The sequence below is a fragment of the Homo sapiens genome, chromosome 1 (genome assembly GCF_000001405.40).
Source record: "Homo sapiens chromosome 1, GRCh38.p14 Primary Assembly".
NCBI lineage: Eukaryota > Metazoa > Chordata > Mammalia > Primates > Hominidae > Homo > Homo sapiens.
The window spans coordinates 91,603,075-92,021,723 of record NC_000001.11 but is presented as its reverse complement, the minus strand read 5'-3'; the positions used below and the strand labels follow the sequence as shown (position 1 = coordinate 92,021,723).

The window sequence follows — 418,649 nt, the reverse complement described above, 5'->3', positions numbered from 1 at the left end:
ATATGTTAGGTCTTTCCATTCTATCCTGTAGATCAGGGGTTGGCAAACTTATTTTTTCAATAAGAGGTCAGATACTAAATATTTTGCCTTTGAGGGTTTTTTTTTTATTTTGCTTCTCCTTGTCTCTCTGTGATGTATCCTGGTATCTTTATTTGGATATAGCTTCTAACCCATTAATTTTCTCTTCCCCTATGTCTAATTGTTTTAACCTATCCATTGAGATTTTTAAAAACTGAGTCTATGTCAACATTTTCTTACCTAGAAGTTTCATTTTTTTTAACCTGCCTATTCTCCTCCTCCCAAAAGTCTTTTTTTTTTTTTTTTTAATGGAGTCTTGCTCTGTCACCCAGGCTGCAGTGCAGTGGTGCGATCTTGGCTCACCATAACCTCCATCTCCTGGGTTCAAGTGATTCTCCTGCCTCAGCCTCCTGAGTAGCTGGGATTACAGGCGGGTGCCACCACGTCCGGCTAATTTTTGTATTTTTAGTAGAGAAGAGGTTTCACCCTGCTGGCCAGGCTGGTCTCAAACTCCTGATCTCAAGTGATCTGCCTGCCTTGGCCTCCCAAAGTGCTGGGGTTACAGGAGTGAGACAACATACCCGGCCAAAAGTCTTAAAGATTTTACAAACAGCTGTTCTACTGAAGTCCTAGGGAGAATGGGTTGCAAGCTAGCGGGTCTATATTTATTGTTCATTATTTCTGCTTCTACTTATTGTAGCTTGCTTTTTAATGTAATTCACCTTTGATCATGAGCTAATTTCTTCATCTTGATCCTGCTTCTGCCAATAGCCAGTTGGGGACCTTTAGCTTCCTGAAGACCTTCATTCAACTTTCCCACCTCACCATTAGCCCATGGCACAATTAGCATGTTAATGTGGCTCCAAGCATCTAACCTAAAGCAAATCCCACCATCCCAGCTGCTGACTGCTCTGCTCCCAGCTAATTTGAGGGTGAAAAACCTGGGAACCCCCTCACCTCTTCTGAGACGGGTTGTGCCTCAGAAAAATATATCCATGCAGGATATATTTGTAAAACTGGAAATAAAGTTGATAGGTTTCTAAGTTTAATTCTAACTAATCTCAATCAAAATTCTAATTTTAGTTCACTCAATTTTTGCAACTTAGAGTAATTATAAATTTCTCATAGAGTGACAGTGAAGCAATTCAGAGGCTCAGTAGTAAACGGCCATAGTTAAGCAATTCAGAGGTAGCATAACTGACAATTCATTTGGGGAAAAAAGAAAGCTGGTTCTCTACCTCATACCATACGTAAAAATATCTTCAATACATCTGGACTTTTAGTGTAAAAATTAATTATACCTGGATTTTAAGTGCAAAAGATATAAGAATATTTTATTTAGCATCTTGATGTGAGAATACATTCCTAAGCAAGGCATAATATATCAGACACAATAGAGGAAAAGTTTGACTATACAAAATTTAAAATTTTAATGAAAAAAAAAAAAAGACAAGTTCTGAGGGACAAACAACAGATTAAAAACCAGAGTACAAATTGATAAGAAAAAGATATCCCAAAAGGATGAGCAGGCAAGTCACATGGCAAACAAACATAAGACAATCAACTCCACCTGTAGTCTGGGAAATGCAAATTAAAGAAACCCCTGTTCATTCAGATTAACAAAAAAATACAGGCATAATGGCTCACACCTGTAATCCCAACACTCTGGGAGGCCAAGGCAGGGGGATCACTTGAGGCCAGGAGTTTGAGACCAGCCTGGCCAACATAGTGAGACTCCATCTCTACAAAAAACAAACAAACAAACAATTAGCTGGGTGCAGTGGCACATACCTGTAGTCCCAGCTTCTCAGGAGCCTAAGGCAGGAGGATCACTTGACCCCAGGAGTTTGAGGTGGTAGTGAGCTATGATCGTGTGACTGCACTGAAGCCTGAGCAACAGAGCAAGACACTGTCTCAAAAAAGACAAAAACATAAAAACAAACCAAAAAAAGACAATAATATCCAATGCTGGTGAAGATAATGGGAAAGTGGTATTTTCAAACTTATAAGGGTGTGAATTGCTCTAACACTTACTGGATTCAAAATCTATTAATATTAAAACTACTCCCTTTGACTATACCTTCTGACCCAGTGATCCCATTTTAGGAGCTCCACCCTTTGGAAATAGAAGTATAATTATATACATTATTTTGATTGCTCATGGTGGGAAAAGGCTGTAATCAACTGAATGAACAGGGACTTATTTAAATTATAATACAGCTATACTAATGAATGCTGTACAGCCTTTAAAAATGAATTAGTGTATATCCTTGTGATGACTTAATGCTCAAGATGCATTAAATCAGTTGCCAAGTAACATATATAGATGATCATAATTTTGTAAAAACAAGTCCCTCAAACCTTCTATATGTTCATATTTGAATGGGCATAAATAAGACAGAATAATATATAAGATTTCACTTCTCCTTTGGGAGACTGAGGCGGGTAGATCATGAGGTCAAGAGATCGAAACCATCCTGGCCAACATGGTGAAACCCTGTCTCTACTAAAAATACAAAAATTAGCTGGGCGTAGTGGCATGCGCCTGTAATCCCAGCTACTTGGGAGGCTGAGGCAGGAGAATCACTTGAACCTGGGAGGTGGAAGTTGCAGTGAGCCGAGATTACACCAGTGTACTCCAGCCTGGCGACAGAGCAAGACTCTGTCTCAAAAAAAAGAAAAAAGATTTCACCTCTCAGTATCTGAAGTGGACAGAAACTTTAATACCTCTAAATTTTATCTTTAAATCATATCCAAAAGCTTTATAATTTAAAAATTATAAAATTCATAATTGGATATCGTATTCATGTATAAATGACTTATAACAATTTTTGGACTGGCAAACTGGTTTTGACTGTTGGCTTCTACTTAATTGTGTACAAATTAATAAATTAATGAATGATATATAGAGATAGTATTTCTACATAAAGTATTAATATCCAGGATATACAAAGAATTATAAAGAAACAAGAATTCCCATATAGAGTAACTATACTAAAAACCACTGAATTTCACACTTTAAAGGGTTTTATTTTAGTAATTTTTTAAAAATTACTATAAAGAGGTCGGTCGTGGTGGCTCACACCTGTAATCCCAGCACTTTGGGAGGCCGAGGCGGGTGGATCACGATGTCAGGAGATTGAGATGATCCTGGCTAACATGGTGAAACCCCGTCTCTACTAAAAACACAAAAAGAAATTAGCCAGGCGTTGTGGCTGGCGCCTGTAGTCCCAGCTACTCGGGAGGCTGAGGCAGGAGAATGGTGTGAACCCAGGAGGCGGAGCTTGCAGTGAGCCGAGATCATGCCACTGCACTCCAGCCTGGGTGACAGAGTGAGACTCCACCTCAAAAAAAAAAAAAAAAAAATTAAATTACTATAAAGAAAAAAAGAATGGGCCAAGGATGTGAGGAGCCAACTTAGAGAAGAAAACCCAGGTTTTCTTCTAATTGAATTGTACTTACAGAAAAACCAGTGTATAAGCTAATAATTATTTATAGGAGGAAACACTGATGGTAGAAACCAAAATTGGTAGAATGCCCTTAGGAAGGTAAAAAATAAGAGATTCCCCTTAAATGAGAGCACAGACAATTCATCTTTTGTAACAGGAGATAGCAGAGCATCTGAATAGTGATGCTTGTAGATGTGGTTTTGGAAGTCTGTGGAAGGTCTCCTCAGATTGCTTCTGTTCTCAGTCCAAGAGAAGCAAGAAATAGGTAGCATAGACTGATGGTGGGGTAGTGTTGATTAGTGGTCTGAGTAGAATGGAGATATAAAATAGTTGACTCCCTAGGGAGAGTAAATGAACCATGGAAACAGTAAGACTTCTGGGCAGCATTAAAGTTAATTTGAATTTATGCTCACAAATTTAAAGTGAGACTGGTTATCATGGTCACATATCTTTCTCTAACCACACTCAGCTTCCTGAGTGCAAAGTAGGCGTTCATATTTAATAAGGATTTGAGCTTTGCCAAGCGAATACAACAAAGAAAGGAGCAATGGAGTTGACAGGGCATGCAAAGGAGTGATTATTAATAACATACTACAGGCTAGGTGCAGTGGCTCACGCCTGTAATCCCAGCACTTTGGGAGGCTAAGGAGGGCAAATCACTTGAGGTCAGAAGTTCGAGACAAACCTGGCCAACATGGTGAAACCCCGTTTCTACTAAAAACACAAAAAAATTAGCTGGGCGTGGTGGCATGTGCCTGTAATCCCAGCTACTACTCAGGAGGCTGAGGCAAGAGGATTGCTTGAGCCCAGGAGGCGGAGGTTGCAGTGAGCCAAGATCGTGCCATTGCACTCCAGCCTGTGCAAGTGTGAGATGCTGTCTCAAATAAATAAATAAAAAGATAAATAATGTACTAAAAACTTAGGATAAGCACAGAAGTGAGGGCATGAAAGGAGAGGAGCTGCGAAAACACTAGGATTAATGGATTGTAGGTCTTCATGAGGTCTAAGGATTGTTGGCATCAAGGACCTATAAGGAGTATGCTAGAAAAAAGATAGGAGAAAGTAGTGAGAGAATAGGATGCTTGAAACTGAGATTAAGGGTTTTTGTTATCAGTAATGACAAAGGAGTGAGTGGCTGAGGCTGATCTTGCTACTCCAGATCATTAGCAGAGAGGTCAAAGGACTGAGAAGTATCATTTGGAGAGTGACGGTGAGGTAGAGACTAAAATCTCTGAGAACAAGAGTGAACCAGGAATGGTAAATGACAATGGGTGGTATAGTCTGATGATCACGAAAAATTTTAAGACGGAAGTTTTTAGGGAGGAGGGAGGTGAGAAAGAGAATGGTCTACAAGCAGCACTACAAAGATAAGAAAAACCACAAGAGCAAGCACCAAATGAGAGGCTGCAGGAGACAGCCAGAGTTCTGTGAGAGCAGGGGAATCTCAAACTTCAGTGTGTACAAGAATGACCTAGATGGTTAGTTCAACTATAGATTGCTGGACCCCACACCCAGAGTTTCCGATTTAGTAAGACTTAAGTCTGAGAATCTGCATTTCTAAAAAGTTCCCAAGCATTGCTGTGTGGTCCAGGGACTACACATTCAGAACAACTCAGAACAAAAGAAAGAAAAAAGCAAAAGGATTCACTATGTAGAGAACATCATTGATGACTTATCACGGATTCTAGAAAACACAATAAAAAAAGGTTCTAGGAGTTGGAGCAGGTGTGAGATGGGGCCAGAAACGGAGTCTTCACAAAATCAGGCTTTTGTTGAAGACAGTTATATGCATGATGTTAAGAGAAGCCAATCTTTTACTAAAAATAATGTATAACATAGGAAGCATTGGTTATAAACTAATGGTATTGACTTTTATTTGCTAAACTGACTTTAACCCACTAAAAGTTTGTTGATTATCTGCAATGTGCCAGGCCCCTTATAGCCTAAGAAGAGGTTAAGTGCCAAGTCAGTTAAACAGAATAACCAAACATAGCTCTCTATAATCTTTTATATTATGTAAATAAAATTTTATATATATATATAATCATAGGACAATCTGTACTGTTTAGCACAAACTGATTTCTTAATTAAAAGAGGTATAGTTGGATAAGAATACACTATCACTTTATTTATTTATGTATTTATTTAGACAGGGTCTCACTCTCATTGCCCAGGCTGGAGTGCAGTGGCATGATCTTGGCTCACTGCAGTCTTGACCTCCCAGGCTCAAGAGACCCACCCCCCCCGCCCACCAACTGCCAGTAGCTGAGACTACAGGTGCGTGCCACCATGCCCCACTAATTTTTGTATTATTTTTGTAGAGACAGAGTCTCAACATGTTACCCAGGCTGGTCTTGAATTCCTGAGCTCAAGCAATCTGCCTGTCTCAGCCTCCCAAAGTGCTGGGGTTACAGGCGTGAGCCACCCTGTCACTTTAATTCTGGCTGTGTCATGAAGGTCACATCACCATTTAGTTACTACTTAATCATGTTTTTCACATGCCTGATAATTTAAAGATATGTCAAAAATTTATCATATTAATTATAAAAATAAGTGAAGTCAAGATAACTTTTTCTCTTTCTCTATAATAAACATACACTTTGAATTTTTACTTTAGATGGTATCAGAACACTGCCTGAATCATGTTACACTTCCAGAGTTCAAAATTTTAAAATACATTAAGCTGATACACATGATTTACACATAATTGCAACTTGAAAATAACAAAAGAGAAATATTTTACAGAATATTTAAATAAGTCTTATTGTTGTTTAAATATTTTAAACATTCATTACTATCACATATGCATATTAAGAAATCTCATAAGTTTATATAGAAACTTACATACATAATATTCACTATTAAATATTACAAATAAATATTTTAGTTATTTTGACTCAAATTCAACATCTTTCAAACCATCGGCAATATTTCTTGTTTTTTTTTTTTCTTTTTTTGAGACAGGGTCTCATTCTGTTGCTTAGGCTGGAGTGAAGTGGCACAAACACAGCTCACTGCAGCCTTGACCTCGTGGGCTCAAATGAGCCTCCTGCTTCAGCCCTCTATGTAGCTGGGACTACATGGAGTGCGCCACCATGCCTCATTTGTTTTTTTGTTTTTTTTTTTTTGTAGAGGCAGGGGTCTCACTCTATCACCCAGGCTGAAGTGCAGTGGTGTGATTTCAGCTCACTGCAACCTCTGCCTCCTGGGCTCAAGTGATCTTCCCACCTCAGCTTCCCAAGTAGCTGGGACCACGGGTGCGCACCACCACACCCAGCTGATTTTTTGTATTTTTTGTAGAGACAAGGTTTCACCCTGTTTCCCAGGCCCAAATTCCTGAGCTCAAGAAATCTGCCCACCTTGGTCTCCCAAAGTGCTGGGATTATAGTTATGAGCCACCACAACTGGCAGTTCCAGCCAATATTTCTTTAAAACTACATTTCAATATAAATTTTTAATATAGAACCAGCTGAGAATCTTATGAAATCTGACATTCAGTGAAACCAAGTATTATTTGTTAGAATCTAAATATTTTTGAAGGCAGACGAATATTTGTTTTAAAAGTTAAAAACTCAACAGGAACTATGTTTTTTATACACTTTCATATATTCTTCATTATTTTTCACTTATTGAATTAGAAAACATACTCTTCATTTTTAAACAAGCAGGAGCTATCTTTTGGATTTTCATTGCTTAGTACAGGGCCTATAATATATAGACAATTATTTATAGAATGAACGAATATCTGGGAATTTGTCCAATTTTTAGGGATCCAAAATTATTAAATTTCCTTTGAATTATGTCGTTTAAAAAATAAGCATATAGCTATTAAAAATGTAAGTGAAAACTGTTTAATCATTTTAGAGCAGTCAAAATACAATATAAGATTGGTATCTTGTTATCTGAAAGCAATCATTTTACCATATGCATTTTGATCTTTTACCATTCATTTTAAGTTGATGGTTAATTTAAAAACTGAGTTTTAATCAAAGTTGTTTTCAAACATTGTCATAATGTCACTTTGAAGGGTCATATCAATGGTACCCACCATCTGTAGAAAAAGCAGAAAATTTTAATATTACTTTAAAAATGTATGTCTTTACTACAACTATACAATAATGATTATGCAACATTTAGGAACAAATCATACAAAAGAAAACTATTCAATAATTTTTTAATTTTTATTTTCTCAGGTTGAACAATAAATTTGTACATAATTATTTCTGTTCAAATATTACCTGATTTGTTAATATATTGTTCATGTAATAAATAAAAAACAAAACCTACAAGAACACTAAGAATAAGTTTGACCCCTCCCTACAAGTAAAAGAGAAAGTTCAATGTTGACAGAGTGGGTATGAATAAGAACATGAACGCTGAGAGCACACTGTCTTACTTCTAAACCCAGCATAATGCCAGACACACAAAATTACTTTCTGAATGAACCAATATCTTTGTTATGTGAGATAACTATAATATGTAATGCTAAAACTATGGGCTTTCCTTGATTCTGCCACTTACTAACTGTGTAACCTAGTCTATTCTATGTATAGGCATTTATGAAGAATCAGATTACATGTAACATTCAGCAAAATGCCATATTAATCACGAAAAAGCTGTTTAAAAAATAAGCCAAAGTAGAGAAAAAGCTAATTAAGACAAAGGAAACAAATGTCAACTATATTCTGAAGCCTTTTCTAACTGCCCTTATAGATATTCTTTAGCATCTGAGATGACACCAAATATTAAAGTTCACAAAATTATTTTTAAAAAATAAATCAATAAACAGCAACAGACCAGAGTGGTAGGTAAAAGCACCAATTTGCAATCAGTTGGTTGGCTTCTTGAATGGGAATTAGCATTCTCATTAGCTATGTGGGAAAATATTTGGAATTGTGATTTACCTACTGAAAGTATTTGAAAGGTATGTCTGACTCTTACAAACCATATAAATTTCTTTAAATCTGCCTTAGAGACAAAAAAATACTTCTTAAATCTTAATCTAGACTACATTTTTTTTAATCTTTTTTTTTTTTTTTGAAACATTGTGTCGTTTTGTCACCCAGGCTGGAGTGCAGTGGCGTGATCTCAGCTCACTGCAACCTCCGCCTCCTGGGTTCAAGTGATTCTCTTTCCTCAGCCTCCCAAGGAGCTGGGATTACAGATGTGCACCGCCATGCCCAGGTAATTTTTGCATTTTTAGTAGAGACAATTTTGCCACATTGGCCAGGCTGGCGTCGAACTCCTGACCTCAAGTGATCCACCTGCCTCAGCCTCCCAAAGTGCTGGGATTACAAGGCGCAAGCTGCTGCAACTGGCATGAACTACATTCTTTTTTTTTTTTCTTGTGACAGAGTCTCAATCTGTCGCCCAGGCTGGAGTGCAGTGGCATGACCTCAGCTCACTGCAACCTCTGCCTCGCAGGCTCAGGTGATTCTCATATCTTAGCCTCCCAAGTAGCTGGGGCTACAGGTGCGTACCACCAAGCCCAACTAATCTTGTAGTTTTAGTAGAGATGGGGTTTCACTATGTTGGCCAGGCTGGTCTCGAACTCCTGACCTCAAGTGATCCACCTGCCTTGGCCTCCCAAAGTGTTGGGATTACAGGCATGAGCCATTGCACCCGGCCCCAGACTACATTCTTAACACCCAGTTTCTAGGATGCCAAATGTCTAGCACAGATTTTTCCTTTAAGTTCTATTCTAAGCCTCCAATATAGGCATTGGATACGTTGTCCTAGTTTAAATATCATGTGATACTGCTATAAGTATCCAGACATACTGCAAAATTTGTAGAATATGTAATGAAACCTGTTTTTATTTAAAGGTTGTGTGTATTGGCTTATTTTAGATTCTCTTACATCTTGACTAAAATCTGTGCATGTGGAACAATTATCGATAGAGAACTGGTATTCTCTGTACCAATTAACCTTAGATACCATGATTTTTTTTTTTTTTTTCTAGATGGAGTTTTGCTCTTGTTGCCCAGGCTGGAGTGCAGTGGCGTGATCTCGGCTCACTGTAACCTCTGCCTCCCGATTCAAATGATTCTTCTGCCTCAGCCTCCTAAGTAGCTGGGATTACAGGTGCGCCACCATGGCTGGCTAATTTTTGTATTTTTAGTAGAGATGGGGTTTCACCATGTTGGTCTCGAACTCCTAACTTCCAGTTATCTGCCTGCCTCGGCCTCTCAAAGTGTTAAGATTATAGGCGTGAGCCACTGTACCCAGCCAATACCATGATTTTTAATACTAATGCTCCCCATAGCTGACACCATAAGCTGGCTATTCCTTACTGTGTGGTCCTAAATACACTCTTCAACTGTTCAAATTTAAGATCAAAAGTTTGGTCAAGGTAACTGGCATGAGGTAAACGTTTGGGAACTCTGCTAAGTGTCAAGTTATTATTGCTTTATAGAGTATGGCTCTTTCGACTGGCAGCAAGAGGCTGGGCTGTCAAAAATGATAGCAAATAGATCCAAGGTCGGGTTGTTAGTTATCAAGCTGCTAGATGTAACATCATTAGTCAGCTTTCAGTGGGTTCCTAGTCTAGTCATGTTCCAGAAAAGTGCTTAGGATATTGGGAAATTTATCAGGTTACCTAGTTGTGTTGTTGGGCCGCAACTAGGGTGCAGTGAAATCACTTGGGGGTGACTTAAGTCAGGCCCGTGTGAGTGCCAACAGGAAACATTTTACATCACTACAGAAAGACTTTAGGTCGGCTGGGCGTGGTAGCTCACGCCTGTAATCCCACAGACTACATCTCAGGAAAAAAAAAAGAAAGACTTTAGGTCAACTACTAACGAAATTTAACAATGAGTTCCTAAAAACCTCCAAAAAGACAATACCAAAAAGTTTCTATTTAAAATTGAGTTCATTAAAATTAAAGTTTAAAATTCAGTTCCTTAGTTGCATTAGCTACATTTCCCGTGCTCAACAGCCCTATGTGGCTATTTGCTAGTATGTTTGAATGGATAAAGCATATTTCTATCATTGTAGAAAGTTCCACTAAGATCACACTGCTCTAAAGTAAACTTCACCATATGTTAAATGTACAGCACTATTAAATGCAATTTGTTTCTACCTTAGTATTATAAAATACGTGGCTGACAGAACTTTTGTTATTCCCTAGAAAATTAATTTGTACTTTAACCAATACTATAGCTAAAGCCAATGGCTGTTCTCTTCTCAAACTAATGTTCTTATATGTCCTATGAATTTACACGTTTTTCCTAGGATTACAAAAATATCCAGTTCTATGTGACTGAGATTGCTGGGAAAAAAAAAAAAAATCTAGCACCCAACAAGGTAACATTCACGACACCTGGTATTTATGATTATTAGTTATGCAAAGAAGCAGAAAAACACTATTCACAAAGAAGAGACTAACCAATCAATTGAAACTGACCCAGAACTGACATACATATTGGAATTAGCAGAGAAGCACATTAAAACAGTTATTTTAACTGTATTCCATTTTTTCAGCAGTTTAATAGAGATAAAAAAAACCACACACATTTTTAATAAACCCAAATCTCACATCTACAATGTCTGGGATGAAAATTAATACACTGGGGGTTAACAGAAGATCAGACACTGAAGAAAAGACTGGTGAATTTATCCAAAATGAAATTCAAAGGGAAAAAATAATTTTAAAAAAATTAAAAGAACAGCCCAGGTGCAGGTGGCTCATGCCTGTAATCCTAACACTTTGGGAGGCAGAGGCAGGCAGATCCCTTAAGGACAGGAGTTTGAGACTAGCCCTGGCCAACATGGGGAAACCCTGTCTCTACTAAAAAAATAAAAACAAAAACAAAATTAGCTGGGCATGGTGGCACGTGCCTGCAGTCCTAGCTACTCAAGAGGCTGCACCATGAGAATCACTTGAACCTGGGAGGAGGCAGAGGTTGCAGTGAGCCGAGATCACGCCACTGCACTGCAGCCTGAGCAACAGAGTGAGATTCAGTCTCAAAAAAAAAAAAAAAAAAAAAATTAAAAGAGCATTAGTGAGCTATGAGGCAACTTTAAATGGTCTAATACATAAATAATTGGAGTCCTCACAAGGGAGTGAGGTGGGATATTATTTGAATAAATAATGGCCAAAATTTTTCCAAGCTTGATGAAAACACACAACTTGAATAAGCTCAACAAATCACAAGAAACATGAAGAAAACAATTGCTGAAACCCAGTGATCAATACAAATGTTAAAGGCAAGTAGAGGAAAAACATACTATATACAGAAGACCAAAGATAATAGTACTGGATTTCTCAGTGGAAACAATGGAATCAATGAGACAGTGAACAAGTACCTTTAAAGTGCTAAAAGAAAAAACATTAAAGCTCTAGAGTTCTAAATTCAGCAAAAGTGTCTTTCAAAATTGAAGGCAGGGCCAGGCACAGTGGCTCACACCTGTAATTCTAGCACTCTGGGAGGCAGAGGCAGGCAGACTGCTTGAGCTCAGGAGTTCGAGACTACCCTGGGCCACACAGTGAGACTTTGTCTCTACAAAAAAAATAAATAAATAAAATAAAAAATAAAAAAATTAGCTGGGTGTGGTGGTGCATGCCTGTGGTCCCAGCTACTGGGGGGTTGGGGTAGGAGGATCGCTTGAGCCTGGGAGGTCAAGCCTGCAGTGAGCCATGATCATGGCGCTGCACTCCAGCCTGGGCAACAGAGTGAGACTGTGTCAAGAGAAAAAAAAAAAAAAAAAAAGTGGCAAGTTGAAAAACCTGCAAACAAATGTTTATGGCAGCTTTATTCTTAATTGCCATACGTTGGAGGCAACCAAGATGTCCTTCAATAGGTAAGTAATAACTAAACTGTGGTATATTCATATAATGTGCTAAAAAGAAATGACCTATTGTGATAGCCAAGACATGAAATCAACCTAAATGTCCATCAATGGCTGAATAGAAGAAATGTTATATATATATAATGGAACACTATTCAATCTTTAAAAAGAAAACCCCATCATTTTCAACAACATAGGTGAATCCAGAGGACATTATATTAAGTGAAATAAGCCAGGCACAGAAAGACAAATACTGCATGATCTCACTTATCTGTGGGGTCTTAAAAAGTTGAACCCATAGAAGCAGAGAATGAAATGGTAGTTTATTAGGATATGGGGAGAGGTTGGGGGTAGAGATAGGAAATATTATTCAAGGAATACAAACTTTCAGTTAGACAGTAGGAATTCCAAGAGATTTAATATACAACATGGAGACTATAGTTAAAAACAATGTATTATATACTAAAAAATTACTAAAGAATAGATTTCAAGTGTTCTCACCACAAAAGGTGAGGTGATACATGTTAGTTTGATGTAGCCATTCCACAATGTACACATATTTCAAAACATAATTGTATACCATAAATATATATAATTGTCAATTAAGATAATTAATTTTTTAAAATTCAGCTATCAAGCCATAGAAAGATAGAGAGGAACCTTAAACGCACATTGCTAAGTGAAAGACAACAATCTGAAAAGGCTGCATAGGGCATGATCCCAACTATATGACATTCTGGACAAGATAAACCTGTGGAGACAGTAAAAAGATCAGTGGTTGCCAGGGTTGTGAGGAGGGATGAATAGGTGGGCCACAGGAGACTTTCAGGGCAGGAAAACTATTCCGTAAGGAACTATAATGGCTGATGTATATCATTACACATTTGTCAAAATCCATAAAAAGTACAACACGAAGAATGAATCCTAATGTAAACTATAGACTTTACTTGATTATACTAAGGCTGACAATGATGTATTGACATTGATGGTGGGGGAGGGCATATATATAGAGGGGTATGGCACGTAGGAACTCTGTATTTTCAGCTTGGTTTTGCTACAAATGTAAGACTGCTCTAAAAAATAAAAGTCTATGAATGGAAAAAAAAGGCCAAATAAAGGCATTTTCAGATGCACAAAAGTGGAAAGAACTATTGCCAGCGGACCCAGACTATAAGAAATGTTCAAAGGAAGTCCTTTATGCAAAAGGAAAATTACACTATTTGGATATCTGGATCTAAACAAAGAAATGGGCCAGGCACGGTGGCTCATGCCTATAATCCCAGCACTTTGGGAGGCCGAGGTGGGTGGATCACCTGAGGTTAGGAGTTCGAGACTAGCCTGGCCAACATGGCGAAACCTTGGCTCTACTAAAAATACAAAAATTTACCAGGCGTGGTGGTGGGTGCCTGGAATCCCAGCTACTTGGGAGGCTGAGGCAGGAGAATCACTTGAACCAGGGAGGTGGAGGTTGCAGTGAGCTGAGATTGCACCATTGCATTCCAGGCTGGGCGACAAGAGCGAAACTCCACCTCAAAAATAAACGAATGAATGAATGAATGAATGAATGAATAAATAAATAAATAAATAAAGGAATGAAAAGCACAGGAAATGGTAACTGCATATGTAAATATAAGATTCTTTATTTAAAACAATTTAAGAGATATTATCAGTATTTAAGCAATAGCATAAGGCTGACGGGGAGGAATGGAAGTAACTGTTGTAAAGCTCTTACACTAAACATGAGGTGGTATAACGTAAATTGAAAGCAGACTGCGATTAAGTTAAAGCTGTATATTGTAAACCGTAAGCAACCACTAAAATAGGAAAACAAAGAGTTACTGACTATGTCAATGAAGGAGATGAAGTGGACTAAAAAAATGCTCTGTAGACATAAAGAAGGAGATCATGTCTTGCAGGAACATGGATGGAACTGGAGGCTATTATCCTCAGCAAACAAATGCAGGAACAGAAAATCAAATACTGCATGTTCTCACCTATAAGTGGGAGCTGAATGATATGAACTTAGGAACACAAAGAAGGAAACAGCAGACACTGGGGTCTACTTGAGGGTGGAGGTTGGGAGGACGGAGAGGAGCAGAAAAGGTAACTATTGGATACTGGGCTTAATACCTGGGTGAAGAAATAATCTGTACAACGAACCCCCGTTACACCAGTTTACCTATGTAACAAACCTTCACATGTACCCCAGAACCTAAAACAAAAGTTAACAACAAAAAAGCTTAATACAAAAACGGGCAGAAAAAAAAAGAGAGAGAGAAGAAAGACAGGAACAGAAAACAATTATCAAGATGATGAACTCAAACTTAACAATGTCAATGATTATACTGAATGTAACTAGTCTAAACATGTGATTAAAAGGCAGAGATCTTTGGCTAATGCCTGTCATCCTAACACTTTGGGAGGCCAAGGTGGGTGGATTGCCTGAGCTCAGGAGTCCGAGACCAGCCTTGGCAACATGGTGAAACCCTGTCTCTACTAAAAATACAAAAAATTAGCTGGGTGTGGTGGCACGGGCCTGTAATCCCAGCTACTCGGGAGGCTGAGGCATGAGAATCGCTTGAACCCAGGAGGCAGAGGTCGCAGTGAGCCAAGATTGCACTACTGCACTCCAGCCTGGGCGACAAGAGCAAAATTCTGTCTCAAAAAAATAAAATAAAATAAAAATAAAAATAAAAAACAGGCTGGGCATGGTGGCTCACATCTGTAATCCCAGCACTTTGGGAGGCCGAGGCAGGCGATTGCCTAAGGTCAGGAGTTTGAGACCAGCCTGCCTAACATGGTGAAACCCCATTTCTATTAAAAATACAAAACATTAGCCAGGCATGGTGGCGTGCGCCTGTAATCCCAGCTACTGGGGACGCTGAGGCAGAAGAATCGCTTGAACCCAGGAGGTGGAGGTTGCAGTGAGCCGAGATCACACCACTGCACTCCAGCTTGGGCAACAAAAGCGAAACTTCATCTCGATAAAAACAAACAAACAAACAAACAAACAAACAAAAGCAAGCTCCCATTACATGTTGCCTACAAGAAACTCACTTTAAATAATTAAAAAAAAAACACAAGATAGGTTAAAAGTAAAACGATGGAAAGAATTTTACTGTGCCAACGCTAGTCATAAAAAGGTGAAGTGCCTATTTTAAATTTCAGTGTAATTTTCAGAGTAATTCTTACCAGAAGTAAAGATCATTTCATAATGAACAAGAAGATAAACCAACTTGGCCTGATTAACACCCTATCCAACAGCAATAAAATACACATTCTTCATGTGCACACAGAATATTTACCAAAGTAGACCATAAGCCAGGCCATAAAATAAGTCTCAATAAATTTCAAACAATTCAGTCAGATATGTGTACGACCACAATGGAATTAAATTAGAAATCACTAACAGAAATCACTAGAATCAGAAAATTCCCAAATATCTGGAAACTAAACACTTCTGAAATAATCCATGAATAAAAGAAGGAATCAACTGTAGCTTTTAAAATATTATTTTCTGCATATTAGGACTCCTAAGTGAAAGTCAGCTTCTTAATCTAGCAGTCAACCGAAGAAATGCTGACCAGGAACAGATGGCACATCTTCTGGCCACAATTCATAGGTGGTTTACAGATTTTTAAACAGTAACAATAGTAAGTGATAAATCACTTCACCTAGTGCTAGGCATTTTCCTATGTGCTTAATACATGCTCATTCATTTCACCTTCACAATAGGTATTATTATTCCCACTTTAGGGAGTTAGATAATTGCCGAGGTCTAAGAGTCTAGTAAATAGGCAGACCATCTTTTTTTGTTTGTTTGAGAGCACCATGTTGCTCTGTCACCCACACTGGAGTGTAGTGGTGTGATCATAGCTCCCTGCAGCCTCTAACTCCTGGCCTCAAAAGATCCTCCCGCCTCCAAAATCATCATTTTAACTCAGGTAGTCTAGTACTTCCAGGATCAATACTCTATTATTGCATTGCCTCCTTTGGCTATGAATTTTTTTATTTTAAGCTTTAATTTTAGAACCTGATCCTCACTAAAGAGGTAAGTCCACTGTCACTGAAAAATTACCCCAAATGCATCCTTGAACATACAAAAGACAGTGCTCTGTTAAATCTTTCCCTTGTTAAATTAGATTTAGTAAACTAAAATTCACTTACTGCTTCTCTCCTCCTCCTCTCTTGTTCTTTCTGCCTTGCTAAATCACGGTCTTTGAGAAGCCAGAGTTTGGATTTATCTTGAGCTTCTGATGACTGCTGATGTTCTTTCTGCTCTTCTCCAGAGCACTTGTTTTGTATTTTATTTGAAAAAGATTCTACAGTCAATCCATTCCCAAGATCCCTTAAAGAAAAAAAGTATAGCTCAAAGTAGGTTTCAAGTTCCTTAAAAGTATTACAAAAATGTTATTAAATGACAAATATAAAGCCATATATTAAGACAACCATGTTCATGTTATAACATTATTTTAAGCTTTATTTTTGATGCATCAAATTACACATAGGCTAATCCATATTAACAAATAAATGGTTTTGGAAAACTGTGGCCAAGATGAACCACTATCTTCTAACACATAGACCAGAAAAACTTTAAGACATTTCTGTAAAATAATGACTATATAATTTAGTAATTAGTATCTTTAGTAGCTTAATCCCTTGATTATTTGTCTTCAAAAGAGATATCATCACTTAGAAAAAGTATCAAATGTACTTTTTGCAATTACAATTTGCTCTGTGTTCTACTAAACAGTTGAATCATAGTCACTTAACAAATAAGAAATTTAATGTATTTAAAATACATTCTATATCTCCCAAACCCTCCTTTAATCCAGTAAATTACAGACCTCTGATTTTCTTGAGATGCTTTTAGTTCCTTTGTATTTTGTTCCAAATGCTTCCGTATGAGTTCCTGTGTCCGAGCTTTTACTTCCTTTTCTATGGCTGCTTTTCTAAATTGGTTGAAGAGCTCATCTGAGGATTTCATTACACCTGATGGTTTCACTGGTTTGCCTAAACTTTTCCATGAATCTGCATTCTTAATCTTTATATCCTAAAACAAATATTTGGTTCAGTCTATGTCTACAGATGTTAACCAAATTTTGGAAGGAAGAAAACATTTTTTGATGATACAGCAATAGATCTAATTAAGATTCTAAAGGGCTTCATGTACTTTTACTAAAGTAAAAGGTTACTAAAGTCAAAGGTTACTAAAGTTAGAAAAAAAATACAAAAACATAATAGATCATCTAAACTCAATTATTAATCTGAGACCACATTAAAGTAGCACACTTGCCAATTATTTTAAGACATATATATTAACTGCATAATTTGCAGAAAGCATAAAAATAAATAAATCCCTCAGTGTAATCAAGATACTTATTATCCTATAGGGAAAATAAAGAAAATGCTCAAAGGATTAATAAGAGGCAAAGTAAGATTGTACCCTAAAAATGCCATGGAGTTTGTTGAGAGTCCTCTGACATGGATATATTTTTCCTTTTGGTGGTTAAGAAGAAAAAACTTAAGTGATGTGACTGCTCTTCTTAAACAAGATACACCATGGTTGAGGTTAGTGCTGCCCACCAGAAATATATGTAATTTAATGTTTTCTAATAGCCACGTTTTAAAAATTTAAGTAAATTTAATATATTTATTTAACCAAATATACCCAAAGCATTATTTCAACAGGTAATCAATATAAAAGACATAAAGTATTTTTTCATACTAAGTCATCCCAATTTACATTTGTAGGACATTTCAACTTCAAATGCTAAATTCCTACTAGAAACAATTGATCTATAATTAGATTTCATAAAATTCACAGTTGAAAAACTAGTTATGTATAGTCAAACTGTTCCAAACACATCTAAGTCTTCCGAAACTGAATTGTGTCCATTTTAAATTTTAATTAAAAGACAAATTTTAAAACTTAGCTCCTTTAGCTACATGTCAAGGGCTCAATTAGCCACATGTGACCAGAGGCTACCATATTAGATAAGCACAAGTCTAGATGGCCCTTTCTACAGTTAAACCTGTCCATCTATAATACGGAAAGAGGGCTGTGCAATACTAAAACATCTTCTGCTGAATTTCTAAAAATAATTATCTCCTTAATAATTATGCTTGATTGCACTTTTGATGTATTTCCATGAAATATGAGGAGAAAACTTGTCTAGGGCCCCATATAAGGCAAAAGAAAATGTATGACTAGATATATTTATAGGCCTTTTATTTCTATCCTGAAGTAATAAAAGGAGTCAAAACATCCCTCCCTGTCCCCAACACAATGACCTTTACCAATCACCAATGATTAGCCAGTTGTGCTTTCCTGTAAGTTGTCAATAAAACCTGTTTTTGTCTCTACCTATGGAATGGGCTAATTACTAGTTCTATGACTCACTCAACTAAAGCATCTCACCTTCCACCTTCTCACCTTTAGATTTGTCCTCTAAAGTACTTGCAAGGAAAAGGTAAGAAGTAGAGGGTAATGGAACAGAGGGATGGAGGGGGATAGAGAAAAAATATATAAAAATATTCCTTTCATAGTTTCTGAAAACACCTTGAACAGTACCTTATGTATCTTAATGTATCCCAATCATCTAGAATATTTGTTGAAAGAATGATATCAGTATATAATTTGAAGATTAAGTAGACATTAAGACTCCATTAGGAAATCCCTTGGATTTCTTAGATATCCCTAGAATAGATTCTAAAAGATGGTTTTATGACATGCTTTAAAATTGAGATCACTGGCAAATATCAACATTATAGAACTTTCAATTAAACACAAACAAAAGGGCCAAGCATGGTGGCTCATGCCTGTAATCCCAACACTTTGAGAGGCCAGGTGGGTGGATCACCTAAGATCAGGAGTTTGAGACCAACCTGGCCAACGTGGCAAAACACTGTCTCCTCCAATAAAAATACAAAAAATTAGCTGGGCATGGTGGTACACACCTGTAATCCCAGCTACTTGGGAGGCTGAGGCATGAGAATCGCTTGAATCTGGGAGGCAGAGGTTGCAGTGAGCCGAGATCGTGCCACGGCACTCCAGCCTAGGCGACAGAGTGAGACTCCATCTCAAAAAAAAACAACAACAAAAAAACACAAACAAGAGGACCAATGATAGGTAGGTATGTGGGTAGGGGAAGGATGTTGCTCAGAAGTACTTTTTCAAAAAATTACGTAGGCAAAAATTAGGCTTAGAGATCCAACATTTCATTTAAGTCAGGGCTTTTAAATACCTCTTGTACCACTTCCAAACCCAATTTCAAATCCCTTCAAGATTTGTTAGAAAAAAAAAATTACTTTTACCTTCTGTACAGGAGCTTGACATTCAGATTCTAACATCGTTGTGTCACTATCACCAGATGGATGCATCACAGTTATGCCATTTGAGAGCTGTTCAGAATCACCTGGATGCACACATTTTTAGAATAGTATAATTAAAATATTTCATCCTACTTACCCAGAATTTGATTTTATTTTTCCTTCCAGGTCAGACACTATGAAAACAAAGAGACTAATTTTTTGATGCATCATTTAACTTTGGAATATTCTTAGTTAGGGACTTGTTATACTATAAAATATTTCTCATTTGAAAGTTACCACTTTGCTCTTTTTTTGTTATTTTTGCTTGTTCTGGTCAGCATGAAATATAGCTGACATCATACTCACCCACCAAAACCTTTTTATCTGACCCCATGCTATAGCAGCTCTCCAGTTTAGACTGACCTCAGCTCCAGAGGTGTGTTTTTTTTTTTTGCGGGGAGAGGGTCTTGCTTTGATGCTCTAGGCTGAAGTACAGTGGTGCAATCTTGGCTCACTGCAACCTCCACCTCCAAGGTTCAAGCAATTCCCCTGCTTTAGCCCCCTGAGTAGCTGGGATTACAGGCACCCACCACCATGCCTGGTTAATTTTTGTATTTTTAGTAGAGATGGGGTTTTACCATGTTGGCCAGGCTGGACTTGAACTCCTGACCTTCAGTGATCTGCCCGCCTCAGCCTCCCAAAGTGCTGGGATTACAGGCATGAGCCATTGTGGCTGGCCAGGCCTGTAAATTTCAACATGAGTTTTGGAGAGGACAAACATTCAAAACCATAGCATAACTTATCTAAAGCAATTTAGACTGCTGATAAAACCCAGTTATCACTAAACATTTACTGAGCACATACTATGTACTAAGCACTGGGAACGTAAGGATGACTAAAATGTAATAACTATCCTCAGGTATTACGCGCCCAGCCTAGAGGTGGGTTTTAATAAGGCCAAGCCAATCCTGGTAATTCTATCTCACCATCAGTAACTCATTTAGGAAGAGCAGACCTAAGCCAGTGCAGGGCTTCCAAGGGAAAGATGCTGCCTGGGTGGCCAATTGGAGACAAAAAAACACAGAGAGGGAAACTAAGATACCAGACACTCAAAATAGCTACCAAGGGAACAGGGATGTGAAACGCAGTAAGTCTGACTCTGAGGTGAGGAGAACAAACTATGCAATTTCATTAATTCTTAAGTTTTCATGCAAATATTTCATTTATTATTATTGTGAAGATTAACTACAGAGTGTGAGCCCTTATCAAGCCATGACTAAAAGATTGACCTATCTTTGGACTATTGCTTATGTATGCCAACAAAATTCCTTTATTAAATCAGTTTGGGCTGAGTTTTCTGTCATCTGCAACATGGAACATCCTGATGCGTGAAACTTAATTGATCACTTGATTCAATTCTCTCTAGTCATAGTCTACAGGTTCTAATTCGTGGCTGAAGAACAAGAGGGACAAATCAAAACTGAGCTGCTGTCTTTGTTAACTAACCCAAACTAACAAAATCCTGGCCACTTACATATTATAGGGACTTACATTTAAGCTTCTACCATCCATCAATCCCTTGACTGATTCTCTGGCTAAATCATACTGAGGTTGAGGTTAGAAGAAGAGAGCAAGGAACATCAAGGAATAGCAGTGAGCATAGGAGGGCAAGACAAAACACTGTCAAAGAATGCAGAACAAAAGCTCACATTTTTAATTTGTACGTCTGTACACAGCCTCAATGTAGCCATGTTTCCTCACTTCAACAAGGAAAGGGAAAAAATAGTGAGAAAAGCTGTAAGTATAGGACTGCCTTCCCTTCTCTGCTTCCTGTCAGTGATTATTTAGGAAGGAGAAAAAGTATGTATGGTAAGTGAAATTCTAAAGTGACCCTTAATTTGCTGACTCTAAGTTGGTAAGTGGTGATAGTGCCATTATTGACAATTAAAGAGGAAGGATTAAAATCTGGGGACCAGACTGGGTGCACTGGCTCAGGCCTGCAATCCCAGCACTTTGGGAGGCCAAGGCGGGAGGATTCCTTAAGCCCAGAAGTTTGAGACCAGCCATGGTGAGATCCCATCTCTACCAAACAAAACAAACAAATAACAACTTAGCTGGGCATGGTGGCACACATTTGTGGTCCCAGCTACTTGAGAGGCTGAGGTAGGAGGATGACTTGAGCCCAGGCGGTTGAGGCTGCAGTGAGCCATATTTGCGCCACTGTACTCCAGCCTGAGCAACACAGGCAGACTGTCTCAAAAAAATAAATACAATCTGAGGACTAAAAGGGGGAATTCAGTTTTTACATGGCTGTGTTTGGAATGCCTATGTGATGTTTAAGTAAAGACATTTAGTAGAGTTGTATAAACATGCCTGGGGCCTGGATACATTTGAATTGTAAAAATGAGACTAGAAGTCATGGATGCCAAAGATCACCCAAGTATAGAGCACTGCTTCCAACCTTTTCCATGTCATGATATATAGAAAATGATCAATGTATGGCCACCTGCATAAATGGAAAGGCTGCTCCCAGCTCATTGCTATAAGAGCTGAGGGGACATTCATTCAGTAAGACTGTGCTTTGAAACATGGTTGGGAAATTCTGGGGTAGATGAAAAAAACAGAGAGGCTTAAGGATGCAATTCAGAGAATTATCAACATCTAAAGGGAGGCAAATAAAGAGATATCTGTAAGGAACAGACAGATGGGATTGTTAAGAGAGGTGTCATAAAAGCCTAGGAAGTATGTCAAGGGTCCAACTCTCTGAAAAATATTTTTACATGAATGACCCTGTGATACCTCAAAAGACTACAAAACTCATCTTTCCTCAGAAGCCTATTCTTCATCTTGTGTCCCGGGTCTGTCAACCTGGACAGTATCCAGCCAGTATCCTGTGAGCCACCGAAGCTTATATCCCTGGGTTATTAACCCAGCATGTTTTCATATTTTGCAGACCTGCCCATTCTACTCTTGCAATTTCTTTTAACTTTCCCCTTCTCTTTCCTTCTATCACTTTATGTCATTTTTTCCCTACTACTGCAACAGCCCAGCTGGTCTCCTTCCCTTCTCTGGTCTCTATATTCTCCTTTCCTTCAACTCACCTAAATAATATTGGCAAATTAATCACTCAGAGGCACACCTTCACTCAAAAAAACCTTCATTGCCTCCCCACTGACTATGCTATTATAATTAAGTCCAAAGTATCTAAAGGGTTAAATGATCTAAACCTGGTCTACCTTTGTAATTTTCCACATTCCTGTTTAATCCAACCAAATCTTTAATCACATGGAATTATGAGTTGCCTAAATACCTTCACATTCATGTTGCTTCCTCCATCCAAATGCCTTTCCATACTAAATAAACATAGGTAAGCCTTATTTTTTTTCTGCACTATCCAGCTCAAATGATACTCATTCTGTAAAATATGTATCTGCCAAACACATCAGGTGATTCTGCCTTCTTCACCTCCTTAAACTTCACTTTAGGTTCTTTCAGGGCACATTATTTTTACTTTATATACCAGTTGTTTATTTCTCCTATGAGATAGCAAACTCCTGGATTTACTTTTTCATTTGCAATTATGAATTCATGTTTATATAACAGCCTAAATATTTTAAAAACTCAATATAATTTGGTGAAGTTTAAAAAAATTTTTTTATTATACTTTAAGTTCTGGGATACATGCGCAGAATGTGCAGGTTTGTTACACGTGCCATAGTGGTTTGCTGTACCCATCAACCTGTCATCTACATTAGGTATTTTTCCTAATGCTACCCCTCTGCTAGCCCCCCATCCCCCAACAGGCCCCAGTGTGTGATGTTCCCCTCCCTGTGTCCATGTGCTCTCAGTGTTCAACTCCCACTTATGAGTGAGAACATGCAGTGTTTGGTTTTCTGTTCTTGTATTAGTTTGCTGAGGATGATGGTTTCCAGCTTCATCCATGTCCCTGCAAAGGACATGAACTCATCCCTTTTCATGGCGGCAATTTAGTGAAGTTTTTATGAGAAGGGGAAAGGGTAAACTATAAGGATAAGGGTATGGCTAAAAGCTTCAACTTATAAGGAAAAAAAATTCAACATTGTCCATTTCATGTGGAGATCATATGTGGGCAGGTGTGATGAAAACCAGTAACACTTAAAAATTCATTTTTTAATCTTTTATGTACTCTAACATTTTGTCAAACTATTTTTCCAATAAGAAAACTTCAACATATTGCTTTTATCATTTAATTGTAAGGTTTAACAAAAAATTTATTTCTATTGAGATTTAACTCCAGAAAAAGAAAATGTCTCTATAAATTTTATGGCTCACATACATTTGCAATTTCCCTTGGGCATAGTGCCACCTACAGTTGGCAAATGTAAACCATGTTGTTTCTGAGAATCTTGCTAACTGCAAAAGAACAGCTACTCTGGCATCATCCAAACTTTCCTTTATATATTAGCTTACTAATAGGCATCATATAAACAGAATTTCAAGTAATATAATAAACTGATCCTTACTGAAGGTGTAGGTATTAAAAGCCTGACTTTTCATAGATAGGGTGTTTTCTTAAATTAGGAATAAGAGAACACCTTGACTACATTCTCACCTTTGTTTTTCATAATCTATTCCTTTTCAAGGGCAAGGCTACCCTAGCATTCTTATAAAACATACTCTAGTTAAAAGAGTAACTTTTTCCTACTTTAGCTCTTTATAATGAGCCTTCAAATGTTCAAATCCCTCCAATTAAAAAACTCAAAATAATCTTGCCCACTCCTCCAAAAAATCTATTTTCCTGTTAAAGCCACAAATATCTTTCCATCCTCTTTACCAACAAAGTTCTTCAAAGAATGCTTTACATTCACTACACTCAAATTCCATTACTTCTCAATTTACAACAATCTGGTTTCTGCCCCATCACAACAGGTACTAAAAAAGCTTCCGCAAAAGTAAAAATTCTCACATTCCCAATGTAATGCTCTCTCTCCATTCCTCATCCTACTTAAATGCTCTGCAGTATGTGATACTTTTGATTTCCTTCTAAAAAAAAAATCTATCTTCCTGGGCTTTTATTACACTATTTTTTCTTTTTCTCTACCATTGATTACCTCTTCTTTTAACTATTTTTTTCTACTTTTACTGAGGAGGTTTTGTTTCTTAGAATTTTGTCTTTAAGCTTTTCTCTTCCTGCTCTGCAGATTTTCCTGGGTGTTTTCATTTATTCTTATGGCTTCAAGTAGCTTCTACATACTGTTAATTCCTAATTTCTAATTCCTGTTACACCCTGTTAGTTCTAGAAACCTATTTCTAGCTTTATATTTCCACTTAGATATTCTGTAACATCTCAAACATGTGCCAAATGAGTTCTGTCCCCTGTTTTCAATCCAACTATTAGATAATCTCCCAGTAGCTCATTCATCCTAACGAAGTATATCAATTCTGCCACAAAAATACCTTATATATCCACATGCTTTCTACAGTTGCTGTGTTAGTTTTGGTCCTAATAATTTATTTCCTAGACTACAGCATTCAGTGTCCTTACTTAATCCTAACTACATCAGAGCATCATCTTAATCCATCCTCTACATGGTAAGCAGCAATTTTTTCCCTATTATAAAACCTGGGGCTGGGTGTGGTGGCTCACGCCTGTAATCCCAGAACTTTGGGAGGCCAAGGTGGGTGGATCACTTGAGTCCAGGAGTTCAAGACCAGCCTGGCCAACATGGTGAAATCGTCTCTACAAAAAGTACAAAAATTAGCCGCATATGGTGGTGCATGCCTGTAATCCCAACTACTTGGGTGGCTGAGGCATGAGAATTGCTTGAACCCGGGAGGCAGAGGTTGCGGTGAGCAGAGGTTGTGCTACTACACTCCAGCCTGGGCAACAGGGCGAGACTCTGTGTCAAAAAAATAAATAAATAAAATAAAATTGAATAAAATCTGATTATGCTTCCTATACAAAGCTCCTTGTTGTACACAAAGTATACAAATTTGTATATAATTTGTTGTATACAAATTAATGGCACTGGTATTCTAGGTAACTCATGACCTATAGCTATCATATCTTCTGTTATCCTCCAAGTATCTTGAAAATGTATTTCAAAAAAAGAGTAGACATAAATATTTCATACTTTGGATATTTGTTTATTCTTCTTCCTGGAATGCCCTCCAGTGTGGCCTTAGATATTTTCTCCATTGATCTCCATTCCCTTCCCCACAATGAAGAGATATAACTTTAATTAAAGACAAAATGGAATATTCAAACACAGAATAGGGAGGCTGAGGCAAGCGGATCATCTGAGGTCAAGAGTTCGAGACCAGCCTGACCAACATGGTGAAACCCTGTCTCTACTAAAAAGACAAAAAATTAGCTGGGCGTGGTGGTACATGCCTGTAATCACAGCTACTCAGGAGGCTGAGACAGGAGAATCACTTGAACCTGGGAGACGGAGGTTGCAGTGAGCCAAGATTGCACCACTGCACCCACCCTGGGCAACAAGAATGAAACTCTGTCTCAAAAAAAAAAAAAACTACAAAAAAATTAGCTGGGCATGGTGGCACATGCCTGTAATCCCAGCTACTCAGGAGGCTGAGGCAGGAGAATCGCTTAAACCCGGGAATCATTGCGGAGGTTGCAATGAGCCAAGATTGTGCCACTGCACTCCCACCTGCAAGACAGAGCGAGACTCCATCTCAAAAAAAAATTTAAACAACACACACACACACACACACACACACACACACACACACACACACACACACACACAGAATAGTAGGGAGATTTTAAACTGAAAGCTGTGAAGAAGGATCAAAACATCTCCCTCTTCCTCCTAATCTGTGTTGCAGCAAAACAGCTTGGAAATTTATTCTGCTAGGGAGATACCTCTGCCCTTGGGTGGCCAAGTGGAAACCAGGGAACATTCTAGAGGGAAGAAGAATAGACAAGGAATATTCATATCTGCCCTTAACCTAGGCCTAAATACATTAGTGTCTCAAGGTTTAGTCATGCTCTAGGCTAAACTCGTATCAGAAGTACCCTTCGTGCCACACATCCCCTTCAACCCACCAGAACCAAGTTGAGACAGGCAAAACTTTCCCTTCTGATAAGATATTAAGTCAAATGAATCTAAAAATATAAAAATTTAACCAGTTTTAGACAAATAGGAACTACCCTTAGGCAAGTATTTCTAGCCCAAGTTTCCTTAACTGTAAACTATTTTATATATCTGTAACTTCTTTTCTTTACTTATAGAATCTCTAAGTATCTTTCCCTTATTCTTTTTTTTTTTTTTTTTTTTTTTTTGAGACGGAGTCTTGCTCTGTCGCCCAGGCTGGAGTGCAGTGGCGGGATCTCGGCTCACTGCAAGCTCCGCCTCCTGGGTTCACGCCATTCTCCTGCCTCAGCCTCCCAAGTAGCTGGGACTACAGGCGCCCGCCACTGCGCCCGGCTAATTTTTTGTATTTTTAGTAGAGACGGGGTTTCACCGTTTTTTAGCCGGGATGGTCTCAATCTCCTGACCTCGTGATCCGCCCGCCTCGGCCTCCCAAAGTGCTGGGATTACAGGCGTGAGCCACCGCGCCCGGCCCTCCCTTATTCTTTCCTACTTTTCTAACCCAGATAGGTGTCATGGAAGTTAAAACAGTATTTCCCAGATCTGCTCAGATCTGGGAAAGTAAATTGGGTGTGAACTATATACATAATTTTCTTTCTTTTAAATATAATGAATGCCTACAGGTATAAAGCAGATAATTTCTAATGATGTGCTTCAGTGATTATTTGTAACCTGGAATTTACTAGTTATGATTGTTGGTATTTCCCAGATATTTAACATTTAAGATGACCATAACATTTTCATATATGTATAGGTTTAGAAGTCAATTTCTCAATAACAGTTGTTTACTTGTTAATTTCTTACCTGAGGGAGGCAGAATTTGTAAAGGTGAAATGTTTTTCACAGTCTGTAAATGTTCTAATTCTTGATAATTAAATGCTAATTGGTGGTGATTTGGTGGCATTACATGTGAAGGTGTGGTCTGATGAACAAGGGTAGTATTGGCAGAGGTTGTGTCTTGCACACAATATCCTATCTGTTAAAACAAAATCAAAGTTATCACTTAGTTTTAACCATACAAGAAGTATACCAAAGAGAACAGAAACACAAGAGTCAAGAATATAATTTAATGCTACCTTTTTAAAATACCTTATTATTTAAGTCACACAAATCTATAATGTATAGTTATCCCTATCTTGCAAATGAGCAAACTGGGGTTTAAAAGCATTAAATAACTTGGCCATTATATGGCTTACAAGAGGTAGAGTAAGTCAAAGCCTATGATCTTAGTTATGAGTATGCATGTATATTTTACATGAGTATACATGTATATTATTAAACAATGCTATTCATTTAAAGCTTTCCTGTAATTACTAAAAAACAAAACAAAACAAACCCCTGAGCTTTTATAGCAAATCTAGAGACCAATTCACTTACTTTAGCCATTTTTCCTTACTGTATTACAGACATAAGGGGATAAATTTAAAATTACATTATGGTCAACCCACAAGACTATCAATAAATTCTAATTCAATATTCAGGTAACTATTAAATAAAAGCTGTAGTGTAATAATAGCTAACATTTATTTAATGTTTACTATGTGTGAGGTACCAGGGTAAGTCCTTTATATGGTTTTTCTTTAATTCTCACAATAATGCTGAGTTAGGTATAATTTTTATCTCTACTTACATTTTCTAGAAATAATAGAAGCAGCTTACCTGAAATCTCACACCTATTCTGTGGCAAGCGAAGTTACAGTAGCAAAGCCCAGTAGCCTTATCTAACTAAGCTCTGAGTTGTAGATGGTACAGAGATAAATAAGACAGTCTTTCTCCTTTGTCTAACAAGGCATTGGGGTGAGTGAGTAGGTAGGCAAGTGTACAAGTAACACCTATGCAAATATGAATAAAACAAATGCTATAGGAATGTTTATTACAACAATATAGACCCAGGCCAAAGCTCAAAGCCTAATGCTCAGGTTTAAATCAGCCAAAGAAAAAAATCACTTTCTGAACTACACAAATATATACATTCATACATGAACCTATGGATTAATATATACTACCTTTTACCATAAATAGGCATTTTTTTCCTCAGTGAGTGAAAGTGAAAAAATTTTGACCAAAAATAGACCATTAAAAAGGTGGCATTCTACATGCTACGTATTGAGATAAAAATGCTTCCAAAGTTCCTTCATAACTTGACATAATTTTTTATTCCACTAATACACCTTTGGCAAGACAGACCATCTATAACTTCTTCCTATTCAAAAGGAATGGGAAGGCCAGGCATGGTGGCTCACGCCTGTAATCCCAGCACTTTGGGAGGCTGAGGTGAGTGGGTCACCTAAAGTCTGGAGTTCGAGACCAGCTTGGCCAACATGGTGAAACCCCGTTTCTACTAAAAATATAAAAATTAGCTGGGCATGGTGGTGTGTGCCTGTGGTCTCAGCTACTCCGGAGACTGAGGCATGAGAATCGCTTGAACCCGAAAGGCAGAGGTTGAAGTGAGGGAAGATCATGCCACTGCACTCCAGCCTGGGTGATAGAGCGAGACTCTGTCTCAACAACAACAACAAAATATATATATGTATAATTTCACTTACGTGTCCAAAGCCCTGTTATATACTCCAAGCCATCTAATAAATACCCTCAGCTTCCATATTTCTCTGAATATACTTGCTGTGGTTTTTTTTTTTTTTTTTTGCCTCTCTTCATGCTATTACTTATTTTAAAAAGTAAGCCCCTAATCTATATGTAAACCATTTCTTCCCCTGTTCTTTAAAACACATTTTAAGCATTACCTGTGTGACGCCTGTTCTTCCTTCAGGCGGTATGCATTCATTCTTCATTTTCTAAAAATAATTATATAGATTATAGCATTAATCATATTATCTCTTAACCATGTGATTATATTTCTTTTTCACAAATTAGAGCTCTTTTAAGACAGTATTATTTATTATTGTGTTTCCCTAACCTAGTTAGATGTTGTTACATAAATAATTGTATGTTTGGAAGGGGTACAAAGGGAAAAAAATGTATATGAGGATGACAACTTGAGCTAGTAAAAAATCACTTCTGTTCTTTTCTTTTTCTTTTCTTTTTTTTTTTTTTTTTTTTTTTTTTTGAGACAGAGTCTTGCTCTGTCGCCCAGGCTGGAGTGCAGTGGCACAATCTCGGCTCACTGGAAGCTCTGCCTCCCGGGTTCACGCCATCCTCCTGCCTCAGCCTCCCAAGTAGCTGGGATTACAGGCGCATGGCGCCATGCCCGGCTAATTTTTTGTATTTTTAGTAGAGACGGGGTTTCACCGTATTAGCCAGGATGGTCTCGATCTCCTGACTTCATGATCTGCCCGCCTCGGCCTCCCAAAGTGCTGGGATTACAGGCGTGAGCCACCTCGCCTGGCCACTTCTGTTCTTTTCAAAGCACATCAACTACTAGTCAAACATAGATGTGCCAAAATGGATAGCTGGCAATTATAAGCTTTATCTGTAGAAACCTTAACTACCATTCTCCTACCATCTTTTGAGAAATTTCACTTCACTGTACGCATAGTTTTGTACACTCATTCAGGATACCAAGGCCATCCCTCTGTATTCAGACTCTCAGGGATAAGCTGAAGCTTCTAGAATTTGTTCTACTTATCCATTTGGCTTACATAAATGTTATGTCTTATTGAAAAATGAAGCCAAATAGCTTCCCTATTCGGTTTTCTTCAGGAAGAAATCATTGAACATTTAGTTGATAAGCTAAAAACAGTGACAACTTTCTTCGTGTAAATAAAATTGAAAACAATTTTAAAGAAAGCTACTACTATACCCATGAGTTATACATACTTTTAAAATTCAGATACAAATAAAGAATTCACTTACCTTTACATTCTCTTTAGAAGGAGAATCATTTGGTTTTACTTCTGTAAACTTAGGGAACATTTCTGCAAATGTATACACATAAATATTTTAATATTTATTAGCTTAAAAAATACCAAGTTATAATTTTTCCATATTAGAAACACAGTGGGGGCTGGGCACAGTGGCTCATGCCTGTAATCCCAGCACTTTGGGAGGCCGAGGCAGGTGGATCACGAGGTCAGGAGATGGAGACCATCCTGGCTAACACGGTGAAACCCCATCTCTACTAAAAATACAAAAAATTAGCACGGTGTGGTGGCACACGCCTGTAGTCCCAGCTACTCAGGAGGCTGAGGCAGGAGAATTGCTTAAACCTGGGAAGCGGAGGTTGCAGTGAGCCAAGATCACGCCACTGCACTCCAGGCTGGGCAAGAGAGTGAGACTCTGTCTCAAAAAAAGAAAGAAATACAGGGGTGATTTCAAGAAAATCCCTTTATTACAAACATATCAAGAAATCCTTAGAGTCACAGGTTTTCACCCTCCTTGAATCAGCTAAAATTTCTAAAGGGATACCTGCTTTCAAGATTATTTTATTTTCCTATAGTAGAGTAAATGTCCACTCACAAATTTCAATTTACATTATGTTTAGGCCAAAAAGCGCAGTATGTTACATAACAGTAACAAGCTTGAATAATTGACAGTTTAAAAAGGAATATGTTGCAACAGAGATAAGGTTTCAAACAAGCAGCATCCATTATGCTAAAATCACCTTTTACCAAGTAGCCATAAATATAGCCCTAAGAGGCTTAATTTAAAAAATAAAGAATTTACTATAAGAGAAGGGGATGTCATTTATCTGAGAGGATACAGTCTTTTATTAAAAGTAAAGCTATTTTAGTTCTGTGGAAAAGTCTGCTGTGCTTGCTAAACTCTATAATAAAGATTCTATCTGATTAAATACTTCTAAGCTATTTGGCAGCCTCAGCTATACAGCAAGAAATGAGTTTTATAGTATCTCCTCTGCCTTTAGAAATACTGTACAGCTGACACTGGCAGTAGAAGCAGACATAAAAAGAGATCTCTCCAACACGGTTCTAGTGGGTTTCTCTTTCTTTATCCTACAATTGTTTCTGATGCTATCCTCCCCAGTCATAATCCTGGGTCAGTAAGGTAAAGCACCAAACTGGTAGTAACTGCCCTGATCAGTCTCTCCAAGCCAGCTTTCATGACCACCTGAGTGTTATTTGTTTCATGCTCCAGGACACCACGGATGGTCAACACCAAACATTATTCAAACTTAAAACATTCTAATTTTAATAATTACCTTCTGCCTTCTGAAAAGCCATCAGTTTCCACTGGATGTGTTACTGTTCTTTCCTCTCCTAAAATGTTTGATGCTGGACATTGTTAAAATTGCTAAATGCCACTCAATGACATCCTTTAATTTAAATAATTCAAGTATTTAAAATGACATGAACCTTCTTAATGTCACTCAGCTAAGTATTATTTAAGTGTTGTGGGCTAGGCATAGGAGGAAGAGAAGGAGACAGACTGAGAAGATTGAGAATATACATCCAGGTAGCTTTCGCATTTAAAGGACATATTAGGCAGGGCATGGTGGCTCATGCCTGTAATCCCAGCACTTTGGGAGGCCAAGGTGGTTAGATCACTTGAGGTCAGGAGTTCAAGACCAGCCTGGCCAACAAGTTGAAACCCCATCTCTAGTAAAAATACAAAAATTAGCCAGGTGTGGTGGTGTGCACTTGTAGTCCCAGCTATTTGGGAGGCTGAGGCGGGAGAATAGCTTGAACCCAAAAGGCAGAGGTTGCAGTGAGCCGAGATTGCACCACTGCACTCCAGTCTGGGTGACAGAGCCAGAAGCTGTCTAAAAATAATCATAATCATAAAGGAGAAATTATGGTTTCAGCTTTGAACAAAAAAACAACAAAAACCAAAAAGACTTCATTAATATGATCATATATGTATATCTATACATCTAAATTATTCAAATATGCACCTAAAACTACATTATCCTACAATATAAACTCTTTAGTACAAATATGACATACCAGATTGGTGTTCTACTAAAAAAAAAAAATTCAAGGGCATCACCTTAGTTTTCTAATACATAAAACTAGGCTCAAAATTATTATAAAACTTAGCACCTCAAGGCTGGCACAGTGGCTTACGCCTGTAATCCCAGCACTTTGGGAGGCCGAGGCAGGTGGATCACTTGAGGTCAGGAGTTTGAAGTCCCAAAACCTTAGCACCTCAAAATCTAAAGATATTAGCAAAAGGCATCAAGGAATTTTAATTAAAAAAATAAAAACACCTACTATATATGTCTCATAAAAGTCTCAGCATTTTGCTTCTCATTCTAATCTTACATAATTGACTTTTTAAGAGCATAATAAACTAAAACTACATATATATGCTTATTCATGAGTTCCTGGCCTTTGAAATTAAAAGACAAATGTACATATTTTCACTACCAAACTACAGCCATATTTCAATTAGTGAAGAAGCTCTATCAGTGCTAGCAAACATCAATTAAAATCGATAACAAGGCCGGGCGTGGTAGCTCACACCTGTAATCCCAGCACTTTGGGAAGCCAAGGCAGGCTGATCACCTGAGGTCAGGAGTTTGAGACCAGCCTGGCCAACCTGGTGAAACCCCCCGCCTACCAAAAATACAAAAATTAGCTGGGCGTGGTGGTGCAAACCTGTAATCCCAGCTACTCGGGAGGCTGAGGCACAAGAATCACTTGAACCTGGGAGGCAGAGGTTTCAGTGAACCAAGATGGTGCCACTGCACTCCAGCCTGGATGACAGAGCAAGATGCCGTCTCAAAAAAATAAATAAATAAATAAATAAAAATAAAATCGATAACAATAATGACAACTTACACATTGCCAACTAATTTCTCTAGGGAAGTATGACAGCATGTATACACCTACCTTAAGAGGATCAAAGTGGATAATATATGCACTATTAAACAAATGCATACTGTGGCATATATTCTAATTATAAATGTTCTAATTTCATATCTCCCCCAAAAACTCAATATAAAACTTTGTTAGCAAAGTTTTCATTTTAAACTGACAAAAAAAGTTAACCATAGGCCGGGCACGGTGGCTCACACCTGTGATTCCAGCACTTTGGGAGGCCAAGGTGGGTGGATCACCAGGTCAGGAGTTCCAGACCAGCCTGTCAACATTGTGAAACTTTATCTCTACTAAAAATACAAAAATTAGCCGGGCGTGGTGGCAGGTGCCCGTAATCCCAGCTACTTAGGAGGCTGAGGCAGAAGAATTGCTTGAAGCCGGGAGGCAGAGGTTGCAGTGAGTGGAGAGTGTGCCATTGCACTCCAGCCTGGGTGAAACTGCGAGACTCTGTCTCAACAAAACAAAACAAAAAAAACCCATAGAACTAAAAAAAGATCTGCAATCATAGAGATTTGATTAAAGAGTTTACTTAATACCTATCATCAATCAAAGCACTGAGATAGATGTTCCAGAGATACTAAATATTATCAGCAAGCCAATTTGAACTAAAAAACTTGAAAAGTTGAATAGGAACATAATATGATTTAAAAAAACAAAAAACAAAAAACAAAAACAAGGCCGGGCGCAGTGGCTCACGCCTGTAATCCCAGCACTTTGAGAGGCTGAGGCAGGCTGAGGTGGGCAGACCATGAGGTCAGGTGTTCGAGACCAGCCTGGCCAATATGGCGAAACCCCGTCTCTACTAAAAAATATCAAAAAAATTAGCCGGGGATGGTGGTGTGCACCTGTAGCTCCAGCTACACAGGAGGCTGAGGCAGGAGAATTGCTTGAACCCAGGAAGCGTAGGTTGCAGTGAGCCGAGATCGCACCACTGCACTCCAGCCTGGGCAACAGAGTGAGATTCCATCTCAAAAAAACAAAACAAAACAAAAAAACAGAATATGATGCCATATATAGCAGAAATAATTACCAAAGACTTTTAAATTAGAAAAAGAAACCACACTTTCATTACAGAGGACAGATTATAGAAAAGTGATTGATAGGCCAGGCGTGGTGCCTCATGCCTGTAATCCCAGCACTTTGGGAGGCCGAGGCAGGCAGATCGCTTGAAGCCAGGAGTTCAAGACCAGCCTGGCCAACATGGGGAAACCCACTCTCTACTAAAAATACAAAAATTAGCCAGGCTTGGTGGTGCATGTCTGTTGCCCAGCTAATTGGAAGGCCTGAACCTAGGAGGCAGAGTTTGCAGTTAGCTGAGATCGAGCCACTGCCCTCCAGCCTTGGCAACAGTGAGACTCTGTCTCCAAAAAAAAAAAAAAGAATTTATAAAAGTCTAAAATAATTTAATAAACTCTAGTCATGTACCTTTAGCTTTCTAGTTTGAATGGCAAAGATTATTTAGAGGCTTTCCTTGTATACTTCCTGCACTTACTAAATCATCCTCCTCTAAAAAGTTAAAATCTAGGCTTGAACAAAGTTTGTTGGTTTCCAAACCTTGCATGAAAAAAATCATATCCTTGTCATGTCTATAGAAGACCTAGGTGGTAGTACTAAAATTACAAATTTATTTATTCCTGTTTGATGTCACCCATAACTAAGAAAGTTTTTTAAAAAAAGAAACAAATGTTATTTAAAGAACTTATAAATTTCATTCTCTGAACATTACACTAAATCCAATAAAATGCAAAAAGTCCAAAGGATGAAGTGACAAATTCACTTTAAGTCTTAAACAACTAAAGAAAAACAGTGAACTGATGTCATGACCATTTAGTTTCTTTGTGTTTAACTCTGTAAAAATTGAAATTAAGTACACTGAAAAAATTCTATTTCACACTAATCAAGTATCTGAGCTTATATTTAGACAGTTCCTGGAGTTATTTCCTATAAGGTTTTAATTAAAAGTACTCCTATTGATAAGCTGTTCCTTTTGATTTTTTTTTCTCAGTATCATTAGTCACAGGATTAAAGCTATTAGTTATATTGCTCCCTATAAATCACTCAAGGTAACCCCAAGATTGTTGAGCATTAGAAAACTCTCAATAGCTTATGTGTGCATACTAGCACAGCCTAGTCAACATAAGATACATGCATTAGAATTGATTTCATTTTCAAGGCTTGGCTACATCTTTGATCTGACATTTATTGATTTTAGTTATGAAAAATCATTTTAAAAGATTTTATATTTATACCGAAGTTTAATAAATGTTCTTGACTTATCTGCATATGCTGACACCAGTCAAAAAGATAAATAAAACCAAATCACATTAAAATTTGCAATGACATGCTGATTCCAGTCCATAGAGCTCTCATTTTTCAAGGATTTGGGCCGGGCGCGGTGGCTCACGCCTGTAATCCCAGCACTTTGGGAGGCCGAGGCGGGCGGATCACGAGGTCAGGAGATCGAGACCATCCTGGCTAACACGGTGAAACCCCGTCTCTACTAAAAATAGAAAAAATTAGCCGGGCGTGGTGGCGGGCGCCTGTAGTCCCAGCTGCTCGGCAGGCTGAGGCAGGAGAATAACGTGAACCCGGGAGGCGGAGCTTGCAGTAAGCCCAGACGGCGCCACTGCACTCCAGCCTGGGCAAAAGAGCAGACTCCGTCTCAAAAAAAAAAAAAAAAAAAGCAAAACTAATTAAAGCTCTGTCTCTGACACAAACATTATAAAAGACTGACTTGCTTTGAAAAATTGCATATAGCCAAATTGCTATAAGAAAATCCAGGAAGACAGATACTAAATGAAAATTACATTAAGAAAAAATTACTAAAGACCAGGCATGATGGCTCACTCCTGTAATCCCAGCACTTTGGGAGGCCGAGGTGTGCAGATCACCTGAGATCAGGAGTTTGAGACCAGCCTAGCCATCATGATGAAACCCCATTTCTACTAAAAATACAAAAAATTGCCAGGCGCGGTGGCTCATGCCTGTAATCCCAGCTCTTTGGGAGGCCGAGGAGGGCGGATCACCAGGTCAGGAGATCGAGACCATCCTGGCTAACACGGTGAAACCCCGTCTCTACTAAAAATAAAAAATTAGCCGGTGTGGTGGCATGCTCCTGTAGTCCCAGCTACTCGATCGCTTGAACCCGGGAGTCGGAGGTTGCAGTGGGCCAAGATTGTGCCACTGCACCCCAGCCTGGGCGACAGAGTGAGACTCCGTCTCAAAACACAATAAATAAAATAATAATAATAATCAAAGCCTATTATCTTCAATAAATAATCAAAAGCCTATTAATCAGAATTCTGGAATCATGATATCCAACTGCAAGTTTCAGTTCTGGCCAAATCATAATTATTTTTAAAGCAATAAAAATCATATTTATGGGCCAAGCATGGTGGCTCAGACCTGTAATCCCAGCACTTTGGGAGGCCGAGCTGGGCGGATCACTTGAGCTCAGGAGTTCAAGGCCAACCTTGGAAACATGTTGAAACCCTATACATTTTTGTCAAAAAAAGTACAAAAATTAGCCCAGCGTGGTGGCACACACCTGTAGGCCCAGCTACTTGGCAGGCTGAGGCAGGAGGATGGCTTGAGCCCAGGAGGCAGAGGAGTGAGCCGTGATAGTGCCACTGCACTGTAGCCTGGGCGACAGAGCCAGACCCTGTCTCAAAAAAAATTTTTTTTAATTATTTTTTCATATTTATATTTTATTTTTCATATTCATATTTTCAGTCAATTTTTACTGATGTAGCAGATAAAGCTTTTGCTGATGTGCCTAATTTTCATAAATTAAATTTTCTTAGTAAATAGCCTCATTCTGCCCATGCTTGAAACTTTGACATAGAATTTGCCATCTGTTCCTTGAGAATGTTACTAGTATAATTAAGAATAGTAGGTGCTTTATTTTTATAGTAGATATTGCTAATGATATGATTTGACTTGCTTATTTTTCACAATTTTCAGGGCTTTTTTTTGTGTGTGTTGTTGTTCCCAGGGAAGTAAAAAATGTTCTTAGTTTACATGCTAGAAATTAAGAGCCTTTAAAATAACAGCTGCAACTGAAATTGATATTTAGAACATTAGAATATGTGGAGAAAGGCAAAAAAAAATTAGGACAAAAGGTCCAATTACTTCATTTAGTATTAAGCAAAGATATAATTTTTTCCCATTTGTCTTTGCATTTGCAATTTATAACATATATAAAGTGTTTTTCCAGTAAAGCACAGTTTGTTCATAAAACAATTAAAATTTCAAAAATAAACAACTAACATTATCAGAAGACAAATTGACCTTGTGTCACAAATTGTACACTATTTATAATGTAGGTTCAAATATAAAAACTTGCCACTTCAGGCTGGGCACAGTGGCTCACGCCACTTTGGGAGGCCAAGGAGGGAGAATTACTTGAGGTCAGGAGTTCAAGACCAGCCTGGACAACATGGTGAAACCCCATCTCTACTAAAAATACAAAAATGAGCTGGGTGTGGTGGCATCCACTTGTAATCCCAGCTACTTGGGAGACTGCGGTAGGAGGATCACTTGAACCCAGGAGGCGGAGGAGGCCACAATCACATCACTGCACTCCAGCCTGGGCGACAGAGTGAGAATCCGTCTCAAAAAAAAAAAACCAAAAAAACAAAAACTTGCTACTTTGATTTCAACATTATATATTTTAAAACTCCTTTTAATTGAAAAAGATGACATTAAACAAAAATGTCAGCCATAAAATAAAAATTCAACACAGCAATGTTTTAAGATTTGAATTCTAGGCCAGGCGTGGTGGCTAATGCCTGGCATCCCAGCACTTTGGGAGGCCGAGGTGGGTGGATCACAAGGTCAGGAGATCGAGACCATCCTGGCTAACACGGTGAAACCCCGTCTCTACTAAAAATACAAAAAATTAGCTGGGCGTGCCTGTAGTCCCAGCTACTTGGGAGGCTGAGGCAGGAGAACGGCGTGAACCCAGGAGGTGGAGCTTGCAGTGAGCTAAGATAGCGCCACTGCACTCCAGCCTGGGCAACAGAGGGAGACTCCGTCTCAAAAAAAAAAAAAAAAAAAGATTTGAATTCTGAGACTGAGTTATTCTGATAGAATGTTAGAAAAACAGAGAGTATATATTGCACTATTTTAAGAACACAAGTTAGTGATAAATATTCTTTCCTCCAAGCAATATATAATAATATTGTATCAGAAACTGATAATTCATATTAAAATTAAGGTACTTTATTGAAAACTCTGTATTATATTGTACTTTTCCTCTAACACTTGAAGCATTTATTATAATTAGATAATTCAAACTAACAGGAACAGTAAGACTTTTATCCTACAAATAAAAGACAAAGTGCTCTAACTTATTAGACCACAAATGCTTTATTAGATGAAGTTACAAATGCTAATTACAATTGAAAATACTAAATGCAACTTAAGTTATTCCAGTATTGTTCTATGCTTAGAAGTCAAATAAGGAAATACTATATAATCAGAGCCCTACATTTTTAAATTTTCTAGTATGACAAATCCCAAAGTAAAAATTCTGTTTATTCTCCAAAAATGTTTATCACTACATACTTTAGAAATGTAAAAACAAAATACAGCAATCAGCACCATATAAATGCAAACTAAACAGAACTAAGAGTTAAATAGAATGTATTGCAAGTCAGCAGACCATACTACCACACTGAAAAAAAGAGGGATGCTTTTAATAATGCTAAGAATTCCTGATGTCACAATATTCTGTGTGAGATGTTTCTTTAAAAAGAGAATTGAATTTCACAAGAAACACCTCATTTAAAATAAAGCAAAATTTAGGGACAACAGTGTCCAAATTCTGAATTTGCCTTTTGGTCAATAAAGATGGAACACCACTGCCAAGTCAGTATTCTTGGGGTAGTGATTACTTATCAACTGTGTAATCATTAATAGAAAAGCACAAAGAAAACATAAATGACCTAAGCTTGATACAACTGCTAAACTATACAAGATAATATGGCACTTGAGCATAGCTGAGAATCTGAATTTAAAGTACATTTTTCTATAGATGGAAGAAAATACTCTACAGTGAAGAAACCAAAGAAGTAGAAAAAAAAATCTGATTCACAGCTTCTGGGATGACTGGTTTAACTCAAAAGGATTATTCAATTCAGAACATAGTATCACAACATGGCAACCTTGCAACATTAGAGTGATCTGATAGATCATGGAGAGTAAAGCGAAAGGTGCTCTCAAATAATCTTTTATTTTATAAAACAAGTAAAGGTCATTATTTTATTATCTGATATATTTTGATATTAAGATTTGAAATTATTTATTGAGACTATCCCTCCTTGAGTAAACTTTTTTTCAGCATTACACACCTACACGTCATATACATATAATACGAAGTTTCATCTTACACAGTATCTCTTTTAGGGAAAATACTAAGATTGTCAACATGCAATTAAATAATTAGCATGATATACAAACCATGGATTCTGGGTAAGTAACAAATATTTCTTCAAAATATAAATCAATATTACAGGAAAAAAAGTGCTCCCATCAACAGAGGTACATTTAAGGGGACAGCTAACCTGATTCAGAATCACTGCTGTCTGAAGAGCTTAAGTCACTGCTGCTACTTTCAGACTCTGATGAGCTGCTGCTGCTGCTGCTGCTCTCACTCAGTCGGGAAACATTTTCAACAGCTTTGGATGGTTGCGTTTTATCAGCTACAAAACAGAGAAACATATTAAAATGCCAGAAGAATTAAATAGTTGCAGGAACATTTAAAAACTGCCACCTAGGCTGGGCATGGTCGCGCATGCCTGTAATCTCAGCACTTTGAGAGGCCAAGGTGGAGGATCACATGAGGCCAGGAGTTCAAGACCAGCCTGGGCAATATCACAAGACCCTGTCTCTACATACATACATACATACATACAAACAAACAAAAACTGCCACCTACATTTTGTTTGACGTTTTCTAGAATTTAACTGATTATTAACATCCAGTAACCGCTTTTCCAATTCCTGTTTTTTCTGTGAGTGAAGTTCTTCTTTGGACATCATTATTTTCTTAGCTGTGTGATTTAGGAGGGAAGAAAGTGAGTATAACCAAAAACCAACATAAATACCAAACCGATTTCTATTAATATGCAGAAATACATACCAGGAGGTTTTAATGGTCTCTTTCTTAGACATGCCGAAACATATTTTTCTAATTCTCTTAGTGTTGATGCTTTCAGTGTTTCAAAGTCTATCTCTATCTCATCAGGATTGGAATTGCTCAGAGAAGGCTCTCTTGATTGTATTATGTGAACTACTCGCCCAAGTTTATCTCCAGGGAGTTTGTTTATATTCAGACTTAACTGCCTTTTCTCATCATAGTTCATAGGTTTAGCATTATCTTCATCTTCAGATTTTAGACCAATGAACTGTTGTTTCCTTTTCTTTGGCTGACTGTAACAAAAACTAAATTTAGTCCAACTTATCGTTATTGTCTTAATAAGCTATCATAATAAAAGATACTTACTTTCTCTTGGACTTTTCCTTTAGCCTCATTTGCTCACACATTTTTCTTGGATTTTCATTGCTGTTATTAACCTTTTCTTTTTTCTTTTCCTTTTTAGACTTCTCTTTCTTTTTATTTAGCTTACGGAAAGGTACTTGGGACAAAACCTGGAGCTGTTGATGTACAGCTTTAAGCTGATAAAAGAAAAAAAATCTGTAAACATTCATGTCTCTAAATAATTAAAGAAACTAGAAAAAAATCAAGCCACTCCAAAGTCAAGAATGTCTTTTGTGAAATTCATTTCTTATTACATTTCCTTCAAGTTTTTATTTAATTTCACAAATGCATTGAATTTTTAAAAGGCATATATTAAATTACAAAAACTATCATGTGCTGAACCCATAAACTTAAATATTCAACTACCAACAGATCAAGAATAAATAACATTTCCAGGTGGTCTTAAGTTTTTTGTTTTTTGAGCCAGGGTCTTGCTCTGTCACCCAGGTGGGAGTGCGGTGGTGTGATCCTGGCTCACTGCAGCCTCAACCTCCTAAGCTCAAGTGATCCTCCTGCCTCGTTTTTTTGATTTTTTTGTAGAGACATGGTCTCACTATGTTGCCCAAGCTGGTCTCAAACTCCTGAGCTCAAGCAATCCTCCCACCTTGGACTCCCAAAGTGTTGGGGTTACAGGCGTGAGCCACGGTGCCTGGTTGGTCTTAAGTTTTTAATCATTGATTTTTCAGACTTGAGCTCCAGAACAGTTTAACATTTTATCATAAAAAGCAGTTAATGTTGAATAAGACCTCATCCATAAAATATCTCTATTTCATAAATCATTTCAATGAGAATCAACCACTCATGATTAGGAATAGATAACATAATTTTTTAAAATAACAGATTTTTATGATAATAAATATTTGATTAGGAAAAACTATTAAACATTACAAATTTGCCAATAAGTAAATAAAGCCACAGTTATGAAGCGATTTAACTATAACAGCTTTAAATCTGCAGAAAAAATTTCCTGATAGATTAGCAGCTCATAGATTATCAAAATTTGTATCAATACAATCAACTACCTGCTCCTGAAGCTTTGCAAGACGCTTAACTCGCTCATCTTCAGAATCATCAGAAGAGTTCCCTTCAGAGGAGGCTTCATTAGTGTTCTCTCTACCAGTGGTTTCTGTGATATCTGTTTTGATGTAACATAAAGGCATACTCTCAACAGGTTCAATCGGGATCTTTGAAAAATGCGTTTCGAAAACATCCTGTAATGAAAAATTAGTTTGTTATGGTTTTCTGTATTTTTTATTTAATCCAGCAATCACAGCTTTTAACAAAAAGTACATTTCAGTGTCATATTTTGACCAGAATTCTTTTTTCCTTTAAGATATATCAGAAGAAACGTATTAAGACTCATGCTGGCCAGGCGCCATGGATCATGCCTGTAATCTTAGCACTTAGGGAGGCCGAGGCGGGTGGATCACCGGAGATGGGGGAGATCAAGACCAGCCTGACCAACATGGAGAAACCCCGTCTCTGCTAAAAATACAAAATTAGTCCCGTGTGGTGGCGCATGCCTGTAATCCCAGCTACTTCGGTGGCTGAGGCAGGAGAATCGCTTGAACCCGGGAGGCGGAGGTTGCAGTGAGCCAAGATTGCGCCACTACACTCCAGCCTGGGCAACAAGAACGAAACTCCATCTCAAAAAAAAAAAAAAGACTCATGCTTCTCTGCCTGCCAAACTTACCAACTTTTCTCCATTTTTTTCAGGCAAGATAGACCTCTCAAGTAATATAGGGTTTTTTTTGTTGTTGTTGTTGTTTTTTTTTTTTTTTTGAGACGTAGTCTCGCTCTGTCGCCCAGGCTGGAGTGCAGTGGCGCAATTTCGGCTCACTGCAAGCTCTGCCTCCCGGGTTCACGCCATTCTCCTGTCTCAGCGCCCCCAGCAGCTGGGACTACAGGCGCCACCATGCCTGGCTAATTTTTTTGTATTTTTTAGTAGAGACGGGGTTTCATCATGTTAGCCAGGATGGTCTCCATCTCCTAACCTAGTGATCCACCCGCCTCGGCCTCCCAAAGTGCTGGGATTACAGGCGTGAGCCACCGCGCCGGGCCAGCACAGGGGATCTTCTTTCAAGGGCCCTGTAGTTGGTAGATCATTCTATTACCTGCAGCCATTTAGACTGTCCCCTCAGTGGGACATGGGCTCTAGTCAACCCTATATATCATCTATCTACATCCCCTCTTCACTAATATTTCCCCAGTTTCCTTTGTATGCAGGGCAGCTTCATAAAAAGATTCGCTACTAAAGGATGCAAGAACTCAAAAAAACAAAACGAAACAAAACACACAACCCTCTCAGTTTTAAAAGTATAATTCATAAACTGTTTTGTTGGTGCAAAAGTAATTGTGGTTTTTGCCATTTAATACTTAGAGGTGTAGGAGTTATTATTCTTTATCTCTTACATTATGGTTCTAAAAAACGTTTCAACTATGTTCAGAGGAAAAACACCTTCAGAGCACAAGTAACAGCTCACCTGAAGCATTCTTGCCATTGTCACAACTTCGTGATCTGGAGGATTGTACTTGTAGCAATTCATGAACATTAATCTAACATCTGCCGCAAATTTGTATGCATCCTTATATTCTTGGTTATCCATTTTCTCCTAAATTAAAGAAAAACTACAGGATTCACAAATAGTTCAATTCAATAATTATTTGACCACGTACATTAAATGTTCATATTACAAAATAATTCAAATATACAGAAAACAGTTGTCCACCATCCAGATTTGACAAATGTTAAAATTTTGCTACATTTGTTTCATATTTTTTAGACTTTGAAAAAAAATCCAGTGAATTTTGACAAGTAGAGATGAGGAAGGAGGACATTCCATGTAAAGAGAACTGGAACAAAATCACAAAAGCAGAGAAGCAGAGTGTTTTCATATAATCTTTTTTTTTGAGACAGAGTTTCCCTCTGTCACCCAGCCTGGAGTGCAGTGGATGATCTCCGCTCACTGCAACCTCTCCTCCTCCCAGGTTCAAGTGATTCTCGTGACTCAGCCTCTGGAGTAGCTGGAACGATAGGCATGCACCACCATTCCCAGCTTTTTTTTTTTTTTTTTAGTAGAGACGAAGTTTCGCCATGGCCAGGCTGGTCTCAAACTCCTGGCCTCAAGTGATCCGCCCGCCTTGGCCTCCCAAAGTGCTAAGATTACAGGCATGAGCCACTGTGCCCGGCCTAGAACCATGGACATGTTCAAGTGGAAGAAAACAAAAAGATATATTTTAAAATTTTCCAGAGACTCACTCCAGATAGTGTGACTTGGATGATCTTAATTTCCTTCATCTTTTTCTAGATTTTAAGATTTCTTTGCAATGATGAATTACTTTTATAATCAAGAAAAAGAAGTTCTTCCTTTTAAGGCAACATTTACCTTAATAGTTCCAAGATCCATCGGATTTTTGACAACGTCATAGTAGTTATGGAGTCCCAAAGCATTAACGTCAACAGGATTATAAAAGGGCCATGCATATGAAAAATGTTTCTTTGCAAGCATTTCTTTAAGAATCTCACTACAGTGCCTTAATTGTTCAGTTACTTTAACAGTCTTCACAACATTATATTGTTGCTGAGAATCTGGCAAAACATTCTTTGGCATATTTTCTTTTATAGGTGGCAGTGCCACTGATTTTTCTGTGAATGTTGGAGAAAATTCACTACTTGCTTTAACTGCTGAAGTTGCAGGAGTTGTTGTATCTGCTTTCCTCTTCACACCTTTTGTAACCTACAACAGAACAATTCAACAACAAAAATATATTTGAGATGATATTCAGAGCATAGTTCCTTATCAGTTAAAAGAAAAAAAGGGAAAGATTATTGGCACCAAGTCTTCATATAGATAATTTACACATATTGTTGTCAATCCATGTATTAAATATTGCTAAAGGTTAATTTCCTTTTGTAGGCAAACTAAATAGTTCGAATATTATCTTCCCACATACCAAAGAATGTCTTGTGCAAACCTTAAGATGAATGAAAAGTAAAAAATCAAAGTCATATACCAAAAAAAGTTTCTGAACACCTGAAAATCAGCAAGAATATATGATTTTTAAAAGAAAACTATATAGGTGAACAACTTCTGATATTAATACTATCAAGATACCCAAACAGTACAAATTCTACCTAAGAAATATCTAAAATTTGGCTAGCCTCTTAGGTGTCTATTCATAAAATGCATAGAGAGGCGGAAACAGTATTATTTCAGATTGCTAGATGCTAAATGAATTAAAAAAGAAAAATTGCTAGACGCTGAAGACTAATTTTCCTATAAATGGAAAAAAAAAATCCAGTGTTAAAAAGCAATGATTTAAAAACTACAACAAACTTACTTGGGCCGCAGTTTGTGAACTGGAGTTGACTGAAGCTCCCTGTACCACGTTCAAGGGAGAAATAGATGTCTTAGGAAATACAGAAGGAATTTCTTGCTGCTTAAATACTTTTTCTGTTGCGCTGGGTGATGATTTTTCTTTAGCAGAAGAAACAGCTATATTCTGTTGAGTGCCTGGAAAAGTATGAGCCAGAATCAAATATATGAATGAATAAAGTACAAAATACCACTTTCTGTCTTATTTTCTATTTCATTTAGTTCAGCTTTTTAGCAATATAAGCATAGGATACTTATTTCATTTTGAAATCTACACACACAGGATTAGACAGGTTAGACCAATTTAGATATAATAATGGAGACTTCAACATTTGTTATTAATGGTAGGTTTATCAGTTTTATTCAAAAAGGTGCCTGGCTTAAACCAAGACTAATAATCGAGCTGTGTGGTTAGCTTCAGGTAGCTATGAACATGAGCAAAAATTTCAGATACTCTGGAGACCAACCATACAATACTATGTGAGGTCTTCAGAATGCTCTGCATAAATATCCAAGGACTTCATAATTGTTAACATAGTCCATCACAGAACAAAAGATGTGAATAGGATTCTCTTATCAATACCTTCTTCAGAAAATTCTGCCAAAGGAACAATTGTCACGTTCTTCTGCCCTGTTCTCACAGAATGTTATGATGTAAGACATTTGGATCATATCACTCTGAAATCTGTTATTTCAAAAGTTCAACCTTCCATCAAGGCAACTCTATTCTTCTAATTGTTCACAACAAAAACCTTGAAGTCATCTTTGACTCCACTGTCTCTCAAACTCCATATCCAACCCGCCAGCAAACCCTGTTAGCATTATCTTCCTATCTAGACTTCAAACACTTCTCACAAGTGGCATTCACTCTGGCCCAAGGCATCATCAGTGCACAACTCAATTATTGCAATAACATCCAGGCAGGTCTTTCTTCTGCTTCGGTCCTCTATAGTCTATCCTCAAAACAGCAACCAAAGTGATCTTTTAAAACTCAAATCAGTGATGGCTTGTAATCTCGCTAAGTAAAAACCAAAGTGCTCATAGCATGTGTACGATCTGCTTGTCCTCTTCTCCACACTTCTTCCCTCCTTCCAACCTCACTTTTTTTTTAAAATTTTTTTTATTATACTTTTAAGTTCTAGGGTACATGTGCACAAAGTGCAGGTTTGTTACATATGTATACATGTGCCATGTTGGTGTGCTACACCCATTAACTCATCATTTACATTAGGCATATCTCCTAATGCTATCCCTCCCCACTCCCCCTACCCCACGACAGGCCCCGGTGTGTGATGTTCCCCTTCCTGTGTCCAAGTGCTCTCATTGTTCAATTCCCACCTATGAGTGAGAACATACGGTGTTTGGATTTCTGTCTTGCGATAGTTTGCTAAGAATGATGGTTTCCAGCTTCATCCATGTCCCTACAAAGGACATGAACTCATCCTTTTTTATGGCTTCATAGTATTCCATGGTATATATGTGCCACATTTTCTTAATCCAGTCTATCATTGTTGGACATTTGGGTTGGTTCCAAGTCTTTGCTATTGTGAATAGTGCCACAATAAACATATGTGTGCATGTGTCTTTATAGCAGCATGATTTATATTTCCTTGGGTATATACCCAGTAATGGGATGGCTGGGTCAAATGGTATTTCTAGTTCTAGATCCCTGAGGAATCACCACACTGACTTCCACAATGGTTGAACTAGTTTACAGTCCCACCAACAGTGTAAAAGTGTTCCTATTTCTCCACATCCTCTCCAGCACCTGTTGTTTCCTGACTTTTTAATGATCGCCATTCTAACTGGTGTGAGATGATATCTCATTGTGGTTTTGATTTGGATTTCTCTGATGGCCAGTGATGATGAGCATTTTTTCATGTGTCTGCTGGCTGCATAAATGTCTTCTTTTGAGAAGTGTCTCTTCATATCCTTCACCCACTTTTTGATGGGGTTGTTTTTTTCTTGTAAATCAGTTTGAGTTCTTTGTAGATTCTGGATATTAGCCCTTTGTCAGATGAGTAGATTGCAAAAATTTTCTCCCATTTTGTAGGTTGCCTGTTCACTCTGATGGTAGTTTCTATTGCTGTGCAGAAGCTCTTTAGTTTAATTAGATTCCATTTGTCTATTTCGGCTTTTGTTGCCATTGCTTTTGGTGTTTTAGACATGAAGTCCTTGCCTATGCCTATGTTCTGAATGGTATTGCCTAGGTTTTCTTCTAGGGTTTTTATGGTTTTAGGTCTAACGTTTAAGTCTTTAATCCATCTTGAATTAATTTTTGTATAAGGTGTAAGGAAGGGATCCATTTCAGCTTTCTACATATGGCTAGCCAGTTTTCCCAGCACCATTTATTAAATAGGGAATCCTTTCCCCATTTCTTGTTTTTGTCAGGTTTGTCAAAGATCAGATAGTTGTAGATGTGTGGTATTATTTCTGAGGGCTCTGTTCTGTTCCATTGGTCTGTATCTCTGTTTTGGTACCAGTACCATGCTGTTTTGGTTACTGCAGCCTTGTAGTATAGTTTGAAAACTTTTCCCTTCGAAAACTTGCACAAGACAGGGATGCCCTCTCTCACCACTCCTATTCAACATAGTGTTGGAAGTTCTGGCCCAGGCAATCAGGCAGGAGAAAGAAATAAAGGGTATTCAATTAGGAAAAGAGGAAGTCAAATTGTCCCTGTTTGCAGAAGACATGATTATATATCTAGAAAACCCCATCATCTCAGCCCAAAATCTCCTTAGGCTGATTAGCAACTTCAGCAAAGTCTCAGGATACAAAATCAATGTGTGAAAATCACAAGCATTCTTACACACCAATAACAGACAAACAGCCAAATCATGAGTGAACTCCCATTCACAATTGTTTCAAAGAGAATAAAATACCTAGGAATCCAACTTACAAGGGATGTGAAGGACCTCTTCAAGGAGAACTACAAACCACTGCTCAACGAAATAAAAGAGGACACAAACAAATGGAAGAACATTCCATGCTCATGGATAGGAAGAATCAATATCGTGAAAATGGCCATACTGCCCAAGGTAATTTATAGATTCAATGCCATCCCCATCAAGCTACCAATGACTTTCTTCACAGAATTGGAAAAAACTACTTTAAAGTTCATATGGAACTAAAAAAGAGCCCGCATTGCCAAGTCAATCCTAAGCCAAAAGAACAAAGCTGGAGGCATCACACTACCTCACTTCAAACTTCACTTCTTATTACTTCCCTCTGCCCTTACCTCACTCTAGCCTATTGGCCTTGCTCAAATTTGGTAAGCAGAAGCAGACTATTTGTTTTGCCTAAAAGAAGATATCCTTATGCCTCATTCCAACATTTCCTTCAGGCATTTACTCATATGTCACCTTCTCAACCACCCCATATAAAATAACATTTTCGCTCTACCTATCCCCACTCACCAACTGTCTAGCTCTTATTCTGCTTTATTTTTTCCATGCCATTGTCACATTTGATATACAACATATAGCTATTTCCGGCTCTTCAATTCTTGCAAAACAAACTCAGGAACTAAGTAAATTTGAATGTATTTTAAGATAGGGCTGATATTCCTCAATGTCTGAGTTGTCACTACTCTCTAAAACTTAGGAATCAAATACATTCAGATAATCTCACACCCTTTGATATTCCAACTGTTGCTCTTTGAACTCAGGAGCTAATTAGATATGCATAGTGAGGAATAGTTAGAATTATTTAATTTTGTCTCTATCCCTCACAAGAATAAAAAGCTCTGTGAGGGTAAGGGGACTTTGTTTTGGTCACCCCTAAGTCCCTTGTGCCTAATGCAGTACTTGTTACATGAGAGAAACACAGTAAATATTTACTGCATGCCTATTGCGTGTTGGACACCATTTTAGGTGCTAGGGCACAAAAATGAACAAGACAGACATAGTATCTGCTCTTGTAGCTTACTGTCTAGTGTAAGAAACAGACAAAAAATAAGTAATCAAACTGAGTACAAGTGATGCTAAGTGTTAGGAAGGAAATATACAGGTTACTGACTAAATTAAGGCAGAGAACTATTATGGAGAGGGTAGCCAAGGAAGGCCTCCCTCTCTAAAGCTGACAACTAAGATGTCACTATAAAGGTAAGAAGTAGCCAGCCAGGTCAAGAGAACTATAGAATGGGAAGTAAGTCCACATGATTATTGTGTGCATGAAGAAATAAAAGCATTTTAAGAAAGACACAGTAGTTTCCTAAGGCAAATACTGACAGAAGTCAAATAAAATGAGAATAGAAAAACACTACTTAAATTTTGCAGCATGAAGACTACAAGTGACCCTGACTGACAAAAGGTTTTTGGTGGTGAATCAAAGCTAGAATTTGTGCTAAGGAGACTACATGAGTATACAGGAAGAAAGAAAGAAAGAAAAAAAAAAAAGGAACAATAGCTGGAAGGATATGGATAAAGGAGTATTTTAAAGATGAGATACTAGAGCAAGTTTATAGGGTAATGAGACTAACCCCATAGAGGAGGAGAGATTAATGATCCAAGAAAAAAGGGAGATAACAAAAAGGAATAAAATGGTTGAGATGGCAAGATCCGTTCACAAATGAAGGCATTGGCTCAAAGTGATGGAGGAGGAAAGGATCTGTTATAGGCCTTTGCTCTAGCTGATTCCTCTAGCTGGAATGTTCTTTCAAATCTTCACTTCTCAATGAGGCCTCCACTGAATCTGTCATGTTTGTCTCTCACTTACTACTAGAATATTAATTCCAAGATGGCAAAGTTTTTGTTTTATTCACTGATAATATCTCAAGAGCACAGAACAGTGTTGTGGTACATAATCAGCACTCAAGTATTTGCTCAATCAACATTATCAGTTTAATACCAAGTTTTCTTTGCCATAAATTATCAACATGTACGTAACCACATTATTTTAAACTAGCTACCATCATATGACAATTTTCCTACCACTGTGACTAACAAAGACATGACTCTGGTAGTGGAATGCTTCTGTCAGAAGTCTTTTAAACTTAGACATTCCCTCTGAAGCCAAATCCTACCTATTCTTTGAGGTCAAACATAACTTGTATCACCTCTAAAGCCTCTCCCAACTTTTCCAGCGTGATATGGTTTGGATGTTTTGTCCTCTTCAAATCTTATGTTGAAATGTGACCTCCAATGTTGGTGGTGGGGCCTGGTGTGGGAGGTGTTTGGGTCATGAGGGGTGGATCCCTCATGAATCTCTTGGTGCCGTCCTTGACGTAATGAAGGAGTGCTCACTCTATGAGTTCACAGAAGAGCTGGTTGCTTAAAAGAGCACCTCTCCCCTACCCCCACCTCACCATGTGATACAACAGCTCCCTCTTTGCCTTTGACCATGATTGAAAGCTTCCTGAGGCCCAGAAGCTAAGCAGATGCTGGTGCCATAATTATACAGCCTGCAAAACCATGAGCCAAATAAACCTCTTTTCTTTGTAAATTACCCAGCCTCACATATTTCTTTCCTTTTCTTTTTTTTTTTTTTTTTTTTGAGAAAGGGTCTTGCTCTGTCGCTCTGTTGCTCTGTTGCAGTGGTGTGATCATGGCTCACTGCACCTTCAACCCACTGGGTTCAAGCAATCCTCCCACCTCAGGCTCTTGAGGAGCTGGAACTACAAGTGCATGCCACTATACCTGGCAAAGTTTCAAATTTTTCTATAAAGGGTCCTCCTATCCTGCTCAGGCTGGTCTTGAATTCCTGGGCTCATGTAATCCTCCCATCTTGGCTTCCCAATGTGCTGGCATTACAGCCATGAGCCACAATGCCCAGCCAGGTATTTCTTTATAGCAATGCAAAATGTACTAGCACACATCACGTATCAATTTCTCACTCTTGGCCATGCATGGTGGCTCACGCCTGTAATCCTAGCACTTTGGGAGGCCAAGGCATGAGGATCGTTTGAAGCCAGGAGTTCAAGATGAGCCTGGGCAACAAAATGAGACCCCACCTCTGTAAGAAACAAAAAAATTAGCTGGGTGTGGTGGTACATGTCCTTAATATTGGCTACTTGGGAGGCTAAAGTGGGAGGACCGTTTAAGCCCAGGAGCTTGAGGCTGCAGTGAACTGATTGTGGAGTGCCACTGCACTCCAGCCAGGGTGACAGAATGAGACCCTGTCTCGAAATAAAACAAAATTTCTCATTCTTTTCAAACACAGCATATGTTACATGTAATTTCATCTGACACGTGTCATAATGCATTGTCTTTTTTTCCATAATGCACTGTCTTGTAATTTTTTTCAAGTTTTATTTCTAACAAAAAACTTAAATGTAGGCCAGGTGCAGCAGCTCATGCCTGTAATCACAGCACTTTGGGAGGCCAAGGCAGGTGGATCACCTAAGGTCAGGAGTTTGAGACCAGCCTGGCCAACATGGTGAAACCCCATCTCTACTAAAAAATACAAAAATTAGCTGGGCATGGTGGCATGCGCCTGTAATCCCAGCTACTCAGGAGGCTGAGGCAGGAGAATCACTTGAACCTGGAAGGCAGAGGTTGCAGTGAGCAGAGATCATGCCATTGCACTCCAGCCTGGGCAACGAGAGTGAAACTCTGTCTCAAAAAAAAAAAAAAAAAAAAAACACACACACACACAAAAACAAAAAAACTTAAACACTTGAAAGTTAAGTTGCAGCTACTTGTTTCAGATGCTCAGGTAACTGTTAACAGTATGTTTCCCTCAGATAAAAGATCAATAAAAAGATCAATAATTTTTACCTTCTAGCAACATTAAATGGAAAAAATAATAATTTTTATCTTGCTAAGGGTAATAAATTAAGTCAGCAACAATTAGCACGCTGGTTTTACAATTTAAATACCATACTAATCTATGTATTATCTACCTCACAAGGGCTTATTTAAATCTTCTTGTAGAAGCCTAGGTCTCACATTGTCAGACATTAGATCAACCTTTTCTAAAATAAGAATAAGGACTTAAATATAATCAGTGAATATGTGAATATCTCATAGATTTGGTTAAAGCACTATAAGTTATGACCCACCTTAAGGATCTATTAGCAATAAAAAAGTATATATTAGTACCAATAAAAACCTCAAAAAAAAAAAATCAACCTCTGCCATGAACCTATTACAAGCCTCCTATATCTCAGGCACTTAACTATATACTTTATAAACATTTACAATCACGAAAGATAAATATTTTTAGGGCCAGGCGCGGTGGCTCACGCCTGTAATCCCAGCACTTTGGGAGGCCGAGGCAGGCAGATCACGACGTCAGGAGATCGAGACCATCCTGGCTAACATGGTGAAACCCCGACTCTACTAAAAAAAAATACAAAAAATTAGCAGGGCGTGGTGGTGGGCGCCTGTAGTCCCAGCTACTCTGGAGGCTGAGGCAGGAGAATGGCTTGAATCTGGGAGGCAGAGCTTGCAGTGAGCCGAGATCGCACTACTGCACTCCAGCCTGGGCGACAGAGTGAAGACTCCGTCTCAAATAAATAAATAAATAAATAAATAAATAAATAAATAAATAATTTTCCTGATATTGTAAATGAGGAAACTAACATGGAATGACTAAGAACTTAAAGATTACACTGCTTAAGTGATCCAAAGATAAACCAACATTTACTACACTCTTGATTAACCTCTATAATACATCTATTTGAATACTTCAGATTTAAGATTTTTGAAACACCATATTTAAATGATATGATTATTAGTTGTAAAGATGATTTCCTCTAAAGATTTTTGTGAGTGAAGAAAAAGTTAGGAAAAAAAGACAATCTTCCAACGCAATACTAACATTTCATTCTCAGCTATGGAAATTTTTTTTTAATACAGAGAGCACTAGCAATTTGGGCATTCTTATCAGTACAGCACAGATGCAAGATCCACTGAAAACAGCAGTAACAGCTATGATTTTCTGAATCCCTACTATGTGAACGGCATTATGCTACAAGAAAGCTGGCTCTGAGGCCATAATCAATGCAGTCCTCACTATTCTTGAATGATACCCATCCTTGTGATCAAGGTTTGGCAGATTGTTTCAAATGGACATTTTTTATTAATAGAATAGGATGTAGGACTTCTGGATGTCTGTCTCCTTTGAGGGATTTACACACACACATGAGATAGATAGGGGAAAAAAAGAGAGAGAACCATAAAGTGTTTACCTCCTGCCTTACCTTTCTTGATTCTTTCCTTAACACCCACAACTTGCTCTTCTTGTGGCATCTGAGATAATTTCTGCATAAACAGCTTCTCTAGAGCTTGTGCCATAAGAACAATGTCATCTCCAGGCTACAAAATATATTAAATATACCATAAGGATATACAGTATGGTCACTGTACCAAATGTTTTAAATTCAGCCCACTTTATGGAAGGCAGTAACATAGTACTCCTAGACGGTATTCATCTCTTATAAATTTAGAAAATAGTGAAGCTGCTCACATTTTATTTTCTTATTCTCTATGGTTGAAAGCAGCTCACATTTAAAATTCTAGCATCCTACTCCTTCAGCTTCTAAAAAGGACCCAAATGGCTTTCTGAACACTAAAGAATTACAATCCAAGCAATCCTACTAAATCAAACAGGTATTAAAACTGAGAATTTCGCCAGGCATGGTGGCTCACGCCTGTAATCCCAGCACTTTTGGAGGCTGGCGGGGGTAGATCATCTGAGGTCGGGAGTTCGAGACCAGCCTGACCAACATGGAGAAACCCTGTCTCTACTAAAAATACAAAATTAGGCTGGGCGCGGTGGCTCACGCCTACAATCCCAGAACTTTGGGAGGCCGAAGCGGGCGGATCACCTGAGGTCGGGAGTTTGAGACCAGCCTGACAAACGTGGAGAAACCCCATCTCTACTAAAAATACAAAATTAGCCAGGCGTGGTGGTGCGTGCCTGTAATCCTAGCTACTCAGGAGGCTGAGGCAGGAGAATTGCTTGAACCCGGGAGGCAGAGGTTGAGGTGAGCTGAGATAGTGCCATCGCACTCCAGCCTGGGCAACAAGAGCAAAACTACGTTTAAAAAAAAAAAAAATTAGCCAGGTGCGGTTGCGCATGCCTGTAATCCCAGCTACTCAGGAGGCTGAGGCAGGAGAATTGCTTGAACCGGGAGGTGGAGGTTGTGGTGAGCTGAGATTGCACCATTGCACTCCAGCCTGGGCAACAAGAGCGAAAACTCCGTCTTAAAAAAAAAAAAGAGAATTTCTACTCACAAATAGGTTAAAACAAAACTTACTCATGGCAATACAAAGTGTCTCATGGTTTGACTGGAAGTAATTCTGTTTAATTAACTAATTAATAAAATAACACTGTAGCACTGACTCAATTTTTTAATATTTTTTTCTAAGCCAACTCTACCAACATATTCAACGACGAAGTCTCACTCTGTCTCCCAGGCTGGAGTACAGTGGCGCAATCTCGGCTCACTGCAACCTCTGTCACCTGGGTTCAAGCGATTCTCCTGCCTCAGCCTCCTGAGTACCTGGGATTACAGGTGCCTGCCACCGCGTCTGGCTACTTTCTGTAGTTTTAGTAGAGACAGGGTTTCACCATCTTGGCCAGGCTAATCTCGAACTCCTGACCTTGTGATCCACCCGCCTTGGCCTCCCAAAGTGCTGGGATTACAGGCATGAGCCACCGCACCCAGGCAACATATTCAATTTTTCAATCTTAACTATTCGCTTACAAGTCTTCCTCTTGCTTCAATTTATGACTGAGAAAAAAAGTAAGTAATTTACAAAGCAACAGTTCTCTTAAATAAAGAGAACATTTATTTCTAAGTTAGGTAGCTCAGGAAAATTACCAAACTTCATTTTAAAATATTACATCTGAAAGGACCCTTTGGAATTGTAGTTAAATTAAAATGAAGTTGCCAATGGTACTGATTTTTTAAAAATTCACATTGGAGCTGGATGCAGTGGTGTGTGCCTATAATCCCAGCTACTTAGGAGGGTGAGGTGGGAGTATCACTTGAGCCCAGGAGATCAAGTCCAGCCTAGGCAACACAGTGAGTCCGTCTCAGACAAAAAAATCATTCGCATTGGCTAATAGTTTTAAATCTTTTATACATATAAGCTGGCACTGGTGAGTTTTCTTGGGAGCCAAATCAAACTTTCTATTACAATTCAGTGTACTCACCAGTGATTTTGAATAAACGAAATCACAAATACTTAGAATTCTCATATTTAAATGAGATATAAGCTTTAAAATATTTAGATGCCCTAGAACAGCTAGAACAGGATACAGTACTGTAGGAAATGGGAATACTATATGGAAGAAAACCAAATACACAAATCCAATTTTATGGATGAGAGCCAATATGAAGATTAAGTTTAAAATCTCCACATACACTGCACTCCAGCCTGGGCAACAGAGCGAGACTCCATCTCAAAAAATAAAAATAAAAAAATAAAATAAAATTTCTACATATATCATATGGGCAAATTCATTAACACAAATCCAAGTACTACTACTGGGATAGAACAAAGAGCATATCTGATCTCTTTTTTAGACAGAGAAACAAGAGACAGGGAAAGGCAAAAGGGAGAATCAAAGGACTCATCCCAGGAAGGTGGATTTTTTTTTTTTTTTTGAGAAGGTGTCTTGCTCTGTCACCAGGCTGGAGTGCAATGGTGGCATCTAGGCTCACTGCAACCTCCACCTCCTGGGCTGAAGCGATTCTCCTGCCTCAGCCTCCCGAGTAGCTGGGACTACAGGCACATGCCACCATGCCCAGCTAATTTTTGTATTTCTAGTGAGGCGGGGTTTCACCATGTTGGTCAGGATGGTCTTGATCTCTCAACCTCATGATCCTCCCGCCTCAGCCTCCCAAAGTGCTGGGATTACAGGTGTGAGCCACCGTGCCCGGCCAGAACATATCTGATCTTTAAATCAACTTGTGAAGTTTAGAAGTAGGCAATTGGTTTGGCTTTTTAGGTTATGGCCAGGGGTCCATACTGTGAAAATTTAATGAAGATTAGTATATACTAAGGCTTTTCCTTTATCTCATAACTAAAATGACAGGAATGCAATAGAAAACATTCTGAAATACCTTATTCACAGAAACCAGCTCTCATTGGTATTTTGGTTTTTAAAAACATAACAAGCCACTACAGCTATTCAGGCACAAAAATATTATAGCAAATAGACTGAACAAGTATTGGTATGTGAAAATTATGAAATTCAGTGAAAAAGTATTGTCCTTAAAAATATGTAAAAGATCTTGGCCGGGCACAGTGGCTCACACCTATAATCCCAGAACTTTGGGAGGCTGAGGTGGGTGGAACACCTGAGGTCAGGAGTTCAAGACCAGCCAGGCCAACATGGTAAAACCCCATCTCTACTAAAAAAAGATACAAAAAATTAGCCAGGCAGGTTGGTGGGTGCCTGTATTCCCAGCTACTCGGGAGGCTGAGGCAGGAGAATCACTTGAACCTGGGGGCAGAGGTTGCAGTGAGCTGAGATCACACCACTGCACTCCAGCCTGGGTGACAGAGCCAGACTCCATCTCAAAAAAAAAAAAAAAAATTATATACACACACACACACACACACACACACGTCAAGTATCTCAAACGAAGAGAATTGAAATCTGAAATGATCACATGATTTTATACATTTCTCTCCTATATGTAATGGCAAAGAATTAGCAAGTATAACATAAGGCTTACATACCTTGTTATATAAATAACAATTTGAGAACATTGTATTGAAGTCTTCTATACATTCTGAAGCCTTCGCATAATATTTATTCTCCAAGCGCTTCTTAATTGTATTTAAATCCATTGGGTTTTTTATAATGGTATAATAATCCTATGGTTTTGAACAAATTCTAAATGTTAGTAAGAATGAATACACTACAACTATTGATACACAAAGAAATTTAATGCACTATACACCTGCAACTAGAGAGAGCAACTGATTATCTTTAAAAAGCCATATTCTGGCTGGGCACAGTGGCTCACGCCTGTAGTCCCGCACTTCGGGAGGCCAAGGCAGGAGGATCACTTGAGGCCAGGAGTTCAAGATCAGCCTGGCCAACATGGCAAAACCCATCTCTAATAAAAATACAGAAAATTGGCCGGGCATGGTGGCTCACGCCTGTAATCCCAGCACTTTGGGAGGCCAAGGTGGGTGGATCACCTGAGGTCACGAGTTCGAGACCAGCCTGACCAACACGGGGAAGCCCCATCTCCACTAAAAATACAAAAATAAGCCTGGTGTGATGATGCGTGCCTGTAATCCCAGCTACTCAGGAGTTTGAGGCAGGAGAATCACTCAAACCTGGGAGGCAGAGGTTGCAGTGAGCCAAGATTGTGCCACTGCACTCCAGCCTGGGGGACAGAGCGAGACTCTGTCTCAAAAAACACAACAACAACAACAAAAAAAAACAACAGAAAATTAGCCAGGTGTGCTGGCACATGCCTGTCTTCCCAGCTACTTGGGAGGGTGAGGCCCAAGAATCACTTGAGCCCAGGAGGCAGAGGTTGCAGCGGTCAGAGATCATGCCACTCCACTGTAGTCTGGGTGACAGAGTGAGACTGTCTCAAAAAAAAAAAGGCCATATTCTAGAAACTAGAACCTTTAGTAATGAGAAACAAAGCTGACTGCTGTGGCATTATTTTTAGATGCTAAAAAAAAAAAAAAAAAAGCCAATAAAGATGAACAAAGGTAAGAATTTCAGAATAAAATTATCCTTGAAAATAAAAAGGGCATGAGGAAAAAGAACCTTGTTTTTATGGAGTCTGACTCCATAGAATAAAATTCCAGCTTCGAGTTGACTAGCTATATTGTAAACTACTCAACCATTGCATTAATGAATGGCTAAAAATTCCTAACGTAAGACCTAAAGTCAAATTCTGTATGTGATGCAACTAAGCCTGCCAGGAAGTGTCAAGAGAAACTTCATAGAAAAGGTAAAATTCAGGATAACTCTGCATCCAAAAGGTGAAGTGACATATACTATAATAAGAAAACATGTATTACAATTTATCACAAATTATTAAAATAAGAATGCGAATGCTCAGAAAAATAAGCTTTTTTCTTGGAAAAAAATACTCATTGGGATAGACTTTAATGATGCTAAATAAATCAGTTGTTAAATTTTTTTTATTTTTTATTTTTGGAGATGGAGTTTTACTCTTGTTGCCCAGGCAATGGCACAATCTCGGCTTACCACAACCTCCGCCTCCCAGGTTCAAGAGATTCTCCTGCTCAGCCTCCTGGGTAGCTGGAAGTACAGGCATGTGCCACCACGCCCGGCTAATTTTGTATTTTTAGTAGAGACGGGGTCTCTCCATGTTGGTCAGGCTGGTCTCGAACTCCCGACCTCAGGTGATCTCCCCACCTCGGCCTCCCAAAGTGCTGGGATTATAGGCGGGAGCCAACGCGCCTGGCCAAATATGTTTTATAATATTAAAGACTAGTTATGTCTTACAGAAATTTACAGGAGTTTTCTTTTTTTGAAACTAACATAGTTGAAGACATACATACAGGCAACTGTAGTTTCACAGCATCCACAGGACGTTGAAAGGGCCATGAAAAACTATGCTTCCATAAATCCTTTAGGACAACTTTTTGTAGATACTGAAGTTGATTTGTCAATCGCCCATTTTTCTTAGTATTTATATATTCTGGTGGAGGAGGGTTAACAATAATAGCTGTTTGTCGACTTGGCAGAGACATTCTTAACTGCTTTGAATCCTGTCTACAAGTACATGTCCTGAAAAACAAAAACTGAGTACTTCAGAAGCACTTTAGGAATGGTTTCCACAGGAGCTGAAAAGTGTTATTCAAGAGTAACAGAAGCCGGGCACAGTGGCTCAGGCCTGTAATCTCAACACTTTGGGAGGCCAAGGCGGGTGGATCACTTGAGGTCAGGAGTTCGAGACCAGCCTGACCAATGTAGTGAAACCCTGTCTCTACTAAAAATACAAAAATTAGCCAGAGGTGGTAGTGCATGCCTGTAATCTAAGCTACTTAGGAGGGTGAGGAGGGAGAATCCCTTAAATCCGGGAGGCAGAGGTTACAGTGAGCCAAGATCGTGCCATTGCACTACAGCCTGGGCAACAAGAATGAAACTCCATCTCAAAAAAGAGTTAACACATACTGTGTTTTAAAGCACATCATGATTAAGACAGGATGAAAAAAAAAAAAAGCCAAATGGCAAAGGAATCAATTTTTAAACAAATACAAATTTTTTATATACAAATAGTAAAAGTTTCACTATATATGCCTTAGCCTTGGATTTTTTTTTTTTTTTTTTTTTTTTTTTTTTTTTTTTTTTTTTTTTTTTGAGACGGAGTCTTGCTCTGTCACCCAGGCTGGAGTGCAGTGGCTCCATCTCGGCTCACTGCAAGCTCCGCCTCCCGGGTTCACGCCATTCTCCTGCCTCCGCCTCCCGAGTAGCTGGGACTACAGGCGCCCTCCACTACGCCCGGCTAACTTTTTGTATTTTTAGTAGAGATGGGGTTTCACCGTGGTCTAGATCTCCTGACCTCGTGATCCGCCCGCCTCGGCCTCCCAAAGTGCTGGGATTACAAGCGTGAGCCACCGCGCCCGGCCAACCTTGGCTGTTTTAAATTATTTCAACATCTCAGTCTTCCTGTCTTTCACAAAAACACAAATTGAGGTCTTAGCAGGAAAAGTCTATAAATTCCTAGTCGGAAGAAATAACAGAGAATGTTAAAGATATGATCAGTGTGTAAGTATTCTACAATTGTTAATTCAATGAAGAGAGAAAAGCAAAGTAAAAAAATGTTCTGGCTAATTTGAAAAAAGTGATTAATTTATGGTGTCTCTCTCTCTCTCTGAGATGGAGTCTCATTCTGTTGCCCAGGCTGGAGTGCAATGGCGCGATCTCGGCCCACTGTAATGTTTGCCTCCCAGGTTCAAGCGATTCTCTAGCCTCAGCCTCCCAAGTAGCTGCGACTACAGATGCATGACACCATGCAGCTAATTTTTGTATTTTTTTGTAGAGACAGGGTTTCAACATGTTGGCCCGGCTGGTCTCAAAAACCTGACCTCAGGTGATCCACACACCTCAGCCTCCCAAGGTGCTGAGATTACAGCCTTGAGCCACTATGCCCAGCCAAAGTGATTTTATTTTATTTTTCTGTTTTTATTTTTTGAGATGGAGTCTCACTCTACCGCCCAGACTGGAGTGCAGTGGCACAATTTCCACTCACTGCAACTTCCGCCTGCTGGCTTCAAGTGATTCTCCTGCCTCAGCTTCCTGAGTAGCTGGGATTACAGGCACCTGCCACCACGCCCAGCTAATTTTTGTATTTTTAGTACAGGCAGGGTTTCACTACATTGGCCAAGCTGGTCTGGAACTCCTGACCTCAGGTGATCCACCCTCCTCGACCTCCCAAAGTGCTGGGATTACAGGCGTGAGCCACTGCACCCGACCCAAAGTGATTTATTTTAAAACCGAATTTATTAGATTAAAATGTTACTCTGTGGCACATATTGCTACATCTAGAATAAAATATTTTAAATTTCATAGGTGTTTCAGAAAGACGGTATTTAATATTCCTAGACAGCATCATTACTTTAAGGATAATAAAGGTACTACCAACGTGCACATAATACCTCAAGTACATAAGCAAAATGAAAATGAAATAAGTTGCCCATTTTTAGAGACCAGTGTTAACACTTAGCCAATATTATCTTTGTCTGCATTAAAGTAGTATTAGTTCTCACCTCCTGTTGCATATTAATCACTTATATTTTTGAACTGTGGCGTAAAACATACCAAAATTTACCATACTCTTTTTAAGTGTACAGTTCAGCAGTGTTAAGTATATTCATGTTTTTTGTGAAACCAATCTCTAGAACTTTTCCATCTTGCAAAACAGAAACTCTATGTGCATTAACCAACAAATCCTCATTCTTCTGTCCCTGCTGTACCTGGCAACCACCATTCTGCTTTCTGTTGCCATGAATTTGACTACCCTAAATGCTTCATTAAAGTGACAAATCATATTTATCTTTTTTGTGATTGGTTTATTTTTCCTAATACAAAGCCCTCAAGATTCATCCATGTTGTAGCGTGTGTTAGAATTTCCCTTCCTTTTAAGGCTAAATAATATTCCATCGTATGTCTATCATTTTCTTTATCCATTCATTCATTGATGCCACTTGGGTTGCTTCCACTTCTTGACTATATTGTGAATACTGCTGCTATGAACATGGGTTTACAAGTGTCTCAGGACCCTGCTTTCAATTCTTTTGGATATATATACACAAGTGGAATTGCTAGATCATATGGCAATTATATTTCTAATTTTTTGAGGAAGCCCATCCCATTTTCCATGGTCAATACATGATTTCACATTCCCACTAACAACGTACAAGAGTTCAATTTCTCCACACCCTTGCCAATAGTAATTTTTTGTTTTGTTTTAATACTAGCCATCCTAATAGGTATGAGGAGCTGTGGGTCTTTAAAAATACCAATGCTCAGGTCCCAATCTCTGGAGAGAGCGCCTGGGAATCAGTTTTGTTGGTTTTTTAAAAGTTCCCTGTTACTTCTGATGTGCGGCCAAGATTGAGTACTACTACATTAAAATGAATTGAAGGTGGTTATCAATCTTCTACTTTCACGATTTTCATGTTACACATATATGGAAATATAGCACTTAATAAAAGTCATAGGCTGGGTGCTGTGGCTCATGCCTGTAATCCCAGAACTTTGGTAGGCTGAGGAGGGCAGATGGCTTGAGGGCAGGAGTTCAATACCAGACTGGACAACAAGATGAAACCCCCCATCTCTGCAAAAAATACAAAAATCAGTCAGGCGTGGTGGTGCACATCTGTAGTCCCAGCTACTCGGGAGGCTGAAGTGGAAGGACCACTTGAACCCGGGAGGTAGAGGCTGCAATGAGCTCAGATTGTGCCACTGCACTCCAGCCTGGGTGACACAGCAAGACCCTGTCTCAAAAAAGAGCTCAGGAGTTCAAGACCAGCCTGGGCAACACAGTGAGACCTCACCTGTAAAATAAAAAAAAAAAAAAAAAGAAAGAAAAAGAGAAAAATCGTAAGAACAAAGATGGAGCTATTCTAGGATGTCACAACTAAACTGGCTCTTATCCTGGCTTTGTAATTATTTAAAGCTAACCTACTTTTTAGGTGCCCCTGTCACTGTAACCTCCCTCATCCACAAAGGTTAACCACTCCAATCACTACAGACCAAGCTGTGACCATTTTTGAACTTTACATATAGTATTATTTACTATGTATTACGTTTTTGTTTGTTTTTTGAGATGGCATCTCACTCCATCGCCCAGGCTGGAATGCAGTGGCGCGATCTTGGCTCAAAAATATATATATGTGTATTTATTACACAATATACTTTCTGCAGTCTCATGGTTTCATTTTCTACTTTTTTTTGAGTCAGGGTCTTACTGTCTCCCAGGCTGGAGTGCAACAGTATGATCTTGGCTCACTGCAGCCTCAAACTCCTGGGCTCAAACGACTCTCCCACCTCAGCCTCCTGATTATCTGGGACTATAGGTACATACCACAATATCCAGCTCATTTTTTTTGTATAGATGGGGTTTTGCCATGTCACCCAGGCTGGTCTCGAACTACTGAGCTCAAGCAATCTGCCCTCCTTGGCCTCCCAAAGTGCTGGAATTACAGGTAAGCCCACGGTTCCCCGCCTCATTTTCTACATTTAATTTTTTATCTAGAATTACTTTCCACTGGTATCTTTGGCTACAGACATTCCCCCAGCCTTGATTTTTTAAAAAAAATACCTTGCCACACAAAAAACTTACACAGGATGTTTATAGCAGCTTTATTCATAATTGCCAAAACTTGAAAATAACTAAGATGTCCTTAAGTAGGTGAAAGGGTAAATACACTCTACTACATTCATGCAATGAAATATTATTCAGCACTAAAAAGAAATGAGCTATCGGCTGGGCGTGGTGGCTCACACCTGTAATCCCAACACTTTGGGAGGTGAAGGTGGGTAGACCACCCAAGATCAGGAGTTCAAGACCAGCCTGGGCAATATGGTGAAAACCCATCTCTACTAAAAACACGAAAACTAGCCGGGCATGGCAGTGAACGCTTGTAATCCCAGCTACTCAGGAGGCCGAGGCATGAGAATCGCTTGAACCCTGGAGACAAAGGTTGCAGTGAACTGAGATCCCACCACTGGACTCCAGCCTAGGTGACAGAGTGAGACTCCTTTTAAAAAAAAAAAAAAAAAAAAGGGCATGAGTTATCAAGTCATGAAAAGACATCGTGAAAGCCTGAATGTCGTTCTCAAAAAAAGGCAAAACTTGGCCAGGCATGGCGGCTCGCGCCTGTAATCCCAGCGCTTTGGAAGGCCGAGGCAGGTGGATCATTTGAGGTCGGGAGCTCGAGACCAGCCTGGCCAACATGGTGAGACTTCCCTGTCTCTGATAAAAATACAAAAGTTAGCCAGGCAATGTGGCACATTGCCAGTAATCCCAGCTGCTTGGAGGCTGAGGCACAAGAATTGCTTTAATCTGGGAGGTGAAGGTTGTGAGCCAAGATGGCCCTACTAAACTCCAGCCTGGGTGACACAGCAAGACTCTCTCAAAAACAAAAACAAAAACAAAAAACAACAAAAAAACACAAAACTATAGAGATAGTAAAAAGATCAGCAGTTGCTAGGGGTTTGGGGAGGAGGGAATAGGCAGAGCACAGAGGATATTCAGGGAAGTGAGACTACCTTGTATGATAGTATAACGGTAGATCCATTTGTCAAAACTCATGGAATGTACACCAAAACAGAAACTATGGAAACTATTAATGTTGGGTGATGTGTCAATGTAGGTTCATTGATTGTAACAAACGTACCACTCTGGTGCTGTACTAGTGTTGAAACGGGGTAGATGGGAACACTATTTACTGCTCAGTTTTGCTGTGAACCTAAACTCCTCAAAAACATAAAATTTTTTTTTTTTTGAGATGGAGTCTCGCTCTGTCGCCCAGGCTGGAGTGCAGTGGTGCAATCTCGGCTCAGTCCAAGCTCCGCCTCCCAGATTCAAGCCATTCTCCTGCCTCAGCCTCCAGAGTAGCTGGGACTACAGGCGCCCGCCACCACACCCAGCTAGTTTTTTGTATTTTTAGTAGAGACAGGGTTTCACCGTGTTAGCCAGGATGGTCTCCATCTCCTGACCTCGTGATCCGCCTGCCTCGGCCTCCCAAAGTACTGGGATTACAGGCATGAGCCACTGCCCCCGGCCAAAAATAAAATCTATTAAAACACACATACAAATCCTCTCCATGTTCAGCGCTAACACAAAAGTTTTTGCTGTCCCACAAATCATAAATACTGTAAAACATTCCATAATTCCATATCCCTCACTGGCCTTCCTCAGTTACCTTCCTAGACTTCTCTGTAGTATTTAACATGGCTAAGTACATAGTACCTATAAATTACCTATAAAGCCTTTTTGCCAAAAATGTGAACAATTGAATGTAATCAAGATTTTATTTCTATTTTTAAAAATTTTTTGGAGACAGGGTCTTGCTCTGTCACCCAAGCAGGGGTGCAGTGGCTCAATCATGGCTCACTGCAATCTTGAACTCCTGGGCGCAAGCAATCCTCCTCCCTCAGTTTCCTGAGTAGGACTACAGGTACATATCACCATGCCTGGTTAATTATTTTTTCAGGAAAGGGGGGGAGCCAGAGTCTCACTATGTTTCCCAGACTGGTCTCAAATTCCTGGCTTCAAGTCATCCTCTCACCTCAGCCTCCCAAAAGCGCTGGGGATTACAGATGTGAGACACCATGCCAGCCTAATCAAGCTTTTAGATATAACTTTTGTTTTACAGAAAATTCAGGGACTTAGAGCTGTGCTGTATGATGGCCCCTAGTTAACCATAACAATTTAAATTACCCAAAACTTAATAGAATTAAAAACTTAGCCACATTTCAAGTGCTTAATAGCCACATGTGGCTAGGAGCTACTGTATGAGACAATGCAGATATAGAACACTGCCATCATGGCAGAAAAGTTCTAAGGGACAGTGCTAAAATGGCCTATTTTACAAAAGTCAAGGTCATTACAGAAAATAAGAAAAATGACTCTACATTAAGATCCATGACATACAACTCAGGAAAAGCAGGCAGGGGGTGGGGGGGGGCAGGAAGAACCATGATAACCAAACTCAATTGGTTATTCTATACCAAATCTTGGTTTTAAAACATCAGCCATATTTCCAGCCAGAAAGGTGGCAAAAGAAAAAAAGAAAAAGATCGGTCATAACATTTTGAGACAACTAGGGAAATCTAGGGGATTGTTCATCTTGATAGATGTAATAGCAAGGTATACAGGAAGAAATGTTAAGTGTTGCTCAAAAAAACTTGTGAAGTCATATCTGTAATATATCTTTAAAAGGCCTGTGGGAAGGCTATATAGAAAAGCAAATATGGCAAAATGTTGACAATTGCTGATATAGTTTTTTTGTACTATTTTACCTTTCTGTACACTTGAAAATTTTAATAACAGCCTTAAATACACTGTAATTGAGGGCCACAGATGGCCTGAACATGAATGCACCAAACATTAACAAATAATTCTGATATCATTGTCACTGGGCAAAACAATAGCTAATATTTGATAATCTGATTATCTTCTCAGTGGTGAACTCTCTGCATTTCTTGGCTGGAGGCCCTGGTTTCTAATGTGAAGTGAAGCTCACTGTCCAGCAATATATGACTAAAAATTTTCCCTTTTATAATGTATCCACTGTCATTACCCATCTTACTGTTTCAATTACTTTAATCTTCTGTTTCTTTTAAACGTTTAAAAATGGGCTTATGTGGCTTTTTATGATACTTTGCAAATTTCTATGCTAGACAGCTGTCAATTTTACTATTTCACTTTCCCTAAAGCCTTTAATTTTAGCTCTTAATTTTTAATAATAAACAGAAGCCACCACAAGAGTCCTACAAAAGAACCCAAAAGAGGTTTTTGTTGTTGTTTTGTTTTGTTTTTAAGATGGAGTCTCACTCTGTCTCCCAGGCTGGAGTGCCATGGAGCAATCTCAGCTCACTGCAACCTCTGCCTCCCGGGTTCAAGCGATTCTTCTGCCTCAGCCTCCCTAGTAGCTGGGATTACAGGGAGGCATTACACTACACCCAGCTAATTTTTGTATTTTTAGTAGAGATGGGATTTCATGTTGGCCAGGCTGTCTTGAACTTCTGACCTCAAGTGATCCACCTGCCTCAGCCTCCCAAAGCGCTGGGATTACAGGATTGAGCCACCGCACCCAGACAATTTTCATGTTAATGGTGGGTCCTAACCACTTGTCTAGTGTCAGAAGTAAACATGCTGGTTAATTTAAGGTTCTCTCTAAAAAGCACTTACACTCACATTCCAATATGCCACCTTAAGGAGGGGAAAAAAGTACAGAGTTACCATTATACTGGCAACTATAATCTGCAGTCTAACCCATCTAAGTGAAAGTCCACTGTTTTTTTGTTTTGTTCAGACAGGGTCTTGCTTTGTCACCCAGGCTGGAGTGCAGTGGCATGATCACTGCTCACTGAAGCCTCGATCTCGGGCTCAAGCCATCCTCCCACATCAGCCTCCCAAGTAGCTGGGACTACAGCTGCATGCCACCACACCTGGCTAATTTTTTTAATTTTTTTAGTAGAGATGAGGGTTCACCATGCTGCTCAAGCTGGTCTTATTAAACTCTTGGTTCTCAAGTGATCCTCCCACCTCAGCCTCCCAAAGTGCTGGGATTACAGGCGTGAGCCATCACACCCAGCCTCCACTATTGCTTCTAATGTTTATAGTGAGTTGTCATTTTGTTATTTCCGCTTTCAAAACATTTTTTACCTGTGGATATATCTCTAGAAAGATGGGTCATACACGGTGGCTCATGTCTGTAAACCCAACACTTTGAGAGGCCAAGGTGGGAAGAACACTTGAGCCCAGGAGTTTGAGACCATCTTGGGCAACAGAGTGAGATCTTGTGTCTACACAAAATACAAAAAATAACTGGGCATCATGGAGCACACCTGTAGTCCCAGCTACTCTGGAGGCAGAGGTGGGGGGATCACTTGAGCTCATGAAGTCGAGGCTGCAGTGAGCCATGATTGCACCAATGCACTCCAGCCTAGGTGACAGAGTGAGAACTTGCCTCAAAAAAAAAAAAAAAAAAAAAAAAAATGCCGAGCACCGTGGCTCGCACCTAAAATCTCAGCACTTTGGGAGGCCAAGGCAAATGGATTACCTGAAGTCAGGAGTTTAAGACCAGCCTGAGCAACATGGTGAAACCCTGTCTCTACTAAAAATACAAAAATTTGCCAGGTGTGGTGTCACATGCCTGTAGTCCCAGCTACTTGGGAGGCTGAGGCAGGAGAATTGCTTGAATCCCGGAGGGGGAGGTTGCAGTGAGCTGAGATCATGCCACTGTACTCTAGCCTGGGCAACAGAGGGAGACTCTGTCTCAAAAAACAAAACAAAACAAACAAAAAAAACAGGTAGGAGAAGAAAATGCTAAGTAAAAAAAAAAATGTATCATGAGCAGATGAAATCTAATGTCAAGAATTCAATGTTACATAGTAACCACTCATTACAACTGTTCAAAAACAATGTATCATAAATGATAATGAAAAGTTCAGTTCACTTTGTTGAAGACAATCACACAATAGTGTAGCATCCCCTTGTTACATCAGTCTATGGTTGAATGAATAAATTGCCTGAAAACCACGTCTCTTGCCCACTCAATAACTCTCAAAATAACCTTGGGAACTCTGAAAAGAATCTTTTTCTTGCTGTCACCCAGGCTGGAATGCAGTGGCATGAACTTGGCTCACTGGAACCTCTGCCTCCCAGGTTCAAGCGATTCTCCTGCCTCAGCCTCCCAAGAAGCTGGGATTACAGGCACCCGCCATCATACCTGGCTAATTTTTGTATTTTTAGTAGAGACGGGGTTTCACCATATTGGCCGGGCTGGTCTTGAACTCCTGGGCTCAAGCAATCCTCCTGCCTCAGCCTCCCAAAGAGCTGGGATTACAGGCGTGAGCCACAACACCCAGCTGACAAATTTTTGAATTCCCTCAGTGATTACTAACTGTAATCAGTTATTAAATTGTGTTGCCCTAAGTGCATACTTCAATCTCAGGAAACAGCACAGCATAGAACTAAAGAGCTTGGATTCTGGAGGTCAAAAGTAACCTGGCCCTTGATGAGCTTATACACTAATTCCAAATCCTACACCATCAAATGAGCAGTCTCCAGTCCAAGGGAGAAAATAGTTTCTGCAAACTTAGATCAGGCTTCAATTTGGGCCAGAGGTAATTCATAGAAATGATTTACAATGTTGGGGTGGAGGGAGGGGGGAGGGATAGCATTAGGAGAAATATCTAATGTAAATGATGAGTTAATGGGTGCAGCACACCAACACGGCACATGTATACATATGTAACAAACCTGCACGTTGTGCACATGTACCCTAGAACTTAAAGTATAATAATAAAGAAAAAAAGAAATGAATTACAATATTCCTTACAATGACTCAATCTTCTCATTTGCTTCTCCCTTCAGTCTAAGGATGAGGCACTTTTTCTATCTAGAACTCTTTTCCCAGGGACTCTAGATAACACTCCCCCATCACCCCTGGAAGGCCCTTGGTCCCTCTTTTTTTTTTTTTTTTTTTTTGGAGATGGGTCTCACTACGTTACCCAGGCTGGTCTTGAACTCCTGGGCTCAAGCACTCCTCCGCCTGCCTCAAGCTCCCCAAGTGCTACGATCACAGGCATGAACCGTTGTGCTGGTTTATCTTTTCTGTATCTTCAACAGATGGCCTGGTCCATCTTTTCTGTATCTTCGACATTTATCTACTAGCTTCCCTCCATATAAACTTTGTCAGTCTCCTTTAAAATTCTTCCCTTAATCCTATCATTTTCTTATGGCCTCAATCTTTTCTTCCATACCTCATCCCAGAGCATTTTCCACCTTTCTTCTCTTACTGAAGCGGACTCATAGCATTCAGCCGAAGAGCCCCTTTCTGGCCAGTGCACCTGCCAGACTGCAGAGGAAGCCAGAGAGCTTCAATTAAGCCCTTCAGCATGATCCTGTGGCCTCTCTCTCCACCCACTGTCTTTACAGCCTACATCACACTTGGCTTTTCCCCCAACATTCCTCTAAAACTCCCCTTACACTAAGATTAACACTTACCATGCTAAATTGTTAAATCTAATGAATTATTTTTGACTCTTAACTTGACCTCCCAGGAACATCTGCACTGAACTATTATGATTCTTAAAATGCTCTTCTGGTTTCCAGGATACCATTTTCCAAATTCTATTTGTTCATTTATTGAATATGTACTAACATAAAGCACCTACAAATGGTGCCAAAGCATTGAGTTAGAATTTGGGGATACAGTCTCTTTGCAGAGTTTTTTGTATTTTTTATAGAGATAGGGTCTCACTATATTGCCCAGGCTGGTCTCAAACTCCTGAACTCAGGCGATCCTCTGACCTTGGCCTCCCAAAGTGCTGAGATTACAGGCATGAGCCACTGCGCCTGGCTAATTTTTTTTGTATTTTTAGTAGAGATGGGGTTTCGCCATGTTGGCCAGGCTTGTCTTGAACTCCTGGCTGCCCAACTCAACTTGCCAAAGTGCTGGGATTACAGGCCTGAGCCACCTCACCTTCCCCACTTTGGAGTCTCACTCTGTCGCCCAGGCTGGAGTGCAGTGGTGTGATCTCAGCTCACTGCAACCTCCGCCCCTCCAGGTTTAAGCAATTCTCTGCTTCACCCTCTGGAGTAGCTGGGATTACAGGCGCGTGCCACCACGCCCGGCTAATTTTTTTGTATTTTTAGTAGAGACGGGGTTTCACCATGTTGGCCAGGCTGGTCTTCAACTCCTGACTCCCAAAGTGCTGGGATTACAGGCGTGAGCCACCGCGCCCAGCCTTTTTTTTCTTTTTTTTTAATTCCATCTATACACGCCCCCCCGCCACCCTGCCGCCCCGCCTTATGCCAATCTCAGCCACTTCAAAGTATCAAATACATGGGCACAAATGACTGCTGAATATAATTTAAATATTCGAGATACTTACTGTTTTCCTATTCTCCATCCAATAAACCACTGCTTTTATTCAATCACTAGTCACCACATAAATTATGCAATGGTGTTGCTTAAGATCATACAGTTCAACTCACTGTCCTTCATGCTATACAAACCCCTTTATAATCTGCCCCCTTACTAGACTCATCTCTTGCTACTTCACCAATTCCCAACACGGTCAGCGACAGTGAGGCAGGGTATCTGTAGTACTAGCTAGCCAGTAGGCTTAGGCAGAAGAATCGCTTGAGGTCAGTTCAGGCTGTAGTTGGCCATGACAGTGCCTGTCAATACTCCAACCTGGGCAACACAGCAGGACCATCTCTTTTTTTTTTTTTGAGACGGAGTCTCACTGTCATCCAGGCTAGAGTGCAGTGGCCCGATCTCAGCTCACTGCCACATCCACTTCCTCCTGGGTTCAAGCCATTCTCCTGCCTCAGCCTCCCAACTAGCTAGGACTACAGGCACCCACCACCATGCCCGGCTAATTTTTCTATTTTTAGTAGAGATGGGGTTTCGCCATGTCGGCCAGGCTGGTCTCAAACTCCTGACCTCAGGTGATCCACCCGCCTCGGCCTCCTAAGTGCTGGGATTACAGGCGTGAGCGACTCAGGCGATCCTCTGAGATCGCCCAGCCATAGCAGCTATCTGTATTAAAAAAAAAAAAAAAAAAAAAAAAGCAATTATCCACTGTCACATCCTACTCGGTGTACATACATCCATGCCTTTGAGAAACTTCTCTTTACCTGAACTTCCCTCCTCACTTTTTAGTCTAACTTCTATTTGTCCCTCAAGATCAAGACGAGTTATCACTTCTGCCCAAGAGCCTCTCTCATTCCCTCCCATCCACCCAGGCCTTTCCCTTGAGTCCCAAAGTCCCTGTACATACCTCTTTCTTTTTTGGGGGGAGCGGGGAGACGGAGTCTCACTCTGTCGCCCAGGCTGGAGTGCACTGGCGTGATCTCGGCGCACTGCAACTTCCGCCTCCTGGGTTCAAGCGATTCTCCTGCCTCAGCCTCCCGAGTAGCTGGGACTACAGGCGCCTGCCATCACACCCAGCTAATTTTTGTATTTTTGGTAGAGATGGGCATTTCATTATGTTGGCCAGGCTGGTCTTGAACTCCTGACCTCAGGTGATCCACTTGCCTCGGCCTCCGAAAGTGCTGAGATTACAGGGGCGAGCCACTGCACCCGGCCTCCTCTATCTTAATTCTTAATACAGGCCAGCGCGCCTTGAAGTAAAGCCCACCACAATCCTGCAGTACCCAAAAGAGGGTTCAGACGTTCCAGGGGCTTAATAAAGTTAATTGAATAAATAAATGAAGCAAGAACCCGAACTTCCCCGTCCCAAATGACCACTTGCAGAATAAACACAAAATGCCAGCTAAAGCTAAACGCTCCGTACTTTCTCCTGCATTTCCAAAATTACAGTACAGGCAGCAGCGATCCACACCAGTCCAAGACCTAAGAGGAACTACAAAGACCATGAGTATTTTTCAAAATGGGAGGAGGCAGTTGGACAACTGGACCTCCCACTCCCTCGCCCCAACCTCCTCCTTCCCAGCCCTCCCTTGAAGAAAAACCAGACATTTAGGGGAAAAGAGGGAGAGAGAGAAAAAGATCCCTTGGGGGCAACGAGCCTGAAGTTGGTAAGGCCAAAGGGAAGCGACTGGCAACTCACCTGGGCTGCAGGCACGAAGCGGGGTGGCCTTCTCAACTGCCCGGACTGTCGCACGATGTTGATGGGGTCGGGGAGGGGAGAGGGGGGAAAAAACGGTTGTTCCCACCCAAGGCCGCACCTCGGGGCCGGCCTAAGGCAGCACCCCCTGTGGAGGGTACATTACCTGTATGTTACCTGTATATTACAAAACCGACCTTATGTGATTGCCCCTTTCAGGCTGCACAAAATGAAGCGGTGCAGGGCAACAGTTCTCCGCAGTTCCTCGCCGCCAGTTTTTGTTGTAATGGCGGTCGCGCGACAGGCGCTTTTATAGAAGACCCCCCGCGGGCGGCCTGCCCATTGGTCTGAACCTGTCACGTGACCACACCCAGCCCCGGGCGGTGCAAAAAAGGTGTAGGAGTCTGAGCCGGGCAGCTCAGGCCTGTTAGGGCAGGCAGAGTGGGTTCGGGTGATTGCCGTGTAGAGAGCCGGGGGTTAGGAGTAGGAGCGCTACACTCAAGGCGTTTGCTGTTAACACGACGTTTTCACTAATCAGTTAGCCTAGTAGAGGTTCTTGAGTTTTGGCTTCTGATGTTTTCGTGGTTTTCACGCTTTTTTCCCCAGCCTTCTCCACAGTTCCTGTCTCTTGCACGTAGTGAGTGCTTGATCAATATTAGGTAGCAGCTGAGGCTAGAGACATACTCTCTTTGGGTTTAAAGTGGCAATTTAAGAGCTGTTTCGCAACAGCTGCGTACTGATGAGTGCGTGATTTAGGATTTTGAGTCTTCGCAACTACCTCTTGATGGTTTGCAGATACTTTAGAGGTGCTAACATGTATCAGAAGAATATATTTAGTACAGTAGTTTCCCTTAGGATCAAATAGCAAACAACGCTTCTGAATTCCTAATACTCATTCGCAGTGGATGGATGGGAAGGGGAGGGCAAAAACAGCTGACAAGCTGCTCGCAAATCCGGCCAAAAAACCATCGATCTCCAGTTTCCTGAAGCGGAAGTCTGGGGGCCATTAACAGCTTGACACGTCTTAATTCAATCACTTTGATGTGGCAGGAAAGAACCAAGTGTTCACAAGAAAGCAACGCACTTGATCTACTTACTAGACGTCACATAAATACCTGGATTGGCAAGCACTTTTTGTTTAGATTTAATTTTCGTGTTCTTGTTTTTGCTGTTTAAAGTAGTATTAATGGTGTGGCTGCAGGCGCCTGCAATGCCCGTTACTGGGGAGGTTAAAGCGGAAGGCTCACTTAATCCCAAGGTTTCAAGGCCAGCCAGAGCAACAACGTGAAACTCTAATAGATTAGAGATTAGATATAGAGATTATCTTATTGTTCAGGAAAAGAGTAGATGGGTACAGACTTAGGGTGTGACTCTCACATCATGAAAAATCTGAAAGAAGTCAAGGGAAATGAAAGAGAGGAATGACTCAGTACAAATTTTGCCCCAACTATCAACTTTTTGACCTTCCTCTTGAGAATTAGTGGCAGGGAGACATGTACACTCTAGGTAAAGAAGATTGAGTGATTTTTTTGAGATTGAGTCTTGCTCTGTGGCCCAGGCTGGAATGAAGCAATGCAATCATAACTCAAGGTAGTCTCGAACTCCTGAGCTCAAGCATCCTCCTACCTCAGCCTCTCCAGGTACTGTAGGTGCAGACCACCACATTGCCTTCTGAACCATCTTTTAAAAAGCTTAATCTCAGGCTGGGCTCGGTGGTTCATGCCTGTAATCCCAGCACTTTGGGAGGCTGGGGGTGGGGGTGGGAAGGGGTGGATCACTAGGTCAGGAGTTCGAGACCAGCCTGACCAACATGGTGAAACCCTGTCTCTACTAAAAATACAAAAATTAGCTGGGCGTGGTGGCACGGGTCTGTAATCCCAGCTACTCAGGAGTCTGAGGCAGGAGCATCGCTTGAACCTGGGAGGTGGAGGTTGCAGTGAGCCGAGATCGTGCCACTGCACTCCAGCCTGGGCAACAGGGCGAGACTGCATCTCAAACAAACAAACAAAAAGCTAAATCTCATCATGTTACCACCCTTAAAACCTTTCAATTACTTTCCATTATTTTTAGGATAAAAAGCAAACCCCTTAAGATGAGCTAAAAAGTCCTACATGCCTTCAGCTCCAACTACACCTTCAGTAGTGCCCCCATCTTCAGCCAGTGACCTTTCAGCTCTTTCCAGGACCCTATCCTTTGTCTCTGGGCTTCTACAATTGGCTCTTTCATCCTTCCTCCGATCCCACACTGATTCCTCAACTCTCAGGCTGAAGTCATTTCCTCAAGGGGGCCTCCACTGGATTAGGTCTTCCTGTTAAACACTCTTATTACAACCTAATTAAATAGCACTAATTACAACTGTATAGCCAGTGGTATATTTAATGTCTATTTCCTGCACTAGACAGTATGTACCATAAGTGCAAAGTATCAAAAACTTTTAAAGTATATTATCATTGAGTAAATTACCCTTCGATCCTGCCTTTTGTTTTTTTTTTTTTTTTGAGACAGGGTCTTGCTCTGTCACCCAGGCTGGAGGGCAATGACATGATCATGGCTCACTGCAAACTCCACCTCCTGGGTTCAAGCTATTCTCCTGCCTCAGCCTCCCAAGTAGCTGGGACCACAGGCATGTGCAACCACGCCCAGCTAATTTTTTTTGTATTTTTAGTAGAGATGGGGTTTTATCATGTTGGTTAGGCTGGTCTTGAACTCCTGACCTCAAATGATTCGCCTGCTTTGGCCTCCCAAAATGCTGGGATTACAGACGTGAGCCACTGCACCAGGCCCTGCCTGGGTTTTAATGACTCTGGCAAATTAGATTTGAATTAAGGGGGTGGGGAAAGTAAAAAGACCAGATTTGAAGTTTCTTTTGTTTTCTGTTATTTTTGTTTTCTTTTTTTTTTAACTTGAAATGGCTGCAAAAATGGAGAATATGGAGAATGGGTTTATTTGGGAGGTAGACCTCCCCACTAGGATTTGGTATTAGATTAGATGTAAAGATGGTCTGGGTTGCATTGAGCATTTGGAGAATGGCACCATTTACTGAAAGGGAATCAGTCTTAGAAGGTTGAAGATCATTATTTCAGTTTTGAATATTCTGTAAGATATCTAGGTGGAGATTTTGAATAAGAAGTTGATTAACCAGTTCAAAATACAGTCTAGGCTAAAGATGGGAAAGAAGGACAGGAAGGAGGTTAGGAGAGAGTGGAAATTTTTCTAAATAATTATTACAGAGAACAGAACAAGCTGATTGGAAATGTGCATTTAGTAAGACATACTTGAGACAGTGAAGACACAGAAATTGGTGACTGTTTGTGGAGAAATGAGGTAGTAGCATTGAGATTTGCCAGGGGTGTATGACAGAAAAATGGTAGGGGAAAGTAGCTTCAAAAATATGGAAAAGAAAGTGGGCTGGGCGCAGTGGCTCACGCCTGTAATCCCAGTATTTTGGGAGGCCGGGGTGGGCGGATCGCCTGAGATCAGGAGTTTGAGACCAGCCTGGCCAACATGGTGAACCCCGTCTCTACTAAAAATACAAAAATGAGCCAGGTGTGGTGGTGGGTGCCTGTAATCACAGCTACTCGGGAGGCTGAGGCAGGAGAATTGCTTGAATCTGGGAGGCGGAGGTTGCAGTGAGCCAGGATTACACCACTGCATTCCAGCCTGGGCGACAGACTGAGACTCCATCTCAAAAAAAAAAAAAAAGAAAGTGGCTGAAGACTAGGATATTATGAGGCTATTCTATGACATATGGAAATACTCGTAATTATGATTTTTTAAAAAATCATCAAAGAGTTTCAGGTAGCATGCATTTTTCATTTAAATCAGGCTATCACAAGAACATACTTTGGAGACATTTTAACATTTCCATCCTTCACAGTGATTGGGGGATCACCGGGTTGCCTAAGGAGGGAGGAACCAACCCAGGTCAGAAACGGATCAGGTTGGCCGGGCACCGTAGCTCATGTCTGTAATCCCAGCATTTTGGGAGGCAAGGAGGGGTGATCACTTGACATCAGGAGTTCAAGACCAGCAGAGCCAACATGGTGAAGCCCCGTCTCTACTAAAAATAAAAAAATTAGCTGGATGTGATGGTGCCCGCCTATAATCCCAGCTACTTGGGAGGCTGAGGCACGAGAATTGCTTGAATCCGGGAGGTGGAGTTTGCAGTGAGCCAAGAATGAGCCACTGCACTCCAGCTTGGGCGACAGAGTGAGACTCCATCACAAAACAAAACAAAACAACAACAAAAAGAAATGTAGCAGGTCAAAACTCCTGTGCTGATCAGTAATGGGATCTCAGCTGTGAATAGCCTGTGCACTCTAGCTGGGCAATATAGCAGGACCTTGTCATTAATATATATATATATATATATATATATATATATATATATATATATATATATATATTTTGTTGTTGTTGTTGTTTAAGTTTCCATCCTTCATCTAACATTAGATTCAACAAAAGGAAACCCATCTTCTGGTCTCCATAGCAACTATAGATTCACAAATGTCCTCAAAACTAAGAGTTAAAGAATTTAAATTTACAACTGGTTTATCACTAAAAATGAAAAAATATCACTCTTGCCTCAGAAGGAGGAAATTTTTTAAAAAGTAAAAATAGGCCGGGTGCAGTGATTCATGCCTGTAATCCCAGCACTTTGGGAGACCGAGGCGGGCAGATCATTTGAGTCCAGGAGTTCAAGACCAGTCTGACCAACATGGCGAAACCCCATCTCTACTAAAAATACAAAAATTAGCCGGGCGTGGTGGTGGGTGCCTGTAATCCCAGCTACTCAGGAGGCTGAGACAGGAGAATCGCTTGAACCCAGGAGGCAGAGGTTTTAGTGAGTCAAGATCATGCCACTGCACTCCAGCCTAGGTGACAGAGTGAGACTCCGTCTCAGAAAAAAAAAAAAAAAAAGGTGTAGAGACAGGGTCTCACCGTGTTGCCCAGACTGGTCTCTGGTCTCGAATTTCTGGCCTCAAGGAATCCTTCCACCTCAATCTGTTGAGTTTTTTTTTGAGACAGGGTCTCACTCTGTTACCCAGGCTGGAGTGCAGTGGTGCAATCAGGCTCACTGTAGCCTCAACCTCTTGGCCTCAAGCCATCAGATCCTCCCACTTCAGCCTCCTGAGTAGCTGGGACTACAAGTGCACACCACCACCCCTGGCTAATTTTTTTTATTTTTTTTGTAGAGATAAGGTCCTGTCATGTTACCCAGGCTGGTCTCAAACTACTGGCCTCAAGAGATCCTCCCACTGAGGCCTCTCAAAGTGGTGGGATTACAAGCCTGAGTCACCATGGCTCATGGCCCGGTCTCCTCCCTGGAGGTCCAAGGTTGGGGAGGATGGGGACTGAAAGTTCCAACCCTCTAATCAAGTATTTGGTTTTTCCAAAGACCAGCTCTTATCCTGAAGCTATCGAGAGGCCCCACCCTGAGTCACCTTGTTAGCATATACTGAGGTGTGATTGAAGGCGCTTGTAATGAATAACAAAAGCTACTATCACTCAGGAAATTCCAATGGTTTTAGATGATTTGGGCTAGGAACTGGGGACAAAGACTAAACATATATTTCATTATACCACATAATGCAGTGATCTTTCCTTACCTGCAGGGAATATGTCCCAAGAACCCCGGTGGATGCCTGAAACTGAGGATAGTACCAAACTATATATACATACATTCCCATGATAAAGTTTAATTTATAAACTAGGCATAGTAATAGAGTAACAATACATAATAATAAAATAGAACAATTATAACAATATACTGTAATACAACTTATGTGAATGGTTTCTCTCTCAAAATATCTTATTGTACTGTACCCACACTTCTTGTGATGATGTGAAATAACAAAATACCTACACAATGAGAAGAATTGACAGAGCTGTATGGTGCAAGATTTCATCCTGCTATGCAGAGTGGCAGGCAATTTAAAACTTACAAAAATTTTTTTCTGGAAATTCCCATTTAATATTTTCAGACTGCAGTTGGCCATGGGTAACTGAAACCTCAGTAAATGAAACCAAGGACATGGGGGCACTGCTGTACTCTATATGTACCTATTAACCATATATAATTGTATATGTTCATTTATTAACAATGATCTCAGTTTTTGCTTTATTTATTTATTTATTTATTTATTTATTTATTTTTGACACGCAGTCTTGCTCTGTCGCCTAGGCTGGAGTGCAGTGGTGCGATCTTGGCTCACTGCAACCGCTGCCTCACCGGTTCAAGCAATTCTCCTGCCTCAGCCTCCGGAGTAGCTAGGATTACAGGCTCCTGCCACCACACCCAGCTAATTTTTGTATTTTTAGTAGAGACAGGGTTTCACCATGTTGGCCAGGCTGGTCTCCTACTCCTGACCTCATGATCCACCCGCCTTACCTCCCAAAGTGTTGGGATTACAGGTGTGAGCCACTGGGCCTGGACTTTATTTTTATTTTTAAACTTCATTGACGATCTCTTAATCTTTAAACAGAAGCTTTGGGATTATACTTCATTTATTTATTTAGAACAATTCTCCAATAGTAAACAGTGGAGGTAGAACAAAATGCATAGGCTTTTTTTTTTTCAGACAGGGTCTTGCTCTGTCACCCAGCCTGGAGTGCAGTGGTGCAATCACAACTCACTACAGCCTCAACCTCCTGGGCTCAAGCGATCCTCCCAGGCGTGCACCACCACACCTGGCTAATTTTTTTTTTTTTTTTTTTGTAAAGATGGGATTTCACCATGTTGTCCAGGCTAGTCTCGAACTCCTGAGCTCAAGAGCTTCACCCGCCTTGACCTCCCGAAGTGCTGGGATTACAGAGGTGCCCGGCCATATTTTTATTGAAACATAATTAGGAGGCTGGGTGCAGTGGCTCACGCCCATAATCCTAACACTCTGGGGGGCCGAGGCAGCAGGAGTGCTTTTGAGATCAGGAGTTCAAGACCAGCCTGGGCAACATAGGGAGAGCTCATCTCTGTTTATTTAAAAAGAAGAAAGGAAAGTAAGAAACTTAAGCCATTGGTAATAAGTGAGCATATAAGAAGTTCTCGGCCGGGTGCAGCGGCTCACTCCTGTAATCCCAGCATTTTGGGAGGCCAAGGCGGGTGGATCACCTGGTTGCGAGTTCAAGACCAGCTTGGCCAACATGGCGAAACCCTGTCTCTACTAAAAATACAAAAATTAGTTGAGCGGGTGGTGGATGCCTGGAATCCCAGCTACTCTGAAGGCCGAGGCAGGAGAATCGCTTGAACCTGGGAGGCGGAGGTTGCAGTGAGCTGACATCATGCCACTGCACTCCAGCCTGGGCGACAGAGTGAGATTCCATTAAAAAAAAAAAAAAAAAGGCCGGGCGCAGTGGCTCACGCCTGTAATCCCAGCACTTTGGGAGGCCGAAACGGGCGGATCACAAGGTCAGGAGATCGAGACCATCCTGCCTAACACGGTGAAACCCCGTCTCTACTAAAAACACAAAAAATTAGCCGGGCGTGTTGGCAGGCACCTGTAGTCCCAGCTACTTGGGAGGCTGAGGCAGGAGAATGGCGTGAACCTGAGAGGCGGAGCTTGCAGTGAGCCGAGATGACGCCACTGCACTCCCGCCAGGGCGACAGTGCGAGACTCCGTCTCAAAAAAGAAAAAAAAAGTTCTCACAATGACTGTTGGATATGCCAAGAATTTTCAATCTGCTATGTGATTTTTTTTTTTTATTTTTTGAAACAGGGTCTCGCTTTGTCACCCAGGCTGGAGTGCAGTGGCGTGATCTGGGCACACTGCAACCACCCACTCACAAGTTCAGGCAATTCTGCCTCTGCCTCCCGAGTAGCTGGGACTACAGGCACGTGTAACCACGCACAGCAAGTTTTTGTATTTTTAGTAGAGACGCGGTTTCACCATGTTGGCCAGGCTGGTCTGAAACTCCCGACCTCAAGTGATTCATCCTCCTCCGCCTCCGCCTCCGCCTCCGCCTCCGCCTCCACCTCCGACTCCGACTCCCAAAGTGCTGGGATTACAGGCGTGAGCCACCGCCTCTTGGCTTGCTGTTTGCTTTTTGAGTGACACTTGGGTAAATTTAAATACTCCCATAGTATTTATAATGTTGTCGTTTCTGACATCATTATTAGCACCAAATGTGTGGGGATTTTCTACACCAAATTTTCCAATTCTCCCCAACTTGGTGTCCAACAATGCAATTCTAAGACTATTGGGAGTTAGCACAGACTCCACAGGTTAAGAGATTAGTCCCGGGTTGGGCGTGGTGGCTCACGGCTGTAATCCCAGCACTTCCGGAGGCCGAGGCAGGTGGATCAAGAGGTCAGGAGTTCAAGACCTGCCTGGCCAACATGGTGAAACCCCGTCTCTACTAAAAATACAAAAATTAGCTGGGCGTGGTGGTGGGCGCCTGTAATCGCAGCTACTCGGGAGGCTGAGGCAGGAGAATCGCTTGAACCCGGGCGGCAGAGGTTGCAGTGAGCCGAGATTGCGCCACTGCACTCCAGCCTGGGCGACAGAATGAGACTCTGTCTCAAAAAAAAAAAAAAAAAAAAAAAAAGAGAGAGATTAGTTCCACAAGACCCGCCCCTTCGGACACCAGCTGCAAATAGAGTGCTCAAGCTACCTACACTTCTGCCACGGAGACTACAAATTCAGGGGTTCCCATGAGCTCAGAAAAACGCTTTACTTACGTTTATGGGTTGATTACAGAGGATACAATTCAGGAGGAGCCAAATTGAAGACAGGTATATTAAGTTATGAGGGGTAGGGGGTGACTCAGAGCTCCTTGCCTTCTTCGATGTTTCACCCTCTCAGCATCTCTACCTGTGCACCAACCCGGAAGCTCCCCAAACCCCATGGTTTAGGGGTTCTTTTAAATCAAGGTTTCATTACATAGTAACGGTGATTAAGTCTTTGGTCACTGGTGATTGAGCCTAATCTCTCAGCCCTTCTCCCTTCCTGGGAGGTGAGGTGGGAGGGGACTGAAAGTTCTAACTCCAATCACCTGGTGGGTTTTTCTGGCCAACCAGCCGGTATCCTAGAGCTGGCTATCTAGGAACCCCTACCTTGAGTCACTCATTGGCATACAAAAGACATTCTTATCACTCAGAAGATTCCAAGGGTTTTAGGAGCCAGTATTAAGAACCTAGATCAAAAACCATTTGTTTTTTATTATACCATAATCTTACTTAGAAAATACAAACTGCTATGGTTTTGTGAATAAAAGATTCTCAGTCTAAATTTTTTCCTTCCTGTTAGGTATGAAAGTTAATGAATAGCTTATGTAACAAAAAAAACTTTAGAGATGTAACTGGCTATCTTCCCATTGATTCAGAAATTTGTTTTGAATACAAAATGAGTGTTTTATATGTACCATGATCAAAATAAGTGCTTTAATTTTTTTTTTTTTTGAGATGGAGTCTCACTCTGTAGCCCAGGCTGGAGTGCAGTGACATGATCTCGGCCCACTGCAACCTCCACCTCCAAAGGCAATTCTCCCGTCTCAGCCTCCAGAGTAGTAGCGATTACAGGCGCATGCCACCATGCCCAGCTAATTTTTGTAGTTTTAGTACAGACAGGGTTTTACCATATTGGTCAGGCTTGTCTCAAACCCCTGACCTCAGATGATCCACCCGCCTTGGCCTCCAAAGTGTTGGGATTACAGGAGTGAGCCACCGAGCCTAGCCAAAAGAAGTGATTAATTTTAACTGATCAGTCACCATAACTGATGCTTGATTAACAACTGTCCATAACTTGCTTAAAATGGAAAAATATATAAAACACCATTTCAGGAATGAAAGACAAGGCAAAACTATTTTCTAAGAAGGTAGACCTTAGAAAGGACATCATCAGTAGGTTAAACTACGCCTCAAAAAGAGTAAGCTTAGGTTTTGAATGTATTATAAACATACTGGGCTGGGCATAGTGGCTTACACCTGTAATCCCAGCACTTTAGGAGGCCGAGGTGGGCAGATTATCTGAGGTCAAAAGTTCAAGCAAGACCAGCCTGGCCAAAATGGTCAAACTCTGTCTCTACTAAAAATACAAAAATTAGCCAAGCATGGTGGTGTGTGCCTACAGTCCCAGCTACTCGGGAGGTGAGGCAGGAGAACTGCTTAAGCCCGGGAGGCGGAGGTTGCAGTGAGCCGAGATTCGCACCATATCACTCCAGCCTGGGTGACAGAGGGAGACTCTGTCTCAAAAAAAAAAAAAAAAAGATAAAGATAATGTTTTCCTCTTCTCTGGCTGATCTGTAAAGATATCTGACAAAGTTGATTTTTTTTTCTTTTGAAAAAGTCTCACTCTGTCACCCAGGCTGGAGTGCAATGGCACAATCTCAGATCACTGCAACCTCCACCAACTGCGTTCAAACGATTCTTGTGCCTCAGCCTCCCCAATAGCTGGGATTACAGGGTTGCGCCACCACACCCGGCTAATTTTTGCATTTTTAGTAGAGATGGAGTTTTACCATGTTGGCCAGGCTGGTCCTGAACTCCCAACCTCAGGTGATCCGCCCAGCTCGGCCTCCCAAAGTGCTGGGATTACAAGCGGCCACAAGTTGAAAATTTGTAATTAACAAGCTGGAAATGGTAATTTCAAAGGAAACTGGGAATTCTTCTGGCTTGTGGAGACATTCACTGTTTTTAAGATAGCTATTCTTCTTATTATTATTTTTAGAGATGGAGTCTCATTAAGTTGCCCAGGCTATCCTCAAACTCCTGGACTCAAAAGACCCTCCAACCTCAGCCTTCCAAGTAGCTGGTATTTTATTTTATTTTATTTTATTTTATTTTATTTTATTTTATTTTAGATGGAGTTTCGCTCCTATTGCCTAGGCTGGGGTGCAATGGCGACATCTTGGCTCACTGCAACCTCCGCCTCCCAGGTTCAAGCGATTCTCCTGCCTCAGCCTCCCGAGTAGCTGGGATTACAGGCATGTGCCACCACACCTGGCTAATTTTGTATTTGTAGTAGAGATGGGATTTCTCCACGTTGGTCAGGCTGGTCTCGAACTCTCGACCTCAGGTGATCCACCCACCTCGGCCTCCCGAAGTGTTGGGATTACAGGCGTGAGCCACTGTGCCCGGCCTGGTCTTTTAAACATAGTTATTCTTAAGAGATTCTGTATGAGTTTGCTAAACCTGTCGTAAGAAAGTACCACAAGCTGGATAGCTGAAAACCACGGGAATATATTCTCTCATAGTTCTGAAGGCTTGTACAACAGTTGCCTCTTATCCTCATAGGATATGTTCCAAGACCCCCAGAAACCACGGATAGTACTGAACCCCATATATATATATATATGGGGTTCAGTACTCCATATATATATACTAGGCCTGAGTTTCTTTTTCCTTCTTCACAGTTTCATGGATAGATTTGTTCCTACTGTATACCTTAACAGCTTTAACATACAATTTTTTTTCTTTTTTTATTAAGTCAAAATTTTTACCCTTTCGCTTAAAGGAAGCACTTTATGGCTTCTCTTTGGCATATCTGAATTGCCAGCATCACTACTCTTGCACTTTGGGGTCTTTATAAGGTAAAATAAGGATGGCTTTAACACAAGCACTGCCAAACCAAAACAGTTGATCTGATAACCAAGACCACTACTCAGTGACTAGAGGGCAGGGATGTCAAGGCATGGATACTCTGGATAAAGTAAGGCATGGATACCCTGGATAAAGGGATGATCCGCATCCGGAGTGGGACAGCACCAGATCTCCTCACATTACTCCGAATAGCATGCAATGTAGAACTTATGAATTGTTTACTTCTGAAACTTTCCATATAATATTTTTGGAACATGGTTGACTGAAACTGCAAAAAGTGAAACCGAAGATAAGGGGTGACTACAATAGACTGAAATCGGAGCGCCAGCAGGGACACGCGCTAAGGGAGATTCGCCTACATGCTTTTCTCTTAGCATCTGGTGTTGCCAGCTATCTTTGGCGTGTAGATCCATCACTCTAATCTCTGCCTTCATTGTCACAAGATGTTCTTCCTGTGTCTGTCTCTCTCTTTTTTTTTTTTTGGCAGGGTCTTGCTCTGTTGCCCAGGCTGGAATGCAGCAGTGTAGTTTCAGCTCACTGCAGCCTCAACGGGCTCAAGCTCTTCTCCCACCTCAGCCTCCTGGGTAGCTAGGACTACAGGCATGCACCAACATGCCTGACTAATTTTGTATTTTTAGTAGAGACAGGGTCTCACCATGTTGCTCAGGCTGGTCATGAACTCCTAGGCTCGAGCAATCTGCCCCCCTCAGCCTTACAAAGTACCGGGATTACAGCCACCTCAACTGGCCTCTGCCTCTTCTCAGAAGGACACAGTCATACTAGTTCAAGTGCCCCCCATTCTGGTACAAGCCCATTTTAATTGTATCTGCAGAGACTCTGTTTCTTTCTTTCTTTCTTTTTGAGACAGAGTCCTCCTCTGTCTCCCAGGCTGGAATGCAGTGGCGTGATCTTGGCTCACTGCAACCTCTGCCTCCTGGGTTCAACAATTCTCCTGCCTCAGCCTCTCGAGTAGCTGGGATTATAGGCATATGCCACCACTCTGGCTCATTTTTTGTATTTTTAATAGAGATGGGGTTTCACCAGGTTGGCCAGGCTGTTCTCAAACTCCTTACCTCAAGCAATCAGCCCACTTTGGCCTCCCAAAGTGCTGGGATTACAGGCATGAGCCACCGCGCCCAGCCTGAGACCCTATTTACAAGTAAGGTCTCATTCACAGATATAAGAGTTAAGACATGAACATACCTTTTTGGAGAATACAATTCATCCCATAACAGATGACAATAGTAGATTATAATTATATTTTTTTCATGGATCAACTCTTGGGCCTCCGTTACTCCTTGTGCATTTTTTTTTTTTTTTTGAGACAGGGTCTCAGTCTGTCACCCAGGCTGGAGTGCAACAGCATGATCATAGCTCACTGTAGCCTCGACCTCCTGGGCTTAAGAGATCCTCCCACCTCAGCCTCCCAGTGTGCTGGGATTACAGGCATCAGCCACCATGCCTGGCCTTAATTTTTTTTTTTTTTTTTTTTTTTTTTGAGATGGAGTTTCGCTCTTTCACCCAGGCTGGAGTGCAATGGCTCGATCTCAGCTCACTGCAACCTCTGCCTTCCAGTTTTCAAGAGATTGTCCTGCCTCAGCCTCCTGAGTAGCTGGGACTACAGGCGCCTGCCACCACGCCTGGCTAATTTTTGTATTTTTAGTAGAGACGGGATTTCACCATGTTGACCAGGCTGGTCTTGAACTCCTGACCTCGTGATCCGCCCGCCTCAGCCTCCAAAGTGCTGGGATTATAGTTGTGAGCCACCGCGCCCTGCCGCCTGTCCTTATTTTTTTAACCTCTCAGTAGAAAGAGAAGAAAAAACCAACAAATTCTAAAGTTTTTGCTTTTATTATCATTTTTTACAAAATAACAAATTTGTACTATGTAAAAAAATTTAAAAGACCACCAAATTCAAGAGGGGGCTTTTATTTAACACAAATTAAGGCCTATATTTTTATTGTTTTTGTGCTGATTATAGGCTAAAAGAATAAACTGGAAGTAAGATGATTAAATAAGTTTAAACATAGTATAATCACCTATACTAAATATATATACATTAAAATTAGCACAAATAGAAAACAATAAATATAATTAGATTGACATATTAAAGGATAAAAACCACATGGTCATGTCAATAGGTTAAAAACAGCATTTGATAAAATTTAACATCTGTTCACGATAACAACTCTTAGTAAATATAAGGAATATTTATAGACTGAATTGTGTTATAGACTGAATTATGTCCTTCTTCCCTGTCCCCAATTCATATACTGAACCCCTAGTCCCCAGTACTGCAGAATGTAGCTGTACAGTCCTCTCTCAGTATCCATGGGAGATTGGTTCCAGGACACAGTGGATATAAAAATCTACAGAAGCTCAAGTCCCTGATATAAAATGGCATAATGTTTGCATATAACCTATGCACATCCCCCTATATAGTTTAATCATCACTAGATTATTTATAATACCTAATACAATAAAAAGGCTACATAAATAGTTGTTATACTGTATTGTTTAGGAAATAATGACGAGGAAAAAATGTCTGTACATAATCAGTACAGATGCATTTTTTTTTCCCTAAATATTTTCCATCTGAGGTTGATTGAATCCATGGATTCAGAATCCACAAATATAGAGGGCCAACTGTATTCGGAGACACGGCCTTAAAAGAGGTGATTAAGTTAAAATGAGGCTATTAGAGTTTTGACTGTTTATTTTTGTTTTTTGTTTTTGAGAAAGAGTCTTTCTCTGTTGCCCAAGTTGGAGTGCAGAGACACCGTCTTGGCTCACTGCAGCTTTGACATCCTGGACTCCTGCAATCCTCCCTCCTCAGCCTCCCGAGTAGCTAAGACTACAGGCGTGTACCACCAGACCTGGCTAATTTTTGTTTATTTTTTACAGAAACAAGGTCTCACTATGTTGCCCAGGCTGATCTTGAACCCCTGGGGTCAAGCAATCCTCCCACCTCAGCCTCCCAAAGTGCTGGGATTACAGGCATGAGCCACTGTACCCATCCTCACTGGTGTTTTTATAAGAAGAGGAAATTTGGATACACAGTGACATCAGCAGTGCCAGTGCATAGAAAAAAATCATGTAAGAACCCACCAAGAAGGCAGCCATCTGCAAGACATGGAGAGAGGCCTCAGAAGAAACCAAACTTGCCAACACCTTAATCTTGGACTTCTTCACTCCAGAACTGTAACAAAATACATTTCTGTTACTTACAATAACTAGTCTGTGGTATTTTGTTATGATAGCCCTAGCAGACTTGTACAGAAGAGTACCTGTAAAAAGTCTATCCACTAAAGAAATCTAGAGACATCATGATGGCAGATGGGCAAACATTAGAAGCATTCTCCTTAAAACTGGGAATGAAGGTTGCACAACATAGTGAAACCCCATCTCTGAACAAAAAAAAAAATTAGCCAGGTGTGGTGGCACGCATCTGTAGTCCTAGCTCCTAAGGAGGCTAAGGTGGGAGGACTGATTCAGCTCAGGAGTTGAGGCTGCAGTGAGCTGTGATCATGCCACTACACTCCACCTTGGGTGACAGAGTTGAGACCCTGTTTCAAAAAAAAAAACAATTAAATTAAAAAAAAAAAGAAGCCTTGGCTGGGCACAGTGGCTCACGCCTGTAATCTCAGCACTTTGGAAGGCCAAGGTGGGCAGATCGCGAGGTTAAGAGATCAAGACCATTCTGGCCAACCAACATGGTGAAACCCCATCTCTACTAAAAATACAAAAATTAGCTGGGTGTGGTGGCGCATACCTGTAGTCCCAGCTACTTGGGGGGCTGAGGCAGGAGAATCGCTTGAACCCAGGAGGTGGAGGTTGCAGTGAGCCGAGATCACGCCACTGCACTCTAGCCCAGGTGACAGAACGAGACGCCATCTCAGAAAAAAAAAAAAAAAAAGAAGCCACCTTCTTTTTGAAATGTTGAAGGTTAGTAGTAGGCACTGTACTATAGACAACTATTGTCCAAGACAACTTTTTGCAAGGACAGACATGTTCTATATCTGCACTGTTCAGTATGGTAGACATTAGCCACGTGTAGCTAGCTGTTGAGCACTTGAAGATGGCTAGTGCTATCAGAAACTGAATTCTAAATTTTATTTAATCCCAACGAATTAAAATTTAAATAGCCACATGTGGCTACCATATTGGACAATACAGTTTTAAATTAAGGAGATAAAAAAAAGGAGATAGATGTCTTGAAAGTCTTTTCAAAGAGAAGCTTAAAACCTATATACAATACTTCCTTTACAAAATTTATTATAGATAAGAACTCTCAAAGCTAGTTCTCTGCAACTCCTACTCATTAACACTTTAAGCATTTGAACTTTATAGATAACACTCAGAGACAAAAAATAAATGTAACTTTATTCAGAGAGACCTCTTCTGTTCACTTTGGGAGTATTATAAGTAGATAAATGTACTTCACTAACAATAATCCCTTCAGTTTATCTACACACCATTAAGAGACCGAATATGTAAGGTACAGCATGGAAGAAGCTATTTGTAACACACATAATAACAAAGGTTTTGTTTTCAGAATATGTGGAGAACTACTGTAATCAATAAGATAATGGCAGACAGCCCAGTAGAAAAATGGGGTGCTTGACAAAGATGTCCATGTGGCCAATAAACATACAAAAAGGTACTCCATATCATGAATCATCAGAGAAATGCAAATTAAAGTTACAGCACGAGCCTGACATGGTGGCTCACACCTGTAGTTCCAGCACTTTGGGGTGCCGAGGTGGGAGGATCGCTTGAGGCCAGGAGTTCAAGACTAGCCTGGCCTAACAAAGTGCGACCCCCCATCTCTATTATTTAGAAAGAAAAAAAAATTTTTTAAAGGAAAAAAAATCATAGTGAGATTGCATTACACACCTACCAGAATGGCCGAAATGTAAGACGCTGATATCAAATATTTGTTTTTGTTTTTGAGACATGGTCTTCCTCTGTTGCCCAGGCTGGAGTGCAGTGATGCAATCACGGCTCGCTGCAGCCCCAACCTCTCCGGCCTGAGCGATCCTCCCACCTCAGCCTCCTGAGTAGCTGGACTACAGGTACATGCCACCATGCCTGGCTTCACTGTTTTAAATAGTATCAGAGAATGTTAAGTGCTTAGGAAAGACACATAAAATATGTCAAGGGAAAACTATAAAATGTTAAGAGACATTAAAGAATACCCAAATGGCCAGGCGCGGTGACTCACGCCTGTAATCCCAGCCCTTTGGGAGGCCAAGGCGGGCAGATCACGAGGTCAGGAGACCGAGACCATCCTGGCTAACACCGTGAAACCCCGTCTCTACTAAAAATACAAAAAAAAAAAAATTAGCCGGGAGTGGTGGCGGGCGCCTGTAGTCCCAGCTACTCGGGAGGCTGAGGCAGGAGAATGGCGTGAAACCGTGAGGCGGAGCTTGCAGTGAGCCGAGATTGCGCCGCTGCACTCCAGCCTGGGGGACAGAGCGAGACTCCATTTCAAAAAAAAAAAAAAAAAAAAAAAAGACCCAAATGTAGAGACACCATGTGGCCATGTGAAGGAAAATTCTGTATCTTAATGATGTAAGTTCCTTCCATACTGGTCTGTAGATTCAATGCAATTCAGACAACACTCAACAAGGTTTTTATAGAACTTGACAAGATTATTAAAAAATGGATAAGGAAGAGTAAAGGTCTAAGAATAGCCAAGAATCTTCTGAAAAAGAAAAGCAAGAAGGGAAATTGTCTTCTCTTATATTAGGATTCATTATGAAGCTATTTTATTATAGATAGGAACTCTTAAAGCTAGTTCTCTACAACTCCTACTCACTAACACTTTAAGCATTTTTATTTTGTAGATAACATTCAAAAACAAAAAAAAAATTAAGTTTATTTAGAGAGACCTCTTCTGTTCACTTGGGAGTGAATTTAGCTACTGTGATACAAATTAACCAACATAATAGAGAAACCCATTTATGTTTGGACTTTGGTATATATTGGAATGCCATGTCAGGTAAGTGGAAAAAGGGGAGATTGGTCATTTAATACAGCTGAGAAAAATGGTTATCCATTTGGAAAAAAGATAAATTGAATTTCTACTCACACCATAAAATTAAAAAAAAAATCAACTCCAGATGGATTAAAAACTTAAATGTCAAAAACAATAATTTAAGAAAACTTTTAATAGAAAACATAGGTGACTTGGTTGGGAAAAAGTGTCTTAAGACAGTAAAAATGTTATGTATAAAAAGAAGATGTAGATAAATTTGACTGCTAAAATCAAGGCCGGGCATGTTGGCTCCCACCTGTAATCCTAGTAGTTTGGGAGGCTGAGGTGGGAGGATTGCTTGAGGCCAAGAATTCAAGGCTAGCCTGGGCAACATAGTGAGAACCCCCATCTCTCCAAAAAAAATTTTTTTTTTGAGATGGAGTTTTGCTCTCATTGCCCAGGCTGGAGTACAATGGCAAAATCTTGGCTCACTGTAACCTCCACCTCCTGGGTTCAAGTGATTCTCCTGCCTCAGCCTCCTGAGTAGCTGAAATTACAGCCACCCACCACCACACCCAGCTAATTTTTTTTGTATTTTTAGTACTTTTTTTTGTATTTTTGTATTTTTGTATTTTTAGTATTTTTAGTAAAGATGGTGTTTCACCATGTTGGCTAGGCTGGTCTTGAGCTCCTGACCTCAGATGATCCCACCCACCTCGGCCTCCCAAAGTGCTGGGATTACAGACATGAGTGCCCAGCTAAAACATTTTTTTTTTAAAACCTGGATGTAGTGGCACACGCCTGTAGTCCCAGCTACTTGGGAGGCTGAGGCATGAGGACTGCTTGAACCCTGGAGTTCAAGGTTGTAGTGAGCTGTTACTGAGCCAGCCTGGGTGACAGACAGAATGAGAATCTGTTTCAAAAAACAAAACAAGGCCTGGCACCGTGGCTCACACCTATAGGCTGAGGCAGGTGGATCACCTGAGGTCAGGAGTTCGAGACTGGCCTGGCCAACATGGTGAAACCCCTGTCTCTACTAATAATACAAAAAAATTAGCTGGGCGTGGTGGCGCATGCCTGTAATCTCAGCTACTTGGGAGGCTGAGGCAGGAGAATCGCTTGAACCTGGGAGGCGGAGGTTGCAGTGAGCTAAGATTGTGCCACTGCACTCCAGCCTGGGCAACAAGAGTGAAACTCCGTCTCAAAAAACAAACAAACAAATAAAACAAAACAAAATAACAAAACAAAATTAAGAATTTCTGTTTGTCAATAGACATCTTTCTAAATGCAATGTATTATCATCCTGTGTTGGATCCTGGAACAGAAAAAAGACCATGTTTTCCCCCTGCCTCAGTGATAATAACAGGGTAGGCCAACTTCTCTCTTGGTCCATAGGAAAAGGGGGTATTCCTTTCTCTGTCTGTTCTCTGTAGTAATCTTTTTTTTTCCATAAAATCTTTCAGAAAAGATCTAGTAATTTTAGTAATACTTGAAGATTGACGGGAAACATACATTAACAATTTCTTTGTAGAACAAAAGTGATAGAAAACCTCAATTATCTGACATAAAAAAGGTGACACATCTTCATATCCCCAAATAGTTGCATCTTTTATTAGCCAGTACTATCCATGTAGGAGTCATATCTGACAAAAAAGTATAACTTTTAAAGACTAAAAACCAAGTCCAAAGCATATCAGTTTACACGCTCCTCCCCCACCACCACCAAATAAAAGACAAATGATTGTACCATCATTATTAGGAAAGATGGAATGATACCTTTCCATCACCCCACTCCCCTGTGCATGATTTCTCACTGGATGACTCTTCCTGTGCCCCTCCCCATCTCAGAATAGTCTGAATTCTGTCTGCTCTCTACGTGCCTCTTGCTCAGGTTTACAGGGTCAGGATTTCTTACCCTTGCCAAGCATTGGGCCCACTTAATTTGTCCTCAAGATACTGGTCAGTTACTCTCCTGTGGCCTAGCTACTTCTTTCCATCTTGCTGACCACCTAATTCCTAGATCTGCATCCTGCTTCTAGCCCATCATGATGATCTGTGTTCTCTTCATGGTCCCATGAGGCTCACTTCCAACCCTGCTTTGCAATTTTGAGAATTCCATAGGTCCACTGTCATTTTCCTGGTGGTGATGTGCAAAAGCAATGGACTAAAAACCCAAGGATCAGCCAGGTGCAGTGGCTCACGCCTGCAATCCCAACACTTTGGGAGGCTGAGGTGGGTGGATCACCTGAGGTCAGGAGTTGGAGACCAGCCTGGCCAACATGGTGAAACCCAGTCTCTACTAAAAATACAAAAAAGTATCTGGGCGTGGTGGCAGGCACCTGTAATTCCAGCTACTCGGGAGGCTGAGACCAGAGAATTGCTTGAACTGGGAGACAGAGGTTGCAGTGAGCCGAGACCACGCCGTTGCACTCCAGCCTGGGAAACAAGAGGGAAACTCCATCTCAGAAAACACAAAACAAAACAAAACAAAACAAAAACTCAGCGGTCTTTGTTCTAGGACCAGCTCTGTCACTAACCAGTGAAATCTTGATTGATCTGATTTTCCTCTTTTGTGAAACAGGAAACCTGGATTCAATCATCTCCAATTTTTCTTCCCCTTTAAAATTCTCTGAGTCTCTAATCCCAAGTATGGCCTCTTGACTCCTGGTCTTTCTTGGCTTTTGGCCCAGACCAAGATCACTGTTCCTGGACCCCAGCCCTGCCCTGTTTTCCCTGCCTCCATTCCTGCCTGACCCTGCATTCTTCTGCAGCCCGGCATTAGCATAGCTCCTCCTGCCAAATGCCACTGCCTTGTCTCCAGCTCTCCTTCAGAATTTGTACGTTTCCTTATGATATTATTTTATATGCATATGTTTTATCTCCTCAGTTGAATTATAGGTGACTTTAAAGCAGGAGCCCTGTCTTGTAACCTGCCTTTTCAGGTTACCTGCATATAGTGGACATTCAGGAAGTATTTATTTCTTCATTGAAGAGTGTCTTGAGAATTTATGTACTATTGTGAAAGCTTTCTTTTTTTCAGAGACAATCCTAAGTAAAAATAGCTTTGGTTTGCCTGATATAACTTGTTTCTCTCTCTCTCTCTCTCTCTTTTTTTTTTCATTTCTTTTCTTGGTTGTTTGTTTTGTTTTTGAGACAGTGTTGCCCAAGCTGGAGTGCAGTGGCGTGATCACAGCTCACTGCTGCCTCCATCTCCTGGGCTCAAGCGATCCTTCTGCCTCAGCCTCTCGAGTAGCTGGGACTACAGGTGTGTACCACCACACTCGGCTAATTTTTTTTATTTTTAATAGAGATGAGTCCTTACTATGTTGCACAGGCTGGTCTCATACTCCTGGGCTTAAGCAAACCTCCCGCCGTGGCCTCCCAAAGTGTTGGGATTATAGGCGTGAGCCACCATGTCCAGCCTGATGTAACTTGTTTCAGTGTAAAGATGCCATGCATTCTTTCTCTATAACCCTGAGTTCTCTTAAAAGAGCTGTTTTTATAAATATTTTGAACAATTTTATATTCTTATGGTAACCATTTCTCACCAGGCATTCTATTAAACTTGTCTCTCAGGTTATTTGGTATTATCTTTTGTTTGTGAGAGAGTTACCCAGGATTATAGGTCACTCCACTACTTAAAATCACACTGTGACTCCCATCTCACCTAGAAATCCCAATGCCAAGTCTGAAGTCCTAACCATGGCTACACCAAGCTGGCATCCCCACCACCTCTCTGACCTCGTCCCCTAAAACCCGCCTACTCACTCTGCTCCACTGGCTTCCTTGCTGCTTCCTTGCTGTTTTTCAATCACATCAAATATTTCCCAGCATCAGGAATTTGCCCCTTCTGTTTCCCCAGCCTGAAATACTCTCCCTGCACCCAGGCCTTCCCTGACAGCCCTGTCTGAAGTGGAGCACACATGGCCTTGCCAGTCACACTCGATTCCCCCTGCTCAACTCCATTTCTCTTCATTAAATTCATCATCAACTAACATATTTTGTATTTATCTGTTTATTGTTTATCTTCCCCACTATAATGTAAGCTCCATTGAAAGCAGGAACTTGTGCTGGCTTCTCTGCTGTATCCCCAGCAGAGTAGCTCCCAATAACTACTCTCATGTGCAATGAATATATGCTTGAAAAAAACCAGACCTGACTTGAAAAAATGTGGTGTTAGGCAGGTCATAAATTTTAGTTCAAGTAAATTTAAATTATCTAATTATGTTTCCGGTGCTGTGTTTTCCTACTGCATTAAAGATATAAAGTTAATAGATTCAGTAAATATTGAAATTAATTGGATAAATTGGGTGCCAGATGTGGTGGCTCATGCCTGTAATCTCAGCATTTTGAGAGGCCGTGGCGGGAGGATTGCTTGAGGCCAGGAACTTGAGACCAGCCTGACTAACATAGCAAGACCCTGTCTCTACAAAAAAAATTTTTTAATTAGCCAAGCGTGGTGGCATGGCACCTGTGGTCCCAGTTACCTGGGAGGCTGAGGTGGGAGGACCGCTTGAGCCCAGGAGATTGAGGCTTCAATAAGCTATGATCATACCACTGCACTCCAACCTGGGCAACAGAATGAGATTCTGCCTTGGTTCGACGTTTCCAAAAATATGAACAAGGTTCCTTTCACTTATTTTACCTTAATACCAGAAGCATAAATATTAAAAATGATTTCTTCTTTTAGCCACGAGGTGGCAGAATATGCACACATACTTTGTCAATGGCAGCGTTATTCTGTATCACCTTTTGGAAGCAGTAATACTACTGCTTTATATTTGAAGAGTACATTATAGCAGACAAAATACTTTCACAAACTGTGTATATATACACACATACGTATGTGTGTATACACACACACACATATGTGTGTGTGTGTGTGTGTGTGTGTGTGTGTGTGTGTGACGGAGTCTCGCTCTGTCGCCCAGGCTGGAGTGCAGTGGTGCAATCTTGGCTCACTGCAAGCTCTGCCTCCCGGGTTCATGCCGTTCTCCTGCCTCAGCCTCCCGAGTAGCTGGGACTATAGGCGCCCGCCACCACACCCGGCTAATTTTTTGTGTTTTTAGTAGAGACGGGGTTTCACCATGTTAGCCAAGATGGTCTCGATCTCCTGACCTCGTGATCCACCTGCCTCGGCCTCCCAAAGTGCTGGGGTTACAGGCGTGAGCCACCGTGCCTGGCCCACAAACAATATTTTATGATGCCCCTGTGAAGTAGGGAAGACAGTCAGGGCTCCTGATCATGTGACAGCATGTACCTGGAAGTTTCTGCCTCTTAAATGATGAGTGCTTTTGAGTGTATTTTCTGTGGAGAGCTGGTGTATGCAATTCACATGAGCATTAATGAGAATTGTGCGTGCACTGAGCCCTGGATGGATCTGGAATACTGAAGTGAAATAGCAGAAAAATTACCTACATGTAAAAACTAGCACTTAAATTCATTAAATATTGCTGTTAAGTTTTCTTTTTCTTTCTTTTGTTGAGACAGGGTCTGGCTCTGTCGCCCAGGCTGGAGTGCTGTGGTGCAATCACACTCACTGTAGCCTTGACCTCCTGGGCTCCAGCAATCCTCCTATCTTAGCCTCCCCAGTAGCTGGGGTCACAGGTGTGCGCCACCACACCCGGCTAATTTTTATAATTTTTGTAGAGGTAGTGTTTTGCCATGTTGCCTAGGCTGGTCTTGAACTCCTGATCTCAAGCAATCTACCCTCCTCAGCCTCCAAAAGTGCTAGGATTACAGGCATAAGCCACCATGCCCAACCGCTGGTTAGGTTTTCCAAGTTTACCGTAAGCAACTGATTGGTGTCCTTTTAGCACAGACTTCTATTGGCAGAAAAATGATTTAACAAAGTTCACTTGATTCATTGTACTTTGCTATAGTGCCATGTGGCATATAAGAAAGAATTTAGGCTTCAGAAGCTGGATTCTTGGGTGTGGTCCTAGTTTAGCTGCTTACGGGTTATGTGACCTTCAGCAAGTGATGCTGAATTTTTGTATTTTTAGTAGAGACGGTGTTTCACCATGTTGGCCAGGCTGGCCTCAAATTCCTGGCCTCTGAGCCTCACTTTCCTCCTGTGTAAATGAGTATAACACCTGCTTCATGGAGTTGGTATGAAGATGAAATGAGATAATGATTATGATAGTGGTTTAGAAAGTAAAATCCATACATGCAGGGTGATTGTTATGATCACTAAAGGCAGGGGAAAGGCATGAGTTTTTTTTAAGATGGAGGGCCTGGGCTTTGTCATTGCTAGCTGTTGACCTTGGGTTACTTTATTCATATTGTTGGACCTCAGTTTTCTTACTGGAAAAAAAAATTGAAGGAATCAGCAAATTTTTATTATTCTCCTTCCTTCCTTTTTTCTATTTCTCTCTTTCTCTTTTTCTCTCTCTTCCTCCCCCTCCCTCTCCTTCTCCCCTCCCTCTCCTTCTCCCCTCCCTCTCCTTCTCCCCTCCCTCTCCTTCTCCCCTCCCCTCCCCTCCCCTCCAAGGTCTTACCCTATCACCAGGCTATAGTGCATAGCTGCATATATATAGCTGCATATATATAGTGCATAGCTGCACATTCTATAGTGCATAGGATCAGCTCCTGGGCTCAGGTGATCTTCCTGCCTCAGCTTCCTGAGTAGCTAGGACTATAGGTATGCACCACCACACCTGGCCTAATTTTTAAAATTTTTTTGTTTTTGGTAGAGATGGAGCCTCTCTATGTTGCCCAGGCTGGTCTCAAACTCCTGGGCTCAAGTGATCCTCCTACCTTGGCCTCCCAAAGTGTTGGGATTACAGGCATGAACCACCTCACCCAGCCTAAGTGGTGGCTCATGCCTGTAATCCCAGCACTTTGGGAGGCTGAGGCAGGTGGATCATGAGGTCAGGAGTTCGAGACATGCCTGGGCAATATAGTGAAACCCTAGTTTCTACAAAAAATACAAGAATTAGCTGGGCATGGTGGTGTGTGCTTGTAGTCTTGGCCACTCAGGAGCCTGAGGTAGGAGGATGGCTTAAGCCCAGGAGGCAGAGGTTGCAGTGTGCCAAGGTCACGCCACTGCACTCTAGTCTGGGTAATAGAGGGAGGCTCTGTCTCAATGATAATAATAAATTTAAAAAAAATCTTCAAATTAGCTCATTCTGGGTTATCCAAGTGGGTCCTAAATCCAATGACAAGTGTCCTTATAAGAGACACTCAGAGGACAAACACAGACAAAAGTGGAGAAGACCATGTGAAAATGGAGGCAGAAATTGATGATACAGAGATTCCAGACAGCTGAACACACAGAGGTTCCTGGAGGGTGGCGCACCCAGGGAGGGCATGGAAACTCCACACCCTTCACCCATACTTTGCCCTACGTGTTTCTTCATCTGTATCCTTTGCAATATGCTTTATAATAAACCGGTAAACACAAGTAAGTGTTTCCCTGAGTTCTGTGAGCCACTCCAGCGAATTAATCAAACTCAAAGAGGGGGACATAGGAACCCCAACTTGAAGCCAGTTGGTTAGAAGTTCTGGAGGCCTGGACGTGAGACTGGTGTGTGTGGGTGGGTGGGGGGCCAGTCTTGGTCTCAACCTGTGGGATCTGACACTATTCCGGTAGACAGTGTTGGAACTGAATTAGAAGACACCCAGATGGTGTCCACTGCTTGGTGTCCAGGGGAAAATAAACCCATACATATGGTCACAGAAGTCTCCTTTTGTGTTGATGATTGTTGTGGTGTGAGAGTAGAGGAAAAACACAGTTAGAGTTTTCCCTACACAACTGATGTCAGTGAAGCAGGATTTGCTGGAATGGCTCTGACTCATGGAAACATGTGGTTTGGGAAGAGAAACAATAAAAGGGTGGGGATGAGAAATCTTTGATTTCTGGGTGGCCACGTGGTCACCCACGGTATGAAGCCACAGCTGTGTTGAGATCAGTTACTAAAGGTAAAAGTTACAAGTGGAGTTAAGATATTTAATTCATTGGTTATTGTTATCTGCAATGGCTAAAATGAAAGTAAAAGATGGTGCTGGGTCAGGACTTGAGGCTGACCAACCTCAGATGTGGGTCTGTCTGAGCTCAGGCCACTAGCCTCAAAGTCACCCACAAAGGAGAAAATTATACAGGGACAACAGAATGTGCCTCTGAGATCTGTGGTTACCAAGAAGGTAGTCAATGTGAAGGAAGGGCAAAACCAAGTAACTATTGAAACCAGAAGGAGAGTGTGAAGGAATCGTTCCATTTTGTAGACTGGTGTCATTGGCTTCCTGAGGATGCTTTACTAAAATGGATTATGAGAGTGACTAATTCAGGGGAAGAATGCAGAGTGGAAGGACATGTTTGGGGTGATGCAGGACCCACAGACACATAGGAAGTTATTCCTGGCCGGGCGCGGTGGCTCACGCCTGTAATCCCAGCACTTTGGGAGGCCGAGACGGGCGGATCACGAGGTCAGGAGATCGAGACCATCCTGGCTAACACGGTGAAACCCCGTCTCTACTAAAAATACAAAAATTAGCCGGGCATGGTGGCGCGCGCCTGTAGTCCCAGCTACACGGGAGGCTGAGGCAGGAGAATGGCGTGAACCCGGGAGGCGGAGCTTGCAGTGAGTCGAGATCGCGCCACTGCACTCCAGCCTGGGCGACAGAGCGAAACTCCGTCTCAAAAAAAAAAAAAAAAAAAAAAAAAAAAAGGAAGTTATTCCTGAGGCAACAGCCAGCCTGGTGGAGTGGATATAAGCCTCTGTAAGGTCTGTTTATCCTGAGAAGAAGGTCTGCCCGAATTCACCTATAAATGTCAAGTGGAACACCCCTGATGAGGCAGCTGATGTGCTTTGTATTCAAGCCATGTGGTACTAGCTTTGGGATGACCAGGATATTCACCTGATGAATGTGCCTGTTAACCAGGTCAGGGTAAATGCCGTGATTAAGGGGGCCCCTTCTACCTGGGGACCCCATGTGATATTACTCCTGCAGACTCCAACTACAGAGAAGCCTTAACAAATTTGCTTTGTGGGTCTTACAGATGTTAATAAAAGCATTAGGTTAGTTAACAAGAGAACAGGGAAAGGCAAAAGGGAGAGTCAAAGTACTTATTGTAGGATGGTGGACTTTTTTTTTTTTTTGAGATGGAGTCTCGCTCTGTCGCCAGGCTGGAGTGTAGCGGCATGATCTCAGCTCACTGCAACCTCCGCCTCCCGGGTTCAAGCGATTCTCCCGCCTCAGCCTTCAGAATAGCTGGGACTACAGGTGTGCCACCACCACACTCAGCCAATTTTTATATTTTTAGTAGAGACAGGGTTTCACCATGTTGGCCAGCATGGTCTCGAACTCCTGACCTCAAATGATCCACCCACCTCGGCCTCCCAAAGTGCTGGGATTATAGGCGTGAGCCAATGCACCCAGCCAAGAAATTTTTTAATGGTTATTAAGAAATATGGTGAATAAAGAAATAAGATGATGGGGTGAAACTATGAAGAAAAAAGAAGGCTGGACAACAAAGCAAGACCCCATCTCTACAAAAAAAATGAAAAAATTAGCTGAGCATGGTGGCACACACCTGTGATCCCAGGAACTTGGGAGGCTGAGGTAGGAGGATCACTTGAGCCGGGAGGTCAAGGCTGCAGTGAGCCATGATCATACCACCGCACTCCAACCTGGGCAACAGAGTGAGACCCTGTCTCGAAAGAAAGAAAGAAAGAGAGAGAGAAAGAGAGAGAGAGAGAGAGGAAGGAAGGAAGAAAGGAAGGAAGGAAGGGAGAATAAGAAAGGAGAGAGTCATGGGACTCATCCCAGCATGGTGGAAATATTTAGATGGCTATTAAGAAATGGAATTAATAAAATGAAAATTGATGAGGTTACAATAAAAATCTTAGTTCTATCGTAGGTTGAGTGAACCAAATCTTCTGGGTCTCCCACAATTAAAGGGCCCAAACCAGTTTGCTGTGTTTTTCTCAGTTTGGAGAGATTTAAAAAGCGGGAAGGCAGAGGTTACAATGAAAAATCTGATCCGAAATTGCTTAGGGCAATAGTCGGGCAGACTAATCAAGATAAAGATTGACAAAAGAGGCAGGGTCCTTTGGCTCAACCCTTGGCTGGGGACCCAAAGACTTTGGCACAAGAGAGGATAAAATGGTCTGGGGGTGAGGAAGAGTTCATGAAACTGGAACATAAAAATGGAGGAGCCAGTTATGAAAGTTGGTGTATTTGAATACACTTCACGTGAAGTGGTTGCATTTTTTTTTTTTGAGACAGAGTCTCACTTTGTCGCCTAGGCTGGAATGCCGTGACACGATATCAGCTCACTGCAACCTCTGTTTCCCGGGCTCAAGTGATTCTCGTGCCTCAGTCTCCTAAGTAGCTGCTACCACGTGCTGTCACGCCGGCTAATTCTTGTATTTTCTGTAGAGACAGGGTATCATCATGTTGGCTAGGCTGGTCTCAAACTCCTGAGCTTAAGTCATCTGCCCACCTTGGCCTCCCAAAGAGCTGGGATTATAGGCACGAGCCACCGCACACAGCAGCATCTCTTCTACCTGATTGTATCATGGGAATGAACATTTTATCTGATTGGGGAATGTTTTCCCTACCTGGTACTGTAAAACATAAGGCATGTGAATCTGTTTTTCAAACATTAATTGGACACGCTAAATGGGAACCAGTAATATTGCCCAAGCTCACACAGTGCACAGTAGAAGCTAGAGTGCTGGTAGGGACAAATTCTCCACTTTCTAACCCCCGGTGGAGTATTTCCTGGAGTTTATGGCAAAAGCCTCTAGGCTGGGCGTGGTGGCTCATGCCTGTAATCCCAGCACTTTGGGAGGCCAAGGTGGGTGGATCACGACGTCAGGAGTTCCAGACCAGCCTGGCCAACGTGGTGAAACCCCGTCTCTACTAAAAATACAAAAATTAGCTGGTTGTGGTGGCTAGGGGCTGTAATCCCAGCTATTCGGGAGGCTGAGGCAGGATCACTTGAACCCAGGAGGCAGAGGTTCCAGTGAGCCGAGATTGTGCCACCGCACTCTAGCCTGGGCAACAATAGCGAAACTCCATCTCAAAAAAAAAAAAAGCCTCTGAACACCTCCCAGCAACAACTACTGGAACCTTTGGACTAGAGAATTTCCTCTTGATGGGCCTTGCTATGAAACATTAGCTGAAGTTACCTGTATACCACCTGAAATACCCATGCTGTCTCGGGTGATGTCAGAGAAACACTTTTTTTTTTTTTTGAGACAGGGTCTTGCTGTTACCCAGGCTGGTCTCTAATTACTGGGCTCAAGCAATCCTCCTGTTTCAGCCTCCCAAAGTGCTGGGATTACTGGTGTGAGCCACTGTGCCTGGCCAGAGAAACATTCTGTTTGTTTGTTTTTTTTGTTTGTTTGAGACGGAGTCTTGCTGTGTCGCCCAGGCTGGAGTGCAGTGGCACGATCTCGGCTCACTGCAAGCTCTGCCTTCCGGGTTCACGCCATTCTCCTGCCTCAGCCTCCCCAGCAGCTGGGACTACAGGCACACGCCGCCACACCTGGCTAATTTTTGTATTTTTAGTAGAGACAGGGTTTCACCGTGTTAGCCAGGATGGTCTCAATCTCCTGACCTTGTGATCCGCCCGCCTCTGCCTCCCAAAGTGCTAGGATTACAGGTGTGAGCCACCGCACCAAGCCCAGAGAAACATTCTAATGGGGACACAGTGCCCAGAAGAGTTCGTAGTAAAATGGAAATGGTTTATGGAGGATCATCATGTTACCTGGGGAATGCAGGGAGTTGCTTTTCCACTATGGCTGACTCTGGAACTATGTGAGAAACTGCGGGATTCTACAGTGCACAATAAACAGCTCTCAACCGACTAACCAACAGCCGCTTGGTTTGTGGGTGGCAATTCCAAGGCACAAAATGCCAGGAAGAACTATTCTGTATCTCAGCAAGAGAGACAGGGACTGCTGATGGCTGTGGAACAGAGTCTGTGATGGGAAGGCCCCGATCATAGCTGGCAAGTGAGACTGATGCCGGAAGCCCTGGGGGGCTATACGTGGGTCTTCACAGGAATAGATGCTGACTCACATGGGCTTTGCTTATCCAATGGAAATGAAAACAGAGTGCAAAAGAAAGAAAAACAGAAGACGTTGCCTGGATTAGGACGGCCAACCATCATTTCTTCAGATTAAGGAACACACTGTACAGCGCAAAATGTCCAACAATGGGCAGAGAGATACCCTCTTTAGAGTAATAGTTTGATGCAGAAGTAGACTGGCAATTGAAACATTGTCTAAATCAGGGAGAGATAAGAGCATGCTGGGCTGGCTTACATACCTTCATAAGTGTGTGCTCACACTCAACACGAGTGGGACTAGAGTGGCCCTGCTAGGTTTTTTGTTTTTCTGGTTGATCTGAGGAAGGGAAAGGTGGTTGGGGAGGATGCTGGTTTTCCTTACCAAGGGAGGAGTATGCCAGTATAACAACTATAATTTTTTCTTTCTTCCTGAAATCATCTCGAAATTTTTCTTTTCTCCCTTACCTGATGCAGTGGTCCCAGGGCCAGGGCTGCAAGTACAAGTGCTGGATCAGCAGGGGTGATTTCTGTTTTTTTTTTTTTTTTTTTTTTTTTTGAGACAGAGTTTCACTCTTGTTGCCCAGGCTGGAGTGCAGTGGCTCAATCTCAGGTCTCTGCAACTTCCACCTCCCGGGTTCGAGTGATTCTCGTGCCTCAGCTTCCCAAGTAGCTGGGATTACAGGCATGTGCCACCATGCCCAGCTAATTTTTGTATTTTTGGTAGAGAAGGGGTTTCACCATGTTGCCCAGGCTGGTCTTGAATTCTTGACCTCAAGTGATCCACCAGCCTTGGTCTCCCAAAGTGCTGGGATTACAGGTGTGAGCCATCGCATCAGAATCAGAATTTTTTTTTTTTTTTTTGACATGGAGTTTCGCTCTTGTTGCCCAGGCTGGAGTGCAATGGCGCCATCTCGGCTCACTGCAACCTCCGCCTCCGAAGTTCAAGTGATTCTTCTGCCTCAGCCTCCTGAGTAGCTGGGATTACAGGCATGTGCCACCATGCCCAGCTAATTCTTTTGTATTTTTAGTAGAGAGGGGGTTTCTCCATGTTGTTCAGGCTGGTCTCGAACTCCCGACCTCAGGTGATCCGCCTGCCTCAGCCTCCCAAAGTGCTGGGATTACAGGCGTGAGCCACCACGCCTGGCCCTGAACCAGATTTGTAAGCAAAAAAATGTAATGATATTGTTAAACCTTATGTCGAAATTCCTAAGGGCATAACTGGGATGGGTGTACTTTCACCCTATCTAGCAAAATTGCAGCAAAGAGTGAATGCAGGCCGGGCGCCGTGGCTCACGCCTGTAATCCCAGCACTTTGGGAGGCAGAGGTGGATGGATCACAAAGTCAAGAGATTGAGGCCGGCTGGGCGCCGTGGTTCACGCTTGTAAGCCTAGCACTTTGGGACGCCGAGATGGGCGGATCACGAGGTCAGGAGATAGAGACCATCCTGGCTAACACGGTGAAACCCCGTCTCTACTAAAAATACAGAAAATTAGATGGGCGTGGTGGCGGGCGCCTGTAGTCCCAGCTACTCGGGAGGCTGAGGCAGGAGAATGGCGGGAACCCGGGAGGCAGAGCTTGCAGTGAGCCGCGATCGCACCACTGCACTCTAGCCTGGGCGACAGAGTGAGACTCTGTCTCAAAACAAACAAACAAAAAAAGATTGAGACCATTCTGGCCAACATGGTGAAACCCTGTCTCTACTAAAAATACAAAAATTAGCTGGGTGTGGTGGTACGTGCCTGTAGTCCCAGCTACTTGCGAGGCTGAGGCGGGAGAATCGCTTGAACCCGGAAGGCGGAGGTGGCAGTGAGCCGAGATCACGCCACTGCACTCCAGCCTGGCGACAGAGCGAGACTCCGTGTCAAAAAAAAAAAAAAAAAAAAAAAAAAAAAAAAGAGTGAATGCAGCTATACTGCCTAGTGGTAAAAATAGCTCACTAGTTCTACACCTGTGTTACCTTACCCTACCTGAATGAGAATGGATTGAGGAGGAGGTACTTGCTAGACTTGCATCGCTACCTGCAGTTTAGACCAGCACAGTGGCAATTCTAATGTTCCTTCCAAAGGTGACGAAGTTTGAATATTAATAGAGAGAGAGAGAAACAGTAACTTCCAGTAAAGAAATTAAGGCCAGGCATTGTGGTCACGCCTGTAATCCCAGTACTTTGGGAGGCCAAGGCAGGTGGATCACTTGAGGTCAGGAATTTGAGGCCAGCCTGGCCAATATGGTGAGACCCAGCTTTAGGGGAAGTTGTTTTAAAAATTAGCTGGGATGGCCAGATGCGGTGGCTCATGTCTGTAATCCCAGCACTTTGGGAGGCCGAGGCGGGCAGATCACAATGTCAGGAGATTGAGACCATCCTGGCTAACAGGTGAAACGCCGTCTCTACTAAAAATACAAAAAATTAGTCAGGTGTGGTGGCGGGCGCCTGTAGTCCCAGCTACTCGGGAGGCTGAGGCAGGAGAATGGCGTGAACCCGGGAGGTGGAGCTTGCAGTGAGCCGAGATCGAGCCACTGCACTCCAGCCTGGGCGACAGAGCGAGACTCCGTCTCAAAAACAAACAAACAAACAAAAACACAACAACTCAAAAACTCAAAAGAGTCTCAGAGTAAGAGATGACATTATGTCTTAGCTCCATCATCCCAGATGCCTGAAAGTGTGAGCTGTATACTTACCAAGGCCACTTCTGCTTTGGAACCTGACAAGATTGAGAGGAAACCTGCAAACCTGAGTGGCCTCATCTTGGGAGATATTCAAACTGTAAGCCAAAAATAAAATTCCAGGGCCCCCCGACTATCTGAACACACCCCTCCTCTCAGCCAAGGACATTCCAAAGTTAACCTGAAAAACTAGTTCCATGATGGAAAGGAGGGGCTGGACATGCCTCACTATACTTTCCTCCCTTTTGGAATTTGGGAAATACCAACCAGCGTTAACATCAACACAGACCTTAAGTCTGATAAGAAGCATTTACAATCTATTTTCTCTGAAGCTGGCTACCTAGAGGCTTCATCTGCATGATAAAACCTTGCTCTCCACAGCCCCTTATCATAACCCAGACATTCGTTTCTATTGTTAATAACTCTTTAAACCAGTTGCCAGTTAGAAAATTTTTAAATCTGCCTATGACCTGGAAGCCCCCCTGCTTTGAGTTGTTCCACCCTTCCAGACTGAACCAACGTAAATCTCACATGTATTGATTGATGTCTTATGTCTCCCTAAAATGTATAAAAGCAAGCTCTAACCCAACCCCCTTGGGCACATGTTGTCAGGACCTCCTGCGGCTGTGTCCTGTGTGTCCTTAACCTTGGCAAAATAAACTTTCTAAATTGATTGAGATCTGTCTCAGATACTTTTGGGTTCATGAAACAATATGATGGTCTGGATTATTCATGATTGTGTGTGTGTGTGTGTGTGTGTGTGTGTATATGTATAGTAAGTATATATATATATAGTAAGTATATGTATATAGTAAGTATATATATAGTAAGCATATATAGTAAGTATATATATAGTAAGTGTATATATATAGTAAGTATATATATATATAGTAAGCATATATATATATATATATAGAGAGAGAGAGAGAGAGAGAGTAAAAAATCCGTGGTTGAAAACCAGGGGGTGGCCTGTGGTGTTATGATATATATTATTTTTACCCAGGGTTCCTGGCTCATAACTCCCATAGGCCCTGTTAGAACCTTCTGTTAGAACGTTGGCTGTGTTAGGCCTCAGGGGCAGGCCTTCTGTCCCTTTTCCTGTCTCCCTTCCACTCTAATGTCCTCTTGACTTTCTGATTGTGGGTCTTAAGGCCTTCCCATGAGAGGGTCCCACCCTATACCCTGGGGAAAGAAATGCTGATGTCGTGAAGCTTCCAGAAAAATCCAAAAGGACTGGATTCAGTGAACTTCCAGACAGCTGGAAGGTTGCACCAGGAGGGCAAGGTGGCTCCACACCCCTTCCCCTATGCCTCACCCTACATGTCTTACGTGCCTCTTTATCTGTATCCTTTGTAATATCCTTCATAATAAACAGGTACATGTAAAAAAAAAAAAGAAAGAAAAGAAAAAAGAAAAGAAAAATCGAATGATACAGCCACAAAGAACACCTAGAGCCACCAGAAAGCTGCAAGAGGCAAGATTTCTCCCTGAGAGCCCCACAGGTAGAGCAGCCCTGCTGACACCGTGCTTTCAGACTTCTGGTTTCCAGAACTGGGAGAAAATACATTGCGATTGTTTACAGCAGCCATAGGAAACTAATACAGGGAGGGAGGAGTCCCGGATGCCCCCGACCCTCATCCCAGGTTTCTGAGTGTCTGATATTGTCATTTACTGAGTTAGAGAAGTCTGGGTTTCTGGGGGTTGGGAGATGGAGTTCTGATTTGGACACATTACATTTGAAATGCTTGTAAGATGTCCAGGCAGAGATGTTGATCAATAGCTGGATAGAGTAGTCTGGAACTCAGAGGAGGATCAAGTGGGAAGGTAGAAATTGGGAACTGTCAAGCATACAGATCACATTCTTTTTAAATTTTAATTAATTGATTTTTTTTTTTAGAGACAAGGTCTTGCTTTGTTGCCCAGGCTGGAGTGCAGTGGTGAGATCATAGCTCACTGTTGCCTGGAACTCCTGACCTCCCAGCTGGGACTACAGGTGTGTGTCGCAAACCAGCTACTTTTTCTTTTCTTTTTTATTTTTTAGTTTTTTTGAGATGGTGTTTGGCTCTGTCACCCAGGCTGGAGTGCAGTGGCGCAATCTCAGCTCACTGCAACATCCGCCTCCCGGGTTTAAGCAATTCTCTGCCTCAGCCTCCTGAGTAGCTGGGATTATAGGCATCCGCCACCATGCCCGGCTAATTTTTTGTATTTTTCATAGAGATGGGGTTTCACCATCCAGGCTGGTCTTGAACTCCTGACCTCGTGATTCACCCGCCTCGGCCTCCCAAAGTGCTGGCATTACAGGCGTGAGCCACTGTGCCTGGCCTCATTGGCTAACAAAAACATTTTTTTTTGTAGAGATGGGGTCTCACTATCTTGCCCAGGCTGGTCTCAAACTCCTGGGCTCAAGCAAACCTCTTGCCTCAGCCTCTCAAAGTGATGAGATTATAGTGTGAACCATTGTGCACGGGCAATTAAAAAAAATTTTTTTAGAGACTGGGATCTTGCTATATTGCCCAGGCTGGTCTTGAACTCCTGAGGTCAAGTGATCCTCCTGCCTCAGCCTCCTAAAATGCTGGGAGTATAGCTGTGAGCCACCATGCCTAGTCCAAAATATTTTTTTCCGTTTGTTGACTGATGGCTGGCCTTCCATAATTAGAGATTCATTCCTTTAGATATTCAAACATAAACACTCTTTGGGAGAAATCATTCATATGCTTTTTCTTTATATGTTTGTTAGAATTTGTTTATCAGACACTTTCCTTAGAGCAGGTTATGATGTAGTGGGTGATAGAGTGTGAAAGAGCGAAAGTTAGGCAGGCTGAGTAGAAAAAGGCAATCAAGAGAAACTGGAACCCTTAAAGCCTGACCATCTCTGCTTTACAGTTTTGCATGGGAGGGAAATGGCAGCCTAGAGAAAGATTCCTCACCACTATGCCATTGCCTGAAAACTTTTTTTTTTGAGACAAGGTCTGGCCCTGTCACCCAGGCTGGAGTGCATGGCGTGATCTCAGCTGACTACAACCTCTGCCTCCCAGGTTCAAATGATTCTCATGCCTCAGCCTCCTGAGTAGCTGAGATTACAGGCACATGCCACCACGCCCGGCAAATTTTTGTATTTTTAGTGGAGACAGGTTTTCGCCATGTTGCGCAGGCTGGTCTCAAATTCCTGGCCTTGAGCGATCCACCCATCTCAGCCTCCCAAAGTGCTGGGATTACAGGCGTGAGCCACCGCGCCCAAACTGAAAACTCATTTATCAAACTTTTTTCCCATAGATGGAATCTGAGCTGACACACCCTTCTCCAGAATGAAAAGAAATGTGAAAGAAACACGCTGACACACAGGGGACACCTTTACAATATTATGAGAGGAAATCTGCTGCATGGACTTCACAGCATTTTGTTAAGGGCTGTTCTGTAGTTTCTGCATTCTCCAATGGGATGGTTACTTTTACTAGCCTGTCTATGTTACCTCCTCTTGTCTCCATGGCTAATATCATCAGCCTAGCACTAGCCTATTGTGACTCTCCGGAACTACTACAGCAGCCCCCTACATCTGGCCAGATCCCCTGCAACCCTCCACCTACCCCCGACCTTCCTGCTAGCTCTGAGAGAGAGGGAGCATTTTTAAGACGCAAATATGCTTCCCATTCTTCAGTGCTCCTTGGACAAAAAAACCATAAAGCTTTGTTTGATCTAACTATTGTCCTATATTTCCAGCTTTATCTCTCCCCTCCCTCTCCCGTCCCAATGCCCATGGGGACTTGGCTCTCTGAGATCCAGCTGCACTGACATTCATTCAGTGTTTCCAGCTCCACAAACCCTTGCTCAGTCTGGAATGGGTTCCCCATCCCTTCATTAGGAAAGCAGTCCTGACCTCTTTCCCTCCCCAACTGTATCAAGTCCCCCTATTTTGAGATTTCTGGCACCGTGTACCTTTTCTGCCTGATTCTTATGAGAGTTGTAATTATATGTATATATATTTTTAGTGGGATTATTTTATCAATGTCTCTTCCCTATCAGATTTTAATCTCCATGAGAGCAGGTATCTTTTTCTTGGTGGCATCCCTCACATCCAGCCGCCCTGGGCCAGTTACAGGATCTCATTGTATGTTGGCTGAATAGATGAAATAAATGAACATATTTTGCCACTAATTGTTAAGTTACCAGATGAATTGTAAGAGTTCTCAGGATGGCTGACTTCTATGTGGCTCTTTAGGGCTTGAAAGTGATTCATAATAATATTGAGTCTGATTTTCCTCCTCCTGGGGAGATTCCAACTCTGAGTAAAAGGAGATAAGTTCTTGCAGGCCCCAGGAGAAATGGTATCTTTTTTGTGATAGCAACCAGCAGGAAGGGTTTCTCTTATGAATGAAGGGAAAACTCAATGAAGGACGATGTCCACCTTAACATAGAGAGCCACTCCCTCACCCCCACGTACACACTTTTACAATGTGCTCTGGTTATTTGAAAATGTGTTTGGCCTCCCTGAAAGAAGAAAGAAGAGGATAACTAAACTCAATCACTTTAAATAGAAAGGAAGACACAGGGGCGATGCTTGATAAAATTACCAAAAAACATTAATTTAAGAAAAAAGTCTACATACCTCACATGTAGTTCAAATTTTTTTTTTCAAATATTAAGTCTCCAAAACATGGCTCTAGTCTTCAGAGTGAGGAAAATATGGTGTACATCTGCACATTTGCTTTCTCATGGCTTGTGTTTAATTATCCACAAAGAAAAAAATTCACAAGATGTTTCATGTTCTTCTCTTTTAACTGCCAAAGCAGGAACTTCTGAGGCTTTGATAGAATTGGTTGCAATCCCTTTGAAAGTTTTTATTAATGTAGACAGAGTATGTTTTTAATCTTTTGTATTTTGAACACCCAAATTTATGTTCTGTGATTTGTTCATGCTTGATTCTATCATATTTTAAGTAAACAAGGAGTCAACAGTTTTTACCCAGCAAAATATATTGGGATTTTTTAAAAATATAGTGTAATGATGATTAATGAACAAAGTATTAAATCAGAGGATTCTTCATTGTGACAGAAAGGAAGTCTTGAGACCCAGTGAGAGATTGATATCTCCATTGATTTTAATGTAAACATCAGAGACATTCCACTGTGAACACATTTCTTTCCGGAGATTTTCTTTCTGGAAAGAAATGTGTTCTGGAAAGAGGGAGAAAAGCATAATTACAAAGAAAAGCATAATTTTCTAGGACAATGCATACAAATTTAGCCATAAGGTAATCATTTATATGATAAACATTAAATGAGATTTCATACCTTTTTTTTGTTGTTGTTGAGACGGAGTCTCACCGTGTCACCCAGGCTGGAGTGCAATGGTGCCATCTCAGATCACTGCAACCTCTACTTCCTGGGTTCATGAGGTTCTCCTGCCTCAGCCTCCCAAGTATCTGGGATTATAGGCGCCCAGCTAAAGAGATTTCACACTCTCTTAAATCCAGAAAAATAATGCATGTGGTACAATATTTCCTTCTAGGTATTCTTAAATTCAATCTGTGATGACAATTTAGAGATTAATTTTTTTTTTCTTTGAGACACAGTCTTGCTTTGTCACCAGGCTGGAGTGCAGTGGTACGATCTCAGCTCACTGCAACCTCCGCCTCCCGGGTTCAAGCCATTCTCCTGCCTCAGCCTCCCGAGTAGCTGGGACTACAGGTGCGCACCACCATGCCCAGCTAATTTTTGTATTTTTAGTAGAGATGGTTTCACCATGTTGGCCAGGATGGTCTCGATCTCTTGACCTCGTGATCTACCCACTTCGGGCTCCCAAAGTGTTGGGATTACAGGTGTGAGCCACCACGCCCAGCCTATTTTAATGTTTTAATGGTGTGTGATCTACTTTTCAAATAAGAAAAGATGTAGTTAAATGTTAATTAAGCATTTTACTTCTGTCTTCCAGAATAGAAGCTCCCTGAGGCTGAGAATTTTTTTTTTTTTTTGAGACAGTGTCTCAGTTACCCAGGCTGGAGTGCAGTGGCACGATCATGGCTCACTGCAGCCTCTGCCGCCTGTGCTCAAGTGATCCTTCCACCTCAGCCTCTCGAGTAGCTGTAGTTCCAGTTACTCAGGAGACTGAGGCAGGAGGATTGCTTGAAGCCAGGAGTTCGAGGCCACAGTGCCCTATGATCACACCTGTGAATAGCCACTGTACTCCAGCCTGGGCAACACAGCTAGGTGTGATGGTTTATTCCTGTAATCCCCACACATTGAGAGGCCAAGGAAGGAGGATCACTTGAAGCCAGGAGTTCAAGAAGAGCCTGGGAAATATAGGGAGACCCCACCTCTACAAAAAAATCAAAAATTAGCCAGTCGTAGTGGCACACACCTGTAGTCCCAGCTACTCAGAAAGCTAAAGTGGGAGAATTGCTTGAGCCAGAGAAGTTGAGGCTGCAGTGATCCATGATTGTGCCACTGCACTCCAGCCTGGGTGACAGAGTGAGACCCTGTCTCAAAAATAAATAAATAACGGCCGGGCGCGGTGGCGCATGCCTGTAATCCCAGCACTTTGGGAGGCTAAGGCAGGCGGATCACAAGGTCAGGAGTACAAGACCAGCCTGACCAACATGGTGAAACCCCATCTCTACTAAAAATACAAAAATTAGCCGGGCATGGAGGCATGCGCATGTAAGCTAATCAGGAGGCTGAGGCAGGAGAATCGCTTGAACCCAGGAGGCAGAGGTTGCAGTGAGCCAAGATGGCACCATCGCACTCCAGCCTGGGCGAGAGAGCAAGACTCTGTCTCAAAAAAAAATAATAAAAATAAAAAATAAATACATATCTTAATTACATTGACTGAATAAATTGCCCAGCCTGACTTTCATCTTTGGTTGTGTAGATGTCATCCCTAAAAGGTACCCTATAAATGAGATGCAACACTTATACTCTAATTAGTTAAATTGGGATGGTATGGGTAAGAGACATGATAGAACTTAGTAAATATTTTGAGAATATTAGAGAAAAAAACTGATTCACATAAATTGATTCTACTTAATTACCACTTACAGTAGGTCACACAAAGTCCATTCTCCTTGAAAAGGACTCTGGAAGTACACCAAAAGATGTTAAACCCACTAGTTGCAAAAGCTTCCATCACTGCAATATATCATTTCCAGGGATGGTTTATTTTATATATATATATATATATATATATATATATTTTTTTTTTTTTTTTTTTTGAGACGGACTCTCACTCTGTTGCCCAGGCTAGAGTGCAGTGGCGTGATCTTGGCTCACTGCAACCTCTGCCTCTCAGGTTCAAGATATTCTTGTGCCTCAGCCTCTCGAGTAGCTGGGATTACAGGTGTGCACCACCATGCCCAAATAATTTTTTATTTTTAGTAGAGATGGAGTTTTGTCATATGGTCAAGGCTGGTCTTGAACTCCTGGCCTCAAGTAATCCGCCCACCTTGGTCTCCCAAAGTACTAGGATTACAGGCGTGAGCCACCACACCTGGCCAATTTATTATATATTAATTAGATAACATTTGAATTTGATGCCTTCCAGATGAGATTTTTATGCAATATCTTGGTGATTTAGGAAGACGCCCTAGTGTTATTAGTAACAAGGTTTCAAATTTTGGGTGTGTCCACTCTAGGGAAGATATCTTCATATAGCTCATCTCATTCTTTTTAGTGTTTTCATTGCAAAGGGTGACTACTTTTTTCTCACTTCTTTACCATATTCTATGATTATGCCCTGTTTGGATTGTGTACTCCCATAGGGAATACACAAACATACATATACACACATGTGTATATATATATATATATATATATATATATTATGTTTACATCTTCTTTTCATCATGGATTTTTTTTTTTTTTTGAGATGGAGTTTCGAGTTTCGAGTTTTGAGATGCTGGGATTACAGGCATGAGCCACTGTGCCTGGCTTCATCACAGATTTCTATTGGAGTTTTAAAAAGTTGTATTGGGCTGGGCACGGTGGCTCATGCCTGTAATCCCAGCACTTTGGGAGTCTGAGGCGGGCAGATCACCTGAGTTTGGGAGTTTGAGACCAGCCTGACCAACATGGAGAAACCCAGTCTCTACCAAAAATTCAAAATTAGCCAGGCGTGGTGACGCATCCCTGTAATCTCTGCTACTTGGGAGGCTGACGCAGGAGAATCGCTTGAACCCGGGAGGCGGAGGTTACGGTGAGCCAAGATCGTGCCATTGCACTCTAGCCTGGGTAACAAGAGTGAAACTCCATCTCAAAATTAAAGAAAAAGAAAAAGAAAAAAGAAAGTTGTGTATTATGGGGCTTATATAAATGTTTCCTTTTTTTCCTCCCTGATCATATACTCATCCTCACTCCTAGATGTGGAACATAACCAAGCTGAAAGATGAGATCATGTTTGTGAAGCCCAGTGAAATCTCAACAAGAATCTTCTAATTTGAGAGGCATCAGTATTCTACTCACTCATATGCCAAAATGCTGAAGAATAAAATCAGGAGTTTAAAAAGTCATTTTCAGCATTGGGATTAAACAAAGAACACCGAATTTTTCATTTTTGTATTTTTAAAATATTTATAATAACTTATTTTTTCTTGTAAGCATGATGCTGTTTCACTTAGAAAAATTGACTCAGCCAACAATAGTGATTTGCAAATGCAAATAATGCCAATGTCTTCCTTTTTTTCTCAGTATTGTTGAAATTATTTCTATGTTAACTCTTTTGTTTTTATTTTGAAGTTGGCAAATTTTTATATTTATTTATTTATTTTTTGAGATAGGGTCTCGCTCTGTCACCCAGGCTGGAGTGCAGGGGCTCAATCTCAGCTCACTGCAACCTCTGCCTTCTGGGTTCAAGTGATTCTCCTGCCTCACCCTCCCAAGTAGCTGGGATTATAGGCATCTGCCACCATGCCCAGCTAGTTTTGGTATTTTTAGTAGAGACGAAGTTTCACCATATTGGCCACGTTGGTCTCGAACTCCTGACCTCAAGTGATATGCCTGCTTCTGCCTCCCAAAGTACTGGGATTATAGGCATGAGCCACCACGCTGGGCCAAAATTGGCAAAATTTTATGAAGAACTCTTAGACCACTATTTATTAATTTCCTGATTTGCTTTTTTAATATGAAGAAACATTTTTCCTTTGTTACTTTTTCATGTACTTGTATATGATTATTATTTATTAGTGGTCTGATTTGCTTTTTCAATATGGAAAGATAATTTTCCCTTTTTTTCATGTAATTATGCACACACTTTATTGCTTAGGATGCAGAACATATGAGGATAACTTTTTTTTTTTGGCAGATGTTTACCATATGTGGAGCTTAGTTAGCATAGAGAATACTCATGAGTCAAGAATGGCCCACCCCAATGCCCCTTTGAAACATTTGTATGTGGTTTCATGAAATAAATACTTTTTTTTTTGGAGAGGTAGTTTCACTCTTATTGCCCAGGCTGGAGTGCAATTGTGCGATCTTGGCTCACTGCAACCTCCACCTCCCAGGTTCAAGCGATTCTCCTGCCTCAGACTCCTGAGTAGCTGGGATTACAGGCAGGTGCCGCCACACCCAACTAATTTTGTATTTTTAGTAGAGATGGGGGTTTCTCCATGTTGGTTAGGCTGGTCTCAAACTCCTGACCTCAGGTGATCCACCCGTCTCGGCCTCCCAAAGTGCTGGGATTACAGGTGAGCCACCGCACCTGGCACAAATGTATATTTTAATAGAGTCAAGATGGCCATGCTGAAGTCTTTGTTTTTGGGTAATCCAACCCAAACTATCTGCTGTGGGCATCTATTTTTTTTTTTTTTTTTGAGACGGAGTCTCACTCTGTCACCCAGGCTGGAGTGCAATGGCGTGATCTAGGCTCACTGCAACCTCCACCTCCTGGGTTCAAGCGATTCTCCAGCCTCAGCCTCCTGAGTAGCTGGGACTACAGGCATGTGCCATCATACCCGGCTAATTTTGTATTTTTAGTAGAGACGGGGTTTCACCATGTTGGTCAGACTGGTCTCAAACTCCCGTCCTCAGGTGATCTGCCCACCTCAGCTTCCTAAAGTGCTGGGATTACAGGTGTGAACCACTGTGCCCAGCCGGGCATCTATTGTTTTTTCTGCACACTCTACCATACCTCTTAAAAAATTTTTTAAAAATTTTTATTGTTTGTGGGTACATAGTAGGTATATATATTTATGGCATACATGAGATATTTTGATACAGGCATGTAGTGTGTAATTATCACATCATGGTAAATGTGGTATCCATCGCCTCAAGCATTTATCCTTTGTGTTACAAACAATCCAATTATACTCTGTTTTTTAAAAAAATGTACAATGAAATTATTATTGACTTTAGTCATACTGTTGTGCTATTAGATACTAGATATTATTCGTTCTAACTGGAATAATATATTTTTTAAACAGTAAAGAATGAGATAAAAAAGTGAAAGAGAAAGAGAAAGGTACTGTATTCCTGGGTAAATATACATGCTCCCTTTGCTTTCCCTGTTTCATTGACAGCCATGCACACTTACGTTTATATTCCTCATTATTTGATAATCTTCCCCATTAGAGAAATAGGAAAGGCTCTAGAACACATGAACACACTTATACAGCCTTTATGATATCCAAATTTATCCATTTTACGCCAAAAAAAAAAAGTACTTTCAGTAGTGCCTCCCATGTATCTTTCAAAAGGTACATAGCTCTGGGTGCACAAAAAAATTAACACAATTCCCTATACAAAAGGGACTGCTCAGAGCTAATAACAGCTAAAGAAGAGAGGACGCCAATTGCAGGTACAGGCACATCTCTTCGAACCCTCCCCTAAAACAAATGAAGGACAGAAGAAAACAGAAAACTGGTTAATTCAATTATTACTCTGCGGAAACTTAGGGATAGTGCAAATAAAGCTCTGAAATTAGACTTTACTGAGCCCTGCCTCTTGGGCATCCCCCAAGAAGTGTCCGCGACCCCCCAGAAACCTCAGGGACACCCTCCTAGACACCCCGCCCCACCAGCCTCACAGGGATGAACCTCCCTACCATTCTTTGAACCCCCCTACCATTCCTTTTTGTCTGGAATCAGATCTTGATTTCCTTTTGGGGAATCGCCCCTCCCCTGGCCATGTGGTTCTCGCGAGATGAGCACAGTGCCCCACCTACTCTGAACTAAGAATCTTGTTTTTTTGAGACGGAGTCTCACCCTGTCGCCCGGGCTGGAGTGCAGTGGCGCGATCGCAACCTCCGCTTCCCGGGTTCAAGGGATTCTCCTGCCTCAGCCTCCTGAGTAGCTGGGACTACAGGCGCACGCCACTACACCCGGCCAATTTTTGTATTTATTTATTTTATTTTATTTTATTTTTTAGTAGAGACGGGGTTTCACCATGTTGGCCAGAACAGTCTCGATCTCCTAACCTCGTGATCCACCCGCCTCGGGCTCCCAAAGTGTTGAGATTACAGGCGTGAGCCACCGCGCCCGTCCAGAATTATCTTTAAAATTTATTTCTTTAAGATTTGTAGCTACTAAGAAAGAAAGGAGCTTTTTTTCCTTGGGCCTTCAAACTGAAAGAACCGCATGAGCCTGAAGCTGCGCATGGTCTTAACATCAGGCTGTGCAGGAAGAAGCTATCTGCAGATGGATGCCAGCACACACAAGGAAGCAGAGCTCTGGCAACATTGAGGTCAGTACCTTCTTTTTTGCTTAAGCTAATATTAATTGAATTTCCATCATTTGCAACCAAAAGTGCTTTGATACTGCTTTTCATCTAGGGGTAAGAATGATCAACTTGGTGCAAGCAAAAGTAACTGGTTGGCCAGGCGCGGTGGCTCGCGCCTGTAATCCCAGCACTTTGGGAGGCCGAGGCGGGTGGATCAGCGAAACCCCGTCTCTACTAAAAATACAAAAAATTAGCTTTGCGTGCTGGTGGGCGCCTGTAATCCCAGCCACTTGGGAGGCTGAGGCACGAGAATCGCTTGAACCTGGGAGGCCGACGTTGCAGTGAGCCGAGGTCGTGCCACTGCACTTCAGCCTGGGCAACAGAGTGAGACTCTTACCTCAAAAAAACAAAAACAAAAACAAAAAGTAACTGGTCAACGGTTGTGAGTAATAGAAAACTTATCACAATCTCTTTTGGATAACTGGTAAATTTTTATTGGTTTGGCATGCTAAATTTAGAAAGCTCAAATAACTAGCATTTTTCTGTACCCTAGAGAAAAGTGTTAAATAAGCCAACTGATCCTGAGGATTATTCAAAGATGTAATTCCAGGTTATGTCAGAGTGTCAGTGTGGATTCAACTTAATCACCTACATTTCCAACATTAATAGGATTATTCTGTAGAAACTGATGCCAAGAGAAATGATCCTGAGTTCTGTACTAATAATAGCTACAACATATTGACATATTTTGTGCCAAGAAGTGTGCTAAGCCTATCATTATTTATATTTAATTCGCCCAGAAATCCTAAAAGGTAGGTGTGATTGTTCCTTTTTTACAGGTAAAGAATCTGGCCAGGCATGGTGGCTCATGCCTGTAATCCCAGCATTTTGGGAGACCAAAGCGGGCGGATCACGAGGTTAGGAGTTCAAGACCAGCCTGGCCACCATGGTGAAACTCTATCTCTATTAAAAATACAAAAATTAGGCCGGGCGCGGTGGCTCATGCCTATAGTCCCAGCACTTTGGGAGGCCGAGGTGGGCGGATCACCTGAGGTCAGGAGTTCGAGACCAGCCTGGCCAACATGACAAAACCCTGTCTCTACTAAAAAGTACAAATATTAGCCAGGCATGGCAGTGGGGGCCTGTAATCCCAGCTACTCAGGAGGCTGAGGCAGGAGAATTGCTTGAACTCAGGAGGCAGAGGATGCAGTGAGCCGAGATTGCACCACTGCACTCTAGCCTGGGTGACAAGAGTGAGACTCCACCTCAAAAAAAAAAAAAAAAAATCAGCTGCATGTGGTGGCACGCGTCTGTAATCCCAGCTACCTGGGAGGCTGAGGCAGGAGAATTGCTTGAACCCGGGAGGCAGAGGTTGCAGTGAGCTGAGATCCCACCATTGCATTCCAGTCTGGGCGACAGAGCAAGAAAAAAAAAAAAAGAATTTTAGGTTTAGTAATGTGCTCAAGCATGGGCTTTGAAATTAGAAAGACAACTGACAAGTAGTAGAACCCAAATCTAAGCCCTCATGTTGATATTTCTAAAAAAAAAAAAAAAAAAAAAATCCAAGCCCTGATCTTTCTAATTTCAAACCCATGCTTTTAACCACTGTGCTCTCTATAAGTTTCCAAAGTAAGTTTTTGAGTTAGCAGGGTTTTACTATAGTTTTTTGAGACAGTGTTGCTCTGTTGCCCAGGTTGGAGTGCAGTGGCACGATCTCGGCTCACTGCAGCCTCTGCCTCCTGGGTTCAAGCGATTCTTGTGTCTCAGCCTCCCGAGTAGCTGGGATTACAGATTATAGGAACGCGCCACCAGGCCTGGCTAATTTTTTTTGTATTTTTAGTAGAGATAGGGTTTCACTGTGTTGCCCAGGCTGGTCTCGAACTCCTGAGCTCAGGCAGTCTGCCCGCCTAGGCCTCCCAAAGTGCTAGGATTATAGGCGTGAGCCACCATGCCTGGCCAGTTTTACTAAGTTTTAATGTTAGATGTGTTAGATTGATTCTTTAAATTTGCCAACCATATGTAGCTAGCAGTTCATAAGAATTCATTCAAATATCATTTTTTCAACATATTTTGAATACATATGTAGCTTATTCCTGCTATGAGCCAGGAATAAGAATGTCTAATTGACATGGAGATCTTATTTCAAAACTCTTTTTTTTAGACAGGCTGACTGCAGCCTCGAACTCCTAAGCTCAAACGATCCTCTCACCTCAGCCTCCCAAGTACCTGCAGAGACTACCATGCCCGGCTAATTTTTAAATTTTTTTTTAGAGAGATAGGGGTCTCAGTATGTTGCCTGGGCTGGTCTTGAACTTCTGGGCTCAAGCAATCCTCCCACTTTGACTTCCCAGTGCTGAGACTATAGGTGTGAGCCAATACACCTAGCCTGTCAAAATTCTTATAGATAATCAGAATTTGCCATCAACAATCATTATCTGAATGATAAATTCTTTCTCTTATGAGACAGAGGTCCAGACTGGCAATTTTTTTTTTTTTTTTTTTTTTTTTTTTGAGGCAGAATCTCACTCTGTCTCCCAGGCTGAAGTGCAGTGGTGTGATCTTGGCTCACTGCAACCTCTGCCTCCCAGGTTCAAGCAATTCTCATGCCTCAGCCTCCTGAGTAGCTGGGATTACAGGCACACACTACCACGCCTGGCTAATTTTTGTATTTTTAGTAGAGACAGGGTTTCGCCATGTTGGTCAGGCCGGTCTCAAACTCCCAACCTCAGGTGATCACCACCCCCACCATCTCGGCCTGCCAAAGTGCTGGGATTACAGGCTTGAGCCACCATGCCCGGCCTCAATTTTTTTTTTTTTTTTTTAAGTGAGGTGCTAGAAGACTGTTACCAGAACTTGGGAGTCACTCCTTTTTCAAAAAATACACAAAACCCAGTGGTTTTAGAAGATCTGGAGGGCATCCCTGCCCATCTCATGAGATCCTCAGCATTGCAGGCAGGGAAAAGGGGTTGGAGAGCCTGGCACTGCCCCTGTCCACAGCTGTCTCCTTTCCTAAACTAAGTCTCTGATGCGAACTCTACTCCTGACCTCCATCATCCGTGTGTGAAATGCCTTGTTTTCATGTTGACTCTTCAGTGCTGGGTGCTGAATTAGCATCCTGTGTTTGTTTTAGCTTCTTATACAGGGACCAAGTCTGGAATGTAATTAATTGAGCCCTTATTTGAAATAAATGTGTTCTGGGTGTTCAGAGACCTAAAAAGATGTGAGAAAAAAAAAAGAAAGAAAAGAAAAAAAAAATAAACTGCACTTGGCTGGGTGTGGTGGCTCATGCCTATAATCCCAGCACTTTGGGAGGCCGAGGTAGGAAGATCACTTGAGCCCAGGAGTTTGAGACCAGCCTGGGCAAAATGGCAAGACCCTGTCTCTACAAAAATTAAAAAAAATTAGCCAGGTGTGTTTGTGTTTGTATGCGTCTGTCATCTCAGCTACGGAGGCTAAGGTGGGAGGATTGCTTGAGTCCGAGAGTTTGAGGCTGCAGTGAGCTATGATCATGCCACTGTACTCCAGCCTGAGTGACAGAGTGAGACCCTGTCACACACACACACACACACACACACACAAAAGAAAAGGAAAGAAACTGCACGTCTTCAAACAGAACTATGTTCTCTAATGGAGGAGTGAAAAGAAGTAGGGATTTGGAAAGAGAGCACCTAACTTTGAATTTCAGCTAACCATTTATTAAACATATGTCTTTGGGCAGATGTTTGTACCTCAGTTTTCCAATAATATTTAACTTATAAGGATGTAGGGGCAATTAAATACTGTGCATGCTAGTATTATGTAAGTTTTAAAACAAAAATTATTATAAATTAATGGAGCCTACTGATTTTGATAGGAAAATCTATAAATTCCTTGAGTATCAGTGAACACATACCGTTTTTTTTTTTTTCTTTTGGTGGGGTGGGGGAGGGTCAGGGCCTTGCTTTGTTGCTCTGTTGCCCAGGCTGGAGTGGTGCAGTGGCGTGTTTATAGCTCACTGCAGCCTCAAACTCCTGGACTCAAGTGATCCTCCCACCTCAGCCTCTGGAGTAGCTGGGACTAGAGGTATATGCTACCATGTCTGGCTAACTTTTTTTTTTTTTTAAGCACCAGGTCTTGCTATGTTGTCCAGGCTGGTCTTTAACCCAGGTCTCAAGCTATCCTCCCACCTCTGTCTCCCAAAGTGCTGGGATTACAGGCATGAGCCTGGCCCACAACGTTTATTCTAATGTTTATTTCCATAAAATTTCAAGAACAGTTGAAAAAGTTAGTTTGATGTCTTTAAACATGTTATAATATATAATAGTATACAATAACATTTGTAATATGAGAATGTACAATGCTATTATTTAAACAAAAAGCTGAATAAAAACAGATGTAAATCCTTGTCAGCTTAATCACATAAATAATCAGCCTATTGCATAGAGATTGCCTTGTTTCACTATAATCTTTGGATGTAGTTTCCATTCATTGCATATTTTCAGATATTACTTCTGACTATCCTTTTCTTCCATGCTGGAGAAGCTACTTCTTTTTCTTTGGATATTATTTGTATGTGTTCCAACTAACCAAGTATTTGGACTGATGAAGAGTTGTTATATATTTTTCAGAGGATAAGACCCAATAAAAATACACCTAACAAAAAGTATATATGATTATTTTAAAAACAAACAAAACCCACAGAAAATAACAAGTGTTGGTGAGGATGAGGACATGGAGGCACTGGAACCCTTGTAAAGTGTTAGTGGGAATGTAAAATGGTGCAGCTGCTATGGAAAATGGCATACAGAGCTCTTAAAAAATTTAAAATAGAATTACCATATGAGAAGCCACATTCAGTGGTGTATGCCTATAGTCCCAGGTATTCCAGAGGCTGAGGCAGAAGGATCATCCGAGCCCAGAAGTTTGAGGCCAGCCTGAGCAACATGACAAGACCTTATCTCAAATAAAACAAAACCAAACCCAATAACTTTTTTTCATGTCTCTTGAATTTGCTTTTTCAAGATAGGCACCACTGGGGAAATATCCAGAGAGTGGGGCAATCACAGTTTTAGTCTTTGATACTTTGAGACACTGTAAAGTGATATGATGATTCAGCTTTGCTGTCATCCCAACTATTTTCCAGAGAGTATTAATGTTGGACCACCTTGTGGATTATGCAAGACTGTCAGTGTTGCCTTTGGCACTAACAGAAAAGAGTGAGTCAAGAATATATATTGCAAGGTAGAAATGGTCAAGATGTGGAGTTTCTTGTATGTGATACTTTTCTATTTTGTTTTATAAGAAAAAACTAGCTATTTCATTAGGAAATTACAGTTTGCATATTTAGAATTTTCATTAGTAGTGATTTTAAGTGTTACTGTTGTTAAAACGGTGAGTTTGTTAGTTTAGAAACGGTTCATCTAACAGCTAACAACTTAGATTTAAATAATTAAGTTTGGCTGGGCGTGGTGATTCACACCTGTAATCCCAGCACTTTGGGAGGCTGAGGCAGGCAGATCACCCGAGGTCTGGAGTTTGAGACAAGCCTGGCCAACATGGTGAAACCCTGTCTCTGCTAAAAATACAAAAATTAGCCAGGTGTGGTGGCACACGCCTGTAGTCCCAGGTACTCGGGAGGCTGAGGTGGGAGAATCTCTAAACCTGGGAGGTGGAGGTTGCAGTCAGCTGAGATTGCACCACTGCACTCCAACCTGGGCAACAGAGTGAGACTCCATCTCAAAATAAAATAAAATGATGTAAAATAAGTAAGTTTAATATGAATGGAGAGGGATATCTAGGAGTATATTTCAGAATCTTTTTTTTTTAACTACTCCAAATATCTATGCACAAAATTCAAGTCAACTGTGCAAGAAAAGTCAAAGAAGTTTCTTTTTGTTTTGTTTTGTTTTTAGAGACAGGTCTCACTATGCTGCCCAGGCTGGAGTGCAGTGGTTATTCACAGGTACCATCATAGCACACTATAGTCTTCAACTCCTGGCTAAAGTGGTTCTCCTGCCTCAGCCTCCTGAGTAGCTGTGACTACAAGTGCCCACTGTGCCCAGCCAAAGCAGTTTCTTGGTATTTCAGGAGTTCTTGTATAAATGTTAATTTTCAGCCAAAAACTCAAGTTTGCTACAACTATACTCAATTAATGTTCTTTGTTTTATTTGTAGTCAAAGCAAGGACACAACATCAGAGGGACGGCAGAGAATCCTTGTGTGTAGATCTTTGGTGGTGAGTACCTGGGAAAAGTCACCTAAGTCAAGATGTCAGCATAAAAAGCATTTTATTTTGAGCCTGAAAAGTGGAATGAGCCATCTATCTAAGTGCTTACATGGCATAATGTGATTAGTAGAAAGGTTTTTTTGTGACTCTCTTACTCTGTTGCCCAGGCTGGAGTGCAGTGGTGTGATAACAGATCACTGCAGCCTCAACCTCCTCGGCTCAAGTGATCCTCCCACCTCAGCCTCCTGAGTAGGTGGGACTACCAGTGCACGCCACCATACGTGGCTAATTTTTAAATTTTTTGTAGAGACAGGATCTCACTATGTTGCTGAATTCCTGGGCTCAAGTGATCCTTCCGCCTAAGCTTTCCAAAGTGCAGGGGTTATAGCATAAACCATGGCACCCAGCTGACATTTTGATAGATGTATACATTGTGGAATAATTAAATCAAGCTAATTAATATATTTGTCACCTCACATTCTTATTTTGGGGGTAAGAACATTTGAAATTTACTCTCAACAATTTTGAAATTATAATACATTATTAACCATAGTCACCAAGCTGTACAATAGATCTGTCTCCATTCTTCCCTTTACATTTATGATTTGCTCTGTCTAGAAACTGAATAAGTATCACAAGGAGGAAAATTGAGTGGTTAACAAACATACATGAAACCACGTTCAACTTTACTTTCCCACCTTTAAGGCAACTTATAAACAAAAATTGTAATAGTATAGTAATGCAAGGGATATATAGCAGCTAAGAGAAATGAACTAAATCTACATATACACAACACAGATGGGTTTTAAAATCATTGTAATTATTACAGGCATGAGCCACGATGCCCGGCTGTAATATTTTATTTCTTATAGGAAAGATAACAAATTTGTCAAAATGTTAACAATGATCAGCCAGACGTGTTCGCTCACACCTGTAATCCCAGCACTTTGGGAGGCCAAGGCGGGTGGATCACGAGGTCAGGAGATCGAGACCATCCTGCTAACACGGTGAAACCCCGTCTCTACTAAAAATAAAAAAAAAATTAGCTGGGCGTGGTGGCGGGCGCCTGTGGTCCCAGCTACTCAGGAGGCTGAGGCAGGAGAATGGCGTGAACCCGGGAGGCGGAGCTTGCAGTGAGCCGAGATCGCGCCACTGCACTCCAGCCTCGGTGACAGAGCGAGACTCCATCTCAAAAAAAACAGAAAAACCAAAAAAAACATACTGTTGAATGAAAAGCAAGTTACAGATTATGTACTGCTTATGTAACGTTTTTATTTATTTGTTTTGTTTTTCTCCTTGGTGGGCATTGGAAAATGGAACATTCTTAAATGGACACATTCATACTAATAGCATCTTCATGTTCTGTCTTTTTAAATGCACACACACAGACACACACATATGCGGAAGAAAGGGACACACTGGAAGGATACACTCTAAATTCCTGAAAGTGGTTACCTCTGAAGAGACTGGGAGAGTAATTGATTTGGACTGGGGTTGAGGGGAGTGCAAGGGGGCTTCAATTGTATCTGTAATTTTTTTTCTTTTTTTCCTGTACTTTCTAGGGGTGACTAATGTAATGTTTTATTTCTTTTTTTTTTTTTAAATTGAAAACATTTTTTAATGGAGACTGAGGTCTTGCTATATTGCCCAGGCTGGTCTTGAATTCCTGGGCTCAAGCAATCTTCCTGCCTCGGGCTCCCAAAGTCCTGGGATTACAGCCATGAGCCATGATGCCCGGCTGTAATATTTTATTTCTTATAGGAAAGACAAAAAATTTGTCAAAATGTTAACAATGATCAGTTTTGGATGTTGACTCATGAGTGTTTGTTATATTCTTTGCATTTTTCTGTCTTTTGAAGATTTCTTATAAATAAGATTTGTTCTCTCCTGTGAAGATTAATTTTCTACTTTGTGCCTGGATTTGGTATGTTGTGCACATTTCGGCCCACACAATAGTAATAAATGAGTCTTGGAACAAAACGTAAGCAATCCTCTGCAAGCCTGCATGATACATTCTCACTAAGCCAGCCTAAAAATAACAGAAGAGTAAAAGTATTATTAGACAGAGGGACCCTCATTTGACCTTTCGGCCATTTGGATTGTCCATTCAGTTAATCTTGTCACAATCATGTAATTATGAGGTTGGTTTGAGCTTAATGAACCAATATATACAATGAAAATATGCTGTCACCAGAACTGTGCCACACAAAGGCCTTGGGACATAATACTTTTCTTGTGTTTGTACATGAGATTTCCCAAAGATAACAAAACCTTTTACCAAATATGCTTTTCAGACCTATTACCCTTTCTAACGAATATTCCTCTTCCCCACGTCAAGTCGGCATCTCCCAAAATATGTCGATGCTGTCCCTTTGCCACATAAATACCCAAATGCTGCCTGATACCCCCGCAGGCTACATTTGACAGTACAATACCTGCAAAGGCAGTGGAGCTGCAGAGTGCTATTGAAAAGACCATTATAATCTCCTCTGAAAGAGTCTCAAACTGAAATGCCAGTTAGTAAAACATATAGGAAAGAGAAAAACAACCAGGCAAGTATATAAGTGTACTCAGCAGCACTCAAAATTCCAGCTGAGTTGAACCTGGAGGTATTTTTAAAAAGTTGAATGTCTGGAGAACTAGTTTAGGAAACTTACTTTGTCTTTTTTAATTTAAAAAAAAGTTAAAAAAGATATATACACTTCACTCCCTAAAAAAAAAAAAAGAAAAGAAAAAGTGAGTAGGAAGTAGGGGATGTGTACATTAATGAGGGCTTCCTTCCTTTCTCTCACTTGGGGAGTTAGTCAAAGACCCTTTAAGACTTGTTTACTTTTCCTTCTCTAGAAGGAAATAGCCAGCGTTTTCCAGCAATGATAATAGCAGTATGGACATCATTTTTAAAAACTCTAGCAGTATACTATTATAAGACCAAAATAAGAGCAATATAGTAAAGCATTATACATTATTTCTACTCCTGTATCTGACTCTTTCTCTTTCAGCTAGCTTTAGTCAGCAGGCTTATTTGCTCCAGCCTAGGGGGTTTGATTTATTTACTCTATGTGAACAGGTCTGACTATGGAAACCCCTTCCTCATGTCAGAACCTTTGGCTTCCAGGTGGAGATTCATTCATGCCGTTTACACCACATACTTGCTCCCTGCCTGGACAAATTGGTCCCGGTTCCCTCAGGTCAGATGTATTCTGATGACTCCCAAGTCCTGAGCTGCATAACACTCAGAACCTTTGCATCAGTCTCTCATTGAGCCCTAGAGGTGCATCTCTCTTCATGGTTGTTGCAAACATTACTAATTGCCTCAACCTCTTAACTGTGGGTACCCATCTCTAGAATGAAACCATCCCTTAATTTGATGTTTATTGAATACCTGTCAGATGCTGCCATTCTGCTAGGAGCTAGGAATATAGTGCTGATTAAGATAGCCATGGCCCCTGCCTTCATGGTGCTTATAGTGTACTGTGGAGCTTACACAGGGAGCCTGCTTTAAGGAAGGATCAGGTTTCTTCACTAATGAGACCTGTACATAGATGGTACTGGATGAGTGTGTGTGTATATGTTTGTTAGTGGGTGGGAAGCAAGACAGGAAGCAAGGAAACCAGAACTATCAACATTGTTTAGGTTAGAGATGATGGTATTTTGACCAGGGTTGTAGCAGCAATGGAAATAGTGAGAAGTGATCATTTGAGGGTAAACAGGACTGACTGGCAGACTGGTTGTGGGGTTAAAGAGACAGAGATAAATCAATGATGACCCATAATGTGTTTGACCTGAGCTACTGGGTGAACAGCAGGGCTATTTACAGAGATGAGGATAGACAGAATGTGTGTGCAAGAATCAAGAGTTGAGTTTTTTTCATTGTTACATTTGATTTTCCAGTTGAAAAATCAAGTGGCGATATTGAGAAGTCACAAATACATGACTTTGAAGTTCAAGGTTAGAGATAAAATTTTGAGATCATCAATGTGTAATCCATTTAAAGAAATGGGTCTTGTATTAGTCCATTCTGGACTGGCCGTGTGTGGTGGCTCACACTTTAATCCCAGCACTTTGGGAGGCCAAGATGGGAGGATTCACTCAAGGCCAGGAGTTTGAGACTAGCCTGGTCAATGTAGTGAGACCCCATCTCTCTAAAAAAATAAAGAAATACCTGATACTGGGTAATTTATAAGAAAAGAGGTTTAATTGGCTCATGGTTCTATAGGCTGTATAGGAAGCATAAAGCTGGCATCTACTTCTCGGGGAGGCCTCAGGAAGCTGCCAATCTTGGCAGAAGGTGAAGGAGGAGCAGGTGTTTCACATGGTGGAAGCAGGAGCAAGAGAGTGAGGGGAGAGATGCTGCACACTTTTAGATGATTAGATCTCGCAAGAACTCACTATCTTGAGGACAATACCAAGGGTATGATACTAAACCATTCATGAGAAATTCGCCTTCATGATCCAATCACCTCCCACTAGGCTCCACTTCCAACATTGGGGATTACAATTGAACATGAGATTTGGATGAGGACGCAGATTCAAGCTAGATGAGTCTGGATGATAACACCTTCAGAGAGAGTGTCTCAGCTGGGCGCGGTGGCTCATGCCTGTAATCCCAGCACTTTGGGAGGCTGAGGTGGGCAGATCACAAGGTCAGGAGATCGAGACCATCCTGGCTAACATGGTGAAACCCCTTCTCTACTAAAAAAACAAAAAATTAGCCAGGTGTGGTGGTACATACCTGTAGTCCCAGCTACTCGGGAGGCTGAGGCAGGAGAATCTCTTGAACCCAGGAGGCGGAAGTTGCAGTGAGCCGAGTTTGTGCCACTGCACTCCAGCCTGGGCGACAGAACGAGACTCCGTCTCAAAGGACAGAGAGTGTCTCAACAGAGAAGAGGACCAAGGACATTGCCTTGGGACAAGCCAACATTTAGATCCTGGGAGCAGAAAGAAAAGCCAGCGGAGGTGACTTAGAAGGAACAGCCAGTGTGATGGGAGGGAAACCATTAGTACATCTTATCCCTGCAGCCAAATGCAGTGTCTCAAAGAGGATGAAGTAATCTCTTGCGTAAACTAAGAGCAGTTAGGTAAGATGAAAACTGAGTATCAGTCACTGGTCTTGCCACAAGGTGACCTTGACAAGTGATCTGATTGGATCTGATTGAGGAGGAGCTGTGGATGAAGAAGTGTGGGCAACAAAGGAAGACATCTCTTTTGAGGAGTTAGTGCAAAGGGAGTAGAGAAATAGGGGTAAGGTGGATAGATGGGGTCAAGTAAGATTTTTAAAGACAAGAAATATTCTAGTATGTTTGTAAGTTGATGAGAATGATCCAGGAAAGAAAGAAATCTGAGGCTGCAATTGCAAGAGGGAATTACTACAGGATGAAAGTCATTGAGTCATTGAAGGAATGACTCCAGGGCACAGATGGAGGAAGCAAGGCCAGTTCATCCAGGGTAACGAGAGAAAGCAGAGCAGAGAAGACGCATAGATAAAATCGGCAGATGTGGTGGGAAGACAAAGATACTTTCTTCTGAGGGCTCTGATATTCTCAGTAAAATAAGAAACAAGGTCATCTGCTGAGTTCAAAGAGGGAGAAGAAGGTATTGAAGACTTGAGAAGAAATAAAATCAACCTCCTGTAGAGTGATCCACCCACTTTGGCCTCCCAAAGTGCTGGGATTACAGGTGTGAGCCACCGCGCCTGGCCAAAGGAAGTTTTTTTTTTTTTTTAAGGAAGTTTTAATTAAAAATTTTATATTATTTTTCTCAAATGTTAACAATGTATTATAAACCAAAAATAAAATTTTAAATCCTCCAACTGACTGAACGCTTTTTGAAGAGAAACATTCTTAGAAACCTTTGGGAAAACATTTCCTACTTTGAAAAACATGGACTATAAGCAAATAATGTCTTTTATTATGAGAAAGTCTTTTGGTTCTTAATTATCCTTGTCAGGAAAAAAAAAACAGGATAAAAGATTGCTTTTTAAGATTGTCACTAAAATAAAAAATACAACATAAAAACAAATTTCTATTTAACTCATTCCTGAATCTTAAAGAATGTGTTACAAGTTGGGCTGGGCACAGTGGCTCACACCTGTAATCCCAGCACTTTGAGGCCGAGATGGGCAGATCACTTGAGGTCAGGAGTTCAAGACCAGCCTGGCCAACATGGTGAAACCCTGCTCTACAGAAAATACAACAATTAACCGGGCATGGTGGTACGTGCCTGTAATCCCAGCCACTTGAGAGCTGAGGCACAAGAATTGCTTGAACCCGGGAGGTGAAGGTTGTAGTGGGCCGAGATCACGCCACTGTACTGTAGCCTGGCGACAGAGCAAAACTCTGTCTCAAAAAAAAAAATAGTTACAAGTTAAGAAACTCTTCTTTCTCCTTAGACAACATGTTAAAAGAAACTCAAGAAATGTTACAGCAGGTAATTTTATGACAAATATGTGGATATGCCCATTTTCAAAATATGTTAGAAAATACATTTTATAAACCCAAACTTACAACACGGCCTTCCACAAAATAAGTGCTCAATAAAGGGTAATAATAACAGACCCAATAATAACAGCAATAATTTTTAAATTTAGATATTTTTAGAAGTAGACTTTCAGCATTTCTTCTACTTGTTGAAATGAAGTCAATGAGGTTGTTTTCTTTAGTGTGTTAACTGAGTATCAAGAGGCACTAGGAAGGAAATGTTTGATCAGTTGGCTTTAGGAATAAAGCATTTCCCTGAAGCTACCTTGGTTAATATTTGCAAGTATTGTGAACTTTTTGGATGAAATACCACACAGATGCAACTCAAAACGAATAGTAATACACATATATAGTTCTTTCAGCTCTAAACTGGTATTACTTTCAAGTAAACTCTGAAATCTCGGGAATAACCATCTCATGGCTCTTGGTAAAAATGATACATGTTCATTACGAAACAATCAAGCACAGATAAGATGATGATCCGAGGATGAGATGGTGCCCTCACTAATTTCTGTTCAATGTTCAAGGTATAACCCTGAACAGAGAGGGTTCAGGGAGACCCTCATTTGACTAAAGGACTCACAATGCAACTTCAGTTCAGTTTTAAAAAATAAGAAAGTTATGTTTCTGGCACACTTTCATTTTGGGCTGAGATTCAAAACATTTACAGGCATTAATATATGTTCCGGGTGCCCCTTGTCTTTTTTTGTCCCCCTGAGCACAAAATAACATTACATAATTCATGATTCTTTTTTTCTCTTCTCTAGACCAAAACCCAGTAAACAGAAAACAGATAAACAAAAGAGGTGGGGCTAGTTCTCTGCAGAGTGTTGTGGAGGTGGGGCTGAGGATGGAGTTTTCCTTCTGGAATCCCAGCCCTGCTGTTGGGAGAGCAAGGTCCTGCCACATACCCTAAGGAGCTAAGACCACAGGGATCTCAGGGGGTTTTACTGTCACTTTGAAATGGTGTGAGGTTTCCTGCTTCATCAGAATCCCTGCTGAGGGGGAAATTGAAGGTGTACTGTGGAAACCTCCATTGGGGGCTTCTGCACAGTCACAGGAAATGGTGAGTTTGCAGGAACTTGCGGTTACTGTGAGAAAATTTGCTTTGGATTTTTATGTCCAAAATCTCTGTGGAATTCCCCAGATCTGAAGCCAGTGCCTGCTTTGGACTCTGCTCTGCATACAGGTTCATCTGATTGTATTTTTTCTCATTAATTGAAATTTGCCAGCTGCAATTTTATCAGCGAAAACCAAATTCTAATCTCGTAGATAGATATAGAAAATGTGGCTTTAAATTATGGCCTTAGGTTATGATGAAATAAAACACCAACGAGTATGAACTGGGTCTTTATGAGCGAATCTGAAAAATAAAGTAGTAAATCTGTCTGTGATAATAGGTTAACAGAGCAGAAAATAAGGGCAGATACTGTAGTTTGTAGATCAGCATCCTGTCACAACAATTTTGGAACATTTGGTTCATGTTCTGTCACACATTCTTAAGAGTAGTTGTGCAATTGCCTCCAAGCTGTTGGCTGTATTAGACAAACTTTAAATTAGTGAAAGGAATCTATTTTTATGTGGTGGTGGTGGGGTAATAGTTCTTCTAAACAAACTTTCATTTTTATCTTTTGAAAGTTTTTAAAGAATCGAGTTTTTTTTTTTTTTCTTTGAGACAGATCTCAGTTCTGTTGCCCAGGCTGGAGTACAGTGGCACGATCACGGCTCACTGCAGCCTCAACCTACCGGGCTCAAGTGATCCTCCCACCTCAGCCTCCCAAGTAGCTGGGACTACAGGCACATACCCTCACGCCTAGCTAATTTTTGTATTTTTTGTAGAGACTGGGTTTCACCACATTGCCTAGGCTGGTCTCGAAATCCTGGGCTCAAGTGATTCACCTCGGCCTCCCAAGTACTGGGATTACAGGCCTGAGCCACTGTACTTAGCCTTTGAAGTAAACTTAAAAAAAAAAAAAAGAGAGACCAGGCTCAGTGACTCACACCTGTAATCCCAGCACTTTGGGAGGCCGAGGCAGCTGGATCACAGAGCTCGAGACCAGCCTGGCCAACATGGTGAAACCCCATCTCTACTAAAAATACAAAAATTAGCCAGGCGTGGTGGTAGGCACCTGTATTCCCAGCTACTTAGGAGGTGGAGGCAGGAAAATCGCTTGAACTCAGGAGGCAGAGGTTGCAGTGAACCAAGACTGCACCACTGCACTCTAGCCTGGGTGACAGTGCAAGACTCCGTTTCAAAAAAAAAAAAGGAAATATGAGACTCTCTTTTTATGAGTAGAAGGTGTCTTTCACCTGTAGCACAAAGTGGAGGTTCAGAGCATGAACGGATTCTGTAGCCAGGCCACCTGACTCTGCCACTTGCTGGTTGTGTGACCTTGGGCAAGTTACATAACCTCTCTGTGCATCATTTCCTAATCTGTAAAATGAGGATAATAGCTGGGCACAGTAGCTCATGCCTGTAATCCCAGCACCTTGGGAGGCTGAGGCAGGTGGATCACGAGGTCAGGAGTTTGAGACCAGCCTGGCCAATATGGTGAAACCTTGTCTCTACTAAAAATACAAAAATTAGCAGGGCGTGGTGGCGTGTGCCTTTAGTCCCAGCTACTCGGGAAGCTGAGGCAGAAGAATCACTTGAACCCAGGAGGTGGAGGTTGCAGTGAGCCAAGATGGCGCCACTGCACTCCGGCCTGGGCAACAAGACGGAAACTGTGTCTCAAAAAAAAAAAAAAAAAAAAAAAAAAAGATTATAGAGAAACAACCAAATGATTTTTCTAATGATAAAGTCTTTTAGACTTTATCTGATTAAAGAAAGTCTGATTAGCAGACTGTGAACTGCTAATCAACAGAATCTGGAGACATGCCACTAAATCTGAGTCACTGTCAACATGTGAGTCCACACCTACAGGAGGGGTGGTTCCTTGTATGAAAAACAGCCTCAGTAAATCACTGAAACTCTGCTGGCAAACATTTTTAATGCAAGTAATGCACCTCAATTTCACCCCCCTGCTTACAATCCTGTTTGAAACAATTCCAAACAAATGACCAAGAAACCACTTTGGACCAAAAGAAAGCTGGTATCTTACAGTAACAAATACTGTAGCTTGAATGCAGTTCTCCATGAGAAATTAGTGAAAGGGAGCATCCATTCCCTTAGAAATCAGTTAATATTGCCATTAATAAGAGGTTGGGCAACTGGGCACGGCAGCTCACGCCTGTAATCCCAACACTGTGGGAGGCCAAGGTGGGTGGATCACTTGAGGTCAGGAGTTATGGCAAAACCCTGTCTCTACTGAAAATACAAATATCAACCAGGCATGGTGGTGGGTGCTGGTAATCCCAGCTACTTGAGAGGCTGAGGCATGAGAATCACTTGAACCTGGGAGGTGGGGGTGGGGGTTGCAGTGAGCTGAGATCGCGCTGCTGCACTCTAGTCTGGGCAACAAGAGGGAAACTCCGTCTCAAAAAAGAAAGAAAGAAAGAAAAGAGGTAGGGGAACCCTTTTTTATAGAGCTTTGCTCAGGAACCAAAAATTCAAGTTTATTTTAAACCTTTCGTCTATGCTTGAGGTATCTGGATTTCTGCTTTTAATATCATATTGTAAAGATTTAAAGAGAAAACATCTCTGTAGACATTGTTAATTTTGTAAATACTGATGTAATTTCTTGTGTTTTTCCATATCATCTACTGAAACTAAATAGCTCAGAATTAAAAAAAAGAGCCCTTTTATTTTGCCAGTCTATAAAGCTTCTGATGACAGGTAGAAGAACCTGGTGGTTAAGGACTTAGGTTTTGAGGTCGGTGGATGTGAGATTGAATCGTGGACAGGTTTTGAGGTCGGTGGATGTGAGATTGAATCGTGGACAAGATCTCAGTTTGTATAAAGGCATGTATATCGGCCTCATTTATACATATTCTTAGAGGGCTGTGAGAAGTAAATGTGTTTATATGTATAGAATTTAGTACCCATGGCCAGGCGCAGTGGCTCATGCCTGTAATCTCAGCAGTTTGGGAGGCCAAGGCGGGTGGATCACTTGAGGTCAGGAGTTCGAGAGCAGCCTGGCCAACATGGTATGAAACCCCGTCTCTACTAAAAATACAAAAATTAGCCAGGCATGGTGGTGCGTGCTTGTCAATCCCAGCTACTCAGGAGGCTGAGGCAGGAGAATTGCTTGAGCCCAGGAGGCAGAGGTTGCAGTGAGCTGAGATTGCGCCACTGCACTCCAGCCTCGGCAGCAGAGCGAGACTCTGTCTCAAAACAAAAACAAACAAACAAAAAAGAATTCAGTACCCACGCTGGCTCAGATGTTGATGGTTACTGTTGTGAATCTGGCTCTACGGGGACCAGTCACTTCATCACTCTTTAAAGACAAGACACTCCTAAATTATCTACCAGGCCATTTTATTTAGAAGGCCTTAACATGATTGATACATTTAATTTAATTTTATTTTTTTGAGACAGAGTGTTGCTCTTGTCCAGGCTAGAGTGCAATGGCACCATCTCAGCTCACTGCAACCTCTGCCTCCTGGGTTCAAACGATTCTCTTGCCTCAGCCTCCCAAGTAGCTGGGATTACAGGTGCCCGCCACCATGCCTGGCTAATTTTTGTATTTTAGTTGAGATGGGGTTTCACCATGTTGGTCAGGCTGGTCTAGAACTCCTGACCTCAAGTGATCCACCCACCTCGGCTTCCCAAATTGCTGAGATTATAGGCATGAGCCACCTCACCTGGCCGATGCATTTAAATGTGGGATTAAATATTCACACCTAGTTCAAGTGTTCACATCTGTACTTGAAACTAAAACTTGTTAACAAGGCATAAATACTGTATTAGTCTGTTTTCATGCTGCTGATAAAGACATACCCGAGACTGGGCAATTTACAAAGGAAAGGTTTATTGGACTTACAGTTCCACATGGCTGGGGAGACCTCACAATCATGGCAGAAGGTAAGGAGGAGCAAGTCACATATCACGTGGATGGCAGCAGGCAGAGAGAGCTGGTACACGGAGACTCCTGTTTTTAAAGCCATCAGATCTCGTGAGACTTATTCACTATCATGAGAACAGCACAGGAAAAACTCATCCCCAAGATTCAATTACCTCCCATTGGGTTCCTCCTAGGACACATGGGGATTGTGGGACTTACAATTCGAGATGAGATTTGGGTGGGGACACAGCCAAACCATATCAAATACTGTTTAATTTGAGTCTAGGAGAAATCTTAAGGCCTTAAACTTAGACTTTATAAAAGCAGAGGCTAGCTCCATCTGGACTGTTTATTCCTTCAGAATATTATGCCTACTTGTATTCCCAATGCCTGACTCAGGGCTCTCCCATAGTCAGTGCTCAATGAATATTGGTAAGGAAAAAAATGGTTCAGTGAGGAGATTTTTGCAGTAATTCAGGTGACTGATGACATTTGACCTTTGTGAATGAATCTCCAATTCTGCAATTGGGTGGATTCTCTGCCTATAGGTACAAGAGGAAGAGGACGAGAAATATTTCCTGTTCTCTCAATAACTTTCCAAATAACATGTCATAAGAAGCCTCCTCATTCTACTCTCCAACATATTAAAAGCCTAGGATTGAGCCAGGTGCAGCGGCTAACGCCTCTAATCCCAGCACTTTGGGAGGCCAAGGCAGGCGAATCTCTTGAGCTCAGGAGTTTGAGACCAGCCTGGGCAACTAAGTGAGACCCCCGCCCTGCCAACCCCCTCTACAAAAAATACAAAAAGTTAGCTGGGCGTGGTGGCATTTGTCAGTAATCCCAGCTACTCAGGAGGCTGAGGTGGGAGAATCGCTTGAGCCTGAGAAGCGGAGGTTGTAGCGAGCTGAGATTGAGATTGTGCCACTGCACTCCAGCCTGGGCGACAGGGCGAGACTCCATCTCAAAAAAAAAAAAAAAAAAAAAAAAAAAGGCATAGGTCCATAGCCCTTTAGAACTGGAAGAAGCCTTCTAGGCCAAGCCCTTCATTTGAACTGAGCCTTGACGGGTATTAGCCGTTAGCCATTTGTGGAAGGTCGCACAGTAGTCAGGACTGGAAGTCTGGTCTTTGAAACCTGTCAGTCCACGGTCATTTCACCTGCCTGTTTGTAAAACAATGTCCTGTTACTTAAGTATACTTTTTAATAAGAAAAACTGGGTGTAAGCAAGAGTATCAGAGTGGTGTTCTGGTGCCAGCAGTTCAACTTCTGCAGCGTGTACTTCACAGGCACAGGTACTTAGGACGTCGCACAGGCACAGGTACTTAGGACGTTGCCCCGCCGAGACTGTCGTTCATATCGCGCCCACCTCCGGGTAACGCCGGTAATGCTGACCTAGCTCCATTATTTGTATTAATTTATTTAGCTAGCAGGGGGAACGGCTGGGTAATGCAGTCTCAGCTGCTGGAGGGGAAGAGGCAAGACTCCGCCGGCGCCCACCATCAGAGCGTGACAACAAGCGGGACCGGAGGTTGGGAAAAAGCACAGGGACAGAATGAATGTGTGCATGGGGGAGCTCTGCTGGGGAGAGGGCAAGAGGCTGTGATCAGATTATCTGAGGTTTCAGAACTTTTATATAAAGACCAAGGAACCAAATGAAAATCCAACTCTTCCAGGGAGCCCTGGAAAGTTCAAAGGACCTCGTTTGAGGGAGCGAGTCCCCGCAGCTCGTGCCCACGTCTCCCTCGCGCTTCCCCCAGGACAGGGGCCGCCCCAACCCGGGCACGCTGAGCCCGGCCGCGCCCCTAGCCCCTTCTCTCTCGGCCTCCTCGTCCCGAAGGGAAGCACAGGCTCGAGCAGCATTCGGGGCTCATCCATCAGCCGCGGAGGCAAAGGGGGAGGAGAGAGGAGGCGGGAGGCGGGAGGCGGGAGGAGGAGTTTCTGGGCGGCCGAGAGCCCCCGGTGGGGCCGGCGGAGGAGCGCCCTTCCCCCCGCGCGCTGATTGCTGTGGCGTCCTGCCCGTCCCCGCCCGCGTGTGTGCGAGGGAGGGCGAGTGCGCCGGGTCGGCCTGATGGGGGTAATCGAGGGTTTCGGGGACGCCGAGCGGCACTTTCCTCTTCCCAGCGAGTGAAGGAGGGCAGTCGGCGGCTCTCGCGCCCCGGCCACTTTCCCTGCGCGATTCCCGGAGCTCCCTGCAGGAGGTGAGAGTCCCCAGCGGGTCCGGATGGCGTAGTTTTGCCGCGGCGCAGCAGCTGCCGGAGCTCGCCGCCGCCGAGCGCTGGGCGGGGAAACTTGCCGCCGCTTTCCTCCAACTTGCTGCGGGTGGATCTCCGCTGGACACACCGCCTCCGAGGTACGTGCCGGCCCAGCCCCGCGGCGCTGCAGCCCGCCCGGGCTGTGGGCTCTGCAGGCTGCGCGGGTGCCCGTCGGCGCGGCGCGGGCTGCCAGTGCCTACTTACCGGCCAGGGTCGCTCCAGCCGCCAGGACCTCCGGCCTTGGGAGGGAGGCGCTGGTGGGGCGGTGTTTACCCTCCGGGGAGCAGGCACCGGTGGCCAGCGGTGCGTGGGCAGCGGCCGCACGGGGCAGGCAGTGCCCCCGGCGATGCGCAGTGCTGGGGAGGAATTCTCCACGCCCGCCCTCACTCTTCCTCTCCGCGGGTCCTTCTGACCCCTGCGGGGCGCGGCGGCCACTTCCCTCCGGGCGCGTGACAGCTTCGGTGGGAATGGTTTGTTGTGGGTTCGCAGTCAATTGCCGTGGCCCAGGCTGTGGCTCCCGGACTCGTGCACGGACGCGGTTTGCGTTCCCCGCTGGCCGCGCCCTCAGGGTGCCTTGCGGGCTGAGCCGCAAGCTGCAGCTCGGCCCCCCCCCGCCCCGGTTTATTTTGAAGGCTCTCTTCTTGTATTCATTTGGTTAGGACAAACTTGGAAATCTTGGACTGTCGCTAGAAGAATCTGCTTGCAGACTTGATCTTATTAGGGCATTTGCCCCGCTTTGCAGAATCGCATAGTGTCAGGAGCCGACGTGTCAAGCATGAATTACCTTGGCAAAGTAGAACTTAGTGGATTTGGTGTCCTCACGAAAAGCTGGAAGAAGAAAACCGTTCCATTTCCCTAGCTGTGAAGTGAGGATAGTAGTACTTGCCCCGTAAAGTTGCTGTGAGCATCTAATGATTTAATGTGTGTGAGGTGCTACAACAGTGCTTGGCACCGAGTAAGCACCGCACGGAGGTTAGCGCTGCTTGCCGCTAGCCCTGCGGTGGCAGGATAGGAGCGGCGAGGGCAGAGGATAGTAGGAGTGACAGGCTGTGCTGGGGAACCAGGCGTATTCTGAGTTTTATGTCCTTCCGAAGAAGTGAGCGGTTTGGGAGAAGTCTCCACAGGTAGTAAAAACACACGTCAAGACCGTTTCTTCTTCCTGAATGCAGAGTGCAAACAGTTACTTCAGTGTGAACTCAGTTGTTTCTTTTGGATAATAATAACAGCTAACGTTTTCTAAGCCCATACTGTGTGCACTTAATCCTCACAGCATCTCTATGGGAAAAGCACTATTAATAACCCTATTTTACAGATAAGACACTAGAGGTTAAGTTACTTGTCCAAGATCATACATAACTTTCTGTTAGTTCTGACTCCAAAGCTACCTTCCTTCCTCAGCGGAGAGCGGCAAGTGCAGGCCGATTTGTGTGTACATAGATTTGTGTGCATAGTCCATGCATCTTCTCCCATCTTTCAGCTTTCTATTTGAGCTGAACGCATATCTCTTGAAACACACATAAGGTATCTGTGATGAATTTAGGCGATTTTACATACTTATGAGGGTGCCCAATTAAAGTTCCTCTGAAACTGGCCCCAAATAATTATAAATAGAACTCTGACTTGTATTAATTAACATGGAAATTTTTTTTTTTTTTTGGTGACAGAGTCTCGCTCTGTCCCCAGGCTGCAGTGCAGTGGTGCGATCTCGGCTCACTGCAACCTCCACCTCCCGGGTTCAAGAGTTTCTCCTGACTCAGCCTCCAGAGTAGCTGGGACTACAGGCGCGCGCTACCACGCCCAGCTAACTTTTGTATTTTTAGTAGAGACGGCGTTTCACCATGTTGGCCAGGATGGTCTCGATTTCTTGACCTCGTGATCCACCTGCCTCGGCCTCCCAAAGTGCTGGGATTACAGGTGTGAGCCACCACGCCTGGCCAACATGGATCTTTATTCTTAATTTCTTTTATTAATTCTCCAGACATTGTTGATCACCATTACTTGGCTTCCTTAGGAAACAGCTTGGGGTTGGCACAGGAGGCAGGGAAATAATTCTTACCCCCTTAAGGGCTATTAACATGAAATTGATTTCATGCCATTGTGTCAGTTAAAGGATGTTGCTCTATTTCTTGCTGTTCTTTGCTTTTGGCTTTATTTCTGCATTGTTTAGTGTTTCAAGGCTTGAGCGTTTTTTTTTTTTGGCCCTTCAGTTTGACATTTGTCAACTTTAATTTTTCCTGTTTTGATGGAATCTGACCGTTACACGGCAGCTTTGCCTAACAACTGTTGATTCAGCTCATGTTTTTAAATATAAAAATCACCAACATAGTTTTGAATCCCAGCACTTCAAAGGCAACCCGTGGGGAGTTCATTGTTATTTTGAATATTAGTCAATAGGGGGAGCATAACACACTGTTGATATCTATAAGGCGCATAAACCCGTTTTTAGAGTATTAAACATATAGTTTGAAAGGGGAGGGCAAAATATCTAGCAAAATAACTAAGTTGCTTTTGGAGTTTATAATGGAGGACTAGATTTAATTTGAACTGATTAAGAATGACCTTGAGGACAGGGCCTGTATGTTGAATATATGTCAAGAACTCCATGGTGGCTGGACAGATAGATAAACACACATATAGTTTTTTTTCAATTTGTTTCCTTAAGTGGTGTGTAGGCCAGGCACAGTGGCTCACACCTGTAATTCCAACACTTTGGGAGGCTGAGGTAGGAGGATCACTTGGCCAAGGAGTTCGAGACCAGCCTGGGTAACATAGTGAGACCCCCATCTCTTTAAAAAGTGAAGTTTGTATGTAAACTAATTTTGTGTGGTTTGAATAATATTTCAACTTACCTGGGAGAAATGGAAATCCAGAGGAATTTGTTGTGAATCCTTTTGTAATGATCCTCATTTGTGTTTTGTAGAAAACTGAATATAATGAATTTGTTCTCAGGGAGGTTGGTGTGTTCACAATCCTGTCATCATCTTTCATTAACATCTTCTAAGTGCAAGACAATAGGGGATCAGTAATCCTAAATAACAGCAGTTCTATTACTGTGAATTCCTCAGAGGCTTACGTTAATATTCAAGTATAGTAGTAGTTCAGATGTATCATATTTGATACTAGTATAAGTGTGATGTGTCTATGAATACTCATACTTGTAAACATAAACAATAAGAATATGCTTGAAAAAATCACACTTGACATTTATCTATTTATTTATTTATTTTTTGAGATGGAGTCTCTCGCTCTGTCGCCCGGGCGGGAGTGCAGTGGTGCAATCTCAGCTCACTGCAAGCTCCACCTCCCAGGTTCACGCCATTCTCCTGCCTCAGCCTCCCCAGCAGCTGTAACTACAGGCACTCGCCACCATGCCCGGCTAATTTTTTTGTATTTTTAGTAGAGACGGGGTTTCACCGTGTTAGCCAGGAAGGTCTCGATCTCCTGACCTTGTGATCCGCCTACCTCAGCCTCCCAAAGTGCTGGGATTACAGGCGTGAGCCACGGTGCCTGGCCAAACTTGACTTTTAAAAAAAGTTTTTGGCTGGGTGTGGTGGCTCACGCCTGTAATCCCAGCATGTTGGGAGGCCGAGGCAGGTGGATCACTTGAGGTCAGGAGTTCGAGACCAGCCTGGCCAACATGGCGAAACCTGATCTCTACAGAAAATACAACAATTTGCTGAGCGTGGTGGTGCACACCTGTAATCACAGCTACTCCAGAGGCTGAGGTGGGAGGATCCCTTGAGCCCAGGAGGTGGAGGTTTCAGTGAGCTGAGATCGTGCCACTGCACGCCAGCCTGGCAGACAGCGAGGTTCTGTCTCAAAAAAAAAAAAAAAAAAGGTTTTCAATTTTTGTCTGTAGTTTTGTAGGCCAGTTTCCTTTCTTGTTTCTTGCGTATTATGTAGTATTTTTTTATTATTTATTTATTTATTTATTTTTGAGACAAAGTTTCGCTCTGTCGTCCAGGCTGGAGTGCAGTGGAGTGATCTTGGCTCACTGCAACCTCCGCCTCCCAGGTTCAAGAGATTCTCCTGCCTCAGCCTCCCGAGTAGCGGGGACCACAGGTGCATGCCACCACGCCCGACTAATTTTTTATATTTTTCGTAGAGACGGGGCTTCACTGTGTTAGCCCCGATGGTCTTGATCTCCTGACCTCATGATCCACCCGCCTCGGCCTCCCAAAGTGCTGGGATTATAGGCGTGAGCGACTGTGCCCGGCCCCATATTATGTAGTATTGATTTACCTTTATTTCATTTACTACGTTAGGGTCCCATGGATCCTATTTTAAAATAACTTTCAAAATTAGTTGAGTCCCTTCTTTTTAAATCTTAGCATTGCGCTTATACTACAGAGTGGCATTTATTTAGGATCTCATTTAGTCTTCTATGCTTTGCTCTAGTTTACTCGAGTAATTCAACAAACACTTATAACCTCCTACTCCCTACTAGGCTATGGTTTCTGGTCTTGGAGCTTGGCAAATTAATTGTCCTTATTCAGTGCTCTGATGACTGGGGGCCAAAATGCCTTCAGGTTGCTTAGGGCTTTCTTACAGAAAGCCTTTCGTTGGCTTGAAGGAAAGTGTTGTTCCATTGTTTTTAAGACTCAAAAGAATTAATTTTTCTCTCTTGCATGCAAACTTGGTTGTGACTTGTAAAAGTCAGGTGAGTGCTTGTTTTTCTGAGGGCAGAATCTGAGCCTAAGAGCCCAGGGAACTCAACTGTCCTTTGAGTTTTAAGAAGGTGATCACTGCTGACTTCTTTAGTATATAAGTGAAGACCAATTTCCTGGCTTCAAAAATCTGTGAAAGGTCCTGACTTTACATTTTAAGCTTAACAGACAGAACAGTTAGAGTTTAGACTGTGACTGTGTAAGTAATAACTTTGCTGTAATATTTTGCCTGGATGATTCTGCTCTGTGGTCATTTTGAATTACCTCCCTTCTTGATAGTTCATTTTGAAACATCTTTTTGTGGTGCTTTCATTGCTGTTGGATAAAAATTGTAATTGTCAGATTTATTTTTTATTTTTATTTATATACTTATTCATATAAAATATGTAAATATATGTAAAATCTCACATATATATAATCTATAACTATATATTGTATAATATATAATATGTATATATTTTGAGACAGAGTCTTACTATGTTGCCTCGGCTGGTCTCGAACTCCTGGGCTCAAGTGATCCTCCTGCCTCATCTTCTCAAATTGTTGGGATTACAGGCATGAGCCACTGCTCCTGGCTGTCAGATTTATTAGCTACTAAAGGACAGTCTTCTTTTTCAGTCTTAACAGTTACTTAAAAGTGATTTTATTGCCATTTCCATCAGTCTACTGGAGCATTTTTCTTATATTTTTATTTTTATTTTTATTTTTTTTGGGACGGAGTCTCGCTCTGTCACCCAGGGTGGAGTGCAGTGGCGCGATCTCGGCTCACTGCAAGCTCCGCCTCCCTGGTTCACGCCATTCTCTTGCCTCAGTCTCCCGAGTAGCTGAGACTACAGGCGCCCGCCACCACGCCCAGCTAATTTTTGTATTTTTAGTAGAGACAGGGTTTCACCGTGTTAGCTAGGATGGTCTCAATCTCCTGACCTCGTGATCCGCCGTCTTGGCCTCCCAACGTGCTGGGATTACAGGTGTGAGCCATCGCGCCCGGCCATATTTTTAAACTTATTTAAAACAATTGTAAATTTAAAAAATGTTAACTTTTTTGAAATTTGCATAACTTGAGTTAGATAAATGTTTTTAGGGGCCTTTAATGTAAAAGCAGTCTTGTATTGCCACTAGGAATATAAGCAATTTGGAATTTAAGAGTGAATCTAGGTTATATGAAAAGCTAACCTTAAACACATAATAGTGAGCCTTCAGCAGATTGAGTGAGGGCATTTCTGTAGGAAGAAAATTAAGTGTACCAAGAGCCATAGCAGTAACTTCTCTGGTTCTGCATCTTCAGAGTAACACTTGGAATGATAGCATTGTTTCTTTGCAGCATGTCATAAAACACAAGCTGTTGCTAATTTGTTCAGTGTCTAGTCAAGCTGAAATAAATCAACACAGCTTGGAAGGGCCTTACAAGAAGGATCTGGGTTCATTTCCTGGGCTCTGTCCAGGAAATATAGAAATATAATAAATAAATCTAGGAATATAAAATTTCTAGATTTCTTATTTTATATCTTTTGAAATAGCACATTTGTTTGTTAACTGACATTGAGCTTTATTTTCTCTGCTTGCAAAGTCCTTGCTTAAGAATCAGCACAAATTTCCAAGCATTCTTCCTCCCCACTTGAATAATGATTTTGATGTCTTGCTCTCTCAACCAAAATGTGTTTTTGAAACAACATTGATATAAATTCTGCATGAGGCTACTGTCATTTGGAACTTATTCTTCATTTTTTATTCTTCAGTTTTTCAGGCCAAAGATGAAGACTTAATAGGCTGACAACTGCTTATGAGGGATAGAGACCATATTTAAAATGGAAGGTCTAGAACAAGAGCCCCAGAACCATGCCTTCAGGCCATCCTAATGTGCCCTGCTGAAGATAATTTTTTGGTGTCGGGGGGCAGGGCAGGGAGCCTAATGTCTGGTTTTTGTGGTGGTGGTTCTTTTATGTTGAAATCTTCTTCCATCCTGGGAAGAGGATTCAGTTATATGTAGAGCCTAGCAAAGTTGATTTTTAGAATTAGATTTTAATGGTTATTTTTTTTTTTGAGACAGAGTCTTGCTCTGTTGCTTAGGCTGGAGTGCAGTGGTGTGATCTTGGCTCACTGCAACCTCTGCCTCCTGGGTTCAAGCGATTATTGTGCCTCAGCCTCCCAAGTAACTGGGATTACAGGCGGGGGCCACCACATCTGGCTAATTTTTGTATTTTTAGTAGAGACAGGGTTTTGCCATGTTGTCCAGGCTGGTCTCGAACTTCTGGCCTCAAGTGATCTTTCCCCCTCAGCCTCCCAAAGTGCAGGGATTACAGGCGTGAGCCACCATGCCCGCAAGCCCACTTTAATGTTAAACTGTTGCCAAGATAATTTAGAATTAAGTCTGAAATGTTAGCTCTATCTTTACTTAAAAAATGGTTATAAAGAAGCGTATACTTTCTGGACATTGGACTCCTAGTGAAGGGGGCCTTTGGAGTTGGGTGTTGTTTGCAGGAGGACGAAACACCTGCTTTTCTGTCCTTCCAGGCACATAATTCATTTCTCTGGTATATGCCGAAGGTCAGGTTTTTTGTGTAAAATTGCTGATGGATCATTTGTAAAAACACATTTAAGTTGATTAGTCCTTGAAAAATGATCTTTAGAAAATGATCTTTACAGATACTAGTCCTTGAGCTTTCCTGTGGATCAGATTGCCTTGGGCGAAGGTCTGCAGTTTCACAAGCATGACTCACTACCTTTTATAGGTGAGAACATCAAATGGGCCAGGTGGAGGGTCTAGTAGAACTCTGGATTTCTTTTTAAATTTGTATCATACTATTTTGCTAATGGAAACTTGATGAATACTTAATTCCATCTGGCAAGTGAAAAGGGTCCCTTTTGGGAGTATTCGTTTTGTTAGCATTTTTAGTGATTTATTGTTTTGACAGTGTGATATTGGTCCTTGGATGCAAAAATACTCTGGAGACTATTTGGAAATTTCATTTTATAATTAACTAACTGTGTGATAATTGCTGGAGCAGAATGTGTGTTTTTTTTTTTTTTCTTTTCATTCTGGAAGGTTATTTGAGGTGAAAAACTTAGATTCTAATCACAAAGGCTTGTGTTCATGTGGTACCCTGAGTACTTTTGTAAGATACTCACTGTGTTGCTGTGAGTTATCTCTTTTATGGTTTTTTCTTTAAAACAAAACTCTTCTGAGTCTCCATAAAGAATAAGTATCTCATTTTGTTATATTAGATTTTGTGCAGTTGGCTGGCAAATTAAATTTAACTTTGAGGGAAAGCACCATTGACTCATTACATACATTTTGCATCATTGCAGCGTAAGGTCTTCCCTATGTGTGTGGGAGAAGTTTCTGATCTAAATGGGCATGTTTCCTATTGCTGGTCTATCTTTTAGCCAAAGCATTTCTGAATAGACATTCCTATTCATTTTCTTATTTTCGAGACTTTAGAGAGATTGCTACTTGTTATGTATTCGTGATAAATCATCTGAATCCTGAAAAAAATACTTATGCCAACAGCCCATTTTGTAAAGACACTTGTCTTTGAGCTTTTAAGCTGTCATACTCATTATTCGTTACAATAGCTGTACAGCCATTGGATGTATCATGTTTTTGACACAGGAGCTAGGGGAAGGATGACCTACTTGTTGCATTTCACATTTTTCCATATTTATATCTTTTTTCAATTTGTGGCATCTTTATTTCATTGTTAGAGTGGTTGTTCTCTAAGACGTTCCAGGTTTTAATTTCATTCACTGTGTGGGCTAAATAAGGAGCTTTCCTGTAGAACCAATTCTACTAAATTCCTGAAAATGTCAGTTAAAAATTAGCCAGGCATGGTGGTGTGTGCCTGTAGTCCCAGCTTCTCAGGAGGCTGAGGCAGGAGGATGGCTTGAGCCAGGAGGTCGAGGCTGCAGTGAGTCATGATCATACCACTGCACTCCAGCCTGGGTGACAGAGTGAGACCTTGTCCCTACCCCCACCACACACACAAAAAAAGAAAATATGAAGAAAAAAGAAAATGCTTCCAAAAAGTATCCCATCTAGATACCATGCTGGTTAGGGCTTTTGGTCATGTTTGAATGGGACATAGCTGAACACAGAGCAGGATTTCAATGGGTAGGCTAGGAAAAGGAGAGGAGTGTCTAATTTGTTGGGAGAAAATCCACTTTTGCATAATAATAGGGGATTTACGTGTTTTCTTTGGAGTTAATATGTATTTCAAGTAGGTAGATAGGTAAGAGGTTTGCAAAAAAATTTTGCTAAGGTTGAGGTTCTGTAGTTGGCAACTCTTATAACCCTGAAGATCCTGTTCTCTAAAGCCAGGAAAAAGCAGTCTGTTTCCAATTATGTATCACAAAAAATAGTGAAATTAAGCCAAGAAAAATGATCATTTGGGAGTTGGGTTGCTTTTTTTTTTGCAGAGGGTAAAGGAGAAAGGACTGTAGACACACATTTTAAAGAATCTGCTAGTTTTTCTGTTGGCTTTCAGATTTTTCTCAAATGCTCTGTATTGGAAATTAAGAATAATTTTAGGATTAAAGGCCTTTTCCTCCTTCGGCTTCTTTTTGTTTCTCAGAGAGCAAATAGAAGAGCATTTAGGCAGTTTTTGCTGACATGAAAGGGTTTGGGTCCAGTGTTCCGGGACCCAGCTTGTGTTTTTGGTAAAGCCTTTTCCTGCCTGAATGGTCCCAGGTTATGGGCTCACAGCATCATACCTGGTAGTGGTGCTATGGTTTTTGTTATATGAATTTTTTTACCATGCTTTGAACTGAAATGTAGTCCCTGCTGCCTAGCATTATTCTGCTGGAGGAGAAAACTAGGGATGTTAGTGTGGGAAAGGTATGGAGGTGCGAAGCCTAGCATTTGGATGATGTGTGGGTGAATATATTGTCCTCAGCACTTGTCAGAAGCAACTAGCCTTTCGGGATGCCTACTGCTAGTTTCAGGATTAGTGGTCCTGTGAGACCTAGGTGTTAACTAAGAAATCTCCTTTCCACTGCCAGAAGATCAGCCCCGGCAGGTCTTAGTTCCTGTTTCTCACACCTTACACCTCCACAGAGTGTTGAATAAGACTTTCCTGATGCTGCATAATCTTTGATAACTCTTAGTCTTGTCACTGAGGCTAATGTGTTTTAGCTCTTGGTGCTTTTCTTCTCACCTCCCATTTACTCTTCTGCCTGCTGCTGGCTCCCACGCCCACCACACCCCCACCACACCCCCATGAGGTGCTAGAAGAGGTGTGAAGTACGGAGTGCAAAGTTGCATTTGCTGCTTTACTATCCTTTTTCCCCCATTTTTTTTCTTGGTTTCCCTGAAACGAGTTCTCCTGGTTTTCCTCTTATGTTCCGGATGTCTCTTCAGTCTTCCATTTTGTTTCTTTTTCTTTCTTTTTTTTTTTTTTTTTTTGAGACGGAGTCTCACTCTGTTGCCCAGGCTGGAGTGCATTGGCACGACGTTGGCTCACTGCAGTCTCCGCCTCCTGGGTTCAAGCAATTCTCCTCCCTCAGCTGCACACTCCCACCCCCCCCCCCCGCCCGAGTAGCTGGGATTACAGGTGTGCGCCACCATGCCCAGCTAATTTTTCTATTTTTAGTAGAGACAAGGTTTTGCCATGTTGGCCAGGCTGGTCTTGAACTCCTGACCTCAGGTGATCTGCCTGCCTCAGCCTCCCAAAATGCTGGGAATATAGACGTGAGCCACAGTGCCCAGCCCAGTCTTCCTTTTCAATGCTTGATCCCTATGGGTTGACATTTTCCAAGGTTGCATTTTCCTTTCCTCCTCTCCTCTCCCCTCTTCTTTTCTTTTTCTTGTCTTTTCAGTCTACATTGAGTTGCTCATATTTCTGTGCTTCAATATCAGCAGCTCCCTGTTTTTTCACACCCATATTTCCAACAGCCTATCGGACAGTGCCATCTGGTTGTTCTGTAGATTTTTCTGTTACAGTCCAAAAGCCACCATATTACTTCTCTGTGGTCCACAGCCTCCACAGTGTCACCTTCTGTATTTCCCATGTCCCTCCTTCTCTATGGGGGTTCCTGCTTACTCTTCCAGGCTCTCACTGCTGCCAGCTCCTCCAGTGGGGCTTCATGTGGCTCCTCCTGGCAGGTGCTTCTCTTGCTGCCTCGTGAGAATGTTGTTTTTCCTTCGGCAGATTCCCCAGAGCAGGATTGAGTCTTACCATCTTGGTATTCTAGGTGTGTAGCATGGGCCTGGTTTATAGATATATTGTCAAATGGAATTCTTCATTTCAGCCCACTTCAGTTATGGCTTTGGGGAAAGATCAGGCTTACAGTTGATATAAATTATAGCTATAGAAAAGACACAGAAAATCAACTCAGAATCATAGAGTTTAGGGTTACAGTGGGGCTTAGAATAATCTTCCTTAAGTTTCTCTAAAGATGAGAACAACCAGAGAGCAGTGTTTCTCTTCTTGCCCCTCTGCAGCCTAGTTCCCACCCAATAGCCAGAATGATTGTGATAAAACCTAAGTCAGATTCCTTCATTCCCTTGCTTAAAACACTCTAGGCTGGGCGCAGTGGCTCACGCCTGTAATCCCAGCACTTTGGGAGGCTGAGGCAGGCGGATCACAAAGTCAGGAGTTTGAGACCAGCCTGGCCAGCATGGTGAAACCCCGTCTCTACTAAAAAAAAAATTAGCCTGGCATGGTGGTGGGCGCCTGTAATCCCAGCTACTCGGGAGGCTAAGGCAGGAGAATCGCTTGAACCCAGGAGACGGAGGTTGCAGTGAGCTGAGATTGCACCACTGCACTCCAGTCTGGTGACAGAGTGACCAAAAAACCAAAAAACCACTCTACTGTTTATTCTTGTCTTTCTCAGAATAAAAGCCAGAATTCTTACAGTGATCTGCAAAGCCCTGCCCAACCAGCCCACCACTCTTATGCTGGTGACCCAGTTGACTTCCCTCTTGTGCTCTCTAGGCTGCTCAATCTGCTCCAGCTGCCGCACCTGACTGTTGGTCCCTGAGCACGCCAGATACGCTCTGTCTCAGGGCCTTTGCATGTGCTGTTTCCTTTGCTTGGAATGTTTTTCCCCAAATAGCTACAGAATTCGCTTCTGTTAGGTCCTTACTCAAAACAGACAAACCAAACCAAAACCCCACACACATACTTTGTCTCTCCCTTTTCTGCTTTGTTTTCTTAGCATTGGTCTCTATATAATATATAATTATGTATCTTGTTTATAGTCTGTCTCCTTTAGCTAGAATGAAAGCTCCATCAGGGCAGGGATTTTTATGTTTTGTTCTCTGTTGAATACCCACACCTGGAACAGTCCTGGCATGAAGCAGGCACTTGATAAACATTATTAAATGAATAAGAAGCATTTTATGGATTTCTTTTTTTTTTTTTTGTGGCAGGGTCTCACTCTGTCACCCAGGCTAGAGTGCAGTGGCACAATCTTGGCTCACTGCAACCTCTGCCTCCCGGGTTCAAGCCATTCTCCTGCCTCATCCTCCCAAGTAGCTGGGATTACAGGCACATGCCATCAGGCCCAGCCAATTTTTTTTGTATTTTTGGTAGAGACGGAGTTTCACCATGTTGGCCAGCCTGGTCTTGAATTTCTGATCTCAAGTGATCCACCCGCCTTGGCCTCCCAAAGTGCTGGGATTACAGGCGTTAGCCACAGCGCTCAGCCCATTTTATGGATTTCTTATAGCCCCAGTTATAGGTGCACTCAGGGCATTAAAAAGGGAAAATTGGGCCAGGCGTGTTGGCTCAGGCCTATAATCCCAACACTTTTGGAGGCCGAGGACAGGAGTCTCGAGGACTCCTGTCACTTGAGGACAGGAGTTTGAGAGCAGCCTGGCCAACATGGTAAAGCCCCATCTTTACTAAAAAAAAATACAAAAATTAGCTGGGCGTGGTGGCAGGCACCTGTAATCCCAGCTACTTGGGAGGCAGAGGCAGGAGAATTGCTTAAACCTGGGAGGGAGAGGTTGCAGTGATCTGAGATAGTGCCACTGCACTACAGCCTGGGAAACAGTGAGACTCCATCTCAAAAAAAAAAAAAAAAAAAAGAAGGGAAAATTGGCCAGGTGTGATGGCTTACCCCTATAATCCCAGTGCTTTAGGAGGCTGAGGCAGGAGGATTATATGAGGCAAAGAATTCAAGATTAGCCTGGATAACATAGTGAGACCCCATCTCCATAAAAAAATCTTAAAAAGTCAGCTGGGTGTGGTGGGGCACACCTGTAGTCCCTGCTTAAAGGGACTGTAGTTGAGGTGGGAGAATAGCTTGAGCCAAGGAGTTCGAGGCTGCAGTGAGCTATGATCATGCCACTGCACACCAGCCTGAGTGACAGAGTGAAACCCTATCCCCCCCTCCCACCACCCCGTCAAAAAAAGGGAAAACCATCAATCTCGGGGAAGGAGAATCTGATTTTTAAAAAGCCTCATTTAAGACTCGTTGGACTAGAACACTGACCTCGTTTTCATGTCTGACTCAAAGCAGCACCTGTGGGTCCCCCCATCCTTACAAGTGGTTTGGGAAGACTCCCATTTTACCTCTAACAGGCATGGGCTTGCTGCGGTTTCTCTCTGCCTGTGGTTTGCCCTTTAACCCAGCAGGCTACAAAGATGAAAAGCAAACACAACGTTAAAGAAAAGAGCTAGGGAAGAGGGCAGGGGGAAACAGGGCAGAATTTCCTTGCAGCCCTGACATCTTGCCTTGTTTCTGTGCCCATCCCCTTGTCTGGTTACACAGTCCCTTCCAGAGCTGCCTTGCTTGGGGGCTGTGCTCAGTCTTGAGACTTTTAGGCCAGATGACTCTTGAGTTTTGCTTTGATGTTGTAATTTCTTTGAAGAGAAATCTTAATTTTAGGCAAAAAGGACATTGGAGAACGGATTCTTTAAAATTAAATTACCATCTTTCGAAGTGAAGTTTTAACCCTTCTCAAGATAAGGGGTTGTCCCTGAAATTTCTGCTTGCTTCTGCTGATGATGCTAGTGGGAAGTCAGGATTGGCAGGACCCCATCTTGTGAAACCAATACCGTAAATCCTCAGGGCAATAAATTCAGCTCTGAAGAAGTGTCAGACTCTTATGGGTAGGGATTATGTGGAATGAAGTACATAATTTGTATTAGTGTAATAGTAAAGTTAGAGGAATTTGCCTCCTGCTCTTATTGAGATAACATCGGCATGGTTCCTACAGGGATAGGAAGCCCAGCCAAGAAAGGCAAAGGCTTAGGAGGAAGCTATTGGCCATGTACAAAGCCTGCAGTGTCATTCACCCTGGGATTCAAAGGTATCACATTGAAAATAAATTGTCTAGAATGGAGCTGAGTTATCAGTGAGTAGTTAAAAATAATCAAAGCTACCATTTCCTGAATTCTAACAACATACTAGGAAGTAAGTGCTTTATTTATTAATTTAGTTAGTCATCATAACAATCCCATGAAGGAGGTAGAATCATTATCTCTACTTTATAGATCAGGCATGGAGCTTTAAGTAAGTTGCCCAAAATTATATTGCTTAGAAAAGGCAGGTGGGGGATTTGAACTCAGGTAGGCTATGGGGGCCCCGCACTTTCCACTATGCTGTACTGTAGTCTGCTTCTAGGACAAACCAAGCATGCTCTTACCTCAGGACCTTTGCACTCACTATTCCCACTGCCTGGGAGGTTTTTCCTTTAGATATTGTCATAGCTTTATCTCTTACCTCTGTGCTTAAATGTTACCTTGTCTGGGAGGCCCTCTCTGACCACCCTGTCTAAAATAGCATCCCTCCTGTCATCACTCTCTCTCCTTAACCTGCTTTATTTTCCTTTCCTAGGTCTTCTCATGCCTTGACATATTATTTATTTGTTGTCTTGTCTGTCCCCACCTTTAGAAGGTAACCTATGTGAAAACAGGAGTGTGTTTAATTTGCTGCTATGTGCCCACCTCCCTGAACAGTGCCCAGGACAGGGTAGGCGCTAATAAATGTTTGTTGAGTGAATGAATGAAGTAAACTAAAACTGCTGATCAAGGCCTGCCACCCTGGTTTCAGAACAAAATAATTTGTCCCTTGTGCCAGATCTCATCAGACTACCCACCACCAGAAAGTGAGTGTCCATGCAGGGCCTGGTTGATGTCTACAGTGGCTTAGTAATAGGCACAGTCCCTATCTTTTTTTTGAAAGTCAGCTGTTTCTGGAGGATCTCTTGTTTGTAGTAGTTAAGAGCATGGGCGTGGAATTAGACAGACCTAGGTTTAAGTCCTGGTGCCAGGATTTATAAGCTGGTGACTTGGGGTTGCTTAGCATCTTTTTTTTTTTTTTGGTGACAGAGCAGAGTCCCACTCTGTTGCCCAGGCTGGAGTGCAGTGGTGCCATTGTAGCTCACTTGCAGCCTTGAACTTCTGGGCTCAAGTGATCCCCCTGCCTCAGCCTTCCAAGTAGCTAGGACTATTGGCATGCGCCACCATGCCTGGCTAATATTTGTGTTTGTATTTATTTATTTATTTATTTTCAGAAACTCCTGATATTCAAATTATTTTTATTTTTTCTATGTTTCCCAGGCTGGTCATGAACTCCTGGCTTCAAGGGAGCCTTTGGCCTCTGCCTCCCAAAGTGCTGGGATTATAGGTGTGAACCACTGTACCCAGCCTTACTTAGCATCTTGAAGCCTCACCTTTCTCACTACAAAATGGAGTAAAGGGCATCTGTCTCCTTGTATTGTTGAGAAGATTAAATGGGAAATTGTGATATACATGATAGGTGTTCAGTAGATGATAACAGACATTTTGTGGGTTCAGAAGAAAGCAGAGATGTCAGCTTCTGACAGGAAGGGGAATAAGGTATAGACACTTGATCAACCACAGAATAATTACAAAGCAGCATGTGGACAAGTCTTGGCTTTGTAACTAAGTAGCTGTGTAAAGCTGGGCCAGTCGTTGAGCCTTTCTAATTTTTGGTTTGCTAATCTGTAAAATTAAAGGGTCGGAGTAGATACTACCTGTTCTAGCATTCCAAATTGGCTCTGACTAGAAGATAACATGGAACAAATTATACACAAAATGATAAGTGACAGAATGTTCACAGTAGGATGGGATTAATCAGAAGTCTCTTTTGGAATGAGGTGAGGACTATTGGTAGAGTTCTTGGACTTTGAGGAATAGCATAAAGATGGCAGATTGTGATAAAATGGTTAGATCTGACAAAATTCAGGTTTTTTGTGTGCTTACATTGTTGGGAAGATACTGCATTTAAATAATTTTTGTTTACGTAAGTTATATATTAAAATAGCTAATGTAGTATTAATATTCTGTTTATTCTTATGTTGCCAAGTTGAATATTTTTCTTGGATAACACTTTTCTGTTTTGTGAAGTTATTCCTGCTAGCCTTTACATAATTATGCATTTCAGATTTCCACAAGTGTGTTTGAAGTCTCATTTTCTAGAAGGGATTCAGGATTATTAGTCCATGTAATGACAATTATAGTATGATATAGAATAAAAGATTTTCTTGTTTAATTTCTTCATATTAGAAATGAGGGAAGTAGGATGCAGAAGGTCTGAGCTGGTAAAACATGCTGATGGTCGCACTCCTGCCTCCTTTTCCTTTGAGGATGCCTGAGGTTCTTATACATAACTCTTGTTATTGAGAAATGTTCTAATTTATCATCCTGCTGTACTATTTTTTCTTTTTTCTTTTGTTTGAGACGGAGTCTCGCTCTGTTGCCTAGGCTGGAATGCAGTGGCGTGATCTCAGCTCACTGTAACCTCTGCCTGCCGAGTTCAAGCGGTTCTCCTGCCTCAGCCTCCCGAGTAGCTGAGATTACAGGCATGTGCCACTACACCTGGCTAATTCTGTATTTCTTGTAGAGATGTGATTTCACCATGTTGGCCAGGTTGGTCTGGAACTCCTGACCTCAAGTGATCTGCCCACCTTGGCCTACCAAAGTGCTGTGATTACAGGTGTGAGCTACCACTCCCGGCCTGTACTATTTTTATTGTAGTGTGCACAGTAGTATTTATACCTGTAGTCCACTGTGGTACCCTCATTAGATGCCCGCTGTCAGCCAAGTGTAGGTAGACTGTGATCCGCCTTGCTGGAATTAAGACAGTGGGAAAGCCATACTTGGAAGGAAATAATTACATAATAATTACAACCTGAAGGGTTGTACTGCGTTCTAGGTGTCCAAGTTTAACTTGGTCCAAGGGAATCAGAGGAGGCTTCCTTCAAGAAGTAAGGCTTTTGCTGAGACCTGAAGATGTTAGAAAGTGACCATCCTAGGGACCATGGAGGGATGTTGAGTTCCGATATAGTGAACATCACTTTTGGAAGGTGAGGACTTGGCCCTTTTGTGGGACTGAATTGACACTAGTGTGGCTGGAGTGTGCAGAAGATGAGCTTGGACTAACTAGACGATGGTTGGTGGCCATGTGAAGTTTTGCTGTTTATCTGGACGGCAGTGGGCAACCATTGAAGAGTTTTAATTCTTAGTGTTTCACATGCCTGGGCTCTAAACCACCACACCTGGTGCACTTTTAAATTTTTTGTAGAGACAGCGTTTCACTATGTTGTCCAGGCTATCAAAAGCTTTTTTCAATGGCCAGGTGCTTGCTAGGGCCTGAGGGAGGATGACTGTTGTCCTGAGAATATTCTGATATGCTGAATTTTGCTCGAATAATTACAGCTTTATGATTTAAACCTTTTTGATGACAGCTGATTCCTCATTCTAGGTAGCTTGGTTGGTTTGGTGGCAGTGCCAGACCAAGTTCCACAGCCCCCAGCTGAACCCCTGCAGCTAATTGGGAATCATCAAATAGAATCGAGAAGGGCCCTGCAGCCAGATCCCTGTAACTTATACCAGAAATGTTGAGGCAATGGCTTCACCACCATTTGGACAGTTTTGCTACATTATGAGTATCTTTAGAACCCATACCTTGTATGGAATTTGGAATCATTTTTTTGTGATGGAGGGAATTTTTGAAATTCTAGATGATAAAGTCTAATCTCAAAAATAATACAAAATTTGCTATAAACAACTATTTCTGTTGCCTTGCTACTAGTAGTTTGCTTATTTTCTTTTTGGAAGTCTAGGTATATTTTAACCATAAAAATACCAATGACTATTATTTATTTAAAATAGACAGTGTGGGGCCGAGCACAGTGGTTCACACCTGTAATCCCAGCACATTGTGAGGCTGAGGTGGGTTGATCACCTGAGGTCAGGAGCTCGAGACCAGCTGGGCCAACATGGCGAAACCCTGTCTCTACTAAAAATACAAAAATTAGCCAGGCGTGGTGGCACATGCCTGTAATCCTGGCTATTTGGGAGGCTGAGACAAGAGAATTGCTTGAACCCAAAGGCAGAGGTTGCAGTGAGCTGACATCGTGCCACTGCACTCCAGCCTGGGTGGCAGAGTGAGACTCCATCTCAAAAAAGAAAGAATAAAATAAAATAGACTGTGTGGGCCAGGTATTGTTTTAGGTACCATGCCTATATTCTGTCTTATATTATAATCAAAATATTGCTACCATTTTACAGATGAGGGCGTGGTAGGGGCTAAATGACTTTTCCAATGTAACACAGCTGGGTAAGCCAGGTTTTGAACCCCCAAATACAGTTCTTTATTAATTCTAGCTTAAAAGCAGACACCCTTATAAATGAAAAGGTACAGAAACCTTTGGATGCAAAAATCTTAAATGTGAAAAGGTGGTTCTTAGAGTATTGCAAGGGTGGGTGAAAAAGCCATCCTAGTTTGTGAGTTTGAATAAAACATGGTCTTTTCCAACTTTGTGAAATGTGTCAACACCCACCCTCCCTTTTTCCTGTATTTTCCTTGGGAGTGAGGTGTGTTGTGCTTGGGATAGATGGAAGGGCTCTTAAGGACGGACTGAAGTTCGGCCCCAAGGAAACCAAGGCTGCTGGGGCCAGATTTGTTGATCATGCTCCCAGCCAGGAATGAGGGTGGGCCTGCTCTGGAGGGACAGCCCACCTTGCCTCTGAAGGCAGCCGGCACAGAACAGGCAGAGTGGAGTCAGGCTTCTCTGCTCTCCTCGTACCATCTGTGCGTACTGCTTCCCCCGTGCCTACCAGTACAGGTGGTTCCAGAGTAATCTTCCTCCTTTCTTTTCCTGCCACTGGCAGCCACAGAATGTTGGGACTAATTAATCTGATACCTCAGGATAATAAATCTCTTTGGTAGAAACAGCTTGCTAATGATAAATGATAGTTTTAATACTATACATGCACAATCTCATTTGATTCTTGCAACAACTCTGTGATGTAGCTAAGTTTTGTCTGTTACACTCTTTACAAAGGAGGAAACTGAGGCTCCATTCTGATCTAAACCTCCATCCTTTCTTGTCTGACATGCTGTGAGAATCTCAACTGATTGTCCAGGCAGTCTGGCCTCCCTTCAGTCTGTTCTCTGTACAGCGTGAGGGAAATCTTTAGTAATCCCATCTGATCACGCTATTCCCTGTTTAAACCCCTCCTTGAACTTATTCCTCTTCTCTTTCCCTTTCAGCTCTGCAGCTCTCCTCCCTCCTGTAATGCTTCCTCTGCCTGCAGTGTCATTCATCACCTGACTTTTAAAATCTTCGCTTATCCTCAGGTTGCGTATACTTTTCCTTTAGAGCTCTGATTATATCGTGTAGTTACATGTTTGTGATTATTGTCTGTTTATCTCACCAGCTTTTAAGCCCACAAGGGCAAAAAACATGTCTCCTTGGCCACTGCTTAGCAGAGTAAGCAATAAAGATTTGTTGAAAGGAGAAACTCAGGAAATTAAATGTCTTGTGAGAAGTAGTAAATGATATTTTTACTCGGATATAAGCTCCCTGAGGGCAGGATTTTTGGCGTCTTTTTTTCATTGCTATATCCCTGGCATCTTGAACAGTGCCTGGCATATAGCAGTAATATTTATTGAATATCAGTTGTGCTTGGATGTGATTCCGAAGATTTCTTATCCAAATCTAGGACTTTTTCTCTCATTGTGCCAAATCTATCTGAAGATGGGGATTAGTTTAGTTCTGATTCTGAATCAACTCATGGATGTAGCCAGGCCATGTTAGCCATCTAAGGGGAAGCTACTAATTTTTTCTTACTGGTTTTTAGCCTATTGCCAGACATCCATTTTGCCACAGTTTTTCTCTTAGATAGAGCAAGATTTCTCTCCTCACCTTAGGGAATATTGTACCCAACCAGATCCTTTTGAATATTGGTTTAGAACGTGATGGTTTTGAGGATTCATTTGGATGGGATTTTTTCAGCTAATCTTGGTCTTTACCTGTGCACTCTGTTGGGTCATGAGGGCATGTGGGGCAGTATGCTCAGTTTAATGGACTCAGAAATAAACCCAGGGGATCTCTGAAATTAGCAGAATTAGCAGCACATTTGTTTGCTTTTTTTTTAAACCCATTAAGTTCTAAGAATTTTCTTTTTTTTTTTTTTTTTGGGAGACGTAGTCTCGCTCTGTCACCCAGGCTGGAGTGCAGTGGCGCGATCTCAGCTCACTGCAAGCTCCGCCTCCTGGGTTCACGCCATTCTTCTGTCTCAGCCTCCCGAGTAGCTGGGACTACAGGTGCCTGCCACCGCGCCCGGCTAATTTTTTGTATTTTAAGTAGAAACGGGGTTTCACCATGTTAGCCAAGATGGTCTCGATCTCCTGACCTCGTGATCCACCCGCCTCGGCCTCCCAAAGTGCTGGGATTACAGGCGTGAGCCACCGCGCCCGGCCAAGTTCTCAGAATTTTCTTATGTTCATTGATGAATACTAAGTGTTCTTCAGTTCATCAAAGTTCACCTACCTTTTAAATGGAACATGTTGCTTTGAAATGTGGGGAAAATGACTATTATTCCAAATTGCTCTTTCATGATCTCAGAGTACCCTATTTATATTTCTACTTTTTTTTTAAATAAATACTTTAAGTTCTAGGGTACATGTGCACAATGTGCAGGTTTGTTACATAGGTATACATTAGGTATACATGTGCCATGTTGGTTTGCTGAAACCATTAACTCATCATTTACATTAGGTATTTCTACTTTTTTTTTTTTTTTAAGTGAAAGCAAGTTTATTAAGAAAGTAAAGGAATAAAGGAATGGCTACTCCATAGACAGAACCTATATTTCTTTCTTTCTTTTTTTCTTTTTTTTTTTTTTTTTGAGATGGAGTCTCACTCTGTTGTCCAGGCTGGAGTGCAGTGGCATAATCTCGGCTCATTGCAATTTCCCTCTCCTGGGTTCAAGTGATTCTCCTGCCTCAGCCTCCCGAGTAGCTGGGATTACAGGCACGTACCACCACGCCTGGCTAACTTTTGTATTTTTGGTTGAGCTGGAGTTTCGCCAGGTTGGCCAGGCTGGTCTTGAACTCCTGACCTCAGGTGTTCTGCCCAGCTCGGCCTCCCAAAGTGCTGGGATTACAGGCATGAGCCACTGTGCCCAGCCAGAACCCATATTTCTAAAGAAAGCATTTAGTTCATAAAGTCCAGAGATTCTTTGAGGTCAAAAAGTCAGGATTGGGAGTCCCTGATGTTTGCAGTCAGTGTGGTAGAACCTCACAGAAGAAAGAGGAGTTTGTATTTCGTTAGTTTTATCAAAGCTACAACTTTTCGGAAGCCTTCAGTCCATCCAGCATTCCAGGGAACTGATTCCTAAGTCGGGTGTTAAGGCACTGAGGTGTACAAGTTGTGGCCAAAACTGGAGTTCAGCTGAATGAGAATGACACACTTCCCTTTTGCTTCTCCTCTGCCTTGGGAATCTTTCACCACACTGGGGAGATTAGACAAAAACCTTCTGCAGTTTATTTTCTTTTTGAACAGTTACATTATGGAGAGACTTTTAAGCTAAAAGAAGAAAAGCTCCCTTTTTGTTACAAACAGCAGTGTGTAGTTTCAACTTGTCCAGGACTTCCTCAGAGATGTTTTAAGATCCGGTGTAAACTTGCTGTGGTTTGCCTTTGGGCATCAAACTGTTTAGCTTGGCTCTATTATATCTGTAATTGCTGCATTTTAATAATTGCCCAATATTCTTGTCAGCAATTTGCAGCCTATATTTTTAATGGAACCATTTGCCTTTCTTTTCCACAGGTTTGTTCAGACCTGGCTTAAGCCCCTGGATTAACGCAGCACAGACCCTCAGACCCACTGCAGCTGTGGGCAGGGTGACGCAAGCTCATTAAATATTCCCACAAGCCTCGTGCCGCTTACAGTTTATGTGCTTCATAAAATCCTCTGGGAAGTCATCTTCTTCTGAGATCTCCTTACAGGGATTTGCTTTATAAAAGTTGTCTTTAACATTTGCTGAAATAGCATATTGTTTCAGAGAGGTTTTTCCTTATCAAAATTATTATATAGGCAGGAGGCACTATAGTTCTTGTGAACCAATTCACTAATTTAGGGAATCTAATATTTCGAAGGGAAAAAAATAGAGACAGATCCTCTTTGTGGTGGTTGAATTTTTAAGTTAACGGAGAAGATTTCCATATGATCAGAGTTGATGTGGAATTATGGTGACAGAAATGTTCGACTTAGAGGGATAATAAGTCAGTTTAATGGCTCCCAAATTATCTCTATAATTTAGTCAGCTTTTGAGACAAGACCGTTGTGTCATTGATGACTTATGCCTCAACTTGACTGGTAATTTTGTTCTTTTAGTGAGTCCACTCTTTAGCTTATCTCCTTTTGACTGTTGTAATGTTTATTTTTCAGTAAACAAAAGATTGAACTGGATTTACAGTAGCTAAGAATTACATAAATAGCTATATCTTAATTTCTCCACTTTATTGGTATAAATAGCTCAAAGAGAATGGACAAGTAGTGATACAGTACAGTAATTGTAGCTAACATTTATTTGGTTGGTTGTTACGTGCTAGGGACTGTTCTAAGCATTGTGTATGTATATTAACTAACTGAATCCTCACAACAGCCTACCATACATTTCCTACCACAGGATATGTTCATTCAAGAAGAGTAAGCTGCCTAACATTACCATTTGGTAAGGGGCAGAGTGGATTCACACCCAGGCAGATTTTTAATCTTTATCATAATCCGTATGCTATTCATACTAGGATTTTAATCACTATCGTATATCAAGATTGAACCATAGTGGCCTCCTGCCTATATAATAATTTAGTTTCAAGACATATCTAAGAAATTCTTTTTGAAATTGGAACTTTACTGTTATTATTTCTGGATAGGTAATACTTGCACATGGTATTAATACAAAACCCAGAAGGGAATTCAGTGAAAAGCTTCTGCTCCCTCCCACCCCTGTCCTGCAGTCACCCTATTTCCCCCGTTCTCATAGGTAAAGTTACAATTGCAAAGAGCCATTTTAAATATCTCTCTTTGTCACTTGATGCAATAAATTAAGACCATTTAATTAAAAACTCATTTAAAATAATTTTTTTTGTACTGTTATCTACAAGCGCCCACATTGGCTTTGTCTCTGAAGGTAGCTATGGGCAACTCCTGTTGCGTGATATTTCCTGAGTGAGGATGACAAGGCCACAACCCCCAGGTGTGTGAGATGGCTCCCGGAAATGCCACCATTCTGCCTTTTCCAGGGCTTAGATCAGGGAGGGTCTTTGCACTTTTACCCATAACTTTTATTCTTGATGAGAAGGAACCATGCCTGGAGCATAGTAAATGCTCAGTACATGTTTGTTAATTGAACTTCTGTGAGTTGTGCCAGGCTCAGGGATAGAGGGCTGGAGAAATATACTTTGGAGTGTCTAAATCAGTGACCATTAGGGCCGTGTGAGGAATATTCAAGTTAGGCAAACCACCACAAAACTCTCATTGAAGACTCTGGATAGGAAAAGCTTAGAAAGAACCTTCTAGATCCTTGAGTCCAGTAACCAGATAGTCTCAGATGGGCTGAGAGACAGGGAAGACTTTTTTCCTGTTAAAATGTTGGCAAACAGTTGAAATAAGAACCTTGCCTTTTTATGTTTCTTTATTTTTTTCAGATTGATTCCTAGCACAACTTAATTTGATCCTTGTGATAACCCTGTTATTATAACATTAGATTGAGTCTCTAATCAGTGCTGGTTTTGTTTTCTTGCTGGCACTAGGGTTGCATGTATCAAGTGTCATTGATTACTTTGGTACCACAACTTAACTGGTGGTGTTATATTTCAGGTGCACCTTGATTTTCTTCTGTAGTTCTGAAAATTCTCTATAAAACCAAAGATTTAAAATGTCAAAAACAGGGCCGGGCGTGGTGGCTCACGCCTGTAATCCCAGCACTTTGGGAGGCTGAGGTGGGCAGATCACGAGGTCAGGAGTTCAAGACCAGCCTGGCCAACATGGTGAAACCCCATCTCTACTAAAAATACAAAAATTAGCCAGGCGTAGTGGCGCATGTCTGTAATCCCAGCTACTTGGGAGGCTGAGGCAGGAGAATCGCTTGAACCCAGGAGGCGGAGGTTGCAGTGAGCCAAGACTGCGCCACTGTGCTCCAGCTTGGCGACAGAGAGAGACTCTATCTCAAAAAAAAAAAAAAAAAGCCAATAACAAATATGTCATTTGCAAAAGTATTTGCTATAAAAATCTTTATTAGATAGTCACTGCCCTCAGTCTAGTTTGCTTGAGTGCTATTTTGCATCTTTTAAGATAAATTTCTTACATTACGCTTTTCAGAAATTCTCTGTTTAATTTTAGTGTCTGTTTGTTTATGAAGTTTCTTCATTAAGTTTTCTTATTGAAATTTGTTTTACAGGCAGTTTGAAAATTGCAAGGAGGGACTTTAAGACTACTTCTGATTTGCAAAGATTGTCTGTGCTCTGAGCAGGCTGAAGTGACTGGACGAGACGCACTGTTGGAGAAATAAAAATGACTTCCCATTATGTGATTGCCATCTTTGCCCTGATGAGCTCCTGTTTAGCCACTGCAGGTAAGTTGCATAATATAAATTGCATATTTGTTATATATTTTTGGATATATTTTGTCCCAGTCTCTTTAGTTGAGATGAAGTTTCACTCTGTTACCCAGGCTGGAGTGCAGAGGCATAATCATGGCTTACTGTAGGCTCTACCTCCTGGGCTTAAGCGATCCTCCCACCTCAGCCTCCTAACTAGTTGGGACTACAGGCGTGTGCCACCATGCCCAGCTAATGTTTTATTTTTTGTAGAGATAGGGTTTCCTATGTTGCTCAGGCTGGTTTCAAACTCCTGACCTCAAGTGATCCTCTCTTCTTGGCCTCCTAGCATGCTGGTATTACAGGTATGTGCCACTGTGCCTGACCTGTATTTACATTTTTGTCCCTGAATAAGGATTTCAAGAAAGCATTTTTGTCCTTTATTAGCAAATAAATAGATCTTCTAGATTGAGGTGACACTCTTGACATAGGCTGCTTGGGAGGTATTTAGTTTTGCCTATTTCACATATTTCAATATGTAACCTTTTTTTTTTTTTTTTTTTTTTTTTTTTGTGGAGACAGAGTCTTGCTCTGTCACCCAGGCTGGAGTGCAATGGCCTGATCTCGGCTCACTGCAACCTCCTCCTCTTGGGTTCAAGCAATTCTCGTGCCTCAGCCTCCCAAGTAGCTGGGACTGCAGATGCCTGCCACTACACGTGGATAATATTTGTATTTTTAATAGAGACAGGGTTTCACCATTTTGGCCATGCTGGTCTTGAACTCCTGACCTCAGGTGATCCGCCTACCTTGGTCTCCCAAAGTGCTGGGATTACTAACTTTTTAAAAAGTAGAGAAATACACTGAGCTTCCTGGAGGCCAAATGAGATTGGAGATGAAAAGATGCAAATGACTTGGAACATTGTTGCTTAACTAAGAGTATCGGATCTCCCACACCACCATCTTAGTGTGTTTACTGTGAGGGGTTACTTAGTAAATTTGGAAGCTTAATTTGCTCTATTTTATTATAATTTCCATTGTGTCTATTCTGTAATGAGCTACATAAAACTAATTTGTTGGACCAGTTCTGGAAACTGGCAGGTCTCAGCAAGAAAAGCATTGACTCGAAAAGTGATTAGCTGCTTGGTTTTGGCTGTTGAATTGCACATACAGATGAGAGTGATAGTAATGATCATCTATTGAGTGGGCACTATATCCAGGCACTGGGCTAAACAATTAAAGAATATAAAAATGAATAAGGATATTCTTATTTAATGAGCTCACTTAATCACAACTTGGAGGTAGAATTAATTTGGCATTTTATAAATGATGAAATGAGATATGGAGAGATTAGGTAACTTGCGTAGTGTCATGTAGCTGGAAAGTGGAAGAGCCAGATTTTACATTCAGATTTTACATCTATGCTCTTCACCTCTGTGTTATACTGAAGAAACCAGATCTCCCTTAAGACTCCAATAGACTCAGATCTGGGGTTGTGTGCAGACGTAGACTAAGCGAGAGTCAGCTGGCAGAAACTGGTTTATGGATTGGAAAGTAGAATGTTCCTCTCATTGCAAGTATCTTTTTTTTTTTTTTTTTTTGAGATGGAGTCTCCCTCTGTTGCCCAGGCTGGAGTGCACTGGTGTGATCTCGGCTCACTGCAACCTCTGTCTCCTGGGTTCAAGCGATTCTCCTGCCTCAGCCTTCCGAGTAGCTGGGACTACAGGCGTGTGCCACCATGCCTGGCTAATTTTTTGTATTTTTAGTAGAGACAAGGTTTCACCATGTTAGCCAGGCTGGTCTCGATCTCCTGGCCTCAGCCTCCCAAAGTGCTGGGATTACAGGCGTGAGCCACTTCCCCTGGCTATAAATATCTTGAAAGAAAGTTGCTAGGCCTTTTTTGTTGTTGTTGTTTTTTGAATGCCAGTTTATGAATTTCAACTGCCCATTCTCTATTTTTGTCTATCAGCAGTTTCATTTTGTCTCATTATTGAAGTGCTATTTGCCTTTTAGCCTGTGTATTAAAATGGAATTGACTTAAAATCTCATCGAAAAGTAGTAGAAATGCACCCCCCCACCCCCACCTCCCAAAAAAAAAGAGAGAGAGAAAGAGGGAGAGAAGCGGCTTGATGGAAAACATGCTGTTTTGATGACAAGATGTCTAGTCTCACCTTGTGGGTTTGAGGCTGGGCTTTCTGCCTTCATTGATGCCTGGGTCAGACTGAAAAACACAACTGAAGAAGGCACTTTATGGGAAAGGAGTGAGTTCAATGGCCCTGTCCAGCCTTGATGAATTTGATAGTGAATCAGTTTTGCTTCAGATCTTCCTTTCCTATTTGAAGCCTTTGGGAAAATATACACACAAGTATATATATATTTGAGTTGAATACACACTCAAGGCTTTGCTGAGGTGGAAGGGACAGTAGAGTTACAGATTTTTTTTTTTTTTTTGATACAGAGTCTCGCTCTGTGTGTCACCCAGGCTGGAGTGCAGTGGTGCCATCTCGGCTCACTGCAACCTCTGCCTCCTGGTTCAAGCGATTCTCCTGCCTCAGCCTCCTGAGTAGCTGGGATTACAGGCATGCACCACCATATCCAGCTAATTTTTGTATTTTTGGTAGAGATGGGGTTTTGTCATGTTGGCCAGGCTGGTCTCGAACTCCTGACCTCAAGTGATCCACCCCCTTCAGCCTCTGAAAACGCTGGGATTACAGGTGTGAGCCACCACCGCTGGATGAATTACAGATTTTATAATAGCATGAGGCAACTGATAAATAGCACAGAGGTATGGATGCCTTTTTGGTGTAGAAGTTTGTTGGTTGTTTCCCTTTTGCACAACATAATAGATCAAATGAATGAAGAAGAGGGAAATTTTGTTTTTTTTTTTTTTTTTTTTTTTGAGACAGAGTCTCACTCGCCCCGGCTACAGTGCAGTGGCACAATCTTGGCTCATTGTAACCTCCATCTCCTGGGTTCAAGCAATTCTCCTGCCTCAACCTCCCGAGTAGATGGGAGTACAGGCACACGCTGCCACGCCCAGCTAATTTTTTGTATTTTAGTAGAGATGGGGTTTCATCGTGTTGCCCAGGCTGGTCGTGAACTCCTGAGCTCAGGCAATCCGCCTGCCTCGGCCTCCCAAAGTGCTGGGATTACAGGTGTGAGCCACTGTGCCTGGCTGCAAAAAAAATTTTTTATATGCTAATATCTGATATTTTTCTCTGTAGGCCCAGCATACTTTACAAAATGGTTTTTTGGGCATTCTGGATGAGCTGAATTTAGCTCATCTGGGTAGTTATAACAATGATGAATATTTCAAATAATTACTGTGTGTCAGGCCCCAAATTTCTTTACATGTATTATCTCATTTCATCCTCATAAATACTCTAAGAAATATAGATACTTTAATAATCCATAGTTTATAAGTGAGGAAATGGAAGCACAGAGAGGTCAAATAACTTTCTTAAGGTCACACAGCTAATAAATGGCAGGTGGAACTATAAACCTACTTAGTCCAGGTCTGGAGATTGAGCCTTTAGGCCTCTCTACTATATTGATTTGAAGGAAATCATTTGTTTGGAAAGAATGGTAATAGGTTTTGAGCCATTTATGTCCTCCTGAAACATTAAATCATTTATTCACTGATCCCTGCTGAGTACAAAGCACAGTAGTAGTCACTTAGGGATATACATGCAAAGAAATGTAAGATTCGTTCCCACCCTATTTTTTTTATTTTTGGAGAGATGGGATCTTGCTGTGTTGTCCAGGTTGACCTTGAACTCTTGACCTCAAGTGATCCTCCCACCTCAGCCTCTCAAAGCACTGGGATTAAAGGCGTGAGCCACTGTGCCCAGCCATATTCATCCCTTCTTTTGAGTTGCTTGTACTTTATTTAGGCTTATAAAATATAACCATATAACCAAATAATGAATGTGTAGTGAAAGCCAAGTAAAACCCAAAGACCTCAGAGGGGTCACGAGGGGAAGCCCTGTGGGTCAGAGTAGCCAGGGACAGCTATGTGGAAGCTCTAGATCTTGAACTCTGTCTTGAAGACTGGGCAGAATCTAGGAAGAAGGAGGCACTGAGTTCACCAGGTGGGAAAACCTGGCCTAGCACGGAATGTGGCATTTAGGTGCTTAATTTTTTTTTTTTTTTAAATAAATGGATGACCTGGAGAGCTGGTGTGGAAATGTAGCAGGAGGTCTATTTGGAAAGAAGGATGGAGTAGATTATGAAAGTTCTTAAATATCATAATGAGGCTTGTGGATTTTATTCTGTGGTTTGGATGCTCTCTTCTTCCATCCCTTGGAGCCAAAGGCATGCACTGTTTAATCTTGGAATTCAAACGGTGGCCTCAAACAGTGAGGCTGAGTATGTGGCCTCATTAGCTTCAGACCCAGCAGTGCTTGGCTCACAGGCTGTCATTTATCAAGGGCTTGATCTCTGCCAGCTAATTTATTTAAGACAACTCTATGAGATGGGTATTATTATTATCATCACCTCCATTTTACAAACAAGGAAATTGAGACTCAGTTTGGTTAATAATTTGTACAAAGTCCTGGAACTAATAAGTGGCAGAGTTGAGACTTGAACCTGGCAGTTTGGCTCTAGAATCCAGCCCATCAACCACTAGATCCTTCTCTAGGGAGGAGACCCTGTGTGTGGGATGAATAAACCTCTTCTTGATTGATTAAATACCAGGTGAGTAGCTACCAGTGTGACATCCTGGAACCAGATTAAGCCCCTTTGGCCTCAGAAGAGACAGACACAGGTCATCAGAGCAGAAGGACCCTCAAGTAGTGGGCCTTCTTTATTCATATTCTGACTTAACCAAAGTGGCCTTAAAGCTGTAAATCGGTGGGAAGGTGTGGAGGTCTGGCAGCAGAGGGGTGAAGGTTGTCAAAGGCCTCCTTTTGGTTATGTGGCCAGAGGAGGGGCAGAGCACAAGGGAGCACGTAAATTGAGCCCAAGTTAGAATAATAGGAGCCTGCTTGTTCCAGCTCCATAGGTTTGTCTGGGCCTTCAGTGAAAACCTTTCTTTCCTTCTCTGCTTGTGATAGAGAGTGAATGAAGGCAGTCGGGGCCGGGTGGGTCGGGGGATATCCATGTCCCAGTGTTAGTGTTGTTCTGACAAAACTCATGCTTTCGGCTGGGCGTGGTGGCTCACGCCTGTAATCCCAGCACTTTGGGAGGCCGAGGCGGGCAGATTACGAGGTCAGGAGATTGAGACCATCCTGGCTAACACGGTGAAACCCCGTCTCTACTAAAAGTACAAAAACAAAATTAGCCACGCGCGGTGGCGGACGCCTGTAGTCCCAGCTACTGGGGAGGCTGAGGCAGAAGAATGGTGTGAACCCGGGAGGCGGAGCTTGCAGTGAGCTGAGATCGCGCCACTGCACTCCAGCCTGGGCGACAGAGCCAAACTCCGTCTCAAAAAACAAAAAACTCATGCTTTCCCTCCCCTCCCTCGTTCCTTCGTTATCATATAGCACTGTTGAGGATGGAGGGTGGACTGTGCTCTTGGTGAACACGAGCTGTGTAAGGACCATAATGCCTCTTGATTAGAAATTAGCTTAGGTGATTTACTTGGGTTAAAAAAAAAAGAGAGAGAATAAATACAAGAGATTTATTGGGGTTAAAAACAAAAAAGAAAAAAAAAGAAATTATCTAAGGTTATTTATTGGCCTCTTAGATCCTGTAAGCTACCTAATGTAAGAAAAGTGGGAAGTTTAAAAAATAAGTGCTTGATACTATGGGCTTAAGTCTAAGTTTTGCTTTAAAAACTCGTCTATACTTGTGTTATAACATTACTATTATTGAAAATATCTGCTTTCCAGGCTGAAGTGATTCATTTATTATTCTAGTTCTGCTTTCCTCCTTTGTAATTTGTGATAATTGTGCTTTTCTTTTTAATACAAAAAATGGATAAAAATAAAAACTTGAAAAGGCAAAAACAAAAACAAAAACAAAACAACCTCCCAACTGTTCTACACATCTTTAAAAGATATTAGCTGCTGCCTCTGAGGCTTGCCAACATTAGGCAGGGCTATGTTTCCAGGAGTTTTAGTAATAAGAAAAAGAGGCATGCATGGAGAATTCAGGGAAATCAGTTTTATTGGAAGGGCTGGAGTTATCACTGGCCCCTTGTGCCAGGTGAGAGGGGTGCCGCTGAGGTGAGCTCTGGAGCAGGGCTGCTGGCATTGATGCCAGTGGGCTCTTGGTGGAATGGCTAACTTCTTCATTCCACTGTCTCAATTCAGTACCCAGATGTATCCTTTTGGAAACTCGCCTGCAAACTGTGCACAGATTTCTATTGAGAAACACATTTCTTTTCCTCTCTACTGGATGTACCTGGAATTCCAGGTAGAGTCCACAGGAAAATCGAGATGCTTTTAGTCTGAGCTATTTTCCTGCTCAGAAAGCTCTGAACTCTTTGTGTCTGTGGGAGAGCAAGCTGAGATACCAGCTGGTTAATACTTGGTCTGGAATGGTACAAGCTGGCAGCCTTGAGTAGAGGCTAATAATACCATATTGTATTTGTAATCTTAAAAATGTTTTTATAACAGGTATTTCATTTGATCCTCACAGCAGCCTCTGGGGGTAGGCAGGCACTATTTTCTTCATTTCTAGAATGAGAATAATAGGGCTTAGAGAAAGTAAGTGATTTAGAAAGATAATTCAAGTCTTGGTTGGACCAGAACTTAGACATGCTTTTGCAGACAAACTGCACCAACAAATCCTGTGACCTTTTTGGTATAGTGCACCCTTAGCACCTCTTGACAAATAAAAATTGTATATATTTATGGTGTACATCATGATGTTTTTATACATGTCTACATTGTGGTGAGTAAATCAAGCTTTTTAACATATGCATAACCTCACACACTTATCATTTTTTGTGGTGAGAACACTTAAAATATACTCTCTTAACAATTTTCATGTGTAAAATATATTATTTTTTTTCACATTTTTATAGGGGGCTGTAGGAAGGGGGCCTCCTCACTGTCGAGTGAGGTGGTCACAGTTTCTTTGGCAGCTCCAAGCTGGGCACTGGGGGTCCTGGAGGTGGCTCTGTATGTCAGCATGTTCCTACCACCTTGGAAGGGCACTAGATAGTTTCAGGGCGTCACCTGGTTGGTCATGATGTTGTACTTGGTAGGGGCTGAGTATTGGCCCCCATGGTGAAGGACATGACTGGCACCAGCTCCATGGCCCAGGCATTTTTGAGGAAGGCATGAGTCCTAGAGGGGTAGGTGAGTGGGGGTCACCTCTACAGGGGTCATGGCCATCTTAGGCTCAGTGGTGGCAGTGGCTACTATAATACCTTGTTATTAACTATAGTCACCATGGTGTACAGTCAATCTCTTGAACTTATTCCTCCTGTCTAATTGAAATTTTGTATATTTGACCAACATCTCCTCAGTCCTTCCACCCCCACTCCCCAGCCTCTGGTAACCACCATTTTACTGTTTCTATGAGTTTGACTTTTTTTCTGGGAGGGGGTGGGATGGAGTCTCACTGTGTCACCCAGGCTGGAGTGCAGTAGCATGATCTCAGCTCACTGCAACCTCCGCCTCCCGGGTTCGAGTGATTCTCCTGCCTTGGCCTCCTGACTGGGACTACAGGCATGCGCCGCCACACCTGGCCAATTTTTGTTATTTTTAGTAGAGATGGGGTTTCACCATATTGGCCACGCTGGTCTCGAACTCCTGACCTTGTGATCTGCCCGCCTTGGCCTCCAAAAGTTCTGGGATTACAGGCCTGAGCCACCGCTCCCGGCCATGAGTTTGGCTTTTTAAGATTCCGCATATAAGTTTGATCATATATGATATTTGTCGCTCTGTGCCTGGCTTATTTCTCTGAGCATAATGTCCTCCATGTTCATCTGTGTTGTTGCAAATGACAGGATTTCCTTCTTTTTTAAGGCTGTATAGTATTCCACTGTGTATATATACCACATTTTCATTATTCAATTTATTCATTTATCCTGTACTTGAAAGAGAAATCTTGGATGTGAGTTAACGGCCTGTGAACCTCAGAGGTGGTTCTGCCATAGTTATCTCCTGTCTGCCAAACGAGTGATCAAAGGCTGTAATACTCATAAGGGCAGGAAGGCTGGAGGGTGCTGGCAGGGGACTACCACCAGGGAATGTAAGGATAGAAGATGGATAGGCTCAAAGGTTCAAAGCAAACTGAAAAAAAGCCCCCTCCCCTTTTTTTCTTCTTCTTCTTTTTTTTTTTTTTTTTTTTTTTGCCAACCCTCAGGTCTTAGAACACAGCTAGTTGATTTGGTCTGTGATTATTATTGTTTTTAGCTGATTATTTTATCTTATTTTTATTTTATTTGTTTTTTTGAGACAGGGTCTCACTCTGTTGCCTGGGCTGGAGTGCAGTGGCGCGATCATGGCTCACTGCAGCCTCGACCTCCCAGGTTCAAGCCATTTTCCCCCCACAGACCCCCAAGTAGCTGGGACTACGGGTGCACGCCGCTATGCCTGGCTAATTTTTGTGTTTTTTTTCTGTAGAGATGGGGTTCCGCCATGTTGCCCAGGCTGGTTTGGAACTCTTGAGCTCAAGTGGTCCACCCATATCGGCCTCCCAAAGTGCTAGGATTATAGGTGTGAGCCATCATGCCTGGCCTTTAGCTGGTTATTTTAACCAGTTTTGTGTTTAATTCTGCTTTTTGATACACAAGGAAAGGATATTGTCAAATGTGATACCAGTTATCACCAGAGTGCCAAACTTTATTTTAAAGAGCAAATAACTGCTATTAAAAGACCTAGAGTGGCATGGTGGTGGCTGCCTGTAATCCCAGCTACTCGAGAGGCTGAGGCAGGAGAACCACTTGAACCTGGGAGGCGGAGGTTGCGGTGAGCCGAGATGGCGCCACTGCACTCCAGCCTGGGCAACAAGAGCGAAACTAGGTCTCAAAAATAAAAGAAAGACCCAGAGTGGATAGGGTAGCCTGCATTTTAGAGTGTATTCCCTTTGAGGATATTGTGCACAGCCAAGTGTGATGAAGCACCTCCCCACCTACCTTCTCCATTAGATTTTTCTACAGAAACAGCATGTGCGTGCATGCGTGTGCAAACACAACACACACATGCATGCGCACACACACACATACACACACACGGGAGTTGAGGCAGTAGTTGAGAGAAAGGTGAGTTCATTTCTCAAAGATTCCCTTGCCCTGTATGGACCTGTGTGTGTGTGGAGGTGGGGTGGATAGCCTAATGCAAGGCCTTTTACTTTTTTTTTTTCCCTGAGACAGGGTCTCACTCTGTTGCCCAGGCTGGAGTGCAGTGGCACGGTAGCTCACTGCAGCCTTGGCCTCCTGGGCTCAAACGATCCTCCCACCTCAGCCTCTTGAGTAGCTGGAACTACAGGCACATGCCACCACACCTGGCTAAGTTTTGTATTTTTTGTAGAGACAAGGTTTCGCCATGTTTTCCAAGCTGGTCTCAAACTCTTGAGCTAAGCAATCCACCTGCCTTGGCCTCCCAAAGTGCTAGGATTACAGGCGTGAGCCACTGTACCTGGCCCTTTTTATCATTTTCAAGGAGAGTTTACTAATAGCTAGTTGGGCAACTGAATGTGCATATAGTGGAGGGGAGGATGTTTACCAAGAATGAGTAAGATTATTGCTAGATGTGATGTTAGCCAAGTCAAGAGAATCGAGGTTTCTCTTTGCTTTGCATCCTTATCGTAGGCTGTATAATTGCCACCCAGCTTTCTGGATTTCTGATTGATTTGGGTTATTTTAGGACAGCAGTGATGGTGTGTTTTACAGTGATCAACACTTCCATCAAGACACAGCTTTATCTGTATGTGCCTACACAGCTCTTTAATTGCTAAAAGCTTACCCTTGCACACGGTTGTGTATATAGGAAATTAGACTTTCTCAGCTTGTTTGCTTTGGTAATTAATCCAACTCTGGAGGTATCTTTATCACCCCATAGAGCTTCGAGCTCTGAGCACGCTGATTTTGGAAGTGATGTAGGAGCAGGGAGTGTTCTGGGAAGTGTTCCGGGAAGCGTGCCAGCAAGAGGCCTTCCTTTAGGACTGACCCTGCTCAGCACCGAGGCGCATGATTGGCCCATCCCGCACCACATCCATGGCAGCCACTGACTTTCATTTTCTTTAAAACGATCTCTGCCAGAATGGCCTAAAAAACATTTATCCTGAACTTCAATCTAGTCATATTTTTGTTTTCTGAGAGGGCACTGTCAATCAGGTGGAATTCTAGAGGGCTGAAAAATGCCATAGCTCTTGGAACGTTCCTTCCAAGGAGTAGGCAGCAGGTGCTCTGGGGACTGAAGCCCAGCTATTCCCCTGCCCTCCCTTGCCAGCTCTTAAACATCTTTAAAAAAATCTACAGTGTAATGTGGAAAATTTTACTACCTTCAAAGGGAAATGTTGATTTAAAAAATTATTTTAAAGTTACTCTGTTTGTTGGCAATGAGGGGAACCATATATGGCAAAAGGAAAAGGTCTTGATAAAATTGCTCTGTGTTCTTTGTTTTGCTTCCTTTTGTCCTCATATGCCTGAGTAACTGCGTCCTAGTCCAGAAGATTGACCAGGGCCATCTGAGTAACACCTCCCTTCCTTCCTACTCTCCTACTCCACCCATGAGGATACACAGGTAGCATAGGCCTCAAAGGAGGGCAGAGGTTCAGCCTCTGGAGTCAGCCCCTGCTCTGCATTTTTTTTTTTTTTTTTTTTTTTTTTGAGACAGGGTCTTGCTCTGTCACCCAGGCTGGAGTGCAGTAGTGCAGTCTTGGCTCACTGCAGCCTCAACCTCCCAGGCTCAAGAGATCTTCCTGCCTCAGCCTCCTATGTAGGTGGGACTACAGGCACGTGGCACCACACCTGGCTAATTTTGTGATCTTTTATAGAGATGACATCTCACTGTGTTGCCTAGGCTGGTCTCAAACTTCTGGCCTCAAGTGATCTGCCCACCTTAGCCTCCCAAAGTGCCAGGATTACAGGCGTGAGCCACCACGCCTGGCCTCCCTGCTGTGTTGTTTTCATCATTGACCCCGCTGGACTGCTACAGCATTTTCCTGTGATGAACTTTTCCAGTGGGATGCACCTGTGCATGACAATTATGTTGTTAAATTGCTGAAAGTTAAAGTTATAATACTACATGGTGAAGCAAAATGCTCTATAGCTCCTGCCCGCCCTTATCTTTTCCTTTTGAGTTAATTAGAGGACAGAACCACTTATTTTGCCTTTTCTTTATACTTTTAAATAACTACTATGTTTTAGATGAAGACTTGTAGTCTGGTCAACGTTAAGTACCTCCTAAGATTCAGGTACTTTGCTAGCTTCTGAGGCACAGAAAGGGGAGAGACTTTGGGGTTAGTGCAAATAATGAGTTTTTTCATTTTTTTCTTTTTCTTTCTTTTTTTTTTTTTTTTTTTTTTTTGAGATGGAGTCTTGCTCTGTTGCCCAGGCTGGAGTGCAGTGACGCGATCTCAGCTCACTGCAAGCTCTGCCTCCCAGGTTCATGCATTCTCCTGCCTCAGCCTCCCGAGTAGCTGGGACTACAGGCACCCGCCACCATGCCCGGCTAATTTTTTGTATTTTTAGCAGAGACGGGGTTTCACCGTGTTAGCCAGGATGGTCTCAATCTCCTGACCTCGTGATCGGCCCGCCTCGGCCTCCCAAAGTGCTGGGATTACAGGCGTGAGCCACCTCGCTGGCCTTTTCATTTTTTTCTAATACAGTTAACTTTCCTAAAGTGTTGATTGATTGATTTAACAAGGATTTACTGAGTACCTATTGTATTTCAGACACTATTCCAAGTGTTGGAGAGATAGTAGTAAACAAAACAGATAAAAATCCTTGTCCTTATGAAGCATGTCTCTAGTGGAGAGAGACCAGAAACAAACAAAATGCATATATCAGCAGGTTCGTCGAATAAAAAGCAAAGAGGTTGGGGATTGTTAGCGGGGATTGCAATTTGAAGTAAGGTGATTAGGAAGGGCTTCACTAGGAACATTGAGCAAAGGTTTGGAGGAGGTGAGCTAAGTGGATATCTGGGGAAAGAGCATTCCAGGCAGCAGGAAAAGCAAGTGCAGAGGCCCTGTGGTGGAAGTTTGCTTGCAGTGCTCAGGCAATAGCAGGTGGGCCAGGTGCCTGCTGGAATGGGAAGTCAGAGAGTTAACTGAGGGGTGGGAGACGGTGCGGGTGTGTATAGCCCAAGGCATTGCAGGCCATCATAAGGTTCTCACTCTGAATGACACTGAGCCATTGGAGAGTTTGAGCAGAAGAATGATATGATCTGAAGGATGTCTTAACAGGACCACTCTGGCTGCTGGGCTGAGAATAGGCTGTTGGGCAAAGGTGGATTTGGAGATACTGGCAAGAGAAAATGATGACCAGGACTCCTTATTAGAAGGAAGGACCCTTGGGAGTCATATGCTTAGGAAATTCAGAATGATGCTTTTGTAATTTTTCCCCAACCTATTCCTTTTGAGGAGGAAAGTGGATAAAGATGTATTTCTCACATCAGTGGAATACTGTGCCATAGCCTAATATTAAAGATAATTACATCTATAGAACTGAAAAAGCTGAGTCTTAAAACACAAAACAACCTCCCCAAACCATCTAAAGAAAATCTCTTTGTGTTGTGAATGAATGTCCTTGAAAAATCATCGTCTTAATAGCCTAAACCCTCTTTTCCTTGCTTACTTACCCTCCTGATTTCCAAGTCTTGTTCTTTTCATTTCTCAGGGGGCCTGGTTTTCAGGATCATGAGTTTTGAGGGTCTTACCACCTTTTGCAGAAGTGCTTCTTACAGTGTTGTAAATTACAGTTTCGAAGAAATACAGTTGCATCCAGTTTTACATAGTAAATGTTTCTGAGTTGTAGGTCAACCTATTTTTATAAGTTAAACTACATATTAAATGTGAGCAAGGAGCATGATACAACAGATTTTTTTCTATAAAGAAAATAATCACTTTTAAATATATTTTATAATAAGGATATTCATAGTGGTTTTGCCAGAGGTGAGTGGTTTTGCCAGAGGTGGAATATACCATCTTGTTTATGGAATAGGAAGTTTTGCTTTTGGAGTTTGAGGTTATAAACAAATATTAGGCCAGTGCTTTCTTATATGCATGAGAATCACCCAGGGATCTTGTTAAAATGCAGATTCTGTTTTAGTAGGCCTTGATGGGTCAAAGACTGTAGATTTTTAACAGGCTCATAAGATGCTGATACCGTTAGTCTGAGGACCACATTTGACAGCATAGGTCATCTGTTTTCTCAATGCACAAATTGTAACACAGAAACTGCAAACACCTAGACAATTTCTTAGTGCCATAAAAGGGAGCTTGATTTTAGCATGCCTTTACAACAGCTACCTTGAACACCTTTGGTAAACTTGTTTGGGTCAGAGGGATCCATGTGCTGGAGAGGAAGTTGGTTTGAGGCAGTGAGTTCCACAGATGCCTTTAGCTCTCTGACTGTAAGTGTGGTGCACCTGCAGAAACCAGGTGCATCTTTATTAGCTGGGGCTACACCTTGACATAATCCTAACAGTTGTTAAAGAAGGAATTCTTCCCGCCCCCACCATTTCTTCCTTTTATGTGCCTCTTTTGCCTTGTCTCATTTCTTGCCTTGTGACTTAGTAGACCAAGGTAGGAGATTCGTGTTGGGTCACTGAGGGCGGGGTCATTGGTCCCGGAACCTGTGGCCAAGGGACTCTTCGGTAATGAGAGGTGATATGGGCTGAGTGGATAAAAGGGGGACTTTAGGTGGGTTAGCGAGGGTGGCTCTGGAGTTAGGGACTAAAAGTTAAAAGTTGGGTATACCTCATTTCTGCTAGCAGGGCTCTAATTTTCTAGCTCAGGTTTCCCCATTGACTTCCTACTTTATTCTTTTTTTTTTTTTTTTTTTGAGATGGAGTTTTGCTCTTGTTGCCCAGGCTGGAGTGCAATGGCGTGATCTCGGCTCACTGCAACCTCCGCCTACTGGGTTCAAGCGATTCTCCTGCCTCAGCCTCCCGAGTAGCTGGGATTACAGGCATGCACTACCACGCCTGGCTAATTTTGTATTTTTAGTAGGAATGGGGTTTCTCCATGTTGCTCAGGCTGGTCTCGAACTCCCAACCTCAGGTGATCTGCCTGCCTCATCCTCCCAAAGTGCTGGGATTACAGGCATGAGCCACCGCGCCCGGCCCTACTTTATTCTTATAATCACACTCCAGTCTAGAGCTTTTAAAAAATTAACATTTTTTAGAAGGGAAAAATTTCTGTAAGTTGTAATTGATGTTTATTAAGCACCCTGACACCACATTTATTATAAGTGGGGATAAGACTGAGAATATTTAAGCTCTGTGCCTGAAAAGTTGTGTTTTAAACTAACTTTTATTTGTTTACACTGCCATTGAGTAGTTTATAAGGTTTTCTGATTTGCTTTCTCTGGCCTCATCACTGTTTTTGGAGAGGCAGCGTACAACCTATGTACAGCTCTGGAGCTCGCCGCAAGACTCAGGTGGTGGTCATTCTGCTTTTGAAATTGAACCAGAAAAGTCCTGAGGAATGTAACAATATTTTTTCTTTTTGCCCCCCTGCTAGCTTTTTTCTAGCCCTCCCAAAAATGTGTTTATGTTGCTGTCCATGCATGTGGAGCAGTCTGGAATTCTGTGTGACATTAGATAGTGAAAAAAATAGATTTCCCACGTGACTGAGGTTATAGGAGTGAGAAATCTTGGATTATGCAAGGACTCTTTGATTGGAAGAAGGACATTTTGAGATGAGATTTATTTTAAGATATAGTAAAAAAAAACCTAGTATACAACTTTTTGTTTTTTTCTAAACTAACCCTTTTCGGGGGTGACAGGATGGGGTGTGGACTAGAAGCAATACCAAACTTTTAAGTATCAAATCTTCACTCAGAAGAAAAAAAATGTCTTCAGGGTGAAAGAATAGCTCAAATGCGAAAAGCCTGATAGTTATATAATTTGAGAGTAGGGTCTGGCATATTATAGAGGACTCCGAGAGCCTGATCCAAGCAGCCTGCCATTTTCATCACCCCAGGATTATCTGTAAGGACAACTTTACTGTCTGTCACCTGCCAGGTCTCAGCCTGGCCCTTGTGAGTGCCAGGAAGTTTGTGTCCTCTGTTTTGCCAAGCTTAATTAGCTCTAGAAATACCCTATCAAAGGCTGTCTGGCAGTGTTCCATTAATGGTATGGGGTGAATTCAAAAGCACTAATTAATTGTTAGATTATTTGCAAAGCCCATGCTGAAAAACCTAATGCCTGCAGGAGAAAGTTGGCAGAGAGACGGTACAGAGATTAGCTTGGACCTTACCCGGCTCAATTGCGTTTTGGAATTGGGCCAAGAGGGGAGTTGCTTTTCTTTTTGGAGAAGTGCTTGTGGCTATATTGTTTTCTAAACTGCCAGTGTACTGCTCTAGGCTCTCCGTGAGGGAGCTCATATGGACACTTGCAGACCTAGAGAGCCCAGAGACCATCTTCAAGAGGTTTTGTTTATTTTTGTTTTGTGAGAGAAACACAATTGTTTAACTTTCATTAACTAAATAAATTCTTCGCAAGGGCCTCTTCTTAAATAGAGGAAAAGGAACTCTAGTTTGTAGTGTAACAATTCAGGTTTTAAGTGTTAAATGTTCAAAGGAGCCAGGATCAGGGCTTTAAATAGTTTTTTCTTCTTAAAATAAAACAAGTCAGGTTCCTCATGTCCTCTGTTTAGGTGGCCCAGGTCAGCAAAAAGTGAATTTTCCAACTGCTACTGCAGTTGGAAGATGCTGTTTAAAAAAATCTTCATTTGAAATCAAGTGCATGCCAATTTAAGGTCAGGGTATACTACATGCAGGAAAGGAAGAAACAGGTAAACAGGTTTGCATTATTTTGCTACATTTGACATATAGAATGATAACACCTATAATTAACTCAGCTTGACAAATTGTAGACAAATAATAGAAGTCCCTGTCCCTTATAGATGAGAGAGATTTGAGGCTTTTGGAGCCAAGTGCCAGTTTCTGTTGACTCTGAAGGCAACGGAGACAGCTGAAGATCAAAGTATAGAAGGATATTTCAGACTTATCTAAAAGCCAATTGAGTGTTATATAAGGGAGCTGTGTGTAGCTCTGTTTGAAAACATCCATCCAGTAATCTTCCAGTTCCTGAGCCTGGCCCTGCCTCCTGTTGACAGGCCTCAGCGTCTTTTTCTTGTCCTTTTGGGCTTGAGCAACATGTGAGTAAGTACTTATGTACAAATCCCAGACCAAATCTTACTTTATTAACATGATTCAGAAGAAAAGAATTCTAATGAAAAATTTCAGAGGACTGTGCCGAAACATTTCGTGATGTTGTCAGATCTCCCTGAACTCAGGAAAGGCCCCCAAAAATCTATTATTTCTGTTTATTACTCAACTTGGAAAAAGCTTACAAGAATGCCTCAGGAGAGTATGCACTGGTTGAGGAATTTATTCCTGGGTGTACAGCATCCCCTACGTTTACTCTGTGTGAGGCGGGCTATCCTGAAACCCTGGGCAACCTGCCTGCTCCTCAGCCAGCAGGTCTAGAGTAGCAGCTTAGTATTTTTAACCCTTTCTGTCATATGACTCCCAGCCAACTTTTTGAGTTGATAGAAACACAGATCTGAGAGCTATGAGGAATTATGAAAGCCTTTGTACTGACAAAAGACTATGATTTTTCTTTGCTGCTTTATTATGGTTAAAAGGTCTCATTATGCTTTTATTTTGGAGAGGTAATTCTGTATAACAAGACCTACTTGTATATCCCAGTTAGGTTGTGAGATATCATGAATAACATTACAACTGATAGTTAAATTGAAGACTTTAAATGATTTTCCTCAAAAAGATAAAACTAAATTCAAGGTTATTCTAAAATAAGTATGGTTATTTGCATTTAAAAATATTTCAAAGGGAGAAAGAGAAGTTAGGATTACAAGTGATAGAATGAAAAGTGCTCATAATTTGTTGCCTGTAGTATCTGTTTTGCTATTCATGAACATGGTACACCCATTCATTTGTTTAGGTTTTCCTTAATTTCTTTCAGCACTGCTTTTGTAGTTTTCACTAGTTTCTTTTGAAGACTCTAGTGTGTCCAAATGTGAACAAGATTCATCATGTCTGTCTTATTAGAATTATGTTTAAGAACCTCTGTTTTAGAGCTGTAATGCTATCCTCTTCAATCTACTCTTCATTAATAATGATGAAAACTGATACTCCCTCTGACTTTCCTGGAGAGTGAGCTCAGGGGTGTGTAACTAAGGCTATTGCTAAAGTGAGTTATCGGCCTGGCTGCCTTTGCTCTAAGTTGTAGGAACTCAAAGCTCAGTGTGTACTGTGAGATATGTTCTTTAAGGCTGAAGGCTAGTGTTGCTGAGCAAGAGATGTAGTAAAATGAATATCCTTGTTCCTTTGGACTAAATGTCAGAGTTAGAGGCAGTCTTGGAACCCAAAGATTGGATGTTGTGCCTTTCCATCAGGCCGTTGGGCTTTCCCAGCAGAGTTTCGCTGGAACAGAGTCACTCCAGTGAACTTTCATTTTGGACTTGTAACAAAAGGATTTTGTAGAGATTTTACCCTCTGAATGTGGGTAATACCTGAGGGCTTTATCAAGATGAAGAGTAACTTTGTTGGGTTGCTGCACCTTTATTTAGGGAAAGTAATTCTCCACCACAGTGTCAAGAGTGGTCTTGACAGAGACATATGAAAGGTCAGAGAGTCAGGATCGTGCACTAGTTGTGACCTTGGGTTTTGGATTCAGGCACACAGGTTCAGGTCCAGATCATAGGCTGTGTGACCACAGGCTCAGTGTCCTCATTTGTAAAATTGAAGTATCAGTAGTTCCTGTCTCAGTTGTGTTCTTGTGAGGATTATAAATGAGATAATGCATATAAACCAGAGGATCACGTTTATTATGAATGAAACTACTGGAAATAGTATTCTTTGAAAATGTTACCATAGTACTTACCTAGTTTGGACTGCTATAACAAAGTCACATATAAGTCACACATAGATTGTATGTCTTATAAACAACAGAAATGTATTTTTCTCACAGTGCTGGAGGCTGTAAGTCTGTGATCAAGATGCCAGCATGGTTAGGTTCTGGAAAGGGCCTTTTCCAAATTGCAGACTGATGACTTTTCATTGTATCCTCACATGGATACAGTCCTCAAAAAGACAAACTAGAGAGTTCTCTGGAGTCTCTTTTAAGACACTCATACCATTCATGAGAGCGCTGTCCTCATGACCTAATTGCTCCACCTGTTAGCGTGCCCCATCTCCCAATACCATCACACTGGGGTTAGGATTTTAACATACAAATTTTAGGGGGGTACACATTCAGTCCGTAACACATGGTGGACATATTTAATCAGTCTTTTAAGTTGCAGTTCTATTATTCAGGCATATTTTTGGTACAAAAATTAGATCTGATCCTGAAATATAATGTTGCTGTTAAACAGACTTTATTGATGCCCAGTTTCTTTATTTTCCGTAAGTTTTACTTAGAGCAGTACAGTGGAAATACCACAGTGGTACAATGGGAGTGATGGAGTTGGGAGAGGGTGTGGATAAGAAGTGCTCTCCCTGCCCCCCAACTTTTTGTTTTGTTTTGTTTTGGAGATTTGAGTCCCAGTTTTGTGGTTTGCAGAGCTTTTGTTGCCTTATCTATACAATACTGCTAATTATACCTATTCCTTTGATTTGATGAGGATAAAATACTTGTAAAGCAGCCAGAAGTTTATGGCACATAGTAGTTAGGTCTTCAAAAAGTTAATCTTTATTTAGACAATATATATGTGTAGGAAAAGAGGGGGAGAGAGAGCTAGAACAACCTTATTATGGGCAGAATGCATTTGCTGTTTAGCTTTGTGCTCCCAATGGAGAAAAAGCAGGTTGGGGAATGTCCTTGGGAGATGGCTGAGGAGCTGTTGGCTGAGCCAGGTGGATTTGAACTGAGCACCTGGATGGAAAAGACCTTGTTTTCTTTTGAGGCAGTGACTTGGTCTTTAACTGGAAGTTACAGGGTAAAGATGAATGCTCAAGAACGGTGGCGGTGCTGAGGATCAGGACCAGTGGGGGACAGGAGAACCCAAGTGAAGTGGATTGAGGCTGTGTATTGGTAGTTTTCCTCATCTATATGGTACCTCTAGGCTCAGTCCCAGTCTAACCACCCTACTTAAAATTGTAATCCCTCTCTAACCACAGAAACTCCTATTCCTTCTTATCTTGCTCTGTTTTTCCTCGTAGCACTTCTCACCTCAAAAGCTGCTTGTAATTTACTTATGTTTATTATTTATCTTCCCCCACTAAAATGTAAGCTCCGTGAGAGTCAAGTTAGTTTTGCTTTTGCTCTGGTGCAGCTTTTTCTTTTTTCTTTTCTTTCTTTCTTTCTTTTTTTTTTTGGCAGAGTCTTGCTCTGTCACCCAGGCTGGAGTGCAGGGGCACATTTCTTGGCTGACTGCAACCTTCGGCTCCCAGTCTCAAGTGATCCTCTTACCTTAGCCTCTCAAGTAGCTGGGGCCACAGGTGCACACCACCATGCTTGGCTAATTTTTTGTATTTTTTGGTAGAGACGGGGTTTTGCTCTGTTGCCCAGGCTGGTCTCGAACTCCTGAACTCAAGCAATCCACCTGCCTCCCAAAGTGTTGTGATTACAGGTGTGAGCCACTCCACCTGGCCTAAAACTACTTTTTTTTTTTTTTTTTTTTGAGATGGAGTCTTGCTCTGTTGCCCAGGCTGGAGTGCAGTGGCGTGATCTCAGCTCACAGCAACCTTCGCCTCCCAGGTTCAAGTGATTCTCCTGCCTCAACCTCCTGAGTAGCTGGGATTACAGGCCCACACCACCACTCCTGGCTAATTTTTTGTATTTTTAGCAGAGATGGGGTTTCACCATGTTGGTCAGGCTGGTCTTGAACTCCTGACCTCGTGATCTGCCCGCCTTGGCCTCCCAAAGTGCTGGGATTACAGGTGTAAGCCACTGCGCCTGGCCAACTATTTTTATAATAATTCCAAGATTGGGTTAACACTGCTCTAATTGTATAAGAGCAATATTGGATAAAACTGCTGGTGACTCAGCAGGAATGAAGGCAGTACTTCACTGGCACACACTTGCAGTAAAACATCTGCCACTTTCCTTTAAGAGTGTTGTTACCCTCAGATACATGTTTTTTCCTTATTCTATATGGTAAAATGGGAGGTACGTATGTTGCATTTCTGCATTCCAAAGTACAATGATTTTCTTGAGGAAAAGCACTGTGCAGTTGTTTGAGTTGTGAGCTGATCTGGTCTGTTTTTCATGGAACACCATTTGATGTGAAAGAGTGACTGACAGACAACTGATGGTTATCCAGACTTCAGTATTTGGCAGACATTTTTGAAAATGAACAAAGTGAGCCGGGCGCGGGGGCTCACACCTGTAATCCCAGCACTTTGGGAGGCCAAGGTGGGCCGATCACCTGAGGTCCGGAGTTCAAGACCAGCCTGGCCAACATGGTGAAACCCAGTCTCTACTAAAAATACAAAAATTAGCTGGGTGTGGTGGCATGCACCTGTAGTCTCAGCTACTCAGGAGGCTGAGGCAGGAGAATTGCTTGAACCCTGGAGGTGGAGGTTGCAGTGAACTGAGATGGTGCCATTGCACTCCAGCCTGGGCAACAAGAGTGAAACTCCATTTCAAAAAAAAAAAAGAAAATGAACAAAGTGAACCTGTTAGTTCAAGGAAAACAACAGTATTTGTTGCCAATAATAAAATTTCGTTTTTCACACAAGTTAAAATTTTGGAAAACTTACATCCATTACCATGATTATGACAGTTTCTCAATGGTTAAATACTTTTCTGATGAAATCAGTTGAGATATTAACAAATGTGATTTTTAAAATATTATATAATGAAATATGTCTTATTTGGCAGTAAACCATTATTTTTCAGATGACCAATGCATGATATTACAAAATCATGCATGATATTACAAAATCATGCATGATATTACAAAATCATGCATGATATTACAAAATCATGCATGATATTACAAAATCATGCATGATATTACAAAATCATGCATGATATTACAAAATCATGCATGATATTACAAAATCATGCATGATATTACAAAATCATGCATTGGTAAAATATTCCACATCTTGAGAGTACAAGATAGAACAATTGATTTTTTTTTTTTTTTTGACAGAGTCTTGCTCTGTTGCCCAGGCTGGAATGCAGTGGCATGGTCTCGGCTCACTGCAAACTCTGCCTCCCAGGCTCAAGTGATTCTCCTGCCTCAGGCTCCCAGGAAGCTGGGACTTCAGGTGCACGCCACCATACCCAGTTAATTTTTGTATTTTTTTTTTTTTTTAAAGTAGAGATGGGATTTCATCATGTTGGCCAGGCTGGTCTGGAACTCTTGACCTCAGGTGATCCACCTGCCTGAGCCTCCCAAAGTGCTGGGATTACAGGCGTGAGCCACCGTGCCTGGCCAGAGCAAGTGATTTTTAAAAACTTTTTATTTTGAGATAATTTTTGACTGACAGAAGGGTTGCATAAGTAGTACAGCGTTTCTTTAGGCTTATCACTCAGCTTTACCTTATGAGGACATCTTACATAACCAAAGTACAATGATCAAAACTAAGAAATTAATCTTGTTACAATATTATTAACTAAAGTATAATATTTATTAGGATTTCACCAGTTTTTCTACTAATGTTCTTTTTCTGGTCCAGAATCCAACCCAGGATCTCACATTGCATTTAGTCGCCTTGTCTCCTTAGCCTCCTCCAGGCTGACAGTTCCCTGGTCTTTCAATGACCTTGACGCTTTGGGAACTACTGGAGAATGTCCCTCAATTAATTTTTTTCCTGACATTCTCTCAGGATTACATTGAGGTTATGTGTCATTTGGAAGAATACCATAGAGGTGATGTCCTCTTTTCAGGGCATCAAATCGAGGATATGTTATGTTGATAGGAATTATTACTAGTGACGTTAATCTTGGTCACTTGGCTAGAGTGATGTCTGCCAGAATTCTCTGGTGTAAAGGTACTATTTTTCACTTTGAAATTACGCAGTATTTTGGGGAAAGCAAAGGATTTTAATGTTACGGAGTATGAAAAATTTATTATGTAATTCAGATGCTACCTTGCAACTAAACTTAAGAAATGATTATTTGTTGAGTTTAGGTGTAATAGTAAAGAAGAAATAACCACAAGTATATAAAAAGACTTAAGATTTGGCTGGGTGTGGTGGCTCACACTTGTAAATTCCAGTACTTTCACGGGGTGAGGTGGGAAGATTGTTTGAGCCCAGGAGTTTGAGACCAGGCTGGTCAACACAGCGAGACCGTGTCTCTACGAAAAACTAAAACATTAGCCAGGAATGGTGGTGTGTGCCTGTGGTCCCAGCTGCTCAGGAGGCTGAGGTGAGAGGATCTCTTGAGCCCGGAAGGTCAGGACTGCAGTGAGCCATGTTCATGCCACTGCACTCTAGCCTGGGTGACAGAGTGAGACCCTGTCTCAAAAACAAACAAACAAACATAAAAAAACTTAAGATTTGAAACTTCCAACTGCATATACTGTATCTGTGTGAGGCCAGATTTCTTCATATCCTTCAACCAGAACAATGTATTGCAAAAAATTGAATGCAAAAGTAGATGGGAAAACCCAGTGGTCTTGTATTAAGCCAGACATTTAAAGAGATTTGCTGTGCATGTGTCTTTGAAATTTAACAAGAAAAGAGATTTGCGGCCGGGCGCGGTGGCTCACGCCTGTAATCCCAGCACTTTGGGAGGCAGAGGCGGGTGGATCATGAGGTCAGGAGATCAAGACCATCCTGGCTAACGCGGTGAAACCCTGTCTCTACTAAAAAATACAAAAAAAAAAAAAAAATTAGTCGGGTGTGATGACGGGTGCCTGTAGTCCCAGCTACTTGGGAGGCTGAGGCAGGAGAATGGTGTGAACCCGGGAGGCAGAGCTTGCAGTGCGCCGAGTTTGCCCCACTGCACTCCAGCCTGGGCGACAGGGCGAGACTCCGTCTCAAAAAAAAAAAAAAAAAAGAGATTTCCAAAAATGTAAAACAGTGCTGCTCATCTCACCTTACATTTTGTTTTAGAAAGTAGTTGTTTTTCATGAAAGATACTGTTTATGTTACAGTTTATTATAGTTGGTTTTTAGTGAATTAATAAATATTTAAAAATTTCCTCAGTTTTAATTTCTATTGCAGAAAATGTTAATAGACTTATATTAACAAAATCTCTTTGGAGTCCTCAGTAATTTTAAAGCAATAAAGGGATCCTAACAACAAAAAGTTTCAGAATTGCTTTTTTTCTGAATAATACAGAAGAGATATCTTAGTAGGGGAATCTTTTCTTCTGGACCAAATAAAGATTTAATGAAGGACTCCACCAAGGACTCTTGGTCCTTGCAGGGAAGTCACTCAATTATCAGTGTACTCAGCTGGCAGATGAGGGGGATTGCCTTGTACTATCTCCAAGTTTCTTTAAACCCCAAACTACATGATTTCAAATCACTATCATTGTCAGCATGGGCATTATGCAGCAATCTCCCGAGTATGCTATTTGCTAGGTTAAAGATGAAGGTTATATGTAAGGATATAATGCAGTAGTATTTGTGAAGCAGGGACTCCAGGGACTTTTCTTTTTGGGCCTGTAAAATTATTTCTTTCACTGCTCCTTTAAAAGAATAGAAGTTTTCATGATTATTAGATTTTACTGTAATGAGCAAGGGAAAGATTTTTAATTATTGCTGAAAATTTTTGTCAATTTATGTATATCACAAATTTAAAAATGCATGATTTCTGAGAATTTTTCTGCTCTAATGTATATGTGTAAACTTATGTGAATATTTGTAAGTATTTACATAAATCATTTAAATTTGTTAATGGGTTCTAAATATACCACTGATGTCTCTGTTGAAGTAGACTCGGGTTGCATATCCATTATATCCTTACTTACCAGCCGGGCATGGTGGCTCACACATGTAATCCCAGCACTTTGAGAGGCTGAAGTGGATCATGAGGTCAGGAGTTTGAGACCAGCCTGGCCAACATGGTGAAACCCCGTCTCTACTGAAAATACAAAAATTAGCCAGGCGTGATGGTGCATGCCTGTAATCCCAGCTACTTGGGAGGCTGAGGCAGGAGAATTGCTTAAACCCACGAGGTGGAGGCTGCAGTGAGCCGAGATCATGCCACTGCACTCCAGCCTGGGCGACAGACAGAGCAAGACTCTATCTTGGAAAATTAAATAAATAAATAAATAAATAAATAAATAATATCCTTACTTATAGTCTTCATGAAGTTAATTTGTTATTTTGGTTCTTTGGTTTTAAAAAAAATTATTAGGTCTGTATTTACAAATACAGACTTAAAAATGTACCAGCTAGAATCTATTAAGAATCCCCAACTTTGGAACTAACATTTTTCTTTTTTAGTTTAAATGAAAGGCAATTTGATGGCTTAGTTTTTTAAAATGGGGAAACAAAAGGGAGGGGAAGCCAGTAGTATCTTGTCGTGTTAAGTATCAGTTTAAATCAAATGTTAAACAGGATCCTGCATTCTTGTAAAGTGAATTTAGTAATGGAAACTGCCACAGTGGAGGGCCAGCTCTGTCATAATCACCAACTTGAGCATCTCTGATATTTAGCAGAAATATAAATATCTAATGCAGCGTGTATGTGTTATACTGTCATGGCAAAATGTTGTAACTGATTTTGAGCCAGATTCTTCCAGTGTTTTGAAGCTACTGCTTGGAAATAAGATTTGGAAGCTGAACTAACTTCTACAATTTGGTAAACTATAGTAAAGTTAACTCAGCATATATTATAAATACAATAGAAATATATAATTATATATAAAAAAGTTTCATCAAATTTCAAAGGTTTAAGTACTATTTTAGGATATTCATAGAACCCAATCTAAGAGGAAAATGCTCCTCACTGCCAGCAGGAGAACTTAATGGAGCGCAGCGTTTTAGAGCATAGACGTTAAGAGCCAGCTGCCTGGGTGCATATCCCACGGCTGCCACTGAGTAGCTGTGTAACCTCGGTTTGCTACATTTTACAGTGTACTCCTCTGTAAAATGGAGATAATATCCATCTCCCTGGGTTGTTTTGAAGATCTAACGAGATACTGTGTTTCAAGTGCTCTGTTGTTCCATTATTGTTTAGTTAGCAATTGTTAAGTTTTAGGTTATTTCTTCATGACATCTGAATTTTTTTTAAAATTTATTTATTTGTTTATTTTCCTTGAGATGGAGTTTTGCTCTTGTTGCCCAGGCTGGAGTGCAATGGTGCAATCTCGGCTCACCGCAACCTCTGCCTCCCAGGTTCAAACGATTCTCCAGCCTCAGCCTCCTGAGTAGCTGGGATTACAGGCATGCACCACCACGCCTGGCTAATTTTGTATTTTTAGTAGAGATAGGGTTTCTCCAAGTTAGTCAGGCTGGTCTCGAACTCCCGACCTCAGGTGATCCGCCCACCTTGGCCTCCCAGAGTGCTGGGATTACGGGCATGAACCACGGCCGACATCTGAATTTTTATCTCATTAACAACATATATCCTCAAGTAATGTTTTAGGGTAAGTTACATCTGGGAAGATTTGGTATTCATAGGGCATGGTAGAGTTCTAGTGGTATGTTGGCTTTTTTTTTTTTTTTTTTTTTTTTTTTGAGGTGGAGTCTCGCTCTGTCACCCAGACTGGAGTACAGTGGCACAATCTCGGCTCACTGCAAGCTCCGCCTTCCGGGTTCACGTCATTGTCCTGCCTCAGCCTCCCCAGTAGCTGGGACTACAGGCATCCGCCACCACGCCCGGCTAATTTTTTGTATTTTTAGTAGAGACGGGGTTTCACCGTGTTAGCCAGGATGGTCTCGATCTCCTGACCTCATGATCTGCCCACCTCAGCCTCCCAAAGTGCTGGGATTAGAGGTGTGAGCACCACGCCTGGCCTGTGTTGGCATTTTAAGAATCCTTGGAGATTATCTGGTCAAACTCAGCCTGATATGTAAACTACCTTTCTAATATCCTGTTGACTAAGCCCCCAACCTTTACTTGAATTTAAAACATCCCTGACTCTTGGGAAATTCTTCCTTGTGTTGTGCTACAGTTCATCTGGCTGTAACCTCCTCTCCCAGCCCTTACTTCTTCCTTGTAGAGCTACATAGAATTTTTGTCTAACAAATAACCCATCTGAATGGTGACAGTGAAGCAAATGAATTCTGGACAATTTAAGTGTTGTATAAAAGTGGCCGGATGGTGTGTGTCAAAGTTGAGGGAGCTCAGAGGACTTTGCTCCCTGTTGGTAAAAGAAGCAAGGCTCAGATTTGTGGTTAGAGCTATCCTGATCTAGTTGGGAACACTTTTGCCTCATTGAGCCTATGATGGGGCTGTGAGCCAGACAGGGGATAGGCAGTGGCTGGGTCTCTGGGCCCCCCACTTGCATAAAGCACCCCCATCCATTGCTATACTTGTCCTTTCCTGGAGGAGGAGCTTCTTTGTGCCTTAAAAATTATCTCACCGCCAGGCACAGTGACTCACACCTGTAATCCCAGCACTTTGGGAGGCTGAGGCAGGTGGATCACCGGAGGTCAGGAGTTTGAGACCAGCCTGGCCAACATGGCAAAACCCTGACTCTACTAAAAATGCAAAAAATTAGCTGGGTGTGGTGGCAGGCGCCTGTAATCTCAACTACTAGGGAGGCTGAGGCAGGAGAATGGCTTGAACCCAGGAGGCGGAGGCTGCAGTGAGCCAAGATTGCGCCATTGCACTGCAGCCTGGGCAACAGAGCAAGACTCTGTCTTAAAAACCAAACCAAACCAAAACAAACTCCATCTCACGTATTTGTTCATTGTCTATTTCTCCTCCTGCATAGAATGGAAGCTCCATGAAAGCAGAGGAGAAACTGCTTATCTTGTTCGCTGCTGTTTCTCGAGTAGCCACAAGAACTTGGCACTTTAGGTAGTAGGTGTTCGGTATTCAAATGATGGAATTAAAGATCAACTCTGAACTCTCAAAGGCAGATAGATTTTCACTTTAGTGCAGGAAAATAAACACTCATATGTCATGCCCATTCTTCAGGCCTGAACCAAAGGGGAACCTGTCAGAGGATAGGAAATGAGATCTCAGCAGCGTCTGTTACTATTTGCAATTTTCAAATACATAAAGAGAAAAGTATCTTTTGTCTTTTTGATATGTGAAGATTTTCTAGAAAGGAGAGGTTTCAACTCTTATTGAAGGCGGGAGACACCATGCTATCAGAATTGGATTTTAAAATCAGCCCAGCTGGATAGTAGCTTCAAACTGCAGCCAGCATGATGTGTTACATGAGTTTAGCTTTGAGTGTTAAAAGAACAAGTTTGCCAGAAACATGAATTGTTAAAAAACCATGAAAACATTACAATGTAGGAAAAAAATGTAGTGAAAATTCCAGTATATAATGTCCAAATAGTTCCTTTTTCTGGAGGCTTTAAACATTTTCTTAGGTAATTTGCAAAGAATATTGGACAATGTAGAAAATATGTGTAGAGTTAAAATGATATTGAGAATTCTGAGCAGATGATTAAGGAAATCTGGACCTCCTTTTTTCTTTGTTTCTTTCTTTCTTTAATATGTTAGTACTTGAGTTTTCCATAGAATTAGGACATATATTTAGGTCAGATCTCACTGGGATATTCCTTGGGATATCTTGATTCAGGGTTTTCTTCCTTTTTTTTTTTTTGAGATGAAGTCTCACTCTGTCACCCAGGCTGGACTGCAGTAGCACCATCTTGGCTCACTGAAACCTCCGCCTCCTGGGCTCAAGCAATTCTCCTGCCTCAAGGCCTCCCAAGTAGCTGGAATTACAGGTGTGTGCCACCGCACCCAGCCAATTTTTTTTTTAATTTTTATTTTTAGTAGATGTGGGGTTTCACCATATTGGCCAGGCTGGTCTTGAACCCCTGATCTCAAATGATCCACCTGTCTCAGCCTCCCAAAGTGCTGGGATTATAGGCGTAAGCCACCGTGCCTGGCCTTTTTTTTTTTTTTTTTTTTTTTTTGAGACAGAGCTTTGCTCTGTCGCCCAGGGTGGAGTGCAGTGGTGTGATCTTGGCTCTCTGCAACCTCCGCCTCCTGGGTTCAAGTGATTCTTCTGCCTCAGTCTCCCTAGTAGCTGGTATTACAGGCGTGGGTTACCAGGCCTGTTTTTTTTTTTTTTTTTTTTTGAGTCGGAGTCTCCTACTGTCGCCTGGGCTGGAGTGCAATGGAGTGATCTCGGCTCACTGCAACCTCCGCCTCCTGGGTTCAAGCGATTCTTCTGCCTCAGCCTTCCAAGTAGCTGGGATTACAGGCTCCCGCCACCAAGACTGGTTAATTTTTTGTATTTTTAGTAGAGACGGGGTTTCGCTATGTTGGCCAGGTCAGTCTCAAACTCCTGACCCTGTGATCCACCTGCCTTGGCCTCCCAAAGTGCTGGGATTATAGGCCACTGCACCTGGCTTTTTTTTTTTTTTGAGACAGATTCTTGCTCTGTGGCCCAGGGTGGAGTGTAGTGGTGTGATCTGGGCTCACTGCAACCTCCACCTCCCGGGTTCAAGTGATTCTCCTGCATCAGTCTCCTGAGTAGCTGGAATTACAGGCATGTACCATTTTTATATTTTTATATAATTTTTGTATTTTTAATAGAGACAGGGTTTCGCCATGTTGGCCAGGCTGGTCTTGAACTCCTGGCCTCATGTGATCCGCCTGCCTCGGCCTCCCAAAGTGCTGGGATTACAGGTGTGAGCCACCATGCGTGACCCCGATTCAGAGTTTTCTCTGAGAAGAAACTCCCTTCGATTTTGGAACCCAGGAGGCTGGACTGCCTTCTAGTCTAGGTTCTACCTTCCCCCTGCTGTCTGGTTTGGCTTAATCACTTGATTCAATAATTTTATGACTTTGAGTGAGTTACTTAATATCACTCTACCTTAGTTCTTTCATCTGTAAAGTGCGGCCAATAATAGTGTATCTCAAGGTTGTTGTGAGGAATAAACATGTTAATACATGTCAAATGCTTAGAAGAGACCCTTGCACAATAGTAAACACTCCATAGATAATAATGTTATTATTAGCCAAATGTGGTTATTTTGAGGGTCATATAATGGGGAAAAAATGCAAATTTAAAATTCCTGTACAAATTCAAAGGAATATCGATTGTCTCTGTATATCAAAGATGACCTTAGTATTTGCAAAGCTCTCTCTCATTTAGGGCCACTAGCTGTTTTTCCATTTACACTTCCCTATACAGGATATAGAGTTAATTTCTAGGAAATTAGCCATTAATTATTGGTTAATGATGGACTAGGAATGCTCTCAGGAGAGCTGACTAGTTAGAACATGACATAACTTTGAATTATCTAAGCTTTACCTTTACGTGGAATTTTAACTTTGTTGAATTTTTAAGTAAAGGGATATAAAAGCCAGTCTGCTCTATTATTAGATTCACTGTGTTCATAAGGCAACATGGAAAAAAATAGATAATACAGAAAGAAAAATGACAATTTTAAGGAGAAAAGTTTTTGTTTTTAAATAATTTTCTATGTTAATTAAATTCCATGGATGTTTTGTTATTACTTTGTCTCTACAGAGAATGCAGCAGATTTTGAACATGCTTTTTTCCCTCTGCTTAAAATGTGTTGGCTATTATATTTCACAGGACTTACGTCGTTTTCAAAAATAGAGGTAATTAATTGTTACGTGTTTTGATGTTCAGCAGGCAAAGGAAACACATTACTTTGTGTAAACAGAGGTTAATATGGAGTCTTTGAAGTCTAAATTATTGAACTATTTGCCTAAGGACAAACTTCTTAACTGTTTAGGTTTCTTCTGGCCTGTAATAAACTACAGTGGTGGAAATAACACAAAAAATCCTGTGTATAAAACATTTGGGTCCTGGTTGCGTGTTTGACCCAAATCTGCAGGTTTACCTTTGAGTTACACTGCGAATTAGGGACCTTTCATTTCCATTTTCCTTTCCTTGTAGTGGTTTAGTTGGTTCATGGTTGATAAAGACAGAAGCATATGTTTCTGGGAATGGTAAACCTTAATTTTGCTTAAGTTTTAAATGATCACTTATTTCTGGAACTGGCACTGGGGTCGAAGAATGTTTATTATTCCATGTTAACATGGGAATGAGTCTAAAGACTAAGTGACGTTTATGCTCACTTCTATTTTACAGCTTCCTTGGGCTCTAGCCAAGGTGACTTGGTTTTGCAAGAGCGAAGAGGACCTGCCTTATAGTGCAGTTTTTTTTTTTAAATTGTTTTTGTCTGAAATGATCTACCTTGAGGACAGAAGCTGTACTTTGCAGAGTAAAAGACAAACTATTACTGGTTTTAACAAATGAACAACCCAGGCAGGTGGGCATGGTGCAGGTTGTGCCCCAGCTTGTGAGGTCTAGCAGATCTTGTGGCCTTTGGACAGGCTTGCCTTGGGGAGGTGGAAACACAATGGTGATGATTTCTAACTTGAAGAGACCTTTGGGACTCCAGTCCAGAAGTTTTTACCTGTGTGTACTGGGTGGGAGGCGTGTTGTGCTTCCTGCTATGGGGGTGGTGAGAGCCGTTTCCCACCTAAGTGGGACAGGGAGAAAGCGTCTGATCGGCACACAGGGTGCAGAAGCAGCACTGGCCCAACTCCACACTCACTTTTCCAGGATCATTCCTTTTGCACCAAGCTCTGACCCTGTGCCCTCTCACTGCTCTGGGGACTGTTGAAGCCACAAGGAGGAAGTTGCTACTCCTTATGCCCTTCATTCTTCCTGTGCCCCAGACCGAGATCTGTCAGGGGTGGGGTATTGGACCCCACCTGAAATCACTTGTGTATCTGGCAGCTTTCTTGGGAGTTTCTCCTCAGGGGGCAGACTCCCATATAAAGTACTGGCTGGTATGACTGCAGCTCCCGTTGACCCACTCACTGTTCACAGAAGCCTAGGAACAGACTGTAGAACCCAGAGAAAGCTCTGGGTGACCTCTGTTATTTAGCAGCTGCTTGCAGCACCAGTCACTGTGGCAACTGGGCTTTGTTTATGAAAATGAATGAGGACCTCAAGCCTGGGGCATCCATACCGTGGACAGAGCTCCCCCTGGAAATCGACTGCCTGCCAGATTGCCAGGGCTAAACCAAAACAAAGACATACCAAACACAAGTAGCCAGGAAGTATTCTGCCCTTGGGGACGAGCACCAAGTCCCGATTGCCTGTATCCCTCTTCACCAAGCATAACCCTGCCAGGCTGAGCTGATCTTGGTTATGCCAGAGAAAGACAGAGGCAAAGAACATGGTACTAGTATTGGCAGTTTTTGGAACACAGCCTTGTATTGCTCAGGTCTGGCCTCTAGTTCTGGTTTTAGATGGAAAGAGTGTTGAGTACCAAAGATCTAGCTTTTTGAAAATTTTATTTCAGGCCCTGCCTTTATGTAAACTGTAACGATCATTTGGGTCTGTACTCAAGAGGCAGGAGAATCACTTGAGCCCGGGAGTTCTGGGCTGTTGTAGTGCACTATGCCAATCAGGTGTCTGCACTAAGTTCAGCGTCAGTGTGGTGACTTCCCTGGGGACTCCCAGGGGACTGCCAGATTGCCTAAGGAGAGATGAACTGGCCAGGTCAGAAATGGAGCAGGTCGAAACTCCCATCCTGATCAGTAGTGGGATTGTGCCTATGAATAGACACTGTATTCCAGCCTGGGCAATATAGCAAGATCCTGTCTCTAAACAAAACAAAACAAAACAAAAAAAAACCCCTTGTCTGGAACAACTGAGTTTGGAGTTTGTTGTCCCCTTAGAGTCCTTGCTTTCATAGTGATTGTTTTCTTGTGTCCAAAGCATCCTTGGTAGTTTTAACTCTCCATGGGAATTGGTGAGCCATGGACATCATCTTGGAGCACACTTTGAATCTCAGAGCTTCCTTTGAGGGGACTGCTATGTTCTGGGTGCTTCTGGTATTCACAGGTTCTATGATTCTATGGCTGGACCCTTCTAGCATATGTGCCCTTTGGTGTCACTTTGTCAGAACCACAGCCAGTGCATGGGTCTTCTGATGCCATCCTGTGGCTCTCTTCCCCACACCATGCCTTGTTTTTTTTTTTTTGTTTGTTTGTTTTTTTGAAGACCTTCGAGTCTCGCTCTGTTGCTCAGGCTAGAGTGCAGTGGGGCAATCTCAGCTCACTGCAACCTCTGCCTCCTGGGTTCAAGTGATTCTTGTGCCTCAGCCTTATGAGTAGCTGGGATTACAGGTGCGTGCCACCACACCTGGCTAATATTTGTATTTTTAGAAGAGACGGGGTTTCACCATGCTCTCCAGGCTGGTCTTGAACTCCTGACCTCAAGTGATCTGCCCACCTCACCCTCCCACAGTGCTGGGATTACAGGTGTGAGCCATCGTGCCCAGCCACACTGTGCCTTGTTACTGCATGTCTGCTTGGGTCATGGCCCAGGTGTCATGGTGGAGGGGGCGGGGTTGGGAGGTAGAGAGTGCTGGCATTGGTGATTTGCCAGCAGGACACATGCCCAGGAAGATGGTCAGAAAAAGAGGGACTCCTTCACGTACGTATAAGTCAGCTTTAGCCTTAAAGCTTCAAACACCCACTCACTGCATTGAGGAGTCCTTGAGGTCCCTCACCTGCTCTTCCTGGTCTGACTAGATGCCAGGGAATTGGGAGAGAGGGACCTGCAGTGGGAGGGTCCTGGAACTGCAGTGACAGTAATACAGGCTTAAACTAGAATTCCTTCCTGGAAGAATTTCGGTCTTCCTCTACCCCAGCAGCCTTTCACTCCTTAACTTTAGTAGTGTGCCTTGGGGCTTGAGCAGCTGCTGCTTCTGTGGAGGTGACCATCCAGAGGGACCCTTTCACAGCTAAGTTCACTTGCACCTCCGTTTCTGCTTAAGGCAACTACAGTTTCGGGGGTGGCTGCCCCTGTTTGCTCATGATAATTCCTTATGAACTCTCCTGTTGATAAACTGAACTGGATCAGCTTTAGTTTCCCTTTAACTAAGGATTTAAGTCAAAGCGTAACCACAAGTGTCCTGTTCGTTTTCATTCATTTCAGTGCTGAACATTTATACACTGGGCTATGGATTTGATGTTTCCTTCCTGTCTTGGCTGAGATACCTGTGTGAAATATGAGTTTGCCATTTGGCAAACTCTTTTTCCTTTGACTAGTTAATGAAGCCAAAATATTGACGGGGGTGTGGAGTTAGGGGAAGAGGAGGTGTGCATGGTTACATTTGAAAGTTCTTCATGGTGCAGGAGAATCCAGTGCTTCACCCTGAGTAATTGTAATTAGGGTAGTAAGTAAACCCTTTCAGGTTTATTCTATAGCGATCATGACGAGTTATCTTGGGGAAGGGATAAAGAAGACTGTGAGAGGTTGTACAGTTCTGATCCTGTCAGGCTTTGAGAAGCAGACCTCAGCGTGATCTGAAGAGCCGGTACCCTGGAGTAGATGATTAACCAAGATAATGTTCCGGACAGTCTGCAGCTGAACTGAACTGGTGTCTCTGCATCCATTCATAGTTACCCAGTGTGGTTAATAACAAGTCCGTTGGGAGTTATGCCTGTGCTGGCCATAACTACCTTGTATTCTGGATGGGGGTCAGAGAAACTGAATGGATCGATTCATTCACTGAGTAGTGAGTGACTGCAGCCTTACTGAAGCCAGCTCCTTTCCAGCTCTTTGATGACATGCACTATTATTGTTGTTAACAGGTTGGCTAAAAAAGTAAACCTGGGAGAGTTGAGGCTTTGTTCCTCTGTCCAGCACTCAGATATTTCCTGTAGTCATTCAGTAAACATTTACCAAGTGCTTACTGTGTGCCAGGGACTGTGTTATCATAACCAGTAACTTTTTCTTCGTTAATGAATTATCTCATGCGGCGTGCATACAAAGAAGCCTTAAGAAGTGGAGGATAATGGGGGCCTGTCTCTCCCTGCTCATCCTTTGGGGCTGTCACATCACGGAAAGGAAGTAACAGTCAACTTAAATCAGTTTACTTTGGTAATAGCAGTTTTTGAAAAGGTTTGGAGCAGGAAATTGAAACTCTTGAGAAACAGGAGGTTTGGGGATTACTGCTGGATTTTTCTTATTCCTGCTATCCCAAGGACTTGATCCCAGTTACCACTGATAATGGACCCCTTTTATGTTTAACTGTCTTGTCAGTAAGTCAGTGACACATGCTGAGAATAGAAACCAGTACCATTCCATGTCGTAACCGCCAGCCTGTACACGCCCCGCTGGTTCTGTTGTTGTGATCGTTGCTACAGCGCTTAACATCAAATGCCAGCCTCATGCCTGGCACTTTACATCACACCTACGGCGTCCCCACCCCGGGAGCTTACCTTCCCTAGAAGTCCAGGACATTTTCTATGTTGGCACCACAGGAATAGGTAGAGGGCAAGGGACAGAAAGTTTTCCTCAGTAAAATGTGGTCTTTGCTTGAATCAATAAAGGCAACTATGTTCATCTGTTTTAATAGGAAAGGCCTGTAGGTAATTTTTTTTCTCCGTTAAAATCTGCTTTTAAAAATGTTTGGGGTTGAGTATAACAACAGATTGATAACTCTCTGTTCATCGCTTTTCCGTTCTTGCAAAATATGTGACTTGCAGTGGTTGACTAAGTGCTAGGCTCTGACGGGAGGAAATGAGACCCGTGGAACTCCTGGCCCCCTGCTCTGTAGGTGCCTCCAGACCAGGGAGGGGAGACAGGCATCAGGTGGCATGGCCAGGCCTTTTTTTTTTTTTTAATAGTGGATGGGAGAAAATGGGAATATGACTAATTTTATTTAATACTTAGGTTGTTTTGTCTGTTTGCTTTACTGGCATAGGGTCATCTTCAGCTGAAGAAGGATGTGCTGGTGCTTAGGAATGGCTGTCAGGAGCCATCGGTTTGCTCCTTCAAACAGGAAGGGCAATGCTGGCTTCAGCTAAGAGCGAGAGAGGTTCTTTCCCCAGACACCCAGTATGTCTCTCTTTGCAATCATTGGCTGAATTGACTCAGCTTTTCCTCCCATCCTTGAATCAGTCCCTGGTAGAGTAATGGAGTTACAGTGATTGGCTTAGGACAGTCAGCTGGAGAATCAGTCACACCACTCACCACAGCGGCCTCCTACTAAATATAAATGTGAGCGGGACTTAAAATAGAAGAAATGCACATCTAACAGGACCATAACTTAGGGATAAGGTACTGGACAAGGTAATGAAGAGGCGATCATGGCCCTTGTTTGTGTTTCCTCCGTTCCCTCGGCAGCCTTCTAGGGGACCCTCTAATGTGCTACCTCACTGTGTACCTGTCTCTCTATCCTGACTCCACCTGTCACTCTCTCTCGACTCTGGGAGTATAGCTGCTTAAGGCCAAGGCACTCTGTCTTACTATTTGTGGCCACTGTAGCTGGCACATAGCAGGGACTTAATATGGGTTTCAGCAAATTGAACGAAAAAGGATACTTCGTATTCCTTTGTGTTTAACTTTTATCAAACATTGCTTGAATCAAGTGGATTTTTTTTTTTTTGAGATGGGGTCTCACTCTCACCCAGGCTAGAGTGCAATGGCACTATCTGGGCTCACTGCAACCTCTGCCTCCTGGGTTCAAGGGATTGTTCTGCCTCAGCCTCCCGAAGAGCTGGGACTGCAGGCACCCACCACCACGCCTGGCTAATTTTTGTATTTCTAGTAGAGATGGGGTTTCACCATGTTGGCCAGGCTGGTTTCAAACTCCTGACCTCAGGTGATCCACCCGCCTTGGCCTCCCAAAGTGCTAGGATTACAGGCGTGAGCCACTGAACCTAACCACAAGTGGACTATTGATAGTATATTCATTGCACATTTTATAACAAGTTTATTGAGATATAATACACATACCATACAATTCACCTCTTTAAAGTGTACAATCATTTTTAATATGTTATCAGAGTTGTGCAGCTGCCACCACAGTCAATTTTAGAACATTTTAATCATCCTCCAAAAAACCTCTTTATCCATTGGCAATCTCTCCCTATTCTTCCCTTTCCCCAGGCCCTAGTAACTACTAATCTATTTTCTGTTTCTATGGATTTGCCTATTCTGGACATTCTGTAGAAATGGAGTCATGCCATATGTGGCCTTTTGTGACCAATTTCTTTCACTTAGCATGTTTTCAAGGTTCATCCATGTTGCAGCATGTATTTGGTATTTCATTCCTTTTTATGGCCAAGTAATATTTTGTTTTATGTATATACCACATTAAAAAATTCATCATCAGTTAATGAACGTTTGCATTGTTTCCTGTCTGGGGATATGAGGAATAATGTTGTTATGGGCATTCATATACATGCAAGTTTTTGTGTGGGCTTATGTTTTTTCCCTTTTTTCTGGGAAGTATGGCTTTGGCCAAGGCCAGAGTCAAGCACATCCTTATGTTTTTATTTCTCTTGTATTTATATGTGTCTGAGAGTAGAATCGCTGGGTCATATGGTTACTCTGTGTTTAACCCTTTGAAGAACTGCCAAACTCTTTTTCAAAGTGGTTGCATTATTATTGTTATTATTTTTTGAGACGGAGTCTTGCTCTGTCACCCAGGCAGGAGTGCAGTAGTGCGATCTTGGCTCACTGCAGCCTCCGCCTCCCATGTTCAAGCGATTCTCCTACCTCAGCCTCCCAAGTAGCTGGGATTACAGGTGCCTGCCACCATGCTCGGCTAATATTTGTATTTTTAGTAGAGATGGGGTTTCATCATCTTGGCCAGGCTGGTCTCGAACTCGTGACCTCGTGATCCACCTGCCTCGGCCTCTCAAAGTGCTGGGATTACAGGTGTGAGCTACTGCGCCTGGCCTGTTGTATTATTTTATACTCCCAGCAACAATATATGAGGGTTCTAGTTTCTCCACATGCTTGCAAACCTTATTATTATCTGTCATTTTGAATTAGTCATCCTAGTGGGTGTGTAATGGTATCTCAATGGATGTTCATCAATGAAAATAAACATTTGAATGGGCACCCATGGCATGTCAGATGCTCTTTCTTAGGTGTGGGGGCAAAGAGATTTGCAGCCTTCGGCTGTCTGTCTCTCTGGCCTCATCTGTTTTCACATCTTTCCTCTTGATTTATGTTCCCTAAATACCAAACTGTTTGTAGTCCTCATACTATCATGTCATTTCTTACTTCCAGATCTTTGCCTATAATCTAAATATTAATGCAGTGTGAATATTAATGCCATTACTAGTTAACTCTTAAACAGCCAATAAATTATAGAGCTGGCAGTCTGGCTCCAGAGTCTGTGTTCTGTACTACATACTCTTTTTTTCTTTTAAAATCAACTTTATATCGAAGTATAATTTATATAGATTAAAATGTACACTTTATTTATTTATATATTTATTTTTGAGACAGGGTGTTGCTCTGTTACACAGGCTGGAGTGCAGTGGTACAGTCTCGGCTCACTGCACCCTCAACCTCCCAGGCTCAGGTGATCCTCCTACCTCAGCCTTCTGAGTCACTGGTACTACAGGTGTGCACCACTAAACTTGGCTATTTCTTGTATTTTTTGTAGAGACGGGGTCTTGCTATGTTGCCTAGGCTGGTCCCAAACTCCTGGGTTTAAGCAACCCTCCCACCTTGGCCTCCCAAAGTTTTGGGATTACAGGCGTGAGCCACTGCACCCAGCAAATTGCACACATTTAAAGGTACATTTTGATGAGTATTAATGAATACATATGCCTGTGCAATCACCACTGCAATCAAGATACAGAGAATTTTTCTATTATCCATCTCCACCCCTTTCATTCTCTTCAGCCTCCCTGTAGTCCATATCCCCAGTCCCAGGCAATTACTAATCTGCTTTCTGTTGCTATAGATTAGTTTTGCCTGTTCTAGAAGTTCATGTGCTCTTTTGTGTCTGACTTCTATTTGCTCAGCAAAATGTTTTTGAGAATCAACAGCCAAGTTGTTGCATGTATTAGTAATTTGTTCCTTTTTGATGTTGAATGTTTTCCGCGGTATGGATATACCCCAATTTGTTTATTCATTCACCTGCTGATGGATGTTTAGGTTGTTTCCTTTTAGTATTATGCAGTTAAGTAGCTATGAACCTCTATAAACATGTCTTTTTCTGGACATATGTCCTCAGTTTTCTTGAGTAAATACCTAGGACTGTAATTGCTGAGTTGTATGTAACTTTATAAGAACTTGCCACGCAGTTCTTCAAAGTATGTGTACCTATGTTGGTTTTAATACAGATTCATCATTTCCTATCCATGTTGCTTGGGTAGATTATATTAATTCTTAAGAATCACCTCAGATATCACCTGCCCTAGGAAGCCTTTTTTTGACCCTTCTCATCTTCCCCTTCTTTGAGGTGAATTAGGGAGGCTCCCCCTCCAGGCTCCCTTAACACCTTGATGATTGAGTGTTCACTGGCCTATCTTTCCCATTAGACTGTGAGCTCCTTGAAGAAGGAAAATGCGTTATTATTTCTGTATCCCCAGGACCTTATATAGTATTTACCATCTAGATAGGTGCTCAATAAGGCTTGTGAATGGGCGACTAAATAGGACATTATTCATCTTTATTTTTATTTTATTTTTGAGACAGGGTCTATCTAGTTCTGTCACCCAGGCTGGAGTGCAGTGGTGTGATCTTGGCTCGCTGCAACCTCTGGCTCCTGGGCTCAAGCAGTCCTCCCACCTCAGCCTCCCAAGTAGCTAGGACTACAAGCACGTGCCACCACGCTGGCCAATTTTTGTATTTTTGTGTAGAGATGGGGTTTTGCCATGTTCCCAGGCTGGTCTCGAACTCCTAGACTCAAGTGATTCCCTTGCTTTGGTCTCTCAAAGTGCTAGGATTACAGGCGTGTACCACCATACCCGGCCCTTATTCAGCTTTGTAAGGGGGTTTATGGCCCTGTAAGGGAGATAAAATAGGCATGCAAATAACTAATGTGAAGCAGAAATTAATAGAGTTGAAGAACAAAGTCTGTGAGAAGTGAAAGAGAGTGATAGCTTTTAGTGAGGAGGATTTGGGAAGGCTAATAAAGGAGATGGGGTTTCAACTGAGCCCCCAAAATAGATTAGATGTGCTGAGATATTATTACCCGTTGATTCTAAAGGGATTTGACTTGATCTTCTGTTCTAAAAGATTGGTGAGGCTGGAAAATGAAGTTTATGTTTGGGAAGGTCACACTAAGATTCATCTTTTTTTTTTTTTTTTTTTTTTTTTTTTTTAATGCTTTGCTCTTCTCAGCCTACAGCGGGCACTAGGAGATACTGGAAATGTTTTCTGTTTGGCAGTAGAAGAATATAAATGTGGCGGTTTGTCTATCATCTCTCCAGATTCTAAAGGCTTCTAGGTGGGATTGAAAAGACTTCTCTTATCCTCTTTGCCTCTTACCCCATATGGTAATAGGTCACATAAGTCACACTATTGCCAAAGCTCTGCTTAGCCATTTGTCTGGTCTCTTTGGTCTCAGCCACCTGGCTTCACTATTTAGCACATATTTGTCCATTGTCTTCTATAGCACATGTTCATAGACTATTAGAGCTGGGAACTTTCAAAATAATCAAATGATAGGCCCTCCCTTTACAGAGGAGAATTGATACTGAAATCTAGAGACTAACCTGGTTAATAATAGTAAAGATAAAAGCTGCCATTTATTGACCATTTAATATGTATCGTATATTTGCATGCATTATGTAATCCTCACAAAGTGTAGATGTCTTCATTTTACAAATGAGAAAACTAAGGCAAAGTTTCAGATGGTATAGACAGAACCAGGATTCAAAGCCAGGTCTTTTCTCTACAGCATCCTACCCAGGCAAGGCCCCAGGTCCGTAGAGTTGCTGACCACAGAGGAGGAGGAAGTTGGGCCACAGCTCTCAGGTCTATGAGAGGGCGTTGTCACTGAAGTGGAGGAAACCAGGATTCTCTGCTTCCTAGAGAGACACTGAGATTGTTCCTTTAAACCACATATGATTTTTAAAATAAGATATGTAGAGCAGAAACCAATCAACTAGCATTGGCTTTGGTCAGAATTATTTTTATGATAAAGTAGAGCATATTTTTAAATTTTTAATTATCTAAGTAATATTCAAAAACACATTTGCACAGTAAAAGCATTAAGAATGTATTAGGTTGGTGCAAAAGTAATTGTGTTTTTTGCCATTACTTTTTTTTTTTTTTTTTTTTTTTTGAGACAGTCTTATCTCTGTCACCCAGTCTGGAGTGCAGTGGCATGATCTCGGCTCACTCCAACTTCTGTCTCCCAGGTTCAAGTGATTCTCATGCCTCAGCCTCCCAAGTAGCTGGGATTATAGGCGTGTGCCACCATACCTGGCTAATGTTTGTATTTTTAGTAGAGGCAGGGTTTCACCATGTTGGCCAGGTTGCTCTCGAACCCCTGACCTTGGGTGATCTGCCTGCCTCAGTCTCCCAAGTGCTGGGATTACAGTCATGAGCCACTGTGCCCGGCCATTACTATTACTTTTAATGGAAAAAACTGCAATTACTTTTGTGTCAACCTCATAGAAGGATGGAGAGCAAAGTCAGAGTTCCTCTCGTGTCTCCAACCCGTCTCTAGCATCACCCCTACCTTAGGTAAGAACCATTTATAGTTAGAGTTATCCATTTAATCCTTTTTCTATGCATGTATGTGCATGCATATGGACAAATACACATAGTTTTAGAAGGTTAATAAATTGTATCATTCTTTACATACAAAAAGAACATGTCATAAGATATTTCTGTCTGTACAAATAACAGTGTTTTAAATGCAGCATATGTATTTCATGATATAGATACACCCTTTTTGATGAACATTTAGGTTATTATTATTTTAGACGGAGTCTCGCTGTGTCACCCAGGCTGGAGTGCAGTGGTGCAATCTCTGCTCACTGCAAGCTCCGCCTCCTGGGTTCACGCCATTCTCCTGCCTCAGCCTCCCGAGTAGCTGGGACTACAGGTGCCCGCCACCCCGCCCAGCTAATTTTTTTGTATTTTTTTAGTACAGACGGGGTTTCAACGTGTTAGCCAGGATGGTCTCGATCTCCTGACCTCATGATCCGCCCGCCTCGGCCTCCCAAAGTGCTGGGATTACAGGTGTGAGCCACCGTGCCCGGCTGGTTATTTTAAAGTATTTGTTTATTATAAATACTGTGGCAGTTAACATCTATGCCTGTAATACTTTATAGTACCATAACAGTGATGTTGTTATGGTGTAGTACAGTAGGTGTATTTACATTGATATCAGTTACAGCCTGGTGTAATTACAGTTATGATGTAATGCCTTTAGAGAGAGGTTGGACAGTTCAGTTGCTGTCCCAAACCTGGCTGAGAAGATTACAAAAGATTTAAAATATTTCTACTGGTCTTTATTATTGAATGACTACACCCTCTGAAAAGTATGAATTGAGCATTATGATTGCTCATAGGTAAAAGGTTAGCAGGCATTTAATATGTGCTAGGTATTTTCTTGTGTATTCTCTCATTTGAGTCTTATAATAATCTCATAAAGAATGTGCTGCTATTCACTGTTTATCTGGAACTAAGACTGAGAAAGACTGTGGCTTGCATAAAGTGACACAGCTTCTAAGAAGCCAGTTCAAGATTTGAACCCTCATCTGATGATCAGTTTGTTTTTTCTTTCCCCATTTTCTGAAGCTGGTTCATTCTCTTAAGAACTGTAAGGAGAAAAATGATAGAAGGCAGAATATCTTTGAACTAATGAAATCATCGCATGAGCAGAGAAGCAGAGTGGGCATCCTGTGGATTTAGGGGAGGGAGGGGGTGGTAAAGCCTCTGAACCTGTCACTGGACTTGGAGGTGTGATTCATGACTTCAGGATAGTGGCTATGCTGAGAGACCTTGGTGTCTGACAGCAACGTCCTGCTATTGTAAGCTATGGATTTACTGTCATGCTAAGAAATAAATCATGACCAGGAAAGGCTGTATGTTTAGGTGCTGCTGATGCCTGTAGGCCCTCTCCAAACAGGAGAATGGCTCTCAGTGGATGAATTGTCTCAGCTTCCTCTGAGTTGTAATTTCTATGTGGGTCAAAGGGTTATTTTTAGCCTGTGGGATCCCTAGCTCTTTGAGGAGTGGCCTCGCTTACAAGGTCAGTGGAGTGGGATGATGGTCGGGATTTTTTTTTTTTCCCAGACGGAGTCTTGCTCTGTCACCCAGGCTGGAATACAGTGGCGCGATCTCAGCTCACTGCAACCCCTGCCTCTCGAGTTCAAGTGATTCTCCTGCCTCAGCCTCCTAGGTAGCTGGGATTACAGGCGCATGCCACCATGCCTGGGTAATTTTTGTATTCTTAGTAGAGACACGGTTTCACCATGTTGGCCAGGCTGGTCTTGAACTCTTAACCTCATGATCCACCTGCCTCGGCCTCCCAAAGTGTTGGGATTACAGGCATGAACCACCACACCTGGCGATGATCAGGATTTAAGGATTGTTTCTGAGCTCTTCCTGGACCCTGTGTTTTAGGTCCCCCAAAGAAGGTGTGAACAGCCTTTTGGAATCTGTTTTACTCTGGCAAAATAATCTGTGTCCATAGATTGCAGGAGGATGCTGTTGGTGTTATAATAATGCTCTCACATTTAAAAATAAGTTATCAAGTGTATTTGAGGAAGAAAACTAAGAAAATCTGGAAAAAACCCCACCATCAACAAAAGACATGCAAAACTCTAAAACTTGTAATAGGATAAATGATGTTCTTGTAATGAATGTGTCAGCATTTTAACACATGTGTGCTCAGTGTGTGGTGATGCAGGATGTGTATAACAGAAAGCACAAACGTGGTCTGTGTTTACATTAAATCTCCCACCTCCAAGACACACACACAAAAGGTCCCACTTGAGTATGTGTAATTACATCTCTGAATACTCCCTTGATCCTATTTTTTTCCTTTTCCCTAAACACATATTTTGGTTACTTCTCCAAAGATACATGATATATATTAGCCTCACTCAGAACCACAGGGAACATACTCAATTGAATCACACCTCTATGAGTAGTGTATAAAGTGTAACATTTTAAAACACCAGGGACCAGGGCTGGCAAGGTCCACGGGGAATCCTGAAGGCTGGTTTCCAGCCACAACTGTGCTGGAATGAAAATAGAAAACAATGAGGCATGTGCAGAGTCAGCTTTTCTTTGTGTCACAGCTCAGCAGTTTTTCTGCTGTCCTAAACTTTCCTAAAAAAAAAAAAAAAAAAAAAAAAAAAAAAAAAAAAAAAAAAAGGCTGGGGCTAAGGGGAAATGGTGCAGTTGCAGTTGAAATTTTTTTTTAATAGTAAAGACTGAAAATATAAACTAACAGCTGGTGCTGTAGGAACATGTGAAATGAAGAGTGAATTAATGGTGAGAAATCTCACTGCTCTTTGCTTGGCTGTGAGGACACGCGTAGGAAGGACTTGTGGAAACTTGTTTGGTAAAATAGAAAAAAAAGGAAAAGAAAAAGCTAAGTAACCATCAAGCCTTTTTCAGGAGTGGGGGAAAAATAAAAATTTATATACTCTAAACTTAAAGCTTTATTTATGATCATTATTTTAAATATCTGTAAATGCATCTGTAAAAAACTCCAGCCAAGACAGAGGGAGATGTGAATTATCAAGTATATTGACTTTTTTTTTTTTTTTCTGTTATCAGTAGCATCCTTCAGAAAGTACTGATTAAAAAGGAAGGCCATTCCCAGTTCTTGGTTTATTTGCCTCATAGCGCACCAAGTCAAGGTTGAGCTGGGGCCTTATTCCAGAAAGCACAGGCTTCCTTTCTGATTGGAAATAATATGTATTTTGTTTGACCTTCAGAATACTCATGGCTTTACTGGAATACATGGGCCAACATTTGTCCTGGCAAGGCCAGGGCAGTTTAAGATAGGTATCCACAGGGATTGCTTTATAGAGCAATTAAAAGCAGTGGGAGGGAGGTGACTGCAGAAATTCAGACGTTTGCATCCTTTCTGGCCTAAAAATCAAGTGAGTAATTTCAAAAAGCAGAATTTGAAAACAAACAAACAAGCACTTCTAGAAGTTTCTGTCTGAACACTTGAGAATTTTGCCAAGGTCATAGTGTTCTTTATTTTTTCTTTTTCCTTACATGTTACTTTCTGAAATATGATCATAGTGTTCTTTTGCAACTGATCTTGGTGTGAAGAGGGGGTTACATCTTATATATTACACAGTGCTAATATGTGTAATATTAACATTTTTTTGAAAGATTGTCAAATATGGACCGTGGAAAACAGTTTCCATGCCGTTTGAACGTTATGTTCTTTATGATGCTTTGTTTATAAAAATATTGTTAGATAGCCAGGGATGTTTACTACTGCCAGCTGGAGTTAGGCCTCATGGTAGCTTTTTAAAGTCAGGCTGGAGGTGAATTCAAAGCCTAACACAGAGTTTCAAGTTATTGTTCTTATTTGAAGTAAATGCATAATTGGAGACTGTATTCTGATTTCTTGAATTCTTAGCTATGCCAGTAATTCTTGTTTCTTAGGGCCACAGTTTGGTTCTGTCAAATGTGTAGTTGTAGAGATGATAAATGAGTACTCAGAGATTAGATGAATTCATATATGGTGACATTAAGATGTTTTCTTTAATAAGAATACCTATTATATGGGAGTAAGTGAAAATAATCATGTCTTAATGTTGTTGAAATCCTGTATTCATTTGGGGGAAAAAAAGTAAGTACTTTGTATTCTGCTTATGTAAAGGGATATGAAAGAATGTATATAACTAAATTTCTTAATGCTTCATTTTGCTTTTGATGTGCAAAATATAACTTTACTGCTAGGTAAAATTATACTTGAATATTAACAGTTATTGCATGAGTTTAAAGTTTCAGTTGAGCCCAATATATGGGAACCACGCAGTTTCTAGTGATTTTCAAAATATAGTCCCATAAAGATGAAAGAGACTCAATAGCTGAAATAGGTGGTACACTTGATTTAAGTGAACATTTGCTAACCCAGGAAGAATCAGGAGCCATTCCAACACTGTAGCTGTGTACCATAGATACAAAATAATATGTTATCCAACTTAGTATGTATTTGCTTACTGCAGTTGAGAACGCAGGAGTGGTCAGTGAAGTGTAGGGATTAGGGAAAATAATTGAGAAAAATGAGGAGAAAGAAAGAAAAATAGATGTTTTGGTAATCTTTGTCAAATGTTTTCTCAAAGACCAGGCTCAGATTTAAAATATTATGCAGATGTAGTCTTTGGCCTCTGGTAGTTTCTGATAGGAATTCAGCCTTGAGTTGAACTTTGAGATGGGTTGTTTTCTTTTCGTTTTTTTCTTTTTTAATTACTAAGTGACCAATCTGTTGTAGTTTGTTGATCTATTTTTTCCTCTTGCCATCCTTCTGTTGCTTTCTCCATGAGCTGCTGTTTATTCTGGAATGTTGAACATCCACATTTAGAATTAGGATTTGTGTGGCTCTATCTTAACCAGGAATGGAAAAAATCCAACCCAGTCTTTCAATTCATGGGTTTAAGTGGATTCAGAGAGGTTCTCATCCACAGTGACAGGTTCAGAATTCCCACTTCTAAAGCCCCCGTTTCATTAGGTAATGAATATACAAGCTGAGCCCTTCCAGGTTCACACTGTGGAGGCTTCTCCACTCCTCTGTCTTGGTTGGCTTTCTTCCTTGGGGTGTTTGGGAAGAGTCTGATTACAGCCAACTTCTTTCCTTGTCAGTTGATTTTATAACACAAACCATTAAAGTTCAAACTTTTTGTTCAGCAGATTGATTTCATTTGTCTCTTCTATAGGGATCTCACTTAGAGTTTATAGAATTCTTTGCTATCCTTTACTTTAATTCATTTTGGCAAGGTATGTAGTATTAACTCCAGGTGAGGCAACCAAGAGAGGGGCCCTAAGTCAAGGAACTTGTTAATGGCAGAGATGAGCCTGGAACCCAGGCCTTCTAGGTCCAAATGTAGTGTTCTTTCCTCTGTGCTCCCAAGGTTCCCATTGTATCCTGTGGGCTTCTTTTTTGTAACGTAAAGTGGGTAGTGAGGAGAAAGGAGGTTCTTTTCTGTTGATCTTTCATATACTTATTGATGTTATCTTTATATTTTTATAGAACTTCCTGATTTAATTAAACACTTCTCAAATGCCATGATCTCATTTGTTTTCATGATGACCCTGAGGATTAGCTAGGACAGGACTATCCCTATTTTATTTTATTTTATTTTATTTTATTTTATTTTATTTTTAGATGGAGTCTTGCTCTGTCACCCAGGCTGGAGTGCAGTGGTGCGATCCCAGCTCACTGCAACCTCCGCCTCCCGGGTCCAAGTGATTCTCCTACCTCAGCCTCCCAAGTAGCCGGGATTACAGGCCCCCACAACCATGCTCGGCTAATTTTTGTATTTTTAGTAGAGTTGGGGTTCCACCATGTTGGCCAGGCTAGTCTTGAACTCCTGGCCTCAAGTGATCCACCTGCCTTGGCCTCCCAAAGTGTTGGGATTACAGGCGTGAGCCACTGTGCCTGGCCTCAAAAATGCCTGCTTTTATAAATTGCTCACAGTATAGTAGAGATTTTTACAGTTTGGAGGGTGTTGGAGGTTAATTTTGTTGAAGGAAGTAATTTCTCTAATGTGGAGGAGGTGGTAATTTAGAAGACTATGTTGTAGAACTGCAGCCGGGTATATGTTTACTTTTGTGAGCGCCTGTTTTATTTGCCCGTTTATTTATACCTATGCATTTTGATAGAAAAATAAATATAGTTCTGTTTTGGCTCCCTGAAATAGTTTTTATATTTTCTGGAATTTCCTCACTTATTGTCTTTAATATTCCTAAGTTTTATTATGACTCATTTTGGTCATACAATAGTAGAAGAAGTAGGTGTCGGCCTGTTTGAAGGGGTTTATTAAGTAATTTGGGGAAGTATATTTTTGAAGCCTATAAATATTAATTTGTCCCTGGTGTTGAGATTTGTCTTGTGGTTGTCAGTTGTGCATGTTCTTATATGTTTTGGATAGGGGAGAGTAAAAAGGGGTTGAGCATAGTTTATTTTTTTCTTTGGCTCAAATATGTAGTTTTACCATAAACCACGGAAAGTTTCCTGTTCTTGTTTGATTAAAAAAAAGTACACTTCCATTCATTGTTTCCATGTAACTTCCTATACTTTTTACTAAAAAAGGTTGAAATCTAGGATAAATTATGAGCTATCTCTCGGGCAAAGAAACGATTTCATTTCAGGAAGGAGCTTAGGAAGCGAACCTTCTTGAGTATGAGAAACAGTAATAGCCCTTGGCATGTATGTGTGTGTGTGTATATATACATACATATACATATACATATGCCTTTCCTTACATAATAATGATTTGCAAAGAGTGAATTTGGACCCCGACTTCTAATCAACATGGAAAGGCAGGGAAGATTCCATGTCATGGCTGGATTTTAGAAAGCTGCAAATGGTATTGTACCATAGAGCAGGGGTCCCCACCCCCAGGCCACGGACCTGTTAGGAACTGGGGCACACAGCAGGAGGTGAGCAGCGGGTGAGTGAGCATTACTGCCTAAGCTCCACCTCGTGTGAGATCAGCAGTGGCATTAGATTTTTATAGGAGTGTGAACCCTGTTGTGAACTGCGCATATGAAGGATCTAGGTTGCCTGCTCCTTATGAGAATCTCACGAATGCCTGATGACCTGAGGTGGAACAGTTCCATCCCAAAACCATCCTCTCCTCCTCGGTCTGTGGAAAAACTGTCTTCCATGAAACCAGTCCCTGGTGCCAAAAAGGTTGGGGACTGCTGCCATAGAGGGGCCTTTGGGTGGCCCCGTTAGGTGTTTTCTTTGTGAGGTGGTGCTTTCCAGCCTGCCCTGGACTCTGTGGTTCATGGTAGATCATTCGTACTGACCTGGACCAGGGAGCACTGGTAGGAGTATCTGATTTCTATGAACAGTGCTTGCTGGCACTGACTCAAGAAAGAAGACAGGAAGGAATGGTGAATACAACTTCCATTGAGAAACTAGAGTGGAAAAAATGTGCAAATTATGCTAAAATTGTAATTAATCTGGGCTGTACAGGTTGAATATCTCTTCATCCTGAAAGAAAAGGGGAGGTCACCATGAGAAAATGGGATTGAGGGACCATAAGAACTTTGTCATACCTAGTTATACATTTGTTTTTTTCTCTTAGAACTTCTGAAAAGCTTGAAGCCCCAGAAGCAATAGAATAGAGCTTTTAGCATGGTTTTGTTGTGAACTAAATTCCCAACAGTTCACCTTTAGTGCATAAGCTTAACTTTCTTTGATGGTTTGCCATTCAAATTAGATTACTGTGGACAGTGTCCCTAATATTGTCACTAATATTATGATACAGTATCAGTTTTACAGCAGGTTTGTGCATCATGAAGGAAGTCAGAACGTTTTAGTGAGTTACAAGGAAAATAGCCATCAAAAGTCCATATAGGTTACTCTGTGGATGGGTTGGGGAGCCATCTTCTGGTCTTCATCCAGACTTGATTGACTTAAAATTGAGTATATAAGAGTGTAAAAGATGGTAAGTGATAGGCTTGAGGCAGAGACACAGGCCTGCAGCCAGAACTGGAAAAAAACCCACAAGTATGAAAAGTATAGGCAAAACTATAAAGCAGCCAGGCACGGTAGCTCACACCTGTAATCCCAGAACTTTGGGAAGCAGAGATGGACAAATCACCTGAGGTCAGGAGTTTGAGACCAGCCTGGCCAACATGGTGAAACCCCATCTCTACTAAAACTACAAAAATTAGCTGGGCATGGTGGTGAGTACCTGTAATCCCAGCTACTCAGGAGGCTGAGGTAGGGAGAATTGCTTGAACCCGGGAGGCGGAGGTTGCAGTGAGCTGGGACGGTGCCATTGCACTCCAGCCTGGGCGACTGAGCGAGACTCCACCTCAAAAACGAAACCGAAAAAACTATAAAGCACAGAAATATGGGACCATTTGGTAGATATAGTAACTGAAATCACATCAAGTTTTAATAAACTAATTAGTATTCATAATGGCAGCCCTACATCTTCAAGAAAAATATACAATAAGCGAGTTTCAGGATGCTCAAAATATTTAAGATGGCCAAGAAGAAATTATGCATGTAGTACATTTTAGGCAGATTTTCCTTAAAACTGACTAAAGACACTTACTTTTTTGAAACAAGAAAAGACTTAGTTATTTGGATAATTTGCTTATGTGGAATATCTCATTGCCAGTCAATGTTGAATAAGTGAGGCATTTATTGTGTGGCGGAAAGGTGGTTCTTTGGGCCAGATGAAGTAAGGTGGGAAGAAAGGAATATGAAATACTGAGAGAAGGAATTACTACTTTAAATAATAGATGTAGCTTTGGTATGTTTTTCTGTGCAAATCTTGAGACAAAGCCCTTTTTGTTGGAGGAAATGGCATGCAAGGGATTTTATTTTCAGTTTGACCATTTGCAAGTATTAGAGCTGTCTCCATGGGAGAAAGGTGAGTTCCCTCTGGCAGTGTGGTTTACGAAGGTTTGCTTGGGAGGAAAAGAGAGGAGCTAGTTGATCCAGAGTGGAAAAACACCAAAGCAAAGTTTTCTCCAAAATAACACACACGGATTTCTGAAAAACAGCAGTTACTTTCACTGAATGTGACAAACTTCAAAAAAAAAAAAAAAGGGAAATCAGCTTTGAAACATCATATGACACATCTGTTTTGGAAGGTTGCTTTGTCAGATACAGATGTATGTTTTACAGTATGTTACTATGTAAAGTTTCGTCTTGAGCAAGCTCAATAGATGTTTTTCTGAACAGGTATCTCATTTATCCCAGTTTTAAATTTTTGGGGGAGAGTTTATTAAACAATAATAGTACAGTACTTTATCTTATTTTTAGGTTAAATACAATTTGATTGAATTATACCCTTCTCTCTTAGCCTTTTATTGAACTGATATCTCTGCTTAGATTTTATCCTTTCAGAAATTGCTTATTGACCCGACACAGCAAAATCCAAACTTTTTGATATATGTCATGGCATATATCATGCCAAGATCACAAACTCCATCACATGCTTTTAGCAAATAAATGCCAGTTTGCTTCTTGCTTTCATACCTACAATAATGCAAATTATTGGTTTAAAAAGTTAAAAATCACTGATTCTTGCTTTATTACAGGCCTCTTAAATTGAGACCTTGGAAAAGTATTTTCTTGCAAGAGCTGATGTTTCCTATTATTATTATTATTAATTTATTTTTTAAGACAAGGTCTCACTGTGTCACCCAGACTGGAGTGCAGTGGCACTATCTTGGCTCATTGCAGTCTTGACCTCCCTGGGCTCAAGGGATTCTCCCACCTCAGCCTCCTGAGTAGATGGGACTACAGGTGTGCACCACCATGCCTGGCTAATTTTTTAATCTTTTGTAGAGATGAGGTCTCACTCTCTTGCCCAGGCTGGTCTCAAACTTATGGGCTCAAACAATCCTCCCACCCTGGCCTCCCAAAGTGCTGGGATTACAGGTGTGAGCCACTGCACCTGCCTGTGATTTGTTTCCTTTTTATGATATCTATGTGAGCATCATATTTTCTTTTCATCCTGCCTGCTAGAAAGCGCAGAGCTAGGTTTGGCACTCAAATGATGTAGTTTCCTTTAGCTAAGTGCTTTGATGAAGTTTCTCTTTTGCATTTTTTTTTCCAGAACACATCTCATAGTTGAAGAGATGGTAATAATTACAGTAATACAATAATAAAAATGAGTTGATCCTAAGAACAGTCTTATGGGGCAGATCCTGTTATTATCCCCATTGTATAGATAAAGAAACAGAGGCAGGGAATGGCTAAGTAGCTGCCCCAGGTTAAAAGGCTAAAATGTGGCAGCGCTGGGATTAAACGTAGGAGACTGGCTCCATAGTCCTTAGAGAATTAGCAGCTTGGGAGTTTGGTTGTTTGGCACATGAATTCATCACTCAACAAATGTTTATGAACACGTGCCGCATGCCAGGCACTGTGTCAAGCACTGGGAGAGAGGAAGTAAAAGAAACACAGTCCTTGCCCTCATGGAGTTTCTGGTAAGTAGAGGACACACAAACATATGCCCAAATAAATGAAGCAATAGATTTATAAAAGCTTATATTTGCTATAAAGGAGTAACAGGTGTAACAGTTTAAGGGACCTCTGAATTTTATCAGGTGCAATACAAAAGTGTAGTTCTGGGCCAGGCACGGTGGCTCATGCCTGTAATCTCAGCACTTTGGGAGGCCAAGGCAGGTGGATTGCTTGAGCTCATGAGTTTGAGACCAGCCTGGGCAACATGACAAAACCCCGTCTCTACAAAAAATATAAGACATGAGCTGGTGTGGTGGCACACACCTGTAGTCTCAGCTATTCGGGAGGCCGAGGTGGGAGGATGGCTTGAGCCTGGAAGGTAGAGGTTGCAGTGAGCCCAGATCGCACCATGGTACTCCAGCCTGGGCAACAAAGCCAGACCTTGTCCCCGTCCACTTACCCCCAAAAAACTGTGGTTCTGAACCACAGCAACTGAGCCGAGCACAATCCTTCTGTCTCTCTAAGACCCAGTCTACACTGAGTAGTTCTGTTGATGGCACTGCTTGATGGGCCTGTAACTGCCACAAGCTCTGGAAAAACCAGGTCCACAGCTTCTCAGAGCCTTTTAGCTTCACTGTGAAAGGAGCAAGAGCACACCAGTGACCAGGTGTTCATAATTTCTCTGCAAATGTCAGCTCTCAGTTTCCCTCCTAACAGAAGCACCTGAAGCAGCAGGCTAGCTAGCCTGAAGAGGAAGGAATAGAGTTTAGTCTTATAATTGGGACCTATATATTAAGCTGAATAATTTGGCATTCAGTGTTAAGCATTTGACTCATTCCTGTAACCAATTGTGAGTGCCCTGATTATGTATAAACTCCTTAAAGTAAATGTGTTTTAGTTCGTGGCCCAGTGTGTACACATGGCTGTAATTAACAATATTTTGCACAGCCAAACCAAAAGTTTGCAGATTTTCCTTTTTTAATCCATGGTCTCCTATCTGCAATCAGGACCAGTGGTTATAGGCGATGATTCAACTCCCCAGCAGTTGTGGTTTCCCCCTTCTGCCCTTCCTGACCCTCTTACAGTTTCTCATCTTGCCACTTGTCTCTGCTTCAGACTCTGCACCCCAGACCCTGGCCACCAGCCCTAACAGAATGCTCACCAGGCCCAGAGCATGCCACATGCAATGCATGTTATTCCTCCGTGCTTTTGCACACATTCTTACCTCTCTTTCTCCCATCTTTTTCTTTCTTGCTAGACACCAGTTTGCAAATGATAAAAAAGAGAAAATTAGTGATCATCTTAGGTACAAATCAAGGTCTGAGAGATGAACAGATTTGGTAATGTCATCCCTCAGGGTTAATGAGGTGTAGCTTTGTAGCTCTGCAAGTCTTACTTTGCCATCAGATATTGCATTAGTAGGAATTAAGTTGTAATTTTTTTATGGGATAAAGTTCAGTTTAATATTTTGAATCTAAGTCGATAAAGCATTTGCATTTTAATAAAGAAGTGTACTATCCTTCAGTTATTTTGTATCTGCCAAATTCATAGGGTAGGAGAAAAAAGATCTTATTTTCTCCCATCCTTCAAACCTTCAGATTTGTTCTTGGTCTCTGTTCTGAGCCAATTAGGCAGTAACATCCCATAAATTCTTATCCCCTCCAAAATGAATGCTGTAGCCAGTGTCTCCTTCTGTTTAAGCTTCCTTCTTGTGAGAAGAATAGGGACAGGTGCACCATATTATTGGTCAAAAGTAAATCAGTGCTCGGTGTGGTGACTCACTTCCAGTACTCTGGGAGGCTGAGGCAGAGGCAGGTGGATCACCTGAGGCCAAGGGTTTGAGACCAGCCTGGCCAACATGGTGAAACCCCATCTCTACTAAAAATACAAAAATTAGCCGGGTGTGGTGGTGCATGCCTGTAATTCCAGCTACTTGGGAGGCTGAGGGAGGAGAATCACTCGAACCCAGGAGGCGGAATTTGCAGTGAGTTGAGATTGCGCCACTGTGCTCCAGCCTGGGCGACAGAGTGAGACTGTGTCTCCAAAAACAAAACAAAACAAAATACCAAACAAAGTAAATCAGAAGAACTGTTGGCCAAGATGATGCCAACTGATTGTCTTTATGGATTGATGGAATTCCCTGGAGGCAGAAACATGGCCTGTTCTCGCCTTTGGGAGTTGTACTTCCAGAATGTGCTCAGAGAACAGGAATTTTTACTCTAATACTGTGCATAGTTTAATTTAATTAAAAAAATTTTTTTAAAGAGATGGGGGTCTGGTTATTTTGCCCAGGCTGGTCTTGAAGTCCTGGCCTCAAGCACTCCTGCTTTGGCCTCCCATAGTGCTGGGATTACAGGCATGATTACAGGGAGTACATGCCCAGCTGTAGTTTTATTTTAAGTCTTTCCAGTGCAATTCATAGAAATAATTTCTGGGGAGTAATGCTAGGGAGTAGTATAAGAACATCTTATCTTAGATATTTTATTAATCATTCTAAAAGTTTTTAGAGAAAACAGTTTTTGATTGGAGAAAATGTTCTCATTCATTTATTTCTCTTCCCCTCAAGGGACTTTATGTCTCTAATAGTATTTGAAGTTTGTAAAGCGTTTTCACATATAGTGCATCATTTGATCTATAAGTCAAGCCTGTCATAGAATAAGAGATCATGGAATGCTTAAAACCCAGCTCCTGTATCTCCTGGTTCACTATTTCCCGGTGCTTCTGTAATACAAGGACACCTCTTGCTATGTCCAGTGGTGACTTCTGAGACATGCCACTGCTTCACTTCAGGTCATAAAAACCATGAAACATAACAGCACCACTTCCTCAGAGGGCTGCAGAAATCCCCCTCTGTTGGCACGTCCAGATTGTATAGTGGTATCTTGTTTAGATGGAAGAGTATGTGCCTTTTATAGCTTGGCACTTCCCAACACTTTGAGAATTTGGATTCCTAAAGAACCTGTGCCCTTTGTTTCCTTTTGAACATTTGAAAACACAATTGAATACAGGAAATTCTCCAACATGGTTGCTCCATGATTTCAACACAACAATACACAAATATGCACTGGCTTTTGGCCCAAAAAGTTGGTGGTTGACTTCTTGGAAGAGGGTTAGTTTGTTAGGAGGAAGGTTTGGATGTAGATTTTGCTTGGAGGGTGAAAGAAACCATGATAAGATATGCCTAAGAGTTGTGCTGTAGAAAAATCTAGTTTTTTTCCCCCTGAGAAATCCAAATTACAAGTTTTAGGACTTGTCTACCTTTTTCCTACTAGGGATAAGCTTCAGCCTGAAGCCAGGTTTTATTGTTGAAAAACCCAGGTAGGAGCTGTGGTAGAAGCGCCCTCTTTGGAGTTTAATGGTGGTACATTCCACCGCTCCATCCCCAAGGCGCTGTAGTTCCAATGAATTGTAATTTGAGATGGTACAAACATGAGCATATGTTATGTACACGTCAGGCGTGTTTGTGAGCTCAGGGCATTCCAGGTGTTTTTTTCTTGGAGCTTTGTTTTTGCGTCATATCCTGTGTTGGTAACATTCCTTCTCATGAAGCTCGATTGAAGTGAGGCAGTGCTATTGGCTGAGAAATCATCCTGGGTGCCCTTTCTTACAGATTCTTGCATCCCATGGGGGTAGAAAGGATTTTCAGCCCAAGGGCAGAATAGATCCTGTAGTACCCAGTCCCACAATCTGTGGGAGTTTGTCCCTCTTTGCAGCTGACAGCATTTCAGAATTCCCTGTGGGACAATAACAAAAACCTTATTAGCCAATGGTGTCATTAGAATAAAATCTCCCCACTGCGATGTCTTGGTCCCAGCCTATAATGTTACCCCTTAATTCCCTCTGCATCTTTACCACTTTTATTACAGCTGAACACACGCTCCTCATTAGAACCCTGGGTGATATGGGGAATCAGAGTGCTGAAAATTATGTGGAATAGGTACCAGATGTTTGTGTCAACTTGGTATGCATTGGTATTTAGAATGCTTGAGGATCACATTTATTAAATGTGAAAATTACTTACTATGTCTTCTCCAAAACATTACCCCCCCCGCCAGTATTTTTGTCCATGTTGCATGAGGTGTGATATTAGTAATTTCTTTTGGCACTGATTAAATTTAAAGTCTGTGCAGCAAATGCATCTGTTCCCAAATGCTTTGTCTGCGTTCTGTCGAGTTTTGGAGCTGGCCCACCGCCAGCAGGGATGTGGGGGTTCTGTAACTGAGATTGGAATGCTGTGTTGCAGCTAAAGGACATAATGAAAGGGTGAGTCCATTTGATTTTTTTCTTTAAGTGGAACTGGGAATTTAGACATTGATGTTATAGCGAGATCTTAGGAACGTTTCCCATGTGTCCAGATAAGCAAGCATTAGTGAAAAGGATGGAGGAGGGCATTTGGTAAAATGAGAAACGAGTTTCATTAAGTTCATGAAGTCTTTTAAGTCAACCAAAGGTGATACGTGTGAACCGAGCAGTTTATTTTATTTTAGTAGATATGAATGAATGTTTACATTTGGCCTATGCATCTGTTCACCCAGTCCTGAGGCGAGGAACTGGAAAGTACAAGGCAGAGGCAGGTGGTGCTCTGCCAGGGGAAAAGTCTGGAGCTGGAGTCTCAGAGACCCAGGTTCAAATCCCCTATTGCCACTTCCTGCTGATGTGTTTCTTAGCCTCTCATGAGCTCCAGTTTCCCATCACTCTAAAATGAGGGCATTAACACTGTCTTCACAGTGGTATTGTGAGAATCAGAAACATGTACAAGATGTGTGGCCCCTAGTGGTGTGGTAACCATACATATGAAGAGTTAACCCCCAGCTTCTCACACAAGGCAGCGGCCCAGGGAGCCACCATGTGCTTCACAGTGTGGCCTCAGGTGGCCCAGCTGCTGAGCACCCGAGCGGTGGGGGCCTGCTTTGTGAAGGAGGCTGGTTTGGCAGTGGCCTTGGCAGTGTGGCCGTGGTCTGGGCCACCTGGGGAGTTTCTCACCAGAGTTTATTTGAATTTGTGCTGTCTTCAGGTCAGTAAATATTTTTGTCAGTAGAAGTAGCATCTTGTGGGTGAAGGGGGCTGTGCCTCTGTGCTGGTGGCCGAGGAGAGTGTACCAAACAGAAGAGCAGAGCCTGACTTCAGTTCAAACAAGACACGACACCCGGCAAGATTTTGAGATCAGATTTCTCGAGTAAGCCAGCAGGGGAGGATTAAACTCAGCTCACACTTTGAGTCCAAGGAAAAGTTAGATTTCTTTGGGAGCTACCCTTAAGGAATCTTGTACTCGTCACATACCAGATGCCCAGAATGAACTGAAATATCCAGATTGGGAGGCACCAGTGAGGATTGTCTCTGGAGGTGAATCCATATGGACATTACTGCCAGGAAGCACTTTTCTGAAATACACATTCTACCTCTGTGTGGCTCACAACAGTTTACTTATAGTGGGTTATAGAGTTTCTGTGAGGCTTTGGATGAAGTATCTGCAACATGCCTTTTCATGATAGAGTATGGTGTGAAGTGAGCACGCGTGTGTGCTTATGAGCATTGTTGCTTTCAGGTGTGTTCTTTCGTCATCGTCCACGCCCTGGTTGATCCTTACGTGGTAACACAGCTTTTGCTGTGCTGCTGATAAGGAGCATCATCAGAGCATGTCACTCACTTGGCTCTTGACTGCAGGGAAGAGATTGCGTAGGGAAGACGGGATGTGGGTTTTCAGCCGTGGCCACAGGAGACACTCCCAGCCTTTTGAGGCTGCCGGTGAGGGCCTACAGTAGCAGCTCCAGAGCTCACAGGTCACCACAAAAGTGAGCAGATGAGTCAGATGGGGTTTCGGAGCATGTTTTCCTGGTTTCCAAGCCTTCGTGGCTGGGAGGTGCTATACTCGGGCCCCATGGTGGTCAAGTGAGAATCTGAGCCACTGTGTTAACTCAGGCACTTGTGCTAGAGCCTGTGGGGTGGATCATGCTGTTCCCAGGTGGAAGCCTTCCTGAATGGAGCTGGCCCTGGCATTGTGCAGACAGATTGCGGAAGGAACCACTATGAGGCCAAGGGGGAAGGATGGGAGACAGGTTCATGAGCTGGCTGTGGCAGAGGGAAAGGGACAGGAAGGCTAGGGCCTGACCCAGAAGTGGCAGGATGAGGCTGGGGCTGTGGTGTGCCAACGGAGAGATAGAGGATTGTCCTGCCACCTGGAGAGAGGGGATTGGCCAGAAGAGTGTCCGGGAAGAGAAGACAAAAACAGATTTGTGTTTCCTGCTTTCTGTGACAGTTGAAGGTGGGGAAGCCCCAACTGGGACTTGATTCTTAGCAACCAAAAATGCCACCTCCTTCATTTCATGGTTGGTGTTTTTTTTTTCTGCCCCTTTTAGTATAAGAGTGAGGCTTTGGCTCTCAGGTAAAGAGTGAAAGCAGGAAGTCTGAGACAGACAGTCCCTTATTGGCACAAAGCCCATGCAGCATGCATCACCCCATGGTTCTTCCCCATTTCTCAGCGATAATTGAGTGTCTGTTTTGTGCCAGATACTGTGCTGGGGTGAGGCAGGCAGCAGCAGACAGAGTGGTTGGGTTCTGTTCTTTCGTGGTGTTTGCAGTCTTTGGGAGCATGTAGATGTGAAACCAATAATTGCACAAATAATTATGTACATCTCATCACAGGAAGTGCTGTGGAGAGAAACGGAGAGTACCATGAGAGTATGAAAAAATACAGATCTAACACAGTGAGGGAGGTTTGGGGAGCTTCCTTGAGAGATCAGTAGAATGAGCAGGAGTTTGTCAGGCCATGGTGGTGGGAAGGAACAGAAACGGTGGGGAATGTGTTCCTGGAGGAAACCTTGCTATTCAGAGGCTCCTTTGGGACAAAGGTTGGCACTTCTGATGAAATAAAAGAAGGCAAGTACATTAATTAGGGTAGGTTAAGCTACAAATGTCAGAAAACCCAAAATAACATTGGCTTATATAAAAAAAAGAGTTTACATTTGTTTCCTATTAAAAAAAAAAAAGCAGTTCAGAGCTGATCCCGTGGCTCCATGTTCATCAAGTACCCAGGTGGCTTCTCAGTTGCTGTGCCCTCCTCAGCATGCTGCTTCTGTCTCATGGCCCCAAAGGCTTGCTCTAGTGCTGCCTGTTACATCCACATTCCAACCAGCAGTCAGAAGGAAATGGCAGAAGAACTGACCTCCTTCCCTTCATACAGGAAGCTGCCAGCTGCTAGCGGGATTGGGAAACATAGCTTTCGTTCTGGGTGGCTGTGTGTCCAGCTGGCACTTGAAGAAAGGAGAATGATGGCTATAGGGAGACAGTGAGCACTTCTGTGCTTCACCAGAATGGCCAAAACACGGGAGCAAGTGTCCGAGGAATGAGAGACGGGGCCGTGGCAGGAAGCAGGGCCAGATCTTGGAGGGCCTTGTAAGTCACGTTGAGGTTTTGGGGCTTCATCTGGACAGCAGAGATGGAGTGATAAGTCTTTTAAAGCAGAGAAAAGCAGGATCAGACTTGGGTTTTTCAGATCAGTTTGGCTGCTCTATAGAAGACATTTTGGTGGAGATAAGAATTAAGAGCATCTTGCAGTAATCAGGGAACGAGAGACGATGGTGCCCATGGAGATGGAGAGGAGGGGTCAGAGTTGAGTGGCCAGAGAGAGAATCCATTGGGTGAGGAGAGGGAAGGGGTGATGTTGGGGCACCTCCCCCAGGTTGGTGCCAGGTGTACGTAGGAAGAGGCTGGTGCCATTTACTTAGGGAGGGAATGAAGGAGGAACAACAGGCACGAGGGGTAAAGATCCTGAGTTCTGCATGTTGAGATTGGGTGTCCATGAGACAAAAGTAGATGGTGAAGGAGCTGTTGAATATTCAGGCCTGGAGCTTAGAAAAAGAAGTATGGGCCAGGCATGGTGGCTCACGCCTGTAATCCCAGCACTTCAGGAGGCCAACGCAGGTGGATCACATGAGGCCAGGAGTTCGAGACCAGCCTGGCCAATATGATGAAACCCCATCTCTATTGAAAATACAAAAATTAGCTGGGTGTGATGGCGGGCGCCTGTAATCCTAGCTACCTGGGAGGCTGAGGCACGAGAATCGCTTGAACCTGGGGAGTGGAGGCTGCAGTGAGCTGAGAGCGCGTCACTGCCCTCTCGCCTGGACGACAGAGCGAGACTGTCTCAAAAAAAAAAAGAAAAAGAAAAAAAAGGAGAAATAAGTAAGTCTGAGATGGCCTGGAGTCATTTCTGTAAAGAGATGAGAGTTGAACCCATGGATGTGTTTGAGAAAATCTATGGAAAAAGGATAGTGCACTCCAGGAAGGCCTGGCAGGCATTTTACCTGGAAGGCGGCGATGGAACAGCTGGTGGCAGAAGAGCGTCTCTCCAAGATATTCAAAGGAAAACTTCATACAATCACACTGCCTCTTTCCTTTCTTGGCCAGAGAGGCTTGTTTTTTACCCAAAGGAAACCCTCTCCCCTGATTCCTACACTGTGTCTGTTCTCTTAGGAGAGGACTACTCTACCCCATACTTAGAGTTTAACCTACGTCCTTTAGCCTGGGTGTTTTCACAGGGACTTTTTGTCCCCTCCCTTAAGTCTTAATTTTTTTCACTTGTACATTCTGTACCCCTTGCAAACTTATCCAGTTATGTTTTTCAGGATAAAATTCCTAGCGGGAAGTTGCTGGGTCAAAGGATGTGTACCTTTTGTGGGGCCTTGGATACCACTGAAAAATTATACCAATTTGCTCTCTCAGCAGCAGTGTGATGCTGGCACACTTTTTGAGGAAGGTTTCTTAAGGCATTTCTGGGCTTAATTTTTTTTATAAGCATTGCCTCCCTCTCCCAACTTTTCTTTAATGAAAAGTTTCAACATGTAGAGATGTTGAAACCATTGTACAGGGAACATTTAGATTCCACAATTAGCATTTTGCAATAGTTGCTTTATCAAATATCTCTCCATCTGTCAATCCATCTTATTTTTTGGGAGGTATTTCAAAGTAAGTTACAAAACGGTAGATCTCACCCCTAAATCTATGACCACTTTTTTATTTTCACAGAAAGTGTTGGCACAGTAGCCCAGGCATTGGGCTGGATGTTCACCGTACAATGCTTGGTCACCCTTTCCCTCTCCTCACCCAGTGGATTCTCTCCCTGGCCACTTAACTCTGTCCCCTTCTCTCCATCTCCACGGGCACCATCATCTCTCTTGCCCTGATTACTGCAAGGCCGGGCACTTCAGGACCCTGCCTCCTGAGAGAGAGAGCCGCAAGGAGGGCCAAGTCTGAAGCTTTGGGTGACTGGGGCAACCTTGAAACAGTTACTTAAGCACATTGAGCTTACTTTGCTTTCTTTAAAATGGGGTTAGTGCTGCTTCCTTGCAATGTGTCAGAAGGATATGCAGCACCTAGCATTGCATAGTGGGCACTTAATAAATGGGAGCAGTCTCTCTCTCTCTCTCTTTTTTTTTTTTTTTTTGAGACAGAGTTTTGCTCTTGTCGCCCAGGCTGGAGTGCAATGGCGCGATCTTGGCTCACTGCAACCTCCGCCTCCCGGGTTCAAGCGATTCTTCTGCCTCAGCCTCCTGAGTACTAGGATTACAGGTACACGCCACCAAGCCCAGCTAATTTTTGTATTTTTAGTAGACACGGGGTTTACCATGTTGGCTAGGCTGGTCTTGAACTCCTGACCTCAGGTGATCCACCCGCTTCGGCCTCCTGAAGTGCTGGGATTACCGGCATGAGCCACCGCACTGGGCCGAGCAGTGTCTCTTATTACGTTGTATGCTGAACTGTTAAAGATACCATTTCTTATATGACCCTGGGGATGGTGGTAGATAATTCCTGATTTTTTTTTTTTGTCTTTTTGGTGTAAGGATAGTTTAATCATATGTTGTAGCTTTTTTTCTTTTTCAATCTTGGAGGGAAAAAAATTCTATGAGGAACTTCGAAAACCAAATACTACTCTATTGTGTCAGATGGTCAGGAACACACTGTTGAGTGTATTTAAACGTCAAGCCAAGTAAGTCTCTGTATTTTTATTTTTATTTTCTGAGATAGGGTCTCACTCTGTCACCCAGGCTGGAGTACAATAGTGTGATCACGGCTTACTGCAGCCTGGACTTCCCTGGGCTTAGGTGATTCTCCCACCTTTGCCTCCCAAGTAGCTGGGACTACAGGTGTGCACCACCACAACTGCTTTTATATACACACACACACACACACACACACATATACACATATATATACATATATGCATGCATATATGTATATATATGCGTGAGTGTGTGTGTGTGTGTGTGTGTGTATATATATATATATTTTTTTTTTTTTTGTAGAGATGGGGTTTCATCATATTGCACAGGTTGCTTTTGTACTCCTGGGCTCAAGCGATCCACCTGCCTTGGCCTTCCAAAGTGTTGGTGTTACAGGCATGAGCCATTGCACCTGGCCTCCAGTGGGTCTCTGTAAAGAGTCGCTGTCCTGTCACTTCATCAGGGTGTGCCCCATGCATTGCTTTCTCTTTTCTTTGACCTTGGACTGACTCATATAACCAACCCGTGGCTAGAGCTCTAGCCCTTAAAGAGGGTGTTTGCCCTGTTCTGGACTCTGGCAAAACAGAGAGCATAGACTCTAAGGCAAGAAGTGCACATCTTCAGCACTGAAGGCTTCCTGGCACTAGTTCCCTCCCTCTTTGGGAGTACCTTATTATTTGATTTGTTTCCATTGAGTTTTTGCCCCTGCCCCAGTGTGGAGGTGAGCAGTATGGTGATTTAAGGAAGATCTTAATGGGTGATGGTGGCATCATGCAGAGGAGGGCAGATCAAATAGATTGCAGGCCTTTTTGCAGATGTGTTTTCAGCCTGTTCAGAGCTTTGCACACATACAAGAATGGAACTGAAAGGCATTTTTATTTGTGCTTAATTTGTGATAATTGTAAATTCATGGCAGGAGGCTCTGCAACCAGTTCAGAAGGGTTTCCCAGTGTGGGTAGCTGTAGCCAGTGTGTGTCCCCAGAATTGAGTAGGAGTAGGATAATTTCTTGAAGCTCTGGGTGTGAAGTATACCAGACATCCCACTGCGGCTGGGAAAGCCGGAGGCCAGGAGGGCAGGATGAGGGCAGCAGAGGGAGCACCTGCCCATATGGTTTCCCCGCACCCCGCCAGGGGCTCCAGGGAATTTACAGTCAGTACCTCCTGTTGTTGCTCTCGGGACATCTTCCTTCACCACCTTATGCTTTCTCAGAAAGCAGCTGGCCACAGTCCAGAGAGTGGCAGTGACTATTTGAGAAGGCACATACTTCATTTCAGACCAGATAGCTATTATCAGCCTAGATAATTTCTGTAAGTCCTGAAATAGACTTGGCCCACCAGGCAGGGTGTCTGCTTCTGGGTGCAGACTGGCTGGTTCTGAACTTTGTTTGCAACCCTGGAGGGTACCTTTATTATTTAGAAGTCAGGAAGAACAAACTGGAGTACATTCAGGCCTTTTTCGTGGGTTCTATCTGGGAGGTTGTGGTGTAGTGGGCACTGTTTCAGCCCAGTTTCCTGGGTGATTGAATGGAGACAATAGCACCAAGCTCACAGAAGTGTGTGAGGAGTAAGCATCCAGTTCCTTCTTCCCCTGGGTATGTCTCTATCAATCCAGCCAATGTGAAAGGAGGCTGCAGTGATGTCAGGGCTGTAGCAGCCTATTTCCCTTATTCCCTACAGCCAAATCCAAGTCCCTGGAATGGTGCCCTACTCACTGATCTGAGAGGGGGCAATTTTTTTTAAGCTCAATGATTCATTTATACATTTAACAAACGTTTTTTGAGCATCTCATATATGCCAGGCACTGCAGATGAATGCTGAGGATACAAAGATGAGTACCCACAGCCCTCAGAGAGGTCACATTCGACCAATAAAGATGGATGTGTACACCAGTGGCTATCATGTAAATGCAGTAGTGGAGACAGGCAGATGGATTGCGGGAGGGCAGAGAAAGAGAGCCTTCCTCAGCTTGAGATGTTTGTTGTGGGGGCGGAGTGAGAGTGGAAGAGGAATTTGGGTAAAGGAAGCAGGCTTGAATGAGGACATGGAGTTGGGAAACATCCTGGTGTGTCTGGAGACCTTTAAATAAGTTGACGTGGAGTGGGGAGGGATGAGACATAGGAAGGGGCTAGATCAAGAAGGGCCTCCTGTGCTCTGTGGTGGAGCTCAGGCTTTATTTGGTAGGGCAGCTATTCTGAAGGGACAGGAACTTCCCACAGAGATGCCAACGGCAGGCATTTGCTTTGGGAACACCCGTAACATTGAGTGCCTCTAGGTTAGGTGGACAGTGCCTGTGTGGAAGGTGGCATGCAGAGCTTGAGTCCTCAGACTCCGTTCAGGAAGGTTTGTAATTGTCTAGGGTTGGTAAAGAAGTAGAGATGGAGAGGAGTGGATGGATTTAGGATTTAAGGCTTGACTGATTAGAGGAAGAGGGAATGAAGAAGCAGGAACCAAGTATGACCAGCACTCTACTTTTTCTATTTGAGGCTCTGCTCAGATCCTACTTCTTTTGGGAGGATTTTTCTGACCTCTGGCCCAAATTTTGCTGTACAGCTCTGGCCCTGATCGCCTCTACATGTTACATCTTGCTCTGTATTGTTCTTAAGTTTGTTTTGCTTTCCCTAATAAAGGGAAGCTCTGAAAAGATAGGATCTGTATCTTATACTTTTGTTAAGTGCAATTTTAGGTATTTAATATTATTTATGTATAGTATTATTGGGACTTTAAGCAATTTATTTTATCTCTGATTTTCTACCAAGAGGGAAGAAGGAATTAAACACAAATGTTAAATGGGAAGTGTCTTCTACCCAGAGGAATGCATTCATGACTTGTGAGTCCAAAAGGGAATTTAAAAAATCAAATACATACCAAATTATCCAAAAGAAATTTAAGAGATTGGGATTTTAGAAGATAGGCTAGCTTTTTGGCCACTTAGTCTTGGAACAGTTTACCTGGAAAGGCATCTCTGGTGGGTTGGCAGTGGTTTGATCACCCTTGCCCCTTTGGGGCAGAATTAATTGCTGTTTCTGAGTGGCTTGTGTTTGTGATTCCCTTGGCAGGTCCAGAGCCTGGTGCACTGTGTGAACTGTCACCTGTCAGTGCCTCCCATCCTGTCCAGGCCTTGATGGAGAGCTTCACTGTTTTGTCAGGCTGTGCCAGCAGAGGCACAACTGGGCTGCCACAGGAGGTGCATGTCCTGAATCTCCGCACTGCAGGCCAGGGGCCTGGCCAGCTACAGAGAGAGGTAGGTGCAGGTGTCAGCTCTCAGCCCACTGCCACTGAGTCTGCAGAGATGATTTTCTGGACAGAAGTCCTTTTCTTCTCTTCTGGGGTTCAACAAAAGAAGCTCATGTATGAACATAAGAGAACAGATTTAAAATACCAGCTGCTGTCTGGATTGGGCAACTTTAGGATTTCTCTGTCTAGAGATTGGTTGGCTCTCCCCATTTCCTGGCCCTCCGTATTGGAAAAAAACGTTCATAAGAATTTCAACTTTTAGGCCAGGCATGGTGATGGTGCACACCTGTAATCTCAGCACTTTGAGAGGCCAAGGTGGGAGGATCGCATGAGCTCAGGAGTTCAAGACCAGCCTGGGAAACATAGCAAGACCTCATCTCTACTAAAAATAAAACTAAAAAAAAAAAAAATTAGCAGGGTGTGGTAGTTAGCACATGTAGTCCCAGCTACTTGGGAGGCTGAAGCAAGAGGATTGCTTGAGCCTGGGAAATCGAGGCTGGAGTGAGCCGTGATTGCCATTGCACTCCAGCCTGGGAGATAGAGCAGAACCCTGTTTCAAAAATAATAATAATAATTTCATCTTTTAAACATGATTGTGAGAAACCAAATAAGGTACCGTTTTCTCTGTTGTTGTGAAATGTCTTTCCCATTTCCTCCTGTGTCCTCTGTCTTCTTTCTTTACTTTGTCATATGAACTTATTGCTTCTGCAGGATGAGTGAGGGGAAATGGGAACACTCTGGAATAAAGATGGCGGTACTTTGTACTTGCCTGAAAATCCCTGAGCATAGCTCCTTATCACTATCTAGGCAGCTTCCCAAAGGTGGCGGTGACATTAGCGGAGATGGTGATGATAAAGATATATGCTCATAGTTACTCAGCATTTACTCTGCCAAACACTGTTCGAAGCACTCATACAGTAACTCCATGAATCCTACAATTATACTCATTTTACAGGTGACAAAACAGGTGCAGAAAACTTATTTGCGCAAGGTCATCATCTTCAGAGAGAAATGGCGTCCTCTTTCCTGTGGCTCAAAAATGGCCTAGATTGTGGGTGAATGGTCATCATTTAAGAGTACAGATTTCCCAACAAGATAACACAGAGTATTCTGTTTTTAAGCTTCTGTGTGTCAGAAATGTTATCACTCAGGTATTCGCTCTCCAGGGAGAGAGAAACCACAAAAAATCCTGATCATAGTGAAGTATAGGAAAAGTAATGCAGAATGGAATTTATCTTTGAGCTTTCTTCTGGTCAAGAAAGTTAATTTCCAGAGCCACTTGTTTATGTGCCTCAGCCACCCCATCCTTTTGGGGTGGTAGGAAGAGGAGAAGCACGAGATGTTAAGGAAAAGCAAGCTGATTTTAATCTCATGAACGTGTGCAGAGTTGGCTCATTTCAAAGACAGATCATCTAACCTTTCCAGCAACATTGGAAATTATTGTTAATACTCTTGGTTGCTTGCCATTGTTGCTGCAACTCATATTTCAGGTCAGATTTCTTTATCCCAGTAATGTGCCTTTAATTCTGAACTGATGGGGGAGAGTTTGTGGTGAGAGGGAAAGGAGGAGAGGAGGAAATGCAGCTCCTATGAAGCGTTGCTGACTCCAGCAATTCTTTAGCAGCGACAATTACTCATTTTATATATGCTTCTCTCAGAGGAACTCAGAGGGAAAAGAAAGTCCAAGCTGTTACAGAAGCAGCAACAGCAGAAAATTCTTGACGTTAAATTGTGCAGTACTGTTGTTGACTCTGAAAACAAATTCGAGTAAGACTACTGAAACAAGAGAAAAATACCTCGAGGAGTGACAGCAGAGCTCTCCTGCACTTGGTTACTATGTTATTCAAAATGGGATTCATTTTAGGACCTGGCAGTACTGAGGATACATAACATTAGCTGGCATCAGGGACATAGTGTGTTCAGTGAGGAAGAAAAGAAAGAGGGCCTACAAAGGGTAGTCTCAAACTTGTTTAAAAACCTGAACATTATTCTCTTTCGATATTAGTATAGTATATGTATGATTTTGGGCCAGTGATTTGAAGATGTTTCTGAGAATAGACAACAGACGGACCTTTAAGAATTAGATGGTTGTAGTTCAATACTGTTTGAAAACAAGATTTTGGGATAACTGATTTTTGGAGATTCCATCTGGCTCTGCGTTGCTCACATACGGCAGATCTCAGAGTAGTTTGCATATACAAAGTGAGCATAGAGGATAACATCAGAATGAGGGTCAGGACGAGAGAATGAAAGATTGTTTGTGGTTGGTAAGATGGGTGTGTATAAGGATTAAATATCGCTCACTCTTTTGACATATGACTATGGAGAACATTCCCGCAGCTATGCAAACAGTTTTTAAAAATCATTTGAACCACATGACCCAGCAATTCCACTCTTAGGTATATACCCGAGAGAAGTGAAAACACATGTCCACACAAAGACTTGTCTGTGACTGTTCATGGCAGCATTAGTCCAAAAGTGGAAAAACCCAAATTTTCATCTTCTGATGAATGGGTAAATAAAATATGGTATATCCATACAATGGAGTGTTACTGAGCAGTAAAAAGGATGGCATACTGATAGGTGCTACAGCATGGATGAACCTTGAAAATCCACTAAATGAAAAAAGACAGACACAAAGACCACATATCATATGATTCCATGTATGTGAAATGTTCAGGATACAGAAATTTATAGAGACAAAGTAAATTAGTCATTGCTTAGGGCTAGAGGGGAAAGAAGGAAATGGAGGTTGACTGCTAAACGTTACATGTTTTTTTAAAAAAGTGGAGGCCGGGCGAGGTGGCTCACACCTGTAATCCCAACACTTTGGGAGGCCGAGGCAGGTGGATCACCTGAGGTCAGGAGTTTGAGACTAGCCTAGCCAACATGGTGAAACCCCTTCTCTACTAAAAATACAAAAATTAGCTGGCATGGTGGCGGGTGCCTGTAGTCGTAGCTACTTGGGAGGCTGAGGCAGGAGAATGACTTGAACCCAGGAGGTGGAGGTTGCAGTGAGCCAAGATTGCGCTGCTGCACTCCAGCCTGAGCAACAGAGTGAGACTCCATCTCAACAACAAAAAAAAAAGGTGGAGGAGATGACAAAAATGTTCTAAAATTTTAATGGTTGCACAATTCTGTGAATATACTAAAAACTGTTGAATTGTAATTTAAGTGGGTGAATTTTATGGTATGGGAATTGTATCTCAATGAAACTATTTAAAAAAACCGTTTGACCTGCTGACATGCTAATTAGTCTATAAAGTTTACGTTGGCTCAATTCACTTTTACCAAGATTGCTTACTCCTTCAACTTAAACTCACCTAATGCTTTTTGTTATTTTCAATGGATAACTTGGTTTTTGTAGATATGTCATGATATGGTCTATGCTAAAAATAACAGCTGATCTGTTTTGAGGGTAATAGTAGGAGGGCCAGAGGCAGCCTTTGTGCAGTCTCTACCAATTTTTTTTTTTTTTTTTTTTTTTTGAGACAGAGTCTTGCTGTGTCACCCAGGCTGGAGCACAGTTGTGTGATCTTGGCTCACTGCAACCTCCACCTCCCGGGTTCAAGCAATTCTCATGCCTCAGCCACCTGAGTAGCTGGGATTACAGGCATATGCCACCGTGCCCGGCTAATTTTTTATATTTTTAGTAGAAATGGAGTTTCATCATGTTGGCCAGTCTGGTCTCAAACTCCTGGCCTCAAGTGATCCGTCCGCCTCAGACTCCCAGAGTGCTGGGATTACAGGTGTGAGCCACCTCACCTGGCCTCTACCAAATATTAAAGGCAAATATTTTTCAAAATGAAATAAGTGCCGTTACTTACAAATTAGCAAAACAATTACCGTGCTGGCTCCAAGCTGTAATTGACTATGACTGAAGACTGGAGTAGTTGGTTTTCATGATGTCATCCTTAAATGTGAGGGAATTACTAAATCAGCCCCATTTCCCCTTGGCTTGTTATTGGTGCAAGATCAGTATCAAGATCTATTATAAATCACCCCATATCTAATATTTTACTATTAATAAATTCCTACCTCCCAGGTGCCTTAAAGTTCTTCAGCTGGGGAGAGATTTTTAATTTTCCTGTGTAGAGGCGGTGACAGAGCCTACACCCAAAAGTAGTAACTGCAGCAGGTTGACAAGATTTAGGGAGACAGTAACGCTTAAGTTGGATGAACAGTTTTATAGGCCAGCAGAGAATTTGTATCAGAAACACACTTGTTACAACAGTACATAAAAAGCCCTCAGTACCAAAGCAATGTTTTGTCATCGGCCTCCCTGCTGGGTTCTCCTCGGGTCAGAGTAGACCTATTGTATTTTTCATCTGAGAACACACCTCTCATTTGTAATCATTGGTTTCGGAAACAACAGCCTTGGAAGCGAACAGGAAACTGGAAAATGACTTTCTGGCAACAGAGGACAGCAGAAGAGCATAAACAATGCTGAGAGATCAGATTTATCTTTTAGAGCAAGTGAGGACCAGTGTCATGGTTTCCATCCCCATGAAAACCAGCTCCTAGTACCCTCTGACTTTGAAGTAAAATGCAGCCGCCCCCTTGTGTCGGACTCCCGAGTTTAATTGCTCAGGGCGTTTCCTGATTCCTGAGAGGGGTTACAGCACCATTAGAGGCTTGTTTACAGTAACATACTTTCATTAGTTGCTGGAATGGCAACAATTTTGTTTCCTATCATCTAATTTTTACTTGTGACCTGCTTTTATGTGGTGGTGTGTCTTTTCTATTTCTGACCTATCTAATTGCTTGCTTATTATGAAAAGCTGCTGAGGATAAGTCCCAAGTTAGCCATTACATATGTGTAGAAAAGATATGGACATTTAAATTTATGCATTTGTTTTGACATTAAAGGAGCAATGGGCGTGCCAGTGCCTGGCTGTAGGGGTGGAGTGGGGATCAGGAGGCTCCATTACCATGGGAAAGGGGCCAGGTTTAATAACTTCACCCGTCAAAAAGCTCATAACCCTATGAGCTTCTCTGCCTCATTCCAAAAGAGGATTTGGGATGAGCCTCCAGCAACAGGCATACCAACAGTGTAAGCAGAAATACAGAATGAGGACCAAGGGAAAAAGAAGGGTGCAGCTTGCGAGCCATTTGGGTTTATGTGGTTGGTATGATTGTGTTTGAAATTTGGCTCCAGGCTTTTTGGCAGGCACAGACAAATGGGATGTGTGGTTAATCACACATGTGGCTCCAAGTCACTTTTACTTTGTACCTTCTCTGAGGATTGGCATAAAGCTGTCCCTTTTTTGGTTCTTTTTGAGGGCAGGAAAGACCACAGTGGGGAGAAAGAGAAGGAAGTAAACACTGTCAAGTGCTAACTGCTCGACTTGCCTCTTAACAGCTCTCACATCCCCCAAATGACAATACTAGCAGCCGTAGTGGTGAAGACTGCGTGTCTCCTGTGGGCCAGCCACCTGCCAGGCACTTGTTTGGTTCTGCCAGTCTTGTCGTCAGCCTGAAAGGGAGGCTTGGTGGTCACTGTTTTTGCAGAAGAGGATGCTTGGGCTTAGGGAGGTTATACAACCAGATGGTGAGTTGTGGAGCCAGCCCCCGAGTTGTGTCTGTTGGATTCTACAGTGCAAGCTGCAAGCTTTTCCCATACTCCAGCTAGTTGTCCTTTCCTTTTAGCTCTTACTTGGTTCTGGGCTACAGAACCTGCTAGTCTGCTGAGTCTGCTTTGTTAGACAGCCAGCAAGTAGGTCTGTTAGTGAGGGTTTGGGTTCTGTGCATAGGTTTGTAATAACTCTTTGCAGTGCTTGGAGTCCTTTTTGATTCCCTTCCTTGCAGCTTTGGGGCAGTATTAAGTTGGTCTGTGTGTGGCAGTGTCTCTTTTTTTCCCTTTCATGGTTTAGGATTATCACACCACATGTCAGTAATTATAAAATGCAGGGCTGAGCTCAGGAGCCATTGTGCTCTATGTGGCTGCTAATCCCCATGCTAAATGGCACCACCAAGGGGCCTTTTATGTTCTTGTCTGTTTTCATAGTTAAACATTCCCCCCACCCCCAGGCCTTCAGCTGTGTTCACACAAATAGCTCACCTGTCCTCTGCTTATAATTTACTACGTCTTGTATCCAAACTTGTTTTAACTGTGTGGTAAGAGAGAACTAGCATATTAACTGACTCTTCTTGCTAAGAATGATATGCAAGAGCTTCAGTATTCAGACTTCGCCATCTGATTTGACATCTTTTTGCTTACATTGGGGAATTTGGCAATTCAAAGATTGACCATTTTGGAGATCTTTATCTACCTACCTACCTATCTATATGTAATCCTTCCCCATTTCCACAATATTAATACACGAACACCTTTTCTCTTTTTCCCCCTCGATTATCGAGATTCAGATAATACAGTGCTTGGGGAGGAGTGGGTGTGCCTTGCCCAACACCACTAAAAGAACTGATACAAAATCTCAAGGCTGGGTTTTGGGAGAGTACATATGTGAGAGCAAAAACATTAAACTAGCTACATTCTTTTCTCTATCTGGGGCATTTTTTACCCTGCTGCTATTCATAAATGACTTCCTAATGCAGTCCTGTGCATATGCAGAAAAAACAAAAAACCCAGGGCTATTTATGTTTGAGATACCTTTTATGTGGTATGTACTAAGCAAGTGTCAAAGGAAACCCCTCACACACAGACACTGTATATCAGTGAAATTTGGTTTCTAAACAAATACATTCCGCATATAAGCACTGCCTGGTGTTTGTTTAAAAGGAAGCTGTTCTGGAAATCACCCAGCTTGACAGGGAAGATTACCTCTGAAATGGTCATTTAGTTTTCCACCAGTCCTTAACAGATACTGTCATGCATTGCTTCATGACAGAGACACATTCAGAGAAATGTGTTGTTAGGGGATTGTGTTGTGCAAACATCATAGTGTAGGTACACAAACCTAGATGGTATGTCCTACTACGCACCTCGGCCATATGGTATATATAGCCCATGGCTACTAGGCTACAAATGTGCACAGCATGTTACTATGCTGAATATTGTAGGCAATTGTAACACAATGGTAAGAATTTGTGTACCTAAACATGCCTAAATGTCAAAAAGGTACAGGAAAATTATGGTACTATAATCTTATGAGACCACCGTTGTATATGTGGTCCCTTGTTGATTGAAACATTGTTATGTGGCCCATGCCTGTACTATTTCTCTCTCTCTCTCTTTTTTCTCTGTCTCTCCCCACCTGCCCATTTCCTCTCTCCTTTCTTCCCTTCCCCATTTATTTGAGTATTACTATAGAAATCATTTCATTACCTACAAAGGCAACTGAATCTGTCTGTCCACATAGGATTGGAGGGCCTGAATGAATAGGACACTCATATTATATAAAAAGAGTTACTCCTTTACTTGAAGACACTCAATGCAATTTAAACAATGACACCCTGCTAGGTCGTGTGAAGGTGCCAGTCCAGGCCTGGAAAGGGGAGCAGGGTTAGGGACAGCAAGGCAATGCATCTGCTAGCTGTCACAACAGAGGACAATGCAAGCGAGAGCTGGCACTGGTCACACTAGTCAAGGATGATGTCTAACACTTTGGGGCAAGATGTTCAATCTAAAATTCCAGCTAACTCTCCAATAGGAACTCTCCAAAAATGCAGTCTTGGACTTTTAGAAAAAGTGAAAGCAGAAATCAGAGAGGTAATAGCAAACACCGGGGTTTAGGAAACAAACCAGGACACAAGGCTAAGCTAAGAAGTTAAAACGTTCCTACCAAGATGCAGGTTGGTCACGTCACTTAAATCCTGTCATTCGTCACAGTAATATCCAGATGCTGTAAAGTTGCCCCAGGAAAGTACAGCCCCTGCCCCGGCAGAGGGACTGAGCCTGGTTGGACTCGGCCTTTTTAGAATGAGGTAATGCCGATTTATGTTCTATGCTGGCTGGACAGATTGTAAAAACCTGTCATTATTGCCTCTTCCCCCAGATAGAGACTGCCTTGACACCCCCTTTTTTTTTCGAGACGAGTCTCACTCTGTCGCCTAGGCTGGAGTGCAGTGGCACGATCTTGGCTCACTGCAACCTCCGCCTCTTGGGTTCAAGAGATTCTCCTGCCTTAGCCTCCTGAGTAGCTGGGACTACAGGCATACGCCACCATGCCCAGCTAATTTTTGTATTTTTAGTAGAGTTTTAGTAGAGACGGGGTTTCACCATGTTGGCCAGGATGGCCTCGATCTCTTGACCTTGTGATCCGTCAGCCTCGGCTTCCCAAAGTGCTGGGATTACAGGCGTGAGCCACCGTGCCCAGCTGACCCCTTTTAAAATTTGTCCAGCAGCAGCATTTTCCAACCAGTATGGTGTTTTGTCTTTATGGAGGTTAGGGTTAGAACCCTGACCTGTACTACTGTTGCCATGGTAACTGCCCTTGGCTTTAAAAAAAGAATTATATAATTTCCTGAAAGTGTTGTTAGACAATGTTTTTACAAGAGCACTCTCTGCATTTAAAAATGTGACATTTTGCTCTTAGAACTTTTGGGAGAGTATTAAAAAAAAGCAATAGACCCAAGTCAGGAGCAGCTCTGCAAATCTGAGATGCAGATGTGCTGATTGGGCAAAGGCCCAGTGCATGCGTGTGCAGCGTCTCCAGTTTTCCAGCTTGAGCCTTCTCCTTGCCATTGCTTATCTGCTTCTTGACATTCTGTTTGAGAGTAAAAGGAAACTTAACTGCTAATCGCTGATTTAAATACTTAAACTCTGCAGAAGTATTTATTGCATTGACTTCAATCACTCCTTCCACGGTATTTTCTAAATATTTCTGTGTAAGTTTAGACACGTTTAATTATTTCACTTTTCTTTCTTCCACGATGAAGAGGCCATGTATGACTTGGCCCCTCTGATGCCTCAGGTCAGCTTATTTCTCTTTTCCTTCCCCTGCTCCACTGGAATGAGTGAACATCTGTACGTCCTTCTTTCCCTTCTTCCCTCTCTGTGGCCTGAGCTAATCTCTGGGGAGACCCTGATGATGCCCCTTTGAACAACTCAAGGGCTGCTAGGACTAGAGGGTCCCTGGGGTCCACCTAGCCCTAATACCTTAGGGGAACCAGGCCAGAGGGTGTAGCGGTGACATGTTCACTATTAACCAAGAACTTGGTGCTAGCACTGGACTAGCCCCTCGGGGCACCAACTTCTGTTGCAGAGCTGCCTCTACACATCTGCCTGCCCCACTCTTGCTCCTCCCCAGCTTATGAAGCCTCCAGTGCTGTCAAGCACTCCCTTTCTGGCACCTCCCTCTTGGTTTCCTGGTTCTCATTCTACCATTCCATCTGTTTTTCTGTTTCTTTCTCAGCTGCTCACTCTTTCTTCTTGGGGTTTTTTTTTTTTTCCCCGTGAGACAGGGTCTGGCTCTGTCGCCCAGGCTGGAGTATAGTGGTGCGATCTCAGCTTACTGCAACCTCAAGCGATTCTCCCATCTCAGCCTCTTGAGTAGCTGGGACTATAGGCGCACACCACCACGCCCGGCTAATTTTTGTATTTTTTTCACCATGTTGGTCTCAAACTCCTGAGCTCAAGTGATCCACTCGCCTTGGACTCCCAAAGTGCTGAGCTTACAGGCGTGAGCCAGTGTGCCTAACCTCGGGGGTTCTTGACTGAGGCATAGCCCTTGGCTTTCTGTTTTCCTCTGTCTCCTCTCCCTGAGGTGGCTTGTCTGGTCTTAGGATTTTGCTTGTCACTTCCTTGCTTACAACTCCAAAAACTCTGCCTGGGCTTCTCCAGTGGAACTACAGTCAGATGGCTGAAGCATCCCGGCTCTTGGGTCCCATCTTGAGCTGCCAGGTGCCTCAGATATGGACTGGAGGAGTGGCTGTCACTGTGGTTCGCTCCCATGTTAGATACAGGGCTAGTCTCAGCTCTGCCACTCCCCATGTGTGACCCTGGGTGAGTTACTTAATTCCCTAAGCCCTGTTTCCTCATCTGTAAAATGGAGATGTTAATAGCACTTTTTTTTTTTTAATTATTACTTTTTGTGAGATGGCGTCTCGCTCTGTCACCAGGCTGGAGTGCAGTGGCGTGACCTCGGCTCACTGCAACCTCCGCCTCCTGGGTTCAAGCGATTCTCTTGCCTCAGCCTCCTGAGTAGCTGGGACCATAGGCATGTGCCACCACGCCCAGCTAATTTTTGTATTTTTAGTAGAGACGGAGTTTCACCATGTTGGCCAGGATGGTCTCAATCTCTTGACCTCGTGATCTGCCTGTCTCAGCCTCCCAAAGTGCGGGGATTATAGGCGTGAGCCACTGTGCCCAGCTAGTAGCACTTCTTTAGAGGGTTCACTGACCATTGAGAAATGTCTCTGTGGCACTTAGGGCCGGTATAGGTACAGTCAACTGCTAGCTAACAGTAATTTTTATTCTCTCTAAAATAGAATTTAAGAACCCTCCCAGGCCAGTTCTCCTGACCCTAGTGCTGGCTTTTCAATCTGGCTTCCCTGACCCATCAATGTCACCAGTACCATCCATCTTGGAACTTTTGAACCATCTTGTATTTACTCATCCTCTTTTTTTTTGTCTTTTTTTTTGGAGACACAGTCTTGCTCTGTCACCCAGGCTGGAGTGCATTGGCGCGATCTTGGTTGACTGCAACCTCCGCCTCCCGAGTTCAAGCAATTCTCCTGCCTCAGCCTCCCAGGTAGCTGGGATTACAGGCACCCGCCACTACACCTGGCTAATTTTTGTATTTTTAGTAGAGATGGGGTTTCACCATGTTGGCCAGGCTGGTCTTGAACTCCTGGCCTCAAGTGATCCATCCATCTCAGCCTCCCAAAGTGCTGGGATTAGAGGTGTGAGCCACCACACCTGGCCTGCCCATTCTCTTTAAACCCTATATTTGGCCAATCACCACATTTTATTGACATTTCCTCTGCAATTGCCCTTGAATTTCTCTGTTTTTCTCCACTTACCCTGGAGCCTCCTTAACTGGTCTCCTGGGACTGGCCTCTTCAGCTTTAGACCCTGATTCTTTCTGTCTAGCTTGTGAACCTCTTCATAAAACCAAACTTCTCTAAATAATGCTCTCATAATGAATTTGTTTATTCATTCACAGGCCTGTTCAATGAATCACTATTAAGAACCCACTGTGTGCTAGGTAGGTGCTCTGCCAGATTCTTACTCATTTTTATGTCTTTAGCACCTATTAGAGTTGAGAGAGAATGAATTTAATGAAACATGACAAATAATATGACTAATATATTTTAAAAATTTGCAGAAGGCCAGCTGTGGTGGCTCACGCCTGTAATCTCAGCACTTTGGGAGGCTGAGGCGGGCAGATCGCTTGAGCTTAGGAGTTCAAGACCAGCCTGGGCAATATGGCAAAACCCTGTTTCTATCAAAAATACAAACAGCCAGGCATAGTAGTGTGCACCTGTGGTCCCAGCTATTTGGGAGGCTGAGGCAGGAGGATCACTTGAGCCCGAAGGTTGAGGCTGCAGTGAACCACGATCGCGCCACTGCACTCCAACCTGGGAGACAGAGCGAGACGCTGTCTAAAAAAAAAAAAAAAAAAGTACAGAAGCCCAACAAAGGGTGTGTTCATTCTCTCTGGAAGTGAGGGAAGGATTCCCAGAAGAAAGAACATTTGACGGAGGGCTTAAAAGTCAAATTAGTGTTGTTGAGCCAAGGGATGGGAGGACTCAATATACACAGAGTGGGCGCCAGGTGTGGAGGAAAGTTCTTCACCTACACGGTGTGGCTGGTGGACAGATCAAGGGTGCTAGGCAGGACTGAATTCTGCCTGCTGCCTGTTTGTGTTTTTAAAATAGCTTTAATGAGATATAATTTACGTACCATAAAGTTTACCTGTTTAAAGTGTACAAGTCAGTGGTTTTTAGTATATTTATAGAAATGTGCAACCAGTGGCCCATAATCTAATTTTACAACATTTCCATCACCCTAAGAAGAAACCTTGTATCTATTAACAGTCACTCTCCCATTCCCTGTGTGTGCCCCCCACGACCCGGCACTAGCCCAAGGTAGCCACTAATCTACTTTCTAGATTTATCTGTTCTGCACATTCATATGAATGGGATCATGCAATATGTATCTTTTGTGTCTAGCTTCTTTCACTTAGCGTAAAGCACTTGAGGTTCCTCGATGTTGTAGCATGTATCAGTTGTTTCATTCCTTTTTATTCCTGGGTAGTTTTCATTGTGTGGCTATACCATGTTTTGTTAATGCATTCATCAGTCCGATGCCTGTTTTTAAAGTTTTATTAGTTTTAAAGCCACACCCATTTGATAATATGTTGTCTATGGCTGCCTTCTCACTACTGTGGCAGAGTTGAGTATTGTGTCAGAGACCTGCATGGCCTGCAAAGCTTTAAATAGTTACTATTCAGCCCTTTGCAGGAAGAGCTTGGCAATTCCTGTAATAGAGGATGAAGACAATGAAGGGGGTAGGCTGGGGCTGAGTGGAAGATGAGACTGGAAAGGCCACGTAAGGATTTGGACTTAATCCTGTGGATCGGCTTCTCAAAGTGTGTGTGCTGTGTGAAGCCCCTGCATCGGATCCCTTGATGTATAGATTCCTGAGCCTCCCCCTGGGCTTACCAGCTAAACCCCTTGCCCCACGCCCTTATTCTTAATTCCACCTGGACTTCTTTCTTCAGTCTCTCAATTCTTGCCACTTTGGAAGCCCATGCTTAGGTCTTAGCTCTTCACCAAACCCTTGCCTGATTGCTTTACCCTCCTCCATTTCTTTCTTTTCTAAACATCGCTCTGAATCTTCTTCCCCCTACCACAACCTGTGCCTTCCCACAGTATGGAATTATATGTTTTATTGTATTACTTGCTGCTGAATCGTGTGTGTTAATTCTGCACACTCAGCTGGTGAGTGGACTGCTTTCGGGCAGGAACTAGGTCTTGGGTCTTTTTTTGCATTATGCAAATTGGGTTATTGCATGGCACCAAGGATGTTATTTAGAGTATAACTGAAAGTCTTCTTAAATGACTTTCCTTTTGCATAGTGCATCTTTATTTGCTTTGCATTCTATTAGTGGACTTAGTGTTTGGTCCCTAGGCCCCTCAACATTGGAGCTAAGCAGGTGTCCTCCATTTTGTATGACTGCTTTGATTTACTTTTTTAATTAAATCTCTTTTAATTAATCTTATTTTTTACTCTAAACTGCAGATCTTTGTTCAGTCTTTTCCCTAGCCCATTTCTAAATCTTTGTTACATTCTTCTTTACTCTGAGGGGTTTTAGTCATCTGCTAGTAAACTAGTTAGTCCTTTCCGTCAGCTGGGTAAAAAGCTATAAATGGTTTTCAACTCTATGCAGCTCCCTTGGGTTGCTCATTTGATCTGAGCCAGGTTTGAAGTTGGGCCATTGAGAATGATCTGTCCTCATGATGTAGGGGGTGACTCCAGCCAATTCTTAATATTGCTGGAATTAATTAACTTTGATTCCTCTAACTGAAAGAGGGCATTTTACTCTACCGTGTATTATTAAATACCTTATAACTTGATTTTTTTGATTTTGTTTTCTTGCTCAGTGAGTACTTAAAATATCCCTGCCGATATAGTAATTTGTTCCCTGTTTAATATGGCTTTTTCCTTTGTTTACTCTGGACTCAAGTCTTTGTAGCTTGTTTTCTAAGTCAGCTCAAAAGTTGCTGGTCATTGGATTTGGCAGCCTTTTCAAGCTTTACCCACCAGAATCCTACAGGAAGTTGTGTGTCGGCCAGAAGAGTCTGTTTATTTAGAGCGTGGTGTCCAGCAGAAGCAATCCATTTATGAGGGTCTGGTCTTAAAGACACAGGCATCTGAGTCTGTGTTTGGAAGACCTGCTGCTTTGGCTTCCATTGCAGCCATGTTCTCCATGCTTTCCTGTCCAGCCCGCCGGGGCACCTCAGTGGCACTGCTGGCTGATTGAAGGAGTCCTTGTCTCTGAGCTCCTTGGCCTTGTCTGAAAGGCTGAAATATCAAGGCCCAGATATTAGACAGGGTTCTAGTCCAAAGCACCCTACAATAATGCTTTGTATTTATGGCTTTTTTTTTCCACCTGAACCACAGAGTCCTTCAGCTGAACCTGAAATTTGTACAACTCTTGGAGGATGAGGGGCAAATTACAGGTATGACTTGGATACTTTTGAAGATAAGAGAGCTAATGAGATGAGGTGTTACTGATTCTCACTGTGAAGCAAGGACAGAGCCCAGCTTTAGGATCCAAGGTCACTACCATAGCCTAACTCTTGCCCGGAGCTGAAGTGTCCCCTTGTGCCCATTATGGCTTAACTTCTATTTGTTGATACATGTGTACACACATCTGATCCATTTTGAATTTGCTCCAGCAAGTCGGTGATGTGGCTGTCGGTTCTCTGTGCCTAGCACTGGGCTTGCCACAGGTTAGGGACTGCATGCCTGTGGACCCGTTTACGTGGAAGCTGCATCGATGTCTTCTTAAAAGGTGAGTCCCCCTCCCAGAGTGAGGTGTGGCCTCACTACCAGTGATGTGAGCACATACCGAGGTGCCTTGGGGGAGAGGGGCAGAGAGGTATAGCAACTGCTGAGAGGCCTGAGCACAAAAGGTCGAAAGTGAGCTGTCGTACCTCTCAGCCCTCGCCATGCCCCTGGGGTCTTTTAATGACCTACAGTTGGATTTTTTCATGAGGTGGAAGTTATATTGAAATTTCTGCCTCAGAATAGTTCCTGAAGAGCATTGACTCTCTGGGAGTCTTAGGTAAATTTAACACTTAATGAAGGTAAAAACAATCCTTTCCACATTCCTCTGCTCCTCCTCTCAACCTCAGGTCAGTCGATGTGCAAGCAGTGCTTTCCTTGGGAGGCAGCAGTTTCTGAAGGTAAAGGAGAAAGCCCTGGTCCAAGGGAGCCAAAGGTCCGTTGGGACACACATGATTCCGTGTTGGGCACATGGGCATGTAGGTGTCTCCTAGCCTTGCCAAGCTGTCTTAAATTCGGGCATCTTCCAAAATCAAAGGCAACTGAAGAGCTTAATTTCCAATGATGATACATTTTGCCTCAGTCATCTGGCCCCAAAAGACTTCTGGGGGCCGATCACCCTCCCTTCTATTCTGAACGCCCTCATCCCCTAGATTGTCACTTGGTGCTTTTGGCCAGGGGGCTCTGCTTCTTCCTTGCTGCGAGTTCTTCCTGCTGAGCCCAGCATCCCCGTGAGGGCTTTCACGCAGGCCCTTCATTGCTCTCGGTATGTTGTCAGCCCATGTGTTGCAGTTTATTTTTGATTCCTGCTTTCATAAGGTTTGAAGATTCCACTCATTTTTCCAGTGGTTGTTAAGATAGTGAGAATCTAAATGAAATGGTAATATTACCATTGTGAACAATTATTTTTCTAAAAGAATCTTTTGTGTTCATTTTTAATGCTGTTAAGATCTAATTCCCAGTATTTTATTTGGAAGCTCTTCAAATTTCCCAAATCATAAAATCTTTCAAAGCCTACTCCAAGTTACTTTTTCTTGATTCAGCTCTCCTATTTGCATTTAAAATAAAAAGGCCAGCCTATTTCCAAATATGGAAATGATCTATGTTTATTAGAGATCAGCAAAGTGATATGGGCCCTTGACTTGCTGTGAGGTTTTTTTTTTAAATGTGTTTTAGAGCAATGTACAAGGGCAATTTTTCGTCCTGTTTTGTCATGTGTTCTTAAATACATTTCCTAAACACTTTCTCTGGCTTGGTGCTATTACTGTGTATACGTCCTACATATGTTTCCTATTTTTTATGACTCATACTTACGGTACTCATAAAGATTTATCCTTTATCTTGGCTCTGAGTAATGAGCCCACTTGCACATTTCCAGCAGAACTGTGGGTTAGGGATTTTACATTTCATTCTGCTGGAGAGGCCTCTGGAAGGCATAGCACAGGCAGCGCAGCATGTTCCTTGTAGGCAGTACTCACTTCTCCCTGAGGGAACAGTTAGCTCAGTTTTTGTGAATTTACTAATTTTTGTTCTCTAGCTTTTCCTTTCCCTTTGCCCTTTTTAGCCATTTTGCTGTTTGAGTGAGGCCACACAAGAGCATGAACAGATGAAACAAATGCTCTACTCCTTTTTGCTGCTGAGTAACTGTGGTGGAGGAAGAAATGGAAATAATGAACTGAAACGATATTATTACATGTGGCAACAAACTCAGGCAAGGAGTCTTCTTGGGTCCAAATAAACATTCAGACCCATGAGACTATCATAGGCCATGGGTGGCTTCATTATACTTAAAAGGGTATAGGACAAGGACCACAGCTTACGGCATGGCAGCAAGGCATTCCTCCTTGTTGTGTGCCTTGTGACTGTTCACACATCAGTTCATCAGTTCACATAGCCATCCAGAGCTCTCCAGCTGATGGCTCAAATGCCAGGAGATGAGATCTCTGTGTGTGTGTGTGTGTGTGTGTGTGTGTGTGTGTGTGTGTGTGTGTGTAGTTCTCTAGTTTAAAAGCCTTAGGAAGGCCGGGTGCAGTGGCTCACACCTGTAATCCCAGCACTTTGGGAGGCTGAGGCGGGTGGGTTACCTGAGGTCAGGAGTTCGAGACCAGCCTAACCAAAATGGTGAAACCCGTCTCTACTAAAAATACAAAATTAGCCAGGCATGGTGACGCATGCCTGTATTCTCAGCTACTTGGGAGGCTGAGGCAGGAGAATCGCTTGAGCCCGGGAGGCAGAGGTTGCAGTGAGCCAATATCATGCCATTGCACTCCAGCCTGGGCAACAAGAGTGAAACTCCATGTCAGAAAAAAAAAAAAAAAAAAAAAAAGCCTTAGACCCTTGCGGGAACTAGTAGGCAACTATGTAGGAATAGTTTTCATGGTACTCTGTCTCATAAATATGCCCCATTTACAAGAATCACTGCTCTCAGGGAAGCCCCCAGATGTCACTTCTTATCAGATGTCTTAAAATTTTCCAGTCCCAATAGCAAGCTGCCTTGTGTTATAATTGACATATTGTCTTACCAGATTACCAGGGTTACAGAATTGAGAGAGTTAACAGAAGATCAAATTCTCATGTAAAAGGGAAAAGCTTTGCTCACTGTTTATCCACACCTGTACGTTTTATTGTTTTTATTTGTGGTATTCCTGACTGTGATAGGCTAAATAATGGCCCCCAAAGATATATCCACGTTCTAACCCCTAAACCTGGGAATGTTGCCTTTATATAGAAAAAGCCTTAGCAGGTGTGATTAAATTAAGAATTGTGAGATGGAGGATTATCCTGGATTATCTGGTGGCCCCTAAATACAGTCACATGTATCCTTATAAGACAGGGATTTGATGACACAGACAAAAGGGAAGACTGTGTGACCATGCAGGCAGAGATTGGTGGTCTGGAACCCACAAGCCAAAGAATGCCAGCAGCCACGAGAACCTGAAAGAGGCTGGGAACAGGTTCTCTCCTGGAGCCTCTGGAGGGCATGTGGCTCTGCTGACACCTTGGTTTTGGCCTAGCAATGCTGATTTTGGACTTCTGGCCTCCAGAACTGTGAGAGAATAGCCTTCTGTTGTTCTAAGCCACCCAGTTTATGGTAATTTGTTACAGCAGTATGGGAAATGAGCACACACTCACATTAGTTTGAGTTCCATGCTCCCTCCTGTCTCCAGTTTGTTTACTCCTGTGTTCCCCAGCTCTGTAAAGGACGCTACCACACAGTTGCCAGGGCCACAGTCCTTGGCATTATTATCCATGACTTCCTGTGTTTGCTCAGATGTCATATCCAATCCTATTTGTTCTACCCTAAGACCATATTCTGAATCTGCCCACTTCTGACCACCACCTTCGGTCTGACCCACCATCACATTTTTACTTGAGAGGCAGTGGGCCTCTGGCCCATCCCTCTTAGGAGTGCAAGATCTGGGGTAGAGCGCCAGTGTTGGAAGCCTGGCTACACTGCTCATGAGCTGTGGGGCTTTGGGCAAGTCAGTTAACTTCTTTATGCTTCATTTTCCTCATGTGGGCATAATCATAGTATCTACTTCATAGAGTTGCTGTGACGATTAAATAATTAAAGCATGACTGGTGCTTAGAACAGTGCGTGGAATATCATCAGCACTCCATAAATGTCAGCTGCTATCATTGTTAGCAATTAAGATCTATTCTCTAAGTGGCAGCCAGCATGATCTTTTGAAAGACTTCCGTCCAGTCACGAAGTTCACCAGTTCAGCTTCCTGCCATGGTTTTTTACATTTCAATGAAAATGCGCAATCCCCACCAGAGCCCTGAATGATCTTTTCCCCCTTCTCCCAGCACTCTCACCATTGCTCACTGTGCTGCAGTGGGCCCTGACATCTTGCCTCCTGTCCTTGGCATGGGCTCTTTGTTTTGCCTGAAGTACTTCTCCCAGTTACTCATGTGGCTGCCTTCACCCAGTCCCTGCTTTGCCATTACCTCCACTGAGAGGCCTTCATTGACCACCCCATTTAAAATAGTCATAGCACCCCACAACAGACACACTCTCTTTTACTGTTTTACTTTAAAATGTAACTTATATTACCACCTGATATTTATTTTTAAATATGTTCACTGTCTATCTCTTCTGCTAGTATATCATCAGTATAGATGTTTTATCTTTAGTTGGTATTGCCAGGAATTAGAACAGTGCCCACTACATAGTAAGCAGTCAAGAAACATTTGTGAAATAAACATTTGCATGAATAAATAAGTATGTTGATGTAGCAGTTTAGCAAATAGGTTAAGTCTAGAAATTCTATATATGGAAGTTTCTCATTAATTATATTTTTTGAAGATCTAGTTATTGATATTGGTATGTATGGCTTGGGCATAAAGTAATGTTTCTTAAACCAAGGCTTCAAGGTATAGAAGACAGCACTGGATTGTGAGTCTTAATAAAAGACTTCCCTCTTTTTTGGTCTTCCCTCTGTTGTGATCTTTTTTGTTTAAACTTGAGGGCAAATGTGTAGACCCATTTGGATCTCAGTTTCTTTTTTTATTTTCTGTCAATATAAAGACATTGAGAAAATTAATATTTCAAAATACCAATTGAGAATTAGAGTCAAAAGCATTTCTGGAGTTGTTAAACTACAAAATATCCTTAAAGAAACCCTCAGCATTCAGTGAATAAGGAACCACCTAAGAGCTGAAATGTAAACTAAGGGTGTCTCATGTCTTCTTATGTGTGTTTTTTTTTTTTTTTTAACCTAGATTAAGTAGGATTTACAGATCTGGGGGCAGATCTGGTCTCTGAATACTTGGGAAAATGCTTTTGAGTTTCATTGCTTATATCTTACTGCCTTGCACAGTAAAAATTTCATGATTTTCCAAAGAGCTCTACTGTTTCGTCAGGACAGAGTACATGTGAATCTTTCCCTGTCTTTCTTTTATTTATTGAAATGCAGAAGATTAGAAGAACTAATTATTTCAGTTTGTTGAGTGGAGGCCTCTCTCCACATAAATTAGAACCAGGCAGTTGGACAGTCAGCTGCAGCTGCCTTTGTGAACTGGGCACCGGTGCAAAGCATTGCAGGAGTGAGGAGACAGGCAGCCCTCGGAGCTCACGGTCACCGTGCATCCAGGGACAAAGAGCAACACCTGTAACAGAAAGTACGGAGACGTAGAAACATCTCATCGCCCTAAATACACGAGATAGAAACTTAACCAAATAGATGTAATCAACTACAGCTGGGCTGAGATAAACACGTTAAGTGCTAAGTAATCAGGCATGTTAGGGGGATGTGGGGCTGGGGCTAGGGCTGGGGCTAGAGCTGGGGTTGGGGCTGGGGCTGGGGGAAGGCATTGCTGGAATAATTGGAGCCAGGTGTGCTTGCCTGGTGCTGCTTTTTGGAGGTGAGAAATTGGAAAGGTTTGAAATGGGGATGTGGTTTGGCAGAGGGCTGAAAGGAGAATTTTCCAAGACTAGGGGAGGAGACTGGTAAATAAAATAGAGCCGAGTTGAGTATGAAATATGTTGAGGACAGCAAGTACCTTGGCAGCTGTGAAAGCTTCATCTGATGGTTTTGCCTGTTGGTGTTGATGCTGGGAGAATGGTCTTCAGCTGAACACCACAGGTCTTCAAAGCCAGGTGAATTGTGACAGCCTGTGACACTGGAAGGGGCAGTGTAGACAGGCCTCTGAAGATAAATGTTTGTCCCCAGATTTCCCCACTACAGATTGGGAGAAACCTCTAGCTTTACCTCACAATCCAGTGATGTCAGCTGCCTTGGAAGCAGTTCCTTGCTTTGGCACTTCCTATGTTCCTATTTTTTTGGAAGGTACCTGCCAGGGAGGAAAGGCAGCGAGCACAGGTGATTGAGTTTTTGTTCAGAGATTTGGGGTAACCTCAGAGTAGATGTGGTGTTGGGGTCAGGTGTGGAATGAATGTGGTCTTCCCAGGACCTTTGTTTGTTAGATTCAGAAGTCTCCAGAACTACGGTGAGATTTGGGGAGCAAAACCTGAGCTTGTCCAGGTTAGTGGTGCCTGAACAGGAACAACTAGCAAAGATGTTGATGTTTGTGCTACCTTTCGGCCCTCGTCTTTAATGAGCTCCAAATCCCAAAGGTGAAGGAAAAGCAGACAAATGACAGAACAACCATTAGTTCCTCATGAGGAAGCCAAGTGTTTGGAGGGTCATGTATGCAGCTGCCACCAATTTGTCACCCTGCTTGAAAATCCAGGGACCTGTAGGCAGGAGGTAATGGCACTACACTGATCAGAGCCAAAGTCAAACGCTGGTAGGCTTCTTTCCAGAGAATTACAAAACCTGGCATTTTATTTGTTTTTTTCAACACCCCTGGAAGGGAGATTCTGTTAGCTCTGTTTTACAGGTGTGGAAATTGAGGCTAAGAGAGGTTAAGTATTCTACCCAAGGTCATGAGCTGGGAAATAATTGGTAGAACCTAACCTTGAATTCACAACACACTTCCTATAGATGGAGTTGACATGCACTCTGAGTGGCTCTGGGCAAGGTGGGCTTTCCCAAGGCTTAGGCATTTATTCAATAATGAAATCATTATTTATTAAGCACCTGTTTGTAATGTGTCAGGCACAGTGCCAGGCACTGGCAGTCCTGACCCCCTACCCTTGAGAATTTGCCAAAGGTAACAAAAACACAGTGGATAGTGAGTTCTCCCTTGCTCCCGCTCCCATTTAGATGATCTCAAGCTCTTTACTTTGCTTAAATGTGGGCTTAGATGTTGCACCCAGTGTTGCGTGTTGACTTAATCATATGCAGGTAAGTCTTTGAGCTGCAATGAAACAGCCATCAGGTAAGAGTTAAATGTGAATAGCTGGGCTGTCATCTATAGGTGAAGAGCTTAGAAAGAGGGGCAGGTTAGGGCACCCTGTTATTAACATCAGCTCTGTTCTATACAAACAATTCTCTTACTGGATTACCTGTGCCAAAATATTGCTGAATAGCTTGGAAACAGGTTAGTATTTTGCCCTTTAGCAAAACAGACAAAAGAAAGACCATGGAGTTGAATTTGGAAAGGAATCTTGGAAAATGAATGTTTCAGTACAACAATGTATCATTCACATGCCCAGAAATTCAGCACTGCAGGGCTCCTGCTGGCAGAATCAGGTGAACTCTGGGATGCATTCTGATTTGGTCTTGAATTCTTGCATGTCTTGAGTAGGTTGAAAGTTGGTTATTTTTGTTTTGCTGGCAGTGGCCTTTACTTAGAAGTGCCCAGGAGATATTCTTGGGATAGATGCCAACAGGCTTTGTGTCTTTTCCCTTCAATTTTATAAAAATGTAAATGAAAGGATTTCCCAGCACCAAGTTGTGGAGCTACCTGGGTATTCAAGTGACAGGAAGAGTTGGTTGTTAGGGTGGTTAGGAAGGGCTTCTTAGAGGAAGCGTGCTTGAACTGAGACCTGAATGGTGAAAAGGCGTGAACTATGCCGAGATCTGGGTGAAGAAGAGGCCAAATAAAGGGCCCAGGCCCTCAGCTTGGAAGCAGCTTGTTGGAGATGAGAGAGGGGCCAGTATGGCTGGAGTGGAGTTAGCAAGGGGGAGAGTGGTGGGAGGTGCGATTGGTCATTGAGGGTTGGATCACGTGGGGCCCTGCGGAGTAAGAAGTTGTTTCTTGGCATTTCTTTACATTTCTGTGTTCTTATCTAGTGATTAAAAGAGCTGACCCTAAATTCTGAAGACTTGGGGAGTCCGTGTTTGCTAACAACGGAGAATTGGTTCTATAAGGAGAAATGCGAATAGTTCCACTGGCAAGGGAAGTAGAAACTAGATTACTAGAGTGGATATTTGGGCTCTAGTCCCAACCATGCCATAACCAGCTACAGAACTTGGGCAACTCATGACCTCTTTGGGCTTCAATTTCCTTATCTATAACAAACATTTGGAGTAGAATGTCTGTAAAATCTCCTTTCTCACTAGAAGTCAATGATTTTATTATATATAAATTTCATTTTTGGTTTTATCCTTTTGTTTCTTTCAGACTTTTACCAGTGATCTTACAGTAACCAAGTCCACTCACTAGTTCTGATTTCACTCTTTTCTCTATTCCTTTGCTTCTGGAGTAGCCAGTGAAGTACTTGGAAAAAAAAATGTCAGGAGGGAAAGAGAGAATTTCATAACTTTGCACAGTGTACTCAACAGTGCATATTTAACACATTGCCTGTTGCCCTGAAAGAATTCCCAATCACCGCATGAGTCGATTGTGATGACCGAGACTTGTTCTCAGACTAGTGATGTAGGGTTTAACCAAAAAATGCCATTGTCCTTACTGAGGAGGATTTATCCCATCAAAACGGCATTTGAGAACCTGACAGTGGGATACTGTTGTTTGCATTTACTCTTTTTTTTAAATCATATTTTGATTTATTGGAAACTTATATTTCAATAAAAAAAACCTGCTCATCTTTCAGTATCAATTATACAACTCTCTCATTGAAAAGTATATCTAGGCCGGGCGCAGTGGCTTACGCCTATAATCCTAGCACTTTGGGAGGCCGAGGTGGGTGGATCACTTGAGGCCAGGAGTTTGGGACCAGCTTGAGAACATAGTGAAACCCCATCTCTACTAAAAATACAAAAATTAGCCTGGCTGGTGGCGCACGTCTGTACTCCCAGCTATTTGGGAGGTTGAGGCGGGAGAATCACTTGCACCTGGGAAGCAGAGGTTGCAGTGAGCCGAGATCGTGCCACTGCATTCCAGCCTGGGTGACAGAGTGAGACTCTCAAAAAAAAAAAGAAAAGTATATCTAAAAGAAATTAGCAAGACCAAGTATATTAACTTGTTTTTAGACTACTACCATGTCAACACTTCCTATTTTAAAATGCACTGTAAATCATGGTTTACCCTTAGGATTAGCTTTGAGTATTTCATTATTTGTTTTGCTTCTGCCAAATGTAAAAGACTAAGTGGGCACACTGACCCAGAATTAAAGTTAAGGAAAGCAAAGAAACTCTCTAAAACAAACATTATTTAATTTTTCAAGCCAGCATTTCAAGACATTTTCACTTGTTGAAAGGAGAAAGCACTTCTATTTTGTTCTCTAGTATTCACTTTGGCAGGCTAAACTAAACTTTTTAAAATTGTTCCTTTTAATTGAGTACACAGATCATTTTAGTGTGACATGGCATTTATGAAATTGATAATTCAGTCACATCAACTCATTTATTGAGATACATTCATTTCTAGAGATCTTTTGTTTTTTGAGATGGAGTCTTGCTCTGTTGCCCAGACTGGAGTGCAGTGGCGCGATCTCGGCTCACCGCAACCTCTGCCTCCTGCATTCATGCAATTCTCCCTGCCTCAGCCTCCTGATTAGCTGAGATTACAGGCGCCTGCCACCAAGCCTAACTAATTTTTGTATTTTTTAGTAGAGACGGGGTTTCACCATATTGGCCAGGCTGGTCTTGAACTCCTGACTTCAGGTGATCTGCCCGCCTTGGCCTCCCAAATTGCTGGGATAATGCTCATGAGCCACTGTGCCTGGCCTAGAGATCTGTCCTGAAGACTTTTACTGACTCTATTAGTTGCTGAAAGAACCATAGGCTCTAGATTTATAGGTGGCCATAGAGATAGAGTCTAACCTTTTCATTTATGGGGAGACTGAAGCCCAAAGTAAGATACTTAAGCCAAAAAAAAAAAAATCATTTATTTATTTATTTTTATTATTTTTAGAGACAAAGTTTCACTATGTTGGCCAGGCTGGTCTCAAACTCTTGTCCTCAAGTGATCTGTCCGCCTCAGCCTCCCAGAGTGCTGGGATTACAGGCCTGAGCTACTGTGCCTAACCCCCTTTTTAAAATGAATGATATGTCAGGATCTTACATTAGGAGGAAGGCAAAATTGGGGAGCACCGGGGTTTGTGGTTTATAGTGAAAGTTAATTTCCTCTGTTTCTCAGACAATTAACTTTTTTTCTCCTTGAGGGCAAACAACAAATGATTATTTTCTAGAAATCAGACAATCCTATTTTTGTTCTAAAATTTCATGCCAACAATTTACTTACTTTCTTCTTTGAAAAGAATGAGAGAGATTCTGACCTAAAATTGTCTGAAATGTGTACTGAAGATGCTAATATTGTATTGGTAGGTCTTGCCAAGATTTAAGAGGGCATCTCAGAAAGACATTGTACACCATTCTACAATGGTAACTTGTTTTCACCTTAGAGATGATAAAGTAGAGGGATAGATAAGAGGCTTAATTCAGCTCATTTCTTACACAGTAGAGAATTATGGATAGAACTTACAGACTTTTACATAAAATAATGTAACCAGGACCAGAATTACCAGGCCCTATAAGTTGTTCCTTATAGAAATGCTCAAGGCTCCTAGCTCAGTTGCTTAATTCATTGATAGTTTATGGTTATACCCCAAACTCAACAAGTGTTTATTGAGGGACTATGACCTGGGGACAAAGCCAAGGAACAAACTCCTCAAGTCTAGGAGATTTAGGGTTGAGGGCTAGAGTTTGATTTTTCTCACCATGCAAGATATTCCTTGGTAATTCAGCAACAATCTAAAGGTACCCTTTAGATCCTAAACAAAAATGGGATTTAAAATTGTTATTAGATTTATGAATGATATGTTTTCTTTTGGGCAAGTAAGTCAGGTAATGGAAGTTCATTTAGTGAATCAGTGCAGTAATGTGGTTAACTAAGTGACACTTACTAAGCCAGAAGTTAATGTACTCATTATCTATCAGGAAGCAAATCAGGGTCTATGTCTCTGAAAAGCAAATGATCGTCTTTCATTAACTGGTTAAGCTTGGCTTTCAAGGCTCATTGTGATCTGGCTCCAGTACCCTTTCAACGACATTCTTCTTTATTCTTTTTTGTATTTCCTTAGCTCCGTCTGAATTAAGTATTCTTCACACCCACTCATGCTGCCTCCACTGCCCTTCTCCTTGTCTGGACCCCTTAGATCCACCTTTCCCCATTCACCCTCTGGCCCAGCTGAAGTGCCCCCTTCCTGCTGCCCACAGATGTGTTTGTATCTGCCTGTCCCTCTGCCCCCATCAAACTGTGAGCTTCTTGAGGGCAGGTATTGTGTCTGACTCACATTTGAAGTCCTTTCATTACTTAGTGGTGCTTCCCAAATATAAGTTTATATGTGCTATTAGTCTTCACAGTTTGTGTAGTATTCATATATTATTTGCATTATTTACCTTTTTTTTTTTTTTTTTTGAGACAGAGTCTTGCTCTGTCACCCAGGCTGGAGTGCAGTGGCACGATCTCGGCTCACTGCAAGCTCCGCCTCCCATGTTCATGCCATTCTCCTGCCTCAGCCTCCTGAGTAGCTGGGACTACAGGTGCCCGCCACCACGCCCGGCTAATTTTTTTGTATTTTTTAGTAGAGACGGGGTTTCACCGTGTTAGCCAAGATGGTCTTGACCTCCTGACCTCAGGATCCATCCACCTCGGCCTTCCAAAGTGCTGGGATTACAGACGTGAGCCACCGTGTCCGGCCCATAATATTTTTTCTTAAATCTACTCACTTAAAAAATGACTTTAGCTTCATCCTCAACTTCCTAAACATGAAATCATGTTTTTAATTCCTGTAAAAATATATATACATAAAGTATATCTTAAAACATTCTTATTATCTCCACACTTTGGGAAGGATTGACTGAGTAAAGTGCTTTACACATAGTAGCCATTCAGTTTCTGAGGAATGAATAGTAAATGCGCAAAACATAACATGAGAACCTCTTTTCCCTGTTAGTTTAGTAACTTCACGCTTATTAACCTAGAGATAAAAGGAGGAGGGTGCAGCTAGAAAAGACTGAGCAAGCCCGTAAGCCAAGCCATTCATTCCTGTCTGTGAAGCATTTAGGTGTTAGATATTACTAATTACCTCTTATGCATTGCAAACTGCTGGGCTAGAGGGGCCTATGGAACAATAAATTTTGTGGATTGCAGAGTCCCTGCTGACTTACTGAGTGAGCCTCTGCTGAAACTCCAGAAATTGTGTAAGTGGACCCCTTCCCCACAAAAGATTCAGAAAGCAGCGCACTATACATGGGACACATCCTAGAGAAAAGGGGTGTGGTAAGTATGTGTACACATCACATGGTTGTTGTTGTATTTCTCAGTGTTCCTGTTTGGGGCAGTTTAAGTTACAGATTTCTCACTACCACTAAGTGTTTTTTAGGAATGCATTGTGTACTGCCAACATAACAGAGGTCTGAAGGATTTTTCTATAAATTTGCTAATGGGAATTGTATATTTTTTAACCTAATTTTTGAGGATATTGTAAGATTACTCAGGTAGACCAATTTGAGTTTCTTTAAAAAGAACAAGTTCCTATATATTCAAGCTATAGTTAACATAGTTAATAATTAAATTAATCATACTAATAAATATTGAAGCCTCTTATAAATCCATGAAGAGATTTCTGTTTTAGTTACTATACTCTATATTTGCTGCTTCTATAGAGTGTAGAAATAGTATGCTGTAGTTTCTTATTTATTATGTAAACTGCAGTATAGATTTAGGGTGGCAGATCAGAGACTAGAACAGGTGATTTTTTTCAATTGGTGTTTAATAAAGTTTAGGTAATTTTTTCTTAAATCTGTAGGAATCAGTCTATGTAAGTTCAGCATGGGATAAAGTCTATTTAGGGTTTTATGAGAAAAATCACCCACTCTTTTTTTTTTTTTTAATCCAGGGTTGGGATCAACAGTTGTTCTAGCATGGGCAGGGTAACTTGATATAATGGCATACATTTTTACCCTGGTCTGCTCTTAGAGCAAATTTGAAATGGTTGTTTTGGAAAATGTGCTATGAGTTTCTCTCCAGACCTTTGCACCAGGGCAGGCAGTCCAGCCTAGCAAATCTTTGGCACTTGATGCGCATCTTTCATAACAGAACTTTGATGCTGAGACTCAGTGTCTTGAAATCAGCACAACAAAATGGTGCCTGAGGAGCAGTGTTTACTTTGATCATTCTTCAACTTCTGTGCCCCAGCCTTTCACAGAGCACAAATTGCTTTACCAGAGTTACGGTGCTGAAGCCCACGACTGTTTTTGTAGTCTGGTTGCTGTGGTGATCCTTAGCCTTCCATGAAACTCCCATCTCTAGGGAAATAGAAACCTTTGCAGCTGTCTCGGCCTTTTTGGTTTTGTATCTGGTGGAGGTCTTCACCGAGCTTGTTCAAGCCTGAGAGTGATCGGTTTGTGTCAGAGTAAAATACACACATGGAAACAGGGCATCCCCTTCAGGATGTGTTGTATTAAAAAAAAAAACAAAAAAAACAAAAACACAGCTCCCTTATCCTTCTCTCCAATCATGTGGGGCCTTTGAAGTATCTCCAAGTCTGGCTAGAGTGAAGTGAGCCTTGGAGATGTTGTTGGTCATGATAGTGCTGTGAGTAAGCTTTGGGAGCGTGACTCAGGAAGTGGGGTGGCCAGGTGGGGAAGAAAGAGAGTGGGGGCAAAGGGGAAGGTTAACAGGGCCCGTGTGTGCCCAGAGAGAAGTTGGTTTAGGAGGAGAATGTGGGCCGAGTCCAAGGATGCCAGCAGCTTGATGTTTAGAGGACTATGAGGAAACCCGTTTTGACTTGAAGCCTCAATGGAGGATGGTATAGACAAGAGCTTCCTTCCATAGGAACCAAGGGAATGGAGAATAGCAGCTGTGGTTTTAGTGGGTAGAAGTAATAATAGCTAACACTTAGAGAGTGCTTACCAGATGCCAGTCACTGTTCTAAGTGCTTTCGACAAATGACAGATTTAACCCTTTGACATCTGATAGAATAGATACAATTATTATCCCCATGTTACAATTGATGAAACTGATGTGAGTAGAGTCTTAACATCCTCGAGGCCCTAGGGTGGGTAGGTGGAGAGCTGAGATTCCAACCTAATGCCTGGCTCTGAGTCACTGTTCTTAACCACCAGGTCAAACTGCCTGTAATTTAGAAAGGAAGGCAGAGTGACCCAAAGGATTGGGTTACGGGAGATGTGGCCAACTTAGAAGAAAATGTAGATCTTGGAAGAGATGAAATTATGCTTTAAAATGTGTGTGTTGATTCATGTATTAGTCCATTCTCACATTGCCATAAAGAAATACCCGAGACTGGGTAATTTATAAAGAAAAGAGGTTTAATTGGCTCACAATTCTCCAGGCAGTACAGGAAACATAGCAGCTTCTGGGGAGGCCTCAGGAAACTTTCAATCGTGGCAGAAGGCGAAGGGAAAGCAGACACATCTTACATGGATGGAGCAGGAGGAAGAGAGAGTGAAGGGCAAGGTGCTACACATTTTTAAACAGCCAGATCTTGTGAGAACTCTCTCATGAGAACAGCACTAGGGGGATGGTGCTAAACCATTCACGAGAAACTACCCCTATAATGCAGTCACCTCCCATTAGGCCCCACCTCCAACATTGGGGATTACAGTTCAACATGAGATTTGGGTGGGGACACAGATCCAAAACCTATCAATTTCTTCATTCAGTCATTCATTCGTTACCAAATATTAATGTAATTCCTGTAAGTGCTAGATACTGGACAAGGTTCTAAGGTGATAAAAATACAAGTCCCACCCCATGCTCTGAGATAGTTTATATGTACAAAGTTAATACAAGGCAGCAGATTCTGGATGCTGTAAGAGATGGGTCAACAGGACATAGGTCAGTAATATCCTCTGGACACAAAGTCTTCTATTTTTTTTTTTTTTTTGAGATGGAGTTTCGCTCTTGTTGCCCAGGCTGGAGTGCAATGGCATGATCTCGGCTCAACTCAACTTCCGCCTCCTGGGTTTAAGGGATTCTCCTGCCTCAGCCTCCTGAGTAGCTGGAATTACAGGCATGCGCCACCACACCCGGCTAATTTTGTATTTTTAATAGAGACGGGGTTTCTCCATGTTGGCCAGGCTGGTCTTGAACTCCCGACCTCAGGTGATCCTCCTGCCTTGGCCTCCCAAAGTGCTGGGATTACAGGCATGAGTCACTGCACCCGGCCAACACAAAGTCATCTTAAAGAGCATGGCTTTTTTTTTTTTTTTCTGTGATCCAATGTGAAAATACAAAACAGTAATTAATGCATTTATCCCTCCTTCCAGAAAGAATTGAGAAGTTACTTTGCTGAGTTTGTATATAGTTTCCAGGAGTAAAATAGTTCCTGCCTCTTACTGCTATAGAGCAGCTTCCCATTCTCCTCTATGTCCCAAGACTAACACCCAAGATTAAAGATGGGGGTGGGTAGGTAGGGGGAGAGACAGACAGACAGACAGGGAGAGACATTCATTCTACTTCCAGCACTGTCATTTTCTAGCCATATGACTTTGGCAAGAACACCAATTTCTTTACCTTTAAGATGGGAGTAATTAGATATTACGCAGAGCACTTCCTTTTGATGAGAGCAGCAAATCTCAACAGGAGCCATGGATCTACCTATTGTCTTTCCTTAGGAGATGATGATGATGATGGTTATTACTACTGCTGCCACCATGATTTTTAACAATAATCCAAGTGCGGTGTTTTTGAATGTTCATGTCTTAGTAATTACTCCTCTCTGGATTTCTGATTTCTGCTAGCAAGGTAACACTGTACTCCTAAAGAATTCCTTACCAGCTTCAGGTTAATATACTTTCTAAGATTGTACTTTAGCCCAGGGGAATCCAAATGCCATCCTTTGCTGCTGAGAGCATCTTAAATCGCTACCTGACTACAACTGCATTTTGTGGGGTTTTGTTTGTTTGTTTTTGCTATTACAAATTAACTAACTTTAAGATGCTGCTTAAACAGAAATCCTTATTGAGATCTTACAGCCATAATAGGTTCATTGTCCAACGTGCGTGGCAAGTCAATACACTGAGATACCAGGTTGCAGCAGAGACAGAGGTTTAATTGTACAGCTGCTGAACTGGGGGAAAACTCAAATCCATCTCCCACAGGAGTTTGGGGTTGGAGTTTTTAAGGGTTTTGGGTGGGCTGAAATATGGAGATTGTTGATGGGTCGAAGAGTGCAGGGTAAAGTCGTGGGACAGGGGGATGAAGAAACTGTGTTCTCATGCTGATTTGGTGGTTCCTTTGTGGGAGTCTTTAAACTGGTTGGTGTCAGCTGTCCCGTTGGAATTCAGGATCTGCTCATGCAACTCTCAAACAAAACCCTTAGGATTCTAACATCAGACATCCTATCTATCTATAGGAGCAATGGGGATGCAAATGGTGAGAATCTAGTGCTATGTGACTTGGTTACAAGAAACTAGGTCAAAGAGCAGCATGTTAATGCTTAATTATATTTTCTGTCCGGAATTCTTGTTAACCCAGTGAGGACAGCTTCAATCTCTGACTGCACGTAGCAGGTGGAATGATTACTCCAGTACTCAGATTTTGTGGGAATTGAGTTCCTGCTATGCTTATTTTGTAAATCAGCTTCTAATGATCACTCTAGTGATTCTCTTTATTATGCAGTTTGATACATCACAGTACTGATGCACAGGCCATTCTAACATTCTGTTGTTGGTAAAGACATATACATGTGAGCATACTGGCTTACTAAACAGGTATGTAGCAAAGCTAATTTGAAGCCCATTATAAAATGTAGAAATTAGGCTAGGTACTGTGTGGCTCACACCTGTAATCCCAGCATTTTGAGAGGCTGAGGTGGGAGGATTGCTTGAGACCAGGATTTGAGATCAGCTTGGACAACATAGCAAGACCCTGTCTCTACAAAAAAAAAAAAAAAAAAAGAAAACAAACTTAGCTGGTTATGGTGGTTTATGCCTGTGGCCATAGCTACTTGGGAGGCCAAGACAGGAGATTACTTGAGGAGTTGAAGGTTACGGTGAGCTCTGATTGTGCAACTGCACTCCAGCCTGGGCGACAGAGTGAGATCTTGTCTCAAAAAAAGGAGAACTTGAGAGGAAATACGTTTGTATAGCACATAGTTATATGGGGCTTTGGTTACATATTAGTGTTAAAAACAAAAAGTGATCTGAATGGATGTATTTATTAAATGTGACAGGGAATATATATATATAAAAAGCAAACTTTCCCTCCATTTTAATCAATTTGCAAATATTGAGTTTCTTCAGTTTGTCTAAAATTTTAATTTCTAATCATTCTAACACACTTAATTGCCTACATGCAAACCCGTGTAAAATTCTATGCCTCTAAAAGATAGTGGAATATTTGCTCAAAATATTTTATCTTTGTTATCTATCCCTAAGGAAGAAAACACGCTCCAAAGGTTTTTTACATTTTATGTGTTTTTATTTGCGTAACTGTTTAAGATAACAAACATTTTCTATTTTCTTTTCTTTGCCTTTTATGGTTCCCATGGATGGCCCAAGTGCCATTCTACGCTGTCTTACACACAGAGAGGATGATGATCAGGGTGGCTTGTCCTACAAAGCCTGGGAGTGGCCTTGGCATGCTGTCCAGCATACCTTCCAGGAAGCATCTCCGTCATTTGTTTCAGTAGCTGGAATCTGCTTATCTTGACTGTGTGTTAATGTTCTGTTTACTATATACACCCCAACCCCCTTGTTCTGGCCAGAAAAACAGGTCAATATGACTCTGTAATTATTATCCTAGTCACATTTCATTAATAACTTTTGTTCGTTCCTTCTTTTATTCCTTCTTTCAGAGAACTTGTGGACTGCCTACTAGATGTCCTGCCCTGTGCTAGGCCTAAGGATGCAGAAATGAGTGTGACTCAGTTTCTGCCCTTGAAGAATGACCTGAGGAATTTATACTGTGACAGGGGGGACAAACATCCAAACCAGGGCGTCCGATCTTTTGGCTTCCCTGGGCCACATTGGAAGAATTGTCTCGGGCCACACATAAAGTACATGAATGCTAATGAAAACTCATGAACGAAAAAGAAAAAAAAATTGCAAAAGAAATCTCATAATGTTTTGAGAAAGTTTACGAATTTGTGTTGGGCCTCATTCAAAGCCATCCTGGGCAGCATGTGGCCGTGGGTTGGACAAGCTTGATCTAAGCAGTTCATTATAGTGCCAGGCAGAGGCAGAGGTAGAAACACCAGTGCTGTCTGAGAGAGCTCTGGCTCTGTCTGAGGGAGGGGGAAAGATTTTACTGGAGATGGCATTGTGAGCTGGACCCACAAGTCCATCCGGAGCACTGTGGTGCACTTTAGGCCAGAATCCTGCAAGGCTGCGGTGTGTTAGTGATGTACACAGTACCCCATTCACACAACCTATCTTAATGCCAAAGAATGATAGAAAAGTGCCTGTCTGTGTCCTCAGACTTGCATCAGTAGTGGCCTGCTGAGGGCACTAGCAGCGTTCCTCCACCCGAACCACCCACACATCAGGGTCTCCGCTTTGCCTGCCTCTCTTCTCCGCAGCCGGGGGAGCTGTGGCTGCTCTGGGAAGGAAGGGCCTGGGTCTCTGGAATCTCCTTGCAACGGCTCCCAGGACCCCTTTAGAAGGTCATGACCTGTAGTTTCATAAATACTCCTCTGTTTATATGAGCTCTTGCCCCTCAACCCCCAACCCAAATTTAGTTCCCAGTATTTTTCCAGGGCATACAAAATATGGAGCAGAGCTTATTTCTGCATCCCGTTTCAGACTTTCATTTTAGGTTTTTTTTTTTTTTTTTTTTTTGTCTCTTTTGTGGTTATATTAGATGATTTTCAGAGGCTCTCAGGGAATCCTGAATCATGTCCTTGTTGGGGGGAAGGGAGATTAGTTTTGAAATAGACTGACAGTGCCCCTCTCAGCACTTTAAGTGGTTTCAAGACAAAACCATTGGGAAAGAGCTTGATACCATTTGACCAAGGAGAATGGTTAGTTGAGTGCCCCAGGTCAGGATGGGGACCCTGGGTGTGTGTGGGGGGGAATGTGTGTGTATGTCAAGATTTCTTGAATTCAGCACCAACTGATTAATATTCTTCTAGAAATTCAGAGAAATATAAAAATAAAAAGGAAAAATTTTAAAGCTCCACACCCAGTTCTCTAAAAATATTTTGAGGGAATCTTTTTATGCCAATTCCCAAATGGTGAAGGACAAGCAATGGTGAATAAAATATCAGCTGTAGGGGTTCCTTAGATCAGAATATACTTTAAATACTGCAGCAGCAACTAAGTAAATACTGTTCCCACCCCTAGCAGTCAGTTGCACATTTTAGATCCATCTGGGGTCAGGTTTGAGTTCCTAAAAGTCATATTGCCCAAATGTCAGTGAAATTTGAGTTCAGTGGGACCCTAGTGTCCTGAAATAGGTTTGTGCCTTTCCATTTGTGGGTGCAAAGTGTGGGTGCTGGGAGACCCAGATTCAGGATGTTTTCAGTTACTACTAACATTGTTGCCAAGTGGGATGTCTCCTTACCCCTGAAGAGGGGACAGATGATGGCTATATACAGACCAGCATGTGATTTTATGGGTCTTGGTTGTAGGCACGCTGTTGGAGTTCTTTTCTTATCTTAGTGTAAACTGATTATTGAATCATCCATTTCAGAGAATTATTTGGTCTGGTTTTAGATAATAAGAGTTTCCCTGGTAGTGTTTTGGATGACTTCATTGCTTCATGAACAGCCCACAGGGGCTGTTCTAAGAATCAGAAATGTTGAAATGGACCTCACTGACACGTTAGCAAAATTGGACAGCTGTTAGACTAGCATATCAGTTGCCTTGCTCACTTTGCTTTTTCGTTCGTTTTAATGAACCCCAGAAGTAGGGGGTCTAACTAATTCATATTCTGAAATCTCTATGGTAGAAATGCCTTGCATCTATATTATGAATCTTGGGAAATTCAAAACAATTTTCATAAGGAATCTTTCCATAAAGCAAGTAGGGTTTCCCCCTCTTCCTGTAATTCATTTTCATAAAGTAATCTACAGAGTTTGAGACAATAGATAGTTTTTGCTTATCAAAGATAACCTTTGGAGAACCCAGAAGCCTTCACTATAACAAGGTCCAGAAAAGATTGTCCTTGTTATTTTCTGCTGATAATGTGAGCAAAGACGTTCTTCCCAAGTGAGAGATAGGGAGGTAGTGTTTCCACTCAGAGGCTTTGTGCTCCTTAGAGTTGTCCTTGACTTTGGGCAAAGTTGTGTTCAGATTCCCCAGAAAAACACTCAGAAGATCTGCTTTGAATTTCTTTATAAAATTGTATGTTTGTTGCATTGCACAGGTAACTGCAGAAGACCTAGTATGAATAGATGTTGTAGAACAGGTTAGACCAATTAACTCTTTTCCATTTAGGGGAAGAATCAGCAATGTATGAGGGATGGTGTTACATAAGGGATGTGGCAGATCAGATTTGCTTGCATTTTCTCACACCATCAGGAATACCGAATATCCAGCACTGTTTGAAACCAGCATGGTTAGAACAGGAACTCTTGGATTAGGCTTCATGGACCAGTTTGTGGTCAAAGTACGGGTTTCACGAGAAACTGCATGTGAAAGTTTTTTTAGTTCTGAGTCTTCATCTATTAAGTTCTTCTGCTGAAAGGATGACATCTTAAGACCAGCGGTGTAATTTGTAGTTTAATTAGATGGATCCATTTTGTTACCATTGTTGCTCTTAGAACTTTCTTACTCTTTTACGATGGGGTTCTTAATCTGGGTTAATGGGTGCCTAACGGGGAGTTCATGGGCCCTGCAATGAATGTAATTCCCTGACATTGTCTGCAAAAGTTTGTGTGATATGGATGTTTTTTGTTTGGTTTGGTTTGGTAAGGAGAGGGTGCACACATGCATTCAGTTCTCAAATGTTCCATGACTCCCAAAGATTTACAAAGAAGCCAGTGGTTTCGAGACTGGTCATTGCTGCTCCTTTGAGCTGCATCCCCTTTGGTTCTACCAGCCTTCACAGCTTGCATGGTCCCAGTGTTCAATTCCTTATTACTTATCAGCCCATAGACAAAGCTGTTAACCTGTATTTTTATGTGTAAATTTGACATAGGATTGATGGTCAACTCTTTAAACTACTGTTTGGATTTCCAAGCTGGAGATTTCTGGATACTCTTTGTATCATTTCTTCATGGGATATTTATTTGCTGTAGTCTGCCTCAGCTCGGCCTTTAGACCATGAGCACTGGAGAGTGTAACCACAAAAAGCTTCAGGATATTCTTATATTTGTAACTGTAGTCTACCCTGAGCTATAATTGATCCTAAGGAGGATTTTCTTTTTCTTTTCTTTTGTCTTTTTTTTTTTCCCCCAAGCCTGGGAGAAATTGAGCAACTTAGCCAGGAATTCTTTGAGATATTGCTGTGTGTTCTCTCTACATTTCTGGAAGCTTTTATACCATGGTTCTTTTGTTAGCTGTTTTGGTTGTCCTTTATCTTCCCTTCAGCAAGATTTACTCAAGCGGGGGAAGCATAGAAAAGACAGGTTGCTGAGGGATTAGGTGAGCAGGCACTTGCAGGACTCATTGTCCCTGCCAAATGATCTTTTAAAGAAACTATTGGGTATTTTTCTTTGAATTTCCCAATTGTAGTGTGAATTCTTCTTTGCCAAATGGCTTTTGGGGCTCTGCCTGGACCCTGTGTGCCAGAGTCAGAGATTCATCTTGGCCAGACACTGCCACATATTGAAGAGGGAGCTGTTTCCAGGAAAGCTCAGAGAGCTGTGGCTCCTAGAAATCTTCCCTTGATTGTATGAGCCAGGCCTCAGCACTTTTGACCATCTGGAAAATTTTGGACCTGAGCACCAATATCTGTCTCATAGATCTTTTTCTTCTCATTTCATGAGCTTTTATAAAAAATTCTTGTTCATTTGAAATACATACTTACTAGTATTTTGTAGTATATATTTTGACCGAAACTTCTGCATATCTATGAGCTCTAAGAAGAATTGTATGCCTGAGGACTGCAAAGAAAATCTTCAGAAGAAGGGTTGATGCAGCCCCTGCAGATATACATTACTAGTCTTTGCATCATTATGGTACTCAGTAAATAGTCTTGAATAAATAAATAGAGAAACCTTTTACTGATACATGCTATTAGTGAAAGAGTGTTGCTTTGCAGTTTTCAGGTACACTGGAACAAATGATGATTTCATCCCTCCTTCATTCTCCATAGTGTGTGTGTGTCTCTTTGTTCAGTACAGTTTGAATCTTTGCTTCTGCTATTTCTATAGCATCTCTTCTTCTCAGTGGCTATCAATCTGTTTATTTCTAGATGCGGACAGCATCTCCAAAGTGTGCTGTGAGGTAGAGTCTTTACAACCAAGGAGCACATTACTTTGCTGTAGCTGTACTTGACATCACTGTTCATCTAGTACTTTGATTTAGTGCTATGCTTATGCCAGATATAAAAATGATCCTAGCTGTGTGCAGAAATAGCTCATGACAGTTGGAGTATTGCTTATTTTTGTATTTTTTTGCAAATTAGCCAGCTAAATTCCTTTGAACCTTTTTTTCCCCTTTAGGTAACATATAAATATATGAATTTGCTGTGATAAGTCAATATTTATTGTGTGTGTTTACTTCCCGGCCTTTTGGCTAAGATCAAGTGTATTATCGTGTCTATGTTAAGCACAGTTTTTTGTTTGCTTGTTTTTGAAACAGAGTCTCACTCTGTAGCCCAGGCTGGAGTGCAGTGGCACGATCTGGGCTCACTGCAACCTCCACTTCCTGGGTTCAAGCGATTCTTGTGTCTCAGCCACCTGAGTATCAGGTGCCTGCTACTATGCCCGGCTAATTTATTTTTGTATTTTTAGTAGAGACGGGGTTTTTCCATGTTGGCCAGGCTGGTCTCAAGCTCCTGGCCTACAGTCCATTTTGGAAATTAAGACATGCATTCTCAAGCTAGTGAACAAGATGATGCAAGTTATTCATAGAATATTTTTGTGGCATTGAAAAGCAGAGAATTAAAACATTATTTTGACATTTGCTGAGTGCTTACCATGTGCTAAAGCCTGGGTTTTGAAAGATAATGAAAGTTTACTGTTTTATTTATCAATGACCTGAGAGCATACTATGATAAGTGACATTGGTCATAAGTGGTCCCTACAAAAAAAGGTAGAAGTATGTTGAGATCACAGTGGGCTGGCAGCCATTGGGAAAATGTGAAATAGTCCAGCATTTAGTGCTGTATCCCTGATGGTTGTATAGACACAGATCGTGGATCTAGACCATGTCATCCTCATGAGGATTCTAGCTGAGATGTACTATTATTCCCAGTGCATCATTCAGTCTGTGTCTTTCTAGCCTAAGTCCTTTTTTGTCCTGTCCCTCCCTTATTACTTTATGGTTATGTTTGATGAGTTCACTCTGTTTAAATATGTGATTCTTGGGTCTTGCCTCCCCGCTCTGTATGGAAAGCCAGTATGAGACAGACTGTATGAAAGTATCTAGTCAATATTTCCTTATATATCCCTTTGTTCTCCTATGTTCATGTTGCCCTGGGCTCATGTGTGCCAAGAGGACTTTGTTGAGTCCATGGTTTGCAGCTCCATTCACAGGTGCTTTTTGGTGATGTTAATGACAACAGTGATGACCTGCAATAGTCCTTGATCTGCTGTCAAAATTGGTTACAGTTTTTGTATCCATCCCATGGTTTTCTTCCCTGTTTTTTTTTTTTTTTTTTTTTTGACAGGGGCTGTATACAATCACTCTTTATTCTGTGTGTCCTCTGTGCTTCATTTCTTTGGAAAAGCCCTTCAAGCTAAAAGCTGAGACAATGAAAGCCCTGGCAGCCTCCCTTGGCAGCCGCTTTTTCTCAGCTTTCGGCACTTTTCTTTGGCAGAACCCATTTCACTTTATAGAGGTTGGAGCTTACCTGGAGGAGAAGAAAGTCATTTCTCTGGAGATCCAGAGGGATGACCCCACCCCAAGGGGATTTTGTTTTCCAAGTTTCACCTTAGTCATTTGACCTAAAGCTTAAAGCAGGCCTAAGGGAAGGTAACTTTTGTTCCACCTTTGCTGACTTTTAGAAAGAAAAAATGTGTTCTGTTTATTTGTTCTTTGGCAGGGAGCTAAATCATGCTTTGGTTGAGATTAGTGTGGTTGACTAATATGAAATAGCCATTTTGTAGTAAAAAATGGTCAAATATTGGCAATATCATCTGGTTCAACTTAATGTATCTTATTCATAGAATCTGAGCTACATTATAGCTTGTTTCTGTTGATAGTGAGTTGCAAAAAAAGTATTCCAGAGGCTGCTCTGAGTGATTTTCATGGAAAGCCAGGGCTAAGATTTCTGCCCTCTTTCTGTTGCTTCCTAGGTCACACTTCACCTGAATCCCATCTCCTCAGTCCACATCCACCACAAGTCTGTTGTGTTCCTGCTCAACTCCCCACACCCCCTGGTGTGGCATCTGAAGACAGAGAGACTTGCCACTGGGGTCTCCAGACTGTTTTTGGTAAGTGCTTAAACCTCCCCCAAACTGATCCTTAGCACAAGGACATAATGGTCCTTAAACTTTGCCAAACTTTTCATAAAGGCTTACTTTCACTGAAATAATGCCAGAGTCCAAAGAGTGTTAAATTTGGAGGATGCACTTAGTGATATTTGGATGATGACATAGATAAGCATTCACAGAAAGCAGACACACCTGCCCATCTTCTGTGGGCAGAGGCTGGGGTCTAGTGCGCACATTAGAGCAGGACCTGTCGTCATACTCTGTGTGGCCTGAGCTTTGGTTTCAGCTCTGAAACCCCCCTTGTGGCATCAGGAGCCCTGTAAATATTGTAACTGGCTACCGGGTGTGTGGTCCCTGACCACAAAATGAATATGCACGGACCCATACTATTTGTATATAACACAGGCCTAATTCCTGATATGAGGATCTGTTTGTTGAGAAAGTGACACAGTGAGCTCCAAAATGAAGTCATTTGTATTTTATTAAAAAAACAAGCTGGAACTCAGCTCTTGTCGAAAGATCCAAATATTACCTACTATTTGTAAATCATGTCCCTTTGAGTTTGCCAGAACATTCAAGTGTGCTAGTTGTGGAGAAATCGATGGGTTGTTTGGATGGAATTTTTTTGGTGTGATATCATGTCTGATGATGAGCAGCACTGCAACTTGGTAGTTGTAACTCACATTGTCTATTACGAGAGCTGCAGGCTAATGTCCTAACTGCGGTGCCTGAGGCCTTAAACCTCTCTTGCCCACAAGCATCCAAAACAAGTGGAGTCCCCAGTTAATAGTTTTCCTCTTGCCTCATGAATAAACTTTGCCCAGTTAATGTCTCTCAATCCAGATCTGTAGTTTCTTTCCCCTGTGTTTGAAGAGTACTTCTAAAAACTCAAAGGTTCTTGTTGAATAATGTAAGAATCCATAGTCAATACAATTATTATAATAAGTACATAAATGAATAAAAGGGAGAAAAGGAAAAGCTCATCTTTATAGTAAAATGCCAACTAGAAAATCTAGAAGGAGCAAAGGAGTTAGAAAATGATCATTTTGCAACCATCATAATAAAAGTTGACCAGGCAAGAATTATCAACAGATGCTAAATCTAGCAGAGATGGAGGGAGTTCAGGAAGTAGTATATTTAGATATTCTTAAAATATCTTTCATACAAATTACTTATTAATTACACATAAAAAATAGTGACTATATACCTTGGGGATATCCCATGATACCTTAACCAGGTGATTAAAATTCATATCAGCAATGTGGGGCAGATGGACGCTGTGTGCCTATAAATGAGAGAGAACACAGCATCACTTTTGTGGTATTTTTGCCAGAAATGCATATAACCTGAATCTAATCATGAAGAAACGCTGACAAAACCAAATTGAACGACATTCTATAAGATAACTGGCCTATAATCTTCAAAAGTATCAGTCATGAAAGACAGAGAAAGGCTGGGGAGCCATTCCAGATTAGAGGAGACAAAAAGACAAGACACATGTGATCCTGAGCTGGATCCTGTTGGGTAGGGAGTGGGGCAGCTGCTATAAAAGACATTAGGGGGACAGTGGATTGTATTTTATATAAATAAATTATAATTGAGCCTATAGATTAAAATATTATATCAATGTTATATTCCTTGAATTTGATAATTATGTTGTTTTTATGTAAGAGAATATCCTTAGGAAACATACTTAATACTCTTTAAGATTAAGGGCTAAAAGGTCAGATCATTCAGGAAAAAAACATGTTGTATAGAGAAGAATAAAGCAAATGTGGCAAGGTTTTAAAAACTGATGAATCTAGTTAAAAGGGTATAGTAGAGTCCTTTGTACTAGCAACTTTGCTGTAAATTTAAATTAATTTCAAAAGAAAACATTTAAACTCAAAAGGTACATTTACAAGGTGGGCATTACAATAACTTTATTGTAGCCTTTTCTGGGAATTGCAACTCTTATTCTATATTAAAAAGGCCAAAAATCAAAAATCAGTAATTATTTAGTTGTTATTACTAGCACATTTATTTAGCACTTAGGATATTTCAGGTCACTAAATGCTCTAATACTTTAATTCTCACGATAGCCTTCTACAGTACCATAGTGTAGATCCTTTCTTATAGATGAAGAACTAAGATTTAGAGAAGTTAAGTAGTGGGCCAAATCACATGGCTAGTTACTTGCAGAGTTGGTACTCAAACCTAGATGGGACCCATTCTACAAGCTGTTATGCTAAACTGTCTGCCTTCGTACTCATAATCACTGTCAGTCTCCTCTAATTAAAGTTACTTGTGATAGTAATACTAATGGCTCTGATCATAAAGTCATATGCACATTTAGCCCTCATACTGTAGAGCTATACTGTCCAATACTATAGGAAATAGCTGTGCGTGGCTACTTAAATTACAGTTCTTCAGTCCTGCTTAGCCACATTTCAGGTGCTTAGTAGCTATGTGAGGCTAGTGGCTACCACAGTGGGCAGGTTATGGAGGCATTATGAGCAAAGGCAGTGCATGTCCTGGTTTAGATCCAAGCAGTGACCTTGGGCAAATTAATTTCTCTAAGCCGGATTTTTCTCAGGCCCTGCATCATAGGGCTGTTATCTTGAGTAAGTGAGATCACATATAAAATGTTTATAGACATCACCTGCTGTTGCTGCTCTTATTTATTTCTAGTCACAGTAAAGAGCATGTGGGACGGGTGTTGAATTTGCATCTGTATTTATGAAATATCTAGTTTGGCTGGCCCCAGATCAAAAGGGGTTCTGTTTCTCTGGGCTATAGGTCCAGATGAAAGTGTGGGCTACGTATGTCATAGTTGTACTTATCGCTGCCTGGATTCTTTCTTCAGTCTGCCAGTTCATGGGTTTTGACGGAAAGTGTCTTACTCTTAGTTATTAATTTGCTTTAATTTTGCTTAAAATCTGTAAAAACTGCTTCTTGGTCATCAGTTTAGACACTAACAATGAAAGAAGGTGGCCGCTTTAGTAAACAATTGAACGTCAGCCCCATTTGGATCAATCCCATGTAAGGAGATTGCAGATCAAGTAATGAGCCTAAAATTACCAACACGTGGGAGGCAGCATCAGGAGAAGTCAAGGATTTAAATTCCAGGACACCTGAACTCTGCTTTGTTGTCCAGCAGGCTTCCTTTAGGGAAAACGGTTTTTTTCCCGTCTGCACATTTCTTCTTGGCCTGGAAGAGACGATGGAACATCTGTTGTTCATTCACGTTCTCACATCAGCAGACAACGAGTGATGCAAGTCCTTGCACAAGCTGGGCCACTCTCCTTGGGCAGGCTTTTCCCTTCCTCTCTGTGGCCTGAAATGAATTTTAGTTTCTCCTCATCTCCTTGATAGCCTTTGCCACAGAGGGTCTGGTGATCAATAGAAATCCAGTAGTGTGTTCTCTTTATCCATTTGTATAGTTAAGAGTTAAAGTTTGGGGATAAGATAACTAAATTATTTTATATAAAGTGTTCATCAAACACTTCAGAGGGCCCACGGGATCTCTGGAAATTCAGGCTTCACCGTTTTCATCACTGTCTTCTCCGAGGTTACCCAGGGAGCCTAAAGGAGCTGTGGAAAGCGAATGGGTCTCTTGACTCTCAGTCCACGATGCATGTATCCTTGCCTGTTTCCTGATATGCTGCTGGATGGTTTGCATTTCTGTCTCAGAGCTGTCTACTGTGTACGTAGAGTTACAGAACTTTTAACTGTTTTTTTTTAAATAGGGCAATGAGAAAAGTTCAAGTAATAGCATCTACTCATTTATCAGGGTGACCTTTTTATTTAAATGGACATGTCTGTGTTGTTATGACTGCCCAAATTAAAAAAGGAAAACTTTCATAATTAGTTAGGAGGGCCTTATGTTACCCAGGACATCGCAGCCACCCTTGAGGGTGACTGAAAACATACTTTAATACTAGTAATAAAGGCATCTGTCTTTTTCTGTCAAATCATTTCAGTCCTTCTCACCCCCTCACAGCACAGGCAAGAAGGGAACGTGTCAGGCAGGGAGAAAGTGGGATTTGGTTTTCTCTGCAGGTGCAGCTCCTTTATCTGGTTATTCTGGTTACCTAGGAAATATGAGTGGGATGAAGAGTGATGCTTTCAGGCTGAGTTTCAAGTAGTGAATCTTTGAGTGTGAGTCACACACACACGTGATGAAGTTGTAATAATCTTATAGTTTTCCTTTTGCAGGGTGTATGGGTGGCCCAGAGAACAATCAGAAATAAAAATCATCTTACCCTCTCAGTGTGCCATGTTGAAACTGCAAATAATCTCTTAGAAGGATCACATAAGCCTGTTTTTATTTATGCATTCATTTCTACACTGAAAAAAAAAGTAAGATAACTTAACTGGGTGATGATGCCTGAACCTTCAACCTGAATTTGCTAAAATGAGAGCCACAGTATGAAGTTGTCTTTAAGGACATACTACAATTTAAATACACGGTTTCTAGAGAAAAGACACAAATGGCCAAAAAACACATGAAAAGATGCTCAATATCATGAGTCATTAGGGACATGCTAATGAAAACCACAGTGAGATGCCACTTCACACTAGGATGGCTTTAATAAAAAAGGCGATAACAAGGGTTGTGAAAGCTGTAGGGAAATTGGAACACGCATACATTGCTGGTGGGAATGTAAAATGGTTCTGTGGAAAACTGAGCAAAACACATGTCCCCAAGAACTTGTCCACAAATGTCCAAAGCATCATTATTCACAGTAACCAAAAAGTGGAAACAACCCAAATGTCTACCAACAGATGAGTGGATGAAAACAGTGCTATATCCATATAATGGAATATTAGCCATAAAAAGGATTGAAGTTCTGATACATACCACAACATAGATGGGTCTTGAAAACATTATACTAAGTGAAAGAAGCCAGATGCTAATTGTCACAAGTTGTATGATTCCAATTTATATAAAATGTCCAGAATGGGCAAATCTATAGAAACAGAAAGTAGATTAGTAATTGCCAGGGGCTGATGGGAGGGGAAAATGGGGAATGACTACTAATGATACGAGATTTCTTTTGGGAGGTGACAAAAATGTTCTATAATTACATAGTGGTGAATATACCACACCTTGTGAATACACACAGAAACACTGAATTGTACAGTTTAAAAGGCTGAATATTATGGTATGTGGACTGTATTTCATAAAACTAGTAAAAACTTGCTGCAGCACTTTTTTTTTTTTTTTTTTTTTTTTTTTTGAGGACAGAGTCTCACTCCCTTACTCAGGCTGGAGTGCAGTGGTGCAAACATGCCTCACTGTAGCCTCAACCTTCTGGGCTCAAGCGATCCTCCTGCCTCAGCCTCCCGAGTAGCTGGGACTACAGGTGCATGCCAACATGACCAGCTGATTTTTTTTGGTATTTTTTGTAGAGATAGGGTTTTGCCATATTGTCCAGGCTAATCTCAAACTCCTGGTCTCAAGTGATGCACCCACTTTGGCCTCCCAAAGTGCTGGGTTTATAGGCGCGAGCCACAGTGCTGGGCAGGGACTAGGTTTTTAAATGTATCTTTTTACTTTATTCCATGTACCTGATTTTTTTTTCTTTTTTTCTTTTTTTTTTTGAGAGAGGGTCTGGCTCTGTAGCCCAAGCTAGAGTTCAGTGGCATGATCTCGGCTCACTGTAACCTCTGCTGCCTGGGCTCAAACCATCCTCTCACCTCAGCCTCCCGAGTAGCTGGGATTACAGGCATGTACCCCCACACCCAGCTAATTTTTGACTTTTTTTTTTGTAAAGATGGGGTTTCACTTTGTTGCCCAGGCTGGTCTTAAACTCTTGGGCTGAAGCCGTCCACCTGCCTTGGCCTCCCAAAGTACTGGGATTACAGGTGTGAGCCACTATGCCCGGCCTCTAATTTTTTTTTTTTAATCTTGCTTTATTTGTATTCCAAACTTGAGCATTCTCTCCTGCAAGGTCTGTAGACTTGGAGCCCTAGGACAAGCAGACGTTTTCAAGATGAGACCCTAGTGCCTGGCTTTTAATAACCTAAAATACCTAGTCCAGAGGCCTTGGCCAGCTTACTTATGTCAGGCTTAGTCACTTTGCATGCTCATAAGGAAAAAAGGGTATCTAAGATTAGAAGTTTCAAGAAATAAGCAGCTTCTTCCAACCTCATTCACTCTCGATATTACTGTGCTGTGATCTATTTTTTTCTAGCCATTTATCATTAAAATCAGAGAGCAAATGTATGTGAATGTGTGTATGTTTGAGTGGGGGATGGGGCATAGAAGGGGATTTTGGTCTTTGAGGTACAATTGCTGGAGCTGGCATATAAAAATAGAGGATGCCCAATTAAAGTTGAATTTCAGATAAATAACAAATCATTTTGTTAGTGTGCCCATGTAGTATATGGGACATAACATATACTGAAAAAGTATTCATTGTTTACCTGAAATTCAACTTTAACTGGGTGTCCTGTACTTTATTGGGCAGCTCTACTCGGAGGTAATTCAGGTTTTTGTTTCCAGTTAACACCCTGGCCTGGGTGTTAGGAGGCCTGAGTACTAGTCTTGGCTCTGCCACTAACTAGTTATATACATCATCGGGAAAAAAAATCACTTAACTACTCAGACCTCGTTTCCTCATTTCTAAAATGAGGGGATCGTACTAGCTCATCTCTAAAGTTCCTCCCAGCTTTTAAACTCTGTGATTCTTTGATAGTACGACTGCTAGATGTTATATCCCAATTTAATTTGGAACAGAAACTGGCAAATTGAGCATTGCCTCTTCAGCAAATCCAAGTAAATATCAAGGCAGGGCAGTTGCAATAAATGACAGAAACTAAACTCTATGCTATTAGCTTTGGATTAAAAACAAATCAAAACTTAATCCTAATGAAAAATGTAAATTAATAAATTTAAAACCAGTTTTGTATTTTCAAGAAGCGGGGAGGGATGGGTGAAGAAGCTGGAGCTGCCAACATCTAGTTTATTCCTTTTACTTAAACTAGAGGCATTAAAAAAAAAAAGGTCCAAATATTTTGGGCCTCTGCCACCAAACCACAGGCAGTTCTCTGGTCTGCACTGGAGTTTGGATGACTGACAAGACTCAGTGAAAAACAAGTGCTATTTGTTTTCCTGTGCCTAGTATTTAACTGGAAATCAGAAGGCTAAATTTCCAATCAGTTGCTAAATAGCCCCAGATGTGTGCTCAGTGCAGCACTAGGAAGGGACACGCACAGCCCATACCACCGTGCATGTCCAGCTGTTACCTTTTCATGAAGCCAAGTGATGTGTAACTGAGGGTTGTAGTGTCTGTCCAAAAACGCCCTAAGAATAACTCAGACATTCAAGTTTGCTTGTGGAGAAGGGAACTTTTTTTAAAAAAAATTCTGTATTCTATTGTGTTACATTTAAAAATCTGGAAATAATTTTTTTCTTTGCTAATTTCCTTCTTTCCCTTCTTTGGCAGTTCCCCCACCCCCATGTTTAGAAAAAAACACAGAATTAGCATACCGGGTATGATGGTTTATGTATGTGCTTGTTCATTCATCCAACACACAGTTTTTAGTGCCTGACTGTGAACTGTGCTAGCTGTGGAGGATCTAGGGAAAACTGGGGTGAATTGCCTGTCGTCAGGGAGCTTCCCATTGTGTGGGAGAGCTGATTGAAAAATTGGGAATTGCAGTTTAGTGTGCTAAGTACTATTACGCTAAATAATAGTGAAAATTGGAGAAGATGAGAATAGTAGAAATTGGAGAAAATGAGAATTCTCTTCTTCCAAATGCAATCAAGGCAGCTTCCTGCATGAGGTTGGCTCTGGAGAACAGCATGTGGCAAATGGGTCAAGGTTGCAGACACAAACACAGCTCTTGGCTCGGCCAGAAGCATTACCCCTGTATTCCAGGGACCCGGATATACCAGTTTGTGTTTTGCAGTGAGGTCTTTCCCCAGATAAATTCTCTCTTGAAGGGAGATTAAATAACTAAATGTTTCAAGATTGCTGGTGGTTCTTCTTCTTTTTTTAAATGTCTCTTGTGGAATGACTCATTGTGTCCTGTGGGATATTCCAAGTGGTTGTGTACCATGCATTTTTATTCCGGAGTCTGCTCATCTGTTGGTTTTGTGGCTTGTCCTTAAGGGCCTTAATTATATGGGTCTTGATCCTCTCATGAACTAGGGTCAGTCAACTACCCTAGTTCAAACAAGTCATTCCTGTTTCCTAGGAATAGGAGTTTTTGGCCCTATTGTGGCCATTGAGCTCTTCCTAAATGTCACTATGGCAATTAGAACATTGGAAAGAGCCCAGTTTCAACTGGTAAACCTGGTCCAGAAGGGGTTTTTGAAAGACTCCCTGGGATTTATTCTAACTTGCTAGGTTAAGGCTGGTGAATGTTGTGAGTGAGTGAATGGCCCGTGGCCCCTGGGAGATTTGCCTGGGTGTATTTTTCCTGAGGAAGACCTACTGTCCAGGAGGGTTCACGCAAGTGTAGACTTTTCCTGGCTCTGGCTGGACTTGCGTCATGTCTGTGTGCAGGCATGGGTTGCAGCCCTGTGAAGGCTTTGCTTTCATTCAACAAATTGAGGTCAAATAAACTCACTTTCACTGAGGAGGCAAGGTTGGTGTTTCTTCGTGTGGAGTCCCATAACGTCTTTTAAGGCTTTATTGTCTAAGGCTAATCTGGTAATCAGATGCATCTGCCCTTCCCAAGTGTTGGGCAATTGTATCAAATGTCACATCTCTGGTGCCCTTTGTTGACGTGGTGGCCAGCCTCCAGAGAGCTGTTCGGTAGAAAAAGTGACTGTTTTGTTAAGGAAGGTTGCAGAATATTTTATTTCCATGTAATAGGAGGGGAAAGAAACCCCAACTGTCTACCAGGAGACTCTGGGAGGCTGACTTGAAGGCTGTGGCTGTGCCTTGTTCCGCTCATAAATTATAGACAGTGATGCCTTTGGTAAGGGTTCTCCACAGGTGACCTACACTCTCCATCTCAGAAAGCAACTCCAGGATGGTCCAACTCCTTCCTGGACACAGGTTGTTGGGTTTATTTGAGGCAAATTGGTTCTTGCACCTCGAGTCCACATTATCTAACTCTAGCTTGGAAGCTACTTCTGATTTCGCAGGGGAGGAAGGAGTCCCTTTAGCCTTCTAATTTCTGTGTCTAGGATAGAATTTGCTTTTCTCAAGATCTGCTTTTGCCTTTTGTTCCTAACACTGTATCCTTAGATGACCCAGGGTCTTTGTTGCAACTGTGGGTCCTTAATGCCACTGTGCTAGGGAGTCACCATTGGTTTGCCTCTGCCTTGTCCCACTGAGGTGGTGAATGACACAGTGTATACCTGGAAGTCAGGGGGTCTTCCGTCTGCCACCTCTAGCAAAAGTCTCACAGTCCATTTGATCTCTGGCCTTTCCATCTTTATCACAGAGAGCCTGTTCTTGAGATTCTATTGGTTCTGGGTGATACAGATGGCAGAGTGATGTTCAGAGCTGCTGTTTGGAGCCAAGCCTGCCCCAATCCATTAAAACAGGGTTTTTATATCCTTTTCTTGCAGTTTGTATAAGAAGGCTATGGTCCTGCCATAGTGAGGAATGACTCGTGGCCTGTCAACCTCAGCATCTGTCAGACAAATCTCATGGCCCAATGTGAGGATACATACACACATATGTGTATGTTTAACAAGCACTTCTAGTGTGTGCCGTGTGTGAGGTACTCTTCTGAGTACTTACATGTATGAGCTTAGTCTTCATAATAAGCCTGTGAAGTAGGTGCTTTTGTTGTCTTTGTTTTAAGATGAGGAAACTGAGACAAAGAGGTTAACATGTACCTGGTCCCATAGCTAGTAAACGGGGGCTCTAACCCAGGGACAGTGCTTAGTAAGTACTCAGTAAATGTTAGCAATAATAATAATAATAATAATAATAATAATACTTTCCAGAATGGTAAATGGGGACCTCATTGGGAACAGTCACACTGCTGACTCGAGGGCATGACTATGATTTTATCTCTAACTCTGGCCTCCAGTCTGGAGCCACTCATGACTGTTCCAAGAACAGGGCTTCAGAATTGAACCTATAGAGCCAAATCAGGGCATCGCATCAGGTGAGCAAACTTCTTGTTTCAGCAAAGTGTTTTATGCATGACTTATTTCAGTACTGGGATCTAGATCATATCAGTATTTCACTTGAATAAAGATTTTAAAACTGTTTCTTGACCCCTTTCCCAAGAGCTTTCCCTCTGGGGTCCCAGTTGGAGCGTTTCTGGATCAGCTCCACCAGGATGCCCTAATATCTACATCTATCCTGAACCCTGTGGGGACCGTTTGTTAATTGATGCTAAATATGTGCAGTTCAACCTTCTTTGCTTTGACCTAGGAGACCACCTTGATCATCTTCAGAGACTTCAATGTAGACTGCAAAATGGGTGTGGCCTGCTTAAGAGGGCTCTGCCTTTGCTTCAGAGCTAATTTTAGGAAGCTCAAGGAGGCTCCAACCACAGTTATTTCGGGCTAGAGGCCTCACCTCCATTCTTGCCCTCCAAGGAAATACCCTTTAGAACTTTTTTTCCCAAACTGTTGTTAGGTCTGTGGTTCCTGGGCCAGAATATGCAGCTCTGTTTCTCCTAGGGCTTGCACCAGCCATTCCCAGGAGCTATCAGTCAGCATTTATCTAGAGAAACAGAACCAGTCGGGGATATATATATGAAGAGATTTATTACAAAGAATTGGCTTATGCCATTGTGGGGACAGGCAGGGCAATCAAAGTCCGCAGGGAGGCCTTCAGGAAGGGCAGCTCAGGCATGAGCGGAAGCCGCTGTCCACAGGTGGAATTTTTTCTTCCTCAGGGAAGCCTTGGGTGTGCTCTTAATGGCTTTCAATGGATTGAATCAGGCCCACCCAGATTATCTGATACAATCTCCCTTCCTTAGTGCCACCTGATTATGGAGTTTAATTGCGTCTACAAAATACCTCACAGTAACGTGTAGATGAGTGTTTGATTGCATAGCTGGGGAAGATGGCCTAGATACGTTGACATATAAAACTGACCATCACAGAAATTTTTAAGATCCTTGAGCAATTTGTTGTTGTTTACTCTAACTTGACTTCTAGCCAAGTAATTATTTCGTTGCTTTAACTGTTTCATTTCTATTTCTGTCTGTCCCTTCCATTCCGTTCCTCTCCACTCTGACCAGCACAGCTCCTGAGATTGCTGGGGAAGAGGGGACAGAGAGGGAAATAACCCACCAGGAGAATCTCTGCAAGCAGCAGTGAAGGGTGGGAGCCCCCTGCTTTGCCTCACTGCTTTTCCTTTTCACTCTCCTCTAAGCCTGGAGAATGTTCCTCTGTATTTGCCTACCCAGACTTGGTAGAAAGCTTGCCCTAAGACACCCAGGTCTTTGCTGACCTGTGAGCCAGTCAGTTCCCTCACCAACGGGAGATGACCTTTCCAGGCAGAGTGTCCACCTTCCCACAGTGGAAAGAGCATCATTTTTGGAGTCCAGCAGACAGTTTGAATCTGCACTCATTTCTTGCTAAAGGTGTGTAATCTGGCACTTTATCTAATTGCTCAGAGCCCCAGTTGTTTCCACTATCAGATATGAGGATTCAGAATCCATGTGACATGCACTTAGGAAGTGTGCAGCCTGAGCTTTTGTGATTAATATCATATTTCCTAGTGTTTTATTAACATGAGGCTGAGGGATGTGCGTGTCTACCCTACACTACTGATTTCTGAGCCTGGTAGCTGACTCTTCCACAGCGATGGAATAGAAAGAGCTCTAGAGTGAGAAACCAGGTCTTTGGTTCTATTGTCAACCCTGTTGTCTGCCAGCTGTGTGCCTTGGGTAGATCCTTTAGCTTCTGTCAGCTTCAATTTCCTTCTCTGTAAAATGGAGTTGAGATTATCAGCCTTGATGAAAAAAAAAACTCTATAAAGAGAATTCTAGGAACATGTTTGGAGCCAGGCATTTGTAAAAATCAGTTTTTGCTCTTGAACTTGACTTGGCTGATTGGATGTAACTTAGAAGAAAAAAAAAGAGAGTCTTCCCTCCTGTGGGGTTCTCCAGGAGCACATTTGGAGGACAAAATTAGATAAAGGAATATGGCAAGTAATAGTAATGATACCAACATTTTATTTTTTTTCGTGAAAAACATCATTTAGATTGAAATGCACTTTGAATTTGGGGGTAAGCTCTTCCATCAGGCTAACATTGGCAGATGAGGAAGGGTAAAGTTAGGAGTCTGAAGAATTTTTTGTAAAGCTGGACAGGATTCCTGTGTGGCCTGGGACTCTACTTTGGAAAACTATATTAGAAAGCAGCTTGTGCTTCATCAGTTTGGTAACTTGTGGGGACTTAGTTTGTTTTTTAGATGGAAAGACATCTTTTGCTTCTCTTTGTGTATATACACACTCACATGTACTGTTGTTCTGATAACGTTTCCATGGGAGATGAGAGTATTGCTTTTGTACTGGCTCATGTTCAAGTTTGTGCATGTTTGTGTTTGGAGGGCAGCATCTCAGAGCTTTCCTCTTGGACGTGTGTAAACATGCAGGGTGTTAAGAACATGGGGCGGTTTCAGTCATTTAGGTTTTTTTTATATTTCAGCAAAAATTAAGAACAGGATGATCATCATGAATGTTTTGAGAAAAAGTAATAGTCAAATATGTTTTAAGTCATTTTATTGGAAGAAAGTAATCTGGTTTGGGGTACTAAATAAAATCACCCAAGAATTTTTAAATGGCTGCATGGATTTGTGTTTCATGAATGCATGATTGGCAGATACCATCATCACATGGCTCATGAATATGTAGCTTTGCAAATTATGAACCTAGGTTCACAGGCATGGAAGTTATTATTTCTTTGAAATGAAGCTTTTTTAAAAGGCATTGAGTCATGATATATGTTAATAGAAAACATGTTTCGGATTGCATTTCACATCACATGGCTTCAGAGGAAATAGGCAAGTGGGGTCCTCCCAGGAATTGGGTAGGGAGAACGTGTGATTTTCCTCTTTTAAAATGCAGGGTTCAGTCTTCATTTGGAAGGTAAATATTTCAGTGCTGTTCCAGTATGTTTGTTTTTGCTGGACTTTGTGTGTCCAAAATACATAAAAGCATAATCTTTGTAATGCCTTTCTGTGTGGGGGCTGTGATGAGTTCTAGGGCCAATCTGTAGATCCCACTTAAACCTCAACTGAGATTCTTGAGGAATACCTATTCTCCTTTACCGTGTGTCTTTTCCCCCTGGAACTGAGCCAGCAAGTTCTTGGCATGGCAGGTGTTTCTGAAATATCAGTGTGTTTTTCTTTGCTTTCTTTGTTTTCCTTGTTTTGCTCTTTCTATTTTCCTAAGCAGGCAACTCCAAAAAGAGATTTGTTTGTGCAGGAGTCAGGAAAAGGGAAGAGGAATACTGAAAGCTGGGAGTAGGGCAGGACAGAAGAGGGGGAGGAGTCTATTTTCATTGTGTAAGTGTTGAACTTCCACCAATGCCAAAGTCACGGACATGTGTGCAGTTGGATGTGCGAGTTAGAGCAGCCCCAAGGGCCTGTAACCTGAATAGCAGGCACTCACCCAGCTGATAACTCAAGTTCCAAATGGACCACAGCTGAGTTGTAGGGGATGTGTGTGTGTGTGTGTACGCGTGCGTTTGAGATTCCTGGAACAGATTTCCTCTGAGATCTCAACAGGCTTTTTCATTATCATTGGGGAGCTATGGTTTCTCTTATTTCACAAGGCCCATTTCTTCCTTTTGAGATGTGCAAGGAGATGACTCCATCCATGACTTGGCTTTACACTCTCCCTCTTGGCTTTTTATCATCAGTGCAGAGGAGAGATTCTTGCTCGTTCTTCAAACAATCTCATTCGAGCTTTATAAAGATTATTGGAGTTTAAATAATATTCATATCTATGGCCTAGAACAATGTTCCTCAAGTATGCGTCAGAATCATGAGTGGTAGAGGGAGGATTATAATGTAGTTTCCTACATTTCTACCTCCCACCACCCTGGAGTCTGCATTTTAACGTACTTCTGTCTGAGGATCAGACTTTGGGAAGCGTTGGGCTTGAGATGTTTTCTTGACATTGATTTATGTTGAGACCAGACCAAGAAGCAGATGGATGGACATGATCAGTTCATAAACATGTTCCTTTCTTAGGGTCAAATTGGAGGAGGCTCTAGAGAAGCACTGTCCAATAGAAATATAATGCCAACAATATATGTAATTTTAAGTCTTCTATTGGTGCATTTAAAAAGTAAAAGAAGGCTGAGTGGCTGGGCATGGCTCCTCGTGCCTGTAATCCCAGCACTTTGGGAGGCCGGGGTGGGCAGATCACCTGAGGTCAGGAGTTCGAGACCAGCCTGCCCAACATGGTGAAACCCCATATCTACTAAAAATACAAAAAATTAACCGGGCATGGTGGCAGGTGCCTGTAATCCCAGCTACTCGGGAGGCTGAGGCAGGAGAATCGCTTGAACCTGGGAGGCAGAGACTGCAGTGAGCTGAGATCGTGCCACTACACTCCAGCCTGGGTGATGAGCGAAACTCCGTCTCAAAAAAAAAAAAAAAAAGTAAGTAAAATTAATATTAATGACACTTTGTTTAACCCAGTAGATCCAAAATAATATCACTTAAACTTGTAATCAGTCAATAAAAATTAATGAGATAGGGATTTTTCTTGTGCTAAGTGGTATGCATTTTACATTTATATAACACAGGTCAATTTAACCAGCAACATTTCAGGTTCAGGTACTTGATGGTGCCATGTGGCCAGTGGACACTACATTGGATAACAGCTGTAGAGCAATGATGCCTTCGCTAACCCCCTGGCAGACACGTGGTTGCTCATGGCATTTGTTCCCATTTCTCCACTGCTCCTGAATATGACCTCAGAATCCTTCTCAGCACAGAACCTTAGGCAGGCACTGCCAGTTAATTGGACATCAAGATTTGTTTTATTTATCAAACAAATACTTAACAAGTATCTTTTTTGTACCCAACACTTGGGGTATACCCATGGACAATGCACACTAAGATCCCAGCCTCTGAAGGAACCTTCTAGTGGAAGGAGTTGGGCAATAAGCATATTATATGGCATTTTAGAAGGTGACAAGTACTGTAGAAATAAAATGTAAAGTGAGTTTGGGAAAATCAGAATTCCTAGAGTGGGGCTGGGTGGTGGGGTTGTAAATTTAAATGGGCCCATTGAGAAGGTAACATTTGAATAGACTTGAAGGAGGTTGAGGTGAAACTTAAGATGAGACTTAATATCCACTTTTGATCTAGGGTGGCCTGAAGTTTCCTCAAGACTTCATCTGGGAGCATTCTTTTTGGGGTAGGGGTCAAGGAGGCAGGAGGATGGGGATGTGTGGCACTATCCACAGCAAGTTCCTCTCCTCACCACTGAAGACTAAACCAACGTTGGGGAGGCCCAGAGAGAGGCTACAATGCAACCTGCCAGGTGGTGAGTCAGCTGATGTGCTAAGTGCTAAAGCAAAGAACCTCAGTGCCAGGAAAATGGTGTCTGTGCTCATTAGCTGGGACTTGTACACTTCACTCAGGCTTGGGAGATCAACCTTGAGGCTTCCGTGGATCCGCTGAGGACTTTAAGAGTTAAAGCTTAAAGACAGGTGTGGAAACAAAGGGCTGGTTGCCTCTTTGGCTTTTTTCATGTAGTTTTGGATGAGGTTGTTGAACCTGATCCAGAAAAAATAATAAACTTGGCTGTGGTTGCCTAGCCGTAAGTTCTTATAATAAAACTCCCAGCAATTGGCAGATAGAGTAATGTTCTGCTCTTTAAAAAAGTCTGGTAGCATAACCTGAATTTCAAATACAAATGTTGTGCATGGTTCAAGTAGGGAGGAGCATTCAGGAGAGTCCAGGGTGCACCTCAGCATCCCAGGATTTGTTTGACTGTAAAGTGCTTCATGGTTCCCCTTCAACAAACGTTTACTAGGAATTGGGACCCTTGGAGCCCAGTGCTCTGTTCATTCCCACAGGAAGACATTTGTCATGTCAGGGAATGTTAGAGGATTGGGTTTTAATTAGCAAGCAGGAGGAAAGTTCATTGGGTTGTGGGGAAGACATGGAATTACTAAATATGCTTTAATAATTGGTTTTTAGGTGGAGTTATTAGGTGAAAAATCAAATCATTAGCTTTAAAGCTTGGCCAAAAGCTCATTTCCTGGGCAGTAAGGGAAGCAATGAGTTTGGGTAATGGGAATGAATCAATTATGGTGTATCTTTTCCTGTAGGTAACAACATTGAGCTTTCATTCAACAAGCAATTATTGGGTCCTTGCTTCATGCCCAGCACTATGCCAGGCCCAAGGGATTCAGAATGAACAAGGTTTTTTCTTGGCCCTCGAGGTGTTGCTCTTTGTCAAATGAGGGTGGCAGGTATGCTGATAAATAGTTGCAGTCCATGTGAGAGAGGGATGGACTAAAGGTCTGTACAGTCACTTGTGTGCAGCTCATTGTGAGGAGAGTAGGGAGCCTGGGAGGCTTCACAGAGCAGGTGATACTCCTGGGAGGACACAGAACGGTTTGCCATGGGAGCAAGGTAGGATAGACGGGTTCAGGCAGGGTGCAGGGTGTAAAAAGACCCAGGAGTGTGTGGCAGCATGATGTGTTCTACAACTGTGAGTAGTTCTTGGGTATGTGGGAGGGTGGCATGAGATGAGGGCGGGCAGAGGCACTTCAGTCATGCGCCATGTTAAGATGCTTAGGTGCCATTCCGCTTTATCATGTGTTTACTTTTTAGAAGGATTACCCAGGTGACAGTGTGGAGGAGGGGTAGAAGGAACAGGAATAGCGGCTGGGAGGGTAGAAAGTTACTGCAACAGTTTGGTTGAGATTATAAGGACCCAAAATGGGACAGTGTTGTGGCAAGCCTCCAGGGATAAGGTGGAAGATGGGGCATGGAATAAATAGTCTCCTCCTCTGGCACACAGCTCCTCCAACCCTCATCATCTCTGAAGTGTTAAGTACCTTTTTGTATGCTGGTGAGATGACTGGTGGCTGGGGCTCCTGGATAGCCTCTGGATGGGGGCTGGTTGCCAAGGGAACCAACCATGTGATTAGAGGTTAGAACTTTCAGCCCACCCCTCTGAAGGAGGGGAGAAGGGCTGGAGATTGACTTAATCATACATGACCAATGGTTTTATCAGTCATGCCTGTGGAATGAAGGCTCCCTAGAAATCCCTGATCTGTGGGGTAGGGTTTGGAGAGCTGCTGGTTGGTGAGCATGTGGAGGTGCCGGGGCGTGGGGGAGTGGCGCTCTCCGAGAGGGCACAGAAGCTCCTCACCCCTTCCCCGTACCTTGCCCTGTGCATCTCTTCCATCTGGCTGCTGTTCTTGAGTTGTATCCTTTATCATAAATGAATAAACTTAAAAGTATTTCCTTGAGTTCTGTGAGCCATTCTAGAAAATAATTGAACCTCAGGGTCATGGGAACCTATGATTTATAGCCCCACTATCAGAAGCATCTGAAGAGGGGCAGTCTTGTGGGACTGAGCCCTTAATCTGTGCGGTCTGACCTATCTCCAGGTAGATGGTATCAGAATTACATCGAAATACACAGCATCAATTGGTGTTCTGAGTTGGAGAATTAGTTGGTGTGGGAAAAACACCCAGACATGCGATGTCAGAAGTAAACTATTGAGAGTGGTGTGAGCATAGAGAAAAATAGGTTGTTTTTCTCCTATACACTCTTGCAGTTATCTTCCTTGCAGTGATGATTGCAACCCTTTCTCATATTAGACAAAATTATTTTCCCTACATTTCTTATGTGTTTTGCTATTCTCTTTATATCCTATGTTCTTCTACAAGCCAGACTCTGATAAGGGTGCTATGCCATGAAAATTAATGCAGTGTCTGGAGCATGGACTGGTAGACTAGAGGAATGACCTGGAAATATCTTGTCTTCATTTCAGCAAATGATATGATTTGGGTCTATGTCCCTGCCCAAATCTCATGTTAAATAGTAATCCTGTGACCGGGCACAGTGGCTCAGGCCTATAATCCCAGCACTTTGGAAGGCTGAGGCAGGTGGATCACCTGAGGTCAGGAGTTCAAGACCAGCCTGGACAACCTGGTGAAACCCTGTCTCTACTAAAAATACAAAAATTAGCCGGGCCTGATGGTGGACGCCTGTAATCCCAGCTACTTGGGAGGCTGAGGCAGGAGAATCAATTGAACCCGTGAGGTGGAGGTTGCAATGAGCCAAGATCATGCCATTGCACTCCAGCCTGGGCGACAGAGCGAGACTCCATCTAAAAAAAAAAAAAAATTGTAATCCCAGCTGGGTGTGGTGGCTTACACCTGTAATCCCAGCACTTTGGGAGGCCGAGGTGGGTGGATCACCTGAGGTCAGGAGTTTGAGACCAGCCTTGCCAACATGGTGAAACCCGTCTTTACTAATAATACAAAAATTAGCCGGATGTGGTGGCACACGCCTGTAATCCCAGCTACTCGGGAGGCTAAGGCAGAATAATCTCTTGAACCTGGGAGGTGGAGGTTGCAGTGAGCCGAGATCGCACCATTGCACTTCAGCCTGGGTGACAAGAGCAAGACTCCATCTCAAAAAATAATAAATAAAATAAAATAAATTGTAATCCCCAGTGTTGGAAGTGGGGCCTGGTAGTAGGAGGTGATTAGATCATGGGGATGGGAAGATTTCCTCTTTTGTGCTGTTCTCGTCATAGTGAGTGATTTACCACGAGATCTGGTTATTTAAAAGTATGTAGCACCTACCCACTCCCTCTCTTCCTCCTGCTCCTGCCATATAAGTCACGCCTGCTTCCTCTTCACCTTCCACCATGATTGTAAGTTTCCTGAGGCCTCCCAGCCATGCTTCCTGTACAGCCTGTGGAACCATGAGCCAATTAAACCTCTTTTCTTTGTAAATTACCCAGTCCCAGGTATTTTTTTATAGCAGTGTGAGAATGGACTAATGCAGCAGGGTTCTTGGTGGGTTGTAGCATGATGCCCTTACAAAGATGAGGAAGGTTCTGTGAGGTCCCTTGGTAGTTGGCTGAACAACCTGGAACCCCAGCAAGGACTGCTAATGTGCTCAGGTTAGTGTGGGAGTGTACGTATGAGTCACAGACTTCAGCCTTGTCTTGGTCAACCTCTCAGGGATTTAGATGAAAGTGCAGAAGGTGTGCTATAAAATTTAATTATTTATAGCTAATAAAATAAGGATTTTTACATGGTCTCTTCAGACTTGAAATATGGGTCTGAAGAATAACTATAAGACTTTGCATTTATTTTGGGAGAATTATGGGTATAAGGATAGGATAGAAAAGCCTCGAACTGGTGAAAAGACCTTGGGGGGTTAGGTACCATCATCTCTACCATCCTTCCTGGTGTGAGTGACCACTGTTTCTCACCTGAATTATTCCGGAAGTCTACTAATGATCTCCTGCTTTTTGTCTCCCCTTAGACTCAACATAGCAGCCAGAGCCATCCTGCGAAAACATTTGGTAGATGTTTCAATAGTCCTTACAACGGTCTACAAGGTCCTGTTGGGCCTACTGGTCTCCTCTGGGACCTGTGTCCTACCAACCTTGCCTCAGCCCTGTGTCCTACCAACCTCCTCTCAGCCCTGTGTCCAGCCACACTGACCTCCTTGGTCTTCCTTCACCATGTCAGACCTTACACTTGCTGCGTCTCAACTGTGAATGCTCCTTGCCCTGATGTTTGTGTGGTTTGTTCTTTCGTCTCCTTTAGGTCTTTAACTTCTCAGTGACCTTATTGTGCTCCTCTGGCTGTCTTATTAGACTTTAATCTCCATAAGGGCAGGGAATTTTTTCTGTCATATTCTCCACTGTGTCTCTCCACTGTGTCTCCAGCATGGAGAACAATGGAGTAGGCAGGCACTCCATAAATCTTTGTTGGCTCTATGTTTAAAGCATAGATTAGTTTATTAGGCTGTTCTTGCATTGCTAAAAAGAAATACTTGAGACTGGGCAATTTATAAGAAAAGAGGTTTAATTGGCTCATGGTTCTGCAAGCTGTACAGGAAGCATAGCACCAACATCTGCCTCTGGGGAGACCTCAGGATGCTTTTACTTATGGAGGAAGATGAAGCAGGTGCAGGCACTTACACATGGCAAAAGCAGGAGCAAGAGAGAGAACGTGTGTCGGGGGAGGTGCCACACACTTTTAAATGAGCAGATCTCACGTGAACTCAAGACGAGAGTTCACTTATTACCAAGGGGATGGCCTAAGCCATTCATGGGGGGATCTGCCCCCATGATCCAAACACCTCCCACCAGGCCCCATGTGAAACGTTGGGGGTTACCATTCAACATGAGATTTAGGTGGGGACAAATATGCAAACTATATCAATTAGTAAATATGAGATCATAGCAGGGTTCAGCTGATGCCAAAGCTAATGTGGATGCTTCATGCAGTGTTCACATATATGGAGAAAGAGATTTATTATAGGAATTGTCTCATGCAATTATAGAGGCTAAGAAGTCCAAAATCTGCAGAGCCAGTGCCCCAGTTCCAGTTCGAAGGCCTGTAGGCTGCTGTAGCACCGGGAAGAGCTGATGTTCCAGTTTGAAAGCCATCAGGTAGAATTCTTACTTGTGAGAGAGTCAGCTTTTTGTTCTATTCAGGCCTTCAACTGATTGGATGAACCCATACATGTCAGGGAGAGAAATCTGCCCTACTCAATGTACTAACATTTAAATCTCATCCAAATGCATCCTCACCAAAATACCCAGAATAATGTTTGGCCAAATATCTGGGCACCTGTGGCCCAGTCAAGTTGACACATAAAATGAACCATCACAGTATGCTTCTCAGACCATACCTGGAGACCTTGAATCTTGTCCCGACACCGTCTTTCAGAGACTATCCTGTTGACGCTCTGACAACCAGGGTATCTGGGGCAGAACTGAAGAAGCTAGGGGTGTTGCCCTGAAAAAGCAAACATGTGATTGAGGTCAGATGACACCTTTAAACACCTGAAGTCTTGTCTCATGGAAGAAAGACGAAGGAATTCTTTGTTCTAGTAGGCATGGCTCAGACTAGTGTATAAAAAATGAATCTAACAGAACAGAAATCTGCTGTCTTGGGAGCTAGTGAGGTCTTCTTTCTGGAAGGGTGCAAGCAGAGGCCAGCTGTGACCAGGAGTCAGAAGTCTTAAGTTCTGGTCTGGGCCTGGTGCATGACTCTCTGGCCTTGGGTAGGCCATTAGACTCTCTGAGGTTTCCGCTTTTCTGCTGTAGAGGTCACCGTAGCCTGCCTCACAGTTCCGCAAATCAGATGGAAATAACATCTGAACAATACCTTCTAAAACAACACCTTCTAAAACTCAGCTGTAGCCTTGTCAGGGTCAGGAGAGCTGGCAGTCAGGAGGGGAGTGCTAGCTCACTCCTTGCTGAAGCTGAAAATTTCCACTGACCTGCAGTCAGGGACACCTCACTGCAGCTTTGCTTTCTTCTTATTGGAATGTGCCTGAGGAGTGGCAGTTAACTCCAGTTCCAAATTCCTCAGCCCTGAGTGTATGAAGCTTATTGCTGCTGGCCCGTGAGGACAACAATGCCTGGAGGGAGCAGAGGGAGTTGTTCCTCCTCCACGAATCAGCCCCATCACCAGCTTCATCACGGCATCGCTCTTTAATTACTTCAGGACACAATTCGGAGTTGCCGTTGATATCTTCTGTATTTGTGCTGTTTGCTTTCTTGCCTCTGGAATGCACCAGTGTGACATCCCGCTTTCCGCTCTGAAAAACGTACTCTGTGTATAATGTATATAGGGTTGCTGTAGTTTATGGCCACAACATGAATGAGAAACAAGAAGCAGAACATCCAGGGTTTCTCGTCTAAACATTCAGAACTGTGCTGGCAGTGGGACAAAGGCCTCTGGACTGTTGTGGGTTTTGGTGACAGCCTTGATAAAAATGCCTTTTTAGTACAAGTGAAAGGAAGATTTTACTACAGTGCAAAAGTCAAAAAATTAGATAAACATTGTTGGAAGTTCAGTGTTGATGAGTAGCTAAGCCTCAGAGAAGTTACACTTAGGTGGGCATGGTTATTTTTTGGCAGGAAAATGACCTAGGATTTTTTTCTTATTCAGGCGACGTCAAAACAAGGTTAGAGCTACATGTTCCCCTCTGGTTTTGTTTATAACTGGCATCAGGACATTCAGAAATGATCGTGACTACACTTGACAGCACTGATACGTAGTAAGTGTGCAGTCAGTGGTAGCTGTTGTGAGTAGCTTTGGTTTACACCGAGTTTATTAGTGATTAATTCAGGGCTTCCACAGAGCCCTGTGTAGTTCTACACAGCTACCACTGACTGCACACTTACTACGTATCAGTGCTGTCAAGTGTAGTCACGATCATTTCTGAATGTCCTGATGCCAGTTATAAACAAAACCAGAGTGGAACATGTAGCTCTGTACCATCTGTGTGGCCCGGGCATCAGGATATCTAGAAACTTTTCAGGTGATTCTAGTTTTCAGCTTGCAACATTAGTAGGTCATGGAATCAATTAATTGAAGTACTTTTTTTTGCCAGCGTTTTTAGAAGATACGTTTATATAATTGTATAGAAAATATTAATGCCTAGCACAGTAGCTGGGAAAATATAATTTTGTGTGTGTTAAAAATGCTGCTGTGATAGAACCACTAATAAAATCCCTGCCCTCGACTTGCTTCTTAGTCTTACTTCAGAAACTGCATGCTTTTCGTTATGAATAAATGGTTCATGTGAAATTTAATACAAGACATTTATAGTTCTATGACCTGAGAATTTGTGAGCCTTCTTGCCCACATTTTGAGGTTTCACTCTGACATTGAAAAAATCAGTTATTTTATAAATGCTAGCCAACAAAAATGGCATACATATTTTCACCAGCAACTAAATTTGATTATAGCACAGCAACAAGATGATGATTTTCCTCCTTTGGATGTGTTAATTACACATATACCATGATATGCTAGGTCAGCAGTGGTCTAAATACATTCAGCAAGAATGAGGTACTTGCATACGTCATCCTGAAAGTTTTATTAGATCAGTTTAACAGCCTCTTGACTTCATTATCTATGGGAATTTGGGGGTCTTACACAATAAACTGTTACAAACATTCATCTCACTCTTATGAAATAGAGCAATGTGATAGAAAGGCTGGCAACCTTTGGCCATTTTTATCTCAGTGCTGAGGTGAACATAAACCAAGAGGACTCTCGCTGTTTCCCTATTGTGATGACTCTGTTGGCAGATGCTGCAACTGTGGAAGACCTGAAAGTCGTGATCAGTTGCTAGCAGGACTTTGGGATCACTTGTCTTGATCCTGAAGCTTTTTATAAGCCCACGAGAACATTCATCAAGGCTTCCCACTTGACTTGAAATACATTCATTGTAAGATTGGTCTTCGATTTAGATTTCTTGGAAATAGCAGTGATAATTCTTACGATTACTCAATGTGCAATGCAGTCCGTCCTCACAAGGTTCTTTCAGAGTTCAGAGGGACATCCTGCATTGGTAGTTTTGCCTTTGTCTGGGAGGACTAGGCTTGGGATTATTCCTTGAATCCGCTGCTTAAAAACGCTGATCTGCTTGTATAACAAAGGGAAGAGGTTCGATTTACAAGCACTTCGATTTGAGAAGTACTTTCTCTAATTATGATTCAGCTCCGGTGACTGCACCATGTTAAATACGCAATTCTCTTTCCTCTAGGTGTCTGAGGGTTCTGTGGTCCAGTTTTCATCAGCAAACTTCTCCTTGACAGCAGAAACAGAAGAAAGGAACTTCCCCCATGGAAATGAACATCTGTTAAATTGGGCCCGAAAAGAGTATGGAGCAGTTACTTCATTCACCGAACTCAAGATAGCAAGAAACATTTATATTAAAGTGGGGGAAGGTAAATTTTATGTGGCTTCAGTTAATGACTGATTTATGACAGGCAATTGTTTTCTTTTCTGAAACCAGGTGGTTAGGGCAAGGAATCACAGAATTACAGAATGTTGGACCTGGAAGGGACCTGAGGGGTCATTTGGCCCCAGGCCTCTCCACCGCCCCCCATATTCCCTCCCTTCTTTTTTCCTCCTGGGGAAGCAGGCCTGGTTATGGCCAAGTGAAACACAGGGAGGAGCAGGGGGAGAGAGGAGAAGGTTGTTGTGTGGGATTTAGAAGACACCCATGCACAGAAGTCAAAAAAAGTAAGTGGAGGTGAGAAGCTGAGGGTGTGGGAAGGAGGTGATGACTGATGGAGTGGAAGAGCTGGCAGAATGAATGGGTCAGCAGGTGGCTTCCTCTTACCTGTGTTCTGCAAACGTTTGAAGCCTGTGTCAGTTTGTGGTGCTGAGACATAGGTTACATTTTGGACAATAGCAAAGGAAAAGTATTTAAATATATTTTTAGTACAAATGACTATTACAAGGACAAATTATTGGAGAAAAGAAGTGTAGGGTCTTGATAAGAGATTGCCTATTTAAATTTCCTTGCATTGCAAAGGGATAGAAATATCCAGAAACCCAGTTTTGAAAGCCTTTTTTAAAACAAAAACAAAAACAAAAAACCTTCTCTTTCTTTCTCATTCTTTCATTCTTTCATTCTTTTCCTCCCTCCCTCCCTCCCTCCCTCTCTCCCTCCCTTCCTTCCTTCAACAGGGTCTTGCTCTGTTGCCCAGGCTGGAGTGCAGTGGTGCGATCAGTGCTCACTGCAGCCTCAACCTGCAGGGCTCAAGTGATTCTCCTGCTTCAGTCTCCCAAGAAGCTGGGACTACAGGCATATGCCATCATACCTGGCTAATTTTTACAATTTTTTGTAGACACAGGTCTTGCTGTGTTGCCCAGGCTGGTTTTGAACTGCTGGTTAAGAGATCCTCCTCCCTTGTTCTCTCAAAGTGCTGGGATTACAGGCATGAGCCACCGCACCTGGCCAGACCTTTTTTTAAAAATCATTATTTTCAGTTGAGTATATTTGGAACCCCCATAAGTTACTAGGAAATAACTCTTGTGAATGGGTCCTTGTTATAGCTGGCTGATTGTGTGAACACTGCGTTTAAGGTCTTCAGCATCCAGCTGCTTTCTGTTAAATTCTACAGCAGCTGTCACCTCCTCATAGACAAGACAGGGAAGGGTGGGTTAGTGAACACTTGATCCCAACTCTTATTTGGATCTGGGCTGCTTTAAAGTGTGTGAGAGACAGAGGCAGGAAAGGTGGACGTGGACGTCGGAGAGGATGCTACGTGCAGAAGCCATTTCAGGGGCCTTCACGTGCATCCCACTTAACCCCACAGTAACCCCAGGAGGAAGATGTCATTTCCACCGTTTTACAGAGGGCTTAGTGGAGGGCTAAGTGAACCTGCTCACATCCAAGTTACTAACAAGTGACAAAGCCAGAACACAAACCCAGGCTTCCTGACTCTTGAGTTTAACGCTTGTTGCCTGAGCTGTACTTTAAGTCCTAGCCAAATAAGCATAACTCAAAAAGGGAAGTGGTCCACCTGGATGAACATCCTTGTTTAGTTGAGGCAGAGAGAAGGGGACTTAGAGGAGGGCTGGGCTCAAAAAGTCTAAGTTTGTTTCTGTACTCTCATGATAGGTAGCTAATAACAGAGGTCAAATCCCATTGAGACAAAATGAAAAATTTCTTTTAATAAAGACTCTAAGCCCTGGCCAGCGGGCCGCGTTTCTGAAGCAGAATTCTAGTAGCATGAAAGAATGTTGATTACCCCTTGGAATTTGTTAGAATAAGAAAATTTGTTATAATAACATTTAGAATGTTGGACTGTGTTCTCTCGGCAGTGCATGAGCTTCTTTCTAAGCACAGTAGTCACTTACCCTGAGAGCCACGGGTTGTCACTTAACTGGTTCAGCCTGTGCACACTGGGTAGGGGAAGCCAACTTAAAGGACCTTGTGTCTGGTGCAGTAAAAACTGTTAACTCCTTGGTAACACCTTCGGAACCCCTGAAACTTGACTCCAGCCACCAGTTGAGTATGAGTCACCGGGCCATGCCGTGGAGAGAGGAGCAGTAGGGAAAGGAGGTTCCTTGGTGAGGTCAGTGGACCATAAAGTGATATGTTTATCACCACGGCTCAGACTGCACTGAGCAAGCTTCATCCCCCACTTCCCAGAATCCGACCTGGCTCTACCTTTCTTGTACCCAGCGATCGCAGGCCATGAGGCCTGGTTGCTCTAACCCGAGCAGTTCTCAGAGTGTGGTTTTTGCCCCAGCAGCATCCGCATCACTTGGGGACTTGATGGAAATGCCAGTTCTCAGGCCCAACCCAGACCAACTGAATCAGGAACTCTGGGGGTGGGACCCAGCAGTCAGTGTTTCAATCAGCCCTTTAGGAGATCTGATGCTTGCTGACGTTTGGGAACTGCTCTCATCTATATACCCAGAATGAAAGAATTTAAGAGTTTTGCTCTTATCCCAGCTGGTCTTGCTGCGAGGCTTCAAGCAACATTGACTTACCACCAGAGCCTCAGTTTCCACAGCAGGAAAATGAGGTGTTTGCATTACCCCCCAGGTTCATTCCTGCTCTCAGAGTATATCCTTCTGTGTCTCAAAGTCATTTGTCAATCTTTCCCTAAAATACAAATAAGCATGTGACTCCCCCTGCCCCCAAACTTGCCAGGTTTCTACCCGGGAATTCCCCTTTGTGGTTTCCTTTCTACTTGGCACTCGGTATAAGTTTTGATGCCAGGCATTCGGAAAGTCATTGGGGAGCGGGGGAGAAACCACACACAACAAAAGTGGTCAGCTTATTCAACTTAGTGACAATGGCTTCTGGGACTAGAGCCCTTAATAACATCAACTTTTGAACAATTAGACCTTTCCTAGTGGCTTCACATGAGTGAATATTTTGTTATTTGTCTCAAATCTCACATCATTGTTTGTTAATTCAGGAAACCTATACCATATGCCCACTATGTGCCAGATACAAGCCAGGCACACCTATGAACTGGATATGCCGGCCACAATCCCAGGAGGGCCCTAGTCTCTTGAGTTCCAGACTGTCCTGTCCCTGGCCCATAGACGCTCTTTCTTAATTAAATTTCAACCTTGCCGTTCCAATATCATTTTCCATCCTGTGATGTGGGGGAGGCATCCGCAGGGCTGCAGCTGCACGGTGTGCATACCTCATTTGCTCATCTGGCAAAACCCTCAGCAGATGTGGAGGGAGGCTGCTCTAGCAGCCTGAGTCAGTGGAGCCTTGAGCTTTTCTCTCTGAGGGGGAGGGGAATTAGAGGAGACTGCAGAGTGCAAACCCAATGCTCTCTCGCAACGAGCCGACAAACAGAGGCTTTGGTCCCCTTTGTTCTGGGGTGGTGCTGGGGGTGCTGTGGTGGCCAGAGCCATGATGCCCCAGTGTGTGCTGCGGACCTCAGCACAAGGGAGGTTGCACAAGTGGGGAGGGGGAGGGACAGTATCAACCCAGTCTTGGGACCCCCTGGTTGGATTCCTTACTCCAAAGTGAGACTTCCATGTGGACTTGAACCCTGGCATCCTGTCCTCAAAATGGAAAAGGCAGAAGTCTGTTTTATAGTAGTGCCAGGCCTCTGATTAATTATCCCTTCTGAAAAAAGCATGCTACACCTAGAACTTCCTTGACACTGGTCCCAGCTGTCACACTGCCAGCAGTTTCTTTCAAGTTCTGTTGAAATATTTAAGCCCGTGGATGGAAATCCCATCAGCCGCCGTGCTGTGTAAATGGCATGTGCCGTTGTGGGAGTGTCTTCAGATTCTGGTACTTGCATCACTTTCCCGGGTGGAGGTGGTGAGCAACTCTCAGCACAGTGAGATAATGTTTGCGAAAGCACTTTGTAAACTGTAAAGTGCCATATAAACTTGAGTTGTCTGTGTTCAGATTGTGAGAAAGAGTGAAAGTCTGCCTTCTTTATTTCCCCCAAATTCCTACCTTTCATCTTCAGAGTATAAAGTGCTGTGAGGAATACATATGAGGGAAAGATTAATTCTACATGGGGTGTCGGAGGATTAATTAGGTGGTTGCTTCTCCTGATAGTTGAAATAACAAATATCCAAGGAGGAGTGCATTTGGGGATAGAATGGATTGAATGTTAAATACGCTGACCATGAAATACATAAGTATTGGATTTTTAGATAGGAGATGCTTGGTAGACAGATGACAGTATAAGTCAACTGCTCAGAAAAGGAGTCATGATCTAGGTACAGGTTGAAACCATGGGAGTGATTGAGATCACCTAGAAAAAGAATGAGATAGAAAGGGGATTGAGGAAGGAGCTGAGAAGTTCTTAGCCTTGGTTTATATTGGAATCTACTACGAGCTTTTCAAAAAAGAAAGCTCCCTAGGCCCCGCCTGGGTGTTCTGAATCAGATTCTCTGGGTTGGGGTCTATACAGATTCTGAGCAGAGGAGGAACCAGTGGAAGAGATGTGAAAGATAGGTCAGAGGAAACAGACGAGGACAGGAAGTATCACAGAGAACATGCAAGGAGAAGATTTAGCCAAAAGAGGCCCCTAGTTGGGGGCTAGTCAATAGGCGGTCACTGGTGACCATAACAGGATGCATTTCAGGGCAGTGGTTGCGGACTTCACAGACGAAGAACCATCCTTTGAGCTCGTGGTTCCCTGTGTCTGCCATTTGCTCAGTTTCACTGTCACCCTCCTTCCTTTGAATCTGGTTACCGAGTACCTCAGTGGTTTGACAGATTGTCCTGTGCCTCTTTCAGATCAAGTGTTCCCTCCAAAGTGCAACATAGGGAAGAATTTTCTCTCACTCAATTACCTTGCTGAGTACCTTCAACCCAAAGCAGCAGAAGGGTGTGTGATGTCCAGCCAGCCCCAGAATGAGGAAGTACACATCATCGAGCTAATCACCCCCAACTCTAACCCCTACAGGTAAGTGAGTCTAAGTGTGTGAGTGTGACAAGAGATGAAAGTAAAGATCTTCCTTGACTTGAGGCAGGGAGAGGTGTAGCCCGTCCTACACCCTCCCCTACGCAGGAGGGAAGGGAGCCATTGATGCTTCACGCAGGAGGGAAGGTAGCCATTGATGCTTCAGGTGTGCTTCATCAGATGTGTTTCACAGAAGCTTTGAAGAACAGAGTAAAGGCACCAGTGGTATATTTTATATTCTGCATCTGTCCCTAGATCCCAGATATTTCAGATGAATTCCTGAAGCCTGTTCCAAACTTCTGGGTGTTAATTACAGGACACAGTCACTCTTCCTTCATCTTTATCACCTCTGACTAAGGTTATCCCTGATAGGAAAATTACAAAATATGCCCTATTAATATAATTATCATCTTAGTAACCTTCTGTTTTTAATAAAGCTCTGTTTGTGGTGTCCTTAGAGCGCTTAGGCACTCAGAGCTGTTTGCGTTAAATCTGTGTGTGTGTGTGTGTGTGTGTGTGTGTATGCGCATGCACGTGTGTGGTGGAGTGGCTCTTCATGGTGCCATACCAAAGAGCCATTCGATAGAACTTGCCTCTCCCTTGTGTGCTTGGTGTGTGTGTGTGTGTGTGTGTGTGTGTGTGTGTGTGTGTGTGTGTATGCTGGAGTGGCCCTCCATGGTGACATACGAAAGAGCCATTCGATAGCGCTTGCCTCTCCCTTGTGTGCTTGGTGTGTGTGTGTGTGTGTGTGTGTGTGTGTGTGTGTGTGTGTGTATGCTGGAGTGGCCCTTCATGGTGACATACCAAAAAGCCATTCGATAGAACTTGCCTCTCCCTTGTGCGCTTGTTCTCCCTCTCAGCTTCCTACCCCTGGATTGGAAATTCGACCCTCCCTATCAAGAATAATTAGGGAATTAAAGAAAAAGGAGAAAAAGTAGGTTCTTTTCCCACATGAGCCTGCATTTCACCCTCCTTCCTTTGCATCTGGACTAGTGACTTGAAAATTTAAATGTATATTGTAGAGGGATTTCGAGGTGAAAATGCTAATCGGGGTTTGACTTTCAAAGCGTGTAAGCTACAGATCGTTTTGATAAGATTCCACTCTGGCCACTTGAAGAATTTTGTAGAAAGTGAAAAGGGAATGGGAATAGGAGCAGTCTGGTGAATGTGCTTCGACGTCAGGCCTGAGGCTTCATTGGAGTATACCATGCATTTTATGCTTTACAAGTGTGTAAAGCTGAGATGGAAAGAAAGACTGTTCCCTTAAATTCAGAATGACAGGGATGTTATTGTTTAGTAAAAAATTCTCTTTTTTACGAATTCTTAGAAGTTTGGGTTGTGTTCATCAATTTTCCAGTAATCACTTGGTTGACCATCTGTTTTCTTTATTTTAATAACCTTATATCCAGAAGTTTGGGAAAGTAAATGCAGATACGATTCTGTAGCAATTGTTAATGACTTAAGCAAACCTTATATAAATCAAGAAATTCTTTAGCCTTTTGTCTCTTATTTTACTCTGAAGTTTCCTAATTTTTTTTTTTACCACCATGCTTCCCTTATCCCAACACCCCGCCCCCAACTCACCAAACTGCCACCTACTTCAGTTTTGAAGGAATTTGAGCATATTAGCCAAATGGGAATCCTGTACATCGAAGGTGTTGAAGGTTGAAAAAGCAACAATACTGCTTCAAAAGTAAACTCTTCTGGTTCGTTCAAGTCCACTTCAAACAGTGGCTGCATTAAGTAACCACCTCTTTTCCATCAAAGAAGAGAAAAACTTTAGTGACTAATTATCAGCAAGCATATGTTTCTATTGTTATGTAAAACAATTTTGTTATGTGTGCAGTAACAATCTGTTTTGCACATGTCATTGGCCTGGGATCAACTCCAGCTTTTTAATCAACTGGCCAGACACTAGAAACATGAAGACTTGGAAGAGGGGAGATAGTTGCAACTTTCTGGCATGTAGGTCTTAACTTTGCCTTTGTCTTCCATTCACAGTGCTTTCCAGGTGGATATAACAATTGATATAAGACCTTCTCAAGAGGATCTTGAAGTGGTCAAAAATCTCATCCTGATCTTGAAGTGCAAAAAGTCTGTCAACTGGGTGATCAAATCTTTTGATGTTAAGGGAAGCCTGAAAATTATTGTAAGTTGGTGGAGCATGTCTTTTGTTTTGTTTAGATAAATGACAACAATTTAAGCTGTACTTTATAAGTGTTATTTTTAAAGTTCCTGCCTCTTTGGACTCTCTAAGCTCTGTCAATTATTTTTCACTTTGCAAAATAGCATGCTCCTATAAAATAGGTGCGGTTGTTCAAACATGGCCTTGGATTAAGACGGACCCAGGTCTGAGTCCAGGTAATCCCACTGTGACCTTTGGCAAGTCCCCTAACCTCTCTGAACCCCAGCTCCCTCATTTGTGAAATTCCTGAAATACATTAGTATGCTTTCCACTAATAGTAAGTGTAAAGTAATGAACACAATTAAGCCTTCATATTGAGCATCCCACAAGGACCTCAGTGTCATAGTACCGAATATCAGCTTTTATTTTGGAGTTAGGTACTTAGAGAAAGTATGGACTATTAGGCTGACCCCAGCTCACATCATTGACTTTTCTTTTTGAGTTAAATACGAAATATTGGCATGTCTTTTTGCTTGCTTCCAACTCCTAAGTGTGAAACACTGATAGAAGAATCACAGTAAGTGCGAAGTCAGTGAAATGATGCTGGACAAGTCTACTCCAGCTTGTTCCCAAGGCCCTCTATTTAATAGAGATGTACGCACAAGGCTTAGCCCATTGGCATGATGGGCAAACAGCAGCTGGTTTCCTCAAAAGTTGAATGTTGAAACTTGGTAAAGTAAATCTTATCTCAAATATGCTTAGGCAATAACTATTTGACTGAATTATATTGAAAGTTAAAGAAAAATCCTCCTCCCTATTTTTTAAGAAGATAATTATCTCTTTAGTATCTCTTCTATGGGCTCAAATTTTTTTTTTTTTTTTTTTTTTTTTTGGCCAATCTCTCTTTTAGTTCCTGCACTGAGTAAGCTGAAGTGGGTTTTATGTTTTCAGTATTTTGGGAGAGGGATGCCCTTGGTTTTGGTATTATTCATTCATTCATGGCACCTTCCATGTGATACCACAGTGAGCAAAGCCAACAGTTCCCTTGGCAACGTCATGTAAAAGCACTCACCAGAGGCAGCAGGCAAAACCACTAGCACACATATTTTAATTTTAAAGTAATCGTTTCTGGTTCCCGTGGGTTTTTTTTTTTTTTATAACTTTGCTAGGATCCCAGTGAGCCATCATATGTAATGGTGATACATTAATTTGTTGTCAAGCCCAAAGCCTAGCCATGATCTGAAGTCAGAGATGTTTTGATTGCCTTCTCTGGCATGGCATGAGGGGTGTTGGTGACCTAGGCTGTCTGCTGCTTTTGCTGCCTGGCACACCGGCCAAATGTTTTTAATTTCAGAATAACAAAAACAGGAAAGGGAATCATGCTTTGAAAGGCAAAAACATACGGTACATTTTAATTCCCTGCTGGAGTTCTTGTGTAAATATTCTTTCAGCCTTGACCCTTCGATGGCTCTTTCCCTGAGTATGTGTGCCTGGTCCATGGCAGTCCTGGAGTTCACTTTGAATGTCCCCATCTCTCATATGAATCAGAAAGGCTAGAAATGAGATTGCTCATCCCAGTGCAAGATCTGTTTATGTTCCTCTCCTTGGCTGTACGCTTGTTCCAGGCCAATTTTGGACAATGCATGACAACATTACTAAACAATTAGGTAATGTTTCATGATGTTCTTTTTTATTCTCCCAACCAGTTTATGCTTTGTGATTTTCTAATTCCCTGTTTCAGATGTGAATTCTGACTGTGCTGTGAGGGAAAGGTACCTGCTCCCACAAAAGTTTAAATTACTATTTAGAAAGGGGGCAATGGTTTATAGAAACCTTGTTTCTAGTATTTCCTTTAGAGACAGCATAGTGAAATTGAAAGAATCTTGACTTTGTGCCAGACAGGGCTAGATTTAAATCCCATTTCCAATTACTACTCCTAGTAGATGTTGTGCAGTCTGACTGATGAACACGGAGTCTGTTTGGTCACCTGTGAAATGGGTATGATGATAGTACTCACCTTGAGTTTGTGGTTCATTAGCTGAGTTCATTTGTTTGTTCATTTATTTGCCAAATACTTGTTAAGGGCCTATAGGATATTTCACCTAAAGCACTGGACACAGGGCCTGCGCATGTAAGTTCTCAGCTACATGTGTTGCTTCTGTGAGTCTTAGGTTCTCCTTCTCTAACAGGAATGGTAATGCCTATCTCCTTATATTTTGGAAGAGAAATAAGATAATATATGCCTAGCAGAGTGCCTGCCATAAAAAGGGGGTTCATCTTCCTTCCATAAATAACTCTTTCAGAGTGTCTATAGGAACAATTAGGGCACTTCTCTATACAAGGTGAAAAGAAAGAAAGATGTCTACTAAGGGAATTGTAAGGAGTCTGATGGAGTAATTTAAAGAAGAGCACCATTAAATATGGATGTCTTATGCATGTGTGTGTCGGGGGTGGGGCATGGGCAGAATGTGTCCTCCAGATGGCAAAATGGTCAAAAGAGGTGCAAAGAGCCAGGCAGTGGGCAAGAATGGGAACATTGGAGGTGTCTACATTGCCTTGTCCAGCTCTGGCTCTTTTCTCAGGTCCTGTGTGGACCATGCATAATCACTTTTATGGTAGGAAGAACCTCTAAAACATAAAAAAATAGATGGAGGAAACCTGTTAGAGGTTTCCTCTTATATTATTTCATGTGGCCTCAGGACTTCAGGGTTGATGATGGGCAGCTTGTTCTTAGAGAATACATTTTTAAAAATCTCAGTGGGCATATGCACTACGCTCTCTGGCCATTCCCTTCCTTAGTCCTCCCTCCCCTATACCATCAGTCCAGATGTAAATATGGGGGAGTGTGGAGGCACTTAGACTTAACTCCTTATCTTTCATGAAGATATGGCTGGGAAAGATGGTGGTGGTTTTTGGAGACCTCCTTGTACACCTGCATTTGGCGTAGCTCCACTAAAGCTGGAAAAAGCCTAGGGACTTCCAGAAGTACAGTGTGAGAATTTGCTCAAAGCTGGGAACCAACTTGTCTGCCATTGTCCCAAGCCTTGCTGCTTTACAAATGTGTAGATAGATGTTGAGTCTTTTAAGTTCCCAGACATAATCAAAATGAGATGTATTGACAGCTCCTAGATTTAATCTGGAAAGGTGCAAACAGCTCATTCCACATTGGTGCAAAAGGACAGGTGGCAGTTATGATGATAGTGTTCTGGAAATACGATATTTTCTCAGCTGTCCAACAACATGAAAGAGACTAGGGCAGATGAGGGCAAGCAGTGTTGTTTAGGCCAATTGTTGTGATTCCAGCCAATCAAAATGACATGTAGCTCTAAAAGGCTGGAAGAAGCTGTACCTAAGAAACTACTGTTGACTGAATGCATAAAAAGTTCTAAGAATAAATTGGATCTTTCATGATCTCATTTTAGCTCTTTCCTTCCTTCCTTCCTCTTTGTTTCTTTCCTCCCTAGCCCTTCTTTACCCTAAGGAGTTTTTTTCTGAATTGGAGTAAGAGCTAAAATATTCTGAATCTATTAAACTGAGTTTACAAATGGCCGCAGAAGTTGGTTAAAGTTCTGTCTGGTTCCTTTGCATATAGAATTTGTGACTGGTGAGTCTGGCAGTATTCCCACACATAAGCACTTTAGGTAATAGAAAAATATACTGAATGAGATCCTTTAAGATTTGAGTTGAAATATATGTGGCTTCAGCCAATATCCCACAACCACATAGGCCAAGAGAACTTAGAGCCTGTGAATCTTTTAGGGTTTTACAGTGGGAAAGGATTAATATTTAGTCATGTTAGGGGCAAACAGAATGGGAAACAAATGAGGAATTTAGGAAAAATGCTGCATGCATGCAGGAGAAAATCACTGGGCATGGAAATTAAAGTGATTTTTATACAGCACGAAAATGGTGTAATCTGCATGCTGGAAGGGCTTTCCAGCCCTGTTGGTGCAGTTGTTGAAAATATGGTACCTTCCCTTTGGGGTCCCCTCTGCAGCATTTAGCTCTCTCACCCTCTGAGAAGAGCACTGCCACAGGAGTCAGCAACTGATGTATAAATTTACCTTCCATGTCCTTGTTGAATAACCTGGTTGAGTAGAGTCCATTTATATCCTTTCCCAAAAATATTTCTGTCATTTTAATTTTGTAATTGATTATCCAGTGAAAGCTAGTCTTTTTTTTTTTTTTTTTTTTTTTTTTTTAAGGCAGGGTCTCCCTCTGTCACCCAGGCTAGAGTGCAGTGGCATGACTATAGCTTACTGCAACCTCTAACTCACGGGCTCAGGTGATCCTCCCACCTCAGCCTCCTGAGTAGCTGGGACTGCAGGCAAATGCCACCATGCCTGGCTAATTTTAAAATTTTTGTAGAGATGGGATCTTCCTGTGTTACCCAAGCTCGTCTCAAACTCTTGGGCTCAAGCAGTCCTTCCGCCTCAGCCTCCCCAAATGCTAGTATTATAGGTGTGAAGTATTGCACCCATCCCTGAAAGCTAATCTTAAGACCTACTTGTATTACTGGATAAAACAGTGATACTTAAGGGGAGAGTAACCTAAATTAATTAATTAATATTTAGAATAGAAGATACAAGTATATTCAGTTAGTAGAATTGGCAAATGAATACAGTTATAGAATTACTAATTGATCATACATTTTAGATGAAATATAAACATTGGTTGTTTTACCATGTGGAATTTAATAGTTTATATAGATGGGATAGTCTCCACACTGAAGTACAGTCTTGAGCATATAATATGGTTCAGTCAGTGAGGGACCACATATACGACAGTGGTCTTATCAGATTGTAATACCATATTTTTACTGTACCTTTTCTATGTTTAGATGCACAAATACTGACCATCATGTTACTACTGCCTACAGTATTCAGTGCAGTAACATGCTGTGCAGGTTTGTAGCCTAGGAGCAGTAGGCTGTACCATATAGCCTAGGTGTGTAGTAGGCTCTACCATGTAGGTTTGTGTAAGTGCACTCTATGATGCTCACACAATGACTAAATCACCTAATGATGCATTTCTCAGGACATATCTCCATTGTTAAGTGGCTGTAAGTGATTGTGCTATCTTTCATTGAAATCTAGGGGAATAGGAAGTGGAAGCATGGGAATTTGAGGGCAATATAACATGTCTGTTTGTATACTTTATATGTCATTTTAAGTAAAAAAAAGGGAAAGTTTATTATACATATGTACTGTGTGTGTTAATAATTTAAACATTAGACTAACTGTACAGTTATAGACTAGGCATACTTAGTATGTAACTACTTACATGTCATTGGATGATTTTTTTTATCAGCATAGGCAATACAAATAGTATGATCAAGCAGCATACGTAGATGTCTTTTAGTCGGCTATTAAAGGTTTTTCACATCATCGTTCTTAGCCCAAGGAAAACAGGGGTCAAAAGAATAAATAATTCCCTCATATACAATATAGAATCTACTTATTTAAGATATTTAATTTTTATTATCTAAAGTACTGTTTAATTTTAGACTCATGAGTGATTTTTTTGCTATATCTTCAGGCTCCTAACAGTATTGGCTTTGGAAAAGAGAGTGAAAGATCTATGACAATGACCAAATCAATAAGAGATGACATTCCTTCAACCCAAGGGAATCTGGTGAAGTGGGCTTTGGACAATGGCTATAGTCCAATAACTTCATACACAATGGCTCCTGTGGCTAATAGATTTCATCTTCGGCTTGAAAATAATGGTAAGTTAGAAGTTTTTTAAGTTATGTAAAAAATACCCCCCAAATGAAGCTTTTCCAGTGAGGAACTGTCATTTCAGCTTATATGTTGCTGTTTTTCTCTTGTACATTTTAATAATTTGACTACTTTTTATCAGAAGGCTTAAAATTACCTAGACAGAGATTTTGAGGAAACTGTAATACAGATTTTCAGTGACATAGAGTTGAATGCATATTCAGAGAACTTTGTTATAGGTTATCTTTAGTGTGATTACATTAGGTTCTTCTCTCCGAGACACCTAATGACCACTTATGGCTGAGAATACAGAAGAGTTAAGACTGCAGGAAAGAAGTTCATGGTAAAAGGCTGTATCTTTTAGGAAAATAGTCACGAGGACTCATACTTGAGTGTTCATACCCAGAGGATGGCAGGAGTTACTACCCCAGCTGAATGGGGTGGAAAGCAGAGGGTCAACAAATTCTTGAGGTTTTCTGGAGTCTTCTAGCTAGCATGACTTGAAACCCTAGTTTTGTGATCCCTAGACCTGTTCCTCAGCTCATGGTACCACCACTGAGTGAAATGCCAATAGAATAAGGATTAGGAGTACAGGTTCAAGCCCCAGCTCTACCATTTAGTCACTGTTTGGGGAGAAGTTGCTTCACCTCTGAGCCACAGATTTTTCTTCAGTAATAAGGGGAAAATAATAGGACAGACCTTACAGGGTTGTTGTGAAGGTTTTCGTGAAAGTACAAATTAAAAACCCTACAAAGCTATGACTTATTTTGGACCCTTACAGCTCTAGCGTCCTTTCCAAAGAATATTATTAAAGGAGAGATAATGTCCAACTATCATCTTCACTTCCAGCTTCCACTGAGATGGATTTGACCTCAAGTGTACATCAGTTGGCCTTAGATAGTAGATATAAAGAATACTGGGGAAATTATTATTTTTTTAGTTGTTAGAAATACGACAAAATATTGAGTATTGATTGTATGGAAATACGTCTCTCCCTTTGAAGGAATAAATGTATCTATGCAGCTATTTCTTATCTTTCAAGGGAATATGTTCCAAAAGGCCAAGGTGCCCAGATACCTGTTAAAATTTAGCTGTCAAAAAGAAGGTGGTGAAGTAATTTTAACATACCAATATTGTTTCAAGACATCATTAGAGAAATTATTCAAAAGACTCTCTTGATTCAAGGAAAGTATTTTAGTGGCATTTCAATGGAATAATATTGCATCATGTAACTTAAATCACAGATTTTTCTAGCTTGGACAGCCTTAGAAACTGTCTGTTCCATTGGTTCTCAGTCTTAGGTGCACATTGCAGTTACACATGGAGAGACTAAAACATATTAATGATTGGGTACCACCCCAGAGAGTCTGAGTTTAAATTGTTTGGGGTACAACCTGGGCGTAGGAATATTTTTTAAAGCTCCCAAGTGATTTTCATGTGTAGCCAAAGTTAAGAACCACTGATCATTTCCAACCACTTAATTTAAAAAATTGGAAAAGCAAATTTGAGGCACAGAGAAGCAAGCCGCTTGCCTAAAGCCACTGAGCTAGTTAGAGAGAACACCAGGACTAGAATTCAGGCTTCTAGACTTCTAATGACCTTTATGCACTGCTTATTAAAAGTCATTTTACACCTGCCCATTCTATGCTAATTCCTCCTGTTCTGCCTGTAATGATGTTGGTTGTGGCCTGGCATCAAACACTGCTGATGTTTTGCCTTCTTCTTTCACCAGCAGAGGAGATGGGAGATGAGGAAGTCCACACTATTCCTCCTGAGCTACGGATCCTGCTGGACCCTGGTGCCCTGCCTGCCCTGCAGAACCCGCCCATCCGGGGAGGGGAAGGCCAAAATGGAGGCCTTCCGTTTCCTTTCCCAGATATTTCCAGGAGAGTCTGGAATGAAGAGGGAGAAGATGGGCTCCCTCGGCCAAAGGACCCTGTCATTCCCAGCATACAACTGTTTCCTGGTCTCAGAGAGCCAGAAGAGGTGCAAGGGAGCGTGGATATTGCCCTGTCTGTCAAATGTGACAATGAGAAGATGATCGTGGCTGTAGAAAAAGATTCTTTTCAGGTCGGTGCAGCTGATTACAGGAGGGAAGAGAGGCTACCTCCTTTCCCATCTGGCCCTAGTCTGCATCTGTAATTTCTCCCTATCTCTTTCATTTTTGAACTCCGGAGGCTTGATACTGTTTTCTCAGTTGGATGGGCCTACTTCCCCTTGGCTGTGATTCTCACCTGGTTCCTGTTGTTCTCAGTGACAGGGGGTGGGGGTTCCAGATCCTTGTGTGTCAATATTTTGCTATTGAATTTCCAAGGCCAACAGATACTACCCTTGAGCTGTTGAGAGGTGGGCAGCTGGGAAGAGATACTTGGGGAAGGGGCACGATGCAGGCCTCTCATCGCCTGTCCTTGGAAGACCAGGCAATTGTCAATTGTGTCAATTATACAACAGAACTGCCTGTGGGCCTCCAACCATGTCTTTGGTGGTTGTTGTTTTAGGCCAGTGGCTACTCGGGGATGGACGTCACCCTGTTGGATCCTACCTGCAAGGCCAAGATGAATGGCACACACTTTGTTTTGGAGTCTCCTCTGAATGGCTGCGGTACTCGGCCCCGGTGGTCAGCCCTTGATGGTGTGGTCTACTATAACTCCGTGAGTGTTTTCCAGAACAAAGCTTTGCCCTTTGCCAGAGCCTGGCTGTGTGCTCCCTTAAAGTTAGTCTTAACATTTCTTTGAAGATGAAGAGGGTTTTCACCCCAGGCCTGAAGAAAGCCAAGTGTCAGTTCTCAACAAAATGGATGTACTTTGACCCTGAGCTCTTTGGTTTTATTTGTTTTATTGGTGAGTCTTTGGGAATTGGAAGGCCTGTTTTCTCACCCCCCGTTTCCGTCTCCTGATGACAAAGGCTGCACTGTCAAGGTGATTATGACTTCTCTCAGTGCCCAAGCTCAACTGGCCCTTATAAGGATAAAATTTTAAGGCCCTGGGCTATATGAACGAGCAGCACCTCTGCACAGCCGGGTTAACCAGATGTGTGGTCTCTCTGGCCTCATTTGAGTCTCGTCCAGAAGTAGGAGAACTTCTCCCTCCTTCATGAATAAAAATCCAAAAAGAGAATTTAAAACTCAAAAAGGACCTTTAAGGAATTATTAAGTCTCTCTCCACCTCTAAGAAAGACCATACATTGAAGAAACTCTCCTACTTTTGAAGTTACTTGGAGAAAGATTCCACAGATTTCCCCCAATGATAAACCGTTGCAATAGCTAAGCTGCATTTTCCAGAAATCTTTCTTCTCAGTTGGTCAAAATCTTTTCAGATTAAACCCATTCTCTTGGGTGCAGAGACTAGGCAGTGAATATTAAAAGAATTTAAAATGTGAAGTTCCAAAAGAACTTTAAAGTGCTGATTTTGCATTTTGGGTTTTACTTTTAATGGTAAAAATAAGGCTCAGAGATCCCTGTGTCCACCTTTGACACAGGGTGGGTTGGGGTGGGAGGGGGGGTGTCTTCTTAGTGCCATATCCAGCTTTGACATGGGGTGGCTGAGCTGTGGCTGCTAGTTCGACCCCATCCAGAGAAGAGAGGCTAGCAATCAGGTGCTCTGGTCAGCGTGGTTCCTGTGGGAAGTGACTCTCCCATGAACCCAAGCATATTGTTCCTCAGAGAATATTAGACTGTTGGAGCAGCAAATAACCCTAAGATGAGCTTATTCAGCTTCTTCATTTCACAGGTGAGGAAACTGAACTCCAAGAAGTTAAAAAGACTTGCTTTTTTAAACTCCAGGGATGGGCTAATGGCAGAGCCAGGACGACTGAATCCAACTTCCTGACCTCTTGTCCACTAATCTTTCCTAGACACCAGGCTAGGCCCTGCTAATCTCCTTTTGTTACTCAAATAATTAATTTATTAACCTTTGACCTCCTGATAATTGCAGCATGAATTTTCGTTCAGTTATCCAGTGTCTACAGATATAATGAATGTCATATATTACTGAAATACTTGATTATGGCATTTTAAAACTGGGGTCCAAGTTAACACCAAAAGTGGCTACAGTAATATGTCTGTTAAGAAAAAATAAAAAAAAAAAAAAGTCAGTTGCTTCAGGAGAGAAAGGCATGTAATGATCCCTTAAAGTTCCTTTTTTTCTCACATATTTTTCTTTTCTTTATTATGATCTTTGAGTTTAGCAATATCCTAGATGCTTCCTTTAATTGGCGTCAGTACTTTCTTTGGAGGACCTGGTACAGAGAGAAAGGCAGTTTGTTTTTTTTTTTTAATTTTCTTCCCATCCTACTCCCTTTGGAGACTGTTTTAGCTGTTCTCACCAATTATAATTGTTTGTAGTAATTTTCAGACTTACTATATATTTCTATTTTGCATCATGTTCAGAATCCAAGCATGTGAAGCAAAAGAAATTAGGATTTCATTTATGGCGTCATGACCCTTGGGTGAATTTTCTCATCCTATTTAGAAATAATCCAGGAATCATAATTTCAACCTATGTCAAGATAGATTCCGGGAATATATCTGCAGGTGGATAGCGAAAAAGGTGGAAAAAAAAGATTCCTGGAATAAAACGTATTCTTTTCCACATCCATACACCATAGAGAAAGATTTCTTAGGGAAGAAATGAGCAAAAGTTAGAGGGGTACAAGAGCGGCAATGAAGAGATGTGCTCCATAGTAAACATTAGGTCCTTCGCTGCTGACTCCAACCAAACTTTCTACAACTCTTAAAGGATATATATAACCAAACATTAGGTCCTTCGCTGCTGACTCCAACCAAACTTTCTACAACTCTTAAAGGATATATATAACCAAAGCTTCTTGTATTCGCCAACTGCTAGTAGTTCTTAGAGTTTATAATATAAAGACTCTTAAGGGGAAGCCCCTTCTCACGGTATAGGCAAGTCTCTTGACAACTCCATTCAACTCCATTCTAGTATCTAGTGTTTTCCCACCATTTGAAATCATTTGTAATTATTCAATATGGTTACAACATAAATATTTATTTTTCACAAGAGAAGATACAAATATTAGTTTAGCTTTTAACTTGAACCTGCATTGGGTTTCTCCTTATTCTTCATCACTTTGAAGATATAATTCGAAAAAGCCTGGATGTTATTTTATTATTTTGTCTTAAAGTCAGATTTTCAATTTGCATCAGAATGATTACATGAGTGTTTGTGTGAGGCAGAACCAAACACACATGGTTTGGTGTTTTTATAACATTGGCTGTGCTTTCTTTGCCTTTTAGATTGTGATACAGGTTCCAGCCCTTGGGGACAGTAGTGGTTGGCCAGATGGTTATGAAGATCTGGAGTCAGGTGATAATGGATTTCCGGGAGATATGGATGAAGGAGATGCTTCCCTGTTCACCCGACCTGAAATCGTGGTGGTATGTGTTTGTTATCAGTAGGGGGTTTGTGGAAAATGCTGTCTATTTTGTTGGCTTTAGTTAGGGACTATCTGAAAATAAAATCAGATGTTAAAAGCCAAAGCTCATGAAGCTACAGGGCCTTCATCCTTCATATGACTGTCATTAATCTTCCTGTGGGTTGTTATTTCCAGTTTAATTGCAGCCTTCAGCAGGTGAGGAACCCCAGCAGCTTCCAGGAACAGCCCCACGGAAACATCACCTTCAACATGGAGCTATACAACACTGACCTCTTTTTGGTGCCCTCCCAGGGCGTCTTCTCTGTGCCAGAGAATGGACACGTTTATGTTGAGGTGAGACCTGAAAGTTAGCCTTGACCTTTTAGGTTAGTGCTGGGCTATAGTTCCTTAGACATCAGCTAAAATACCCTGTACAGACCTCTTCCTGTCCTACCTCACAGACCTTCAACAGGTCTGATGAGGGATTGGCTCAGAGAACGCTTCCAGACTGACTTCTGACCAAAGCAGGAAATTTCAAGATTTAATACATTATGCTAAGTGAAGACAGTATTTTGTAGATGAATGTTAACAAAAAAAAAAATTGGCAAGTGTGAATTCTACTGGTAAAGCCCTGTCCTTTGCTTTTGGAACAGTAGTTCAGTAGTTGCAGTGTTAGAGTTAACCATGGAATATTTCAAAACCACCTCATATGTTATCTTTTATTTCTTTTTTTTTCCCTGCACAGTCCCCTTAGCCCCCAGCAGGGCAGCCAAATCCCTGTGGGTCCATGCCGCCACTGAAACTGACTTGTTATCTTTTAAATTGCACTCACTTTTAAGTGAAATGCTATGTGCTATTATAACTCATGACATTTTTTTTTCTAGATCATGATCTGAGTATCTGTATAAACTTATTTAAACTATTTCCTATATATAATGTTAATAATCATGTGCAACCTAAATCTGGAATCTGGAGTGACTACACAATATTAGGCAGTGGCGGTAATAATGAAATAACAACATCTAACATTTGCTGCAGATTTATTATGTGCCAAACAGAGTTGTAAGTATTGCAGCAGTTAGTTAACTCTTTAGAGCCATCCTATAAGGGAGGCTAATAATATCTTCATTTTATGGATGAGAAAATTGAGGCACAAATTTGTCTGAGGCCACACAGCTGGTACTAGTGGAGTTCAGATTCAGTGCTCATAGGCCGTGTGACTCCAGAGCTCTGACTGATCTTCGCTGGATACGACTATCACTTATCTCCAAAGTGCCATTTGAAAGGGGAGAAAACATAACGTCTTATCAATGCAAACATCCAGGTTCAGAGAGTGGATTCTAGAAAAGATAAATGTCCTTATGGCACCAGGATGTCTGCTGTTTCTTGTGCCCTGGGTACAACCTTTCATGTTTCAACCTTAGTGTTTCAAGTGGGCATATCATCTGTTGGTCTTATGGGAAGGTCCTCATCTAATGAGCTGGTTTTGGTGCTCAGCTGCAAGCTCAGCTTCATAGTGGGAGGGGTGAGAAGCTTAAAGGGTCAAAGTGGGGTACTTCCATATGTTAAAAGTGACTTTGGTGCACGTGTTTCTGTTTTGGAAAGACACATAACTCTCACATTCGCACTGACTCTGGGACAGAGCCCGCTGGCGCTAGATGTTGTTTTCCTTGATCATATGGATTCTGCCCCTCCCCCATTCTGAGAGTTCTCTTTCTTTGAGCACACCTTCTTTCTCCATTGGGGAAAATATACTGCCTTCTACATGCTTTTCCTAAGCCAAGATGGCTGTTTTTCTCTTGCTTTTCTGGCTGTACAGTTCACATGGGCAGTTGGTCAACAGCACCCTATTGCGCTGTGGATTTCAGGGGTGCTGCATAATTGCAGATTGTTCTTTTCCAAATCTATGCCTGGCTTTGCTGATTTATGCTAATCAGTGGTCAATCTTCCTCCTGTACCTTACCCTGGATATTTTGGGTTTTTTCCCCCATCCTTCAAATGCTGGCTTACTTGAAGTGTGTTATTGGTAGTTTTTTTTTTCCATTCTTGTTTTCCCATTTATACCTTTTCATATATCACCTATATTTCTCATAGTTTATCCTCTATTCCCTCTACACCATACAGTCCCTTTCATAATCCAAGTTAACAGTGTTGCCACCTGTTCATTGGTCATCTCCAGGTGACTGTTGGTCACATAATGGCAGTTTTCTTTTGGTTCATTTGTCTTGGGGAATTTACAAACCCAGTTGTTAATAACCCAAAATTTTAAATCTAGAATACTACTATTACTAATAGGTAGCATTTATTGACACTCTGGGAACTGTGTTGTTTGCATGTAACTTTTACTTTGCTAGTTTTCACAATTATGATATCTTGTGGGTATTCGTGTTCTCATTCTGTAGGTGAGTAAACTGAGTCTCGGTGCCCAGCACGTGAGCAGGAGAGCATGTAATTTTTATGAGCTCGTCTCACTACAAAGCCCGTAGTCCTTCTCCTACTCACTTCTGGTCTAAAAGTAAAATCCTTTTTAGTAAAAGATTTGCTGATAATTTATATATATAAACTATATATACATAAAATATATTAAAAAATAATATATATTTTTTCCCTCTGCTACAAAGGTATCCCTTTTTGGGATACCTTAGACATTCTGCCGCTACATACTTTCTTTTGAGATTAGAGAAGAGATTTGCAGTCCCTCTGTTACACATTTTGGCATGTGGTTTCTGAGTTCATGTTAAACGGCAGTTTTTAGTAATAGCACATATGTAATTTGCCACCTTTCCAAGATAGAATATCTTGTTTTTCAGAAGTATTGCAAAAATACTGAAGTGTTAGTATTTACAGAATGTCACCACAGTGACATTATCAGAATCCTCTTCATTAGCATTTTCACTGTTGAGTGTCCTGCAGTTAACCACCACGTAGGAATCTTTCACAACAGTGCTGCGGATTCAAAGCCCCATGTGATGTCAGGGGTTTCCCCTGGGTATCTCAGCGTGGAAAGTCTGTTTCTATCTCCATGTCTTTTGAAATGATTCTGCGGCTGTTGGTCTATGGGTAAGGACTAGCTGTTTCTACAAGTGTTTAAGTTTATTTTGATCCTAAATTTAGTCAAAGAATGAGGCATAGCAGGGAGGGGCAGTTCATGCAGTGATCCACGTGTCACCAAATGGAGAATCTCCTCTGGTCTGGGGATTTTAGCTAAGTTCAGGATAGTTGAGGTTTGAATTCTGTTTACACTTGGCTAAACATTACTTCCTGTTTCTAAGGAAAAGAACCTTAACAAAATTTGGACGTAGCCCATACAAGTGTTTTCAAAGGGGGAAGTATAAATGAGTCGGAAACGTTTCCAGATTAGATTTCCCCTAAACTACCCCTGGGCTTATGGAGCGAAGGGGGAGTACTTGGCAAGGCTGATTTGGATCTGTGAGCAGCTGGGACACTTTACCAGGCCCATGATGGCCTCCAGGTTGCACCGTCACTGACACCCAGCGCCGGAGCCAGCTCTGCCTTCTCGCCGATGAAGCAGGACTCTCATCAGGCTTACTCTGACTTTTTGCAATTTAGAAGCTCAGTCTTCCTGCCTAGGTTAAATAGATTTTGCCGCTGAACTCTATTTTTTGGTCAGTCTTTAAAAAGAGCTTAGCTTATAAGTGTTGTACTATTAAAACATTAGGGACTTTGCCTACTGGTGTTTTATTTACTTCGGAAAATCCACTTTAAATGCAAAATATGTTTTTATTTTTAGCTCTCAGAGGACTCATTGGGAGGTGGAAGAGACTTACTCATCTTGTATTTGAATCTAATGGACTAATATTTGAAAGAAATAATTCACTGTCATCATCTATATCAAATTGAAGTGGAAAATATCTTTTTCTTTCAATGTGTGTGTGTTACTTTTGTAATTAGAAAGAAGGCTATAACTATGTTATGAAGATAAAGCAGCGTGTCATCTGAAGGGCTGTCTTGGCATATGGTCCTTGTGCCTAAAGTGAAAGTGAGATGCTAACTCATTTCCTAATTCATCTTTCTGTTCTTTCATAGGTATCTGTTACTAAGGCTGAACAAGAACTGGGATTTGCCATCCAAACGTGCTTTATCTCTCCATATTCGAACCCTGATAGGATGTCTCATTACACCATTATTGAGAATATTTGTCCTAAAGATGAATCTGTGAAATTCTACAGTCCCAAGAGAGTGCACTTTCCTATCCCGCAAGCTGACATGGATAAGAAGCGATTCAGCTTTGTCTTCAAGCCTGTCTTCAACACCTCACTGCTCTTTCTACAGTGTGAGCTGACGCTGTGTACGAAGATGGAGAAGCACCCCCAGAAGTTGCCTAAGGTTTGTGGGCCTTCATCCATTCGGATGGTTATTTTGGCATTTTTAGGTGAGGCAGAAAAGTTTAATCCCAAGGTCTTGCAGGTTGAGGTTTTTTGTTTTGGAACTGCCCAACTGAAATATTAAAGTCACTATTAGCAGGGAACTGTGAGTTTTATGGAGTCTTAGATAATAAATCCTGACAGCATGAGTTTCTTTTTTCCATGCGTGCTACTTAGTAGTACCTTACGAGTGATAAATCAAGACGCTTTTCCATGGAGGGAGATTTCTGGCTTTATCTTTGCTTTTCAGATAGTTTGCAGGCCAAAAACACAGCAAGCCGAAAGGACAAGTTCATTGTGAGAATTAATTTTTCCAGGTCCTGCTGGGACTGGCATTGTCATTGTTTTTTAACCTTTTCTGTGTGAAATATAAGGTTGACTTGTCTCAGGGAGACTTCTAGGGGAAACTAACAAATATTTTAGCTTTTCTCAGTTTCATATCAGTTCATCATATTTGCCTCCTGTCACTCTCCAGATTGAATGTTCTATTGCCATAACAAAAAGCAGAACCATTTGACCTTGGTGGAATGCATTTGATAGGGGAGATCTGCAAGGTTAACTATGATACCCACTAGGTTGGTCTTGTATATGAAAGGTATCTTCTGCCATAGTTTTGTTTCTGTGATCTGCCATAATTATGTATAATTTCATATGTGCATTTATTCTGTGGCTATCTCACACAGAGTAAACTGATTTCCAGTCCTTTCGCAGTCATATATCAATGTCTAAAAGGCTAAGAATCAAGCAGTGTTATTAATAATGTATGTATGGAATTTTCTCATTTAACTCACAGATTTTAAGTCTTAGGTATGGAGGTAGGAGGAAAAACCACCATTTCCAAATAGATTACAATTGATCTGAATTCCTTGCATCATTATAGTCCCCTGGGCATCCTTTTCTCTGATAACACCCAAGAGAATTTTGTTTGCATACGAAAATAGAGCAGATATGATCATAATCATTGGGGAGCACATATACAGTGATTTAGACTATATTCCTAGGTTTGCTTTTGCGGCGGTGATGCCTTAGCCTTGTAGGCATTCACCATCAGGGTTGGGGCTTAGTGGACAGTGGTAGAGAGCCATGAGGAGCTTCATGTGTGGCTGTGGGACCAGCTGCTTCCTGTGGGCAGAAGGGTAACGTTTAAGGGTTAGAGGTCTTGGAGGGGAGACCTAGCAGTTACCAGGGATCTTTGCTGTGGCTTTGGCTGTTACTTCTCTCTGACCTGGCCTGGAACAGCCCAGCTTCATGTGTGTTAATCTGGGAAAATTAATCGTAAAGAGAGTTCTAAGCCTCAGGGGATGACATGATGGGATATAACCCTAAACCTCAAGTCGCCCTTTACCCCCAAGGTAAGATAACATGGAAAGAGCCTGGGACTGAGAAGGAAGCTCTGCTGCCACCAATGGGACTTTAAGCCAGTCTCTGGACCCCTTAGAGCCTGTATTTCCTCATATACTGTTATAATCATACCTGGCTTCCCTCCTGGGTAGAGGAGCAAATAGGACAGTATGTACAATGACAGCCCTTTATCTGGCAGAGGCTTGGATGAGCTGTTACCACTGTCTTTCTGTTTGCTGCTTATAGGTAATATTTTCACATTTCTATTATTTTCTGAGTGCTTTCTGTGACAATAGAGAGCGCCAAAGAATCTTCTAGGAAGAGATCTCAGAGATTGTTGAGACCAACCCTGCCCTTTGCTGATGAAACCGAGACCCGGAGAGCAGAGTGTCTTGCCCAGGGTCACACTCCACTGAGTTAAATGCGGAATCATAGACTCTTGCTTAACTGAAGAGCTCAATAGGAAAGTAACAGTAAACTAAAACAGGAAAGCAAAATGCAACTCTTTTCAGTCATCATGCCTCTCCACAGAAAATTTGTTGTTTTTCTTTACAAGAGGGCTCTTGTTAAAGGCTTTTCTCTTTTTGAGGGGGTAAGAGTAGGGCAGTGAGGGTTGTCTTATAAGAAGTGTCTGACTGGCATGTTGCTCAGAGCAGCAATGACAGCAAGGCCTAAAGTCTTTGCTCTTTTGTGTTTGGAAAAGATGGAACTTGATTAGCTTTTTGGGATGCCTGCTATAGACTTAAAATGATGGCTGTATTAATATGTCTTCTTACCATAGAAGCTGTCATTTACTTTAGAGTTATACCTATTAGGCTGGGCGTGGGCTCATGCCTGTCATCCTAGCACTTTGGGAGGCTGAGCTTGGCAGCTTGCTGGGAGTTCGAGACCAGCCTGGTCAGCATAGTGAGACCCCTGTCACTACTATATATATATTAGCTGGGTGTAGTGGTGCACACCTGTAGTCCCAGCTACTGGGGAGGCTGAGGCAGGAGTATGACTTGAGCCCATGAGGCCAAGGCTGCAGTGAGCCATGATTGTACCACTGTACTCCAGCCTGGGTAACACAGCAAGACCCTGTCTCAAGAAAAATAAAAAAGAACTATACCTATTGATAAATATAGACAAGAAAACAAAGTTATTTTAAAGAAAAAGTGCGGAGTGTGATCATATTTTTTCAAAACAGATGTAGTGGGCCTGAGCATGCTCATTAATAGGTTTGAAGCGGCTAATCTCATGGCCTCCACAACCTGGGCACAGCCCCCAGGATCTGCATTTTGAAACATTAAAAGCAGATGACCCTGGAAAGTTTAGTTTTACATGAGCCTATACCAGGATTAAAAATGAAACAAACTCAGCAACATGATTATCTTATTGGAGAAAAATGTAAAATCTGTCACCTTCATAATGCAGTATAGACAGTCCCCATACAACCATTCTGTTTTTCAATCTAAGTATTCAATAAATTATGTGAGCTATTCAACACTTTGTTATGAAATAAGCTTTGTGTTACATGATTTTTCCAGCTGTAGGTTAACGTAAGTGTTCTGAGCATGTTTAAAGTAGGCTGGACTAAGCTGTGTTGTTCGGTACTTTAGGTGTATTAAACACATTTTCAACTTAGTGATATTTTCAGTTTACAGTGGGTTTGTCAAGATGTAACCTCATCATAAGTTGAGGAGCGTCTTTATGGGAAATTTCCCACAATCACCAATCACAAACATGAACCGTGTATATGAAGCCCAGCTTGGTGAGGACCAACACTAGGCATATAGTTTTTCTGTTTTTCAAACTAACACTAAAATGTTTAGTTTTGTGAGAAGAAGGGGAGGGGGAGGACAATATTGAGAAGCTATCCAGTGATATTTGCATCTTCAGGTACAACCAAAAATCCACTGGGCCTGCTGTCATATCTCCCAGGTTATTTGGTGTTCTCTGAAAAACACCCACCTTCTTGCTTTTCTGTAGTGAACAGCTGTGTGCTGTCTGATAAAAGGCCACAGGACAGCTGTGCAGGTAGAGCTGGTGAAGGCACTTTTGAGTGGCCCCTGATTCTGTGCTTTGTTCTGCCTGTCTGCAGTGTGTGCCTCCTGACGAAGCCTGCACCTCGCTGGACGCCTCGATAATCTGGGCCATGATGCAGAATAAGAAGACGTTCACTAAGCCCCTTGCTGTGATCCACCATGAAGCAGAATCTAAAGGTGTGCTTTGGGAGGCACGATCAGAGCATGGGGCCTGAGCTCTGCTTGTTAAGAAGACCCAATAGTGTAAATCAAAGTCCAGCTTTATTCACAAGATAACTAAAGGGCCAGTTAGTTACTTTAGAAGACCATTTTTTGCCCGAAGAGTCTTTTCTTTAGCTGGTTCTCTTACAGCCATTATGGCTTAGTTGTAAGTAATCTATTTGAAAATGATTTCCTCTGTAAAAAGAATCAGGTCTAGGTTGTTCCTGTCATAAGGTCACTCTCCCTTGCATTCAAATATGCTTCCTTGAGTATGCAAAAAAGGGTTCTAGTTAGTCCCATGTCCCGGGAATTGCACACAATCCACAGTTCATCTTTCTGTGATCTACTGCTAAAGTTTATGCTGGCTATAACCTATTGTATTGCTTTATCAAAATTGCAAATGCCTTTGAGAATATGTGAACATTATTCATCTTAGGTGTAACAGATGAGAACCACTGCCCAAATGCATCTTAAAATTCAGTTTTCAGAATTTTGCACAATCACATTTGTTGCTTGGAGCCAAGCATGCCTCTTTCTCCACAAGCAGGAACATTCAGCAAGCTGTATCTTCTGTGAGAAAAGGAAGGCTGTGCCCTAAGGGGTGTGGCATCAGTACCTGAGAGGACAGGCAGGGCAGAGCCAGACCTGGCATGGGTCTGGCCAGCCAGAGCAGTAGAGAGGCAGAACTGGGCCCTAACAAATGTTAGGAGTGGATATGAGGCCCTGTGGGCGGTGAGAAGAGCATCTGACAAGGACCCGCATCACAGCTCCAAGGGTTATAAACAAGCAAGGACACACCAGGCAGCTGTCAGCATCTGAGGGGTGGAACCAAATGTCACATGGGATATCTAGGCAATTACAGTTGTCACCATCTAGTAACATTGATATCTAAGGGTGTCAAACTGAGAGAAGGCTGGGAGAGTGAAAGTGGATTCCAAGCGGGGTTAGATATTTCAGGATTAGAGCTACAGGCTGCCTCTCGCCACTCTGAGGGGCACAGAGGAGCCTGGGCACCAAGGGCCTTGACAAAAGCCAGCACACTGTCTGGCTCCAGTTTCAGGGTATTAGCTGGAAGGCCTGCTGGGTGGTGCTGACACCAGATCTAGGGTTTGGTGTGGCCCTGGGATGGCATTCCTGATCTGAGCATGTTGGATTGGGATTTGGCAAGACTAGGCAGCAGGGGTGACCCCTGGACAGTGGGCAGAACCTACCAGAACAGAGGCATGCAGGTACTGTCTAGTGTCTTATTGGTTGACTAACCTCTGTGAAAACAGCTGTGCCATTCCAATTGTGTATCTGGTGGTGGCATCTGCCCCCTTCCTATGAATGAATGTGCTCCCTCAAAATGGCAGAAGAGTATAGGTGGCAGGCACACTGGATTGGAGCTGGGAGCCTAAGGCACTGCTTTTAGCTTTCTCTGCTAACTGGCTGTGGGACATTGGAGAACCCCCCTACCACCAGCTCTTTGGGTTTCATTTTCTCTATCTGGAAAGGAGAGGTTTGGACTGGGTGACTTCCAAAAGGTCCTTTCAGTTGTAATACTCAACTATGCTGTTTGAAGAAGCAAAATAATCTTTAATTCATTTTTCTGGCCGTCCTAAAGTTGTTGTGAAGTGTACATGAGATGTTCTCGGCAACATTTTTGTTGTTGTTTGTTTTACTTTTATTGATTGGTTTTCAACCATTTGAAAGTTATAATAGACCCAGTCTTTATATAAATGGATGGTCCAAATAGTTCCTTTTTATTGGGTTCAGGAGAAAGAAATAAGAATATAAATTGTGTTGCAGAGTAATCACAATTGGGCAGCAGCTGGCTCCATTTTGTACTATGAAAGTGATTTTGTTACCAGAAAGGAGTCCCAATTCAGACCCCAATAGAGGGTTCTTAGATTTCACCCAAGAAAGAATTTGGGGATGAGTCCACAGAGTAAAGTGAAAGCAAGTTTATTAGAGACGTAAAGAAACAAAAGAATGGCTACTCCATAGACAGAGCAGCCCCAGAGGCTGCTGGTTGCTATTTTTATGGTTATTTGTTGATCATATGCTAAACAAGGGGTGGGTAATTCATGAGCTGTCCTAGAAAGGGGCAGGCAATTCCCGGAACTAGGGTTCCTCCCCTTTTTAGACCATATAGGGTAACCTCTAGGCTTTGCTATGACATTTGTCAACTGTCATGGTGCTGGTGAGAGTGTCTTTTAGCATGCTAATGTATTATACTTAGTGTATAATGAGCAGTGAGGACAACCAGAGGTCACTGTCATTGCCATCTTGGTTTTGGTGGTTTTTGGCCAGTTTCGGCTGGCTTCTTTACTGCATCCTGCTTTATCAGCGGGGTCTTTATGACCTGTATCTTGTGACCTTCTCTCCCATCCTGTGACTGAGAATGCCTAAACTCCTGGGAATGCAGCACAATAGGCCTCGGCCTCATTTTACCCAGCCCTATTCAAGGTAGAGTTGCTCTGGTTCAAATGTCTCTGATAATTTAACAATAAGAGCAGCTACCTCGGATTCCATCTGTTACTCGTAACTATTTTGAGAGAGGTAATTCTGCTAGTAATTGAAGGCAGCGGCTTGCTTTTTCCCATGCCAGACAATAATTAGGCATTAATATTGCCGCAGTATAACTTCCAGCAATTCATCCATTCTTCTTTTGAGCCTGGTGACATTTTTCTAAGTAATTTCTCTTGCAAATTAGGTAATTACTTTTATTTAAACTTAGTATAATTGTACTGAAAGTTCAATGTTTTCTTGTATAAAAGTTCAAGAGGAAAGTTTTACCAAATATCAAAGCAATTTTATGAGATTTGCTAATTGAGACTAGATTTTAGTTGAGAAGCATGTGGGTGAAGAAAGTTTATTACTTAGGTTTGTTAAATAAATTGAGGCGGTTAAACTGTAGGCCAGCTTCCCAGGGGCTGTATGCAAATTTGCTTTCTAACTTTGCGCTTACTGGGGTAAGTTTTCTGGCAGGTTTCAGCTGTGTGTGACTCCTCTCACCTTTTAAGTTTATTTTCTTTTGACTCTAAATCATTTATCCTCAATGCAGACCACTGGAGTCTGTGCTTTCTGCCTCAAGGTGAATTGGAATAGTCATTTGAAAAGAGACTGTGGGCTGGGCGCAGTGGCTCACGCCTGTAATCCCAGCACTTTGGGAGGCCGAGGCGAGTGGATCACAAGGTCAGGAGTTCAAGACCAGCCTGGCCAACATGGTGAAACCCTGTCTCTACCTAAAAAAAAAACCAAAAAAATTAGCCAGGCGTCATGGCACACGCCTGTAATCCCAGCTACTCTTTAGGCTGAGGCAGAGAATTGCCTAAACCTGGGAAGCAGAGGTTGCAGTGAGCCAAGATCGCGCCACTGTACTCCAGCCTGGGGGACAGAGCAAAACTCTGTCTCAAAAAAAAAAAAAAAAAGAAAAGAGACTGTGACCATTTGCCTAATTGCATTGGTTTATTTGAATAATAACAGGTCACGAATGTCCTTCCTGTCAGACAGCTTTATGTCTCTTTATTGTAGAATCTGTGACTTTTTGGGTAAAAATTTCCTAACCAATGGGACGCTTCACTGTGCTTTTACTACACAGGTGCTCTTTGAAGGCCATGCCAAAACTCCAGCTCTCTCTGGTCATTTGGTTCATCTTATTTTTCAACACTTGGATTTTCTGGGACAGCAGATAAAGGCTCTGGTTGGCAACTTCACAGCTGGGCAGAGAGCTGCTCTGTGGCCACCACTGCCAATAGCATTGACATACTTTAGTGTTTCTTCTGTGGACAGGAAAGTAGGCAATCAAGACTATAAAAATGTTTCTGGATTCCTCCTCTGGGCCACTGTTTTTAATGGAACCTTCCTGAGCACATCTTTGCCACTTTTGATCTCTAAGTCCCTTGGGAATCAGTGTTGGGTTAGCGTTCTTTTACCATTTAAATTTTTAACAATAGATGAAAGTTTAAAGCTGATGGTGATGATAGTGATGGAGATGAGGATGATGATCTAACATTTGTTGAGCATTTACTTTGTGCAAGGCTCTGTGCTAAATGCTTTATGTGGATTATTATATTTTATCCTCATAGCACCTCTGTATAGTGATAACTTGGCCAAGGGCACACAACATATAAATGGTGGATCTGGGATTCAAATTCAGGCACTGTGATTCCAGAGCCTGTGCTCTTAAACCCTATGCCTTATTCCAGATGGAGGTTGATTCTAGTTTTTACTGAAAACTAGAATCATGTGCATCTATGTCTTCACACCCCTCTTCCTGCCCCACTTCTCCCTTTTCTTTCTTTCTTTCTTTCTTTTTTTTTTTTTTTTGAGACAAAGTCTCACTCTGTCACCCAGACTGGAGTGCAGTGGCGCAATCTCGGCTCACTGCAACCTCCACCTCCTGGGTTCAAGCGCTTCTCCTGCCTCAGCCTCCCGAGTAGCTAGGATTACAGGCACCTGCCACCACACCCAGCTAATTCTTGTATTTTTAGTAGAGATGGGGTTTCACCATGTTGCACAGGCTGGTCTTGAACTCCTGACCTGAGATGATCCATCCACCTCGGCCTCCCAAAGTGCTGGGATTATAGGCATGAGCCACTGCACCTGGCCCTCTTCTCCCTTTTCATACCATATCACATTAGTATTCAAGGTAACACCCCAAATACCCTAATGATTATGAACTAAAAGGAAGATGAAGGATTTTAGGAAAAATGTCTGTTCACCCAAAGGATTAAGATGTTGGGAAATGTGTAACCTGTTTAGCAGAGTATTAAAGTTCAGGAGAAGTTCTGTGATTTTCAGTAGTAACTCAGAAAGCCCAGAGAACATAAATAGTTTATGCATATTATGGTTTATGACAAAACATTTAAAATAGTTGAGGTGGTGCCATCCTACCCTATTTTCTGAAATTTTGAAGTATAGGCATATTAGTGCTGTTTGCCTTGGATTCTGTGACCGCTTTTTACAGCATTTGAGAACACTTGGGCTTATACAGTAAAAATGATTACACCACGTCGGTGATGATTTTTTTTAAATTGTGAAAGAGAGGAGTAACCATTTCTCTGAAACAGTGCACATACACAGAAGAGCATGGATGTGGATGTCATCAGGAGCAATAAATATCATTCCAAAATTTGCCGTGATTTACATACCTATAGATGTGTTTAATTCTTAGCAAGTTAAATGTTTGAGATACTGAATTTTCTCCGTATTTTCACCACCTAACTTTAAAAAATAAAAATGCCTGCATATCTTGGATACTCAGTAAATGTTAATTTCCTCCCCTTCCTCTCAACCTCTCAGCAAACTAGAGGTTTTTTGGGAAGGGAGGGTTGAGGAAGGGAAAGTTGTGAACGTCAGTTGGAAGTTGATCCAAGAGAGGCATTACTTTTTGGAACACATTTGATCTTTCCAGAATAAAAATACTCTAAAGGACCAGCCAGGTTTTGTCCTCGAGCTGAGGTCGAGGTGAGGGGAAACTGAGTGGAAAGATGGTAGAAATGCTTAATTGACAGACCAGGGCATTCATTCTCTATCCAAGAAGGGAAGGAGGGATATCATATTTTTTTTTTTAACATCGTGTATTTTACATTATTTATTTATTTAATTTTGAGAAGGAGTTTCATTCTGTCACCCAGGCTGGAGTGCAGTGGCGCAATCTCGGCTCACTGCAACCTCCGCCTCCTGGGTTCAAGTGATTCTCCTGCCTCAGCCTCCTAAGTAGCTGGGATTATAGGTGCCTGCCACCACGCCCAGCTAATTTTTGTATTTTTAATAGATACAGGGTTTCACCATGTTGGCCAGGCTTGTCTCAAACTCCTGACCTCAGGTGATCTGCCTGCATCGGCTTCCCAAAGTGCTGGGATTACAGGCCTGAGCCACCGCTCCCGGCCAGTATTTTACATTTTAAAACCTTTTTATTTTGAAAAATTTCAAATATATACAAAAATAGAATAAGTCTCAACAATTGCCAATTTATGGTGAATCTTGTTTTATCACTTTCTGTCATCCACTGGATTGTTTTGAAGGAAACCCAGACATTTAATTTAATTTCATCCATACATATTCCAGTATGTACCTCTAAAAGTTAAGAACCATCAGAAGATCTCAAGCAGGAAACTGATGATTAGGTCATTTATTTTTATTTTATTTTATTTTATTTTTTGTATTTTTAGTAGAGACGGGGTTTCACAGTGTTAGCCAGGATGGTCTTGATCTCCTGACCTTGTGATCCGCCCGTCTCGGCCTCCCAAAGTGCTGGGATTACAGGTGTGAGCCACCGCGCCCGGCGATTAGGTCATTTAGGAAGGCTACTCTGAAAATGGTGTGAAGGTTGCATTGCTGGGGAAAGTACTCAAGAATAAAATATACGTGATATTTGTGGTTATTTATTCAAAAAAATATGGTAGGTGTATAGTGGACAAATTATCTTGTCTTTAAGGCCTTTACAGCCTAGTGCAAAGTTTCTCAATCTCAGTACAATCAGTGTTTGGGCTGGAATACCCTTTGTAGTTGGGGGGCTGCCTGTGTGTTACAGGATGTTAAGCAGTGTCCCTGGTCTCTACCCACTACATGCTAGTAGCAACACCCTCCCACCACCAGCCCAGTTGTAACCATTCAAAATGTCTCTAGACGTTTCCAAATGTCCCCTGGAATAAAAATCACCCACCACGTGAGACACACTGGTCTAGTGGCAGGATACAGATAAGTGAACAAGTAATTGCAATGAATATCATAAATATTGAAAGAATCCAGAAAAAGGGTTCAGTTACAGTGACGTTAAGTTAGTAAAAACTCTGTCTTAAATGGGGCCTGCACAAAGACCTCCTGAGTCTCCAGGAGGAATCTTCCTCTCCCCATTCTTCTCTTTGCCAAATGCCAATAGATGTGGGTACCAGTTGGACGTCTTGTTTCACTGTGGGCCCACTCCGTCCTATGGTGCCTAGTACCAAATTGAGCACTAAAGGCCAAAAGCTGTGGTCAGTTACTCATGCATAACCCCAGAAATATCCCGTTTATGAAAACCATGCTGAACAATCTGAAGAGGGGAATTTTGGTTCTAGAGGTAGACCAAAATTTGCTCAGCGTATATGAAAAGATTTAATTCAGAACATTGATTATAGTTTGTCCTTTCTGTAAAGAAATCTTTATTGTTACAGTTCTCTTTACAGCAATAGCTAAGATTCCTTTCTTATAATCTTAATCTTATCCTTAAACCAAAAGTAAATATTGTTGAGTCCACTCTTTTCCTCTCAGCATGCCAACTCGATGGTAGGGTTCCGGTGGAGATCAAGCCATTTTAGTTATACTCAGGGGTTCTTAGGGATTCGGGAAGAGAAAAGTTCGAGGATAGAATTCTTTAACCTCAGTTCTGCAGCTTCTGCTTGTTATTGTTTGTGCTCAGAAATCACGAAGAGACTTCACCCAGGGGAAATGAACAACAACTGTTTCTGTTTAGCTCTGTGAGAAGGCTCCTATTTGGGGTGGGGGTAAAGGATTAGATCATAACAGAAATCCATTAAGAATTTTAAAACAATGCCATCCATCACACAGGCCTTACTATAAAACTTAAACTCTTACATGGGAGGTCTCCTTAGGAGAGAGTCATAATTTTTCAACCGCTTGGGGATTCTGAGTGAGAAAGTTTAACCATGGGTGGTTGATTGGATGGAATTATTCCCAGAAGTGTGTATATTTCTTACATGATGCATCTTGTAGCAACCTTTAAATGCCTTTGAACTTAGTTCAGGGAATCAAATACTACGTCTTGAAAGGAGAAGTTTGTGGGTAGATACTCTTCCTTCATAGAGTTCTTGGGAGTTTAAAATGAGACAATATAAGTGAAGGCCGAAGGCTTTTTGTCTATTGCAAAACACCATACAAATGTACAAATGTAAGGCATCATTGTTGTTATTGGTGCCAATGAGGCTGATGGGACCCAGCTCCCAGGGTAGTGCATTCTGTAGTTAGCGTAATTAGTGTGTGTTCTGCATACTGAATTAGATTTTCTTAAAAACATACAATCATTTTTATTTTCTTAGTAATTGTATTTAAGTATACTTTTGCATATATCCTCATTCCAGGGCCACTATGTTGCACAACTCCAGGGGGCACCATTCAATTGTGGTGGCTCTGATTCATCCAGTAGCATTCCTTCCCCTAGAGCCAGACATTGATAACTCATGTGGCCAGAATGTTGACCCACCCATCGGAGATGGTTAATCCTGAGAATTTACAATTCTGTTTTCTTTTATCCTGTCTAGCTTCTTTATTTTTATAGACATCAATTCAGATGCTGCTTGTTTGGGTCACATTTTCCCAAGTTCTTTTTGCTTCCCTGTGAATTCAGACATAAGGTGTGTGTTCCTTCTGTGGTGAATGAAAATGGAGATGAAAAGAGAGGTGCTAAACATGTATCACTTTTAAACTCCAAAGAGTAGGGTCAAGGTCTGTAGCAGGACTCAGCACACTTTTTCTGTAAGGGACCAGATAGTGATTATTTTTTATTTGTGGCTCATACAATCCCTGTCTCAACAACTCAACGCTGCTGTTACAGCATGAAAGCAGCCATAGACAGTATGTAAATAAGCATAGCTGCATCCATATAAAACTTCATTTATGGAGTCAATTTGAATTTCATATAATTTTCACGTCATGAAATATCCTTTTTTGATTTTTAAAAAATCATTTCAAAATATAAAATTCATTCTTAGCTCATGGGCCATACAAAAATAGGTGGTGGACCATAATATCTCAACCGCTGGTCTCAGCCTCACTGCTGAGGATAATGAGTAGCTGTGCACAAATAGTTACTTCATCAGTGCTTCCCCAGCTAGGGACAGAGCTACGCTCACCAGTCATTTAGCCTGCTAGGCAGAACTCTGGAATTCTGATTCAACTTCTGCCCTGATGCTTTCCAGCTGTGACCTTGGGCTCTAGTCACACGATATCAGAGTCTCAGGCTGCTCATTTCCAAAACAGTGATACAAAATTTTTTTCTGCCTTCTTCATGGCACTGGTGCAAACTGCATATGAACGTCTTCATAGTCTGATTGCTGGTTTCCTCTGTGGCCTCCATTTGCAAAAAGTACATTAACATTTTAATCATCCTTCACCAAACATTTCTGGAAGACCTATTCTATGCCAGTCTGAGCCCTTGGGGATATACAGATGACTGAGAACTAGACCTTGCCCTCACAGCAAAAAAAAAAAAAAAAAAAAAAAGCAAAAGAAAGAGAAAAAGAGAGAGAGAACTAGGAGGTATTGTGGCCCAAGTGTAACAGAGGAGGGATGGAATGAGCAAGGGTGGGAGAGACTAGCTCTGCTGGGATGGAGATGGAACAGTGGGAGACTCAGCAAAGGTCCCCCAGAGAAAATGCCAACAAAGCAGGTCTGGGGAGGAGGGTGTCTTGGGATGGCTTGCAAAGCATGATGACAAAGAGCAGCATAGAGAATTTGGGAAGCTTAAATTACTAAGTATGGGGAGCCCACCATGGGTGAAGGACTCCATCAGGAAAGGAGGCTGGAGAGAGAGGATAGAGAAGGGAGGGAGAACTTTGTGTGCCATGTTAAAGAGTGTGGATTTTTTTCCCTATAAAGGAAGGAGAGTCATCAAGGGGTTTAGTCAGGGTTATAACATGATCAGCTCTGGGCTCTAGAATATTCACTCTGGGGGCAAATGTGGAGGAGGAAATAATTGGGGGGAGGGTAGTGGTGGAGATAAGGGGGCCTCTGTGATAATCCTGATGAGCAATGAAGGGGAGTTAAACTATAGGATAATAGCACTAAGGCTAGGAGAACAAAGATACTTTTAGAAAATGTGTATATTAAATTAAAAGAATATTTTGAAGGCTGGGCGCAGTGGCTCGCGCCTATAGTCCCTCGGCCTTTGGGAGGTCGAGGCAGATGGATGGATTGCTTGAGCCCATGAGTTAGAGACCAGCCAGGGCAATGTGGTGAAATCCTGTCTTTACAAGAAATATAAAAATTAGCTGGTGTGGTGGCACATGCTTGTAGTTCCAGCTACTCGGGAGGCTAAAATGGAAGGATTGCCTGGGAGGCGGAGGCTGCAGTGAGCTGAGGGCGCCACTGCCCTCCAGCCTGAGCAACAAAGTGAGACCCTCAAAAAAAAAAAAAAAAAAAGAATATTTTGAAAGCAGAATAATATTAGACTACACTGGAAAAGCATGGTACTTAAAGGTATTGAATTTTTTTGTAAGTAAATAAAAAGATATACACAAACACACACACAAATTGTCGGACCCAAATTCCCTAAGTTTAGGTGTTTGCCTTCAAATTTTCTTCAAATTGGAGAGCCTATGCAACTGATTGTCAACAAAATGCAATGCTTAAAATTTCTGGGTAACTCATTATAGTTTTGATATCTAAAGAGGATCATTGACAGAGCTTTCTCACAGTATTTATTACCAAATGGAAAAGTGTCAGTTTCTGCTGAGACTTTGATGACCCTTTGCTTAAATCTTGGTTCTCCATAGAATACATTGTGATTTATGTTTTTGTTTCAGAAAAAGGTCCAAGCATGAAGGAACCAAATCCAATTTCTCCACGTAAGTCTTTATGCAACTATTTCGAAATAAAACCTCCTGGGCTTTCCTAAGAATGAGTTGGTTAGTGAACATTTGCCAAACTTTGAGTTTTGATAAGGAGACTTCTGCTCTCATTCCCCCTTCCCCCTTCCCCTTTCCCCTTTTTGCTCATATTTTTTCCTTTCCTCTGTCCTTTGTTTATCCCTGCTTTCTTTTTCCCTTTCACCTTTACCACTTTAAAATATTAATTTGTTGATCCATTGGCATGTATGGCTTGAATGGGAAGGTAGTAACTTATTTAGAGAGACAAGTTAATGACTTGCATGCTTATGTCTGCTCTAACCTGCAAGAATTCACATACAGCCATGGAAGTGGTTTGCTTTAAGTCTTATCAACAATATTTATCTGCTCAGAGGCGTAATGCTAAGGGAACTCATTGCTATACTTTCAAGACAATCCGTAGTGCAAGGGCTGGGGGCCCCAGGAAGAGCATGTAAGAATGAAAGAGAAAGCAACACCAATTGCTGCAGAATAAGGACTTGGAAATTGTCTAGGCCAATTTCATTATTTTATGCAGAAGAAAATGCTGACCCAGAAATATTCCTGCCTCATTGGCATTGAGGCAGGACTTCAACCTGGACTTCCCAGCTGTCCACCCAGAGCTCTTCTAGATAATGTTGTCTTGTGAGGAGAATTTGTGAATCTGTGCTTTTTTTCCTTTCCTAAGATTCCCAGGATTAGTCTCCGTGGCTGATTCACTACATTTAACAATCAGTCTGGAAAGTTCCTTTCACAAAGCACTTCATAAACCATTGTCTTAAGTGGATTATTTTTTTTAAATTATGGAACAATATGAACTCAAACAGAGGCACATATGGACACATATCTATCTTTGGAGATTTAGAATAGTTTCATTAAAAACTTGTAATCATGTTCAATTTTTGCATCTGTGGGTATAAAAAGGCAAATCATCTTCTAATATCAGTTTTAAGGACTAGATTAAATAGGTTGATGGCTCGGTTCAACTTCACCTCCAGGGAGCTCTTCCCACCTCTTCCTCCACCTGACTTCAGCAGGTGACTAAAGCTATCCGCATTTTTCAGAAGGTAAATGAACACACCAAAGAGCACAGGTCTAGAAGAGTGGGGACCAGAACTTGGGAGTTCGGATCCTTCCAGACTTGTTCCACCACAGCATACTTTCCCCGAGCCTTTGGAGTGCTGGGCTGCCCAAAGGTCACAGGAGTGTATGGCAGTCTTCAATGTAAAAAAAAAATAGCTTTCTTTACACTGAAGTGAGTTGAAAGGCAGGGATTTAATTTATACAGAGATCACTGGAGTTGCTTCTGACTGGAGCAGAAAGTAGAAATAATATGATAATAGTGGGGAGATCCTGTATTTCCCACTTATATTCAAAACCCAGAGACCTTAGAAATTGTATTCTACCTAAAACTCCTCCCCCTTGGAAACCAATTTTAACTTTTTATAAGTGACTCAAAGAAGGTAGTTCTCTTAAATGAAAGGAAATGTTCTATTTCTGGGGCCTGGAATTAATTTCAAATATAAAAACCTTTGCCAAATGGAGAAACAATTGGTTCTATTTATATGTTTTGCTGACCATAAAACTGACATCACTCCCCACTGGGAAGTATTTCCGTTCCCCTTATAGAAAGATCATGGTTGGAAAAGTGTTAAAAAGTAGGTTGTTTTAAATGATACAATATGAAGCTGTTAAGATTAAGAGTTTAATATGAGGAGATCGGTGAAATGTTATAATCCACAGGAATAGTTTATTTTTATTCTATATTCTCCTTTCTTTCTGTTATCTTTCATACTTGTAAATGTTCACAAAAATATGTGTATAAAGTATTCTAAGGTGTGTGTTTTCTGTGCAGTGTGTCATTTTTGGAGATGTTCAGTGAATAAGCAGCAGTAAGCCAGATTTTGATCATGGAAGTTCACTTTATTTTCCAAAGCATCTTAACCTGTGAATTTTCAAGCTACCCTCCATTCAAATAGTAGGTCCTTAGAGTGAGACAATGAGATGACAGACAAGATTTTACTGAGTTTGCAAATCTGATTTTTTAGTTAGTTTGTTGATCAAAATAAATTGCAAACTGAGAATACTTTGGAAACCTGATAATTTCATTTAACCTTTGAAAAAAATTTGCAAGTTACAAAATACAGTGTATTTTATTGGAATCTTCATTGCATTCTCCGATTTTATTAGTGCTCAACCTTTATGACAGTGCTTGTGAAACAAATATAAAATTGCAATGCATGATGCAGACTAACCAAAAAGTTGTGTGTATCGGTTTCTCTCCTTTATAGCAATTTTCCATGGTCTGGACACCCTAACCGTGATGGGCATTGCGTTTGCAGCCTTTGTGATCGGAGCACTCCTGACGGGGGCCTTGTGGTACATCTATTCTCACACAGGTTAGTGTGACTGTTGAGTAAGAGTTGGTGAACAGCTTGTGTTCCTGCCACACAATAGACACTCAGTGTTTTGTTGGATGAAATAACGAATGAAAGAGAAAGTTCATTCCTACTATTTTTACATTTACATATTTGGTATAAATTGGGTTTCACAAAAGTATAATTTGCCATAAACAGTGGAAAGAAAAGGAAGGTTTAAACTGTGCTAATTGCGATTGTGATGTTGGTGAAATTTAGCCGCTAATAAAGCTACTTTGTTGTTAGAGTTTAAGGTTAATGCAGACAACGTACAGAAATACAAACCATTCCGTCAAAACCAAAGACTTAAGGATAGGCATATACATGAGAGGAAGTGAAAAAGAAAGCCAAGATTTTATTACCACACCTGCCAAGGTATTGAGCACTGTCCATCAGAGTCCTTAATCAATGACTTAAACCAGATTTTCTCAACCTTTTTTTAACCCATGCTATGTCTTCTTTGATAAAACATAAAATTTTCATGTTTTTCTATAAAGTTAAATTTTCTAAATAGATTTCCATGAACTGAAAAAAAAAAAAAAAGTGATGAAACAGAGCACTTCATTTTCAAGCTATTATCCCTCAATCTTCAAAATTCAGATGTGCTCCTCCCTACCAATCCCAAGGTTGAAACATACTAGCCTGATGAGAGAACCTGTTCTGACCCCAATACAGAATGCAGGCCAGCAAAGGGAGTCTTTAGTGCAATGGAGAAAGAACAAATGGATTGTCCTGCTATTGATTCTTTCTTAGTTTCCTTTCAACTATGGGCAGGAGTGACATGCATTTTGCGGCATTCTGGAGAACTAGAATGTATAAAATCGGTCTTGTTCTTGTTTGTTCTTGGATCCTTGTAGTTTTATACTGTGAACCTAGATAAACTGTGCTAGATTGATCCGTCAGAGGCAAGTGGCAGGCCCAGCTTCTCTGTTTATAATTTCATTAATTGTCCATTAAACCAATGAATGCCATGATCTTTGGCTTCCCCTTGGGCCAAGCTGAAAGGATGGCTGATTTAAAGAGGAAGGAAGTACTGAAGGATATTTTGGAGAGTCATATCTTTACCCTCTTGATTGCTAGACAAAACGTCAAGCTGTTGAGAATAAAAGCATGACACAGTGATCCTCTGATAGTTAAAAGTGTCAGATTCAAATCAGAATTTTCACTTTAAATACTACATCTCCTGCCTGAGGTATTTTAGATTACGCCAGAAGGAGAGGAATGGACTCTTTCATGCCTAGCATGGGACATTCACCCAAAAGGCAACCTCTTGGCAAAAATGTAGAAGACTTGAATAGAGAGACTTTGAGTCCTCAAATGCTTGTTCCTAGTCAGGATACTTTGAGTAAAGTATGTTTACGTGAAAGATTAAAAAATGACTTCTCATAATCCTAGCATTTTGGGAGGCAGGGGCGGGAGGATCACTTGAGCCCAGGAGTTCAAGACCAGCCTGGGCAACATAGTGAAACCATGTCTCTACAAAAAAACACAAAAACTAGCATGGCGTGGTGGTGTGCATCTCTTGTCCCAGCTGGCTGAGGTGGGGATCGCTTGAACCTGGGAGGTTGAGGCTGAAGTGAGCTGTGATGGTGCCACTGCACTCCAGCCTGGGCGACAGAGAGAGAAGTTGTCTCAAAATAAATAAGACTCCAGTGTCATGATTCTGGAGTATTATATAACCATCTGTGAATCAGTTTAGGAGGATTCTCCCTCATGAACAGTTTATAAAAGGACCAGAAAGACAGAATTTAGCAGAGCAGCATTTTAAAGTAAGTAATTTTGTCGCAGGAATACCGACATGTTCAGATCTCAAGCTAACAGTTCTTTGCAACTTTTCCAACCTCCTGCCTGGCTGAGAGGTTCTAGGGCTGTTGGCAGCCTGTGTTGGCTGTTGGGAGTGAGTTTGAAAGTCCTCCAAGAAGACTGGGTCACCCACAGATGTTTACCATGTGCCTGCTCAGCCACTGACTGGCCTTGGTCACACAGCTGCACTCTCATAGCTAATCTTGGGCCAGGAAGCCAGGTCCAGGCAGAATATAGGGCAACCAGATAATACTCACTACTGGAACATGCCCCACTGAAATCCCCCCAATAATCCAGACTGTTACCCACAGCCAAGCACACAAACCTGATAAAAAGCAAAACTTGGTGGTATGGCATGTATTCATCCTCATTGAATTTGGAAGTCTGTTGTTACTGATCCTTTTTCCCCCAAGCCAGAGACTTCAGGAGGGCCTTTCAAGTACTGTTAATGTAGAAATAGGTTTGTAAGTAAATTTAAGAAAAATGAAACCAAAGACCTCCCTCCTGTGATGCTTTCCAGCAAAATGAATTACACTGATTCAGAAGGTAAAAGGTTTATAGACACTGTCATTTGGGCTTAAAATCCATTGGCATGACTTATGAGACAGCTTCAAAATTACTTTTTATTAAAAACTGTAGCCTCTGGTTCATTTTATAGATTGCTCTTGAGGAATACCAGCATCATACAAGCATGAAGAAGACTCACTTCAGGACCACATGATAGTTCTTTTCCAGAACCCCTTCAGTTTGTTACCTGGGTCAGCTAGCAGCAATTTAGATTAATAAGGAAGATTATAATGCAGTGGGCAATGGGGAGAGCCAGGATACAAATACTGACTCAGTCCGTTCAATTTCAACAGTGATTGAAGCTGTGGAACTCACAGATCGTATATGCTGTATTTGGGGGTTCAGATAGCATCTGCCTCTGTGTGAAAAACAATCCTTAATTTGAATAACTTTTCCTTTGTTTACGCTTTCCATTCCATGTGCAGCACGGAGCACAAAACCAAGTCACAAATTTGGATTGTGGATATCTACTTACATACCTGGAATGTGTGTTACTCTACAAAGACTGGGTTCCCACTTTATCATATGACAACTCTGGGCACAATAAGAGATATTCCCTTAAGGCTGGATTAATTCTGTTTGGAAAACTCCATTCCTAAAACTTACATTCTCTCCTAAGATGCTGTAGAGAGGAGGGGTGCTTGGGGGCTGAAATGGTGCTGGAACCATAGAATGTTCATGCTCCTAGGAACCCTACCTAGTTCAGGGGTCCCTAACTTCTAGTCCATGAAGGTCCCTAAAGTCACATGCAAAATCTTATCTGTTTTTTTCTTGAAGGGAGGAACAAATGCTTTTATTTTTATTTTCTAGTAAAACTTTTTAGCTTCATCAAAGTAGTACATGCAAATAGTTTAAAGGTTGAAATAATCCTACAAGACTCATTATGAAAAAAAAATCACACCCCTACTGTCCTTACCTTCTTTTCTCACTCCCCAGAGCATTATTTTTGGCGCTTAGCTCATCCTTTTGGATGTTAATCCATACTTCTAAATAACCTGAGTATATTGCTGCTTTTTGACTTTGCAGGTTTACACCTTTGCTCTAGACCTCCTGTTATGGAAAATGTCCCCTTCCCCCACCATCCTCTTAATAGAAATATACTGACATTTTGGTTAGAGCAGCATTTACTGTTTACATTATTATGACTACCTAAATGCTAATCACAGTTAACTCATGTAGTATAATATCCTGCATGACTTTTAATTTTCCCTAGAATTAATTATTATCTTTCCCCACCCTACCCCATTAGCTTAATTTTCTTTTCTTTTTTTTCTTTTTTTTGTTTTGAGACGGAGTCTCGCTCTGTCACCCGGGCTGGAGTGCAATGGCGCAATCTTGGCTCACTGCAAGCTCCGCCTCTCAGGTTCCTGCCATTCTCCTTCCTCAGTCATCAGCTTAATTTTCTATGTATTTATCATTAATTCTTCTGCTGACCCTGCCAGCTGTCTCAATCTCCTTTTAATACATTGAGACATATGGAATGTTCTACTGATTCCTTTTCTTCAGCTCTTTCCTGGAGCCTCTGACCTGCTCCTGTCTGAACCGGTTCCCTCCATTTCTGGACACTGCTGTCTTCCTATGATCTTCTTCGCTACCATTCTGTGCATTCCCTTCACTTCTCTTTTGAGTTGTGGATGTCCTGTGTCATGTATCTCCTGCCTTTCTTCTTCCTGGTTTAAAGCGTACAGAGGACGCAAATGTTTTTCACACCTTGCATGTCTGAAAATATCCTCATTTAACAGAAACACCTGGTAGACAGTTTGGCAAGGTACAGAATGTTAGATTATAGACACTTTTTCCTTCGGACTTTTGAAAGCCCTCCTCATTGTCTTCTAGCTCTGAGGATTGCTGTTGAGAAGTTCAGAGCTGTGCAGATTCCTGATCCCTTTTGTATATAACCTGTTTTTTCTTTCTGGAAGAAATTTTACAATGATATCTCTTGAGTTAGGTGTATGTTTATACATTATGCTGGTCACTAATTGGGCCCTTTCAGTTTAGAAACTCATATCTTTCAGTACTGAGATTTTTAAGAATGATTTATTTTTTTCTCACCCCCTTTTTTCTGTTTTCTCTCATTTTAGAAATCATTTTATTTGAAAGTTGAACCTCTTGTCCTTTAATTTTCCTTTCTTTCCTGTTTTCCATGTGTCTGCTTTCTTTATTTTCTGGGAGATTGTCTCATCTTTATCTTTCAGTTTTTTACTGAGTTTTTAATACTGGCTTCAAATTTTTTAATTCCAATAACTTTTTTAATTCTAATAACTTTTTTCCTGTGAATTTCTTTTCTTTTAAAAAAAGTTCTATTCTTGTTTCATGGGTGCAGTATCATCTGAGAATATTAATATAGGATTATTTAAGAATGAGGAAAAAAAAAGAATGAGGAAATTCTAAGCTGTGGGTGGGATGTATTGATTGTGAACTTCTTTAAGATGATCTGACTGGGCCATTTTATTGATGAATCCCTGATACCTCATCATTGGATCTTTCCTCTTTAGCTCTTCAGGCTTCCATAAAATATGTTTTTTTGCCTCCTGCTTGAAAGGTATAGGACTGGCTGTTGAAAGACCATTATAATGGGCACTGATAAAAATAAACTGACATGGCAACAAATTATATTTGGCAAATAGACACCGGAAAGCAAATATCCAGACTTCCCGGCCAGGGTATAATCCTGGCGCTTTTCCCGAATGCAAATAGTGAAGCGCATGGCAAATTCTGCAGGAGACAAATTTGTTACAAAGTAGGACTGGAACCCTACTTTCTTGATTCAGAGTTTCACTGTTGCTAGATGAGGCAAGGCCATCTGGCTTTATCTCCTTTTAGGCTGAGCAAAAGAAGCCCAGGTGAGCCAAAATACGTATTAATATATGTTTGCCGAATCCCCCCCTTTTGAATGTGGTACTCTTGCCCTCAAATGTGCCTGGTGTTGATCATTTCTGGAACCTTCAGTTTCCTCCTCTTAAGAGAGTAAAATTCCCGTCTTCTTCCTGGATTAGGAAGGGCAGATCTCAGCCCAGTGGAGCGAGGGAGGAAATGTAGAGAACTATTCTGCTTCTCATATAGTTCAGCCAACCCCTCTTGCTTATAGCCATATGTTCAAGGGAGGTTTCCAGAGGTGCCTGATGCCACCATTCCCTGAGTTTTTTAAGGGTTCGGCGACATAAATTGCTTGTTTCTCAGTTTTTCCCACTGTTGGCTTAGGTTTCGGCTCTCTTGAGTCTGCCAAGTCAGTTGCTACTCACCCATTTCCTCACCAGCTTCCAATATATTTTATTGCTGTTATCTTTACTTTTGTTATCTTTGTTTTCATGTGTTTATGCCTTTAAAAGTCCATTTACTGTCATTCTGGTAAGATTTGGGAAAGGAATGCAAGTCAATGCCTTTAAATGCACTATCTCTATGCAAAGTCGTACCCTTGCTTTTTTTTTTTTTTTTTTTTTTTTAATCAGTTTCTTAAAGGGAGTCCTTGGAAAATTACTAGTCTGCATCAGCATTTCCTTTTTACGTAGCGAGAAAACTGAGCCCAGAGAACTGATGTGACAAGCTCAAAGTTACCCAGGCACAGCGGCCAGGACTGAAGGCTTGCTTTCTTGATTCAGAGTTCACTCTTTTCTTCCTGTTCTGTTATTACAAATTCAAAGGTCACGTAGCCATAATCTTTTTATCCTCCTTCTGCTTATCAGATAATAAACATTAATTAACATGTGTTTCGGTTTTTCTTTTTGCCTCTGTTTAGTGTCAGCTAAATTTTTTTGGTTTGTTCACTCATGTATTCGTTCTTTCACTCAACTTATTCAATGGATTTTTTAAGCTATTGTTAAATGCCAACGCTATTCTAGGCACTGGTAAAATAGCCATGAGCAACAGAAAGTCCTTGCTGTCGTGGAGTTCCCATATATTCAGAGGAAGAGAATAACCAAACAGACTGATTATAAGCAGATTGGCTCAGGCAGAAACCCAGCTACAGGCACACATGCCAACCTTTAGGAAAGCAATGACCTGATGAACTGTGTCAGAAAAATGGAGAACTGACAAGGGAAGTCTCACTGGAGAAAGAAGAAGTGTTTCTAATCTGAAGAATTAAGTTTTCTATTAACCTTTTATGGAAACTGAGGGGAGGGTGAGAAGAAGGGGGAAGGGTATGAATGGCCAGATGCTCCGGGAGGTGCTTTGTTTTTTGAGAGAAAAAGACACACCAATAGACACCAGGAAAGCCGAAGGCATTCATCTTAACCTCTGTGTTTAATGGTTTTATAAAATAATGATATGGGCATTTGAGTGAAAAGAGAGTGGAGCCTGCCTTCTTTACAGTCACATTGGGGTTTCCGTCTGTTCCAGCTGCATCTGTCTGATCCCTGGGACTTGGTCTCTTGCCTCCTACCTTATCACACCTTAGTCTGTCTGCTTGCTGTTTCTCTTTTCATCGGGCTACACTTGGGAACCTGGAGAAACCTCAGGCCTCTGAACACATTGGCACCTCCCGAGCTACTTCTAATGAAAACCTCTTACCTGACTTGGGTGGACTTTTGGGTATGCGCTTGACTTTTGCTTTAAGAACACATGGTGTGTTCCATGGAGGGTTGTTGAAAACTGCCTGATGAGTTGGGACGGGCACACCTAATTCAAAACTTCAGCATTTTATTATGCTCTGTGAAACAGTGTTCCTTACACGCTTAGATTTTTTTTCTGCTTACACATCAGAGCAGCCTTAAAGTTGAAAAAGCTTTTATTACGCATTTCTTGTTTTAAGTACGCTCACCCTAATAACCCTGTGAAGTAGTGATTATCTCTGTGTTGACTAAAGGGAAACACAACTAATATACCTACTAAGGTAGCAAGTCTAGCCATTGAACAAACCAGAGCTTCAAGTCCAGTTTCTGACTCAGGGTTGTAGCGATAGCTGTGGAGGACAGCCTTCCTCCTCCACCTGATTTCTCTTTCCCTCTTGCTTTTCTTCTTCTTCTTAGTTATTATCAGATTTTGCATCCTATTCAGGGGCCACAAAGGCAGGGAAGATACCACAGAAAACCAAAGTCCATATACAAACAGGTTGGCCACACTGCAGGAATATAGAAAGAAAGTAGTAGGCAGGACATTGTGAAAAACTTTAATTCTTGATATAGTCTTTTCCCCGTGACTTCTAACAACATCTAACTCACCCCTCCTGGAGAATTTTGCTGCAAAAGAAGAGTCTTTTGTGTGGAGGCTGGGGAGGAATGAAATTTGAAAATGATAAAAAGTGATTGAAGACTTCTCTAAATTAAAGGTAGTATCGTTCACTCTGCTTAAAGAGTGAGCTTGTGAATTAATTACAGTTAGGAGATCAAGAAACTGAGACATTAATTGATAGAAAATCGCATCCAACACGTAGATCTAGAAGAAAATATCTTTATTTTCTTTCTAGCATCAAGGAATATTAAATCTAAAGTGTCCCCAGGTATATGGTTTTCAATCCTGTGCTTAAATATCTCCTGAGAAGGAGATTCCATAAATTCCCTCTATAACTAACCAATCCTCATAATCAGCAAGTTCTTTTCTATCTGATCTAAATCCCTAGTCCTGCCATTTAAACTCATTTCCTCATGTTCTGCCCTCCAGGGAGATAAAGAACAGCTGTCTGCTCCTATTTGTAATAATCCTCATGGAGAGTATTTGCAATAGTCTCCTTTGGCCTAAATACCAAGCTTGCCCTCACCTTTCTTTTTAACTCTTCTCTTGTTTCCCCACAGAGTCCTCCCATGCTATTCACATCTTTCTTGAATAGTTTCTTCCCCAGGACCTGCCATGGTGAAAGACTTAGAAATAAGAATACAGTTGTAATATAGACGCCAAAGAGGTAGCAGGAAGTCAGATCTGGGCAACTCCATGCCATGCTAAAGAAATAAAACATTCTCCATTAAGAAATGTTTTTTGTTTGTTTGTTTTTGCTTCTTTTTTTCTTCTTCCCCCTGGTAGAGACAGGGTCTCTCTCTGTTGCCCAGGTTGGAGTGCAGAGGCTCTTCACAGGTGAGATCATAGCTCACTGCAGTCTCTAACTCCTGGCCTCAGGAGATCCTCCCCCTTCAGCCTCCTAAGCTGGCACTGTAAGTGACTGCACCTGGCTTTGTTTTTCTATTTCTTGAGGCATCTCTGGCAGTATCTAGGCCCAGCCATAGGCTAACTGTGAGATGGGTGGAATTAATCCTTAGTGTCCTTATCCTCAGTGTACTCTCCTCCTCCAGAGTATGTCAGGCACCAAATTCCTCTCTCCCCTACTCACTCTCCCTCCTCTCAAATCTCTGTTCCCTCAATGTGGTTTGATATTTTAGGAGGAAAGCAGGAAGACTGAGTACATTTCCTCTGCTGGCCAAGTCTGATATTTATTTACAAGCAAGGCGCCCTCCTTGAATTTCTTAGATGTGTTAATTGGGCCTAGTCTGCTTAGCCACGAGGTCCTCCCTGCCCATCTCCTTTAGGAGCAGCCTTGTTATACTTGTCACCCAAGGGATGTTTTAGAGAAAGTTGGTGCTCCACGAAATCAGAGACCACTGCAGTGGAGAGCAGACAGCCAAAGACCCATCTCAGAAAACCCAGGGGTCTCTGTTGGCCCATTAAGTAGAAGCATCTGTACATTCAACTTTCTTCCTCATGGTGAATTTTTCTGTAGCATCACTTCCATTTGACAGTGAAAAAACTTAATCTGTCAAAAGGTAAGAGTTATTTTTAAAACATGGTTATATTGAGAAACCTTGCATCTTACATGTGAAAATAGCCACAGAACTGGAAAGGATGGTCTGAAGAGGGGACTTTCAATATTTCCCAGCAGATTCTCAGACAGAGACTCACCTTGGCCCATTATTGGATCAAAGTCAATATAATATTAGGTTAACTTGACTTATCCAGCTGGTGAGATGCATCCTGCAGTCTTGAGTGCGGAGGCTTCTTTGTTTTGTTTGGGGTTTTGTTTTGAAGTGTTTTGCATTACCAGAACAAGAGTTCCCAAAACTCGGGAAGTTGAAAGGTCTCTTTAATGGGCACGGATGAAAATAAACTGACATGGCAACAAATTATATTTGGCAAATAGACATCGGAAAGCAGATATTCAGGCTTCCTGGGCAGGGCATAGTCCTGGCACTTTTCCTGAATGTGAATAATCAAGCACAGGGCAGATCCTGGAGGAGCACACTTGCTCCCTATTGCTTGATGAAGCAAGGCCTTCTCTTTTACCTGCTGTTGGGCTGAGCAAACAAAGCCCAGGTGAGCCAAAAAAGAAAAAGATGGAGTTGGCCTCCTGCTTTTCAGATGTATCCTTATTAAAATAGGAAAAAATATTTTTAAAATGTGGTTCATGCATAGCCACATTAGTCCTTCTGATTGATTATGTGAGGATCCAGCTGGGTATGGACCAACATGTGGTTTGTAAGGGAGTCAAATTCTTAAAGTATATCTAGAGTTGTTTGGGTCTCTGGAGGTTGTTTTTGTTTTGACCTCAGAATAGTTAAGAGATTTGATTCCCTTCTAGAAATAAAGCTCCTACTCTGGGGAAAGTGAATTTTTGGCAGAAAGTTATTGCCATGGAGGCTAATTTCCCCAGCCTTAATTATACACACACATGAAGAGTAGAGGGCAGTGCTGGGGAGGGTCCAAAACATAGGTTTCCAAAAAAGTCAAAAGCAGTGTTTCAGCCGGGCGTGGTGGCTCACGCCTGTAATCCCAGCACTATGGAAGGCCAAGGTGGGCCGATCACGAGGTCAGGAGATCGATACCATCCTGGCTAACACAGTGAAATCGTGTCTCTACTAAAAATACAAAAAATTAGCCAGGCATGGTGGCACATGCCTGTAGTCCCAGGTACTCGGGAGGCTGAGACAGGAGAATTGCTTGAACCCGGGGGGTGGAGGTTGCAGTGAGCCAAGATCATGCCACTGCAGTCCATCCTAGGGGACAGAGCGAGACTCCGTCTCACAAAAAAAAAAAAAAAAAAAAAAAGGCAGTGCTTCTCCGCTTCTCAGGAATATTGACCCCAGTCCCCTATCCATCCCGCCAATCCCAGAAGAAAAGATAATTAGAGGAAGTACAACAAGGGCCAAACTTACAACAAGCACATAAATACTTTGAGGTTGATGCAAAAGTGTGTATAGCTGTGTGGTTCATGAAAGGGGTGACAGGAAAAGCTGTAACCAGACCCAGGGACATGAGCCAGTTCTACATTTTGCAGAACTGCTTTTTTCACAGAGGCTTTTGAGGGGCCCCAGAAAGAGAATGGAAGTAATGGGGCCAAGTTCCTGCACTGGAGGGCAGGGCCTTTCCTCGAGTGTTTTGTTTTAATGAAGCAGCTGGAAGGGTTGCTTATCTCCGGCTGATAGATGTGTATTTCAGCATGACAGGAAAGAGGAGGCTCATTCATAAACAGGCCTGGCCCTCTGGGGTTTCCCACATTGAAGGAGGGGATGCTGCTTACAAGAAGTTTATGAAGTTTATGCTCTGACTTTTCAAAGTAAATGCAGTGTTTTTTATTGGAGAGCCCTGATCGCTTTTCCCTACCTAGAGCCATTTTTTGAGGGTTGCACTGAGGCCGGTTTTGCCGAAGAGAAGACTAACTCTAGGGCCTTTTGCACTGTTAAATGCAAACCATGTGTGTGACTTGAGGTTTCCTTCCTCTCCAAAGCACTGCACATTTGGCACGATGAATGGCTTTAGCTAAAATGCAGTGGGGTGTGTAATGAAAAGTGGGATGCTTAAAGTGTTAGGAGATACTCACACTGCACCCCACAGGGAACCTCAGTGGGGAAGAGAGGCCATTCGCTGGCAACTGCAGTCCCCATGTGCAAACAGCTAAACCCCTTCCCCAAAAGGTTTTTCCAATAGCAGCTATCCCCCACCCCGGTTTCTCAGGTAATTTATCTGTTTGGCACACAAGGCTCTCTCTACTGTAGCTAGGACAAAGTCTATATTTCACTCCTGTTTTTAACAAGTGCATTCAGAACAAGGCTCCCAAACTTCCAGGGTTCTCTTAACTACAATTGAAAGGTCACACCCTCCAAATCCTACAGTGTCTTTATGAGAGAAGATGGACAGTGTTTCCTGAATACAGGTGCTGGTCAGTTGCCAGCTCACACAGACCAAGTGGTGGTGATTTCATCAAAGGTTGTGGACCCTGAAATCCAGGGACTTTGTCATCAACTCTCAGGGGTCTTAGCCACTAGAGCTGCCTGTCAGTCAGCTGTCTTCTTTTTCCCATTCATGATGCTTTAAAAATAAAACAACAAATAGCAAAACCTTATTTTAGAAGGTATTCCAGCCATCTAGGACCTAGTCTAGTTGCTTCTGCCCTGGTTGAGAAAAATATCAGTTAAAATGGCAAATGCGGAATAAATGATCTTTTCAGGAATGCACATACATAATATGCGTCTTTCTCTGACTCTGCCTTTTCTTTATTAACTGCAGGGGAGACAGCAGGAAGGCAGCAAGTCCCCACCTCCCCGCCAGCCTCGGAAAACAGCAGTGCTGCCCACAGCATCGGCAGCACGCAGAGCACGCCTTGCTCCAGCAGCAGCACGGCCTAGCCCAACCCAGCCCAACCCGGCCCAACCCAGCCCAGCCCAGCTCAGCTCAGCTACTGCCAAGGGCAGGACCAATGGCTGAGCCTCGTGTCCAGACTCAGAGGGCTGGATTTTGGTTCCCTTGTAAAGACAGAGTGAATTTCAGTATAAAGATCACCCGTTGTATTCACCCCACACCCAGGGCTAGTATAAACATGACCCTGGGCTTCTGTACCACACTAGAATTCATGTGAGAAAGCTAAAATGGTGGTCTTCTCCACCAGCCCCTCACAGGCTTGGGGGTTTTCAATGTGAAACACATGCCAGTTTTTAAAATGCTGCTTTGTCCAGGTGAGAACATCCATAATTTGGGGCCCTGAGTTTTACCCAGACTCAAGGAGTTGGTAAAGGGTTAATAGCCAGATAGTAGAACCAGTGAGGAGATGCGGCCAAAGATTCTTTATATCTGAACCAAGATGTAAAACAAGAAATGCTTTGAGGCTTTCTAAGCGATCCTCCTGTCTAATTTGCACCTTTGTCTGGATGCACACTTCTGACCTTGCTGCCACAACCTGTGGGGTCTGATGTGTCCCTTGATGGGTGCTGCCCTCAGGGACTGCACCCTGACAAGTGTTAAGGCAACATTCCTTTCTTGTGCCCTGGGCCAAAACCAATGCTGATGACCTTATCAGCTTCCTGTTTCTTCCCATACTTGCATACACCACTGCAAAATGTCTTAATGCAAATTTTGTATTTCTTACAGGCCTACAGAAATTGAAAATGACCAAAATCAGGAACCACAGATTTGTGCCCATTCCTAATATTTTGTTCTGCAAATTAATGTATAATTTGAGGTGAAATTCAGTTATAAAGTCAAGGACGAATTTGCACAGTGATATATTTCTATGTGTATGCAAGTACAAGTATATAATATGTCACCTGGCACATTCATTTTCTCAGTTGAAGAAGAGAAAATTTGAAAATGTCCTTATGCTTTTAGAGTTGCAACTTAAGTATATTTGGTAGGGTGAGTGTTTCCACTCAAAATATGTCAACTTAAAAAAAAATAGGCCCTTTCATAAAAACCAAACTGTAGCAAGATGCAAATGCATGGCAAATCCTGTCGGTCTCCAGTTGGTTATCTGAATAGTGTCACCAATTCCACCAAGACAGTGCTGAGATTGGAAAAGGGCACTCATTTGGATTGCCTTACTTCTCTTGCCTTAAATATATCCCATATATTTAATATGTCAAAAAGGGCTTGAGGTGAATTTCATTAAATGGAATAATATGATGCCACTTTGCAGCTAAAATAAGCTCAGTGATACCTCCTTGTTAAAAAAAAAAAAAAAAAAAAAGAATGCCAGGGGGGAATTATCATGCTAAATTATTTTACTGCTGAAGATAGCTTCATTGCAAATTATTCTTTTTCCAGAATTTCCCCCAAACAACTTAGAATTCCATAAGTAGAACAAGATAGATTCTACCCCCAAAATATTCATAAGCAAATCCCACTGCCCTTAAAATAAGGAAGTTATGCCTGGTTGTCTGTGAATGGAACCTCAGTAGGTAATCCTGATGAAGCTTAAAACCTTAGGGCAGTGTCTACATGGGAAACAAGTATGTGGAAATTGACAATCATTTTTACCAAATCGTTGAGTAATAATATGACTTACCTGATAGATATACACATTCAATAAGGAACATTTTTTTTTTTCAATAAGGAACATTTTAACTAAAACATTACTTTAGGGCTGAGATTTCCAGGCTATCTACATTGATCTACTGAAAAATTTCTAGATTTCCATATACAAACGAAGAAGACATGAGTTTAGAGAATTTTTTTCCTTTAATTTTTTTTTAACAGAAGGGTATCAGAGTGGAGGACCTAGATTACGCTACCTGTGTTTGAAAATATTGCGCTTTGCCTAACCTTCGGTGGAATGTATTGTTTCAGCATATTCTATGTATAAAAAAGTTTAAAGATGTCTTCAAAGAAGACTAGAGTCTTTAAGTCACTTATAGCTATATTTTACTACAAAATTTGTGTATAAAGATATATTTAAGTGTTTTAGATAAATTTAAGTTACTCCATATGAAATGTTTAATTTCAGCTACTGTGAATTCTTTCGATCAGTCCTTTGCTTTTTTAAAAAATCTTTTCCATCGTGTTAAAAAGAAAATTAGCTATTAGGAGATATTAAAAGATTGATGTCTTAGAAGGACAGGGTTAAAACCTTCTGTAATATATTTAAATATATATTTTTAAGAGAGATGCTACATTGCCAATGATTTTATAAATAATTTAAAATTAATTTACAAATTTATAGATGCAAACCAAAAGATCTTTTTAAAAGAGAGAGAGAGGAAAAAAATCACCTTTTATTTGTTTGGGTCTCATTGTCAGAATTATTATTCAGATCAAGAAATCTGTGTCGATAAAACCTAATCTCATATTGGAGAGTGAATGTCGTTAAGTATTTCTGAAATGTTTCTAAAAAATGAACATGAAAAAAATAAGGTATTTTCTCCCTAGCTTCTCATTACAGTATTTCTAATTGCTTCACACTTTACAGTTTTAATACAAAGTACAAGCTCTACTTTTATAACGTGTACTACAAGTTTCTTTAAAAGTATTGTTGTATTTCAGCTGAACTCTTGTATCTGCAGTCTTTTGTTATTTCTGCAGGCTACACCCTTAATTTGCAGAGGCCATTTTGTTGTTTGTTTGATGCTGAAGCTGTTGTTAAAATGCCCCAAACTCCAAGGCAGATTGTCTGTATAATACGCTATAGCTTTTCACCATGTGGTGTTTACCAGCTGTTACTCTGTATTTTAAAAAGCCAGAGATTTCTTCTGTCTAAACTGTTTCTATAGCATTTTCTAAACAAAAAAAATGGTTTTTTTCTTTGCCTTGTAATAAGATTGTAAATCCATTTCCTGCTTGTGTTCTTAGTGGGCATGATTGTGAGTGTGTGTGGGGTGCTCACACGCGTGCCAGTCTTTTTGTACTGTAACTACCTCATGGTTTGAATGATGATTGTACTGCTGGTTGTGTTAACAGAGCACATTTTGTTGGGTGAGTCCTATGTGATTTTTTTCATGTTTGTTTTATCTGGGGGTTGTTCATGAAACTGACAGATGTTTTTCTAAAAAGGACTATTATCAGTTTCCAAATACAATACTTCTCTCTTCTGGTTTTTCCTGAATGAGCCTGATTTTGTTGCTGGTTTTCATCATCTATGAGGGTAAAACGAGTACCCTTAAAATCCCTGTGGCCAGTTTGAACACCCCTGTTGTATTCTTTTCTCTGTTCAGTGTGTCAGCTATTTTGTGAAGATGCTTAGATGTATAGTTTTGATAACCACAGTTTTAAATCTTTTATCTGTGCATAATAAAAAGATATATATCAGTTATTAATATGTGTCTTGTTATCATTAAATTCTACCCTAAGGCTCATGTAACTTTTTTCACTGTGACTTTCTCCTGAATGGATCGTCTGCTCCGTGTTGATGAGGAAGTGGGAGGAGAAAGGCTAAGAGGTCCAGAGCAGAGGGAAGGGCGGATGGACTAGAAGAAGAGTGCAGCAGGAGCTGTCGCTCTTCTCAGAAAAACATGGCAGGAGACTTGGAAGTGGGTGTCTCACCCTGGAAACCATTCCTGGGCCTTCTGTCAATCTCCCAGAGTCAAAGAAAGAAACATAATATACATTTAAGGTCTACTATTTTCAGCCCCTTCAAATACCCCATTGCTGCTTCCAGCATTCCGTATCTCCATATGGTACCACCGTCTTCCAGTTGTCCAAGCCAGAAACCTGGGAATCTAACTACAGCCTCTTTGGCTCCCCTCTTCCCAAATCAATAAGTCCGAGTGTTATTCTACCTCTAAAATGTCTCTTTCTTCAAACCACTGACTTATTCCTACTCTGACTGTTGTTACACACTGCTCAAGAGCCATTGTCTCTTGAGTCACTGCAGCAGCCTCCTAACTGGTATGCCGACTTTCCATTTTGCTCCCTTCAATTCTTTCTCCACCATGCAGCCAAAGTAATCCTAAAAAGACTCCATTTTGAGGCCTTTAGGTAATTGCCCCATTTGCCTTCAGGATACAGTTCAGATTCCTAAGCATGGTTCCGAGGAGGCTAATCTGCCTGCTTTCCCAGCTACTTCTCTCACCTCTCCGGAGCTCAGTTCTATTTGGCATCCTCACCCCCAGACAAATTTGTAATGAAAAAAGTTCTCGTTCAGTATCAAATATTACATTACAGCATTGAATATGCATTTACAGGCCACACTCCCCTTTTGAGATTTTTAGTGACTCAGATGATTTGGCATCAAGGCCAGCAGCCCATCCCTCACATGTTACACAGGTGGGTACCCACAGAGCCGGAACAGTGTTAAGCTCCATTTTACAGCTACGGTGCCCCCTGCAACCAGCTCCTCTTAGGATATGTGGGAGTAATTGGCAGGTCAATGAATTTTTTTTGCCATTAAACTCTCCTTGTGTCTACTGGAGTCAAAACCTGGGTGATTAATAAATGGGCTTCAGAGAGTCTGTGAAGTGGCTGGAATTGTATGTAGGATTTTATTGCAGCTATGTCTCGGCTGTTGTTTTTGGTGAGAGTCCATAGGCTTTTTGTAAGAAAAAATTATCTTTCTTGTTCACACAATATATATATATAAAATGAATGCAAAGAATACAGACATGTAGCAATGAAAAGGCCTCCATAATCCTCCAACTTGAATATAAGAATACCGATTTAGTGTATGTGTTCCCAGATGTTTCCTTAATTCATATCAACATGTCCATGTCATTAAATAAGATTGGATTATGGCCCGGTGCAGTGGCTCATGCCTGTAATCCCAGTACTTTGGGAGGCCAAGGTGGGTGGATCACTTGGGGTAAGGAGTTCGAGACCAGCCTGGCCAACATAGTGAAACCCTGTCTCTACTAAAAATACAAAAATTAGCGGGGCGGGGTGGCATGCGTCTGTATCCCAGCTACTCAGAAGGCTGAGACACGAGAATCTTTGAACCCAGGAGGTGGAGATTCCAGTGAGTTGAGATCATGTCACCGCACTCCAGCCTGGGTGACAGAGGAAGGCCCTGTCTCAAAAAAAAAAAAAAAAAAAAATTGGATTATAACAGTTGTGACTTGCTTTTTTCTTTTTTCTTTTTTTTTTTTTTTTTTTTGAGACAGGGTCTCATTGTGTCACCCAAAGCTAATTTTTATATTTTCAGTAGAGATGGGGTTTCTACTAAACCCAAGGCAAATTTTTATATTTTTAGTAGAGAAAAGGTTTCACCATGTTGGCCAGGCTGGTCTCGAACTCCTAACTTCAAGTGATCCACCCATCTCGGCCTCCCAAAGTGCTGGGATTACAGGCGTGAGCCACCACGCCCAGCCTGTGACTTGCTTTTTTCATATGGCATATCTTTCTCAGGGCTCCTAAGATGACTGCTGATCATCATCATTTTCTTATTAGGCTTAACTTAAATTGCCCAAATAAAAATATGGTTCTCATAGGAAGTGAAATACAAAGATATTTGTTAACGCTACCCTTCCTACTCCCTCCAGTCACTTACCTAGAGGAGCTGATGTTAACAGCCTTTTTTCAAACTCAAACATATTGAAACGTGTTCATGAATATAGAAGTTTTTGTTTCGTTTACTAAAAATGGGATCACAATATACATACTCTGCAACTTGCCTTTTTCACTTAACATCGACCTCCTGTAGATTATTAGATACGGAACAAATTTCATGTTTTTTGGTGGCTGCATAATATTTTTTACAATGAATTCAGCCAATTCACTAGTAATGACATTTTAGTTTTTTGCCAAGATATTCTGCTGCAGTTAATATCCTTATATATTATGTTCTCACACTCCAATGCTTTAAAGCAAAAAAAAAAAAAAAAGTGACAGAATTATAAAAATTATAAAGAGGAAAAAGAGGAACTGACAAATTCATCACAGTAGGATATTTTAACATATCACTCTCAGAAGTTGACAAGTCAAAAATATTTGGATATGGAAGATTTGAACAATGTAATTAAGCTTGATTAAGATCCATACATAGAATCCTGTGTCCCCCCAATTTGACAATTTTGTATATACCACTCCTGGAACTATAATGGCATTCTCAGCAAATATCACAAAATTTAATCATACTGATCAGGTTACTTAATCACAATGCAAATAGTTTAAAAATGAATACGAAAATAATTTTTAAATACTCAATACATTTAGGAATTTAAAAACACTTTACAGCCGGGCGCAGTGGCTCACACCTGTAATCCCAGCACTTTGGGAGGCCAAGGTGGGCGGAGCACAAGGTCAGGAGATCGAGACCAGCCTGGCCAACATGGTGAAACCCTGTCTCTACTAAAATACAAAAAAATTAGCCGGGCGTGGTGGCGGGCGCCTGTAGTCGCAGCTACTCGGGAGGCTGAGGCAGACGAATCGCTTGAACTTGGGAGGCAGAGGTTGCAGCGAGCCAAGATTGCGCCACTGCACTCCAGCCTGGTGACAGAGCACAACTCTGTCTCCAAAAAAAAAAAAAAAAAAAAAAAAAAAAACACTTTATATGTTCTGACAATCAGTTAAATGGAAAAAAAAAAACCAAAAACACTTCTAAATAATTCATGGCTCAAAGAAGTCATAATGAAAATTGGATTGGGAGGCTGAGGCGGGTGGATCACCTGAGGCCAGGAGTTCAAGACCAGCCTGGCCAACATAGTGAAACCACATCTCTACCAGAAATACAAAAATTAGCTGGGGATGGTGGCATGGGCCTGTAGTCCCAGCTACTCAGGAGGCTTAGGCAAGGGCATCACTTCAACCTGGGAGGCAGAGGTTGCAGTGAGCCGAGATTGCGCCACTGCACTCCAGCCTGGGTGAAAGAGCAAGACTCCATCTCAAGAAAAAAAAAAGAAAAAGAAAAAAGAAAATTAGAAGATTAGACTTGAACAGTGAAAATACTACATTCAAACATGCGGCTAAAGCAGGTAACTTATGAGAAACTTAAATTGCTCTAAGTTGTACATTGGAAAAAAAAGATTGAAAATGTAACAGTATCCAACATGGCAAGTTAATTATTACTTTAAAAGACTATTGGAGATAGGTAAAAATTAAGTAAAAGTAAACACATGCATTAGAAGATAAAAAAAGACACAACAGATATAGCAGAAATTTTAATCAATAAGGGATCATCATAAACTTTATTTTAATAAATTAGAAAACACAATGTGGGTGATGTGTCAGGGACAGTCAGAGTTCTGTTGGGTAAACAAAAACCACTCTGATTATTTCAACAGAAAGAAATGAACGTGAGGACTTGGTGTAGCAGATGTTGAAGGGCTGAAAAGGTGAACAGAGATTGCTGAGGGCCCAGGGCAGGGATTATCAGAGCGGGAAGTTGAGCGTGGCTTGCCCAGTCCCACTACCAGCATCATCAAGCAGATAGGGAGCTAGGAGACAAAAACTTAGTGGATGGCACTGATGACTTCCTAGTAAAAATGCAATGTTGCAAAACTATTTCAAGAAGCAATAAAAATTGAAAATAAATCTTTAATAAATCTTTACATTTAAGAAAAGTAAGATCTAGGAGGCTTATGGGAAAAATAAAATAAAAAATAAAAAGTAAAAACTAAATTAAAATCTACTCACAACAAAATAGAACACAAAATTTAAAACAAACAAACAAAAAACACCACCAAGCCCAGCTGGTTTTACAGGTAAATTCTACCAAGTAGTCAAAGAACAGATAATGCCAAGATCCTGGTGTTTCTTTTATTCCTGGGATGGCAGGTCAAAGAGAATGAGTTTTTTATATTAATCTTAATATTTATTGCCACATTACTTTCTCTAAAGGTTTTTGAAAATCACGCCATCACTACAGGCAATGTATGAGTGCCCATTCCCTGGCTTCCTCATCAACATTGCCTACGTTGAAACAGAAGTTTGGGCTCTAGGCATCAGATTTAAATCTTGGTGCTACCATTTGCTAGGTGAACTGTTTCCGTGATATTAAAAAAAATCTACACTTTAGCATTGTTGTCAATATTAAATGAGCTAGTCCACATAAAGTTCTTAGCCTATACTAATCACTTAATAAATATTACCCACTATTAAATTTTGCCAATCTGATGGTTGAAAATTGTATCTCATTTGGATTTGTATTATCTGCAATGACTAAGTTTTAAATTATCATATCAGTCTTTCCCAGGTTCTCCTATAAATTTCTATTTTCTTTGCCCATTTTTCTAATGAATTGTCTTTCTCTTAATGATCGTACATTAGTGAAATTCTGTGTCACATGTCATGTATGAGAAATATTTTCCCAGTCTATTATGGTCTTTTCATTTTGTTTCTAATTGATATTGCCAAGACTAAATGTTTAATTCTTATGTAGTTGAAGATACATATCTTTTCCTTTTGGCCTCTGGGTTCCCTCTCTTGCTTAGGGTTTCTCTGACTCTAGATATATACTAATACTTTTAAAATTTTATTTTTAAAATGTAGGTCTTTATCCATACTTTTGTGTATGATATGAAGGTAGGGGTCTATTTTTGCTTCTTTCCAGGTGATTATTCAATTCTACTGGAAGCATTTATTAAAAAATGAATTTATTAAAAAAATGAATTTATTCAATTCATTCACTTCCCATTGAATTAATACTTTTAAAAAGAATTGTGAGGTAGTCTGGCCTTAGCACATATAGTATAAAATCATGTAATAAAAATAATATGATATTAGCATAGGAATAGTTAAATGGATTACTCAAACAGACAAGTAAAACAACCAGAAATTGATCTAATTCATTAGGCCCTTACATATGGCAATAAGTCATAGTTTTCATTAGATTCTTACAAGAGTCTGTGATCCAAAAATGTTATAATTTCATGACCTAAATAAGAGTTGTGAGTTGTCTGATTTTTATTGTAAAAAAAAAAACACAGATGTAATTTCTTTCCCTGTTATTTCAAAAAAAGAGAGAGAGAGAGAGAGAGAAAAAAAAGTTGTCTAGTAAATAAAAAGCAAATCAATGTTAGGTCTATCCCAAACTTTTCATGGTTCCACACAGTATTCTTGATAATTTGCTGCTCTTCCTCCTCTTCCTCCCTCCCCATGTTTATGGAAAAATTAATATTCCCTAATCAAACATTATTTATAAAGTGTTGGTTTCATCTAGCCACTTGTGAATGTTATAATAATTCTGTAAAGTGAAGAAATGTTACCAAATGCCAAATATAGGCATCTTTTTTGTTTCAAAGCAAGCCAAACCTATAGCATTGTTCTTCCCTAATGCAACATGTTTGAAAATGGGCAAATGGCCGGATTAATTTTTATAGATGTCATTGATAATCAAAAGTTTGAGTTTTGGCATATTTGCTGCCCTTGTTCTTAGATTGCCACCTCAGCTTTTTCAGAGGAACTCAACACTGTACTTTATGTAGATTCGATTTCACACTTAAAATAAAGGTCATCATATGACATCACCTCCCCTTACTCAGAAGGTCACAGCTTGAATTAATTTTTAAAGATTTTCTGCATTTACTGCCTCTGAGAATTCATTAAAAAGAAAAAAAAACTTTAAATGTAGAACCACATGACTGAAGTGAACTCTATCTTGACTTAAAAAGAAATGAGGGGTGGGAGTGTGAGTGTGCACACACACACACACACACACAACCCTCAGCCATTTTCCTTTCTATTTTATTAACATATTATCAATATTTTCTTTCTGCTCAGAAGCCCCAGAACTGATTATCCTTTTATCAACCAAAGCACACCACCTGTGCAAGAAAAGAGGGAATGGACAAGGAGAACAAGAATTTCTCAGCTTTGAAACCCAACTTGGTTCTTTCCACTTGACCAATCAAAGACTCAAAGCTGAAAGTCTTCATAAGTGATTTGGGTGGAGCAGCTTTTGCTGGTCTGTTACTTGTCCCGGTTCATAAACTGCCTATGACATAGTTTCTGCAAAGAACACAGTGTACTTGACAACAGTGTTGAAATAATGCTGAATTTTTAAAAGGGAAAATCACATGGATTCTGTATGGTGCAGGGGTGGTGTAGGAAGGGAGAAAACTAATTTTTTTTTTTCCATGAGATAGGATCTCGCTCTGTCGCCCAGGCTGGAGTGCAATGGCAGAATTTCGGCTCATTGCAGCCTTGACTTTCTGGTGATTCTCCTTCCTCAGCCCCTCAAGTAGCTGGGACTACAGGAGCCTGCCACCATGCCCGTCTAATTTTTGTGTTTTTAGTAGAGACGGGGTTTCACCATGTTGGCCAGGCTGTTCTTGAACTCCTGGCCTCAACTGATCCACCTGCCTCGGCCTCCCAAAATGCTGGGATTACAGGCATGAGCCACCGTGCCTGGCCAATTTTTGTTATTTAAACCCAAAACCATACAGCATACCCCAAAAGTGGAAACTAGAGCTTCAAGAATCTTCATCTGAAACACAAACTTCTTCTGGAGCACCACTTTTTGATAAGTACAGCAACTGCAGAAGAGACTTTCCATTGAGGATTCCAGTTATCAAATCTTTTTCTTGAGTGGAGAGGAGAGGTGAAAATAAAAAGCTTCTTAGCCCGCCAGTTAGCCTTAAAAGTGGAAGCACCTGGAGGAGCATCCAACCTGCACTCCAGGGAAATCCACCACGCTTTACCTTTCCACCCCAGTGAGTGATCCAAGAGAAGGTAATTACGTTATTGCGCCAGCAAAGGAAAAAGCGACAAATCTTTAACCCAGCCAGCCAGCCAGTCCTCATTTTGACTGGTTGATTTTTTTCACTTTTAGTGTATTTCTCAGAATGCCAATGCATGTGATAGAAACTCTAGTTACTGCAAGGAAACAGTCACAGGAAGTGTAGGAAGCAGTTAAAAGAAGCATATGATGGGAAATAGAGGATTTGGTTTCAAGTTGTTTCATGGCCCTGGGGCTGAGCTGAGTTGCAATGGAGAAAAACTGAAACAACTGTGAGCAGAGAGACCCAACCAGTTCTCAGAGCAGAGCCCCCCACTGCCTCCTGGCCCCTGGCCCTGCCTGCTCCATTCCTTCCTCTCCATCTGCAAGGCCTTCTCATCACCTCCTCAGATCCTAGAGTCCTTCACAGCTCTGCTAACAGGCAGTCTTTTCCATAAAACCCTATGAACTGCCCCAGCTGTTATTTTATCAATCTCTGGGGTCTGGTAGCACCATGCCACCTCATGACTCAAGACACAAAACTGTTATTTTTCTCTAACCTCCCGCAGCCAATCCATCAGTGAGTCCTGATGGCTTCCAAACATATCTGCTGCTCTCCATCTGCACCACCACCACCCGAGTCTACGCCATCCTTACCTCCAACATAAACCAGCACATCCAGCAGACTCCCTGCGGCCTCCTCGTCTGTCTAAGATTATTCCCCAGGTGGCTGCTAGAACACACTCTTTAAAAGACGTTAGATCTTGTCAATCCCCTGTTTAATACTCCAAATGGCTTCCCATCACACTTAGAATAAATTCCAAAAAAACAAAACAAAAGTATACTTTTAAAAATCCGGCTCCTATTCCTGTGTGTACCCTTCTGTTCCCCTGTAGGTAGCCACTTTCACTAGCTTGTGATGCTTCTTAAAGCAAATGTGAGCAAATAAGAATCTCCTCTCTTTCCCCCTTTATTACACAGTGGAAACATATTAATACGATACATGTTCTGCATTTTGCTTGTCTCACCTAACATATTTTGTATCCATATCAGAATATAAATCAGTATCTCATTTCTTTTCTACAGCCATATAGAATTCTACTTTGGGGATATACCATAATTTATTTAACCTATCCCTTTTTTTCTTCTTCTTTATTTTATTTTATTTTTGAGATGGAGTCTCGCTCTGTTGCCCAGGCTGGAGTTCAATGGCACAATCTTGGCTACCTATAACTTCCGCCTCCCAGATTCAAGCGATTCTCCTGCCTCACCCTCCTGATTAGCTGGGATTACAGGCACGTGCCACCATGCCTGGCTAATTTTTGTATTTTCAGTACAGACGGAGTTTCACCATGTTGATCAGGCTGGTCTCAAACTCCTGACCTCATGATCCACCTGCCTCGGCCTCCCAAAGTGCTGGGATTACAGGCATGAGCCCCCGCACCTGGCCTAACCTACCCCTTTCAATGCACACTTGGCTTGTTTCCATCTCTTGCTATTAAAAACCACACTGCAGTGAGTAGCCTTATATGAAGGTTCTTTGGTTTGTGTGCAGGTGTATCTCAAGGAAAAATTCCCAGAAGTAGGATTGCCAGGCCAAAGAGTAAGTGCATTTTTATTCCTAATAGATATTACCAAATTGGATCCCATTGAAGTTGCACCATTTTAAACTACTGTCAACAATACCTGTTTTCTCATAGCTGTACCAATTGAGTGCGTTATCCAACTCTGGTATTTTTGCCAATTTGATGGATGAAAAAATGATATCTCAAAGTAATTTTAATTTGCATTTTTCTTACAATGAATGAAGTTGTGCATCTTTTTATATGTATAAGGATTATTTGTTGTTATGCTGTGAACTGTCTGTTTTATCCTTTGCCTCTTTTTCTATCGGGTTGTTGTCTTTAATTTTCTCAATTTCTAGGAATTCTTTATATATTACAAAGATTAGCCCTTTGTCTGTGATTATCTTGGCACTCAGAGCCCTAAGGGATCTGACTCCTCCTCAGCTCATACGACTCTCTTGCCTCCCTGTTTTGCTCCAACCATCATGTTCTGTGACATCTTTGTTACCTTAACGCCTTCACATTGACAATTCCTTTGCCTGGAATGCTACTCCCCCTATCATCCCACAGCTGGTTCCTCCTTACTTTTCAGATCTCAGCTTAATTATCACACGGGAAAGGCTTTCCCCCATCACCCAGTCTATGGTAGACACCCAATTTCCCTCCATCACATCATTTAGTTTTAATTCTTTGCATGACACTTATTCCTTGATAATATTTTTCTTAATTGTTTTAGTTTGTACATTGCCCATCTTTCTCTAAGGGAGGAGACCACCCCTCATACTTTCTTATGCCCAGTTTCCGCCTCCAAAGAAAGAAAAAGAAAAAACTAAAAGGCAGAAATGAAATCCACAAGCAGACAGCCCGGCGCCACACCCTGGGCCTGGTGGTTAAAGATGGACCCCTGACCTAATTGATTGTTATCTATAGATTACAGACACTGTATAGAAAAGCACTGTGAAAATCCCTATCCTGTTTTGTTCCGATCTAATTACCGGTGCATGCAGCCCCCAGTCACTTACCCCCTGCTTGCTCAATCAATCACGACCCTCTCACGCGCACCCCCTTAGAGTCATGAGCCCTTAAAAGGGACAGGAATTGCTCACTCAGGGGGCTCGGCTCTTGAGACAGGAGCCTTGTTGATGCCCCCGGCCGAATAAACCCCTTCCTTCTTTAACTCGCTGTCTGAGGAGGTTTGCCTGTGGCTGGTCCTGCTACATTTCTTGGTTCCCTGACCGGGAAGCGAGCTGAATGGCGGATGGTTGAGGCAGCTCCTTAGGCGGCTTAAGCCTGTCCTGTGGAACATCCCTGTGGGGGACTCTGACCAGCCCGAGCGACGCGGATCCTGAGAGCGCTCCCGGGAAGGAATTTGCCCCGGTGGGACGCCTCTCCAGAGCAGTGTGTTGCAGGCCCTCGTGGAGTATCAATGCAGTGGCTGAACACCGGGAAGGAATGGGCACTTGAAGTCTGGATATCTAAAACTTGGTAAGACTAGTCTTTGGAACTCGCCCACTCCGTTTGAGTGGAAGCATGGCCTGATCACCCACGGCGTACCTTTATCGGCACTTTGGTTTGGTTTTGGTTTTGATTTGGTTTGAATTGCTTGACATGACCGGTCTTGGGAACTTGCCCACTCCATTTGAGTGGAAGCGTGGCCTGATCACCCATGGTGTGCCTGTACTGGCACTTTGGTTTTTGTTTTTGACTTGACTTGGATTGCTTGATACTTTGGTTTTGGTTTTGACCTGGCTTAGATTTCTGGATACTCTGATTTTGGTTTTGATTTTGGTTTGGTGCAAACTGCAAAAGTATGTGTGTGTGCTCTATTTACCTGTTCTTTGTTTTGTGGTGTGTTTGTGGAGTGAGCGTGGTGTTTTGTCTCGAAGAAGCGTAGGTCAGCCACAAATAAGCCCACCCTACTAGGAACTATGTTGAAAAATTTCAAAAAAGAATTTAAGGGAGGCTGTGGAGTACTATGACACCAGGAAAACTTCAAACTTTGTGTAAGATAGACTGGCCAGCATTAGAGGTAGGTTGGCCATTAGAAGGAAGCCTGGACAGGTCCCTTGTTTCAAAGGTATGACACAAGGTAACCTGTAAGCCAGGGAATCCAGACCAGTTCCGGTACGTAGACACTTGGTTACAGCCAGACCAGTTCCGGTACATAGACACTTGGTTACAGCCAGACCAGTTCCGGTACGTAGACACTTGGTTACAGCCAGACCAGTTCCGGTACGTAGACACTTGGTTACAGCCAGACCAGTTCCGGTACGTAGACACTTGGTTACAGCCAGACCAGTTCCGGTACGTAGACACTTGGTTACAGCCAGACCAGTTCCGGTACGTAGACACTTGGTTACAGCCAGACCAGTTCCGGTACATAGACACTTGGTTACAGCCAGACCAGTTCCGGTACATAGACACTTGGTTACAGCCAGACCAGTTCCGGTACGTAGACACTTGGTTACAGCCAGACCAGTTCCGGTACGTAGACACTTGGTTACAGCCAGACCAGTTCCGGTACATAGACACTTGGTTACAGCCAGACCAGTTCCGGTACATAGACACTTGGTTACAGCCAGACCAGTTCCGGTACGTAGACACTTGGTTACAGCCAGACCAGTTCCGGTACGTAGACACTTGGTTACAGCCAGACCAGTTCCGGTACGTAGACACTTGGTTACAGCCAGACCAGTTCCGGTACGTAGACACTTGGTTACAGCCAGACCAGTTCCGGTACGTAGACACTTGGTTACAGCCAGACCAGTTCCGGTACGTAGACACTTGGTTACAGCCAGACCAGTTCCGGTACGTAGACACTTGGTTACAGCCAGACCAGTTCCGGTACGTAGACACTTGGTTACAGCCAGACCAGTTCCGGTACGTAGACACTTGGTTACAGCTGGTTTTAGGCCCCCCGCCCCCAACACACAGTGGTTGAGAGAACAGCAGCAGAAGCAGCTGGCAAAGGCAAGGAAAGACCAGCAGAGAGAGAGAAAGGAAAGAGACAGAGAGGAAAAGAGGCAAAGAGAGAGAGGAAGAGACAGAGGAAGAGACAGACAAAGAGGAAGTCAAGGAGAGAGAGAGAAAGAGGAGGCAGAGAGAGAGAGGAAGAGACAGACGCAAAAGGAGTCAAAAAGAGAGAGACAAAGTCAAAGAGAGAAAGAAAGAGATATACAAGTAGTTAAAAAAAAGTGTACCCTATTCTTTTAAAAGCCAAGGTAAATTTAAAACCTATAATCGATAATTGAAGGTATCCTCCGTAACCCTATAACACTCCAATACCACTTTGTCAGTGTAAACAAGGGCGTATCCCGAAAGCACTGAGGCCTTCCTATCAAAAATCCTTAACCCAGTAACCCGCGGATGGCCCAAATGCATTCAATCTGTAGCAGCAACTGTTTTGCTAACAACAACAACAACGACAACAACAAAAGTAAAAAACAATAACTTTTAGAGAAAACCTCATTGTGAGCACACCTCGCCAGTTCAGAAGTATCCTAAGGGAAAAAAAAAAGGAAAAAAAAGGGAAGGTGGAATTTATATAAAAAGTATTATATGGTAAATTCTTGCTCTGAAATAAATTAACTGGTTGTTTAAAGAAAGAAATATTTGTAGTAAGTCATAAAGTTGAGACATGTCAAAGAATTGTCTTCAAAAGTCATGAAAGAAAAAAAGTTATAAAAAAGAATTTATGCAAAAAATGTTGCATAATTTAAAAGTAACTAGGCCTCCTGAATGTAAAACTATTAAAAAAAAAAAAGTTTATGTGCAAGGTGTATAAAAAAAGTAAAGTATACCTTTGGTAAAAGAATTATAAGGAGGCATAAGAATGTACATTTTTACCTACATTAAAAAGTTAAAAAAAATTACTGTTTTGAATGTTTAAACAAGTGTTAAAACATTAATTGTAAAAATAATTCTCTGTGTACACATATTAGCTAAAGTTAAAGAAGTATCATCCAGTTTTTTTGTAAACTGGACATTAAAGTAAAAGCATAGCAGGTTTTTCTTAAAGCACCAACCTTCTTTTTAGCAAAAATTATAAAAGGTTAAAAAGAGTCTGTAAAATCTTACCTTATGGTCAAACATTAAAAATTAGATAAATATGTCTACAAGGTTTTATTAAAATTAGGTTTAACATTAATAACACACTAATATAAAGATAAAATTTAGCTTATCTGGTATAAAAATCATACGAGAAGCATTGTTAAATGTAAAATGGTATTTGGCTTTCTTTGGTTTAAAAACTAATAAAAATAGGTGCTAAAGGAAATTTCTCAGTAAAAAGGCACTAAGGACTCTAAAGTCCACTGCCAAGGTCCCCACATTTAAAACAAAAGGTCAATTTCTTAAAAATTATATACTTGGTTTATCTTCCACTTTCCTTTCTCTCAAAAACTAAAAGTCTTTTAGCACATGTACCACCCCTAAAATTTCCGGTAAACCAGCACCAGCCTGAAGATCACGTTCTCATCAAAGGGTGAAAAGAAGAAAAACTCGAGCCAGCCTGGGAAGGACCCTACCTTGTGCTGCTAACCACCAAGACTGCTGTTTGTACAGCAAAAAAAAAAAAAAAAAAAAAAAAGGATGGACTCATCACACCCGAGTCAAGAAAGCACCACCCCCTCCAGAGTCATGGCCGTAGTCCCGGGGGAAAGCCCTACCAAACTAAAGCTAAGAAAAATTTAACTCTTTTCATCTATTCTGTTACTGTTACTGTTCTATTGCTGACCATCTATTAACATAACCAAGTCAATTTTGCCTCAAACTATTGCATTTAATGCTTGCCTTGTTATACCCTGTGGGGACTTGCCAAGCCAAAGACAGCTTTCTACTTCAGAAAAGTACTTCTGTCCCTCCTGACTCTCCTCAGACTGGGCACTAGTAAACTAGGACCATTTAATCCGGGGAGATTTCGATAAACACCCCAGTGCCAACCAGGAGTCTTGCCCCTGATGTAGAGCTTTCATGCCATAGTTGGTCCAACATTCTGTTGACCACTAAAGAGCAAGGATGGACTGCCCTAACTGGTTTTTGTAATTTCCTAAAACCATACATTCATTTTACTAGAGGATCATAGAAGTTAAAGACTTAAAACAAACTTTAGCAATTAAGACAGGATACCAAGATGCAAATGCCTGGTTAAAATGGATCAAATATTCTATCTGCATGTTAAACAAAAGCAACTGTTATGCTTGTGCACATGGCAGGCCAGAGGCCCAGATTGTCCCCTTTCCACTAAGGTGGTCCTCCAGTCGACCAGGTGTAGGCTGCATGGTAGCTGTTTTTCAGGATTCTACAGCCTGGAGAAATAAGTCGTGCCAAGCTCTCTCTGCTATATCTCAAAGTCCGGCACCCTGCAGGTCAGCCCCCCAGGGCCATCCAGCCTCCTTCTCCCAACACTGAGTTCACTTCGTGTCTCTCACGACAAGGAGGAGACAGCGTTCCTTGGAGACCTGGAGGGATGCAGTGAGCTTAAGAATTTTCAAGAGCTTATCAATCAGTCAGCCCTTGTTCATCCCTGAGCGGATGTGTGGTGGTATTGTGGTGGACCTTTACTGGGCACTCTGCCGAATAACTGGAGTGGCACTTGTACTTTAGTCCAACTGGCCATCCCTTTCGCCCTGGCATTTCATCAACCGGAAGGAAAAAAAATAAGACATCGTAAAGCAAGAGAAGCCCCTTACGGGTCTTTCGACTCTCATGTCTATTTAGACGCAATTGGAGTCCCACAAAGAATAGCAGATCAATTTAAAGCTTGAAATCAAATAGTTATGAGATTTGTCAATATTTTAGTAAATGACAGTTAATAAAAATGTAGATTAGATAAACTACATCTATTACAATCAACAGCAATGAGGTTTTCATGAGTTAAAAGAAAAACTCATGTCGGCCCCAGCCCTGAGGCTACCTGACCTGACAAAACTCTTTACACTTTATGTGTCAGAATGAGAAAAAACGGCAGTTGGAGTTTTAACCCAGACTGTGGGGCCCTGGCCAAGGCCAGTGGCCTATCTCTCAAAACAACTAGATGGGGTTTCCAAAGGCTGGCCCCCAGGTCTAAGGGCCCTAGCAGCAAAGGCCCTGTTAGCACAAGAAGCAGATAAACTAACCCTTAGGCAAAACCTGAATATAAAAGTCCCCCATGCTTTGGTAACTTTAATGACTACCAAAGGACATCATTGGCTAACAAATGCTAGATTAACCAAGCACCAAAGCTTGCTATGTGAAAATCCCCACATAACCATTGAAGTTTGCAACACCCTAAACCCCACCACCTTGCTCCTGGTATCAGAGAGCCCAGTTGAACATAACTGTGTAGAGGTGTTGGACTCAGTTTATTCTAGCAGGCCCAACCTCCGAGACCATCCTTAAACATCAGTAGACTGTGAGCAGTACGTGGATGGGAGCAGCTTTGCCAACCCCTGCAAAGTGACTCTGAAGAAGACGACAAGCCCTGCTCCAGTCACACCCAGAAGCTGACTGGTCCACGCACGGCTGAAGCATGAGAAAACTAGTCGCGGGTTTCATTTTCCTTAAAATTTGGACTTTTACAGTAAGGACGTCAACTGACGTTCCTCAGACTGAGGACTGTTCCCAGTGTATACATCAAGTCACTAAGGTAGGGCAAAAGGTTGCTACGTTCCTATTATTTTACAGTTATTATAAGTGTACTGGAACTCTAAAAAGAACTTGTTTGTATAATGTTATTCTATACAAGGTATGTAGCCCAGTAAATGACCAACCTGATGTGTGTTATGACCCATCTGATCCTCCCATAACCACAGTTTTTAAAATAAGATTAAGGACTGAGGACTGGTGGAGGCTCATAAACGATATGAGTAAATTGTCAGCCAAACAGAAGAAAAAGGGGTGCCCAAACAAGTCACCTTAAAATTTGATGCCTGTGCTGTCATTAATGGTAATAAGTTAGAAACAAGGTGTGTTCTCTTAATTAGAAAAGAGGCTATATGGCAGAAAATAAGTACATCTGCCATAAATTAGGACTGTGTAGAAATAAATGTAAATACTGGTCTTGTGTCATTTAGGCCACTTGGATTAAAAAAATAAAAAAGATCCAGTCCACCTTCAGAAAGGAAAAAATGGCCCTTCCTGTACTAAAGGACAATGTAACCCCTTAGAGCTAGCAATAACCAATCCCCTTGATCCTTGCTAGAAAAAAAGAGGAGCGTGTGACCTTAAGAATCGATGGGGCCGGACTGGATCCTCGAGTAAATATCTTGGTTCGAGGAGAGGTTTACAAATGCTCTCCTGAGCCAGTGTTTCAAACTTTCTATGATGAACTAAATGTGCCAGCACCAGAAATTCCAGGAAAAACAAGAAATTTGTTTTTGCAATTAGCCGAGCATATAACACAGTCTCTCAATATCAGTTCATGGTACGTATGTGGAGGAACTGTAATAGGAGATCAATGGCCAGGGGAAGCCTGAGAATTAGTACCTACAGACCCAGTTTCTGGTGAATTCCCGGCTCAAAAGAATCACCCTGATAATTTCTGGGTCCTAAAAGCCTCAATTATTAGACAATATTGCATAGCTAGAGAAGGAAAAGAATTCACTCACCCCGTAGGACGACTTAGTTGTCTGAGACAGAAACTGTAGAATGGTACCACAAAAACAGTCACTTGGTGGAGTTCAAATCACACAGAGAGAAATCCATTTAGTAAATTCCCAAAGTTGCAAACCGTGTGGACCCACCCGGAGTCCCACCGGGACTGGACAGCCCCCACTGGATTATACTGGATATGTGGGCATAGAGCTTACACCAAATTACCTGACCAGTGGGCAGGTAGTTGTGTTATTGGCACTATTAAACCATCTTTCTTCCTACTGCCCATAAAAACAGGTGAACTCCTGGGCTTCCCTGTCTATGCTTCCCATGAAAAGAGAAGCATAGCTATAGAAAATTTTAAAAATAATAAATGGCCCCCTGAGAGAATCATACAATATTATAGGCCTGCTACTTAAGCACAAGACAGCTCGTGGGGATACCGGACCCCCATTTACATGATCAACCGAATCATATTGTTACAAGCTATCTTAAAAATAATCACTAATAAAACCGGCAGAGCCTTGACTATTCTGGACCGGCAAGAAACTCAGAAGAGAAATGCTATCTATCAAAATAGATTAGCTCTCGACTACTTGCTAGCAGCTGAAAGAGAGGTCTGTAGGAAATTTAACCTTACTAATTGCTGCCTACACATAGATAATCAAGGGCAAGTAGTTAAAGACATAGTTAGAGATATGACAAAACTGGCACATATGCCTGTGCAAGTGTGGCATGGATTTGATCCTGGGGCCATGTTTAGAAAATGGTTCCCAGCACTAGAAAGATGTAAAACTCTTATAATAAGAGTTATAATAGTAATAGGAACCTGCTTACTGCTCCCTTGTTTGCTACCTGTACTTCTTCAAATGATAAAAACTTCATCGTTACCTTAGTTCACCAAAATGCTTCAGCACAAGTGTACTATATAAATCACTATCGATCTGTCTTGCAAGAAAACATCGGTAGTAAAAATAAAAGTGAGAACTCCCACTATTGAGTGAGAATCTCAAAGTGGGGAAATAAGGGAGGAGACCACCCCTCATACTGTCTTATGCCCAGTTTCTGCCTCCAAAGAAAGAAGAAGTAAAAACTAAAAGGCAGAAATGAAATCCACAAGCAGACAGCCTGGTGCCACACCCTGGGCCTGGTAGTCAAAGATCGACCCCTGACCTAATCGGTTATGTTATCCATAGATACAGACATTGTATAGAAAAGCACTGTGAAAATCCCTATCCTGTTTTGTTCCGATATAATTACCGGTGCATGCAGCCCCCAGTCACATACCCCCTGCTTGCTCAATCAATCACGACCCTCTCACGCGCACCCCCTTAGAGTTGTGAGCCCTTAAAAGGGACAGGAATTGCTCATTCGGGGGGCTCGGCTCTTGAGACAGGAGTCTTGCCGATGCCCCCGGCTGAATAAACCCCTTCCTTCTTTAACTCGGTGTCTGAGGAGTTTTGTCTGCAGCTCGTCCTGCTACATCCCTATCCAGAATGCAAGCTCCAAAAGAAACAGGGTGTGTGTCATGCTCATCAGTCCATCCCCAGCACTTAGAGCAGTGCCTGGCACTTAGTAGGTATGTCACACAGATCTGTGATTAATGAACCCTTTCATCCTCTCCTTAGATGTTTTCACATGCCTTTATAATGAGTATTATCAGTCGTGTTCCCCAGACAGAAGATTTAAAATAACATTTTTTGAGCTGCTAATATGCGCCAAACACTGGGCTTGGTTTTATTACACATCTCAGTCAATTTTTCTGGTCACTCTGTGCTATTTAGCATTATACCTATTTTTATCAGTGAAGAAGCCGAGACTAATAAGGCCTTGAAGAAGTTATCCAATAATACGTGGTTAATACATGTGGATCCAAATGAGTTAAGCTGCTTTCAAAGCCCATTCTTTTTGCACCATACATAGGACATTATCTTGTTTCTTTATTCTCTGCATGGTACTTCTTGTTATTGTCACATTGAATATGCTCCGTAAATTAGAGAACCATAACATGTCAGAGCCTTAGTGATCACCTAGACTTAACTAAGCAATACAGAAAATTAGCAATAGGTCCAGGATGCAAGTCTGCAGTCCCTAACTCTTTATCACCATTCCCCTCTCCATTCCTTGTTACCATGGTCATGCCAAACTCATTCCCACCTTAGAGACTTTGTACTTGCTATCCCTCATCCTGGAATTATTTTCCTGCCCATTTTCATATGGCTGGCTCTTTATCATCATTGAGGCCTGAGGGCAGATGTCACCTTCTTAGAGAAGCCTTCTGTCACCACACAAACCAAATTTGGCACCTCTCTCACCCCCCAGTCATTCTCTATCCCATTTTTCTGTCTTTATTTTCTTCTGAGTACTTCTCCCAATGTAGATTTTATATACATTTGTTTTCTTGCTTATTGCATGCCTTTTGCCCTAGAATGTGAGCTCCATGAAGAGGGGTCATATCCAACTTGTTCATGGCTCTATGTCCAATGCCTAGGATGGTGCCCTCCTTAGCAGGTCTGCAATAAATACTGTGGAATTTAAAAATTAACAAGATGGCTCTAGAAGCAGCATGGAAAAAGCCTAGGCTTTGGAATTAACCTGGCTCAATGATTACCCAACTGCTTCTTACCATAACAAGTCACTGGGCTTTGGTTTTCTCATTTCTCAAATGAGGGAATAGATGATCTCCATGGCCTCTTACAGTGTGATAATTCTATGAAGTTGTAAATTATTCATATGATTCAAGAGTTATTGTCAAAGAGGTGAAGCTTACCCCAAGTTTCTATTTATTCTATTTGGGACATAAATCCTTAAAAATATTATATACTCTGCCTTTTAAACAAAATAGCCAGAATATCATTTACCTTCTTACTGAATCAGAGTTCTAATTCCAAAAAGAAAATACTGTACCACATTGCAAGGAAAACATTAGAAGCATTTATTTCTGTTGGCTGATATTTCTTCTCACTATAGGTCATTTTTTCTACTTCTTCAGATGTTTAGTAATCTTTGATTGGATGCTGGACATTGTCAGTGCTACATTGTTGAATTCTGGATTTTGTTGTCTTCTTTAATTATGTTGAGTTTTGTTCTAGTTGGTAGTTAATTTACTTGTGGATCAACTTGGTTTTTACAGGAGTTGTTTTGCCCCCCATCCTTCTCCTCTCCTTTTCCCTTCCCTTAGCCTCTCTAACTAACTAAATAAATAAAATAAGAGCTGTTTTTAAGCCTTATTAGAGTAGTCTTTACTAGAGTAGCCTTTACTGTAAGGTTAAATTAGCCCTATCCTAAGATATGGCCTTCCTAGGGTCTCTAATGACTGCTTGGAGTGTTCAGTGAGATCTCTCCATCTGGCTGGTCAAAACTTTAATGTCTCCTAGGGCTGTGTGAGTTTTTGTGGTTGTTAGTTCACATCATCCCAGTGGTTGTTTTTTTCCCTGATAGTTAGTCTTTGTTCCAACTCATGGAGTCTTGTCCCACATAAGTACAGCTTAATATCAGCTAAAGACTCATGGGGACCTCTAAGCAGATGTGTAGAGTCCTTTCTCTGCAAAGTTCCCTTTTCTCCAGTGCCTTGCCCACAAGTTCCAACCATTTCAGTAGTGCTGAGCTCTGATGTCTGCCATCTTGGCTCAACAAGAGGACCATCCACTATCAGAGCACCCCCTCCTTGTACCACAGTGGGCAAAGTGCTCCAGACAAAAAGCCAGGGCAATTGACAAGTTCATCTCATTTGTTTTCCTCCTCTCAGGAATCTCAATCCTGTCTAAAGTCTGAAAACAATTATTTCATACATTTTTTTCCAGTTTAAGAGTTGTTGAAAACAGGAAGACTAGTCTGCTAGTTATTCCATAATGGCTAGAAATGGAAGTTGCCTTCTTAAGTGTTTTTGAGGTGTATAAAATCTACTTGTTCCAAAACTAAGTGACCCCAGCATGCTATGTATTTTTATCTTTTTCCTTGGATAAAATATAATCATCTGTGGAATTCAAAGACACTCAAAAGATACAATAAATGGATGTAATAATGAGATAGGCCCCTGGTATAACTCACTAACTCATTAAATAAAGTAATAGCCAATAGTGTAGGCCCAGTGATGTGAACATATGGGTATTTGGTAAATACAGGCTTCTTTCTTTTCTTCTAGGAGAGACACTTGAAGTCAAGTCCTATTTTAAAATGATTTGGTGAACTAGTTATGGAGAGGATTCCCGTGGTGAATCCTTTTCCAAAGCAAAAGATCCTTCTGTGAAATGGATAAACATCTCCTAAAATCTTTTTGTAAATATATATTTTTATATATTTGGTTAGCTTAATGTGTTCTGTGAAGATTTGTTTGCTAAAGCTAAGTGTGGGTGTAGATGTAGATGTGGATGTGGATTTGTGTTTGGGAAATGGATAAGGAAGAAGGGGTTTGGTTGTGCCATGTCATAAACCCTATTGGTCTGGGTAGAAGCCATGAGGTTTTAGAACTCTATTTTGAATGAGGTGATAAGACAACAACAAATACAGGATGAGAAATCCCTAGACTAAAAAAAAGAGGCAGCCAATATACGAGTTTCTGCTGTTACCTGCTGCTCTCTGAGCTGTCACAGAACATTTTCCAAAAACCTCACAAGAAACCTGCCAGGCCATGTCTCTGCCATGGCAGTTTACTCAATCATTCACTTATTCTTGCAACAGACACTGATTGAGCACTCAATGTGTGCCAGGTACTGTTCTAGATGCTGGAGACACATCAGTGAACAGCAGACTTGCCTTCATGGAGCTTACATTCTAGGTGGAGAGGCTATCAAACACACAATATGCAGAAAAATAGACCAGAATAAGAGTGTTAGAGAATGATAGGGTGAGGACAGCATCTGTTTTAAGCTAGGCTGGTAAGAAATGCCTCCTTGATATAGGGAGAGGCACCCAAACAGAGCGCATTGGAGCAGAGACCAAAAGAAAGAGTGTTGCAGGGAGTGATATAAATCTCTATAAGGAAACAAGGACTGAAATGGGCTGTGATAGGAGCAACATTTTGGGGGTATTGAGGACTAGCAATGAGGCCATACTGGTTAGAGTGGAATAAAGAAAGGGTGAGATGTAGGAGCAAGAGATGAGAGTAAGAAATGAGGACAGAGGGGTTGAGGGGGTGCCAGATCAGGTAGTCTTGTAAGCCACGGCAAGGACTTTGGATTTTATTCTGGATGAAATAAGAAGCTACTGGAAAGTGTTGAATTGAAGAAGGACATGATCTTACATTTCATTTCATTTACTTATTTATTTTTGAGACAGGATCTTGCTCTGTTGCCCAGGCTAGAGTGCAGTAGTATGATCATAGCTCACTGCAACCTCAAACTCTGGGCTCAAGCAATCCTCCTGCCTCTGTCTCTCGAGTAGCTAGGACTACCAGTGTGTGCTACTGTGCTCAGCTGATTTTTAAACTTGAGACGAAGTCTTCCTATGTTACCTAGGCTGGTCTCAAACTCCTGGCCTCAAACAATCCTCCTGCCTCTGTCTCTCGAGTAGCTAGGACTACCAGTGTGTGCCACTGTGCTCAGCTGATTTTTAAACTTGAGACGAAGTCTTTCTATGTTACCTAGGCTGGTCTCAAACTCCTGGCCTCAAACAATCCTCCCACCTTGGCCTCCCAAATGATCTTACAGTTTAAAAGGATCACTCTGGCTACTATGTAGAGAAGACACTGAGGAGCAAAGACTAAGGAAGTAGCTCTTGCAATAGTACTGATGGGAGATGACAGTGTTTAGGCCAGTATGGTGGCAGCAGAGTTGGTAAGAAAGGGTCAGATTCAAAGGAAAATCTGATAATATATGCAAATAGATGGACATGAGGTGTGAGAGATAAAGCAATGTCAAGGACAACACCAGGTGTTTGGCCTGAGCAACTGGAAGAATGACAGTACCATTCTGAGTAGAAATGGAAACTAAGGCGGTAGGAATGCGGGTGGTGAGATTTGGCAGAGAAAACCAAGAACTCTGTTTTGAACTATTAAGTTCATTCTTTGATATCCAAGAAAAGATGCTGAGAAGGCAAATGAATATCCAGGCTGGGAGTTCTGGGGAGCAGTCTGAGCTGAAGATACAAAGCTGAAGAATCATCAGTGCAAAGTTGGTACTTAAAGCCATAGAGTGGGGTGAGACTCCCTCATAAGTGAGTGATTCCAGTACTTAGGGGCAGGATGAGGAAGGGGCAGCAAAGAAGACAGAGAGAGCAAGTGCTACAGAAAGACTGGCACCCACATTACTAATCCCTCTGACGCTCAGACTCTTCACTGGGAAAGCAGAGAGAACAATTTTCAGCTCACGGTTGCTGTGATGGTTAAGTGAGATCATATACTGACCTGGCATTCTGCAGCCCACTGAGCAAAAGGGAAAGGACCTGTTTCTTTCCCAGTGGCTTCTTCTCCTGTTCTCTTCACTGAACATCGTAGGGCCACATAGGATCATTTCTCAAGCTGCTCTGGGATGGTGAGGATGAGACTGAGGCCCTTGGAGCCTGTTGTTTTGCCAGCTCCTGGGGACGGGACACTCCCAGCCTGATTTTACAGGTCCAATAACCAGTCTTTCTTGAAGGTGAGAGAGGCTGGTATCTGGGTGGGGTGGCTGGAGAAGTGTGAGATGGGGTGGAAATAGGTGGAGGAGGACCTCTAGGGAGAATGTAGTGGGTGTTGGATGTGCTCAGGATCTGGGTACTTATCCCCCCTCCCTGCTGGGAGTGTTGGCGATTGACTGTTCTCAGTTGACTTTCTCTTGGGGAATTTCCCCCAGTGAAGATTTGCCTGCCAAGATTATGCCCCCTTCCCTGCAAGCAGCCTGCCTTCAACAATTTTGGATGATGAGAAAGTTTTAAGTCCCAGCCCTCTTGCCTCAAAGCAGAACAGCACTGAAGACCATTTGGGTGCTATGGCAACTTATAGGAGCAGCTGAAACCTTTGTTGCAACTGCAGTGCAGGTCAATTTCTTCCCCAGCTCAATCCTGCTACCCTCACTCCTTGAAGATGTTTGTCCCAAGAGTGCACCCCAAAAAAACCTCGTGCACGCACATCTCAGAATCTTGGAATCTGTTTCTCTGTGTACCTGAACTATGACAGTTGATATGAGAAGTGGTCTTAGGATGCTGACTCTAAAATGGGATTTTTGGACGGCATCGCTCACTGTCAGGCTGGCTATGAGGACCTCATCACCTCTGGCAAAATGTAGCTGTCAATTGCTAAAACCAATAACTACGGTCAAGTCACAATATATCACAGCTGGGGAAGTGCTGGACCTGCTAAGAGAAGAAAGGAGCTCCAGACGTGGCCAGTATGAATTGGTCAAACCTGGGACAGTGTGTATGGGACTAGATTCTAAGACTGATCAAGGCAGGGGATGGACAGAACATAACTGTATTAGTTATCTATTTCTGTATTACAGTACCCCACAAATTTTGTGGCTTAAAAGAACACACATTTATTTTCTCATAGTTTCACTGGGTCAAGAGTTCCAGCACAGATTTCCTGGGTCCTCTGCAAGGCTGCAATCAAGGTGTCAGCCTGAGCTGAGATCTTACCTGAAAGCTCAAGTGAAGAAGGACCCACTTCTAAGTTTACACAGTTGTTGGCAGGATTCAGGGCCTTGCAGACTATCAGACTGAAGGCCTGTTTCTCGCTGGCTGTCTGCCAGAGGCCACCTTCAGTGCCTTGCCACGTGGCCCTCTCCTTAAGGCAACTCATGACATGGCATCTTGCTCCTTGGAAGCCAGCAAGAGAGAGTCCTCCTAGCAAGACAAATGTTACTCACATACAAGTAACCACATAGAACTCAGCATGTGTCTGGATTGCGCTCTGTGGGGGGATTACACAAGAATGTAAACACTAGAAGGTGGGATCAGGGGGCCAACCTAGAGTCTCCTGCCATGGAGAGCATACTGATATGGGAGTATTCTCCTATGATGCAGGATTTAACTCCCTTGTATGCACCCGGGGAAGTAGTGCTAACTTGCTGCTCCGGGAAAGGGATGGCCCTTGTAGAACTATGACAACTTCTATGGCATTGGTGAAAGAAGGGATGAAAAGCCTCAGAGTAGTAGGCTTACAAGACTGGCTACCTCATGTAGGGCTGGGAAACCCAACAGTTTTATTCTGCAGGAGGGCCCAGGGGACATGCTATTTGCCTAAGCAATACTTAACACACCGGGGAGAGGGATGCTGAGTATCTGCTATGGAGGCTGTGACATGAATCCAGGCACAATGAGACTGTGGCTTGGAGAAGGGAGGTTGCTGTGGAAGTGATGAGAAGTGGATGGATTCTAGAATGACAAGATTTGCTGACAGGTTGAATGTGGGATGTAAGAGAAAGAGGAGTCAGGGATGATGCTAAGGTTTTGGGGCTGAGCAACGAGAAGAGAGGAGGTACATTTACTGAGAGGGGGAGAACTATAAGGAGGGCAGGTTTGTGGGGAAAATCAAGAGTTCTGTTGTTGAGAGTGAGATGTCTGTTAGACATTTGAATAGAGACAGGAATAGGCTACTGGATATATGAGTCTGAAGTTCAGAGGAGTCCAGACAAGAGATATAAACATGGGGGTTATTAGCCTATGGATGTGTAGACCATCCACATGGTTGAAAGACATCGCCTAGGGAGTAAGCAAGGAAGGGGTCAAAGAAACTAAGCCCCAGAACATTCCAACTTTGATGATGGAGGACAGGAGAAAGCCAGTCTATCGCAGGAATAATGAGTGAGAGGGACCCACAAGGAATGAGGGGTGAAGGGGTGGGACCAGGCTGTAACAAGGTGGGCTAGTTGGTGTATCATCTGATATCATGGGCTTCAGAGCTGGTGTTGTTACAGCCTCATGAGAAACAGTGCTCTGTGGTAGAGGGTGTGGCAGGATCAACAACCCCAAGAGCAGCTGAGTGTCAGGACACAGCCCAGGAGCAGGCAGAGCAGCAATGGAGGGAGGTCAGAGAAGAGGTTGGGGATGCAGGCATTTTACTGATGAGAGATAGCGAGATGCCTCTTCTCTCCCCCTTTCTCACACCCCAGACCACCAAAGAGATTTCAAGAATTTCCAGATCACTTTTCTCCTACTCCCACCCCCACGTTCCCAAGAGAATGTCTCAGTCAGACTTACTCCCAGACTTTGGTAAAGACTACTGGGCTCTGAAGTTCTGAAGACACAAGGGACTCAGATCAGATGGTGGAGGGAAGAAAAGTGTTTAGAAAGGGATCAAGTCCTAGTGAATAGCCAGGAAGCAAGAAAGGACAAGGAACAGTGTTGGAGGTGGGGTTGGGAATGGGGGTGTTGGGTGAGAAGGGGATGGGAAAATTGGTAAAGAAAAATCTAGATGAGTCTAGATTCTTGTGGGGTGGGCAGGGGATTGGGGTAGAGAAGAGAGGATATGAAAAGTCCCACAGGGTTATAAATTAGACTCCCTTGAATGTCAAGAGACACAAGGAACAAGTGAAAGTCCTTTTCGATAATTTCTTTGTTGAATTTTGCTTCCTTGTTTTGGTGGTCCCCTGTGTTCTGGAGCTGGGCTTTGGGTATTGACTAGGGTAGACTTCAGTTAGATAATGACAGCCGGATTCAAGACACTGACAGTCCCTAACTTATGAATTTTCTACTTTACAATGGTACAAAAGCAATACACATTCAGTAAAAACCATACTTCGAATTTTGAATTTTGATTCAAAATTATTTATTGTAGCATTAGTATAAAATAGGCTCTGTGTTAGATGATTTTGCCCAACTGTAGGCTGATGTGCATGTTCTGATTGTGTTTAAGGTAGGCAAGGCTAAGCTATGATGTTCAGTAGGTTGGGTGTATTAAACGTATCTTCAATTTATGATCTTTTAAAATGTACAGTGGGTTTATTGGGACATAACCCCATCATAAGCTGAGGAGCATCTGTACTTGATTGAAGTTAGATAAAGTTTAAGTTTGACAAAGACTCTTGATTCAAGTCAAGGTTCTGGTCTTTAGGAGAGACAAAACATGGGGTGACAATCCTTACAGAATACTGTCATGAGAGGCTTATCCAACTCTGTTCATTAATTCATCCATTCATTCAAGCAACCAATCCTTTAGGAGGGGAGCAGCTCTGTTTCATTTTCCCTTACTCTTCCAACACCAGATGAGTGCCTATTCATTGTCCCACAAATGAGTGTTGCCTGCCTGACCTGTGCCAGCTGTACTTTACTCTACCAAGTACTGCTCTATGCCTGTGAACAGGCAGGAGTCTTCCTGAGCCGCCCTTATGGCCTTACTCTCTTTCAGAGGAGGCCTAGTCACAAATGAACAAATATGTTTATATTTACAAGGTGTGGTTTTGATAAATGCTATAAAGAAAATGCACATATTGGTGGGATAAAGAGTAAGGAATGTCTTGAGTTAGACTGGTTAAAGTAAGCCTCTCTGAGAAGGCATCATTTGTGCCCAAGTCTGAAGCATGAGACATGGCTGCCCATGGGGTGAGAAAGGACATATTTACTTTTTAAGCAAAGACAACAGCAAATGTAGAGGATGTCAGAACCAAAAGATCTTGGTAGTTTTTGAGGAACTGGAAGAAGGCCCACAGAATTATGTGCTGTTGTGAATTAAGAACTGAAACCACATCTTACTGACACTTTCCCCAAAAACACTCCTTTAGAATAGATGTTAATGAACATTCTATAACAAAATGCAACGCCAGCAGCATGTTTTCTGCTAACATTGAGAAAATTTCTGAGTACTTATAAGTTTGTTATTTGCCTTTTAGTTTGGTTTATGCTGTTCATCAACATATCTTTAAAAATTTTTATATAGGTCATATTTATCCAACTTTTCGCTAATGGTTTCTGCTTTTGGGATCATCCACAGAAAGTCTCCCCTATCTCATAATTACATAATTACCTAGCTTTTCCTCTAGGACTTTTACAATTTGATATTTTACAATGAAATCTTTAACTCATCCGGATATTTTTAGATGTGCCCCTCTTTTGATGTCCTTGTCTCTCAGTAAGGCAGAATGCTTTCTTTATCTAGCTTCCTCATTTCTTGTTATATTAATTTATTAATTCCTGGGCATTTAAAATTTTGTTGTTGTTGTTGCTATTGTGAAAGGAATTTTTTTCCCATTGTATTTTCTAACTGGTTATTGTAGGCATTTGGGAAGAACTCTGTCTCTCTATGCTTTTTATATGAGAATATGGTGACCAGTCATCGGACTGAGGCCTCAGGCCTAGTGGTCTTCCAGTTGACTTGCTGGTCTTCCAAGAGTTAAAACTGAAAAACGATATTATTTCTTTCTAGTCCTTTTAATCTGAAAGTCACAAAATAGTACCTTGTTTTGATTGCATTTCTTTGGCGACTGTTGGGGATGAACATCTTTGCACACATTCATTTGGCATTTGTTTTCCTATAGTGAACTGTCCATTCATATACTTCGTTAATTCCTCTATTTGGTATTTGTCATGCTTTTATCAATCTGATAAAATTATTTTAATTCATTTCCACTTGAAAAATATACACTAACCTATTATTTCTGCCCAGAGAGGAAGAGTCACCAAATATCAGATACAAATGTGAGCATGGGAGCACTCTAGAAAGGCTAGGAATCACTGCTGGAGGCTGCACGCCTGTACATTAACTTTTTGTCCCTTGGTCCTTAAAATCCTATAGGAAGCAGCCAGGTGACCAGTAAAACAGGCATCCTGCATGGAGAAGGTGCTGTTCCAAATCAAGCAGCCCCAGAGCCTCCTTGGCCCCAGCCCTCCCTAAGTTGTCACCTACTGGGCCCCCACCTCCCTTCACACCGGGTGGTCTCCCTGACAGGTTTGAAGGGATTATCCAGGATCAATATTAGAAATAGTTGTATTTTTTTCTAACTGGAGTTAAGTTTATAAGCTTTTTTTATGTAACCACCAAACACCAGAAATAAAAATCTGGATGAGAGCCAGTTTGACTTGGAGCCAGCACACTTTCCCATAGCCAGGGAGCTCGCCCTTCATCCCAGTTGTTTTTCCCCTAGTTACTGACATTTCCTCCCAAAAGCTGAATCAACTTCTCAAATTCTTCATCTGAGTAATTCAGGCCCCCAGTGATTCCTAGAAATCTTGCCCTCCCAGTCCAGCCCCCACCCCCAGCCCAGCCTCTGACACCTGAGCTGCAACTGGGGCCAGAGGAGGCCCAGGCTCCATGCGGTGGCCCAAGCCACGTGACCTGGCCTCTGGCTCTTAGAAAGTTTCTGGGGGAGTTTTAATTGCCGGCTCTGCAAATGCAAAATGAGGCCCTGGTGGACGGGGGAGAGGGGAGCAAGAGCATCTGCAGGCTGGTCCGGTAAAGAAGGGTGGGAAGAGGTCTTGTTCATACTAATTCCTAACTAAGGGCTAGAAGAAGACCAGCGTCCATGCACAGTTTATCACCCAACACATATGTGTTGAGCACCAGCTGTGTACCAGGCACTCTCCTAGGCACAAGTGAACAAGACCAGCCTGGTCCCTTCCCTGGTAACAGTTACTGCCCGGTGGGAAAGACAGACATGGAACAAGTAATTTCACATCACAAGCTCAATAGTCACAAGTGTGAGAATTCTGCTTATACAAGTGGGAACAATTTCATGGCCTTGCTTATGAGCTCTTTTCCTTTGAAAGGATTCAGAGAAGTGGCAACAAGACTGCCCCAGGGATTTTTGATAGCGCTCCTTTCTTTTGCCTCCTACATTTCAGGGTGGGCCATCCTGGGAAAACAGTCCTCCCTGGCCTGAGTGAGACCAGAAAGGGACGGCATGGGAGAGGCTAGGCAGTGTTGGAGTCACCCTCTCCTCCCTGCTTGGGAAACTGGTCTTGAGGTTCAGCCTTGCCACTCTCATGACCTTCCACAGCACTTGAGACTGGTCCGAGACTCAGCCAGATCACCCCAGGTTGGCCTTGGAAGTCACCTCTGAGTCAGTTCTCACTGACTAGCACATCCAGGGCTCCTCCCCTCATCTCCCTGCTCTTTTCTGCTCAGAACTCATGTTCCAGATGGACTCAGCTGGCAAGTGTTTGAGACATGTCTCAGCATCTTGTGATGTGTTACTGAACCTCTGGGCCTTGTGTGGGCTGAGTCACTGACTCTGACTTGATCCCTGATGCATATTGGCCCCTTCTTCCTGGGTCCAAAAACCAAAGCCCATCTTTGGAATGCAGGCCACAGAGTGCCTGCCACCAGGCCTGGAGGGGACCACTCTCCAGGGAGGGACAGTCAGTTGGACCTATCTGCAGTTTTTCTGTTCTCTCCCTTTTTCCTCTATACTGATTCTTTCTGGGAATGTGTTTGTCAAGGGAAGGGGATATAAGGACCATCCCAGACACTGGGCCTTTCTCCCTCCCAGCTCTCTTCCTCACCTCACTTTTGTTCTACCTGAGCTATGAGACCAAATACAGCTGGGAATCCTGCCTTGACAGGAATATTCTTCTATCAAAAAAGATGAATTGTTTTTCTAGCAACTTGGGGTAGGTGGTGAATCGGTGAGATCAGGAAATGAGAGGGGAGGCAGCTTTTCTCTTGTCATGGTTGAGAGCATGGATGCCAAATTTAGACTGTCTGGATTTAGACTCCGGCATTGCCACTTCCTAGCTGAATCGACTTGGGTAAGTTTCCTGTGCCTCAGTTTCCTCATCTATAAAATATGAATAAGCACCCAACTCATAAGACTGTTGTAAAGATAAAATGAGCTACAACATCACAGAACTGTAAAAAGTCCCTAAGATATAAGCGTTAGTAGTAGTGCTTCTTATTGTTGGTATGATAAGCTCTTAGGGAGGTTCTTGTTTGTAGCTTTTTGCAGCTTCAGGCTGGTATTTTTACATACGGATTCCCTTCTCTGCCTTTTCTGCATCAATACTCCATTGCTACTCTGGCATCTTTTCTTCCATTTCTGCCAATCCAGATCAGTAACAACTGGCTGGACCACCTCCTTTACTCTACTATTTCTGGGAACTAGTTCACCAAGGTTTAGGTGAGAGCTGGACAGGAGAAACTCATTCCTAACTTGAACTCCTCTTTTTTCCCCAAGCCTGAGGCCTTGCTCTTCTATGGCAGTCTTTCCAAGGAGAGCCTGTTTGAAGCATCCATACATCTATTCATTGATCCATTTATTCCATTTGTTCTACAGCCACTTTTTTTTTTTTTTTTTGAGACAGAGTCTCGCTCTGTCACCCAGGCTGGAGTGCAGTGGCACGATCTCGGCTCACTGCAAGCTCCGCCTCCCAGGTTCACGCCATTCTCCTGCCTCAGCCTCCCGAGTAGCTGGGACTACAGGCACCCGCCACCGCCCAGCTAATTTTTTTGTATTTTTAGTAGAGACGGGGTTTCACCGCATTAGCCAGGATGGTCTCAATCTCCTGACCTCATGATCCGCCCACCTTGGCCTCCCAAAGTGCTGGGATTACAGGCGTGAGCCACCGCGCCCGGCCTCTACAGCCACTTTTAAACATCTGTCAAGTACTGTGAGAAGTACTAGCTCTAAAAAGAAAAATGTTCGGTTCTTGTGCTCAAGGAGGTCAAAGTCACAGGCAGTGACAATTCTGGTATATTAAGCGTTGTTATGAATGCAGGAGTGGGGTACTTTAAATGCACAAGGGAGGTACCTGACCCAGTGCTGAGTGTGAGGGGTTAATGATGCTCTGTGCTGGGTTCTGGAAGGTTAAAAGGACTTGGTCAGGTGAAATGAAGAAAGGACATTCCAGGCTGTGAAAGCAGCATCTGCGAAGGCCTGGAGAGAAAGAGAGCAGGCTCAGAGCTTGGTGGGGATTCAGTGCCCACCCCCCGCCACCCCCAGGAAGGAGAGGGAGCATAGCTTGGGGTAGGGGAGGGGGTAATCCAGGAAAGTATGGGGACTGCTCTCTAGCTTTTCCATTGGCGGTCTGGATCTGGCATATTTACCCTACAGTCTCTTACTCTCTAATACTCCATCTCAAATAGTGTCCATAAAAGGGAGTTAGTTTTAGTAATTCTCACATGACCTATATGAAGCTAGAAGGATTTGTTATGTGTTCTATGGTGTTATTAATATGTTTCCAGACTTCTGGTCAAACAACAGATTTAACACATATGTTTAAGCCAGATGCCTTGTAGAAATATCAATAAAATGAGAACAGAAGAAGGAAAATAGGTATACACTCGTGAAGTCAATCAATATAGGAGAGGAGATAATAGCAGATGAAAAATACCAATATGTTTTTGGAATATTAAAATGAGATGAAACAGCTAGAGACTGAAAGGTGTCTTTGATTCGGTTCCCAGTGAAACAGACCCAGAGATGGAAATCTGGTGCTGGAAGTTTACTGGGCAGAGCTCTTGGGTACGTCACCTGTTGGGGAGTGAAAGAAGCAGGACTGAGTAGAGACAGGTGGAGCTGAGATGGAGTCACAGCACAGTCGCAGAAGACCTCATAGGAAGCCCTTCAGAGTGGTCCCAAATTAAGGCAAGGGGCTTAGGCCTTGGGATAACTTTGGATGTGGCAGTTCCCATCATCCATGGTCAATTCCTAGGAATGTCATCAGCCAATACTCCTAGCAGCTGGGAAATGAGACCTCCATCAAAAGGGGGCCATCTGAGTGGTGCGCCCCAACATTCTTAAAAGAGAATTCAAAGGAGAAGCAAGCCCATTCACACCGCAGAACACTGCGGACAAAAGGAGACGTGGGTCTGAAACAGGAACATTGAGAGGTACGCATCTCTCCCCAACCCTGCCAGGGGACCGAAGGTTTACTGTGGAGTAAACTTTAACCAGAGAGGTTTCAGACCCAAAACACCAGATGTAGCAAAGAGGTCCAGGGCAGGCAACTGAAAACAGAAAAACAGTGGAAAGAGTCTTCCAAAAACAGGCAATTCCACATTCTGAATGGGGAGAACTTCAACCATTTTCCTGATCAGCTCAGAGAACCCAGCAGTCAGGTCTACAGAGCCTGGGCAGAAGACTGAAGAATCCTTCTCTAAGAAGACTGGCCAGTGGCGTAGAAAAGCCCTAATGATACTGAGATGATATTCTCAAATGGAAAAACCCAGCCAGCCACTTTATCTCTGTAATGAAGATTAACCAGGCAACAAACCCCACCCATGGTCACATAGCTTTTAATCAGCTTTTCAATACCTCACTCTCAAATATGGTCAGAAGTCAATGATGATACTCATATACTTGAGGAAAAACTCAATGTGAAAGAGTGATCCAAACAGGTAGGTGCCAAAAAGAACTCAGAGGAAACACACAATGCCGGAAGCAAAACAAACAAACAATAACCACAAAAACTCCACAACAATCTTCAATGTCCTCAAAGAGGTAACAAATATTGTTACATTATTGAAATAAGAACTGGATGCTATAAAAAGGAACCATTACAGAATAGAAAGCTAGCAAATTATTTCTTATTCATTTAAGTCCAATCAGTGGAAAAAGACAGTAGAGTGGGGTAGGACTCCACAAAGTTGTTAGGAGCTCCACTGACAAAGACCCTGCCATCTTTAACATGTAGCTTCCAAGATCGCCCTGGACATCTCAACAGGAGAAGACAAAGTGAATCTCCCTGAGAGGCTTTTATGGACCAGGCCTGTAAGTGACAGGAATCATTTCTGCTCACATTCCATCAGCTAAAACTGACATAGTCTAGCTTTGTACTCAGGAAGAAGGATCTGCTTTGATGAACACAGTAGCATCAACCACAAGAAGGGTTGGAAGATAACATCAAGGAAATCTTGCAGCAGGCCTAGAAGTCAGCTAGTCTGATTGAAGCAGGAAATGAAAAGCTTCAGGAGAGAATGTCCCTAGGAAAAAAAAAAAGGAACTGAAAGAATATCAGACCAGGCATGGTGGCTCGCACCTGTAATCCCAGCACTTTGGGTGGCCCAGGTGGGAGGATTGCTTGAGCCCAGGAGTTTGAGACCAGCCTGAGCAACACAGCAAGGCCCCGTCTCTACAAAAAGTACAAAAATTAGCCAAGTAGTACCAGCTACTCAGGAGGCTGATCTCTTGAGCCCGGGAGGTCGAGGCTGCAGTGAGCCATGATCACACCACTGCACTCTAGCCTGGCTGACAGAGTGAGACCCTTTCTAAGGAAAAAAAACAAGAATATCAGATGTTTAACTAAAAAAGGAAATTGATTCAGAGTTTTAAAAGGCTTTTGTGAGTGTAGAAAGAAATCATGACAGTCAATAAAAAAATGAGCAAAGGGAGGCAATTATTACTTACAGAAAGAACAACAGTAATAGAAGAAAATGTAATCACCTAACACCTCATAATAAGATGAAAACTAAATAGTAATTTAACAAAAAATTGTAAAATATCTATTTTAGAAAGATGAAGTTGGGTGAGGGATAGTTAGTGAGAAAATAGTGCTAAATCCTTTTCTTCCACAAAGAAAGTCATGAGGGAACATATGAGAAGTATTGATCTGAGAAATAGCAGGATAGCCTTATTGGTTAGATATATGGAGATAAACACAATATAAAGTAGCAGAAAACACTAAAGAGGAAGACAAAAGGGGTGGGAAGGAATAGGCAGGAGACTTCTGTTGTTGCAGTTTGTAGATGTTGTAATATTATTTGGCTTTTAATACTCTGTATATTATATTACTTCAAAAATAATGACATAAAACGTCTATGGATAGGACCATCTTCAGGCATGACTGGATCCAAGAACTCATATGAAGTCATCAGGACTTGACCCTCTAGGCTTTGCTTTTGTAATATTTTGAAATATATTTTTGCTCATTGTCCTGTTTCCTGACATAAAGCTCCCCAAATCCTTGAAATCTCCTGAGTGATGAGTGTCTTTTGTATATTAATGAGATGACTGGTAGCTGGGGCTCCCAGATAGCCTCAGAATGGGGGCTGGTGGCCAGAGAAACCAGCCATGTGATTAGCGGGGTGGAGCTTTCTACCCCACACCTCCTGACCTCTGGGGAGTGGGGAGGGACTGAAGGTTGGGTTGATAAACCAGTGACCAATAATTTAATCACGATTGAATCATTATATGTAATGAAGCTTACATATAAACCCCAAAGGACTGAGTTCTGGGAACTTGCAGATAGCTGAACACATGGAGGTGCCTGGAGGGTAAGGCACCCAGAGAAGACATGAAAGCTCCAGGTTCCCTCCCACTTTCCTTGCCCTGTGCATCTCTTCACCTGGCTGTTCATCTGTATCCTTTGTAATATACTATATAATAAATGGCTCGATGTAAGTAAACTGTTTCCCTGAGTTCTGTGAGCCGCTTGGCAAATTAACGGAACCCAAGGAAGGGGTTGGGAACACCCCAGTTTATAGCTGGTTGGTCAGAAACACTGGTCACATCCTACACTTGCAACTGGCATTCTGAAGTGGGGGCAGTGTCATGGGACTGAGCCCTCAACCTGTGGGATCTCTTGCTATCTTCAGGAAGACAGTGTGAGAATAGAATAGAATTTGATTTGAAGACACTCAACTTGTATCCATCAGAGAATCATCTGCAGGATTGCTTGGTGTGTGGGGGAAGACCACCCCCACATCTGGTGTCTGAAGTATTATACTGAGTGACTGTGTGAGAGTAGAGGGTAGGAAAAAACACTTTGGTTTGTCCTATATCCCTACAGCTTTCCTTGTGTTGGTTTTCTTTTCAGTCAGGCCCTCTCGTCGCAGCACAGCAACTCCTGGCCTGTGCATTCTTAAAGCTATTAGTGCTAGCAGAAAGGAATGTCGCTTTCCTGATCATTCTGACCAAAGCCCAAGAATTAAATTCTACTGGAGTCGATGGGGGTGGTGGGGGCGGTGTTGCCCAGCATTCACAAAACAAATGGCCTGAGAGTTGGGGATGAGTGGCTACCTGGGGAGTGCTGACAGTAGAAGAAAAGGACCCAGAAAGCAGGCAGACAAAACTAACCGAGTCCATCACAAAAGTCAATGGGTGGAGCAGGCTGCAAAAAATCAGGTCCCCATCCTGCTTAGACCCTGCTGGATTTGGAGGTTTATCTGCATCTCCATGACCTTCCAAGCAAACAAGATTATCTCAACACTCTGCATATGACTCTTTAGTGTGAACTGTTTTTAAAAAATATGTATTGTTGGGATAAGTAGAAAATTGTGATTATTAGTAAAAGTGACCTTTGGAAATGTTCATTAATTATGTGTATTTTTTCTTATGAATCATCTGTCTATGCTCTTTGCCTATACCATTTTATTAATAAATATATTTATCAGGTATCTCAATACATTTAATAATTGTGCAAAGTCTAAAAATATTTCAACATCTAAAAAAAATTTCATAGACTCTTATACAGGTCTCTGGAGATTATCTAGTAGCGTGACTCTCATTTTACAAAAAATCAAACAAAAGCACTGAGAAGGGAAGTGTCAAGCCAGCTCAATGGATGAAGGAACAGAAAATCCAGTCGGATTCTCCATCAGTTAGATGGTGCTGCCTCTTCAATTACTTCTAAATTTGGTCCCCTCAAAGCCACATTTCCTACTCAATTGCCATATCCAGGAATTACAGAGAGCCACTTTAGTTTTCCCACAGTCTGAAGCATTTTTTAAAGATGGGGTAAATAGTGGAGAGGATTTTAAACTATCTTGAAGCCCCTTGCGATTTCACGCTGTAATTTTTTTTTAGGAGGGGAATCTTTTTTTTTTATACACATGACAAGGTTTTACATCAAGAATGGTCAGTTTAATAGTACAAATTTAACATACATGAGGAGTGTTAAAGAAATTCAACTAAAAAACCCACTTCTTCCTGTGACCCATAATCCCAAATTTTACAGTGCAGGGGAGAAGGGGACTGTGGGGAGCATCCAAAACAAGTCTCTCCCAAAAGAAATGACTTAAATTCCACATTCGCTCTCCACACAGGATCCAAACAGTGAGAGTATAATTTACAATTTATCGTTTTCAGCTGTAGATTCCTTTGCTGTTTCTTGTTCTTCTTCATCTGTTCCTACATCCGTTTCTTTGTCTTCATCTTGCTCTGTGTCTTCTGTTGTGTCTTCAAGTTCTTCTTTGGGTTCTTCTTCCACCTTTGCATCAGGGTCAATGTTCAAACTGAGCGAAGGATTCTTTCTATTCTATCTCCATATGCTTTAGTGTCTGGTAAAAGATATCCTGACCGAAGCGTTGCTGTTTCACACAAAACTACAGCAAGAACCAAAACTATTTTATCATCTTCACCTTCCTTAATTCATCAAAGCATGTCTCTGATCAGTGGGTGTCTGGGATTAATTTCAAATGTTTTCTTCTGACTTGCATAGTAATTTGCAGAGCTGTCCTTGCTCGTTTGGTATGCTTGTGCTTTCATGATTCTCTCCGTGTTGCCAGACCGTCCGTACTGGCTGGCCACCAAAGCACACAGAGATTCTGTCAGGTGCTGAGACACCACAGCCTTCTCAATTTTGTCCTTAAGGGCTTTATCTTTCATCCAATTGAGCAGAGGCTCAAATTCTTTCTCAACTGCTTCATGACTCTCCTTAGTTTTCTCACTTTTATCAAACTTCATTCCTTCCTTGACAACATTCTGGAACCTCTTCCCATCAAATTTGGGAAAGGCCTGAATGCAGTGTTCATCCACAGGTTCTGTGAGGTAAATAACTTCACAGCCCTTTTTCAGAAGTCGTTCAACAGATGGAGGAGATTCAGCCTCTTTTCTGCTGGACCCAGCCATGAAGTAGATTTTGTCTTGTTTTCCCTTCATTCTTTCCACATACTGGTCTAGTGTAGTAATGTCAGTTGGATGATGAGAAGACTGGAACATAAGAAGTTTAGCAAGACATGTTTGATTGGAGTGGTCTTCAATCACACCAAGCTTGATGTTGGTACCAAATTCTTTCCAAAAATTATCATTGTATTTCTCACCAGCAATCTTCTTGATCTTGTCCAGAGTTTTACAAACAAGCTTCTTCCTAATCACCTTAAGCAGTTTATGTTGCTGAAGAGTCTCAAGGGAAACATTCAAGGGGAGATCATCTGAGTCCACCACACCCTTGACAAAATTAAGGTACTTAGGCATCATATCATGGAATTCATCTGTGATGAATACACAGAGCACATACAGCTTAATGTAATCACTCTTTTTAGATCCATATTCATCAAATAGACCACGTGGATCAGATGTGGGTACAAATAAAATTGATTTGAAGGTAACTTCCCCTTCAGTGGTAAAGTGAATATAAGCCATGGGGTCATCACTTTCCTTTGAAAATGATTTGTAAAAAGCTTTGTATTCATCTTCTACCTTTTTTTTTTTTTACTTCTTTTGATGGTCTCTGCCATACTGGTTTGATATCATTCATAAGTTCCCAGTCTCAGACAGTGTTTTCAACTTTTTTAGTCTTTGATTTCTTTTCTTCTTTTTCTTCCTCTACTGCAGCTTCATCATCAGATTCTTCTTTGTCTTCTTTTGCTGCTTCTTCTACCTCCATGGGCTCCTCAACAGTTTCAACCTTGCTCCAGCCGCACGGTCTGCCCACCTCAGGCTGTAATTTTAATTTCCCCATTAGCACCTTGCAAATCTCCATTCCAGGTAGCACAGTATTCACCAGCATTTTGCCGTTTACATGACACAAGTTATAGCCAAAAAAGGTTAGTGTAGTGTTGTATCCCTGTCAAGGAATAAGAATGAAATGTGGAGACCAAGCTGTGGAATTTTGTAGGAGGAGGAGTGGAAAGGGTGGAGCAACCATTTCAATGTTGGCCTCAGCGCCTCTTTGCTTTGAAATCCTGGATCCTCAAAAAGTTTCTCACCACAGAAGAGACTGAAAATACCCTGATTGGGAGGAGGCATTCTGTGCTCCTCCCACCATTCCTGCTCAGCATCAGTGATGCAGTGAGCGCGTGGGTCAGTATTAGTCCGTTTTCACGCTGCTGGTAAAGACATACCCGAGACTGGGAAGAAAAAGAGAGTTTTGTCTGTTTGTTTGTTTTTGAGATGGAGTCTCACTCTGTTGCCAGGCTGGAGTGCAGTGGTGTGATCTCAGCTCACTGCAACCTCCGCCTCCCGGGTTCAAGCAATTCTCCTGCCTCAGCCTCCTGAGTCGTTAGGATTACAGGCACCGACCACCACGCCCAGCTAATTTTTGTAGTTTTAGTAGAGACGGGGTTTCACCATGTTGGGGTTTCACCATGTTGGCCAGAATGGTCTTGATCTCTTGACCTTGTGATCCACCCACCTCGGCCTCCCAAAGTGCTGGGATTATAGGGGTGAGCCATCACGCCTGGCTGAAAAAGAGGTTTTATTGGACTAACAGTTCCACATAGCTGGGGAGGCCTCAGAATCATGGCGGGAGGCGAAAGGCACTTCTTACAGGGCAGTGGCAAGAGAAAATGAGGAAGATGCAAAAGCAGAAACCCCTGATAAAACCATCAGATCTCATGAGACTGATTCACTACCAGGAGAACAGTAAGGAGGTAACTGCCTCCATGATTAAAATTATCTCCCACCATGTCCCTCCAACAACACATGGGAATTATGGGGGTACAATTCAAGATGAGATTTGGGTGGGGACACAGAGCCAAACCATCTCATTTTGCCCCTGGCCTCTCCAAATCTCATGTCCTCACATTTCAAAACCAATCATGCTTTCCCAACAGTCCCCCAAAGTCTTAACCAATTCAGCATTAACCCAAAAGTCCACAGTCCAAAGTCTCATCTGAGACAAGGCAAGTCCCTTCCGCCTATGAGCCTGTAAAAAAATATGGGAGTACAATTCAAGATGAGATTTGGGTGGGGACACAGAGCCAAACCATATCAGGGTCCCAGCAGATGTGATTTGTAGAAGAGTAACTGGAGGGTTTAGAGTTTCAAAATGTCAATAGAACTTGAGGGAACGTGATTTTTCCTCGCTGAGGAAACTGTTTGTCCAGAGTAAACTTAAGCAATTGTGTTTTGTTGACTCTAAGTTTCAAGACTAATCAAGTATCTCTTGTAGTGTGGAAGGCTAACTGCTGAACTCTGTATTTTTATCTGTTAACTGAGTGTTTCCTTTTTCCTTGATGGTGTGTACCGCTCAAGTGATTATAGATCAGACAGTTGTCTCAATTAAGCTGCTGGCAAGAAAAGAGTAGAATTATTTGAAGTGTAGGCAATAAAGAGGTTTAGCATTATGGAGAGATGGCTCTAGAGCTTCAGATGAACAAAACTTCAGTAATAACAGCAGGAGGGCAGTGTTAAAGCTAATAATAATAGTTAGAGCACTTAGTATGCACCAGACATTGTACGAAACCTTTGCAAGCATTATCTCACTTAATTTCCACAACAATCCATGAGGTAGGTACCATTATGCTCACATCACAGATGAAGAGAATGAGGCTCGGAGTGGTAAAGTTACTTGCCCAAAATCATATGGTAAACTTCTTGGGACCACAGCAAGCAATCTGACTCCAGGATCCTAGGATCCTAAGCTTTCTCTATACAATCTCCATGAATACTCTGGAGGTTGTAGCCTCTGCTCTTGAAATAGTAGCTGCTCAAAAAATATGAGCCAATTGAATGAATAAATGCTCTGTAGTAGGCTGTTCTTTCAGTGCTATAAAGAAACACCTGGCCAGGCATGGTGGCTCACGCCTGTAATCCCAGCACTTTGGGAGGCTAAGGCGGGCAGATCATGAGGTCAAGAGATCAAGATCATCCTGGCCAACATGATGAAATCCTATCTCTACTAAAAATACAAAAATTAGCTAGGCATGGTGGCACATGCCTGTAGTCCCAGCTACTCAGGAGGCTGAGGCAGGAGAATCGCTTGAACCAGGGAGTCAGAAGTTGCAGTGAGACGAGATCGCGCCACTGCACTCCAGCCTGGTGACAGAGTGAGACTCTGTCTCAAACAAACAAACACAAACAAAAACACCTGAGACTGGATAATTTATAAAGAAAAGAGGTTTAACTGGCTCACGACTCTGTATGCTTCACAGGAAGCATGATGCTGGCATCTGCTCAGCTTCTGGGGAGGCCTCTAGAAGCATGCAGTCATGGAAGAAGGCGAAGAGGAGGCAGGCACATCACATGGCCAGAGCAGGAGCAAGAAAGTGAGGTGCCACACACTTTGAAACAGCCAGATCTCACAAGAAGTAACTCACCATTTCAGGGACAGCACCAATGGGATGGTGCTAAACTATTCATGAGAAATCCACCCCCCAGGATCCAATCACCTCCCACCAGGCCCCACCTCTAATACTGGGGATTACAATTCAACATGAGATTTGGGTGGAGACAAACATACAAACAATATCATGCTCCATGGTGCCAAGTCCTGGGTCAGAGTCAGGTGGCTGAGTGCTCTGCAAGCCTGAAGGGAGGCCTGAGAGCTGCATTAAGATGGCCTTTCAAACTCCTCAGAATTTTGTTTGAATGTAGAACCTTTTGAATAATTGTCACAGTAATGCCTCATCTTTGTTTTAGCAGTGTTTAAGAGGCCGAGGCAGGCAGATCACAAGGTCAGGAGTTCGAGACCAGCCTGGCCAATATGGTGAAACCCCGTCTCTACTAAAAATACAAAAAAAATTAGCCGGGTGTGGTGGTGCACACCTGTAATCCCAGCTACTCAGGAGGCTGAGGCAGGAGAATTGCTTGAACCCGGGAGGTGGAGGTTGCGGTGAGCTGAGATAATGCCACTGCACTCCAGCCTGGGTGACAGAGGGAGACTCCATCTCAAAAAAAAAAAAAAAAAAAAAAGTGGTAATTATTATGTTTACCACAGTTATTTTTTAAGGGGGGAAAAATGGTAATTCCTGAATATGCAGTGAAAGGGGTTGGTTAAATAAATTATGAAAACACATATGACAGAATACTTAGCCATTAAAAATCCAGTTGTATAAGAATACCACAGGACATAAAAACATATTTTTGATATATTGTCCAGGGGAAAAGGCTGGTTACAAAGTAGAGTATTATCCCAATAATGTACATACATTTATGCATACAAAAATATCTGGAAGAAGATACATTAATACATTAACCATAGTTATTTCCATGTGGTAAGAGTGTAGGTAGTTTTAATTTTCTTCTTTGTGATTAAATTTTTTTTCAAATTTTCTACAGTAACTATATATACATTTTCTAATCAGAAAAAGCAATAATTTGATTTTTCTTTTTTTCTTTTTTTTTTTTTGAGACAGAGTTTCACTCTTGTTGCCCAGGCTGGAGTGCAATGGTGCGATTTCAGCTCACCACAACCTCTTCCTCCAGGTTCAAGCGATTCTCCTGCCTCAGCCTCCGGAGTAGCTGGGATGATAGGCATGCACCACCAAGCCTGGGTAATTTTGTATTAGTAGAGACAGGGTTTCTCCATGTTGGTCAGGCTGGTCTCAAACTCCCGACCTCAGGTGATCTGCCCATCTTGACCTCCCAAAGTGCTGAGATTACAGGCACGAGCCACTGTGCCCGGCCTTATAATGTGATTTTTAAAAGGAGTTATAATCAAATTTTGATCTTCACTTTAAAATTAAGGTATGTGTCCAGGCACAGTGGCTCATGCCTGTAATCCCAGCACTTGGGGAGGCCGAGGCAGGAGGATCACCTGAGGTCAGGACTTCAAGAACAGCCTGGCCAACATGGTGAAACGCTGTCTGTACTAAAAATACAAAAATTAGCTGAGCATGGTGGTGCACACCTATAATCCCAGCTACTTGGAAGGCTGAGGCAGGTGAATCGCTTGAACCCAGGAGGTGGAGGCTGTTGTGAGCTGAGATCAGGCCACTGCACTCCAGCCTGGGCGACAGAGTGAGACTCCGTCTCAAAAAAAAAAAAATTAAATAAAATTAAGATATGAAGTTGCAACTTAATGAAAGACACAATATAGTTTGTAAAAACATGACTAGCCAAAATATAAAGTTAAATCCGAAAAAAATTACAGTACAGGGAAGAGAGAGTTTTCCTAGCCCAACACTCAAATCCCTTTCTGTGCTGACCTTTGACATCACTATGTCACCCTAACATAAGCCACCTTATGAATCTTCCAATTCTTATCTTCTCCCTCACTCCTCCTCCCTCAACCTCCTCATATCCCTCCCTTCATGGGCCACCTCACCCCAATCCCCAGGCCTGGCTTTAAGGGCTGACCTCCACACAGAAGAGGCCCGATTCCACAGCAGCCCACACCAGCCCTGACCTCTCAGAACTCTGAGGTCCTGGGAAAGGGAGCCTGACCCCGACCCTCCTTGAGAGAAGGAAGTGGCAGTGAGATGCCCTCACCAGGCCTGCTCCCAGCCTGCCTTATCCCTGGTACAGAGGCTGGGGTTTCCTGCCCGGAAGCACTAGGCCCGAACACAATGGGGGTTATCAGTCACCATCGGGGGATTAGGACCACGGGAGCCCTCCACTTAATGGTCAGGTTTCCAGGCCTTTCCTGCATGAATCTTTACTTCCGTGGAAGCTCTTGTTTTGGTCTTTTCCAAGACGGAAACCCTTCCCCCAGCTTCCCACCCCTCTTTAACCCTGGGTCAGCACCCTTTCACTTCCCAGCCTTTCCTACGTTGGGTCTGAGTCAACTTAAATTGATAATAAGAGCCTGGGTAAGGAAAGTGTTTCTGCTCTTTCTAGACCTTTTTTTCTTTTAAAATTATAGGTAAAACAGACGCATTAATTTAATTGGCTTCCATGATGAGACGAATAATTTCATCAACTGAACAAATTAACAAATGATACCTGAATTGAGATTTAAGTTCTTAATCTAACAGTTGGCTTATTTAGAAGCCCTTAATAGAGGATCTTTCCATATTAAAAAGCAGAGGTATTAATAATTAGTTTATTTATAAGAAAAAGGTTTTTTTAAAAGCGTAACTTATCATGTTGAAGCTTTTATAGTAAAAACGGCGGAATTGCTTTACTATCTCGGAAAATAATAAGTACCACTTACTGAATGCTTATATGTATTAAATAGTTTATTCATATTAGCTTATTCAGCCCTAAGGATCACTTATTTTATGAATGACAAAACTGGCCCTCCGAGAGGTTGAATAACTCACTGAGATCACCCGCTATGTAAATGTCAGGGCTGAGTTTTGAACCCAGCCTGTGTGACCTCACAGTCTTTAGACCTTGCATTATACTACTGCCTCTCAAAGTAGCTGAAACAACTCACATCTACCAACATTCTCCAGTATTAGTGTAGGTATTAGACATGGGTTTACATTTGAAAGCTTGTCTCCCTCCCTAACTCCAAGCACAACTTCTCAAAACTCACCACTGTTACCCAAGGACTTTAGCAGCTGTAAGCTCAGAAAACATGAAAAGATAATGGTGTTGGTTTTCACGACCCTCATGTAATTCAAAAGAAAAACTACACTAAGCCACAAAGTGTTAACAAGGTAAACAAAGGTATGATTTTTCTAATACATGTGTCTGTGTATGTGATGATATATATGATATGAGATACTTTTCAAACAATTTTGGGGGTATTCCTGCCTTCCTGGACCTTAAGCGCATGTTTATCTGCCTATTGGATAATTGAGTATTGCCAACTCCCACTTCCCGAATTGGATGTGGGAAAAGAGCAAAGAAAAGGAAAAGAAAGGATGAAGGGACCAGGAGTGGTGGCATATGCCTATAGTCTTAGCTACTCAGGAAGCTGAGATGGGAGGATCCCTTGAGGCCAGGAGTTCAAGGCTGCAGTCAGCTATGATCACACCACTGTACTCCAGCCTGGGCAACAGAACAAGACCCCATCTCTATTTAGAAAAAAAAAGGGGGGGAAAGAAGGAAGAAAAGGACATCTGCTCAGAAGTGGAGATGGTGGTGGTGGGGATTAACATTTGCGAACTCCTGCAAGCTTCACTCTGACCTTTTCTGCAGGAGGGTGAGATCCTGAAGGGAGAAAGCCCTTGATTGGGGGGTAAAGGGCATCCAGGGTCTGGGGGCACAGCCCTGCCTCCTAGTGCGAGGCCTGCTCTGACTCAGCCCGGGAGGGCAGCCAGACCTGCGCCTCCCTGTTTCCACTGATTTCCACTGGGACCCATTGCAGAATGACTCAAATGAGCTCTGCTGCCCTGAGAAGCCTGAGGGATGTCAGTGCCTGCTCTGGGCAAACACCTCAACAGTCAATTTAAGTTATTTAATTAATTTTTATGACATCCAGTCAGCCTGTCTGAGGGGTGAACCTCTGAGATCATGATGACACATGTGGCTGTGGCTCCTGGGATCTCTGCAGTTTCTGTGGTTTCCATGGGGCTTCAGTCCCATGCAGGGCCACTGGCTGTGCTTTGAGGAACGCCATCCAGAACGTGGTCCATGTGAGAACATGTGAGGGACGACAGTGGGCACTTTTCAGGGAAGGATGGAGGCTCTGCAATCAGAAAAGCCACCTTGCCACGCCCCTTGGGTGAGGTGACTTCATGCAGTGGATGCCTCTCTGGCCTCCATATGAAAGATGAAACTGTGGGTTCCTTTGGGGTGCTGGGAGAGCCATTTACCTTGGGGGAGCTTGGAGGCTTTCCAGAGGAATCCAAATTTATCTACTAAGAGCACTGAAGTTTCCTGGAGGGTTCTGATGTTGATTGGGGAGTCTTCTTCCCATTGCCTTGGATAATCTGTTCAGGGGTTTGTGAAGTTTGTGGCCTAGAAGCCCTAGGGTGATTCTCTGTGTATTGGGAAGGTGCTGCTATTCAGTGAGACCTCAAAGGTCTTATAACCTGGACAAGGGAAAGAACCATAATGAGGAAATTTGGCTTTCTCTGCTGGGACTGCTCCAACAGTGAGGAGCAGAAAGGTGGGGTGGGATACTCACTCAGGCCTAAGGCCCACAGGTGGCTGGGAAGTGAGATCTGTGGAAGGGGCTTTTCCACAGTTACTGACACCACCAAAACTCATGCTTTCCTCCTTTATTGCAACCAGTCCTCTCTCCTAGTACCCCTTTGGGAGGCAGCCCCAATACCAACTTCCCCTACCTGGGGTGAGAGGAGGGCGTATCCTCCCTGGGTCCGCAGGCTCAACCCAGCCACCATCTCAAAGTTCAACCCGTCCATCATTCAATACTAGGCCAAGTTCTTCCTGCTGAGAAGGAAGCCACCTCTGCTGCATCCTATGGCCTTCCTGCTGGAATGCCCACTTGCTCTAGGCAGCAAGTACAGGTTGCTGTTTCTGACAATCAGTTATTGAGTTCTTGGTTTCTTGTTCCCAGATCTCAATTCAGTAAGTTTCCAGATGTGACTTACAATATAACAGGAAAAGATGGCTTGGAAGACAAAGGAGGTCCATTCCCTCTTCTCTAGGATAAAGGATGATTTTAAGGACAGGGCCTGGTCTTTAAAGATTCTTTGATATAAGTAATATGTGCTTTGGGAATTCATAATCTTTTCAAGGGGCTTTTTCATTGCATTGAGGAAAGTACTGTAGCTTCATTTGACAAATGAAGGCATTGAAAAACAGAGAGGTGAAGTTATTTCACATTCAAATAGGATGTAAGGACTGAACTTGAAGTTCTTCGTAGTTTAAAATTCTGTCCTACCACGTTCCTCTGGGAGGAAGCCTAGGGAATCTAAGGAGTCTTCAGTCATAAAAATGGGTGGCTTAAATGGATCATTATCAGGTTGGTGGTAACATGTATCAAAAGCATTGTGATTAGCCAGGTGTGGTGGGGCAAACCTGTAGTCCCAGCTACTTGGGAGGTTGAGGCAGGTGGATCACTTGAGCCCAGGAGTGCAAGTCTGCTGCAGTGAGCTATGATTGTGCCACGGCACTCCAGCCTCAGTGACAGAGTGAAACCCTGTCTCTAAAAAAATTAAAAATAAAAAAAGCATTATGAATGCTCTTGGACTCAGCAGCTCCACTTCTAGATCTCTCCTGGGAAATCAATCAGAATGCTGCAAAGATATTGTTAAATAAAGTTTATGGGAGGCCATTGGTTTGGACTCAGTTCCTGCAGTTGGCTGAACAGACCAGACCAAACCAGAATGGACTCACTTGTGCTTCATAATCAAGCTGTACTTAGATCAGTTTTCCAGAAAACAGGAGATCACAGCAACCTATCCAAAAAGGCCTGGTCAGCTGGGCACAGTGGCTCACGCCTGTAATCCCAGCACTTTGGGAGGCTGAGGTGGGCGAATCACTTGAGGCCAGGAGTTTGAGACCAGCCTAGCCAACATAGCGAAACCCCGTCTCCACTAAAAAGACAAAAAAATTAGCCTGGTGTGGTGGTGCATGCCTGTGGTCCCAGCTACTTGGGAGGCTGAGGCATGAGAATCGTTTGAATCCGGGAGGTGGAAGTTGCAGTGAGCCATGATCCTGCCACTGCACTCCAGACCGGGCCACAGAGCAAGGCTCTGTCTCAAACAACAACAACAACAAAAACCCAAAAAAGCCTTGACAAACTGAATCAGCATAAGGAAGCTCCCTCTACTTTAGCCATATAAGGAAAGTAACCTGAAGTAACCTGCTGTTAACCAATTCACTTTTTGCACTCTGCTGTTCCCTTGTTGCTGCTCAAGCTACCTTACAAAAACCAACTGTTCTGCCATGCCCAGGAGAACACCTTTCTATTCTGTACATGAGATGCTGCCTGATTCATGAATCACTAATAAAGCCAATTAGATCTTTAAACTCAGTTTGTTGAAATTTTTTCCTTGACAATATATAGGTAATGACACTCATTGATAGGACTGCTTCTAATGCCAAAAAGTTATAAATAGCCTAAGCATTGAACAATAGGGAATACATAATTCGGTTCTCCATTATGTACCATTGAAAATGATGTTATAGAACAGTATTTATTGTTAAGAAACAATGTATTGTTAAATGAATAAAGAGGGCTTCAAAACAGTATGTGTAGTATAATCCCATTTTTAATTTAAAAAGTATCCATCTGAGAAAAATATTAGAGTGATATTATTTCTGAATAGTTTTACTTTTTTCTCAATGTTTTATAAATTCTCTGAATTGAATATGCATGCCTTTTTAGTAAAAACACACTAATATTGTTGAAAAAACAATACTGAAGATGGTAACTAAGAGAAAACATTCTCTACAATGCTCAAAAGAAGGCAATGAAGGTTCTGAGTACAGGGAGAGAGAGGTGGGAGTATGGGCACTTAGCGATCTTACCCAACAGCCTTAGCAAGGACCTCAGGTTCAAATAGGATTTAAGGACTGAACTTGAAGTTCTTATTTCATTCATCTTGAGCCTCGACGCTTTTTCAGCTGCCCATCACCCAGCCTTGCAGAGAGGACACAAACTCCTGTTAAGGCTTCTCTCTGGGATTTAATAAGAATAGCTTATGTTAAGTACTACTTATAGGTTCTATACATTACCTCTCAAAACAGGAATTAGTAATAATAATAATAACAGCTGAAAAGTAGTCAATGGTTTCTGTTTACCAATGCTTAGGCATTTAACATCTATTAACTCATTTTCTTTTTTTTGAGACAAAGTTTCCCTCTTCTTGCCCAAGCTGGAGTGCAGTGACGTGATCTTGACTCACTGCAACTTCCGCCTCCTGGGTTCAAGTGATTCTCCTACCTCAGCCTCCCGAGTAGCTGGAATTACAGGTGCCCACCACCATGCCTGGCTAATTTTTTGTATTTTCAGTAGAGACCGGGTTTCACCATGTTGGCCAGGCTGGTTTTGAACTCCTGGCCTCAAACTATCCACCCGTCTTGGCCTCCCAAAGTGCTAGGATTACAGGTGTGAGCCATCGTGCCCGGCCCTATTAACTCATCTTTATTTCTCTTTCATTTAAGTCTCTCTCCCACACTTCCCAATTGATCTGTCCATAAATCCTGTTGGTTCCTCATTCAAAATATATACAGATGCTAATCCTTCCTAATCACCTCCTCCACTAGCACCCTAAGCCACCTTCCTGTCCCACTGAGGCAGTCTTCCATTGGTCTTCCTGATGCTGCAGCCCTGCGGTCTATTTTCAACAGAGCAGCCATAGGTATTTACATGTAAATCAGATCAGTGTGATAATCTGGTCAAAATCCTTTGATGGCTCTTCTGGCTCAGAGAAAAAAGCCAGATTTCTTACAACAATCTATAGTAAGGCTCTACGTGATCTGGTCCAGTCTTCCTTTGTACCTCCCCCGACCCTCACCCAACACACCTTACACCCCATCATCTTTTCTCTCCCCTCTCTGTCACTCAGCTGTCGCTGAGCTGGCTTTCTTACTGCTTCTAGAACACCCAGAGGCAGACTGCTGCCTCAAGGCCTTTTTCTACCAGGAGTGCTTCACCCCCAGATTAACCACAGGACTTGCTCCCTCAGGACTTCCCTAAAATGTCACCTTCTCAGTGAAGCCTTTCCTGATCAACTTAAAATGAAACATTCCATCCATCACCCTATTCACCTTCTTCCCATTCCTCATATATATATATGAAATTTACATATATTTGTGTATATACTTTTTCTGCAACACAAATTCTCACCTAACACATGCGTCATTTGATTGTCTCCTCTTACTGGAACGTTAGCATTACAAGGGCTAGGTTATGTTCTTTGCTCTATCCCCTACACCTAGAATAGTACTTGCACCTAGGGTGCACTCAACAAATATTTTTGTTGAATAAATGAATGAAGGAATCAATAATTTCTTCATAAAAACTTTTGAAGGCATTATCTGAATTTTACAGTTTAATAAACTAAGATTCAGGAGGTTAAAAATTAACATATTATTTTAATTAATTTTGTATCCAACACGAATCCCTGCAATTGCATTTTTAACAGTTTTATTGAGATATAATTTGCATACTATACAATTTACCCATACAATTCAATGGTTTTTAGTATATTCACAGTTGTGTAACTGTCACCGCAATCTAATTTTAAAACAGGGAAACCCTGTTCCCATCAGCAGTTGCTCCCCTTCTTCTCCCCAATCCCCCCAGCCCTAGGCAACCACTAAACTTACTTTTTGTCTCTATAGATTTGTCTATTCTAGACATTTCATAGAAACAGAATCATACAATGTGTGTCTTTTGTGACTTCCTTCTTTCACTTAGCATAATGTTCAAGTTTCATTCATGCTGTAGTATGTATTAAAACTTCATTTCTTTTCATGGCTGTATAATATTCCACTGTGTGGCTACAAGACATTTTATTTATTCATCAGTTTATAGACATTTGTTTTTGCCTATTATTAATAATGCTTTTATGAGCATTCATGTACAAGTTTTTGTGTGGATGTATGTTTTCACTTCTTTTGGGTCCATACCTAGAACTGAAATTGCTGGGTCACATGGTAATTCTATATTTGGCCTTCATGAGGAACTTCTAGATTGTTTTTCAAATTAGCTATACCAGTTTACACTTCCACCAGCAGTGTATAAGAGCTCCAATTTGTCTGTGTTCTCAGCAACACTTGTTATTACCTTTAAAAAAAAATTTTAGCCATCTTAGTGGGTGTAAAGTAATATCTCATTGTGGTTTTTATTTACATTTACCTAATAACTAATGATATGAAACATCTTTTCATATGCTAATTGGTTGTTTATATATCTTTGGAGAAAATATTCTGAACTTTTACCCTGTTTTATAATTGTTATTGAATTGTAAGAGTTCTTCATATATTCTAGAGTTCCTTATCATACATATATTTTGCAAATATATGCTCCTATTTGATGGCTTGTTTTTCTACTTTTTTGATAGTATCAGTGGGAAGAAAGTTTTAATTTTAATGGTGTCAAATTTATCTTAGTTTTTTCACTTGTGCTGTTGCTGTTGAATCTAAGAAGACTCTTGACCTAAGGTCACAAAGATTTATTTTTATGTTTTTTTTCTTTTCTTTTTTGAAGAAGGGTCTTGCTCTGTTGCCCAAGCTTGGGTGTAGTGGCAATCCTGGCTCACCATAGCCTCAGCCTCCCAGGCTCAAACAATTTATCCTCCCACCTCAGTCTCCAGAGTAGCTGGAACTATAGGCACATGCCACCATACCTGACTAGCTGTTTTTTTTTGTTTTTTTTTTTTTCAATTTCTTGTAGCAACAGGGTCTCACTTTGTTGCCTAGGCTGGTCTCAAACTTCTGGTCTCAAGCAATCCTCTTGCCCTTGCCTCCCAAAGTGCTGGGATTGTACCTGGCCCTTTTTATTCTAAGTGTTACATTGTATAGGTTTATCTCTTTCACTTAGTTCTATAATCCATTTTGAGCTAATTCTTGTGTATGGTGTAAGGAAGAGATTCACCTTCATTCTTTTGCATGTGGATGTCCAGTTTTCACAGAACCATTTGTGGAAGACTATTTCTTCCCCATTGGAGAAAAAAGTCTTGGTACACTTGTCAAAAATCAATCGATCATAAATATAAGGATTTATTTCTCTACTCTCAATTCTATTCCATTAATCTATATATCTATCTTTATGCCCCAGTAAAATGCTGTCTTGATTGCTGTAGTTTTGAAGTACTTTGAAATCAGAAAATATGAGTCCTTCAACCTTGTTCTTCTTTTTTCAAGATTTTTTTTTTTTTTTAGCTATTCTGGGTCCCTTGTCTCTGTGTAAATTTTAGGGCCAACTTACTAATTTCTGAAAAAAAGACAGCTAGGATTTTAATAGGGACTGTGCTGAATCTATAGATCAATTTAAGGAGTATTGTCATTTTAATAACATTAAGCCTGCCAATCCTTGAACATGAAATGCCTTTCATTTATTTAAGTATTTAATTTCTTTCAGTGATGTTTTGTTTTCAATGTATATATCTTACACTTATTTTATTAAATTTATTCCTAAGTATTTTGTTCTTTTTGATGCTATTGTAAATAAAATTGCTTTTTTCATTTCTTTTTTAGGTTATTAATGTATAGTATATAGAAATACAACTGATATCTGTATATTGATCTTATATTTTACAGCCTTGCTGAAATAGTGAGTTTTACTTCTTCTTTTCCAACTGGGATGCCTTTTATACCCTTTTCTTGCCTTACTGCACTGACTAGAACTTCTAGTACAATATTCAATAAAAGTGGCAAGAGCAGATATCTTTGTTTGTTTCCTAATCTTTAGAGGAAAACAGTCAGTCTTTTATTCAAAGTATGATGTTAGCTGTCAGTCTTTTGTGGATAGTCTTTAGCAGGTTGAGGAAGTTACCTTCTATTCCCAAACTGTTAAATATTTTTATCATGAATGGGTGTTGGATCTTGTCAAACGCTTTTTCTGCATCTGTTGGGATGATCATCTAATTAGTTTTAAATTTTTTTTTTGGTTGTTGTTTTAGAGATGGGGTATCATAACTCACTGCAGCCTCTACCTTCTGGGCTCATGCAATCCTCCTGTCTTGGCCTCCCAAAGTGCTGAGATTACAGGCATGAACCACCACACCAGGACTAATTTTTGTTTTTATTTTGTTGATATGGTATCTTACATAAATTGATTCTCTGATGTTAGACCAACCTTGCATTTCTAGGATAAATCCCACTTGGTCATGGTATATAATCTTCTTTACAAATTGCTGGATTTGATTTGTTAGTATTTTACTGAGGATTTTTGTGTCTATATTCATAAGAGATATTGGTCTGTAGTTTTCTCGTGATGTCTTTGTTTGGTGTGGTATCAGGGTAATGCTGCCTTTACATAACATATTTGGGAGTATTCTCTCTTATTGTCTTTCTTTTTTTTTTTTTTTTTTTTTTTTTTGAGATGGAGTCTCGCTCTGTCGCCCAGGCTGGAGTGCAGTGGTGCGATCTCGGTTCACTGCAAGCTCCGCTTCCCAGGTTCACGCCATTCTTCTGCCTCAGCCTCCCGAGTAGCTGGGACAACAGGCACCCGCCACCATGCCCAGCTAATTTTTTTTGTATTTTTTAGTAGAGACGGGGTTTCACCGTGTTAGCCAGGATGATCTCCATCTCCTGACCTCGTGATCCGCCCACCTAGGCCTCCCAAAGTGCTGGGATTACAGGCGTGACCCACCGCACCTGGCCGCTTCTCTCCTATTTTCTAAAAAAGTTTGTGAAAGATTGGTTTTAATTATTCTTTAAATGGTTGGTAGAATTCATCAGTTTAAAGGCATCAGGACCTGGAACCTTTTTTTTTTCTTTTTTGAGACGGAGTCTGGCTCTGTTGCCCAGGCTGGAGCGCGGTGGTGCGATCTCGGTTCACTGCAAGCTCCGCCTCCTGGGTTCACGCCATTCTCCTGCCTCAGCCTCCCGAGTAGCTGAGAATACAGGCACCCGCCACCTCGTCCGGCTAATTTTTTGTATTTTTAGTAGAGACGGGGTTTCACCGTGTTAGCCAGGATGGTCTCGATCTCCTGACCTTGTGATCTGCCCGCCTCGGCCTCCCAAACTGCTGGGATTACAGGCGTGAGCCACGGCGCCCAGCCTGACAACCTGGACATTTTTTTAGGAGAAGTTTTAAAATTACGAATTTAGTCTCTTTACTTGTTATCGGTCTTGTCTTACGTGTTCCTGTGAAGAGACCCCCAAACAGGCTTTGTGTGAGCAACATGGCTGTTTATTTCACCTGGGTGCAGGCAGGCTGAGTCCGAAAAGAGAGTCAGCAAAGGGTGGTGGGATTATCATCAGTTCTTACAGGTTTTGGGATAGGCGGTGGAGTTAGGAGCAATGTTTTGGGGGCAGGGGGTGGATCTCACAAAGTACATTCTCAAGGGTGAGGAGAATTCCAAAGAACCTTCTTAAGCGTGGGGGAGATTACAAAGAACCTTCTTAAGGACAGGGGAGATTGCAAAGTATATTGATCAGTTAGGGTGGGGCAGAAACAAATCACAATGGTGGAATGTCATCGGTTAAGGCTATTTTCACTTCTTCTGTGGATCTTCAGTTGCTTCAGGCCATCTGGATATATACGTGCAGGTCACAGGGGATATGATGGCTTAGCTTGGGCTCAGAGGCCTGACAGGCCTATTCAGGTTTTCTACTTCTTCCTGAGTCCGTTTCTGTAGTATGTGTCTTTCTGGAAATTTGTCCATTTCATCTAAGTTGTCTATTTTGTTGATATACAGTTGTTTATAATATTACATTATAATCCCTTTTGTTTTTCTAAGATCAGTAGTGATGTCCTGCTTTCATTCCTGATTTTAGCTGCAATTGCATTTTAATGCAAAGGTAGTATGTGACTATGGAGCCTTGAGACATTTTTATTCAGGAAAACAAGTGTCTGGAAATTAGTAAGATTTTAAAGGGAGTAATATAAACTATAGAACCAGTAGTATTTTAATGAAAGGTAGTTCCAGCAGTGCTAGGCCCAGCTCCTAAGAACTGTCGAAGATCTGGAAAGTCAGGGAGAGTATCTCTGTGTATTGTGATTGTACCATTGGAGTCCTATGGTATTACCAGAAAAGGCATGTCTCAGCACATAGAGCAGCTGGGAGTTATCTGGTACCATATAAAAACATTTTTATGGGCAGAAATAATTTGAAAAGGAGGTTAAAGTTGTCATTAAATTAGCCACCCTTATTCATTTCTATGATAAGATCATAAAGGGCAGAGTTCACCTAACTCCTTATTGGTTTCTTGAATGGTTTTCGGAAAAGCAGTTTAGAAGAAAGGGAAAAATCATAGGATTTTTAAATTCACACAAACCATGTGGCACAAGCAAATTTGTTAGTTATTAAATGTTTAGCTAGGGGATTAATAAGCCATTAATGGGCTAGAATGTTTAGGAGAATGGTAACATAGGTCTAAGGATTGTTACTGACTTGGGGATATTCTAGTGCGTTCAGACTTTAGTTGAAGTTGAATGTATTTCCCATTTTTCTTATAATTGCACAAATTAACATTTTTTTAATATAAGAAAATTAGGTCCTAAATGCAACATGCCATGCTAAGCCCTATCATAATACTAAAAATCAAAGGTCATTCTTCCCACTGAGTTTAAGGGAAAAAAAAGTAAAAAACAAAACAAAACAATACAAAACCAAATGTGAGTCCCACGAAAGCAGGGACTTTGGTTATCTTATTTTGTAGTTGTGTCCCAAGCATAGTGCTGTAAACCATGAGGACCCCCAATGGTGAATAAGTGAATGATTAATAGTAGCTGCCTGTCACTAGGTTTCACTGTAAATAATAATAATGAAAACCCCCTTTTTGTTGAAGAGATATCACAGCTCAAAGGCAAAAAACCCTCTCCCTGCAACTTTCAAAGTGCAGCTATAAAATTCCCCTGAAGAAGCGGTCCCCTGAGTGATAAAGCGTCCCAACTCGAAGTTTCAAAACTCAGCCTGTCGGGCATATCAGAATCTTGAAACAATCACGTTTAAAAACACTGTTGTTGTAAGGATTTTATTTGATTTAAATGTTGTTTCTCTTGGAAAAGTCTTGTTTTTCTAAGCAAGTTAGATGGTTGAACTGGGCATACTGGGAAAAGAGAAAAAGATGTTTTAAAAAAGGAGAATATGGTTACTTTTTTGTAGGAGTCTCTATGGAGTTTCTGATACCTTACATTTAACTTCACCAATAAATGCTTTTTTATCCAAGAATAGATTGAAATGCAATTTTATGTCAAGAATTTTCCTAAGACTAGCTAATCATAACCTTTCTTATGGGGTTATGAGGAGTTAATGCTCTAACGTATGTAAAGTACCTGAATACACAAGACAGTCATTCACTGCAGCAAGTTTATTACTTTTGTAGACAACTTCTGTCCTTATTTAACATTTTGATATTTTCTTCACTGTGGATTTTCTAAAAGTAATTTTGATTCATTAAAGGATTGCATTAAAATGTTATTTATCTTGATTACTGAACGTTTTGGCTCCCCCTAAATTTTGTGCCTGAAGCAAGTCCCCCCTTTGCCTCACCTTAGCCCCAGCCCTGGTGGATAACTCAGTGATCTGGGGATGATTTAACAAGGTTGTGCAGTGTGTACCAGGCCTATTCCTCCTTATACTGAAAACTGTTGGCTTTGTGGAGAAGCAGTGTCATCACAGTTATTTGGTGATAATGAACACAGTTCCGCCTAGCCACTCTTGATTGAACTGGGTTGATCACCTGATCCAAAGACATCCAGTCCATGGACTGCCCAGTGATCATTTGTATGCCTGGGCTTACAATGGTGAGGCAGGCTAATCAGATTCCTTTCTGATTGAAAGGGTCTAATGACTTTAAATACGGAAATTGAATAGAAGTATTTACAAGTGAAATGAAACGATTTCTGGGATTTGCTTTAAAATAAAAAAAAAAAAAGAGAGAGGTAAACAGAAGTTTATTTTTATTTAAAAAAACCTTTTATTTTAGATTCAGGGGTACATGTGCAGGTTTGTTATATGGGTAAACTTGTGTCATGGGCATTTGTTTGTTGCACAGATTATTTAGTCACCCAGGTACTAAACCTAGTACTCAATAGTTATTTTTTCCTGCTCCTCTCCCTCCTCCCACCCTTCATTCTTAGGTAGGCCCCAGTGTGTGTTGTTCGAGTTGTCCATGTGTTCTCATCATTTAGCTCCCACTTATAAGTGAAAACACACAGTACTTGGTTTTCTTTTCCTGCATTAGTTTGCTAAGGATAATGGCCTCCAGCTCTGTCCGTGTTCCTGCAAACGATATGATCTTTTTCTTTTTTATGGCTGCATGATATTCCATGATGTATATATACCACATTTTCTTTATCCAGCCCACATTGGTGGGCATTTAGGTTGATTCCACATCTTGGCCATTGTGAATAGTGCTGCAACGAACATGCACACATGCATGTGTCTTTATGATAGAATGACTTATATTCCTTTGGGTATATATCCAGTAATGGGATTGCTGGGTTGAATGGCAGTTCTGTTTTTAGCTGTATGAGGAATACCACACTGCTTTCCACAATAGTTGGACTAATTTACACGCCTAACAGTGTATATAAGTCTTCCCTTTTCTCCACAACCTTGCCAGCATCTGTTATTTTTTGACTTTTTACTAATAGCCATTCTGATTGGTGTGAGATGGTATCTCATTGCGGTTTTGATTTGCATTTCTCTAATGGTCAGTGATATTGAGCTTTTCTTCATATGCTTTTTGGCCTTATGTATGTCTTCTTCTGTTCATGTCCTTTGCCAACTTTTTAGTGTTTTTTTTTTCTTGTAAATTTGCACAGGCTTTTTATAGATGCTGGATATTAGACCTTTGTCAGATGCATAGTTTGACAGAAGTTTAGAAGAAAAGTATTAGTAATTGGAAGTTGGGTGATGGGTATGTGGGGCTTTAGTATTCTACTGTAGTGTGTATGTGTTGTGTGTTAAATTCTATAATTGAAACATTTATTTTTAAATTGCAGCTTTTCTAAAACTAGACCAATGAACACTGAAGGCAAAAGCCAAATCTCTATATCAAGAGTTGCCATTAGGCTGGGGCCTGAGTGGCCCTCACAAGCCACAGGCATTCCAAAGTTAGAGGAATTTGAAAGAATGGGTAAGCAGAGAAAGCTGGTCAGTTAGGGAGGAGAATGGAGCGGTCATTGCCAGAGATAGGTAGATGCCTAGAGAGAGTGGTCTCTGCTAGTTGCAGATTTCCCCTGGTGCCCAGCCATACTATGGTACCTGTCCTTGAATTCTTATGCCATTTCTGATCCCCCTTTGCCTCATGTTTATCTTTAAAAATTGATTCCCTTTTTCTTTAGTTAATTTGAGTCAAGCCTCTGTTCCTCTACATCAAAATAGCCATCTTCAAAACAAAGGATTATTTGTATCTGTTACAGTTGGGATCTGCCCAGGTAGAGGGGTCCTACCAATCTTGGAATCAAATGATGATCAGTGTCTTGTGGAGGATAAGGAGAGAGAGACTTGTAAGGAGCCAGAATGTCAAGTGATCAAAGTCAATTCAATCTGCCCTCCAGGTACAAATGTACCAGGAGAGAGTTAAGAGCACTTTTCCTGAGAGATCTTGACAGTGAACAGGCAGAACTAATAGGCAGTTTGCCATGGTAGTTTCCTGGGACCACATTGATCTAAGAAGTACACATGGTCACTGAACTGTCAAGTTGAACTACACGCCCTGTGTGCTAGGCCAATCTTCTCGCCTGAGGGGTCTTACATTTTGAATGCTATGAATGCAAGGTAATCTCCCATTTGGATAAGGATGAAAGGCTTAGAGGATGTCCCCTTTGCCCTTCAATTGACCACAAAGAATAAAGGGTTTCTAGGCAGGATGAAAGAAGTAATCCAGGAAAGAAGCCAGGAAAATGATTCCAAAGGGGAGTATCAAGAAACTAGTTATTGGAGGGAATTAGCTCAGAGGCGAAATAGGCAGAACTTGGTGCCCATTGTAGGACAGTCTCTGTAGAAGAAGTCTGGATCATGTGAACGCATCAAGGGTGCCAGAGGGAGGGGTGCCAACTCTGCAGCCTTGGCGTGGGAGATCTTGCTAGAAATAGAAGTTGTAAATCTAATTCAGGGAAATCTGAATTGGGAAAGAAAATATACTTGCCCTGAAGAGCTGAGAGGAGGGGGAATGGTCCACTTTGCTCTTTTAGGAAAATGAGGTGGTGCCATGTACTTCCTGGGTCAAGGAAGGTCATGCACTCATAAAACAAAGAAAAGACAGACAAAAGTGAATACAGTGTTTGTAAGTTTAAAGAAGAAAATAATAATCACCATGCCCCAACGTGCAAAATCACCAGAAACAATTTAGTGAATTTTTTTTTTAGTTTTTTTCCTATGCGTTTACATAGTTGAGATAATATATGCTGATTTTTAAGTGCCATTTATATTCATAGGTCAAATAATTTAGGAAGAGGCACTTAATGATATGTATTGTCAGTCCCTAAGTGATTTATTATCTTTCATCATTAAAAAAAATTTCAGTGAGTTAGGTCATTTAACATGAGACTTAAAGATGCACAAAAGCCATTTCTCAAGTTCTTTAGCAATGAAAAAGTTCATTTATGTTATTCTACGCAATACTCCTTTTGTGGAGAGGGAGAGAAAAGAACAGTTGTTCAGTAATTTTCTTGGCACAGGATCTTCACTATGTAATAAGCTTAGCCATTGTTAGAAAAATCTGGACAAGAACAGCACCAGTTATTGTTATAAGTGACCATCAAATCAGGCAAGAGATTCCATATGAACTGTGGGTTAAAGGATATGGCTCAAGAAATGTTTCTTGGCACTGAAAGAGAGGTGGAAACAGTAGACTCTACTGCTTAGACTCTAGCGAGTGGAGGAATAGCTAAGTTAACACTGCAGCACTGTGTCACTTAGGATGCTTTTGGCTGTAAATGACAGAAAATTTGGACTCATTTGTATTAAATAATAAATACATCTAGTGTCACACTGCAGATCCAGGTTTGGTTAATTTAGCTAATCAACAATTTCAGCAATGACCCAGGTTCTTTTCATCTTCTGGCTTTGCCATCCTAGATATATTGGGGGGGTCCTCAAGCCAGCTCCCTTCATGGCTGTGAGATGATTGCAGCAGTTCCTGGACATGGCAGTGCAAGAGAAGATGAGCCTGTCTCCTGCTAGGTGTCTCTAGTTAAGAGTGAGAAAAATTTTCCCCCAAGTCTCCCCTACAGGCTTTCCTCATGTCTTATTGGCTGGGGTTATGTCACATGTGCATACCTAAACCAATCACAGACCGGGAGGTAGACCGGTCACAGTCCACTTGGTGTCTGGGTATGAGGCTACCTTCCTTTGATGCCCATGGTTATGTAAGGCGATGGAGATGAACAAAGTTGGGGTTGTGGTGGAAAGGAGGAAGGAGGGAAACATGTTAGCAAGCAACAATGTTTCTCACAAGGGGTAAGCTTAGTCTCTGAGTATACAATATCCCAGATATCACAGTCTACTGAATTCCAGAACATGGTTCCAAACTGAAGGAATTCCTGCTCTTCTGCATGAAGGTGTATGTTGTGTGTGCACCTGTGTGTGTGTTGTTGATTTTGATTCTTTTATCAGTTGGTTATTGTATGTCTTCAAATAATGTTTTCGAGAAGAGACCATAGACCAATCTATTTTCTGAGTCCTTGCCTATCTGAGCATGTCTTTCTGTTGCCTTCATTAATCAGTGACAACGTGGTTAGATAGAAAATTGAGATTCACAATCGTTTTCCATCAAAAATTTGTAGATTTGGCTCCATTGTTTTCTGGCAGTTAGCATTGCAGAGAAATCAGAGATTAGATTACTTTCTTCTCCTTTGTAAATAGCTTATTATTAACTTTTCAACCTGAGTACCTGAAGGATTCTTTTCTTCTTTCAATTTAAAAACGTGCTCAGGTTGGGAGGTTGAGGCGGGCAGACTACCTGAGGTCAGGAGTTCAAGACCAGCCGGGCCAACATGGCGAAACCCCATCTCTACTAAAAATACAAAAATTAGCCGGGTGTGATGGCTGGCACCTGTAATCCCAGCTACTTGAGAGGCTGAGGCAGGGAGAATTGCTTGAACCCGGGAGGCGGAGGTTGCAGTGAGCCCTGATCTCACCACTGCACTCCAGCCTGGGTGACAGAGCGATACTCCGTCTCAAAAGAAAAGGTCATTTTGAATCATGTTCTCTGTCTTCTGTGTCTACCATCTTCTCACACACCATTTACATTTCCTTGTTCTTTTCCTCTACACTATAGAACATCTCAAGTGTGATCTCCAGAATACTAATATACTTTTCTGAAAGGCTAATGCCACTCTTTCTTCATCTGAATGTGTAATTTATATTATTTAATAAGTGTATTATATTTTAGTTAATATTTATTTATATTCTTATTAAGCTCACCTATCTCTTGTTGCTCTTCATCTTACTTCATGTCTTTGCAACCGATTCTTTTCTTTCTTTGTGACTATTTGTACCTCTTTCACAGAAGTTTCTTCCATGCTTCTGAGGATATTACACAGTTTTCTAAAATGTGTTCTGGTTCCCCTGTAGGAGATCATTTTCAGAGGAATGTTTTTCATCTTGTCTTCTGCATAATTGTATTTGTGCTCCCAATGCCAGCTTTCTTTTTTTTTTTTTTTTTCCTGATTACTCATGTTTGAACGAGAAGAGAATGAGCTAGTCTCGGATTCACCCACAGACAGGGTGTGTAGATTTTATTTGGTTCTGTTGATTGGACACTTGGGTAATGATTGAATTTTCTCAGCTCTACAGCTGGAGAGCAGGTTGATGATAATGGATCTTGGCCCAATTTCGAGAATTTAGCTAACATTCCTATAATATAGCTCTGCTGTGCTGAATTCCTACCCCATTGTCTGATTCTGTGATACACTTCTATCCCCAGCTGTAGCATTTTATTTCTGGTGATTATTCCTAACAGAACGCAATGTATCCAGCACTCCCAGTCTGATACACTTCCAAGAATTGGTCTCCAAGTGGATGGCAAAAGATGGAGCTGATGAAACATATTTATATGAACTCAAAATGTAACACCATTATGGCAAAGGGATGGCCACCAGGTTTCTTGTGGTGTAGACTCTAGCTCTCTATGTAGGGGAGTAGAGCAGCTAGGAGGAGCGAAACCTCTTCCCACCTTCTTTTCCATGGTTAGAGAGCCTCTGTTTCTTGAGAAAAAGGCCAGGCTGATAGCCAGTTGCCACTTGGCAACAGAAAGCCAAGTGGCTTTCTGTTGGTCTTAGCTTTTGATGGTAGATGAGATTTTAATCTTTCTGTGCTTCATAAATACTTCAGAAGAAATTTAGGCATGTTTCTACCTGGGCAGTTAACCAAGTCCCATTTAAAATCAGAAATGGGCTGGGCATGGTGGCTCACGCCTGTAATCCCAGAAGGTGGGTGAATCGCTTGAGCCCAGGAGTTCAAGACCAGCCTGGGCAACATGGCGAAAACCTAGCTCTACAAAAAAATGAAAATAAAAATTGCTGGGCGTAGTGGTGGATGCCTGTAGTCCCAGCTATTCAGGAGGCTGAGGTGGGAGGATCACTTGAGCCCAGGAGTTCGAGGCTGCAGTGAGCCATGATCATGCCACTGCACTCCAGCCTAGGTGACAGAATGAGACCCTGTCTCAAAAAAAAAAAAAATCAAAAATGAAAATCAGTAGTTTTATAGATGGTCCAAACTGGATACACATCAATAATGTATCTGGCTGCTTAAAAAGAAAATGTCTATCTGGATATACAAGGTGGGCAATATTCTCATTGCCTTCTGAGTGGTTTCAGTTACAAGGCACTTTGGATCCATTTATGGCCCTTATTATTAACACAAATTTCAAAAGGGTCTTATTTGATGAATAAGAGCAAGTTCAAAGTTGGGTAAACAGGATACGAACAGTGTGTATATCATATTGAGGCAGTGAAGGTAGTTAATTTTGAAAAAGGTGGTTGTATGGAAAAGGGATTATATTTATTCTGATTTGTTCCAGAGAGCAGAGCAAGGATCACTTGGAGTAAGTTATAAAAAGGTAGGTTTGGCTTAACATTGGGTGATTAGCAGTGGAGTGGACACCTCATAGAAGGCAGTGATCTGCCTGGCTCCAGAAGAGACCGTGAAGATCCTGGCTGATAACCCATCAAGGAGGCTGTGGGAGAAATTCTGATACAGGGCAGAAAGTGGGTAATCCTGTGATCCATATTTTAATGAGCTTAGTTTCGGAGTTTTGCCCTTGCGGTTTCTGCCTCTTAGGTCAGATGAGTGACTTCCCTTTCAAGGAAAGCACGGAGCTGTGAGAACTCAGCTACTCCAAATATTGGGCTAGATTCAGACAAACGAGGACCTAGGTAAAGCAAGTTCCACTTTCCCCTTTGCTTTGTAGCTCCCAAGTCACAGTAGCAAAGGCTACTTTCTGCTAGACCATGACCAAGCTTCTGTCAGGAAAAGTGGGGAGTGGGCACAAACAGATGGTTTGTATGTCATCTCACTATAGTCCCCACTATAGCCCTGGGAGGTTGCTTTCCAGCCAAAGAATCTGAGACTAAATGTGGCCAGACAACTTGCCAAGAACAAGAAGACATTCATTTGTGGAGCCAGTGAAGGTTCCAGAATTTTGATGTAAGAAGAGCTTAGGGGCAACACATGGGTTGTATGAGTACCTGGAGATGGATGATGAAGCTTCATTTGCAGAGTATTTTCTAAAGATGCACTTATTCACATTTTATATTGTTGACAAATACAATGCAATTTTTATTTTGTATTTGGGGTGGCTTGCAGGGCGGACAGAGATGGGGATAGAGCCCCTCCATACCACCTCCAGCCACTCCTTGGCATCATAAGGTTGAGTCAAAATTTGGACCCTGTTCTGATTTCAAATCTCAGTCTGATCTCATAATAAGCAGAGCAGAAAGACCTCTGAAAATATTACTGGGGACTTTTTTTGTTTTGTTTTCTTTTTGTGCTTCATTTAAACTAATGTAACTAAATTAGACAGGAGAAAGCAGACCGCATGGTTTAGCCTATTTTCCTGAAGACTTCCCCAAATACAGAAAATCTGCTTGGAGGCTGGCCTGTGTTCACTCCTGCTCTGAGCTGGCTCTAGCCCTCTGCTGGCCCCTTCTCCCGACCTGCAGGTGCTGCTGCTTATTGCAACATAGGCAGGAGGGACACCTGCTGCTTCCCAGTGGGGACGCCGCAGTCAGTCTGGTTCAAGGCTGGAACTCTTTTTTTCTTTCTTCTTACAAATAAAAATACCTCTTCTGTTTGTTCTATTGGACTTTACCGTCCCAGATGTGTCAGAAATTAGTTCTTGCAAAGCAGCCCAACCAAGGGGCTCTTCCACTGCATTACATAATGGCAGGGTTCACGTCACTTTTCCATTGGTTTTGGACTGTGCTGCATAGTCCTTTGGGGGATGTTCTGAAGTTCAGGCTCCTTCAGAGCCAGGAGGGGAAAGCCCAACAGCAAAACAAGTGGAAAGAAAGACAATATTGGTCACATGGCCTTGGGTGTTTGAAATGCCTGCCCATAGTTGTCTCTTGTTTCTGGAAGGTTGTGAATGATCTTATTAATGCTAGGTCTAATGTTTTTTCCTCTATATCAATCCTCCTTCCCCCATCTTTGATAGTTAATTTCTACTCAAGGCTGCTCCTCCCTTGACTTCCAGAATAGTGCACCTTTGGAGTTCTTCTATTTCTCTAACTGCCCCATCTTATTTCCGTAACGTAATATCTTGCTTGTCTATCCTCTTTGCCGTACTATTCACCTTCAACCTGGCATTCTTCAAGAGTTCTTGTTGTAGGCTGACCTTTAGTCACAAGTAGATTCAAAAATGATAAAGGCCCAACCACAAAAGAAGTCTATTTCTCAATCATGTATTAGTCCACAGTGGTTTTCCCATTTGCAGGTGGCTTTCTTACTCAGGAAAGGTTCCTTACTCAGAATCCATAACTTAGAATCCATTCTATGGCTCCACCATCCCCCTAGACTCTAAGGCCTCCTTGTTACCTGCATCCAGGAGAAAAAGAGAATAGGGAAAGCACATCTGCTTTAAGACCCTGGCCTGGAAGTGACACACATCAATTCTGCTCATTCTCCATAGGAAAGAACTAGTCACATGGTCACTTCTAGATGCCAGAGGAGCTGGAAAATATAGTTTATGGCTGGGGACCCCCTTCCCTAGTAACAACTCTATTTTATTGTAAGGGAAATGGATGTGGAAGCCAGCTTTGCCATGGCCCTTGAGTTTTCTCACAAGACTATGGCTCTTGGTGAGCTCATCCATTCTTGTAGTTTGTATCTTTACCTCAGCATTAATGACTCCTAAATTTCTGTTTCTAGTATCAACATCACACTGATGTCTAGTCTTGTATCTCCAGCTGCCTCCTAAACAGCAACTTCTCTCTCTTCAAACTCAATATCTTTCCTCATCCAGAATGGGCTCTTACACTTGTCTTCCCCATTTCTGGCAGTGAATCACTATTCATCTGACATCATCTAGATTTCTCCCCATGCTGGGTGCGGTGGCTGATGCCTGTAATCCTAGCACTTTGGGAGGCTGAGGCCAGAGGATCACTTGAGCCCAGGAATTTGAGATCAGCCTGGGCAACAGAGTGGGATCTGGTCTCTACAAATAATTTAAAAATTAGCTGGGTGTGGTGGTGCACACTTGTGATCCCAGCTACTTAGGAGGCTGAGGTGGGAGGATCACCTGAGCCCAGGAGGCAGAGGTTGCAGTGAGCAGTGATCACACCACTGCACTCCAGCCTGGGCGACAGAGTGAGACCCTGTCTCAAAAAAAAAAAAAAAGAAAAAAATAATTGGCCAGGTGTGTTGGCTCACGCCTATAACCCCAGCACTATGGGAGGCCGAGGCAGGAGAACTGCTTGAGCCCAGGAGTCAGAGAGCAGCCCTGGGCAACAGCGAGATCTCGTCTCTACAAATAATTTAGAAATTAGCCAGGTGTGTGGTGCGTGCCTGTGGTCCCAGCTATTCAGGTGGCTGAGGTGGGAGGATCACCTAAGCCCAGAAGGTTGAGGCTGCAGTAAGCTATTATCACACCACTGCACTCCAGCCTGGGTGATAGAGTGAGGCCCCGGGTGACAGAGTGAGGCCCTGTCTCAAAAATAAAAAATAAAAAAAAAATAGAGAGAAATTGCTTCTAGGCCACATATCCAGTGCATTTCTGGAGCCTCACTAATTTATTTATTTTCCTGACTCCACTCTTCCTCTTCTCTGATCTATATGAATGCTTTTGACAGACTAATCTTTCTAGAACACTTGTATTATATCACTGTCAAGAAATTCTCCTTAAGAACCTACAATCTTTGTTGCCACTTTGGAAATGTGAAATAGTTTTAAATAGTAACAGCCTATACATAAGACAGCTTGTTAGGCAAGACAGTAATTTTTTAATCTTAAGAGTAAGTCTAGGTCAATGCGATGAGCTATAATAAGCAACAGACAGGCCGGGCACAGTGGCTCACGCCTGTAATCCCAGCACTTTGGGAGGCCGAGGCGGGCGGATCATGAGGTTGGGAGATTGAGACCAGCCTGGCCAACATGGTGAAACCCCGCCTCTACTAAAAATACAAAAATTAGCTAGGTGTGGTGGCACATGCCTGAAATCCCAGCTACTCGGGAAGCTGAGGCAGGAGAATCACTTGAACCAGGGAGTCGGAGGTTGCAGTGAGCCAAGATTGCACCACAGCACTCCAGCCTGGCGATAGAGTGAGATTCCGTCTCAAAAAAAAAAAAAAGTAACAGACAAGGGAGTGAGGAATCATCATTCTAGCCTACCCTCTACATCTAACCAAATCTGTGAGCCTCAGTTGTTTATTTTGTAAAATGAAGAAGGTAGCTCTTTCCTGTGTGAAATCTGTGGGCTAGAACAGGACATCTCTTTTAGTTTCTTCCAGTTCTAAGGATGATGACTTTAAAAGGCAAACTCTAAGATGGGAGGATTGCTTGAGGACAGGAGTTTGAGACCCCATCTCCACAAAAAATAAAAACAAAAATTAGTCAGACGTGGTGGCATGCGCCTGTAGTCCCAGCTTCTCAGGAAGCTGAAGCGGTAGGATCGCTTGAGTCCTGGAGTTTGAAGTTACAGTGAGCTATGTTGGTGCCACTGTACTCCAGCCTGGGCAACAGAGTGCGATCCTGTCTTTAAAACAAAACAAAACAAAACAAAACAAAACGAAAACAAAAACAGAAAAACCTCCCCTGCCTGTTTTTTAAGACCGTCTATAATTTAATTCCCCCCACCAACCTGGTCATTTAACCCCCCTAATGCTTGCTTCTCTCCATTGAGTTATTTTCTCTCTGCATCCTCGATGAGGCTGAGTGTCATCTGACCCTGTGCGTATGCTGCTCCCTTCCTCTCTGCCCATCTAAGCACCGTGGCGACTGGTAAGGGGCAGCCTGAGCTGCCTTGGAGAATTTGAAGTATTTTGAAGGACTCACCTGGTTCTGCCACATAGAAGCCCAGTGAATTTAGTAATGTGGAGATGACACAGAGCCCCTCAGTGGGGCAGATGTGAAGATTAAGCAAGATAACACTTGGAAATATTGCTTTGTAAAATGCCATCACCACATCATTTAGTCCTATAATTACTTCATGAGTTATAATAGTTTTGTTTCCCCAGTTAGCTGGCTGGCTGGATTAACTGGTAATTGATTGAGTCAGTCAACAATCTTCACATAAGGTAAAGAATCATATGAAGTTGCTGATGTTTGACTGCTTTTGATCTATTAAAAAAAAACCCAGCAATTTGCATGCAAAGCCATGTAAAGTACTGTAAAAATACTTGCTATTCTTTCCACTCAACTTGATCAAATCCTCCAAGGCAGAGGAAGCTAAGGTCTGAGAGTGAGAGTTTAAATCACCTCACTGATGGGAGGTAAAGGCCACATTTTCTTTCAGCAGTATTTGCAGTGATTTGAGGGGAAAACCTACACCCAGAGGAGTGGCACATTCTAAACAATGACCACACCCTTTGGGAAGGCTGGTCCCTGGGGGATGGGAGTGACAGAGCAGCATGTGGCTCCAAGCTGGTATGAGGCACTGAAGAGTTGGAATTCTATCTGTATCTCAGCCTGTGATTTCATCCGCATCACCCAGAAGACTCCTAGTATTTAGAAGGATAGATCTGAGACTAAGGTTTTGGGCCTCCTTACTTCAACTTTCTTTTTTTTTTTTCTTTGGAAATGGAGTTTCACTCTTGTTGCCCGGGCTGAGTGCAGTGGTGCCATCTTGGCTCATTGCAACCTCCGCCTCATGGGTTCAAGTGATTCTTCTGCCTCAGCCTCCTGAGTACCTGGGATTACAGGTGCATGCCACCATACTGGGCTAATTTTTTTGTATTTTTGGTAGAGATGTTGTTTCACCACGTTGGCCAGGCTGGTCTCAAACTCCTGACCTCAAGTGATCCTCCTGCCTTGGCCTCCCAAAGTGCTGGGATTACAGGTGTGAGCCACCATGTCTGGCCTCTTTTTTTGTCTGTTTTTTTTTTTTTTTAGATGATCTTGCTCTGTTGTCAAGACTGGAGTGCAGTGGCATCATCATGGCTCACTGCAAACTTGATCTTCCATGCTCAAGTGATCCTCCTACCTCAGCCTTCTGAGTAGCTGGGACTACCAGTGTGTGCCACCAGGCCCAGCTAATTTTTTATTTTTCGCAGAGGCGGGGTCTCACTATGTTGCTCAGGCTGGTCTTAAACTCCTGGGCTCAAGCCATCCGCCTGCCTTCCGCTCCCAAAGTGCTGGGATTACAGGTGTGAGCCGTTGCACCTGGCCTCAACTTTTCACGAGGGAACTAGAGACAAGCCCTTTATTTAGCCAAGAGTTTAGAAATCCAGGTATTTTCACTATTTCCATAGAATTTAGTCCTTGTCTGAACTGTGTCACTGTGCAGCACGTGGAGGGTTTTGTGGGGAGAGAGAATGTGAGTTTTGACATCAAACAGATCTGGTTTAAAATCCTGTCTCTGCCCTTTACCAGATATGTCATCTTGGGGAAATTACTTAGTTTCTTCAATTCTCAATTTTACCATCTGAACAATGGGATTAAAAAAACGCTAGAATTTTCATGAATACTAAATGAGATAATATTGGAAAAATGGCTGGTATATTATCTGACATATAGTAAGCCCCCAAGTGGCAGCTATTATTGTTATCCTAATATTATTCTAAAATATGAGGGTGAGCAGACTAGGTCATAATATTTATATGTGAGTTTTTCAAATAAGGGAAGCTTTACTTGGTGATCCTGGTGACTTTGCTCTAGGCCAGGCTGTTCAACACAGTTGCACATCAGGGCGGTGGTGCTTGTCGGAGTTCAGCTCCCCTTGTGAGGTGCTGCATGGCTCCAGTGTGAGCCTGATTCGGCAACACAGGGCTTCTATTAACCACACAGCCCCCTTATTACTCAGTCATGTCTTCTGTTAAGCACACAGTCCCCTTATTACTCAGTCATGTCCTTCATTCCGGACTGGGTCTGGGATGCCATCCCCAGACAGGGTTTAACTCATGGAAAAGTCAACCAATGTCTCTACAATGTGCTGCATGGACCACGGATCACAAGGTTGGGACATCCTAGTTTCTACTGACCAACTCCATCAAGCCGGAGGAGCACCAGCTTGGCCCCTTTATGCACACTGTGGAACAGTTACTTGGGCTCCAGAGGGAGTCTGGCGGTTGCATGTTCCCTGTTTCCTTCCATCTTCATTTCTGCATTGTGAGAGGGCAGTGGGTCTGGCTGAGAAGGGGGTGCAAAGCTGGGAGGGTGGGCGGGGAGCTTGGCCCAGGCCGACCTCCCTTGCCTTTGTAAGGGCTCTGGGAGGAAGGAGTTCTGCTGGGCCCCAGTTGCCCTCCTCCCTCCTTGCCCCCATCCACACTGGAAGGTGCCTTTCGGAGGAGCTTAGTTTAATGAGTTCCTGGGCTGAACCTCTCTGGACTGCTCCCACTCCTGTGGTCACTAACAACAGCACACTGGGGAGTGGGCGGAACTCCGAAACCAAGCCCATCTGTTTTGTCTCTTTAGATTCAAGACAGATGTTCCCACAATCTGGCGACAAAACTGCAGTCCTTGGAGAGACTGTGGGTGCCCTGAGTTTGCGGGTGGGGATAGGGGTCTACTGATGTGCAGTGACAGCGAGGTGGCGGACTTCTCCAGCTTCCTTGCAAAGCCCTGGGGAGCCAGGGCAGGCCCTGCTGGAATCCTGCAACAGGCGCCGCACCCTGCCATACACCTTCAGCAAATACGACAGGAACGTAAAACTTCCTGCCCTAATCCGTTTAAACTTAAAGCCTAGTAGGAGGTCACTATAGTGTTAGATTTTTGGGTCTGTTTTTTTTTTTTTCTATTTCAGAAAGATTTGTTTGTTTGTGAAGATCTTAAGGCCCAAATACCGAGAGCTAGAGTCTGTGCTGGTAAAATGAAGGCTGAAAATGACAAATGTTAGAAGTGAGCAAATAAGTTTATTATATATAATAGAAAAAAGCAAAATGTTAAATTTGACTTTGCGATGCATGGAATAATCTGCTGATGTTGGATGATGATGCCACCTCCTTGAAAACTCCCTTTCTAGGGAACAATAATTGCTAACATTATTGGGCACATATGATGTGGCAGGCTCTGTTCTATTATAAATACTTTTCATGTATTAAATCGTTTATTCCCCACGACAGCCTAATGAAAAAATGACTATTGTTATCTCTACTTTCTAAGTGAGGAAACTGAAGCGCAGCATGATTAAGCAACTTGCCCAAGGTTGCAGAGCTCATAAACGGCAGATCTGGGCCCAGGCAGCCTGGCTGTGTGCGCTACCCCTAGCAGGCTGCATTGTCTGTCCAATATAAGGCCTGTAAGATCGTGGCCAAGTCCTTCAAACTCCCTTTCTAGGGTACTTTCAAAGTACAGCTTTGTACTTCTCCTCTCCCAGTCCCTGAGCAAGAGTAGTGGGGTGGGCATGTTAAATACTTATGAGTAAGTGAATGCATTAATGCAAGATTTATAGTATGGTCAGCTGGTAGCAGCAAACCTTTTCTGTTAAGAAGCCCTTCCATGTTTTATCCAAAATACTTGCCCTTCTTACCACAGTAGCCCATGGCTAGTTACTCATTAGCTTCCTAGTACCTATGGGCCTTTTCCTATTCCAAGACCCCAGCTCTCTCCTTTGCTCTCATCAGCACAGTCCTCTCCTCACGTGTCCCACTTTGAGTTCTTCCTAAGATCCAGCACAAAAATACTCGGATGGGATTTCCATTTAACATGGCTTTTCATTACATGGTTTTGCTTATTACACGGATCAAATCAAGTTCTGAAACCATAATTACATTGGGAAAGGCTGCTCGCCAGCCCCAGAGTCAGTAGGGAGGGTGGAGTTGTGGGTGCACTGACAACTTTTCAGTGAAAACAGTTAAGACTGTGTTATCTCACAGAGGAAGCAGGGAAGCTGTGACTATTCTTCCCATATTAGAGATTAGAGAACATATGTAGGAACATATTAGGAACAGAGATGTGGCTTGTCCAAGCTTCCATGGGTGGAGCTCAGGGATCTCCTGAATTGTGGCTGGAGCCGCAGATGGAAGGCCTTCCTCTTCCTACTGTGTGGCAGCCTCATGACTTCCTAGACATCTCTGCCTCTCCCCTAACCCTCTCAGGCCATTCCTTGCCCTGGCAGATGGCTACTGCCAAGATTCTACCTTTGCGGAGGAAGGAAGGCTATGATGTATTTGTTCATGCACTGGTTCATTCATCCTGACTTTTTTCGCTCTTTCACAGAACCAGACAGTGGGGCAAAATCCAAGGTGGTGCTGGAGCGTCTCAATTCTATGGGATTCTCCTGTCAGCTCAGGATCAGAGTCATCCCATAACGAAAAGCTTTTCTACCATTTGCCTGGAACTGGGGCCTAGACCAGATGACATGGGTCTCTTCCAGGTCCCCCAGATGCTTAGGTTGGGTCCAAGTTACACTGAAAACGGTCCAGTGAATTTCCAGTCTGGTCCACACCCATCATTCCTGGAGCTGAGTGACTCAGGGCTCCAGAAGATACCTCAGTGCTAAGTCATCATCCCCGAGAGAAGAATGTTTCACGTTCAGGGATTCTGTCACCTGTGCTCTGGAAGCAAGTTCTAGGCCTTTTCACCCCAGCTTTCACTTTCATCCTGGGGTTTGCTATGGGAGCTGGCATTCTGCTACCCCATTTCCAGCTCTAGTGTAGTGACATTGCTGCGTTCTGTTTAGACTGTTTAGTGGGTCATGGCATCCTTGACCACCTCCTCCCTTTAGCCAATTTTTGATTTATTAAACAAAGTAGAGAGAAGAAACGTAGATGGCGTACATGGGATTTAGGGTATGGGGCTGTCTGCATGGCCTGGAGGCTGACCTACAGGAGATTGTGGGCGCAGCTCTCACTCACATGTTGTGGGTGTGTACACACCACATGGCTCAGCCCTCATTCATGGATCCTTCGGGTCTCAGTCCCCATTCATGGATCCTTTGGGTCTCTGTCCCTTGTGCTTTGATGCTACTGAGCTCTGGAACTTTAAGTCCGTAGCTGAGTTCTGTTCTGCCCACAGGTGACGCAGCTTCTGAATCTGAAACGCTGCTCTGGGTGATTTAGCACTGAGGTATCTTCTGAAGCCCTGAGTCAAAAATCTTTTCAGCGACTCAGCCATAGGCATCTAGGAAGACAAGCTTCCAGATTCACTGAGAACAGACTGTATGTACTGACATGCTGACATTAACTCCCATTCCCTGTAGGGACTTTCTCATGTGGAAGAGCAAATGCTGAGTGCTGGCAGGACCCTGGCAGTTTGATGATTTCCAGTGTTACCATTAGTCACTATGTGTACATTCTGAAGGTCCTCGTGTGGCCACTGCAGGGCACCAGCCTTTGGAAACAAATACACAGCTTTTGAGAAGCTGCTCATCTTTCATATATATGTGTCTAACTTTGATACACAATACATGTATATTTTTATTATATTAATAAATCATAAGTAACCTAAATGTCTACCCACAAGAGAATGATTAGATAAATTGTGGTGTACCCATAAATGGAATAATCTGTAGTCATTAAAAATCAGGCTTGGCAAACAAAAACATAAAGTGCGGAAAAGACTGCCTGTTCAACAAATGGTGCTGGGATAATTGGCTAGCCACATACAGGATAATGAAACTGGATCCTCATCTCTCACCTTATACAAAAATCAACTCAAGATGGATCAAGGACTTAAATCTAAAGCCTGAAATTATAAAAATTCTCTAAGATAACATTGGACAAACCCTTCTAGACATTGGCCTAGGCAAAGATTTCATGACCAAGAACCCAAAAGCAAATGCAACAAAAACAAAGATAAATAGCTAGGACTTAATTAAACTGAAGAACTTTTGCACAGCAAAAGGAACAGTCATCAGAGTAAACAGACAACCCACAGAGTGGGAGAAAATCTTCACAATCTATACATCTGACAAAGGACTAATATCCAGAATCTAAAAAGAGCTCAAACAAATGAGCAAGAGAAAAACAAACAGTCCTATCAAAAGTGGGCTAAGGACATGAATAGACAATTCTCAAAAGAAGATATACAAATGGCCAACAAACATATGAAAAAATGTTCAACATCATTAATGATCAGGGAAATGCAAATCAAAACCACAACATGATATCACCTTACTCCTGCAAGAATGGCCATAATCAATAAATAAAAAAATAATGGATGTTGGTGTGGATGCGGTGAAAAGGGAACATTTCTACACTGCTGATGGGAATGTAAACTAGTACAACCACTATGGAAAACAGTGTGGCGAATCCTTAAACAACTAAAAGTAGAACTACCATCTGATCCAGCAGTCCCACTACTGGGTGTTTACCCAGATGGAAAGAAGTCATTATATGAAAAAGATACTTGCACAGGCATGTTCATAGCAGCACAATTTGCAATTGCAAAATCGTGGAACCAACCCAAATGCTCATCAATCAACAAGTGACTAAAGAAACTGTGATATATTTATATGATGGAATACTACTCAGCCATAAAAAGCAATGAATTAATGGCATTTACACCAACCTGAATGGGATTGGAGACTATTATTCTATGTGAAGTAACTCAGGAATGGAAAACCAAACGTCATATGTTTTCACTCATAAGTGGGAGCTAAGCCATGAGAATGCAAAGGCTTAAGAATGACACAATGGACTTTGGGGACTCAGGGAGAAAGGGTGGGAAGGGTATGAGGGATAAAAGACTACAAATTGGGTTCAGTGTATACTGCTCAGGAGATGGGTGCACCAAAATCTCACAAATCACCACTAAAGAGCTTCCTCATGTAACCAAATACTACCTGTTCCCCAAAAACCTATGGAAATTAAAAGATGTATATATATCAGGCTTGGTCTGGAGTGGTGGCTCACGCCTGTAATCCCGGCACTTTGGGATGCTGAGTTGGTAGGATCACTTGAGCTCAGGAGTTCAAGATCAGTCTGGGCAACATGGCAAAACCCCCTCTTTACAATATATATATATATATATTTTAAATCAGGCTGATGTTACAGAGAAGTTCTTATGGTATTTTGCTAAGCAAAAAAAGCAAGCTGTAAAATTTTTTATGCAAAATGTGAACCCAATTTTGGACTCATTCCCCAACAAAAACAACAAAAACCAATGTTGTACATACTGTGTATATATGTGTATATAAACACTGAAAAATACCAAACCAATAAATATGAATATTCATTTGTCTCTTTATGCTTTTCTGTGTTTTCTTGCAGTGGTTGTGTATTAATTTTTGAAATGCTATTGCGTTTTTTTAAAAGGACACTTATGAATGGCATGTTTTGAAAACTCGTAGGGTAAGACCTTGAACCTTCCACCAACATACGCAAACTGTGCATGGAAATCAAGTGCTGCTGACGTGAGCTGGGCCCAGGGATTGCAGTCCAAGGATTACCAGGGGCATGGCTGTAACCTTCCGCTTCATATCCCTGAGCTGATTAGTCCCCTAATCAACTGATAAAGTAAAATAACACATGTTGTTCATAAGGGCAGCATAGCTCACATTCTTCACCCACATGGTGGGGCGTCTGGCCTGTGAGGGTCCCCTCCCTCTGCTTGGCTGCTCAGCTTGCCTGTAGCCGGTCCATATTCAGGGACAAGCAGGCACCACCAGCTTGACACCTGCTAGCACCTATCATCATTGAGCTCCATCACCTGCTGGTGACCCACACTAATACCCTTAGGGGCAGAGGATCCTGGCTACCTTCACCCTAACACTAACCAAACGAACCCCAAAGGCAGGCTGGACAAGGAGTTGCAGATGATGGCACATGGCCTGAAAGATGTGGGAAGGATTGGAGGACAAGTTGCCTGCTTTGCCTTGCTGGTGGGGAGGAGAGGGGCGAGGGCAGGGCATGTAGGCTTCCTGCTGGTTGTGTTCATGGGTTCCAGGCATCTCACATCAGCTGAAAGCCCCTCTGATCCATTGCCCAGATGCTGGCCATTGTAAAAAATGAAACAAACAAACAAAAAAACCCTGCTCCTTTGCCCTTCCAGAGAGACAAAACATGAGACCCAACCCCTTTTGGTCTTGGTCTCTAAGATGTTCGACCTTTAGGGTGATGTATGGAGTTTGGCTTTTGAGGGTCTAGAGGGGCACATGGGCAGTGCAGGTGTTAAGTAAGGGTGGCAAAGTAACAAAAGAGACTTGGCACTCGTTCAGTCATTCATTTGTCCACCTAATGCTTATTGAGTGCTTACCATGTGCACTGGGGTTACAGCAGGGAACACTACATATCAGGACCATGGTCTCATGGAACTCATATTCCAGGGTGACAGGAGGGAGATGAGAAGTAGTGAGTAAGACATAATTATAGTGATAAGCATTCTAAGGAAACTATAACAGCATGATGTGGTAGAGAGAACCTGAGGGTAATGGTACTTGGCTCCTGCATTATGCCCATAATGTCCACTGGGGCCCCTGCAGGGAGCATGGGAAATGATTCTCAGTAAAGTAGGAGGGGCCCCCCTGCCAAGGGCATCACAATTGAAATGAGGCTACTCTGTTTCTGTGTGTGTGTGTGTGTGTGTGTGCGCGTGTGCGTGTGTGTGTGTGTGTGTGTGTGTGTACTGGGGTGCTCCCTGTCAGCCTACATTTTTTTTCTCCTGAAACTTAAGGTGTGTGTCTTAGTCTGTTCATGCTCCCATAATAAATACCTTAGACTAGGTAATTATTCTGTTGTTTATAAAACAAAAGAAATCTATTTCTCACAGTTCTGGAGGCTGAGAAGTCCAAGAACTGTGCCGGCAGAGTCAGTGTTGAGTGAGGGCCCATTCTAGTCTATGTTTGGTGCCTTCTATGTTTCCTCACATAGTGGAAAGGGGCAAGAGAGCTCCCTCGAGCCTTTTTTTTAAAAATTTTTTTTGACATGGAGTCTTGCTCTGTCGCCCAGGTTGGAGTGTGGTGGCTCGATCTCAGCTCACTGCAAACTCCACCTCCCAGGTTCAAGTGATTCTCATGCCTCAGCCTCCAGAGTAGACTTTTTCTTCCCCCCCCGCAGTAAGGGCACTAATCCCATCCACGAAGGTGGAACCCTCATGATGTAATCACTTCCCCAAAGCCCCACCTCTTAATACTATTACATTGGGTATTAGGTGCCAACATGTGAATTTTGGGGGGACACCAACATTCAGACCATAGCAACATGTTTGGACTTGTCTCACTGAACAGTAAAGAGAACCCAGGAGATTGGTTTATATGTGGGCCTTTTAGATCATGGAAGGAGTTCAAAGGAGTACTGGGATCCCACGTAGATGGAGAAAACAACAGGGATCTGGCTTGATTGCTCCTATTCCCCTTCCCTCTGCCTCAGAGCCCAGCTTGATGAGCTCATGTTTGAGCTTTCTGGAGAGAACAGCTGCAGACAGAGCAGGAGAAACTCCTGTCGCTGAGGACGCCGAGAGACACGGGACTGGAAGCAGTCTGGCTGTGCATGGTTACGTGGCTATGTTTCCAGTATAAGAAATGCTCAGTCATGCTATTATTGCCATGATTTTAATAATGAAATATGAGACAGTAATAGGAAGGGGCCATTCCATACAAACGTAGCTTCAGTGCTGAGATTCCTGGGCACTCAGCCTAATTTTGGCATCTGAAAGGCCTGCAGGTTTGGGAGGACAGGGGGCCTGCTCCCTCTAGGAAGCCAGGAGGGCAGCCAGGATTGGGACAGTGGGCTTGTCAAAAGGTGGGAAGTGCGAGAGAGGAAGATGCAGGTGCCACAGAGGAGTGCAGAGGACTCTGCATGAGCTCCTTGAGATATTCCTGGGAATCTCAGACTTAGAAGTAGGCCCAAGATATGGGTTTTGGAATGCTAATACTGTAAAATGTTAAATTTTCTTTACTTAGAACAACATTAAATAGCAAATTTAAAAAAACCCACATGGCAAATAGAGGAGATGGACCATGAAAATTGTATGAAATAAAAAAGCTTTATATTTTAAAACTTTGAAAGATATTGTTTTCCTACAGATCTGGGTTCAAGAAATGCTCTGGCACTGACAATATATATGGCATTAAGTCACTTGACCTCTCTGCTCCACTCTTTTCTCATCTGTATAGTGGATATAATAATACTACCCATGTGGTTACTGAAAGGATTAAATGAGATAATAATGTGAATGAGACACATTATTAGTCCAGGGTCTGGCATGCAGTAAGTGCTCAATAACTAGGTAGAGGCTCCAGCATGGCAGCCCATTCCTACTCCCAGTCTGAACTGGTCTGGGGAAACTTGGGTGTGGACACAATGTGCTATTCAGCTTTCTCAGGTAATGATCCATTAGAAGGGACTGTTGGGTCCTCATGCTTTGCAGGTCACAGAGGGTGAGATATTCTATATGTGGATGTAGGCATGACAGACAGGGAGAGGCAAGGAACAGGGCCAGCTTCAAAGGTATGCAACCTGTGCAGTCTCACCAGGCCCTGTCTGCAAAAGGACCATGTGCTTGGTTTAATGTTGTGCTATCACCATCTTGAAATTCTTAATAATTTTCTCTTTGAACTTGTGTCTTGTAAGTGAAGTCTGATGGGATGATGGAGCATGCATGTTGAGGAGATGCATGCAATACATGGGTCTGCCATTCCTTGCTGTTCCATTTGCATGTAGCATTCGTCATGCCTCATGGACCACATAATGTGGGTGTACCCACAATGCGTGGGAGTTTGGGCAAAGTAAGTACAAGATGAAGGTGTTTCTATCACTGAGCAAGCTGGGTCCCTGCCAAAAGGTCATGCTGTCCATTCAAATCAGAACTTGTTATGAATGCGGAAAGAAGGCAATGGCATTCTAAGAAACAAAAACGACCAAGGAAACCTCTCACCTTTTCTTACTCCCTTGCATTTGCCAGCCACTTTCAGGGAAAAATAAGGATGTAGAAGGAAAGAAAAGATAGGCCAAACCATTGCTCTTTTTCCTTTCAGTCCTTCCTTATTCATTAGTAAACTGAAGGTAGAGAGTGTTGGTAGAACATGCGCGCAGCAAGTTGTGCAATGAAAACAATTTCATTAATTTTGTGTAGTGTCTCCACTGTTCCAGAAAGCATGAAATACATAGGCATGGCCTGGCGCGGTGGCTCATGCCTGTAATCCCAGCACTTTGGGAGGCCGAGGTGGGCAGATCATGAGGTCAGGAGTTCAAGACTAGCCTGGCCGACATAGTGAAACCCCGTCTCTACT

At 42.0% G+C, this 418,649-nt stretch overlaps 2 protein-coding genes and 3 pseudogenes across 28 annotated transcripts, besides 29 other annotated features; 3 read left to right on the top strand and 2 right to left on the bottom strand.

Annotated features, from left to right (window-relative positions):
* Positions 1–7,295: 7,295 nt before the first annotated feature.
* BRDT (bromodomain testis associated) lies at positions 7,296–72,353 on the bottom strand. Of its 16 annotated transcripts, none has more exons than XM_006710855.5 (21): positions 72,205–72,323; positions 72,042–72,086; positions 71,250–71,834; positions 58,778–59,006; positions 56,960–57,097; positions 53,464–53,578; positions 45,286–45,458; positions 44,331–44,681; positions 43,428–43,556; positions 41,967–42,155; positions 40,909–41,081; positions 40,546–40,835; positions 40,343–40,456; positions 39,969–40,106; positions 30,479–30,540; positions 29,410–29,460; positions 27,470–27,641; positions 19,575–19,675; positions 17,105–17,310; positions 16,425–16,605; positions 7,296–7,518 (listed from the first exon to the last, which is right to left on the bottom strand). In XM_006710855.5, exons 4-21 carry the CDS (start codon positions 58,967–58,969, stop codon positions 7,450–7,452), a joined length of 2,844 nt encoding a protein of 947 aa, XP_006710918.1. In that variant the 5' UTR covers positions 58,970–59,006; positions 71,250–71,834; positions 72,042–72,086; positions 72,205–72,323; the 3' UTR covers positions 7,296–7,449. The 16 variants fall into 16 exon arrangements, with proteins under 16 accessions (XP_006710918.1, XP_011540334.1, XP_011540336.1 ...); XM_011542032.4 differs by having other exon boundaries at positions 71,766–71,834; XM_011542034.4 differs by having other exon boundaries at positions 71,766–71,824.
* Positions 78,877–79,562: an enhancer, noted in NCBI's record as "H3K27ac-H3K4me1 hESC enhancer chr1:92407719-92408404 (GRCh37/hg19 assembly coordinates)". NCBI's record gives its function as "activates a minimal SCP1, AML or CMV promoter by ChIP-STARR-seq in primed H9 embryonic stem cells {active_cell/tissue: H9 hESC(primed)}" and the evidence as "EXISTENCE:reporter gene assay evidence [ECO:0000049][PMID:30033119]".
* Positions 79,563–80,249: an enhancer, noted in NCBI's record as "H3K27ac-H3K4me1 hESC enhancer chr1:92407032-92407718 (GRCh37/hg19 assembly coordinates)". NCBI's record gives its function as "activates a minimal SCP1, AML or CMV promoter by ChIP-STARR-seq in primed H9 embryonic stem cells {active_cell/tissue: H9 hESC(primed)}" and the evidence as "EXISTENCE:reporter gene assay evidence [ECO:0000049][PMID:30033119]".
* Positions 110,124–110,624: an enhancer, noted in NCBI's record as "H3K27ac hESC enhancer chr1:92376657-92377157 (GRCh37/hg19 assembly coordinates)". NCBI's record gives its function as "activates a minimal SCP1, AML or CMV promoter by ChIP-STARR-seq in naive H9 embryonic stem cells {active_cell/tissue: H9 hESC(naive)}" and the evidence as "EXISTENCE:reporter gene assay evidence [ECO:0000049][PMID:30033119]".
* Positions 110,625–111,125: an enhancer, noted in NCBI's record as "H3K27ac hESC enhancer chr1:92376156-92376656 (GRCh37/hg19 assembly coordinates)". NCBI's record gives its function as "activates a minimal SCP1, AML or CMV promoter by ChIP-STARR-seq in naive H9 embryonic stem cells {active_cell/tissue: H9 hESC(naive)}" and the evidence as "EXISTENCE:reporter gene assay evidence [ECO:0000049][PMID:30033119]".
* Positions 115,060–115,560: an enhancer, noted in NCBI's record as "H3K27ac hESC enhancer chr1:92371721-92372221 (GRCh37/hg19 assembly coordinates)". NCBI's record gives its function as "activates a minimal SCP1, AML or CMV promoter by ChIP-STARR-seq in naive H9 embryonic stem cells {active_cell/tissue: H9 hESC(naive)}" and the evidence as "EXISTENCE:reporter gene assay evidence [ECO:0000049][PMID:30033119]".
* On the top strand, positions 115,722–341,381 carry TGFBR3 (transforming growth factor beta receptor 3). Of its 12 annotated transcripts, none has more exons than NM_001195684.1 (18): positions 115,722–115,898; positions 122,027–122,087; positions 160,080–160,253; positions 224,253–224,437; positions 262,974–263,111; positions 286,765–286,948; positions 291,751–291,919; positions 293,918–294,065; positions 299,580–299,769; positions 301,497–301,831; positions 302,260–302,412; positions 305,016–305,156; positions 305,330–305,488; positions 309,182–309,481; positions 312,941–313,061; positions 323,594–323,635; positions 325,945–326,052; positions 337,867–341,381. In NM_001195684.1, exons 3-18 carry the CDS (start codon positions 160,193–160,195, stop codon positions 337,983–337,985), a joined length of 2,553 nt encoding a protein of 850 aa, NP_001182613.1. In that variant the 5' UTR covers positions 115,722–115,898; positions 122,027–122,087; positions 160,080–160,192; the 3' UTR covers positions 337,986–341,381. The 12 variants fall into 12 exon arrangements, 11 of the variants coding, with proteins under 11 accessions (NP_001182613.1, XP_047285203.1, XP_047285212.1 ...); XM_047429247.1 differs by having other exon boundaries at positions 301,494–301,831; NR_036634.2 differs by lacking the exons at positions 115,722–115,898; positions 122,027–122,087 and adding exons at positions 135,573–135,846; positions 220,669–220,765 and having other exon boundaries at positions 301,494–301,831.
* Positions 126,891–127,391: an enhancer, noted in NCBI's record as "H3K4me1 hESC enhancer chr1:92359890-92360390 (GRCh37/hg19 assembly coordinates)". NCBI's record gives its function as "activates a minimal SCP1, AML or CMV promoter by ChIP-STARR-seq in naive H9 embryonic stem cells {active_cell/tissue: H9 hESC(naive)}" and the evidence as "EXISTENCE:reporter gene assay evidence [ECO:0000049][PMID:30033119]".
* Positions 135,239–136,001: an enhancer, noted in NCBI's record as "H3K27ac-H3K4me1 hESC enhancer chr1:92351280-92352042 (GRCh37/hg19 assembly coordinates)". NCBI's record gives its function as "activates a minimal SCP1, AML or CMV promoter by ChIP-STARR-seq in naive H9 embryonic stem cells {active_cell/tissue: H9 hESC(naive)}" and the evidence as "EXISTENCE:reporter gene assay evidence [ECO:0000049][PMID:30033119]".
* Positions 135,239–136,765: a biological region, named in NCBI's record as "H3K27ac-H3K4me1 hESC enhancers GRCh37_chr1:92350516-92351279 and GRCh37_chr1:92351280-92352042".
* Positions 135,307–135,446: a silencer, noted in NCBI's record as "silent region_1069". NCBI's record gives its function as "represses an Ori minimal core promoter by ATAC-STARR-seq in GM12878 lymphoblastoid cells {active_cell/tissue: GM12878}" and the evidence as "EXISTENCE:reporter gene assay evidence [ECO:0000049][PMID:35858748]".
* Positions 135,797–135,876: a silencer, noted in NCBI's record as "silent region_1068". NCBI's record gives its function as "represses an Ori minimal core promoter by ATAC-STARR-seq in GM12878 lymphoblastoid cells {active_cell/tissue: GM12878}" and the evidence as "EXISTENCE:reporter gene assay evidence [ECO:0000049][PMID:35858748]".
* Positions 135,887–136,096: a silencer, noted in NCBI's record as "silent region_1067". NCBI's record gives its function as "represses an Ori minimal core promoter by ATAC-STARR-seq in GM12878 lymphoblastoid cells {active_cell/tissue: GM12878}" and the evidence as "EXISTENCE:reporter gene assay evidence [ECO:0000049][PMID:35858748]".
* Positions 136,002–136,765: an enhancer, noted in NCBI's record as "H3K27ac-H3K4me1 hESC enhancer chr1:92350516-92351279 (GRCh37/hg19 assembly coordinates)". NCBI's record gives its function as "activates a minimal SCP1, AML or CMV promoter by ChIP-STARR-seq in naive H9 embryonic stem cells {active_cell/tissue: H9 hESC(naive)}" and the evidence as "EXISTENCE:reporter gene assay evidence [ECO:0000049][PMID:30033119]".
* Positions 149,129–149,198: an enhancer, noted in NCBI's record as "active region_1310". NCBI's record gives its function as "activates an Ori minimal core promoter by ATAC-STARR-seq in GM12878 lymphoblastoid cells {active_cell/tissue: GM12878}" and the evidence as "EXISTENCE:reporter gene assay evidence [ECO:0000049][PMID:35858748]".
* Positions 152,307–152,806: an enhancer, noted in NCBI's record as "H3K4me1 hESC enhancer chr1:92334475-92334974 (GRCh37/hg19 assembly coordinates)". NCBI's record gives its function as "activates a minimal SCP1, AML or CMV promoter by ChIP-STARR-seq in primed H9 embryonic stem cells {active_cell/tissue: H9 hESC(primed)}" and the evidence as "EXISTENCE:reporter gene assay evidence [ECO:0000049][PMID:30033119]".
* Positions 152,807–153,308: an enhancer, noted in NCBI's record as "H3K4me1 hESC enhancer chr1:92333973-92334474 (GRCh37/hg19 assembly coordinates)". NCBI's record gives its function as "activates a minimal SCP1, AML or CMV promoter by ChIP-STARR-seq in primed H9 embryonic stem cells {active_cell/tissue: H9 hESC(primed)}" and the evidence as "EXISTENCE:reporter gene assay evidence [ECO:0000049][PMID:30033119]".
* RN7SL653P (RNA, 7SL, cytoplasmic 653, pseudogene) lies at positions 191,658–191,950 on the top strand (annotated as a pseudogene).
* Positions 212,063–212,172: an enhancer, noted in NCBI's record as "active region_1309". NCBI's record gives its function as "activates an Ori minimal core promoter by ATAC-STARR-seq in GM12878 lymphoblastoid cells {active_cell/tissue: GM12878}" and the evidence as "EXISTENCE:reporter gene assay evidence [ECO:0000049][PMID:35858748]".
* Positions 217,689–217,958: an enhancer, noted in NCBI's record as "active region_1308". NCBI's record gives its function as "activates an Ori minimal core promoter by ATAC-STARR-seq in GM12878 lymphoblastoid cells {active_cell/tissue: GM12878}" and the evidence as "EXISTENCE:reporter gene assay evidence [ECO:0000049][PMID:35858748]".
* Positions 225,158–225,452: a silencer, noted in NCBI's record as "tiled region #12731; HepG2 Repressive non-DNase unmatched - State 15:Elon, and K562 Repressive DNase matched - State 7:EnhWF". NCBI's record gives its function as "represses a minimal TATA promoter and a strong SV40 promoter by Sharpr-MPRA in HepG2 and K562 cells {active_cell/tissue: HepG2 | K562}" and the evidence as "EXISTENCE:reporter gene assay evidence [ECO:0000049][PMID:27701403]".
* Positions 233,579–233,708: an enhancer, noted in NCBI's record as "active region_1307". NCBI's record gives its function as "activates an Ori minimal core promoter by ATAC-STARR-seq in GM12878 lymphoblastoid cells {active_cell/tissue: GM12878}" and the evidence as "EXISTENCE:reporter gene assay evidence [ECO:0000049][PMID:35858748]".
* Positions 235,616–235,819: a silencer, noted in NCBI's record as "fragment chr1:92251462-92251665 (GRCh37/hg19 assembly coordinates)". NCBI's record gives its function as "represses an EF-1alpha promoter that drives an FKBP-Casp9 reporter gene in an ReSE screen in K562 erythroleukemia cells {active_cell/tissue: K562}" and the evidence as "EXISTENCE:reporter gene assay evidence [ECO:0000049][PMID:32094911]".
* LOC124904659 (uncharacterized) lies at positions 261,230–261,383 on the top strand (annotated as a pseudogene).
* Positions 268,288–268,788: an enhancer, noted in NCBI's record as "H3K4me1 hESC enhancer chr1:92218493-92218993 (GRCh37/hg19 assembly coordinates)". NCBI's record gives its function as "activates a minimal SCP1, AML or CMV promoter by ChIP-STARR-seq in primed H9 embryonic stem cells {active_cell/tissue: H9 hESC(primed)}" and the evidence as "EXISTENCE:reporter gene assay evidence [ECO:0000049][PMID:30033119]".
* Positions 275,398–275,692: a silencer, noted in NCBI's record as "tiled region #7299; HepG2 Repressive DNase unmatched - State 5:Enh, and K562 Repressive non-DNase unmatched - State 23:Low". NCBI's record gives its function as "represses a minimal TATA promoter and a strong SV40 promoter by Sharpr-MPRA in HepG2 and K562 cells {active_cell/tissue: HepG2 | K562}" and the evidence as "EXISTENCE:reporter gene assay evidence [ECO:0000049][PMID:27701403]".
* Positions 283,770–284,969: an enhancer, noted in NCBI's record as "CDK7 strongly-dependent group 2 enhancer chr1:92202312-92203511 (GRCh37/hg19 assembly coordinates)". NCBI's record gives its function as "activates an origin of replication core promoter dependent on BRD2, BRD4, P300/CBP, MED14 and CDK7 cofactors, with strong dependence on CDK7, by STARR-seq in HCT116 cells {active_cell/tissue: HCT116}" and the evidence as "EXISTENCE:reporter gene assay evidence [ECO:0000049][PMID:35650434]".
* Positions 288,898–289,192: an enhancer, noted in NCBI's record as "tiled region #4673; K562 Activating DNase matched - State 5:Enh". NCBI's record gives its function as "activates a minimal TATA promoter and a strong SV40 promoter by Sharpr-MPRA in K562 cells {active_cell/tissue: K562}" and the evidence as "EXISTENCE:reporter gene assay evidence [ECO:0000049][PMID:27701403]".
* Positions 336,906–336,985: an enhancer, noted in NCBI's record as "active region_1306". NCBI's record gives its function as "activates an Ori minimal core promoter by ATAC-STARR-seq in GM12878 lymphoblastoid cells {active_cell/tissue: GM12878}" and the evidence as "EXISTENCE:reporter gene assay evidence [ECO:0000049][PMID:35858748]".
* Positions 337,465–337,968: an enhancer, noted in NCBI's record as "H3K4me1 hESC enhancer chr1:92149313-92149816 (GRCh37/hg19 assembly coordinates)". NCBI's record gives its function as "activates a minimal SCP1, AML or CMV promoter by ChIP-STARR-seq in primed H9 embryonic stem cells {active_cell/tissue: H9 hESC(primed)}" and the evidence as "EXISTENCE:reporter gene assay evidence [ECO:0000049][PMID:30033119]".
* Positions 376,303–376,869: an enhancer, noted in NCBI's record as "OCT4-NANOG hESC enhancer chr1:92110412-92110978 (GRCh37/hg19 assembly coordinates)". NCBI's record gives its function as "activates a minimal SCP1, AML or CMV promoter by ChIP-STARR-seq in naive and primed H9 embryonic stem cells {active_cell/tissue: H9 hESC(naive and primed)}" and the evidence as "EXISTENCE:reporter gene assay evidence [ECO:0000049][PMID:30033119]".
* On the bottom strand, positions 377,383–379,206 carry HSP90B3P (heat shock protein 90 beta family member 3, pseudogene; annotated as a pseudogene).
* Positions 409,483–409,982: an enhancer, noted in NCBI's record as "H3K4me1 hESC enhancer chr1:92077299-92077798 (GRCh37/hg19 assembly coordinates)". NCBI's record gives its function as "activates a minimal SCP1, AML or CMV promoter by ChIP-STARR-seq in naive H9 embryonic stem cells {active_cell/tissue: H9 hESC(naive)}" and the evidence as "EXISTENCE:reporter gene assay evidence [ECO:0000049][PMID:30033119]".
* Positions 409,983–410,484: an enhancer, noted in NCBI's record as "H3K4me1 hESC enhancer chr1:92076797-92077298 (GRCh37/hg19 assembly coordinates)". NCBI's record gives its function as "activates a minimal SCP1, AML or CMV promoter by ChIP-STARR-seq in naive H9 embryonic stem cells {active_cell/tissue: H9 hESC(naive)}" and the evidence as "EXISTENCE:reporter gene assay evidence [ECO:0000049][PMID:30033119]".

Coding starts and splice junctions, on each gene's coding strand:
- BRDT (NM_001242806.2), bottom strand. CDS start 58,969: ATGTCTCTGCCAAGTCGACAAACAGCTATTATTGTTAACCCTCCTCCA. Junction 40,457..40,545: donor GAGACCATTAAAACCTCCTG/GTATGTATTTCT, acceptor TAAATCACACAG/CTAAGAAAATAATGATGTCC. Junction 29,461..30,478: donor CTTCTAAAGAGAATGTAAAG/GTAAGTGAATTC, acceptor AATTATTTTTAG/AAAATGAAGAATGAATGCAT.
- TGFBR3 (XM_047429247.1), top strand. CDS start 160,193: ATGACTTCCCATTATGTGATTGCCATCTTTGCCCTGATGAGCTCCTGT. Junction 286,949..291,750: donor TTATATTAAAGTGGGGGAAG/GTAAATTTTATG, acceptor TGCCTCTTTCAG/ATCAAGTGTTCCCTCCAAAG. Junction 305,157..305,329: donor CCCGACCTGAAATCGTGGTG/GTATGTGTTTGT, acceptor TGTTATTTCCAG/TTTAATTGCAGCCTTCAGCA.